Source organism: Homo sapiens, chromosome 6, assembly GCF_000001405.40.
Source record: "Homo sapiens chromosome 6, GRCh38.p14 Primary Assembly".
Classification (NCBI taxonomy): Eukaryota; Metazoa; Chordata; class Mammalia; order Primates; family Hominidae; genus Homo; species Homo sapiens.
Genome location: NC_000006.12, coordinates 108,088,629 through 108,541,247, shown reverse-complemented (window position 1 = coordinate 108,541,247; position 452,619 = coordinate 108,088,629). Strand labels below are relative to the sequence as shown.

General features: G+C 41.4%; 3 protein-coding genes, 5 long non-coding RNA genes, 1 other non-coding gene and 5 pseudogenes across 26 annotated transcripts, besides 26 other annotated features; 5 read left to right on the top strand and 9 right to left on the bottom strand.

Annotated features, from left to right (window-relative positions):
- Window positions 1-15,246: 15,246 nt before the first annotated feature.
- On the bottom strand, window positions 15,247-246,194 carry AFG1L (AFG1 like ATPase). Of its 13 annotated transcripts, XM_005266885.4 has the most exons (14): window positions 222,875-224,826; window positions 221,457-221,631; window positions 217,200-217,423; window positions 194,209-194,260; window positions 185,493-185,594; window positions 184,428-184,558; window positions 174,916-175,015; window positions 139,194-139,252; window positions 93,952-94,034; window positions 64,313-64,383; window positions 63,956-64,056; window positions 30,896-31,036; window positions 21,438-21,551; window positions 15,247-18,951 (listed from the first exon to the last, which is right to left on the bottom strand). In XM_005266885.4, the coding sequence occupies exons 2-14, from the start codon at window positions 221,494-221,496 to the stop codon at window positions 18,823-18,825; spliced, it is 1,347 nt and encodes a 448-aa protein (XP_005266942.1). In that variant the 5' UTR covers window positions 221,497-221,631; window positions 222,875-224,826; the 3' UTR covers window positions 15,247-18,822. The 13 variants fall into 13 exon arrangements, 11 of the variants coding, with proteins under 11 accessions (XP_005266942.1, NP_660358.2, XP_047274513.1 ...); NM_145315.5 differs by lacking the exons at window positions 221,457-221,631; window positions 222,875-224,826 and adding an exon at window positions 246,030-246,194; XM_047418557.1 differs by lacking the exons at window positions 221,457-221,631; window positions 222,875-224,826 and adding an exon at window positions 228,262-228,317.
- On the top strand, window positions 42,807-72,361 carry LOC124901370 (uncharacterized). The gene is made up of 3 exons (XR_007059698.1): window positions 42,807-49,893; window positions 61,024-61,265; window positions 71,947-72,361. It is a non-coding gene; the product is annotated as an uncharacterized LOC124901370 (long non-coding RNA).
- Window positions 121,056-121,256: a silencer, noted in NCBI's record as "peak6014 fragment used in MPRA reporter construct". NCBI's record gives its function as "represses an SCP1 promoter by STARR-seq MPRAs in K562 erythroleukemia cells {active_cell/tissue: K562}" and the evidence as "EXISTENCE:reporter gene assay evidence [ECO:0000049][PMID:32103011]".
- Window positions 147,411-161,353, bottom strand: LOC124901371 (uncharacterized). The gene is made up of 2 exons (XR_007059699.1): window positions 161,274-161,353; window positions 147,411-158,727 (listed from the first exon to the last, which is right to left on the bottom strand). It is a non-coding gene; the product is annotated as an uncharacterized LOC124901371 (long non-coding RNA).
- On the bottom strand, window positions 149,071-149,175 carry RNU6-770P (RNA, U6 small nuclear 770, pseudogene; annotated as a pseudogene).
- On the top strand, window positions 168,321-168,473 carry LOC100506224 (translocase of outer mitochondrial membrane 5 homolog (yeast) pseudogene; annotated as a pseudogene).
- Window positions 175,331-175,873: an enhancer, noted in NCBI's record as "NANOG hESC enhancer chr6:108686579-108687121 (GRCh37/hg19 assembly coordinates)". NCBI's record gives its function as "activates a minimal SCP1, AML or CMV promoter by ChIP-STARR-seq in primed H9 embryonic stem cells {active_cell/tissue: H9 hESC(primed)}" and the evidence as "EXISTENCE:reporter gene assay evidence [ECO:0000049][PMID:30033119]".
- Window positions 192,356-192,525: an enhancer, noted in NCBI's record as "active region_24913". NCBI's record gives its function as "activates an Ori minimal core promoter by ATAC-STARR-seq in GM12878 lymphoblastoid cells {active_cell/tissue: GM12878}" and the evidence as "EXISTENCE:reporter gene assay evidence [ECO:0000049][PMID:35858748]".
- Window positions 222,785-223,196, bottom strand: RPL36AP24 (ribosomal protein L36a pseudogene 24; annotated as a pseudogene).
- Window positions 245,853-246,342: an enhancer, noted in NCBI's record as "active region_24912". NCBI's record gives its function as "activates an Ori minimal core promoter by ATAC-STARR-seq in GM12878 lymphoblastoid cells {active_cell/tissue: GM12878}" and the evidence as "EXISTENCE:reporter gene assay evidence [ECO:0000049][PMID:35858748]".
- Window positions 248,379-248,482, bottom strand: RNU6-1144P (RNA, U6 small nuclear 1144, pseudogene; annotated as a pseudogene).
- Window positions 254,576-254,675: an enhancer, noted in NCBI's record as "active region_24911". NCBI's record gives its function as "activates an Ori minimal core promoter by ATAC-STARR-seq in GM12878 lymphoblastoid cells {active_cell/tissue: GM12878}" and the evidence as "EXISTENCE:reporter gene assay evidence [ECO:0000049][PMID:35858748]".
- Window positions 256,245-256,314: a silencer, noted in NCBI's record as "silent region_17450". NCBI's record gives its function as "represses an Ori minimal core promoter by ATAC-STARR-seq in GM12878 lymphoblastoid cells {active_cell/tissue: GM12878}" and the evidence as "EXISTENCE:reporter gene assay evidence [ECO:0000049][PMID:35858748]".
- Window positions 258,780-258,954: a silencer, noted in NCBI's record as "fragment chr6:108603498-108603672 (GRCh37/hg19 assembly coordinates)". NCBI's record gives its function as "represses an EF-1alpha promoter that drives an FKBP-Casp9 reporter gene in an ReSE screen in K562 erythroleukemia cells {active_cell/tissue: K562}" and the evidence as "EXISTENCE:reporter gene assay evidence [ECO:0000049][PMID:32094911]".
- Window positions 279,188-280,023: an enhancer, noted in NCBI's record as "H3K27ac hESC enhancer chr6:108582429-108583264 (GRCh37/hg19 assembly coordinates)". NCBI's record gives its function as "activates a minimal SCP1, AML or CMV promoter by ChIP-STARR-seq in naive H9 embryonic stem cells {active_cell/tissue: H9 hESC(naive)}" and the evidence as "EXISTENCE:reporter gene assay evidence [ECO:0000049][PMID:30033119]".
- Window positions 280,151-280,410: a silencer, noted in NCBI's record as "silent region_17449". NCBI's record gives its function as "represses an Ori minimal core promoter by ATAC-STARR-seq in GM12878 lymphoblastoid cells {active_cell/tissue: GM12878}" and the evidence as "EXISTENCE:reporter gene assay evidence [ECO:0000049][PMID:35858748]".
- On the top strand, window positions 280,208-330,026 carry SNX3 (sorting nexin 3). Of its 4 annotated transcripts, none has more exons than NM_001300929.2 (4): window positions 280,208-280,422; window positions 318,203-318,298; window positions 326,626-326,750; window positions 328,994-330,026. In NM_001300929.2, the coding sequence occupies exons 1-4, from the start codon at window positions 280,327-280,329 to the stop codon at window positions 329,097-329,099; spliced, it is 423 nt and encodes a 140-aa protein (NP_001287858.1). In that variant the 5' UTR covers window positions 280,208-280,326; the 3' UTR covers window positions 329,100-330,026. The 4 variants fall into 4 exon arrangements, with proteins under 4 accessions (NP_001287858.1, NP_003786.1, NP_690040.1 ...); NM_003795.6 differs by having other exon boundaries at window positions 280,208-280,488; NM_152827.4 differs by lacking the exon at window positions 318,203-318,298 and having other exon boundaries at window positions 280,208-280,488.
- Window positions 280,521-280,630: a silencer, noted in NCBI's record as "silent region_17448". NCBI's record gives its function as "represses an Ori minimal core promoter by ATAC-STARR-seq in GM12878 lymphoblastoid cells {active_cell/tissue: GM12878}" and the evidence as "EXISTENCE:reporter gene assay evidence [ECO:0000049][PMID:35858748]".
- RNA5SP212 (RNA, 5S ribosomal pseudogene 212) lies at window positions 288,741-288,847 on the bottom strand (annotated as a pseudogene).
- On the bottom strand, window positions 297,690-297,793 carry LOC124901529 (small nucleolar RNA U13). The gene has a single exon (XR_007059960.1). It is a non-coding gene; the product is annotated as a small nucleolar RNA U13 (small nucleolar RNA).
- Window positions 311,086-311,286: a silencer, noted in NCBI's record as "peak6011 fragment used in MPRA reporter construct". NCBI's record gives its function as "represses an SCP1 promoter by STARR-seq MPRAs in K562 erythroleukemia cells {active_cell/tissue: K562}" and the evidence as "EXISTENCE:reporter gene assay evidence [ECO:0000049][PMID:32103011]".
- On the top strand, window positions 333,879-342,865 carry LOC124901369 (uncharacterized). The gene is made up of 2 exons (XR_007059697.1): window positions 333,879-338,029; window positions 342,577-342,865. It is a non-coding gene; the product is annotated as an uncharacterized LOC124901369 (long non-coding RNA).
- Window positions 334,016-334,216: a silencer, noted in NCBI's record as "peak6010 fragment used in MPRA reporter construct". NCBI's record gives its function as "represses an SCP1 promoter by STARR-seq MPRAs in K562 erythroleukemia cells {active_cell/tissue: K562}" and the evidence as "EXISTENCE:reporter gene assay evidence [ECO:0000049][PMID:32103011]".
- Window positions 337,758-337,837: an enhancer, noted in NCBI's record as "active region_24910". NCBI's record gives its function as "activates an Ori minimal core promoter by ATAC-STARR-seq in GM12878 lymphoblastoid cells {active_cell/tissue: GM12878}" and the evidence as "EXISTENCE:reporter gene assay evidence [ECO:0000049][PMID:35858748]".
- Window positions 346,429-346,723: a silencer, noted in NCBI's record as "tiled region #5034; HepG2 Repressive non-DNase unmatched - State 22:ReprW". NCBI's record gives its function as "represses a minimal TATA promoter and a strong SV40 promoter by Sharpr-MPRA in HepG2 cells {active_cell/tissue: HepG2}" and the evidence as "EXISTENCE:reporter gene assay evidence [ECO:0000049][PMID:27701403]".
- Window positions 352,439-375,226, bottom strand: NR2E1 (nuclear receptor subfamily 2 group E member 1). Of its 2 annotated transcripts, none has more exons than NM_001286102.1 (9): window positions 373,086-373,225; window positions 369,645-369,790; window positions 366,325-366,412; window positions 364,510-364,745; window positions 363,007-363,153; window positions 360,829-360,925; window positions 360,292-360,441; window positions 359,597-359,702; window positions 352,439-353,947 (listed from the first exon to the last, which is right to left on the bottom strand). In NM_001286102.1, exons 1-9 carry the CDS (start codon window positions 373,219-373,221, stop codon window positions 353,785-353,787), a joined length of 1,269 nt encoding a protein of 422 aa, NP_001273031.1. In that variant the 5' UTR covers window positions 373,222-373,225; the 3' UTR covers window positions 352,439-353,784. The 2 variants fall into 2 exon arrangements, with proteins under 2 accessions (NP_001273031.1, NP_003260.1); NM_003269.5 differs by lacking the exon at window positions 373,086-373,225 and adding an exon at window positions 374,458-375,226 and having other exon boundaries at window positions 352,443-353,947.
- Window positions 364,126-364,861: an enhancer, noted in NCBI's record as "H3K27ac-H3K4me1 hESC enhancer chr6:108497591-108498326 (GRCh37/hg19 assembly coordinates)". NCBI's record gives its function as "activates a minimal SCP1, AML or CMV promoter by ChIP-STARR-seq in naive H9 embryonic stem cells {active_cell/tissue: H9 hESC(naive)}" and the evidence as "EXISTENCE:reporter gene assay evidence [ECO:0000049][PMID:30033119]".
- Window positions 370,778-371,677: an enhancer, noted in NCBI's record as "H3K4me1 hESC enhancer chr6:108490775-108491674 (GRCh37/hg19 assembly coordinates)". NCBI's record gives its function as "activates a minimal SCP1, AML or CMV promoter by ChIP-STARR-seq in naive H9 embryonic stem cells {active_cell/tissue: H9 hESC(naive)}" and the evidence as "EXISTENCE:reporter gene assay evidence [ECO:0000049][PMID:30033119]".
- Window positions 371,678-372,579: an enhancer, noted in NCBI's record as "H3K27ac-H3K4me1 hESC enhancer chr6:108489873-108490774 (GRCh37/hg19 assembly coordinates)". NCBI's record gives its function as "activates a minimal SCP1, AML or CMV promoter by ChIP-STARR-seq in naive H9 embryonic stem cells {active_cell/tissue: H9 hESC(naive)}" and the evidence as "EXISTENCE:reporter gene assay evidence [ECO:0000049][PMID:30033119]".
- Window positions 373,480-374,381: an enhancer, noted in NCBI's record as "NANOG-H3K4me1 hESC enhancer chr6:108488071-108488972 (GRCh37/hg19 assembly coordinates)". NCBI's record gives its function as "activates a minimal SCP1, AML or CMV promoter by ChIP-STARR-seq in naive H9 embryonic stem cells {active_cell/tissue: H9 hESC(naive)}" and the evidence as "EXISTENCE:reporter gene assay evidence [ECO:0000049][PMID:30033119]".
- Window positions 375,282-376,183: an enhancer, noted in NCBI's record as "H3K27ac-H3K4me1 hESC enhancer chr6:108486269-108487170 (GRCh37/hg19 assembly coordinates)". NCBI's record gives its function as "activates a minimal SCP1, AML or CMV promoter by ChIP-STARR-seq in primed H9 embryonic stem cells {active_cell/tissue: H9 hESC(primed)}" and the evidence as "EXISTENCE:reporter gene assay evidence [ECO:0000049][PMID:30033119]".
- Window positions 377,085-377,986: an enhancer, noted in NCBI's record as "H3K4me1 hESC enhancer chr6:108484466-108485367 (GRCh37/hg19 assembly coordinates)". NCBI's record gives its function as "activates a minimal SCP1, AML or CMV promoter by ChIP-STARR-seq in primed H9 embryonic stem cells {active_cell/tissue: H9 hESC(primed)}" and the evidence as "EXISTENCE:reporter gene assay evidence [ECO:0000049][PMID:30033119]".
- Window positions 380,912-381,413: an enhancer, noted in NCBI's record as "NANOG hESC enhancer chr6:108481039-108481540 (GRCh37/hg19 assembly coordinates)". NCBI's record gives its function as "activates a minimal SCP1, AML or CMV promoter by ChIP-STARR-seq in primed H9 embryonic stem cells {active_cell/tissue: H9 hESC(primed)}" and the evidence as "EXISTENCE:reporter gene assay evidence [ECO:0000049][PMID:30033119]".
- OSTM1-AS1 (OSTM1 antisense RNA 1) lies at window positions 381,853-417,615 on the bottom strand. Its single transcript, NR_145458.1, has 2 exons — window positions 417,473-417,615; window positions 381,853-385,046 (listed from the first exon to the last, which is right to left on the bottom strand). It is a non-coding gene; the product is annotated as an OSTM1 antisense RNA 1 (long non-coding RNA).
- Window positions 382,513-383,411: an enhancer, noted in NCBI's record as "OCT4-NANOG-H3K27ac-H3K4me1 hESC enhancer chr6:108479041-108479939 (GRCh37/hg19 assembly coordinates)". NCBI's record gives its function as "activates a minimal SCP1, AML or CMV promoter by ChIP-STARR-seq in primed H9 embryonic stem cells {active_cell/tissue: H9 hESC(primed)}" and the evidence as "EXISTENCE:reporter gene assay evidence [ECO:0000049][PMID:30033119]".
- On the top strand, window positions 403,130-421,128 carry LOC124901368 (uncharacterized). Of its 2 annotated transcripts, none has more exons than XR_007059696.1 (2): window positions 403,130-403,161; window positions 419,917-421,128. It is a non-coding gene; the product is annotated as an uncharacterized LOC124901368 (long non-coding RNA). The 2 variants fall into 2 exon arrangements; XR_007059695.1 differs by lacking the exon at window positions 403,130-403,161 and adding an exon at window positions 418,534-418,914.
- Window positions 407,569-407,648: an enhancer, noted in NCBI's record as "active region_24909". NCBI's record gives its function as "activates an Ori minimal core promoter by ATAC-STARR-seq in GM12878 lymphoblastoid cells {active_cell/tissue: GM12878}" and the evidence as "EXISTENCE:reporter gene assay evidence [ECO:0000049][PMID:35858748]".
- Window positions 422,924-423,511: an enhancer, noted in NCBI's record as "H3K4me1 hESC enhancer chr6:108438941-108439528 (GRCh37/hg19 assembly coordinates)". NCBI's record gives its function as "activates a minimal SCP1, AML or CMV promoter by ChIP-STARR-seq in primed H9 embryonic stem cells {active_cell/tissue: H9 hESC(primed)}" and the evidence as "EXISTENCE:reporter gene assay evidence [ECO:0000049][PMID:30033119]".
- Window positions 422,924-423,605: a biological region, named in NCBI's record as "H3K4me1 hESC enhancer GRCh37_chr6:108438941-108439528".
- Window positions 423,316-423,605: a silencer, noted in NCBI's record as "silent region_17447". NCBI's record gives its function as "represses an Ori minimal core promoter by ATAC-STARR-seq in GM12878 lymphoblastoid cells {active_cell/tissue: GM12878}" and the evidence as "EXISTENCE:reporter gene assay evidence [ECO:0000049][PMID:35858748]".

Below are 452,619 nucleotides of genomic sequence, written 5' to 3'. Positions count from 1 at the left end.
GGTAGAGTGATTACTCTCACTTTATTTTTATTTTTCAATAGTTTTACCTTTTTTAGCTTTTTGTTTGCTTTTCTATATAATTTTTATTTTTCTTTTAAGATGGCATCTTGCTCTGTTACTCAGGCTGAAGTACAGCTTCATGATTATAGCTCAGCGCAGCCTCAAACACCCAGGCTCAAGTGATCCTCCTCCCTCAGCCTCCCGAGGAGCTGGGACTGCAGGCATGTGCCAATATGGTAGACTAATTTTAAAAAAAAATTTTGTAGAGATGGGGGTCTTACTAAGTTGTCCAAGCTAGTCTCAAACTCCTGGCTTCAAATGATCCTCCCACCTTGGCCTCCCAACTATGTAAATTTTATAATAATCTTGTCCAGATATATAAACAATCTTGCTGGGATTTTGATAGGAATTGCATTAATTTTATATATCAATTTTGGAATTGTCATCTCTGCTATATTGAGTCTTCTATTCTATTTTTTAAATTATTTTATTTTATTTTTTGAGGCAAGGACTTGTTCTGTTGCCCAGGCTGGAGTGCAGTGGCACAATAACAGCTCACTGCAGCCTTGACCTCCCAGGCTCGAGGAATCCTCCTACCTCAGCCTCCAGAGCAGCTGGGAATACAGGCACATGCCACCATGCCCAGCTAATTTAAAAAATATATTTTTTTTTGTAGAAATGGAGGTCTCTGTATGTTGTGCAGGCTGGTCTTGAACTCCTGGGCTCAAGTGATCCTCCTGCCTCAGCTCCCCATAGTACTGAGATTACAGGATTACAGATGCCCAGCCAAGTCTTCTAATCTATAAATATAAGTATGTCTTTCCATTCATTTAGATCTTTTATGATTAGTATTTTATAGTTTTCAGCATACGAATCATGTACATGTTTTGTTAGATTTGGACCAAAGTACTTTTTCTTTTTCTATTTTTGGCAATTGTAAATGGTATCATATTTTTAAGTTGAGTATCCATGTATTCATTGTCAATATATAGAAAGACACTTAACTTTTGTATGTCTATCTTGTATCCTATGACTTTGCTGAATTTATTAGTTTTAGAAACTTTTTGTAGACTTTTTTCAATTTCCTACATAGACAATAATAGCACTTGCAAATAGGGATAGGTTTTTTATTTTTGTTCTTTCTTTCTGATCTGTTTGTGTTTTCTTGCCTTATTGCACAAGCTAGGACCTCAACTCTACTATACTGAATAACAGTTAAGAGAATAGACATCCTTGCCTTCATCTGGGTCTTAGATTGGACCAGCCCTGCATCCTGAAATACACTGTTCTTGATGATGGTGTATAATTATTTTTATATATTGCTAAATTATATTTGCTAATATTTTGCTGAGGATTTTTGTATCTACACTAATGAGGGATATTGATCTTTGGCTTTATTTTTTCATACTGTCTTTGGTTTGTGTATCATAGTAATTCTAGCTTCATAAAATGAATTGAGAAGTGTTACCTCTGGAAGAGACTGAGATTTTCTGAAAGACATTGAGTAGAACTTGGTGTTACTTCTTTTTTGAACATTTGATAGGATTCTCTAGTGAGATCACCTGGGATTGGAGACTTCTTTTTTTGGAAGGTTTTTAGTTAGTGATTTAATTTCCCTAATAGTTATAGGGCTATTCAAATTATCTGTTTCATATTTGGTGAGTTTCAGTGGTTTGTGCTTTTCAAGGAATAAATCCATTTCATTTAAGTTGTGAAATTTATGTGTGTACAGATGTTCAGTCTTTTTTTTATTATCCTTTTGTGTGCAGATGTGGGAGTTTTAAAATAAATAATACCTAATATAATTTTTGGCTACAAATCACATCATGATGCAACATTTCCAGAGATGCTCAGATGTTCTCTTTCTAGCAGCAGTCACTGATGTTATAAGGGCTCTTCTTTCTCACTCTTGTTAAAAAACATCACCCGGCCAGGTGTGGTGGCTCATGCCTGTAATCCCAGCACTTTGGGAGGCCGAGGCAGGCAGATCACTTGAAGTCAGGAGTTCAAGACCAGCCTGACCAACATGAAGAAACTCCACCTCTACTAAAAATACAAAATTAGCTGGGCGTTGTGGTGCATGCCTGTAATCCCAGCTACTCAGGAGGCTGAGGCAGGAGAATCACTTGAACCTGGAAGGCGGAGGTTGCTGTGAGCCAAGATCATGCCATTGCACTCCAGCCTGAGCAAAAAGAGCACAACTCTGTCTCAAAAATAAATAAATAAATAAATAACATCACCCATACCTTGAAAGTACTAATTTTTAAAATACTTGTAGTAGCATACTAGTGAACCACTTCCTATAGGAAAGGTCGGCAAATTTAGGACAATCAAGGATTTTAAAAATTGTTTTTCAAAGAAAGTGCATAATTCATCTTTAAGTCCAACAATTCATTTATACACTGCCATGAGCAATCCAAAACCCTTTATGTGGTACAAAAGATTGTCATGGCCACCCCTACCCCCACCATTTCATTTACAAAATACTGTAAAGATTCTGCTATAAAGATCTTGTGCCTTCTGTAAAAGTTAATGGGAAAGAAAAAAGTTTAAAAAAATTTCTTAAAGTCTTGTCTTTATAAAATTACTTATGTCCATAACATCCTGTAGCACGTAAACTGTAGTGTGAGGTGACTCACTGTGGGTGAGTGCACAAGTGACAATGCCATCCTCAAGGCCTCAGCATTACGAATGCCACGTCTCCTTGGGGATGAAAGGTGTTAGACCATGGCTGGCTCACAATGGACACAGAGAGGTGCTAAGGACCATCCAGATGGCAAAAATGAGTAAAACAATTTTTATTTCTAATTTTTCAGATCACTAATACAACAAAATAGAATTTCTTGTGCTTTCTTCCCGCTGGGTACCCGTGGTCGTCAAGTGCTCTGTGGTGTGCCCCTCCTGCCTCAGTTTGGCGACCACTGCCCCACACTGGTACTGTCAGTGTGCTGGCCTTGCCTGCCTGCCTGCCCCCACCACCAGAGATTTCTAAGCTTCTTAAGAGCAACAGCTGTGCCTTATCCTTCTTATCCCTCCCAAGCGCCTAACCCAGGGTGAGCAAAGCTCAGCTGCTCCATGACACTGGCTTCACGAACTGCCTGTGAACAGCCAATAAGCTCTATAATTTGCAGATACCCATTCGGACCCAGCATAGGTGGGACACAGTGAAGAATAAAGCCCAGATCCCATTCCTGAGGCTGCCTGAGGTACTGGGATGAGGGAAGTGTTTGCAAGACATGCCATACAGTCCAGGGTAGAGAGAAGCAAGAGCTGCTGGAGAAATACTCACAGAGTGCTGTGGGAGACTGGAGTCAAAGACGCTTACTGCTGGTTCATGCTGACTAGGACTGAGAAAGGCTTCCTGGAGGAGGTGGCATTCTGCTCAGTGGTACAGGCTTTTGTATTATGGCAGCAAGAGGAAAAGGACCAAGAAAAGGTGATAAGGTGAAGTTTTGGAGATGCCATCAAAGAGGGACACCCATCAGGGGAAAGTACAGAGGGAGGAGGAAGGGTGAAGGCCTCACCAGATCGCTCTCAAGGACAAACAAAAATCCACAGGTGGTGGCCTGGGATGTGGCAGTAGCACCCGCTACAATATTCCAGATACATTGGGTTTTTAATAACACTTTTTACCCAGCTGGGGAAAAAAGCCATTAGTTGCCAACTCACAGATGTTCTTCCTGTTCCTCCCATACCCCAAACACAGCCCTGCCTTTGGGCCCTTGTGCCAGCTTCCCTCTGACTAGAATGCTCTGCCCCGAGGGTCACCCAGCTGGGCCCCATGCCCTGCAGGGCTCCACACAAAAGCTGTCTCCTCAGAGGCCTTCTCTGACCTTCTGATCCCAGGGCACCCTGGACACTTCCCAGCACAGCACCCGTCTTCATTTTTGTCTCAGTCCTAAACACACCCTGTTGTTGTCTCATTTATTTTTATGGTGATTTGTTTACTATCTGTCTCCCCCACTCCACCCACCACCTCCACACTAGACTGTAAGGGTCAGGGATGCTGTGATCACTGACCATAAAAATGGAGTGAGTGGCTTCACCCTGGTCCTCTTAAAGTACTTTGTTATAAAGTCTAGTTTGATGAAATGGCCTCACTTGAGATGACCTCAAAACCACTTAATGGAAAAAGAGAGAGGGAGAGTGAGACAGAAATATAAAAGAGTTGGATTGCTCCAGTGAAATTTGATGTGTGAGGTTACCACGCAGTTTTAGTTTAATGCCTGTTTCAATCTACTTTGCCTCATTTCTCTAGCTTCAGTTAAAAAAAACAAAACAAACAAACAAAAACTTACTGTGCTTCATGTATCTCTCAAAGCTGCCTTAAATTGTCAGAGAACAGTGATCAAACTAATAAATATATTTAAAATACTTTGGGTATATAACATCAATTATTTGATTTCTCAAACAATTTTATTAGGCCAGACTCGGTGGCTCATGCCTGTCATCCCAGCACTTTGGGAGGCCAAGGCTGGAGGATCACTTGAGCCCAGGAGTTTGAGACCAGCCTGGGCAACATAGGGAGACCCTGTCTCTACAAAATCAAAAAAAAAAAAAAAAAAAAAGTAGCCAGCCCTGCCTCCCTGTAATCCCAGCACTTTGGGAGGCTAAGGCGGGTGGATCACCTGAAGTCAGGAGTTCACGACCAGCCTGACTAACATGGTGAAACCCTGTCTCTACTAAATACAAAAAAATTAGCTGGGTGTGGTGGCACATGCATGTAATCCGAGCTAATTGGGAGGCTGAGACAAGAGAATGGCTTGGACCTGGGAGGTAGAGGTTGCAGTGAGCCGAGATGGCACCATTGCACTCCAGCTTGGGCAACAAGAGCAAAACTCCATCTCAAAAAAAAAAAAAAAAAAAATTAGCCAGGCATGGTGATGTGTATCTGTAGTCCCAGCTGCTTGAGAGGCTGAGGTGGGAGGATCACTTGAGCCCAGGAGGTTGGGCTTGAGCTTGCAACGAGTCATGATCATGCCACTGTACTCCAGCTTGGGTGACACAGTGAGACCCTGTCTCCAAAAAAAAAAAAAAAAAAAAAAAAGCCTTCTTTAGGAAGGTTAAATGTTACTCAATATTAAGTCCTTGTTTCCTAATCTTAGTTAATCATTAGGTTCACTGATGACACTTATTTTAAAAGTACAGTTTTTTGGGCCTCTCCAAAGAAGATCCAAGTTCAATAAGTTTGGCATGGGGCTGAATAGTCTGTATTAGCTTCCCAGGTGGTTCTGATGGTTCACTAGGTTTGGGGAACAATGTAGGAAGTCATCCTTAATTATCATCCAGCAAACAGTATCAATGGCGAACTCTACTTGCATGAGAGCTCAATAGTGTGAAGAAAATAGTGTTAAAGAAGTGAACATTTTTGCTGAGAATGTGCTGATTATAATGTTCTCATATGTAATATAATGACATATTTGGTCAGATTCTCCCAATGAATGATGATGTCCAGAACATGCCGGCACCTCAGGGTGCCCTCTTCAGGAGCCTCTTGGGTGGCCGAGGACCCCCAGTCCTCCCTACCTGAGAGGAGGGTCGTACAGGTCACCCTCAGTACTTCCAACCGCAGCAACTCAGCCCTTGGAAAAACCAACACCCTGACTTTGTTAATCTTCCAGAGAGCAGGCGAGCACCAAGACCCTGGGAGAGGCTGCCGCACACACACGAGGAGGGACCAGAGCTCAGGTGTCTGAACTTGTGGTCATGAGCCCCTGGAGAATCTATGCAAAACCTCAGCAGATTTTTGTGCAGAACTTGGTTACAGTGGAGATTTCTGAGCATTCATCCTCAGCTTCTTGGTGGAGCCCATGACAACAAAAGGTTAGGGCCTCAGCTTAGAGAATGAGTTCACGTCACCAAGCACAGATTATCCTCGGCCCTTTGCAGTCTGTCTCACAGGAGAAGGTTTGCACTGGGAGGAAGACCTAAAGTCCACCCTCCATTCTGCTTCATGTAGGCAGAGGGAGCAGAGGGCACACGTGCAAACATGAAGGGCCGTGAGTGCTGCGCAGAGAAGCCGGAAGGTGAAGGCCAAGCTACCCCAGGCCAGGGTCCAAGAATAGGAGTGGAGGAGTGACATCTGGCCATCATCTGTGCCTCTGAGCCCCTAGCAGGTTCCTCAGGGCTGCCTCTACTCATCTTCCAGATGGAACTGAAATGCCAGCCTGAAGAATGGGAGCCTGTGACCCAGCATCTCTCTCAGAATAGGAAGGGGGTTTGAGGACAATCGTAGATAACAATTGCTGGCTAATGAATGTCTGCGCAGTGCTGGGCACTGTGAGTAATGATCTCTGATGCCCACAGCACCCTGCAAGGTTGGTATTCTTTCCCCCATTTTACGAATGGGGAGATGAAGGTTGAGCAACTTTGGCTAACACACCAGGTCACACAGCAGGTATTTAACCCGGGTCTGAATCCAAATGAAGCTGGGTGAGTGAGGAAGCCGAGCTCCATACTAACTGGGGTTTGCCTATCATGGAGCTGAGAACCTAGCCGGCCTCTCTTGATCCCAGTCCAGACCCTTCTGCCACATGTGGAGCTTGGAAAGAATGAATGAACACAGAAAGCAGGTTCAGCACTGCAGAGGATGTAAATAGGGGCAGATGCAGGCTGTCAAGTAAAGAACAGGCTGAGGACACCCTCCCTGGCCCCTGCCCCCTGGGGCATAAATTCTAGCCTTCAGGCACAGTTGAAGGGGACTGAAACTCAGTGGCACAAACTGGGGACAAACCAGAGCCTTGGAGGAGAAAGCCTTCCCCAAACCAAGTGTCAAGGTGGGTCTAGAGAGCACACACAGGCTGCAGATTCAGTTCAGTCTGAATAAGGACGGTGCCCTGGGTCACAGCAAGAAGAGGGACCTGCCTTTAGCTGTCATCAGGTTGCCGTGGGGCCCTCTAACTTATGCTATGACAAGAGCTCTGAGTGCCAATATTCTGCCTGCTCCTTCTCCATCTCCATGAAGGAGTCCCCTCCCAACCACCACAGCAAATCCTCTCTTCCTTCCTCTTTCTTTCTCTCTCTCTCTTTTTTCTTTCTTCATCTTTTTTCTTTTCTTTCCTTTTCTTTTCTTTCTTCTTTCTTTCCTTCCATCCTTTCTTTTCCTTCCTTCCTCCCTCTTTCTTTTCCTTCCTTCCTTTCCTTTTTCTTTCTTTTTCTCTTTCTCCCTTCCCCTTCCCCTTCCTTCCTCTCTCTCTCTCTCTCTCTCCCTTTTTCTTTCTCCCTTCCCCTTCCCCTTCCTTCCTCTCTCTCTCTCTCTCTCTCTCTCTCTCTCTCTCTCTCTCCCTTTCTTTCATTGATAAAGAGTCTCGCTCTGTCACCCAGGCTGGAGTGCAGTGGTGCCATCTCAGCTCACTGCAACTTCCACCTCCCAGGCTCAAGCAATTCTCCTGCCTCAGCCTCCAGAGTAGCTGGGATTACAGGCGTGCACCAGCACACCCGGCTAATTTTTGTATTTTTTGTAGAGACAGGGTTTGACCGTGAAGCCCAGGCTGGACTCTTGAGCTCAGGTGATCCACCCGCCTTGGCCTCCCCAAGTGCTGGGATTACAGGCATGAGCCACTGCACCTGGCCCCTTCTCTTCCTTATTCCCCACATGTAACTATGGGCTACAAAGTGGTGATGGTAAGGTGGGAGTTTAGCTCATCCATACATCAGCTGTCTATTTTGCCCCAGACTTAAAGTTGCTTTGTCATGGCTTGAGCATTATTTTTGTGCTGTTAAATCTAATTATGTCAGTACCACAAAAGCATAAGCAATTATTTTTAATTCTACAAACTATGTTGCTCTAATCAATAGAAATCAACTGATACTTCTTTAGCAATTGAATTTAATATTCTGCCTTTTCAAAGTTTGGTTAAAATGTGATAGGTTATTAGTGCAAAATGAGGGACACATTTTGATGATAGCAGCAGTTTTTACACTGTGCACCCTGAATTTGGGGTTCTAAAGGGGAATTGTTATGTCTTGAAGGACCAAATTATGTCTAATTTCTCTCTGAACATTCAGAAGAATAACATTCATTATAGCTCCCTCTTCTGAATTGCCAGAGCACTTTGTAATTTCTCGTTGTATGGATGACACTCGGCCCTGCACTGGTGCTCTCTCAACTCTTTTCATCTCCTGGAGACTAGGGATGGGTTTTGTTATTCTGCATCTCTCCTCCCCAGCACAGTGTTTGTCCCTCAGTCCTTTCTATGCCTTTTACTACATTTCCTGGCTGACTTGAGTGCCCTGGTCTTCCCAGGATACCTGGGCAAGGCTCTTCCTTGACACCACATTATGTCTGTCTGTTGTCCCTAAAAGATTACAAGTCTGTCATGGTGAGGGAGTTTGTCTCATTATTCTCAGTGTGCCCGGCTCCTGGCACAGAGTAGACAGCAAGTAAATGATGAATGAATGAATGAATGAATGGTGAATATCTGTACACCTTTTTTTTTTTTTTTTTTTTTGGCCAGAGTCTCACTCTATCACCCAGACTGCAGTGCAGTGACATGATCTCGGCTCACTGCAGCCTCCACCTCCTGGGTTCAAGCAATTCTAGTGCCTCAGCCTCCCAAGTAGCTGAGATCACAGACGTGCGCCACCATGCCCAGCTAATTTTTGTATTTTGAGTAGAGACAGGGTTTTGCCATGTCAGCGAGGCTGGTCTTGAACTCCTGGCCTCAAGTGATCCGCCCGCCTCGGCCTCCCAAAGTGCTGGGATTACAGGCGTGAGTCATCGTGCCCAGCCCTGTACACTATTTTTAATAGCTTGATAATTCACATACCATAAAATCCAACCATGGAAGGCACACAGTTCAGCAATTTTTAGTCTAGTCACAGAGTTGTGCGATCACCACTACAATCTAATTTCAGATGTTTTCATTACCCCTAAAAGAAATCTTGTACCCATTAGCAATTATTCCTCATTCCTGCCCTCACCCCCAGGCCCTACTCTTTATCGCTATAGATTTGCCTACTTGACATATCATACACATGGAGCCATACATATGTGTGCCCTTCATGATTGGCTTCTTTCACTGAGAATAATGTTTTCAAGGTCCATCCTTGTAGCAGCACGTATCAGGACTTCATTTTCGTTGCTGGATACTACTACTTTGTATGTAATGCCACATCATGTTTATCCATTCATCAGGTAGTGGACATTTGGGTTTTCACTTTGGGGCTAATATAATAATCTTTTGCAAACATTCATGTACAAGTTCTTGTGCGGATATATATTTTTATTTCTCTTAGGTATCTAGGAGTAGAATTGCTAGATGCTTAATATTTTGAGGAGCTGCCAAACTGTTTTCCAAAGCTATACCATTTTACATTTTCATCAGCAGCATATGAGTTCCAATTTCTTCACATCCTTGCCAGCCTTTTTTATTCTCCATCTCTTTGATTCTAACCATCCTAGTAGTGTGAAGTGGTGTCTCACAGTGATTTTGATTTGCATTTCCCTAATGAGTCATGATACTGAGCATCTTTTCGTGTGTGTATGGGCCATCTGTATACACCGTTTGATCAAACTATAAATCATCAGAGCTTCACAGAAATAAAGGTCTTAGATGAGGCCCAAAGAGTAACATTAAGTGACTTACCCAAAGTTATGTGCATGAGATTATATATGGTTAGTAGCAGTACAGGATCTCAGATACACTCCTGACTCCTAATGGTGCTCTGTTCTTCCCACCTGCCCCTTCTCTCAGGATGCCTCTGGATCCCCACCTGCTGGAGGAATGAAAGGCTGGATTCCTTATGGGTCAGGTTAAGCATGTGCCTTGGCACTGCTTGATTTTATGCCCTGCCTATTCTTCTTTGGTTAGATTGATTTCAACTCTGAAAATGGTTTTCTATGGATGCAGACTTCATATGTGAACAAATGGTTTTTATAACTTGCATCTGCTTAGAGTTTTAAACAACTGACGGCTCAAGTCCAAGCCCTAAAGAATTGGAAGCAGCTTTCTTGGCCACTTGAGTATCAAAGTCGGGTTTAAAGTCATCGGATACATTTAAACCTGTCTACCTAATATTTTCACTGTGACCCAAAAACACAAAACCCAAGTAAGACAGTATTTAAAGTTAAGGGATGCAGGGGGGTTCTTCTTGGGGCAGTTATAGCATATGTGTGAATGTTGAGGTTTGGGGCAATAGAGAGATGTGTTGCTATTGCTAAGCCCTCCAGAGACAAGCCACATGGGTCTGGAGATGAAGCCAAGGAGAGCAGCCATTCTTAGTGTCAATTCCCAAGGAAGGGTCAGGTCCTCAGACAAGAAACAGACCCTGAAGGGGCTGGCCTGCGGGCCGTCTGGTGTATAGCCAAGACAAGCTGGATTATGCTGCCATAACAAATAACGCCAAAGGTCTCCATGGTTTATTAGAATGTAATTTATTTTTATTTTTTCCCTTATTTCTCCAAGAAAAAAACAGAATGTAATTTTATTTCTTGCTCACACAGCATTTGCCATGGGTAGTTTGGCATTTTCATGTGGTGGCTCAGCCTTCCAGGCAATTTTATCTTGGGTGTCTCTGTCTCAACATGGTATTTCCAGGTTTTCCATGCAAAAGAAAAGAGATCTAAAAGTTCTCAAGCCAGCTAGTAAGAGCTTCACCTTGGAAATGACACATGTCACATCACTTCCACTCACTGCCAACTAACTGCTCAGAAATAATCACATGGCCTTGCCTAACTGCCAAGGGGGCAGAAAGTGTGACCCCACCTGTGTGCTTGGAAAGAGAGAACTGGTTATGGGCAAGTTCTAGCAATGACTGTCATGGAGAAGAGGCTTCTTTTTGGACTCTGCCCTTTCCAGGAAGCACTCAGAGGTATATGTATGTCTGTGAGTATCGTCTTGTGGAGGGGATAGAAGAGGTATCTGGAATCTGGAAGGAGAGCTAGAACAAAGTGGAGATTCATGCTGAAGATGATCACATTAAATTTTATTAGCCATATCATCTAGATTCCAAGTATTTTCTGAATTTATTATCTGTTTCCCCAAAATATATATATATTTTTGAGAGTTTCATTCTGTTGCCCAGGCTGGAGTGCAAAGGCACAGTCTCGGCTCACTACAACCTCCGCCTCCTGGATTTAAGTGATTCTCCTGCCTCAGCCTCCCAAGAAGATGGAATTACAGGCACAAACCACCATGTCTGGCTAATTTTCATATTTTTTGTGGATATGGGGTTTCACCGTGTTTGCCAGGCAGGTCTTGAACCCCTGGCCTCAAGCAATCCACCTGCCTCAGCCTCCCAAAGTGCTGGGATTACAAGTATGAGACACTGTGCCCGGCCTGTATCCTCCAAATATTAATGAAGTCTTTCTCTTAGCTGATAGTTGGAAAACTGAACAGGTGTGGCTCACGCTAGCCTGGTAGACAATGGAGAAGGTGATCTTAGGTGCAAGCGGGAGCCACATGTTCCAGATGAGGTTAGCCAGTTTTAGAGATTCAAGCTTTAATTTTGATTTAAATTGCTGACTTTTCCTTAAGGAGCAATGTAACCAATCTATAGATTCTCCTATTAAAATAATAACTCTTTTTCTTTTTCTTTTTTCTTTCTTTTCACTCCTGGCTTCAAGTGATCCCCCAACCTTGGCCTCCCAAAGTGTTGGGATTATAGGCGTGAGCCATCGTGCCTGGCCAAAATAATGACTTTTTTTTTTTAAAGCTGTAAACTTCATTATGTCCCACATAGCATCTAGCAGAGTGCCTTGTCATAAGAAGCACTTGACAGTGTTTATTCAATAAATTAAAGAGTGAATCAGAGAAATGAGAACTATCTACTGCATTCCCAAAGGCCAGCTTGTCCTAGGACTCTCTGGAGTCTTATCCCCAGCCCCCAGGTGGATAATGAGAACTGGGAGACTCCAGAACTGATCCAGTCACTGTAGACGAAACCGTAGAAACATGCAGGACAGGCTGAAAGTCCTGGGATCACCTTTGCTCAAACTGCTCCTGTCTTCAGATTGTTGGATTTGCCATTCATTCCAATAACTAACCATTCTCCAAGTCCTGTCCTGCACTGATACTTATCTTGAACCCTTTCTCCATCATGTAACATGATTCTAATGTCTATCCCTTCTTTTCTGTTCCCAACATCACTGGCTCTTGTCGACTGCCAAGGGGCCAGTGGCAGAGTATTAGAGTACTGCAGCTGTGTGAGTGCCTGAGACAGTATCACTGCAAAAGGTGTAGCACTGCCAGAAAATATTTCAGTGTGGAGGATTGGGTTGGGTAACTATTTGAGACACACTGAGTTTACGCAACATTCAAAAGGAGAGATCCAGTAGGCAATTGGAAGTACAGAACAGGAGACTGGTGGAGTCAGGGATGGGAAGACACACTTGAGAATAACTGGCATCGGCTGGTATTTGTTGCTATGGACATCAAGAAAAGAGTGTGAAAAAGACGTTATGTGTGAAAGTACTTTGTATAATATTGGGTGTTGTTTTTTATAATCGCCATTTTTATGTGGATCCAAGAAAGAACTTAGATGGTGAGAAAAGGAAAAGGAACCAGAAGCTTTCAGAGAAGGAGGAGCTGAGACACAGGAGGAGAAGCTAAAGAAGAGAGTTGCAAGGTTGGGGCTGGGCTGGCAAAGTGCTTAGGGCTCAGAGCAGTAGGCAGCAACAAGGATGACATGAGGCAGTGGCTAGGGGGTCTCAATGGGTAGACTGGCTACCATCTTCTCCTGTATTCAAATTCCCATCCAGCTTGGCCCCACCCTTCCCATGCTTAGCACCCCCTCTCCACTCCAGTTGCCAATACCAGCTCTTACCAGTGGGCTCCAGTGGGCACATGGGAATCCTTCATCCCATTAGCAATAAACTCAGCCTTGTCCAAGGGTGGTCCAGGGACCCTTGAGGGACCTGTGACTCTTAGTGAGTCCATGAGGTCAAAGTCATTTTCCATAAAACCACTAAGACATTATTTACCTTTCTCACTCATTCTCCCACATGCACACAGTTGATTTTTTCAGGAGCTACATGATGTGTGATATTCCAACAGAATCTGTCTGTATTTTACTAAACCAGACATTGGCAAAAATTTAAAACAATGCCACTTTTCTCACTAACTTGTTTTTTGTTTTGGAAATGCTGTTACTTTTCATAATGCTATTTAGGTAATATTTCATGTGCTTATTGTTATTTTTAAATGAATTAAATATCTAACAATTTCTGTTTGATTTCTAATACTGGTGATTATATATCCCACCCACATAAAAGCTCTTTGGGGTCTGCAAGCATTTTGAAAGTGGAAAGTGGGGCCAAACGTGGTGCTCATGCTTATAATTCCAGCACTTTGGGAGGCCAAGGTGGGAGGATCACTTGAGCCCAGGAGTTCGAGACCAGCCCTGCCAACATAGCCAGAGCCCATCTGTGTTTTAAAAAAAATTTTAAAAATTAGCTCAGCATGGTGGTGCATATCTGTAGTCCCAGCTACTTAGGAGGCTGAGGTGGAAGGATCACTTGAGCCTGGGAGGTCAAGGCTGCAGCGAGCCATGATTGTGCCTGGGTGACAAAGTAGGACACTCTCTCAATTATTGTGAAGATTAAATATTTCAAAGTTTGCCAACCACTGATTCCAGTTCTTTGCCATCACATATGGGGTTGTGCAAAACAACACCCTTGTGCATACCCCTACACCCACATCTTTCCTGTTCTAGCCTCAAGACCCACGATGACTTTAAAATGGGGGCTACTATTATTACTACTACCAGAAGGGCTGCAGAGCACAGGGTCGGGATCCAGAAGACATATGCTTACTCGATATGCTTGTGAAACCACTTACCCTCCGAGTGCCCCAGTTTCCTCATGGGTAGTAGGATAATTGCATCTCCCTTGCAGAATTTGCTGTGGACGACGGATATGGTAGGAGCAAACGATCCTTCCGCCTTGGCCTCCTAAAGTGCTTTCTAAACTAGGAAGTGCTGCGTGGTTAACTATTTTGACGTTGTTAGTGTGGGTGGAGAAGAAAGGCAGAGGAGCCTTGGTCCCCAGGGAGGAGAGGGGTGGGCTCTGGGAGGTGACTTTGTGTGTGCCAGTGTGCTGATGACCTGGGCTCCAGGAATCATAGCAACAGCCTCTGCTCCCTGGAAAGTGCCGTGGTCTCTGCATCAGGCGCCCAGAGTCAGGACCCAGCTGCAGGCAGGGCTCTCTGTGCGTACCGGCTGTGTAGTCACAGGCAAGAGCTCCACGGCCTGCCTGATTGGCGGTGATCAACCCTGCTGCACCTTAGAATCTTACAAGGAACATTAACAAGTGCTGATGCTGGGGCCCCACATCTGACCCACCATACCTGACCCTGGATGTGGACCTAGGCCTAGGAATGTGTAGCCTTGAGAACCACTGGCCTTTTTTTTTTCTCCTGTCAGTTCATCCTACTGACCACAAGATGGTGCCCTCTTTCTGGGAAATCTTTGATGTTCACCAAACAAGCAACAATTCATTTTCTGTATTAATCCTGAAAACATGGATTTGAATTTAACAATCTTCTCCAGCATCTCATTAAGCCAGACCCGTGTGCTCTTGGTGTCTAGCCATTTAATGCGTATCTTTTCCCTTCTGTTAGAAACCAGTGGGTTGGAATGTGTCTTCTGTTTTGCATTCCTCAAAAGGCTATAACACAAAGCAGAAAGTAGGATTTATGATCATAATCATTAGTATCAATAACAACTGATGTTCGTTTAATCCTTTGCCATTTGCAAAGCGCTTTTCACCAACAATCCTCATAGTAACTCTATGAAATGGGCATTATGATTCCCATTTATAAGATGACACAACTGAGGCTCAGAGCACTATCTTGGTCGAGGTCACAAAACAATAATTAGCAGAACTGAATTTTCCAATGCCAGATCTCAAGCCCTTTCCACTGCATCATTAGAGACCAGCAATCAACCACCGGGAACCCAGAAAGTACAGCCCTGAGACAGGAAAATTCTCGGGACGACATCCAGAAAGCCCCCTAGGCAAGCAGGTAAGACAGACTGATGGCTCCATGCAGCACAGACGAAAGGTCAGTGGACAGGCATGTTTGACTGGACCGAATGACCAGCTAGGGCAACAGATGTGAGGGTCCTAGTGAGCTGCTGGACTGAGTCAGTAGACACTCGACAAGAGGGCAGATTTTAACATTTGTAATTTTCTGTTCCAGAAAAATGAACTGCTATATGCCAATAGGGAACATTCATCTTAATTCTGACTGTAAAAGAAGTTATAAACTCATTTCCAAAGAAAATCCTTTCCTACCAGCAAGTGACTTCTTTTGAGATTAGTAAATCTAATAAAGGTAACTTACAGACTTGCTGCAAGACAGATTCCCGTAACTGATCAAGAACCCAAATGTCAGGGACCCAGGCGCCCAATCCTTCTGCATGTTTTTAATCTCAGATAAAGCAGCCGTCAAGTGTAGGTTCAAGTTACTTGGACCAGCAATACTGTTTTCAGGACAGAGGCAATGAAATGGAAAATTTAATACGTTAGCACTTTGCTAATTTTATTGACTTCGGTTATATCTTAGCAATTCATTAATCTGTTTTAGCTGTTTTCTGTGTCTCAGCTTCCCTGTCTATAAAATGATTATAATGGCACCTATCTCATAAGACTGTTATATGGATCAAAAGAGTTTATTTATAAAGCACATAGAACCATGCCCAGGACACAGAAAACATCATGTGTTTCTTAAATAAATAAATGGATATAAGCACATCCACTTATTTTACAAGTGAAATTTTAATTTTTTTCAATATTCCAACTAATTTTAAAATTATGTCATTTGCACACTTATAAGTACAGGAAATATACTTTAAGAAGATAAAAGTATTGCCTTATTATTAAAATTTGAAGTCCCACTGAAAATGCATAAATTTGATTAAAATAATACTACAGTCTTTTTGGCCTCAGAAATAGGTTAAAAATTACTTAAGTCCATCCTGTTTTTCATCTCAGGATTAGTGATATCAGCAAATAAGCTCATACACTGCCTAAAGAAATATGAGAAGTGATAAGATTTTTCTTTTTCTTCTCTAAAGAAAGTTTTCCTTTTTCTCCGCTTGACCTCTGTTAAGTCTGGGAACTAGTCATCAGTTTGGAGAGCACCCTTGGCACATGATGTTTTCTCCTGACTCTAAAGACATCCCCCCGGTCTGTGTTTTGAATTGAGCAGGAGCTTTCCACAGCAGTACTCAGCTCAAACCTCCGTCTCAAAGTATACATTTAAAGCATTTCAAAAAAAGAGCATTTGCTGAGAGACTTCTATGGAGAAAGACTGGAATGCTGAGAATGTAATAGGGGCAGGGCTCAGAAGAAAGACATATAAAGTGAAATGTTGCTCTCCAATCTAGGGGTTGTTTTTCATGTTGGCATTACTTTTCTTTTAGTAGAGCTACCATACTGTTTCCTAGTGATGGCTATTCTTGAAGACTTGGGTTTTTTTCTTGCATGCTATTTTATGAAACCAGCTTTGGAGATTTCCAGCCACCATGGAACTCCCTCCCCTCCAGAGATCCAGCCAAAGCCTTCTAGCCCCACTTTCTGCATAAACCCTTCTCCCAGCTCAAAGAGCCTCTTCCACTGCAGCCAATCCCAGCAGGCCCCTGGAACTGGGGAAGGAGATTGCGGATTGGGGGCACAGAAGTGGGCACATGCTCCAGTTACTTAGGTGGAGACTGAGCTACAGTTTTTTTCTCAGGGTTTAAGTTCTTTCGTACCAAAATGACATTATAGGGAAGCTACACTGAGAATTACATAGGCTTCTATGCGTTTGACCAGCACCCCAACTAACATTACGTGATTGTTTCGATGGAAAAATGAAACTTTATTCCCAATATCTGACCTCAGATGAACTTTTATAACATAACTTGACAGGGGGACTCTTCTACATACACTCACACTCAGGGACAGGTCTGTCTATCGGTCATACTGTCCATCTATCTGTCTGTCCATTCACATGATTTTTTTAAAAATTAAGATACAGAATAATTACCAAAGGAATGTGAAAAGTAAAAAGCTAAGATCTAAAGAATAAAGTTAAACATTTTATATTCACTGAGTTCAAATCAATGGTTCTGTTGTGAATTTATCTTCAACTTCATTCACTGAGTTAAATGAATCAATTTTTAAAACAATCTCTTTTTTTTAAATAGTAAGAGTAAGAGACAGTGTGTTATAAAATATAGTATATGAGTTTTGTAGTTGTAAACTGTGAATCTCAGGTCAAGCTACTTAACTTTCCCAAGACTCAGTTTTCTTATTTTTAAACAGGGGTTATAATATTCACTTTCTAAGACTATTTTTTTTAACTGAGCTAATGTAAATATATAGCATTCAATCCAGCACAAAGTGGTTATTTCCCATCCTTTCTCCCTATTACGTAACCTCTTTGAAATTACTGTGTTTCACTTCAATAAAAATATCTTTAAACCACATTTTATTTACAGAAGGCTTGATTTAAACTCTTCTCTCGGCTTGGGTACTCATCCATCTACCTGCTTGCCTTAATTAGGTTAATATCTAAAAGAGACTATGTGATGGATTATTGACTAAGAAATTAAATAGGGCCATGCTGTGCCACACTACCCCTGCCAGGAGATGGCTAGAGTGGCCAAGATATAAAAAATAAAAATAATAATAAATAGAAAATAAATAGGTTCAAAGAGCTTACTTATGTTGACCATTGTATTCATTGGACTGACTCACCTATGCCTTACCTTCCCCCAAATGCTTAATTTTCACAAGATTTTGTGGATTTTATATTTTTTCTGTTTTTCACACTCATCCACAGCCGAAGATCCACTTTGTGACAATAGTTAGTAAAGCCAGGTTTTACTCAAAGAAGCAAAAGATGAGCTCAGTGAAGGACAAATCAGATTTCCTGTGAAGCAGGCTTGTCAGGCTTTCTTTCCTATTTCCTATTAGGTCCATCTCACGGCAGAGTTGGCGGCAAGGGCGGGGGCAGCATGCTGCAAGGAGAGCAAGTGTCTACAACAGTGAGAAGGAGCCTGCTGTCCACTGGGGTACGGCTGGCCTCATGTGAGCGGGAGTCTCCTCTGCTGTTGGAGTGCCTACGACTCTGACACCCACCCCCCCGCCCACACTCTCTCACTGGTCCCCATTCCTGGCTGCAGAGTTTGTAGCTCTGCCTGCAGATCTGCCTGTTGGCTGGAATTTGACACTTGCTCCTTATTTGATCCCATCATAATTTTCTATTTTTTTTTAGAAAACTTTGTGACCACTTGAGATCAAGTCCTGCCTACTAAACTTGATCTCAGGGTTAAAAACATATTCTTCCATTATGTAGAAATCTGAAGGCCTGGGAGATTTACTGTAATTCATAACCAAAAAAAAAAACCACATATAAGCCCATATTCTAAAATATTATCCCTTTTAGTTTATATCAGATTGGAAAACTGTCTTTGTTTTGAATTGAAACATAGGGCATTCTTCCCCCATTATAAAAGATGTATTTCTAACATGCCACCACCATGCAGCCAAAGCTTGAAGGTATCCAGACGTCTTGCATTTACTTGTGCATTCAAGGTTCATTCAGGTGGTTTAATGTGAAGCTAAAATGTCTGGTCCTACATTCATCTTCAGGAATGAGATGATTTTAATTTCATGGTGCAGAAATAAGGCCAAATAAGAAAAAGCAGACCTAAAAAATGTTAAGTGTTTAACTTACTAATCCACTAGATCCTTGAGAGCAATTTTAGATTAAAATGGTCCAGAGGACAAAGTGCATAATTAATGATGAGAAAATGATTCCTTCAAGTCCCACAATAAGGAGTTCTGCCTGCGTTAACCATTTGTCTAGAGTTTTATTTATGCAAAAGTGGCAGTTACTTCTTGGTTCTGTCTCCTTCATTCCAGTACTGTTCAGTCTGCATTTCCGTGAGTCGGGAAATTGTGCGCTGAAATGCAAAGATTTCCTCTTCTCCGGTAAACATGGAGAGTCCTTCTGCTGAATCCTGGTTATAAAACAAAGAAATTAAAATAAAGCTATCACAAATGAAAATTTACAGAACCTAAGTATAGGTTTAAAAAAACTTTTTAGGCTTACCGGTTTAGATTATGCCTTTTTTTATAACTTTTTTTTTCCATATACAATCTCTTAAATGAGACTAGAGAGTCAACCAATTTAAACTGATAGGCAGTAAACACATCAAATTATCAGAGAGAAAACTTAAAAGGGAAAACTTTCTCCAAAAGTGTACACCAGAAATAAGTAATGGCAAAAAAAAAACCAGTAGTTCTGAGAAGCTAGAAAGAGGCTGGTGTAGGCCTCCAGACAGGGTCCCAGTGCCTAAGGGGGAGGCCCTAAGGACAAACCTCTGGAGAGCGTTTTCCAATCCAACCAATGACTAAAGGAGAGCAAATGCAAATGAGCAGTGGGTCTGGGTTCTGGAGAATGTGCCTGGGATCTAAAAGCCAGGGCTGAAAGGCAGGGCTGTTTTTAGTCTTCAGCTGCTGGGACAACTGATCCCACCATCTAGGACCAAATTGGGAAACTCTGTCTCTGTGAGGCTGGTAACCCCAGACTGGTGATACCAACACAGACTCATGGCCACTAAGTGGGCTTGGAATTTTTCTCTTTCCTTAGGGGTTTGCTAGTATGCTTTTTCAGAGAAAAATTCTAGATTCCTAAGTCCATCTTCTCCACTGATCCATTGTGAACCTTCATGACCCTGAGATCACATTCCCTGATTTCTTCATGCATGATTGGCTCTGTCTGCTGAGCTTATTTTTTCTTGATCCTAGGGGAATTTGAGATAGGGTCTCACTCTGTCACCCAGGCTGGAGTGCAGTGGTGCCATCTTGCCTCACTGCAACCTCTGCCTTTTGGGTTCAAGTGATCTTCCTGCCTCAGCCTCCCCAGTAGCTAGGATTACAGGTGTGTGCCACCACACCCAGCTAATTTTTTTTATTTTATTTTTTATTTTTTGTAGAAATGGGTGTTTCACCATGTTGCCCAGGCTGGTCTTGAACTCCTGAGCTCAAAGCAGTCTGCCCACCTCGGCCTCCCAAAGTGCTAGGATTGTAGGAATGACCCATTGCACCAGCCTAGGGGAAAAAAGTTTTAAGAGCCAATGATGTAAACTTTACCAACCTTTTGGCACCAGGGGCCAGTTTCGTGGAAGACAATTTTTCCATGGACCAGGGGCAGGGGGATGGTTTCAGGATGAAACTGTTCTAGGTTAGAGCTGAATGTTTATGTACATCCAAAATTCATATGCTGAAATCCTAACCCATAAGGTGATGGTATTGGAGGCGGAGCTTTTGGGAGATGATTAGGTCTTGTGGGTGGAGCCCTCATGAATGGGATTAATGCCTTTATAAAACATGCCCCAGAGAGATCCCTCACCCCTTCCACCATGTGAGGTTTATACAGAAAAGACAGAGGCTTAGGAACTAGGAAGTGGGCCTTCATCAGATGCCAAATCTGGCACCCTGATCTTGGACTTCCCAGCCTCCAGAACTGTTAGAAATAAATTTCTGTTGTCTGTAAGCTACCCAGTTCATGGTGTTTTGTTATAGCAGACTAAGACATACACATAGGTTTAAGTCATCATATTGGAAAGTTCACTTTTTAAATTGGCCTCGTTCTCCCAAACTCCTGAAAATGCCTCATTTCTATTCAGGTTGATAAGGAATTGTTTCCTTGTTCCAGAGGTCTTTCACCTGTGGGGCTGGAAGAATTGGGCTCCCCTCATGGGGTGAGTGTTGATAGTTGTAAACTTTTGACTAATATTTCAGTTGTCGATAGTTGAGAAACACATCTCATAACGTTCTTATAGAAGAAGAAAACGCAAAGTCACTTCTAGTTGGCCTGGGGTGAATCACCAGACTCCAAGCTCCAGGAGAACTGGACTAGCATCTGTTTGTTCCCTACAGAGTGTCCTCAGAGCCTGGCACCCACAGGTACTCCATAAATGTTTGCAGAATGGAGGTTGAGAGATTAGTTAGGGATTTCTTTTCAAGCCTGGGGCCTTGCTAGGCACTCCATGGTCCTGGACTAGCCAGCCTACATGCTTGGATACTGTATCATGCACTCTACAAATCCAGCAATCATTTAGAAAGATACCCAGAAAGGGCAGCATGGTATAGCAGAGCAAGCCCAGAACCGGGCACAGGTGGTTTGGCATCCAGCTCTGGCCTGCCATTATTCAGCAGTGTGACTGTGGGCACCTTAGTCCACCTCCGTGGGCTTCATTTTTATCACATGCAAAATGGAGCACTGAACTACATGACCACTAAGGTTCCTTCCACTGTAAGTTTATAATTTTCTATATTCAGTGATATTGAGAATGATAAATTTGCTACATGGGCTTATAGAAGAAGCGCCAATCAATGGTTAACTATACACTGCATTTCTTCTTCAAAATGTAGCCATGCATCAAACCAAAAACAATTAAGCTGTTTTATAATAAAAAGAGATTATGTTAATATCGCCTACCTGGCTCAGCCCCAAATCATCCATCAGTATTCTGCTTTGCTCCAACTCACTGTCATGATGTTGATGCAAAAATAAGCTTGATATAGGAGTCGACGCAGAGCAAATTATACGCACCTGAAATAGAAGAAAATGGGTAAATGTGTTACTCTTTACATTTCACAAGTTGAAGGTAAGAAAAATCTCACAAAATAAAAGTCTGTTTTTCACATACAGGAGCTTGGATCTTTGCTTTTAAGACGTCCATTTTTTTTCCCTAATTGTTTATCTCTTTAAAGCAGTGTTTTAAAACTGCATAGTACTTTTCAGAATATTTCCACACAACTCATACCACCCTGTGAAGTAGGGCACAAAGGTTTATTGGGAGACTTCAGGGCTGGAGAGGACTCAGCTCAAGATGTCAGCCCAGATCTTCAGTTCTTAGTCCAATGCTTTTGCCATTACTGCTCTGGTTTGAATGTTTTTGTCCCATCCAAAATTCATGCTGAAACTTACTCCACAATGCAACAGGATTAAGAGGTGTGGCCTCTAGGATATGATTGAGTCATGAGGCTCTGCCTTCATGCATGGGATTCGGTGCCTTTATACAGGATTTGATGGAGGGAGTTCACCACTTTTTGCCTTCCATTCCTTCCACCATGCGAGAACAACATTTGTGCCCTCTGGTGGCAACAAAGCAGATAGTAGCCCTCACCAAACACCCAAACCTGCTGGCTCCTTGATCTCAGACCTCACAGAACTGGAAGAAATAAATTCCTATTATTTATAAATTACCCAGACCATGGTATTTTGTTATAGCACCACATACTGACTAAGATGATTACACTGTGATGTTGACATTTATACCTGGCTGTTTGGAGCTGGTCTGTGCACCTAAGACGCTCCCCAGGGACACTGTAAAGAGGTTAGTTACGCTTTTGCTGCACAGCAGACTGCTAAGTTCAGTGCATTGCTATTCTAATTAGGCCAGTGAGTGTCCAGAACCTACATTTATTATCTTAGCATCCTGCTAGGACATTCTTCAAAAAGACTAAGATTTACATTAATATCTCTTGATTACATAAGTATTTGAATGAGTGTTCATATGTGATCATATATTGGAAACAGCTTTTATATTTTTTATATCCACTAGTTTAAATACAAAACATATTCTTTTTTTTATTATTATACTTTAAGTTTTAGGGTACATGTGCACAACGTGCAGGTTTGTTACATATGTATACATGTGCCATGTTAGTGTGCTGCACCCATTAACTCATCATTTAACATTAGGTATATCTCCTAATGCTATCCCTCCCCCCTCCCCCCACCCCACAACAAGCCCCGGTGTGTGAAGTTCCCCTTCATGTGTCCATGTGTTCTCATTGTTCAATTTCCACCTATGAGTGAGAACATGCGGTGTTTGGTTTTTTGTCCTTGCCATAGTTTGCTGAGAATGATGGTTTCCAGCTTCATCCATGTCCCTACAAAGGACATGAACTCATTTTTTATGGCTGCATAGTATTCCATGGTGTACATGTGCCACATTTTCTTAATCCAGTCTATCATTGTTGGACATTTGGGTTGGTTCCAAGTCTTTGCTATTGTGAATAGTGCCACAATAAACATACGTGTGCATGTGTCTTTATAGCAGCATGATTTATCATCCTTTGGGTGTATACCCAGTAATGGGATGCCTGGGTCAAATGGTATTTCTAGTTCTAGATCCCTGAGGAATTGCCACACTGACTTCCACAATGGTTGAACTAGTTTACAGTCCCACCAACAGTGTAAAGTGTTCCTATTTCTCCACATCCTCTCTAGCACCTGTTGTTTCCTGACTTTTTAATGACTGCCATTCTAACTGGTGTGAGATGGTATCTCATTGTGGTTTTGATTTGCATTTCTCTGATGGCCAGTGATGATGAGCATTTTTCCATGTGTCTTTTGGCTGAATAAATGTCTTCTTTTGAGAAGTGTCTGTTCATATCCTTCACCCACTTTTTGATGGGTTTGTTGTTTTTTTTCTTGTAAATTTGTTTGAGTTCATTGTAGATTCTGGATATTAGCCCTTTGTCAGATGAGTAGATTGCAAAATTTTTCTCCCATTCTGTAGGCTGCCTGTTCACTCTGATGGTAGTTTCTTTTGCTGGGCAGAAGCTCTTCAGTTTAATTAGATCCCATTTGTCAATTTTGGCTTTTGTTGCCATTGCTTTTGGTGTTTTAGACATGAAGTCCTTGCCCATGCCTATGTCCTGAATGGTATTGCCTAGGTTTTCTTCTAAGGTTTTTATGGTTTTAGGTCTGACATTTAAGTCTTTAATCCATCTTGAATTAATTTTTGCATAAGGTGTAAGGAAAGGATACAGTTTCAGCTTTCTACATATGGCTAGCCAGTTTTCCCAGCACCATTTATTAAATAGGGAATCCTTTCCCCATTTCTTGTTTTTGTCAGGTTTGTCAAAGATCACATAGTTGTAGATATGTGGCATTACTTCTGAGGGCTCTGTTCTGTTCCATTGGTCTATATCTCTGTTTTGGTACCAGTAACATGCTGTTTTGGTTACTGCAGCCTTGTAGTATAGTTTGAAGTCAGGTAGTGTGATGCCTCCAGCTTTGTTCTTTTGGCTTAGGATTGTCTTGGCAATGCGGGCTCTTTTTTGGTTCCATATGAACTTTAAAGTAGTTTTTGCCAATTCTGTGAAGAAAATCATTGGTAGCTTGATGGGGATGGCATTGAATTTATAAATTACCTTGGGCAGTATGGCCATTTTCACGATATTGATTCTTCCTACCCATGAGCATGGAATGTTCTTCCATTTGTTTGTATCCTCTTTTATTTCATTGAGCAGTGGTTTGTAGCTCTCCTTGAAGAGGTCCTTCACATCCCTTGTAAGTTGGATTCCTAGGTATTTTTTTCTCTTTGAAGCAATTGTGAATGGGAGTTCACTCATGATTTGGCTCTCTGTTTCTCTGTTATTGGTGTATAAGAATGCTTGTCATTTTTGCACATTGATTTTGTATCCTGAGACTTTGCTGAAGTTGCTTATCGGCTTAAGGAGATTTTGGGCTGAGACGATGGGGTTTTCTAGATATACAATCATGTCATCTGCAAACAGGGACAATTTGACTTCCTCTTTTCCGAATTGAATACCCTTTATTTCTGTCTCCTGCCCGATTGCCCTGGCCAGAACTTCCAACACTATGTTGAATAGGAGTGGTGAGAGAGGGCATCCCTGTCTTTTGCCAGTTTTCGAAGGGAATGCTTCCAGTTTTTGCCCATTCAGTATGATATTGGCTGTGGGTTTGTCATAGATAGCTCTTATTATTTTGAGATACATCCCATCAATACCTAATTTATTGAGAGTTTTTAGCATGAAGGGCTGTTGAATTTTGTCAAAGGCCTTTTCTGCATCTATTGAGATAATCATGTGGTTTTTGTCTTTGGTTCTGTAGATATGCTGGATTACGTTTATTGATTTGTGTATGTTGAACCAGCCTTGCATCCCAGGGATGAAGCCCACTTGATCATGGTGGATAAGCTTTTTGATGTGCTGCTGGATTCGGTTTGCCAGTATTTTATTGAGGATTTTTGCATTGATGTTCATCAGGGATATTGGTCTAAAATTCTGTTTTTTTGTTGTGTCTCTGCCAGTCTTTGGTATCAGGATGATGCTGGCCTCATAAAATGAGTTAGGGAGGATTCCCTCTTTTTCTATTGATTGGAATAGTTTCAGAAGGAATGGTACCAGCTCCTCCTTGTACCTCTGGTAGAATTCGGCTGTGAATCCATCTGGTCCTGGACTCGTTTTGGTTGGCAAGCTATTAATTATTGCCTCAATTTCAGAGCCTGTTATTGGTCTATTCAGAGATTCAACTTCTTCCTGGTTTAGTCTTGGGAGGGTGTATGTGTCCAGGAACTTATCCATTTCTTCTAGATTTTCTAGTTTATTTGCATAGAGGTGTTTATAGTATTCTCTGATGGTAGTTTGTATTTCTGTGGGATCAGTGGTGATATCCCCTTTATCATTTTTTATTGTGTCTATTTGATTCTTCTCTCTTTTCTTCTTTATTAGTCTTGCTAGTGGTCTATCAATTTTGGTGATCTTTTCAAAAAACCAGCTCCTGGATTCATTGATTTTTTGAAGGGTTTTTTGTGTCTCTATTTTCTTCCGTTCTATTCTGATCTTAGTTACTTCTTGCCTTCTGCTAGCTTTTGAATGTGTTTGCTCTTGCTTCTCTAGTTCTTTTAATTGTGATGTTAGGGTGTCAATTTTAGATCTTTCCTGCTTTCTCTTGTGGGCATTTAGTGCTATACATTTCCCTCTACACACTGCTTTGAATGTGTCCCAGAGATTCTGGTATGCTGTGTCTTTGTTCTCGTTGGTTTCAAAGAACATCTTTATTTCTGCCTTCATTTTGTTATGTACCCAGTAGTTCATTCAGGAGCAGGCTGTTCAGTTTCCATGTAGTTGAGTGGTTTTGAGTGAGTTTCTTAATCCTGAGTTCTAGTTTGATTGCACTGTGGTCTGAGAGACAGTTTGTTATATAATTTCTGTTCTTTTACATTTGCTGAGGAGTGCTTTACTTCCAACTATGTGGTCAATTTTGGATTGGTGTGGTGTGGTGCTGAAAAGAATGTATATTCTGTTGATCTGGGGTGGAGAGTTCTGTAGATGTCTATTAGGTCCGCTTGGTGCAGAGCTGAGTTCAATTCCTGGATATCCTTGTTGACTTTCTGTCTTGTTGATCTGTCTAATGTTAACAGTGGGGTGTTAGAGTCTCCCATTATTATTGTGTGGGAGTCTAAGTCTCTTTGTAGGTCTCTAAGGACTTGCTTTATTAATCTGGGTGCTCCTGTATTGGGTGCATATATATTTAGAAGAGTTAGCTCTTCTTGTTGAATTGATCCCTTTACCATTATGTAATGGCCTTCTTTGTCTCTTTTGATCTTTGTTGGTTTAAAGTCTGTTTTATGAGAGACTAGGATTGCAACCCCTGCCTTTTTTTGTTTTCCATTTGCTTGGTAGATCTTCCTCCATCCTTTTATTTTGAGTCCATGTGTGTCTCTGCATGTGAGATGGGTTTCCTGAATACAGCACACTGATGGGTCTTGAATCTTTATCCAATTTGCCAGTCTGTGTCTTTTAATTGGAGCATTTAGCCCATTTACATTTAAGGTTAATATTGTTATGTGTGAATTTGATCCTGTCATTATGATGTTAGCTGGTTATTTTGCTCGTTAGTGGATGCAGTTTCTTCCTAGGCTCGATGGTCTTTACAATTTGACATGTTTTTGCAGTGGCTGGTACCGGTTGTTCCTTTCCATGTTTAGTGCTTCCTTCAGGAGCTCTTTTAGGGCAGGCCTGGTGGTGACAAAATCTCTCAGCATTTGCTTGTCTGTAAAGGATTTTATTTCTCCTTCACTTATGAAGCTTAGTTTGGCTGGATATGAAATTCTGGGTTGAAAATTCTTTTCTTTAAGAATGTTGAATATTGGCCCCCACTCTCTTCTGGCTTGTAGTTTCTGCCAAGAGATCCACTGTTAGTCTGATGGGCTTCCCTTTGTGGATAACCCGATCTTTGTTCCGTTGCTAGCGAGGAGCTGCCTTCCTTTGGAGGAGGAGAGGCGCTCTGATTTTTAGAATTTTGAGTTTTTCTGCTCTGTTTTTTCCCCGTCTTTGTGGTTTTATCTGCCTTTGGTCTTTGATGATGGTGACGTACAGATGGGGTTTTGGTGTGGATGTCCTTTCTGTTTGTCAGTTTTCTTTCTAACAGTCAGGACTCTCAGCTGCAGGTCTGTTGGAGTTTGCTGGAGGTCCACTCCAGACCCTGTTTGCCTGGGTATCAGCAGTGGAGGCTGCAGAACAGCAGATACTGGTGAACAGCAAATTTTGCTGCCTGATCGTTCCTCTGGAAGTTTTGTCTCAGAGGAGTACCCGGCCATGTGAGGTGTCAGTCTGCCCCTACTGGGGCGTGCCTCCCAGTTAGGCTACTTGGGGGTCAGGGACCCACTTGAGGAGACAGTCTGTCCGTTCTCAGATCTCAAGCTGTGTGCTGGAAGAACCTCTACTCTCTTCAAAGCTGTTAGACAGGAACATTTAGGTCTGCAGAGGTTTCTGCTGCCTTTTTTTTGGCTATGCCCTGCCCCCAGAGGTGGAGTCTACTGAGACAGGCAAGCCTCCTTGAGCTGCAGTGGGCTCCACCCAGTTGGAGCTTCCCAGCCGCTTTGTTTACCTACTCAAGCCTTGGCAGTGGTAGGCGCCCCTCCACCATCCTCGCTGCCGCCTTGCAGTTTGATCTCAGACTGCTATGCTAGCAATGAGCGAGGCTCTGTGGGTGTAGAACCCTCCAAGCCATGCGCGGGATATAATCTCCTGGTGTGCCGTTTGCTAAGACTGTTGGAAAAGCGCAGTATTAGGGTGGGAGTGATCCGATTTTCCAGGTGCCATCTGTCACCCCTTTCCTTCGCTAGGAAAGGGAATTCCCTGATGCCTTGTGCTTCCCGGGTGAGGCGATGCCTCGCCCTGCTTCAGCTCATGCTCGGTGCGCTGCACCCACTGTCCTGCACCCACTGTCTGACAATCCCCAGTGAGATGAACCCAGTACCTCAGTTAGAAATGCAGAAATCATTCATCTTCTGCGTCGCTCATGCTGGGAGCTGTAGACTGGAGCTGTCCCTATTTGGCCATCTTGGCTCCACCATACAAAACATATTCTTCTTGATGTTTTAAAAGTCCTGAATTTGTCTTCAGGATTCATAGCTATCTTTAAAAATCATTATTTAAATAATAATACACCAGTACTTAAAAATCATGTGTTGACATTCGACACTAGATTTTCCATATCCAAATGGCCTTCTACCTCCTCTTATAAGTTATTTTAATCAAAGACAATTTTTCATTATTTACATGGGTATATCCTTCTGTCACAAATCTCCATGAATACATTCTAGAATAATGTCTGTTTAATGCTACCAATTTTTGAAATAAAATGGTTTTGACTACACTTTAATAAAAAGTATAATCTCTAAATGTGTGATTTAGTTAAAGGGAATGTTAGGAGGGTAGTTTGAATATTCTATCATATTGCCAGAAAAATTCTTTTTTCCTTCGATTAAGAAGTGAAAAGGTGGGGGTGAGGTAGGGTTAGGGGGTGGGACTGAGGGATGGGGACCATAAGCTTTCTGTAAGGCATTCCTAGCTGAAATATCAAAATAACGAGTCTCTCCATCCTCCACTATGAGCCATCCTATTCATGCCCCTCTGTTGTCTTCTTCTTGAAGCCTAGTCCTGTAAAAACAGCAGCCTCCAGGCCCCTGCCCTTCATTCCACCCCTGCCCTCCCCACCATTACTGTAGAGTCGAGTCTGTGGAAGGCCACCACTCACAGCTGATGGGCCTCCATCCCCCAGCTCTGTGTCCTCAGCCTTCTGCCTCTCCAGATTACCCATCACATGTGTGTGGGCTCCGCGGGGATGCACAGCAGCTTTTGATAGCACTCCCTTAGGTGGGCTTCCCTCAGCTTCTGCATCAGAGCCACACTTGCTGCCTTTCACATTCGGCCCATCCCAGAGAGGTTGCTGCAAACTCCCCATGCTGGTTACCCATTTTCATTCTGTGCATAGAGTTTAGCCCTCACTCTTCTCAGCATTTATAAGAAGCACCTGAGAAACATGAGAACATGCAGTTCCTGGCCCCATGCCTGGTACTCATTTGCTGGGGTGGGAATGGGTGAGCTCTGGAATCTGGATTTTTAAGTAGGCCACATGGTTCTGCCATAGGTGGCCCTCAGAGGATTTCCCACCCCATAGATCAGTGCACTCTCCCCTGCTAGACTCTCACAGCACCATATGCCTCCTTCTCTGTCTAACAGGTCATCCCACAGTGGTGATTTTACATCGAGTTCTGTGGACATCTGATTCACGTTTCTCTGATATCAGGCTATCTAAGCTCTTTGAAGGCAAGCACCATCTAGTTTCACTTGCCACTGAATTTCTAGCGCTTGGCATGATGAAGTTTACAGAATGAATGAGCAAATGAAACATTAAATTGTCACCTCTCCCTCCCAGCAGATTCTGTTGCTTATCTTCTTCCCACAAAGCCCCTTCAATTTAGAATCACTGGTCTATCTAATTCTGTGCAAAGAATAGGGAGAAAAAAGTATATCTAATGGTAAAATAATATTTAAATTAACTCTAATTTCAAATTGTACTTTTGCTATGAATCTATATTTACAGATATATTCTACTAATAGCTCACTTTTACTGAGAGCGTACCATAGGCCAGACAACATTCTTTGTGCTTTACATGCTTGTTTAATACAACAACTTTATAAGTACCATTATTATCTGTTTTTTCTAGAAAAGGCAGTTGAAGCTCAGAGAGATTAAGATGGCCTTTAGGATAGACAGCCTGACCCCAGGGCCCACTCTTGAACCAGTAGGCCATGCTGCCTTTGATGAATGGGCAGTGACTTGGCAATTCACACTAAAACATGCGGATTAAAAACAAACAAACAACAAGATGGTATAATGCTAGCTACTGGGGTTTCTGGGTCATAGGGAGAGAGAGAGCTTCAATATTCAGAAGGGTCCTCTAGTCATTCACTCATTTGTTTTCTTCTCCTTCTCCTTCTCCTCCTTCTCCTTCTCTTCCTTCTTCCTTCTTCCTTCCTCCTACCTCCCTCCTCCTCCTCCTCCTCCTCCTCCTTCTACTTCTTCTTCTTCTTCTTTTTTTTTTTTTTTGAGAGATAGGGCCTCACTCTGTCACCCAGGCTGGAAGGCTGCAGTGCAGTGGGGTGATCATGACTCACTACTGTAACCTTGAACTCCTGGGCTTAAGCAATCCTCCCACCTTAGCCTCCCAAGTAGGCAGGATGACAGGCCCTCATCACCACACCCAGCTAATTTTCTTATTTTTTGTAGAGCTAGGATTTTGCTATGTTGTCCAGGCTGGTCTTGAACGCCTGGCCTCAAGCGATCCTCCCTTGGCCTCCCAAAGTGCTGGGATGATAGGCATGAGCCATCACACCTGGCTTGCTCATGCATTATTCTATCAGTGCAATCATTTATTCATGCAACAAATACTTACTGAGCATTCAGTTTATGCAAGACATTGTGTTTTAGAACGTGATAGATGAAGCGCATAAGCTGTCTGGTAGAATGATGCAATCATTCATATAGCAGAGTGTCTTGTGATGGGAGCTTTACTATAGTACTACTGCTGCTTCTACTGATAGTGCTTATACAGCATTCAGCTTGTGCCAAATGTTTTAAATGCTTTACATGGATTTGCCTTTTTAGTCCTCGCAACAACCCTCAGAAGTAAATAATATTATCATCCCCAATTCACACATGAGGGAATGGAGGCACAAAGAGGTGCAGTAAGTGATAGAAGTATGTTAAGTCAGGATTTCCAGCCCAGGCAATCTGGCTTCACAATACAAAGTGTTTAGTTTTAAGAAAATGTACTACATCCTTACCTTGAGATCATAAAAGTTATCGATGAGAGTTATGAATCTTCGACCTTGAGTCCTGTTTGCCAGAGTAAATTGCGGAATGTTTCGTAAAAATATTGTATCAAAATTCTTTGATAGTTCCAAATAGTCACTGGCTCCAAGTGGCTATGATAAAATGAAATAAAAGAAAACTTAAAAATAAACCAATTCTGGTTGCCTTTGGAGTGGTTTAGTGTAAAAACACCTCTTTCTTGTCATGGTGTGATCTAGGTGGTAGCTGTGGGTAACTTGACCAAGTTACCCATAGGCAGTTGCCCTAGGCACTTCAGTGCACTTCTGATAATGATTTTCCTTGAGCATGTAGTTATTCTGATAGAAATCACATCCATGCATAACGAGTGAGCTTAATTATACATAACTACATACCTAATATGAGGTTTTACATTTTTTTACATATACTTTCCGGTTTACAAAAGATGAGACACTAAATCCTAACTGAGCTCCAAAAAAGTAGTGTACCCTCAGAGCATGAGAGTCCTAATGTATGAGTTTTCCTTTTTACAAAAAGACACTGTATTTTGCCCTCCCCTCTCTCCCTTTTGGGGATTGTTTTCACTATTTGGTGAAACCAAGGGCAGTGTTTTCAGAGTAGGCTAAGGACACAGATAACATACACTGTGTTGCCTTAATAGTGATGTGAAAAAGGGGCAAGAGAGAAGACAAGAGTGCGGTGGGGAGTTAAAGAATATCTCTAGCCACAGCCTTAGTTTGTAATCTTTAGGTCCCTGTCCATATTTTTATTTCTATGACATCACTTTAAACATGTCCTAATAAACCCTTCCCGTGACTCAACTGCAAACTGCCACTATTGGTCAATGGAGCTATTTGATAATGGCATGCTGAAGATTATGCCACCATTTTGAAATAAAGACTGTGCTTCAGTATGAAAATCATCAGAAATTATTTTTAGTTTAATTTAAGGTACAATTATTCAAGTCCAACACTGCTAACCTCTGTAGGAAATACTGAAGGGCTTAAATAAGCAGGAGCAGATGAGAGCTCCAGAATAATTGGAGGCAGTACACTGCCTCCTGATACGAGGAGAGTATGGGACTCAAGGTCCACAATATTATTCACAAAAGTGCCACCTACAGATGTAAAGTGCTTGTTTCTGAAACATGAATTTAACTCCTGAACATTAGGAACACAATCTGCAAACACATTCTTTGGGGTTAGGAACACTCCCAGGAAATGTTACCTCTGCTCATTTTAAGCTGCCTGTGGATGACTGTACTCTGTGAGCAGCAAACCATGAGCAAATGTTGGGAGAGTGTTTCTGGCCCTGCTGGAGTCGGGAGAAGGCAGAGACTGAGTGGCCCAGGAGCTGCTCTGAAGTCCCTCTGGAAGCTCCTGGGTCACCCTGATCGACCTCTAGGACACAGGTGGCTGAGCCTCCTCAGTTTCTGGCAGAATCCATCAATATTCCTCCCTGTCCAGAAATGTCTATCTCATTTGGGAAGTCCTTTGCATGAAACTTCTTTCAGAAATGTTGATATGGCGATATTCCTGGGAGAATTAGGAAACCGTGAGGAGGAGGAGAGTCATTCTCACCTTTGTCCATTCACTTAAGCCTACCACTCTCCTACCAACCAGCTGAAATCAGTTATGCTCAGGAAAGAAGAATTTGCATGGAGGTGTGGGGAGGTACAAGTAAATCCAGAGAGTTAGGTTCTGGAGAAGTGGTTCCCTAAATAGAGAGCAGTTCTAAGAAGGATGCAGCAATTATGGGACCTAGGCAATGGGCACAAAACCAGAGACAAAGAGCACCAAGAATGACCCGAGTCCTTTGGAAATGTGCTGACAGTGCCCCTTCCTCCCATCTCTTCTCACCAACCAGATAACAAATGGCAGCCAGGAGGAGGCAAGCTCCGCCCTTCCCATTTTCCTTCCCTGGCTGGAAAGCCTCTACCTCCAGACCTCGTGCCTGGCCTTAGCTGAGACAAGCCACTCACCTCAGCCATGGAGGGTTCCAGCATGCTGTGGGTTTTTCTGGGAGTGGGGTGGGGTTGGTTTAAACCTACTTCTGTTCCAAGAGAATCCTGCTGTTGAGCCCAATACAGACCAGGAGCACGTGTTAATAGAGAAGGTGGGAGTGAGGGCTCTGGAAGGCCTGGATCTGACTCCTCAGTTGCTACTTATCAACTGGGTGCCACTGGCAAATTACATCATCTTCCTGTTCCTTAGTTTTCCCATTTGTAAAATGGGGATTTGATTCCTATCTGACAGAATCGTGAGAATTAAACAAAGTAATATATGCAAAGTGTTTAGCACAGTGCCTGGGGCATACATTAGTATTCAAACCATCTTGGCTACTTTTATTTTTATTATTTTGAGCTCAAATGATTGGGATCAGTACAAATGAATTGAGTATGTCATTCTCAAGAGGAATCCAAGACCCTAAATCAGCCTTTGTGCACTTGTCTGTCTTGGGAGTCACAGCAGGCACCAGATGAGACTGTGGAATCACCAAATAGTGAAAACAATCCCCGAAAGCGAGAGAGGGGAGGGCAAAATACATGTCTTGTTGTAAAAAGGAAAACTCATACATTAAGACTCTCATGCTCTGAGGGTACACTACTTTTTTTGAGATCAGTTAGGATTTAGTGTCTCATCTTTTGTAAACCAGAAAGTATACATAAAAAAATGTAAAACCTCATATTATGTATGTAGTTATGTATAATTAAGCTCACTCGTTATGCATGGATGTGATTTCTATCAGAATAACTACATGCCCAAGGAAAATCATTATCAGAAGTGCACTGAAGTGCCTAGGGCAACTGAAAAATCAGAATTTTGCCCATTCAGCTATTTTACAAATTACATACCTTTGTCAGTAGGTTCTGCATTTGCCATTACATTAGCAACTATTCCTTCCCCTCATATCCCTAAAACAATTACATGCTCATTCACATAAAGAAAACAAAGCTCAGTAGAGTTATCTTTCTCCTTTCAAGACAACAGTCATTGGGGGAATGCGGAATTGTTGTTTAATACATTCAGTCTAGGATGAGGAAAAAGTTCTAGAGGTAGACAGTGTTGATCACTGCACAACAATATGAATGTACTTAATGTCACTGAACTGTACACTTAAAATTAGTTAAAATGGTCAATTTTATGTTATATGGTATTTTACTACAATTAAAAAAAAGTCATTCAAACAAGGAGAGGTTATTCATTGCCAAAGACATCTCTCTCAATTTAGGCCACGAGAGATAGCAATACTACTTTTTTCTTTAAAAACATGAGAAAGAAGAATGAAATGTATTTATCAAAGAAGGAAGTTTTTTCCCCCCAAAAAATCAGATCCAATAAGAATAGGACTAATTTAAAATAATGACATTTTGGTTTTCAATAAATTCATGGGTAAGCATATTTCTAAAAAGAAAAGTTCAAAAAAGTCAAAAATTAAAAAGAGAATAATAAATAGGAAAGATAAACAAGAAAAACAATTCAGTTGGCTCCCCATATCTGTGGGTTCCACATCTGCAGATCCAACCAACTGCCAATCAAAATATTTGGAAAAAAATATAACATAAAAACCAGTACAAATTAAAAAGCAATACATTATAACAACCATTTACATAGCATTTACATTGTACTAGGTATTATAAATAATCTGGAGATAATTAAAGAATATGGAAGGAAGCCAGGCCCAGTGGCTCACGCCTGTAATCTCAGCACTTTGGGAACCTGAGGTGGGTGGATCACTCGAGCTCAGGAGTTGGAGATTATAACAACTATTTACATAGCATTTACATTGCACTAGGTATTATAAATAATCTGGAGATAATTAAAGAATACGGGAGGAAGCCAGGCCCAGTGGCTCACACCTGTAATCCCAGCACTTTGAGAAGCTGAGGTGGGTGGATCACTTGAGCTCAGGAGTTGGAGACCAGCTTGGGCAACATAGTGAAACCCCATCTCTACAAAAGATACACAAAGTTAGCCAGGTGTGGTGGTATGCGCCTGTAGTTGCAGCTACTCAGGAGGCTGAGGTAGGAGGATCGTTTGAGCCTGGGAGTCTGAGTTTGCAGTGAGCTGAGATCACCACCATTGCACTCGAGCCTGGTCGACAGAGACCTTGTCTCAAAAACAAACAAACAAAAAATATGGGAGGATGTGCATGGGTTATATGCAAATACTACTCCACTTTATATCAGGGACTTCAGGATCTGCAGATTTGGTGTCTGTGGAAGGTCCTGGAACCAATTACCCATGGATACAGAGGGGTGACTGTACTTTAAAGTAAACCAGTCAAAACCCGTGACCACAGTCCAGGTCAATATGCTCCCATTTATAGCATGTCTTAATTTTCGCAATTTTTCCCCATGTAAGCATGATGACTAGTGTGTTGTCAGTATTTTTCTCCATAAATGTCAGACAATATCAAGTACATCTACATATGTATATTGCCTCTGCTCCATTCCCTTTCTCTTCTCCTTCTGATACTTTAAATGCACCTAGGTTAAACGTCATACTCTCCTTTTATCCTTTATTTTGTATATTTCTTTATTACTTCTCCATGATTCATTTTGGATAGTTTTTCTGATCCACTGTGCTTCTCCTTAGCTGTGTTTAATCTGCTCTTAAGCTCATCCCTTGAGCCCTTAATTTTTGTTACTGCACTTTGTAGCTCTAGAATTTCCACTGATTCTTTTTCAAGGTTGAGATGTCTCTTTTTATTATCTCTAGATCCCTTCTGAAGCGTAGTTCCAAGCCCACTTTTTTTTAAAAAAAGTTCTTTGAATATGTAAGTCTAGCTGTTTAAAATATAGATTCATACTTCTAATATCTGGAGTTCCTAATTTTATTGTCTGTTGTTTTTGTTTGTTCTCATTCACAATGTCTTGTCTCCTCATATGCCTGGTTATCTTTGTACATCCTGGATTTTACCTTTGAAAAAAAATACATATAGAAAAAAATCTGGCTGGGCGCAGTGGTTCATGCCTGTAATCCCAGAACTTTGGGAGGCCGAGGCGAGTGGAACACGAGGTCAGGAGTTCAAGACCAGCCTGGCCAAGATGGTGAAACCCCATCTCTACTAAAAATACAAAAATTAGCCGGGTGCGGCGGCAGGCGCCTGCAATCCCAGCTACTCGGGAGGCTGAGGCAGGAGAATCGCTTGAACCTGGGCGCGGAGGTTGCAGGGAGCTGAGATCGTGCCATTGTACTCCAGCCTGGGTGACAGTGTGAGACTCCATCTCAAAAAAAAAAAAAGAAAAAAGAAAAAAAAAAAATCCAAGCTCAGGGCTTGAGGTTTTCTAAGTATTCAGCTGAAAATCTGGCTAAAGTCCATGAGAGGGCTGGCTTATTTCTGCTTTACACTAATTCCTAAGTGCAGTCCTTCAGGACTTCAGGATGAAATCCACTCAGGACCTTATCCAAAGTGGGGGATACAGGCAGTTAAATAGGTTCCCATCCTTGGATGGCCCTAGTCTCTGACTTTTGTCCCACTAACCCAATAAGGCTGCCAAAAGTAAGCTCAGCTCACCTCATTTTGAAAACAAGATTGCTTAGTGCATACCAATATCCATGTTTTTCTCTTCTTTCTGGGCACACAGATAGACTACAGGCACACTTCATTTTATTGTGCTTCATTTTACTGCATTCTGAAGATACTTTTGTTTTGTTTACAAATTGAAGATTTGTGGCAACTCTGCATCAAGCAAGTCTGTTGGTGACATTTTTCCAACAGCATGTGCTCACTTCATGTCTCTGTGTCACATTTTGTTAACTGCCACAATATGTCACACTTTTTCATTACTATTACATCTGGTATGGTGATCTGGGATCAGTGATCTTCCATGTTACTGTTGTAATTGCTTTGGGGTGCCACGAACCACATCCTTATAAGATGGTGGACTTGATACATTTTGTGTGTTCTGACTGCTCCACCACTGGCTGTTCCCCCATCTTTCTCCCTCTCTTCAGGCCTCCCTATTCCCTGAGATACAACAACATTAAAATTAGGTCAATTAATAACATTACAGTGGCCTCTGTGTTCAAGTGAAAGGAAGAGTTGTACATCTCTCATATAAAAGCTAAAGCTAGAAATGATTATGCTTAGTGGGGAAGGCATGTCAAAAGTCAAGACAGGCCAAAAGCTAGGCCTCTTGAGCCAAACAGTTAGCCAAGTTGTGAATGAAAAGGAAAATGTCTTGAAGGAAATAAAAAGTGCTACTCCAGTGAACACACAAACTATAAGAAAGTAAAAAAGCATTATTGTTGATTTGGAGAAAGTCTGAGTGGTCTAGATAGAAGATCAGACCAGCCACAATGCTTCCCTAAGGCAAAGCCTAACACAGAGCAAGGCCCTGACTCTCTTCAATTACATGAAGATTGAAAGAGGTGAGGAAGCTGCAGAAGAAAAATCGGAAACCAGCAGAGGTTGGTTCATGAGGTTTAAGAAAAGAAGCCATCTCCATAACGAAAGTTCAAGGTGAAACAGCAAGTGCTGATGTAGAAGCTGCAGCAAGATCTAGTTAAGATCATTTATGAAGGTGGCTACACTAAACAACAGATTTTCAATGCAGATGAATCGAAAGAAGATGCCCTCTGTGACTTTCATAGCTAGAGGGAAGTCAATGCCTGGCTTCAAAGCTTCAAAAGGATAGACTGACTCTCTTGCTAGGGGCTAATGCAGCTGGTGACTTTAAGTTGAAGCCAATGCTCATTTACCATTCTGAAAATCCTAGAGCCCTTAAGAATGATGCTAAATCTACTCTGCCTGTGCCCTAAAAATGGAACAACAAAGCCTGGATGACAGCACATCTTTTTATAGCATGGTTTACTACGTATTTTAAGCCCCCTTTAAGAGCTACTGCTCAGAAAAAAAGACTTCTTTCAAAAGATTACTGCTCATTGACAATGCACTCGGTCACCCAAGAGCTCTGGTGGAACTGTACAAAGAGATGAATGTTGTTTTCATGACTGTTAACACAACATCCATTCTGCAGCCCATGGATCAAGAAGTAATTTTGACTTTCAAGTCTAATTATTTAAGAAATACATTTTGGAAGGCCATAGCTGCCACATATAGCGATTCCTGTGATGGATCTGGGCTAAGTTAATTGAAAACTTTCCGGAAATGATTTATCATTCTAGATACCATGAAGAACATTAGTGCTTCATGGGGAGAAGGTCGAAATATCAACATTAACAGGAGTTTAGAAGAAGAGGATTCCAACCCTCATGGATGACTTGGAGAGGTTCAAGAGGAAGTAACTGCAGATGTGGTAGAGAGATATGGCAAGAGAACTAGAATTAGAAGTGGAGCCTGAAGATATGGCTGAATTGCTGCAATCTCATGATCAAACTTGAACTGATAAGGAGTTGCTTCTTATGGATGAGAAAGAAAGTGGTTTCTTGAGATGGAATCTACTCCTGGTGAAGATGGTGTGAACACTGTTGAAATGACAACAAAGGATTTAGACTATTACATAAACTTAGTTGTTAAAGCAGTGGCAGGGGTTGAGAGGACTGACTCCAATTTCAAAAGAAGTTCTGCTGTGAGTAAATGCTATCAAATAGCATCACTTGCTAGAAAGAAATCTTTTGTGAAAGCAAGAGTCCATTGTACAGCAAAGTTCATTGTCTTATTTTAAGAAATTGTCAGTCATCCTAACCTTCAGCAATCACCACCGTGATCAGTCAACAGTCATCAACATTGAGGCAAGAGGTTGGGTATGGTGGTTCATGCCTATAATCCCAGCACTTTGGGAGGCCGAGGTGGGCGGATCACTTGAGGTCAGGAGTTCAAGACCAGCCTGGCCAACATGGGGAAACCCTGTCTCTACTAAAAATACAAAACCAGGCCAGGCACGGTGGCTCATGCCTGTAATCTCAGCACTTTGGGAGGCCGAAGCGAGTGGATCACCTGAGGCAGGGAGTTCGAGACCAGCCTGACCAACATGGAGAAACACCATCTCTACTAAAAATACAAAATTAGCCAGGCATGCTGGCACATGTCTGTAATCCCAGCTACTCAGGAGGCTGAGGCAGCAGAATCACTTAAACCCAGGAGGCAGAGGTTACAGTGAGCCGAGATCACGCCATTGCACTCCAGCCTCGGCAACAAGAGCAAAACTCCAACTCAAAAAACAAACAAACAAACAAACAAAAAGCAAAACCAGGCATGGTGGCTGCACCTGTAATCTCAGCTACTCAGGAGGCTGAGCCAAGAGAATCGCTTGAACCTGGGAGGCAGAGGTTGCAGTGAGCCGAGATCACGCCACTGCACTCCAACCTGGGCAACAGAGTGAGACTCTGTCTGGGTAAAAAGAAACAAAACATTGAGGCAAGAAAAGCCTATAACAGTAAAAACACTACAACTCACTGAAGGCTCAAATAGTTGTTAGCATTTTTTAGTAATAAAGCATTTTTAAATTAAAGTATGTATTTTTTTGACATAATGCTATTGCACACTTAATAGACTACAGTATAAACATAACTTTTATATGTACCGGGAAACAAAAAAATTCCTGCGACTCATCGGTTCCAGTGGCCTGGAACCAAGCCAGCAATATCTCCAAGGTATGCCTGTATTATTGCCCAGCCTCCCTTAGATTTAAGTGTGGCTGTGTGATCAAGTTCAGACCAGGGAGTGAGAGAGACAGTAATATGATCACTTCAAGGTCTAGCCCATAAAAACACTCTACACAGAATCTTCCTTCTTTTCCTCATCTGCAGGTGAATAGAGAGGACTCTAAGGACTTAAAGGAGAGATGAAGTCTGAGTCCATGAAGGACTGCATGGAGCTACATTTCCTTGTCAGCCTGCATTGGACAGTAATATGATCAAGAAATACATGTTTGTTTATTAATCCTCTAATTTGGGGGTTATTTGTTGCAGCAGTTAGCCTATCCTACTACTAATTTCATCTAGCTTCCTTCATTGCCCTAACAAAAAATGTGGTGCAAATTACAGAGAGTCAACCATTACTGAAAATACAAAACTTCTTAATGTCTCCTTGTATGAATGAGGATTCTTGTTCACATAGATGGTAACTATCAAAAATTTCTCTTCGGCCAGGTGCGGTGGCTCACGCCTGTAATCCCAGCACTTTGGGAGGCCAAGGCAGGCGGATCATGGGGTCAGGAGTTCAAGACCAGCCTGGCCAACATGGTGAAACCCCATCTCTGCTAAAAATACAAAGTATTAGCCAGGCATGGTGGTGCGTGCCTGTAATTTCAGCTACTTGGGAGGCTGAGGTAGGAGAATTGCTTGAACCCAGGAGGCAGAGGTTGCGGTGAGCGGAGATCACACCGTTGCACTCCAGCCTGGGCGACAGAGCAAGACTCCGTCTCAAAAAAAAAAAATTATCTTCAAAGTGGGCAAAAAACATGCACAGACACCTCTTAAAACAAGAAATACAAGTGGTCAACAAAGATAGGAAAAAATGCCCAACATCATTAATCATCAGAGAAATGCAAATTAAAACCACAATGAGCTATCATCTCACACAAGTCAGAATGACTATTACTAAAAAGCCAAAAAATAGCAGATGTGGGTGAGGAATGTGGAGAAAAGGGAATGCTTATACACTGTTGGTGGGAATGCAAATTAGTTCAACCCCCATGGAAACAGTATGGAGATTTCTCAAAGAACTAAAAATAGAACTACTATTCAACCCAGCAATCCCACTACTGGGTATCTACCCAAAGGGTAGTGCAAAAGACACCTGCACTCACGTTTATCAAAAAGACACCTGCATTCACGTTTATAATAGCACTATTCACAACAAAGGCATGGAAGCAATCTAAGTGTCCATCAATGGTGGACTGGATAAAGAAAATGTATGTGTGTGTGTGTGTAAATATATATGTATATATATCAGTATTGGTCACATTGATCAAGATGTCACACATCAAAAATGATATCCTTTGTGTGATACACAGGGTTATATAAGATGATTTGGCAGCATCGATATGTAGTTTGGTGAAAACATTCATTATATTTCTGTATATTATATAATCATGAGAAGAAAAATAAACTTACAAATATATTTTGAAATATATCGGCTGGGCACGGTGGTTCATGCCTGTAGTCCCAGCACTTTGGGAGGCCGAGGCAGGCAGATCACCTGAGATCAGGTATACGTATATGTACACACACACACACACACACACACACACACACACACACACGCACGCACCATGGAATACTACACAGCCATAAAAAAGAATGAAATCATGTTCTTTGCAGCAACATGGATGCAGCTGGAGGCCATTATCCTAAGCAAATTAACAAAAAAACAGAAAACCAAATACTGCATGTTCTCACTTGTAAATGAGAGCTAAACAATGGGTACACATGGACATAAAGATGAAAAAATAGACACTAGGGACCCCAAAAGCAGGGAGCAAGAAAAGGGGGCAAGGGTTAGAAAAATTACCTATTGGTCACTATGTTCACTATTCAGATGACAAGCACCCTAGCAGCCCAAATCCCAGCATTATACAATACACCCATGTAACAAACCTGTGCATGTACCCCCTGAATCTATTATTTTTTTAAAAAAATTCCTCTTCAAATTTTCTTCAGGTTTTTTTGGGGGTGATGGGGACAGGATCTAGCTCTAGCTCTTTTGCCCAGACTGGAGTGCAGTGGCGTGATCTCAGCTCACTGCAGCCTTGACCTCCTGGGCTCAAGTGATCCTCCCACCTTAGCTCCTGAGTAGCTAGAACTACAGGTGTGCTGCACCTACCAATGGAGCCCAGCTTTTTTTTTTTTTTTTTTTTTGGTAGAGATGAGGTCTTGCTATGCTGCCAAGGCTGGTCTCAAAATGCTGGGCTCAAGCAATCCCAAACACCTTGGCCTCCCAAAGAACTGGGATTACAGGCATAAGCAACCATGCCTGGCCTGGATTAAAATTTTAAAAGTCTTAATCAGGAATTTCATTTATCCCATTTCAAGTATCAAAACTGACTTTTAGAAAGTTATGTTTATGGGCTGGGCATGGTGGCTTATACCTGTAATCCCAGCACTTTGGGAGGCTGAGGTTGGTGGATTGCTTGAGCTCAGGAGTTTGAGACCAGCCTGGGTAACATGGCAAAACCTCATCTCTACAAATAATACAAAACTTAGCCACATGTAGTGGCACGTGCCTGTAGTCCCAGCTACTTGGGAGGCTGAGGTGAGAGGATGGCTTGAACGCAGGAGGCAGAGGTTGCAGTGAACCAAGATGGCGCCACTGTACTCCAGCCTGGGCGACAGAGCAAGGACCTGTCTCAAAAAAAAAAAAAAAAGTTACATTTATGGAGGGAAGTTTCTCATTACAAATTTGAAAACATTTTATTTGATAGTTTTATTCAAATTCAATATTTCATGTATATATATATTTTTGAAATAGAGTCTCACTCTGTCACCCAAGCTAGAGTGCAGTGGCGCAATCTTGGCTCACTGCAGTCTCTGCCTCCCGGGTTCAAGTGATTCTCCTGCCCCAGCTTTCCAAGTAGCTGGGATTACAGGTGCATGCCACACGCCTGTCTAATTTTTGTATTTTTAGTAGAGACAGGGTTTCACCATGTTGGTCAGGCTGGTCTTGAACTCCTGATCTCAGGTGATCTGCCTGCCTCAGCCTCCCAAAGTGCTGGGACTACAGGCATGAACCACCGTGCCTGGCCGATATATTTCAAAATATATTTGTAAGTTTATTTTTCTTCTCATGATTATATAATATACAGAAATATAATGAATGTTTTCACCAAACTACATATCGATGCTGCCAAATCATCTTACATAACCCTGTGTATCACATAAAGGATATCATTTTTGATGTGTGAGATCTTGATCACTGTGACCAATACTGATTTAAATACAATGTTGCCACTCACCCTTTTGTTCCCAAGCATTCATTATTTAAAAATGTTTGGGTTATTTAAAGATGTTTACTTGGATTAACTAAAAAATTCTCTAGAACTAAATTATGATAATTTAAAACCCACTGGAGAATTGAAGAAGGCCTATGTGGGGTGAGGGGTCATCTGATTATAGTAATGGCTGCAATTGTTCTTGCCTCCTTGTCCATATCCTTTGGATTGCAACTTTCCAGCTCTTGCATTGTGACGTGGAGTCTATTCTTTACCATGGCTCAACTTTACCACGGCCAACAGAATGAAGCAAAAGTCACAGTTTTCAAGTTCTGAACTTAGGTCTCAAGAGGCTTTGCATGCTTCTGTTCACTCTTTTGCAATACCTCGGCTAGCCTGCTGGAGGAGGAGAGAACACAAAAAGGACAAAAGCCAAGAGAGCATCCTAGGCTGCATACAGCCAGCTGGCCCCACACAGATGAGAAGAGCCTAGCCCAGTGCAGCAAATTGACTGCAGATGCACATATGAACCCAACAGAGATCCAAAGAACTCCCCCATAGCCTGTAGACTAGAGGGTAATAACAAATGCTTATTGTTACTCAGTTTATGTCATTGAATTTTGGGGTGATTTATTATGCAGCAAGAGCTAACGAAAACACTATACTTGCTACAGAGATTTACTAGTGAAAGCTTTTAAGTCATTAGCAAGTCCAGCCCCTGCAGAAAAATATGATCCAGCTTTTATAGTTAAGAATTAGTTTTGCATAATTGATAAGTATATTTAAACACATATATCATCATTTATTTTATGTTCATTTATTTTTATAATCAATTTTGGAATTTTTATGGTGTAATATAAAACTTATTTCCAGAAATAAAACTTATGATTTACTGTATACAAGAACTAGAAGGAAAAAGTTGGTAAATTTTGTGGTATCGTTTTAGAATACAAGACATGGACCCAATCAAATACAAGCAGAGAAATGCAGGGAGAGAGCAAACTGATATGAAAAAGGAATTAAGTGAGACAAGGATTGACTACAATAAAACTAAAATTGTAACAGCATTGCAACAGAAAAAAAATGAATATAGAATTTGAATAGACAATTCATGGAGCAAAGAATATAGTAAGTAAAAGAGGCTAATAAACAAATGAAAAAATAGTCAAGCTCAGTAGTAATAAAGAAATTCTTATTTCAAAGAAATAAGAATGTTATATCATTTTTCAAATAGCAATTTGGCAAAGAAAAATAAATTATGCAATTTGATGCCGGCAAACATGTAATGCAGCATCCATCGCTGCTGGAAGAGCAAATCAGTTTAGTTGTTCCTGAAAACAGTTTGATGGGTTGTAGTAAGAGCCCTAAAAAAAAGTTATAAACTTACACCCATCATTTCACTTCTAGAAATCAATCAGGAGAAAGTGATCAGAAATTCAACCGAAGGTTATACATAAGATTATAACTATGTCACCAAAAAGCAACTTTAATATCTGATAACAGAAGAATGGTTCAATAAATTAAGGCACATTGATGTAATAAAATAATATGTTGCCAACAAATAATGGTGTCCATGAAAAATATTTTATGATATGGAAACATGCCATGATAAAAAAAACTAAGTGAAAAAGCATAATGCAAAATTATATGTTTGTTTTGCTCAAAATATATATGCAGAAAAAAGCATAAGTAAATATATTTAAAATGTTACTTGTTATTTCTAAATGGTTGGAGTGAAAGACTTAGAGGTATGTTTAATAATCTTCATTTTTTTTAGATTTGTCAGTATTTTCCAAAGGAGAAAGAAGCAAAATAATGACAGAAAAGAGTCAAACCAAAATAATGATGTAGAAAAACAACATTAAAGATTTTTATTAATTCCAAAGTATATTTACTGTGCGTTATTTTTCAGCTATTTCATCCCCTGCATCTTCCCTAATATTACAATACATCATGAATATGTAAAATATTCAACACAAAGCATATACTAAAGACCTTGAGGAGCTACAATGCCATTTACATTTGCTGTTGCCACACTCATTTACGTCATTGTACAAGACAGGGAGTTCTATTCACCTCAGTGTCCCCAGCACCTAGCACAGACTAGGGAACAGAGTTTTGCATAACACACAATTAATGAATAAATAAAGACACTATCACCAAGTCTTCAAAATCAATTATAACTATTGAATGCTTAATAAATATGAGGCACTGTATTAAATCCTACAAGAACTTTGCAAAACACAGGGAAAAGACATTTCTCTACTCCTTTGACCACACTAACAAACAACTAAATTACATGCACAGTATATCTATGGCAGTTGCAAATATTTATACTTTTGTTTTGCATTAGTTGATCCTCCTATGTAACTAAACCATAGCATAATACACTTTTTGAAACCATAATTAGTATTGTGAATTCATGCATTGTGCCCTATGAATAATTAAAGCATATGATTACTTTTGAGTACTAAATGGCACTTCAGTTAGTAGCATCCTTGAGTATGTTATTCTAACTCAAAATTCAAGTAGGATTATCTAAGGCTGATTCTTCTTATGATAGATAATGATGACATTCTCCATCTTTCCACCTGAGCAATTAAAAAGTTTAATAGTCTTTGATGTGGCTGGTTATCTGAATAATTTTCTTAACAGGAACAATTAAAATCCACTTACTCGATGGTTTGTGCATTCTCCACTATTGTTTCAAACTCTTTGTTTCTGTGGAAACCTGATGAAAACTTAAAGAACTTTAAATCTATAATGACTTTGCAAAGAGTATTTGTTTTCCTTAATTACCAAGAGTATACAGCTTGATTATATGTAGCCCAGTTTCTCTAACAAACTTAAAAATAAAGAGCTTGCTTGCTGTCTTTTTTCTCCTATATGTGAAATGGTCCAGTTGTCTGCTTTGGTATCGACCCTGGTGCCAGAAGTGGGAATTTTCTCAATGCCACACCAATGTGAAATGCACGAGCATTACCATCAGACCACCTTCTGCCCTACAATGATCCACTTCAGTATACCCAAATGAGCTGTCAGCTGGAGTTTCTTTTTCCTCTGCCTCACTAATGCTCTGCTCTGCTACCATTATTTCAGCTGAAGTAGGACGATTATGATTTCAAGCTCTATCTAGATTATACGGTCCTAAGGGTTACTCTTTATCTGTATAGACTCCTCCTTATAAACCCTTTGTAGGAATACGCTGATAGCTGTTCATTAAACAAACATGCGTGGTATCTTACTTTATTTACATGGCAATGACAATACTTCATATCTTAAAGAGAAGTACCTTTTAATAGAAAATGCTTGAATGGAATTAGGATGAATGTATCCTTTTCAAAACAAACTGAAAATATCACACGAATTGATGTTAAGACTATTTTTATGTGCCAGATTCCAAAATAATAAATATAATAATTAGAAAAACAAGGCTGGGTGTGGTGGCTCATGCTTGTAATCCCAGCACTTTGGGAGGCCGAGATGGGTGGATCACTTGAGGTCAGGAGTTGAAGACCAGCCTGGCCAACATGGTGAAACCCCATCTCTACTAAAAATACAAAAAAAATTTAGCTGGGCAGGGTGGTGCACGCCTGTAATCCTAGCTACTCAGGAGGCTGAGGCAGGAGAATCACTGGAACCTGGGAGGCGTAGGTTGCAGTGAGCTGAGATGGGACCACTGCACTCCAGCCTGGGTGACAGAGCAAGACTCTGTCTGAAAAAAAAAAAAAGAAAAGAAAAGAAAAAAAGAAAGAAAAGCAGAGCACTGAAATGTGTGTATTTGCAGAGTAAATAATTTCCCAAGATTCATATGGCACCTCAATATGAGAAATCTCACGAATATGAAGTCCAAACACCCAGCTGGGAAATATCTCACCATTCTAGAAAATATCACCAATTCTTAACACATTCTGCTTCTCAGGGTGTTCTTTGGAGTGCTGAGGGAAAGTTTTGCCATTTGATTTACACAGTCTCAATGGCAGGAGGTTGGTTCTACCTAAATCTGCCAGATTTTTGCTAAATTCTCATCCCCTTTTAATGGTTAATACAGTATTTTTTTGCGGGGTGGGGGGGGCATATTTTGCTTGTAGAAACAATGACTTAACAAAAAAATCAATGTGACAAACTAGAGGAGGGTACACTCCTCTACTCTACTCGACCAGCTTTGTGTATGTAATAAAGAGATCTCCAAATTCTGGAGATGTCTAATTCTGGGGATCCTGAAACTGACAATTTTCTCAAGACACAAGCCACATCAAGTCAGGTCTATCGAATCAGATCTACCAGGTGAAAAGCACCGTGCTGGACTCACTGGGGCAGGGGAGCAGGGGGAGCGGGGATGGAAACAATTGGCATAAAAACAGAAAACCAAAATGAAAATGTGACGCCAGGTGTGGTGACTCACACCTGTAATCCCAGCAGTTTGGGAGGCCGAGACGGGCGGATTGCTTGAGCTCGAGACTGGCCTGGCCAATATGACAAAACCCCATCTCTACTAAAATACAAAAATTAGCAAGGCATGGTGGCACAGGCCTGTAGCTACACAGGAGGCTGACGTACAAGAATCGCTTGAACCTGAAGGGCGGAGGTTGCAGTGAGCTGAGATCATGCCACTGCACTCCAGCCTGAGTGACAGTGAGACTGTGTCTCAAAAACAGAAGAAAAAGAAGATGAAGAAGTAGGAAATCGTCCTAATTAGCATCATCATCATTAATGAGCATCGCTAAATGTAAGCATCAATACAACTCCAAGACAATACATAACAACTGCAAAAGCATATCCACGACATGGTAAAAATTAGTGGAATGGGTTGTACTAACCACCTGGGACTGAATGAACCAGACTATACCTTGCTAATTACCTGGTATCTGTTGTTTGGTAGACATCTAAAATCTAGGAGAAGTCAAGTTGCTCCTTTTGGAAATGGGATAAACTGGGTTCGACCGTACAACAGAATTAACAACAGCAAATGAGCTAGTGTAGCTCAGAGCCCCCACTCAGAAAGACCCTCCATATTTCTAGAGTTAGAAAGTCTTGCCTAGCTTCTTTATTCAGCTTAAGTTTTCAGCTTAACTGTAGTGTGAGGGGCAGTCAGAAGGCAGAGGGAGTCTGTGAAGAACAAGGCTGCTGCTTTGGTTTGTGAGGCTGGAGGAAATGGGTCTTCACACACCTTGGCTCACCATGTTCTGGAAGCTATCTTCACCACCAGACGATTTAGCCTGGCTCGACTCTCCTCCTAGTTCTCACAGTATCTAAGGTTTCTGAATTAAAGAAACCAGAGGTTTAAGCTTTGGAGTTTATCAGATGCTGTGGGAACACTTCGGATCACTAGGTTTTGATTCTCACGGCTCCCTTGCTAAGATTTGTTTAGCTTCAGGCCAATCCTAAGCAAACCCTGTTCTAGAAAAACAGGAACAGCACAAGTGAGCTGGATAGTACATTACAGTAAGCATTTAGCCTAATAAAAGAACCCATACTTTCCAGATCCAGGAACACAGATAATATAACATTTTTTAAAAACATGCCGTTACAAATGTATGTCTCTCTCTGTGTGTGTGTGTGTGTGTATAATTATTTGATTGGTTAGTTTAATATTTTTGAGAAGCTTTTTGTTAAAAGGCATTTACTTTAACATGATCCTGTACTGTTAAACATGTACAATTCACCCTTTAAAGTCATAAAGAACAAAGAAAAAATTTATTGTAACTGCATTAATAGCTAGTCCTGTGAAATTACTCTGAATATTAGCAATCCAGTAGATACAAAAAAAAAATACTGGCAAGGGGAAGAAAAATAGCCCAACTGTTGCTAGAATTATTTCACAAGCTCCTTTGTTAAAATAATGTTGTAATAACTCCTTCTAATTTCCCACTGGAAAAGGTATTTTCTTAGCTAGTTCAAAACAGAAGGAAGTTTAAACATTATCATGAATGCCTCAGACATAGTGCTGTGATATCTGATTGTCCAGACTACAGAACATAATAAGTGAATGTGGCCAAGGCTGAAATATGTTTCCACCACTTTTGTATTCTCTTTCTGAATATAATGATTTTAATAAGAAAGTATATAATAATGATGAAGTAATTAGTACCAGCATTATTCTACCATAATCATTGAAATCAGTACTTAATCATTAACATAATCAAGCCATCCTGATTGTACCCTCAGTAGAGGGCAGTATTTGCTACATCTCCTTGGGAGGAAAGACTTGTACATTTGTCTGGCTTTGAGATCTACCCAGAAGAAATGGGAAAGATGAGCTGCATAGTGCAAGGTCAGGTTCTAGACTCTCTGACACCAGTCTTGCATGTGCATGTGACATGAAAGGTGAACCAGTGTTAACTTTTTCCTTTGGAAATCAGAGCTAAGTGGCACAAAAAGAGATATTTAGGATCCCAAAATGAAAAAGGAGAAAAGGCTTTAGAATAGCTAAGAAGTTATTTTAAATTTGAGAACTGTAACTTCTGAACACGTTAAAGTCTTGTAAATGCAGAGGTTTTGTTACTTTTGTTTTGCTTTTTGCTGTTGTTTTTGTTTGTTTTGCTTTCTTTGTGAGAGTCCATTGGAAAGAAATGGAACTCTCTCAGGCTTGGATATTTGAAAAGCTTAATCAGAGCTGGAAAAGAAGTGGATATTGAAGAGTTGCTTTCTTCCTCCCACTCTTCTGCTTTCCAAATCATGGAAATACTCAGTTAAAAATTCTAATTCATATTCAAAAGATATTAAAAAGTGAATCAGGGCAAGACTGAATATCTCCCCGTGCTGCTGGAATAAAGGGCCAAGCCCTTCAAACTATGAGTAAGACTAACAGAATTATTCACTTCATCTTCTTGCCAAAAGACAACCTTGAATTATCTGCTGCCCAAATTTTATTAAAAGATAAAAACATCCATGAAAGGCCGGAATAACATGCATCTATTCAATCTCTAAACATTTAGAACTATTTTTTCTGGATCAAGCCAGATAAATAAAGAGAAAAGCTCAGCTGTAAAGTACTATTTTTGCCCTTATAGCATAGTTTCATTAAACTTTACTTTGTCATTATGTTTTCAGCTTGGATATAAGAATCTATCAGATACAAGCATATGTCGGCAGCAGGAATGGTGCTGAGGAAATGTCTCCTGGCATCTTTCAGAAGTCCATTTATGAAAGGTACAAGTGCCAGTAAAAATCATCACTTCTGAGTAACTGGTTTGTTTTTATCTTCTAACTTACTGAATATCTTTTCCCCTCTTTGGCTGATAGAAGGCTGAGTGTTGACTTAATTGTTTGATTTTAAGAACTATGTAGAAGTTTATGATGTAGATTTATGTATATTAACTTTTCTGTCTTTCAGCTTAAGTATTCATTATTTTCCCTTTGTCCTGATTTTTAAAAAATTTAATTCTGTGTGTATATGGTTGTGTGTGTGTATCTGTACACACATATAAAATACTTTTTGGAATCAGATAAGACATAAATAAATCCATGCTAAAATTATTCTATTTCTGCTTAAAGCTTATTTCATCTGCTTTCAGTTAAACAGGAGGCAAAAGAGAATCAGGGAAATAAAATGTCAGTAAGAACTTCAGATAATAAACAGCAGTGCCTCTTTTGATTTTGTTAGTTACCAAGTATGTACTGAGCATCCGTCAGTAGAGAGAGATATTCTTAGAGAAGGTGGGTTTTCAACAGAGGGAAATAGCCCAGTGTAGGGAAGTAGAAATCTATTTCATGAACACGAAATTGAATGGAATTTGGCATAAAGAAGTAGCCTGAGAAAGACAAAGCATCGTTGGCTTTAATAAAGCAGTGAAGGGGGAGATTAAGAAGTGCATTGCAAAGGCTGCAGTTCGGATGATGTGACTATGTAACTATTTGGATTTATATAGGACATGATAGGGAGACAATGCAGAAAGTTCAGGAAAGAAATTGACAGTACAAACATGTATGCAAGATAATTTTTATATTCCCATGTAAATGTGTATAGTAATTTACAACTTACAGTTTTTCACATATGCTAAGGCTAAAAAGCAGTAAGATTAGGTAATTAATAAACTTATGACAGTGGCTTACTATATTAAGATTTTCTACAAAGTAACATCCAAACCCTAAGATATTACTGATCTAGTAAATTACTTCTGTTTTTTTGTTTGTTTGTTTGCTTTTGAGACGAAGTCTCTCTCTGTCGCCAGGCTGGAGTGTACTGGCGTGATTTCGGCTCACTACAACCTCCGCCTCCTGGGTTCAAGTGATTCTCCTGCTTCAGCCTCCCGAGTAGCTGTGACTAAAAGGCATGCGCCACCACACCCAGCTAATTTTTGTATTTTTAGTAGAGATGGGGTTTTACCATGTTGACCAGGATGGTCTCCATCTCTTGACCTTGTGATCCACCCACTTCAGCCTCCCAAAGTGCTGGGATTACAGGCGTAAGCCACCGCGCCTAGCCTAGTAAATTAATTCTATGTTTTAAAAGTCTTCAGTAAAATGGTGAGGAACGTGTATAGTTTCTCCTGTGCCTTTGATTAAACTATACTAGTCCTCTGGCTCTGTTTCCTTCCATTGACTCTAGTGAAAACATACTTTTCAACCCCACCCACACCCTCATCTCTTCCTTTTTCTATGTCAGTTCAGATGATGTCATTGACTCCTTTAGGCTCCAAACTAACACACCTTTATAAATGACCTCTACATCTTTATCTTCAGTCCTAAATTTCCAACTGTTTGTAAGCCCCGTTCTCCTACCTGTAGCATTTTGGTTTGTCTGTTAAGGGTCCTGCCATTTCTCTGGTTATTCAGACTGAAACCGTTGGAGCCCTAGGTGGCTTGTCCTCGTCCCTGACCTCCTCCATGCCCTATCCTCTGATTTCTCTTCTATTTATCTTGTTTCGTGCAATCTCTCAAGTATACCTGGTTCATGCCCCTCCTCGAGGCAGCAATTAGGAGCTGAAATCCAGTCCATACTCTGTCCAGCCATGTACCCTGATGAGGGGCATGGTAACTTGGGACTGTATTCTGGACACTGTATATGGTATGTCGTGGAGACTTGGGATTCTTAAGTATATTGATTTTTTGTTGTTGTTGCTATGTTAGCAGGTAATTAACTTGGTTAGCCTCAAGCTCCAAACTCTGTCTCCTCCATGATGCGTAGCAGCGAAAATCTCCGTTCAGTTATTTTAGCATTTGCTGTGTATGTATATTTCACAGGTCAGCCCAAGATTTGGGCAGAGTTTACAGGAAAAATTTCAGGCTATTCCTCTGTGGTTCTCTCCTTTCCCAGATTTCTCCTTATACTTTCCAGCTGTTATGGTCACTGATTTGCTCTTCTCTGGTTCTTCGAGCTAAAAACAGCAGGTTTCTACTGAGTTTTAGACATCCGTATAAGACTAACTGTGATCTGCCCTCAGGAGAAAAACTATAAAAATGAGAAACTCACCAGTATCAATCCTTTCTTCCAAGTGTTGGCTGTGCTCTACTTTCTCCCTGCTTTTGATAAGCAGTGCCTTCTGGATAGTTATTTTTCAGATTTTGTCCAGAGTTTGCAGAGGTGATCAATAGGTAATTTGATCAAATAGGAGCTACTCTGACATAAATGGAAGTAGAACCTTTCTGAGTCTGTAGTTCTCTGAATATACTCTGTAATTGCCAACTCCGGTTTTTTGTTTGTTTGTTTCTGGAGACAGAGTCTCGCTCTGTCACCCAGGCTGGAGTGCAATGGCGCAATCTTGGCCTCCTGGGTACAAGTGATTCTCATGCCTCAGCCTCCCGAGTAGCTGAGATTATAGATGTGCGCCATCACACTCAGCTAATTTTTTTTTTTTTTTGGTATTTCAGTAGAGATGGGGTTTCACCATGTTGGCCAGGCTGGTCTCGAACTCCTGAGCTCAGGCAATCTGCCCTGCCCACCTCGGCCTCCCAAAGTGCTAGGATTACAGGCGTGAGCCACTGCGCCCAGCCCCAACTCTTGTGTTTTCCCCAGAAACATAAAACTTCAGAGAAGGAAGAGATGATAAAGATGCCCCTCATGATTTCCTTTGCTTAGGAAAAACCAAACAGCTACTGCCTCATACTCCCCCCAACCTTTGCACCAACAGAATCTCCAACCCTCCAGCCTTCAAGGCCCAGTTCCACTCCGATCATCCATAGCATTCTGGTCATACTGATCCTGTAGTACTAATTATAATCTGCCTCACATTCTAGTGATCTATGTACTGACCTCATTTTCTCTTCTAAATTAAGACTCCATAAAAGTGGAGACTCTTACTCACATCTTGGTACCCACTACAGTTCCTAGAAATATGACAGCCTTCTATTAAGTACTCTATAAATATTTGGTGGATGATTAGGGAGAAGTGTGAGTAAAATATTAAAAGGGTAGGACTGTGTCTGTTACCCTGCATAAGGGAACAAACAAATATCTAGCATGTTAGTTTATTTAACCAAGTTTCCTTCTGGAAAGAAGGATCTTCCCAAGAGGAGACACTACTTGCTGGTCCACTGGACATGTTGGTGAAAGTTACAACCTCTCCCAGAGTATACTGACCTGTTAATCTTCCTAAAACATTACTCTAGGTACCACATTCCTGCTCAAAACCTAAAATGACTCTTTCTGGATTACAGTAAGAAGACTATTTCTCTGCCTGATTTTGATGGTAGAATCTGTCCGAGATCTGTTTCATCTTTATTTCCTTTTCCTCCCCAACATGCACTCTGCTCTCATTAGGCATCAGTCTGTCCTCCTGAAACACGTGATGCTTGGCTTCTGATTATGGTTGAAATACTTTTACTCCACTCATCTAAATTCTGCTCACCTTTCCAGGTCAAGGTCAATTTCCTCTTTAAATCTCATATCTTGTTGGAGCCTTTCCAACCCTTAGCATCCTTACTTTGAACTCCTGATACACTCATATTATGTAGTTAACTAGTGAGCACTGCTCTTTAAAGGAGACTGTTACAGCTAAAAGGAATGACAGATCAGTATTCATCAAAACTGATGGTATAAAAATAAAATGAAATAAAATAAAAGGAATGACAGAAATGTGCTGATCACATCATGCATTTCACAAGTGAGGAACTTAGACCCAGAATGGTGAAGTGGTTAAGTGATCTGCCTAAGGCAACTCAGCAAAATAGTATCTTTTTTTGGTGGGGGTAGTCAGAGTCTTGCTATGTTGCCCCGGCTGGAGTGCCTTGACTATCCTCAGACATGATCATAGCACAGGACAGCCAAGAACTCCTGTACTCAAGAGATCCTCCTGCCCCAGCCTCCCAAGTAGCTGAGACTACAAGTGTGTGCCACAGCGCCCAGTGTCAGCTAAACAGTATTTGAGTTAATGACTGGAATTGTTATCTCCTGACTCAGTTGGGCCTCTTTCTACTCTGCTTCGCTGTATAATATTTGGCTTATGTTATTTCCTTTATTAAACTGTAAACTCTTTGAGAGAAACTTCTTACTGACTTCTTTTATATTCCTCATAACATAGGCATACAGATAGAGAAGTACTTAAGAAATAGTTGCTGACTGGCTGGGCATGGTGGCTCATGCCCACAATCCCAACACTTTGGGAGGCTGAGGCAGGTGGATCACTTGAGGTCAGGAGTTCAAGACCAGCCTGGCCAACATGGTGAAACCCCATCTCTACTAAAAATACTAAAATTAGCTGGGCGTGGTGAGGTGTGCCTGTAATCCCTGCTATTTGGGAGGCTGAGGCACAGGAATTGCTTGAATCTGGGAGGCGGAGGTTGCAGTGAGCTAAGATCATGCCTGGGTGACAGAGCAAGACTCCGTCTCAAAAAAAAAGAAAAAGAAAAAGAAATAGTTGCTGACCAAAGTCAATGTAGTAATCTTGGAGGGCTGGATCTTACATAGCATATATTTCTTGATTAACAATAAAAGAGAAAAGAATGAAGTAATATTTAACCCTAAAATATGTGAAAATCTTATAATTCTTAAGATATTATGGCTCCTTTGCTCCTTTCTAGTTTTTTCTCAAAATCTTTTGCCTGACTCAATAATATCTTCACCAAGCCATTTTAAAAAACAAAAATAGCATATTCTAACAATTTCTAAACTTTTTTCCATAAAATATATTTCAAAGTGATAAAATGGAATGTACCTTATTAAATATTCTAATTGGCAATGTAATAAATAATTACTAATTTTGGGTCAACTGATCTAATCTGGGAGAAGGTACTATGGAAAATGGCAAATCATACTCTATGATAGGAAACAAACACTTAAGGACTACTTGATTAAAAAAAAATTTCTGTTTAAGAAAAACCAGGCCAGTTGACAGGTAAGCAATAGAAAAACCATCAGTGTTAAAGCTTTTTAAAAAAATCAAACAAGTACTTTTAAAGTGTTTTATATTCATATTAATTGGTTGAATTAGACTTGTTTTCTCTCAGCACTTTACCAATCTCTTCATACAGGTCTTCTGTTTAGAGAGCTATTCTTAATTATTATTTAGAGCTCTGATACATTTACTACTAAAAGTCAAATGAGATAATTTATCTTTAAATTAAAAACAAATTCTATTTTTAAAAAATTAATGACCATGGGCATGGTGGCTCATGCCTGTAATCCCAGCACTTTGGAAGGTTAAGGCAGGGTGGATTGCTTGAGGCCAGGAGTTCGAGACCAGCCTGGGCAACACGGCAAAACCCTGTCTCTACAAAAAATACTAAAATCAGTTGGGCATGGTGGTGCACGCCTGTAGTCCCAGCTACTTGGGAGGCTGAGGTGGGAAGGATTGCTTGAGCCTGGGGGGCTGAGGTTGCAGTGAGCAGTGATCACACCACTGAACTCCAGTCTGGGCAAAAGAACAAGACCCTCTCTCTCAAAAAAAAAAAAAAAAAAAAAAAAAAAAAATATATATATATATATATATATATATATATATTTAAATTCGTATTTCTTAATCTTTGCACTTCTTAATTATTGTCTCAGCAAATGAATGACATATTCCTCTCAAAGACTGAGGCAAATATTAAATATTAGTTTCTCATACTTTCCTAGAGTAGAAGTGACCTGAAAACAAACATGAGGACTTGTGTCTACTACTAGATCCAATCCTCAAAATAATATTATGGAGAACATATTGAAAGTATACAGTTTTTGGCACACTTACTCTTCCATTGAGACCCTCTGGGAATCCTTGGGCATTTTCTCCCCATTACAGGAGAGACAATATTTTTGAACCATTTCAGCTAACAACATGACATAAATATATTCACAGAAAATGAAAGCACGTTTTCTCCTGCAGAGGAGCTTCAGTCTGCTGAGTCTGAGAAGTCCATGGCTTGCAGAGCTTAAAATGTGCAGCCCTGAGTGGCATCATCTAAGAAGCTGCTCTTGCCTCAGTTTGGGAACAGAAGCTGGGCAGGATTGTCCAGCCCCACTATGTGTCCTATTACAGAAAATTTGCCAGTGAAGAAAGGAGGAAGGTGTTCTCTTCATTCCTTTAATCCTTCTTCACTCCCTTTTCATCATGGAAACGTTCACAATTATTCTAAGAGGCTACAGTTTTCAAATTTCTAATCCAGACCTTCTTTTTCAGATATTTCTTTTTCCTTTAAATAGTAAGATATAAAAAAAAATCAACAACTTTTAACCTGATATACAGTGATTTCTTTGGAAGATATAATCAATCAACAATTAGCAAAAATGGATCCCTCAGTCCAATCTCCAGTCTTACAGAGAGTTCACTTTTTCTTTTATGTATAAAATATCAGAACAAAATAAATTCATATAAGAAGTTACTTATGTACATCTTACTTTTTAAAATCAAATTATAAGTCAATTATGGGATTTTATTCCAAAAACCTTCTTTATCATTCTGAGGACTCGTGAAATAGGCTAGGTCTAGGTGTGTATGGTAAAATTTTGCACCTATCTGAACATGTCCTATATTTCTTCTCACATATTTAACTGCATTCCCCAATTTGGCATTGCAAGGCAAGTGGAGGCCTGGGGTCTTGTAGGATTCAGGGTTGGTTGAACGGTTAGATAAGGTGACCCTTGAGGTGCCTGGCAACACCAAGACTATGACTCTTTAGTTTAAGGATTGACTAGGAATGTGGATGGGGAAAGGTAGACAAAAGACTTATGGCTCATTTGTGACAATGGATTCATATTCCTCCCTACAAGAATCTGACCCATTCTCTATTAAGCTCTTTGCAATCTCATTTCTGTCCTCCCTGTCACTATGCTGTGGCCAGGCTGGCTGGCTACCTTATTTGGACACGGCAAGGCCAGAAATCAGGAAATGTGGGAAATGAGCATACACAGATCAGCAATGCTATAAAAATGGTTTTGCTTCTGGGAAGGTAAAAGGCCAAGGAGATTCCTGGGCTGCCTCAGCTCTGGTGATTAATGCCCTTATTCCTTGATGCTAATTACCACTGTTGGCATCCCAACACCATCAGCCTTGACTCTTGGCCAAGTAGTAGAGATAAAAGCTATTCATCCTTTAGTATGATATTTACTGAGAGTGAATGAAGCACAGGACACAAACCAGAAGTAGCTCCCAATCAGTGGTTTCACTTGGAATAAAGCTAAATAAAGCATAAAAAGAGCAAGAGAAGGGAAATGTCACTTAACAGCTCCCGAAGGGATACTATATGGTATACTTATAAGTCTAAGGATATATACACTAATATGATATAATCAAGATTAATAGAAAAATGGAGGCCAATACACTTATGTGATGGGCTTTCATTTCCTGAGTACTAAAAACCAAAGAAGAAAGGTAATAAACAAGAAGTTGATAGTGAGCAATGCGTACACCCATGCATATGCATCAACTGATATATTTTTCTGCCTAGACTTTTTGCAAACACACCTGGCCACCTGTCATTATTTTTAAGACACAAATAACAAACTGCTCTTGCAAACAGTTACTTTTGAGCGCAGTTATCAGTTAAGGAAAATTTTCTGCAGGTGTAAAAATTATATTTCTCAACAAGGAAAATTCAGGTCTAGTCAGTTTACTCATTAAGCCTTTAGAATTTAGCTTTGGCTTATTTTCTTTCGGTAGGATTCTTTCATTTTTGGTCCATGAAAGTTTAAGCCTAAAGCAAGGAGTTCTCAAACTTTTTGGCTCCAGGACTCCTTTATACTTTTAAAAATTATTGAGGAACCCAAGGAATGTTTGCTTATATGGGTTATTTCTCCCAGTGTTTACTGTAATAGAAATTAAAACTGAGAAAAATTTAAAATATTAATTCATTTAAAGCAACAATGATAAAGCCATTACATTAAGCCCATCAAATTAACACAAATCACATTTTTATGAAAAAATACTTCTGTTTTTTTGAAATGAAAATAACTAACAAGAATGGCATTGTCTTACATTTTTGTAAATCTCTTTAATATCTGGATTAATAGAAAATAACTGGATTCTCATATCCATTTTTACATCCAATCTATTGCAACTCAGTTATTTGGGTTGAAGTATATAAGAAAATCTAGCCTTATGTGGATATGTAGTTGAAAGAGGGAAATGTATTTTAATAGCCTTATCAGATAATTGTGGATATTCTTTGATGCTACATGAAAACTCAACAAGAAGCTACTGCCAACGAGTACACTGTGGAAAGGGGGAGAAAGAATAACTTTAGGGCAAAAAAAAACCTGACAAACATTATCTCAGACAAGTATGATGAAGGTTAGCATCAACATTTATAAGCCATGTTGACAGTATGAATCCTTGACATGATGTGATGAAAGTAGTACTTGATTTCTGTGGTCTATTCCCCAAAGACCATCATTCCAGTCTAATCATAAGGAAAACATCAGACAAATCCCAGTTGGGAGACATTTTACAAATACCTAACTAGTACTCCTCAAAACTGTCAAGATCATCAAAAACGAAAAGTCTGTGAGAAACTGCCATAGCCAAGAGAAGCCTAAGGAGACATAGCTAAGGTAATGTGGTATTGTGGAACAGAAAAAGGACATTAGGTAAAAACTAGGGAAATCTGAATAAAATATGGACTTTAGTTAATAATAATATATTAATATTGGTTCATTAATTGTAACAGATATACCATATGAATGTAAGATGTTAATAGGGGAAACTAGATTAGGAAGTATATGGAAACTCTCTGTACTAGAGTCTTGATTTTCCATAAGCCCAAAACTGTTCTAAAAAATAGAATCTATTAAAAAATTTTAACTTGAAAGGAGGTCATTTTTAAACTGTTAGTTGCAATGTAGAAACTGAAGTAGTATCAGTATACTTTTTGAATTCTGTTATATTAAAATCCATTAGTCTTTCCTGCACTTTAAGTAGATCTTTTGTCATGTATGATTTTGTAAGAGCAAGCATTGGTTATTGGAAAGTATTGGTTCATTGAGTTATGCAGATCTTCCAAATGTTGACACATTTAATTAAACAATTATCAAAACATTGCATGTGTTAATATCACCATCAATCTCATCTGAAAGATGTTTAAGAATTGGGAAGCTGTCAAGCTCATGATGGCAGAAACAAGTTTTCCAAAATTCTAATTTTCACTTGTTTGCTCAAATTTTATCACTGGCAACAAATATTGTCAGTTGTTTTCCTTGAAATGACAGTCTTATTTCATTCATTTTCAAGAAAATGTCTGTCAAACATTGTGAGAAAATGTCTGCCAAATCTGAATAACCATAGTTTGTCTGTCAAGCAGTCTTCCAAGTAAAAATGGTATTCTGTGAAAATAGTGGCTAGTTCAGCTTGCAACTCTAACAACCGTACAAGTGCTTTTCCCCAGGACAGCCTTCATATTTGATATAGTGCAGAAGTGTTTTATTACGTGTACTTTCACTTCATCACAAAGAATATTCAAAAGACATGTTCTCAAAGTTGAGATTTAACAAAATAATTGTTACTGCTTCTTTAAGGATATTCTTAAATGAAACTGGGTTATTTATTTATTTATTTATTTTTACTGTGAGTATATGATCAGTGAAAAATATAGTATTTTTTGGTGCTATTGCCTTGATTCCTGCTAAGGTGCCAGCAGTTTCACCTATCAGTGCTTTTGCATCATTACTGTAAATACTACCAGAGTGAAAAAGCCAAGAAGTGTTACAGAGAGTTTAGATTCCCAGGACCCCTAAAAGGGTCTCGGGGACCCCTAGAGGTCTATAAACCACATTTTGAGAACCACTGTCTTCAATAACCATATTTCTGACTTCTCCACTACCCTTGGATTAAACCAAGTAGCTGTATCAAGGTAAGGAAAGGAAACTTGAAAGCTCATGTCATGTCCACAGAGATGGATCTGCTTCATGTTCCTTTGCCACAGCTCTGATATGGAGGGAACGGCAGGGAACAAAGACCACCCAAACATATTCTCCTCCACCCTCCCACACTTCTCTAAGGCAGCACTTCCCAACCTTTGTCATGGCAGGAAGAGAAAGTATTTTTATTAATGGGCAAAGGGATGAGGCTGCCTAAGGCTTGGGGCCTCTTGCCTGGAGCCACAAACCCTGGAGGTACAGCCTTCAGAAGAGCAGAGGGGCTCGTAGCTGGACTTCCCAGTGGGTATGCCAACACACATGAGTTGGGCAGGTCCGTACTAAGGTTTTCAACACAGAGGGAGGCTCTCAGGACTGGAGGATGTCTGTTCCCCATTCAGCTTCATGCTCCATAAAATTCTTAAAGCTTAGCTCAGATGTGAGAATTCACAAATTATCTGATTACACTTTATTTATTTTTGTTGTTGTTATTTATTTATTTATTTATTGAGACAGAGTCTCTCACCCAGGCTGGAATGCAGTGGTGTGATCTTGGCTCACTGCAACCTCCACCTCCTGGGTTCAAATGATTCTCATGTCTCAGCCTCCTGAGTAGCTGGGATTACAGATGCTTGCCACCACGCCCGGCTAATTTCTATATTTTTAGTAGAGACGGGGTTTTGCCATGTTGTCCAGGCTGGTCTTGAACTCCTGACCTCATGTGATCCGCCTGCCTCGGCCTCCCAAATGATTACACTTTAAGATAGAGTCCAAAGTATATTAAAGATTGAGGAAAAACTTGTCCAGAACATCTTCAGATACAATGTAGTGATTAAAAGCACAGAATCTGACTCCCAAACTACCAAGAAGTTTGAGCTCTGGCTACACCACTTATTAGCTTTGTGACCTTGGGAAGGTAACTTAACATCTTGGTGTTTCAAATTCTCTACCTATAAAATGGGGACAATATTAGTGCCTACCTATTGTAAGTATCAAATGAGTTAATATATAAAAGCGCTTAGAATGATACCTGATGTGTGGCTATATTCATTATTATTATTATGTATGTGTTGCAGGGTCTCCTAACTCAGACTGCTGAACATGACGGTACTGAATTACAAATTTACGAAGAAAGAGAATCCAGGAGATACCAAGAAGCTAGATGTTAACCTGCAGGATTCTAAATCTGAGGAACTGTGCTTGGAACAGTGAGGGAAGAGGTGTGCAAACAGCAGAATGTGTCAGGCTTTTTCATTTTACTTATGGCATATGTCAAGGGCTTCCAATCTAAACCTTCTTTTACCTTATCAAGACACAGGTAAGTTTCTGTATTATTTTTTCCTTGGAAGGGGCCATGGCTCAAAAATAGTCATTATGGACTGTTAACCAATCTACTCCTTGCCAAAGACTTTTTCATGATGGTATCAGGTGACTGGGCAAGTCTTGGGCTTCAAGAGCCTTCTAGAAAATTAGGATAGATGATCCAAAGCTGGGACTGTCCCAGGCACACCAGATAGATGCCTGCTTCTTTACCTTAGGTTGGATGTGTTTTTATCTTTACTTAATGGTTTTTGGCAATTATTTAGCCTGGCTCATAAGATCATTATAACTCATTAAGAGTTTTAGGCTACATCTGAAGTTGAGGGATTTCAATTGTCCTCTTCATGCAAGAAATCAATATCTGAATTGCAGTTACAAGGTTGCAAAGCAATGCAAAATCATCATAACAAGAAAATAGTCATAAACAAACTAGCTACTTAAAAACTTAGCCCTTCCTGAAAGATCCCTCATAGCTTAACACTGCGACCTAACCCCACTTATCACGTCAATGCCTTTTGCAGGTCATTCAGTGCTTGTGTAATGTAGTAAACACCCCACAATTACAGTCTAGATAAGGGGCAAACCTGTCCATGCAAACTCACTGACAAATGAAGATCTGGCCAACTTGGAGAAAAAAAAAATCAACAAATAATAACATCACAAAAACTTCAAAAGAAAATAATTGACAAGGCTGGTCATGGTAGCTCACATCTGTAATCCCAGCACTTTGGAAGGCTGAGGTGGGTGGATCTCTTGAGGCCAGGAATTTGAGAACAGCCTGGACAACATGGTAAGACCCCCATCTCTACAAAACTTTTTAAACTAGCCAAGCATGGCGTTGTGTGCCTGCAGTCCCACCTACCAGGGAGGCTGAGGTGGGAGGATTGCCTGAGCCCAGGAGGTCAAGGCTGTAGTGAGCCATAATCATGCCACTGCACTTGTTCATTGTTTAATCTAAGAGTTTAGTTTGTAGTTGCTATTATAATCCATATTTTTTGTCAAATAAGACAAAACAATTTATTTTTATAAGTGTTATTTCATTTTTCAAGATAAAGTCTCAATCAATCTTCTTCCCCATCACCCCCGGACAGTAAATAAACTGAAGATTTTGGTTCCTGATAAGTGGCCTTTTCCTGTTACTAAAACTCCTAAAACAATGAGCATATTTTTAAAATGTGGATAAAACTCAGTGTCTGCTCCAAAAGAGACCATCTTTTCCTTCCTCCCCCAAGATTCAACAGGCCTGTCTTTTCCCGTTCCCCTCTTCTGCAGAAAGTGGAGGAGCTTCATCTTTTGGATATACAAGATTCTTCTCAAGTTTATTTTCCTTGCAAAATAAGTCAGACCTAAGTGGGAGCCTTAATAGAATTTTGTCAGGAGATGTTAGGTTATCAGGACCTTAAAGATTGATCCAGAAGAGGTCTGAAAGGTCCGTATCACCCAGAATGACTTTCACTAACAGAGATCAACATTACCACCCTGTCGGAGGATCCTCACTGATCCTAAACTATGCTGGTTCTGAAGTGCTAAATAATTGCTTTTTCGAGACGGAGTCTCGCACTGTCACCCAGACTGGAATGCAGTGGAGCGACCTCGGCTCAATGCAGGCTCCGCCTCCCGGGTTCACGCCATTCTCCTGCCTCAGCCTCCCCAGCAGCTGGGACTACAGGCGCCCGCCACAACGCCCGGCTAATTTTTTCTATTTTTAGTAGAGACGAGGTTTCACCGTGTTAGCTAGGATGGTCTCAATCTCCTGACCTCATGATCCACCCGCCTCGGCCTCCCAAAGTGCTGGGATTACAGGCGCGAGCCACCGCACCCGGCCGTCACTAGCTTTTAAGAAAAGCACTCATAAAATGGCCGCAGGTATAAGTATTTTGTCTTTTCCCTTACTGAAAAGCAACTGTTCTTTAGTTACCTAAAAGTCAAGATAAATCAGAGACCAGCTAGAATGATAAATTAAGCATGTCAATCGAAAAATTATGCTTAAAATTATATCTAATTTGGATTTGTTTTCCTCAAGATTTGCAATCAATAAATACATTGAATATCCACTGAAGTACTTAGAATTCCAGATTTTTTAAAAGACAGAATTCATATCTATAATGAATCTGCAGTCAAGATCTTTCTCAGTTATATGAATGTGTGCATATACAGCTAAACATTTTTTCTCTGTTGAACATATTATTTAATATATAATATAGATGCCACAGTTATAGAAATTCACCTTCTTTGACCCTGGCCCTAGTAGGTCCAATGTTATGGCAATATCAGATGGGCAATCAGTACAAGGAGTGGAAATTCTTTTATGTGATGCTTCCTTGGATCATGATAGCATTATTTCATCTTCCTTTTTCCTAACTCTCACCTCAAATATTTTTCCAAAATCTCTTATGTTTGACTTTTACAAAACAGCCCCAAAACTGATTTTATTTTTGCTTCTAGCAACAGTTGACAGTTCTCTCTGCATTTCTAATTTTGCATTAGAGCCCCTCTAAGTGCAAATTTTGTGCCAATATCTATAAAAAGCACATGGCAAAAATAGATGAGTATTTCCCTTAATGAGACTTTTAAATCGATTCTGACTCTGTGAATGGTATTTTAAAATCTGAAATGGGCAGAGAGGAAAACACGAAGTATTTTAACATGTGAAAAGGCCAGTGAGTCTGGACGTGCCTGGATACTTACTCTCTCACACAGCTCTTCAAATGTGCAGTCGGCAACGGTTCCACAGGCTTTATTCAGGCGCAGCTCTCTGCCTTGCACTTTTAGAATCCTTGGTCTAGTTACTATGGGAACATGAACAAAGACTCAATCTTGTCTGGATAATTACTATAAAATTCATCTCTTACAGATAGGAAATGCATAGCTTGATGAATAATAGCACATGATTCAACACATAAATTAGACAAAATGCTGATACAATGACTGCCACTTGAGCGTGGCATCAACCCATATACAGCAATGGAACTTATTAATTGGTCAGTGGAGATTGGGCATTGTGTTCTAAATGTATTCTCTTTCAAGAGAAATTAACTTACGTACAATCATTTTGTTTCTGAGCCAGCTCATCAAACAACTTATCCATGACAGCCTCCACATCAGCTTCACTTGTGCTACAGTGAAAAGAATAATAGAATATGAAATTAATAACACTTGAAGCCAACATCAAACAGCTGCCTGAGACTGCTTAGCTTTTTGCCCATAAAAAAAAAGAACAGGATGTTATGCTCTAAATACAAACATTAGATTTAGAATACACTTAAAAGCAGAGAATATTAACTCTCAGGTAGATGATTCTGCCTTATTTGCATACACTGAAAGACTTCTGTGCTTCTAGCTGTTTCCAGTAATGAGACGATACAGGCAGAGTAAATCCATTAATACCATGTGTACACAATGAGAAGAAAGCTTCTGGCTCTCTCTTGCATGCAAAACAAGAGCAAATAGACAAGGCAGTCAAGCATCCAGCAAAGTATCCTTTGAAATCTCTACTGAGAGGGTACATGTGAAATTAAATATTGAAGCTGCATTTTAAAAAAATCAAGTCAAGCCACTGACTGAGAGGATCAAACCTCCAGAATTAAATTACTACCTTCGAAATGCCAACTTGATCTGCACATCAATAACTTTGTCAGACTTCTAGTATAAGGACAATTATAGACCACACAGTTTCTCTCAAAAGTCTCCTTGTTGGAAATTGAAGAAAACTCTCTCCTTCTGTGATGCCCACTGTTACAGCTACTATGAAGTTAGTCTCATCACAGAATCTTTTGTATTCTAATTAGAAATCACCATATGGTTTAGGGAACTCATATATAAATGAGATGATGCTATGGCCTTTTTCCTCTCGCCTTTTTTTTTTAAGAGGGGTGGTAAATTAACAGTCAATAAAATAACTGGCAGAAGAAATAAACTGTTAAAAAGAGCTTCAAGTAAAAATGTAAGTTTACTTCAACTCCACATACAAACTTTTACAGGTTGACCTGCCAATATGCTTAATTTTGACACACAGATCACTCTTACGTAGTAGTGGAAGCAATTAAACTAAATTCTGGACATCCATCTTACTAAAGTCTTATTGAAAATTAGTGTGACAGGTTATCTTTTATTTAGATTAAGCTTAAACTAAACAAATTCTCCCTTGAGATAATTATCAGGTGGTAGGCATTTAATACACAAGCACCCAATTCTTCAACTGTTCTAGAGCAAATGTCTTTAAAATGCAACAAAGCATATAGTTATTATGAAAAGTTTGAAATTGTCACATTCCAAGTAATAACCACTCCACCTCAAAGGACATTAAAAACATCATTTGCAATGGTCAACTTTGCAGGAGAAATGCTATTTGACTTCCATGAGGTCTAGTGTCATATTCAAATAGAGTGGTATTAAAATAATGAAATGACACTATAGAAAGTAATTTTAGAGACAGAAACAATCTTAAAGGAAAAAGAAATCACACAAACCAATGTAAATGTCAATGGTCATGCCAAGCACATGTCTGTTTAGACATTATTCTTGAGAATTCATTTGGAACCAACACCACCTTTGGTGTATACAAGCAAAAAAAGAAAAAAAAGAGCTTAAAAGTAAGCTACTTTTGAGCCCATATAGCCAAGACAATCTTAAGCAAAAAGAACAAAGCTGGAGGCATCACGCTAGCAAACTTCAAACTATACTGCAAGGCTACAGTAACCAAAACAGCCTGGTACTGGTACCAATACAGACACATAGACCAATGGAACAGAACAGAGATCTCAGAAATAAGACCACACATCTACAACCATCTGATCTTTAAGAAACCTGACAAAAACAAGCAATGGGGAAAGGATTTCCTGTTTAATAAATGGTGCTGGGAAAACTGGCTAGCCATATGCAGAAAACCAAAACTGGACCCCTTCCTTATGCCTTATATAAAAATTAACTCAAGATGGATTAAAGGCTTAAATGTAAAACCCAAAACCATAAAAACCCTAGAAGAAAATCTAGGCAATATCATTCAGGACATAGGCATGGGCAAAGATTTTATGATGAAATCACCAAAAGCAATTGCAATGAAGGCAAAAATTGACAAATGGGATCTAATTAAACTAAAGAGCTTCTGCACAGCAAAAGAAACTATCATCAGAGCGAAGAAACAACCTACAGAATAGGAGAAAGTTTTGTAATCTACCCATCTGACAAAGGTTTAATATCCAGAATCTACAAGGAACTTAAACAAATTTACAAGAAAAAAGAAAACAAACAACCCCATCAAAAAGTGAGCAAAGGACATGAACAGACACTTCTTGAAAGAAGACATTCATGCGGCCAACAGACATATGAAAGAAGGCTCAACACCACTGGTCATTAGGGAAATGCAAATCAAAACCACAATGAGATAACATCTCATACCAGTTAGAATGGCGATTATTAAAAAGTCAAGAAACAACAGATGCTGGTAAGGCTGTGGAGAAATAAGAATGCTTTTACATTGTTGGTGGGAATGTAAATTAGCTCAACCATTGTGGAAGACAGTATGGTGATTCCTCAAGGATCTAGAACCAGAAATACCATTTGACCCAGCAATCCCATTAGTGGATATATACCCAAAGGAATATAAATCATTCTATTATAAAGATAAATGCACACATATATTTGTTGCAGCACTATTCACAACAGCAAAGACAGGGAATCAACCCCAATGCCTATCAATGATGGACTGGATAAAGAAAATGTGTACACATAGACTATATGGAATACTCTGCAGCCAGAAAAGGAAGCAGATCACGTCCTTTGCAGGCACATGGATGGAGCTGGAAGCCATTATCCTCAGCAAACTAACACAGGAACAGAAAACCAAACACTACATGTTCTCGCTTCTAAAGTGGAAGCTGAACAATGAGAACACATGGACACATGGAGGGGAACAACACACACCAGAGCCTGTCAGGAGCCGGGGGGAGAGGGAGGAAGAGCATCAGGATAAATAGCTAATGCATGTGGGGCTTAATATCTAGGTGATGGGTTGATCGGTGCAGCAAACAACATGGCACACATTTACCTATGTAACAAATCTGCACATCCTACACATGTATCCCCAAACTTAAAATAAAATATATATTTTTAAAAAGTGAGCTGGCCGGGCATAGTGGCTCACGCCTGTAATCCTGGCACTTTGGAAGGCTGAGGTGGGCGAATCATCTGAGGTCAGGAGTTCGAGACCAGCCTGGCTAACATGGTGAAACCCCGTCTCTACTAAAAATACAAAAAATTAGCTGGGTGTGGTGGCATGCGCCTGCAATCCCAGCTACTCGGAAGGCTGAGGCAGGAGAATCGCTTGAACCCGGGAGGCGCAGGTTGCAGTGAGCCAAGATTGTGCCATTGCACTCCAGCTTGGGCAACAAGAGCAAAACTCTGTCTCAAAAAATAAAAAAAATTTTAAAAAAGTGAGCTGCTTTTTAAGGAACATAGCGAAAAGAGAGCAACACCACCCACTCAGTATGGTCTGCTGTCATTTAGAAAGTTAATCTTTCCTTAGGACAGGCACATTACTCAACATAGGAGTAAAACTGAATTCTGAAAAACAACCAAGAAAGAAGACAGGCCTCCAAAAGCATATTTGGTGAATAAATAATTCCTTGCAATCTTCCTCAGTGGTGATTTCTTTATTACTCTATGGTCTCGTATATACTATATTATCAAAATGTGACTCACTAAACTTCAATCAGGTCACCTCTCCTAAGTCACCTGTGAAATTACAATACTTGATTTTCTATATAGTGAAATTACATGTGAAATATCACAAAATTATTTTTGTTATAACAGTGTCTTATAAGAATTCTATTATAATCACTCAGAAGTTACAAAATGCAAAATAAAAAATTTTATTGGTGTAATCCAGGCGTGGGACGCATGCCTAGAATCCTGGCACTTTGGGAAGCCGAGGTGGTCAGATTACTTGAGGCCAGGAGTTGGAGACCAGCCTGGCCAACACAGCAAAACTTTATCTCTACAAAAAATACAAAAATTAGCCGGCATGGTGGTGCGTGCCTGTGATCCCAGCTACTCAGGAGGCTGAGGCATGAGAATCCTTGAACCTGGGAGGTGGAGGATGCAGTGACCCAAGATCATGCCACTGGACTCCAGCCTGGGCTACAGAGGGAGACCATGACTCAAAAAAAAAAAGAAAAGAAAAGAAAAGAAAAAGAAAGGAGGGAGGGAGGAAGGAAGGAAGGGAGGGAGGGAGAGAGATTGTGCCACTGCCCTCCAGCCTGGGCGACGGAGCGAGATTCCATCTCAAAAAAAAAAAAAAAAGATAGCTCGGTGAACAAGCAGCATATGTAAAATCATTCTGTTTTTAACAAGTAATAACAAATGCAAAGTAAAATAATAAGATGCCATTCTTCTATCCAAATTGGCAGAGAGAAGGAAAAAGATAAACTATCCTAAGCAAATGGACATTCGTTTAAAAAAATATTTTAAACTTTTTTGTTGTATATATTAAGGTGTACTACATGATGTTTTGATATATATAGTGAAATTATCACTACAGCCAATCAAATTGACATATCCATCATCTCAGTTACCTTTTGTGTGTGAGGGGTTGGGGGCGGTAAGAGCACCTAAAATCTATTCTTTTAGCAAATTTCCAGTATACAATACACTATTTTCAACTATAGTCCTCATGCTGTATATTTGATCTTTAGACTTAGTCATCCTTTGTAATTGCAACTTGCTATCTTTTGACCTACCTCTCCTCATCCCTTCCCCTTCTCCTCACTCAACCCCCATCCCTGGTAATGACTGCTCTATTCTATTTCTACTTATTTGATTTCTCTGTTTCTAAGTATTTGACTTTTTTAGAAGATCCCATATCCAAGTGAGATCTTGTAGTATCTTTCTGTCTGTATCTAGCTTATTTTACTTAATATAATGTCCTCCAGTTTTATCCATGTTGTTGCAAATTGCAGGATCTCCTTTTTTAAGGTTGAATAATATTCCATTGTGTATATAGACCACAATTTATCCATTTATCCATCAATGGACACTGCGTCCTTAGATACTTTTTAACATAATGCTTTCCCAGTATGCTCTGTTCTGTATAATGACTCCAGAGGAACTTGGGAATATGAAAAGAGAAGAGTAAGCAAGTTTCGGAATGAAGCAAGAAGGCAAGATGAAAACATGGTCCCATAATTATATTTCTTGTCGAAGTATCCTCTGGTGTAAATAGGAGGCAGCATGTTTTCAAATTTTTAATAAGAACACGATGGATTTGGGAGGCCGAGGCGGGCGGATCAAGAGGTCAGGAGTTCAAGACCAACCTGGCCAACATAGTGAAACCCCATCTCTACTAAAAATACCAAAACTTAACAGGGCATGGTGGCGGGACCTGTAATCCCAGCTACTCGGAAGGCTGAGGCAGGAGAATCACTTGAACCTGGGAGGGGGAGGTTGTAGTGAGTCAAGATCATGCCACTGCACTCCAGCCTGGGCAACAGTGTCAAAAAAAAAAAAAAAAAAAAAAGAAGAAGAACACGATAGAACATCAATTTAAATGAAACATTCTGAATTTCATTTCTATGGCCCAATACTATCTTAGGAGTGATGGGAGATCCAAGAGTATTGATAAAAACATATTTGCATCAGAGGTTTAGTCCAAGAAAAATGATCAGGTCCAGTCCTGGGGCCAGTGGTATTTAGTTCAGTCTTATACGGTGTCTCTGCCTTCGTCATAGTTATGAAGGTTGAGAATTTTATGTTCTCATTAATTATTTCCAGAGGTTTCAAATCTCACCCTCAAGAAAGATTCACTCACATTCACTACATTCCACTTAGTCACCTTTTAGGAAGATGATCAATTGAGAAGAGTTGAAACGATTCTGTCAGCATGCCCTCACATTTCTCCCTCCTCATGGTCGACCAAGATGCTGGTCGACCAAGATTCTTGTTTAATAGTTTATTACAAAGGATATCTTAAAGAAAATAAATACACAGCCAAATGAAGAGATACATACAATGAGCTCTGCAAGGGTCCTTAGCACAGGAGTATCTGTCCCCTTGGAGCTGGGCTGTGCCACCCTCCTAACATGTGAATGAGTTCTTGTTCATGTTCCTGTCGATCTCCTCCTGTTCAGTTATCTCAAACAACACTCTTATGTACAGCTGGGAGGAGTACAAAAATAGTACCAGATTTCAGGCAAACAGATAATATTTAATGAAAGTACTAAAAATGTGTATGTTTTTATGAAATATGAAACTCATAGGAATTTTACCTATGGACATAATAATGGTTAACTACTACAAGGGTGATCACTGTAATACTGTTCCTAGCATCACAAAAGTGAAAAAGAAATGTCCCACAATGGGGAATTTGGTTAAGTACATTTGGATACACTTATACAATGGAAGAGTAAGCAGTTCTGTAAGTGTAATATTTCCCTCTTGTCCTAGAATTACAATTAAGGCACAAAGTTGATGGTTAGAGTGTTAAGTATCCCCCTACTTTCTAAACAGAACTGCCAATGAGCCACCTAGTGCCAACAGCCACTAGGTCTATATAAGCCCTCATGGTTATATAAGCAGTGCCACTTCTATTGCCACCCCTCCTCCACCATCTCCTGTTATACCCCACAACACAGTGTCTTTATAAGGAGGGGGAAATGGAACAACAGTCACTAGCTTTTGGGTATAGTATGTGTGATAAGAGCCTTTCCCTGCCTTCCCCTTGGGAAAGAAGAGGATGACGACTTATCCTCCCCAAAGGCAAGTGATGAGGGAAGTGTTCTCTAAGAGAATGACTTGGAAACATTAGGGAGCCTAGAAGAAGGAATGACTGGCATTGCTCTCCTTACTTGGATGAGCAGAACCTTAATTGATGGGAAATCAGAAGGTGAGAGGTGGAATACAGAGCCAAAATGAAGCAGACCAGTTCTCACCAAAGAACTCTCCAAAGGCTTGGCACTAGCAGATACAGCTGAATGTACAGGTGAGGAGTTAGGCTGCAAACGGGTATTTGTTTGAAAATAAGATAAAGACAGTTCCTTAGATTCTCTCCTTCCACTTGGATAGCCAGATTCCTGCCCTCCTCCACTCCAGCAGAAACTGGCAAGTCTGGAATTCTAATTAAGGGAAAAAAGTCAGGCTGGCAGGACCAGAGGAAAGCAAAAAGAGAAAGCAGATAAGTCTGCCTTTCTTGATGGTCCAGGACACATACTCCTCCTGTGCAAATAACTCAAAATCCTCCTATGCCCAGCTATCACCAGCCACTCAGTTGATAGAAAAATGCAAGTTAGTTCACTGCAACCTTGGCATTATCACTGCACAAAGCCCTCTTCAGCACACAGCACAAGTACCAGCCTATAAAATCCCCAGCAAGCCTCTGTCTCCTTGCAGCCACCTTCTTTCTTGCTGACCTGCCTGTTGCACCCTTACAACGTATTTTCATACTTTCTCTAATACATTTGTCTTTCTTTACCCACAACTGTCTTCTTATCACTCACACAACCAGCCAGACAGTCATTACCCACAACAGTAAGTTTAGCAGCTGGGGTAGATTTAACAATGAAGAAAAAGGGAGAGATACCATACTGAAAGCCTACATTAAAATTTTCTTTTCTTTTTTTTTAATGTCCCTTGAGTTGTATAAAATCCTACATATTAAATAGTGTAACTAACAATCTGTACCTTTTCAGCATCCAGAACCCTACCAGCAAAACTTCTATCCCAGGAATTAGACAGAAAGATTTACCTTTGGAGGAAACTGAATAGCCAAAAGAAAGACTTACAGATATTCACATTTGGAGATCTCCAGTGAAAAACATGACCAGCCACCTTATCACCCTCCAGTGAAGCCCACCAATCAATAAAACTCTGCTTATGCACTCAGAACTTCTGATTAGCTTTTTAATGCCTTATTCTTACATGTGAATGGACAACCAAGTATTTCCAAAGGTAAAAGACAAAGACCCAAAATAAAGACATTTTTAAAAGGACCCTGGAGGAAGCAAAGAAAAAAATAAGAGAGCAGAAAGGGAAGAACACACTATAATATGCTTGGAGAGAATAAGATATTGCACCCACAAGACAAAGAAGAATGCTGCAAACCAAAAGAACAACAAAGGCATAAGGAAGAGCTCTAAATAGGACTGCTAGATCCAAAATGCAGGAAAAGGATTGAAGGAAAAAGTTGAGGTCATATCAGAAAATAGAACAAAAAGACCAAAAAAAAAAAAAAGGAAAATAGAAGAGAAAACAAAAGAACATTAGAAGATCAATTCACAAGATTCAGTTCAATTCACAAAGTTCAGGAGGAGTTCCGGAGAATATGAGGTGGGGTGGAGGGGTGGGGAGAAGAAAAGAATGAGAATAAAATTGACTTTCCTAGAACTGCAGGACATGACTTTCTAAAGCTGACAGGGTTCAATGAATACCCAGCACAAAGAATGGAAAAAAGCTCCATTCCAAGGCATATCCTTATGCAATTTCAGGAAACCAGGAACAAAGAGACTACTCTAAAAACTTCAAGAGGAAAAAACAGGTCAAATATAAAAAGTCAAGAAACAGATTCACATCCAACTTTGTAACAGCAATAATGGAAGCTTGAAGATAATGGTATAGTGTCTAAAATATTCTAAGAGAATATTATTGTGTGATAACCGTGATCATTCAAACTATTAATCAAGTAAAACAAATACATTTTTAGGACATGTGAGTTTTCAAAATATATATTTCCCATGTACCCTTCTCAGGATGATACTCAAGGGTGTGTTCTATTTAGAACAAGGAGAAGAGTTCTGCTTCTAATAGGACCAAGTTGGCTCTGCTTCAACCAACCCTCCCTGTTGATAACAACTATATGTAAACTCTGGAAAAATATAAAAACAGGCATCTGAAGGCATGGGACAGTGGACAGAAGTGAACAGATTCTGGTGGGGTGCTGACACTTGGGAGAAGGGATAAATATGGGGTTAGTTATCCAGTCTTACAGCTTTCAGACTGAAGACAGTGCAGTCAGTACTGCTCAGGTCAACTAAAACTCCAGTAGAAAACCTGCAGTCTTCTGACATGAATAACCAGAGGAAAGCTGCAAGTTGGGGAATCCCAGAAAACATGTTCCCAAATTCCCAATAGATACTAATCTTAAAAAATATCCTGAAACCATAAGTTATTCTGTATTTATTACATTTTATGTGTTTTCAAACAATAATGCATGCCCATAATAATAGTGAATCATTTCTCTACCATAGGGTTATATTCAGTAGTTTTCTGTAAAATAACAGTATAATAATAAATGCATGGCTTATCACTATTATAAATCAATGTACTGTGACAAGATTATATGTTGCAATAATATGTAAAAGTGATCTCTACCTGATACAGACATGTAAAGTGGAAAACATAAGACCATTAACACAAAATAAATGCTAAGTAAAAATTACTTTAAAATGTAAGTACCCAGTGGCTCACACCTGTAATCCCAGCACTTTGGGAGGCTGAGGTGGGTGGATCACCTGAGGTCAGGAGTTTGAGACCAGCCTAGCTAATATGGCGAAACTCCATCTCTACTAAAAATATTAAAAAACTAGCCAGGTGTGGTGGCGGGGGCCTGTAATCCCAGCTACTTGGCAGGCTGAGGCAGAATCATTTGAACCCGGAAAGCAGGAAGTTGCAGTGAGCCAAGATCGTGCCATTGCACTGCAGCTTTGGCAATAAGAGCGAAACTCCACCTCAAAAAAAAAAAAAAAGTAAGTACCTCAAATATTTAATATGTAAAAGTTATTATTTTTAAAATTAAAAACTTCTGAAACACAATGCATTAATTACCCTGACAGTCCTGATCTTTGCTGGTTGACAAATATTCCAGACACAGGAAAATTCTTTGATTTTGCACTGACATTGGTCAAATCTCTAAGAGTGCATCCTAAATCAATTTCAAGCTGGGCATAAGTACATATTGCTTCATATAAGCTCATTTCCCTTATTCACATGTATGTGACTTCTCTCACTCAATATTATGTTTGTGAGATTCATCTATATTGATGTGTGTAGAAGTAGTTTGTTTATTTTTGTCACTGTATTGTATTGCATAAAAATATCACAATTTATTATCATTTTACCGGTGATGGGTGCATTTGTCTGCTAGGGCTCCCATAACAAAATACCACAGACTGGGTGGCTTAAACAACATATATATATATAGTTTAAAATATATATATTTTTTAAAATATATATATTTTAACAAATATATTTTAAAAAATATATATATATAATTTTTTTTTCTCACACAGTTCTGGAGGCTAGAGGCCAAGATCAAGGTGCTGCCAGGATCGATTTTTGGTGAGGGCTCTCTTTCTGGCTTGCAGACGGCCGCCTTCACTATGTCCTCATGTGGCCTTTCTTTCCTCTGTGTGCACGCACTCCTGGGGTCTCTGCCTTTTCTTATGAGAACACCAGTCCTATTGGATTAAGGCCCTATCCTTATGACTTCAGTTAATCTTAGGTACCTCCTTAAAGGCCCTATCTCCAAATATAGTTCCACTGGGGTAAGGGCTTCAACCTGTGAATTTTGGGGGACACAATTCAGTCCACAACAATGAGCATTTGTGTAGTTCACATTTTGGGGATACTGTGAATAGTGCTACCATGAACATTCTAGTACATTCCTTTTGGTAAACTCATATATACATATCTGTTGGGCATATGGCTAGAATTGCTGCATATGGGGTATACCTATGTTCAGTGTAGGAGATGTTGCCAGTTTTCCAATTGGTTGTAGCAATTTATACTCCCACCAGTGATACAAAAAAGAGTTCCATTTTCTCCACATCCTTGCCAATACTTGGCATTTTCCATCTCTTCCATTTTAGTGATTATGGTGGATAAATTATAAATGACTTCAATATAAGTTGCCTCAAGTTTATTTTTTAACAAGGATTGGGCATAAAAACACAAATGTAATTTAATTTAACAAAAGACTTAATCCATAGTGTAGTGACTCATGCCTATAGTCTCAGCTACTAGGGAGGCTGAGTCAAGAGGATCACTTGAGCCCAGGAGTTTGAGGCCAGCCTGGGCAACATAGTGACACTTTAAAAAAGTGTCACTATGTTTTAAAGTGTTAAACATAACTCTTTAAAAAAGTTAAATTAAATTAAAAGAACTAATTAAAAATTAAAAATAAACAAAATAGTTAATCTAGAAACATTTTCTCAATTGTCATGATACACATAAAATTTTAAAACCCGTGCTTCAAGATATCTTCACTTTTTAAAGTAGGAAAATTTAAGAACACAACTTTATTGTAAAAACTTTAGCAGCAGCAGCAGCAGCAGCAGCAGTGACTCTATGACTCTAGGGCCCTCTTGTTAGTTCTGTAGTGAAACCATTTAAAAAGATAGTAACATTGCCTTACACTAAAAATCTCTATTCAGAAATATATCCATGCTTGTGAGGCTCTAAAGAAGGACCAGGATTATCTCATTTTTAAAAATCTGGTATTTGGGACATAAGACCTAAGGTCAGCAACAAGCCTATATGAAAAACAAATGTACAAAAAATATGCAAGGATATAGATTATATAAAAATACAAACAGTGATTAAAATTAAACTCAAACTGTAAACATAATTGAAAGATATTCCAGCCTAACCAGTAAAATTTGAGGAAGTAGAGACATCTGGTAGTCAACAGTAGTTGTATGGAAAGACCACAGCATGAAGACGGCACTAAATTTAACATGATTTTCTTTTTCAGTGTAAATAAGGAGCTAAATTTAGAGTTTTCTTTTGGGGCCACAAGAATATAATGTCACATAGCATAGAAGAAAATATCCCGTTCAGCTTTGTATAATTCCATTTTAACCACAAAGAAGAGTATCTTGACTAATAGTGACCTGGGTAGCATAAAAATGATCAGGTGGAAATAAATAAATTAAGTTCAGTTGCTATAAATCATCTCCTCTTCCTTCTCCTAAGGAGAGACAGACACTGAGTAAGGATAAAGAATTTAAGTGACTTCCTTTCATTCCTGTGAAACAGCTCCATTCTGAGTAATTGCCCCATCAGTGGGATGCTACTATAAAGTAGGCCTTTGTGCAGACAATGCAAACAAGAAAGTCTACCCACTGATAATCAAACGTTGATCACAGTAAAGAAACTGAAGTCATATCTGATGAAGAAGCAGAGTCACTCTTTTCAAGTGTTTTTTTTGTTTGTTTTTTGTTTTTTGAGGGGAGGGGGTTGGGAGGTAGGGTTGAGGAGCAAAGCTCAACAGAAGATGGGCTCTTTTTTCTTTTGTTGTGCAATGCCCTGATAAAACCCATCCATTTCATTGCTTCTGTCACCTTTTGTTAAACTCAGAAACTGCAGCGGAGGGGCAGGTTTCTATTTTCTATTGAGTAGTACCACTGTGTCTTTAAGTCAGAAAAACCCTGGAATCGACCACTGTTCAGTTGCCAGGAAATTTGGCATCGACTCCTACAGGAATCCTGTGAGTACAGTACCCTGGATGAAAAGCCTGAGTGCTTTGCGAGTATGAGAATCATGATTTATTTTTCCATATTAAATTAGTGAACAGAGAGGAAAGTAATCAAGTCATTTCCATTTTGAGAAAATTTCTACAGCTAAAATCAGGCATTCAACATAAAACTTAGACTCTCAAAGAAACAGAACATGTCAAAAAAGACCTTATTATTGCTGGATCATTTGAAATTCTCAACAAAAATTCCAAAACACTTGGGGGTTTCTGGAAGAGGGTCACGCATGAATTTAAATGGAAATTAATTTCTTCAAGAACCTCCTACTTCATTAGGATTGACTCAAGGGAACAGAATGCTACCCACACTTTGCTTCTTTATCCCTTTTCAAAAATCAACAGCTTGTTAAGGTATCAACAAGTAGAATAGGGTTGGCTTTCCTTAGTCCCTCTCTCTCCATGTTCTCTATTCCAGAGAGCCAAAGTTGATTCGACGCAGAAATTTCCCCTTCCTCTTAGAGTTCTTTGCCAAACTTCCCTGGCAGTGAGCCTTCTCACTCTACTGATTGCCTGCGCATTCATGCTGTACAGCTCTTTGTCCTTATACCAAACATAATCTGGGGCTGGAGGCAGGTCTAAAATTAAGTTGGTTTATACTTGCCTTAATATAAAACAGACTTGGTTGCATTTCAAATCCTGTAGGTTTGTTTTACATAACGAAATCAGTTGTTAGAATGGATTTTGTCTGAGTATTTATCTTCTCAATCACTCAAAGGCTTAACTGACTGTTCAGAGATCCATTTCAGTCTCTAAATTTCCCACCCTTCTCAATCACCTGGAGAGTAACTTACCTGGTTCCATTAATCTTGACCTGTACATTATGCAGAAAGTGGTATCTAGCACCCTTAGCTCTCAAATTCCAGACCTTCACCTCCTCTTCTCAGCCACAAACTCCCATATAAAATTTCTATCAAATCTATATATTGTATTTTTCCCCAAATAAATCAGTACCATGACATCTAGAATTGCAACTTGGTAGATATAAAAATACTTCTTTTTAAAATGGAATTTCAGAAAGGATATAATGATTGAAGATTTCAAAAAAAAAAAAAAAGGAGGGAGAAGAAGTTGGAGAGTAAAAAGCTCTAACCTCTCTTCAGGAGAAAAAGATGGTCACATCCACTTGGGAAAGAGAGGCCAGAGGCCAGGGATTTTTTTTTTTTTTTTTTTTTTTTTTGACAGAGTCTCACTCTGTCACCCAGGCTGGAGTGCAGTGGCGTGATCTCAGTTCACTGTAACCTCTGCCTTGCAGGTTCAGGCAATTCTCCTGCCTCAGCCTCCTGAGTAGCTGAGATTACAGGCATGCACCACCATACCTGGCTAATTTTCGTATTTTTAGTAGAGATGGGGTTTCACCATGTTGGCCAAGCTATCTTGAACTCCTGACCTCAATTGATCCACCCAGTCTCAGCCTCCCACAGTGCTGGATTACAGGCGTGAGTCACTGCACCCGGCTGAGGCCAGGGAGTTTTAATAGCTAAAAATGAACACAGCAAATAACTAAAGACCTAGGGTTTTTGCCAGATCAGCTTTTCTTATGCAGCAGATTGATCTTCAGTTATAACTGTGATCTATTTGGAGATGAAATAATGCAATGAAAATTCTAAGGAAATCTAAATACCCTCTTCCGTATTTTTATACGTGTAAGAATACATATTATCTACTAATATACACATTATATATATACACAATTATTATTTACACTCTACTAGATGACTGTGGCCATACAATTGGATATTTTGTCCATGTGTTTAGCTGGATTTAGTGGGCCAGCTCTATTCTGGTTCTCCTGCTGGAAAACAAACACTATTCAATAAAGGAATAGGAGATAAAAGGCATACTAAACTGACTGGTGGAACCTGGTACTGAAGTCTATATTAGATGGACTTCTTTTGTTGCTGTACCACTTTATAGGTGCTGTTTCAAATAGTGAAATTAATTTCTAGTTCAGTAGTTTTTGAGTTAATGCAAGATTAATTAATAAAGATTTAGAAGGACATCTAAATTATACCAAATGTACAATTTTGTGATTCGGGAGTGTTTTTTTTTGTTTGTTTTTTGAGACAAGGTCTCACTCTGTCACCCAGGCTGGAGTGCAGTGGCACAATCATGGCTCACAACATCCTCGACCTCCTGGGTTCAAGCGATTCTCCCATCTCAGCCTCTCAAGCAGCTGGGACCACAGGCACACAACACCAAGCCCAGTTAGCTTTTTTTTAACCTTTGTAGACATGAGGTCTCTACATGTTGCCCAGGTTGGTCTCAAATTCCTGGGCTCAAGCAATCCACCCATCTCAGCCTCTCAAAGTGCTGGAATTATAGGCATGAGCCACTGCACCCAGCCTTTTGTGATTTTTTTTTCTTTTTTTGAGACGGAGTCTTGCTCTGTCGCCCAGGCTAGAGTGCAGTGGTACAATCTCGGCTCACTGCAAGCTCCACCTCCCAGGTTCACGCCATTCTCCTGCCTCACCCTCCCGAGTAGCTGGGACTACAGGCTCCTGCCACCACATCTGGCTAATTTTTCTGTACTTTTAGTAGAGACAGGGTTTCAACGTGTTAGCCAGGATGGTCTTGATCTCCTGCCCTCGTGATCCGCCCACCTCGGCCTCCCAAAGTGCTGGGATTACATGTGTGAGCCACCGTGCACTGCCAGCCTTTTGTGATTTTCAATAGACATAAAACAATTTTTTAAAACAGTCTACTTGGGCTGGGCACAGTGGCTCATGCCTGTAATCCCAGCAATTTGGGAGGCTAAGGCAGGTGGATTGCTTGAGGCCAAGAATTTGAGACCAGCCTGGGCAACACAGTAAAAACCAATCTCTACCAAAATAAATACAAAAATTAGCCAGGCATAGTGGCACGTGCCTGTAGTCCCAGCTACTCAATAGGCTGAGGCGGGAAAATGGCTTGAGTCTAGGACGAGGCTGCAGTGAGCTGAGATGGCACCACTGCACTCCAGCCTGGGCTACTACTGAGCCAGACCTGGTCTCAAAAACAAACAAACAAGAAGAAACAGCCTACTGGATCATGTCCTATAAAATACAAAACAAAAAGTTGTTGTTTTGTAGTTGTTTATAATATACAGTTATAAGTGTACAACAGGGCTTTACTCATTCATAAAATATCAACAGGAGTTCTTATGACAAAGATACTACCGTGCATCTACTTTTGAGAACCAACTATATTTCCCCACCACAGAGCCCTTCCCCCTCCCAGGTGTTCTTTGAGCACAGATTCATTACCATTACTGATCAGCTACTTATCAAAAACATATGGCAACACACAATGCTTTGATTTGAATCTGAGACATCTCAGTTTGAATACTTTGTATTTCTCATAGAAATAAATAGTTCTTCACTAAGAAAGTAACAAAAATACAATGAAAAAAATTATTCAAAAAATTAAAATGTTACTAAGAAGTCAGATTTAGCCCCAGCTACATGAGAGGCTGAGACAGGAGGACTTCTTTTTGTTGTTGTCATTGTTGTTGTTGTTGTTGTCATTGTTGAGACGGAGTCTCGCTCTGTCGCCCAGGCTGGAGTGCAGTGGCGCCATCTCAGCTCACTGCAAGCTCCGCCTTCCAGGTTCACGCAATTCTCCTGCCTCATCCTCTTGAGTAGCTGGGACTACAAGCACCCGCCACCATGCCCAGCTAATTTTTTGTATTTTTAGTAGAGACAGGGTTTCACCGTGTTAGCCAGGATGGTCTCAATCTCCTGACCTCATGATCCTCCCGCCTCGGCCTCCCAAAGTGCTGGGATTACAGGCGTGAGCCACCACGCCTGGCCAGGACTTCTTGAGCCCAGGAGTTTGAGACTAGCCTTGGCAACATAGTGAGACCTTGTCTCAAAAAATCAAAAAACAGAAAACACTTAATGTAAGAGAAAGCAGTAAAGGAAGAACAGATGAGGGGAAATGAACAAGAAACATAAAGAAAACAAAAAGTAAAAAGCAAATGTAAATTTAATTCCATCTATAATAACATAATTTGCAAATGAATTAAACAATTTAATCAAAAAGCAGAGATTGTCACACTGGATAAAAAAAGACCCAACTACATGCTGTCTATAGGAGACAGGTTTTAGATTCAGAGATACAAATAGGTTCCTGATGTTTTTCTATTCTCTATTTCATTAATTTCTACTAATCTTTATTATCTACGTCTCCTTTAAACTAAAGGTTCCCTATCCATCTCTCTCTCTTTTTCTTATTTATTTATTGAAGAAGCAATTGATTTATGTCATTTAAAATTGCATCTTGATAAAGCCATAAAAATAAATTTTAAAAATAAGTATAATACCCTATCACACCTAACAAAGTTAACAATAATTCCTCAATGTCATGAAACATCCTGTAGTATTTGCATTTTTTATTGCGCTGTAGCTTTTTTTTTGTTTTGTCTTTGTTTTCATTCTTATAGTTTGTGTGATTCAGGATCCACATAAGGCCCATGCACTGTAATTTGTTGATATGTTTCTACGTCTCCTTTAAACTAAAGGTTCCCTATCCATCTCTCTCTTTCTTATTTATTTGTTGAAGAAGCAATTGATTTATGTCATTTAAAAAATCTACAGTCTACATTTTGATGGATGTATTCCTGTGATGTTATTGAACATATTCCATTGCCCCTATATTTCCTGTAAATGGATAAAATTCAGGTTTCATTTTGTAGCAATTATTATAGAATTTGTGATCATTAACTAGATCCATTAAATTATGAGTGTTTTACAAAATGGTGATATTCTAATTCTATTATAATTCTCTCAACATTTTTTCAATTGCTACCTAGAAAACTTTTATAAAGAGAAGCTTCCCCTCATCAACTATTATGTTATACTATGGATCAGTTATTTTAAAACAGGCAGGAAAAAATACTTGATTCTTTCCTTTTATTTACCAATTTTTCAGAATAATGGTCTAGACACTTCCACTTCTGGCCATGATGGGAATAAGAGGGCCCAGAGTTACCTATCTGCCTTAAACAACCGAAACAATCTAAAATATATGAAACAATGGTTTGCAGACACTGGATAACAAAAAGCACAGTACAGCGATCCCCAGGGAAAGGGAAACAAATCAGTTCAGCCTCAATTTACTGCCTAGTGAGTTTCCAGACTTCAGGAATAGGGACACAAATACACTCAGCATTTAGGAGGCTGAGAAAATAGAATTCAGCATTTGGGGAGGCTAGCACAGCTAGAATTTGCAAGGTATAATACTGGAAAAAAAGATATAGAGACAGAAGTCCAGTGATCTGCAGAGGGCTTCCCTGAGTCTTTAGTTGAGTACTAAACTGTGTATGCATAAGCAACTACTTGAAACGGGCAGGTGGGAGAGGACCCACTGGAATCACAAAGCATTACCCCTGGAGCTCATACATGGCCAGGAATAGTTCATGTTCCCTCTAGTCAGAGGAAAGTCCTACTAAAGCATAGGGTATCAGGTGGAATTCTCAGAAGGGTATTGCTTCAGGAATAATTAGCCCTAGAATAAAGGCACTCTGGTTCTGCTTTACAAAGCCTAGCCTCAAGAGGATAAAATTGTTTCCAAGTAACTTAACTGTGTCCCAGAACAAAGTCTCAAAGTACTTAAAGGAATACAAAAAACTCCAGTACCCGACAATATAAAATTCACAGTATCTGAAACACAATAAAAAAAAAGCATGAAAGGCAGGAAAATCAGCTCATAAAAAGGACAAAAACTTATCAATAGAAACAGACCCAGAAATGACATAGATGATAGTATTAGTAGACAAAGACATTAAAACTGCAATTATAAATATGCTGCATATACTCAATAAGGTAGAGGAAGGCATGAGTATAAGAACAAAGAAGATATAAAAAAGAAACCCCCGCAGCATGGTGGTGTGTGTCTATAGTCCCAACTACTGAGAGGCTAAGGGGGGAGAATCTCTTGAGTCCAGGAGTTCAAGACCAGCCTGGGCAACATAGCAAGACTTTGCCTTTTAAAAAAGAAAAGAAAAGGGAAAGAAACCCAAGTTTAGCTTTTAAAAAGGAAAAATGCCACCTCTAACATGGACAAATACACTGGATTATAATTAATAACAGATTAGACACTGCAAAAGAAACTACCCAAAATGAAACACAAACACAGGAAGAAAAAAAGAATGAAAAAAGTGAACAGAGCATCAGTGAGCTGTGGGATAATATAAAGAGGTCTAATATAAGTGTAACTGGAGTCCCAGAAATTGAAGAGGAGGGGAAGGGATGGGGAGAAATTGTAAAGAAATAAGAGAAAATTCTCCAAACTAATTGAAAACTATAAACCCACACATCCAAGAAGCACAACCAAATCCAGGCAAAAGAAACATGCTGAAAACCACACCAATGCACATCATAATAAAACTGTTTAAAACCAAGATAAAAATAAAATTGTAGAAGCAGCCAGTGATAAGACTTATATCCTTATGCAGAGAAGGACAAAGAATGCCAGTAGACTTTTCATGAGAAACAATGCAAGCCAGAAGAGAAGAAAGCAACATCGCCAAAGTACTATAGAGAAAAAGTGAAGGAAGGAAGAAAGAGAGAGGAAGGAAGGAAGAAAAGGGGGAAGGAAGAAAGGAAAGCCAGCCAGCCTATCAGCCTAGAATTCTCTAGCCAGCAAAAATCTTTCAAAAATAAAAGCAAAACAAAAACTTTAATATGAGAAAATTCATCACCAGCAGACCACTACTATAAGAAATGTTAAACCGTGTCCTTTAGGAAAAAGAGAAATTATATCGGGGGAAATTTCAATCTATATAACAGAATGAAGAATACAAGAAATAGTAAATATGTAGGTAAATTAAAAGACTTTTTCTTATTTTAAAAATCTCTTTAAAGGATTATTGACTGTTTAAGCAAAAGTAATGACAATGTATTATGGAGTTTATAACCTAAAAAGATAATAAAGTACTGCATATAATAATATTATATAATAAAATACACAATTACATAATAAAATAACAAAAAAGACAATAAAAGCACAAAGCCCGGGATAGTAAAAATGGAAGTATACTATAGGTTTTTATGTTATACATCAAGTGTTGTACTCTTACTTGAAGGCAAGCTATGATAAGTTAAAGGTGCTTACGCTATGCCCTAAAGTGACTATTAAAAGAAAAAAATCAAGGAGGTATAGCTAATAAGAAGTAAAAGGGAATCTTAAAAAAATAACTAATATGAAGTCAGAAAAAGGGGGAAATTGGAAAAAAGAACAGATGGGACAATAGAAAACAAAAAGCAAACAACATGGATTAACTTTGAAAACATTATGCTAAGTGAAAGAAGCCAGGAACAAAGACCACATCTTATAGTATTAAACTGGTAACAACAGATAACACACTTGATCTTAAACAAAAGACTGAGAAGTAATATGCATCGTATATACAGTGGCACATTACTTAACAATGGTGATATGTTTTAAGAGTGTTGTTAGGTGATTTTGTCATCATACAGACATGATAAGAGTATACTGACACAAACCTAGATGGCATAGCCTGCTACGCACTTGTGGTGTACGGTATAGCCTAATGCTCCTGGGCTATAAACCTATACAGCATTTTACTGTACTGAATATTGTAAGCAACTGTAATATAATGGCAAGTATTTGTGTATCTAAACATAGAAAAGATACAATAAAAATACAGTATTATAATCTTATGTGACCACCATCATATCTATGCTATGGTCCATCATTGGCTAAAATATTACTATGCGGTGCATGATTATATTACATCTTATGTGATTCCATTTATATGAGATGTATAAAATAGGCAAATTCCATAGAGAAGGTAGATTGGCAGAGGGTAGAGGGGTGAGAGGTATGACTGCTAACGGTTATGGGTTTCTTTCTGGGGTGATAAAAGTGTTCTGAAATTAGATAGTGGTGATGGTAGTACAACTCTAAATATACTAACAAACCACTGAGTTATAGACTTTAAAAGAGTGAATTGTATCTCAATAATTTTTTTCTAAAAAATACAAAAAAAACAAGTAGCAAGATAGTATATTTAAACCCAGCCATATCAACAATCACATCAAGTGTAAATGGTTTAAATATCCCCAATTAAAAGAAAAAGATTGTCAGATTGCATAAAAAATAAATACCCAAATATATGTTGCCAACAAGAAACCCATTTTAATATAAAGACACAGATAGGCTGAAAGTAAAAAAGATGAGAAAAGACATATCATGCAAACACTAATTTTAAAAAAGCTGAAGTGGCTACATTAATATTAAGCATAGTAGAAGGAATATTACCAGGAATAATGAGGTTCATTTCATACTTATGAAGAGGTCAATTCATCAAGAGAACATATCAATCCTAAACATTTATATACCTAATAACAGAGCTTCAAAATACATGAAGCAAAACCAGACAGAACTGTAAGAGGAAATAGAAAAATCCATAATTATACTTGGAAATTTCAGCACCTCTTTCTCAATACTTAATAGAAAAAGAAGACAAAAAATCAGTAAGAATATAGGAGACTTGAACAACCCTGTCAACCAACTTGACCCAATGGCCTTTAAAGTACACACTACTAACAATAGCAGAATACATAATCAAGTGCATGAGAAACTTGTTCCAAGATGCATCATATTCTGGGCCATAAAGCAAGCCTCAATAAATTCAAAAGGATTCAAATCATACAACATAGATTCTGTAACCATAATTAGTTAAATCTGGGAATCATTAACAGAAAGATGTATAAAAAAATCACCAAACGTTCAGAAAGTAAATAACACACTTTTAATAACCCATGGGCCAAAAAATAAATCAGGAGAGAAAACATGACATAATAAAACATGTGAGATGCAGCTAAAGTTTAGTTTGAAAGTGCTTATATGAGAGCAGAAAGGTTTAAAATCAAGGACTTAATCTTCTACCTTAAAAAACTAGAAAAGGAAGAGCAAATTAAATCCAAACTAAGCAGAAGAAAGGAAATAATGAAAGTTCAGAAATTAAGGATATAGAAAACAGAAAGTAATAATAGAGAAAATCAACACAACAAAAGCAGTTTCGTTGGGAAGATCAATAGACTTAAAACTGCAGTAAGCATGATCAGAAAAAAACAGAGAAGGCTATCTTTTTAAAAATCTTTTGATTATGAAAAATTTTACACATAAACACATGTGAAGAGAATAGTTCTATTAAAACCCCAATGTAAAATCACCCACTCAATACATGGCATGGTCAATCTTGTTTCCTCTATACCTCCCCTCAATTCTCCTACACTGGATTATTTTGAAGCAAATCCTAGACATTGTATTATTTCATCTGTAAATATTTTCATTTCTGATTATTTCTTATGTAGAAAAACCTAAATGTTCTTCTGTGCCATGATGCTAAGAAGAAGTAAAACATAATCTGTAAACATCAGAAATATCCCAAATATCTTCATCCCTTCCCCAGACTGAGGAATTAGCCAGACAACAGTCAGAACCTCAAGAAAGTAGACAGTTTCTTTGATTGCCAGAGACAGAAATTCTATCTCTTGTTCTCTGAGGAACAGACTTCAGGGTCAGGCACGGTGGCTCACTCCTGTAATCCCAGCACTTTGGGAGGCCGAGGCAGGCGGACTGCTTGAAACCAGCCTGGCCAACATGGTGAAACCCCAGCTCTACTAAAAATACAAAAATTAGCTGGGCGTGGTGGCATGCGCCTGTAATCCCAGCTACTCGGTAGGCTGAGGCACGAGAATTGCTCGAACCTGGGAGGCGGAGGTTGCAGTGAGCTGAGATCTCACCACTGCATTCCAGTCTGGGCAACAGAGTGAGATTCTGTCTCAATAATAATAATAAAAAAGAACAGACTTCAGGAAGGCCCAGTGACTGGTGCTGCTGAAGGATGGGAAACTGACCTTTGATTTACACTGACAATAAACATTCAGTCATGGCTTAGGGTTTGCACCTGGTAATTGTACCTGGCAAGCAGGCAGGCATATAGCCAGAGTCTCCACAGCAATCAAGACTTACCAGGAGGGTATAAACCCACTCACCTAAGAATGACAAAGGTGATCTAATGGGATCCTTATCTTGATCAGGTGCTATCTTTGTCACCTAATGGGCCCTCAAAGGCCAAAAAAACTTACAGCTTCATCTGGGAATATGCTCTATTATCTTCTGTTTTGTGCAAGTGTCTCCATGTGGATACATTTCTGCAACCTTGACTGCTAAATAAATTTTATAGTCTTAAACTGTGTGGTATTTTTCCACTGATACCATCACTATTCCATTGTGACACCATGCAAACTAGTGTGAGAAGTAGAAATGATAGGAATATAATGGAGTCTAAAAGACACATGAGAGAATTTAAGGAACTGGAGGAGGAGTAGAGCCAGCTCATATTTGGCATAAGACCATAAAAATTTTGTTGTAGAGGATGAAATAAATATTTCAATGGGGTGTGCATACTGCCTGCTACAGGACTCTGGGCAGTCTAGCACAACGTATTGAAACAAATGACGGCCTAAAAGGAAGGGGGCCGGACTTAAGCATTTTCAAGTTGCTTGCACTGGTGAATGTTTCAGAGGTTCTTCAGTGGGAATTGAAACAGGAAATGACTGGGCTAGCTGTCTAACTGGTAAGAAAAACTGAGACTGAAACTGCAGATTCCAGTGTCTGGGACAGAATTGTAATGGTAATGATGGGTGATGGAGAGAAGGTACCAAGCTGTCCTAGACACTCCATTAAACCAGAAGGTGGCAACCTTAGAGGCAGAAGCTGGGTCTCAGCCAAAGTTTAGGTATGGGAAGATGTGATGATCACTCTAAGAAATGTTTTTAAGTTTCATTAATCTGATTCTCACAGTTGAGAGCAGAGGAGTGTTTGTAAGTAATATCACAGGCAAGAAACATGAAGTTTTTAATTATGGGGAAGTATGTTTTAACACATAGAAGCTTCAGTCTTAGTTTTCACAGACCTTTCTTCTGAAACAGAGCTATAACCTTGAAGCTGTGTGTCTTTTTGTCAGCTAATTGTTATTCTTTTAAAAAATGGTGTTCAAAGTTATATTCTCCAAAATGATTTTCTATTTGGAATAGATATTTCCCAAGTGGAAAACCAAGAGTGCTTGAGACATAAAACTTCCACTAGTAAAAGTATTTAAGAAAAAACTTTTTTTTTGAAATCTGTTCAAAAGATGGGTAAATACATTATATTAGCCAAGCACAAATATGTGAATATTTGGGCTGTATCTAAAAATCCATAAATTAGATTTTTCACCATTTTCAGGATGATCCAAAATCCCCATATTGAAATGGTCTTGAGACAATTTAAGTTTTAAGCAACTGAACAATGTGCTTCAGATGTAGTTTTGTTGAAGTGGTGGATGACTTCAGTGGACAGAAGCCAACTGAAACAAAGGGAGGAAGCCCGGTTCTTTAAGGTCTAATGTCCGGTAAATGCCCCCTGTTGGGAGAGACAAGCCCCTCCATGGGTCTCTCCATCACATCTTGCTGAGTATGCCAAGAATGCGAGGCCCTAACCATTTCTCAAGGTTGTGTGTGTAGTGAGCAACCTTGAAAGATGAGACAATGTCTCCCTCGAGACAAAAAGCAGACTTGCTTATGTCTGGCTATAAAATGGCAGATTTCACAAGCTCAGAGCTATTTTCCTGTAACACAATTCACTGCCTGTTGCAGGAATTATCTAGGCCCTCAGCAAAACACCCTCCCCTCCACTCCATGGGACTAAGGAGCAAGGAGGGAACTGACACAACATGCTAATGCTCATACTGCTATCTGTGCCAAGGCTAATAAGATCCTGTGTCTCTGACCCAGGTCTCTGTTGTCTTCTGTCAGCACTTATGAAATAATAAAAGGCAAACCTATTTTAGGTTTAGGCTCGTAAGTGGGGTAAAATAAAATCCCAGGACCAATGCCTGCCCCCATCCCTTTTGGTTCAGTTTAAAACTTCTCTTGAGGTTACGGCATCTGTGTGGAGGGCACAGTGTTTGTATGTGAGTATGGAAAGATATGGTGTTTGAATAGAACCCTCCCTTCAACAGACTTAGTAGAGAAAAGAACCTATAGGACTCAGCCTTGGAATAAAAAAGAGACAGCAAGTGTGAGTCCAGGGTGATGTGAACTCCTCTCCCCAGGAAACCAGTAACGCTTCACAATAGGGATAGCAAAATGGCCTGGGGAAGCATATCATGGATCCTTCAGCAATGGTGCTTCCTGTTTAAAAAGATATGCATATATAAAATAATAACCTCTAGTATTACCAGCCCCCAAACAGAGAGCTAATCTGAAGCAGTTAAATTCTCTGTAAGCATGAGATGGGGTCACCCTTGATCAGTACCAGACAATTCAAAATAGATTACTGTCCAAGTCTCCATCCAGATGCAAATGGAAGCCCAGTGCTTGATTGATCTGTTTGGACTTCAGCATGGGGACCTTGTTGAGTGCTATTCACCAAGCAACTAGAAAAGAAACAAACTGGCCGGGCGTGGTGGCTCAACGCCTGTAATTCCAGCACTTGCAGAGGCTGAGGCGGATGGATCACCTAAGGTCAGGAGTTCAAGACCAGCCGGGCAAATCTGGCAAAACCCCGTCTCCACTAAAAATACAAAAATTAGCCGGGTGTGGTGGCGTGTGCCTGTAATCCCAGCTACTCAGCTGAGGCAGGAGAATTGCTTGAACCCGGGAAGCAGAGGTTGCAGTGAGCCGAGATCACGCCACTGCACTCCAGCCCTCCAGTGACAGAGCAAGACTCCGTGTCCCCCACAAAAAAAAATGAAAATAAAAAAAAAGAAACAAACTGTGCTCATCTCTGGAGTGATCATGCATTTAGTACAGAATAAAAAACTGGACAAGCATGGGGTGTTTTAATCTATGCAAAAGTTTGGATATTTGCAATCAAGGTCTCTGTTTTGTAGCTTGCTAAATTTAAATTCTCTGAATTTGCTGTATATGAGGTTGTTACAGGGCCAAAAACGTCTGAAACTTACTTACGAAGGTACTCTAGGATTCCTAAATTTAATGTGATATATATTACATACAAACATGCAATGTCTTATGTGAATTAGTTCTTGTGGGACTCAGGCAATATTATGAACTACAGAAATTGCTCCATGTCAACTTTTTGGGTAGTTTTAGAAATCTGTGGTAATTCTTGATATTATTTGGATTGTATTTTGGATATTCTTAATTGGTGTTGGGAAATCAGACTAATAAAATACTGAGTTGATGAAGATTAATATTTCTGTTTCATTAAAGATCGTATGTGGGATTTTACTTGTATGAAATTCTGAGATAGCGCTTGGTGTTCCCCTAGAAGGAAGCTAAAATTTTGTTTTTTATGTTTTTGTTTGTTTGCTTGTTTGTTTTCTGGCAGTTGGGGCTCCAGTGAAACTGACAAGGGGGTAGTCTGGACTTGCATATTCAGGAATCGATTACAGATGTCTGGCCAGATGGTAATAAACAGAAACACACGCTTTAATAGGGCAATATTTAGCATAGCACATTAAAGTCTGTTACAGGGTAAAGTTAATAAGTTTTTCTTTTTTTTTTTTTTTAATACCAGTGGAACAGAACAGAGCCCTCAGAAATAATGCCGCATATCTACGACTATCTGATCTTAAGAAATGGGGAAAGGATTCCCTATTTAATAAAAGGTTCTGGGAAAACTGGCTAGCCATATGTAGAAAGCTGAAACTGGATCCCTTCCTTACACCTTATACAACAATTAATTCAAGATGGATTTAAGACTTAAATGTTAGACCTAAAACCATAAAAACGCTAGAAGAAAACCTAGGCAATACCATTCAGGACATAGGCATGGGCAAGGACTTCATGTCTAAAATACCAAAAGCAATGGCAACAAAAGCCAAAATTGACAAATGGGATCTAATTAAACTAAAGCGCTTCTGCACAGCAAAAGAAACTACCATCAGAGTGAATAGACAACCTATAGAATGGGAGAAAATTTTTGCAATCTACTCATCTGACAAAGGGCTAATACCCAGAATCTACAATGAACTCAAACAAATTTACAAGAAAAAAAACAACCCCATCAACAAGTGGGCGAAGGATATGAACAGACACTTCTCAAAAGAAGACATTTATGCAGCCAACAGACACATGAAAAAATGCTCATCATCACTGGCCATCAGAGAAATGCAAATCAAAACCACAATGAGATACCATCTCACACCAGTTAGAATGGCGATCATTAAAAAGTCAGGAAACAACAGGTGCTGGAGAGGATGTGGAGAAATAGGAATGCTTTTACACTGTTGGTGGGAATGTAAACTAGTTCAACCATTGTGGAAGTCAGTGTGGCGACTCCTCAGGGATCTAGAACTAGAAATACCATTTGATCAAGCCATCCCATTACTGGGTATATACCCAAAGGATTATAAATCATGCTGCTATAAAGACACATGCACACGTATGTTTATTGTGGCACTATTCACAATAGTAAAGACTTGGAACCAACCCAAATGTCCAACAATGATAGACTGGATTAAGAAAATGTGGCACATGTACACCATGGAATACTATGCAGCCATAAAAAAGGATGAGTTCATGTCCTTTGTAGGGACATGGATGAAGCTGGAAACCATCATTCTCAGCAAACTATGGCAAGGACAAAAAACCAAACACTGCATATTCTCACTCATAGGTGGGAATTGAACAATGAGAACACATGGACACAGGAAGGGGAACATCACACACCAGGGCCTGTTGTTGGGTGGGGAGAGGGGGAAGGGATAGCATTAGGAGATATACCTAATGTTAAATGAGGAGTTAATGGGTGCAGCACACCAACATGGCACATGTATATATATGTAACAAACCTGCAGGTTGTGCACATGTACCCTAAAAGTTAAAGTATAATAATAAAAAAAAAGTTTTTCTACAAGAACAAGATAAAAAGAAACCTAATTAAATCAAATGTTAACATAACCTCAGAAAATCTTCATGAAAGAAGTTCTACCCAAGTCCTCATGTGAAACAATATAATACACATCTCTAGCATCCTGTCTTAGTAACTCATATTATTTTCCCACTTCTGAGATGATTTTAATTGCTAATTCTCTTCAGGGATACTTACATATCTGCCTTCTCCTCTGACTGAGGGGTGCCCCCAGGCTTTCTATTCTTGACTATGGTCAAGCCCTTTGGATGTTAAATTCAGGAACAAATTTATCTTCCTTGAGGATTAAATGAATAGATAGATAGATAGATAATAGATAGACATCTATCTATCTATATATATCTATATGTCTGTGTATATATATGTGTGTATATATGTAAGTGTATATGTATACACTTATATATATATATATATACTTTTTTTTTTTGAAACAGGGTCTTGCTCTGTCGCCCAGGCTGAAGTACAGTGGTATGATCACAGCTTACTGCAGCCTCCACCTCCTAGGCTCAAGCGATCCTCCCATCTCAGCCTCCCAAGTAGCTGGGACTACAGGCAGGTGCCACCACACCCACTATTTTTTAAATTTTTTGTAGAGACAGGGTCTCCCTATGTTGCCCAGCTGGTTTCAAACTCCTGGGCTCAAGTGATCCTCCAACCTCAGCCTCCCAAAGTGCCTGGATTATAGGCATGAGCCATTGTGCCTGGCCTTTGAATTTATATACTTCTCAGGAAAGCTGGTCCAGAGTTTCCTGGTGTCCTTTGTAGGTCTGGTTTCCTGGACTCTGGACATTGTTAGTGTTGGTTTTCCTCTAGCATATTTTTAAAGATCAAAACTGAACTTCACTGGGTTAGAATGCTATTACTTTTATCAGGAAAAGGAAGGGGTAACACAGGGTAAGTCAGAGACAAAAAATGGCTACGCTCCAAGCAAAAGTAGCCTTTTCACCTCCAGTAACTTCCAAGACCTCTTTGGCACTATGAAACAAATTTTATAATTTAGACTCAGACTACCATCTTTATTTAAGGAACTCCCCATCAGGAAAATATTTTTATTTTTCCACATGAGGATACACTTTTTGAAAAAAAACAGAGAACAAGAATTACCTCCTTTAAAAAAAGAATAAAGAGAATAATAATTAATTAATGCATTGGTACCATACATCTGGAATATCAAGACACAGGTAGCAAAAAATCAGGGAAAGGCTGTGAATATTAGAAAAATAAAATATCCAGTAAACACAAACATAAAAGAAACTGGGAAGAAAAAGTCCAAGTTAAAGCAGAAAAATGTGCTCTATGAATTTTTTAAAATTATAAAGTACTTTAAAGACAAAGTACTTGAGGACAAATGAAGAATCTCCTATAATAATCATCAGGATCTGAATAATAAACTAAAATAGTCCCCTTGGTACACTGTAAAGTATGCAATTTTAATTATGTGATTTTTCTAGCTAATTTCTGCTTCAAAAACAGTAAAGTACTTCTGCTTACAAGGTGGCAGAGACAAGAACTTTTCTCAACCTCTCAAATGCACGTTGTCATCAAAATTTAAATTACCAGAAACATGCCTTTTAGTTAAATTACAATTAGTCCTTAGACAGATCTATTTACTGAGAATTTGCTATGTGCCCAACACTGTTGGCATATACTAAACAAGTTTGCTTTTTTAAAGCACTTTTTCCTTTTCACGTTCTCACAAAGGACATTTTAAAACAAACTATATTTGTTTTTCAGTATTAACTGCACGTGCTGAATACACCTATTATTATAAATCGCTCCTACTCAGGAGCATCTTAGCTTTTAAAAGACAAAAATATATCCAGTTGTATTTGTGTATATATATTGTAGATCAGTTATATATGGAAGTCAATCAACAATGATAAATACAAACAGATTGACAAATAAAACAACAATTTTGGGGGGAACGGAAATGGCACACTTGTCAGATGATATCCACAAATAATTAATTACTTCACACATTAAAGATATTCTCGTAATAATAGAGTCTCTTATAAAAGGATACTCATTACATTCTAACCATCTGTCATCATTCCACCCCAAAAAACTAATTAGGGTTTTGTCCAATCACACATTATAAATGATGCAAATATGGATGGTAAAGACACGGGTTGAAGAAGTTAACATGAGAACATTTGCAATTTAAAAATCATGGGCTTCAGAACCAGCCTTTCACGTTCCAATAATTAAACTGCTTATTTTTATGTTCTTTTTCTGATTAACGATTAGACATTAAACTTTAAAAATTAGAAACACTTACAGGTAGTAGAGTTTTCCTGCAGCAGGAAGTTCCCTTTTCCGGTAATCTATCCCAGAATCTAGCTGGACTGTATTACAATATTCCTACAATCCAAACAAATGAAGTGCCTTTTTAAACAAGTAGTGGCTCAGAATTACAATCCTTCCCTTATACTATACATTTTTAAAATTTTTCAAATGTTTGCTCAAAAACTAATATAATGAGATGACAAGAAAACAACAGAACTCATGCAAGATTCATAAAACTAAAGTTGCAATATTAAATATATCAAGCCACTGAAATATCAGTTTAAAAAAATTAAAATTTGCATCATGTTTTCTGAAACATTGCCTAAAAAGTGCTGTCAGCAAATTCCCCAAATAACTTCATCTGGGTTTTTTTTAAAATAGCCCAATTTCTAATACCCTGGAGTGAGAAACTAGAGGCTACCAGAAAGAATAACTCATGGGTCTTAAGCACCACAGGAGGGCAGAGGCAGCATAAGAGAGCTGGGAGTGGACAATGGTGGTTCACGCCTGTAATTCCAGCACTTTGGGAGGCTGAGACAGGCAGATTGTGTTTGTCCAGGAGTTTGAGACCAGCCTGAGCAACATAGCAAAACCCATCTCTACAAAAAATACAAAAATTAGCTGGGCGTGGTGGCACACGCCTGTAGTCTCAGCTATTTGGCCGGCTAAGCTGCGAGCATTGCTTGAGCCTGGGAGGTGGAGGTTGCAATGAGCTATGATCGTGCCACTGCACTTCAGCCTGGGCAACAGAGCAAGACCTTGTCTCACACACACACAAAAAAAAAAAAAAAAAAAAAGAGAGAGAGAGAGTTGGGCCAGAACATTAGTGTCCACATTTTAAACCAAATGACCAAACTAGAATGATGTCGTAGGTATGCCCATCCTTCGCTTCTAAATGGCTGCCACTGCCCATGTCTCCCTTTTAGTTTCCTCTCTGGCCACCAACATTTCAGTGCGCTTTCCTGCTGTGGATGCCTCCTTTCAACCCGAGTCACCCTGTGCCACTAATGCCCTTCTCTTCTCCCAAGTGCTCCTTTCTTTCCATTCCCCCAGGGTGCATATGTGCACACAAGCACATACACCACACACATCCCAAATTCTTACTTTGAGAGCAAATGTACTTTTGCAACACCTATCTTCTTGGTCAGTTGGATTTTGGGGGCAATGAGAGGAATATATGTAGGGGTGTGTGTGTGTGTGTGTGTGTGTGTGTGTGTGTGTGTGTGTGTGTGTGTGTATCTCTACATAGATGAGAGGCATACTTCATTTTATTGTGTTTCCCTTTATTGTGCTTCTCAAATATTGCAATTTTTACAAAGTGAAAGTTTGTGGCAACCCTGCATGAAGCAAGTCTATTGGCCTCAATTTTCCAACAGCATGTGCTCACTTTGTGTCTCTGTATCACATTTTGGTAATTCTTGTAGTATTTCAAACTTTTAAAAATTATGTCATTAATTATATGATCGGTGATCACATATTATGTGATCAGTGATCTTTGATGCTATTACTGTAATTGTTTTAGGGTACCACAAACTGCACCCATAGAAGAGGGTGAACTTAATTTATACATGCTGTTTGCATTCTGACTGCTATACCAACTGGCTGTTTCTCTCTCTCTCTCTCTCTCTCTCTCTCTCTCTCTCTCTCTCTCTCTCACCTTAGGTGTCCCTATGCTCTGAGAAACAAGAATATTGAAATTATGTCGATTAATAGCCCTACAATGACCTCTAAGTGTTCAGGTGAAAGGAAGAGTCACACATCTCTCACTCTCAACCAAAAGCTAGAAATGATTAAGCTTAGTGAGGAAGGTATGACAAAAGCCACAACAGACAAAAACCTAGGCCTCTTGCAACAAAAAGTTAGCTAAGTTATGATTGAAAAGGAAAAGTTCTTGAAGGAAATGAAAAGTGCTACTCCAGTGAACACATGAACCACAAGAAAGCAAAACAGCCTTATTATTGATATGGAGAAAAGTTTGAGTGATCTGGATAGAAGATCAAAACAGCCACAACATTCTCTTAAGCCAAAGCCTAATCCAGAGAAAGGCCCTAACTCCCTTCAATTCTATGAAGGTTGAGAGAGGTGAGGAAGCTGCAGAAGAAAAGATGGAAGCTAGCAGAGGTTGGTTCATGAGGTTTCAATAAATAAGCCATCTCTATAACATAAAAATGCAAGGTAAAGCAGCAAGTGCTGATGCAGAAGGTGCAACAAGTTATCCAGAAGACTTAGTTAAGATCATTGATGAAGGTGACTACACTAAACAACAGATTTTCACTGGAGATGAAACAGCCTTCTGCTGGAAGAAGATGCCAACTAGGACTTTCATAGCTAGAAAGGAGAAGTCAATGCATGGCTTCAAAGCTTCAAAGGACAGGCTGACTCTCTTGTTAGAGGCTAATGCAACTGATGACTTGATGTTGAAGCAAATGTTCATTTACCAATCTGAAAATCCCAAGGCCCTTAAGAATTTTGCTACATCTACTCTGCCTGTGCTTTATAAATGAAATAACAAAGCCCTTGGATGGCAGCACATCTGTTTACAGTATGGTTTACTAAATATTTTAAGCCTACTGTTCAGAGCTACTGCTTAGAAGAAAGATTGTTTTCAAAAGATTACTGCTCATGACAATCCACTTGGTCATCAAAGAGCTCTGATGGAAGTGCACAAGGAGATAAATGTTGTTTCCCTGCCTGTTAACATAACATCCATTCTGCAGCCCATGCATGAATCAAGAAGTAATTTCAACTTGTAAGTATTATTATTTAAGAAATACATTTTGTAAGGCTATATCTGCCATAAATACCTTTTGTGAAAGGAAGAGTCAATCTATATAGCAACCTTCAACATTATCTTAAGAAACTGCCACAGCCACTCCAACCTTTAGCAGTCACCATCCTGATTAGTCAGCAGCCATCAACATCGAGGCAAGACCAGCAAAAAGATGACCACTCACTGAAAGTTCAGATGATTATTGGCATTTTTAGCAATAAAGTATTTTTTTAATTAAGGTTTTCTTTAGACATAATACCATTGCACACTTAATAGACTATAGTATAGTATAAATATAACCTTTATATGCACTGAGAAACCAAAAGCTTCCTGCAACTCATTTTATTGCAATACTGTTGTATTGCAGTAGCCTAGAACCAAACCCTCGATATCTCTAAGGTATGCCTGTGCAGATATAGATAGATAGATAGATAGATAGATAGATAGATAGATAGATAGATGGGAGATATTCACTTCAGTAGAAGAATGGTGACTAAGGGATTTCAGGACAAGTCAAGAAACAACTATAGGCTGACATTTTGTTTGCATTCAAAATGAAAATTGTCTTAATGGCAATTCATGGGAAAAATATATTTTAACAACATCACTATTTTTATTAATGAAAAAATGCAATTTTTTTTTTTTCGACAGAGTCTTACTCTGTTGCCCAGGGTGGAGTGCAGTGGCATGATCTTGGCTCACTGCAACCTTCTCCTCTTAGGTTCAAACAATTTTCATGCCTCAGCCTCCCAAGTAGGTGGGACTACAGGCATGTGTCACCATGCCCCGGTAATTTTTGTATTTTTAGTGGAGACAGGGTTTCTCCCTGTTGGCCAAGCTGGTCTCGAACTCCTGGCCTCAAGTGATCTGCTCCCCTCAGCCTCCCAAAGTGCTGGGATTGCAGGCATGAGCTACCACGCCCAGTCAAAAACTGCATTTTTCAAACCTTCGGAACCAACGTAATTGTGGTGGGTTTTAAGACTTGTACATTGTAAAATAATCTCTCCATCCCAACATGTTCTTCTTACAATGTGATGTTGATATTCCAGTTATCAAGAAGTGAAGTCTATGTCCCACTCCTTGAATGTTGTGACTATGATGGAAATGGTCTATGCAATAATATCCTAGGTGACACTTGAGGCAGCTTCTTATTGGTTGGAATGCTTGCTCCGGAACTCTGAAGTGCCAGTTGAGCATTTAATTGCCTGGAGGCTACTATGCTGTGAGAAAGCTTAAACTATCCCATACAGAGAGAGGAGGCCCTGGAGAGGCACTGAGATGACATGAAGACAGAGGTGTTGACAGTCCCCAGCTGTTCTAGCTGTAGCCACTCTTACTGAGGGAGCCAGAATTGCCAGCTGAGCCTTTACCAAATCCTTGACCTACAGAAACCAGGAGAGAATAAAGTAATGTTTTTTAAACCTCTTTTACAGTCATTTTACAGTAATTTGTTATGCAGCAAGAGATAATCAGAACAGCAATATCTGGGCACACTTGAGAAGTAGCAATGTTCTTCCTCCCTGAAAGTGCATCCTGGGTTGTACTGTTACGCAAGGGCTGAGGGCTGTTTATCATCTGCATCCAGGGCATAGATTGCATTTCCCCTCCTCCCATGCTGCAGGTGCTAAGGGGCTCAGGAGAGTAAAATAGGTGACCAACAATCCCCTGGAAATGAGGGGTTTCCCCAAGACTAAGGGGGGTTTCTGGATATAGAACTTTCAGTGCTAACACTAGGACAATCCTAGACAATCTGGGATGCTTGGTTACCCTGAGTGAAGACCCAAAGACTGGGTTGTGGCTAGTATAGGTATAGCATTTTGATTATATATCAGCAATTCTGAATTTGATTAGCATAAAATAACACCCAAGAAGCTGGTCCTCTAGGGAGGCCTACAAACCTAGGCTTTTGAACTAACATTTGAAGAACAGCCCTGAAAAACTAGCAAAAGTCATGGCTCCCTGCAATGCTGGCATGAGCAACCTGTTGGAGTCTCTATACAGATATCCCTAGCTCATCACTCCAAGTTGTCCAAACCCAACTCCCCAGGCCTCTCCTTTAGGACCTGGGCCCTATAACCAATCCCACCAGAGGAAAATACAGCATTGCCCAAAAACATGCATTCTACTCTCTCCTTGCCTCAAGATGTCCTGTGTTTTATATATATACTACATTACTTCTTGAGAAGAAAAGAGATATATGAATATATATTTCTCCCCTTGCCTCAAGATGTTCTGTGTTTTTCTTGATGTCATAAATGTGAAAAAATACTTTCTTTCCCTTGTTCCTGCTATAATTGCGAGAGCTCAGTCACCCAGTAAAAAAAAAAAAGAAGAAGGAAAAATGTCCTTATGCAGGGAACATGTCTTACTCAATCTCCCTGAGAAAAACCTGCCCTACTATGGTAAGCAATGGTCAATTTTTCATAAGCTATCTTTACTACAGACATCAAATACAGTGTCACAATACAGTCATATAAATATATTTGCCAGGTTCTCTATTTCTTTTAAACTACAATTTATCTTATATGACTCAGTATTCCTAATTTAGTCAAAAAGTTTTCTTATTTTTTGCTATTAAAAAATAAGGCTAATGAAAGTTATACAGCTTCAATTTCTCTTTCTGGGTAACTAACTTCTCGATCATATGAGTGATTAAGACCTACGAAATGATTGCATTTGTACATTCACTAATCACCACTGAGGAATACCTAATCAGCAGCAAAAGAACTATTACCAAAGCACTTAGATGTTAGCACTTAATTGTCTGAAAAATACTAACACTCAGTTTATATATATATATATATATTTTTTTTTTTTAAATAAACCTCAGATTTTCAGATTTCATTCACTTACGCTAGATTCTTCAAAGCTCTTTGCAGAAGGGTGGAGGCGGGGGGAAGCTAAGCTGCAAGTCGACAGTGAATCTAGTCAAAAGAGCATGATCTCTAAGAAATTTCCTAATTTCCAGTGATATTTACAAGGCCTGTGACCTCTTATCACCATCCAATTCTAATATACAACACTAATCAGCCAGCAAACAAAATTTATTTTAAAATAGTTTGCATATTTATATATACAAAGGACAAATACAATTACACAATCTAAAAAAAATGCAATTAGAAAATTTGGAGAGGAAAAGGAGGGAGGTTAGCACACCCTTCTGAGCATACTCATGTGTCAAAGGCCTTTGAGTTTGGAAAGAAAAATGTATGACTAAAGGAACTGTATTAAAGCAGTTTATATTGTCCCCAAAATCTATTGTGTGTATTTTTAGCAATCCTGAATAATACCATTAGAAAAACAGCCATCTCACAAAATAACTTTATATAGCTTCTACTCCATCCCAGTTGGAACAAAGAATAAAGACATTGTGGAGAAAATCTTTTAAAACTATAACATACTAACCTCTTAAGCAAAGATTGAAATAATAAACACAGATTTGCCCATCTTAGCATTTTTTATTATAAAAGCAATTTCACTTATCATAGAAATTTGGAACATGAGGAAAAAATCCCAACTACATAAATCGAACTTCTATCCCTTATCTAAGTGACTATATTAAATAGGCATTTAAAGAATCAAAATTATTAGTGTTTTTCTTGATTAACAGTCAACTAATTTATTTTATAAATTTTTAATGAGTAAACAACAAAAAAGAAAAAATGGTTGAGACTTTTCTTTTCCTTTTTTCTTTTTTTGAGATGGAGTCTCACTCTGTTGTGCAGGCTGGAGTGCAGTGGCATGATCTCAGCTCACTGCAACCTCTGCTTCCTGCGTTCAAGCAATTCTCCCTGCCTCAGCCTCCCAAGTAGCTGGGATTGCAGGTGCCCGCCACCATGCCCGGCTAATTTTTGTATTTTTTAGTAGAGACGGGGTTTCACCATGTTGGCCAGGCTGGTCTTGAACACCTGCCTCAGCCTCCCAAATTGCTGGCATTACAGGTGTGAGCCACCACGCCCAGTCGAGACTTTTTCTTATTCCAGGAAATAAAATTTTAAATAACTAAGATATATCATTTTACTTGATTCTTTAAGAAACGTATCCTTTTTAGGCCAGGTGCTGTGGCTCACGCCTGTAATCCCAGCACTTTGGGAGGCTGAGACAGGCAGATCACCTGAGGTCAGGAGTTTGAGACCAGCCTGCCCAACATGTTGAAACCCCATCTCTACTAAAAATACAAAAAGTAGCTGGGTGTGGTGGCATACACCTGTAATCCCAGCTACTCAGGAGGCTGAGGCAGGAGAATTGCTTGAACCTGGGAGGTGGAGGTTGCAATGAACTGAGACTGCTCCAGCCTGGGCAACAGAATGAGACTCCATCTCAAAAAATAAAATAAAAATGTATCTTTTTTGAACTGAAAAAGTGATCCATGCTTATTATAAAACATTCAAACAATATTAAAAGCATAACAGTAGAAATGAATACCCCTTTCTCAGAAAAAAGTTTGTTTATAGCTTATATAAGTTTTTCCTATACATATGGAGATTACAGAGGTAGACATCTATCATATTATATATAGTTCTATGCTTAATTTTTTTGATATCTTAAAAGTTCTATGAAAGAAAATAAACACTTAAATACAGAAAAGCTTAATTGCATACTGTACTAACTTTTTTTGCTAAGAATACAATTTAAGGGTGGGAGACTGAGTGGAGACTGTCTTACTTTATTTTGAGGCAGCTATACATTCTAAGACAGCTGTTTGAGTCATATTTAAAGTAATCATGTACTACTACTTCTAAGCTTAAACAATGATATATAAGAAAATTCAATACATAAGCTGCTCCATATTTTAAGCTTTTTATAATTTAAGTATAACTTAATACAGGAAAGTATACAAATTATAAGTGTCCGGCTCAGTCATGAAATAGAATATCACCAGAATCTCTGAAGCCCCCCTAATATCACCTTCTACTCCCCAGAGGTAACTACTATTCTAAGTCTAGCACCATAGAATTTTGCCTGTTTCTGGAGCTTTTTATAAGTGAAATCATACAGTATGTATTCTTTTGTGATAGGGTTCTTTTACGTCTGTGAGATTCTTCCATCTACATGGAAGATCAGGATGATACTAAAGATGTTTCATATATTTAATAAAATATGCCACACTGTTTTATATCACAAAAATGTGCACTTATGGTTTAACAAGTCCCCTCCAAATTTAATATTTATTTTGGATCAACCTAACAAACATAATTGAATACTACAGGTTGGGCACTTCCCTGGCTACTAGAGATATAATGATGAATAAGATATAGCGTTTGCTCTGACAGTCTGGTAGTAATCAGATATTTGTTCAAGTTATCATTTTCTTCTCTCGATCATAGACGTAATTTTTCAAGTTGATAAATTGAGAAGTCCTCTGCCAATTGTCACGCTGTGTGGTTTTAGCCTGTTACGTAACCTCTCCAGATGTCAGTTTTCTCCTCTACAAAATAAAGGAATTGATTACGATCCCTTTAAGCTCTAAATTTTTAACATTATCGTGAAGTTCTCTCACTTCAGGGCTCTTCAGGGCTGAGTTCTTCCTTGGGCTTACCTCACTTTAGAGCAGACCACACGGCCTGAGTCTACCTCAAGCTATATCAGCCTCCTTTGCTTTCTTGATCATCTCATATACCAAAGTAAATCAAAAACATTTTTTTCCATATCTCCCCACTCCTCTTTCCCTAGCTACCCTACTTGTCTCACACTTCAAATACCCATACCTGATTAACTTATTAGGTAAGGCCTGTATCCCTTCTTTTTATCAAGCAGTTTCAGAATTTCTTTCTCCTTCCAAAAAGCGGGAAGGGGGATATTTAAGCATCATGAAGTGCTTATCATGTGCTTTAGATGGGCTAGGCAACTGACTTGGCTTTATCTCTTATCTTCCTCATAATATCCATCTACAGGGCAAGGCAATATTTTTTTTAAATCCCCATTTTACAGTTGAGGAAACATAGGATCAGAGAGGTAACTTAAAAAAAAAAGTAATATTATGGGCTTAATTGCATCTCCCCAAAATTCATGTTGAAACTCTCTCAGTACCTCAGAATGTGACTGTATTTGGAGACAGAGCCTTTAATTCAGTTAAAATGAAGTCTGACTGGTATCCTTATGAGAAGAGGAAATGTGGACATGTGGATACAGTTATGTGTGTACCCCACAGAAAGGCCATGTGAAAACACAGTGAGAAGGTGGCCACCTGCAAGTCACGGAGAGAGGCCTCAGGAGAGACCAAACCTGCCAACGTCTTTGTCCTTCTAGCCACCAGAACCGTGAGAAAATGAATTTCCATGGTTTAAGTCATCCAGTCTGTTGAATTTTGTTTTAGAAGTCCTAATAAACCAATACAATCACCAATATGCTACCTTGCTCCAGTAATAAGCATACAGAAAGGCATTTTCTAAAAGAGCAAAAAAAGAAAGAATAATTGCAAGATTCAAAAAAGCAAGCAAGCAAGTCAGGACAGAAGCTAAAAGCACACCTCCATACACTTGCTTGTGAGGTGAGTCACAATCTGACTCTTTCTGCAGCCACAGCCAAAAGAAAACATCTCAGTAAATTCACAATTCACAGTGCATCCAAAAAGAGGCCACATAGTTTGTAGGTGGCTGAGCTGTGATTTGACCAGGACAATCTTGCCTCCACCAAATCCATGGTCCTCCCACTATGTCACACTGAGTTATTCAACGGTAGCCACAGGATCATTTTTCTTTAGTCTTACACAACTTACATAATTCATTTTTGCTCCTCCACCTCTCCCTCCCATCTCAAATTAATTACCTCTGCACAGTGTAAATATACTAATTACTCTTCTGGGGGCCATACAATATGATTTTATATTATTTCCTTTACGTATTTAGTCCAAGACCATGTATGAGATAAATGTACCCCATACTAAATTCTATACTATAATGGGTTATATTATAGTAAATTTCCATTACGTAGGACATTTTCTATGTTTATCTAAAATGTCTGCTCATCTCATAGTCCACTGTTCCTATGGCTTTCACTTGATCATCTAAACCAAGGATGTCAGTCTTGGAAACTCCAAGACAGTGGGACTGCCTCTTAATCCTACACAACACCATATACTCACAGACCCTTCAAAGCAGAAGAGAGTCTAACAAGGATGATGATTTCCCCGCTCTCTCTCAGAGGTGCCAAAATGAAAAGTACAAAGTAATCTGGGACAATTACTCTCTTCCACAAAATACACATGATAATTCCTCTCACATTTTAATAGGTCCCATAATAAGACCTGGCATAAACTTGGTAAGGGAATTTGAGGTGTAAATAAATGAGTCCATCATTATCATCTGCTATGGTCTAAATATTTGTGTCCCCCCAGAATTCATATGTTGAAACCTAATCTCCAGTGTGATATTAGGAGGTAGGGCCTTTGGGAGGTGATTAAGTCCTGAGGGCAGATCCCTCATGAATGAGATTACTGCCTTTATAAAAAAAGGCTGAGGGAGCTTGTTTGTCCCTTCCTTCCATGATGTGAGGACACAGCTAAAAGGTAACATCTTGGAATCAGAAAGGGAGCCCTCACCCGATACCAAATCTGCTGGTGCCCTCATCTTAGATTTCTCAGCCTGGACTAAGACGCCATGGTAATAGCAAACACTGGTATAAGGGCTTACCATGTGCCAGGGACTATTCTAAGATCCTTAAATGTATTCATTTAATTCTTTCAACCACTCTATGAGGTAGAAATTATTATTATTCTATTTTACAAATGGATGAAGAAACTAAAGCACAGAGAGGCTAAGTAACTTGTCCATTGTCAAACAGCCCAAAAGTGACAGAACCAGGATTCAAACGCAGGCATTTTGGCTCTGGTGTTTCATCACAGCCCATGATATGCTCAGGCAACTATGGCTCTTGCTTGGATACACAAAAGGCAATGGAAGATTCACATGGGCTTGTTGGGAGGTTTTCACAGTACTGACAGCTTGCCTCACAAAATCCTACATCTGTTGCCCTCTGCTCCTGTGCTCACTGAGTAAGGCCCAAACTTGCTTGCTTTCCTGAGAAATAGCTACGTTGCAATAAACAGATTGGTTTATTTGTTTAAAACCTAATCTCAGCCGGGTGCGGTGGCTCACACCTGTAATCCCAGCACTTTGGGAGGCCAAGGCAGGCAGATCACAAGGTCAAGAGATCAAGATCATCCTGGCCAATATAGTGAAACCCCGTCTCTACTAAAAATACAAAAATTAGCTGACCATGGTGGTGTGCACCTGTAGTCCCAGCTACTCAGGAGGCTGAGACAGGAAAATCACTTGAACCCGGGAGGTAGATGTTGCAGTGAGCCAAGATTGTGACACTGCACTCCAGCCTGGCAACACAGCGAGACTCTGTCTAAAAAAAAACCTAATCTCATACAAAAATGATATGGGGCAGCTTTCAAGAAACTTTGTGTAGCTGTTATATATTACATTGTAACATAACAAAATGGGTCATTTTTCTATACTGAATGAGATTGTAGAGACAGATTTGGGTTTCAAGCCTGTAAGTTCTATGTGACCAGGATCATGTCTGTTTTGTCATCATTGTCTCTTCAGCAGTTACTATCTAGCACACAGTACATAGTAAATGCTCAGTAAATATTTATTAACTGAACAAACCATTAGCAGACACATATGTGTAAAGCTCTAGTGCAAGTTAGTATGTTAGGAACTACAGGAAGAAGCCAACCAGTGCAGTCCCTTTCTCAAGGAGCTTTTATGACAAAATGAAGCATTCTTCCAGCTATGTTCTGCCAGTTATAAGGTCAGCAACTGAGAAAACGGCAGGATTTTGAAAAGGCTGCACCCTGGAGTTCACAGCCCATCTCTACCTACTCATCATCAGGTCTCATTACCCACACCCTGAGTGCCACACACTCGAGTCTATATGAGGAAACATCTTCTCTCCTGGCCTCAAGCGATTCTTCCACCTCAGCCTCCTGAGTAGCTGGGACTACAGGCATGTGTCATCATGCCCAGCTAATTTTTGTAATTTTTGTTGAGACAGAGTGTGGCTTTGCTGCCCAGGTTGGTCTCAAGCTCCTGGCCTCAAGCGATCCTTCCATTTCAGCCTCCCAAAGTGCTGGATTACAGGCGTGAGCCACTGTGCCCAGCCCTGTTGTAAGACCTAAACACTCAGGTGCTACCTTGACATTTTTGAGCCTCACAGAGCCATTCCCTGCTCTTGTCAGATACACCCAGTGGTTCCCATGCCCAGAGGTAAAGTCCTCCTACCTGGCCAGTATCCCTATCAGCCAGACCAGCTGTATCCCACCTTCATCTTACTACAAAGCCTGCCTCCCATAGCCCCTTCTGGTTTATAATCGTTATGTGTGTAGTGTCCCTATCCCTCAGGCTGTGAGTTCATGTGACTAATACACTGCTGCCAATCTCGTTTGTCCAATGTCGGGCATCTTAATCACTATTTGGTTGGGGATCCCTCCTTTACTGACAGGGTAAATAGGAGGTGATCAGAACATCCGTCTAGCAAGGAAGACAGATGGTTAAGAATCAGAACAGGATGCTCTGGAACACTGAACAGTAACAACTAACCCCAAAAATGTGGCAAGTAGCCTCATTTAGCAGGTGAGGGAGAAGATGTAGGAAAGAATGTTTCAAACTCAAGAAATATCACCTATACATCTAGAGATGCAAAAGACAGCTTAGCGAATTGGGGATCTAAAATTAGTTCAGCATAGCAAGAATGCAGAGTTCAAGCATTAGGATGCTTTCAGTTGCATGTATTCTAAGAGTGGCCCAAAATGGGGCTATAGAAGCTGGCAAGAGCTCATGTCGTAAAGAGCTTTGCAAGTTAAATATCCTAAGTCCATAAAATGGAAGTAATGTAAAGATTTAGGAAGGGAGGTGACAGGATCGGATCACTGCTCCAGAGTTGGGAAAACAATGGAGGGGGGAAGAAAACTGCATAAACATTGCTGAGTTAGCAGGTGTCAGAAAAATCTAGGAAAGATGTGAAAGTAGCCTAGAAAAGCAATAGAGTAAGGAGAGAGAGAAGTGGATAGATCAACAGAGCTTGATTGCTTTAAAGGTAAAGAATGAGGAAGAAAGAGTCAAGAAGACTGTTGGGTTTCTGGCTTAGGCAACCACATGGCTATGCCATTCAACAAAGAACTGGAGTAAGAGCAAGTGGGGGAGAGGATCATTCAGTTCGGTGGCATGGTGAATTTGAGGATCTTGGGACTTCTCTAGGTGCAGATGTCCAGCCTAGATATTAGGCTTGGCACTCTAGGAGTTGGAGCCAAGACAAAAATTCTGAGTTAGGAGCCATCAGCATAGAGCTGTAATACATTTAAATGTTAAGTCTCCATCCCAAGGTGAACATGGGTACTATGTTACATGCATGTTTGTTCAATATACATGTGTCAGAACCACATTCATAAATATTCATAGCTCCTCCTATAACCTGTTCAATATGTATATTTAGACAACCCATTCAGCATAAAGCTCCTATTCCAATTCCTGTTCCCTTTAAGTGCCTGTCTTGGTCTTTGTCAAAGGCTATGCTTCCCAGCCTGCGGGATGGCCATGTTGCAGGCTGTAACCCTTTAAAAGAAATAGTCTCTTCTTCTAAAGTTACATTTCTGTGATTTTTAAAGTTAATGTATGTGGCCGGGCACAGTGGCTCACGCCTGTAATCTCAGCAATTTGGGAGGCAGAGGCGGGCAGATCACCTGAGATCAGGAGTTCCAGACCAGCCTGGCCAACATGGTGAAACCCCATCTCTACTAAAAATACAAAAATTAGCCAGACATGGTGCCTTGTGCCTGTAATCCCAGCTACTCAGAAAGCCGAGGCAGGAGAATCGCTTGAACTGGGAAGGCAGAGGTTGCAGTGAGCTGAGATCGCGCCACTGCACTCCAGCCTGGGCAACAGAGTGAGATCCATCTCAAAAAATAAAATAATAAAATAATAAGGCTGGGCGTGGTGGTTTACACATGTAATCCCAGCACTTTGGGAGGCCGAGGTGGGTGGATTACCTAAGGTCAGGAGTTCGAGACCAGCCTGGCCAACACATAGTGAAATCCCGTCTCTACCAAAAAAAAAATACAAAAATTAGCTGGGTGTGGTGGTGCATGCCTGCAGTACCAGCTACTTGGGAAGCTGAGGCAGGAGAATTGGCTGAACCCGGGAGGCGGAGGTTGCAATGAGCTGAAGTCGCGCCACTGCACTCCAGCCTGGGCGACTGAGCAAGACTCTGTCTCTCAAAAAATAATAATAATAATAATAACAATAATAAAGTTAATGTTTGTGGTTAACTTAGTCACATGTATCAGAAGACCAATTAAATAATAAAGCAGATTTATTTGTTCACATAACTGAAAAGTCTGGGGGTATAAAACAGTTTAATCAGGGCCCTGGTTCTATTCTCTTCAAATCTGTCATTTCTGCCCTCTTCAAAGTAACAATTTCATCCCACGGCAGGATTTCCTCATAACAAAGAGAGGAGACTGAGTACTTTTCTATGTCTATAAAACGAAAGTCCTGAGCTACCCTGATTATGTTGATTGTAACCACGACAACCAGTTCCTGTAGCTTGGGGAATGGCAAAAGCTAACTGGCATAGGTGTGAATTTCCTGAACCAATGCCAGTGGCAGGGAAGATGGTAGACCAGTGGTTCTCAACACTGGCTGCCCATTAGACTCACCTGGGAAGTATCTAGAAAGTGCCAACATCCAGGCCCCACTCCCAGGCATTTCAGGGAGGAGGATTTGGTTGGCTGATTTTTTTCTGTTTTGTTTTAAGCTCCTTAGGTAATCCCAATGGGCCAGGATTGAGAACCACTGGCTTAGCCTAATCAGGCCCCATCTCTGGTCAGTTCCATCCAAACCACATGGCTACTACACAGTAGCAGAGAGTGAAATGAATTTTGGGTAGACAACTACAATGTCCACCATGGGTGGCAACTAAAGCCATAGGATCATCGAGGGCTGGTGTTTGTGATCTTAGAACCATAGAGGTAGAGATTGGTGGCAATAACTTCCTTCTGGTTTATATTTGGATAAAATAAAATGAAAAGAAAATCACCATTACTCCGCAATGGGGGTAAAGGACATAAAAGTATATGAGTAGTCCAGAACTATTTGAATAAACTGAGAAGAGTAGGGTACTGTGGAAACAAAGGACTGGTAAAGCTAAGGAAGTGTTCCAAAGCTGAAGTAGTTTAAAGAGGGCTTGAGAAAACACATAAGAATGTACAGAAGGGGTAGAAGAAGTCCTGGGTGGTGAGATACTACAGATTATTCAGTTAGACATTTCAACATCTCAAACCAGATGACCGTAAGTTATACAGTTGGGTTTCCAACCCATATTGTAAATAAGGTGACATTTTTATCTTTTTGAGGACCACTATGATTTGGAACATACCAATCTCCCTCTGAAACAAAGACTTTCTGGATATGTCACTAAAAATATTTTCAAAGTACTTAGAACCAAAAATAATAATAACCAGGCAAAGCGCCGGCACCTGATGGCATACCAGATCGAACTACAAGTGTATCACTGAAGACCAGCACAGAGAGTTGTAGGGTCTCCCTGTCAGTGTCTGGAACTCTGTGGAGGACCATGGTGCTTCAAAGACACCATCACTCTAATTATAAAAAGAAAGGTGAGGGCCGGGCTGAGCGCAATGGCTCATGCCTATAATCCCAGCACTTTGGGAGGCCGAGGCAGGTGGATCACTTGAGGTCAGGAGTTCGAGACCAGCCTGGCCAACATGGTGAAACCCCGTCTCTACTAAAAATACAAAAAATTAGCCAGGTGTGGTGGCAGGCGCCTATAATCCCAGCTACACGGGCACTTGAATCTGGGAAGAGGATGTTGCAGTGAGCTGAGATCGTGCTATTGCACTCCAGCCTGGGTTACAACAGCAAAACTCAGTCTCAAAAAAAAAAAAAAAAAAAAGCAACAAAGAAAGGTGAAACATCTGACTGTGGCAACTGCTACTGTGTAACACCAGAGGTCTTGTTCAGAATGCCAATGACTTACTTTTTCTTCCATACTCTATCTTAGACATAATAATTTCTACAAATTATTCAGACTCTTGTAAAATATAGTATTTGTAATCTTTAGAATATCAGTAAGAAATTATAAAGAATAGCCAGGCGCGGTGGCTCATGCCTGTAATCCCAGCACTTTGGGAGGCTGAGGCAGGCGGATCGCCTGAGGTCAGCAGTTCGAGACCAGCATGGCCAACATGGTGAAACCCTGTCTCTACTAAAAATACAAAAATTAGCCGGGCGTGGTGGCAGGTGCCTCTAATCCCAGCTACTCAGGAGGCTGAGGCAGAAGAAGCGCTTGAACCTGGGAGGCGGAGGTTGCAGTGAGCCAAGATCACGCCACTGCACTCCAGCCTGGGTGACATGAGCAAGACTTCGCCTCCAAAAAAAAAAGAAATTATAAAGAATAAAAATCTGTACCAACATTGTCAACTTGGTCAAGACCTTGGGTCTATTAGCATATCAGGAAACTGATGTGAATGATCTAAGGTACTAGTTTGCATTCTAATAGCTATGTGCCAGGATGCCGAGCAAGTAAGAATTGATGAAGTCTTGTCCTTATACTATTCAAATTATTTGGCATGGGAGTGGAAAATGAAACAAAAAATCCTAATGTTAATATGAAGAGTTACTTCTGTTCATCCAAACAATTTACAAAATGGTAAAATTTGAGAGAAGGGGAACTATATAGTGCTTATGTGTTTTTATCTGTTAGACAGAAAATGCCCCACTGCCTTTTAAACCAGAGAATAAATGTTTAGTCACAGTTATCTTTATAACACTGTTACAGAAGAATAAAAATAACAAGGGCAATCATTTATTGTGCAGTTAATTTTATAGCTTTAAAGATAAGATTCTTTAAAGACAGGCTCATTGGCTCCAATTTGTCAATGCATTACCTGATGTTCAAAAGGATCAAGTATTTTGATCTCTATCTGTCTAGAGTTATTAAGCCTGTTCATGGGTGTGGGAAGCAGTAGCTGAAATCAGGTTTGCAGACTATGTGCTCTTAACCACTACACATACCTCCCATGTCCAGAACAAGGCACAGAATAAAAGTTCAAAACTTCCACCACCCTTAAATATTTTGGTAATGATAATTTTGCAATAGCTTGTTGTTAATTCAATAAGTATAAGCAACACCCAATAAAATGTCCAGAGTATGATACCTCAACTTAGATGATTTCTTGTCATTTATTTATATGCCCTACTGTATTCTAGAAAGGTTAATGTGGCTTCTTAAAAAATACCATCTTATGACTGGGCACAGTGGCTCACACCTGTATTTAGCACTTTAGAGGCCAAGGCGGGTGGAACATTTGAGGTCAGGAGTTTGAGATCAGCCTGGCCAACATGGTGAAATCCTATCTCTACTAAAACCACAAAAATTAGCCGGGCGTTGTGGCGGGTACCTGTAATCCCAGCCACTCAGGAGGCTGAGGCAGGAGAACTGCTTGAACCCAGGAGGTGGAGGTTGCAGTGAGCTGAGATCGTGCCACTGCATTCCAGCCTGAGCAACACAGCGAGACTCCATCTCAAAATAAATAAATAAATACATAATAACATGACACAAACAAATGAAACTACCTCCCATGCTCATTGATTGGAAGAATCTATATTGTGAAAATGACCATACTGCTCAAAAAAAACTACAGTATTTTGAAAGGAATTGCTTTGGGCAGCAAAGCAATTTTCCACAGAATTAGAAAAAAAAATCCTAAATTCATATGGAATCAAGAAAGAGCCCTAATAGCCAAAGCAATCCTAGACAAAAAGAACAAATCTGGGGGTATCACATTACTCAGATTCAAATTATACTGCAAGGCTATAGTAACCAAAACAGCATGGTACTGGTATAAAAGTAGATACACAGACCAATGGAACAGAACAGAGAACCCAAAAATAAAGCCAAATGCTTACATCTAGCTGATCTTTGACAAAGTATACTGATATGGTTTGGCTGTGTCCCCACCCAAATCTCATCTTGAATTGTAGCTCCCATAATTCCCACGTGTGGAAAGGACCTGGTGGGAGGAAATTGAGTCATGGGGATGGGTCTTTCCCGTGTTCTTCCTGTGGTAGTGAATAAGTCTCCACAAGATCTGATGGTTTTATAAAGGAGAGTTCCCCTACACAAGTTCTTCTTGCCTGGCACCATGTAAAATATGACTTTGCTCGTCATTCGCCTTCAGCCATGATTGTGAGGCCTCCCCAGTCATGTGGAAGTGTGAGTCAAACCTCTTTCCTTTATAAATTACCTAGTCTCGGGTATGTCTTTATTAGCAGCATGAGAACAGACTAATACACATATAAAAATATAAGTTGGGGAAAGGACACACTATTCAATAAATGGTGCTGGGAAAACTGGATAGCTACAGGTGGAAGAATAAAACTGGATCCCTATCCCTTACCTTATACAAAAGTCAACTCAAGATGGTTTGAAAACTTAAACCACAAACATTCTAGAAGAAAGCCTAGAAAAAACTCTTCTGGACATTGGCATAGGGAAAGAATTTATGACTAAGACCCCAAAAGCAAGTACAGCAAAAACAAAAATAAATAAATGGTACCTAAACTAAAAAGCTTCTAAACAGCAAAGGAAATAATCATTAGAGTAAACAGACAACCCATAAACTATGTGTCTAACAAGGACTAATATCCAGAATATACAAGGAAGACAAGCAAATCAGAAAGAAAAAAACAAATAATCTCATCAAAAGTTGAAAAATAACACGAATAGACACTTCTCAAAAGAAGATATACAAATGGACAACAAACATATGGAAAAATGCTCAGTATCACTAACTGCCAGGGATATGCAAATTAAAACCACAATGAGGTACCACCTTACCCCAGCCAGAATGGCCATTACTAAAAAGTCAAAAAACAATAGATGTCAGTGTAAATGTGGTAAAAAGGAAACTCTTATACACTGCTCGTGGGAATGTAAATTACTACAACATCTATGGAAAATAACATACAGATTTCAGAGAACTAAAAGTAGATCTACCGTTCTATCCAGCAATCCCACTATTGGGTATCTAGCCAAAGGAAAAGAAACCATTACATCAAAAAGACACCTCCATGCATATGTTTATCACAGCACAATTCACAATTGCAAACATGGAGAACTAATCTAAGTGCCCACTGACCAATGAGTGGATAAAGAAAATGTGGTATATATATACACCATGGAATGCTACTCAGCCATTAAAAAGAATTAAATAATGTCTTTTGCAGCAACTTGGATGGAGGTAAAGGCCATTATTCCAAGTGAAGTAACTCAGGAATAGAAAACCAAATACCACATGTTCCCACTTACAAGTGGGAGCTAAGCTATCAGCATGCAAAGCATAGACAGTGATATAATGGACATTAGAGACTCAGAAGATGGAGTGGTTATAGAGGGGTGAGTATAAAAAACTACATATTGGGTACAATGTATGCTACTCAGATGATGGGTACACTAAAATCTCAAACTTCACCACTATACAATTCATTCATGTAACCAAAAATCACTTGTACCCCAAAAGCTACTGAAATACAAATATATAATAACTTTTTAGAAATGTATTTTATAACTTAATTTTTAATGTTAGCTAATACACAAGTAAAGAGCAATATGACAAAATCCAGCAAAGTTTTAATTACAAGAGCCTTTGACCTAGAAATTCCATTTTGAGGCCGGGGTGGTGGCTCACGCCTGTAATCCCAGCACTTTGGGAGGCCAAGGTAGGTGGATCACTTGAGGTCAAGAGTTCAAGATCAGCCTTACCAACATGGTGAAACCCTGTCTCTACTAAAAATACAAAAATTAACCGGGTATGGTGGCGTTCACCTGTAGTCCCAGCTACTCAGGAGGCTGAGGCAAGGGAATTGCTTGAGTCCGGGAGGCAGAGTTTGCAGTGAGCCAAGATTATGCCACTGCACTCCAACCTGGGTGACAGAGCAAGACTCCAACTCAAAAAAAAAAAAAAAAAAAAAATTCCATTTTGAGAAATCTAACCTACAGAAATATTGGCTCGTATGCACTAAAAACACATTTGCAAACATATTTTTAAGGCATTACTTTAAAAGTAAACTAAACTAGAATAAACCTAAGTATACAAAAATAGCAGATTAGTTTTAAAATAATAATGCAGCCATTTAAAACTGAGAGTGGCAGGTAAGAGAATTATATAACGCCACGGGTTTGAGACCAGCCTGGGCAACATAGCAAGACACCATCTCTACAGAAAATAAAAAAGTTAGCCAAGTGTGTAGTCCTGGCTACTCAGAAGGCTGAGGCAGAAGGATCACTTGAGCCCAGGAGATGGAGTCTGTAGTGAGCTATGATCACACCACTGCACTCTAGCCTGGGCAATAGGGAAAGACACCGTCTCCAAAAAGATAAATAAATAAAAATTAAAAAATTAAAAATGAGATTGAATTATATCTAATATCAAAAGATCTTTAGGATATCTCTGGGGATAAAAGTATAACTCAGACTAAGGTATATATATTACCCTCATTAACTTACAACAAAACAAAACTATATGTTTGGACATATATATAGATATGTATGCACATAAATGTAAAGAAAAATGCTTGAAAAGATACAAACTAAATTTTTAATAGTGGCTACTCCTGGGGAGGGAAGTAGGAATGAGGTGGAGTAGAAGGTGGAGGAGGGATGGGAAGAGGGAAGAGTGGTGAAGGGGGAGTTTTAATATTTAGTTTATATATTTATGTGATGTTGGCATTTGTTAGCCTATCATGCATTCATTTAACTCTTATGAAAATTTACAAAAGGAAAGATCTTTGAGTATTGTCCCCAAAGACTGGTGCTGGTGCTGGGAAAAAGCTGATAGCTGTCTTATGGAAATCACATCCATTATACATTTCCAACTCTGTCATAACAAACAGAATTTTAATTAATATTCCATTCTTCTCCCACTGTTTACCTTATCCAAGAAAATCAGAGTCCTCATTCCTAGGGAGAAAAAGAAAAGAAAAGTAGAAGAGTGGCACACCACAGGCTGCAAAGAAGTTGAAATGTGCACTTTTTGAGGATCTTTTTTATAACTATACTACCAAACACACAACTGCAGCTCCTGTAAGCTTTAATTTTCTCCCACAGAAAGGAACTATGCAATACAGCTTCAAGCTAATAGGAAGTTCCCACTATACATGCAGCTTTGCAAAATTAGTTTTTCAACATCCAGTAAATTTACCCACAAGATTTTTTCTTCTTCTGTATAAATAATCATAGGTAAGCATAACTTTTCTAACTAAAAAAAAAAGTGCACTATAATTACACAAAGCCCATAAGGCATATGATTCATTTACACTGTAATTACCACTCTGGAATAACCAAGAAAAAGAATATCTCAATAAAATATTTAGCTTAAAAAATGACCCCTACCCATTTACAGAGGCTTCATTATTTAGAGTTTTAGTATCCAGGATAGCATTTATAAATATTCTAAACTTTGGTTCTGTTCTTTCTTCATTGTATTTGCTCAACTTTTTGTCATTTCACTGCTTATTAGTACCTTTATCTGAAGATGAAAAGAGACAAATTTAGTCACTCTTAACAATAGTCAATTGTTATCGCTGATAAAAGATCTGAAGAGTAAATTTTAAGCTATTATCTAAAACAGTATCTGGATATCACTATATTTAACTTACCATTGTGTATGACTAAAGCTAGATTAATAAGATAGATTATACTTTTATATAAAAGAAAGATAAAGAGTTCCTTATCAATAAGAGCAATTGGGAATATAATTAATTCCACCTAAAGACAATAAGGTATGCAATATGTAAATATAGTGAATATATGTATATATGTGTATGTATATATGTCTTCATACATACACATACACACACACATATTGTGCAACATGGTTTGGCGGAAAGAGCTCTCAATAAAAACTAGGAAATCTGGATTGTAGACCTGGCTCTGCTGCTATCCAGGCAATCTTAGGTAAGATGATCTCAGGCATGAGCCTCAGTCGCCTCCACTGTATAATAAGGTGGTGGGATAAGTGTTTCTAAAGAGCCTTCAAATTCTGTGAGTATACACATACACACACACACACACATACACTATTTATAGGTAAGGCTGGTACTCACTAGCATACACCAGTATGGGGCAACTGATCACAACCCAGCATCTGCTATGTTTGGTCTGTCAATGCTATACCAGTTTTTAAAAAGTGTGAACAACCATCCTTATTTACAAGCATTCTTAAATTATAAAATGTCTACCATGTGTAACCCTCTGTTTGTATTCTGCCTTCTACACACAGTGACATTCCAGGAGTTAAAAAGGCTCTCTTAACCTCTGGTTACAACCTAGAGTGCCATCCCTTTCCCACTGCCCACCCTCAAAAAGAGTTTCTACATATGCCTTGCTCTGTATTTCTCAGCTGTCACTATGCATAACTTATTCAGTTCTACGTCAGGTAACTTCTTCTGTATACACTGAAACATTTTTAGCTTTCTTCCTCTGCTCTTTCTGTCTCCCTTCTAAGCTTTGTCCAGTTTTCTTAGGAAATCTCCATTTCATTCCAGTATCATAAGCATGACTATTAAACCAAGAGTGATGGCAGTGATACATTTATATAAAGAAAACAAAAGGCAAAACAAAACTCCAGTTTCATCAACCTCTGAAACTTGTAAACACATACAGGAGTCCTTTCAAAATTCACAAACATTACTATCTCATCCTTTCCTCCTCCACAATTACCAGCATCACAGAGGGAGAAAACGTATTTAAAAGTTGTGCTTTTAATTTAATATATTGCAATTTACATAATTGCTAGTATTATAACCTCCCACCACACAGCTAACCACTTCTAACTCATTCTCTATTATATATATTACAATATATCTCTAACATTATAATATTTTTATATGCTATATAATAATCATTTTTTGTCTACTTCCCCTACTAGAACATCCTAATTTCCCTGATGGCAGGATTCAACTCAGTAACACATTTATCATTGTAACCCCAATGACTAAGCCCTTCGTAAATGCATGTTGAAATCTAACTATTGCTTTCTTCTACTTCATTTTACAAGAGTATAATAATATGAGCTATTTGGGGCAATTAGGCTTTTGTAGACTAGGTAGCCTAAGACTTTATTATCATATTTAGAACACTATTTGAGGGAGAAATCTATCATAGTTTAAAAGAAATAATTTATAAGTAAACTTCTGAAACTTAATCTTTTTGAAAATAAATAGCTTCATGAGAGCCTTAGCAACCTTGTAGTCCAATCCCATCATTTACAGAGGAAATGAGCTCACACAGGTTTAAGAGGCTTGCCAGTGACAGAGCAAAGTCAGTGACAGAGCCAGGTCCACAAAGATTGCCTTCTCATCCCATTGATTTTTCTGTTACATCATGGAAACCAGAAAAAAAGAAAAGTGTGATGTGATTGTGTAGTTTGTATATATACATATACTAACACACACACATACATGCATGCATATTACATATATATTCCACATTCTTCTACTTTCAGTTAATAATTATAAAGATTTAAGTTATTTTAAACAGTATGTCAGAGTTTATTCAGTTAATCAACTATGTATTTATAATACATGAATCCTATCAATCATAATTGGCTAAGGAATACATGATAAGGATTTCCACATACATTTAGAGACAAATTACAAAGTTCACATTTAATAAAAACCAAACTATCAGTAGTTAGTGTTCAAATTGTATATTCTGATGAGTATATTCTGATTACACATTAATAAGTCCTTTTATGTATTCTAACTTAAATGTTAGTACTCATTTTGTTCTTATTACTTGTATATGCTTGTGTATATATTTAGAGGTGACACTGTCCCAATAACCTATATATACTATTTAACGCAACTTAAAAATGGGAGGTGTAGATACAGTCAATAGTAAATAAATATACAATGTATTTTGTACCAAGCACCCCTAATATAATATAATTTTGATACAGAAAAACTAAATTCACTATGGCAGAAGAAGATTTCTTAGATATCTTGAAGCCCTAAAAACTTAAGCCAAACTATTGTTCAATGTGCACACAGTTTGTGTCTTCATGCTCAGATGTTGTTGAAACAGCAGACTTAAAAGAAATAATGTCAATGAATCCTACCAAGCACTATACATGACCTCTGGGGTAATTAGCAATCATTCAAAAGCAACAAGACTAAAATGTTCTATTCTTTATTACTGTCAGCTCTTATCTTGATCAGCATTTTAATAAAGATGGTTCGTTTCTAAGACAGTTTCATGAATCAGTCATAATTACATTCTGACATGCAGTGAATAGTAAAGCAAAACTAAATATCACTTCATCAACCTTTCTAACCTTTATGCAAGTATTAACTGTAAATAATTTTTACACAGTCCTACAACAGAAAATCTGCATATTTCTTAGCTTTGTGCATACTTTACCCCAAATGAATTTCCTGTGACCTATACCTGAAAAACACAATCAGCCATAATTATCCAGTTTTGTGAGATGTTCAGGTGTTGCCTTTCAGAGTTCAAATCAACTTCAAGTATAAAAGGCTACTTTATTCTACAAATGGCACAATATGCAAAATGGGTTAAGTAGCCAAAAGCATCTCAGAGCATTGTGGCTTGAAAGAAGTCTATCCAGAATCAAAACGTCATAGTAAAACTACTCTAAAGCAGGGCAATGCTTATAAAAATAGCTTCACAGATTACACATTAAGGAATGGATCATGGATGACTACTGCAGAAAGTCCTATAATTAAAATACGTTAAAAGAATAATATTAATTAGACGGAAACCTGAGCACTGAAGTATTTGAAGGGTAGATTTTTTTAAACGTAGTTTCAAAGTAGCTAATAAAGAGATTGAACATTTATCAGAATTATAAAACTTACTTAGAGATGCTATTCTGATATTGAGGATAATATACAAATTATTTCAGCACCTCCTTCCCCCAACAAAATACTTGATTTACTTTAGATTCTGAAATAGAGCATTTCTTCTTCTTTTTTTTTTTTTTTTTTTTTTGCTGAGGACTAATTTTAAAAAAATATTTTGGATAGACAAAGTGAACATAATTCAACTGCCAGAAAAAGTTGATAACTGCATTTTAGGTGACTTATTGTTTCAGTGCTTCAGAAAATTTCAAAATAAATGCAATGCTTTCTCAAACTCCTGAGCTCAAGTAATCCACCTGCCTCAGAATAAATGCAATGCTTTCTCAAGAATAATTTCTTGACTTCCCAGTAGTGGATATCGGACAAATTAACTATTCTGGACACAGGTTCTCAAACCTATGTTTTAACTATGCCTCTTGCATAAACAAAGTTTGCAGTAAAGCTACTAATATTTTTAACCAAACTGATTTCCACTTAAAAACTTAAATTCTGTGAAACAGTAACCTACTTACCATTTTACTTTGTATAATTTCAATTTGAAAACAAGTTCTTTCCAAAAACAATCTAAAATTATTCCCTATATGTTTTCTTATATTTTCTATTATAAAACAACTTTACTAGAATGTTACTGATTTAAAGGCAAAAGGGAATATAGCAAGCATCTTTTTCATGTGGGATTAAAAAATGCATACATCTTTTATGTGATAATTTTTGTTTAACTTTTCCATTTAGCTTTCTTAAGCATGATTCCCATCTCTTATTGGAGGTGCAAGCAAAGAAGAAAAAAGAAGTGTTGATTTAAGAAAACAGATTTCCCAGAAAGAAAAAAAACTGAGATTAAGGTTTAAACAAAAGCTAAAGATGGCTTCCTCTGAGCCCTGATGAGGTCCGCTACCTCATTACGAACAACTGAAAACTTGTGATGCATTTTGTTTCAAGAGAATCCAAAAGTCCTTGGTCTAAAGCAGACAGGGGGGGTGCAGGGTCCATTCACTCTGTCTGTATCACAACCATTATGTAAAAAGTATAAAACACTGCCTTTATGCTGCCAAGCCACAATGACTCTTCCTACATCAAAGGATTTTCACCACTAGGGTTTTTTTCTTCAAAATTTATTCAAGCTAAGGGCAGAGAGACAACGATTCATACACGCTAATTACGCCTAATTATCTATTCCCTTTTCTGACCAGCTTCGGCCAGTGTTATTTGGTATCTGGATTTCTCACAACCTCCCTTTGCCCTGTCCATCCAGCCCAACAGTGAAGGCTTTGAAGAAAACAGTTGTGGCTTTTTAGAGTTTCCTCAATATAGAGTTCAAGCAAATTAAATAATGATTCTGTTAGTTTTGACACATTTATGCGTTCAATATGAGGACCTCTTGGTTAATTTGGCAAATTCCTCACATCTCTTCATGGTTGGAATCATAGTAACACCCTCTCTTACAGGAGCTTCTCCTCATGCTTTCTTTTCATGATCTAAATGAAATGTTTATTGGATTAAAGTTCTTCTCTGCAGACCTCCATGGTGGCCTATGACAAAGAGCTTAAAAGTTCTATTAATTGGCTTGAGTTTTCAGGGAGGGGAAAGGGAGAATTTTATTTCACATTACATCACTAGCCAAGAAAATTGCCACGTGTAATTAAACTAATTTATCTCATCATTCAAAGAACTAGCTAATCCATATTTAAGACACACTTCCTTTAAGCCATTTTTGTCATCAAATAATTGATATCTTGTGATTTAACCAAAAATAACTATTTATTGTTCTAAGAGAAGAGAATTCAAGTCCTAAACAGTATATATTTTACATGTAAGCAATAGCTTGTTTTTTTCCAGATAACTACAAATATATAATTTACATATGTCGCGAAAAATCTTTATTTTTATTTTATATGAGATAATTAGAGAAAATATTTTAAAAGGCATACACCTAAAATTACTTTTCTATAGATAGGCCCTGACTAATACAAGGTCTACATTCTGTTATGAAGATGGAAAAGGACTGTATTTTAAATCCACATCACAACCATTTTCATCTTAGATATTTATTAATTGCAACGACACAGCACAAAAACACCATTACAAATAAAACTTTAGTGCCTGTTACTACAGCCAATTTTCTTAAATAAATTTTTCCAAACATATATGGAATATATGTTTTAATATATTTAATATTAAATATATTTTTATTTTTTAATAAAATAAAAATATATTTTTATTTAATTTAATAAATTAAATAAATTTAATAAAATATCTTGGGTAGATTTCCTAGACTTAGACTAAAACTTGATAATTTTAGAAATATTTTACCACATACAGTTTGTGGGGGAAAGCAACAACTCTTTCCAATTCAGGAGTTGTCTGCTACTTTTGTTCTGTCTTTTGTTTCTTTCAATCTTAAGTATTAAAAAGCCAACTCATAAGTAAAGACATTATCACACTAACAAAGGGTTAATCCCTGCAAGGCTGACTCAGGTGACAACGCAGTAGAGGTCATAGAGGCTGACTGACACTGACCTCAAAGGCTGATTCTGATTATTTAGCACTCTGAAAGCTCTGGTATTGAAAGTTACAATGAACAAACTGACAAATCAATTTCACCAATGAAATGAAAACTGTGGCAGGAAAAATGGCAAATATACATTTATTTAGCAAGTCTATAAATCCTAATGCAGATGGCTGGACAAAGGCTGAACACTGAAGCATTTTATCTAAGGGTTATAATCAAACAAGTTTTCTAAAGTTTGTAGCTGGAAATCACACCATGGGAATATTCTAGTTTACTATCAGGAAAAATTTTCTTATCATTGGAAAAATTTTCTCAGGAAATAAAAACATAAAAACTAATATATCACTTAATTTTTTTAAGTTTTATGTAAAGGATGCACAACAGTCAAGAAACATGAACAACCAAGTAAAAGATATGATGTCATTACCTGAACATTAAACAAATTACAAAAGTAGCAATAATAAGAACAAAATTGTTACTACCTCACATTATAAAGTATCACTTCTTTATGTTACATATTTAAACCGAACAAATAAATCAGATAGTGATGCCTTCCAAATGGGCAACTCTTTATTAGGAAAAGGAAAATTCATATTTATAAGAGTTAATGCTGGAATTATTTTTCTCTAATCGAACCATCTGAAATTCATCAAGAGAAAATTCTATTGTAGAATGCCTTGTTGGTTATTTTTCACCAGTTTAGTTATCATTCAGTAATCTAATCATCAAACATTTAATTTTAAGAAGAAATTTAAAAGTTAAGAAAGAAGATAGCATGCTAAGCTGTCATTGTGAATGAGAATCAAAGTGCTAAATTACTGATATTAAGATCTATCATTGTGTGCAAAAACACTACATACAATCTTGCACAGGAACATTTCCCCTGGGGAGATTATTTTAGATTATTTCACACTGTTAAACTGATTAAGAAAATCATAAAAAGAAAGCTAATGAAATTCACATTGAAAATTTTTTTAACCTTAAAACTTATGAATAGCATTTATCTCTTTTAGGGTTCATTATGGAATGAAACAAACTAAATGGTTTATGAAAGTGTAAGTGATGGAGTAAACAGACAGATTTTTACCCAAATGGAAAAATTTGTGTAAAATATCATGAATTGCTGGACCTTGATCAGATGAGAATAGCAATGCTTGCCAGGCAATCTAATCTTCAAGAAGGCTAGTAATAGTAAATTGAAAGTAACCTAATAAACTATTCTTCTGTTCAAAATATCAACTGGTTCCCTTTTCCTTTTAACCACACTAATTTTAAATAATGTTTACAAATGCAGTGAGATTATACTCCATAAATATTGTTCAGTGAATGTACATTTAAGATATATTATTCCTTTTAAATGTATGAAATTGAAGATATTTCTAAGAAAGTTGATCCTAACAAAGCTGATATTTCTCAAGTTACTAAATTATCTGAAATTGATACCGAATCACTATCTTTGCTTTTGGTTCACTCACCAAGCTTCCTCCCTTCGATCAACCATTTATCCAGCAAGCTCTTGGAATGCCCCTTTCTCCAAGACCTACTAATAAATCTATGCTGACACAGGATTTTCATCACATAAAACAAGTCATACTTCATAGAAAAAAAAGGTGCTATTGACATATGTCGTTTTAAGCAATTGTTTGCCCTTTGTATATTATATAGATCAGGGCCAGCAAACTTCCTGTAAAGGGTCAGATACTAAATATGTTAGGCTTTGAAAGCCGTAAGTCTCCACTGCAGCCACTCAACTCTGCAACTGTACTCCAAAAAGAGCCATAGGTAATACATAAATATATGAGCATAAAATTTTTCAATAAAACTTGATTTATAAAAACAGGCAGCAGGCCAGATTTGGCCACTGGCTATAGTTTGTCCACCCTGGTATAAACTATCACAGGCTACTTTAAAATACTTTCAGTGCAGAGGGTAAAATGAATGCCTTTAACTTTATAAAATGATGCTATATAGATACCAACAAATGCTTTAACAATTATATTTGTCTTTGGGAGGCCGAGGCAGGTGGATCTTGAAGTCAGGAAATTGAGACCATCCTGGCTAACATGATGAACCCCCGTCTCTACTAAAAATACAAAAAATTAGCTGGCGTGGTGGCAGGCACCTGTAGTCCCAGCTACCCGGGAGGCTGAGGCAGCAGAATGGCGTGAACCCGGGAGGTGGAGCTTGCAGTGAGCCGAGATTGCACCACTGCACTCCAGCCTGGGCGACAGAGTGAGACTCCATCTCAAAAAAATATAAATAAAATAAAATAAAACAATTATATTTGTTCTTATACTTTAGGAGAATTACCTAAGTTTTATTAATATTGGTAAAATAAAGATACTATGTCATATGATCAGAAGGAAATTTCAAGTTAAAGTACAGACTTATTGAAGGAGGCACAATTATTACAATTACAACCAAGAGAAAAAGAATTACCTAAATTTTTCTATTTAAATACAATACAAAACATATCTTGCTTTTATTTGGAGAAAAATCTGAGTTTTAAATAAATCTGCCAACCTCAAGTAAACAGACTAGTGACAGTTATTTTATGAAAATTATTTTTCTCAATGAACTGATTACTGAAAATAAAATTTTTAATTACAGTTCTCATACTTCTATGTCTTTTCCCTGCATGGTAAACGTCCTTTCCCACTTTTCTTGGTAACTTAATTGTCTTTTAAGTCTCAGTTTAAGCATCATCGGCTCTTTGGAAAAATACTCCTGACATGTGCTACCTCCTCCACTCAAACTGCCAGTGTGGGTCAGGGCCCCTTTTCTTTTTCTTTTTTTCCCCGTTTTTTTTTTGTGTGTGTGTGTGTGTGTGTGCGTGTCTGTGTGTGTGTGTGTGTGTGTGTGTTTAAGACAATGTCTTGCTCTGTCGCCCACGCTGGAATCCAGTGGTGCAATCGTGGCTTACTGCAGCCTGGAACTCCTGGGCTCAAGCAATCCTCCCACCTCAGCTTCCTAAGTAGCTGGGACCACAGGCATGCACCACCATGCCTGACTAAATTTTTTATTTTTTTGTAGAGATGAGGTCTTGCCATGTTGCCCAGGCTGATCTCAAACTCCTCAAGCAATCCTCCAACCTCAGTCTCCCAAAGCACTGGGATTACAGGTCTGAGCCACCACACCCAGCCCAGGCCCCTTTATTTATTTATTTATTATTATTATTATACTTTAAGTTCTAGGGTACATGTGCACAACATGCAGGTTTGTTACCTATCTATACATGTGCCAAGTTGGTGTGCTGCACCCATTAACTCGTCATTTACATTAGGTATATCTCCTAATGCTATCCCTCCCCTCTCCCCACACCGCATGACAGGCCCCAGTGTGTGATGTTCCTCACCCTGTGTCCAAGTGTTTGCATTGTTCAATTCCCACCTATGAGTGAGAACATGCAGTGTTTGGTTTTCTGTCCTTATGATAATTTGCTCAGAATGATGGTTTCCAGCTTCATCCATGTCCCTACAAAGGACATGAACTCATCCTTTTTTATGGCTGCATAGTATTCCATGGTGTATATGTGCCACATTTTCTTAATCCGGTCTATCATTGATGGACATTTGGGTTGGTTCCAAGTCTTTGCTCTTGTGAATAGTGCTGCAATAAACATATGTGTGCATGTGTCTTTATAGCAGCATGATTTATAATCCTTTGGGTATATGCCCAGTAATGGGATGGCTGTGTCAAATGGTATTTCTAGTTCTAGATCCTTGAGGAATCGCCACACTGTCTTCCACAATGGTTGAACTAGTTTACAGTCCCACCAACAGTGTAAAAGCATTCCTATTTCTCCACATCCTCTCCAGCACCTGTTGTTTCCTGACTTTTTAATGATTGCCATTCTAAAACTGGTATGAGATGGTATCTCTTTGTGGTTTGGATTTGCATTTCTCTCGTGGCCAATGATGATGAGCATTTTTTCATGTGTCTGTTGGTTGCATAAATGTCTTCTTTTGAGAAGTGTCTGTTCATATCCTTCACCCACTTTTTGATGGGGTTGTTTGACTTTTTCTTGTAAATTTGTTTGAGTTCTTTGTAGATTCTGGATATTAGCCCTTTGTCAGATGAGTAGATTGCAAAAATTTCCTCCCATTCTGTAGGTTGCCTGTTCACTCTGATGGTAGTTTCTTTTGCTGTGCAGAAGCTCTTTAAGTTTAATTAGATCCCATTTGTCAATTTTGGCTTCTGTTGCCATTGCTTTTGGTGTTTTAGACGTGAAGTCCTTGCCCATGCCTATGTCCTAAATGGTATTGCCTAGGTTTTCTTCTAGGTTTTTATGGTTTTAGGTCTAACATTTAAGTCTTTAATCCATCTTGAATTAATTGTTGTATAAGGTGTAAGGAAGGGATCCAGTTTCAGCTTTCTACATATGGCTAGCCAGTTTTCCCAGCACCATTTATTAAATAGGGAAACCTTTCCCCATTTCTTGTTTTTGTCAGGTTTCTCAAAGATCAGATGGTTGCAGATGTGTGGAATTATTCCCGGGGGCTCTATTCTGTTCCATTGGTCTGTATATCTGTTTTGGTACCAGCACCATGCTGTTTTGGTTACTGTAGCCTTGTAGTATAGTTTGAAGTCAGGTAGCGTGATGCCTCCAGCTTTGTTCTTTTGGCTTAGGGTGTCTTGGCAATGTGGGCTCTTTTTTGATTCCATATGAACTTTAAAGTAGTCTTTTCCAATTCTGTGAAGAAAGTCATTGGTAGCTTGATGGGGTGGCATTGAATCTATAAATTACCTTGGGCAGTATGGCCATTTTCACGATATTGATTCTTCCTATCCATGAGCATGGAATGTTCTTCCAATTTGTTTGTGTCCTCTTTTATTTAGTTGAGCAGTGGTTTGCAGTTCTCCTTGAAGAGGTCCTTCACATCCCTTGTCAGTTGGATTCCGAGGTATTTTATTATCTTTGAAGCAACTGTGAATGGGAGTTCACTCATAATTTGGCTCTCTGTTTGTCTGTTATTGGTGTAGAGGAATGCCTGTGATTTTTGCACATTGATTTTGTATCCTGAGACTTTGCTGAAGTTGCTTATCAGCTTAAGGAGATTTTGGGCTGAGACGATGGGGTTTTCTAAATATACAATCATGTCATCTGCAAACAGGGACAATTTGACTTCCTCTTTTCCTAATTGAATACCCTTTATTTCTTTCCCTTGCCTGATTGCCCTGGCCAGAACTTCTAACACTATGTTGAATAGAAGTGGTGAGAGAGGGCATCCCTGTCTTGTGCCAGTTTTCAAAGGGAATGCTTCCAGTTTTGCCCATTCAGTATGATATTGGCTGTGGGTTTGTCATAAATAGCTCTTATTATTTTGAGATACATCCCATCAATACCTAGTTTATTGAGAGTTTTTAGCAAGAAGAGCTATTGAATTTTGTCAAAGGCCTTTTCTGCAACTATTGAGATAATCATGTGGTTTTTGTCTTTGGTTCTATTTATGTGATGGATTACTTTTATTGATTTGTGTATGTTGAACCAGCCTTGCATCCCAGGGAAGAAGCCAACTTGATCATGGTGGATAAGCTTTTTGATGTGCTGCTGGATTCGGTTTGCCAGTATTTTATTGAGGAGTTTTGCATCGATCTTCATCAGGGATATTGGTCTAAAATTCTCTTTTTTGTTGTGTCTCTGCCGGGCTTTGGTATCAGGATGATTTTGGCCTCATAAAATGAATTAGGGAGGATTCCCTCTTTTTCTATTAATTGGAATAGTTTCAGAAGGAATGGTACCAGATCCTCTTTGTACCTCTGGTAGAATTCGGCTGTGAATCCATCTGGTCCTGGACTTTTTTGGGTTGGTAGGCTATTAATTTTTGCCTCAATTTCAGAACCTGTTATTGGTCTATACAAGGATTCAACTTCTTCCTGGTTTAGTCTTGGTAGGGTGTATGTGTCCAGGAATTTATCCATTTCTTCTAGATTTTCTAGTTTATTTGCATAGAGGTGTCTATAGTATTCTCTGATGGTAGTTTGTATTTCTGTGGGATCGGTGGTGATGTCCCATTTATCATTTTTTATTGTGTCTATTTGATTCTTCTCTCTTTTCTTCCTTATTAGTCTTGCTAGTGGTCTATCAATTTTGTTGATCCTTTCAAAAAATAAGCTCCTGGATTCATTGATTTTTTTGAAGGGTTTTTTTTGTGTCTCTATCTCCTTCAGTTCTGCGCTGTTCTTAGTTATTTCTTGCCTTCTGCTAGCTTTTGAATGTGTTTGCTCTTGCTTCTCTAGTTCTTTTAATTGTGATGGTAGGGTGTCAATTTTAGATCTTTCCTGCTTTCTCTTGTGGGCATTTAGTGTTATAAATTTGCCTCTACACACTGCTTTGAATGTGTCCCAGAGATTCTGGTATGTTGTGTCTTTGTTCTCGTTGGTTTCAAAGAACATCTTTATTTCTGCCTTCATTTTGTTATGTACCCAGTAGTTCATTCAGGAGCAGGTTGTTCAGTTTCCATGTACTTGAGTGGTTTTGAGTGAGTTTCTTAGTCCTGAGTTCTAGTTTGATTGCACTGTGGTCTGAGAGACAGTTTGTTGTAATTTCTGTTCTTTTACATTTGCTGAGGAGTGCTTTACTTCCAACTATGTGGTCAATTTTGGAATAAGTGTGATGTGGTGCTGAGAACAATGTATATTCTGTTGATTTGGGGTGGAGAGTTCTGTAGATGTCTATTAGGTCTGCTTGGTGCAGAGCTGAGTTCAGTTCCTGGATATCCTTGCTAACTTTCTGTCTTGTTGATCTGTCTAATGTTGACAGTGGGGTGTTAGAGTCTCCCATTATTATTATGTGGGAGTCTAAGTCTCTTTGTAGGTCTCTAAGGACTTGCTTTATTAATCTGGGTGCTCCCGTATTGAGTGCATACATATTTAAGATAGTTAGCTCTTCTTTTTGAATTGATCCCTTTACCATTATGTAATGGCCTTCTTGCTCTCTTTTGATCTTTGTTGGTTTAAAGTCTGTTTTATGAGAGACTAGGATTGCAACCCCTGCTTTTTTTTTGTTTTCCATTTGCTTGGTAGATCTTCCTCCATCCTTTTATTTTGAGCCCATGTGTGTCTCTGCACCTGAGATGGGTTTCCTGAATACAACACACTGATGGGTCTTGAATCTTTATCCAATTTGCCAGTCTGTGTCTTTTAATTGGAGCATTTAGCCCATTTACATTTAAGTTTAATATTGTTGTGTGTGAAATTGATCCTGTCATTATGATGTTAGCTGGTTATTTTGCTCATTAGTTGATGCAGTTTCTTCCTAGCCTTGATGGTCTTTACAATTTGGCATGATTTTGCAGTGGCTGGTACCAGTTGTTCCTTTCCATGTTTAGTGCTTCCTTCAGGAGCTCTTTTAGGGCAGGCCTGGTGGTGACAAAACCTGTCAGCAGTTGTTTGTCTGTAAAGGATTTTATTTCTCCTTCACTTATGAAGCTTAGTTTGGCTGGATATAAAATTCTGGGTTGAAAATTCTTTTCTTTAAGAATGTTGAATATTGGCCCCCACTCTCTTCTGGCTTGAAGGATTTCTGCTGAGAGATCCGCTGTTAGTCTGATGGGCTTCCCTTTGTGGGTAACCCAACCTTTCTCTCTGGCTGCCCTTAACATTTTTTCCTTCATTTCAACTTTGGTGAATCTGACAATTACGTGTCTTGGAGTTGCTCTTCTCGAGGAGTATCTTTGTGGCGTTCTCTGTATTTCCTGAATTTGAATGTTGGCCTGCCTCACTAGGTTTGGGAAGTTCTCCTGGATAATACCCTGAAGAGTATTTTCCAACTTGGTTCCATTCTCCCCGTCACTTTCAGATACACCAATCAGATGTAGATTTGGTCTTTTCACATAGTCCCATATTTCTTGGAGGCTTTGTTTGTTGCTTTTTACTCTTTTTTCTCTAAACTTCTCTTCTGGCTTCATTTCATTCATTTGATCTTCAATCACTGATACCCTTTCTTCCACTTGATCAAATCGGCCATTGAAGCTTGTGCATGCATCACATAGTTCTCGTGCCATGGTTTTCAGCTCCATCAGGTCATTTAAGGACTTCTCTGAACTGTTTTTTCTAGTTAGACATTCATCTAATCTTTTTTCAAGGTTTTTAGCTTCTTTGAGATGGGTTCAAACATCCTCCTTTAGCTTGGAGAAGTTTTGTTATTACCGATTGTCTGAAGGCTTCTTCTCTCAAGTCATCAAAGTCATTCTCTGTCCAGCTTTGTTCCGTTGCTGGCGAGGAGCTGCGTTCCTTTGGAGGAGAAGAGGCGCTCTGATTTTTAGCATTTTCAGCTTCTCTGCTCTGGTTTCTCCCCATCTTTGTGGTTTTATCTACCTTTGGTCTTTGATGATGGCAACATACAGATGGGGTTTTGGTGTGGATGTCCTTTCTGTTTGTTAGTTTTCCTTCTAACAGTCAGGACTCTCAGCTGCAGGTCTGTTGGAGTTTGCTGGAGGTCCACTCCAGACCCTGTTTGCCTGGGTATCAGCAGCAGAGGCTGCAGAACAGCAAATATTGCAGAACGGAAAATGTTGCTGCCTGATCCTTCCTCTGGAAGCTTCGTCTCAGAGGGGCACCCAGCTGTATGAGGTGTCAGTCGGGCCCTACTGAGAGGTGTCTCCCAGTTAGGCTGGGAGTCAGAGACCCACTTGAGAGGCAGTCTGTCCATTCTCAGATCTCAAACTCCGTGCTGGGAGAACCCCTACTCTCTTGAAAGCTGTCAGACAGGGACTTTTAAATATACAGAAGTTTCTGCTGCCTTTTATTCAGCTATGCCCTGCCCCCAGAGGTGGAGTCTACAGAGGCAGGTAGGCCTCCTTGAGCTGCGATGGGCTCCACCCAGTTCGAGCTTCCAGGACGCTTTGTTTACCTACTCAAGCCTCTGCAATGGCAGATGCCCCTCCCCCAGCCTCGCTGCCACCTTGCAGTTCAATCTCAGACTGCTGTGCTAGCAGTGAGCAAGGCTCCATGGGCATGGGACCCTCCAAGCCAGGCACAGGATATAATCTGGTGTGCCGTTTGCTAAGGCCGTTGGAAAAGCGCAGTATTTGGGTGGGAGTGTCCCGATTTTCCAGGTACCGCCTGTCATGGCTTCCCTTTGCTAGGAAAGGGAATTCCCTGACCCCTTGCACTTCCTGGGTGAGGCAATGCCCCACCCTGGTCCAAGGACTGCACCCACTGTCTGACAAGCCCCAGTGAGATGAACCCGATACCTCAGTTGGAAAGGCAGAAATCACCCGTCTTCTGCATTGCTTACACTGGGAGCTGTAGACTGGATCTGTTCCTATTTGGCCATCTTCAACCTCCTAGGGCCCCTTTATTTTTTAGCATCCTTTAGTTAACTCAATTACAGAAGTTCTCACATAATATGATAAAAATTTTTATTGTCTGACTTACAGATCGGAAGAAGACAATGTTTAGTCAGATTCAATGACCACCAATATTTTCTTACCACAATATCTCCATTTATATTATTAATTTTGACTGGTGGTATAAAATCTTAAAGTTGTTTATTCAGGAAACTTCACTAAGGACTATAAATCCTAAATTATCATATATCCAAAACATATATCTGTGGGCGTAGAGGTACATGACAGCCTAGCTGACCAGATGTCACATTTTTAAAAAACTGAATTTAGTAAAAACTCTTCTCTTCTCTTCTAGTATCTACTTGCAGTTTACAAGCCTCAGACCAGCTTGACTTCTTTTCCCAATGATTTTTCTTCCATATGATTGTAAGATTCTTTTTATAATCCTTCAGGTTCAGGTTCAGTTGTGCATCAAAAAATTTATGATCTTTTTTTTTTTGGAAGACAGAGTCTCGCTCTTGCCCAGGCTGGAGTGCAGTGGCACAATCTTGGCTCACTGCAACCTCTGCCCCCCAGGTTCAAGCTATTCTCCTGCCTTAGCCTTCCAAGTAGCTGGGATTACAGGCACCCACCTCATGGCTGGCTAATTTTTTTGTATTTTTAGTAGAGATGGGGTTTCACCATGTTAGCCAGGCTGGTTTCGAAATCCTGACCTCAAGTAATCCACCTGCCTCGGCCTCCCAAAGTGCTAGGATTACAGGTGTGAGCCACTGCGCCCAGCCAAAAATGTATGATTCTTGATGGGGGGATCATACAATAGGAAATAAACAATGAACACTTTGAATCTAGACTTTCAACCTAACTTTCTTTCATGAAAGTTTTCTTCTGATTTATCTTTGTGTTTTCTTTTTTAGAAATATGAGTTATGTGAATGTATGATCTCTGCTGTCTGCTTTCCATATCTAGCATTTTTTTCTGCAGTAGTTTTCATGTCTGATTATTCCAGCATCATTTTATATGATCTTTCATAAGTTTGGGCTCTGTATCACTGATTTTATTTTCAGCAGTGTTGATTCTATCATCTGCTTTTTCTAAGATGCTTTTTCTTTTCTTAATGGTCTGCTCTCAGTTTATTTGAGAGCTGCTCTGCCAGCTCACTTATCATCTAATCTTATAATTATTTCATGTCTAATCTCTTATGTCATCAGTACCATGACTACTTTAATTTCTCTTAGAATATAGAAAATTTTACCTGAAAAATTCTCCCATTTCCTGAGGTAGTTCTTCCTCCAAAATATATCTATCACGTGCTTTTACTTGTTAGTTCATCTCTGCCTCTCCCCCCGCTCCTGCTCCTTCCTCCCTGTGCCTGCCATCCCATTTATTTTTGTAATAATGGTCTCTACAGATAGGACCCATGTTCAATCCATTTTGCTTTTTGCTGATTTCTCAACTTTGATTGTGAGTTCTCCTAGTCAGGTCTGCTGATTTCCAAAGAGGAGTGAGCAAAATTCACCTGTTCAAAAATGGTTTTCATTATAAAAATAATACAAGATCATTCCAGAAATCTTAGAAAAGTCTAAAAGAGAAAATTTAAATCACTCATAATCTTAATATCCAGAAATATATTCTATTAACATTTTGGGATATTTCTTTCCAGTATTTTTTGATGCATGTGTATTATTTCCACAGTTGAGATAGGAATAGATGTACCCTTGCATCATACTTTTCCACTCACGTTATCTGTAAGCATTATTCTACATTATCGAAAGCTTTTGAAAAATATTCCGTATAACTGTTATATCCCCTCATGTGACTGCATCATCATTTACCTAACTGTTCCTCTAAATGTGTGAGAGAAAGCTGAAACAAAATTCCTGTGCCCACAACTGTCTTTTTATTGTTATCCTATTTATTTTTTTGTTTCTATGATAAAATATGGCTCTAAGTTCCTAAATTACTAAAAAAAAAGAAAAAAGAAAAAAAACCTGATCTTCTTTTCCTTTATAACTAAAAACTAAGAAAGAGATTTATGCTTTTGGCCAAGGCAGAGTAATTGGAACTGGATTTTGCCCTTCTGTAATAAATAACTAAAACACTGGACAAAACATGTGAACCAGCTGATACCAGACATTACGTAATAGGTAGCAAAAGACAGCAATCCCTGAGATATGAGGGAAAAAAATCAGGCAAGCAAGCTGGCCATATTCCCTGGCTTTCTATCTAGAGGCAATTTCTAGACTGCAATAGAACAATCTAAATGAGTTGAAGAGACAGTCCTCAGAGTTTTGGGATGCTGAAACAGTTGGAATTTGCACAGTAGAGTTCAGCACAGGAAAATGCTATGCAAAAGAAAAGCTCCAGATATCTGCATAGGGAATGTAATCTTTGGCTGAATAACAAATTGCATATGCAGAGTTGGGCAAAGAACAATACACATAATCTGGGAGATATAAGCATTCTGATATAGTCAAAGCTGAAATACCTCAATGAATACCACAGGGATTCAGTAAAGAGCTTAGAAAGGTCCTAAAACCTAACACCTAGAAGGGCTAAAACAGACCTGGAATAATGGCTAATCTACATTCACCCTATCAAAGTTTAAAAATAAGCCTCACGCCACTGCACTCCAGCCTGGGCAACAGAGTGAGACGCCTGCACAGGGAAAAAAAAAAAAAAAGCCTCAAAAAGATCAACCTGATCTGCAAGAAACTTAACCACTTGCCAAAATAAAATTTGACACCCTTAAAGGAAGTAACAGACTCAATGTAATAATCACTAAATGCAGCATCCAATCATAACTTACTTGACTTGCAAAGAAGCAGGAAAATAGGACTCACAACCAGGGGGAAAAAATCAAACCATAGAAACATAACCAGAAATGATGGAATTAGCAGACAAGGACCTTAAATAAGCTGACTTCTGCTTCTGGGAAGATGGAGATGTACTTTTCCCTATCCCTCCTCATATGTACAATCTGGAAATTATATATAAAAGAAACATCAGGAGACCCTGAAAAGTAGAAAGAAGGAAAAACAGCTAGACCTGTTCAAGACCTGAAGAACAACAGATGGTGAGGTTCCCTCCTGTGGGATTGATTTTTTTTTTTTTTTAATTTCCAGAGACAGGGTATTGCTTTGTTGCCCAGGCTGGAGTACAGTGACACAATGATGGCTCACTGCAGCCTCTACCTCCTGGCCTTGTGTGAGCCTCCTGCCTCAGCTTCCCAAGTAGCTTGGAGGACAGGTACACACCGCAATGCCTAGCTAATTTAAAAAAAATTCTTTTTTGTAAAGATGGGCACTCACTATGTTGCTCAGGCTGGTCTCAAACTCTTGGCCTCAAGCGATTCTCCCATGTTGGCCTGCCAAAGCACTGGGATTACAAGTGTGAGCCACAGGGTTTATCTTTGACTCATATATCCCAGACTTAGAGCTAAAGAAGCCAGCAACCCAGAAATGCCGATGGAAATATACAAATGAGGCCCCCATAAAAGTCTGTTCTCTTTAGCCAAAGGAGCAGGAAAAGGGCAACTTAACAAAACGTAAAACTTTTAGACAATAACTGTTCTAACTAAAGCAAATACCACAGAGAAAAACTGTAGCTCCACCTCCCCAACCATGCCGGCAAAGGCTAAGGGAAGCCTAGAATTCCACCCTCATAAGGCTGTCATGAGGAATCCCAACACCACTGCCAGGGTGATGTCACAGAAGGCCAAGTAGGAACTGGAACTTTCATCCCAGCCAACCAGTAATGAGCATCCTCCTCCCACAATGATATCAGTGGAGATCACATGGGAGTCAGAACCCTCTTTCCAGCAGTAACAGGTAACAAGGAGCACACCCCAAACCACAGCTCAGGTGTCAATGGAGGCTGAATAGGGAACCTGGATTTCTAGCTATATCTGGTAGTAAAGGAAGCAAGCAGTGCCTCCCCTTCTCTTGACAGAATAATGTCTAAAAAAAGCTAACTAAAACAGAAAGTTCAAATAAGATCCACAAAGACAAACAGAATAACAATCTATTTTGTAGAATGAGATGTTGCCCAATTTGAAAAAAGAGAAGATAAGGCCAGGCACAGTGGCTCACACCTGTAATCTCAGCATTTTGGGAGGCTGAGGTGGGCGGATCACCTGAGGTCAGGAGTTTGAGACCAGCCTGGCCAACATGGTGAAACCCCATCTCTACCAAAAATACAAAAATTAGCTGGGTGTGGTGGCATGTGCCTGTAATCCCAGCTACTCGGGAGGCTGAGGAATGAGAATCACTTGAACCCAGGAGGCAGATGTTGCAGTGAGCCAAGATCATGCCACCGCACTCCAGCCTGTGTGACAGAGCAAGACTCCATCTCAGTCAATCAATCAGTCAATCAATAAAATAAGCACATGAAAAGTTACTCAATATCATTAATCATTTGGGAAATGCAAATCAAAGCCATAATGAGATATCACTTCACACCCACTGGGATGGTTATTATCAAAAAAAAAAAAAAAGGAAAAAGAAAATAAGTGATAAGTGTTGGGGAAAATGCAGAGAAACTGGAATGCTTGTGTATTGCTGATGGGAACGTAATATGGTACAGCCGCTATGGAAAACAGTATGGCAGTTCCTCAAGAAATTAAACATATAATTACCATAAGATGTAGCAATTTAAGTTCTGGGTATGTACACAAAAGAATTGAAAGCAGGGACTCAAACAGATATTTGTACACAAATGTTCGAAGCAGCAATATTCATAATAGCTGAAAGGTAGAAACAACCCAAATGCCCATTGGCAGGTGAACGGATAAACAAAATGTGGCATATCCTTACAATAGAATATTATTATGCCATAAAAAGGATTAGAATTCTGACACATGTTACAACATGCATAAACTTTGGAGACAATGTGCTAAGTGAAATAAGCCAGAAAGAAAAAGACAAATAGTAGGTAATTCCACTTACATGAAGTATCTAGAAAAGACAAATTCACAGAGGCAGACAGCAGAATGGTGGTAATCAGGGTTGGGAAAGGGGGACAATGGGTGGTTATCATTTAGTGAGTACAGAGTTTCATTTTGATAAGATGAAAAATGCTGGAGATGAATCATGGTGGTGCTTGTACAACAATGTGAATGCACTTAATGCCACTGAACTGTACCCTTAAAAATCATTAAAATAGGCCAGGTGTGGTGACTCTTGCCTGTAATCCCAACACTTTGGGAGGTGGAGGCAGGCAAATCACTTGAGTTCAGGAGTTTGAGACCAGCCTGGGAAACATAGTGAAACCCTGTCTCTACAAAAAATACAAAAATTAGCTGGGCATGGTGGAATACGCCTATAGTCCCAGCTACTCAGGAGGCTGGGGCAGGAGGATCACCTGAGCCTGGGGAGGTTGAGGCTGCAGTAAGCTATGATTGTGCCACTGCACTCCAGCCTAGGCAACAGCGTGAGACCCTGTCTCAAAATGTATTAAAATAGTAATTTTTGTTATGTATATTTTGCCACAATAAAAAATTTGGTTAAAACATTAAGATTCAAAGTCTCATGACAAATTATGAAAATGCCAGCTTCCATTGTAAATCACTTATACCAAAAATCAGGAAGACCTCAAACTGAATGTAAAGAAATGGCAACATCAAGATGGCAGAGACGTTAGAATTATCTGATAAAGATTTTAAAGCAGTCATGATAACAATGTTTCAAGAGACGGTTACAAATACACTTGAAAAGGAGCAATGCTACTCAATAATATTTAAAAGCTCCATTCACAAGCAGTATTTAACTACTGTAAATCTGGCCAGGTGTGGTGGCTAACACCTGTACTCCCAGCACTTTGGGAGGCCAAGGCAGGCAGATCACTTGAGGTCAGGAGTTTGAGACCAGCCTGGCCAACATGGTGAAACCCCATCTCTACTAAAAATACAAAAATTAGCCTGGTGTGGTGGTGTGTGCACTTGTAGTCCCAGCTACTCAGGAGGCTAAGGCAGGAAAATTGCTTGAACCTGGGAGGCAGAGGTTGCAGTGAGCCAATATTGTACGACTGCACTCTAGCCTGGGTGACAGAGCAAGACTCTGTCTCAAAATAAATAAATAAATAAATAAAATAATTATTATAAATCTGTATGCAACTTATAACATAGCCTCCAAATATGTAAGGCAAATGACAGAATTACAAGAAAAATAGACAAATTCACAATTATAGTGAGAGATGTATCCCCTAAGTCTCTCAGTAATTGATAGGAAAAAAAATATGAGAATAAAGATTTGAACAGCATAATTAACAAACCTACACAATAATACAAAACAACCGAAGAGTACTCACTATTTTGAAGAAATATTTTAAAGAAAATATTTACAAAAATTGTCCACATGTTGGGCCATAAAGCAGGCTTTACTAAGAGCTTATATACATTTTTGTTATTTTTCAATATCCCAAGCAACAAACCACAAGCTTCTGTGGTGAATTACAAACTTATAACTATTTGGTTTATAGAGAAGAACATTTTTTAAAATGAATTTTACAATATACTTTTTCCTCAACAAATTTCTATCTTGTTTATAATAATTTCTTTTTATTAAACTAAGATTCTCAATTTGTTTTAAGATTGACTTTTGCTATACCTTTCTCTCAGCTAGGCCAGAATGAAGAAGTAACACTAGCATCTGTGAAGAGGCAAAAAGTCACTTAAGTTAATATTAAACTACCTTTCCTTACAAAAGAAACTTTATATGCCCAAACAGAAAAGCTTCAGAGAAACCAGCTCTAGTTTTCATTTCATTGATGTTTTGTCATATACGAAAAGTCTCTTGAATAAATTAGATATTTTAGACCTTTTCTCATCTAATCTGGTATTTAGTTTCCTGGGAAGTTCAGTCCATGTTCAACTTTAAATTGTATATTATATCTCTCAGTTCATGTTCACTTTCAAATTGTTACTATTCATTTTGCCTATTAATACTGCTATTATATATTGAAGTATGACTAATTACTGGCCAAAGAAAACAACAACAAAATATTTGGAGGAAAAAAAAAAAAGTACAGCTACAAAGTTGTTCCCTCAGAACCCCTTAACTTGTTTCTTTCTGAGACTTCTCTTTTTATATTTTGTGTATTTTATGCTATATGAAGACACTATTTTTAGCACCTATTTTTCCTAGCTTCCTCTTTATATTTTGGTATCTGTGTATACCATATTACTTTGGATTCCTAGCATGGAGAAAACGTTGCAAGTCTATGTCCTCCCTAAATGCAAAGCATGAATATAAAGGGAAAAAAATTACTAACAGCATAAATCTTCCAAAAGTACTTTTCCTACATCTATAAATATCTCTGAGAAATTAAAATCCTTGGGAACCTAAAATTGGTCAAGGAAACAGATGTTTGAATTCTCCTAAGTATAGCATAGGGAATAAAGTTTGGCACGAACAGTAATTCCAACCAAAGTACACGTCAAAAAGATTGTCTGATTATGTCTTTAGCATGTCTGAAGGTAAAACATTTTAACCCTTCTTGGGTAAGAATTTTTAAGGTTTCAAGTTTTAAAAAATTCTTTATCCTTTCTTCAGATTTGTTGATGTGCATGGGGAGAAAGTATTTATCTAAAATTATGGGAATTATATTTTGGCAAATTTTGCTTTCTCTTATAGGGATTTTTTTATATATTTTACATCCTCAACTAGATTATAAATAATGTGCCAGAAAAACAGCTTAGTTCATAATTCTATTATCCATTATGCCTAATGCAACACATTGTACATAGTAGGTTCTTAATAAATATTGGCAGAATGTGAAATCATTAAATAATCATGTAAAATATTACTTAAAATTAATAGTAAAAAAGGAGGCTATTTTATTCTTAATCATATTGTAATGAAGACTATTTTAAACTCTATGCAGTGATGATACACACAAATATTTAAACAATTTATGTGCCTCAACTTGACATAATTTCATAACTTGATGGCAATCACATTTAAATATATTAGAATATTTTTGTAATAATGCTATTCTAGAATAGCAACTTTAATAGCTGGGAAAACATGTTAATAATGGCCATTAACCTGAAGGAAACAGGGAACATTAAACATTTTTTTCAGAAATAAATGTATAAGTTTAAATATTCCACTATAATATTTATGAGCATACCTCAATTTAAAATTTATAAAATGCAAACTATTCAATGTTTCAGTTAGAGAATAATTTAGACTATATTTTGTAATTTTTTCAGTGTACACATGGATGAATATTATATCAAAAGATTCTTTTCTCCTTTAGTGTCTTTGACTGTTACTATCTAGAGAAGAGGTTTTGCCGTGTTGCCCTGGCAAGTCTCCTTTTTTTTTTTTTTTTTTTTTTTATTCGAGACGGCGTCTCGCCCTGTCACCCAGGCTAGAGTGTAGTGGCGTGATCTCGGCTCACTGCAACCTCCGCCTCCAGGGTTCAAATGATTCTCCTGCCTCAGCCTCCCCAAGTAGCTGGGATTACAGGTGCATGCCACCACACCCAGCTAATTTTTGTATCTTTAATAGAGACGGGGTTTCACCATGTTGGTCAGGTTGGTCTTGAACTCCTGACCTTGTGATCCGCCCACCTTGGCCTCCCAAAGTGCTGGGATTAAAGGCATGAGCCACCGTGCCCGGCCCCTGACTATTACTATCTAAATGCCAAAATAAATTCTGCTTGAATGCCAAGACTAAGACAATCCTACTAAAGCCCTTGATTATCAATAAGTATGATCTTAGTAAACACAAATAAATGATTTGTTTTTACCTTCAAGACTGCTATGAATGGTACAAAGTTAGCTCTTTGGAGTCCATTTTTATAGAGATCTGAAAGAAAAAAATGATATTAGTTTTTTGCTTAGCCTAAATCATGATGTTAATTTATCGTTTAGCCTGGCAAATAAAGCTTTCTACTGATTAAAAAAAAAGATAAAGGAGCAAAAAGAAAAAAAGACCAAAATTGATTTCTCTTTGGGTCCTACACACATTTTATTATAATTTTAATAAAAGAAAAAAATTAACAGCCACAGAAAGAAGATCAAAAGGTATTCAATCAAATTAGTTTTAAACTGTAATGAGACAATAAAAGAATTTGGAAAGTATCACTTCCAAAATTCAAAATCAATAACCCAATATGAGAAGATTAGATATCAAGCATTTAATACTTGAATATATAGAATTCTACTATAAAAAAAATTCTCTCCTTTTCTCAATCTATAATGAAAATTCTTAGTAAAGAACTTGGACGGGCTCAGTAGCTCATGCCTGTAATCCTAGCACTTTGGGGAGGCCACTTGAGGTCAGGAGTTCGAGATCAGCCTGGCCAACACGGTGAAACCCCAACTCTACTAGAAATACAAAAATACAAAAATTAGCCAGGCGGCCGGGCGCGGTGGCTCACGCCTGTAATCCCAGCACTTTGGGAGGCCGAGGCGGGTGGATCATGAGGTCAGGAGATCGAGACCATCCTGGCTAACAAGGTGAAACCCCGTCTCTACTAAAAATACAAAAAATTAGCCGGGCGCGGTGGCGGGCGCCTCTAGTCCCAGCTACTCGGGAGGCTGAGGCAGGAGAATGGCGTGAACCCGGGAAGCGGAGCTTGCAGTGAGCCGAGATTGCGCCACTGCAGTCCGCAGTCCGGCCTGGGCGACAGAGCGAGACTCCGTCTCAAAAAAAAAAAAAAAAAAAATTAGCCAGGCATGGTGTTGGGAACTGTAAGCCCAACTACTCAGAGGGTGAGGGAGGAGAATCACTTGAACCAGGGAGGTGGAAGTTACAGTTAGCCAAGATCACACCACTGCACTTCAGCCTGGGTGACAGAGCAAGACTGTCTCAAAAAAAAAGAAAAAAAGAATTAAACATTGAGTAATAAGGTTAGCCTTTTTAGAAAATACATCAACAGAATTGCTCATGTATTTGCATTATATATATTTGCATTATATATAAATATATATTTTATATATTATATATATTTGCATTATATATAAATATATATTTTATATATTATATATATTTATTATATATTATATAATTTTATATATAACATATATTATAAATATATAACATATATAATATCATATATAATATATATTATATATAATATATATTAAATATATATAATAATATATATATAATTATATAATATATAATATATAAATTATATATATTATACATAAATTATAATTTATATAAATTATTTTATATAAATTATTATATATAAATATATAAATTATATATTATAATAATAAATATATATTTATATAAATATATAATGCAAATTATATTATATATTTGATATCAAGGTTTTAAAAAGTCACTTTAAGTGAAATTGCCTAAAAATTAAAACTCCATTCTTTGAAGGACAAAAACCATATAATAATTTCAATTGATGCCGAAAAATTATCTGATAAAGCTCAATATCCCTTCATACTAAAAACCCTCAGAAAACTAGGTATAGAAATAACGGACCTCAACATAATAAAAACTATATATGACAGACCCACAGCTAGTATCATACGAAATGGGGGAAAACTGAAAGCCTTTTCTCTTAGATCTGGAACATGACAAACTATGCCCACTTTCACCATTGTTATTCAACATAGTACTAGATGTCTGAGCTAAAGCAATCACATGAGAAAGAAATAAAGGGCTTCCAAATTGGAAAGGAAAAGGAAACAGTCAAATTATCCTTGTTTGCAGGTGACACGAGCTTATATTTGGAAAAACCTAAAGATTTCCCAAGAGGGCTGGGCATAGTGGCTCACACCTGTAATCCTAGCACTTTGGGAGGCCGAGCCAGGTGGATCCCTTGAGTCCAGGAGTTCAGGACCAGCCTGAGCAACATGGCAAAATCCCATCTCCACAAAAAATACAAAAATTAGCCAGGCGTGGTGGCATGTGCCTGTAGCCCCAGCTACTCAGGAAGTTGAGGTGGAAGGATCACTTGAGCCTGGGAGGCAGAGGCTGCAGTGGGCCAAGATCTTGCCACTGCACTCCAGCCTGGGCAACAGAATGAGACCTTATCTCAAAAAAAAAAAAAAAAAAAAAAAAAAAGAGAGATACTTCCACACCCCACCCCAGCCTCCCCAGTAGCTGGGACTATAGGCACATGACACCATGCCCAGTATTTTAAAAAAAAAAAAAAAAAAAGGAAAACTATTAGAACTGATAAACAAATTCAGTAAAGTTGCAGGACACAAAATCAACATAACAAAAATCAGTAGCATTTATATATGCCAGCAGTAAACAATATGAAAAACAAATTTAAAAAATAATCCCATTTACAACAGTCACAAATAAAATCAAATACCTAGGAATTAACCAAAGAAGTGAAAGATGGCCAGGCGCTGTGGTGCATGCCTGTAATCCCAGCACTTTGGGAGGTCGAGGCAGGCAGATCATGAGGTCAAGAGATCGAGACCATCCTGGCCAACACGGTGAAACCCTGTCTCTCCAAAAACTACAAAAATTAGTGGGGTGTGGTGGCACGCACCTGTTGTCCCAGCTACTCAGGAGGCTGAGGCAGGGAAATCGCTTGAACCCAGGAGGCGGAGGTTGCAGTGAGTTGAGATTCTGCCACTGCACTCCAGCCTGGCGACAGAGTGAGACTCCGTCTCAAAAAAAAAAAAAAAAAAAAAAAAAAAACAAACAAAAGAAGTGACAGATCTTTGCAATAGAAACTATAAAACACTGATGAAAGAAATTAAAGAGGGCACAAACACAAAAATGGAAAGCTATTCCGTATTCATAGATTGGAAGAATCAATATTGTTAAAATGCTCATACTATCCAAAGCAATCTACAGATTCAATGCAATCCCCACCAAAGTCACAATGCCATTCTTCACAGAAATAGAAAAAGCAATCCTAAAATTTATATGGAATCAGAAAAGATCCAAAATAGCCAAAGCTCTCCTGAGTAAAAATAACAAAACTGCAGAAATCACAATACCTGACTTCACACTATACTACAAAGCTATAGACAAAAACAGCATGGTACTGGCACAAAAACAGACACATAGACCAACAGAACAAAATAGAGAACCCAGAAACAAATCCACATACCTACAGTGAACACATTTTTGACAAAGGTGCCAAGAATACACACTGGGGAAAAGACCATCTCTTCATTAAACAGTGCTGGAAAAACTGGATATCCATATGCAGAAGAATGAGACTAGACCCCTATCTCACCTTATAGAAAAATAAAATAAAAATAAAGACTTAAATTTAAGACTTCAAATTATGAAACTACTGTAAGAAAACATTGGGGAAACTCTCCAGGACATTGGTCTGAGCAAAAATTTCTTGAGTCATACTTCACAAGCACAGACAACCAAAGCAAAAATGAACAAATGGGATCACATCAGGTTAAAAAGCTTCTGCACAGCAAAGGAAACAGCTGGCAAAGTGAAGAGACAACCCACAGAATGGGAGAAAATATTTGCAAACTACTCATCTGGCAAGGGATTAATAACCAGAATATATAAGAAGCTCAAATAACTCTATAGGGAAAAAATCTAATAAATCTGATTAAAAGATGGGCAAAAGATTTGAATAAACATTTCTTAAAAGAAGACATACAAATAGCAAACAGGCAAACAAAAAAGTGCTCAACATCATTGATCATAAGAGAAATGCAAATCAAAACTACAATGAAGTATCATCTCACCCCAGTTAAAATGGCTTTTAAACAGACAGGGAATAACAAACACTGCTGAGGACGCAGAGAAAAGGGAACCCTCAATACTCTATTGGTGGGAATGTAAATTAGTACAACCACTATGGAGATGAGTTTGCAGGTTCCTCAAAACACTAAAAAAAGAGCTACTACATGATCCAGCAATCTCACTGCTGGGTATATATCCAAAAGAAAGGAAATCAGTACATCAAAGATATATCAGCACACTCATGTTTGTTACAGCACTGTTCACAATAACCAAGATTTTGAAGCAACCTAAGTGTCCATCAACAGATGAATGGATAAAGAAAATGTGTTATTTATACAAAGTGGAGTACTATTCTGCCATAAAAAAGAATGGAACTTGCAACAACATGGATGAAACTGGAGGTCATTGGGTTAAGTGAAATGAGCCAGGCACAGAAAGACAAACATCGCATATTCTCACTTATTTGTAGTATCTGAAAGTCAAAACAATTAAACTCACAGAGAATAGAAGGATGGTCACCAGAGGCTGGGAAGGGTAGTGGGGGATGGGGGAAGGTGGGGATGGATAATGGGTACAAAAAAAATAGAAAGAATAAAAAAGGCGGAGCGTCATGGCTCATGCCTATAATCCCAGCACTTTGGGAGGCCGAGGTGGGCGGATCACTTGAGGTCAAGAGTTTGAGACCAGCCTGGCCAACATGGTGAAATCCCGTCTCTACTAAAAATACAAAAATCAGCCAGGGCTCACGCCTATAATCCCAGCACTTTGGGAGGCCAAGGGGGCGTGGATCACCTGAGGTCAGGAGTTCGAGACCAGCCTGGCCAACATAGTGAAATCCTGTCTTTACTAAAAATACAAAAATCAGCCAGGTGTGGTGGCACACGCCTGTTATCCCAGCTACTTGGGAGACTGAGGCAGGAGAATCGCTTGAACCCAGAAGGTGGAGATTGCAAAAAAAAATTAGCCAGGCATGGTGGTGTGCACCTGTAATCCCAGCTACTCAGGAGGCTGAGGCAGGAGAATTGCTTGAACCTGGGAGGCAGAGGTTGCAGTGAGCTGAGACCACGCCACTGCCCTCCAGCCTGGGCAACAGAGCAAGACTTTGTCTCAAAAAACAAACAAAAACAAAAAAGAATGAATGAAAAAGGCCTAGTATTTGACAGCACAACAGAATTATTATAGTTCAATAATAATTTAATTGTACATTTAAAATAACTAATAGAGTATAATGGATTGTTTGTAATACAAAGGATACGTGCTTGAGAGGATGGTATATCCAGTTTTCCATGATGTGAATATTACCAAATAATCTCATACCTGTACCAAAATATCTCACATACCTCATAAAGATATACACCTACTATGGCCTGGGTGCAGTGGCTCAAGCCTGTAATCCCAGCACTTTGGGAGGCTGAGGCAGGTGGATCATTTGAGGTCAGGAGTTCAAGACCAGCCTGGCCAACATGGTGAAACTCCATCTCAACTAAAAATACAAAAATTAGCTGGGGGTGGTGGCGAGTACCTGTAATCCCAGTTACCTGGGAGGCTGAGGTAGGAGAATAGCTTGAACCCGGGAGGTGGAGGTTGCAGTGAGCCAAGATTGCACCACTGCACTCCAGCCTGAGCGAAAGAGTGAGACTCTGCCTCAAAAAAAACAAAACAAAACAAAAAAAAGATATATACCCACTATGTATCCACAGAAAATTTTAAAACTATTTCTTAAAAACTCTTAATAAGCTGTAAATATAATGCAATTATATCATAAACAGGTAGTATTTATTGCCTTAGGAAGATGTTTTTTAATATACGTAACTGTCACAGTGTAGGTATATTTATACACACATACATGTAAACATATGTATTGTCAAGAACAAATAAATGAAAAGGGACAAGTTTTAAGCTCTTCATATTTTTCTTAAAAAAATGGAGGTTGAAATTTTATTTCATATAAACATTCCTTTTAAAAGTCATTCTATAGGTTGTGCATGGTGGCTCATGCCTGTAATCTCAGCACTTTGAGAGGCCAAGTCGGGAGGATCACTTGAGCCCAGGAGTTCAAGATCAGCCTGGGCAACATAGGGAAACCCCATCTCTACAAAAAAAAAAACAAAAAAACAAAAAACAAACAAACAAACAAAAAAAGACACCTAGCCAAGTGTGGTGGCACACACCTGTGGGCCCAACTACTTGGAAGGTGAGGTAGGAGGATTGCTTGAACCCTGTATGTCGAGGTTGCAGTGAGCTGGATAGTGCCACTGCTCTCCAGCCTGGGTGACCAGCCTGGGTGACAGAGCAAGACTCCATTCTCTCTCTCTCTATCTCTCTCCCTCTCTCTCTCCCTCTCTCTCTCCTTCCCTCCCTCCCTCCCTCTCTACCTATCTCCCTCCCTCCCTCAAGGTCATTCTATAAAGTTATGAGATTTTTAAAATTTTATGAAAATAGATACAGTAGTAGACCTAGCACGCTGGCTCACATTTGTAAATTCCAGCACTTTAGGAGGCCAAGGCGGGTGGATTGTTTGAGCCCAGGAGTTTGAGACCAGCCTGGGCAACATGGTGAAACTCTGTCTGTACAAAAAATAGAAAAATTAGCCTGGAGTGGTGGTACATGCCTGTAGCTTCAGCTACTCAGGAAGATGAGGTGGGAGGCTCACCTGAACCTGAGAGGTTGAGACTGCAGTGAGTCATGATAGTGCCACTGCACTCCAGCCTGGGTGCAGAGTGAGACACTGTCTCAAAAAAAAAAAAAAAAAGAAAAGAAAAGAAAAAAGGAATAGTAAAAAATTTTCAATAATAAAAAACACAGATTATGTGTCTCAATTTTTTTTAAAAAGTATGGCATTATGGGATTTTTTCCATATTTCCTTGTTTAGAGAAAATTCGATAACTATGATAGACTTCAAATGCCACATATACTTATGGAAATAAAATATGGTCATTAGGAAACATTTATTCTCTTTAGAAAAGATTCATCACAACATCATTATAGTAAGCAAAGTATTTGCATAAGCTCTTTGGGTAATTAAAGACTACAGGTTTCAATTTGGTTATATTTAAAAATTTTATTTAGGAATGTCATAAAAGGTAAAATAATGCTGGCCAGGCTATTTAGATTTCAAGATTCAAAATGAGATTTTTTTCTTCCCTATAATAAACACCTCTAATGAGTAAAAGGATTCAAATGCAGGAAATGGGTTTAATGTTAAATATTTTCAGTCTTTCCTAATTGCCAAGTTGCTGAGGAAGGTGGATAAAAACATTGGTGTATGTTAAGAGTTGATAGCCATGATTGTGGGAAGTGGTAAAAATGGAAAATCAGACAATTTTTAAATCATACTCGATGTTTACATCAGCTTTGTTCATAAATAAGCTAAAAACTGCAGCTTTATTTGGGATAACCAAACACATGAAGAAATCTAAATATCCATCATCAGGGGAATGGATAAACAAATTGTGCCATATCTGTACAATGAAATACCACTCAGCAATAAAAAGGATAGACTATCATACACATAGCAAAATAGATTAATCTCAAAATAAGTATGCAGAGTAAAAGAAGCCAGACCAAAAAAATGAGTACATACTATGTGACTCCATTTATATAAAACTCTAGAAAATGCAAACAAATCTATAGCAACAGAAAGCTAATCAGTAGCTGCCTGGGGAAGGGACGACAGGTTTGGTAGTGACAGATAAAAAAAACGGCAAGGCCGGGCATGGTGGCTCATGCCTGTAATTCCATCCCTTTGGGAGGCCAAGGCAGGTGGATCACCTGAGGTCAGGAGTTCAAGACCAGCCTGACCAACATGGTGAAACCCCATCTCTACTAAAAAAAAACAAGATTAGCCGGGTGTAGTAGCACATGCCTGTAATCCCAGCTACTTGGGAGGCTGAGGCAGGGGAATCACTTGAACTCAGGAGGCAAAGGTTGCAGTGAGCCAAGACTGCGCCATTGCCCTCCAGTCTGGGCAACAGAGTGAGACTCTGGAAAGAAAGGAGAGGAGAGGGGAGGGGAGGGGAGGGGAAGGGAAGGGAGGGGAGGGGGAAAGGAAAGAAAAGAGAGAAAGAGAAAAGAGAGAAAAGGAAGGAAAGGAAAGGAGGAGGGAGGGAGGGAAGGGAAGGGGAAGGCGAAAGACAGAGAGAGAAAGAAAGAAGAAGAAAAAGAGAAAAGGGCAAGAGGAAACTTTTTGGGGTGATGGAAATGTTCACTCTATTAGTTGTGGCAATGGTCTCATGAAGGTATACATATGTCAGTATTTTAAAAATTGTATCCTTTAACTATGTGCAGCCTATTATATGTCAACTATATTTCAATAAGCCCTTTAAAAATTTTATTGGGAAAAAAGCCATACATATAATTAGTGATTATTAAAGAGCACAATGTTATAGAATTAAAACTAAGATACTACACTAATGAAAGTTCATCTATGTTAAGGTAACACTTTGGTCCTACTTGTAGAATAACATCTTTTTTATGGATGTATAAGGCTCTGAGATGTAGTTTAACAAGTATGCACCTTTTAGTTCATTAATGACAATGAGAGATGTAAAGACCCACTTGTAATATTCTTGATTAAAAGATTTCCACTCATCAACAAAGTTAAAGTAGAATACCAATGCCTTTAAGTCTTACAGACTTAATTTTTTAAAGGATGAACTTTTTAAAAAATCAGCCTTTACAAGGATATATATATCATCCAAAACTATATGCTCTGAGAAATGTATTCTAAACAGAATTCTAAACAGAAATCATTTGGCTTAAGAACCTTTAGGTTTTTATAGAACACAAGTGAAAATGGACCATACGCATTAAATTGAAGAGTTTTTTGTAATTCAAATATCGTGCTAATTATCAATGCAATACATCCATCTCTTGAAATGTTATTTAGCCAACAAAATTTTTAATATTAGCTGTTTAATATTATTTTTCTTAGACATAAAGATTTCATAATACATTTATATCAACATTTGTCATTACTAAATACTATTTTAAAATTCAGGAGTTCTTGACTATGATTCCTTCATGATCTCTAAACAGAGTGAAATGAGCACTTGGTCATATAAAACAGAATGCTAGAATTATGGGACATTCATTTTGTAAAAAATGGTATAAGTACCTCTAAATTCTCAACAGTGAATAGCTATAATACCTACAGATGAAACACAAACAAAGAGGATTTTTAAAGTAATTACAAGTACCTAAATAAATATTTTGGAGATGCACATGGATACGCAGATCTTTTCCTTAAAAATCCAAGTGTCAAACCAAGAAGCTGAATAATGCTTATTTATATATATACATATCGATTTAGAGTAACAAAAACTTTTAAAACATGTTGTTAAAGGAGGTTTCCTATAAATTATCACACAATAATTTTATGGTTTCATGGAACCAATTTGATTTATCCTTCTAGGAGATTCTTATTGTATTACAGACTAAAAGAAAAGACTACCTATAGACTATTTAAGCAGCTGTTGCTGAAATAGCTTCTTTTAAAAGAACTAAAGTTCAAACAACAATTTACTAAATCTGTAGGTAGTACAGCTCATTAAATGTTCCCATTTGATAGTATATTATAGCTTGATATTCAATTCAACACACATTGATGAATTCTACTATGTCTTCACTGAAACGAGTGCTGAAGACAACAGATAAATAAAAAGAGGAACCAAGATTTACAGAATACCTACTAGAAGCTACACAATTTGCCAGGCACTGTACACAAATCATAATAAGTAAGACCCAAGTCTAAACAAGAAATTCATTTATGTTCCATATATAACTTATATACATCACCTAAAAGTAATTTTATACAATATTTTTAATAATTTTGTGCATGAAACAAAGACTGTGTACATTTAATGATCAGAAAGCGAAGGTATCACTATCTCTGCCACCCATGAGGACAATCTGTGGTTGTTAAGCATCACCATCATTCCTGTCTTTATATGCTACCAATAAGCAAACATTTTCTTTTTTAAAAAATTTTACATCTTTTAAATAAAACTTATCCTTGTGCAGAAGCCATGCTAATCTTCTCTGTATCATTCCAATTTTAATATATGTGCTTCCAAAGCAAGCACAGCAATCATTTTCTTATACTTATTCACATATAAATACTCAACAGGAAAAAATATGACATATCATTAATACAATAAAAAATAATGTGTTCATGGTAAGTAAGCAGCATGGTAGCATCATCAGAACACCTACGCTGGTTGCAAACAACATTAACAATGGCAGGCTTTCAGTCTCTACCTACAATGTTGAGCCTTGTACTGTACGCTGTATTTTTATTATTATTACTTTTTAGGTGAGAAAAGACATGAAGCAGTTGAGGGACCAAGAAATGCATCCTCTAGAAACGCATTCTGTTGCATGGCTTTTTAAAATGTTTCATCCAAAAAATTCCAGAAGATAACATCAAAAAAACCCTTCTAGACATTGGCTTAGACAAAGACTTCATGACCAAGAAACCAAAAGCATATGCAATAAAACCAAAGATAAATAGGTGGGACTTAACTACACTAAAGAGCTTCTGCCCAGCAAAAGGAACAGTCAGCAGAGTAAACAGACAACGCACAGAGTGGGAGAAAATCTTCACAATTTATACAACTGACAAAGGACTGATATCCAGAATCTACAAGGAACTCAAACAAGTTGGCAAGAAAAAAATAAATAATCCCATCAAAAAGTGGGCTAAGGACATGAATAGACAATTCTCAAAAGAAGGTACATAAATGGCCAACAAACATGAAAAAATGCTCAACATCACTAATGATCAGGGAAATGCAAATCAAAACCACAATGCAATACCACCTTACTCCTGCAAGAATGGCCATAATCAAAAAATCAAAAAATAATAGATGTTGGTGTGGATGCGGTAAAAAAGGAACACTTCTACACTGCTGGTGGGAATGTAAACTAGTACAACCACTAATGTGAAGATTCCTTAAAGAATTAACAGTAGAAATTCCATTTGATCCAGCAATCCCACTCTTGGGTATCTACCTCCCACTCTTGGATATCTACCCAGAGGAAAAGAGGTCATTATACAAAAAAGATACCTGCACATGCATGTTTATAGCAGCACAATTCGCAATTGCAAAAATACGGAACCAGCCCAAATGCCCATCAATCAACAAATACATAAAGAAATTGTGGGGTGATGGGGGTTCCAAGATGGCCGAATAGGAACACCTCCAGTCTACAGCTCCCAGCGTGAGCGACGCAGAAGACGGGTGATTTCTGCATTTCCAACTGAGCTTTGAAGAGAGTAGTGGTTCTCCCAGTATGGAGTTTGAGATTTGAGAAAGGACAGACTGCCTCCTCAAGTAGGTCCCTGACCCAGGAGCAGCCTAACTGGGAGGCACCCCCCAGCAGGGTCAGACTGACACCTCACACAGTGGGTACCCCTCTGAGACGAAGCTTCCAGAGGAATGATCATGCAGCAACATTTGCTGTTCAGCAATATTCGCTGTTTGCAGCCTCCAATGCTGATGCCCAGGCAAACAGCGTCTGGAGTGGACCTCCAGCAAACTCCAACAGACCTGCAGCTGAGGGTCCTGACAGTTAGAAGGAAAACTAACAAACAGAAAGGACATCCACACCAAAACGCCATCTGTAAGTCACCATCATCAAAGACCAAAGGTAGATAAAACCACAAAGATGGGGAAATAACAAGCAGAAAAGCTGAAAATTCTAAAAATCAGAGCACCTCTCCCCCTCCAAAGGAACGCAGCTCCTCGCTAGCAACGGTACAAAGCTGGACAGAGAATGACTTTGACAAGTTGAGAGAAGAAGGATTCAGACGATCAAACTTCTCCAAGCTAAAGGAGGAAGTTCGAACCCAACTCAAAGAAGCTAAAAACCTTGAAAAAAGATTAGACGAATGGCTAACTAGAATAACCAGTGTAGAGAAGTCCTAAAATGGCCTGATGGAGCCGAAAATCATGGCATGAGAACTACATGATGAATGCACAAGCTTCAGTAGCCGATTCAATCAACTGGAAGAAAGGATATCAGTGATGAAGCTGAAATGAAGCGAGAAGAGAAGTTTAGAGAAAAAAGAGTAAAAAGAAATGAACAAAGCCTCCAAGAAATATGGGACTATGTGAAAAGACCAAATCTACGTCTGATTGGTGTACCTGAAAGTGAAAGGGAGAATGGAACCAAGTTGGAAAACACTCTTCAGGATATTATCCAGGAGAACTTCCCCAACCTAGCGAGGCAGGTCAACATTCAAATTCAGGAAAAACAGAGAACGCCACAAAGATACTCCTCGAGAAAAACAACTCCAAGACACGTAATTGTCAGATTCATCAAAGTTGAAATGAAGGAAAAAATGTTAAAGGCACCCAGAGAGAAAGGTCGGGTTACCCACAAAGGGAAGCCCATCACACTAACAGCGGATCTCTCGGCAGAAATTCTACAAGCCAGAGGAGAGTGGGGGCCAATATTCAACATTCTTAAAGGAAAGAATTTTCAACCCAGAATTTCATATCCAGCCAAACTAAGCTTCATAAGTGAAGGAGAAATAAAATACTTTACAGACAAGCAAATGCTGAGAGATTTTGTCACCACCAGGCCTGCCCTAAAAGAGCTCCTGAAGGAAGCACTAAACATGGAAAGGAACAACTGGTACTAGCCACTGCAAAATCATGCCAAATTGTAAAGACCATCGAGGCTAGGAAGAAACTGCATCCACTAACGAGCAAAATAACCAGTTAACATCATAATGACGGGATCAAATTCACACATAACAATATTAACTTTAAATGTAAATGGACTAAATGCTCCAATTAAAAGACACAGACTGGCAAATTGGATAAAGAGTCAAGACCCATCAGTGTGCTGTATTCAGGAAACCCATCCCACGTGCAGAGACACACACAGGCTCAAAATAAAAGGATGGAGGAAGATCTACCAAGCAAATGGAAAACAAAAAAAGGCAGGGGTTGCAATCCTAGTCTCTCAAAAAACAGACTTTAAACCAACAAAGATCAAAAGAGACAAAGAAGGCCATTACATAATGGTAAAGGGATCAATTCAACAGGAAGAGCTAACTCTCCTAAATATATATGCACCCAATACAGGAGCACCCAGATTCATAAAGCAAGTCCTGAGTGACCTACAAAGAGACTTAGACTCCCACACAATAATAATGGGAGACTTTAACACCCCACTGTCAACATTAGACAGATCAACAAGACAGAAAGTTAACAAGGATACCCAGGAATTGAACTCAGCTCTGCACCAAGCAGACCTAATAGACATCTACAGAACTTTCCACCCCAAATCAACAGAATATACATTTTTTTCAGCACCACACCACACCTATTCCAAAATTGACCACATAGTTGGAAGTAAAGCTCTCCTCAGCAAATGTAAAAGAACAGAAATTATAACAAACTGTCTCTCAGACCACAGTGCAATCAAACTAGAACTCAGGATTAAGAAACTCACTCAAAACCGCTCAACTACATGGAAACTGAACAACCTGCTCCTGAATGACTACTGGGTACATAACGAAATGAAGGCAGAAATAAAGATGTTCTTTGAAACCAACAAGAACAAAGACACAGCATACCAGAATCTCTGGGACACATTCAAAGCAGTGTGCAGAGGGAAATTTATAGCACTAAATGCCCACAGGAGAAAGCAGGAAAGATCTAAAATTGACACCCTAACATCACAATTAAAAGAACTAGAAAAGCAAGAGCAAACACATTCAAAAGCTAGCAGAAGGCAAGAAATAACTAAAATCAGAGCAGAACTGAAGGAAATAGAGACACAAAAAACCCTTCAAAAAATTAATGAATCCAGGAGCTGGTTTTTTGAAAGGATCAACAAAATTGATAGAGCGCTAGCAAGACTAATAAAGAAGAAAAGAGAGAAGAATCAAATAGACGCAATAAAAAATGATAAAGAGAACAAAACTTAGACATTTCTGGGAATCCTTTGTGTGTGAAAAAGACCCAAAACCCATGTACAAACTAATGGCAGTGACCAGAATCATCCTGTTAACTTTTAAAACTATCTATTTCATTATGAAGTATGAGTGACTGAGGCTCAGCCAACAATAGCTTCCACTTTGCCTCTAGATTGTCTTTGGAGTCTAAAGGCCTTACTACCAGATGGGGTGTTAGTGTAAGTGGATGGAATTATTCAACTCATTTGTTTAAAGAGTTCATTTAAGTTCACTGTGGTCTTTTGCTTTTCTTAAACTAAAAAAAAAAATAAATAAATAAAAAAATTCTAGCTGCTAGACAATGTGAGACATTGTGGTTTTTGAACTACAGAAAAATTGTATGAATGAATTGGCGCAGTCTGTAGCATCTTTCTCTGACTTCTCCTTTGTGATAATAGCACACATTTGTCAACTATAAAATTAGATAGGGCTTGCTGTCAAAAATTTTTTAATCTATGACTTGTCCCTTGATACAAGAAAGAAAAAAAACTTAAAAATCATGTAATCAATTCCTTAATGTTGAAAATATTTCTTCTTTTTGATATCATAAATGATTATAGCTGAAGCTAACGGTTGTTGAACTGATCTTAGAGTCAAAACTGTCTTCCACAAGCCACCATACAATACTTGATTTATCTACAACCTAATCCCTAGAAGACAAACTTCAGCACTATGGCCCAGGAACAAGGGACACAGGCCTAGTTCTGCCAGAAACCAACGAGGGAAAGGCTGAGCCCTGCACAAACATCCGCTGGTGGGGCCCATAGCCCAGGTGTATGTGCAGGGCATGCAGAGGGGACAACTGCCTGTTTTCTCCACTCACCATGGCCTACCCACTGGCAGTCACATAGGCCTGCCTCAGCATCTGAGACCATGGTGTGGCCACAGCCTTCGCCACCTTGGGAAGCCACCCTGGGAAGCTGAACTCCCCATCCACCTCAGAATCCATCTTTGCTGTGAAAGAGAAGCCCAGCTTTTCCTGAAGTTTATTTAATCTGGCACTAATACATCCATGTTAGCCATCGTATCATTACTGTTTGGATGCTATATCTTTTTGCATACAATTGCTTTTGATCTATCTGTGTCTTTATTTTTAAAGTATATCTCTTGGTATTTTTTAAATTTGTTCTGATAATCTCTACCTTTTAATTGGAATGTTCATTAACATTTAATATTTAGGTCCATGATTTTATTATTTGTTTTCCTTCTGTCCCTTCTTTTACTTTTTGCCTACATTTTTTGGATTATTTGAATACATTTTAAAATTCCTTTTTAATTTAATCTATCAGCCTTTATTTTAGTTGTTGTTCTATGATTACAATATACATCCTTAGCTTTTCATGCTCTACTTAGAATATCATATCACTTCAAAAAAATGTAGAAACACTGCATTCGTATAGAACCAACTAAACATCCCCCTTTCTGCTACTGGTGTCACATGTATCACATCTACATACACTATAAACTCTATAAGACAACACTATAGTTTTATGTAAAACAATCAATTACATTTTAAAGAAACTAAGAGAAAAAACTAGTGCTTATATTTACCCCACTATTCACCATTTTCATTTCTGATGCATTTCACTTCTTCATCACTGAAGTACCCACCCATTATTTTCCTTCTACCTGAAGAACATGTTTTGGAATCTCTTGTAGTACAAGTTTGTTGGTGATAAATTCTCTTAGGTATTTTTCTTTTCTTTTCTTTTCTTTTTTTTTTTGAGATGGAGTTTTGCTCTTGTTGTCTAAGCTGGAGTGCAATGGCACTATCTTGGCTCACTGCAACCTCTGCCTCTCAAGTTCAAGCGATTCTCCTGCCCCAGCCCCCCAAATAGCTGGGATTACAGGTATGCGCCACCATGCCCAGCTAATTTTGTATTTTTGGTAGAGACAGGGTTTCACCATGTTGGCCAGGCTGGTCTCAAACTTCTGACCTCAGGTGATCCACCCGCCTTGGCCTCCCAAAGTGCTGAGATTACAGGCATAAGCCACCATGCCCAGGAGAGGCATTTTTCTTTTTAATCTTAGAATGTCTTTATTTTGCCTTCATTCTTTTATTTATTTATTTGAGAGACAGAGTCTCATTCTGTTGCCCAGGCTAGAGTGCAGTGGCACAATTATAGCTCACTGCAGCCTCAAATTTGTGGGCTCAAGTGATTCCCCAACCTCAGCCTCCTGAGAAGCTCCCACTGCAGGCATGTGCCACCACACCAGCTAATTTTTTCTAAATTTCTTGTAGAGATGGGGTCTCACTATGTTGCTCAGGTAGGTCTTAAACTCCTAGCCCCAAGCAATCCTCCTGCCTCAGCCTCCCAAAGCACTGGGATTACAGGTGTGAGCTACTGTCTTCATTCTCGCAGGAAGTTCTAGAATAAGATTCTAAGTTGATGGTTCTTCCTCTCAACATTTTAAAGATGTTCCACTGTCTCTGAGCTCCAAAGTTTCTAACAGAAGTCATCAGTTCCCAATCATCACTCCTCCATGCAGAGACCAGCTCGCTTGTGGAGACCCTAACCCAGCGGCGCTAGAGAAATTAAAGACACACGTACAGAAATATAGCGTGTGGAGTGGGAAATCAGTGGTCTCACAGCCTTCAGAGCTGAGAGCCTCGAACAGAGATTTACCCACATATTTATTGACAGCAAGCCAGTGATAAGCATTTTTTCTATGGATTATAGATTAACTACAAGTATTCCTTATGGGAAACAAAGGGATGGGCTGAAATAAAGGGATGGGCTCTGGCTAGTTATCTGCAGCAAGAACATGTCCTTAAGGCATCGATCACTCATGCTATCATTTGTGGTTTAAGAACGCCTTAAGCGGTTTTCCGCCCTGGGTGGGCCAGGTGTTCCTTGCCCTCATTCCAGTACACCCACAACCTTCAGCGTGGGCATCATGGCCATCACAAATGTGTCACAGTGCTGCAGAGATTTTGTTTATGGCCAGTTTTGGGCCAGTTTATGGCCAGATTTTGGGGGCCTGTTCCCAAAACCTCTATATTTAATGTGTCACGTTTTCTCTGGTTGCTTTCTAGATTTGCTCTTTACCTTAGGTTTTTAGCAGTTTTACTAAAGTGTGCTTAATTTATTCTGCTTTAAGTTCACTAAGTTTCTGGAATCTATAAATTTATGTGTTTCAGATTTGGAAATTTTTCAGTCACTGTTTTTTCAAAAGTTTTTCTGCCTCATTCTCTCCTCTTTGTCTTCTGGGATTCTAATTGGAAATATGTTAGAAGCTTGCACAGTTCCTCACATTCCTAATGCTCTGTTTCTTTTCTTCTAATTATTCTCTTTCTATTCTTTACATGGGATAATTTTAAGTTATTTGAACCTTTCCTCTGTTATCTCCATTCTGCTATTAAGCCCATCAAGTGAATTTTTATATAAGATATTATATTTTATAGTTCTAGAATTTAAATTTTTTATGATTTCAGTTCTCTGCTGAGATTTCTTGTCTTTTCACTCATTCTGAACATATTTTCTTTACCTCACCCTCTCCCAGCAATTGCTTCCCCAGCTGCTTTATAATAGTTGTCTGCTAATCCAGTTCATATTGGGGGATAGTCTCTGTTAACTGCTTTTTGTCTTCAGAATGGGACACATTTTCCTCATTTTCAATTTTGGATTGTATCCTGGACCTCGTGAATGTTATACTGTGAATTTCATTTTCTTCACTGAAGAATGTTGATATTTTTGCTTTAGTAGGCAATTATCTTGCTTGGATTCAAACTACAAACTCTTCTCTTGGGCAGCAACTCAAATCTCAGTTCTGGACCTACCCCTAGTTGGGTAGCTGTTAGTCTGCCCTGCATATGCATGGTTCAGAAGTCAGTCTGAGATTTGGGCAGGGGTTACACACAGAACCTCAGGCTATACCAATCTAGTTCTCTCTGGGATCCATTTCTCATTTTCCAGCAGTAGTTCTTACCGCAAACTCTGTCATCTGGTTTTTCAGGCCAGAAAGACTGGATTTTCTATGAGAATAGCAGGTATCAATGCAGCACTGACTTTACCCTGCCCTGAGGCTGGTATCATGAAAAACAGGAAACTCTCCATGCTGGACATTCTTCCAAGTGTTGTCTTTCCTCAAGAATCTGCCAGCCTTTTTTTTTTTTTTTTTTTACTCTCCAGGACCTTCACATAGTTGTGTAGAGTATTTTGCTCAGAATTTATCATTATTACCTGCAGAAAGATCATTTGGCTATGGCCTTACATATACTGAAGAGGTTTTCGTTTTTAATAGGGAACTCAACCCATTTATATTCCCTGTCAGTGAAATATCTGATCTTGTTTCACATTTTTTGTTCATACTTTTTTGCTGTTTTCTAGCTTTTGCTCTAAGAAATATTTTTTCTTTGATCTTTCATCTTTTCTACTTTTGTAGAAAAGATTTTCAAGTAATTTGAAAAGCAGAAGGCATATTTCAAATTCTAAAATGCTCGACTGTATCTGTCTCCAATTACCAGTGTTACAACTGATGACACTGCCCCTCAAGATCTGTAAACTCTCCCTGCAAAGGGAACAAAATTATCATTTATAACCAAAGGACTTTTTCCTTTCTTCATCATTCTATTATTCTATTTCTGTATTCTGGCAGAGCTTCTTATGTTAGTTTTCCTACATGACCGATTTCACTTTCTTCAGTTTTAAGTCTACAGTTCAGTGCTTCTACTGAAAATTTTAATTTATTTAATTTTAATTAATTCAATCTCTTTCTATTTCATTTTGCTTTCTTTTATCACAGCTGATCTCAGTAAATCAGTTTTCAGCTCAATCTGTTGTCTTTTCTCAGCTTGGATCATCTGTATTGCAGAGTCTATGTTTTCCTGATTTTTGAATAATATAAAACAAAAAATTCCTAAAACATACTTCTCTTTGCTCTAGTAGATCATCTGTAAAAGGATGTTATTCTTTCACCTTTTTAATTTAATTTAATTTATTTATTTATGTACTCAGACAGACTCGCTCTGTTGCCCAGGCTGGAGTGTAGTGGCCTGATCTCAGTTCACTGCAACCTCCGCCTCCTGGGTTCAAACAATTCTCATGCTTCAGCTTCCTGAGTAGCTAGAATTACAGGTGCGCACCACCACAAATTTTTTTGTATTTTTAGTGGAGACAGAGTTTTACCATGTGGGCCAAGCTGGTCTCCAACTCCTGGCCTCAAGTGATCCACCCACCTGGCCTTCCAAAGTGATGGGATTATAAGGCATAAGCCACGGCACTCAGCTTCTTTCACCTTTTAAGAATTAGATTTATTGCTGCAGTATCTTTTGTTGTTCTCATATTAGGGTATTTTCTTAAGCACGTGTATATAATCTTGAACAAGGTCTAATTCTGATGCAACTCTACAATCAAGATATGTGGCTTTTTCCTAGTTTCCCTCACTTCCCACCTAGTTGTTGTCATAATCTGTCTGTACTTTAGTTCAATATTAAAAAGTAATCATTGTCATCCTGGATGTGTTCATAACTGTGACAGAAATGCCTCCATAGTTTCCCTGCTAAGCATAATTCAGACTTTTTAACTAAGATACATACATTTGGTATTCATATTAAGGAACTATTCATTTACTTATATTTTATGAAGTGATTCTATGAAGAAATGTTGAATTTTGCCAAATGCTTTGTCGGCCTTTAAGGTGATGAACATTGTATTTTTTCCCCCTAGAAGCATTAAAATAATAAATTAAAATTAGTATGTGTGTGTACGTGCATACCCATAACTGTTAGCCAACTTTCTAGTGATATTCAGTCTTTTATTTAGTATGAATATGCTGGTCTGAGTAGGAATCACATAATGCCATTGCCTGATAATCTAAGAAAAATAGTATTATTTTGACATTCTAATGCTATCTAATGCATTTTCATTATAATAAACAGTGAATAGCCAGGCGCGGTGGCTCACACCTGTAATCCCAGCACTTTGGGAAGCCAAGGCGGGTGGATCACCTGAGGTCGGGAGTTCGAGACCAGCTTGACCAACATGGAGAAACCCCGTCTCTACTAAAAATACAAAATTAGCCAGGTGTGGTGGCGCGTGCCTGTAATCCCAGCTACTCGGGAGGCTGAGGCAGGAAAATCGCTTAAACCTGGCAGGCAGAGGTTGCAGTGAGCCGAGACTGTGCCATTGCACTCCAGCCTGGACAACAAGAGCAAAGCTCCATCTCAAAAAAAAAAAAAAAAAAAACAGTGAATAAAAACCAGAAACTCCAAAGTTCACTGCTCTTACAGTTCTAGGGTCAGTCAGCATGGGACATTTTTAGCACCTTCTGTTAATCTGCCAAAGAAGCATAGTCATTTCAATTCATGTAGTCTATTTCCCCATAAAAATGTATTTCTATTTTTGATTGAATAAATTTCTCAAGTTGAACTATTAATTTAATTTCAAATGTTTAACTAATTTAACCTACTAGTCTATTATTAATTTGTTGTCAGAGTCTTCATCCACTTAAATCAGTCGTATTATATTTCCCTATTGGAATGTCATGAAATTAACAAAATTTTATTGCAGTACCTAAAACGTGAGAATCACGTATGTGAAATTTCAAATCATGGATTTTTGTTTCTAGCTATTCTGATGACTTGACACTATAATTTTTTTTTTTCCAGAGACAAGGTCTTCCTATGTTGTCCAGGCTAGAGTCAGTGGCTATTCATAGGCATGACTGTAGCTCACTGTAGCCTTGAACTCCTGGACTCAAGCGATTCTCCTGCCTCAGCCTCCCAAGTAGCTAGGATGACAGACATGTGCAAATGCACCCAGGTCCTGACACTAGAATCTTTGAAAAGTAAAAACCATAATCCAGGTCTCTTCTGATTAAAAAAAAAAAAGAAAAGTAAAAATGTATCTACTTGTATGTAGACATTAAGATATTTACCTAAATGACAAAATTGCTGAATGAATAATTTACTTGAAGCTTTATAAAAATAAGAAATTAAATACGAACTCTCTCTGTGTATATTTTATCTGAAACTTTTCAAATAATTTCCTATTCCTATGGATCTGATCCAAGATCCTCTTTATTTCAGGTTCAAGAGCCTTAACCAGATTGTCCCATGAAATATAAAATGAGTGTTTTTGGTTGGCTTTTTTCCAAGATGGTGGATTAGCGGCTTTCAGCCTGCCTCAGACACTTGGAAATAGCAAGATAGTATATAAAGATAAACTCTGTGAGTTTTAATTCAAGGAGGAAAATGGAAATCTACCAGAATCATAAAGGACATCCCAGAACCCACGGAGGAGAATGCCAGAAAACAGCCCCCATGATAGCATCCAGCTGATAGAGATGAGTGAAGCCCCAGTATGTGAGAAAGGAAGAAGTCTCCTCTGTGACTCACCTTTCCACTGGGGATCCAAGCAACCCAGGCCAAGGGAAAGCATTTTGCTTCTCCCAAGCCCGAGAGTTAACTTGAGGAGAGGATTGGAGACACTGTGAAGGAAAGACACTGGGAAATGCTGCAGGCATTTTCCCAGATCTGAGACTGAGAGCAGGACACCATTTTTAATCTCGGCCATTCTTTGGTGACCTGCAGCATGGCTGTATGGGCATTTTAGTCTCAGGCCAGAGATTGGAACACCTGCTCCAGAGTTGGATAGGGGGCCTCCACATCCAGAACTGTGGAAAGTGCTTCAGCAGTAGGTGCTGGAATTGTGCTCTCCCCTGTCACAAGCCTGGCACGGAAGAGAGCTGCTACAGCTGCAGTTTCTCCTGGGTGGCGAGACTTGCAGCCAGGGCCAGCTTGGAAACCTGCAACTGATCTGTGTGTGCCATTATTGGGTGCCCCACTCTGCTTCCCTGAGATCATGGTGCAGCAGGGCCCTCTCTCTTCCAACCCCAGGCAGAAATCCAGGCATTTGGAATACGTACTTGCCTGAACCAGTAGCCCAAGCCACCCCACCCTTCCTGGACACAGATTGCGGTGCTGCGAGGCTCTCTCTGCTTCACACCTAGGCAGATCTCCAGGCACTTAGAACACCTGTTTGCCGGGTTCAGCAGCCTAAGCTGCCCCACCCTTCCTGAACAGAGATCCTGGTGCAGGGGGACCCTCTCTGTTACATGCCCAGGAAGATCTCCAGGCATTCAGACCACCTGCGTGCACGTTCCAGCAGCCTAAGTTGCCCCACCCCTCCTGTGTAAAGATCTTGGTGCACGGGGGCCCTCTCTGCTCCATGCCCAGGCAAATCTCCAGGCATCTGGAGCATCACTCACCTGGATCGGCAGCTTGACCTGCCCCACTCTTCCTGTGCAGAGAGTCTGGTATGGAGAGGCCCTCTCTGCCTCACAACCAGGCAGATCTCCAGGCATTCAGAGCACCCTCTCATCTGGTTCAGCAGCCTAAGCTGCCCCACGCTTCCTGGGTATAGATCATAGTGCAGCAAGACCCTCTCTGCTCCATGTCCAGGCAGTGCGCCAGGCATCTGGAGCACCCACTCTCCTGGATGAGGAGCTTAGGGCATCTCCTCATCCTCATGCAGAGAATTTGGAGCTGAGCAGGTTTCCCAGCTCCACACCTAGGAAAACCTTTGGGTACCTCATGGTCACCCACTGGATTCTCTCTTGGCACTAGTGCTTGTGCCTACCATCAGGGGACCTGCAGGCAGATTTGCCAGGTCTGCCTCTGCCCTTCACGGCTCCCATTGCCACCCTCCCAACCCCTGTCACCACCAGAGCTGAACAAGGAGTGCAGACCACTGTGCATTCTACAAATCAGCTAATCGCCTGGAGCAACAGAGAGCTTCTGCCAGTAAATAAGGATCAAGTATATACCCAAACACACTGGCTGTAGCTGGCTCTCACCTGTGCATGCCATCTACAGGCTTGTAAGACAAACTCCACAGCCCAATATAAAACATGCTGAAAGAAGTACATAGGGCAGCCGGGCGCGGTGGCTCATGCCTGTAATCCCAGCACCTTGGGAGGCTAAGGTGGACGGATCACTTGGGTCAGGAGATCAAGACCAGTATGGCAAACAAGGTGAAACCCTGTCTCTACTAAAAATACAAAACTTAGCCAGGCATGGTAGTGGGTGCCTGCAATCCCAGCTACTCAGGAGGCTGAGGCAGGAGAATTGCTCAGACCTGGGAGGAGGAGGTTGTAGTAAGCCAAGATCAGGCCACTGCACTCTGCACTCCAGTCTGGGTGACTAAGTGAGACTCTATCTCCAAAAAAAAAAAAAAAAAAAAGAAGAAGGAGAAGGAGAAGAGCAGCAGCAGCAGCATAGGGCTGTTCAAGCAAAGCCAAAAGATCTTACCAAGCATTCTCTACAGTCACATCCCCTAGGCAAGCAGGGAAAAGGGAAAGGAAAGAAGAATTAATAATAATAATAATAATAACAACAACATTACAGGGAAAAAAAAGAAAAAGAAAAAAATCCTACGTGCATGAAAATAATTACAAAAATCAGAAGTGCCAGGGTCTCCAGATGAGAAGGAACCAGCACAAGAATTCTGGCACCATGAAAAAGCTGAAGGTAGTGACACCACCAAAAAATTTCACTAGATCTCCAGCAATGGTACCTAACCAAAATAGAAACTCAGAAATAACAGATAAGGAACTCAAAGCATAGGCCGGGTGTGGTGGCTTATGCCTGTAATCCCAGCACTTTGGGAGGCCAAGGTGGCCAGATCACCTGAGGTCGGGAGTTCGAGACCAGCCTGGCCAATATGGTGAAACCCCATCTCTACTAAAAATACAAAAATTAGCTGGGCGTGGTGGCATGTGCCTGTAATCCCAGCTACTCAGGAAGCTGAGGCAGAGAATCACTTGAACCTGGGAGGTGGAGGTTGCAGTAAGCTCAGATTACATGACTGCACTCCAGCCTGGGCAGCAGAGTGAGACTCTGTATCAAAAAAACAAACAAACAAACAAACAAAAAAACAACTTCAAAGCATGGCTTGCAAGGAAGCTCATGGAGATCCAAGACAAAGTTAAAAATTGAGACAAAGAAACTTCTAAAGCAATCCAGGAAATGAAGAGATAAACATCTCAAAAAGAAATCAATCAGAGCCTCTAGAATTAAAAAGCTCACTTAAGGAATTTCAAAATAAAATTGAAAGCTTTATAAATGGACTGGACCAAGCAGAAGAAAGAATTTCAGGACTTCAAGACTGGTCTTTTGAACGAACCCAATCTGACCAAAAAAAAAAAAAAGAAGAATTTTTAAAAATAAGTAAAATAAGTAAATTATTTGAGAAATGTGGGATTATGTAATGCAACCAAACCTTCAAATTATTGGCATTCCTGAGAGAGAAGGAGAAAAAGCAAACAACTTGGAAAATATATTTGAGGCAATAATTCAAGAAAACTTCCCTAGTCCTTAGAACATGGATAAATAAATTTGTGAAAAATGTCAAAAAAAAAAAAAAGGAAACTTTCCTTATCTTGCCAGGGAGGTAGACATCCAGACACAAGAAATCCAGAGAACACCTGCAAGATACTATATACAAAATGAACATCACCAAGACATATATAGTCACCATACTGTCCAAGGTCAGTGTTAAAGAAAAAATCTTAAAGGCAGCTAGAGAAAAGGGGCAGATTATGTACAAAAGGAACCCCATCAGGCTAACAGTGGACCTGTCAGCAGAAACCTTGCAAACCAGGAGAGATTGGGAGCCAATTATCAGCATTCTTAAAGAAAAGAAACTCCAACCAAGAATTTCATATTCTGCCAAATTAAGTTTCATAGCAAAGAAGAAATAAAATCTTTTCCAGACAAGCAAGTGCCAAAGGAATGTGTTACCACTAGAGCAGCCTTACAATAGATCCCTAAGGGAGTCCTAAATATGGAAATAAAAGAATGATACCTGCTACCACAAAAACACACTTAAGTACATAGCCCACAGACCCTATAAAGAAAAAAACAATAGAAACTACAAAGCAAACAGCTAACAACTTCACAATAGGATCAAAACTTCACATATCAATATTAACCTTGAATGTAAATGGTCTAAATGCCCCACTTACAAGGCAAAGAGTGGCAAGTTGGATAAAGAAACAAGACCCATCCATCTGTTGTCTTCAAGAGACGCATCTCACATGTAATGACACCCATACGCTCCAAGTAAAGGGGTGGAGAAAGATCTACCATGCAAAAAGAAAACCAAAAAAAAAGGCAGAAAAAAAAGACCAAAAAAATCTTATTATCAGATTAAATAGACTTTAAACCAACAACGGCAAAAACATACAAAGAAGGGCATTACATAATGATAAAGGGTTATATTCAATAAAAGTTAACTATCCTAAATATATATGTATCCAACATCGGAGCATCCAGATTCATAAAACAAGTACCTATAAACTTACAAAAAGACTTAGAGAGCCACACAATAATAGTAGGGGACTTCAACGCCCCACTGACAGGAAATTAACAAAGACATTCTGGACTTAACAGTTGACCAATTGGACTAATAGATATGTACAGAATACTCTATATATCGACCACAAATATACATTCTTCTCATCTGCACACAGAACATACCCCAAGATTAACCACATGCTCAATCATAAAGCAAGTCTTGATAAATTTTTTAAAAATCAAAATCATATCAACCATACTCTTGGACCACAGTAGAATAAAAATAGAAATCAATACCAAGAAGATCTCTCAAAACCACACAATTACATGGAAATTAAACAACTTGCTCCTGAATGACTTTGGGGTAAACAATAAAATCAAGGCTGAAATCAAAAGATTCTTTGAAATAAATAAAAACAAAGACACAATATCCCAAAATCTCTGCGATATAGCAAAAGCCATATCCCAGAGATACTAATCAACAATCCAACATCACACCTAGAAGAACTAGAAAAAAACAAAAACAAACTAACCCCAAAGCTAGCAGAAGAAAACTAAAATCAGAGCACAACTGAACAAAATTGAGACTCAAAAATCCACACAAAGAATCAGCGAAACCAAAAGTTGGTTCTTTGAAAGGATAAACAAGATCTATAGACTGCTAGCTAGATTAAAAAAGAAAAAGAGAGAGAAAATCCAAATAAGCACAATCAGAAATGACAAAGGTGACATTCCAACCAATCCCACAGAAATACAAAAGATCCTCAGAGACTAATATGAACACCTCTATGCACACAAACTAGAAAATCTAGAGGAAATGGATTAATTCCTGGAAACATACAATCTCCCAAGATTGAATCAGAAAGAAATCGAAACACCAAACAGACCAATATCAAGTTCCAAAATTGAATCAATAATTAAAAACCTACTAATCCAAAAAAGCCCTAGACCAGAAATGGATTCACACAAATTCTACCAGACATACAAAGAAGAGCCGGTACCAATTCTACTGAAACTATTTCAAAAAACTGAGGAGAGACTCCTCCCTAACTCATTCTACAAAGCCAGTATCACCCTAGTACCAAAACCTGGCAAAGAGACAATAAAAAGGCTGATATCCCTGATGGGCACAGATACCAAAATCCTCAAAAAATACTAGAAAACTGAATTCAACAACACACCAAAAAAAGTTAATTCATGATAATCAAGTAGGCCTCAGTCCTGGGATGCAAGGTTGGTTCAACATACACAAATCAATAAATGTGATTCACCACATAGACAGAATTAAAAACAAAAACCATAGAATCATCTCAATAGATGCAGAAAAAGTTTTAAGTAAAATCCAACATCCTTTCATGATAAAAACCCTCAAGAAACTAGACACCGCAGGAACACACCTAAAAAATAATAAGAGCCATCTATGACATAAACACAGCCAACATCATACTAAATGGGCAAAAACTGGAAGCATTCCCTTTGAGAACTGGAATAAGAAAGGATGTCCACTCTCACCACTCCTATTCATGTACTGTAAGTGCTAGCCAGAGCAATCAGGCAAGAGGAAGAAATAAAAGGAATCCAAATTGGAAAAGGAGAAATCAAACTATTTTTCTTCACAGACAGTATGATTCTATACCTTGAAAACTCTAAAGACTCCATCAAAAGTCTCCTGGAACTAATAAATAACTTCAGGAAAGTTTCAGGATACCAAAATCAATATATAAAAATCAGTAGCATTTCTATACACCAATAACATTCAAACTGAGAGCCAAATCAAGAATGCAATCCCATTTGTAATAGCCATACACACAAAAAATGCCTACGAATACATCTAACCAAGGAGGAGAAAGATCTCTACAAGGAGAACTACAAAACACTGCTAAAAGACATAGACGACACAAAGAAATGGAGAAATATTCCAGGCTCATGGATTGGAAGAATCTATGTCATTAAAATGGCCATACTGCCCAAAGCAATCTATGAATTCAATGCTATTCCTATCAAACTACCAATGTCATTTTTCACAGATTTGGAAAAAACTATTCTAAAATTCATATGGAACCAAAAAGGAGCCAAAATAACCAAAGCAACCCTAAACAAAAGGAACAAAGCCAAAGGCATCACATTAACCAACTTCAAACTATACCATAAGGCTATGGTAACCAAAATAGCATGGTACTGGTACCAAAACAGACATATAGACCAATGGAATGAAATAAGGAACACAGAAATAAAGCTATACACCTAAAGCCATTTGATATTCAACAAAGTTGACAAAAATAAGCAATGGGGAAAGGACTCCCTATTCAATAAATGATGCTGGGATAGCTGGCTAGCCATATGCCGAAGAATGAAACTGGACCTTTCACCATATGCAAAAATTAACTCAAGATGAATCAAAGATTTAAACGTAAGACTTCAAACTATAAGAATCCTAGATGAAAATCTAGGGAACACCATTCTGAATATCAGTCTTGGGAAACAATTTATTACTAAGTCCTCAAAAACAATTGCAACAAAAACAAAAATTTGTAAGTAAGGCCTAATTAAACTAAAGAACTTCTGCACAGTAAAAGCAACTATCCACAGAGTAAAGAGACAACCTACAGAAAGGGATAAAATATTTGCAAGCTATGCATCTGACAAAGGTCTAATATCCAGAATCTATAAGCAAATTAAACAACTGAACAAGCAAAAAACAAATAACTCCATTAAAACATGGGCAAAAGAAATGAACAGACACTTCTCAAAAGAAGACACACAGTGGCCAACAAACATATAAAAAAAAATCCACATCACCAATCACGAGAGAAACACAAATGAAAACCACAATGAGATACCATCTCACACCAGTCAGAATGGCTTGTATTAAAAAGTAAAAAATAACAGATGCTGGTGAGGCTGTGGAGAAAAGGGAATGCTTATACACCATTGGTGGGAATGTAAATTAGTTCAGCCACTGTGGAAAGCAGTTTGGAGACATCTCAAAAAACTTAAAACAGAACTACCGGCCAGGCGCAGTGGCTCACGCCTGTAATCCCACCACTTTGGGAGGCCGAGGCAAGTGGATCACTTGATGTCAGGAGTTCGAGACCAGTCTGGCCAATATGGTGAAACCCCATCTTCTACTAAAACTACAAAAATTAGCCGGGCATGGTGGCGCATGCCTGTAGTCCCAGCTACTCGAGAGGCTGACGCAGGAGAATCACTTGAACCTGGGAGGCAGAGCCGAGATCATGTCACTGCATTCCAGCCTGAGTAACAAAGCTAGACTCCATCTCAAAAAAAAAAAAAAAAAATCTCAGAACTACCATTTGACCCAGCAATCCCATTACTGGGTGTCTATCCAACAGAAAACAAATCATTCTACCAAAAGACATGCATTTGCACATTCATCACAGCACTATTCACAATAGCAAAGTCATAGCATCAACCCAGGTACCCATTAATGACGACTGGATGAGGAAAATGTGGTACATATACACCAAGGAGTACTACACAGCCATAAAAAGAATGAAATCATGTCTTTTGCAGCAACATGGATGCAGCTCGAGGCCATTAGCCTAAATGAATTAATGCAGGAACAAAAAAACCATATACCACATGTTCTCACTTATGAGTGGGAGCTAGACATCGGGTACTCATGGACATAAAGATGGGAATGATAGACACGGGGGACTACTAGAGGGGAAGGGTAGAAGCGGGTAAGGGTGGAAAAACTAACTGTTAGATACTATGCTCAGTACCTAGGTGATGGGATCATTTGTACCCCAAACTTCAGCATCATGCAATATATATAGGTAACAAACCTGCACGTGTACCCCCTGAATCTAAGACAGAAGTTGAAAAATAAAAAAGTAAAAAACAAAAATAAATAAAAATAAAAATCTAGGCTGAGTTCTGGGCACAAGGCAACCACTGAGAAGAGCAGAGCATGGCATATGCTGAGTCAGACCATGATGTTCTGGATGGAGGGCCTCATGCCAAAGCTGGACCTGGAGGAGGTGAAAGAGAAGATGCATGAGGATGTGTTCTCCTCCATATAGAACTTCCTCCTGTACATGGCCCTGCTGAGAATCACTCTTTTTATCTTAAAGAAACTGGACAGCATATGAAGATTGGGCATCACATGTGAATGCATGACATGAAGAACCTGGTTACAGTTTCTACTCCTCTCTGCAAGTAAATAGGCCCAGAAAGGTTTAAGAGACTCTTTGACTTAATGGACATAACAATTTTACTTGTTAAGAACAAGTTTGGGCCAGGTACAGTGGGTCACACCTGTAATCCCAGCACTTTGGGAGGCCGAGGTGGGCGGATCACAAGGTCAGGAGTTTGAGACCAGCCTGGCCAACATAGTGAAACCCCATCTCTACTAAAAATACAAAAATTCACCAGGCATGGTAGTGCGTGCCTGTAATCCCAGCTACTCAGGAGGCTGAGGCAGGAGAGGCGCTTGAACCCAGGAGGCGGAGGTTGCAGTGAGCCAAGACTACACCACTGCACTCCAGCCTGGATGGCAGAGCAAGACTCTGTCTCAAAAAAAAAAAAAAAGAACAAGTTTGGCTCTGGTAATTGACCTTCATAGCTAAAATATAAAACTATTTGGTAAGTAAAAAAATAAAATAAAAATCTTTTCCTAGCAAAAAATAAAAATAAATTTAAAAAATAAAGAAAATAACCAAATGTTAATTTTATAGTTATGTCATCACATATTTGAAATAAATGAAAAAAAGTGAATTTACATAATTTATATAAAGTGAAATATATATATATATACATACATAATAGTACTACTACTAGAAATGTTATTTAAAATAAACTAAACAGGCTGGGCGTGATGGCTCATGCTTATAATCCCAGCCTTTTGGGAGGACTAGGAGGGAGAACTACTTGAGCCCAGGAGTCTGAGACTAGCCTGGGCAACATAATGAGACCCTAACTCTACAAAAAAAATTAAAAATTAGTTGGGCACAGTGGTACATGCCTGTAGTCCTAGCAACTCAGGAGGCTGAGGCAGGAGGATGGTTTGAGCCCACGCATTCAAAGTTACAGCAAGCCATAATCATACCCCTGCACTCCAGCCTGGGCCAGAGTAAGACTCTGTCTCTAAAAATAAATAATTAGTTAATTAAATTTAATAAACATTTTGAGACTGCCAGAAAGGAAAATCCCTAGAGACCAAAAAACAAAGAGAAAGCTAAAAACTAAAATAGTAATCATGCCAGGCACAGGGACTCAAGCCTATAATCCCAACATTTTGGGAGGCTAAGGTGGGAGAATAGTTTCAGCACAGGAGTTTGAGACCAGCCTGGGCAACATAGGGAGATCTACAAAAAATTTAAAAATTTGCTTGGCCTGGTAGTCCAAGCTACTCACAAGGCTAAGGCAGAAGGATCACTTGGGCTCAGGAGGTCGAGGATGCAGTGAGCAGTACCACTTGCCACCAGGCCCAACTCATTTTAAATTTTTTATAGAGATAGGGTCTCATTATGTTGCCCAGGCTAGTCTCAAACTCCTGCGCTCAAGCAATTTTCCTGCCTAGGCCTCCCAAAAAGCTGGGATTGTAAGCATGAGCCATTACACCCAGCCTGTTTAGTTTATTTTAAACAACATTTCTAGTGTCTTGTAGTGGTATCACACCACTACACTCCAGTCTGGGTGACAGAGTGAGACTGTCACAAAACAAAACAAAAATAAAACAAAACAAAAAATAAAGTAGTAATCACAAGCTTATACTGATTTGGGGTTTTAACAGCTGCATGGTGTACAGAGGGTGAGGCCTTGGACCCAAACAAGGCATGAACTGGAAGTTAGGGCTAGAAAAAACAGTGAAGTGCAGGAAAGCAGTCTTTGGTACCTTATTCCCTCCACCCGCCTCAAGTATGACTTCCCCTTGTCTTCCACAAGACCTTCCAAGACACTCCACTCCACAGCTATTTACTCTCTTAGGTTCCTAAACTTGGTGTTGCTTTACATGACCACCAATTACCAAAGCATTATAACTAGAAATGGAGGGAATGAGATGAATGAAGCAGAAGGAATTAATCAGAGGGGCTAAACGATTAATAGAGAGAGGAAAAAAAGAAAATGCGTGTTCTAGACTCCTAACCTCTAGTTTTCTGTCTCTGTTGAATGGCAGACACACCATTCACCCAGCTGTACAAGCCAGAAAATTAGAAAGTGTCCTTTCCTTTTTCCTCAGTATCCAACCTATATCCAAGTGCTGTCTACTTCACCCCCTAAATCTCTCTCAAATCTATCCTTCTCTCCATATCCATTGCCATCACCTTGTACCTGGGTTTCTTAACCCAGGCTACATAATTCCTTGTTGCAGGGGTTAAATTATAGGATACTTTGGCTATATTCCTGGCCTTTACCTACTAGATGCCAGTAGCAGCCCTCTTCCACCAGGTGAGACAACCAAAAATGTCTCAGATGTTACCAAATATTCCCTAGTGAGCAAAAGAGGCCCCTCACTGAAAATCACTGCCTTATACCCTTATACCAAGGTATCATCATTTCTTGTCTAGTGTGCTACAACAGCTTCCTAATATGTCTCCCTGCATGCATCATATTACTATACCCCATCTAGTAACCTATTCTCCAAACTACAGCCAGAAGGATATTTCCAACTCAGATCACATCAGTCCCTGCTTAAGATAAGCTTCAGTGGCTTAGCGTTTCTCTTAGAATAAAATCCAAAATCCTTATTACGCTAAAAGGTTTAGCTCTTTCCTCTACAGATCAACTTGTACCTTACTGCATCCTTCTCCCCCTCACTCTCCACTCTAGCCCCACTGGCTACCTCAAATGGGTCATTTCTCCAGCCACTCAGCTTTGCCTCAACCCTCTGCCAGCTCTTGTAGCAGTCTAAGAAGTTGGTTCTATTTTAAAAGATAGATAGATAGATAGATAGATAGATAGATAGATAGATAGCCAGCCAGCCAGCCAGCCAGCCAGCCAGATCAATCTGGGGCTGGGTGCAGTAGCTCACGCCTGTAATCCTAGCACTTTGGGAGGCCGAGGCAGGTGTATCACCTGAGGTCAGGAGTTCAAGACCAGCCTGGCCAACATGGTGAAACCCTGTCTCTACTAAAAATACCAAAAATTAGCTGGGCATGGTGGTGGGTGCCTGTAATCCCAGCTACTTGGGAGACTGGGGCAGGAGAACTGCTTGAACCCAGGAGGCAGAGGTTGCAGTTAACCAAGATCGCGCACTGCACCCCAGTCTGGGCGACAGAGCAAGGATCCGTCTCCAAAAAAAAAAAATTGTGACCTAAAAAAAGTTGAACGCATTTTGATGGCTGGAAAAGAGGACACTCTTCTTTATTTTCTTCTCCCCCTCCCACCTTTTTTTAATACAGTACTTTGAGCTGCTGTTTTAAGAAAAGGACGTTCTTTCTCTAGGACAGGATAGACAGAGATCAGTGATGACCATAAGGCAAAAAGATAGAAAACAATGTGTAAAAAGAGTCACAAAACCTAAGTTCTAGTCTTTGTTCTGTCATTCACTATCCATGTCATTTGTTTTTAATTTACTTATAATATGTAACTTTTTTGGCCTACGGTTCTATGAGTTTTTAGCACATGTAACCACCACTACAATCTGGATGCAGCAGTTGCATCCTGAGCCTGCCCCTTTGTAGTCAAACACCTCCTCACCCTGGACCTTGGCAATCACTGCTTCATTCTTCGTCTTACAGTTTTACCTCTTCCTGATATGCTTAGTCTCTCTGAGTCTTTTTCTCCACAAATAAAATTATACACACACACACGCACACATATACATGTCATCTTCATTACTTTAAAATATTAAGTTATTTATGATGATTGTCTGCTGTGGCTAAAAAACCTGGTCTGTGACAAGCATCCCATTCCTTCCACTGTTTATATTTAGAAAAGGCTTTCTCTAAGTTTGTCCAATTTTTGCAATTCCGCATCTTGAACTTACAGTCTTCTCCAGAAGGGTGGCTCCAGCTCAGATTTCTGCAGGCTACCCTGACACACCGGTAGCTTTGTTCACTCCTACAAAGCTAGGAGCTGCAAAACATTCCTTAATCCCTCCTGGTGGCTGTCCTTCCTCAGTTAGTTAACCACACTGCCATAGTCTGAGCAGCCTAATTATCCTTTCAGCAGTCTTTGCTAAAGGGCTTCCAAAATTGTTCTAGCTCTTTGCTATTTACGAGCATAGCTTGTCACTGAATGTCTAAAGGTAATACTGATGCCACTGTCAAATCAACACATCAGCTGTAGTAGAGACAAGTTTCACTTCCACCTAGATAGAAGATCTAATATTAAAAAGCTCACTCCCTTGGCTCATAGGGTGGCTAACACTAGTTAATCACAAGAATGCTGTATATAACATTATATGGATTTTAATAAGTACATCTGCAAAATCACTCATAATTCTTTTGTAGTACAATGGATGAGGTATGACTATAATTGTTTGAATAACTGGATCCAAAAGGTGTTGATTAGTTAATTGATGTCTTCCTAAGATAAGGCCTCCAGTGGTATGCAACAAGTAACTTAATTTAGTCCTATCTGATTTACACATTTTAATTAAGGAATGGCTAAAGACATAGAAATATGATTATCAAATGTATAAATGTCATAGTAGGGATAGCCAAAAAAAAATTATATTAGAATCATACTTCAAAAATACTTCAAACATACTCCATTTGCAAAACAAAAATAAATAAATAAAAACAAAAAACAAAAATAAAAATAAAAAATACTTCAATAAAAATCAATAAAATGGAACAACATAAGACTAATAAGCTGAAATGTAATAGAAGAAAAAGAAATCCACTACACAAACATAGAATGAGAGAGACCTAGTTTCACAGCAGGCTACATAGTAAGATCTGGGTCTGTTAGCAATTTAAAATTCAATATACACCATCAATGTGGCATAGCTTACTTTAAAAAAAAAGTTCCCACTATGGCATTACTCTTTTCAGACTCACTAATGAATTCCATGTTACTAATTGCAATGGTTAATTCTCAACCTCATTTTCAGCTTGTAGCAGCACTTAACAGAAGTAATCATCAATTCTTTTTGTACTACTTTTCTTTTCCTCACTTGACACTCTCCTGGTTCTCCTCCTACCTCACCAGCTGCTCTTTCCTGCCTCCTTGAGGACTGATAACTTCCAAATGTATATCTCCAGCCCAGACTTTTCCAATGAAGTCCAAACTCTTATATGTATCCCCCTTGTCACCACAGAAACCCCTACCTCCACCTCCCTAACCAAATCTGCTTTTTCTGTAGTCTTCCCCATCTCAGTAAACAGCAACTTTATCCTTCCAATTGCTCAGGCCAAAACCTTTGAGTTACTCTTGATCCCTCTCTCTTTTTTCATACTCTAGCTCCATTCCATCAGTAAATCCTGCTGACTCTGCCTATATAGTACATCCAGAACCTGCCCTCTTCTCACCACTTTACTGCTCCATCACCTCCCCTCCCCTTGGGATTGCTGCAGTAGTCTCCTAAAAGGTCTCCTTACTTCTAACCCTGAAACCCCATACCCACACTCTATTCTCAACACTGCAGCCAGAGAGATCTTTTTAAAACATGCAATCATCCAATGTTCATTCTAAGACTATTTACTGAGAACCATCTATGTGTAAGACACTGTTATAGGTGCTGAGAACACATCTGAGAACAGGAGAGATAAAAATCACTGCCCTCATGAAGCTTTTGTATCCTGGAAGGGAACAGACAATAAACTATAAATATAATAAATAAGTAAATTATATGGTAGGTCCATAGTGCTATGGGTAAAAGAGAGAGCAGGGTAAAGGGAAGCAGCACCAAGAAGAAAGGGATGTGTTGCAGGTTCAAACAGGGAGACAAGTCTAGGCTTCACTGGCAATGTAACTTCTGAGCAAAGACAAAGGAGGTGAGGGCTTAGCCATGCAGATATCTGGAGAAACAGCACTCCAGGCAGAAAGATGTTCCCATTAAGTCTCTCATGAAATATTTGTGGTTTCTTAGACCTTTAACTGAGCACGTGATGGGCTGAAAGATGCAAGATTTTAAAGTTGTTGTTTTTAATCTAAATATTACTTGTATTTTAATTTTTAAGTACTTTCCTAATAAGCCACAAGTGCTTTTTTAGAAATGATAATTTAAGTGAAGTATTAGAAACTATTCATGCAAGCAAGTTTTCGGTCTTTTTCTAAAATTTAATTATGAGTTTCGTCTTTCATTTGGTTGAGTTTCTTTTATGGGCCATAAAAAGCAGTCCAAAAGGCCTGCATTTTTTGCTAAGCACATATGACATATCTAATATTTAGGGAAAAAAAAAAACAAAAAAACAGCAAGTGCACCAAACATGGGAATCAACTGGATTTAGCTTGCTAAGGATACAAAACTTTTCAAATGCAAATACCAACTGATTTTTCAGATTAAGCCAGTTATAAAACTAATAATAAGCAAAGTCATCAGATTTATTAACACAATACATTTAGTTCAAAATTATGGATTTTTAAAAGCTTGTTAGTTTCCACCTAATTGGATGAGACTAGCACAATGTTTGTTTTTACCTTCCGGTGGCCTGTTGGATGTTGCCACAACGACGACCCCGTTTTTGAACAGATTTTCAAAAAGCTGTTTCAGAATCATGGCATCAGCAATGTCAGTGACCTATTGACAACAACACATTTGTTTTATTTTAATTTCACTTCTGCTGTAACAAATTTGCTAGTGGATCATCTTTTTTTTTAAGATGGAAGTAAATTCCAAGAGAAAAATTCTAATTATCATCATGAAGAAAAGAGTAGATAATTAAAAGCATGAAACACTGTATAGCAGTCTTTTAAACTTGACTCTTCTTTTTTGCAAGCCTATCATTTCTACACAAATTACCAAATGGTTCTATGATAACTTCTTTTATAGAACTACAGGTGGAAAGCATAGATAATTGTCCTAAACATTTAGGAAGTCTAATTAATTAGAACTAACATGACCAACACCCTCCTCCTCTTCCCACCCGCTTCCCACACCCCCTCAAAAAAGAGAGATGAAAAAATAATAATAATAAAATACACAGGCTGTTTGAGATTTCTAATACCTTTCTGGCAAAGGTCCCTGGAAAGGTGACTTTAAATGGTCATGGGCCTTTAGAAATAAGGACAAGTAGCCAGTGAGACATAATCAGCTGCTGTTGAAAATAGAATGATATGACATAGATACTATTGTGCAATTGTTGCACAAAACAATTCAACAGATGGCCCATCACAAAAATAAGCAATTTCATTGTTCTTTTTAAGTGCCTTCTATTACTGTCCATGAATAATCAAAAGGCACTGCAGTCACTTCCAGCACAGCCAGCCTCTGCTAACCTTCACAAACACAAATATTCCTTCTACCAAAAAAAAAAAAAACAAAAAAAACCACCTTTCAAGAATGGCTAATATAGTCCCTTAAAAAAATAACTTGTGACAATACAAGAAATGCATAATACAGATGAAACTATTCCATCCAAGTTAGGTTTATTGATCTTTTCTAAAATTATTTTTTAAATTCACAATTACGAAGTAAGCTTAATGATGTAACTTTTTCTAAAGGCTTTTAAAATTCACAAAGACAACAATTAAGAAGGGAAAGAAGTTGACTCCAAAAATAAATGTGTAATGAAGATTGACATCAATCATTGCAACTTCCCCTAAGTATATAATAACATGGACTTTAGATACTCCCAATGTAAAAATGTTTTGATCTTTCTTTGATAGCACATTTCAAATAATCTCAGTACAACTTGCTTTACATATATCCACAAGATATAGTACATTGTTATTTTTAAACCCCATTAGAGGACATAAAAATTGGTGAATTCTTTCAATTAAATCAAAATACTAAAAGTTACAAACCGAATGGTTATAATGCAATTAACAATAACCTGGGTTGCACAGGTCTAAATCACTTTTCTTTTTACAGCTAATATCTTCTTTCCCACCTGAAAACAACAAAACCATGAAATAGAGATGTACTTTTTTTTTTTTTTTTTTTTTGGCTGTCTCAGGTTATAACTAAAAAACTGCTAAAGATTCCTTACATTAAAAAGACTTCAGGAACTTCAAAATGGTGATTAAATGAAAAGGAAAGTGGTGCTGATATTATTTAATTTGGAGTTTAGGATCACTGTCAAATTTGGCTTCCGCAAAAACACTGACAGAGAAAGTCCTTTTCAAATGCTTGAACACCAGTGGCATTTCTGATGAGAGGACAGAACGAGCTTGCACATTTTAATAGCAACTGCACTTTTAAATTACATTGCCAATACACTGACTTTTTAAAAGAACAGTATCAATGAAAGTTTACCCGATTTTAGAGAATAAAAATGGTCATTTGACTGTATGATTAATGTCTTTGAAAAAAATGTAAAATAGCTTTTGTGCCCTAAGGTTTAGAAAACTGAAGGGACATTTAGCTTGTAACATAATGCAAAGGTTTAAACTGAAAGTTGAAGAAAGCAAACAGTAAAGGCTTGTAGTTGAGTTATAATTTGCTGTTTTTATATTTCAGAATGTTTTTGCCCTATCAGAGTAAATTAGCTTGGAGAAGCTATGACTAATTAATAAAGCAGGAGTCACTTGCTGTAGCCGGGTGCCAATGTATACTCTTTTGATCTTGTCCCCGCACTTGTTCGGCCTTGCCGGGGAACGGTAATTTTACAGTATAAGTGAACAGAAGACAATTGGCCACACATTCTTGGAGAGCTGGCTTTTTCAGTACCCAGCATTTCATTACCACCACGAACAAAAGAGAAGGCTACAGATTACCAATAAGGGTAGTCTGCTAATACAGAGAGTGGAGACATTTCATTAGCATTAAAGAGAAAAGATTTTTTTATAACCTAGAGTTGCTTTCCATTATGACTCACTTAAGTAAAAAAGAAAAAAAATCTAATGGTTAATTTACATGTGTGAGTGCTTGAGTCTCAGTCATCCACTGATTGGTACAGTGCCATATAATGAGTGACAAACATAAGCATGCATTATCAGTAATTAGGATTAGCACAAAAATAAGCACCTATTTTTTATTAGCAGTTTTTAATAGCTTTCTTCCTGCTTCATAAAAATGGTTAAACCTATTTTTTAAATGATATTGATAGCTGATAGAGGAGAATTTTGCATGATCTTCTGCTCATCAGAATTCTTTTTTTTTTTTCTGGACCCATATTAGTAAAACATCTATTTAGTGTCCCTCTCAGAAGAGATATGAAGAAATAACATTTTTAAAAATCAGTTTTCCTCACTAATCTGATGTCTTCAGAATCATAAACAGTTTAACATGTAACATAAATATTCCAAGAGGACATAATGAAGATCCTAAGGAAAACTCTGAAGATAAGCTATTATTTATTTCACCAACCAAAACACATGTTAAAAACAAAAAACAAACAAAAAAAAACTATCCAAACACATTTCTCAACCAAGGTAAGAATCGTGTATCTAACACCTCAGGTAAAACTGAAATGCGCCTACTTGAGTGTAGAGGGTGGGAGGAGGGGGAAGAGCAGAAAAAAGAACTATTGGCTACTAGACTTAGTACCTGGGTGACGAAATAATCAGTACAGCAAACTCTTGTGACACATGTTTACCTATATAACAAACCTGCACACACACCCCTGAAACTAAAAGTTAAAAAAAGCTGAAATTCTACACTTAGTAAGGAAGACCAAACTAATGAAGAGCATTCTGCAAGTGTAATCTGAATGCTTACCAAAACATAATCTTTAAAATTCCTTAAATTCAAGAGCACAAAAAAGGAGTATATCCATGTTTTTAAGCAGCAATAATTACCATTCGTCTCCCTAGTAAAATAAATATTATATTAATTAACACTACCTAAAGGCCAATAATAACTAGCTAAAAATCAAGGCTACTAATACGATTCCATTTTAAAAGTGAAGTGGTGATTGTAGATATACTGTCACTAAGAATAAAGTGCCTTAAAAACTCTTTTTTAATAAATCAGCAAGTATTGTACTAGGCTTAATAGGCTTAAGGATAATTTTTAGGTTCCATCACTAAAACATCTACCAAAACCCCACCCAGCTCTAGAATTGTATATTTAAACACATAATACAAGACTTTATATACTAAGGAAAATGTATAGCATAGCTGTTACTGGTAAACAAGAGCATTAGTGCTGGACTTAAACTGTTAGTTACCAGTTGTGTGACCTTGGTCAAGTTACTGAACCTCTCTGACCCTCAATTTCCTCATCAATGCAACGAAAGCAGTAATAATACTTACCTTGCAATATTGTTATGAGACATAAAGTAAACTCTCAAGAAATGAGAGACCATTAACTTTGACTATTACCTATGTATGGTATATATGCTAGTATTAATATAATTCTGTATTATTAATGTATAGCTACATAGAATTTTAGCTGTAGCTAGAATTATATTTAGCATTATACAGTTATTAAGAACACAGGCACATAGAAAAACACTCAATAAACAGTAACTAATATTATAGAACATATATAATAGATGGAATATAAGCATTCTAATAAATAAATGGGCAATACCTCAAATAGTTCATAAAAGATGGATTTAACAAGCATGTAAACAAACATGAAAAAAAATCAACCATATTATTTCCTAAAGGAATACAAATTAAAACAAGACACCATTTTTTATGTATTCAATTAGACAAAAATGTTCAGATAATTCAGAATGATGACAGGAAAAAATGTGGGTTGAAGTTATAATATACCTTGGGTTCTGTAAATGCTGATTTTGCTTGAGAAATGCTATTATATGTAAGGGGAGTGGGACTTAATATGGGAACCACTTCCACAGTTTTCATTTGGTATTAGATTCATTCATTCATTCATTTATTTATTCACTACTTATTCATTCATTCTCAGACACTGTCCTAGAAACCTGAGACATCAATTAATAAAGATTCATGCCTTCAAGTTTACATTCTGGGAATACAGATAAACAATAAACACAATAAATAAGTAAATTACATATAATATGTTAAAAGGTGATATATGATATGGGAAAAAAGGTGGGTAAGGGGCACCAGAAGTGTGGGGGTCAACGGTAAGCTGCAATTTCAAATAGGGTGTTAAGATGGGCCTTGTTAAGGAGGTAATTGAGCAAAGATATGATGAAATGAGGGAGTTCCTCTTAGGAATATGTTAGGGTGTGAGGGAAACCACACAGCAACGGTTGCTGCCTAGGCATTAAAAGTAGAACCCAATGGCTCAAGCCTGTGGCCAGAGATAAGAGCTTAGAGGCATAGCTCTTGCTTACAAGATGGGGCTCCTCACTTTTCCTGCTGCTTCCTTTACTTTAAATGAACCATTCAGGCTTTTGCTCACAAACATAGTTACCCCGTCCTATTCCTACATATATATAAAGTACACACATACACGCATGCTGCTAGTTGCCATACTCTCTCTCTCTGCCTGACTCTTCATTACTGCTTCCTGTGACCAGAGACGAAAGACTGGCCTTCTGACTCATTGCTCCCTCCCTGCCCAGCATCTGTAAATAATCAATCTTTGAACTTATTTTCTATTGTAGTGGTGTATTGATTTGCACCTTCCATCTGAAGAACCAGGGTCTGCGCCAGGCCAGGATTTTTCTGGGATGCCAGGAAGAACACAAGATCAGGCTCCCAGTGCCAGAGCAATGGTCAGACAGGCATAAACTGGACATAGGTCAGAGAAGAGCCACAAAGGCATATGCCAGTATAAACAAGTTTCCTGTGTGAGGGACCCCCTGGTCATGGGTCAGACAACCAGGCATTAGGCCATCCTCCAGGTGAAAGAAGTACCCTGTGAAAGGCATGCTGTAAACACCTATGTCCAGCTCCCTGCATTTCCTGTTAGGGCAGGGTTGCCAGCCGCTCTGGTGCTGGAACCCCAATTTAGCTGGGGGCTCTCAGAACAGAGGGACCACTCTGTGCAGAAAGAATCCCCAGTGCAAAGGCTCTGCTTGTTCATTATACATTGTGTGGATGGTGGGGATCAGAGTGCTGGTGCAGCAACATTTTGGAGTATATTTCAACCTCTTGAGTTTTAGGGAAGGGGGATAAGTAGAGATTTGGACTTGTGATCATCTAATTTTGGTGTATTGGAGAAACTTCTTTAAGACCTGTAGAAGACAGTTCAGGATACTGAAACTAGCAGAGATCACTTCTTCCCTTAGGGGGCACACTCTTGCCCTTATATTTTCACTTTCTCTGGCTCTGCTAACACTGGGTATATGCAGATATCAGCCTTTTCTTGCGTGCAGCAGTAATCTCCAAGATTCAAGTTGGAATTGTAAAGGAAATAAAAGAGCAAGACTATTAACATTTTTGCATTCTAGGACATTCAGGCCAAACTTGCTCAGGGGAATAGGGTCTCCCATGTTGTCAACTCTAACATACAAGAATGCTATATTATGCAATAATTGGGAACAGAAAAAAAATGCTACACTAAAATTTGGGATCAAATGAAAGCAATCAATTTGGTATTGTCTTGTTTTGTCATCTCTGTGCATGTTTTCTTCAGAGCCCTGCAAGAAATAAGTAGTTGGTATAATACCCAACTACTAACTGCGGTTCCTTAATCTATGAAGAAAATAGTATTGGGAACAGTAGGAAGCAATGAGTGAGGCTGAACCTGTAGGAGACAAGGTCAGAGAGGAAGCAGAAGGGTTTGAGCAAGGAAAATGACACTACCTTATATAACAGAATATTTCCCCGTTAGAGTACAAGCCCTTTTAAGTTGGGTTTTCTGTTTCCTGTGGCCAAAAGCATTCCTAGCAGATACCTCATCTTTCTCTTCCTGGGCTTTAGCTCACCGATTAATTCTTCCACTGGAGGTAAGAGATTTCATATTAAGGAAAGTGACATTTCCTCACAGTACTTCTTACCAATGTTTATGCTATCTTTTACAGATCATAGGGAAATACGTCTTCACATAGCAGATGGGAGCAAAATATGACTTGAATAGTTCTATTCTCATCAAGACTGTTTGTAAGAAATAGGCACTGGAGATCCAGCTGAAGAAAAGAGATTTACTTGAAACTCCAGGATGGGGACAATACTGATGGCACCTTATGGGAACTGGAGCTCCATTACTTTCTATATTTCTTTGTTTCTGTTTCATTACTAAGAAGAGCTTCCCTCTGTGCCATTTAGTTGAAATTCAATAGAGAGGGTCTACGACTGGCCCATTCGCCAAGCCACACCATACAAGTCCAAGGCTGCTGAGGAGATTGTGGATTAGCTACTTATAGATCAGCTGTCCAGGCATGGTCCATTTAGCTATGGGACAGATAGGGCCCTGTCCTGTGATACGGAATAAGGGCCTTCAAGGCATCCTTGAGATGAATAAGTCAATGAATGAATAAATATCAAAGCAATCTGGACAGGGCAGGCAATAACAGGGATCTCTATCACATCTGCTTTCTCTCCATCAGCAAGCAGCATTTTATAAGAGCCTGTCTCCCCTGGATCTCCCTTACACTCAACATGTAATCTGAAAAATCCTTTCTGTGGCCTGCATTTCTTTGCAAGACTCAGTTCATTTGGAACATTAGTGTTCTGACAGTTGTTTTTGTTTCCTTCTTTCTAGTTATATATCAACCTTTCGAAATCTAAACCCAATGGCGTATGTCAGTACAACCAGGCAGGTTTTTGGTAGGACTTCACTATCAAGGTGGCATTATGACTCTTGTAAGCCCTAGGAACTTTTACTTTCATAAGCCCCATCCTCAATTAAAAAAACATTACGACTATGTTGGTATAAGGACAAATATAATACAAAATAGACAGATACAGGCTGGAGTCATTATTGATATATTCATTTATGTCCACAAATTTTAAAAGAAATTATAATATTTTCTTGATCCCTAAAAGTATCATGAGCCCTAGACACTATGTCTGCTGCACCGACTGGGCAAGTTGCCCTGCTTGCTCTGTATCTTCTTCAGGATCATGTGCTTTGCACAGCCAGATTTTCATAGCATCCTAACCTTCTTAGTCTTGCCTTCCAATACGCTTATGCCATAAAAACATGCCAATCAGGCCGGGCTTGGTGGCTCACACCTGTAATCCCAGCACTTTGGGAGGCTGAGGCGGGTGGATCACCTGAGGTGAGGAGTTCGCGACCAGCCTGGCCAACGTGGTGAAACCCCGTCTCTACTAAAAATACAAAAAAATTAGCTGGGCATGGTGGCGCCCACCTGTAATCCCAGCTACTCAGGAGGCTGAGGCAGAAGAATCGCTTGACCCAGGAGGCAGAGGTTGCAGTGAGCCAAGATCACGCCATTGCATTCCAGTCTAGGCAACAAGAGTGAAACTCCATCTCAAAAAAAATAAAAATAAAAACAAAAAAGCCAATCATTTCTCTGAAAGTTTTGAAATCTACATTTTTAAAATTAAGGGTAATGATTTTTACATGATACCTAGGAAATTCTAATGCCTTTAGATTTCTCATCTCCATGTGGAGATATCAACTATTTTGCAGAATTAAATGAGATAAGGATGTAAAAACACATTGTAAACTACGGATCATTTTACAAAGGCTAGGTATTAATAAACCTCTTTAAAAATTTAACTTCAATACCTTAATCAAAATTGTAACTATGCCAGTTCAGTTTTATTTAGAGATATTTGGTTAAAAGGCTAGTAATGGAAAATCAAGAGAAATGGCCTCTATTGATTCACCACTGACTTTTGTTCTTGAAAGCAGCATAACTGTTAAGTCAGTGCTTTTTCAAACGACTCAATGAGGCCCTTCTCCTGCAAAACATTGATGTGGTTAGTATGCCTCTTCAGAGCGGCAGGAGAGCATCTGTTCTTTTCCATAAAGCCTTTACTTGGAAGACCTTTGCAGTTCCAAATACAAAGGTGAGTCCAGTCTGTCTTATTATGACTGAAGGCAGAAAGAAGCAAAGATCCCTCTTCCCCAGATGGTTTAGTGTAACAGCATTGCTGGTGAAAATTCTTTCCCCTCCATCATAAATCTAGACTATTGTTAGCTATGTGTACCAGTTGCTAAAGGAGACCAATCATGCATGCTTTGGGATAAAAGCATCTTGGCCATATCATCTTCCCACTAATCCAGATTATAAAACACAGAAGAACAGGAAATAACTCACTACCAATTTAAACGCATAATTTCAGAGAATCCTAAAACTAAGAGAAACTTTAAAAGTTCAACTAAGGCAATTCCCTCCCTTTATCACAGATACATATGTTGTGAGGCTTAAATGAGATGAATCACTTGTTCTTTATATAACACTTTTTAAAAATACTTAAACATCTTTAAAGACATTGTTTTATAATAATTACATTATCTTTGTGGTGTAGGGGAGATGTACAGTCATCGACCAAAATTTAGAGGTGGGCAGACTTTTTGTATAAAAGACTGAATAGTAAATATTTTAGGCTTTGCAAGCCATATAGGGTCTCTTTTGTACTTTCTTCTTTTTCTTCTTCTTCTTCTTTCAGCTACCTTTAAAATTACAAAAACTTGGCTGGGTGTCATGGCTCATGCCTGTAATTTCAGCACTTTGGGAGGCTGAAGCTGGAGGATCACTTGAGGCCAGGAGTTTGAAACCAGCCTGGGAAACATAATGAGACCTAATCTCTACAAAATTGTTTTTAAAAATTTGCTAGGTATGGTGCATGAGCCTATAGTTCCAGCTACTCAGCTGAGGCGGGAAGTTGAACCCAGGAGTTTGAGGTTATAATGAGCTTTGATTATGCCACTGCACTCCAGCCTGGGCCTCGGTGACAGAGCAGGACCCTGTGTCTTAAAATATGTGTGTGTGTGTGCACGTGCATGTGTGTGTGTATGTGTGTATACACTCTTCTTTTCTCACTAACCATAAAAAAACAGGAAGGTCAGATTTGCCCTGTGCAGCTGTGCAGGTTGTGATTTGCCAGCTCCTGAACTAGATAGTAAAATTGAAGCAGTAAGAGATAATGTGTCAAATCACCTTATAAACCAATGATAAAATCAGGAGCAAAATTTAAATCTTCATACCTCATTCAATATACCATTCTATATCTATGAAAAATCTCTACTTTACCTGAAATTCATCAAAACATAGGAGACATGCTTCTTCGCTGATTTCTTCGGCTATGGGAGCTATTGGGTCATATGATTTAGCCATGAATCCTGGTTTCCTTTTTGGCAAACTCTGTTTAAGGCGATGTATTCCTTAAATGCATGAAATTAAACACAGATGAAATATATTAGTACTTTTTAGACAATTATAACATATTTTTAAAATCTCTAAATGAAACTTTAGTATGGACATAAAATTAAGTTTAAACTCCATGTAAAATCAAATTTGATCATTGAAATTGTTTGCATTTTCTCTACAAAATAAGTTGGTTCAAATATTATTATGTTCTTATAGTTGTAAGGAAACTTCAAGGTCATTTCATTTCTACTCTTTAATCATTTCAGAAATGACAAGGTAATAGACAAGTGATTAGATGCATCAACACATCCACCTTAGTCCTTTATTTCAGGGATGAGAGCAGAGGATGTGATCCTGCCCAAGTAGTGCATGTTATGTCTAGCATATGCAATCGAAATGCACCCTTATCTCTAGCCTAATACACTAAGGCCAGTCCACTTCATTCATTATGTGTGTACTAAATGCTACAAGTATTAGAGGAAAAAAACACATGATTCCTGCTCTGGGGAGGTTACAGTGCAGCTGGTAAACAAATCATGCAAAAGTGAAATAACGTAAGATCACTAGCAAAGCAATAAAGCTTACATGCGTACTCAAACTGAATGCCTACATGCTAAGGTAACACAGAGTAAAGGGCCTAATCAAGAATCACTTATTTAAACAGGTGCATTTTTAACATTTTTTTATTGGCCCTTAGTAGAAACAGAAAATGCCTGAGCTTCATACAGCAATCTCTGTTCTCTGATTTGAAAGTATTAAATTGGTCTTAAGGACCAACTCTGGACACATTACTGACTGTTTCAACATAGCACAAAACAAATGGAACCAAATAAAATCTTACTGCAAGCAAAAATCTAATTTTTAAAGAGTATATGTTCATTCAATGAAGAAAACCATTTTGTAGCGTTTCCCCACTGAAAAAATCACTTCTTTCAGATCATTGCTTACTTTTGTGCACATCTAGCATGAAACCATGAAAATGAACCCGTTTTTTCCTCTTCATTTCCACATAAGCATAAAACATGTCCATCACCATTGTTTTTCCTGTACCTTAAAAATAAAAAAAATTTTAAGAATACTATTAAATAGTATGTACTGATTGCTGTAATGATTGTTCATTAGCTTTGAGATAATGAAACCATACTCTTCCGCTAGGAAGCTGAAGACTATGTCACTTCTTTAGAAGGGGGAGCTTACTTTGTATGTTAAACTAGCTAAAAATAAAATGTTAATATTACTCTTTTCTGTTAAAATCCTGTTTATAGGAAATACAACATTTAGTTAACATTACACGGGCTATTTCCCCCTGAAAACTATGTGCATAAACTGGCAAGATTTACAGTCTTCTCTTCCAAAAGACACTAGCATAAATAAAATAACTTAATTAAATATTTACTGGGTCATTACTATGCATAAGGAACTGTTTTAGGCACTATGGGAAAATTCAAAAATGAAAAATAAGAGGCTGGGCACAGTGGCTCATGCCTAAAATCCCAGCACTTTGGGAGGCCAAGATGGGAGAATTGCCTGAGCCCAAGAGTTCAAGACCAGCCTGGGAAACATAGCGAGACCCCCATCTCAAAACAAAAAAAAAAAAAAGAGAAGAAAGATGAAATATAAAGATTAGTATCTAACATAAATATTGAACATGAATCATATATGTAGATTAGAGCTAGAGAATTGTCAATTGTAACACTTCTATTTTTAAAAAGCTGAGAAAATAGATCTCTCAAAATAAAGCCTACTTGAGGAAATTCTGATACAGTCAATCCTTGTAATTAAATTATCTAATTTTCAACACTCTAAAACTTTTAATGACTACAATCGCATTAGTAGTAGAACCCTCTTATCTGAGAATTCAGTTACTCAAGGCCCACAATCAACCATAGTCTAAAAATATTAAATGGAAAACTCCAAAAATAAACAATTCATAAATATTAAATTGTGTGGCTATCCTGAGTAGCATGAAGAGGCCTCATGTCACCCCGTTCCATCCCACCCAGGACATAAATCATCCCTTTGTCTAGCATATCCACACTGTATTCACTGCCCTCTCGTTGGTCACTTAGTGGCCTTCTCTGTTAAAAACATAGTATATAGGCCAGACGTGGTGGCTCACACCTGTAATCCCAGCACTTTGGGAGGCCAAGGTGGGTGGATCACCTAAGGTCAGGAGTTTGAGACAGGCCTGGTCAACATGGCAAAACCCTGTCTCTACTAAAAGTACAAAAATTAGCTGGGCATGGTGGTGGGTGCCTGTAATCCCAACTACTCAGGAGGCTGAGGCAGAAGAATAGCTTGAACCTGGGAGGCGGAGGTTGCAGTGAGATCGTGCCACTGCACTCCAGCCTGGGCGACAAGAGAGAGACTCCATCTTAAAAAACAAAAAAACAAAAAAAAAACATAGGGTTCAGTACTATGTGAGGTTTCAGGCATCCACTGGAACTATCCTCTGTGAATAAGGGGAAACTACTGTAATTGAATATCCAACAGCCTGAGCATTTAATGCAGGTAGCATAAAATGCCTTATTCCCTCTCAGAAAGCCTAGGGCATTCGGGTCAGTGGCCCAAGCTCAGTTTGTACCTGGCATTCCTCAGTAAGCCAGGCTAGCATGTGCTAGTCCAGTCTCACATCCTCCCTGCTTCCCCATCTCCCACCACCACAAGATCACTTCCTGTCTAGTAATTCCTTTGCAATTACTAGAATCCAAAGGCACTTCAGAAAGTAGGAAGATCTAAGTCTTATCTTTTGGGTTTCCTTCAAGCCACAAGATGACACTGGGCCCATGCCATTTGAATGTCAGAGTGCTTTTGTATATGAAAAAACAATCCACCAAACATTTTTTTAATAAAGAAGTCACTTTGATGGAAAGTCATTCATTGCAAAAATATTCAGTACAGTATCTCTTGATATAGTGATTAGCAGTAGATTTTAAATAATTATATTTACCCAGAAAAGTTAATAAAGTTTCAAATTCTGCTGCATGCAGTGTAGTATACTTATAGATTCAGAATAAAGTCATGAATTATCTAACCAAAAATGCATTCACTAATCATTAGGGTAAAGCAAATCAAAACTACAAGATACCACTTCACATACATTAGAACGACTATTAAAAAAAAAAAAGAAAATAACAAGTGTTAGCAAGGATGTATAAAAATTGGAATCTGTGCATTGCTGGTGAGAATAACAATGGTACTGTCACTGTGGAAAACAGTATGGCAGTTCTTCAAAAAAATTAAACACAGGCCAAGTGCAGTGGTTCATGCCTATAATTTCAGCACTTTGGGAGGCCGAGGAGGGAGAATTGCTTGAGCCTAGGAGTTCAAGACCAGCCTGGGCAACATAGTGAGATCTCATCTCTACTAAAAATTTAAAATATTAGCCAGGTTTGGTGGTGCATGCCTGTAGTCCCAGCTACTCAGGATGCTGAAATGGGAGGATTGCTTGAGCCCAGGAGTTCAAGGTTGCAGTGAGCTATGATCGTGCTACTGCACTCCAGCCTAAGCAACAGAGAGAGACTTTGTGTCCAAAAAAAAAAAAAAAAAATTAAACATTGTGTGACCATAGGATCCAGCAATTCCACTTCTGAGTATATGCACAAAACAACCGAAAGCAGGGATTCAAACAAATATTTACACTTCAATATTCACAGCAGAATTATTCACAATAGTCAAAAGATGGAACAACCCAAACATCCATTAATGGATGAATGGATAAACAAAAAGTGGTATATACATAAAATGTTACAGTTGGCCCTCTGTATCTAGTTTCTACATCCCCAGATTCAACCAACAGTGGATCAAAAATATTTTTTAAAATAAAAAATAATATAAGGAACAGGTGGAGTGGCTCACACCTATAATCCCAGCAATTTGGGAGTCCAAGGCAGGCAGATTACTTGAGTCCAGGTGTTCGAGACCAGCCCGGGTGATATGGCAAAATCCCATCTCCACAAAAAAATATAAAAATTAGTTGGGCATTGTGGTGCATGCCTGTAGTCCCAGCTACTCGAAAAGCTGAGGCAGGAGGATCGCTTAAGCCCAGAAGGTGGAGGTTGCAGTGTGCTGAGATCACGCCACTACACTTCAGGACCTGGGCGACAGAGCGAGACCCTGCTTCAAAATAATAATAATCATCATCATAAACAAAAAACAATATAGTATAACAACTATTATAGCATTTATGTACCATTTACATTGTTATAAGTAATCTAGAGGATTTAAAGTGTACAGGACAACACACAAAGTTTATATGCAAATGCTACACCATTTTACATAAGGGACTTGAGCATCCTCAAATTTTAGTATCCAAGGGCATCCTGAAACCAATCCCCCATGAATACCAAGTATATTATTCAGCCTTAAAAAGGAATCCAACTCATATGCAATACACAATAATATGGATGAATCTTGAAGATATTTTGCTAAGTAAAATAATCCAGACCCAAAAGGACAAATATTATATGATTCCATTTATATAAGGTACTGAAGAATAATCAAATTCATAAAGACAGAAAGTAGAATGGTGGTTGCCAGGCCAGGGGAGTCTGGGGTGGGATGTGGAAAATGTGGGAGAGAGGTAGAATAGGATGTTGTTGTTTAATGGACACAGAGTTTCAGTTTGGGAAGATAAAAATGTTCTGAAGATAGATGGTGGTAATAGTTGTACAACAATGTGAACAGACAATACTACTGAATTATACACTGAAAATGTTTAAAAGGGTAAATTTTATGTAATGTGTTTTACCATAATAAAAACAATTAAATACATTTTTAAAAAGCTTTAGTTAATATGCTTATTGGTAAAAGACTGAACACTTCTCCCCTACAATTTGACAAAGGCAAGGATGTCTACACTCATGTTCTGAAAATGGATGGTGGTAATAGTTGTACAACAATGTGAATAGACTTAATGATACTGAATCATACACTGGAAATGTTTAAAAGGGAAAATTTTATGTTACGTGTTTTACCATAATAAAAACAATTGAATACATTTTTTAAAACATATAGTTAATATGCTTATTTGTAAAAGACTGCACACTTCTCCCCTACAATTTGACACAGGCAAGGATGTCTACACGCACCACTTCTATTCAACATTGTACTCGGGTCCTAGCTGGTGCAAGGAGGCAGCAAAAAGAAATAAAAGGCATAAAAATTTAAAGAAGTAAAATTATCTTTATTGGCAGATGACCTAATTGTATACACACAAAAAAATCCTAAAGAATCTACCAAATCACCACTAGAGTTAATAATTAAATTTAGCAAGATCACAGGATACAAGGTCATCAAAAAATCCACCGCATTTCTATAAACAGTAACGCATATAATGACATTTTGGTCAACAATGGACCACATACACAATGGTGGTCCCAAAAGATTATAAAGAAGCTGAAAAACTTCTATCACTTAGTGATGTCATAGCTATCCTAACATGGAAGTACAATTAATTTTTTTTATAAATTTAGTGTAGCCCAAGTACACAGCACTGATAACATCTTGTATAAAGTAGTATACAGAAATGTCCTCAGCCTTCACATCCACTCACCACTCACTCACTGATTCATTCAGAGCAACTTCCAGTCCATTCATGGTCAAACAGGCATCCCATATTTTATCTATTATACTGTATTATTACTGCACCTTCTCTGTTTAGATATGTTTAGATAAACAAATACCACAGCGTTACAACTGCCTACAGTATTCAATACAGTAACATGCTGCACAGGTTTGTAGCACAGGAGGAATAGGTTCTATAATACAGCCTAGGTGTGTAGTAGGCACATGTATCCCTACATCCAAGCCAGGGAGAACTATGCTTCCTAACTCCTAACCTTAAAACCAGCCTACCTTTCACCTGGTGAAACTAGAATCTGAATCAATGTGAAACAGGTGAGGTGAAACCAGGAGGCAGCAGGAAAGGGGCTGATAAGCAAAATGTACTTTTATTCTCTTCTAGTGTACCAGAGAAATCATTAACTCTGCCATCACCACCGCAGTCAGCTGGTCAAGAGCTGAGGCTCTGTTGTGAGAAAGCCAGCTGTAGGGTATGAATGAAGTCACAAAATACTACTACCACAGCTTTTGGCTTCTATATGAGATGTGATAAACATTTTATAACAAAAATAATTCATTTCAAGATTGAACCATGATAATAATCCCTCCAACTCATACATCAACCCTACTGCAGTTCCCAGGATTTAGAATCCATCTGAGTCAATCATCTCAACACATCTGCGAAGAAAGAGGTGAAGTGAGCAGGACAAAGCCCAAATAGAGTGCAAGAATGAAAAGTGGGAAGGGAGTGCTACCAGGTAGGTATTCTCTATCCCATGAAGTCTCCTTAAAAATTATTTATTTATTTAAATTTTTCTTAAAAAAAAAAAATACATAAGAGATGAGGTCTCCCTATGTTGCCCAGGCTGGTCTCGAACTCCTGAGCTCAAGCATGTTTATTTATTTATTTTTATTTTATTTACTTATGTATTTATTTATTTATTTTGAGACAGAGTCTTGTTCTGTTGCCCAGGCTGGAGTGCAGTGGTGCGATCTCGGCTCACTGCAACCTCTGCCTCAGCCTCCTGAGTAGCTGTGACTACAGGCACCCACCACCACACCCGGCTAATTTTTGTACTTTTAGTAGAGGCGGGGTTTCACCATTTTGGCCAGGCTGGTCTGAAATCCTGACCTCAATGACCCGCCCCCCTCAGCCCCCCAAAGTTGCTGGCATTATAGGCGTGGGCCACCGCACCTAGCCCAATTTACTTATTTATTTATTTTTAAGATAGGGCCTCACTCTGTAGCCCAGGCTGGAGTGCAGTGGTGCAATCTCAACTCACTGCAACCTTGATCTCCCAGGCTCAAGTGATCCTCCCACCTCATCCTACTGAGTAGCTGGAACCACAGGCACACACCACCATGCTCAGCTAATTTTTTAATTTTTTTGTAGAGATGGGGTCTCACCTAGTTGTCCAGGCTAGTCTCAAACTCCTGGTCTTAAGCAATCATCCTGCCTCAGCCTCCCAAAGTGCTGAGATTACAGGCATGAGCCACCATGCCCAGCCTTGTTAAAATTTAATACCTGTTTCCCAAGTCCAACAAAGGAAAAGAATAAAGAATAAGAGCTTATGGTGGCATTTTGAGGCTACTCTCCCATACAGAGAGCCCCTCAAATGAAAACTTGATCTTTTATTACCTATTTTATTTCATTTTTGAGATGGGGGTCTCACTCTGTTGCCCAGACTGGAGTGCAGTGGCATAATCATGGCTCACTGCAGCCTTGACCTCCTAGGCTCAAGTGATCCTCCCACCTTAGCCTCTCGAGTAATTGGGACTATAGGCACATGCCACCACACCAGGCTAATTTTTGTATTTTTTGTGGAGACAGGGTTTTGCCATGTTGCCCAGGCTGGTCTTGAACTCCTGGGCTTAGGCAATCCACTCGCCTCGGCCTACCAAAGTGCTGGGATTACAGGTATGAGCCACCATGCCTGGCCGATTACATATTTTATAAGTGGTCTGAACTAAACTTATTATAGCCACCAAAATGTTCGTCTCACTTCCCATTTCAGAATTCCTTTCTCTTCCCCTCTCTATATTATAAGGATGTTTCCAAACAAAGGTTGCCACCTACCCAAACTATATGAACATCCCATACTATCACATCTTTTCTATTGCTTTCAAACACTCAGATGAATAACTTGTAATATGCTTCCCTTCAATTAGTTACCATATGGCTGTATTTTCTAAACTAAAATCCAACAACATTCATAGGGTTTTTAAAAAAAAAGTGCTTTTACAGAAGTGGAAGCAGTTATGCTTCTTTAACCATCTCCATTTATGGTCAGGTGGTTAAGGTAACAGGAGGAACAAAGTTGTTGATTTTAGCGATGACTTAATATGAAAGTGAAGGTACTGGAAGTAGATGTTCTCAGGAGGCAAAGAATGAGACCTGACAACAAGATGAGAATCATTAATGGTGCCCAAAGGTGCAGGAACATAAAATTGATCAAGTGTCTGTTATAACTGCTTTCAAAATAAGAAGTAAGTATACATTGGTCTCAAAAGTACCAATTAGCCAATGAACTAAGAAAAAGAATAGTTTGACCTTCTTTTCTGTAATTTCAAGAACCTGAAGAATTTTAAGGGGCAATCTCTAATGTTCACTTTTGTGAACTAAATTATTCTCTCTTATTAGATTAGCTAAATCTGGAAATACAAAACGGACATTCAATGCAAGGTAGCAGTAAACAAATTAGAAAAAGAAGGAACAGTTTAGAAAGGAACAGTTTAATCTTTAAGGCATTAAAACTACTTATTTGGCTGGGCGCCATGGCTCATGCCTGTAATCCCAGCACTTTGGAAGGCCGAGGAGAGCGGATCACGAGGTCAGGAGATCGAGGCCATCCTGGCTAACACGGTGAAACCCCGTCTCTACTAAAAATACAAAAAATTAGCCGGGCATGGTGGCAGACACCTGTCGTCCCAGCTACTTGGGAGGCTGAGGCAGGAGAATGGCGTGAACCCGGGAGGCGGAGCTTGCAGTGAGCCGAGATCGCGCCACCGCACCAGCCTGGGTGACAGAGAGAGACTCCATCTCAAAACAAAAACAAAAACAAAAACAAAAACAAAACAAAACCTACTTATTCAATGCCCTTTTTTTTTCTTTTCCTAAAAATGTTACTAAGATAATATCCCCTGCCATCACTCCCTCATAACGCAAATGTGTTGTGGCTATAGGGGAGCCTAGAGTGTGAATATTAGTCTAGGTCCAAAACTGACCTCGTTACATGTGAATGTGAGTTTTGAGTATGCCAGTAGAAGAAATAATTGATTGACAGTAAACTGAGGGATTAGAAAAAATTAAAATTAAAAAATTAAAAAAGACATCAAAGAAATAATTGAAAGCAAGGAGGCAAAAAAGCCAAGTAGAAACTCCTTCATGATATCAGTGGCTGAGGGTGGCCAAGGAGAGGTTTAAGACTAAGAGAAAAGGATTTGTTTGAAGAAAATAGAAACCACAAAACAGAATATTTCAGTAAGAATGAGGTCAGGGAAGACTTCATAAGCAAGACACTACATGATTAGGAAAACCTAGAAAGAAGTGACCACTCAGAAAGTTTCCAGCAATATGTGAGTCTTTCTGCCCAATGTCTAGAACTGGGAGACCAAGGAAATGTTACCACTTATGCATTAAGAGTATCTACTGTCAACTACATTAAAGATAATAACGACTAAATTATTCATCCAAGGGCTTAGGTTATGACTAGAAATATTAATGGAAATTAAAAGTAAAAAAGAACAGCTTATTTTTTTAAAAAGTATTAAGCTGAGTTAATGAGTCATGGAATCCTGATTTGTCTAATAACCTATCTGTAGTTGATTTCCTTCCCTGATATTAATTACTTTATACATTAAATAATGTTTGCACCCTAACATGGTGACTAATTCTGCCCTAGACTACAGCTGTATCCTGTGAGAAGTAAAGTAAAAGCTGAGATAACTGCCCTCTCTCCCTTTTCTTCTCTCCCTACCTTACCCTGCCTCATCCTATTCCCTTGCTGGTAACAGATTGAGGGATAGAAATAGAAATCATCCCTGAGAGAAAGCTGAGAAACTTTCTGTTTTGCCCACCCAAAACTTATTTTAACACACTTACCAACATCTCCATAAACATACAGGCCCCTTGGAGGTTTGCTCCTTGAAAAAAGCTGCAAATTAAGAACAAATTATAAATCTCTACCATGCAAATAATTAAATATAATCATATACATAGTCTTCCTAACTGTCCTATATACAGAACCAAGAGGGGCTATTATATACAATAAGTAAGAAAAAAACTTGATATAAAAGTGTTTAAAGCTGAAATATTATGCAGCCTTAAAAAGGGAAAAAACTCTAACGTATACATGAATGAACATTGGGGACATTATGCTAGGTGACATAAACCAGTCACAAAAAGACAAATATTCTCCATTCCACTTACATGAGGTACTTAGAACAGCGAACAATTAAAGAGACAGAAAGTAGAAGTCAGGTGCTGTGGCTCACACCTATAATCTGAGCACTTTGGGAGGCTGAGGTGGGAGGATCACTTGAGCCCAAGAGTTCAAGACCAGCCTGGGCAATATAGGGAGACCTCATCTCTGCAAATAGTTAAAAAGAATTAGCCAGGCATGGTGGCATGCGCCTGTGGTCCCAGTTACTCAGGGGGCTGAAGTTGAAGGATTGTTTGAACTCAGGAGGTCAAGGCTACAGTGAGCCATGTTCACACCACTGTACTGCAGCCTAGACAACAGAGCAAGACCCCATCTCAATTTAAAAAAAAAAAAGTAGAAAAAGGGGTTGCCAGGGGCTGGAGGGAGGAAGGAATGGGGAATTATTGTTTAATGGGTTCAGAGTTTCAGTTTTACAAGATGAAAGTAGTTCTGGAGATAAATGGTAGTGATGGCTGCATGACATTAAGAATGTATTTAATACCACTGAACTGTACTCTTAAAAAATGATTAAGATGGTAAATCTTATGTGTGTATTTACCACAAAAGGAAATTGGAAAAAATGCTGTGAAGCCCCTCTTAGGATTCAACACAGGAGGCAATAACCATAGTAGCCCACAGCGAGGGGTTCACAGTCACACAACTTGAATGTACATCCCCTCTACCATTTACCAGCCATGTAGTCTTTCCCTTCTTCTTTCCCAGATGGGCTCCCCAAACAATGACAGCTAGGTTCATTCTCAGCAATTAATAGAGTAGAAGAATTTTTCTGGAGAAACTGAATGATCTCCAGATAAAAAGGCCAGAAGGCACTTACACTGGTTAAGCTTCTCCCAAAGAAAGACCTAGATCCCTACCAGATTACCTTCTGGTAAAGCACACCAGTCACCAAACCTCTCAAGCTGGAGTTTCAATCAGCTTGTTAGTACCAATGGTCAATGGATATTTGGAAAAAACTTCCAACATAAAAGTCAGAGACCAGAACAAATATGCAGAGGGGAATAAACTCAGAGGAAACAGAGGACTATTCAGACATCAAAAAAAAAAAATCTCAAAAATAAAAGTGGGCCAGGCATGGTGGCTCACATCTATAATTCCAGCACTTTGGGAGGCCAAGGTGGTCAGATTGTTTGAGCTCTAGCCTGGGCAACATAGCAAAACCCCATCTCTACAAAAATCAGCCGGCATGGTGATGTACTCCCGCAGTCCCAGCTACTTCGGAGGCTGAGGTGGAAGGATTGCTTGAGCCCGGGAGGTGGAGACTACAGTGAATCGAGATCACATCACTGCACTCCAGCCTGGACAACAGAGCAAGACCCTGTCTCACTCAATCAATCAATCAATAAAAATAAAAGTGAAGTCAATATAATAATATACTGAAGAAAAATAAGAGAAGCTACTAAAACTATATAAAGCATAGTGGGAGAAAGAAATTGTCTCTTCAATAAATGATGTTTGGGAGGCTGAGGCATTAGGATTGCTTGAGCCCCGGAGTTTGAGACTAGCCTGGGCAACAATGCAAGACACCATTTTTACAAAAAAGAAATTGTTTCAATTGAGGAAAAATGATTTCCTACCAATCCATCCAATCTATTCATCAAGTGTGAAAATGGAAAATTGTCCTTTCATAAATTCAGGGTATGAACAAAACTTCCTACTCAGCAAGAAGAAAACATAGGCTCTGGGAAATGTAGAGGGCCCCTGAGAGGGAAAAAAGCTTGTCAGAGGGAGGCCTGCTTCCAGGACCACAGTGGCACTGCAGGTCAGGAAAGCAGTCAGGTCCAGAGCAAAACTGGAAACTGAAGGGCTCTGGAGATGAAGCAAAATAGAACTTATCTTACCTAATGCTATTATCAACCCAAATAACCATCTTGAATTTTGTTACACTTAGACGAGTAACCTTCATACTCTGCAGCAGTTCCTAACACCTGTGCAAAAAACAAGGTATGACAGGGTGGAGTGAGTTCAGAAAGGGAGGGTAAAACAGAAAAAAGTGAAGATTATGCCACTTAGCATCAACCGGAGTGGTCAATAATTTGGCAGAGAACATTCTCAAAACCTAGCTTTCAGGGTCTCATCCATAAGGCTTTTGGCTTTGTCTTATTTTATTTATTTTAGAGACAGGGTCTCACTCTGTCATCCAGGCTGGAGTGCAGTGGCATGATCATAGCATACTACAGCCTTGAACTCCTGGACTCAAGCAATCCTCTTGCCTCAGCCTCCTGAGTAGCTGGGGCAGGTGGACACCACTACATCCAGCTAATTTTTTATGAAAAAAAACTATCCTGTAGGCTGGGCGCGATGGCTCATGCCTGTAATCCTAGCACTTTGGGAGGCCAAGGCAGGCAGATCACTTGAGGTCAGGAGTTCAAGACCAGCCTGGCCAACATGGTCAAACCCTGTCTCTTCTGAAAATACAAAAATTAGCTGGGCGCTGTGGTGCATGCCTATAATCTCAGCTACTTGGGAGGCTGAGGTGGGAGAATCACCTTGAACCAGGAGGCGGAGGTTGCAGTGAGCCGAGATCACACCACTGCACCCAGCCTGGGCAACAGAACGAGACTCCATCTCAAAAAACAAACAAACAAACAAACAAACTATCCTGTAGAGATGGGGTCTCACTATGTTGCCCAGTCTGGTCTTAAACTGCTGCCTAGGCCTCCCAAAGCGCTGGGATTGTAGGCATGAGCCACCATACCTGGCCTGTTTTTGTTTTATAATTTATGGGTTCATTCCAACCTGCCTCAGAAACCTCTCTTGCTTTCCTGTTCCTTTTTGCTTTCTTTCTCTACTAAATGTAGCTTGTGCCTTCTAGACCTCACTCATGGTCTAGGCCAGACAAAAGGATCTTCTTTGCTTTGACTCTGCCATCTGGATGGCTTCCTGGTATCTCTCTGCATGTTAACTCTCCATCTATTCTTAAATCTCCACTCAAAACAGTTTTCTACTCCTGCCAAAACTTCTTAATTTTTCTTGTTTTTTTGTTTCTTATATGAACCATTATCATGCAATGGTTATTCTATTTTCAACTTGCCAGAAAAAGCATTATGCTCTTAATTTTAGAACAGCTTCAAATTGGAAAACTTGCATAAAACCTAATAATCTCTAAGTATATTCTATGTATGTGAAATATTTTGAAAGCAGCATTTTGTATTAGGTAACTGAGAGTGTCATAGCAATTCATAATTCTTCACAATACATTTTGTGGGAATAGTTTAAGGCCTATTCTAATACTGCTACATTATATACTCAAGATAGGCTGAATAAATGAAGTTCAGGGAAAAGGAATGAAGAAAGATGGGGGGAAAGATTGCATGGAGAGAGCTGAATGCTGCTAAAAAAAAACAAAAAGGTTGGCCGGGCGTGGTGGCTCACACCTGAAATCCTAACACTTTGGGAGGCCCCAGTGGGCAGATCACTTGAGGTCAGGAGTTCAAGACCAGTGGCCAACATGGTGAAACCCCGTCTCTACCAAAAATACAAAAATTTGCCAGGCATGGTGGCAGGCTACTCAGGAGGCTGAGGCAGGAGAATCACTTGAACCAGGGAGGCAGAGGTTGCAGTAAGCCAAGATCGCACCATTGCACTCCAGCCTGGGCAACAGAGGAAGACTCCAACTCAAAAAAAAAAAAGAAAAAGAAAAAGTTGCACTCACAGTCCTCTCTTCTATTTTTCCCTCTCAACTCAATATATTTTATAAAGAGCACTTTAGCAAATACTACATTATATATTACATATATAATCTGTTATGTTGTATTATATTTTATAGTAATATTCAGAAGATGACAAAGAGATACTGCTGTGCCAAAGAAAAGATCCTCAAACGTCTAAGATCACAAATACCTCATATCACATGAATACTGTATAAGACGGGGATTTTAATATAAGTAAATTGATCAACAAAATGAATACCCTCCTAACGAGAATCATTAGACACAGACATAGTCTATCTAAACAATATTATATACTCCACGTATTTTTACTTGGGGAAACAAGCTAATTTTCTCCTAATAAAAATTTCAGTTTTCTAATAATTATTGAAATTATTTTAAGGGGTTTAAAAATCTATGTCTTAAGGGAAAAATCAGAGGATCAAATGGAGAACAGTAAGACTAATCAGAAGGATATAAAATGGGTCCTAAAGAAGTTTTTGAATTCTTTATTAATAGTAGTGATTTCAAGGAGAGGAAGGGTTACACGGTTTTCTTCAAAATGGCTGTCCCTTAGGAACCCACATCATTTGCATGCTCCTAATTTACATTTTCTCACAACTTAATGCTATTTTTCTATTAAATTTCCTTCCTTAAATTTAATTCCCTATAACTTGTCCTTATGTCTCAGAAATCACAGTGAACTCCACCCTTACACTGTTTCTTGGTGCTGGTCATTCTCCATGTGCTCCCCTCCCCTGATGCCTTCTCCGTCCTGTCTGTACCCCAAGCGACTGCCCTTTCTGGCTGGCTCCTGGCTGGTTCAGCCTGTGGGAGGCATTCCTTGCAGGAAACAGGACAGAGGGCATAGAAAGGGATGGGTCGTTCTCTCCCATCCCTCCCTGCTTCAGAGCTGTGTCCCAGTAGAGCTGCATCCCTCCAGACCAACAAGCGACCCATCCCTCAGGCCACAGCTCCAGCTCTCACCAGTCTCCTCCTTTGCCCTTCCATCCCTTGTTTGCTGCCTTAAGCCTGCCCATGCCTCTCTAAGTAGTCTCTAAATTTGGTCTTTATTGAAACATCTGCTGTGAATTGTTTTCTGCCAGGACTCTGATACATCCCGGACTCCCAAAATGCACACACGTAACATTAGACTCAGACTTCAAAATCTGAAATGACTAAGTTTCTCTAGTGACCAGTTATAAGATTTGTCACAAGTTACCTGTATCTTAGGGAGTTTGTAAAGTAGGATGATGACACCTTCTCTAATGGGCTTTTGATGAGGATCCAGTGACATCACCTTTTAGATTGTGCAGATAGATCATAAGCTCATAAGCTTAAGGATGATGTTGGAAGACAGTGATAACCTACCACCTACCTCCACCAAGCATAAGAGATATGGCAGAAGAGTATTAGAGTTGAACCCAAAAGATCTAGGTACAAATCCTGGCTGGCTATTTATTAGCTAGGTGACCCTGGGTAAGCCCTCTCAACTCTCCAACCTGCTGTCTCCTTATCTGTTGGGTGCAGGGCCCAGCACAGGGAAGTTCCCCATCACTGCTCACCTTTGCATGTGTAATCACGCCAAAGACTGCAAACATAATGTGCTTACCAATACCTGTTTATACTCAGACCTGTAATTCGTGAAAAAAGAAACATCACACCCTTTGACACATCCCTCTCAAAGATCTGAACAATACAATTAGTAAGTTCAAGCAATTTACATCCATATAAACTCTAAACCCAACAAACCAAGAATACATTCAAGAACTAGCAGCATAATTTCAAATATAGTCCATATGCTAAGCCAGAAAGAAAACTTCAATAAATTCCAAAGAATCAAATGTACTCTAACCATAATTTAATAAAATCATATATAAATGATAAAAAGATAGCTAAAAATAGAAAAATCTCATACTAAAATATATACCCTTCCATGAACTTCACCCAGATTGCTGAGGATTGCTGAAAAAAGTCTGACAGTCGTGCAGAGAGGACCCTCTCTCTGGGCCCTCCATATTGTCAACAATTCTGTTTTCCTGGTGAGTTCACTGTGTCTCTGCAAAGAATCTCTGGAACCTTCTTACTTCCCATTAAGCAAAACTACATTTCACTCATCACTTTCAGAAGATGTCTCCTACTTCTTCATAAAGAGAACAGAAGGCATTGGGTTGAAAGTCCTTCAACTTCCTATGTGAAACTGCAATCCCACCCACGTCTGCACCCATCCATTCCTCCCTCCTGTGACATTCCTCCTGTTACAAAGGAAAACGATTCCTCTTCCTGTCCTTCTTCCAACCTTCTATCAGTGTTTGATTTTATACCCCATCTACCTTCTCAGGAACCAGGGCCCATCACATTAAATTCCTCTTCTCTTGTAATCCTTATCAACAGCTTATAAAGCTCACACCTGTAATCCCAGCACTTTGGGAGGCTGAGGCGGGCAGATCACTTGAGGTCAGGAGTTCGAGACCAGCCTGACCAACATGGTGAGACCCTGTCTCTACTAAAAATACAAATATTAGCTGGCTGTGGTGGCACACGCCTGTAATCCCAGCTACTTGGGAGAGGCTGAGGAGGAGAATCGCTTGAAATTGGGAGATGGAGGTTGCAGTGAGCTTAGATCACACCACTGCACTCCAGCCTGGACAACAGAGCGAGACTCCATCTCAAAAAAAAAAAAAACACTGAAATTATAACTTTCTGTTAGAAAAAATCCTAAGGAAGGAAAAACAGCAAATAAACTGCAAAAAAAAAAACTGCATCAGTTATTATGGGCAAGAATACACAAGAGTCCTATTCAGCCATAAAAAAAGAATGAGATATTGTTATTTGCAACAACATGAATGAAACTGGAGGTCATTACATTAAGTGAAATAAGCCAGGCACAGAAAGACAAACACCACATATTCTCACTTATTTGTAGGATCCAAAAATCAAAGCAATTGAACTCATGAACATAGCAAGTAGAAGGATGGTTACCAGAGACTGGGAAGGGTAGTGGGAGGCTGGGGTGGAGGGGGAGGTGGGGATGGTTAACGGGTACAAAAAAAACAGAAAGAATAAGTCCTACTATTTGATAGCACAACAGAATGACTATAGTCAATAATTGTAGATTTTAAAGTAACTAAAAGAGTATATAATTTGATTGTAACACAAAGGATAAATGTTTGAGAGGCCGGATATCCCATTCTCCATGATGTGATTATTTCACATTGCAAGCCTGTATCAAAACATCTCATGTACCCCATAAATATATACACCTACTATATACCCACAAAAATTAAAAATTAAAAAATAATTTAAAAGAATTTCAGTAGTTCACACCTGTAATCCAGCACTTTGGGAGGCCAAGGCGGGAGGTCAGGAGTTCGAAACCAGCCTAGCCAACATGGTGAAACCCCGTTTCTACTAAAAATACAAAAATTAGCCAGACATGGTGGCACACACCTGTAATCCCAGCTACATGGGAGACTGAGGTGGGAGAATCACTTGAACCTGGTAGATGGAGGTTGCAGTGAGCAGAGATCATGCCACTGCACTCCAGGCTGGGCAACAGAGCAAGACTGTCTCAAAAAAAAAAAAAAAAAAAAATTTAAAGAATTTATTTTCTGCCTGGGTGCAGTGGCTCACACCTGTAATCCCAGCACCCTGGAAGGCCAACATGAGCAGATCACTCGAGGCCAAGAGTTTGAGACCACCCTGGCCAACATGGTGAAACTCCATCTATACTAAAAATACAAAAATTAGTCGATGTGGTGGCACGTGCCTGTAGTCCCAGCTACTCGAGAGGCTGAGGCACAAGAATCATTTGGCAGAGATTGCAGTGAGCTGAGATTACACCACTGCACTCCAGCCTGGGCGAAAGAGCAAGAATCTGTCTCAAAAAAAAAAAAAAGAGTTTATTTTCTTAATAAACAAAGAGCTTTTATAAATCAATCAGTAAGAAAAACAAATGCAAATTGCTTTAACGTTGAAAGAATACTCTCATTCACAATACAAGAGGTAAGATTTAAAATATTAATGAAATACCATCATGGCAAAAATCTGAAAGTTTGAGAGGACACTGTATTAACAAAGATGTAGGGGGACAGGCGAGCTGAGATCATGCCGCTGCACTCCAACCTGGGTGACACAGCAAGACTACTCTGTCTAGATAAATAAATAAATAAGCATTGAATGTCTTAAAGCCAGAATCCAGGATGTGTGTCTTGGTAACGGGGTCTCGCATCTTTTGTTGAGTTCTCACTACATGTCAGACACATCAAACAATTCCTATGAAGCAAGTAGGGTTTTCTAAAGTTTATTGCATAAAGCATTATTTCTGCATTATGTTTATGGGTGTTCATTTTAAAAGAAGCCACGTGTTCAAGTTGGAGAAACACTGAATTACAGGACCAAAGTTTAAAAGTTTCTTTGACTAGGCATGGTAGCTCACTCCTGTAATCCCAACACTTTAGGAAGCTGAGGCAGAAAGAATGCCTGAGCCCAGGAGTTCAAGACCAACCTGGACAACATAGAGAGATCTCATCTCTACAAAAAAATAAAAAATAAAAAACAACAAAAAAAAGTTTGTTTACTGCAGAATTTCTCAGAGTCTTTGATATACTAATGGCATTGTGATTCTCTGAGAGTTATTCACATAGCATTTCCTAAACTTATTTGATCACAGAGCTCTTTCTTAAATATTTCACATTTTGTAATCATGGAGGAAAAAGTTTTCTCAGAGATAAATATTCCCACTCTTAGCAAATGACTTATGAATTAGATGGCAAAACTAAGACAAAGATGAAGATAGTGTCAGAGCCAAAATGGAAATGCACTTCAAATCTGACTCCAAAGTCCAAAATGATTCTTTTGTTTTTTTGAGACAAGGTGTCGCTCTGTTACCCAGGCTGGAGTCCAGTGGCACCATCACAGCTCACTTCAGGTTTGACCTCCCGGGCTCAAGAGATCCTCCCACCCTAGCCTCCCAAGTAACTGGGACCACAGGTGCCCACCACCATGCCCAGCTAATTTTTACATTTTTTGTAGAGATGAGATCTCCCTATGTTGCACAAGCTGGTTTCAAACTCCTGGGCTCAAGGGATTCTCCCGCCTCAGCCTCCCAAATTGCTGGGATTACAGGCATGAGCCACTGCAGTGAAATGTTTTCATTACACCATCTCCCTGAGGATTTAGTAACAAAAACAGAAAAGCTTTAGTAAAAGCCCTGTCTTTCATGTAACCACCAAGCACCAATCCCAAGATGAACATTATAATATTTAGCTTCGGAATTTTTTGATTATTTATTTCAATATACCTCATTGTTACTACCCATAATATATGATATATGTCCAATTTAGGTTTCTACTTAACTGAAAAGCAGAGGCTCAAGTCAGGGTCGTATTTGAGAACTAAGATCTCTTTATCACTAACAAACATTTCTGAACACGAGATATTTCTGCTAACCTTAGGCCTTTGTGTCTCATTAATAAAATTAGGAGATTAACCTAGATTCAATTTCATACAATTCAACCAGCATTTATGGGCATGTACTGTGCTATGTGCTGAGGATACAATAATGTGTAGAAAACAATCCTTGTTTCCAAGGAACTCACGGAATAGAAGGGGGGACAAAGCACAAATAATAAAACACACAGAGCATATAACATAATATATACTGCATGTGTAGTGAACACACAATGCTCACATGTACTAAAAAGTCAATACAACATATTGCAAAGAATTGAAGTTCTCAAATTGAGGCACCCAGGGCACTGCAGCAAACTCAAAGGAGCCCTAAGGGCTATTTTAAATGTTTCAGGAAGATACAGCAACATCTCTCGTATATCAGGTAAACTATTAGCTTGAGGTAGTTCATATCTTCAAGGTTAGATCGTGCTACATTCCTTTCAAAAATGTCATATCTTGCACTTGTAATCTAGCTACCCAGGAGGCCGAGGCAGGAGGATCACATGAGCCCAGGAGTTAGAGACTAGCCTGGGCTATAGCAAGACCCCATCTCTTACATACATACATACAATTCACATTTATCTGGGCAGCCTGTATTTTTATTTGCTAAATCTGCCAACCCTACTTTAGATAACATTACTAAATGAGTGTTAAATTTCTGGAATGTGATGATGATAATATAGTTATGCAGGAAAAGGTCCTTGTTAGGCGTTATATGTGATATATTTAGGGGTCAAGTGTTATGATGCAACTTACTTGTAGATGGTTCTAGAAAATAAGATATTTAGAGAGAAAATTAAACAAATGTGGCAAAATATTAACCATTAGTGGATCTAAGTATATCATTGAAATTTTTCAAAATGAAAAGTTGGAAAAAAACAGAACAAAATTTGGTAAGGTGACTACTGTATTACTTTTACTTTTGAAATAAGCCTAAAATTATTCAAAAATATCTGCATATTTGTATTGTAGACATTTGCTTTCAAAACTGTTATCAAAACTATTCCTTTACTGCAAACTAAAAGAATGTATGTCATCCATCATTCCAAATATTTTGATTTAATGATTTTAATATTATCCTTTGTTCCCTATGATATTAAAATTCTAGCATTAAAAAATGATCCAAGGTGATTCTCATCAAAGTTATACATTGAAATAGCACGTCCTCTGCCTTTCTGGGTCACTATCCACCTGCTACTCTGGCATCATTTCCACTAGGACAATTAGATAATAAGGGTGGTGCTGTTAAAATAAAAAGTGTTGTTTTCAATTTGTTTAAAATGCAGGAATACTACTTTTCCTGTTTCTCTCCATTCCCCCCACCATTGCATTATTATCTCCCAAAATGATAGAATCAGAAACAATGATTCCAGCTGGAATGCTGAGCATAATTACATCTTTTAAAAACTGGCATTATAGCATTCTCAACATGGACCACTTTTTGATAAAAGTAGATCATTTCAGGTTTCTAAGAAGATCTTTAAAAACTAAAAAACTGAACTATATATTAGCACCCATAAATTCTCTTTAAATGAAAATGGTTTTTGAAATGTCTTTAGCTGATTTGCAAAAGAATCTCGGCAGCCTAAAGTATAATACACCAACTTGCTCAGTTTACTAGCATAATTAAGCCTATTTAAGTATCTAAATAAGTTGGGGGTGTGCTTAAAACTCTAAAACTACTAGTGTAAGAAATGGCTCAATTTCTGATTATAACACAATTTAAAGATGCAAATGACTTTTTGACATCTCATGCATTCAAGTCACAAACATTTATAAGTTCCTGTGTGCACCACTGGGAGACAAATGACAGCGGGCTAGTTTTCTGGCAAATCCTTCCATGTTCACTTTGCTCCTACCTGATACTCTGCTTTTGGCCAGCTTAGGTGAAGCTCTGCTAGGTCTGGTCTATTCCAGTCCACTACTAGTTCAGTCCACTATTGAGATACGAGCATTACTCTCAAGCCAATCTGCGCTTCATCAAAAGAAAGAGGTGGAAAATATCCCTTGTTCTGAACGCTGTTGTTGTTCTGAATCTGAGAAATTAAACTGGCCTTCCAGGCATCTTCAGGGTTAGCTAAAAACTGATGTTAAGGAGGGAATGAGAAGAGGACATATTCACAGAGACATACGTGGATATAGGCACACAATGGAGACACCTACACTCTCACACAGATACATGGATAGGCTCTATGACTCTTTAGTGATGGCTTTGTTACTCATTCACATTTCATTTGTTCCACAAACATGAATTGAGTATTGAGCACCTACTTTGTGCTAGGCAGTGGGCTGGGATCTTCAGGCCCAGAAGACCAAGAAAAGAAAAACCAGCCGGGGCAGTGGCTCACACCTGTAATCCCAACGTTTTCAGAGGCCAAGGTAGGAAGATCACTTCAGGTCAGGAATTCAAGACCAGCCTGGCTCATCTCTACTAAAAATTAGCCAAGCACAGTGGCAAACGCCTATAATCCCAGCTGCTTCGGAGGCTGAGGCATGAAAATCGCTTTAACTTGGGAGGCGGAGGTTGCCACGAGCTGAGATCGTGCCACTACACTCCAGCCTGGGTGACAGAGTGAGACTCCATCTCAAAAAAAAAAAAGAAAGAAAGAAATACAATATCTACCAGAGGAGCATGTGGTCACCAAGCAGGCAATGTGAGGTGAGCCATAACGAAAGGATGGAGGGTGGGCAGCTTTAGCAAAGACCCAGAGACAAAATAAAGTCTCAGCCTCGTCCAAGGATCTTTAAGCAGGTCATCATAGCTGGGACTTTTATTGCCAGCAGAGAACAATGGCAGAGGAGGCTGGCAAGATGCAGGGACTAGGCTCTCAAGAACTTTGAAGGACATGCTGAGTTTGTAGTTTATCCTGAGGGGGCTGAAAGCTTTAAGCAGGAGAAGAGTGTGATCAGATTTATAAGTATTCAGTTTATGAAATTTCAGAAAGAGGAAAAGATTGCATTGCTAAAACCCTCTTATAAACATATTTCATATGCCTTTCTGGAGGACTGTGCTAATAATTCTCCTTCCACAGTCTATTTGTTTTTTTTTTAATTTTTTAATTTTTATTTTTTAGAGATGAAGTCTTGCCATGATGCCCAGGCTCATCTCAAACTCCTGGGCTCAAGTGATCCACCCGCCTCAATTTCCCAAAGTGCTGGGATTACAGGCATGACGCACCACACCCGGCCCCTCAGTCTATTTGTAAGAAGGAAAGGCTGAACTAGTAGACTCTAAAATTATATTTTCAAGAAAAGTTGTAATTTTTTCAAAATGAAAAAAAAATCAATTAACCCTGCCAGGCACAGTGGCTCACACCTGTAATCCCAGCACTTTGGGAGGCTGATGTGGCAATCATTTGAGGCCAGGAGTTTGAGACCAGCCTGGCCAACACGGTGAAACACAGCATCTACTAAAAATACAAAAATTAGCCAGGCGTGGTGGCGCATGCCTTAGCCCTACCTACTCAGGAGGCTGAGGCACGAGAATTGCTTGAACCCAGGAGGCAGAGGTTACAGTGAGCCGAGATCGCACCACTGAACTCCAGCCTATGTGACAGATCAAGACTCTGTCTCAAAAACAAAACAAAACAAAACAAAAACAAAACTAACCTGTTGAAATATCTCACAATCACATGTAAAATATTTTCACAATGGAATATTACAAACAGGCAAAATTGAAGACTATATGGAACACCTCGTTACCCACCCTCCAGCTTTATCAAATCTTTCTATGTTGACATTTATTTCAAATTTAAGTAATAAAGCATTAAGTATAGTTGAAGCCTCCTTTGTCCCCTTCCTCCTCAGTATTAGCCACCTGAATGTATAGTTTATCATCCCCATGCTAAGCAACATTCCATTTTATAAATACATTCTGATTTGTTTATCCAGTCTTGTGGCATCTGCTAGTTATTTCTGAAAAAAAATACTCTCCTTTGTCTATTTTTCTACTGGGTTGTCTGTTTTTCTATTATATGGTAGATGTTATTTATATATTCTTTATTATTATTATTATTTGCAGAGATTAGGTCTTGCTATGTTGCTCAGGCTGGTCTCAAACTCCTGGCCTCAAGCGATCCTCCCAACCCTCAGCCTCTCATAGTGTTGAGATTACAGGCGTGAGCCATTGCACCTGGTCAGGGTTCTTTATGTATTCTAGAGAGCGATCCATAATCAATTTTTTTTTTTTTGAGATGGAGTCTCGCTCTGTCACCCAGGCTGGAGTGCAGTGGCGGATATCACCTCACTGCAATCTCCACCTCCCAAGTTCAAGCGATTCTCATGCCTCAGCCTTCTGAGTACCTGGAATTACAGGCGCCCGCCACCACACCTGGCTAATTTTTGTATTTTTAGTACAGACGGGGTTTCACCATGTTGGCCAGGTTGGTCTCGAACTCCTGACCTCAGGTGATCTGCCCGCCTCGGCCTCCCAAAGTGCTGGGATTACAGGCGTGAGCCACCGCACCCAGCCAGTAGTCAATTATTTTTGATGAAAAATCTTTTCTCCCAGTCTGTCGTCTACCTTTTCACTTTTTCTATGGTACCTTTTGTTAACTAGAAGTTTTAAATTTTAACATAGTCAAATGTATCAGTGTTTACCTTTATAAGTTGAACTTTTTTATTTTCTTTTTAATTTACAGGACAACATGAACATATATATTGGACTTTCATATCTTGTATAAGAAATTCTTCTGGCTGGGCGTGATGGCTCAGCCGGTAACCCCAGCACTTTGGAAGACTGAGGCAGGTGAATTGCTTGAGGCCAGGAGTTTAAGACCAGCCGAGGCAACATGGTGAGACCACATCTCTACAAAATACAAAAAATTAGCCAGGCATGGTGGTATGCACATGTAGTCCCTGCTACTGGGGAGGCTAAGCTGAGAGGATTGCTTGAGCCTGGGAGGTCAAGGCTGCAGTGAGCCATGACTGCACTCCAGCCTGGGCAACACGGCAAAACTCTACCTCGAAAAAAAGAAAAGAAATTATTCCTTTTCCCAAGTTCACAAAGTTACTCCTCTATATTTTCTTCAAGAAGTTCTAAAGTTTTCACTTTAAATTTAGGGCATTTATTTCTAGAGGTAAGTACCTAATTTTACTTTAATCTTCACATAGATAACCAATGATCCCATGCTAATTTAGTGAATAGACAATCCTTTTCCTACTAATTCACAATGTCAACTCAATCATATATCAAGTTCCCATGTATATTCTGAACTTTCTATTTTGTTCTATTTGTCTGTCTATTTAATGGAATAGTGAATAGTTCCTGTTGAATAGGGCAGGAATACAATATAGTAATGGAATATTAAACTTGAAAGCTAGACTAGGTAAAGTTCAAGCAGGACTTTGAATACAATTAATGATCTACCAGCCCTCATATCTAGTCAGGTAGCAGTCATCTAGAGCAAAGGCCAGCAAATTATGGCCATGGGCTAAATCCAGCATGACACTTGTTTTTGTAAATAAAGATTTATTGGAATACAGTTATTTATGTATTGCCTGTGGCTGCTCTGAGTGCAATGGTAGAATTGAGTAGTTCTTTTCCATCTGCCTCATGCATTGCTCTTGGAAGGGTGAGGAGGAGGTATCCAAATAAAAGATGGTAGGATATAAGAGGGAGTTGGAAATAAGTTCTCATTAGGGAAAAACTGAAAATTATCTGGTAGAGGGCAGGAGAAAAAGGAAAGGAGTTCTGTGGCTCCCAATTCTCAGGTCTCTTGGGCTACGATGTCTCCTCCCAAGAGATGAAAAAACCTGGCTGCCTATAGACCCCTGATTAATGGAAATAGAGATTTTCAGAGTAGCTCCATACTCTATTTAATTCTCTCCCTCCCTGACTCTGGAAATGCTTGATTTGGCTGTGTAAAAGTAATTCTAATTATAGTGATTTACATGAACTACTTACCATTTATGCCTAATTACCTCACAGCACAATAACAATTATGCATACATTAAAAGTGTCAGATTAACCTGGTTGTAAATTTTATTCAATAACAAAAGTAAAGTGTTTATAAATGTTCATTCTTCATAGTTTGTTGCTCATATGGCATGGTCATCTGTTCATAACATCTTCAAATGTTAATTTACTAGAGAAAACATTGTTACATAGGTAGGTGAAAGCAGCCTGGTAGTTTGTCACCAATTTTATCACCTTGGTTAATAAATTTGGTATCTTATGAAGAAGGTATACTTTATTTTAATATTATAGCATAGACTTACAGAAAGTTTCTTAGGAGTATAATGAGGGAAAAAAAATAAGTCCACCATAATGAAGTCTATTTGTGTTTTGTTTTGTTCTGTTTTGTTTTGTTTTTTGAGATAGTCTCTCTCTGTTGCCCAGGCTGGAGTGCAGTGGCACGATCTCGGCTTACTGCAGCCTCAACCTTCTGGGCTCAAGTGATCCTCCCACCTCAGCCTCCCAATTAGGTGGACCACAGGCATGTACCACCATGCCTAGCTAATTTTTTTTTTTTGGTGGAGATGGGGTCTCCCTATGTTGGCCAGGCTGGTCTCAAACTCCTGGCCTCAAGCAATCCTCCCATCTCAGCCTCTCAAAATGCCGGAATTACAGGCATGAGCCACCACACCCAGCCTATAATGAAGTTTAAACAACTGTATTGAAAACAAAATCCAAAGTTCATAAAATCATAAATCCTACTTAGCACATGTCTTAGTTCATTTTCTGTCGCTTATAACAGAATATCTGAAATTGAGTTTCAGATATTCTGAAATTTATTTATTTATTTATTTTTAAACAGGTAGTAATTAGCTGAATTTAATGATAAAATGAAGACCTTGAGAAATAGTATTTGTTATTTAAAGTTCACGAAAATGGGCAGTCAGTACTGCTTAGCTTTCCTCCAAAATGGCTGAATGTGTATCAAAGCAGCAAACATGCTGTAGCTAATAAACAACTTAAGTTCTTGAGTGATCTGTCTTCTCCTTAGCTGTTCGGATGGCCTATCAGAGAAAGAAGACTGTGCTGTGGTGAAACTTGTTGTCCCTTACAGTTTCCACTCTTCTTTCAACAATGTCAAGGTTTCATACCCAAGACAAAGGTTTACAGTCCAAAGTCAGAGTTTTATCTTCAGAAACTGAGTAATTTATAAAGAAAAGGAATTTATGAGCCAGGCGCAGTGGCTCACACCTGTAATCTCAACACTTTGGGAGGCCCAGGCAGGCAGAGCACGAGGTCAGGAGTTCAAGACCAGCCTGGCCAACATGGTGAAACCTGGTCTCTACTAAAAATACAAAACTTAGCTGGGCGTGGTGGCATGCACCTGTAGTCCCAGCTACTCAGGAAGCTGAGGCAAGAGAATCGCTTGAACCCGGGGGAGGCTGCCATGAGCTGAGATCACACCACTGTACTCCAGCCTGGCAACAGAGTGAGACTCAGTCGCAAAAAAAAAAAAAAAATAAAAAAGGAATTTATTTCTTACAGTGATGGAGGCTGAGAAGTCCATGTTTGAGGGACCCCACCTAGTGAGGGCCTTCTTGCTGGTGAAGACTCTCTGCAGAGCCCCAGATGACACAGGGGCATCACATGGCGAGGGGGCTGAGCATGCTAGCTCAAGACTCTCTTCCCCTTATAAAGCCACCGGTCCCACTTCCATGATAATCCATTAATCCATTAACCCATTACTCCACGAATGGACTAATCCATTCATGACAGCAGAGATCTCATGACCCAGTCACCTCTGAAAGAATTCACCTTTCAATACTGCCACACTGGGGATTAAATGTCAACATGAGTTCTGAAAGAGACAAATATTCGAACCATAGCACCAGAATAAAGAACTCCATCACTGGAGTTTTTCCATCACTGGAAAACCTAATAGCCCAAAGTTTCCTTTTCTGATAATTGGCATATCAGTGTTTGTTTTTAGAAAAAAAATAGGTCTGTGTCGTCTTTACACTCTTTAAAAACTAAAGTTTTATATACTTTTTTTCAAATTATGTTAGATGTTTGGATCTCTTTCAGTATTTTAAAGATTTAGTGGGGCCAGGCGCAGTGGCTCACATCTGTAATCCCAGCACTTTGGGAGGCCAAGGCGGGCAGATCACTTGAGGTCAGGAGTTCGAGAACAGCCTGACCAACATGGTGAAACCCCGTCTCTACTAAAAATGCAAAAATTAGCCAGGCGTGGTGGTGGGCGCCTGTAATCCCAGCTACTCGGGAGGCCGAGACAGGAGAATCACTTGAATCCAGGAGGCAGAGGTTGCAGTGAGCCAAGATCGCACCATTGCACTCCAGCCTGGGTGACAGAGTGAGACTCTGTCTCAAAAAAAATAAAAAATAACATTTTTAAGTAAAATCTTTATTTAAAATAAAGATTTAGTGGGTTTAGGAAACTATAAGGGCCAAGAGCGGTGGCTCATGCCTGTAATCCCAGCACTTTGTGAGGCCAAGATGGGAGGATTGCTTGAGCCCAGAGATCAAGACCAGCCTGGGCAACATGGCAAGACCCTGTCTTGAAAGGAAGGAGGGAAGATAGGAAGGAAGGAAGGAAGGAAGGGAAGGAGGGAGGGAGGGAGGGAATAAGACAAATACTATTAGAAAAAGATGTTGCTCTACCTACTAAACATTTATTCACATGCACTAGGATTTAACAAATAGGACCTTTCATTAGACACATTTGAAACTCTACCTGACATATCAAATCTTCCATTTACATTAGATTTCAACTACCCAGTAAAACCAGGGTTATTCACTAGCTGGCCCATCATAGCCAACTCAGATATCAAAGGTGGACATACGGGAAAATACCCCTAAGAAGAGCCAAAGATTTTTTTAAAAACCACCATTGTTGAATTGGCAACCAAATAAGTTAATAGTTACAGGATACTTGTGATTGGATGGGATGTCACCAACTACTGTAAGATGGGTCCTGGGGATGCTATAGAGTAGGGAGGAGGGATAAAAGGAATATATTTCCAGGAGGCTGGGGCAGACAGATTGCTTGAGCTCAGGAGTTCAAGACCAGCCTGGACAACATGGCAAAACCCCATCTCTATTAAAAAAAAAAAATACAAAAAATTAGCTGGGTGTGGTGGCATGCACCTGTAGTCCCAGTTACTGGGGAGGCTGAGGTGTGAGGCTTGCTGGAGCCCGGGAGGTCGAGGCCGCAGTGAGCCATGATTGTGCCACTGCATTCCAGCTAGGCAATAGAGTGAGACCCTGTCTCAAAACAAAACAAAACAAAAGGAATATATTTCCAAAAGGAAGAGGACTAGAAAGGGAACAAGATGTAAAATTCAGGAAAGCAATTCAAGTCTCAGATAACCAAAATATCCAGTTGAGTACAACATGTTGTTTCCTGGCTAGGCCACATAACCAAATTGTTATTTTACTTGGATGCCCACCTGTATCACAAACTATATAATTACATAGTTTTATATGTTATAGTTTATATACTATATGCAAATATATCCCTATATATATATCACATATAACTAGATATGCAGTACATAAGCAGTCTATATTTTTCAAATTTTTTGGTTCTTTACTCAACTATAAACTGAGAAATATGGGGAAAAGAGGTTGGTCATCAAAAGAAATAATTCATCATTACCTATAACCATTGTGCTGGACTGGTCACTCATGGTGCCCACCACACTCACAGTCCACTTCTGAGAGCAACTGCCATGCTCACAGGAGCAGCCCTGCATGGGACCATAGGTAAGCCAATCTTTACGCTGGTTAACGGCCTCTAAGAAACCCAATGTGAAAGCTCTGCCCAAACAGGGATGAAGTCATTGGTTGGCCTATGAGATCCTTACTCAGGAATTTAAACTACAGACACACAGAGAGAATTAAGAAGTTGGTAGAGTGAACAGAAGTGGAAGCAGACATGAGAGAAAAGGAACAACAAAATAAGTGGGTGCTATGGTCTCAATGCTTGCATCACCCCAAAATTCATATGTTGAAGTTCTAACCCCCAAAGTGAGGCTCTTAGGAGGTAGGACCTTTGGAAGGTGATGAGGTCATGAGAGTGGGGCCCTCCTCAGTTGGATTAGTGCCCTTACAAAAGAGGCCTGAGGGAGCTCATTTGTCCCTTCAGCCATGTGAGGACACAGTGAAAAGACAGCTGTCCAAGAATAGTTAAGCAGGCCCTCATCAGACACTGAATTTGCCAGCACTTTGATCTTGGCCTTCCCAGCACCCAGAACTACAAGAAATCTTTTTCTGTTGTTTATAAGCTACCCAGTTTATGGTATTTTGTTATAGAAGCCCAAGTGGACGAAGACAATGAATGACATGAATGGCAGAGCACTGTAAGGCCTAGCTGTGTCATGGAGATGCCTTTCATTGCTATGTTCTTATATAATCTTATTCTAAATCTCCATTTCTTTCTGCAATCTAAATGAATCTCTATTTCTTTCAACTAATAGTGTTAACACAATGGGAAGACATTTTCTTTACATAAAAATAAAATTAATTATACTCTCAGGAGCTTTATTAAAAAGTAAAATTACTTTCATTCATTTTTTGTTTGTTTGTTTTTTATTTGTATTGTAGAGACAGGGTCTCCCTATATCGTCCAGGCTGATCTCAAACTTCTGGCTTCAAGCTATCCTTCCACCCTGGCCTCCCAAAGTGCTAGGATTATAGGTTCAGCCACCACACCTGGCCCTTATTCTTTTTTTTTTTGAGACGGAGTCTCACTGTCACCCAGGCTGGAGTGATCTTGGCTCACTGCAACCTCCGCCTCCTGGATTCAAGCGATTCTCCTGCCTCAGCCTCCTGAGCAGCTGAGATTACAGGCACCTGCCACCACGCCTGGCTAATTTTTGTATTTTTAGTAGAGACAGGGTTTCATCATGTTGGCCAGGCTGGTCTCAAACTCCTGACCTCAGGTGATCTGCCCACCTCGGCTTCCCAAAGTGCTGGGATTACAGGCGTGAGCCACTGCGTCTGGCCCCTCATTCATTTTTAAATAAAGTACTACTAATGGTTGTTCTATGGTGCCTTTCTTCTAAAGACGTTACAGTAAAAGCGTATTTGGCAGGGGGTGGGGAAAGTCAATTAAAGGAAAACTAGTTTCTTAGGTTGGACCATATTTTAACTCTTACTACTATTAATGTTTTCTCCAGAACTTAAAGATGAGACTATTGGCTTCTATATTAGATAAGGAACAGGAGTTTTCCTGTTGTCATAGAATTTCAACAAAAGCTCAAAGCTGATGACCAGGGAAAATAAGCTCCCACTCACGCTAAAGAAAGACATAGGCTGAGTGTGGTGACTCACACCAATTATCCCAGTGCTTTAGAGGCTGAGGCAGGAGGATTGCTTAAGACCAGAAGTTCAAGACCAGCCTGGCAACAGAGTAAGGTCCTGTCTCTACAAAAAAATTAAAAAATTAGTGGAGCATGGTGATGCATGCCTGTAGCCCTAGCCTACTCAGGGGGCTGCGGGAGGAGAATCACTTGGGCCCAGGACTTCAAGGCTACTAGTGAGCTATGATTGTGCTACTGCACCCCACCTGGGTGACAGAATGAGACAGTATCTCCAAAAAAAAATAGGCCAGGCACAGTGGCTCATGTCTGTAATCCCAGCACTTTGGGAGGCCGAAGCAGGGGGATCATTTGAGATCAGGAGTTCAAGACAAGCCCGGCCAGTATGGCAAAACCCCATCTCTACTAAAAATACAAAAATTAGCCAGGCATGGTGGCAGGTGCCTGTAATCCCAGCTATTTGGGAGGCAGGAGAATCGTTTGAACCTGGGAGGCGGAGGCTACAGTGAGCCAAGATATCACACTACTGCACTTCAGCCCGGGAGACAGAGTAACACTCTGTCTCAAATAAATAAATAGGTCAGGTGCAGTGGCTTATGCCTGTAATCCCAGCACTTTGGGAGGCCGAGGTGGGCGGATCACCTGAGGTCAGGAGTTCGAGACCAGCCTGACAAACATGGTGAAACCCCATCTCTACTAAAAGCACAAAAATTAGCTAGGTGTGGTGGTGTGTGCCTGTAATCCCAGCTACTCAGGAGGCTGAAGCAGGAGGACTGCTTGAACCTGGGAGGTGGAGGTTGCAGTGAGCCAAGATCACACCACTGCCCTCTAGCCTGGGCAATAGAGCAAAAATCCATCTATAAATAAATAAATAAATACACACTAGTCACATCCATGCAGGAATTAGGTTTAAAAAAAAAAAAAAGGCAAAACAGCCCTAAAACCAAAGTGAAACTGAAGAAAGTGATCAAGGTAGAAAGTTAGCTGGGTAGAGTGCCATGGTGTGCCCTTCAGATATCTCGTAACAAATACGAGGGGTTCCCAAGAGAAGCATCCAAAGAGATGAGGATTGAATATAAATTGAGATGGACATCGCTCTCCCCAGCTGGATGCTTGCCTAGGTAAGGAAATGCACAAGCAGCTGCCAGAGCAGAGTGTGGAAGAGTTCATGGGAGAACTTGATATAAGTCCCCAGGAGAAAGGGGTATGCATGACAAAGACAGAAACCAGTGCCTGCTTCTTGCTTGCAGAAGTCTGAGGACAGGAGGCTGACTGAGGCTGCCCATGCAGCAAGGGGTGGCGAAAGGAGATGTTATGTTTCCTGTGGCCTGCACGGACACCATAAAAGATGACCCAATAAGAAATGTCCCAGGCCAGGCACAGTGGCTCACACCTGTAATCCCAGCACTTTGGGTGGCCGAGACAGGTGGATCACTTGAGGTCAGGAGTTCAAGACCAGCCTGGCCAACATGGTGAAACCCCGTCTCTACTAAAAATACAAAAATTAGCTGAGTGTGGTGGTCCACGCTTGTTACCCAGTTACTTGGGAGGCTGAGGCAGGACGATCGCTTGAATCCAGGAGGCAAAGGTTGCCAGGAGCCAAGATATCGTGCCACTGCACTCCAGCCCAAGTGACAGAGCGAGACTCTGTCTCAAAAAAAAAAAAAAAAAGTCCTGAAAGGACCCCACCCAAGAAGGCTAAGGGCAAGAGCAAGGCGGTGTCGGCAGAATGCAGGGTTGTGAGTTGCTTCCCCAGAGTCATAAGAGGTTAGTCAAAGACTGGAGAAGTGTGGAGGTCCCCATGGGAGTCTTGAAGAACCCACCAATAAGACCCTCAACAAAGAGCTAGCACGTCAGCATCTACCATACAAAGGCCCCAGTAACTAACTGGTCACTTAAGGCTGCTGTTTCACTCTAATCTTTCATTCTTCTCATTCTGACCCTAGAGATGTCAGGCAAACAGAGAAAGAAGGAGGAAGAAAAGGGAAAGAACACATCACTCCTCCTTTTCCACTGCTGATCCCTGGATGAGGCCTGAGCTAGAGGAAAGGGAAAGCTTTAATTTCCATAGAAGTTTTTATTTAGACTGGACTGCATTTTTTAAATACCTAAATATGAAGCTATTCAAACCCCTGAAGGCAAAAGAAAGCTATGGAACATCAAAAGGCCAGGAATGGGGATCCAACAGAATTTGTGTAAAGGAACTGGTGAAAATTTTTCAAGATGTTTCATGATTGTGTCCTACTGCATTGCATCCATTTTAGAAAATGCTTACACTTTTAACTGTTTAATCTTTCATATCACACAAGCCTCACCTTTGAAAAAAGGCCTTCTGCCTCTATATTGTATCCTTTAAGGTCCTCGTGTAATTTCTGCAAACACTGTATGACTCTTCTTTGATGTTCATCATCCTTTAGCTCATGAGCTTTGATCAGAAAATCATAGTGGTCCAGAGGTCCATGGCAAACGGCCAAAGCTTTCAAATAAGTCTCTGAAGTGGCAGTTGGGGTCATGCTCTCGGATGTCTGAACCGTATAGGCTATAAACAAAAACATAAAATTTTAGACTTTCTTAAATACATTTTCACAGTGCTCTACACATTTCTTAAGGGTCAAATTCAAACTTTTAACTAGTTACAAGTATATCTATTGGAGCAGTTTTTGTAAATGTCATTTTGATAAAAATAATATAAAATACATTTTCAGCCAGGCATGGTGGCTCACGCCTGTAATTCCAGCACTTTGGGAGACCAAGGCAGGCAGATCACTTGAGGTCAGGAGTTCAAGATCATCCTGGCCAAATGGTGAAACCACATCTCTACTAAAAACACAAAAATTAGCTGGGCATGGTGGTGCATGCTTGTAATCCCAGCTACCTGGGGGGCTGAGGCACGAATTGCTTGAACCTGGGAGGCAGGGGATGAAGTGAGCAGAGATTGTGCCACTGTACTCCAGCCTGGGTGACAGAGTGACACTCGGTCTCAAAAAAAAAATAATTAAACAATGAATATATTTCTAATTGTTTTATTTTAACAAAAGGAAACAAACCCCAAACCCATAAACTATAATTGTAACCTCTCTTCCAGAAGGCCTATTCCTACTACAGCTTCTGCTTTGCTTCCAGTCCACTGAAGGAGACACTGGGGTTCCTCATCTCCTTCCCAAAGCAAGAGAGTTGCCTTTCTTTGAGTAAACCCTAATTCTGGTTCTTAAGCACCAAGACAAAGACGTGAAGACTAGTCCCAAGGGTTTTCCACTGTTCCTTAATTCTCTACTCAAAGACAACATAACATTCAGATATTACCACATCGATTTCAGCCCTCTGCTTCTGAGATCTTTTTCTGTTTTCCATAACCTTTACGGAGTTGGACATGGAATTGAGACACAGCAAGAGTGTCTGCTTCAAAGCAGGGTGGTGTTCTGATCCTATTTTTGGCCTCTCCTGGGAGAGAAATGATTGTGGCGAGGTCCAACCATAATTCCATTCCTTATGTGGGGCAGGTTTAATAAGCAGCTAACTCCTTCTCTACTGTTTAGAAGCAACAATAAACAGCAGCAACCTGGCACATTTTTCAGAACAAGATTTCCCAAAGGTACTCTGCCAGCATTTTATTCATTTCATTGAACATCATGTTTCCTTTGTCACAATAACATAAAAATTACTTTAGCAAAAAGAATTAACAATCACAATGTTAGGTCCATGTTTTCCCCAAAAGAGGGGGAAAAGTCCTTAAATATATCATGAATGTTGGAGATAGGGACGGCTGTCTTCCATTATTTGTTCCACCTTTCTAAATAGAAGTTTTAGCTGGATGCATGGCTGCCCAGACACATATTACATCTCCTGGCCTCTCTTGCAGTCAGGTATGGCCATGTGAGCAGGTTCTAACAATGGGATATGAGCAGAAACGTGTGTAGTTCTGACATACCCCATTAAAGGAAAAGGGCATATCCTCCTGGCTCCCTTTTCCTCCCTTCTCTCTAACTGGAGTGAAAGTGTAATGACTGCAGCTGGAAGAGGCAATGAGATGCACACAGAATGTTGAATGAAGCAGAGCAACAAGATACACAAAGCCTGGTTCTCCAACAATGCTGAGCTGCCAAACCAGCTTTGGATTGCCTACCTGGATTTTTATGTAAAAGAATAATAAACTTCCGGCCAGGCACAGTGGCTCACACCTGTAATCCTAGCACTTTGGGAGGCTGAGACAGGCAGATCACTTGAGCTCAGGAGTTCGAGACCAGCCTGGGCAACATAGTAGGACCTCATCTCTACTAAAAATAACAAATTTAAAAAAAATTTGTTTTTAATTAGCCAGGCTTAAAATTAGCATGTGCCTGTAGTCCCAGCTACTTGGGGAGGCTGAGGTAGGAGGACGGCTTAAGCCCAGGAGTTTGAGGCTGCAGTGAGCTATGACCTACACCACTGCACTCCAGCCCGGGCAACAGAGTGAGACTCTCTCTCCAAAAGAAATTAAAAGGGAGTAATAAACTTCTATCTTGCTTTTAAAGTAGTGTATAATTGGGGTCTCTGTTACAGAAGCCTAAGTTGTACCCTAACTGATATAGTTGCTTAAGGCCTGTAAAACAGAATCTAAGGGTATCCTGGAACACTAGGCCTCACAGTACCAGGATAAGGTTTGGGTTCAATGTTGAAGCTGGAGATGCAGGTTGAGAGTTCCTAAATGTTCCCGGCAATTTGAGATATTTGCCAGTGTGGCATAATAAGAAATATATTTGATCTTTGTCCCTGGTTCTTGGCACAGAGTTCCTAAAACCCTTGGAATTTCCTGAGTAATAGGAGTGTTTTCTGTTATTCATTGCATCACACCTGAGTTTATGTTAAGGAGGTGACTCTAGGGTGAGGCTGGTAGCCAGAAGGACCAAGTGGGTAGAAGGTTGGAACTTTCAGCCCCACGCACTGACCCCAGGAAGGTGGGGTTAGAGATTGAGCTCTGTAAACACTCAAGGAGACTTGGAGAACTTCTGGGTTGGTGAACACATCTAGGTGCGTTCAACCTCTAGGTATCCCCCTAGGCCATCTCTTCTACTGGGCTCCCTGAATTGTATGCTTTATCATAAATCAGTAAACATAAGCAAAATTTTCCCCTGAGTTCTGTGAGCTATTCTAGCAAATTATCAAATCTAAAGGGGAGGAAGGCTATGGGAATTCCCAAATTTGTAGTTGCCAGGTAGATATGTGGGTAGCCTGTATACCCCATTTGCAGCTGGCATGTGAAGTGGGGACATTCTATGGGACTGAGCCCTTTTACTTGTGGGATCTGATGCTCACTTCAAATAAAGAGTGCCAGAATCAAATTGAACTGTTGAATACCCAGTTAGTGTTACAGGATTTGAGAATCTCACAAGAGAAAAACGCTCTTCTCCACCCCCTCTTTTAGACTTCTGGAGTCAACCAAGTGAGAAACTTCAGGGTGATTACTGATATATTCCTCTTCCTCCCACAATCCTGTTCTCCTCAACCAGGTTCTCAGCCAATCAATCATCGATGCTACTCAATTTTGTATGCGAAATACTCTCTAATTCATTCCCTCCTCTCCTTCCTCATCCTACCACCCCAGCTTGAGCCCTTTAAAGGAAGCAGGGGTCTCTCTTAGGGCCTGCCATGCCCCCTGCAACGTGGAAATAAAGAAAAACCTGGAATTTCTTCAAGGGAAATTCCAGACACCTAGCTAGCCCTGAGAAGTAAATGAGCCACTTGATAAGCAAGAAGATAATAGAAGCTCAAAATCATGGCCAAAGAGGTTAGAGATGTTCCCTATAGAAACTAAAGATAACATCTTAATACATGTCACTGAGTTGTTTTTCAGAAACTCCAACCCCTACCAAATGGATCCACTGGCACACAGACCTCAGATAAGGGGGAACAGAGGACTGAATTCTGACCACTATTCTTTGTTCTAAATTTCTTCCTGAGGGGCCTGGAGGAGGTTATGCTCACCAGCCAGAGCTAACATTCTTTTCTGTTGACCCGAAATTTTTAGACAAAGCTTTGTTTCCTTAACCAATTGCAAATCAGAAAATCTTTTAATCCAGCTTTGACCGGCGGGCCACTCCCTTCAAGATGTCCCACTATTTTAGGTCAAATCAATGTATAGCCTCCATGTACTGATGTATGACTCTGATCACCACCACTGTGCCAAATTTACCACTACCATGATCTGTCAAATATCTTCTGCCAACTCCAGGGCTGATCTTACTAAAATCCAAATGTGATTTTATCAATCTTTGGCTTGAAATTCGTCTCATTGTTTAAAGGAGTGGTTTTCCAACTTTATTTTTTAATAGCTGTACCTTTTTTACATACAAAATCTTCCATAGAATCCTCAATTTATTAAAGAGAAAAGTGGAAAGGGGGGCACAAAGTCCCACCCTTTTCATATCCCCCTCATTCACATACCCACACCACCCCTATTTCCCAACAGCCTCACTTCAGAGGATTATATTTAGTACAAATAATGTGCAGAAAAGGGTTAACACAACAGGCCTGAGACTACCATCCACAGAGCATATTTACTTATGTCTCAAAATAAATAAATAAATAAATAATACCTAATTTTTTAAAGTTGAGGCTGGGTGGAGTGGCACACATCTGTAGTCCCAGCTACTTGGGAGGCTGAGGCAGGAGGATCCCTTGAAACCAAAAGTTGGAGGCTGCAGAGCACCATGATCATACCTGTGAATGGCCACTGCACTCCAGCCTTGGCAACATAGCAAGACCTCATCTCTAAAAAAAATAAAAATAAGATAAATAAAAATTGTTTTGGCCAAGCACAGTGGCTCACGCCTGTAATCCCAGCACTTTGGGAAGCTGAGGTGAAAAGATCTCTTGAGCCCAGGAGCTCGAGACCAGCCTGGGAAACATAGTGAAACCTCTGTCTTTACAGATGGAAAAAAAAAAATTTTTAATTAGCCAGGCATAATGGTATATGCCTCTAGTCCTATAGGGATTACTACTACTAGGAACTATTGCTACTCGGAGGGCTAAGGTGGGAGGATAACTTGAGCCTGGGAGGTTGAGGCTGCAGTGAGTGGAGATCATGCTACTGCACTCCTGTCTGGGTGACAGAACGAGACCCTGTCTAAACAAATTAATTAATTAATTAATTTTAAAGTGTTTAAAAGTTATTCATAGGAAATATCAGTATTGTGGGTAAAACGTACTGTTTATCTTGGCATCTGCCTTTGGAGAGGCTTAAAGTCCTTCTACTTTTATTTTCACTAGCCTAACATCTTGATTTAATAGTGTAGACTTCATTCCCAGTTTTTGGAAAAGAAAACCAAGGTACAGTGAAGATGAGGCATAAATTCAGCTAGTCAGCAGAGATAAAAAGAGAATCAGTCAGGCAAGATACTCAAGGCTGACAGATTGGCCAGCTTAGCCCTGGATAGCAGCTGTATAAATTGAAATACAAAAGACTTCTCAAAAGCTGCATTAAATTAAATCTGTTACTACATCAGTGTACACAAATTATGTGATGCTGCTGCCATATTATTTTGATTTGTATTAATTTGTCTTATTGTACTCCAAATGGACAGTGGGAAAATGCCATTCGGAAGTTCCACACACTAATTTACAAACATAAATGAAAGATTTTAGGAACCCAAAAAGTCTGCGCTATTCTTTCGAATACTTCAATTTTGTACCTTATTTCACTATATTCTCCTAAACTAAGTTTCAGGAAGATCCTACTATACTCCACAGCCCACTTTCTAAAAGATTTAATCAATATCTTGTGTCCTACATCTGAATAACCTATTAAAACTTCCTTGTTATGGTAAAAATTACTCCTATTTAGTTTTACTTTCCCCAGGGAAAAAATGAGTTTCCTCAGGCTTTGTGTATAGTCGTAATTACTTTTATTTTCTCCAACTTTTTTAAGTAAATGTAACCTCAAGATTTTATTATCTGCATAATAAAACAAAAGATGATACTTAGAAACTAGATCAACACTTGGCCTTTCTCTTACCTCTTCCCAGTTCAAAATGCTTGCATCTCTTATGGCCAGCATTCTCTTAGATCTGCAGTTGGGCTCAACGCATTCAAGCTCAGCACAGTCTTCTTTGTGTTTTAGCCTTTTTCTGGAAAATCAGCTTAGTCTGCCTATGATGATGATAGCCACTCTGCTTCCTATCATAACGCCACTTTCCTTGGGCACACAGAGAATCCTTGCCCTTCTTATCCTGATCTTGGCATGAAGTTGGTACTTGGCACATGCCACACATGTTACAGAAAGTCTAGAGGGTTTTAGAGACATTCACCATGTTTATGGGAATGCTATCTACAAGAAAACACATGATTTCCTTCAATTTTTCCATTTTCACTTTAAAATATAAGTTTGGAACAAATAAAATTCTCCTGAAGCTGTGGAGTCCCAAGTTTATGCTGATATGCTCCCCTTAACTAATCTTACTACATTAAACAAATAATATATAATAAACTGAAACTGTCTTTACAAAACTATGACAGTAAGAGAAATCTGACATAGTTGACTCCACCTTGCTTCTGACCTCCAAGCTCTGCCTGATCATTCCTGGGCACAGGCCAAGCTAACTTTAGGATGAATTTAGTTTACAGTTTAACTTTAAAATAATGACGACAATATTATTGCTCCCTCCCTTAGGCTAACCCCACCATTTCTCAAAAACCAAAAGCCACCTTTGTAAGACTAATGAAAGCCTACAAGAATAAAATTATGAGAGGAGCCTGAACTCTGCTAAAGTGTAGGCCAAGTTTCTACAATCCCTTACTGCTCAGGGGTCATGTGGCCAGAGGTCACAAGATTTGTGACTTCTCCAACTGCTTCTACAAATAATATCACTGTTATAGAACCTAAGATTGGTTTTGCTGAAATGTCTTTCAGACTGACCCCACCTGGACTCATGACTCATGACTCAACTGGTCCTGTTGTCCCACCCACAGTTGGACTCAGTGCATGAGGATCGATTTCCACACCCCTATTATTTCATCCCCAACCAATCAACAGTGCCATTCCCTAGCCCCCTGCCCGTGAAATTGTCCATAAAAACCCTCAGCTCGAAGCCTGCAGAGAGACTGATTTGAGGGATAACTCCAGTTCTCCTGTGTGGGACTGCCTTGCATCAGTTAAACTCTTTTCTCTACTGCAATGCCACAGTCTCAGGGGATTGATTTTGCCTGTGCAGTAAACAGGTAATTACAAATTCATAATCATGTTCTTCTTAATAGCACCATCCAAAAAGAAGAGGCAATCCAAATTGTCACTGATATCCTTACAAGAATTGTTATATAATAAATATAGGGCTTTTTTTTCTTAACAAGGTCTGAGTTGGCATCCAAGACAGACTTAAGGGGAGGTACGTGTCTTGGAGCCTCTTGAAATTAAAAGAAAATTGTATATTGTATATTTCAAAATTAATAATGGATTTTAAATGGTCTCATCACAAACATATGATAAGGAGTTGAGGTGATGGATGTTATTAACTTGATTTAATCTTTCTAGAACATATATATCTGTTAAAACATCAGAGCGGGCCGAGCGCGGTGGCTCATGCTTGTAATCCCAGGACTTTGGGAGGCCAAGGCGGGCAGATCACGAGGTCAGGAGATTGAGACCATCCCGGCTAACACGGTGAAACCCCGTCTCTACTAAAAATACAAAAAATTAGCCAGGCGTGGTGGCAGGTGCCTGTAGTCCCAGCTACTCGGAGGCTGAGGCAGGAGAAGGGCGTGAACCTGGGAGGCGGAGCTTGCAGTGAGCCGAGATCGCACCACTGCACTCCAGCCTGGGCAACAGAGTGAGACTCTATCTCAAAAAAAAAAAAAAAAAATCAGAGTGTACCCCATAAATATATACAATTATTTGTCAATTAATTTATGAGTTCTATAAAAGAAAGAAAATTATGTGTGAGTATGTTTAATCTGAGGCAAGTCCTTTAAATATACAACTTTCCGATTTTTTTTTTTTTTTTTTTTTTTTTTTTGAGACGGAGTCTCGCTCTGTCGCCCAGGCTGGAGTGCAGTGGCGGGATCTCGGCTCACTGCAAGCTCCGCCTCCCGGGTTCACGCCATTCTCCTGCCTCAGCCTCCCAAGTAGCTGGGACTACAGGCGCCCGCCACTACGCCCGGCTAATTTTTTGTATTTTTAGTAGAGACGGGGTTTCACCGTTTTAGCCAGGATGGTCTCGATCTCCTGACCTCGTGATCCGCCCGCCTCGGCCTCGCAAAGTGCTGGGATTACAGGCGTCAGCCACCGCGCCCGGCCAACTTTCCGATTTTTAAACAAGATAAGAACCAATGTTTTATAATTTTTTTTTAAGCAGGGTCTCTCATTCTGTGGCCTATGCTGGAGTGCAGTGGCATGATCATGGCTCACTGCAGCCTCAACCTTCCAGGCTCAAGCTATCCTTCCCCTCCATTCTCCTGAGTAGCTGGGACTACAGGTGCACACCACCATTCCTGGCTCACGTTTCATTTTTTGTAGAGAGGGGTTCTACCTGTGTTGCCCAGGCTGGTCTTAAACTCCTGGGCTCAAACGATCCTTCAGCCTTGGCCTCCCAAAGATCTGGAATTACAGGCATGAGCTACCACATCCAGCCCAAGAACCACTGTTTAAAAAAGAACTGTTGGGCTGGGCACAGTGGCTCATGCCTGTAATCTCAGCACTGTGGGAGGCTGATCACTTGAGACCAGGAGTTTGAGGTTACAGTGAGCTATGATTATAACACTGCACTCCAGCCTGGGCAACAAAGGAAGCCCCTATCTCTAAAAAAGCAACAAAAAAGGAAGGAAAGAAAAGAGAACAAGGAAGGAAGGAAGGCATACAGAATCTGAGGCCCTACCCCAGCCCTCTGAATCAAAATTTGCATTTTCAACAAAATACTTAGGTGTTTTACATGCACATTAAAGGTTGAGAAGCACTGTGCCAGGGAATGACCAGAGACTCCTACAGATTATCAGGAAAAAGCCTTTCTGTGAAAAACACATTAAGTTGACACCCGAATGCCAAAAGGAGTCACCCATGAGAAATATCAATAACATCCCAGCCTAAGGTTATAGATGAGGCAAAGTAGAAATGGAAATAAGCTTCACATTTTCAAGGGAAGAGAAAGGAAGTTTATATAGTTGATGCAAATGAGCAAGGTAGAGTATGTGCTACAAGAAGAGGTTGGAAAGGACAATAAGAGGCCCAGCACAGTGGCTCACACCTGTAATCCCAATACTTTGGGAGGCTAAGGCCAGCAGATCACTTGAGGCCAGGAGTTCGAGGCAGGCAGATCACTTGAGGCGGGCGGTGATCACTTAAAGCCAGCCTGGCCAACATGGTGAAACCTCGTCTCTACTAAAAATACAAAAAAATTAGCTGGGCATGCTAGTGCATGCCTGTAACCCCATCTACTCATGTGGCTGCAGCACAAGAATCACTTGAACCCAGGAGGCAAAGTTTGCATGAGCCAAGATCACCCCACTGCACTCTAGCCTGGGTGAGAGCAAGACACTGTCTCAAAAAAAAAAAGTACAAGCACTAAATGACGTAGGGCCTTAAAAGCCATGGTAAGTAAGGCAGATTTTGTAAGTAGGATTGAGAACAAGGAGGTTTTTCTGTTTTGTTTTGATTTCCTTTTTTTATTATTATTAAACTTAACCCCTCTAAGAAGCAGAAGGGGTTTGGAGTGGTGGCTCACGCCTGTAATCCTAGCAATTTTGGGAGGCCGAGGCGGGCGGATGGCCTGAGCTCAGGAGTCTGAGACCAGCCTAGGCAACACGGTGAAACCCCGTTTCTACTAAAACACAAAAGAAATTAGCCGGGCATGGCAGCATGTGCCTGTAGTCGCAGCTACCAGGGAGGCTGAGGTAGGAGAACTGCTTGAACCTGGGAGGTGGAGGTTGCAGTGAGCCTAGATCGCACCACAGCACTCCAGCCTGGGCGACAGAGCGAGACTCTATCTCTTAAAAAAAAAAAAAAAAGAAGAAGCAGAAGGTTTTGATCAGGGTACAAGATATTATTGAAGATAATAAGGCTTGATAATAAAAGATTGCTTTAGAAAATAAGACTAGGAATGCAAAGTGGAAGCAGAATGTGTGAATTATATAGTATGTGAATTATTTTCTTATCTTTTTTTTTCTTTTTTTGAGATAGAGTTCCGCCCTTGTTGCCCAGACTGCAGTACAATGGAGCGATCTCAGCTGACTGCAACCTCCACCTTCCGGGTTCAAGCAATTTTCCCACCTCAACCTCCTAAGTAGCTGGGATTACAGGCACCCGCCACCACGTCTGGCTAATTTTTTGTATTTTTAGTAGAGATGGGGTCATGTTGGCCATGGTCTGGCCATGTTGGCCAGGCTGGTCTCAAACTCCTGACCTCAGGTGATCCACTCGCCTTGGCCTCCCAAAGTGCTCAGATTACAGGCATGAGCCACTGCACCCAGCTGTGAATTATTTTCAATAAAACTACTATGTATTTTTTTATGTGGAAGTAGAAATTAGGAGACTATTCAAATAGTTGAGTTAAGAGATATCTATGGGCTGGACTCAGTGGATCATGCCTGTAATCATAGCAATTTGGGAGGCCGAAGCAGGCAGATCACTGGAGTCCAGGAGTTCAGGACCAGCCTAGGCAACATGGTGAAACCCCGTCTCTACAAAAAATACAAAACTTAGCCAGGTGTGGTGGTGCACACCTTTGTACCAGCTACACAGGAGACTGAGATGGGAGAATCACTTGAGCCCAGGAAGGTTAAGGCTGCAGTGAGCCGTGATTATGTCACTGCACTCCACAGCCTGGGCAACAGAGTGAGACCCTGTCTTAAAGAAAATAAATAAAAGAAAGAGAGAAAGCAATGTCTATGATTTGGGCCAGGGAGTTAGCATTGTAGGTTAATAGACCAAGATCATGTAGTTACTAACAGTAGCAATTGTTAACCTTTACTGAGTATTTACTAAGTACCAGGTTACTTTTCTAAGGAATGTCTGTACATTAACTGATTCGATCTTCACAACTACCCTTTGAGGTAGGTACTAATATTATCCCTACTTTAAAGATGAAGAAACTGAGGCACAGAGAGGCAAAGTAACTTGTCCATGTTCCCAAAGCCAGGAAGTGGCATCTGTGGCCCCCAGTATAGTAGGAAGGCAGGATGTTATAATAGTGGAAGGAATGTGGGCTCTGGAATAATAACCTCCAGATTCCTCACCTGACTCCACCGTTTCAGCTCTAAATCATGATAACGTTGTTCTCCATGGTGGACTGAGCATGTGATCACCACCCTGGCCAGTGATGCCTAATGGGGAAGTTAGCTTCTGGCAAAGTCTTCCCCGATACTCTTCAAAAGGAGACCAAGACAGGGACGTGCTCCTTCCTGCCTTTGTACTTCTACCTGTGAAATCAGGATACCTGGACTGCTGCATCTTAAGAACATGAGAGGAAGGCTGGGTGCAGTGGCTCATACCTGTAATCCCAGCACTTTAGGAAGCCAAGGTGGGAGGATCACTAGAGCACAGGAGTTCAAGGCCACAGTGAACTATGATCTATGATAGCACCACTGCACTGTAGCCTGGGCAACAGAGTGAGACTCTACCTCACAACCAAAAAAAAAACATAAGGGGAAACATTGTTGACACAGGCAAGATAATCTTAATCTTGACATATGTCATAAAGCTTAATTGTATTGACACTGTTTCCACATAGCTAGGGTGATAATAGCAAAGGGAATATGGGGCCTATGTGTTCTTTGGTGCTTTAAGTTGGACTGGATTCAATATCTTTATTGTATTGATATTCTTTTTTATTATTATTACTTTATTTTAGAGACAAGGTCTCTCTCTTCGTCCAGGCTAGAGTGCAGTGGCTCAAGCATAGCACTGCAGCCTCAAATTCCTGGGCTCAACTCCTGGGTTCAAGTGATTCTCTCAACTCAGTCTCCCCAGTAGCTGGGACTACAGGTACACACTACATGCCTGGGTAATTTTTTATTTTTTTTACTTTTTTGTAGAGACAGGGTCTCACTATGTTGCCCAAGCTGGTCTTGAACTTCTAGCCTCAAGTGATCCTCCTGCCTCCGGCTCCCAAAGTGCTGGGATCACAGGTATGAGCCACTTGCCTGGCCTCTATATTTGATATGCTTTAGAAACTTAGGAAAAATGAGGGACCAGAATCTTTCAACAGAAAGTAAACATTTTCTTTTTAAAATTATATTTTAGGCCGGGCACGATGGCTCACGCCTGTAATCCCAACACTTTGGGAGGCCAAGGCAGGCGGATCCTCTGAGGTTAGGAGTTCAAGATCAGCCTGGCCAACATGGTGAAACCCCATCTCTACTAAAAATACAAAAATTAGTCGGGCATGATGGCACATGCCTGTAATCCCAGCTACTCGGGAGGCTGAGGCATGAGAATCACTTGAACCCAGGAGGCATAGGTTGCAGTGAGCAGAGATCGTACCACTTTACTCAAGCCTGGGCAACAGAGCAAGACGCTGTCTCAAAAAAAATAAAATAAAATAAAATACATAAATAAATAAATAACTTAATTATCCTGGAAAGAATCAGTTTTAAAAAGTATAAAATGGAGAGTTTAGTGAAGTAATAAATGGTTCAAAAATAATGATAAAGCGTCTATAGTGTACAAAGCTCTGTGCTAGAAACTGCAAATACAATCAGTGGCGAGCTGGATGGATGCTGTTAACTGCACTCAAAGCAGTGACAGCTGGGCTTGGTGGAGTGCATCTGTAATCCCAGCTACTCAGGAGGCTGAGGCGGGAGGATCGCTTGAGCCCCGGAGTTTAAGACCAGCCTGGGCAACACACCAACACATCTATCTCAAAAAAAAGAAAAACAAAAACAAAACAAACAAGCAAAAAAAGAAAACAAAACAAAACAAAAGGTAGACACAAATAAGTGGATAAACAACTCTAATAAAGTGTATGGTATGTCATAAGGGGAACGGGCAGATGCTGTAAGATCACAGGGCCAAAGCTAGTAATCTAGGTTAGGGAGTTTAGGAAGGGTACTCAGAGGAAATGATGTTTCCATTGAGATCAGAAGGGCAGACAGAAGTGTGCCATGGAAAGGGAGGGAAGGAAGGAGGGAGATGTACTAGCCTGAAAGAAGGCCCAGAAACACGACAGTGTGGAACACTAGAAAAAACAGAACAAGTTCAGTTTGGCTGAGACGTAAAGTGAAAGGCGGAGAGAGGTAAGAGATGAACTACTGGAGGAGTACAAGGGAGCCCGGTGAGGCAGAGCATTGCAATGATAAGCAGTTTGAATTTAACCCTTAAAGGCCACAGGAGCCACTTAAAAGTTTTAAAGAATGCAGTGGCTTATGCCTTCTCTTAAGCCAAAAAGAAGGATACTGGAAACAGAGAAACACATTTTACTATCTTAATCTTTCAGCATACCATAGATAACCAGTTGGAAAATACAATAGAAAAAAAAGGATCCCATTCACCGTTACAATAAGAATTCTAGAATAAAAATAATATTAACTTCCAGGCACAATGACACACTTGCCTGTACCTTCAGCTACTCAAGGGGTTTAAGTGGGAGGATTGCTTCAGAGCCGAGGAGTTTGAGACTAGCCTGGCCAACATGGCGAAACCCCATCACCAATAAAAATACAAAAATTAGCCGGGTGTGGTGGCACACGCCTGTACTCCCAGCTACCCCGGAGGCTGAGGCACGAGAATCACTTGAGCCCGGGAGGTGGAGGTTGCAGTGAGCTGAGATCACCCCACTGTACTCCAGCCTAGGTGACAGAGCAAGACTCTGTCTCAAAAAAAAAAAAAAAAAGAAGGTGAAAATACAACCCACAGAATGGAAGAAAATATTTGCAAATCACATCTCTGATAAGGAATCTGCATCCAGAATATATAAAGAACTTTTACAATTCAACAATAAAAAGACAAATGCAATTTTTAAATGGACAAAGGATTTAAGTAGACATTTCTCCAAAGATATATAAATGGTCAATAAACACATGAAATGATACTCAATATCATTAGTCACCTGGGAAATATAAATCAAAACTAAAATGAGATACCATTTCACATCTACTAGGATCGCAATGATAAGAAAGACAGACAATAACTAGTGTTAGAGAAGATGCAGAGAAATTAGAACCTCAGACACTGCTGATGGAAATGTAAATGTTGCAGGCTTGTTTGCTGTCTAGTATAATAACGTCTCCCCCAGGTCAAAAGCCGGGAAGGCTTGTTTGCAACCCTTATAAAAGATGAGGTTTCCTAAGCTTGGGGTTCCTGAACCGTGACACAAACCTGCTGAGTATACATCACCCACCTGGACCGATCTCTGAATAGCCCCATGGGACTTGAGGAAAAAGGGGAACTGAGGCACACATAAAGCTCACGTTGCCTGCTAGTCCATGATAAAGTTCTTTATCTCTGATCCAGGAGTTCCATGTCTTTTTCCAACATCCATGAAACAGTAACAGGCTAAAGTGTTGTCTTGCAAGCTGGGTAAAAATCTCAGACCCCTGAGAGATGTTGACATCAAGAATTGTAATTGGCATGTAATCAACATATAATAAAAATTTTTTAATTATTAATAAGATATTTTGTGTTCTTTTTTCTATTAGGTCTTAAAGTATTTGACACCTGCAACACATCTCAATTTGGAAGCTAAATTTTCATTGGAAATATTTAATCTGTATTTAGACTTCATAAAACCTACAGTTGAGAAAAAGTAGATTCACTTTCCCAAGATGTTCCAAGAATATTTAAAAGTTTTCCAATAGGTGAACAGTTTTCCAATAGCAGAATCAAGTATCCTTTTTAAATTTTATATTTAACTAAAATTAAATGAAATTAAAAATTTAGTTCCCCAGTCATATTACACATTTCAAGTGCTCAGTGTCCACATGTGGCTAATGGCGATGGTATCAAAGCTCAGGTCTGGTCAATCTTGAAAAAGAACAAAGTTGGAGGACTTACACAACCAGATATTAAAACTTATTATAAAGCTACAGAGTTAGGACAGTATGATACTGGTACAAGAATAGACCAATGGAACAAAATAGAAGCCCACACATACACGGTCACTTGATTTATGTCAAAAGCAGCACTGCAGTAGCCCAGAAAAAAAAGATGCTCTATATAAAAAATGTTGCTGGATCAACTGGATATCCATACAAAGAAACATAAATCTTGATCCTAACCTAATGTCATACACAAAACTTAATTCCAGAGGTATCATAGATCTAAACATGAAAGGTAAAACAATAAAGCTTCTAAAAGAACATATGAAAATACCTTCGTGACCTTGAGGTAAGCAAAGATTTCATAAATAGGACACACACAAAAAGATTGCTAAATTGGACTACATTAAAATTTAGAACTTCTTGGCCAGGCGCAGTGGCTCACACCTGTAATCACAGCACTTTGGGAGGCTGAGGTGGGCAGATCACCTGAGGTTAGGAGTTCAAGACTAGCGGGGCCAACATGGTGAAACCCCATCTCTACTAAAAATACAAAAAAGCAGCTGGGCGTGGTGGCACACGCCTGTAGTCCCAGCTACTCAGGAAGCTGAGTCAGAAGAATCACTTGAACCTGGGAGGTGGAGAGGCTGCAGTGAGCCAAGATTGTGCCACTGTACTCCAGCCTGGATGACAGAGTGAGACTCTGTCTCAAAATAAATAAATAAATAAATAATAAAATAAATAAAATTTAGAACTTCTTCATCTGGGCACAACCCTAGAGTCCTAGCTACTTGGAAAGCTAAAATAGGAGGATCGCTTGGACCCAGGAGTTTGAGGCTGCAGTGAGCTATGTTTGCATCACTGCACTCTGGCCTGGGCAACAGAGCAAAACCCCATCTCTAAAAAAATTAAAATTAAATAAGTAAAATAAAATTTGGAGCTTCTGTTCATGAAAAGACTCCATTAGCAATGAAAAAGCTAAATTGGACACAGTGGCTCATGCTGGTAATCCCAACACTTTGAGGGGCCAAGGTGGGAGGATAGCTTGAGGCCAGGAGTCTGAGAACAACCTGGGCAACATAGAGAGATGCTGTCTCTATAAAAAATTTTAACAATTAGCTGGGTGTGGTGGCGCATGCCTGTCGTCCCAGCTACTCGGGAGACTGAGGTGAGAGGACTGCTTGAGCCCAGGAGGTCCAGGCTGCAGTGAACCATGATTGTACCACTGCACTCCAGCCTTGATGACACAGAGAGATCTAGTCTCAAAAAAAATGTTTTTAATGAAAAAGCTAGCCTTATACCACTTATAAGATAAGAGATAAATGAAAAAATAAAATTAAAAAGCAAGCTACAGACTGGGAGAAAATACTTGCAATCTATGTATCTGACAAAGGACTTACATCAAGATTATATAAAGAACTACAACTCATTAAGAAACAGACAATGTGCATGTCACAAAAGAGCCTATCCAAATGTCCAGTAAATATATAAAAAAGTATTCAACCTTAAAATGTATCAGGGAAAAGCAAAATAAAATCATAATGAGATATCAGTACACACTTATTAGAGTGACTAAAATTAAAAAGAATACCAGCTGTTAGTGAGGATGCATAGTAACTGAAATCTCACACACTGCTAATGGAAAGATACACTGATATAACCATTTTAGAAAACTGGCCTTGTCTACTAAAGCTGAACATATGTATAAAATATGAGCCAGCAATTCTATTATTTGGTATCTGCCCAACAGAAAGCATACATATATGCACCAAATATATGTACAAACATATTCATAGCAGTACTATATAGGCCTGGGCAATATGGCGAGACCCCATCTCTACAAAAATACAAAAATTAGCCAGGCGTGGTGGTGCTCGCCTGTAGTCTCAGTTACTCAGGAGACTGAGCTGGGAGGATTACTTGGACCTGGGAGGTTTAGGCGGCAGTGAGCTGTGATCACACCACTGTACTCCAGCCTGGGCGACTGGGCAAAACCCTGTTTCCAAAAAAAAAAAAAAATAAGATGAAAGAAAAATTAAAGTTAACAGCAGTTGTCTTTTCTATATTTTCTACTGTAAACATGATGTAGTATTTTTATAATTAAAAGTAACTTATTTTTAGGCCGTATGCGGTGGCTCACGCCCGTAATCCTAGCACTTTGGGGGGCCAAGTTGGGCAAATCACGACGTCAGGAGTTCTAGACCAGCCTGGCCAACATTGTGAAACCCTGTCTCTACTAAAAATGCAAAAATTAGCCAGGCATGGTAGCATGCGCCTGTAATCCCAGCTACTCAGGAGACTGAGGCAGGAGAATCTCTTGAACCCAGGAAACGGAGATGGCAGTGAGCTGAGATCATGCCATTGCACTCCAGCCTGGGTGACAGAGCAAGACTCCATCTCAAAAACTCAAAAAAAAAGAAAGAAAAAAAAAGTAATTTATGTTTAAACAGAAAAAATAATAAATCAAATACAAACAGGAGAGACCTGTTTTAATAACTCTAAGAGTCGCAAGTGAGATATGAATGTGACCTGACCACCAAAAGTTAATGCCACAGGACACAGAAAAGGTAACCTAAACAAGGCTCTAGGCTGACCATACTTGAAGGAATATATTGTGATATGGGGGCCACATTTTCAGAGTGTCATTCAGAAAGTAGACAGTAATCTCAAGAAGGGAAGGAGTTCAAGGATCTAGAAACTATGTTGTGAGACTTGACCGACAGCACAAAAGACTGCTGACATTAACAAGACATTTAGCATACATCCCAGCATCCTGCATGTAGCATATGGGTGGCAACAAGAAGTGCTTGGAAAATGAATGAATGAATGGGAGAAATATAATAAGCCTTTAATGTTTAAAGGTGATTAAATGGAATTGGGACAAGGTGGCACCCAATACTTTGAAAAATGAATGAGTAAATGAATAAATAAATGAATGAAATATTATCAGTCTTGATATGTTAAAAGAGCGGTCACACATGGAATCAGTATTAGTGTTTTATACCGCACCTGAGGAAAGATTCAAGATGAATGGGGAGAAGTTACATAAATGCTCAAATTTCATCCCACTTTAGAGTTTTTTCAAAATTAAGGCTATCCAAAAATCAATAGGAAGCCTCAAAAAGAAGCAGTTAAGGCAGAAGCTACATGTCTAACATTGTTTGACTATATGGCCCAGAGGCCCTCTGCAGCACTAATACTCTATGCTTCTGTGAAATGCCATCTTGAGGCTGGGCACAGTGGCTCACATCTGTAATCCTAGCACTTTGGGAGGATGAGATGGGTGCATAACCTGAAGTCAGGAGTTCAAGGCTAGCCTGGCCAATATGGCAAAACCCCATCTCTACTAAAAATACAAAAATTAGCCAGGCGTGGTGACAGGCACCTGTAGTCCCAGCTACTCAAGAGGCTGAGGCAGGAGAATCACTTGAACCCGGGAGGTAGAGGATGCAGTAAGCCAAGATCGCACCACTGCATTCCAACCTGGGCAACAGAGCACAACTCTCAAAACAGAACAAAACAAACAAACAAACAAAAAGCTATCTTTAGATCTCACTGTACAGCAAATAATTCACAATCACTCCAGTTCCTTTTGAAACCAGCATCCATTTCCTACTAAATGAAGATAGTTTACCTGCACAGTATAAATCAAATTTCAACAGCTTTCTTTGAAACATAATGGCAAAAGAAGTAATTCATAGCCTGGTGTGGTAGCTCACGACTGTAATCCCAGCAATTTGGGAGGCTGAGGCGGGCGCACTGCTTGAGCCCAGAAGTTCAAGACCAGCCTGGGCAATATGCTGAAACCCTGTCTCTACCTCCCACTAAAAAAATTATAAAGTAGACTTAGAGGTTCACGAAAAAAAAATACAAACATTAGCCGGGCGTACTGGTGGGGCTTGTGCCTGTGGTCCCAGCTACTCGAGAGGCTGTCAGGAGGCTCACATGAGCCCAGAAGGTTGAGGCTGCAGTGAGCCGTGATCATACCACTGCACTCCAGCCTGAGTAATAGAGCAAGACTCTGTCTCAAAAAAGAGGTAATTCATAATTTCTAAGAACCTCTAGGTGTTCAGAGTATCCAGAGGAAAGGTAGTGAAGTCCAGGAGAACAAAAACCACACCTGGTTATCTACAGAGGCCCTTTGCACAATCTCAGAAAAATCAAAACTGCATTTTCTGGAATTCAAAGCACTGAATTCAGACTAGGCCCTTGGCCATTGTTAATATAATGAGCCTCTCCAGAATTAAAATGGCTCTAGAAATTCTGTATAAAGTTGAGTACATTCCATTTCTACTCACTGACTAGAATCCACCACCTCTGGCATGTCATTGTTAATATTTCAATTACATACATTTATGTAACATTTCTTACAGTTTTCAAAAGACTTTCTCACATAATAACCTATTTGAGTCTCATAAATTACCTGCAAGGAAGGTAGAGTTAGGAAAATGCATCGCATTCTATAGATGACAAATGGAAATACCAAATCAAATGATTGATCCAGCACTGCAGAATGAAACCAAAATCACAATCTAGTCTTTTCCAGATCAGTTTTTATTAGTCGTCTGGTATCCCATATGTTCACCATTCCTAAAACAGAACTGATCAAAATGCTTCAAAGTAACAGTTATGGAATAAAGGAGCTTCACTTCTTCACAAAGAGAAAGAAGAGGGTTGCCAAAAAGAACACATGCTTAGTTAAATGAAATCAAAACTATATAAGGAATTCAGATTTCCAGTTTAAAATGTTTACCCAACTGCTGTGAGAAAAATGCACAATCAGTAAAAGCACTTTAATATTTCTAAAGGGCTGGATTAAAATTTCAGCTGTAAACTTCATTACTGTAATGAGATTTTTAATGCATATTTATTAAACATCCATTTAAATACTGTGTTCACAATTATTCATGAGTTATTTGTACATTTGTGCTGATTTTAACAAACCATAAACAGTGGCCACTGACCAGAAATGTTCTCCTGCAATGACAGAAGCCCATGCTAAGGTCATAGGCAGCCCATTTTATGCTCTATTATGTTCTAATCATACCCAAAAGATAAATATTCAGCTGCTTTTTTGAAAACTGCAATGGTCATCAATGACCCAAAAAGTCAGACTTACCATTGACATTAAAGACCTATGTTTCATTCTGTGATGAATAAACAAAGTACAGAATAGAAGAAAATCAAATCTTAATTAAACTTTCTTTAGAAAAACAACATAAGCCATCATCAAGGAATGCACTGCAAGATGATTTACTTTATTTATAAAAGGCTTAGTTAGGGGCTTTAAAAGGGTGCTTTTGATTTAAATAGAAAAATTATGAAAATTAAAACTAAATGCTTGGTGGTTACCATTCTTTTCCTTCAGAAGCTAGTTAATCTTAAATGTGCCAATGTGTATAACTTTACAAAAGGAAAAAAAATTGTACTTTAAATTTCATGATAACAAATCAGTGAAATAATGCCTAAAGATCTGAATAAAGCTATTCTGAAGTAATTACAGGCATGGCCCAGCATACTGAGTAACTCCTTAATATTCACCCTGTTCACATACTATTTAATAAAGACATCTAAGGGATCTAATTTTTTTCAAAAGATTTTTAAACCCATTCATTTGTTATGTTAGTTTAAATTTTATACACACACATATATAAATGAGAATTTCAAAATGGAATCTACAGGAGTTGCATTTAAATGATATTATGAAGAAATGGAGGAACGACTATAAAGAATTACATGCTCAGGCTTAAAAACTTGTTGAAAACTGCCACCTGGTCAAGAGTATGGATAGATAACATGTTCATAGAGTAGCTTCTGGGATGGGAGCAATGAAGAGAAGAAATAAGAAAGATAAGCAGGATGGTAAAAAGAGGTTATGAAAGAGATTCTGGAAATTGAAGTATCAGGTATCTCCAGGCAAGGAGTAGAAATGGTCCTCAACAGAGAACTTGGGCAAGAGAGGCAAAAGACACCAGGAAGAGCTAGCATCCATAACGCTTTTAGGAGAGAAGATAGAGCTAACACACCTGAAGTCTACTACTGGAGACTGGGGTTGGAGGATCACTTGAGCTCAAATTAGAGACCAGGCTGGGCATGTTGGCTCACGCCTGTAATCCTAACACTTCGGGAGGCCAAGGCAGGAGGATAGCTTGAGCCCAGGAGTTCCAGACCAGGGAAAGCAATATAGTGAGACTGTGTCTCTAATTTAAAAAAATAAAAAGGCCAGGCATGGTGGCTCATGCCTGTAATCCCAACATTTTGGAAGGCTGAGACAGACAGATCACTTGAGATTAGGAGTTCAAGACCAGCCTGGCCAACGTGGCAAAACCCATCTCTACTAAAAATACAAAAATTAGCCAGGTGTGGCAGCTCACACCTGTAATCCCAGCTACTCCGGAGGCTGAAACACAAGAATCGCATGAACCTGGGAGGCGGAGGTTGCAGTGGGTGACAGAGCGAAACTCCGATTTCCAGAGTCAAGGAAACTTTTTTTTTTTTGAGCTATTGACAGCTTTTAACAATTAAGCAAAGTATACTCCTATAAACAAAATTTGGAGCATAATTGTTTCTCTCTACCTGATTTCTCCAGAACTTGAAAATTATTAGTGAGTATCTTAACTTACGGCAATAGTTATTTGCATAAGTGCAATAAAAATCTGTTTTCATTTGTAACAGGGCACAATTGGAGAAACTGGTTATTTTACCAAGGTTTTGACTGGAGTGGTGTGCTTTCCTTTAAGGAATCAAACTTGACTTATAGCGCCAATAAAAGCTCCTTTGGAAACTGGCCTCGTATCTTGTCTACACAGTCCGTGCCCAGGGTTCCTGACCTGTAGTAAGTAAATAAGTAAAGTACAGGCCCAGGAGCCCCAAGTTATCTCGGAACCTCAAGAGAAGAGGTATTTACTCAACTCATAGGTATTTGAGGGTACAAACCCATGGCTGGGCTCGGCTTTAAAAAAAAAAAGTCTTATCTGAGATTCCTTCTATGGAACAGAGTTCCATCAAAGTCAATTTTAAAAGCCTATGTGAAAAATAATTATTTTTCCTGCACTTTATACAAATGTCAGGCCAAGTATAACAAAGCAAATCAGTCTTACCATGATTTGTCTTTAGTAAAAATGGGAGACCGGAGAGAAAAATTATGTTTCAAGAACTGTGGTATACCTGTTATTAAATTCTAGTCTCGGGCTGGGAGCGATGGCTCACGCCTGTAATCCCAGTACTTTGGGAGGCCAAGGCGGGCAGATCACCTGCAAGAGTTCAAGACCAGCCTGGCCAACATGGTGAAACCCCGCCTCTACTAAAAATACAAAAATTAGCAGGGCATGGTGGTGGACACCTGAAATCCCAGCTACTCAGGAGGCTGAGGCAGGAGAGTCACTTGAACCCAGGAGACGGAGGTTGCAGTTAGCTGAAATCATGCCAATTGCACTCCAGCCTGGGCAACAGAACGAGATTCTGTCTCAAAAAAAAAAAAAAAAATCTAGTCTCATCTGTTGTTTTTAAGGTTTTTCTGCAATTTAGACTGGCTCTGCTTATTCTTGTAAATCAATCAGTGATCTCTGGTTGCTACTCAGAAGAAACAAGAGGGATGGGTAATGTAAAAATCTGGATCAATATTCTAATCCTGGGCACATATTGGAATCACCTAGCAACCCCACATCAGCGTGGTTCCAACAGTTGCCCCGTTCATGGAAAGCCTTCTAAGTTCATTTACTTGGGATAATTTTATTTATTTTACCTTACTGTTGTGGAATATATTGCTATTGTACTCTTCATGAAGGAATGCAGGATAAGCTTACTCAATGTTCTTTTAAACTGAACAGTTATTAATCTTCTAGATATCACCTTTTGTCAGAACTCAAGAGTTATGAATGGCCCTTGCCATACCAACGCTTTCTGACTGAGCTCCTCTCTACCCTGAATACAAGAGACCCTAATAGTTAGGCAGGAATAGCATTGCCCCTATTCAGCCTGAAGAAGTTGCAGAAGATAGATCTTTGTTTCTCTTCAACACTTATTAAGGGTTCCCTTGTAAAAGGGAGTGGGGGGAAATGTCAGAGGCATTTGAACTCGAGCAACTCCATTTTAAATAAGGGCTGGGTAAAATAAGTCTGAGACTTGGTGGGCTGCATTCCCAGGAGGCTATGGCATTATTAGTCACAGGATGAGATAGGAGGTTGGCACAAGATACAAGTCATAAAGACCTTGCTGATAAAACAACTTGCAGTAAAGAAGCCAGGCAAAACCAAGATGGCGATGAGAGTGACCCCTGGTTGGCCTTACTGCTATACTCCCACCAGCACCACAAAATCCTCCATTATCATAAAGATAATCAGTCTCAGGGATAGGCATGACATTCTTTTCTAATATAATAAATATTAACAAAAATCCAAGAAACATGAAATAAGTTCACATAAAGATATTCATCTAATTGGATAATTAAAAGTAAGTTCAGGCCGGGCGTGGTGGCTCACGCCTATAATTCCAGCATTTTGGGAGGTCAAGTCGGGCGGATCACAAGGTCAGGAGATCGAGACCATCCTGGCTAATATGGTGAAACCCCATCTCTACTAAAAATACAAAAAATTAGCCAGGCGTGATGGCGTGCGCCTGTAGTCCCAGCTGCTCAGGAGGCTGAGGCAGGAGAATCGCTTGAACCTGTGAGACGGAGGTTGCAGTGAGCCGACATCGCTCCACTGCACTCCAGCCTGGATGACAGAGTGATATTCAGTCTCAAAAAAAAAAAAAAAGTAAGTTCAAACGCTATAACCAGTGAGTATTAAGGGAAACAGACAGTAAGTCCAAAGACAAATATTTTCTTAACTAGTAATATGTACTACTAATAAATTGTACCTTGGCAAGTAACATGTAAAAGAGAAACAAAATATGTATAAATAAACAAATAAATAAAAAATAAACTATACCAATTCATATATAGGAGGGTTAGTTCTACTCACATTAATACCTAATCAGGGGATGGGTCTGGTGGCTCACACCTGTAATCCCTGCACTTTGGGGGTCCAAGTTGGGCAGATCACCTGAGGTCAGGAGTTCCAGACTAGCCTGGCCAACATGGCGAAACCCTGTCTCTACTAAAAATACAAAAAAATTAGCTGGGCAGTGGTGGCACATGCCTGTAGTCTCAGCTACTTAGGAAGCTGAGACAGGAGAATCGCTTGAACCCAGGAGGCAGAGGTTGCAGTGAGCCAAGATTGCACCATTGCATTCCAGCCTGGGCGACAAGAGCAAAACTCCACCTCAAAAAAAAAAAACCCTAATAGGGAATAAACTCCTATGTATGTATACTAAAGAGATTGTGGAGTTAAATATGAATCATCATTTAATAGAGGCACCTAAAAATATAATATTGTTATATTGTCAGCATAATAAAAAGAAATCATAAGATGTGATCCTCATATTACCTTGCTTCTATGAAATACATTTAATTTCTAAGGCTAGCTTAAAGAAAATGGAATTTCAGATATGCTAATTTTTAGGTTTTAGAAAACCTATAAACATTTCCCTCCCTGGCTTCTCTCCTAGTCTCCTAAGACCACTCTATGAGGCCCCCTTCTTCTGCTCACAAAATGTCAAGTTTCCTCAAGCACTAGCCCTCAGCTTTTGCTTTTTCTTTTCTTTTCTCTTCTATTTTTAGAGACAGGGTCTCATTATGCTGCCCAGGCTTGTCTCAAACTCCTGGCCGCAAGCAATCCTCCTGCTTTGGCCTCATGAGTAGCTGGGATTTCAGGCACAAGCCACAGGCTCTTTTCACCCTACACATATATTCCCAGGCTCATTCTTCTATTCTCATGGCTCCCAATACCTCATATTTTCTTTCTTAGTCTCAGATCCCCAAGTGTCCTACAACTAACTAGACTTATTTACCTGGAACTATAATAAATGCCTCAAATTTAACAAGCCCCATATTGAATATCCCTCTAAAATCCTTTGGCCCTATCATTTAGTTTCATTTTTGTTTTGTTTCTTTTGATTACATTGCCCAAACTCAGAAACCTCAATTGCTTTTTTATTGTTTTACTTTTTACTTATTATGTCATTATTTCACCTGCAATAGGAAACCTAAATTTACCTTCACTCCTCCCTTTCCTTGTCTCTTCCAAGTATGTCCAAGTATGTTAATTTATTTTTTTTTTTTTTCTTTTTTGAGATGGAGTCTTGCTCTGTCCCCCAGGCTGGAGCGCAGTGGTGTGATCTTGGCTCACTGCAACCTCCGCCGCCTGGGTTCAAGCGATTCTCCTGCCTCAGCCTCCCAAGTAGCTGGGATTACAGGCATGCACCACCACGCCCAGCTAATTTTTGTATTTTTAGTAGAGACGAGGTTTCACCATGTTGGCCAGGCTGGTCTCAAACTCCTGACCTCAGGTGATCCGCCAGCCTCAGCCTCCCAAAGTGCTGGGATTACAGGCATGAGCCACTGTGCCTGGCCAAGTATGTTAATTCTATCAAAGAAGTGTCTCTGAATTCCCTCCCTCAGCTGCCCTGCTCTCCTTCACCACAGCAGTAATTCAGCCCCTAAACCACTCCCTAACACTCTATCTACTTCAGCTTCCTCCTAAATAATCACCCAGCTTCCAGTATTCTCCCATCCAGGCATTTCTGGTTTGTTTTTCAGGTGGCCACAAGAGAAATCATGCTAAAATAGATCTGATCACTTCTATTCCTGAGAAACTTCCACTAGTGTCCCACTGAGCTTAGACATCTTAACATACTGTAAGAGACTCTTCTCAACCACATCAGCCCACCTTTACAGCTTCATCTCTAACTGCTCTCTCAGAGACCATAAACCAATAAGGGCCATGTACAGCTCACATCCACACTTTTGCTAAAAATAAAAAATCTGGCCAGCCACAGTGGCTCACACCTGTAATACCAACACTTTGGGAGGCCAAGATGGGTGGATCACCTGAGGTCAGGAGTTCAAGACCAGCCTGACCAACATGTTGAAACCCCCTCTCTACTAAAAATACGAAAATTAGTTGGGTGTGGTGGCGGGCGCCTGTAATTCCAGCTACTCAGGAGGCTGAGGCAGGAAAATCGCTTGAACCCAGGAGGCAGAGGTTGCAATGAGCAGAGATCACACCATTGCACTACAGCCTGGGTGACAGAGCGAGACTCTGTCTCAAAAAAAAAAAAAAAAAAAAAAATTCTTCCCCTCTCCAAGCAGAGCTGCTTCCTCCTCTGCAGTCTTATAACACTTCAAACAGGCTTAGATCATGGTACAATATGTTATTAATGTTCACTGTTACATTAAAAAGCTAGTACAAATAGCAGTTAAGTTTGTGACTCTGAAGCAAAAACACCTGGGTTTAAAATCCAAGTTGGGTGACCATCCTTGTTTATTCATCTATAAAATAAAGACAATAATTTTTATAGAGTTTTATGAAGATTAAATTATGAAACAGAAACTGCAAGCAAAGTGCCTAGAACACAGAAGGGGCTCATCAAATGCTGGCTACCATAATTCCATATGCCTCTCAAGACTATGGGCTATTCAAGGGCTAGAACTCAGGTTCATTCACTTTTCCTTTTTTTTTTTTTTTTTTTTTGAGACAGGTTCTCACTCTGTCACCCAGCCTGCAGTGCAGTGACGCCATCTCTCTCAGCTCACTGCAGCCTCGACTTCCTGGGCTCAAGTGATCCTCCCACCTCAGCCTCCCAAGTAGCTGGGACTACAGGCGTGCACCACCACACCCGGCTAAGTTTTGTATTTTTTATAGAGAGGGGGTTTTGCCATGTTGCCCAGGCTGGTCTCAAACTCCTGAGCTCAAGTGATCCTACTCCCTCAGGCTTCCAAAGTGCCAGGATTACAGGTGTGAGCCACCACACCCAGCCACATTACACTGTACTAAATAGTAGACTTCAAAAGATGAAAAATGAAGGTAAAATAGAAATGTACCCCCCCAAAAAAACAGGAAAGGGATAGAAAATCGATTTGTAAATCAGACTCTGAATACTGAACAAAATTTCAACTAAAATTTTCCTTTTATTTAAAGATGGGGGCAGGGCACCATGGCTCACGCCTGTAATCCCAGCATTTTGGGGGGCCGAGGCTCCGGATCACCTGAGGTCAGGAGTTTGAGACCAGCCTGCCCAACATGGTGAAACCCCATCTCTACTAAAAATACAAAAACTAGCCAGGCGTGGTGGTGGGTGCCTGTGATCTCAGCTACTAGGGAGGCTGAGGCAGGGAGAATTGCTTGAATCCAGGAGGTGGAGGTTGCAGTGAGCCGAGATTGTACCATTGCACTCCAGTCTGGGAGACAGAGCAAGGCTCTATCTCAAAAAAATAAATAAATAAACAAAATAAAAATAAAGAGGGGAAGGGAGCGTCCTTAGATACAATTAAATGGACCTCTAACCTAACTGCATTTTCATCAAATCTTCACACCCAGAATTGGCTAAATTTTGTGTATTGGAGAAAGTGTGAGTATAGATTAATAGCACAGCCTTCACTTGAATCCAGTTCTGACACTTACTAGCCATATAACTTCAGCAACCTTGGATTCATGATCTCCAAAATGAGGATAATGAGGAATAATAAGATAATGTATGTAGAAAGTACTTAGTATATTGTATGACACAGAATAAGCATTCAGTGAATTTTATATGTTATAATGATGCTCCTTAAATCTTTAATGTTCATAAATCATGGTATATACATAGAATGGAATACTATTTTTAAAACTTAAAACACGAGGCAGTTCTATTCATATGAAATTGATATGGTATTGATATGGAATGATCTCCAAGCTACTAAATTTAAAAAGAAATTAACAATTAACAGAATTAACTGCTGTATACACAAAACAATGTGTACAGCATGTTACTACTTCTATTTTTTTAATACCATTATCTATATATGTATATGCTTATACATACACAGAATATATCTGGAAGAATACATAAGAAACTAGTATCACAGATTGCCTCTGAGGAGAAAAACTAAGCAGCTAAGGGATAGGGATAGAAAAAAGCCTTACATTTTGCCATATTCTTTCTTGCACCTGTTGAAATTTATAGCATTTGCTTTTATTGACTACCAAAAATGAAAAATAAAATTTATATTATAATCCACAGCTTACACTACCAGAATATTCCATTATATCTTTATTTATTTATTTACTTTTAACGACTACTCCAGCAGATCAGGGCTACCCCCAGGCAGTGTGTGGAGCCTATTCCATTATACTAAATGCATTATGCTAATCTTTGCAGAAAGACGTAAGGTGACCTAATCAAAGTTCTAGTATTAATTTCAACTGCATTGATGATAAGGGTCAAAGATTGTCATATTTTTAGCTAAATTAATAAATAATCTATTAAGGTATATACCTTATTAAGGTCTATCAATCTATTAAGGTATATTACAGGGGTTGCTTGGATTTGAGAAAAAGGAAAACGAGTATGTGGATGAGGGAGACAAGGAGAATAATTTCATTCATTCATTCACTCAAAAATCATATTTGCACGTCAAGTACCAATCATTGCGCTAAGTGCTTAGGAAACAATGACACAATGTCCTTGCCTTTGAAAATCGTGCAGTTTAGTGCGAATACATGAATAGAGCAGTAAAACTGGCACTCTTGGTTACTCAGAATATACATTCATTCATTCATTCATGAACATATAACTGAATGAAGGAAGCCAGGGAGAAAGAAAGCCCGGTGACAAAATAATTCCACTGAAGCCCCTAGTGACTTGAAAAGAACACCAAGAATCGATCCCTCAATCTGAGAATGTGTGTGGACCTTCCTTCCTAGAATCACGAGAGACATCAGGGCCTGCAGAGGTCCCAGGCGCGGCTCTTCCTCCAGTGCCCGTCAGTCACCAGCCCCGAGAGCTTGGAAAACGCAGAGGGTAGGGGTCCCCAGGCCCCAACCCCACACCTGCATCTCTTCAAGCCAGGCACTCCCACTAGGTTCAGCTCTCTAAACGTCCCGGAAGGAACAAACTCTGAGTCAACCTCTGACCCTCAAAATGAAAGTCACTCAGGGTCATTTCCCTCAGTGCTCAGGGCTCATTCACAGACAGTATAAAAGGTCAAGAGAAATGGAAACTCCTCTCGAGGAGCCCTCAGCTTCGTGAAAGCAGGAGACACCTGGGGTAGATCGGACAGGGAGGGTAATCCCAGAGGCTTCTCCAGTCATATGCAGTCGGCTCGGACTACTCATGGCACAGTCACTGACCTTTCCAAAAGGGCTTCCCAGGGGCGGTGGCCAGAGGAGCGAGAGCGGCGGCCCAGGCCCCGCACCCAACACATCTCCCTCTCAGCGGGCTCTGTGCTAAGGGGCGCAGGGTAACCAAGAGCGACCAGGAGGCCGCCATCTTGAACTCCGTACGAGGAGAGGAAGAGGAAAACTTTATTGGAACCCAGAAGAGAGACGGTGGCAAAGTCAAACCCCGCCGTGCACGCTGAAGGCTCCACCCGAGAGAACCAAGGGATCAGTTAGGGAACGTGACCTCCAGTAGCCACATGGGCGGGCTGCACTCCCGTGCCCTCCCGTCCTTCCGGACGCTGCCAGCCGGGACTACGACTCCCAGCATGCAGTGGGGTGGGGCGGGGTGGAACGGAACAGGCAGCTCCAGTCTGGGCAGTGGGAGGGAGGGCGATTCTCCGCCCGGCGCTGGCGGCCGGCCGAGGAACCCGAAGTTTTCAAGGAATTGGGAAGTGATTATGACGGGTAGGCAGGTAACCACTCTTGAGCCTTTTAAGTTAGCTCACATGACCGAGATTCCGAAACCTGAATAAAATGGAGGTGACCCAATGGGCCCTCGGGTTTTAACGGAAGAGTGGTGTCACTTCGTCACACCTCCCTAAATGGTAGGCCCATTTTTTATTTTATCTCCAGCGTCCAACTCATCTTTGACGAGTACCTGAAATGTGCGCCTACCGCTTTCCCTTTTCGTATTTGAATAATATAAATGGTACGCACTCAAATGTTTTGAAAGATTGTATAAGTGGCATGGGAAAGCCAAGGGCCTAAGAAGGACTGTCGGTGGACGGAGAAGTCATGGGACAGTGTATCCGAAGGGTAACTTCTCATTGATCTGCCCTAATTTGATTAAACAATAAATGCTTTGACATACTATAATAAGCGAATTAGGAGTACAAATTGCTGTCCAGAAGAGGCTGGCAATCCAGTAAGCGAGATGAATTCCAGAAAAGATAATACAGGCCGGGCTAGGTGGCTCATGCCTGGGAGGCCCAGGCAGGAGAATCGCTTGAGCCCGGGAGTTTGAGACCAGTCTGGGCAACATAGCGAGATCCTGTCTCTGCAAAAAATACAAAACTGGGCATGGTGGCCTGTGCCCTGTAGTCCTAGTTACTAGGGAGGCCGAGGTGGGGGTTGCGTCCAGGAGGTGGAGGCTGTAGTGAGCTGGGATTGTGCCACTGCACTCCTGCCTGGGAGACAGAGTGAGTCCCTGTCTCAAAAAAACAAAAAAAAAACAAAAAAAAAAAAAAAAAGAGAAGGCCCGGCGCGGTGGCTCACGCCTGTAATCCTAGCACTTTAGGAGGCTGAGGCAGGCGTATCACCTGAGGTCAGGAGTTCAAGACCAGCCTAGCCAACATGGTGAAACCCTGTCTCTACTAAAATACAAAAATTAGCCGGCATGATGGCAGGTGCCTATAATCCCAGCTACTTGGGAGGCGGAGGCAGGGAGAATCGCTTGAATCCGGGAGAGGGTGGCTGCAGTGAGTCGAGATCGTGCCACTGCACTCCAGCCTGGGCAGCTGAGCGAGACTCTGTCTCAAAAAAAGAAAAGAGAAGAGGAGGGGAGGGGAAGGGGGAGTGAAGGGGAGGGGAAGGGGGAGTGAAGGGGAGGGGAAGGGGGAAGGGGGAGGGAACAAAATACAAAGACTTTTAGAATAAATTTTTTTAAAAATAAAGATAATTCAGTGTTGTGGAATCAATGAGAGAGCAGTTTGGCTGGTAAATCAAAAAGGCCTTCTAAAAACTCAACTTTTGTTTTTTTGTTTTTTGTTTTTTTTTTTTTAAGAGAAGTGGCCTCACTATGTTGCCCAGGCCCAAGTGCTGTGGCTATTCACAGACTCCATCATTGTGCATAGTAGCCTTGAACACCTGAACTTACATGATCCTCCTGCTTCAGCCTCCCCAGTAGCTGGGACTACAGGTGCCAACCACCATCCCAAGCTTTAAAGCTTTTTTTTTTTTAATTTTTAAAAACATGGACTACTTCACGAATTTGTGTGTCATCCTTGCGCAGAGATCATGCTAAAAGATAATTCAGTGTTGTGGAATCAATGAGAGAGCAGTTTGGCTGGTAAATCAAAAAGGCCTTCTAAAAACTCAACTTTTGTTTTTTTGTTTTTTGTTTTTTTTTTTTTTAAGAGAAGTGGCCTCACTATGTTGCCCAGGCCCAAGTGCTGTGGCTATTCACAGACTCCATCATTGTGCATAGTAGCCTTGAACACCTGAACTTACATGATCCTCCTGCTTCAGCCTCCCCAGTAGCTGGGACTACAGGTGCCAACCACCATCCCAAGCTTTAAAGCTTTTTTTTTTTTAATTTTTAAAAACATGGACTACTTCACGAATTTGTGTGTCATCCTTGCGCAGAGATCATGCTAATCTCTGTATCGTTCCAATTTTAATATATGTGCTGCCAAAGCAAGCACTACAAGCTTAACTTTTAAGAGATAAAGACCTTCCAAGAACAGGGAATACAGTGAAGTCAGGCAGGCAAGAAAGTCTGGAGTATAGGAAGGAGAAACTTCAGTTGTGTGAAAACAAATGAAAAGACTACACTAAGAAGAACTCTAGGAAGTCAGACAGTTGGTCCACACTAGAAGAGGGATTCCAAAGAAACAAGAAAGAGAAAGTGTAGCACGGTATAATAATTTAGAGACGTCTCTACCAACTTGGTCAAATCATTCATGGAAAAAATTATTTTGATTGTATCTGTCAAAATAAGCCAATTTACACGTACTATTTATCTTCTCTCTGTAATTCCACTGCCTGACATGACAAACTGTTCTTCCATACTATGGTGATTTTTTTTTTATTTTGTTGCTAATTTTTGGTGTGACACTTTGTGAAAGACCTTTTGAAAAATCTGATTGTTTCTCCCTTGACTTGCATATGTATTTATCACACTCAAAAGACTCTCAGAGAGTATTTAGATTTCATTATGTTTGCTCCGAAAAATCACTTGCCTTGGCCAATGAAATTATCCTTTATTAGAAATTCCAACAGCTTAATAATTATGGAGGTGATATAAGCACTCATGGATAATTTGATGCCAAAGAAGACCTACAGGAAATTTTCACATGGTTGTGCAAGTAGAAACTTAGGAAATTAACTTTATTTTGTACAAATGTAAGCTAATTTAGAGGGAAATAACTTAGATTAACTTAATAACTTAGATTGTAATTGATGTATTCAATTATATTATAATTGATGTAGTCAAGAGAATGACCAGAAGACTAAGTAGCCATTGTAAACCATTTTATTAAAACATTAATCCTGCTGTTCCTGCAATTCCTAAAACAAATTAAACAAAATAATTAGCCTGAAAAAATTTTTTAACATTGTCAGGAAAACTATTTGAAATAAGTCATAAAATTACAAGGTATTTTCTTGTCCTTATTTAAAAAATCTTCCTAGAGAAAATGGCAAGTAGCTCTGGCATCTAATATTAAGCATAAAACCAAACTAAAATAGTCTAGAGAAGGACAAATACAATGAAAGAAATGAGGAAATAAGAAAGAAAGTGGTCAATAGAAAACATACTGAGTCAGGAGTTATATTTCAGCTCTGATTTTGTCACTAATTCAAGCTCTCTCTGTTTTTCTTCTTTTTCTTTTTTTTTTTTTTTTGAGACAGGGTCTTTCTCTGCCACCCAGGCTGGAGTGCAGTGGTGGGATCTCGGCTCACTGCAACCTTGACCTCTCTGGCTTAAGAGGGCAATCCTCCCACCTCAGTGTCCCGAGTAGCTAGGACCACAGGCATGTGCCACCATGCCCGGCTAAAATTTTTACATTTTTTGTAGAGACAGGTTCTCCCCATATTCCCCAGGCCCCTCAAGTGTTCCTCCCGCCTCAGCCTCCCAGTATACTGAGGATATAGGCTTGAGTCACCACGCCCAGCCTGTTTTTCTTATCTATAAAATTAGGGTGGTTTCTATGTTGGCTACCTCACAGGTTTTGTGAGAATTAAATGAGATAATATATACAGTATACACAAACTGTTAATCAGAAATTATTGTAAATAGAAATTGAGAAGAATAATATCCAAGCCTAAAATAAGGAACAGGACCAGCACCATGGCTCATGCCTATAATTCCAGCACTTTGGGAGGCCAAGGTGGGAGCATCACTTGAGGCCAGCCAGCCTGAGAAACATAGCGAGACCCCATCTCTATCGATTGATTGATTGATTGATTGATTGAGACAGGGTTTCACTCTGTCACCCAGGCTGGAGTACAGTGGCATGATCTCGGCTCACTGCAGCCTCTGCCTTCCAGGCTCAGGTGATCCTCCTACCCCAGCCTCCCTAGTAGCTGGGACTATAGGTGCACGCCATCATGCCCAGCTATTTGTTTTGGTATTATTAGAGAGGATTTTGCCATGTTGCCCAGGGTGGTCTCAAAACTCCTGGGCTCAAGCAATCCACCTGCCTTGGCTTCCCAAGGTGCTGGGATTACAGGTATGAGCCACCTTGCCTGGCCAACATTTTTTTAAATAAAATAAAATAAGGGTATGCCTAGGACAACACAGATTCATGATATCCAAGAATCGTAGAAATAAGGAATGCACTCTAAGGTTGAAAACAGTGGAAAAAAATTTTTTTGAGTCAGGGTCTCACTCTTGCCCAGGCTGGAGTGCGGTGGCATGATCTCAGCTCACTGCAACCTCTGCCTCCTGGGCTCAAAAAATCCTCCCACCTCAGCCTCCTGAGTAGCTGAAACTGCAGGCATGCCCCATGCACTCACCTAATTTTTTGTAGGGATGGGCTTTCACCATGTTGCCCAGGCTAGTCTCAAACTCCTGGACTCAAGCAATCAGCCTGCTTCAACCTCCCAAAGTCCTGGGATTACAGGTGTGAGCCACTGTGCCCAGCAGAAATTTTTAAGTAGAAGAAAGTGCTACAGAACATCAAGTAGCAAATTCACGAAACTCATTAAAGGCAAAAGAAAAATATTTTTCAAGTAGGATCTAAATAAATGAGATGGTAATTCATAATAAATATGGGTGATTGGGATTTTCCATTTCCAGGTTCATGAGGTTGCCATTTTAGAGGATGCCATTGAGCCATTGACAGAGACAGACTGCAGATGGAATAGGCCATTGGCATGAAGCAGCCAAGATACCATTTCACCATTTCCTCATACTCTTTCTTTTTTCTTTTTTTTTTTTTTGAGACAAGAGTCCCACTCTGTCGCCCAGGCTGGAGTGCAGTGGTGCGATCTCAGCTCACTGCAAGCTCTGCCTCCTGGGTTCATGCCATTCTCCTGCCTCAGCCTCCAGAGTAGCTGGGACTACAGGCACCTGCCACCAAGCCTGGCTAATTTTTTGTGTTTTTAGTAGAGACAGGGTTTCACCGTGTTAGCCAGGATGGTCTCGATCTCCTGACCTTGTGATCCTCCTGCCTCAGCCTCCCAAAGTGCTGGGATTACAGGCGTGAGCCAGCGCACCCGGCCTTCCTCAATACTCTTGTTCCTCTTCTTGTAGCCACCTCCCTAGGGAGGAAAGGACCTAGTAATTGATTCCCACTTCCACCACTTCGTCTGTAGCCTTCTTCATCTCAGTAGATGGCAACACTGGCCTTCCAGTAGGTCAAACCATTTATCACAGGAATCATCCTCTGCTTTCACCATTCACTCTCACCTTACACCCAGTCCTTCAGTGAATTTTGTTGGCTTCATCTTCAAAATTATCCAGAATTCCATCATGTTTCACTGCCAGTACTGCTACCACCAACTCTGATCCAAGTCACTATCATCTCCTTCCTGGATTATTGCAGTTGCCTTGTCACTGGTCTCCTTGCTTTCACTCTCTACCCCTACAGTTTGTTCTCCACACAGGGGAATTGTCTGTGCAAAAATTATAACTGTGAGAAAATTATGACAGTGAAAGATCTGACCGACTTGATCTTGCTTCTAACCTCCAAGCTGTCCTTGTTCATTTCTGGGTATAGGCTGAACTAACTTTGGGAGGAATTTAGTTTATAGTTTAACTTTGAAGGATGATAGCCCTTTTCCAAAACAAACCCTTTTCTTGCCTGGGGACCAGACTGCCTTTGTAGGACTAACAGATTAGCTACAAGATTAGAAATTATGGTTTAGGAGTCATGCAGCTAGAGGCCACAAGATCTAAACCTCCCCAATTGCTCCTAGGGATAACATCACCTGTAAAACCTAAGATTGATGCTGGAGATATTTTTCAGACCCTGATGGATTAGCTGGTGCCACCCAGATCAATCAACTGGCTCATCTAGTCTTGTGGTCCCCACCCAGGAACTGACTCAGCACAAGAGGACAGCTTTGACTCCCTTTGATTTCATTTCCAGCCTGATCAATCAGCACTCCTGACTCCCTGGCCCCCTGTCCACCAAATTATCCTTAACCCCAGTCTCTGAATTTTCAGGGAGACTGATTTGAGTGATAGTAAATCAATCAGCACTCCTGACTCCCTGGCCCCCTATCTACCAAATTATCCTTAACCCTAGTCTCTGAATTTTCAGGGGACTGATTTGAGTAGTAATAAAACTCTGGTCTCCTGTTCAACTGGCTCTGCATGAATTAAACTCTTTCTCTAATGGCAATTCCCCTGTCTTGATAAATCGACTCTATCTGGGCAGCGGACAAAATGAAACCATTGGGCGGTTACAAGAGCCATATATAATTTCTAAAATTCTAAGTTGCATCATTACTTTCCTGTGTTTAATACCTACTAGTGGCTTACCCTGCCACTCGGTTATCAAAACAGCCTATGAGGTCTCATGATGAGGGTACCAACTACCTCTTTGATCTCATCTCAGACCATTCTCCCGTCCCATCTCTGTCCATGCACGTTGGCTTTCTTGCTATTCCTGGAACTCACCAAGCCAGCTTCTCACTCCTGAAGCTTCTGCATGTCCTGTTCCTTCTGCCTGGGATGCTCTGCTCCAAAATATCTACTTGGCTCACTTCCTCTTGTCTTTACTTCCTTATGACACCTTCTTAGTTAAGGCCTTTCCTAACTACTATCTATATGAAATTACAATCTTGCCCAGCACTCCTTTTCTTTCTTCCCAGCTTTATTTTCTCCACAACAGTTACTACCATCTAGCATAATATGTACTTTACTAATTTATTAGCTTATTACCTGCTCTTACTACTCTTCCTAGAATCTAAGCTCCCTATGGCAGGGATTTATGTCTGTTTTGTTCACTGCCATGTCGCCAGGGCCTATAGTAGTACCTAGGTTATAAGGAACTCAAATGTTTGTTAAATGACTAAATGAGTAGTCTTAATACAAAATTTATTTTCTATCTGCAAAAAGAAAAGATTACTTTACCTTCTTCATGAAATAAGTGATGCTTCTAAGATTTTGAGCCCATTTTAATTTTTTAAGTAAATTTTATTGTATATGTTTGAGGTTTGCAAAATGATGTTATAGGATACATATAATTGTAAAATGGTTACTATGGTGAAGCAAATTAACATCTGTCATCTCACAGTTATTTTTCTGTGACAAGAGCTGCTAAAATCTACTTATTTAGCAAAAAATCTCAAATACTGTGTAATTTTATTAACTATAGACTGCTTACAGATCTGCTACTTTGTATCCTTTGAATTACATCACCTCATTTCCTCCCCTGAACCTCCAACCTCACCCCAGTAACCACCGTTTTATTCTCTATCTCTGTATGTTTGAACTTTTTAAAATTTTAAGCTGAGTGCAGTGGCTCCTGCCTATAATCCCAGGACTTTGGAAGGGTGAGGCAGGAGGATACCTTGAGCCCAAGAGTTCGAGGCTGCAGTGAGCTATGATCATACCACTGCACCCTAGCCTGGATGACGGAGCAAGATCCCATCTCAAAAATAAAATAAAACAATTAAGGCCAGGCCGGTGGCTCATACCTGTAATCCCAACACTTTGGGAGGTCGAGACAGCTGGATCGCTTGAGCCCAGGAGTTTGAGACCAACCAAGGCAACATAAGGAGACCCCCACCTCCACAAAAAATACAAAAATACAAAAACTAGCCAAAAAAGAAAAAAGAAAACTAAAATAGATTCCACACATAAGTGAGACCATTCAATATTTTTATTTCTATGTCTGGCTGATTTCACTTAGCATAACGTCCTCCAGGTCCATCCTACAAATAGCAGGATTTCCTCCTTTTTTAATGCTAAATAATACTCCAGGCTGGGTGCGGTGGCTCACGCTTGTAATCCCAGCACTCTGGGAGGCCGAAGTCGGCAGATCACCTGAGGTCAGAAGTTCGAGACCACCTGGCTAACATGGTGAAACCCCATCTCTACTAAAAATACAAACTTAGCCGGGCACAGTGGCACATGCCTGTAATCCCAGCTACTCGGGAGGCTGCGGCTCGAGAATCGCTTGAACCCGGGAGGCGGAGGCTACAGTGAGCTGAGATCGCACCATTGCACTCCAGCCTGGGCAATCAGAGTGAAATTCCTTCTCAAAAAAATAAAATAATACTCCAGTGTGTGTGTGTGTGTGTGTGTGTGTGTGTGTGCACGCACGTGCTACATTTTCTTTATTCATTCAACTGTCTATGGACACAGGTTGTCTCCACATCTTGGCTATTGTGACTAATGCTGCAAAGAACATGGGAGTGCAGATATCTTTACGAGGAGGTGGTTTCATCTCCTTTGAGTATACACCCAGAAGGGAGATTCCCAGTTTATATGATAGTTCTGTGGTTTTGAGGGGGTTTTTTTCTTTTTCTTTTTCTTTCTTTTTTTTTGAGACAGGGTCTCACTTTGTCGCCCAGGCTGGAGTGCAGTAGCACAATCTTGGCTCACTGCAGCCTTGACCTCTGGGGCTCAAGCAATTCTCCCTCCCACATAAGCCTCCCAAGTGGCTAGAACTACAGGTGCGCACCACATGCCTGGCTAATTTTTGTATTTTTTGTAGAGACGGAGTTTGCCATGTTGTCTAGACTGGTCTCAAACTCCTGGGCTCAAGCAGTCTTCCCACCTCGGCCTCCAAAAGTGCTGGGATTACAGGCATGAGCCACCGTAGTCTGGGTAGTTCTGTTTCTAATTTCTTTAGGAACATCCATACTGTGGATCCATTTTAAAGATTAATTTTTTAAAACACCATTAAATTCAATATTACAGAAGTAATTGAAACACAACCCAAGAGCCCTTTTTTCCATTTGCTTATTTATTTATTTGCCATTACACGTGGTTCTTCATAAGTATAATTTCTTCTAATTTAACAAAGAAACACTTTAGAGCTATGAAAAACAATGTGGTCCATTTGAAGATACATAAGAAATTATTTCAGGGGTACAGTGGCTCACGCTGGTAATCTCAGCACTTTGAGAGACAGAGGTGGGAGGCTTGCTTGAGGCCAGGAGTTCAAGACCAGCCTGGGCAACATAACAAGACCCCATCTCTACACTAAATAAATAAATAAATAAATTCACATGGAAACCATTACATAATAACTTCTAGTTTCTACATTCAAGTAGAGTCAAATATCTAGCTTCTAAATTCAAAACATTTGTATTTTAAATATCCTTAACCAAAGATATAACTTAGGTTACTTAATTTATTTTCTTTTCCTTTTTTTTAGAGACAAGATCTCACTCTGTCAACCTAGGCTAAAGTGCAGTGATGCAATCATAGCTCAGTGCAGCCTCAAACTCCTGGGCTCAAGCAATCCTCCTGCCTCAGCCTCCCAAGTAGCTGGCACTATAGGCACTAGGTTACTTAATTTAAACAAACTAAATAAACAAATATACCTAAGTACCTTATTAACTATGAGAAATGTAACTTCTAACCAAGATGTACACACTTCAGTAATACAGATTTATAAATGTGTACAAAGTATAGATTTTGCTACAAGCAGTCCATTTCTTATTCTTTTGCTAACCTTACAACAAAAATCACCTTTTTTCCCCTTTACTGAAACGTTGTTTAACTCATAACTAGAGACTGGCCAAAGACAGAATATTTGAAGCCAAGTCCAGTGCTCAAACCTTTATTTAGTTTCTTTTTTATTATTATTATTTTTTTTGAGATGGGAGTCTCACTCTGTCACCCAGGCTGGAGTGCAATGGCACAGTCTCAGCTCACTGCAACCTCCGCCTCCCAGGTTCAAGCAATTCTCTTGCCTCAGCCTCCTGAGTAGCTGGGACTACAGGTGCGTGCCACCATGCGTGGCTAATTTTTGTATTTTTAGTAGCAACGGGGTTTCACTATGTTGGCCAGGCTGGTCTCAAACTCCTAACCTCGTTCGTGATCTGCCTGCCTCGGCCTCCCAAAGTGCTGGGATTATAGGCGTGAGCTGCCGTGCCCAGCCAGTTTCTTTTTTCTTTTTTTTTTCTTTTTTTTTCTTTCTTTCTTTCTTTTTTCTTTTTTTTTTTTTTTTTTTTTTTTGAGATGGAGTCTTGTTCTGTTGCCCAGGCTAGAGTGCAGTGGTGCAATCTCGGCTCACTGCATTCTCCACCTCCTGGGTTCAAGAGATTCTCCTGCCTCAGCCTCTCGGGTAGCTGGGATTACAGGTGCATGCCAACATGCCTGGCTAATTTTTGTATTTTTAGAAAAGACAGGGTTTCACCATGTTGGCTAGGCTGGTCTTGAACTCCTGACCTCAAGTGATCCTCCTGCCTCGGCCTCCCAATGTGCTGGGATTACAGGTGTGAGCCACCATGCCCAGCCTTTATTTAGTTTCTTACTACTTATTTTCAACAACAAATTAAAATAACTGTTTTTTTTTCAGTTTTGAATATCCTTTTTTAAAAAATTGAATCACATGATAATATATGTGTATTTACCTATGTATTTCTTCCTTATCCAAATTTTGAGAGGGAAAAAAAAGCTTTCCATATATATATTGTAGAGAGTCTTGCTCTGTCACCCAGGCTGGAGTGCAGTGGTGCAATCTCGGCTCACTGCAACCTCCACCTCCTGGGTTCAAGCGATTCTCGTGCCTCAGCCTCCCAAGTAGCTGGGACTACAGGCGTGCACCACCACTCCCGGCTAATTTTTGTATTTTTAGTAGAGACGGGGTTTCACCATGTTGGCCAGGCTGGTCTCAAACTCCTGACCTCAAGTGATCCACCCGCCTCAGCCTCCCAAAGTGCTGGGATTACCAGCATGAGCCACTGCACCCGGCCACCATCCTCCCTTTAAAAATAGCAACAAACCCCAACTAATACTAACGTTCCCCAATTGGACACACAAACTTGGAATCTGGGAATCATCACCTAGTTTCTCTTCCTCATCCCTCCTATCCAGTCCTTCACCAAATATGATTAAATCCATCCGTTACCACTGGGTCTCCCTCTTGTCTTTCAGAGGCTGATGCAGTCATCTCCCAACTCTAGCTCTGGCTGTTTCCCCTCCACACCATACTGCTGTCAGATGCATCTTTCCAAAGATGTCACCTATCTGACTACGATCCTTCACAGTTTCTAAATTTGCAGTGCCTCCCTACTGTCTGCAGAATGAAGTACAATTTCTTTATTATGGACCTTTTAGAAAATCAATATCTGGCTCTGCCTACCTTACCATCCTCTCAGATCACTCAAATAATTTATACTCAGAAAGCAACATATCATGGGTGATTTACCAAGCATCTTATTTGTTTACATGCACCTTTGTATATATTATTCTAGAAAAACTGGTAAACTAATCCCATCCACCCACTGGACACCCCCCCCCTTTATTTCCTATGAATGTTCTGTTGGTTTTTACTAATATTTGAAAAATCAGTGCAGTAGCTCACGCCTATAATTCCAGTGCTTTGGGAGGCTGAGGTGGGAGGATCAATTGAGGCCAGGTTCAAGATATTTTTTAAATTAGAAAAAAAAAATTTGGCTAGGCACAATGGCTCACGCCTGTAATCCTAGCACTTTGGAAGCCGAGATGGATGGATCACCTGAGGTCAGGAGCTCAAGACCAGCCTGGCCAACATGGTGAAACCCCGTCTCTACAAAAATACAAAATAAATTAGCCGGGCATGATGGCCGGTGCCTCTAATCCCTGCCACTAGGGAGGCTGAGGCATGAGAATTGCTTCAACCCAGGAAGCGGAGGTTGCAGTGAGCCAAGATCACACCATTGCACTCCAGCCTGGGTGACAGAGCGAGACTCCACCTCAAAAAAAAAAAAAAGAAAGGAAAGAAAATTTTAATAAAAATAATTACCCAAGCTATCAATTGACTTTTAATATTTTCAAGGCAACTTTAAGAATGTTCCAGCTTTAGGCCAGGTGCAGTGGCTCATGCCTGCAATCCCAGCACTTCGGGAGGCCGAGGCAGGTGGATCATTTGAGGTCAAGAGTTCAAGACCAGTCTGACCAACATAGTGAAACTCCATCTCTACTAAAAATACAAAACTTAGCTGGGCGTGGTGGCATGTGCCTGTAATCCCAGCTACTCATGAGGCTGAGGCAGGAGAATTGCTTGAGCCGAGATCGTGCCATTGCACTCCAGCCTGGGTGACAGAGCGAGACTCTGTCTCAAAAAAATTAAAAAAAGAATGTTCCAGGTTTAATACTGCAATATGTATTTAGTATCCATCATTACATGTACATTATATACTGCATACTACTATTGATATTCAGCCTTAATGAATACATTTATTTTAAGATCCTCAAGGGGGCTGGGCACATTGTGGCTCATGCCTGTAACCCTACCACTTTGGGAGGCTGAGCTGGAGGATTGCTGAGGCCAGGAATTTGAGATCAGCCTAGGCAACATAGCAAGACCCCATCTCCACAAAAAATGCTTTTAAAAAGTAGCCAAGTATGATGACGTCCACCTGTAGTCCCAGCTACTCAGGAGGCTGAGGTGGGAGGATTTCTTGAGCCCGGGAGGTCAAGGCTGTAGTGAGCTGTTTTCAAGCCACTCCATTCCAGGTTGAGCAACAGGGTAAGACCCTGTCTCAATTAAAACAAACGAACAAACAAACAAAAAAACTCCATGATTCTGAGAGATACAGTAAGTGACTTGTCCAATATAATACAGCTACTATACCTTCTTGAAGTTAACTGAATGGTAATGGAAATAACCCTTAAACAAGATCAACAGATAGACAAAAAGTAGACCATGCCACATAATACTTTGATTGCTGTTCATTGATAGTCATGACCAATCTAGTTTTGTTGATTGGTTAGTTGGATTTAATGAGATGCAACCAGGCAAACAAATTGAGTGTTTTTCAGTTCTATAGACCACTTATTTAGAGAAACTGAAGTTGGCCTAAAATGTAGCCAATCTTCAAAACTCAAAGATGCCATGATAAAAGTATATGAATTCATTTGTTTATAAGTATAGTACTTGCTCCAGGTGACTACACTCAAACTTAGCCGTGATTTGGCCTAGACTTCAACGAAATCAGCTGGTTTTTGTTTTGTTTTTCAAATGGACATCTTGAGATTACTTGGATAAGATTTAAATCAAGTTAAACTTTATTTACCCAACTTTACTGATAATGAAGAAATTCTCAAGTAAGACTCTCTAGGTGATAAAACCTGAATAATTTTTAGTCTGGACATATCTAATTCAAGGAGTATTCCTTCCAAAGCTGAGTGTCTCCTGCCAAAACCAGAACTGGAGAAAACTGAGGGACCAGATGAGGAAAGTGTCATGAAACCTCTAATGTCTATACACACCAATTGTAAGGGCCCAATTTTCCCAGCATGCCTCTCACTTAGCCCAAGCAATTCTCATCAATTTCAAAGGGAGAATTGTGCATCCACAGATACGAGTTTGCAGTATCCAGGGCTTACTCGGCCGGAATAGATACTATAAATTATGTTACCAGACTTCATTTTTTTAAGCCAAATCAACCCAGCTGGATTTTCAACCTTTAGTTCTTAAAAATAATCAGCTGTCCCTTAAAATATCAAATCTGCTTGGCTTTATTTCACACATCAATCTTGTTGATTACCTAGGATAAGTCATAGTTTAGGTTGATATGCAAAACATGTAATGTAGCTGTATACTTTAGTACCATGTAGCTTTATAGTACCAAATCACCAAAATTTTTTCTGGAGGTAATTTTATGCATAGCAAAGAGAGAAGCAGGAGACATAATTTCACATGTTTGCTGTTTAACAATATTTTAAAACATATAATTCTGTTTACAAGTGTAGTTTTTCAGCTTTAATTTGATACTTTACTACCAGGTAAATTATCTTTTAATGTAATTACTTCTATATAATAATTATGATCTTCAAAGTCTGCAAAGTGATTAAAGGGTATTTTCTAGGAAATAGATTTCTGTATTTAAATTATGCAGTTTTTCTGCTTATGGTTTTGGTATTATACCTAATTTATTGTTTTCATTATTATTATTATTACTATTATTAAATACTTATTAAATAGCATGTATAGCGATAGACCTTTACAAATATCTAAGACTTTAGGTCTAAAATGTTTTTAATCACAGATTTTTAAAGTTGACACAAGTATATCCCCATTATCGTTTTTTTTAGCACTTATTAGTTTTGACTCACTAGCATGTTATACACATCAGCACCTGTGCCCATTTAGCAAAGAATTTCAGTACAAATCACTCTGAATTGAATAGACATCTCTAAGAAGCATTACAATTGTTGCAATATTTTTAGAAACTGAAACAAGGAAATAAACAACTTCAGTAAAAGTGATTTAAATAACAAATAACGTGTCTTTATAAACAGCTTATCTCCTTGAGAACAAAGAATAAACAAGGAGACAAGGGCTTTTTTTTCTTCCACTATTAAAGCAGATCACAATATGAATGGGTGAAATGTCATGAATAATTGGAGAAAATCACAGAGTAATCTTCGACAAAAACATCTGATTTATTTAAATTGTCACTGTTTGTCTTATTAGAACCTTTATTTAACCTTGTTATCCACAATGCAGTATTCAAGCTGGTTTATCAAAAATATACTTTGGAACTAACCATATTTTGAAAATTTTGACTTTCTCAAATGCAAGCTATGGTAATATAAACCTCTCATGGTAACTGTTCTACTTCAGACCTAATTAATTGACATTGCATTGAACTGAAATGCCTACGAAAACCAATGTTTTGAATCTAAAACAATAGTAAGTCAAACAGTTCAAACATTCTATCAATAGATTTAAGCTCAGGTTTCTGGTCAAGAGAATCATCAATTCCATTATTAGATTCACCTAGATATAACATTCATTCACTATCCTCAGCTAACAAACCCAGCCAAACACCACCAAAGCCACTCCTTATTGTGGGACTCAAGGTCTCATTTTCAACCATGTTCTTTCTTTCTTGATAAACTCATTTCCTCATTGACTTCTACACAGATTCCAGGTATTTCAGAGCTTACCAAGTTTCCGGCGCTGTTCCAACTGTCTTACAAATACTAACTCTTTCAATCCTCATAACACCCTGTGAATTAGGTACTATTATTGTCCCCATTTTATACATGAAGAAATGGAGACACAGACATGTAAAATAACTTGCCTAAGGTTACACAGCTACTAAGCCCATCTCTACCAACCCTTGATTAAATAGAATTGATTTGCTTATAGTACTGTCTTCAAACCAGACAGATTTATATAAAATATAAAATTCTAGGCTGGGTGCCGTGGCTCACATCTGTAATCCCAGCACTTTGGGAGGATGAGGCAGGGGATCACCTGAGGTCGGGAGTTCAAGACCAGCCTGGCCAACATGATGAAACCCCATCTCTACTAAAAATACAAAAAAAAAAAAAAAAAATTAGCCAGGCATGGTCGTGGGTTCCTGTAATCTCAGCTACTCAGGGGGCTGAGGCAGGAGAATTGCTTGAACCCAGGAGGAAGAGGTTGCAGTGAGTTGAGATTGCACCACTGCACTCCAGCCTGGGCAACAAGAGCAAAACTCCATCTCAAAATAAAAAAATTATAGCCAAGAAATAATTTATAATATAAAAGCAAAGTATACCAGGATAGTGATATGCACATCATGCTATTATTCACAATGGACTGAAGAGATTAGAGAAAGCAAAGCAGTATATGAAGAGCTCTGTAGTCTAACATTAAATAAATTAAGTTATGGCAGGGAGGTGGGGTGAGGGGTAGATGAGAAAGAAGAGAAAAACATGTCTCAGAGGTATGAGCCCAAGTAATTAGATAAGTAATGATAATATTTGCAGCAGAAAGGATGTAAATATTGGCAAATGCTTGGGGGTAGATGGGATTAGACTGACTTCAGACAAGTTGAGCTTTATTTAGTGAGTAGGATAACAAACAGAAATAGCATGTGGGTGCCTGTGTGAGCATGTGATGTGATAGGTGGCAAAAATTATAATGATATTCTCATACTTAGGTTGAGGTAATTAAAGTTTTGGGAATATTGGACAGCTTAGTACACCAAGCCTTGTCTGGCCGGCCTGGTCAGACGCTCTACCAAACCCAACCCATGGGTTCCTGACAAATATACCTCCTGTGAGGATGTGTAAATGAAAAGCTAGAAGAACTAACTTCCTTTGCAAATACAATTGGGAATCAAACCTGTTGTTCTGGGAGTGTATATCCCTGTGGCTAAGGCCTTTCATTAGAACACTGAAAACAATTGACAGAGATTTGCCAGGCCCTCCACTCCCAATAGAAGTCATGGTGCTTTTTATATCCTGACATCTTCCTCAGACATGGCATCTCACAGACTTCTGGTCTGAGCAATCCTCAGTTGTACCTTCTTTGGGGTCAAATCAGAGAAACAGGACAAGTATTTCTCAAGTCCATTAATTTCTCCACATTCCTACTGCTACTGTCTTTGTTCTGTCACATTGATCTTTTTGAGCTAAAAATAAGTTACACTCATTCAATGGTTTACTTTAGAACGTCTTTAGATAATGTCTAGAACCATAAACATGGACTATAATGCCCTTCATGACCTTGTCTCTCTGGCCTGAGTCCTGATCTTCTTTCCCTTTCATTCCAATAGTCCTTAACTATACTAGTTCCCTAAGTGTGCCATGCTCTTTATTTCCTCTGGACCCCTTCAGCTGTTTATCTCTACCTCTGGAATATACTTCAAACACTTAGGCACACCGAAAACATATGCAATTTGCCTGTCAAACACCAACTTCATGTCTCAGTTTCCTTGTTGCTTCCTTCTGGAATCCTTCCTCCATTACTCTTCCCCCAAGACTGGGCTATGTGGCTGTTATGACACTCTCCTGACATGGCTTTGTTCATTTTCATGCCCCTATGACCAGACTGAAAGATCGTGGCCAGGCATGGTGACTCATGCCTGTAATCACAAAACTTTGGGAGGGTGAGGCAGGAGGATCGCTTCAGGCCAGAAGTTGGAGACCAGTCTGGGAAACATAGCGAGATCCTGTCTCTACAAAAAATAAAATTAAAAAATTATCCAGGCATGGTGGTACTCACCTGCAGTCCTAGCTACTCAGGATGCTGAGATGGGAGGTTAGCTTGTGCCCAGGAGGTCGAGGCTTCAGTGAGCCATGATCGTGCCACTGCACTCCAGCCTGGGCAACAGAGCGAGACCCTGTCTCTAAAAAAGCTTAAAAGAAAAAAGATCGTGGAAGGAAAAACTGTATCTTGTTTACCACTTTGTCTCCTCTCCATATGCCCCACACCCACCCTAGCACCTAGCACAGTCCCTGGTTTCTTGTAGGTGCTCAGTCACACAAATAGCCAGAGTCTGAGAATCCTAAGAAAGCCATATCTGTTCAGCCAAAGAGATCACATGATGCTAATAGTTCTGGAATGGCACCCTCCTCAAGATCCCATCAATTAATCAAATACATCTGGCATTCTTGAGATTCTCTACATCCCTGCTGCTCAGTGTGGGCTGGGGTCCAGCAGCATTGGCATTACCTGGAACTTGCTAGAAATGCGAAATCTCAGGCCTCATCCTAGAACTCCTGAATCAGAATCTGCATTTTTACAAGGTCCAGGTGATCTGTATGCATATTAATGTTTGAAAAAACATTGCTCTGGTATGGCTAGGTGGCTTACTCCTGTAATCCCAGGACTCTGGGAGGCCAAGTTGGGAGGATCACTTGAGCCCAGGAGTTTGAGACCAACCTGGGCAAAAAAGTGAGATTTGGTCTCTACAAAAAAATTTTTTTTTTTTTTTGAGATGGAGTCTCGCTCTGTCACTAGGCTGGAGTACAATGGCGTGATCTCAGCTCACTGCAACCTCCACCTCCTGGGTTTAAGCGATTCTCCTGCCTCAGCCTCCCAAGTAGCTGGGACTACAGGCACGCACCACCATGCACAGCTAATTTTTGTATTTTTAGTAGAGACAGGGTTTCACCATGTTGGCCAGATTGGTCTTGATCTCTTGACCTCGTGATCCACCCGCCTTGGCCTCCTAAAGTGCTGGGATTACAGGCATGAGCCACGGCACCCAGCCCAAAAAAATTTTTTTAATTAGCCAAGTGTGGTGGTAGCACGTACCTCTAGTCCTAGCTACTGGGGAAGCTGAGGCTGTAGGATCATTTGAGTCCGAGTTCAAGGCTGCAGTGAGCTCTGATGGTACCACTGCACTTCAGCACGGGTGACACAGCAAGACTCTGTCTCAAAAAAAAACAAAAAAACAAAACAAAACAAAAAAACAACAACAACAGTTGAAGAAACTGCTCCAGTTAGATACATTGGTGGTTCTTTACTCAGAAAGTGGGTAATTCATCTCCTTGAGAGAAGCAGTGAAAATGCCTGGTTTCCAGGATTCCTGTGGCTGAGAACCTTTTTATTTCTGCCCTGATCCAGGTTTACACTAATATGTAACATGGCCTTACATGGCTGAAATCACACACTGTGCATGATATCAGGTGCTCCCCTATCTCAACAAAAATTCTGTGCCTATGTTTTTTCAGAAGCTAACCACCTGACTTGAGACTAGAATTGCACATGTTGCATACCATTCTTGCCTTTGACTCTTTCAGACATTGTATCCAATATCATCTATCAAAGGAATGAGCCTGCCTTAGTATCCCTGATGTGCTTGGCTGTTGGCTGGGAGCAGCCCATGGAAAGTGTAGTCTCTGAGCAAATGCAGTAGTCATGAATTTCAGAGTACAGCAGCTGAGGCCAAAGGTTAATTATGCTTTCTGCAGTTGGAGGTCTGAGAGACGCAGTCTCATGGCTGCCACAACACGTAAGGAGAAGATAAGAATATGATAATTGATGGAGAAGAATTTAACAAAGGTGGTTCTGAGGTTCATACAACCAACCCAGCACTGCCTGATTTACCAACATACAAGAGGCAAGGCACAAAAAATGTAACAGAACAGAAACTTGTGCCTCGGAAGAGATAATTTGTAAAGCCTAGTGGGGAGTGAGACCCCTTAATGAGCATGCCTAAAACAAAACAGATGGTCACTCCTCCCTAACCTACCAAGAGTGAAAGTCAAGTTACCATGAGGGGCCTGGCACAGTGGCCCGTGACTGTCATCTCAGCAGTCTGGGAGGCCAAGGGGGAAGGACTGCTTGAGGCCAGGAGTTCAAGACCAACCTGGGCAATATAGCGAGACCCCATCTCTATTTAAAAAAAATGAAAATTAAAAGTTACCACCAGGCTTATTTTGCTGAGATGGCATGCAAGCAGGGGCCTGGCTCTTTCCTGTTCTTGCCCCAGCAGTACTTAGCCTCTTCTCTAAATAAAACTGAACAAATATACAAAGAAATCAGTGTTCAACTAAAGTATTAGCCTCCCAGAGACATCAAACTCAGACTGTCCAGAGAGCAATCCATGTGCTGATCTCTCCATGACTGTGGAAGTAGTTAGCCTTTGAGAGCAGGGAGACTGATTGATATGCTACTAGAACACACTAAGATGAGAAGGGCTCTTCATGGGGGTTGGTAAGGGGTTTGCAGGAGGACCATCACAAAGGAGCAGGTCACATAGGTCCCGTCACAAAGGACTTCAAATAACATTAACATCATCTCCAAGGTTATGTGTGTAGTTTCTGATTCTCCTGGTACCAACTGGGTATCCAACAATTCAATTCAATTCTGACACTAACTATCCAGAGTTAGTGCACATCCCACAGGTTAATGCTCAGTCCCACAAGACTGCCCCCACTTCAGATGCCAGTTGCAAACAGGATGTCCAGACTACCCACACTTCTGCCCAGCCCCCTACTAATTTGGTACTTCTCATAACCGCTCCCCCCACCCCCTGCCACACACACACCCTTTTCATACATTCCAACAAGCACTTCCATACATTGCTGAACAGGGTATAAACTGGCAAAACCTATGTCAACCTTCAATAAGGAGATTTAGGAAATATGTTAAATGTAGAGTTTAACTGAGCCCAAAGCTTGAGGATGGCCACCCAGCAATATGGATTCAAGTTGCCCTGAATATGCACTCCTATTAGCAGCAGTTGCAAGTGGGGTGGGTCCTTTCTTTCTTTCTTTCTTTCTTTTTTTTGAGACAGGTCTTGCTCTGTTGCCCAGGCTGGAGTGCAATGGTGCCTTCACACCTCACTGCAGCCTCGACATCTTAGTTCAAGTGATCCTCCTTTTTCACTTCACCCTCTGGAGTAGCTGGGACTACAGGGGCACACCATCATGCCTGGTTAATTTTTAAAGAAAATTTTTGTAGAGGCAGGTCTCACTATGTTGCCCAGTCTAGTCTCAAACTCTGCACTCAAGCAATCCTCCTGCCCCTTCCTAGGATTATAGGTGTGAGCCACCGTGCCCAGCCACAAGTGGATTTTTTTTTTTTTTTCTAAGATAGAGATGAGGTCTCCCTTTGTTGCCCAGCTAGGCTGGTCTCAAACTCCTTAGCTCAAGTGATTCTCCCGCCTTGACCTCCCAAAGTGCTAGGATTACAGGCATGAGCCACTGCGCCTGGCCAAAGTGGGTTTTTAAAGGAAAAAAGAAGACACAGTTCCTAAGTTGTTTTGCAAGAATTTACATTAAAATAACATAAGCAGCTGGGCCTGATGGTCTGTGCCTGTGGTCCCAGATACGTGGGAGGCTGAGGCAGGGGAATTGCTTGAGCCCAGGAGTTCGAGCTTCAAGGAGCTATGATGGCACCATTGCACCCCAGCTTGGGCAATAGAGCTAGACCCTATCTCTAAAAAATAAAAAGTAAACAAAAGCTATTGATTGCTTATACTTTATTCTTTGTATCACAGACTCCAGAAACATGAAGATAATGAGTGAGGCAGCGAGTCAGGAACAAAATGCCTTTAAGTAATTGCCCTGGACATGGGGGTGAGGGGTCATGATTCAAGTCCCATACTTATCAGGTTTTTTATTGTTATTGTTTGTTTTTTTTTAGACAGAATCTCACTCTGTGGCCCAGGCTGGAATGCAGTGGCACAATCTCAACTCACTGCAACCTCCACCTCCTGGGTTCAAGGGATTCTCCTGCCTCAGCCTCGCCAGTAGCTGGGATTACAGGTCTGCACCACCACGCCCCACTAATTTTTTTTTTTTTTTTTGAGATGGAGACTTGCTCTGTCACCCAGGCTGGAGTGCAGTGGCGCGATCTCAGCTCACTGCAAGCTCTGCCTCCCGGGTTCACGCCATTCTCCTGCCTCAGCCTCCCGAGTAGCTGGGACTACAGGCGCCCAGCACTATGCCCGGCTATTTTTTTTTTTTTTTGTATTTTTAGTAGAGACGGGGTTTCACCGTGTTAGCCAGGATGGTCTTGATCTCCTCATGGTCCGCCCGCCTCAGCCTCCCAAAGTGCTGGGATTACAGGCGTGAGCCACCACGCCCAGCTAATTTTTTTGTATTTTTATTAGAGACGAGATTTTGCCATGTTGGCCAGGCTGGTCTTGAACTCCTGACCTCAAGTGATCCCAAAGTTCTGGGATGACAGGCATGAGCCACCATGCTCAACCAGGTTTTGAAGAAGTGACGCACTGCTCAAGTTTACAAGGAACTGGCTGTTAAAACAGAATTCCAATTTACTAATTTAAAATAAGAAATGTAAACTATCTGCTCCCACAAGGCAGTACCTCCTTTTGCCTATTAAAAAAAAAAGTCTTGTCAGGCGCGGTGGCTCATGTCTGTAATCTCAGCACTTTGGGAGGCTGAGGCGGGTGGATAGCTTGAGCTCAGGAGTTTGAGACCAACCGGGGCAATGAGGCGAAATCCTAACTCTACCAAAAATACACAAATTATCTGGGGGTGGTGGCGTGCACCTGTGGTCCAGCTACTCGGGAGGCTGAGGTGGGAGAATTGCAGGAGCCCAGCAAGTCCAAGCTGAAGTTGAGGTTACAGTGAGCCATGACTGCACCACTGCACTCCAGCCTGGGTGACAGAGTGATACCCTGTCTCAAAAAATAAAAATAAAAAAAGGTCTTTATTGCTTAAAGTTTCTCTGGGCCTGATAAATTTTGCATAGCTCTCCTAGCTCAGGCTGCTTTAAACTATTTTTTTCTCATCTATACGAAAGGAAATTTTTACAATATCTCTCAAAATTACAAATGCATATATCCTTTGCCTCAGTAATTCTATTCACAGCAATTTATGCTACAGATATACTCCCATGTGTATAATGACTGGCATATTCAAGGTTATTCATTATAGCACTATAATAGTAAAAGATTGGGATCAACATGTATTTGCCACTAGAGGAGAAGTTAAATAATTATAGCATATCATAGAATACTTTGCTCTTGTACAGATACAGATGTGTAACTACCTGGGCATATAACATTAAGTGAGGTAAGCTGCAAAAGTGTTTGTATCCTATTGTACTATTTCTCATATATATATGAGATACATACATATATGAGATACATATATATATGAGATACATATATATATGAGATACATATATATATGAGATACATATATATATGAGATACATATATATGAGATACATATATATGAGATACATATATATATGAGATACATATATATATATATGAGATACATAAGAAACTGCCAACAGTGGCTGTCAATAGAAAAGGGAGGATGGCTGGAGATAGGTATTGGCGACAGATTTTTCAGTGAATACCCTTAAATACATTTTGATTTTTTTTTTATTTTTTATTTTTTATTTTTAAAACTTTTATTTTCGGTTCAGGGTTTGTTATATAGGTAAACTCATATCATGGGGGTTTATTGTACAGATTATTTTGTTACCCAGGAACTAAGCCTAGTACCCAATCGTTATTTTTTCTTATCCTCTCCCTCCTCCCAGCCTCCACCTTCTGAGAGGCCCCAGTGGGTGTTGTCCCCCCACCTTTTTTTTTTTTTTTTGAGACAGAGTCTCGCTCTGTCGCCCAGGCTGGAGTGCAGTGGCGATCTCAGCTCACTGCAAGCTCCGCCTCCCAGGTTCACGCCATTCTCCTGCCTCAGCCTCCCGAGTAGCTGGGACTACAGGCGCCCGCCACCACGCCCAGCTAATTTTTTATATTTTTTTAGTAGGGACGGGGCTTTACCATGTTAGCCAGGCTGGTCTCGATCTCCTGACTTCGTGATCTGCCCGCCTCGGCCTCCCAAAGTGCTGGGATTACAGGCGTGAGCCACCGTGCCTGGCCGGTGGTGTCCCTCTTTTTGTGTCCATTTGTTCTCATCATTTAGCTCCCACTTTTTTTTTTTTTTTTTTGGACATGGAGTTTCACTCTTGTCGCCCAGGCTGGAGTGCAACGGCAAGATCTCGGCTCACTGCAACCTCTGCCTCCTGGGTTCAAGCAATTCTGCCTCAGCCTCCCGAGTAGCTGGGACTACAGGCGCCCACCACCAGGCCGGGCTAATTTTTGTATTTTCAGTAGAGATGAAGTTTCACTATGTTGGCCAGGCTAGTCTCCAACTCCTGACTTCAGGTGATCTGCCTACCTTGGCCTCCCAAAGTGCCGGGATTACAGGCGTGAACCACCGTGCCTGGCCAGCTCCCACGTATAAGTGAGAACATGTGATATTTGGTTTTCTGTTCCTGTGTTTGTTTGCTAAGGATAATGGCCTCTAGCTCCATCTATGTTCCCACAACAGACATGCTCTCGTTCTTTCTTATGGCTGCATAGTCTATTTCATGGTGTATACGTACCACATTTTCTTTATCCAATCTGTCATTGATGGGCATTTAGGTTGTTTCCATGTCTTTTCTATTGTGAATAGTGCTGCAATGAACATACACATGCATGGGTCTTTATGGTAGAATGATTTATATTCCTTTGGGTGTATACCCAATAATGAGATTGCTGGGTTGAATGGTATTTCTATTTTTAGCTCTTTCAGGAATCACCATACTGTTTTCCACAACGGTTAAACACTCCCACCAAAAGGGTATAAGCATCCCCTTTTTTCCACAGCCTTGCCAGCATGTTATTTTTTGACTTTTTTGTTGTTGTTGTTGTTTATTTATTTTTTTATTGATCATTATTGGGTGTTTCTAGCAGAGGGGGATTTGGCAGGGTCACAGGACAATAGTGGAGGGAAGGTCAGCAGACAAACAAGTGAACAAAGGTCTCTGGTTTTCCTAGGCAGAGGACCCTGCGGCCTTCTGCAGTGTTTGTGTCCCTGGGTACTTGAGATTAGGGAGTGGTGATGACTCTTAACGAGCATGCTGCCTTCAAGCATCTGTTTAACAAAGCACATCTTGCACCGCCCTTAATCCATTTAACCCTGAGTGGACACAGCACATGTTTCAGAGAGCACAGGGTTGGGGGTAAGTTCACAGATCAACAGGATCCCAAGGCAGAAGAATTTTTCTTAGTACAGAACAAAATGAAAAGTCTCCCATGTCTACCTCTTTCTACACAGACATGGCAACCATCCGATTTCTCAATCTTTTCCCCACCTTTCCCCCCTTTCTATTCCACAAAACCGCCATTGTCATCATGGCCCGTTCTCAATGAGCTGTTGGGTACACCTCCCAGACGGGGTGGTGGCCGGGCAGAGGGGCTCCTCACTTCCCAGTAGGGGCGGCCGGGCAGAGGCGCCCCTCACCTCCCGGATGGTGCGGCTGGCCGGGCGGGGGGCTGACCCCCCCACCTCCCTCCCGGACGGGGAGGCTGACCGGGCAGAGGGGCTCCTCACTTCCCAGTAGGGGCGGCCGGGCAGAGGCGCCCCTCACCTCCCGGACGGGGTGGCTGGCCGGGCGGGGGGCTAACGCCCCCACCTCCCTCCAGGTCGGGGGGGCCGGCCAGGCAGAGGGGCTCCTCACTTCCCAGTAGGGGCGGCCGGGCAGAGGCGCCCCTCACCTCCCAGAGGGGGCGGCTGGCCGGGCGTGGGGCTGATCCCCCCACCTCCCTCCCGGACGGGGCGGCTGGCCGGGAGGGGGGCTGACCCCCCCACCTCCCTCCTGGACGGGGTGGCTGCCGGGCGGAGACGCTCCTCACTTCCCAGACGGGGTGGCTGCCGGGCGGAGGGGCTCCTCACTTCTCAGACGGGGCGGCTGCTGGGCGGAGGGGCTCCTCACTTCTCAGACAGGGCGGTTGCCAGGCAGAGGGTCTCCTCACTTCTCAGACGGGGCGGCCGGGCAGAGACGCTCCTCACTTCCTAGATGGGATGGCGGCCGGGAAGAGGCGCTCCTCACTTCCTAGATGGGATGGCGGCCGGGCAGAGACGCTCCTCACTTTCCAGACTGGGCAGCCAGGCAGAGGGGCTCCTCACATCCCAGATGATGGGCGGCCAGGCAGAGACGCTCCTCACTTCCCAGACGGGGTGGCGGCCGGGCAGAGGCTGCAATCTCGGCACTTTGGGAGGCCAAGGCAGGCTGCTGGGAGGTGGATGTTGTAGCGAGCCGAGATCACGCCACTGCACTCCAGCCTGGGCACCATTGAGCACTGAGTGAAGGAGACTCCGTCTGCAATCCCGGCACCTCGGGAGGCCGAGGCTGGCGGATCACTCGCGGTTAGGAGCTGGAGACCAGCCCGGCCAACACAGCGAAACCCCGTCTCCACCCAAAAAATACGAAAACCAGTCAGGCGTGGTGGCGCGCGCCTGCAATCGCAGGGACTCGGCAGGCTGAGGCAGGAGAATCAGGCAGGGAGGTTGCAGTGAGCCGAGATGGCAGCAGTACAGTCCAGCTCCGGCTCGGCATCAGAGGGAGACCGTGGAAAGAGCGGAGAGGGGAGAGGGAGAGGGAGAGGGAGAGCGATTTTTAAATAATGTAAATGCTTTACTTACTTAAAATTAACAAACAACTCACAATGCCCTTAAATAATTTCCTCAGTACCAAAGTTGAAAATGTCCAGATCCTCAAAAGCTGGAAGTGGTGTGGGTCTGCCTCATGCTCTCAGAAGTTCTGAAATTGACTCATACTGTAAATAGTCTTGTGGTGGTGAGGAGGGAGATACTGAGCTTCATGGCTTTTACTTTTCTTTGTGCTGGAAGAAGTAAGGTTATCTGCTGAGAGTAAGGAAGAGGAGTGCAAAATGTGAGAAGAGAATTAAACAGGGGAGGCCAGGCATGGTGGCTCACATCTGTCATCCCAGCACTTTGGGAGGCCGAGGCAGGTGGATCACCTGAGGTCAGGAGTTTGAGACCAGCCTGGCCAACATGGTGAAACCCCACCTCTACTAACAAAAATACAAAAATTAGCTGGCATGTTGGCAGGCACCTGTAATCCCAGCTACTCAGGAGGCTGAGGCAGGAGAATTGCTTGAACCCAGAGGTGGAGGTTGCAGTGGGCCAAGATTGCGCCATTGTGCTCCACCCTGGCAACAAAAGCAAAACTGCATCTAAAAAAAAAAAAAAAAAAAAAAAACAAGAATTAAATGGGATTTCTGAGATGTGTCTAAGGATCAACTGAAGTTGGAAACCATAAATTTGCAAGGGTGCCAGGAGGTCTGAGATTTCCTTCAGGAATGCTCAGCAGCCTGGGAGCAGGAGTTTGGGGAGTAAGTCAGGGTGTGAGAATTGAAATGCTCCACATAGGAAAAATGATGTAAAAGAAACCCAGCTGGCACTTGAGAAGTTGACAGGTCTCATTAGGTTTGCCATGTAAACCAAAAATAAAATTCTAAGTTCCCTCAAGCATCTGAATGGACCCCTCCTCTGAACCAAAGGTATTCCAAAGTTAACCTGAAAAACTAGTGCAGGCCATGACAGGGAGAGTCAGACATGCCTCATTATACCCTCCTCCCTTTTGGAATTACTGATAGAACAGATTCTTCAGATCTGATAAGAAACATTTACGGCCGGGCACGGTGGCTCACACCTGTAATCCCAGCACTTTGGGAGGCTGAGGCGGGCAGATCACGAGGTCAGGAGATTGAGACCATCATGGCTAACACGGTGAAACCCCATGTCTACTAAAGAATACAAAAAATTAGCCAGGCGTGGTGGCAGGCGCCCATAGTCCCAGCTACTCGGGAGGCTAAGATAGGAGAATGGCGTGAACCTGGGAGGTGGAGCTTGCAGTGAGCTGAGATCGCGCCACTGCACTCCAGCCTGAGCAACAGAGCGAGACTCCGTCTCAAAAAAAAAAAAGAAATATTTACAATCTATTCTCTCTAAAGCCCTCCACCTGGAGGCTTTATCTGCAAAATAAAACTTTTATTTCTTCATAACCCCTTATCACAACCCAGACATTCTTTTTTATTGATAACTCTTTCAACCAATTGCCAATCAGAAAACCTTTGAATCTGCCTAATGGTTTGGAAGCCCTGGCTTCCAGCTGTCCCGCCTTTCTGGCCCAAACTAATGTATATCTTACATGTATTAATTGATGTCTCATGTCTCCCTAAAATGTATAAAACCAAGCTGTACCCCAACCACACTGGGGTCATGTTCGCAGGACCTCCTGAGGCCTGTATCATGGGCTATTGGTCACTCATATTTGGCTCAGAATAAATCTCTTCAAATATTTCACACAGTTTGACTCTTTTCATTGATAGCCATAATTCCAGAGTCTGACACTTCAGAGGTTCAGTGACTTGGTTTTATCCTTTTCCTTTAGAAGTAATCAGGTTTTGAGGAAGTGACACATTAATCAAGTTCACAAGGGACTGGTTGATTAAACAGAATACCAATTAATTATTATTATTTTTTGAGGTGGAGTGTCACTGTGTCACCCAAGTTGGAGTACAGTGGCATGATCTCGGCTCACTGCAATGTCCACCTCCCAGGTTCAAGCAATTCTCCTGCCTCAGCCTCCCGAGTAGCTGGGATTACAGGTGAATGCCACTGTGCCCAGCTAATTTTTGTACTTTTAGTAGAGACAGAGTTTTCCCATGTTGACCAGGCTGGTCTCGAACTCCTGATCTCAAGTTATCTGCCCACCCTGGCCTCCCAAAGTGCTGGGATTACAGGCATGAGCCACCATGCTCAGCCAGGAGTGGATAATTTTTTTTTTTTTTTTTTTGAGACGGAGTTTTGCTCTTGTTGCTCAGGCTGGAGTGCAATGGCGCGATCTCAGCTTACTGCAACCTCCACCTCGTGGGTTCAAGTGATTCTCCTGCCTCAGCCTCCCAAGTAGCTGGGATTACAGGCATGTGCCACCATGCCCAGCTAAGGAATGGATAATCTTAATGGCCAGAGCCTTCAATCTGTGATAATTAATATTCTACTCAAGGGACACACCTCTCAGGTTGCCCACAGCAATACCAGTACACAGACAACTTATTTTTTTTAGAATTAGGCCATTAAGGAAAACATAAAATTGATGATAGTTTTCTGACATTTTACCTCATCCTTAGAATATGTTCATGTCTTCTCCTCCTACCTCCACTTTAATTGCCACCCTCTTAAGCTACCAGCACTAACACCCTGGCGTATATCCTTCTATACTTCCTTCTCCCCATGCACATATAAACATATACAAATATAAATGTACATATAGTCACTGATAGGGTGGGTTTTTTTGTTTGTTTTGAGACAGAGTCTCACTCTGTCACTCAGGCTGGAGTGCAGTGGCGTGATCTCGGCTCACTGCAACCTCTGTCTCCTGGGTTCAGCAATTCTCTTGCCTCAGCATCCCTAGCAGCTGGGATTACAGGCATGCGCCACGATGCCCAGCTAATTTTTTTGTATTTTTAGTGGAGACTGGGTTTCACCATGTTGGCCAGGCTGGTCCCGAACTCCTGACCTCAAATGATCCACCTGCCTCAGCCTCCTAAAGTGCTGGGATTACAGGCATGAGCCACTGTGGCTAGCCTACTGATACGGTTTTATTTGTTTACCCAAATGGACTATAGCAGACAGATTATTTTGTGATCCTCACTTACCAATATCATGGTCTCTGGTAGTCTAGTGGCTAGGATTCTGTGCTTTCACCAATACATCATGGATAGTCCTCCTCTAATTCTAATAACTAAATAATAGAGTATTCTAATAAATGAAAATATAACTAGTTCATTTACTCTAATCATTATACAATTTCCCACACTTTAAACATACTATAATTCAAGCATTTTCTTTTTTTTTTTTTTTCTTTTTTTCTTTCTTGAGACAAGGTCCTTGTCTGTTACCTAGGCTGGAGTAGAGTGGCATGATCATAGTTCACTGCAGCCTCAACCTCTTGGGCTCAAGCAATCCTCTCACCTCAGCTTCCCAAGTAGTTGGGACTATAGGCACACACCAGCATGCCCTGCAATTTTTAAATTTTTTGTAGAGATGGGGTCTCCCTATGTTGGTCTTGACAACTGATCTGCCTGACCTGGCCTCCGAAAGTGCTGGGATTACAGGTATGAGCCATTGCCCAGCCTAATTCAAGCTTTTTAAAAAATTGATAAGCCTTGGAGCTGTTTCCAGTTTTTGCCACTACAAACAAAGATGCAATAAACATCCTTGCCCTTACAACCTTATGTACCATGGTCTCTTGCAGCAAAAGTTAAGATTTGCAGGTGAAACTACTCTAATAGTCTTACTTTTGATAAATATTATCAAATTACTTTTCCAAAAAGATGTAAAAATTCATACTCATGTCATTGAAATATGAATGCCTGTTTTCCTACTTTCCTACTGTGTGTTTCTGTTCATTTGGATTTTTGCCATTTTGATAGACAGAAAAAAGTATTTCATGTTTAATGTGCATTTATATGATTAGTGAGTTTGAGTATAGTGGCAGTTGAAGTGGAGGTAGGAGGAGAAGACATGAACATATTCTAAGGATAAGCTAAAATGTTAGAAAACTATCATCAATTTTATGTTTTCCTAAAGTGGCCTAATTCTAGAAAAATACATTGTCTGTATACTGGTATTGCTGTGGGTGCCCTGAGAGGTGTGTCATTTGAGTAGAGTATTAATTATCACAATTTGAAGGCTCTGGCCATTAAGATTATCAATTCGTCTTTATTCTGAGCGCACTAAACAGTCAGCTGATAGTAATTTCATTTCTTTTTTATGCTTATTGTCCATCTGAATTTTCTGCCTAAGAGGCAGCGTAAAATATTGGTAAGTATATAAACTCTGGAGCTAGTTTTGCCTTTTTTTTTTTTTTTTTTGAGACAGAATCTCGCTCTTGTCACCCAGGCTGGAGTGCAGTGGCGCAATCTCGGCTCAGCTGCAACCTCTGCCTCCCAGGTTCAAGCCATTCTCCTGCCTCAGCCTCCCGAGTAGCTGGGATTACAGGCGCCCGGCACCACGCCCAGCTATTTTTTTGTATTTTTAGTAGAGACGGGGTTTCACCATGTTGGCCAGGATTGTCTCAAACTTCTGACCTCAGATGATCCGCCCATCTCGGCCTCCCAAAGTGTTGGGATTACAGGCGTGCACCCGCGCCCAGCCTAGTTTTGCCATTTCTGAATGATAAAACCTTTGGGCCAGGTGCGGTGGCTCACCCCTGTAATCCCAGCACTTTGGGGGGGCCTAGGTGGGCGGATCACAAGGTCAGGAATTCGAGACCAGCCCGGCCAACATGGTGAAACCCCGTCTCTACTAAAAACACAAAAATTAGCCGGGCGTGGTGGCAGGCGCCAGTAGTCCCAGCTACTTGGGAGGCTGAGGCAGGAGAATAGCTTGAACCCTGGAGGCAGAGGTTGCAGTGAGCCGAGATTGTGCCACTGCACTCCAGCCTGGGTGACAGAGTGAGACTCTGTCTCAAAAAAAAAAAAAAAAAAAAACTTGACTCAGTGCCACCCACTCATCCAAGGTGGGAGTGGGTGAGTAAAACTAACCACATTGAGATTCTAATTGTATTAAGTTATTAATTTTAGATAGTGACTTTTTCTGATATTAAGTCCTCCCATCCAGGAACATAGACTCTTTTCTCTTTAGGTTTTGTCTTACATCTTTGAATACAATTTCATAGTTTTAGTCCTATGTTCCCTTTGCTCCTTATAGTTCCTATCCCTTCCTTCCTAGATATTTTGTACTTCTGGTCACTTGCAAACAGGGTATTTTCTTCCATTTCCATTCTAACTAGATATTGCATAGACAAAGGAAAGCTATTACATTCTTTATTTCTGTCTTGCCACTACATTCTCTTGTTAATTCTAGTAGCTTATTATTTCTGGATTTGTATTCTAGAAATGCAATCACAATTCCTGAAAAATAAGGATAATTTTTTTTCCTGATATTTACACCAAGAAGGTCTTCTTTGGCTATACAACTGTGCTATGATGCTGTGCTGCTGTCCCTCCTAGCCGCTTCCCCACTGCAGGCATTTGTTCTGGCTGCCCACTGCTGCCCTGAGTGGTCGCCAAGGAATCAGACAGAAGCATTCTATGAGAATATTCCATGATTGCTTTGTTCAGGTGTCACCGATGACAACATAATACAGTAGTTCCTGGTCTCTTAGCTTGCATAGACTTCAATTCAGAGTCATTGATATGTATTTATTGAGCTTACATTTCTAATCATACCAGTCAAATTCCCATTTGGTCTGTTGCATTAGGAGACATGCCCAGCATTAATATCTAATGAGCTTGTCTGTCACTATCTGTCACATTATTCAGTTTTATTTGCCTCATAGCACCAATTATATTGGCAGGTGTATTATTTACTGAATTGTCTCCCTAAGACAGACTATATACTAGGCTATAAACCTGACTTATCTACCCTTTCATTTCTAGTACTTAGAATGAAAACATCTAGTAGGTCTTCAACAAATATTTGTTGAATTAATAAATGAATGTTGTTTTCTGGAAAATAATATACATTGTATTTAAGTAATGCCTTTTTTTTTTTTTTTTTTTTTGAGATGGAGTTTTGCTCTTGTTGCCCAGGCTGGAGTGCAATGGCACGATCTCGGCTCACCACAATCTCCGCCTCCCAGGTTCAAGCAATTCTCCTGCCTCAGCCTCCCGAGTAGCTGGGATTACAGGCATGCGCCATCACGCTCGGCTAATTTTGTATTTTTAGTACAGACGGGGTTTCTCCATGTTGGTCAGGCTGGTCTCAAACTCCCAACCTGAGGTGATCCGCCCGCCTCGGCCTCCCAGAGTACTGGGATTACAGGCGCAAGCCACCGCACCCGGCCAAGTAATTTCTTTTTATTCCAGTGTTTCTTAGTGTTATTAAGAATGGTTGCTGTTGGCCGGGCACGGTGGCTCACTTCTGTACTCCCAGCACTTTGGGAGGCTGAGGCGAGCGGATCAGCTGAGGTTAGGAGTTCGAGACCAGCCCGGCCAATAAGGCAAAACCCCGTTTCTACTGAAAATACACAAAAATTAGCTGGGTGTCATGGCGCACGCCTGTAATCCCAGCTACTCGGGAGGCTGAGGCAGGAGAATCGCTTGAATCCGAAAGGTGGAGATTGCAGTAAGACAAGATGCGCCACTGCACTCCAGCCTGAACGACACAGCGAGACTCCGTCTCAAAAAAAAAAAAAAAAAAAAAAAAAAAAAAAAAGCAAGAAAGAAAAGAAATTTGCAGTTCAAGGGACAGATCAGTCCAAGCACGGTGGTTCATACCTGTCATCTCAGCACATATGGGAGGCCACGGCGGGAGGATCACTTTGATGCTGGGAGTTGGAGACCAGCCTGGGAATCACAGTGAGATCCCGTCTCCACAAATAATTACTAATAATTTAAAATCTAAAGAAAAGGGGGGCGGGGAAGATCAGGTTATTTAAAGTAATTATAGTGTTAAACTTGACATATTAAAAAATGCAGAAATAGTTGTGAGGGATAACTCTCTGGGCAGAGATAGAAATGTATCGTATCTCAACATTTAAAATCTGCATTTCCCATTGGACCATAAGAGATGAACTAGGACCTAATTAATTGGGTTTTCTCCCCGTTTCTTTCTTTCTTTTTTTTGAGACAAAGTCTCACTCTATTACCCAGGCTGGAGTGCAATGGCAGATCTCAGCTCACTGCAACCTCTGCCTCCCGGGTTCAAGCGATTCTCCTGCCTCAGCCTCCAGAGTAGCTGGGATTACAGGCGCGCACCACCACGCCCAGCTAATTTTGCATTTTTAAGTAGAGATGGGGTTTCACCATGTGGGCAAGGCTAGTATCGAACTCCTGACCTCGTGATCCGCCCGCCTCGGCCTCCCAAAGTGCTGGGATTACAGGCATAAGCCACCGTGCCCGGCCTTCCTCCCCGTTTCTTAAAAAGGCTCATGTGAGTTGCATTTCCAGTCCTGTAGAGGTACGTTTAATACTTTTCAAAAAAAAAAAAAACTTATCAGGACTTCGTGAGAAACGAAAGTGGACACCCAAAGCAGCTTGCAGCCGGTCTACTGTTACTTTGTTTTAGCGGACCGACCTGTCTCCAAAATCGATTTGACCATAATGCTAGGATTTAACTAGGGCTTTAGTTTTTATTTCACTCCCCCACTTTACTGGTTTCAACCTATCAATCCAGACGCGTGTCTGGTGCAACGCTCGGGTTTATGGCAAAATCATCTCAGGCATTTGCTTAACCTTCTCCAGAAAGGCATTTTCAGGGGTTCACAGTGAGACGGTGCACAGGTTGGCACAGAGTTAGTAGGGGCAGTTTTGTTTCGATTTGCGGGCAAATCTCTAAGATCTCTCCGTTTAACTTTCGCCCGCAATTCCCAAAGCCGCTAAAGCCGTTTCCGGCGCTCTACCCCGCCGCAGGCCGAGGCTGGCGCAGAGAGACAGGAAGCGCCAGCTCTGGGCGTCTGGGTCCTCGCCTCCTCGGCCGCAGCCCCGCGGCGGCGCGCTCGCGGTGCATTGTGGGCGCTGTAGTCCGGCCGGAACCTGTTTGCGACCCCGAGTCCCATGACACCGCTTCTCCTCACACCCCAGTCCGCAGTGCCCCTCCCCAGCCTCGGCCGGGCCTCCCGGGAGCCGGGCGTGGCGTTCCAGCTAGTGAGCCGTTTCTCCCCTGGGCTCGGAGGCGGAAGCTTGAGGGGCGCGGGGAGGAGCTTCGCGTGCGGGGTGAACGCCCGCTCTACGTGCTCGTTCTCTTCGCGACCGCTGCGCGCGAGCCCCGTGTCCCCACGGCGGGCAGCAGCGGCGGCGGCGGCGGCTGAACGCGGAGGGGGCGGAGGGAGCCCGCGGCGGCGGCAGCAGCTACAGCGAAATGGCGGAGACCGTGGCTGACACCCGGCGGCTGATCACCAAGCCGCAGAACCTGAATGACGCCTACGGACCCCCCAGCAACTTCCTCGAGATCGATGTGAGCAACCCGCAAACGGTGGGGGTCGGCCGGGGCCGCTTCACCACTTACGAAATCAGGGTCAAGGTGAGGCCGTCTCTCCCCTCTCCCAAGAAACCCCTCCCGCTGGCTCTGGTCACCCCCACTCGACCCGGGAGTGGACCCCCGCGGGCAGCCACAGCCTCCCAGGCCGGGAGCCCCCTTGCAGAGGCGGGCCGGGGTCGTGAGCCAGGGCCCCTCTTCCTGTAGGGCTGGTGTGGGGGGCTGCAGAGCGAGCCCGGCGCGCTGGCACTTGGAGAAGGTGCTCGAAGAGGAGGGCGTGGGTTGAGCGCCGCTTGCCCCTCCAGCAGCTGATCAGGGAATGACATTTGAGTTGGAAAGGGGTAGATCTTTCGAGAACACATCCCTTCGCTGGGAAGGGAAAGAGATGTTGACAGAGAAAAGGGGCTTGCGCAAAGTTAAAGCCTTTTCCCAGTTTTCTCTTCCTGGAGACTTCCCAGAGGTAGCAAGCCAACCCGGCTGCTCCAGGCCCTTCCCGAGCTGCTAAAGTAACCTGGGTTGTGCAGTCTTCTGAACGGGACTTAATGAAAGTTCACAGAAGCCTGACAATTTTTGATAGGGCTGAGCCAGACCAGAAGGGTGATTGGACATGGTTGACTTCAGCATTTTGGGCCACCGCCCTGCCAAAGGCTGAGGTGTGGTGTCACCTACCTCATAATCCAGAACTACAGTTGCTTTAAGAAAAGACTAGGGATCTTGCTCTCTTAATTCGAGATTTGCACTTAATTGAATAAAGAAATCAACAGAAATAAAATATACCTAATTTCATAACTAGTATTTGTTGGCAATAATTTAGATGATTTGAAAGATGTTAATTGAAAATAGTGCTTCACTTTCACTCTATAATTCAGGATTAAAGAATTTGCCCATGTATGGAAGCATCTTTAAAAATTAATTACATTAATTTAAAGATGACAGCAAATTATTAAAAGTTAAGTGTAAAGCGATTTTTCCTTTAATCAAAATTTATATGACAAGCTACTATTAACATTTAAGTGAAAAAATTCTCATTAACTTACACACTTTGTGTCGTGAAAAACACAAAAATCAAATTTACCATCCTAACCATTTTTAAGTGTACATACAGCTCAGTAGTATATTCACATTGTTGTGAAACTTAAGTATTTTTAAAAAATGATTCTTACGTAGTTAGCATTGATTTTAAAAAGTTAATCAAACTTTAAGATATGAAACGAATAGTTTAATGTTTCAAGCCACTGTTGTCTTCTTATGGATGTGTAAAATGTGGATCATAGGCCGGGCGCGGTGGCTCATGCCTGTAATCCCAGCACTTTGGGAGGCCGAGCTGGGCGGATCACCGAGGTCAGGAGTTCGACACCAGCCTGACCAGCATGGAGAAACCCCATCTCTACTAGAAATACAAAATTAGCCGGGTGTGGTGGCGCATGCCTGTAATCCCAGCTACTCGGGAGGCTGAGGCCGGAGAATCTCTTGAACTGGGGAGGCAGAGGTTGCCGTGAGCCTAGATCGGGCCATTGCACTCCAGCCTGGGCAACAAGAGCAAAATCCCTTCTCTAAATAAATAAATAAAAATTGAATCATAGGATATGTTGTCATAGGGAAACTGCAAAATCCAGACTTCAGTACACCTGGGGAACTACATTCATACATAAACCTAGTGGAAAAGTGAATGTTTTTCTAATTGTCTGTAATACATGACAGATGGTTCACTAAAAAGAACTTCCTCTTTTGCCCTATTCACTAGTATTTTCTTTTTTTTTCTTTCTTGTGCTAAAACAGAACTTGGTATTCTTGTTTCTATACTTCCATAGCAGGTACTTCCTGTCACAAAACTGAATTGGAATCTCCTGCCTACACTTCCTCCACTTACTTTGAGTTTATCTTGCTGAATGCATTATATTAAATGGGTTCTAGTATAATAATTTAATCCTCTTTTTTTTTTAATACACCTAATACCTTAGCAAATAGCTGATGTGACACTTAAAAATGGTTTCTGGGCCTGGCGCAGTGGCTCATGCCTCTAGTCCCAGCACTTTGGGAGGCTGAGGCAGGTGGATCCCTTGAGCTCAGAAGTTTGAGACCAGCCTGGGCAACACGTTGAAACCCCTTCCCCACAAAAAAAGAAATTAGTTGGGCGTGGTGGCGCGCATCCCTGAGGTCCCAGCTACTCCAGAGGCTGAGGTGGGAGGATCACTTGAGCCCAGGAGGTCGAGGCTGCAGAGAGCTATGATGAGGCCACTCTACTCAAGCCGGCATAACAGAATGAGACCCTATCTCAGGAGAGAGAGAAAAAAGGGTTTTGGTATAGTCATTTACATGTTAAAGAAAATTTTTTTTTTTTTTTTTTGAGACGGAGTCTCGCTCTGTTGCCCAGGCTGCAGTGCAGCGGCGCTATTTTGGCTCACAGCAACCTCCGCCTCCCAGGTTCAAGTGATTCTCCTGCCTCAGCCTCCTGAGTAGCTGGGATTACAGGCATGCGCCACCACGCCTGGCTAATTTTTGTATTTTTAGTAGAGATGGGATTTCACTGTGTTGGTCAGGCTGGTCTTGAACTCCTGACCTCGTGATCCACCTGCCTTGGCCTCCCAAAGTGCTGGGATTACAGGCATGAGCCACCGCGCCTGGCCTGAAAATAATCTTTTTTAAGAACGATTAATGAGTCAGGGAACTAACAAATTATACACTTACTTTGGTTTGTATTTTTGTATAAACCAACTCACTGGGTGTTAATAGCTGTTAACAGTCATAAATGCCAGTGCCTATGTGAAAACCTAATTGAGTTTTTAATGCATGAAATGACTTTGGATTTCTTTCTTTTTTTATTTTTATTTTTATTCTTTTTGAGACAGAGCCTTGCTCTGTCGCCAGGCTGGAGTGCAGTGGCGCGATCTTGGCTCACTGCAACCTCTGCCTTCCGAGTTCAAGCGATTCTCCTGCCTCAGCCGCCCAAGTAGCTGGGACTACAGGCACGCGCCACCACGCCCAGCTAATTTTTGTATTTTTAGTGGAGACGGGGTTTCACCATGTTGACCAGGATGGTCTCAGTCCCTTGACCTCATGATCTGCCTACCTTGGCCTCCCAAAGTGCTGAGATTACAGGCGTGAGCCACCATGCCCAGCCTGGATTTCTTTTAGTATGTAATGTGTTAACTTAAAACTAAGGACACCATATAGTAAGGAAATTAGGCCTTATTTGAGCAGCATATGATTTTTTAGAGTAATTATAGTCTTGCATTAAGGCAGAGTGGCTATGACATGAATAGTTTAATATTTTGTAATTTTTTTCTTCTTGAGATAAGAGTCTCGTTCTGTAGCCCAGGCTGGAACACAGTGGCATGATTGTGGCTCACTGCATTCTCAAACTCGAGGACTCAAGTATTCCCCCCGCCTCAGCCTCCCAAGTAGCTGGACTACAGGGTACTACTATACCTGGCTAATTTTTTATTTTTTGTCAGATGAGACTTGCTATGTTGCCCATGATGGTCTTGAACTCCTGGCCTCAAGTGGCCCTCCCCCTCTCAGTCTCCCAAAGTGTTGGAATTACAGGCATGAGCCACCTCACCCAGCCCTGCAATTTTATTTATTATTTTCTAAATGTTGCTGCTCTCCCGAACCCCTACTGACTACCTTTTGCTGTTGAATTTGCTATGTGGAAAACCATTTTATGTTCCAGAATTTGGGCTTTTAAACTATCTTACAGTTACTGTCTCATTCTGGTCTTGAGAAAAATTTACAGTTTTACAGGATCTGATTGAAATTACTCTAATTCACAGGGCAATTTTATATGGATGGTGGCACTTAGAATGCAAGTTTCCCAATCTCCATTTATCTTTTGGTTTGAGGATAGTGTTTAAGACTATTAGGATCACTTGATTAGTATCTCTGGGCTTTTGAAAATAATTACACAGTGTTATGTTTTTAAAAATTGTTCTAATGGGTAGGTACAGCAGAGAGCACCATAAATGATTAAAGGTTTAGGAAAGTTCAAGGTCTGGAATTATTTAGGCATATTCAAGAGAAGGCTGAAAGCAAAATTCAGTCACTGTTTATGAAGTTTGTGCTGTAATATAACTTTAATATTCTGGAGATTTTTAAGTTAATCAAGATCTATTTTACCTGGAGACCACTGTTTTGAACAGGAATGGAATTAGAATCTTTCTTGAGCTCTGACATAGTCCTCAGTTCAAAGAATAGATTTAACATTTCCTAGCTGGGTAAGATACAAAATCAAAGCTCCACTTCCCCTCTGTGAAATAGGTGTGCTAATAATAGTACCTACCTCTTAGGACTAAATGGGATAAGGCACATGAATCTTTCTAGCACAGTGCCTGGCACATAATAAGCACGCAAAATTTAGCTCTTTCTAAAGATAGACATTTTCTAAATTAAACGTCAGTGATCAACTACATTTTCTGTGTGTTAATGTTTAGTTGAGTTACTAAAATTGTTAGATTTTCTTGTCAAGAAACCTACTTGTCATGGAAGTATACCTTCATTAAGCAAGCATGGTATAAAAATAAGCTATCTTATTTGGTACTTAACCAAGTAACCTTTGTGTATGTATTTATTTTTTCGAGACAGGGTCTCCCTCTGTCTCTCAGCCTAGAGTGCAGTGGTGCAGTCACAGCTCACTGAAGCCTTGACCTCCCAGGCTCAAGTGATCCTCCCAACCTCAGCCTCTCTACTAGCTGGGACCACAGGCGCATACCACCACACCCAGCTAATTTTTAAATTATTTGTAGAGACGAGATCTCACTATGTTGCCCAGGCTGCTCTTGAACTCCTGGGCTCAAGTGATACTCCCACCTCAGCCTCCAAAACTGCTAGGATTATAGGTGTGAGCCACCATGCCAGGCTCCAAATAATCTTTTAAAGTTGAGCTTTATTAAAGCATAAAGCTGAATAATAACGTTGGCTGATAAAAATTTTGACAAGGTGCTAAATAAATGTAGCATCTTATCTTGACAGTGCTTGCCGTTCTAAACTTGTATATGTTTTTTCCTCTGGGTCAGTCATCTAATCTTAAATTAGGAGTCATTAATATCCAGATTGGAAGCTGAGAAATAAATTTTAAAATCTTAGACTTATTTTTGGGAATTATAAACATGTATTATTGAAGGGCTAAAATATTAATAGTATTTTAAAGAATCGGGGGGTCGGGCACGGTGGCTCCTGTATGTAATCCCAGCACTTGGGAGGCCAAGGTGGGAGGACTACTTGAGCTCAGGCGTTGCCACACAGCCTGGGCAACGCAGTGAGACCCTGTCCCTACAAAAATTTAAAAATTAGCCAGGCATGGTGGCGTGTGCCTGTAGTCCCAGCTATGTGGGAGGCTGAAGTGGGAGGATTTCTTGAGCCCAGGAGGAGGTCAACACTGCAGTGAGCCACGATCATACCACCGCACTCTAACCTGGGTGACACAGTGAGACCCTGCCTCTAAAAAAAGCAAAGCAAAGAAAAAAAAATCAGGGCATTTTGATGCCAGAGGACATCTGCAGAATCTATGTAGCTCTATCAATTGGCCAATGAGATGTTGTCTGTTACACATGTTGCTGCCAGCTACGGCTGACTTTTCCAGGATCTCCATCAAGGAGAAGCATGCTATTAGCAGTGAAGATTCTGTCCTTATCTAATCCATCCCCAGAATGGAGAGTGGGGGAGGAAGACAGTGGCTATTTTAAAGTAGTCCTGTTATATTGAGTTTTTAGGGATTCTGTTCTGTTAAGGGATGTATCATTTGAGTATCTTTTATGTGCAAAGCACTGTGCTCTATCTATAAAATTTAATCTTGAGGTAACCAAGCAGAGTAGATAATATTCCTGTAGAAGCTGATCAACTGATCCTCATCTCTTGTCCTTTCCTCATTTTAACTCCAGTCCTGAACTGGTATCTCCCAATTAAGCTGAGTTCTTTTGTATCCAGGCCTTTTGCACACACTTCCTCCTCTGTTAAGAACAGGCTTCCTTTAAGAGCCTCATCTGGTTACTATCACTTATCCTGCAGGACTCAGCCTTAATGTCCCCTTTTTAAAGATTTTGCTGATCCCTTGACTCTGGACCAGATTTCCTTCCTGTGTGCCCTGGTAGCTTTGTTAGGAATAAATTTGTTTGCTTGTCTTTGGCTTCCTGTAAGTTCCTGTGTCACCCATTATAAGCTCTTAGAGGACAGGGACTGTCATAATCACCCTTACTCAATATCCAACACTGCTTGGCACATAGTGGACACTTACAAATAAATGAAGTTTAAGAAAGTTAACTTCCCCAGGGTCACAGCTATTAAATGGTAAAACTGGGATTTGAACCTAGATTTTCGGACCTTCAGAGCCCGTACTTTTGTTTGAGACAGGGTCTCACTCTGTTGCCCAAGCTAGAGTGCACGGTGGTGCAATCTGGGCTCATTGTAGCCTCGACCTCCTGGGCTCAGGCAACCCTCCCAACCTTCGCCTCCTGAGTAATTGGGGCTACAGGAGCACGCCACTATGCCTGGCTAATTTTTTTGTATTTGTAGAGACAGGGTTTCTCCATGTTGCCCAGGCTTGTCTCAGACAAGGTTTTACCATGGTTGCCCAGAGCCCTCACAGAAAATTCATATCACCTGAGGAGCCTTTGAAACCATTCAGGTTCTCTTTTACTGGGGTGGGGTGGGGTTTGGGCAGTGGCGGTTTTTTTTTTTTTCTTTGAGACGGAATCTCACTCTGTCACCCAGGCTGGAGTGAGGTGGTGCAATCTCAGCTCACTGCAAGTTCCACCTCCTGGGTTCATGCCATTCTCCTCCCTCAGCCTCCCGAGTAGCTGGGACTACAGGTGCCTGCCACCACGCCTGGCTAATTTTTTTTGTGTTTTCAGTAGAGATGGTGTTTCACCTTGTTAGCCAGGATGGTCTCCATCTCCTGACCTCGTGATCCACCCACCTCGGCCTCCCAAAGTGCTGGAATTACAGGCGTGAGCCACCAAGCCCGGCCGGCAGTGGTGGTTTAAAAAGCATCCCAGTAAGGGCACTTATATGCAGCAAGGATTTCTCCTGCTGCTTATCATGCTATCTGTCTCACTGAGATAGATAGACAGTAGAGAAGGAAGAGAAATATACATAGAACCACAATGGTTGGTAGCTTTGATGGGATTAAAAAAATAGATTCTAAAATAGTAAAACATAAAATGAATAGCAGATCTTGGCAACAGAGAGGAAAACCAGTGACATTTGTCAAAGATAGAAAACTTTTTGGAGGGGAGGCATTTAAATATTAACTGAAAGCATACCAATCTCTACAGCTTAAGTTTTTGGGAGGAAGGGGAGACACAGACTACATTCAATCAAGCCAGATCTTTTTGCCCTTGTCTTGCATCATCCATGTCTATATCCCTGTATAATAATCATGAAAGTAAGCCAGAAGTAAAAAAAAAAAAAAAAAAAAGACATATGTATTCATTTAAGAAAGGAATTTTTTGGAGACAGGTTCTCGCTGTGTTGTCCAGGCTGGTCTTGAACTCCTGGGCTCAAGTGAGCCTCCTACCTCAGCCAAGTAGTTGGGATTACTGTTGCATGCCATCAAGCATGCCTCAAAAAAGGAATCTTTATAAATATTGTCACTTTATACCTGTAAAGGGGAAAATCTAAAAAAGTGCTTTGAGCTATCCTGGTGATCACATGCAATAGACATTTTCCTCTCCTGCTCACCTTTATCATCATGCTTATCTCACCCCTTCCAGAAAGTAGTAGACTGTTATTATTAGATACTTTGATGTTTGTACCATGTTATGCTGCTTTCATGTAAATAGAGCCAGCAATTTCTTGAACATCAGATAAGAAAGATGGTGTCCAAAAAAATCTTGGAACTGCTATTTTCTTTTTTCCAGAAGTTTATTCTTAGGGCCGGGTGTGGTGGCTCATGCCTGTAATCCCAGCGCTTTGGGAGGCTGAGGCGGGTGGATCCCTCGAGATCAGGAGTTCGAGACCAGCCTGACCAACATGGCAAAACCCCATATCTACTAAAATACAAAAATTAGCCAGTGTGGTGGTGCATGCCTATAATCCCAGCTACTCAGGGGGCTGAGGCACAAAGATTGCGTGAACCTTGGAGGCAGAGGTTGCGGTGGGTGGCAGCGCGACTCTGTGCCAAAAAAAAAGAGAAAAAGAGAAAAAAAGTTTATTCTTAAATGTGCAACAGGCTCCAAGACATTTCATCCTTTGCTTCCTAGAGTGGAAGCAGAAGATTTTATAGTAGGAAATGCAGATATTTAAATAGGAATGGGATCAAGGGTCATCATTGCCTCGGACACAGTGGTTTGTTTTTTGGTTTTTGTTCTTGTTTTCCAGATTTCTCCCTTCTAAGTACTAACCAGGCCCAACCCCGCTTAGCTTCTGAGATCAGACGAGCAATTGCATTCAGGATAGAATGGCCATAGACTTTTGCCGGATTTCTTAATTCCACCTATCCAGGGAACCCTTCCCTGTGGCCTTTGCTTTTAGCTCCTCAAGTTTTTTCTGCTCCTCTTCTTGTTTCTGCTTGAAATCCTTGTCTTCCTCATACATCTCCTTGGCCTGTTTCTCGTCAGGGGCTTCTTGCCGTAGGTGCCTGTCAGGAAGCTGGACGTGGTGCCTGCCATCCCTTCCTTAGACCCAGCACAGGAAACTGGAACTGCAGTTTACTGTTTTGATTCCTTAGTTAAAAGACAAAGCTTTCAACCAAAGTTCTACTTCATTTTTTTGTTTGTTTGTTTGTTTTATTTATTTATTTATTTTTGAGACAGTCTCTCACCCTGTTGCCCAGGCTGGAGTGCAATAGTGCAGTCTCAGCTTACTGCAGCCTCTGCCTCCCTGGTTCAAGCAATTCTCATGCTTCAGCCTCCCAAGTAGCTGGGAATATATAGGTCGTGCACCACCATGCCTGGCTAATTTTTGTATTTTTAGTAAAGATGGGGTTTCATCGTGTTGCCCAGGCTGGTCTCGAACTCCTGGCCTCAAGTGATATGCCCACTTCAGCCTCCCAAAATACAGGCATGAGCCACCGCGCCTGGCCACTACTTCTTTAAAGAAATATTTAACTGACAACCTAGGAATTTGGAATGTGTTAGTAAAATGTGACGTTTGCTATAGCTTGCCAGAAAGGTTGTATCAGGTAGTATAGAGTTTGGGCTGTTCTCAGATAAAGAGGATAATTTTTTGTTTTTTTGGTTTTTTTCTCCACATGGAGAGGTTTCAGGTACAGTCCAGGGTTAGTATTGTGGCTTGACTATCAGCTTCTAACATCATATTCACATTCTAGCCAAGGGGAATGTTTATTTCTGCCCTTGAAGGACACAACCAGGAAGTCGTATTATTTCTGTTTCTGCGCATTGCTGTACTTAGCTACAAAAGAAGCTGGGAAATTTAACCAGGTGGCCATGTGAAGAAGGGAAGAGTAGACACTGTTCTTTGCTTTGCCACATTAACAAATGGTTGTGGTTGGCCCTTCTAGGATATGGCTTTAAGCTACACTGTGATCATCTGTTATTTCCTTTTTTTGCTAATGCCTGGAATTTCAGTTTAGAGTAAGTTCATTTGATTTGCAAGAAATAAAATTGTACTTTCATTAGTTTGGAAGTCTTAAGTGAGTAAGTTTTGATTCTTTCATGATAATTAATTTTGTTAAGTTGAGAAAAAAGGCAAGCATGAAGACATGGCATATCTGATAGGGGTATACCTTGAGATTGGGCTAGAGATTCTAAAGGTAGTTGATTAACCTTTTTTTTTTTCCTTCCAAGGCTGCTTAAAACTATTTTGGTTTTACTTAGGACCACCATTGTAGTTGCTGACATTGAATGATGGAGTATATAATTTGAGCCACCAAAATAAATGAAGCCAGTGTCTCTTGGCAGAGAATCACTTAATCTCTTAGCAGAGAAGTAGAGAATTACTTAAAATAATTTTGTAAAGTTACTTTGTGTCCAGCAGTATTGGAATGGTCATTTGATAATTATTTGTTCTGTAAACTTTGATTTTATCACTGATGGAGCATTTCTTTTGGCTTTCCTAAAGTTATTTTAGCACCTGCCACCTATAGCTTGTTTGCTTTCCGTTTTTTCTAGTCCTGCCCTTGTGGGATGAAGTTCTCTGTTGTATAAGTCTCGTCCATATTGAGAAACAGAGGAGTCTCAAAGCCCCTCCTTGTGTCTGGTCTTGGTATCTCACCCCTCTCTTGTCTTGACTTTACTGGTTATCTTCAAGTGGAAACAAGTAGAGAAAAATCTTGTCAGCTAGGCATGTATGTGTATATCACCAGGTCTTGTCTTAAATTTACACCCAAAGATTCCCCCATGGTATATAACTGAGGACATTCTTAGGACACTGAGGAGTTTAAATAGAGCAAGGGTTGGCAAATTATGGGCTTACCTTTTTTTATAAATAAAGTTTTATTGGAACACAGCATACCCATTTCTTCCCATATTATCTAAGACCACTTTTACTCTATAAGGGCAGAACTGAGTAGTTGAAACAGTATGTTTACTATCTTGCCCTTTAAGAAAAGGTTTGCCAATTTTATGTCTAGAGTTTGCTCATGTAACATTGAAATAATGGAAATCAAAAGGCACTTGGAGAATCTATTATCAAAACATGAGGCCGGGCATGGTGGCTCACTCCTGTAATTCCAGCACTTTGGGAGTCTGAGGTGGGTGGATCACTTGAGGTCAGGAGTTCAAGACCAGCCTGACCAACATGGCAAAACCCTGTCTCTACTAGAAATACAAAAATTAGCCAGCTGTGGTGGCGTGCCCCTCTAGTCCCAGCTACTCAGGAACCTGAGGTGGGAGCATCACTTGAACCCTGGGGGCGGAGGTTACAGTGAGCCAAGATCACACCACTGCACTCCAGCCTGTGTGACAGAATGGAACCCTGTCTCAAACCCTAAAAAATATCATGAGGCTATGGAAAAAGCATTCATTTAGGAAGCCAGTAGTAAACGACTGAGGAAATAGTCATTAAATATAACACTGCACATTCATCAAATAATAAGATCTTAATGCATAACCCTATTGTTGGGTGGTGAATGAAATATTAGATACCATTCTTTCCTCCTAGAGGCCCAGTTTTACATAGAAATTGTAACTTTGTGTTGTCATCCCACTGATAATATTAAGGCCAGGCACAAGGTTTTTCAACTTTTGAAGTTTATTTTCTCACTCGAAACCTTTTATGTAAACTCCTTTGAATACCCACATAAAGGAAAGAAAGTTGGTGCTGATAAACTAGTGGGCAGCAGGTTCATGGTGGTTCAGGGTCGGTCAGCAAACCAGTGCCAACACTGAAGATGATGCCAAACAAAATTGACTGCAATCTGTTCTAGCCAGGATCATGGTTTAGATATTTTCTAGCCAGAATTAATTAATTTATTATTTTTTTCTTTTTTTGAGACAGAGTCTCGCTCTGTTGCCAGGCTGGAGTGCAGTGGTGCGATCTCGGCTCACTGCAACCTCCACTTCCCAGGTTCAAGCAATTCTCCTGCTTCAGCCTACCAAGTAGCTGGGATTACAGGCACGTGCCACCATGCCCAGCTAATTTTTGTATAATTAATTAATTTCTCATACAGTATCATCATTTAATGATTTGTGGGGTTTTGTGTGTGTATGTGTTTTAAGAGACAGAATCTCACTACATTGCCCAGGTTGGTCTTGAGCTCGTGAGCTCAAGTGATCCTCTTATCTGCCTCAGTCTTCTGAGTAGCTGGTACTACAGATGTGAGCCATTACACCTGTCTTAATGTTTTGTATTCTTACATGTTAACCCCCTATGTAATATGGCAATGTGCAGTTGTATAAATAATTTTTAATAATATTTAAGTTGGTATTGGTTGAACTATTAACATAGGTAAGTCCTTTCTACAAACTCTGTCTCTCTTGTCTAAAAGCTGGGTGTGGTGATGCATACCTGTAGTCCCAGCTACTCAGGAGGTTGAGGTGGGAGAATCATTTGAGCCAAGGAGGTTAAGGCTGCAGTGAGCTATAATGGTACCACTGCACTCCAGCCTGGGTGACAGAGTGAGACCCCGTCTCAAAAAAAAAAGAAAGGAAGGAATTAAGTTGAAAATTGAGAAACTGTGATACCAGCTCTAAATGGGACAACATAGTGAATTGATAGAATTTTTGTCTTAGTTTAGAAGGCCAGATTATGTTGATATGCTTAAGTTGGGATAAATTGCAGTTTTAGAGCGTTTTTGTTTAGACCTCAGCATGATTCTTATCTATAATTGATATTTGTTCAGTTTTCTTCCCTCAAAACATCCGATCAATTGTTTTTTTCTAACTAAATTTCTTTTTTAGAGTTGTTAACTTTAACTTGAGTAGCTCCTGTGGGTCAGTTGATTTATTGAGTACTTGCAATGCTAAGTTTAATAACACATGTTACTGCATTCAGTAAGTTCACAGCAGCCTGAAACAGGGCTAGATTTCTCTGATAAGTTTTCCCCAGAACTGTCCAATAAATGAACATTTATGAACTGTCTGTTATATTCCAGACATTGCTAGATGCTTGTTTAAAAGATGAATAAGATATGCCTAGCCTTTGGAAGCTTCCAAACTGGTGGTAAGGAGAGTGGGGAGAGGTAAATTCATAAAATATGCATAATCTGTAGTGGGAACCCAGGTCTGCCCTGAGGGGCCAGGAGTGTGTGTGGGCAGAAAGTGAGCCAGTAGTCTAGCTAGGGGGAGCACCTGTCTCTTTTGTGCTTCACTGCCAGCATCTGACATCAATGACATGCCAGAATCACACAGTAATAATACTGGAGTGATTCCTTGTTACTCTCTGACACAAACATTTTTCTCGATTTTTATTTATAATTTTATATATAATGTATAATTTGGTTTTAAAATTGTTATTTTAATTTTTATTTTTTAATAAATAGTGACAGGGTCTTGCTGTGTTGCCCAGGCTGGTTTTGAACTCCTGAGCTCAAGCAATCCTCCTGCCTCTGCCTCCCAAAGTGCTGGGATTACAGGCATGAGCCACCACACCCGGCTATAATTTGTTTTAAGCATCGATGTTCAGGCGGTATGGTAGGCACTTTCACTCTGTGTTTTCTCTGATATAGTTTATTCTACTGCATTTTCTTACAAACTGTAATTACTCTTATTTCCAGTTAAAACAAATGATAGGCTGGGCGTGGTGGCTCATGCCTATAATTTTAGCCCTTTGGGAGGCAGAGGTGGGAAGATCACTTGAGCCCAGGTGTTCAAGACCAGCCTGGGAAACATAGGGAGACTTAAACGTTGTTTTTTTTTGTTTGTTTTTTGTTTTTTAATTATCTGGGCATGGTGGCATGGACTAGTAGTCCCAGCTACTTAGGAGGCTGAGGTAGAAGGATCACTTGAGCCCAAGTGGTTGAGGCTACATTAAGCCGTGGTCGTGCCACTGCACTCCAGCCTAGGTAACAGAGTGAGACCCGGTCACACTCAAAAAATACATCCTAGATATTGACCACTTCATCATTCTTACTTAGCAATAATCGTTTCCTGTTTCCTCCTGTCTTACTCCATTTTCACACTGCTATAAATTTACTACCCGAGACTGGGTAATTTGTAAAGGAAAGAAGTTTAATTGACTCACAGTATTGCATAGCTGGGGAGGCCTCAGGAAACTTACAAGCATGGAAGGCAAAGAAGCAAGTACCTGCTTCACAAGGTGCCAGGAAAGAGAAAGTGAGCAGAAAGAGCCCCTTATAAACTGTCAGCTTTCGTGAGAACTCACTCATTATCACGAGAAGAGCATAGGGGAACTGCCCCCATGATACGGTCACCTGGGGGTTTACACGTGGGGATTACAATTCAAGATGAGATTTGGATAGGGACATACAGCCAAACCATATCACATCCTGACCATGCTTTATGATATAGCTAAGAAAGTCTACCTGCTCTTTTCCCATGCTAAACTCTGATGATCTTTCCTGATTCCTCTTGCCAGAAGCTAATCCAGTGTGGACTTGAGCCTGTAGTCTTAGCTACTTGGGAGGCAGAAGTGGGAGGATCGTTTGAGGCCAGGAATTAGAATCTGCACTGAGTTATGATCTTGCCCCTGCACTCCAGCCTGGACAACACAGCAAACTCTATCTCTGATGAGAATGCTGAGAACACATTCTATTCTATACTGAATTTATGTTCCCAGGCAAAAGAATAAAAAAAATACAATTTTAAGAAAAAAAAAGGGAGGCAGGAGATACAGTGTCTCACGCCTATAATCCCAGCACTTTGGGAGGTGGAGGCGGGTGGATCACCAGAGATCAGGAGTTTGAGACCAGCCTGTCCAACATGGTGAAACCCCATGTCTACTAAAAATACAAAAAAAAAAAAAATTAGGCATGGTGGTGTGTGCCTGTAATCCCAGCTAGTCGGGAGGCTGAGGCAGGAGAATCACTTGAACCTGGGAGGCAGAGGTTGCAGTGAGCTGAGATTGCACCACTGTAGTCTAGCCAGGGCAACAGAGCATGACCCTATCTCAAAAAAAAAAAAAAAAAAAAAAAAAAAAAGAATGCTCAAAGCTCTTTTAAGAATTTCTTACTTAGAGGCCTCAGAAATAACACCACACGTCTACAACCATCTGATCCTCGACAAACCTAGCAAAAAACAAGCAGTAGGGAAAGGATTCCCTATTTAATAAATGGTGCTGGGAAAACTGGCTAGCCATATGTAGAAAGCTGAAACTGGACCCCTTCCTTAACACCTTATGCAAAAATTAACTCAGATGGATTAAAGACTTAAACGTAAAACCTAAAACCATAAAAACCCTAGAAGAAAACCTAGGTAATACCATTCAGGACATAGGCATGGGCAAGGACTTCATGTCTAAAACATCAAAAGCAATTGCAACAAAAGCCAAAATTGACAAATGGGATCTAATTAAAGAGCTTCAGCACAGCAAAAGAAACCATCATCAGAGTGAACAGGCAACCTACAGAATGGGAGAAAATTTTTGGAATCTATCCATCTGACAAAGGTCTAATATCCAGAATCTACAAGGAACTTAAATTTATAAGAAAAAAACAATCCCTTCAAAAAGTGGGCAAAGGATATGAACAGACACTTCTCAAAAGAAGACATTTATGCGGCCAACAAACAATTTTAAAAAAGCTCATCATCATTGGTCATTAGATGCAAATCAAAACTACAATGAGATACCATCTCACGCCAGTTAGAATGGCAGTCGTTAAAAAGTCAGGAAACAACAGATGCTGGCGAGAATGTGGAGAAATAGGAACGCTTTTACACTGTTGGTGGGAGTGTAAATTAGTTCAACCATTGGGGAAGACAGTGTGGCATTTCCTCAAGGATCTAAAACCAGAAATACCATTTGACCCAGCAATCCCATTACTGGATATATACCCAAAGGATTATAAATCATTCTACTATAAAGACATGCACACGTATGTTTATTGCAGCACTATTTACGATAGCGAAGACTTGGAACCAACCCAAATGCCTATCAATGATAGACTGGATAAAGAAAATGCACGTATATACCGTGGAATACTATGCAGCCATAAAAAAGAACGAGTTCATGTCCTTTGCGGGGACATGGATGAAACTGGAAACTATCATCCTCAGCAAACTAACACAGGAACAGAAAACCAAACACTGCATGTTTTCACTTATTAGTGGGAGTTGAACAATGAGATCACATGGACACAGGGAGGGGAACATCACACACCAGGGCCTGCTGGGGATTGGGGGGCAAGGGGAGGGAGAGCATTAGGACAAATACCTAATGCATGTGGGGCTTAAAACTTAGATGACGGGTTGATAGGTGCAGCAAACCACCATGGCACATGTATACCTATGTAACAAACCTGCACGTTTTTTTGCACGTGTATCCCAGAACTAAAAAGAAAATTTCTTATTTTCTTGGCCGGGCACAGTGGCTCATGCCTGTAACCCCAGCAGTTTAGGAGGCCGAGGCAGGTGGATTACTTGAGGTCAGGAGTTCGAGACCAGACTGGCAACATGGCGAAACCCCGTCTCTACTGAAAACACAAAAAATTAGCTGGGCATGGTGGTGCATGCCTGTAGTCCCAGCTACTGGGAAAGCTGAGACAGAATTTCTTGAACCCACGAGGTGGAAGTTGCAGTGAGCTGAGATCATGCCACTGCACTCCCGCCTGGCAACAACAGAGCAAAAAAAAAAAAAAAAAAAAAAAACTCCTTACTTATATTCTTATAGACTATATTATTTTAAATGTGGTTATTCCAGAGATTGATGGTGGTGATGTTTGCATAACAATATGGATTTACTTAATGCCACAGAACTCTGTACACTTAAACATGCTTAAAATAATTTTATATTATGTATATTTTACCACAGTAATAAATATGGAAACAAACAGTATGGAGGGGCCAGGTACAGTGGCTATCTCCTGTAATGCCAGCACTTTGGAAGGCCAAAGCAGGAGGATCACTTGAGGTCAAGAGTTAAAAACCAGTCTGGGTAACATAGTGAGACCCTCCTCTCTACAAAAAATAAAAATTAGCTAGGTATGGTGGCATGCACCTATAGTCCCAGCTACTCGGGAGACTGAGGTGGGAGGATTGTTTGAGCCCAGGAGGTCGAGGTTGCAGTAGGCCAGGATTGCACTGCTGCACTCCAGCCTGGGTGACAGAGTGAGACCCACCATCTCATAAAGAAGAAAAAAAAAGCGGGGGAGAACTGGAGAGGGCAGTTTCTTTCCCTTCAAACTATCAAAGCAAGGAAAAAAGTAGTTCTTTATGTCTTTTTGCCAAGAACTCTCAGTTCTTAGTCATCTATTGTGTTTTACAGTCTACTTTATCTGATACTAATATAGCCAGTCCAGTTTTCTTATGAGTATTTGCAGGGTATGTAATTTTCTGTCCTTTCACTTTTAACCTGTTTTGATTTTTGAGGCAGTCTCACTTTCTTACCCAGGCTGGGATGCAGTGGCATGATCTTGGCTCACTGCAACCTTCACCTCCCAGGTTCATGCGATTCTTGTGCCTCAGCCTTCCAAGTAGCTGGGATTACAGGCTCGTACCACCATGCCTGGCTGGTTTTTGTATTTGCAGTAGAGACGGAGATTCACCATGTTGACCAGGCTGGTCTCAAACTCTCGACCTCAGGTGATCCACCCCGCCCTCGGCTTCCTAAAATGCTGGGATTACAGGTGTCAGCCACCAAGCCTGGCTCTTCATGTGGATTTCATTTACTATCTGGTATCATTTTTTTCAGCCGGAAGGGCTTTCTTTAGTATTTCTTTTTTCTTTTTCTAAGGTTCCCATCAGATGGGTAATGTGCTGAAGTCATAACAAGGTTTGAAGGAGGCATGTCACACACATGAGCATGAAAACCCAATCATCATGCTTACAAACTACAGAAGGATTTCTTTAGCATTTCTTCTAAGTCAGGTCTGCTAACCATGAAGGCTTGTAGTTTTTTTGTTTTGTTTTGTTTTTTTGTCTGGGACTGTCTTATATTTTTATTTTTGAAGGATAGTCTTGTTAGATGTATTAGTTTTTTATTGCTGAATTAAAAATTACCACAATTGTAGCCCTCAGAACACCCCCAGCCAGGTGCAGTGGTTTGTGCCTATAGTCTCATCTACACAGGAGGCTAAGACAGGAGAATCACTTTAGCCCAGGAGTTTGAGGCAGCTGCAGTGTGCTGTGATCATGCCTGTAAATAGCCTGCACTCCAGCCTGGGAAATAAGCAAGACGCTGTCTCTTAAAAAAAGTAAAAATTTAAATAAGTAAATGGAGTTTTAAATTATTTTAAAAACACCACCAAATATCATCTCACAAGTTTCTGTAAGTGAGAAGTCTGAATATGGCTTGTCTGGACTTTTTGCTCAGGGTCTCACAATTGCCTACAATCAAGGAGGTTGGTCGGGGTTGTGGTTTCATCTGAGGCCCGGGAGTTCTCTTCCAGGCTTACATAGTTGTGGGCAGTATTAATTTTCTTGGAGCTGTAAGTTTAGAGTAGCCTTCCTCTTAAAGGCCAGTGGAAAAAATCTCTTTGATCTCAGGGAAGACTAAAGCCCCCTTTTAAGGGGCTCACCTAATTAAGTCAAGACTACTCACAAAACTTGGTGAAGTCAAAGTCAAACTGATTAGGGAGTTTAACATCTGTAAAATCCCTTCACCTTTGCCATGTAATGTAACCTAATTATGGAAGTGACATCCATTGCATTCATAGGCCTCACTCACATTCTAGGGGAGGTGTGTATGCCAAGGGGTGGCAATTTTAGGCACCATCTTGGAATTCAGCCTACCACGCTGGATAGGGAATTCTTTGTTGATTTTCTTTTTTTCTTTGAGCGCTCTGAATATGCTGTTGCTTCCTTGTCTCCATTGTTTCTGGTGAGAAGTCAGCTGTTAATCTTATTATGGGTCCCCTGTAGTGATGAGTAGATTTCTCTTGCCACTGTATTCAAGATTTTGCTTTTCTTTGGCTTTTTACTGTGATGTTTATTGGGTGGGAATCTCTTTGTGTTTATCCTACTTAGAGTTCATTGAGCTTCTTGGATGTATAGATTAAGGGTTTAGTCAAATTTTTTTAAGTTTTCAGCCATTATTTATTGTTTCTTTCTCTCATCGTGGGACTCCCATTACATGTGTGTTGATATGCTTGTTAGTATCCTACAGGTCCCTGATGCTCTGTTCATTCTTATTTTTTTCTTTCTTTCTGCTTTTCAGAATGGACAGTTTCTTGATGTGTCTTCAAGTTTGCTGATGCTTTTGTCTGCCAGTTTGAATCCACTGTTGATCCCCTTCAGTTAATTTTTCATTTCAGCTATTATACTTTTCAGCTGTAGAGGTCCAATTCAGTGTTTTTTAAATAATCTTTTTGTTGAGATTCTCTATTCCTTGAATCATTGTCATCATGCTGTCTTTCAGTTCTTTAAGCATGGTTTCCTTTAATTTGAACATATTGATAGCTGCTTGGAAATCCTGGACAGCTGAACAGCTGAACCACCCCAGAGACATTTTCTGACTTTTTATCCTCCTGTCTATGGCTCACACTTTCCAGTTTCTTTGCATGTCTCATAATTTTTTGTTAAACTGAACATTTTAGATAATACGTTGTAGAGACTCTGAGTTAGATTGCCTCCTGCCCCTCCCCAAAGGGGAGGTGGTGGTTGCTATTTATTTTTTTTAGGGACTTGCCCACATTAAGTCTGTAGTATGAGGTGGTGATAGCACGGATCAATTTTTTTTTTTTAAGCCAGGTTTTCTAAGGGTCACCCTGAGTCAGTTTGTCAGCTTATCTCAGTGGTCAGAAATGACTGGTCAAAGGTTATGCGTAGCTACTTGAGCCAGTGAGGCTTCAGCCTTTTTCTTTTTTTAAGAGACAGGATCTTGTTCTGTTGGCCAGGTTGGTCTTGAACTCCTGGCCTCAAGCAGTCCTCCCACCTTGGCCTCCCAAAGTACTAGGATTACAGACGTGAGCCACTGCACCTGACCAGCTTCTGCTTTTTGCCAGTGCAGGTTGGGGAACAAGTCAAAGTTCAGGCAGTTTACAAGTTCGCCCCAGCTTTTACTTCGTGCCGTCTTCTCATGTCCATGGCTCTCCCTTGTCTGTGAAAGGTCTCATTCAGCCATGGATGTTTAGATAACTAGGGTTCTCTCCAGCTGAGCATGCATACAGCTTTGTGTAAGCACACATACTTTTTTTTTTTTTTTTTTTTTTTTTTGAGACGGAGTCTTGCTCTATCGCTCAGGCTCGAGTGCAGTGGCGCGCAATCGTGGTTCACTGCAACCTCCACCTCCCAGGTTCAAGTGATTCTCTTGTCTCAGACTCCCAAGTAGCTGGGATTACAGGCATGTACCCCTATGCCCAGCTAATTTTTTGTATTTTTAGTAGAGACAGGGTTTCACCGTGTTGGCCAGGGTGGTCTCGAACTCCTGACCTCGTGATCCACCCGCCTCAGCCTCCCAAAGTGCTAGGATTATAGGCGTGAGCCACTGCGCCCGACATCACACAGATTTTCAGACCTCCACAGATACTTGGGAGTTAATCAAGGCCCCACCATGGCTATGTAATTCTTCTGGTAAGTCTGCTGGTTCATTGCTTGCCCCCAGTATTGCAACCTTGGGTTGCCGCAATATTAGCCTTCCCCACTGTTTGCTGCCAATGTTGCTGTTGGTTTCAACAATAGTCCTGCATTTGGGACTTCTATATTCTACTCCTGACCAGTGGCCCCCCTCCAGCAGTGATGGTGTTGGTTTTCACAGCTTGCCACATCCTGGTAGAACTACCATTGATAGAGCTGGTGGAGCATGGTAACAATAGCCCTAGGTTAAAACACACAGACTTCTGGCCGGGCATGGTGGCTCATGCCTGTAATCCCAACACTTTGGGAGGCCAGGGCGTGTGGATCACCTGAGGTCAGGATTTTGAGACCAGCCTTGCTAACATGGTGAAACTCCATATCTACTAAAAATACAAAAATTAGCCAGGCGTGGTGGTGGGTGCCGGTAATCCCAGCTACTTGGGAAGCTGAGGCAGGAGAATTGCTTGAACCAGTGAGGCAGAGGTTACAGTGAGCCGAGGTCGCACCACTGCACTCCAGCCTGGGCAACAAGAGCGAGACTCCTTCTCAAAAACAAAAACAAAAACAAACCCACACACAGACTTCTGCTCTTCATAACTGAGTTGAGTAGTTTTTCTTGAATGATTACTTTTCAATTTGTTATACACCTGTGCCCACTTTCCTGAGTTCTGATATAGTGGTTTGACATGTTTGTCTAGTTTTTTCATTGAATTTTGGAGAGACGCTCTGTTGAGCTCACTCTACTATTCCAGCAGTTCCCCCTTTACCTTTTTACTTTATACCTTTCTTTTAGGTTCTCATATTTTTAAGAGAAATGGTCTTATTCATATTATGTTTTTCTTCACATTATTATGCTTTTACTCTTAATTTATAGGTGCTCAGAAACACTTTTTATGCAGTGTTTAAATGTTTTTAGAAGCTTCTTAATCAAATATTTCCAGGCCCCTTGAACATAGTAGTTGTTGAGATATTCATTAAATGCTCATTTAGTAGAGTTTTAAAGGTTTATTTAATATCTGCTTTGGGTCAAGTACTATAACCATAGTGTGACTTTAGAGCATGGACTTTGAAGTTGAACGTGTGTAAGAATCCTCTCTCTGTTAATGGACATGTGACCTTGAACAAGTTACTTAATTCTTCTCTTTTGAATGTCTTCGGCCATAAAATAAAACTTCAGAGGAGTAAATGTGACTTAAGGCATAATATTTGCCCTACATTAAGTATTCAGTAAGTGATAACTTGTGAGAATGTGTGAGAAGAATGTATAATAATAGTTTCTACTTAATTATTAAGGTAAGTGACAGTATTTTCTTTCTTTTTCTTTTAAGAGACAGGGTCTTGCTATATTGCCCAGGCTTGTCTTGAACTCTTGGCCTCAAGCAGTGCTCCTGAGTAGCTGGGATTACAAACATGAGCCACTGCACCTGGCTCATTTTAAAGATGGTAAAACTCAGATTAGAGAAGGAAAGTAATTTGGCATGATCGTACTGTTAATGAGTTCCAGAAAGAGGAGTCGAACCCGGGTCTGCTTGACTAATTCATTTTTCCCTGCTACTTCCAGGAATCAGAAAAGGTGTCAAGGGCTAGGCACAGTGGCTCACGCCTGTAATCCCAGCACTTTGGGAGGCTGAGGCGGGTGGATCACCTGAGGTCAGGAGTTCGAGAACAGCCTGGCCAATGTGGCGAAACCCCGTCTCTACTAAAAATACAAAAAAATTAGCTGGGTGTGGGGGCACATGCATGTAATTCCAGCTACTCGGGAGGCTGACATAGGAAAATCGCTTGAACCTAGGAGGTGGAGGTTTGAGTGAACCGAGATTGCACATGGCACTCCAGCCTGGGTGACCATGTGAGACTCTGTCTCCAAAAAAAAAAAAAGAAAGAAAAGGTGTCACAAGTTTGTGGTTAGCTCCTATCATTGGTACAAAGCAAATATTGAATTATACTTACATATGTTTGTTTGCATTTTCCCCCCACCCCATGCAACATGTCAAGAACTTCCACTACAAAAGTGATATACCAATTATTTGAACTTTGTGTGTTTCTGTAAGATACAGCCTTAGTGAATAAAACCTGGAATTTCTTAGGTGAGCGGAAAAATAAGAGGCTTTAAACTCTTCATCCACAAATACAAGCATGAAAACTTGGACACTTTTTAAAAAAATTTTCTTTTTTATGGCGGTTGAGGTGGAGGTTTCACTGTGTTGCCTAGGCTGCCCTCAAATTCCTGGGCTCAAAGGATCCGCCTACCTCAGGCTCCCTAGTAGCTGGGACTACAGGCACATGCCACCGCACCTGGCTCTCATGAACACTTTTGATATGTAGTGGTGTAAGTGGCTGTAAAAAGTATACTTAGAAAATTTTTGTTAGCTTTAAAGCCTCTGAGCCTAAAACATTGTATATACATGTTTTTATCACAATGTACTCCAAAGATTATGTACTCTCTTACAGAAACCTCCCCAGTGGTATTCCATCTCTTTAATTCTCTTTCCTGACCTATGTTTGTCTGTTCTGTGACACCTACTCTGCTTGGGTATCCTCTTATAATTCTTAACTGTGTCATAAAATCAGCTAATGCAGGGACAATGTTCATGTACTTAGTTCATGGTAGATTCTTTTTGGAGGAGAGGGGTATCCATTATAGTTGATTCTTTTTTTGTTTGTTTTTTTTTTTTTTTTTTTGAGACAGGATCTCACTTTGTTGCCCAGGCTGGAGTGCAGTGGTGCCATCTCAGCTTACTTCATCTTCATCCTTGACCTCCTGGGCTCAGGTGATCTCCCACTTCAGCCTCCCGAGTAGCTGAGACTACAGGCGCGTGCCACCATGCCGGGCTAATTTTGTATTTTTAGTGAAGATAGGGTTTTGCTATGTTGCCAAGGCTGGTCTCAAACTCCTGAGTTCAAGTGATCAGCCCACCTCAGCCTTCCAAGGTGCTGGGATTACAGACACAAGCCACTACACCCAGCCCATCATGGTAGATTCTTTTTTTTTTTGAAATAGAGTCTCACTCTTGTCCCTCAGGCTGGAGTGCAGTGCCACGATCTCAGCTCACTGCAATCTCCGCCTCCCTGGTTCACGTGATTCTCCTGCCTCAGCCTCCTGAGTAGCTGGATTACAGGCGCTCACCACCATGCCTGGCTAATTTTTGTATTTTTAGTAGAGGTGGGGCTTCACCATGTTAGCCAGGCTGGTCTCGAGCTCTTGACTTTAGGTGATCGATCCGCCTGCCTCGGCCTCCCAAAGTGCTGAGATTACAGGCGTGAGCCACCGCACCTGGCCTCATGGTAGATTCTTAATGCCTTTTATGTTGTACACTTATTAGCATTCTAAGTAACATCATTTTAATGGCTAATGAGCTGCCATAATCAATATTTATAGATATCATGGTTTAAAATCTTACCATGCTTCCAAGTAAGATTTGAGGGCTAGAGATAAAGGATCTGGAATGATATCCTTTTCTTACAAACTCTGCAACTCAGAGTAGAGGGGAAGGTATTGGAAGGTGGAGAGAAAGGTGGCCAAAGTACTTAGAAATCAATTTTAAATTATGAGGAAAAGAACCAGAATATTCTGCTCTCCAGCTCTACCTCAACCACTTATTATACCTAACAGTTAAAGAAGATATAGTAGCCAGAAAATATTTTAAATTGTGCTAAGCTGATTATGTATTGAAACTTTTGATGGCAAGTTGCAGCTTCTCTTAGCCGTGGTTTATTTAGGGGATTCTTAGACAAAGAGTTACTTTCCATTTCTAATAAAAAGATTTTTATGTTAAGTGATTTGAGTACTGTCAGACTGTTAGAACAATAAACATTCTTTGTGGAGCTTTATGAAAGGAGTAAAGTATTGTAATGGCACTACTGTCAATCTGCAAATTTAAAGCATATGCGTGTGTATAGTGTTTAATGTCATGATGTCTAGTTGCTGTTATAGCTAATCACTCTGACTGGAAGAGTTTATTAATATATGTATCACTCATGTGTTAGAGAATTTAGACTTATTAAACATTCATTTTCATGTTTTTTATAGTTTTCCAAGTAATACTTCAAGCTTTGAAGAAACAGCTTAGTTTTGTTCTTTTATAATATAGGTGGAAGCCGGGCACGGTGGCTCACGCCTGTAATCCCAGCACTTTGGGAGGCCGAGGCGGGCGGATCACGAGGTCAGGAGATCGAGACCATCCCGGCTAAAAAAAAACGGTGAAACCCCGTCTCTACTAAAAATACAAAAAATTAGCCGGGCGTAGTGGCGGGCGCCTGTAGTCCCAGCTACTCGGGAGGCTGAGGCAGGAGAATGGCGTGAACCCAGGAGGCGGAGCTTGCAGTGAGCCGAGATCCCGCCACTGCACTCCAGCCTGGGCGACAGAGCGAGACTCCGTCTCAAAAAAAAAAAAAAAAAAAAAAATAATAATAATAATATAGGTGGAAACTGTTTTATATATATATATATAAAGAGAGGTAGAGAGAGAGACAGGGTCTTGCTTGTTGGCCAGGTTGGTATTGAACTCCTGGCTTCAAGCAATCATCCTGCTTCAGCCTCCCAAAGTCCTGGGATTACAGGCACGAACCATCGTGCCCGGCCAAAACTGTTTCATATGACTATTCTTAGAGGTTTATTAAGTTATTTATTGTAGAGAGCAACTCAGTCTTCAATTACAGTTTTTATTTAGAATCTTACCTTTCTTTAGCATAGAAAAACTTTAGCTGATTTTATCAGATTTCTAAATTATGAAGGAATACTTTCCTTGCTGAATAATTGAGAATTAATTGACTTTTCTGTATTATTGAGGAACTTCAACTACTCAGAATATAATCAGAAGCTAATTAAGGAAGTAGAAAAGAACTAAACAGCGAAGAGTTGAATAAATAACAAGTCTATATACTTTTTCTTTTTTTGAGGTAGAGTCTCACTCTGTCGCCGAGGCTGGAGTGCAGTGCGTGGTATCAGCTCACTGCAACCTCCGCTTTCATGTGATTCTTGTGCCTCAGCCTCCCAAGTAGCTGGGACTACAGGCATGCACCACCATGCCCGGCTAATTTTTGTATTTTTAGTAGAGACGAGGTTTTACCATATTGGGCAGGCTAGTCGTGATCTCCTGACCTCAAGTGATTCACCCACCTCGGCATCCCAACATGCTGGGATTACAGGTGTGAGCCACCGTGCCTGGCCCAAGTCTATGTACTTTTGAGTTACCAAGTTTTTAGAGATGAAATACTGTCTTCTCATGATCTGCATCTTGTTTAGCATAACTCTACCAAAGTCAGGTTATTGCTTCAGTTGATTATTGCTATGTAAAAACCCTAAAAGTTGGTGACCGAAAACAGTTACAATTAAACATTCACTTCATTACAGTTCTACAGTTTGGTCAGGTCTTGAAGTCATGGCTTGTCTCTGTTCCACTTGATATCTGTGGGGCCACTTGACTGGGACTGGAGGATTTATTTTTGAGATAACTCGGTCATATGGCTGGCTGCCAGCTGGGATATCAGATGGAGATGTAGATCAGGTCCTCAGTTCTCCTTCATGGGGAGAGTTAGACTTCTCACAGAATAACGGTGACAGGATCGCAAGAGAGAATGTCTTTATGAACAAATGTTCCAAGAGGACAGGCCCCAATTCACAAATGTTTGATCAAAGGCAGTCACATGGCCAAGCCAATGTGAGAGAGGATACAAAAAGATATTTAAATATTGAGTGTCATGGTTTGTTGTAGGCTACCAAAGTAGCTACTACTACTGCAGTGTTCCTTCTCATTCTATAGCAAAGTAGCCTTTCTGGAGGACAACTCGAAGACTTAACATTTATAGTCTTTGGCCTAGTAATTTCACCTTTAGGGTTTATTCTAAGGAAAATATTTAAACTCCCTGGATCTGTATCAAGGCTTCATTTAGTTTTCATCCATTGCATTTTGCCTAGAGTTAGATAGCTGGTTAATGCAGGAATCCAGATTAAAGCCAGATTTTCTAGTTCCAGAACTGTGTGCTTCATCATTGTACTATACAGCCTCTCACCCAGGGATGTCTGTATATAATCATGTTAATGATATGAGAAACTGATAATATATTTAATAAAAATAAGATTTGTATATATAAAAATCTAAAAGGCTATATACTGAAATGGAGTATCTACAAGTCAATATGTATGTTTTTTAATTGTAAGGATATCTTTTATAAGTCTACCATGCAAACTCAATATATTCACATGTATATGTTTTGTTTTGTTTTGTTTTTTTGAGACAGAGCCTCACTCTGTTGCCCAGGCTAGAGTGCAGTGGTGCAATTTTGGCTCACCGCAACCTCCGCCTCTTGGGTTCAAGCGATTCTCCTGCCTCAGCCTCCGAGTAGCTGGAACTACAGGCACATGCCTCCACGCCTGGCTAATTTTTATGCTTTTGGTAGAAACGGGTTTTGCCATATTGGCCAGGCTGGTCTTGAACTCCTGACCTCAGGTGATCCACCCGCCTCGGCCTCCCAAAGTGCTGGGATTACAGGCGTGAGCCACTGCACCCAGCTGTCACATGTATATGTTATATATATATATATATGTTTTTTATATATTTTAATTTTGCCTTGATTACTCAAATACTGGTCTCCACCCTTTCATTCAAACATCAAAGAGCTGTGTGATAAATTGCGGCTGTAAATGCTACATGTAATGAATCTTGGAAGAGTATTCCGCTCTCCCCTCCCCACCCCCTCTTTACACTGTAAATATAATGTAAATATAACCCTTGAGGAGGATGTCTTGAGATCCCTGTAGTCCATAGCTGCCTGATGCACCATATGTAGAAGCTTAGAAAATACGAGTACTTACTGAATAGAGCTTCTTAACCAATATTCTTTAACTGGCTTCCACATCACAGTTTTACTTATAATGACTTTACACTCCATTCTCACAGTATTATTCCAAATCACTACCCTTAAAGAGGTAAAATATTATCGCCCATATCTGTCCCAGCTAAGCTAAACCAGAATTACTTGGTGATTGTACAAATTCCCAAGTTCCTACCCTCTTTCACATTTATTAACTCTAGGGCAGCAGTTATTCGCTCTTTCAGCCAGGCTGGAGTGCACTGGAACAACCTTGGCTCACTGCAACCTCCGCCTCCCGGGCTCAAGCGATTCTCCCACCTCAGCCTCCCGAGTAGCTGGGATTACAGGCGTGTGCCACCATGCCCGGCTAATTTTTGTATTTTTAGTAGAGACAGGGTTTCACCGTGTTGGCCAGGCTGGTCTCGAACTCCTAGGGCAGCAGTTCTTGACCCTGGATGCACTTGAGAATCATTTGAAAATACTGATTTTCAGATTCCACCCTAGATCAGTTGCATGAGATTCTCTAGTTGGCGTCACTTGAGTGTGTTTCTTAGGATTGGACAAGTTGGGAAGACACCAGAAAATAGTTTTGCATTTTAAAGATTGTCCAAAAAAGGTGTTAGACTATTAATAGACAGTTTTATTTCAGCATAAGCCTGTAGGATTATGTAAATCTTCATGAATTGTTATGAATGAATTTTCCTTTAAAATAGAATTATTAATGCACAGTTTCATTAGAGATTACTCATTGAAAACCTTGTGTGAGCTCTCCAATGAGTCTTGTTGCTAATTCACAAATGAAGAATATGGACAATGTAGGAAAAGTATCTGGAATTCCTTGGTTTATGCATTTAAGCTAGTCTAGATAATTTATTCTCTACTGTTTTGGAAATTATACCATAAAGGATACTTCTTTTAAAATAAGGAGGAATTGTATCACTGGAAGGCATGTCCTTATTTTTTAAAGAAAGAAACTAAATACGTTGGCTTAGTGACAATCTACATTTCAAAGGTTCTCTGGACTAAAAGCTTATTCTTCATTTAAATGACTTCTTCTCAGCCTTATTAAGAGTTCATCTAGGTTATAAACCATATCTCCAGTTATTCATGCTGTTCCAGATTGGGTAAAACAGGTATCAAAAGTACTGAAGGGTGAAGCAATAGCTTAAGCACTTCTCAGTTTATCTTTTATCTCTAGATGTAGATATTTGGAGAAATGCAGCTGTTTAATGAGAACTGTAGTGGGGCATCCATTTACATCTCTTAGGATTGGTTGAATAGAGTATGGCCTATTGAATATACTTTTGATGTTGTTGCCAGTCTCTTTTCAAATGTACACGTGACACTATCTGAAGAAATACTAGAAACACCTAGTAAACATTTTTCTAATATCTATTGTTAAGCTATATTCAGGTGATCACATTTTGAGGCTTGGTTTTCTGCTTGGCTATCAGTGATAATCAGGTAACATATAGGGTATCTGTGAGCTGCTGACTTTAATAGGTCAGCCTGTGTAAGTGTATAAGACCTACCTTTTTGGAGACCAATAATGTGGTAGTTTCCTGTGCTTAGACTTGAAGGGAGCACTTGTTTTAGACCTCTATACCATGGTTTGAGAAATCTTTTCCTTAGTATGTAATATCCATTTGCATTCCTGATGATCTTACCCTGTGTGATTAGTAATACTTTTTGTGGAAAATGGCTGGTTTCTCTTTTATAAAAATAGTAGTTTAAGAGTATCCGGCATACACATATCTCTTTTAACATTTTATTGCTTTGCAGTTTTGTTCCTGGTATATTAGAACAAATAGACAACAACAAAATAACATTGAACAATTCAGGTTTTTAGTCTTGTTCTTTTCTAGTTCTTTGAATGTCCCAGGATCTTGTAATTATTTCATCACTTTTTCATAAGCCAAGCAAAATATATTCTCATCTTGCAAATGAAAAGCAAGATACCCAGCAGCTTGAGCATTACCCCGAATTTCTCCAGAAGAGTACAAATATCCAAGTAGACTATAAACCCTTGTTTAATTCTGTTTATTAAATCAACAAATTGAAAACATTCTGTACTTAATACATCGGTATATTCACACTGTATTTGGCAGGGAGTGGGGCTTTCCTTCAGTAAAGCAATCTCTCCTAATGGTTAAAGTTAGATAAATAACTTCACCTAAAAATGTGAATTCTCTAAGAAGCAGAGTTTATTTTGTGGTCTGATAGTTCTGTAAGTTCGAATTAGCTAGGCAAATTCTAAATGGCAATAAATTTTATTATGAAGGGCTGGTTCAGGAAAAAGGAATTAAAAGGTGGGGAAAAGATAACTATTGGAGGAATCTGACCTCTCCTTACCAAGTGACCCAGTAATGGGACAAACTGACATTATGTGCCTTCCGATGGAAAGCATCAACACTCCTGCCATTTAGGAACATTACTGCCAACAATGCAAAACAAAGCTGGTCATGAGGAAACAGACAAACCCAAATGTAGAATGTTGCTCTGAACTCTTTATTGTCAGTGTCTTGAATGACAACAAGACAGGGGGCGACTCTTCTAGATTAAAGGTGACTAAAGAAACAACCAGAGGGCTGAGTGCAGTGGCTCATGCCAGTAATCTCAGCACTTTGGGAGGTTGAGGCGGGTGGATCACGAGGTCAGGAGTTCAAGACCAGCCTGGCCAACATGGTGAAACCCCGTCTCTACTAAAGATACAAAAAATTAGCCGGGCGTGGTGGCGCGTGCCTGTAATCCCAGCTACTCGGAAGGCTGAGGCAGGAGGCGGAGGTTGCAGTGAGCCGACATCGCGCCATTGCACTCCAGCCTGAGTGACAAGGGAGACTGTGTCTCAAAAAAAAAAAAAACACCACCAGAGGTGGGAGGATCCCTCCAGCCCAAGTGCCTGTAGCGCGCTAGGATGTTGCCTCTGTGCTCCACCCTTGGCAACACAGGGAGACCCTCTTTTTTTGCCTGTCTTCTTTGATAATGTTGGTGATCTATTTTATAGTTTTCCAAAGAAATGTTACTAAGTAGTGGTAACAAATTAACTAGCATTTGGCAAATAACAATTAACAAAGGCATGTTTTGAGTGTGGAATAACATAGTTTTATGGACTCAGTGGATTCCAGGAAACCAACTTAACTTTTTTGAGATGCAGGTAATTACAGTTCTCTGCTCTTTTAATGTTAGTTTGGGCCCTGACATAAGCTTTAAGTGACTGTTAATATTGGGTTTCTAATATAGAACCCTTGAGAGCTATCCAGATTATTTGAGCCTCTGTCTTTGCTTCAGATTTATGATGAAACGTGATTTGCAGAACTTTTGAACTCCATGAACAAAATTGAAGTCTAAAGTAGTCCAGGGTTACTCAAACTCAGAATCTTCAGCATTTACTAGTATATACCTATACAAATAGATGAAGGCTGTGGCTTACTTTTTGGTTCTTGCCCTATGCTGTACTTTACTTTTGCTTGTCTCCCATCTTACCTGTCTGTGATCACTGTGCCCACATCGGCTGATCTATTGTTATTTCCCACAAATAACATATTTCTTGTATTTCCTACAAATATTATTTCATACAGATGGTTGTATTTAACACTTTTACCTGTTAAGAAATAAAATGAACAGTAGCTAGGAAGAAAATTGTGGCTTCCACTTTATACTCAGCCTGATACTAAGCAACTTCTCTTAAAATTAGGGGGAAAATATGAATATTAGAGTGAGAGAATACTAAATCTTGCTGTTTAAATTTCAAAAGTTTTAGTCATCTTAAAGTAAGTTAACAATATTTAAGCCTGATTTACATTTAATTTCAGAATTCAGCATTCTTTCTGGGTAAATCTAGAGCATTTAAAGTGGCATCCAAGATAAAACCTTTAAGGGATTTTTGCTGTAATTTGCCTCAGTAGTCTGACTCTTGTCCATACATTTCAAAGCAGATAAACCTAGGAATCAACTAGAGCCATCTGTTCTTAATTCTACACCTTAATGCTACATGCAGCTCATCTGTGGCTTCTACTTCTGTAGTAACTTCTCTGTTCTATTTTTTCTGTTCATAGCTATCATTTTTCTATTCAAACATATTTATTAACTCCTGATGCTCACAGGTAGTCACCTTAGCCCCATATTTAGAGTGCAATTTAAACTTTTCAGTTTTATTTCCCATCATTCCCTATGCTTTAGAATATTCAAGAATTATATACTAAATATACACTGTACTTGTTTCTTCTCTGCATTTAGCTCACACTATTTTCACCATTTTCAGCTGTCTTATAGTATGGCTAGCTCTGTGTTAAAAGAGTCCTGGCTGAGGCCATTGCACTCGCGCCATTTTACCCTAGCATGGGCGACAAGAGCGAAACTCTGTCTCAAAAACAAACAAAACGAAAAAGAGTCCTGACTGGCCGTACGCAGTGGCTCACACCTCATATTCCAGCACTTTGGGAGGCTGAGGTGGAAGGATCCCTTGAGCCCAGGAGTTCAAGACCAGCCTGAGCAACTTAGGGAGACCCTGTCTCTAAAGGAAGGAAGGGGAGGGAGGGAGGGGGAGAGGGAGGGGAAGCAGAGAGACTGAGGAAAGGAAAGAAAAGGAGGGGAAAGAATGAATGAATCCGGGCCAAATCAATTGTCAATTCTTCCGTGCTTTTCATATTATACAAATGGTATTATGCTATATAATATACTGTTCTGAAACTTTTTTTTTTTTTTTTTTTTTGAGGTGGAGTCTCGCTCTGTCGCCCAGGCTGGAGTGCAGTGGCATGATCTCACCTCACTGCAACCTCCGCCTCCCGGGTTCAAGCGATTATCCTGCCATAGCCTCCGGAGTAGCAGGAATTACAGGCTCGTGCCACCTCACCCGGCTAATGTTTGTATTTTTAGTAGAGATGGGGTTTCACTGTATTGGCCAGGCTGGTCTTGAACTCCTGACCTCAAGTGATCCACCCGCCTCAGCCTCCCAAAGTGCTGGGATTATAGGCATAAGCCACCGCACCCAGCCTGAAACTTTTTACATGTCATACATTCTAGACAGCTTTTCTGATTAACCTATGGCTGAGTTATATTTTGTAAAAAGCTGTGTAATATAAGCTTGTAATGTAAGATTTATTGTTTCTGGTCTTTTTTGGGGTTTTTTTTTGTGTCTATTACAATGCTAAAATATTTTTGTATGTGTGGAAATATTTGTAGGATTAATTCCCATTGAAATTGTTCATTCAAAAGTTATGTGTATTTAATAGAGTAATGGATAATGTATTCACCAAAATGCCCCCCTTTTTTTTGAGACCGTCTCCCTCTGTCACCCAGGCTGAAATACAGTGAGTGATGTGATCACAGCTCATGCAGCCTCAGCCTCGAAGGCTGAAGCCATCCTGACACCTTATCTTCCCACTACAGGCATGTGCCACCATACCCAGCTAATTTTTTTTTTTTTAAACAGAGTTTCGCTCTTGTTGCCCAGGCTGGAGTGCAGTGGCGCAATCTTGGTTCACTGCAGTCTCCGCTTCCCGGGTTCAAGCAGTTCTGCCTCAGCATCCCGAGTAGCTGGGATTACAGGTACCCGCCACCATGCCTGGCTAATTTTTGTGTTTTTAGTAGAGACAGGGTTTCACCATGTTGTCCAGGCTGGTCGCGAACTCCTGACCTCAGATGATCCACCCGCCTTGGCCTCCCAAAGTGCTGGGATTACAGGCATGAGCCACCACGCCCAGCCTGCCCAGCTAATTTTTTATTTTTTGTAGAGATGGGGGTCTCACCATGTTGCCCAGCCTGGTCTCAAACTCCTGTGATCCTCCCACCTCAGCCTTCCAAAGTACAGGGATTACAGGCTTGAGCCATCATGCCCAGCCAGTTTGTAGTATTTTTAACCATGGAAATTCAACTTTTTATATGCTTATTTTCTAACCTTGATTGGTGTATGTTTCATAAGGGCCAGGTCTGCATCTTATTCATCATTATAAATAATGATTCTCCCTTATCTAGCATGGTGCCCTTTTATAGATGATCAGTAAATAATAGTTTAGTCCTCCTGAAGCTGTAGGTAAAAAACCTCTCCGCCCTTCAATCATTTTATGAAAGTTAAATAAATTGAAAGTGACCAATCACAGGAGTTTCAGCAGTGATAGTTCAGTACCTTAAACAACAACAACAACAAAAAAAAAAAACCCACATTTTGCACTTAGTTATTTTAATCAGTTACATTGAATTACAAATCCTTGTAATGATGAGGAAGACGTTTAACAGGCTAAGTTAACCACTGCATATGTAATGGGCAAGTGATGTTTGAATTTCTTGATGTGACTTTAAACTCTAAAGCAGTCCTCATGCAAAAAGAGAAATCATAACCAGTTAAGAAAACTAAAGGAACTTTCTTAAGCTAATCATGGTCCTCTAAATTTAAGTATATAAACTATCAAACTATTAGCTAATCATAGAAGGGAAAGTACTTTTCCCCCTCACCCCTCCCCTTTCTGTTAGAGTGAATCAGATATAATCATGATTGTGTCAAAAGTTCAAAAGGGAAAATGGAAGGTAAAATGAGCTGAATTGGCACTCTTCTCTCAACATTGTACCTGTAAGCTTGATATGTTGTTTCAGAGATTAACTTTATAGACTTCCGTACCCAGAAGTATGAAAATTCTTAGGGGACTCTTTTCGCAAGCTTGATCTTAACGTATTTGAATAAAGAGAGCAGTTAATCCCCTTTGTAAAGTAATTTGAGAGGAGGGAATTCAGAATGTAAAATCTCACCTGCAGAAAACACTCAACTCTGTAAAGGCCTTTTTATCTTTAAGGCATTTACAAAGACTTAATATTTTAATGCGGAAGGGTGAACTTGGTTAAAAAGCCAATAGGTGAAATTAGAGAGAAATAATCCAGTGCTTTCTTTCTGGGAATTATTCTACTCTCCAGGGGACCTAATTTTATTCCCTGTGGGGAATGAGAATACCCTCTGTACAACAAGCCAGCATCTTTAAATATAAGCTTGACTTTTAGTATAATAAGAGTCTTGTTAGGTGCAATTTTTTCCTTAGTCATTTATACAATGAACAAATGTTGTGGTTACCTGGGAAAGAAAATTCAAGTGCTTTTAAATCTCTTGTGAGATTTGGTTTCATGCTTGAAACCTATACACTGTTATGCCCAATAGCATCTGTTGAAAATTCTGAGCTGTAAGGTATACAACATAGAGAAGTTAATACACTTAGGAAAAAATTGAGACCACTACAAAATGGATTTAAGGGCCTGAATTAAAAGCTTTTCTTGTGCTGAGTGACAGCTACTTACCAGTAGCATTAAGCTTAACAAATAAGTAGAACTTTCTTAGGAGTGAATATTACAAGATGATGTCCCTGTATACACAGTAGGAAGCCAGTCTTTCCTTCAGGTGGCACTTAACTTTTTTCTTCCAATTGTAAAACACTTTTTAGTTCTATGCAAATTCTGTGCTAATTAGTTCAAAGTCTGAATTAACGGACAGAATATAATCTAAGAGAATATATAGTGTTGAGTAGTATTTTTGGTAGGGTATGGCATTAGTTATTATGTTAAGTCATTTCTGTCTCCTACAAACTTTGTGATAATTTGCACATTTTAAAATCTTTTTGGCTGGGCACGGTGGCTCATGCCTGTAATCCCAGCACTTTGGGAGTCCAATACAGATGGATTGCGTGTACTCAGGAGTTCAAGACCAGCCTGAGCAACATGGTGAAACCCTGTCTCACCAAAAGTACAAAAATTAGCCAGATGTGATGGCATGCGCCTATAGTCTGAGCTACACAGGGGGTTGAGGTAGGAGAAATCACTTGACTTGACCCTGCCATGATCATGCCTCTGCTCTCCAGCCTGGGTTACAGAGTGAAACCCTGTCTCAAATAAAATTCTCAAATAAAATAAAATCTTTCTTCTCCTTTTTTTTTTTTTTTTTTTTTTTGAGAGAGAGGGTCTCATTTGTTGCCCATGCTGGAGTGCAGTGGTGCAATCATAATCATAGTTCACTACAGTCTGGAACTCCTGACTCCTGGGCTCAAGAGATCCTCCCACCTCAGCCTCCCAAGTAGTTAGGACTACAGGCACATGCCACCATACCCAGTAAATTTATTTTATTTTTTGTAGAGATGGAATCTTCTTATGTTTCCCAGGCTGGTAACTCTTGGCCTCAAGCAGTCCTCCCATCTCAGCCTCCCAAAGCACTAGGATTACAGGCATGAGCCACCATGCCTGGCCTAAAATCTATTCTTAATGATAAAATACTGGTCTCATACCACTCCTAATAGTCTTTAGTGTTTTTAGTCATAAACCATTTTTTATTGGATTTGGTAGCATCTTTTTTTTGTTTTGTTTTGTTTGAGTCAGAGTCTCACTCTGTCGCTCAGGCTAGAGTGCAGTGGAGCGATCTTCGGCTCACTGCCACCTCCACCTCCCGGGTTCAAGCAGTTCTCCTGCCTCAGCCTCCCAAGTAGCTGGGATTGCAGGCGCCCGCCACCATGCCCAGCTAAGTTTTGTATTTTTAGTGGAGACAGGGTTTCACCGTATTAGCCAGGCTGATCTCCTGCCCAGGCTGGTCTCTTGCCCAGGCTGGTCTTGAACTCCTGACCTTGTGATCGGCCCACCTCGGCCTCCCAAAGAGCTGGGATTACAGGCGTGAGCCACCACGCCAGGCCTAGCATATTTTTTCTTGTTGTTGTTTTTGTTTTTGGAGACGGAGTCTCGCTCAGTCGCCCAGGCTGGAGTGCAGTGGCGCGATCTCGGCTCACTGCAAACTCCGCCTCCTGAGTTCACGCCATTCTCCTGCCTCAGCCTCCTGAGTAGCTGGAACTGCAGGCGCCTGCCACTACGTCTGGCTGGTTTTTTTGTATTTTTAGTAGAAACGAGGTTTCACCTGTTAGCCAGGATGGTCTCGATCTCCTGACCTCGTGATCCGCCCGCCTCAGCCTTTCAAAGTGCTGGGATTACAGTCATGAGCCACCGCGCCCTGCCGCATATTTTTTCTTTAAAGGGGATCCAGTAAAAGATAATAGAAATCTTTCATGTTACTTTTTTTAAATTTAGAAGTTGACTGAAGTGGCAACAAGTAGCCTTTGCAATCTTAAAAAGAACAGTCTCCAGAAATTTTCTTACATTCCAGTGTAACTTCAAAGTACTGGGTGTTATGTTTTCAGTTCTTAAACTTGCCCTCCGCCTTTAAAGCTCTGGGTTTATGAGCTTGGTCTACTGAGTACGATTTAATTTCCTACTAGGGGTAAGACCCATAGACACTGTATGCAGCACTTTCCCTGCTTTTCTTGGCATTTTTTAGAAGGCCATTAAGAATAATGTTTTATTTAGGTCTTTTATTATGCAAGATCTAATCCAGTCCTCATAACAAAATATTTTGGTTTCATTTAGAAGCAGCTAAGTGGGCCAGGTGTGGTGGCTCACGCCTGTAATCCCAGCACTTTGGGAGGCTAAGGTGGGCAGATCACGCGGTCAGGAGATGGAGACCATCCTGGCTAACACGGTGAAACCCCCTCTCCACTAAAAATACAAAAAATTAGCGAGCCATGGTGGTGGGCATCTGTAGTCCCAGCTACTTGGGAGGCTGAGGCAGGAGAATGGCGTGAACCCAGGCGGCGGAGATCTCAGTGAGCCGAGATCACGCCACTGCACTACAGCCTGGGCGACAGAGCGAGATTCTGCCTCAAAAAAATAAATCAAAAAAAGTAGTTAAGTGAGCCAGCACAGTGGTATGACCCTGCAGTCCCAGCTACCCGGGAGGCCAAGGCGAGAGGATTGCTGGAGCCTAGGAGTTTAAATCCAGCCTGGGCAATGGAGTGAGACCCTGTCTCTGGGAGAAGAAAAAGAACTTCTACATCAACGGGCAGTGTGATAGGCATTGAGACATAGGTTAGGGTTTTGCTATGATGAATGAGCACCAAGAAAATAAAATTTTAAAAATTAAAAGGTAAGGTATATTTCCCCTATGAGGACTGTTTGCTGAGGTACTAGCTAAGCTGGAGAATAGTCAAGAGCTAGCCTTTTTTCACCCCTGCTTAGTTGACATTTTTAAAGCTCACTGAAATAATAAGAAAATGACCTACATTTATGTAAATATCCTCAGGCAGAATGACATCCAAAAGCATGCATGCAAAGGTACATTTAAAAGTTGTGTTCTTGTGTAAATACTTTTAAAGAACTAGTGGGCCAGGCAGTGGCTCAGGCCTGTAAGCGTAGCATTTTGGGAGGCCGAGGCAGCAGATCACTTGAGGTCAGGAGTTTGAGACCACCAGCCTGGCCAACATGGTGAAACCCCGCCTCTACTAAAAATACAAGAAAATTAGCCAGGCCTGGTGGCGAGTGCCTGTAATCCCAGCTACTTGGGAGGCTGAGGCAGGAGAATCACTTGACCCTAGGAGGTGGAGGTTGCAGTGAGCCAAGATCACATCACTGCCTGGGCGACAGTGAGATTCTGTCTCAAAAAAAAAAAAAAAAAAAAAAAAAAAAGAACTAGCAAAGTTTTATTTTGTTATGGGTAAAAGGTCATATTAAAAACATCATGATTTCGGCCGGGTGCCGTGGCTCATGCCTGTAATCCCAGCACTTTGGGAGGCCGAGGCGGGCGGATCACCTGAGGTCAGGAGTTCAAGACCAGCCTGGGCAACATGGTAAAACCCCATCTCTACAAAAATACAAAAATTAGCTGGGCATGATGGTGGGTGCCTGTAATCCCAGCTACTTGGGAGGCTGAGGCGGAAAAATCATTTGAACCTGGGAGGTGGAGTTTGCAGTGAGCCGAGATCGTGCCATTGCACTCCAGCCTAGGCAACAAAGGGAGATTCTGTCTCAAAAAAAGAAAAAGAAAGTCATGATTTCTTTTGTTTTGCCATACCCGTCCCCCCATTTTTTTGAAGTTTCCTTAATGTGCTTCAATTTAGGACTAACTTTTTTTGTTTCAGACAAATCTTCCTATTTTCAAGCTGAAAGAATCTACTGTTAGAAGAAGATACAGTGACTTTGAATGGCTGCGAAGTGAATTAGAAAGAGAGAGCAAGGTAAGAATGATTTATGATGCAACTTTAAAGCAAAACATTCCAAGTTTTAATGTTTAATATTTCTCAGGAAAATGATATTGAATAAAATGGGTAAAAGCAAATATGATTTCTTTTTTTCAAATAGTTCAGTGTCATTTTATAGAGGTAGAGTCTGTGTAAATTTTCCTTAGAACTCTTTCTCTTGTCTGCTTTGGCCCAGTTGAGGTCTTTGCTGACTCACACTTCAATAACACTTCTTAGAACCTTGTTGCTATTACTTCCTTCCTTTCCCTCATCGTCCTATTCCATCTTCCCCTCTCCACACACTTAAGCCAAGTTTCTCTTCCTCAATACATTTTATAAATGTCAGTGTATTTCCAATTTTGTTTTAGTGACATATAAGTTTTTTTCATCACATATATGTTCATGTAACAGAAGTTTCATAAAGCAGTAATGACCTCACTCTGTGTGATATGTGCTGATATTCTTCAGATTAGCGTTTTTAAATGATGGCCATGATCCACTAATGGGTTGCTGCCGGCAATTTAAAAACACTGTTACATGCCTGATCTTCTCTTAGAATAGAATTTGGTAGCTTTGGCATCAAAATAAATTAAAGCAAGGTCTCACTCTGGTGTCTCTCATTTCAGCCCTGCCTCAGAATGACATCAGAGGCAAGGAGTCATGGAAGGACGTGGTGTGCTCAGAATGATGAAAAGTTATTTTGTGACTAGAAAGTAGGTAAAAAGGTGTGGGTATGGTAGGAGTCCTGAACTAGATGAAGGCTAGTCTGTACTCATTTCTCAAGTTTAATAAGGGTTTTCTTTTTTTTTCTGTTTCTAGCCTAAGATAAAAGTGGCTGCATATGAGCACAAAATATGCAGATCATAGCATTCCAACAAAAATGTAAAGAAGGCCGGGCATGGTGGCTCATGCCTATAATCTCGGTACTTTGGTAGGCCGAGTCAGGAGGATCTCTTGAGCCCAGCAGTTCAAGACCAGCCTGGGGAACATAGTGAGGCCCCATCTCTTCCAAAATTTTTAAATATGAATAAAACTAGAAATACAAAATCTGTGTTAAGAAAGCTCTCAAACTTTACCAAAAGACCAGACCTAAATAAAGAGGGGCCAGGTGCAGTGGCTTACGCCTGTAATCCCAGCACTTCAGGAGGCCAACGTGGGTGGATCACTTAAGCCAAGGAGTTCGAGACCAGCGTGGGCAACATGCGAAACCCCATCGCTACAAAAAATACAAAAATTAGCCAGGCATGGTGACATGCACCTGTAGTCCCAGCACTCAGGAGGCTGAGGCAAGAGGATCACTTTGAGTCCAGGAGGCAGAGGTTGCAGTGAGCTGTAGTCTTGCCCCTGCACTCCAGCATGGGCACCAGAGCCAGGCCCTGTCTCAAAAAAAAAAAAAAAAAAAAAAAAAAAAAAAGTGTAATACTGTATTCCTTGTAATACTGTATTCCTCGTTTGGAATGTTTACTGTTGAAGATTTTTTTATTTTATAAACATTTTAGCTCGTCCTTTGTGTTCTAGGAGTTACAGGTAGAGCTATGAACAAATTAAGGTCCCCTCTTTTATGGTGCTTATATCCTATTAGGTAAATTGCGGGGGAGGGGGTTGTTGAAGAGAAGGCAGGAAAAATATAGTAAAATATATAGATGTCAGATGATGAGAAGCTCTAAAAAAAAAAACAAAGCTAAACTAAGGGAAGTAGGAAGTGCCAGGGGAGCCACTCTCATATAGAGCACAAGGGAAGGCCTCACTCTAGGTGACATTAGCAGAGACCTGCATGAAGTAGAGCAGTATCTTCTAACTTATTTATAAATTCATAAGATTGTAGTAGAAATTTCAGTAGGGCTGTTTATAAAGTTGCAGATTTATTTATGAGCTTTAGAATCAGAAAAAGCTCAAGAATAACCAAAAAATATTTTCAGTATATAGTGGGCAGCAGGTTATTTGTTCTACCAGACATCAAAACATCTTTTTTTTTTTTGAGACTGAGCCTCACTCTGGAGTGCAGTGGCATCATGTCGGCTCACTGCAACCTCCATCTCCGGGGTTCAAGCAATTCTCCTGCCTCAGCCTCCCGAGTAGCTGGGATTACAGGCACCCACCACCACACTCGGCTAATTTTTTTTATATTTTTAGTAGAGATGGGGTTTCATCATGTTGGCCAGGCTGGTCTCGAACTCCTGACCTCAGGTGATCCGCCCTCCTCGGCCTCCCAAAGTGCTGGGATTACAGGTGTGAGCCACTGTGCCTGACCCAAAACATATCTTAAGGCTATAGTAATTCAAACAATGTGGTGTAGTCATATGGCACTTAATGATGAGAATACATTCTAAGAAATGCATCCTTAGGTGATTTCATTGTTTGTGCAAACATCATATGAGTATACTCACACAAACCCAGGTGGTGTAGCCTACTACACACCTAGGCTATATGGTACAGCCTATTACTCCTAGACTACAAGCCTATCCAACATGTTACTGTACTTAATACTACAGGCAGTTGTAACATAGTGGGAAGCATTTGTGCATCTAAACATATAAAAGATATGGTAAAAAATACAGCGTGGAAGACTTTTTTTTTTTTAAAGCATGGAAGATTTTTTAAATAGTACACCTGTATAGGGCACTTACCATAAATGGAGCTTGCAGGATTGAAAGTTGTTCTGGGTGAGTCAGTTAGTATGTGGCGAGTGAATGAGAAGACCTAGGACATTACTGTTTATTACTGCAGGCTTTATAAACACTGTACATTGAAATTTATAATTTATAAAATATTTTTCTTCAATAATAAATTAACCTTAGCTTACTTTTTAAACTTTTTACTTTAACTTTTTGACTCTTGTAATAACACTTAGCTTAAAACACAGACACATTGAACAAATGTACAAAAATATGTTCTTTATATTCTTATTCTATAAGCTTTTCTCTATTTAAATTTTTTTAACTTTTTCTTAAAAATTAAGTCACAAATATACATAGTAGCCTAGGCCTGCACAGAGTCAGGATCACCAAGACATCTCTAGGCAATAGGAATTTTTCACCTCCATTATAATCTTAAGGCACCACAGTTATTATCTTAAGTGGTCCATCTCTGATGGGAAACACTGTTATGCAGTGTATATTGCTTTAGGTTGGGCAAATAGATTAGTGGAATATAATAGAGTTTAGAGTTTGACCCATGTATTTATAGGGAATTTAGTTCATAACAAAAATAGCATTGTCATTCAGTGGGAAAGGAATTCAGCAAATGGAGTTGAAATATTTGTCTATTAGGAAATAAAGATTTATATCTCACTATATTACAAATTACAGATGGTTGGGAGATTGATTGATTGATTGATTGACAGAGCCTTGCTCTGTTGCCCAGGCTGAAATGCGGTGGCGTGATCATAGCATACTATAATATCCTCCAACTCCTGGTCTCAAGTGATTTTCCTGCCTCAGCCTCCCAAGTAGCTGGGACTACAGGCATGAGCCACCATGTCCAGCTAATTTTAAAAAATTTTTTGTAAGGATGAGGCTTCACTATGTTGCCCAGGCTGGTCTTGAATTCCTGGCCTCAAGTAATCCTCCTGCCTTGGCCTCCCAAAGTGCTGGGATTACAGGCATGAGCCACCACACCTAGCTGAGAAGTGTCTTGATACATAGGCTTTGGGCTTTGCTTGACATACCATGTGGCACACTGGAAATGTTTAATAAACGTTTGCTGAGTGTATATTTTGCTTTTTTTTGTAAATTTATTTATTCATTTTTTAAAAATTTTTAGTAGAGACGGGGTTTCACCGTGTTAGCAAGACGGTCTCGATCTCCTGGCCTTGTGATCCGCCCGCCTTGGCCTCCCGAAGTGCTGGGATTACAGGCGTGAGCCACCCCGCCCGACCGCTTTTGTTTTTAGTAACAGCTTTATTGAGATATAATTCACATACCATGCAATTCACCCATTTAAAGTGTATAATTCACTGGTTTTTAATATGTTCACAGAGTTGTGCAACCATCACTATTTTAGAGCACTAGTCAATTTTAGAGCATTTTTATCACCCAATAAAAGAAACCCTGTCCCCATTAGTAGACACCACTGATTTCTCCCCAACCCTTCCTCACTCAGCCTATGGCAACCACCTGCTAGTCTCCTTTCTCTGTGGATTTGCCCATTCTGGGCATATGTAAATGGAAGCCCACAATATGTGATCTTTTGTGTCTGGCTTCTTTCACTTAACATGTTTTCACAGTTCATGCTTTTCTAACATGCATCAATTACTTCATTTCTTTTTATTCCTAAATAATATCCTATTGTATGCTTATACCACATCTTATTTATACACTTATTTGGTGGACATTTTGTTCTACTTTTTGGCTGTTATTGGTAGTGCTGCTGTGAACATTTGTGCATAGGTTTCTGTCTGCATGTGTTTTCATTTCTTTTCAGTATATACCTACCAGTACATTGCTGGGTCATAACTCTTTTTAACCTTTTGAGGAATTGGCAGACCGTTTTTCCAAAGCAGCTGTGTAATTTTACATTCTTACCAGCAATGTGAGGTTCTACTTTTCTCCACATCCTTACCAATTGCCTGTCTTCTTTATTATAGCTATCCTACTGTTTGTGAAGGGGTATTGCATTGTGGTTTTGATTTTTATTTCTCTAATGGCCACTAATGTTGATTTTCTTTTCATATACTTACTGGTCATTTATGTATCTTCTTTGGAGACATCTTTATTGAGAGCTTTTGCCTTTTTCAATGGGTTCATCTTTTTATTATAGAGTTATGTCGAGAATATATAAGACTCTTAGAGTTCCCTATCAGATACATAATTTGCACATATCTCCCAGTCTCTGGGTTGTTTTTCACTTTCTTGATGTTGTCCTTTGAAGCACAATACTTCACATTTAACATTAGACCAGTTAAATATATTGAGAGTTAAATCCATGTGAAAGTTTTACTCGTATTACAGTATTGCAAAGAACAATGTAATCAAGTTATTTTGTGGTATATTAGTACTTTTAACTAAGATCTGTTAAACTAAGCTAGAAATTAGCTGACATGTATTATGGTCAGATCTTTTAGCTTTTATTCTAGTTTGCTTTAGCTTTCAATATATTGTGCTCACCAGATATTCTCCTATTTCTCACCCCACATGCACGCACATATCTTTGCATTCATGACTTTTTAATTAGTATTAGAATTTTTTTTTTTTTTTTTTGAGACGGTGTCTAGCTCTCGCCCAGGCTGGAGTACCGTGGTGCAGTCCCGGCTTACTGCAATCTCTGCCTCCCAGGCTCAAGCAATTCTCCTCAGCCTCCTGAGTAAAGGGGTTACAAGCATGCACCACCATGCCCGGCTAATTTTTTGTATTTTTAGTAGACACAGGGTTTCACCATGTTGGCCAGGCTGGTCTTGAACTTCTGACCTCAGGTGATCCACCCACCTTGGCCTCCTGAAGTGCTGGGATTACATATGTGAGCTACCGCACCCAACCTGGTGTTAGAATTCCAGTTAGGTGTTTTCAGACTGCTTCAGCAAAAATAATTTGATGTAGAAGAGAATCTTAGCTGGATGAGCCATTTATGATTTTTATAGATCATTAATCCTGTTGCCTACCACCTCCCCATCCATTTGAATGACTAGTTTGAATATGTTAGGAAGAGTGTATCTCTACAGAGGATAATGCATAGCTATCCTTTTCTTAAATTCCCATTATATATGAAATTTATATATATTTAATTATATATATATTGTTACATTTTTTATCATTTTCCTTCTTTCTTTAACTGACATCCTTGAGCTATCCTTTTCTTAAGTTTCATGCTAAATTCTACCCTGAATTAATGGTGGTCATTTATTTAACACAGTGGTTCCAGAATTCTTTTTTTAAATAATAATTGTGTAGATACAGATATTTTTCCCTGCCCACCAGATAGCCATTCTACTGGAACGTAATGGTTAGCATTCCTTTGTTTCTCAGTTATAGAAGGTCCCTGCAGATTTTAACTCTCAACTAAACAGATGTTAACATGGGGGTGAGATCTGAGAATGCTAGCATAAATTTACGGAGACAAATCCATAGATATCTTCATCATTGGTCATCTGAGGAGAGTAAATCTAGGAAGGGATTATAAAGTTTATTTGGACATTTGGTTTTTTTGTTTTTATTTTGTTTTTTGTTAATCTATATGAAGTCGAGTTGCTCTTTCCCTTTTTTACCCTATTGAATTTTGTTTGAGGATAAACAACTCGTTGTAGAAACTATATCAAGGGTTTAAAGTTTTAATTTTTTTGAATATGTGTAATTTGTATTATTGGTGAAAAGAAAAATATGTATCAGTTTACTATATATATTTCTCCTTGTTCTGATTGTTTGCTTACACATTTCTCTGTTTGCGTTTAAAGTAAGGATCCAGCTAAGTGGTTGGTCATTTAACAGATATTTGAGCTTCTGTTGTATGCCCAGTTTTTCTTAAAATAACCACAAGAAGCCTAAGACAGGGGTCTTGATTTGAAGACATTAGTATGATAGATTGATGGTTTTCCACCAAAGGCAGTTTTATCCCCCAGGAGACGTTTGACACTGTCTAGAGACATTTTTTATTGTCTCAGCTGGGGGTGCTATGTTGTCTAGTGGGCAGAGGCTAGGGATGCTGCTAAAGAAAAGAATGCCAGCCTGGCCAACACAGTGAAACACCATCTCCACAAAAAATAGAAAAATTAGCCAGGCGTGGTAGCACGCTATGTACCTGTAGTGTCCCGGCTATTTGGGAGGCTGATGCAGGAGGATCATCTGAGTCTGGGGGAGGCTGCAGCGAGCCATGATCGCACCACGGAACTCCAGCCTGGGTGACAGAGCAAGACCCCATCTCAAGAAAGAAAAGAATGCACAAGAAAGCCCCCCAGTACAAAACTTATCTGATTCTCAGTAGTGCTAGGGTAGAGAAACCAAACTAACCTGTGAAATAGCTAGGTGCTATTTAATCAAAACAAGTATTTTGAGCTCCAGAATAACATTTTTAAAAATTTATTTTTTTTTTAAGACGGGGTCTCGCTGTCACCTAGGCTGGAGTGCAGCGACATTTTAGTTCACTCCAGTCCTGAACTCCTGGACTCAAGTGATCATCCCACTTCCGCCTCCTAAGTAGCTGGGACTACAGGCTCACACCACCACACCCAGCTAAGTTTTTTTTATTTTTGTAGACATGTGCCCAGGCTTGTGTCAAATTCCTGGCCTCAAGCAATCCTCCCGCCTGCCTTGGCCTCCCAAAGTGCAGGGATTGCAGATGTGAGCCACTGCACCTGGCCCAGAATAATATTTGAGCTCCAGATAATTCCCAGAAGGGAGAGATCAGCAGGAGTTGACCCTTGGTTAGGCTTTGAAGGGGAAAATTTGGGATCTTCCTATAGTGCGAGAAGGGAGAAATGACAGGTCTTTGGGAAAAGACAGCAGGATAGGGCATTTGGGAGAAAGTTGACTTGTTTCTTAATTTAGGAAACAGAATAGTGACAACTAGAGTTATTGGTATTTTGTCATCACCTCAAACACAAGTAGGAAAGACTGTATGCAGATGGTAAGAGGTTGAAGAAACCAGAAATCTTTTTTTTTTTTTTTTTCTAGACGGAGTCTCACTCTGTAGCCCAGCTGGAGTGCAGTGGCGTGATCTCCACTCACTGCAAGCTCTGCCTCCCGGGTTCATGCCATTCTCCTGCCTCAGCCTCCAGAGTAGTTGGGCCTACAGGCGCCCGCCACCACGCCCGGCTCATTTTTTGTATTTTTTAGTAGAGACAGGGTTTCACCGTGTTAGCCAGGATGGTCTCGATCTCCTGACCCTGTGATCTGCCCGCCTCGGCCTCCCAAAGTGCTGGGATTACAGGCATGAGCCACCACGCCCGGCTGAAACCAGAATTCTTACCTAACCATGTTGCAGAGAGAACATTAACGTTTCTTCATTTAATTGAGAGTTGATTTTGATCTCTGCAGTTTCCATTGCAATAAGGCATTGCCTTCTCCAAGTGGCATCACAAGTGTCTGAGGGGCATGGTAACCTTTATTTCAGTGTTGTGAGTGTTCTCTTTGTATACCTGGGCTTTGATAAGGCCAAGAAAAATGATATAAGCTATGGGCCCTGCCTTTGAATTAGGAGCTTTTGTCTGATGGGCTATTCTGCATTTGTCTAAACATTTGGTCTTTTTTCAGTGTATTTTTTGCTCTTTTATATTTCAACTAGTTTGACCGGACGATGGCTGTCATAGTGAGGACATGCTTTGTCTTCATGTTGTGCTCTATAAATTTTCACAACCCAGTCATCATGATCAAGGAGTTTCTGTCTTCACATTTTAGGTCGTAGTTCCCCCGCTCCCTGGGAAAGCGTTTTTGCGTCAGCTTCCTTTTAGAGGAGATGATGGAATATTTGATGACAATTTTATTGAGGAAAGAAAACAAGGGCTGGAGCAGTTTATAAACAAGTAAGTGCTTCCTATTCCTCAAAGTGTAGGACTACTTTAAGTGACTACTTGTAGTTTAGATGTTAAGCTAAACTGCACTGTTGCCTTTTCTTTCAGCCATTTCCTAACTTTTCATATCATTTAAACAAAGTAAAAGTATCTGACAAGTTGAATATCATGTGATAAATATTAACACATTTGAGTGATTGAAATGAGCATCTTTGTGTTGACCTACGTTTTGTATTTGTTTTTCTTGGTTAATTTATGCAAATTACATTTAAAATTACGGCATTTAAAAAATACAGTTTTACTTATGATTCTTTCTGATTTAAGGTATGTTCTAGCATGAACAATAAAACTTACAATGTACTTGCAATCATCTTGTTTGATTGCAGATGGAGGTATTAGCATGTCTTGTATAAAGGTGCATGTTTTTAATTTTCATGGTAAAATGTATTCTTTTGAAAATGTAAGAAGACTTAGGATTGTTTCTTTTTTACTTTAGAAACTCTTGATAAGCTCAAACCAATATTTTTAGCTTTTAATTTTATTCCCATTTGAAATATAGCTATTTTGTAAAATAATAGAAAGCCAGAGTGTTAGAAAGATTTATGCCAAGAAAGACCTCACTGTAATTGTGCATTGGCCTTAAACTAGCAAAAGTAAATCAAATCGTACAGAATATGGTAATGTGAGCTTACACTGTAAATTTTATCTAGTGATTTGAAGATCCATGAGTGGTAAACAGGAGAGAAAGGGTTACATAAAGCCCTTGGTTATCTACTGTAGCACTCAATATTCATTGTCTGTGAATCTGTTTTCCTTTTGGAGAAGGCAGTACTATATTAGATTTTTTTTTTTTTTTTTTTGAGACAGTCTTGCTCTGTCGCCCAGGCTGGAGTGCAGTGGTGCAGTCTCGGCTCAGTGAAACCTCCACCTCCCAGGTTCAAGTGATTCTCATGCCTCAGCCACCTGAGTAGTTGGGATTATAGTTGCGCACCATCGTGTCTGGCTTATTTTTGTATTTTTAGTAGAGACAGGGTTTCGCCATGTTGGCCAGGCTGGTCTCAAACTCCTGACCTCAAGTGATCTGCCTGCCTTGGTCTCCCAAAGTGCTGGGATTACAAGCATGAGCCACCACGCCTGGCCTATATTAGATATTTTTAAATTCTGAAATAATAGTCCGGTTGCCCAGTGTGGTTTTAAGCAGGCAAAAACAAACAAAATACCTGGATATTTGTGCCTGTTTTTTTAGTATTTTGGGCTTTTATTGAACTTCATTGTATTTCTAACTTCAATCCTGTATCTTCTCCTCTTTAAAATAGACTCTGGCCTGGTACAGTGGATCATGTCTGTAATCCCAATATTTTGGGAGGCCGAGGTGGGCAGATCACTTGAGGTCAGGAGTTCCAAGGCCAGCCTGGCCAACATGGCGAAACCCTGTCTCTACTAAAAATACAAAAATTAGTGGGGCGTGGTGGTGTTTACCTGTAGTCCCAGCTACTCAGGAGGCTGTGGCAGGAGAATCGCTTGAACCTGGGAGACAGAGGTTGCAGTGAGCCAAGATCACACCACTGCACTCTAGCCTGGGTGATAGAGCAACACTTTTGTCTCAAAAAAAAAAAAAAAAAAAAAAGATTCTTAGGATCAATTGACATGCTTCACTTTTAACATTAAAATTAATTTAAGTTTCTTATGAATACACCAGCTATGATGTAAAGCTAATTGGGTACATGTGCCACAAGCAGTGAAAAATTTGTGATTAATGTTTTCTTAATTAGAGTTGTGAACCAAACAAAAGAACATATACCATTAGTTGATAGTGCATAGCTTTATGGACAGTCCAGAATAATACTTATTGGTAAACTGTACATGATTCTGAGCCGGGCGCAGTGGCTCACGCCTGTAATCCCAGCACTTTGGGAGGCTGAGGTGAGCAGATCACTTGAGGTCAGGGATTTGAGACTAGCCTGGCCAACATGGTGAAACCCCGTCTCTAGTAAAAATATAAAAATTAGCTGGGCATGATGGCACACGCCTGTAGTCCCAGCTACTCAGGGGGCTGAGGCACGAAATCACTTGAACCCAGGAGACGGAGGTTGCCATGAGCCAAGATCAGCCACTGCACTCCAGCCTGTGCAACAGAGCAAGACTCCATCTCAAAAAAAAAAAAATTATACATGCTTCTCAACTTTAAAATATGTGTTTTGAACTCCCCCACCTTGTATAAAATATTGGACTAAATTTATATTTTTTATTCTCAGGGTCGCTGGTCATCCTCTGGCACAGAACGAACGTTGTCTTCACATGTTTTTACAAGATGAAATAATAGATAAAAGCTATACTCCATCTAAAATAAGACATGCCTGAAATTTGGCAAGAAGGGGCAAAAACGTGACTATTAATGATTGATAAGCACCAGTGAAGAAGTTCTAACTTTTAGCATGCTGCACAGAAACTGGTATAACATGCCTTCAGTATACTAACACTCATATGCTCAGTTTTGTTTTGTTTTGGCAGTTGACAAGAAGTTAATTTGCTTTAGTAAAAATCCCTCATTCCAGCCTTTCTATATAAATAGCTCTTTCTTGCTGTTTTAATGTGGTGCACACTATAGCCTCACAAACCTGTTATTCCAGTGTAATCTGCAGTGTCGTAACTAAAGTTACTGGCTTGGTCTTATTTGCACAGTTTTTGCGTCTTGTTTGCTTCTTGCATCTGATTAACTAGAATATTTCTCTTTCCCCCTTTTAATTTGTGATGTCACTTGACCCCATTTATGTGTAGGAGCACTACACCATTGGTTTCCAATACTGCACACATAAGATACATACTTGTGTGCAGAAAGTATCTTCCTCCAGGCTTGTAATACCCTTCACATGGAAGATTAATGAGGGAAATCTTTATATTCTGTATAAAAACAAAAGCAAATTTATATACTAAAATCATTTGTCTAAAAATTTAAGTTGTTTTCAAATAAAAATTAAAATGCATTTCTGATATGCACTGATTGTGTTGCCTCCAGCTTTTTTTGCTCTCTATGAGTGACTACTTAAGTCACTTGTTGAGAGGGATTATTTACTAATTATATACTTCTCATTCCTGTAACTCCATTCCCTTTAAACAGTGGTGATATCAAATATACTTCCATCCATTGAATGGGGTATTTTTAACAACAACAAAAGTGATATACTAAAAAATGTATTGCTTAAGGCTTATTGAATCATTTTGAAGCACTTTGTGTATTTGAAAACTGCTTTATAATCTCATTTATTAAAAGGACTTTCAAAGATAAAATACCATTTCTCCTATTTTTCAGAAGTTTTTTCCTAGTCAACTGAGTGACTTGTTTAAACAAACTTAGCAAGGGTGTAATAACTCTTCTTAGTCAGCAGGTTTGTGCTTTCTCTTTAATTTGGTTTGGGATAGTAGCACACTTTATCCTCTTTAAGAGAAGGGCACAGTCTTCTAGCCTGACCTGCAAAAATGATAAGATACCAGAAAACACATGACTTCTTGCTGCCTAACTTGTGTTGTGTTCAGACCTTTCAGCCAGAATGTGGTCTCTAGTTTGTACAACTTGCGGTGGTTTGGGGACCCATTGTGACTTGGAGTTAAATCCCAAAGTAAAGAAATTTTGTCCTCCTACAGCAGATGCGTCTCCTCTGAAGATGGATCAGTCCATTTAAAAGGAAACAAGCTTGGGTCTTGGCCAAACTAGGATGTCCACCAAGCACATAGAAGTCATAGGAAGAAGTCAGAGTTGCCCCATAAGGCCTTTTGTTGCTCAAACAGTATTTCACAGTTCCCTAATACTGGATGTTTCAATTACTGTAAGAAGGTACAAAGCTAAACAACATGTAAATTTTATTTCAGTGAACTAGAGAAGTAAAGTCAGAGGCTGTCAGTTTTGGGTATGCAGAACAGAATAATGGTAGCTCTGCAAAACCAAATAATTCTTTAAAGCAGTGGTTCTCGGCAAGGCACAGTGGCTCTCACCTGTAGTGCCAGCACTTTGGGAGGCCAAGGCAGGGGGATTGCTTGAGGCCCGGAGTTCTGAGACCAACCTGGGTAACATAGTGAGACTATGTCTCTACAAAAAGTTTAAAAATTAGCTGGGCATGGTGGTGTGTGCCTGTAGTCCCAGCTACTTGGGTGGCTAGGTGGAAGTGTATCTTGAGCCCAGGAAGTTGAGGTTGCAGTGAGCCAAGATCATGCCACTTAATTCTAGCCTAGGCAAGAGTGAGAGACCCAGTCTCAAAAGAAAATTTTTTTTTCTGTTAAACATTAAAATAAAGCAGTGGTTCTCAACCAGGGATGATTTTGTCCCCCAGGGGACGTTTGGCAATGTCTGAAGATATTTTTGGTTGTCTCAACTAGGGAATGTTACTGGACTCTAACAGGTGGATGTCAGAGATGCTGCTAAACCTCTTAAAATGAACAAGCCAGCCTCCCACAGCAGAAAAATGTTAGTAGTGTCAAGGTTTCCACTCACCGTGGAGTCTTGATTTTGATCATTTACAGACAAGGAATAGCGTGGTTTAGGATGGCTTGTACTAGCCTGCCCGCTTTTAACCTCTACCACAATTTCCTAAGGGCAGGCATGCTCTTGAAAAGTCAAGGGTTTTAAAGTAGGTGAAAAGTTTATTCCAGGTAACGTGTTTTTGCCTAATGGAGGAAGGTGCTTTTCAGTGTTATCTTGTAGGAAATTGAGACCATGGTTTATAGTGAAACTATGCCTTTAACCCGCTGAAGTAAAAATGCAGGTGCTCTTAATTCTAACTACATAGGAGGGGGTTCCAGAATCCCTTAAGAATCTTCCTAAAAAAAAATTAATTTGGCAGTGAGTTACAAAGCAATAGATGGATAATTCTAAGGAATCTCAGGCTCTGTGTCCACTATTCAAGTATTTAATTGCCTTGTCTCAACTCCTGCCAGTTATAAAGGGTCAATATCAGTGGTAACTTTATAACTTACATCGAGGATTACATGTAAAATTCATAGGACAGTGTCGGAACATATAAAAGCATAATAATAGTTATCAGTTGGCAGTGGTAGTCATAATAGTAGTAGTAGCAAATGGTACCACTCTTACTCATTTGCCATGGCAGTTCCAGAATAGGTTTATCTGGTATTTGGTTTCCTACCCAGAGGTTCTAACATCATGACCCCTGGTAGTGATTATGACTTTGGGGAAGGGGTGTTAGGGGAGGAGGAGCATCTCCTTTTTATACATCCCATGGTTTTTCCACTCAGCCCTCTTTGCTAGGAGGCCATCCTAGATTAAAATTCCGTCCTGTTGCCTCTGCTTGCTTTGCCTTTTTTGGTTACATGAGTGGGGCGAATATGGCCAATGAAAGAATAAGGCTGTGGCCTCTAAGGCCTTTACAGATAAAATGTGTTTGAGGTATGGATGGACAGAGTTTAGCCCACTCCCTCGCATATAGATTAATACTCAGTGGGTGCCAGCTGCTATTACTAACAATATGCCAGTGTTTAGGCTAGGAAAGGAGTTAAAACTGTTTTGGGATAGAGAGAATAAGTTTGTAATAATTCCACTGTGATCTCTGTCACAGAACTTCCCTATGAAGTAGATAATGTTATTTTTACAAATGAGAAGACTGAGGTTTTGAAAGCTTGAGCAGAATTTTCAAGGTTAACCAGGAGAGGATGGTACTGCATTTAAACTGTGAAGACGTTTGATTCTAAAGGCCATGGCTTGGTGTACTTCCTTCTTGTGGACAGGGCCTATGACTTTTTTTTTTTTTTTTTTTTTTTTTTTGAGATGGAGTGTCACTCTGTTCCCCAGGCTGGAGTGCAGTGGCGTGATCTTGGCTCACTGCAACCTCCGCCTCCTGAGTTCAAGCAATTCTTCTGCCTCAGCCTCCTGAGGTAGCTGGGATTACAGGCATGCGCCACCATGCCCAGCTAATTTTGTATTTTTTTAGTAGAGACGGGGTTTTACCATGTTGGTCAGGCTCGTCTCGAACTCCTGACCTCAAGTGATCCACCCGCCTCAGTCTCCCAAAGTGCTAGGATTACAGGCGTGAGCCACCGCGCCCAGCCGTGCCTATGACTTTCAATACAGTTACTGAATGAGTGAAAGGGTGAATGTTAAACAATTCCTATGTCCTTTGTTACGAATGGATAGGTTTGGTTTGGTTTTTCTAATAGTATTTTCACTTTGTCTCCCTAGTATGTTTTTTAGTTTTGATTTTAAGTTTAGGTGTAAGTAGCTCTTTTGGACATGCACAGCTTACTAGAAGTATCGTATTTTCCTAAACATAGCTGCCCACCACAATTACTCTCTTAGGACTGCATTTAGGATTTTCTTTTTTAAAGTTTCCCAAGTAATTCCAAAACTGTCAGGTTTAGTCATTTAGATAGGAGGCCCTATGATTTCCTTGAACTTGGCCAAATCCGATCTTACCTGGCTACTTAAGTCATTACAAAAAGAAATCAAGAAATTGAGAAAAAAGGACTTACCAGATCTTGAGAAATTACTTTTGTAAATCCTGATTTACAGAAAGTGAAGTTTGCTTTATTCCAACCTTGCTAAGAAAATAAGACTGATTTGGAGGCCAGGGAAATTAATTTAAAAGCACAAAGGAAGCTTAGAGGATGCTGGGCAACAACACCTCATCCCAGATGCTCTTTACTGTAGAGTGAGTGCCAGAAATGAAAGCGACCCAGTGGACTCAACTAGCAACACCAAGCACTTGATTGTGCAAAGTGCTAACAGACAGGAGAGATCGAACACCAGTCATGAAAAGACTCACTAAGAGGGACAGTAGTCATCGCAAATGTGAGGACAAGAAGGGACACAGCAGTTCAGGTGGATGGAAGGGAATGGCCAGAATGAAATAATTCTGGTTTAAGCTTCTACAGGTAAAAAGCTTGAAAGTTGGCACCAAGCCTGGCACAGTGGTGTGCACCTGTAATCACAGCACTTTGGGAGGCCGAGGCAGGCAGATTACTTGAGCCCAGGAGTTCAAGACCAGCCTGGACAACATGGCAAAACCCAGTCTCTATAAAAATAAAAAAATTAGCCAGGGATGGTGGTACACACCTGCAGTCCCAACTACTTGGGAGACTGAGGTGGGGGATCCCCTGAGCCTGGGAGGGTGGGGCTGCAGTGAGCCATGATTGCGCTGCTGCACTCCAGCCTGGGTGACAGAGTGAGACCCTGTCTCAAGAGAAAAAGTTATCACTTTGTCCTTTCAACAAGAAAAATCTGTACAAATGCAAAATCAATGACTTTTCTTGGACCCATCAGAGAATTGAGGTTGAAGGGCAAACCACCACCCTAAAATCTGGAGAAACAGGGCTATCTAAAGAGAGACAGCCAAAATCTGCTTATCTGGAGCAAAAGCTACTGGAGCCATAAGCTAGTTAGAAACACTTAGATGGCAATGAATTGCTAGCGGCTGAGTGTGGGTGAGCGTGAGAGTGAGAAGTCCCTGGGGATCACAGTGTTAAGAGGGGTCTCCACAAGTTCGTGGGCTTCACCTCCAAGAATCCCACCACATTTTCAGTGAAGATCTAGTAAGATGTGTGGCTCTGACGTGGAAAAGGGATTAATAATCATTATGAAATAATGTCCAAAACCTTTATTACGAAGGCTTACTCTCCAGGGTGAAAGACTCCCAGAGCCTATCCCAGTTGGGGGAAGGGCGTTCTTCCCACTCTAGCCCCCCTCTAGGCTTCCTGTCTTACTTACATGGGGCAGGGATGGGAACTTAGTCAAGAGGGGTCAGGATTTCAAGGAAATAGACTGGAAATGCTGCAGCCAGGGAAGGGAGTAGGGGGCCAGAAAGGAAACGCTCTACCACTGGAAAAACACTTGTGAAGCTCACAGGCCCACTAAGACACAGATTTAATCTGAAGATTATAGAATATCCCACTTCCCACACTTTACCACCGCACCAGTGGGATTCGAGTGTAATCGTAGTGGATTACAGCTGGAAGTCCCCCTTTGTGGAGGAGTAATTAGGGAAACCCAAAGTTAAGAGACAGGCAAAAGCAAAGACACTAGAGGAAGGTGAAGCCTCTGGCACCTGTAACTACAGCAAACATTAAACATAGTCCGTCCTCCAGCAAGATTACCATGAACCTTCACACTTAAGGCCTGTCTACCTCAGTTTCTATTACCCAGTGCAACATACCTGGCTTTCAACAAAAAATTTGAAGGCATGCCATGCCAAAAAGCAAGTAAAAACAGTTTGAAAAGAGAAAGCAATCAGAACCAGAGTTGGATATGACACAGATTCCCTGTTTGATAATTATAACCTAACATATTAAAAGTTGTAATGGAAAAAGTAGACGTGCAAGAATAGATGGGTAATCAGAGAGATGGAAACTCAAAAGGAAATGCTAAAAATCAAAATCACTATAATAAAAATGAAAAATGTTTTTGATGGACTCATAAATAGACTTGACAAATTTAGGAAACAATTAGTGAATTTGAAGGTAGGTCAATAAGAACTTCCCAAACTGAAATGGGAAGAGAAAGAGTAGGATAAAAACCCAGACCATCCAAAAACTGGGATCATTTCAAAAGGTATAGCAAATGTGTAATTGGAATACCTGAAAGAGAGTAGAGCAAAAAAATATATACAGTTGAACAATGCAGGGGTTAGGTGTGCCAACCCTGCATATAGTTGAAAATTTGCATATAACTTTTGACTCCCCCAAAATTTAATAGCCTAGTTTTCCAGAAGCCTTACTGATAATATACTTAACACATATTTTGTATGTTACATGTATTGTGTACTGTATTCTTAAAGTAAGCTAAAGAAAATGTTACTAAGAAAATCATAAGGAAGAGAAAACATATTCACTATTCATTAAGTGGAAGTGGATCACCGTAAAGGTCTTCATCCTCATCTTCATGTTGAGTAGGCTGAGGAGGAGGAAGAGGAGGAAGAGGAGGGGTTGGTCTTGCTGTCTCAGGGGTGGGGAGGCAGAGAGGTGGAGGAGGTGGAAGGGGAGGCAGGAGGGACAGGCACATTCTGTTACTTTTATTGAAAAAGGCTACGTATGAGTGGGCCTGCGCAGTTCAAACCTGTATTGTTCAAACTGTCTACATGTTTGAAGTAATAATGGCTGAGACCTTTCCAAAATTGGTGAACCAAACCACAGATCCAGGATGCTGAGAGAACACCAAGCGGAATAAATTTAAAAAGAATAACCTTGTTGGTAAAAAAAAAAAAAATAACAAAAACACCTAGGGATGTCATGTATGTCACGTTCAAACTGCAAAAAACCAAAGACCAAGATAAAATCTTGAAAGAAGTCAGAGAAAAAAGTAAAATAAGGGACTGCTGGCTTGACAGTTTGTAAGTATCTTTTATCACTAGTCTTGAGAACAGAGGTGGTAATATTTTATAATACCTGGAGTCTAATTTGAATGGGAAAACGGTGTATCTTTAATATTTTTTTCTTCTGCTCTAAGGAAGAGAGTTAGGGGGTCATATTTAATATTCTGTAACTGAAATTAATTATTTCTTCCATTATGAATGTGGAAGTAAACCAGAGTATTAGTAGAAGCAGGACTTTTGACTGTCACCAATTAGAAAATGCAAGTATATTAATTATATCACATTTGTTGTTGCAAATCTTGGAATACACTGATCACTGCTTGAAAATTATTGTAGTTATCAGACTCACTCCCTGATCTTGTTTAATTTTTTTTTTTTTTTTTTTTTTTCAGACAGGGTCTCACTCTGTCACCCAGGCTAGAGTGCAGTGGTGCAATCTCGGCTCACTGCAGCCTCCGCCTCCCGGGTTCAAGCGATTCTCCAGCCTCAGCCTCCCAAGTAGCTGGAACTACAGGCACACACATGCCTAATTTTTTGTTTTGTTTTGTTTTTCAGTAGAGTCAGGGTTTCACCATGTTGGCCAGGCGGGTCCCAAACTCCTGGCCTCAAGTGATCCGCCCTCCTCGGCCACCCAAAGTGCTGGGATTACAGGCGTGAGCCACCGCACCCAGCTTGTTTAACATTTTCCAAAGAAGCACATATTTTATCACAAGTTTTAAAAATATTTTAATAAACATACTTCAATAAGTTGGTTTCTTTTATAATCCCATGTATTTTATTTTATACTTTTACAAACAGATATTTGAGTAGGGATCTTTACAAACACGTTTAAGAAGCCCTAATGTAAAAACTCTGAATGCTCCTGTCACAGAGTAAGATCTGAAGTGCCTGGAGTTAGTCTGACGTGGAACAGGTTCACTTGGTGGTCAGGTGTGTGTGCAAGGGGGAGCAGGAGCAGGAGAGACAGAAAGAGATTGGTGATCCGACCACCTATTGAGTGTTTAGGTTTCGGTGTAGGCTTTTACATGTATTACCTCATTTAATTCTCAAAACAACCCTATTGGATGGGTATTATCTTCATTTTACCAAGAGAGGAAATGGGACAGAGTTTAATTTGTCCAAGGTCACACAGCCAGTAAAAAGTACAATTGGGATTTAAACCCAAGTCTTTGTGATTCTAAAACCTGCACCTGTGCGATGGATGCTGCCTCCAAGCTGGACCGTGTGCAGCTTGGCCAAGGCCCATGCCGAACACTCGCCCTGACAGCTGCTGCCTGCAGACTCCTGGACTCTACACCCGTCGTGCTCACACAGTTGCCTTGGTGCCAGTGTTATCAAAGAGGCCAACACGAGCAGAGGCTCACGTTGAGCTAAAGAAAAATTAAACATTTAAGAGAATTCAGTTATAAAGCTGGAATGGCCGTTCCTGCTTGACAGATGTAAACACTGCAGCTTTGTCATTACTTAGCTAGTTGTCTCAGCACATGTCCTTTCCTTTCTAGCTAGATTATACTTTAATCCAGTTGTTTTCATGTTCACTAAATCCAAACCATGTTTAACCGGTTTATTCATTGGAGAGTCTCTGAGGTGAAGAAAGTTTTGTCCTTTCAACTTCACTGGGGATTTGCTGTCTTCTTTCTGCAAAGGGATTTTCCTGAATCTGTAATCTGAACACTTTGACCTGTGAGGGTTTTTCCCCCAACTAGGAGCAAATCTGTGAGGCTTGACCCTTTGTGTGCTGTGGAGCAGAGACAATGCCCTTCTGTGAATGTCTTCTCCTCTTGAGGACAGTAGTAATTGGCGACAGGAATGTTAATCATTTGGCAAGCGCTTCTTCATGGCCTTGCTGCCCTTTGCCACTGCAGCCAGCTCCCTGCTTGCCTCTACTCCCTCGAGAATGGAGCCGCCATTTTGTAGCAGCTTTCTAGAGAAGTTTTTTTCAAGAGCACTTTGAGAGTTGACAGTCTGACTTAAACTGAGGTAAGTGAATACCAGTTCACTCTCAGACCACAGTCTGTGTTGATGATACAACAGGTCCTCACACACATTGTCTGGTGGGAGGATAAATTGGTACAACTTCTATGGAAGGCAATTTGGCAATAACTATGAAAACTATATGCCCAGGAATCCCACTTCTAGGAATTTATCTCAGAGACACACTTTCTATTTGGAGATATATTTGTAGAATATACATTTTCTTTGAATATTAATTGAATATATCTGAAAGATTATATAAGAAACAGATAACATTGAACGTTGGTTGTCTGGCTTGGGGACTGGGTGGCTCAATGACTCGGGCAAAAGGAAAACATTACTTTAAAAACAAAAAACACAAAAACCCTTTTTATTTTGGAATAATTTTTTTTTCTTTGAGACAGAGTCTTGCTCTTGTCGCCCAGGCTGGAGTGCAGTAGCACAATCTCAGCTCACTGCAACCTCCACATCCCAGGTTCGAGTGATTCTCATGCCTCAGCCTCCCAAGTAGCTGGGATTACAGGCACCTGCCACCACGCCTGGTTAATTTTTGTATTTTTAGTAGAGACGGGGTTTCACCATCTTAACCAGGCTGGTCTCAAACTCATGACCTCAGGTGATCCACCCACCTTGGCCTCCCAAAGTACTGGGATTATAGGCATAAGCCACTGTGCCTGGCCTATTTTGGAATAATTTTAGATTTACAGAAAAGTTGTAAGAGTACAAAGAGTTATATACCCCTTCATGCTGACATCTTACAGGACCATGGCATATTTGTCAAAACTAAGAACCTAGCACTGGGCCAGGTGTGGTGGCTCACACCTGTAATCCCAACACTTTGGGAGGCCAAGGTGGGCGATCACTTGAGACCATGAGTTCGAGACCAGCTTGGTCAACATAGTAAAACCCCATCTCTACCAAAAACACAAAAATTAGCCGAGCATGGTGGTACACACCTGTAATCCCAGCTACTCAGGAGGCTGAGGCCAGAGAATCGCTTGAACCCAGGAGGCAGAGGTTGTAGTGAGCCGAGATTGTGCCACTGGACTCCAGCCTGGGCAACAGAGTGAGACTCCGTCTCAAAAAAAAAAAGAAAGAAAGAAAGAAACTAGCATTGGTACATTGTTACTAACCAAATTCCAAACTTTGACTTTCACTAATTTTTTTTAAAATTATTTTTCAAATTTTTTTAGAGATGGGGGTGCGGGTCTCACTGTGTTGCCCATGCTGGTCTCCAACTCCTGGGCTCAAGTGATCCACTCATCTTGGCCTCCCAAAGTGCTGGGATTACAGGTGTGAGCCACAGTGCTGGGCCACTTTCACTAGTTTTTAAAGAATATCCTTTTTCTGTTCCAGGATCCATTCCAGGAAACCATATTTCACTTAGTCCTCCTGTCTCTTTAGTTTCCTGGTCTCTGACATATATATCCTTTTGAGCTTTGTATCATGTGACTATTAACTATTCAAAAAGTAAATTAATTTTTTTTTTTTTTTGAGGTGGAGTCTCACTCTGTCGCCTAGGCTGGAGTGCAGTGGCGCCATCTCGGCTCACTACAACCTCTGCCTCCCGGGTTCAAGCGATTCTCCTGCCTCAGCCTGAGTAGCTGGGATTACAGGCAAGTGCCACCACACCCAGCTAATTTTTGTATTTTTAGTAGAGACAGGGTTTCACCATGTTGGTCAGGCTGGTCTCAAACTCCTGACCTTGTGATCCGCCCGCCTCAGCTTCCAAAGTGCTGGGATGACAGGTGTGAGCCATTGCACCCGGCCAAAAACAAGTCAATTTTTTAAAAGAAATAGACTTGGAAGGTGCTAGGATGTTAGAACTATAACAAATCTTAGAAGCAATCTCATCTAAGCCTCTCATTATGGGAAGGGACTTGTCCAAGGGCCTCCCCTAACAGCCGACCTGGGGCTCAGACTAGAAACCAAGGGGAGAGGCCTGGGATTCAGGGAGCTGGGGGGCCGTTGGGGAGTGGTTGAAAGAACACAGGCTTTGAAGTCACCCAGACTTGGGCCAGTCACTACACTTCTATTCGGACTGGCTTCTTTCGCTCCACATAATGTTTTAAGAGTCATCCATGTTGCACACATATCAATGATTTGCTTAAAAGACCAAAAAAATTAAAAATAGTTCCTTGAAGTATTCCTGATTTCTAAGAATTTACTGAGAAATGGAAATATGTTTCTCTATCCTGGATCTGTACTCGTGCAGAAATGCGACACCACTGACCACTCTCTAACCTTCCCATAGTCATTCCCACACATTTCAGCACCAAACAGAAGCTTGCCTGGTGCACTTTGTCCTCAGCCCTGGCACTGCTGCTGGGGAGGGCCTGCGGGGAAGCAGTTGGCAAGAGCACTGTGAGACAAAGCCCTCGGGCAGGGGGAATCAGAAGAAAGCCTCAAATGTAAACACTGAGTCAGTACCTCCATATTAAGAAAGAAGCAGGGGAAATTAGCCGGGCGTGGTGGCGTGTGCCTATGGTCCCAGCTACTCAAGAGGCCAAGGTGGGAGGGTGGCTTGAGCCCAGGGGGTCAAGGCAGCAGTGAGCTGTGCACCACTGCACTCCATCCAGCCTGGGTGACAGAGCGAAACCACGTCTCTAAATAAATAAATTAAATAATGCAAATTAAAAACTACGTGATAGATTTTTTTGAAAATGTAGATGAAAAGACAACTTAAAGGCCCAGGTGGGAGGATCCCTTGAGGCAAAGAGTTTGAGACCAGTCTGGGATTCTACCCTGTCTCCAGGCAGGAGAATCACTTGAACCTGGGAGGCAGAGGTTGCGGTGAGCCAAGATCACACCACTGCACTCCAGCCTGGGCGACAAGAGCGAAACTCCGTCCCCCCACCACCACCGCCAAAAAAATTCAAACTGTCCAGATCTTGTCTTGCAGGCCTGCTGACCTCCATGACTGTACCTCTCTGGAGGAAGAAGGCACTGACAGTGTGAGGTCCAGCCTCCCGGGCCCCGGGGGTCAGGTCCTAAAGCTTCCTCTTCTCTCTTTGATTCTCTCCCAGAGACAGGCAGCACCTCCTAGAGTGAATGTGTGCACCACATAAAAATTCAAAGCAAATGGAAATTTTAGTAAATTTGCCAATTCCACTAACATATGCATTTGAGAATCCTTTTTGAAATAAAGGACTACAGTCCTAGAGAATAATTTGTTGATTTTTCAGAGCTGATGTATCTAGTTACACAGCTTCAATTTCTTTGGTAGGTTTTACCATTGCGCCCTTCCTTTCATGCCGTGAATCTGTATTAATAAGGCAATTAAGGCCAGCCTCAGTGGCCCATGCCTGCAATCCCAGCACTTTGGGAGGCTGAGGTGAGTGAATTGCTTGGGCCCAGGAGTTCAAGACCAGCCTGGGCAACATAGGAAGACCTTGTCTCTACAAAAAATACAAAAATTAGCTGGGCGTGGTGGTGCCCACCTGTAGTCCTAGCTACTCAGGAGGCCGAGGTGGGAGGATCGCTTGAGCCCAACAGATGCAGCCTGCAGTGAGATGAGATCATGCCACTGCACTCCATCCTGGGTAACAAACCAAGACCAGCTCTCAAAAAAAAGTAAAATAAAATAAAATAAGGTAATTAAGAAACAAAACTAAAATTAAGACAATATGAGGGATATGAAGCTGATGAGAAAATGTAAGTTGGTTTTTATCCCCTCAGAAACCAGGCAACATATATATTTAAATTATCACCCCAGTTATTTTATTGGTCATTTATAACGATTCTTATGGCTTGTACTTAAATGCTGCCATCACGCCGACTGCAGCAGGGAGGCACGGCTGGGGCTGCACACTCCGTGGAGCCAGTCAGAGCCCCATCGGGAGCTCTGCCCTTTCTGAGTTGGGATGGGAACTCCCAGAGCTGCCGCAGCCTCCCAAACCACAGCTGCAGACCCAGGCCTCCTGCTCTGTGGAGCAGGCAGGAGTCCCACGACTCCTGGGCGGGGCTACAGCCACCCAAACTGCAGCTGTGAATTCGAGGCTCCTTATGCTCTTGGAGGAGGGCTGGGTGCAGGCAGGATCTGCTGAGACTACAGCCACCCTCCTAGGCACAGGACCCGGCGTCTCTGCAGCCTGTACCCTCGGGGGGCCCCAGGAAGGAAACTCCCCGCCCCAATCCCTGCAGATTGGGGGGTGTCTGCTCCCACTGCCTGGCCCTCCTAGGTGCTGGACCTCTGCATCGCTGCAGCCTGCACATTCAGAGGCCCCAGGAAGGACACTCCCCACCTCCTCCGCATCCCTACAGGTTCGAGGGTGTCTGTTCCCACTGACTGGCCTCTCTCCACTCCTGGCGCCTGCTCCTATCTTGGAGTGGTGTTGGGGCTGAGCCCCCCGGGCCTTGAATGGCAGTGGCAGACAGAGTCCTGGCCTGAAGGGGGCAGGTCCCCAGCAAGGCCCCACTTGCAGGCCAGAGAGGGCTTGAAGGCTGAAGGCCAGGCTGCCAGTCCCACAGACTGGAGTGGGGACTGGTGGTGCCTCTTCACGGCACCCATGGCCGCCCATGGACCAATTGGCACCCACTTCCTCCCCTCTGAGGTCCATGAAAGCTGGGTTCAGCCAGAGCAGGGCAGAGGATGGCCAGAGGAGAAGAGGGCAGAGAGACGATGGGAAGACAAGACGACCCTCTCTGCTGAGAGCTTCAGAGACCTGCAGAGACATCCAAATGACCTGCCTGCAGAGAGGAGCCAACCCCTCCAGGGCCTCCTCTCTGCTGAGAGCTGAACACTCCATGGGATGATCTGCCTGCAAAGAGGAGCTACCCACTGTGGGTCTCCTCTGAGCTGTTTTAACACTAAATAAAACTCTTCATCTTCTTCACCCTTCACTTGTCTGTGTACCTCATTCTTCCTGGATGCAGGACAGAAACTCAGGCCACAGAGGTTTCTAGCCAGAAAAATCAACACCCCAGAGATCCCATAACAAAGCGAAGAATAAGTTCATGACCGTGGCCCTGAAACAAAACTCAGGCTAGGACATGGCAGGTGGCTGGGCTGGTCACTGACTTGATTTTTCAGACGTGGCAGCTCCCTCTCTCTTTCTGAAAGAAGTTGAGCTGCAGCCAGATTTTGGGTGGAATCATATGGCAGTTACTCCAAGTGCTCACCATAGTCTACTCGTGGTCATCTGGTGGTTTCTGGAGCCATTTTCTGGGCCCAGCCTCACTCCGGGGCCTGCTTGCTCAGCCTCTGCTTATAGCTGGGCTAGACCCAGATTTGGGAGGTTTAAGGCAAATAAAGGAAGGTAAGGCAGGCATTTTCCTTTCTGCAGATAATTCTGGACCACCAAGACACCAAAGAGGAGGAAAGTGAACAGGTCAAAGAGACTGCCAGACGGTTTCGGCTTGGGAGAGAAGAGATGCTGGCAAGTGCAGCCTGTGTGTGCAGAGAGAGAGGCCCGGGCTGCCAGGAGCAAGGCCCAGCATGAGCCAAGCCATCCCTCACTGCCCCCTTCCCTGTGCTGACTGCCCAGATCTCCACCAGCTGCAAAATGTGGGCCCTTCGTACTACCCCATCATCTGAGTATTGAGTTACTGGAACAAAGGCACCTGGAGCAGATGTGACCTAGAGCCACAAGGTGCTGACATGTCCTGCGGCACGGCCTTCCAGGAGAGCCAGTGCCCAGGTGGGGGAGAACAGCCCCGTGGAGAAGCAGCTCCAGTGTGACCCACAGTTGTTGTTGTTTTTTCTTTTCTTTTTCTTTTCTTTCTTCTTTTTTTTTTTCCAGGGTCAGGATCTCTGTTGCCTGGGCTGGAGTGCAATGGCACAAACAAAACTTATTGCAGCCTTGAACTCCTGGGCTCTAGCCATCCTTCTGCCTCAGCCTCCCAAGCAGCTAGGATTACAGGAATAAGCCACCGCACCTGGTCCACCCACATGTGAGATACACACACACACACACACACACACACACACACACATATGCATATATATGTGTGCGTGTATATGTATTTCACATATATATATATATATATATATATATTTTTTTTTTTTTTTGAGACAGTCTCATTCTGTCACACAGGCTGGAGTGCAGTGGCGGGATCTCCGCTCACTGCAATTTCCGCCTCCCGGGTTCAACTGATTCTCCTGCCTCAGCCTCCCTAGTAGCTGGGATTACAGGTTTGCACCAACACGCCCAGCTATTTATATTTTTTGTATTTTTAGTAGAGATGGGGTTTCACCATGTTGCCCAGGCTGGTCTTGAACTCCTGGCTTCAGGTGATCCGCCTACCTCGGCCTCCTAAAATGCTGGGTTACAGGCATGAGCCACTGCGCCCAGCCCCTACACACGATTTTTGAAGAGATATTAACTCTAATCTTCTGCCCAACCTTGGTGTTAATTGGAAAGGAAGATGAAAGCAACTGCTCTTGGTGTTTCTGTGGTGGCTGTAACCAAGCCCCTATCATTGATGGTCCCTGAAGAAACTCAGCAAGCCTCAGGGCAGTGTTTCAGGAAGTACAGAGTGAGGACCAATGGCATCAGGGTTGTGAAATGCAGGTGCCAGGGCCCTACCTCACACTTGCTGAGTCCCACTCTTAGGAGGTAAGAACTGGGAATCTAATCTCCACGGGTAAGTCATAGTCATGCTGTTTCGTATATTGCGAACTGATTTCCTTAAACATTTTTGTTGGGCCTAATTAGCCAAAACAGTGAGTGGCAGGTAAAATGATGGCACACACCAAGTAACAGAATTATTATGCAAACACCAAAAGGAATTCTAGACTTCATAACCACTACTAACAATGTCAGTGATCGAATGTTAAGAGGGCTATCAGAATGCAAAACATGTTTACTCTGATTACAATTATGTTAAAATACATAGGTACATGTGCAGGAAATAGAAAAAAATAGGCAAAAATAAAATAGTTGTATTAGAGAAGTAGAATTATAGGTGATTTATCCCTCTCCAGATTTTCCTATAGTGTTATCAAAAAAAAAAAAAAGGCTGGATGCAGTGGCTCATGCCACTTTGGCAGTAATCCCAGCACTCTGGGAGGCTGAGGTGGGCAGATCACTTGAGGTCAGGAGTTCGAGACCAGCCTGGCCAACATGGTGAAACTAAAATACAAAACTAAAAATACAAAAATTAGCCGGACGTGGTGGTGGGCGCCTGTAATCCCAACTACTCAGGAGGCTGAGGCAGGAGAATTGCTTGAACCAAGGAGACGGAGGTCGCAGTGAGCTGTGATTGCGCCACTGCACTCCAGCCTGGGCGACGGAGTGATACTCCATCTTAAATAAATAAATAATGAAAATAAAAATAAATCACTTTCATGTTGTTACAATGTTGTATTTGAAATAAAATAGGGCTGGGCGTGGTGGCTCATGACTGTAATCCCAGCCCTTTGGGAGACTAAGGTGGGCAGATCACTTGAGGCCAGGAGTTCGAGACCAGCCTGGTTAACATGGTGAAACCCCATCTCTACTAAAAAATACAAAAATTAGCCAGGCATGGTGGCATGCACCTGTAATCCCAGCTATCTGGGAGACTGAGGCAGGAGAATAGCTTGAACCTGGGAGGCAGAAGTTGCAGTGAGTGGAGATCTCACCACTGCACTGCAGCCTAGGTGACAGAGTGAGACGCTGTCTCAAAAACAGAAAAAAAAGAGAGAGAGAGAGAATAACTACCCTATCACCTCTGGCATACATACCACTTACCATGTATCTATAAAATATTCCACAAGGCACTGCATGGGTCAGAAATGTCTTCAGACAGCCCAGCCCTCCCAGAAGGGAAGGTCAGCCCTTGTCCTGGGGCACTGTGATTCTGCAGCTCGCTGCATGTGGAAGGAGCATGGAGTTACCTGGGCTGCGGGGAGCCGCAGAGGGTGCATTGCATCAGGTTCAGCTGCCATTTTTGTTGCCCTAAACAAAGTTCCAAGGAGACTAGGGAAGGATGGATCACCTCCTTGGGTCTGACAGTCTCAACCCCACTTCTGAACTACAGATAATCTGGGCCCACTGCCCCTCCTCAGCCAGACATGGGTTGCCTAGTGTATACAGAATTCTCTGATCTTCCTTATCCCAGGGATGCTGTGAGAGACCTTCCTTCCTATTGCAGAGCTTGGGGTGAGCCTGGAGTCCCATTGGCAAGAACTGGCTTCCTTATTTTGATATTCAGGGAAGAGGAAGACTGAAGCTTTCTAGCCCCTGGGGGAAGTTTTGGGAGTCAGCTCAAGGGGGACAGAGCCCTCCCTGCACCCCAGGCCCTCCCTACCTCCAGCCTCCCACAGACCCTGGATGCTCTGCTCCAAATCACAGGCTGCTGCCAATTACAAAAGGACTCTTAACTCCTTTTTGCAGCCCCTTGATTGATAGCACTGGTGAGTAAAATTATAAGCCTTAATGATCATGTTAATTTCTGGGGAAAGGGAAGCGGTCAGAAGAGGTTCTCAATCATAAGCGCCACAATCAGCTGGGTGAGTTCAATGACAAGCCAGAGCAAAAAAGAGGGGAAAGAATTAACTTTTTAAAAGGTCACCAGAGAGTAGGGGGGAGAGCAACCAGGCATGACGGATGAGAGCACAGATGACTCTGGAGCCTGAAGATAAGCCCCTTTTCCAGGATTCTTGACCAAAGGCCAGCATCGGTGCTTCTCATCCTTAGCTGCACACTGGAATTGCTTTAAAAACACTGATGCCAGCCAGGCGCGGTGGCTCAAGCCTGTAATCCCAGCACTTTGGGAGGCCGAGGCGCATGGATCATGAGGTCAGGAGATCGAGACCATCCTGGCTAACATGGTGAAACCCCGTCTCTACTAAAAATACAAAAAAAAAAAAAAATTAGCCGGGTGCGGTGGTGGGTGCCTGTAGTCTCAGCTACTGAGGAGACTGAGGCAGGAAAATGGCATGAACCTGGGAGGAGGAAGTTGCAGCGAGCTGAGATAGCGCCACTGCACTCCAGCCTGGGCAACAGAGTGAGACTCCATCTCAAAAAACAAACAAGCAAAAAACCACTGATGCCTGGGCCCTGCCCCAGAAATGCTAGTGTAATCTATCTGGGGTACAGCTTGGGCACCGAGCATTTTTAACACTCCCCAGGTGATTCCATGTGCAACAAAGATTGAGAAGGACCAGTTTAAAAGAAGCAAGTGGCCAAGGTTGAACACATTTGCAAATGTGCTTAATCTGATTTGTTCTTTTATTCTTTTCTTTCCTTTCCTTCCTTTCCTTTCCTTCCTCTCTCTTTTCTTCCTTTCTTTCTTTTCCTGTCTTTTCTTTCCCTTTCCCTTCCCATCTTTCTTTTCTTTCTTTTTCTCACTATGTTGCCCAAGCTGGTCTCAAACTCCTGGCCTCAAGCAATCCTCCCACTTTGGCCTCCCAAAGTGCTGGGATTACAGGTATGAGTCACTGCACCTGGGCACTCTGATTAACTCTTCCCACAAAGGAGAATTTCTTCTAGGGTCTCCTGGCACCACACCAGTTAAAGATGATGATGAGATTTTAGAACAGAAGGAGGAAAATTAGACATCACTGAGCCTAATACTCCTTTCACAGATGAAAACCCAGAGGTGCAAACAGGTTAGCTGACCTGCCAGAGATCACACTGGTCACAGCTGGAAACTCAGTCTCTTCCCCCTGACCAATGCTCCTTCTACTAGGCCCATTGCTGTGTCAAACAAGATGCTCTGCTCTGACCATCAGGGGTCAGGAGCTGTGAGCTATTTTCTAGGCTGCATGGTAGAAGAGTCCAGGTCTCTCCTGACTCTTGCTCAGTTTCCTGGGACATAGTGTTTGACAGATATTAGAGATACCAGTTCCATGGACAGAATAAGGCCACCTGGTTCACCTGAAAATCCAACCTATGACCTTAGTCTCCTCAATACATTGACTCCACCCATGGTTTCCCAGCAGAGCATTGCAACATCTTGGCACATCATGAAGATGCCCAGGATATGTGACAACATCCTTGTTTCTTCATCTGAGAGTCTGCCCTCTGCTACATTGCTGCCGAGCCTGCCTAACAGTGTGTGGTGAAAGCTCTGATGAGACTCCCTGATGGTCTATATTGAGGTCAGCAATATTCAATATTCAGCAATGTTACAAAATGAGTTTCAAAAATCTGAAAACATTATTAAAAATGAAGACTACATTGAAAAGAAGCCATTTGTAATTTGTGGTAAAGGTACTGGAGTTATTCAGTTAAAGAGAGTTGTTGTTCTTCAATTTCCATAAATGATTGTTTTTTAAAAGGTATTGTAAAATGCATAGTACAAGATCCTTAGAGCAGCATCTTAGTAGTAGAAAGCATGAGCCAGCCAAGTGCAGTGACTCACACCTGTAATTCCAGTGCTTTGGGGGGCTGAGGTAGGAGAATCACTCGAGGCCAGGATCTGAAACAAGCCTTGCCAACATAGCTTAGACCCTGTCTCTACAAAAAAAAAAAAAAAAAAAAATTTAGTAAAAAATTTAGCTGAGCATGGTGGCATGCACATTTACTCCTAGCCTACTCAGTAGGCTGAGATGGGAGAAGTCCTTGAGCCCAGGAGTTGGAGGCTGCAGTGAGCTGTGATTATACCACCGCACTCCAGCCTGGGCGACAAAGCAAGACTCTGTCTCAAAAAAAAAAAAAAAAAAAAATTATCATGCCTATAATCACAGAACTTTGGGAGGCTGAGATGGGCAGATCACTTGAGTCCAGGAGTTCAAGACCATCATGGGCAACATGGCGAGACCCCCATCTCTACAAAAAAATAGAAAAAAATTAGCCAAGCATGGTGGCGCATGCCTGTAGTACCAGTTACTTGGGAGCTGAGGTGGGAAGATCACTTAAGTCCAGGAGGCGGAGGTTGCAGTGAGCCTAGATGGAGCCACCGCACTCCAGCCTGGGTGACAGTGAGATACTATCTCAAAAAAAATTTTTTTAATTAAAATTTTAAAATAAAATAAAAAGCCTCAGCCAACCTGGTTCTACATTTTCACATTTTCATTTACCCTTTCTCTAAACCTTCACTGTAGCATGGGCACTCCCAAAAGTTCTTAGAAGTGGCCTGTGCTAAAAATTTGGTGGAACCAAGCTCTATCAGTACAGGGTGGGACCTACTTAATGAGTCCAGGAAGCATTGTAGCAGAGGCATATTCACAATAGAAACATATGCATTCTCTGTATTTTTCTAACAGCTTCTGAAGTGTTCATCAAGCCTGTGTCTGATTAAGCACTTTTAAATTCTGAGCAATGAAATGGGCCCTCTCATACCCTCTTGGCAGGAGTGCAAATTGATACAACCCTTTGGAGAGCCATTTGGCTGTATCTATCAAAATTAAAAATGCATATAATCTTTGACCCAGAAATGCCACTTCTAAGAGTTTATCCTACGGAAACACCCCCACAAACCCACAAAAGTGTATATGGAAGGTGAGTTCTTTGCAGTTTAATTTATTATAGTGAAACACTGCAAGCAACCCAAGTTCCTGAACAAGGAATTAGTTGGGTAAACAGTGGTCCATCCTTAAAATGGAATACTAGATAGATGTTAAATTGAATGAGGTAGAGCCATATGTATTCATCAGGAGAGATAGCCTTAGGCAAAAAAGAAACTTGCAGAAAAGTAGTGTTTCCATTTTTATAAAATGTTTAAGAAAGGCAGCCATGAGTAATCTCTGGCCAATGGATTCAGTGCTTGGGCTCCTACATTGGATTGAAAACCTTGAGCTATATGTAAAATAATTTAGGAGTCTCAATTCAGAGACTGAGCTCACCGCCTGTTCTCTCTCTTCTCTTGTATCAAAGGATAACTAAAAGTAAGTTAAACACAAATGTAAGACATCATATCTAATAGCCATGGTATGTAAATAACACTTTTGAAAAGTGACCCTCCAAGATTTAGAAAAAACATTTATCAAAGGAGAAGCATTAGGCTGGGCATGGTGGCTCACACCGGTAATCTCAGCACTTTGGGAGGCTGAGGAGGGTGGATCACCTAAGATCAGGAGTTTGAGACCAGCCTGGCCAACATGGGGAAACCCCATCTCTACTAAAAACACAAAATTAGCCAGGCGTGGTGGCGCACCCCTGCAATCCCAGCTACTCCAGAGGCTGAGACACGAGAATCACTTAGAATCCAGGAACTCGGGAGGTGGAGGTTGCAGTGAGCCGAGATCGGGCCATTGCACTCTACCCTGGGAGACAGAGTGAGACTCTGTCAAAAAAAAAAAAAAAAAAAAAGGAGAAGCATTGAAGACAATTTTTTCTTTCTTACTGGAATAATCATTTGGCTGAATGCATCTCTTATTTGTCCATTTGGATTGTATATCTTGAACTTGTGTATTCACGGACCACTGTTGAGCCTCCCCCACAACACCAGCCATAGAGAATATCTGCTACTGAGCTTTAAATTCTGGGCCTTCTCAAATGTTGAAAGCCAGGCTTGCTTTTTTTTTTTTTTTTAAATAATGACAGAGATGCCCAAAAGAAAAGCAATCCCAGTAGGAATCAGTATTCTGTGGCTTGTCACAAGAATCTTACTCCCTTTTAATTTTCCTGAGAATATTTATAATAGACTAAAGTAGATTGTGATTGTACTAGATTTTGTTATAGTTCAGTGAATCTTCTCTCCTCACTCCACCTCTACGGGAGGAGTGCACTTCTCTGCCCATTTAAGGTTGGGAAGGTTGACCATCGATCTTGCTGTGGCCGGGGGAAAGTAAGCAATGTGAAGTGAGTAGCAGCTGTAAATGTGTTTGCATCAGCCTCTTGCACTTCTGCACGTTGCCATGAAAAGAAGCTATCCTAGGAAAGCTGCTAGTCCAGGATGAGGAAACCCTGAAGCTTATTTATTTATTTATTATTGAGACAGGGTCTCACTCTGTCACCAGGCTGGAGTGCAGTAGCATGATCACAGCTCACTGCAGCCTCGACTTCCTGGGCTCAAGTGATCCTCCCACCTTGGCCTCCCAAATAACTAGGACCACAGGTGCACATGACGACACCTGGCTAATTTTTTGTATTTTTAGTAGAGACTGGGTTCCACCTTGTTGCACAGGCTAGTCTCGAACTCCTGGGCTTGTGATCTGCCTGTCTCAGCCTCCCAAAGTGCTGGGATTATAGGTGTGAGTCACCTCCCCCAGACTCCCTGGAGCATATTAAACCCAAACTATAGCCTGGAGTCAGCTCCAGCTGAGCCCAGCCAAGCCCTGCACAGCCACATGAGGCTGGCAGTCCTGTGAGCAAGTTATAAGAGTTTGTTGCTGTAAGCTTTGAGGGATGTTTGTTATTCAGTATTATTGAAGGAAAACTTGACTGATACACAGATGAACAGCCTTGGACCCATCACTCAGCTTTACTAAATCTTGTCATTCATCTCATATTTGTTTGAGATTTTTTTCTTATGAAATTAACCATTACAGAAACATTTGAGGGTCCTGTTATACCCTTCACCCATCCCATCTCTTCTTGGAAGTAGCCACTATCCAGCAGTTAGTGTTTATAATACTCATGCCTGTTTTAAATGTTTCCTATACATTTATATGCCCATAAACATTGTCTAGTATTGTTCTGTAGGTTGTAAAACTTTATATAAATGATACCAAGCTGTATGTGCCCTCTGCAATTTACTTTCCCCATAACACACACAAACACACTGTATTTCAGATTTACCCATGTTGATACATTAGCTCTAGCCATTCACTTTGCCTACGGTAACATTGTCTGTATTCACCACAATGTACCTATTATCTGTCAATGGATACTAAAGTTGTTAAATACGAACAGTGTTGCAAGGGACATTCTTACACAGTCTTTGAGTACTGTGCTTTTCTTTAAGACCAATTCTCATTCTCCGTAGAATAAGTAGACAAGAAGTGCACAGCTGATTGAAATTTCACATATACGGTCCGCAAGACCATTTTAGCAAGAGCAGAGGCACAAGCATCTCTTGCTGGAGCTGCCACCCAAAAGGAGTCTACAGTGCCTGTGGCCTTGGGCACCTCTGATGGCCTTTGCTTGTGGGACCGGTGCCTTAAGACTTGCTGGGAACATCTGGATGACATTTCTACTGCTCCCTCCACATCTTACTCACCATATGAACTTTATCATACTTTATCTTTTTGATCATTAAATGATTTCAAGTGACTGGTCAGGATTGAAATGTTGGCAAGAGAGTTAGAAACAGAGGAAGGAATGAAGACTCTGTTAATCGGCCTCCTTCCTCCTCACACAGCAATTTTTCTAACAGATGCAATTACATTTGAGAGCTGTAGAGAACAGAATCTTACGTTTTATTTCTTTATTCATCATTTTCCAAATGGTATTCACTGTAAGAAGGAAATTGCCTTTGTAGTTCAGTTCTGCAGGCTCTGTGCTGGAGTGCTCCGAGCTTCAGTTTTAACACCAGCTGCTGCCCCTACCTTGTTTCTGGTGGGTGAGAACCAGCCAGGGAGGGAGGGTAAGAAATCAGAAAGAGTTCATTTAAATTCAATATATTTTTATTCTTTGTAAATACAATGAGTACAACCTTTTAACTTCACAAATCAGTTAATTCACTTTGTACAAGAAAAGTTTTACTCATCCTATGATAGTCCAAGTGCTGAATTTTTTTTCCTCAGTGCTAGTACCTAATAAATCAAAATGTGAAAAGTACAGCAGCTATTTAAAAATGTTTGTTTCTACATTTCCATAAGTATAGAGTCATACCAAAGGAGCAGCTTAAAGTGTAGGACGGTGTGTGTGTGTGTGTGTGTGTGTGTGTGTGTGTGTGTGTGTGTGTGTGTTCATTCAAGGCTTTACTAGAAACCAGTTTTCGGAAAGGCATTGAAGAGTCTCAGGCTGTTAGCAATGGATCAGTCAAGAACCCTTTTAGCATTCATTCATCTCCTTGAAGTTCCTTCTGCAATTACGTCCATATTCGTTTCCTGTCTGGTGTGACTTGCTGCACCACGAGTTTGGACCCCCACTGCCTTTGGTTTCAGCACTATGTTAACGGGACAGCAATCTACCTCACTCAATCACTCATCTCCACTTTATTTGGTTTTGCTGTTTTTATTCATCCTCCCTTGACTTATGTTCTTTTAGTAAAGCTCTTCTCTTTTTGACATGTTATCCAACCTGAAGTCCTGGTGAGAATCTCATTTTGTCCATCAATTCCTTTGACAAGGTTGCCTGGCCTATGGTATTAAAAAAGAAGAAGAAAGAACAAAAGAAAGAGAAAGAAAAGAAAAAAGAAGATAGAGAAAAAGCAAATCACATGGCATAAGCTACTTTTCACTTATTAACTCAGTTCTGAAGGCCACTTAATAATGTATTACAATAGAGGGGAAACTTTTGATAACACTTTTAATTTAAAACCTACCATTATTTTTAAAATAAATGCTCCAACATAACGTAGTTTTGAAGGCCGCAGTACGATGTTATACACAGAGCTATATTTGGTTACCAAACTTTGTATGCTAAAAAGGAAGAGAAAGCACTACTTATGTTTCAGCTTTTGATCGTTCAGCCTGATCTTCCAGGTAAGAGGCAGAATGGCACGGCCTGTGGCAACCCCCAGTTTGCCCCCTCCCAGGGCATGGCAGCAGTGAGTTTTCAGTGCAGGCGGTCCTGTTGCACCCCTCTCCTTCCCACCCGCCCTATCCTGGTCAGGGCGGCAGGTCATAGCTACTGGAATGCTTTGTGTCAATTGGCATTTTTTTCCTGAAGGCTACACATTCCCCGGTATATGCTTCCTGAAGGGTTTGTTAGTTGAGGCTTGTTCTCCATGGGTTGAAGTTCATCTGATACTGTCCCATCCTGAAAAGTGGGTATCTTGTGAGCTTAGATATCACTGGATTTGTACATATCTGAAAGCAGTCTTGTAATTGGCACATTGCCGATGGTTTTTTTGAAAAACACTTCTTCTATAGTTGATGGGCTAATAGAACGTAAAGCTGGCAAAAGCAACAGGAGTTTTCCAAAGCGACAGGGTTGAGTGGGATATCTGGAATGTGAGAAGCCATGAAAACAAGGTCAGAGGCCATTACTTATGGAAACTAACGTCTTACACTTGAACACACATCATCTCCAGCATTGCTGATCTAGGTCTCTTGAATAACACAGTATCCCTGCAGCAAAGTTCTGGACAGGCACTGTTGTCCCCGTTTTGCAGGTAGACTACTTGAGGCAGGGAGACCATAAATGATGCTGCCAAAATCACACGGACACCCTCTCTACATTAACAAATGGATTGCATTTTGTTTGGGAAAAAAAAAGAAATTTAAGAAGCATAATACTAATTTTAAGCCAAATAATAAATTTAAGGTTTCCATTATAGAAAACGACCAGGGCATTGAGGATAAGGCTAGCAACAGAACCCATGTTTTCTAATTCTAAGGACTCCTCAAGGCTATTTCCCTCAAATAAAATGGCTTCTTTTTCTAAGCAATTCTCCAAATTATTATTCAGGCATTATACTTAGTCTCTCTCAGGAATAATTCCATCCTTATTACACTGCAAATTAAAGACTAAGTTCTGTTGGGTGGCAGTGCCACCCAACTCTCATGTCAATGAAATTGGCATGTAATTAAAGATGTGAGAAATTGCTTAACAATTTCCTCTTTTGATGTCCAACATATATCTGTGCTCAGATGTGCAAGTTCAATCTTCTGCTGCCTTTAGATGCCTGCAAGCCACCTCCTCACTGCAGCCCTGATACTTCTTCAGCCAATAGTTAGAATTAGATATCAATATACATAAGGAGAGCTCCCTCCACTGAAATGAAACACCTAAAACCTGAACTTCCGGGATACACATCTGTGACTAAGCTGGGTTCAACCCAGGCCACAAGGTGCTAGAAGCTAAGGGATATCAAAATTCCTTCGAAGGAGTCAGGTGGCTGTGTTTAACTGCCTGATAACTCCACCCTGCAAATAAAGTTCAGGGGAGCAACTTTCATGCTTGTCTAAATATTTAGCTCTGGGCACATAAGAGTCCTTCACTTCCACAGAATACAAGGCTTATAGTTCATCTGGGCCTCTCAGGACCTCAGCTGGCTCTTTCACTGCCCAGCTTCATGACCACCTGCAGATAGGGGCCACCAGACCACATCTAGTAGTGTGGTGTGGAAATGGTGAAGCTTACCTGCATTAAAAAAAAATACTTAAATCCTACCACTTGTTCTCCTTGTTTAATGTATTTCTAATGTTTCTTGGAAAGTAATCCCCAAATCCGTGTCTCCCTTTCACCTTGGCCACTTCTTTTCAACAGCTCTATTTCCCTTCCCAGGACCAGGCATAGTAGAGATAATTCTTCAGCAAGTCGGAGGCAGTGGCTGCCTGGACGACCTCTGCCATCTGCAGCATCCACCCAACATGCTGAACATTTCCCGTGGTGAGAAACCACTGTGAGAAATAATCACCTTCAGAAAGGATGAATTTGGGGGAATCTATAGACAACCAACTCCTGATTTTCTGCGATTAGATTACCCACTCATCTACTCTCCCACTTATTTTATTCTTTAGTTGGGAAAGGGTTGGTTAGTCAGTCAACAAAAATTAATTGTCTATTACATATAGCATACTGTACTACTACCAGAAACAATAGCAATGTATGAGGTCAGGTGTGGTGGCTCATACCTGTAATCCCAGCACTTTGGGAGGCTGAGGCAAGAGCATCGCTTGAGCCCAGGAGTTCAAGATGAGCCTGGGCAACATAGCAAGGGCTCATCTCTACAAAAATTCGCTGGGCACCTGTAGTCCCAGATACTCAGAAGGCAGAGGTGGGAGAATTGCTTGAGCCTCAGAGGCAGAGGTTGCAGTGAGCCATGATTGCACCACTGCAATGCAGCCTGGGCATCCAAAACAAAAACAATGTGTGTGTGTGTGTGTGTGTGTATGTGTGTGTGCGTGTGTGTGTGTGTGTGTTAGAGAGAGAAGGTCTGACTAATCAAAATTATTTTTTAGAATATCTATGCCCTTGTCTTCATCCATTAGCATCAATAATTGGATTTTCTTTTAGGTTTAAGTGTTTTAGGTCTATTACAGATTTGCATATTTGATCTTCAGTTATAGAATATAGTTTGTGTGGAATGTCAATTCCTAGCCTTCTCCTTACGTCCTCGATAATTAGAGAAATAGCTTAGAGAGCTGTAATATACAATTAGGCTCAGTTTCAGTTTGCATGTTAAGTTTTCATTTCAAGTTCAGGTTTTATTTTTCTAGACAGGAAAGTGCTGGAGGAAAAAGTGTTCACTGATTTGAAGGGCTAAGAAATAAGGCATAGTCATTTTTGTCACATGTATGACCCTAGATATAAATATTAAATTACAGCTGTAGCTGATATCAGAATGAAATAAGAATTCCATGAAATAAGAAATTCCATAATTCCATTATTTAATAAGAAATAAGATACTTATTTGATATTTACTATTCTAATATTTAATAGAAATAATAAGAATTCCATGGCAAAGCAGATGTGTTTTTTCCACACATAATTTTCTTCTTTTGCGGTGTTGGGGAGATGTACTTTACTTGCCATTTCTCTAAAATAGGCTGTTGTTAACCCATGGTTGAATTCTCTCGGGCCACCCTATCAGCAGCTCCTGGCACACCAGGCTCCCCTCCTCACTCACCTCTCTGGCACTTCCCACAGGACCCCTACCAGCTCCTCCACCACTCTCAGGACACATCTTCTCCCCTGCTGAAATCCTCCTCCCATTGAAGGACCAATTCACATGTTCTTTCCTCCACCCATCAGACTTTGAGCTTTTCTGATTGTCCCTCACTCCCTCTGACTAGGATTCATCTGTCACACTCCCCACATTGCTTTCCTCTCTTCTCTAGTTTGGATTGGAGTGACACTGCTGCCCACTTCTTGCAATGATAAGGGGCAGTGTCTTGCTCCTTCTGGTATCCCATATCGCCCACCTGCAGCCCTGCATGTGGCCAGTACTCGGCAAAGGCTTGACTGGATCAATAACTGGATACCACGTCCTTCTCATTTTTAAGTTCTTAATACCATAATGGCTCTAAATGTCAAAGGTCAGTTAGGACATACAAGTTAGTTTGTTTTTGTTTTTTTGTCTTTTTAATTTTTTTGTTTGTTTTTTAGACGGAGTCTCACTCACTCTGTTACCTGGGGCTGGAGTGCAGTGGCACAATCTCGGCTCACTGCAACCTCCACTTCCCAGCTTCAAGCAGTTCTCCTGCCTCAGCCTCCTGAGTAGCTGGGACTACAGGTGCACGTCATGACGCCCAGCTAACTTTTCTATTTTTGGTAGAGACGGGTTTCACCATGTTGGCCAGGCTGGTGTTGAACTCCTGACCTCAGGTAATCCGCCCTCCTTGAACTCCCAAAGTGCTTGGGATTACAGGTGTGAGCCACTGTGCCCGGCCTACAAGTCAGTAGAAGTACCCAGATTATGTACTGCTCCATTTAATAAATTTGAACAAATATTAACTGCCTACTATATATATTCTGTAATTCAATATGCATTTAAAATTCAAATCCTGGCATTTTAATTTGAAAAAACATATACAGGTGCACTATCTGTCAACATAGTTTCAGTGATATTCCATAGACAGGGAACAGTTTTATTCATTTAGTATTCAAAAGAGGTTTACGATAGAAATAGAGAGACTCTAGCAGAAGTGGTATCACCCCAAATGGACAGAGTTGACTTGGGATTTCTCTGACCCATTAGTTGAGGGAGGCATTAACAGCCTCTACCCATTTGATGTATTTATTCCCCCCACAGTGTCTATAGCTGATGTTGAGATTATGGAGCTGAGCTTTCACAGATTCCTTTCAAATCAGCCTAGAGAAGAGTAACTCTATTCTAACTTCAAATCTACCAGTCCTAACTCAGGAAACTAGAAAGTTTCCATTTCTCTTTAAAAGCCTGGCTTTTTTTTTAAATGGCATAATAAAATTTACACTTCTTCTTTTTTTTTTTTTTAAATTTTTGGTGGAGATGGGGTCTTGCCATGTTGTGCCCAGGCTGGTCTCGAACTCTTGAGCTCAAGTGAACTGCCTGCCTTGGCCTCCCAAAATGCTGGGATTACAGGTGTGGAGCCACCTCAGCCCCCAGTCTATACTTCTTAATGGGCTTGCCCAGTGCTGGGCCAGGAGGAGCTTTGTTGGAGCCCCAGTCTCTGAGAGTTCCTACAAACAGCCAAAAACAGCCTCTGCCTGTGGGCCCTGCATGGCCAGAAGTAACCTGGTAGATGTTATGACACAAAATAACAGATACCAGTCACCAAGGCCAAACAACAGTTATGATAGGTGAAAAGATGGCTTCTTTAGGCTGGGCACAGTGGCCCAGGCCTGTAATCCCAGCACTTTGGGAGACTTAGGTGGGAGGATCACTTGAGGCCAGGAGTTCGAGACCAGCCTGGGCAACATAGCAAGACCTTGTCTCTATAAAAAGTTTAAAAATTAGCTGGGTGTGCCGGGCATGGTGGCTCACACCTGTAATCCCAGCACTTTGGGAGGTCAAGGCAGGCAGATCACAAGTTCAGGAGTTCGAGACCTGCCTGGCCAACACGGTGAAACCCCGTCTCTACTGAAAATACAAAAATTAGCTGGGCGTGGTGGCAGGCACCTGTAATCCCAGCTACTTGGGAGGCTGAGGCAGGAGAATCACTTGAACCCGGAAGGCGAAGGTTGCAGTGAGCCGAGATTGCACCGCTACACTCCAGCCTGGGTGAAAGAGTGAAACTCTGTCTCAAAAAAAAAAAAAAAAAAAAATTAGCTGGGTGTGGTGGCATGCACCTATAGTCTCAGCTACTCAATAGGCTGAGGTGGGAGGATCACATGAGCCCATGAGTTCAAGGCTGCAGTGAGCCATGCTCACATGCCACTGCACTTCAGCCTTCCAGCCTGGGCAACAGAGCAAGACCCTGTCTCAAAAAAAAAGATAGCCTCTCTGGAAAGTTCTCTCATCCTTTTATTTGAGATTGGCATCTGAAGAAAGTCACCTGTGTTTTCTCAAGGATGATGTGGCCACTCTCTCACATACCAACCATTACACTTTGAGCTTCTTTTTTTTTTTTTTTTTTTTTGAGACGGAGTCTCGCTCTGTCGCCCAGGCTGGAGTGCAGTGGCACAATATCGGCTCACTGCAAGTTCCACCTCCCAGGTTCACGACATTCTCCTGCCTCAGCCTTCCGAGTAGCTGCTGGGACTACAGGTGCCCACCACCACACCCAGCTAATTTTTTTGTATTATTTAGTAGAGACGGGGTTTCACTGTGTTAGCCAGGATGGTCTCGATCTTCTGACCTCGTGATCCACCCACCTCGGCCTCCCAAAGTGCTGGGATTACAGGCGTGAGCCACTGTGCCCAGCCTAGGCTTCATTTTTGACCCCTCCATACCCATTCACACAAATGTTGTTCCATTATTTTGATGGATCAATTTGTTCCGCCAGGACAACTGTAATATGTCTGGCAGTGCTTTCACTTTGATCATCTAATTAGATTTGCTCCTCTCACCCACCCTGAGAGATAGGTAAGGACATGGATTCTCCCTAAATTAACTGGCTGGCAACAAGATAATTAGTCACAATGTTTGAACTGGCTTATTACCGCCTGCTCAGGCATTCACAATGGAGGCAATTTTCTTAAGTACATGTTCAAGGCAAACAAGGGTCACCTGGTATGGATGTAGCTGTTGAGCGTTAGCTGAGCCTCATCTTGAAGGGCTGCAATGGCGGCAGCATTCCGGAAACTTCTCAGTTCAGAACCACTATGTGTAGGAACTAGAAATGAAGACCAGGAAACTGTGATAGACAGCATAGAAATTGCATCTGGGAGCCGAGCGCAGTGCTCACGCCTGTAATCCCAGCACTTTGGGAGGCCGAGGCAGGCGGATCACTTGAGGTCAGCAGTTCGAGACCAACCTGGCCAACATGGTGAAACCCTGTTTCTACTAAAAATACAAAAATTAGCCAGGCATGGTGGCATGTGTCTGTAATCCCAGCTACTTGGGAGGCTGAGGCAGGAGAATTGCTTAAACCCAGGAGGCAGAGGTTGCAGTGAGCTGAGATGGTGCCATTGGACTCCAGCCTGGGTGACAAGAGCAAGACACCATCTCCACAAAAATTTAAAAAATAAAAAAAAAGAAAGAAAAAAAGAAATTGGGTCTGGGAATGCACCTCTCTGGAAGTTGATGCCCAGCAGAACATGCAGGTTCCCATAGCAATAAAAAATGGGGCCAGATTAAGAGTATCAGCTCCCTTGAAAACCATCACCTCTTTTTGCAAAGGTCAGTTCAGACTTCGAGGTGGCTGAATTAGTGAGGTGGCAAAACTGGGGAAGGAGAAGAAACAGGGGTCTGTGTCTGCTTACCGGCTTTGAAAGTGACGATGCATTTTAGACAGGCAAATTCAGTAGCATCTAACCGGAGTTGTCTAAATCGAGCCACCACCTCTTGTAAAGCCTGTATTTCAGATATGATCTTGTTCAGCTTCTGGGAATCTGTGTTGTCACCGTTCATGCCTAGAATAAAAATATGGGATAAATACTCTAATATGAAGGCATTTTCATGATTTAATATTGATTTTTGACAAAATCCTGCATATCAATATCTATTCAATTGTCACTCTAAGATATCTGATTCCATGTAAACCGGCTATATTGTATGAAAGTTAATATAAAATCTTCTCTTGGATGATAACAAACACAGTAATTTGCATTTAAATAACAATGCAAGCAGTCATGAATACAACAAAACAACATTATTTGCATTTAAATATAGATTTATAAATGACAGGTATACTCTATTGTTCAGCAGGAATTTGTTATTCTTTACATGTTGTTCTTTTTTCAGTAATGTATTTTTATGGTAATTTCTACAACAAAGTCATTAAATTGTGCAATTCTTACCAGATACAGCCAGTAGAGTGTTAGCATCAACCGGAATGGCCCATTGTGCTATTCCTAGAACAAACAGTTCTCTCCAAGCATCTTCCAAAAGCATCAGCTGTCATACAATAGATGTATAATATAATATAGTGTGTAATTTATAAATTTATAAACAATTTCACTATGTAAATTTCCATTATTTTAAAAAGTGTTTTAAATGCCTGTCTTGGTAATTTTTTCTGAATATTCTAGCTTTCCCTTATTTTCCCATATTTTCCTTTTGAAAAGGTGCCTATAGATATGCATATGGATTTGAGAGTCAGCCATTCCAATTCTCCAAAGTTTCCTTCTCTCAGAAAAGGATTTGCCCCTCTTGTCCTTGTATCCACCCATTCCTGACCACCTAGAAGCTCCTCTAGAGAGCGAGGCTTTATGAAATGCCAGCAGCTCAGCAGGTGGATTCCCCTCACAGAGAATGCTGCTATTAGCAGGGTTGAGGATTCCTCAGACGCTTGCAGAGCTGGGTCCCCATCTTCCTGGAGGGTTGAGGGGGCTGGGCTGGGAGAGAGACAGAGATCACTAATTCCCAAGAGGCACTGGGGGAAATCAGGGTGTAATTATGTTAATCGGGTTTTGCTGAGTTTTCCTCGTCTCACTGCTTGATTTTTCTGAGACCCATAAATGGACAGCATCAAGGTGCTTGTCATTTTTATTCTAATAAAATGTGCTACTGAATATTTAAAATGAAAATCTGTCTCTTTTTCCAAATTAATATACCAGATTCCACTTCACTGCAGGTTGCTTGTTGTCGAAGGATTTCTACCAAAGGGCTAAGTGGCAGACAGTAAGTAAATTTTGTTTGGGTGAGAGTATACAAATACTTATTTTGAAAAAAAATAGCCAGTCTACACACACACACACACACACACACACACACACACACACACAGGAAGTGGTTAGAGCTAACCAGTAAACCTGGTCAAAGATAGGACCTAACTACCTTTAAAAATCTCAAAACTCAAAAGCCAGTCAACTCTAAATGATTTATGTAAAAGGATTTCTTTTGGGAGCTAAGAGCTGAATCATGAAGGCTTGTAACCAAAATCACAATTAGACCAAAGGGTTTAATTTTTTTAATGTTTTATTTTTAGTTTTATTCCATCAAGTACAGGAAATAATTATAAAATGCAAGGTAAACAATATTTAATTCTGGCCATATTTGAAAGGGCAGGCCATGAAAACAAGAACATCTCATGCTAGAAAATGAAATGCTTTTAGCACATTGCCCGATCTTTCCGTAGGAAACATACTTCATATAAAGGGGCACTATTATGCTTTAATTAGGTATGAAATGAATTGAAGAAATAAATCCTTTGCTTTTAGAACTACTTATTAGCCTTTGGAAAATTTGTCATTAATTCCTGTGAATGCACTGGTAACAGCCAATGGTTGGGAACACTTTATTTTCTTTCTTTCCTTTAAGGTTAGAAAAATGTTAGCATTTCTAATATTCCTATCAACAAAATTTCTGGGTCTCAGTACAATACAATGTTTCACTGCACACACTTTTTCTTCCCCTGAATGTCATTTACAACCACGGAATTAAGCAAAATGCCTATTTGTTTACAAAATGTCTAAAAGTACATGAAGAATCAAGGAAGAACCTAGCCTACAGGAGGTGTGCACTGTGCCCTTTGGTTTTACATGCTTATCAATTAATGACCAAAACTGGGAGCATCGCAATGGAGAATATAAAGCTGGGAATATAAAATAATAACATCAGTTCTGAAAAATCTCATGAGGGCATACTCTTACCACCTTCTACTTCTCTCAGTTCCAATGTTCTTAGTAAAACATTGTTTCATCAACAGTTTTAGAAAATCATTACAATTTTAAAATTTGAGATTATATTTGCTGTTCCAATCAAACAAAAAGAGGTAATGTTCTTGTATGTGTGTTTTCACAGACTGGACCCATCCTTTCTGAAATAATGTAATTACGTTTCTTACTAAGGATCATATAGGTAGATATTTTGAACCCACAGGAAGAAGCAAGTAAAAACAAGTAGTTTCCTCACTGCTATTAAGAATGGATGCCTGCCTTGGGTGGTTTACCCAGGGATAGAGGAAGTTTTATAAGGCTGAGTGCTACTGCTTCTTTCCCAGCTCTCTTTCTCCCAAGGCCTCAGTGTGGTCATACCTGGTCTTGCAAAGACAGCGTGGAGAAGGCTGGCACACTCTTAGCCCACTTGATGCTCATGAAGAGAAGTCTGGCAGCTGATTCACACACCGACTCCGTGGCCACTTCATAGAGATACATTGGGGTCCCATTCACTTCATGGGGGTACTGGGTAGGGAAGAAAGAAAGACACCTGGAAGTGAGGAAACCACAGCTTTGCAAGAAGAACCAAACTTTTAATTTCTAATTAAAGCAAGGAAGGGGATAAAAAAGAATTTGGATGTTTTGTTTAAACATGCAGTTGACATTGGTGGGTAAAAAAATCAAACATCGCTGTCTATAGAGTTTGAAAAGTAATACTGGTTGGGGGAGGTCCATTTCCACTCTTTGGGAGCCTCTCCCTTCCAGAAGGCCCTCTGGCTTTTCTATCCCCTGCAGCAAATTTTCCTTGGGCTGAGCCAAGTGCCAAGCCTGGCTCCCAATTTAGACAAGAGCTGCTTGCATTTGTGTAAATAAAAATAGATGTGAAAAAGTATAAATTAATAGGCATCCCAAACACAAATATGCATATGAGTATTTTTAGAAAGGATTAGTATATTATGGAAATATTTCAATTAGACATCTTAATCATTCACAGAGCATTCCCATTCATAACTGACAACATATTCATAACACTACTTTCCAGAGCTTATTATACACATCAAGGGTAAGAAAGCCATATTAAATATTGTGCGTGTGCATGTGCCCAGGTGTCTGGCTTCCCTGCAGTGTGGGGCTGCAGCTGGCCCTCCTCTGAGGGAGATCCTAGGCCCTCATCAGCCTGGAGTGGGGGTGTTAGTAGGTATCAGCTGTAGGCCTGGAGGGTAGGCCTTAGGTGGCAGCCTTTCCAGGTGGTTCAGGCTGTGGCCCTGCTCCTATGGAATCAACCCTGCTGTAAATCCACCTGCCTCAGAAGTAGGTGAGGGGAGCATGGGAAATGAACTCAGATTCCTCAAACTGTTCTAACAGTGTGATCTCCACATTTCGCACTTGCGTTAGAAACTCATGGCTTTGCCCAAGATCATACATGCCAAGATTTGGAATTCTGGAGCCCTTCCTCCAGCTGTAGCCAATTCCTCTCCTCTAAAAATGAACGTTGGTTCTTCTGGTCTTTAGGAACACCTGAGGCTGCCCTCTGGGTTTAGACGAGGTCTCCACCCACCACCCATTACCAGTGGGTGTTTCCTAAAGGTGCAGGTTCCTGGCCTCCACCCCAAACTTGCTGAAATGAAATTTCTGGGGGGATAAGATCCGGAGTGCACACTTGTAGCCACTCGGAGGTTGACTCTACTGTACACTCAAGTTTGAGCACCCCTGGCTGAACAAGGGAGAGCAGAAGGGCTGGAGCTCCATGCAGAGACCCGCCAAGCACCCTGGAGTTCTCTCCCCAGTTTGCCTGACCCCAATCACACAGCTCAGAAGAACTGGGTGCGTCCCTCTCCATTCGCTGGCACGAGTCTCTTTGGGCCCAGCAAGGCCGCTGACCTTGGGCGTGGGCTGAGCCAGGCTCACGAGGGTCTGCCGCTCTGGAGTGGTGGACACCGCGGCCAGCTCCAGGCCGTGCGGCTCCAGCTGCGTGACCGCGGTGAAGAAGGCCGGCGCAGGGAGCGCCGCCGAGGGAAAGTGCGCGGCGGCCCCGTTCTCCTCCTTGTGTCCACGGAAGTAGAGGGCCACTTGCTTGCGGATGGTGGACGTCCGAGGCCCCCGCTCGTGCTGCACGGCTGCAGAGGCAAACAGAGAAACGCATGCCGGCGATTAGAGACGTCGAGACACAGCCGCTGCGGCTCTCCCCCCAGCCCCGCCCCAATGTCAAGTCTGGGCGGGCAAAATCGCCCAAGAGGTGAAAAGAAGAAGGGAGAGGGAATCTGAGGGAGGAAGGGATTCTGAGATCGTCTAACCACTACACTGAATAGATTCGGAAGCTGAGGCTTAGAAGAGGGGCCCGTGCTCAAAGTGCCACGATAATGGCAGAGCCTCAAGTAAGACCAGGTGTGTTCTCCTTCGGTCCAGGGCTCCTCCCCACCAGGGAAGGGGGTTCGCAGGGAAACCAGAGACCCTCTGGGCTGGAGTAGCCAGGTATCCTCGCCCCCATCCAAAAGAGAGGGAGCGTCGCGCACGCCAGACACCTCGTTTCTGCGCAGACTTTTCCAGCTCCGTCCAAGAACAAGCCTCCCTACCCGCAGGCCCCGCCCCCACAGAAATAGCTTTTGGCCTCCGAGGGCCGCAGGAGGAAAGGACCCGAGCCCCGGGATTGCTAGGGAATGGAACGAGGGAGAACCCGTCTCCGAGTATGCTGGAGAAAGGCAGGGGAGATGTGACAATTACCACCAACAGTTTAAACAAACAAATTAATTCAGGGCAATCTTCGGCCTGCCGAGCTTGACAACTTGTCAATACACAAGTTCAACAGGTTGGACGCTCCCTCCGGCTTCCTGCGCCGCAGAGGAAGGGGCTCTCTCTCCTCCTGGAGCTGCCACCCGGCCCGGGCCGCCTCACAGCAAAACCCACTCGCACCCTGTTCCCAGGCCCCACGGTGTCCTCCAGCCCATTACCCTCGCCCCCTGCCTGGGCCTGGGGCGCCCTCGACAGGCTGCAGCGGGGGACGCAGCTCGGACCGTGCTCCAGGCCCAGGAAGCACTCTGACGTCCTGGTTCTTGCTGTTGCGCGCTTAAGAGCCTTGGGAGAGCTGGGTGTCCGAGGCACCCACGGGCGTTACCCTGCCTCTCCAGCCCCCTTTCCCTCTTTTCTGTAGAACAGAGAGAAGGCCCTGGACTCACATCGGCCCAATGGCCGTACTGATTTTGGCATCTTGGAGAATTTGCACACGGGCTGGAAATTCCGCGTTTTCGCGTCTCTGCCCTCCCTTTTTCAACACACCGCGAACTTCCAGCCTGTATGATCTCCTCCCCGTGAGACTATCCAGATTTTAAGATCCTGGGGCAGGCTAGCAGGCTTAAGGGTGGCCACGAAGGGCTGCAAAGAGGGATTAGGACCGGAGGCAGAAAATGCGCGCCGGTCCCCTGGAGAGTGGGGTCCCCCCAAGCGCTGCCTGTGTGGAGATGACTGTGGGGCGCAAGTTCCTGATGTGGGCATGGGTCTTGCCCTGGGGAATTCTAGGGGTCGCCAGCGGCTCCTGCTGAAAGACGGGAAGGATACGACTGAAAGCCCGAGGCCAATTCCCAGCATCTGGAAAGAAGCGCTCCGGGGTTGATTTACATGCATAGGAGTGCCATGTATTTTCTGTACATATAATTTACTTACTACTCAATCAACATTGGAATAAAGGGATGCACTGATTACCGTCTTTGTTCATGTTGACTTCCAAACACTTCTTCAGCCGACACGCCCTGCACTGGTTTCTGTGCGTCTTGTCCACCGGACAGCCTCCCTGGAACAGAGAGCAGGAGGTCAGCGGTCCCCAGGGCCTTTAGGCTGGAGACCCGGAGCCGGCACCCGGGCGGGGAAACGGTGTGGAGGCGCGACCTTGCCCGGCCGCAGGCCCTGGAGCCCCGAGCCTGGGCCTGCAAAACGCGAGGGCCTTGGGCATGAGCAGGGCCAGATCGAGAAGGGGCTGGGACGTCCCAGGCTACTTCAAGAGGGCCAGTCCCGGACCCCAAGAAAGCGGACAAGGGGGAAACGTCCTTCTCCAAGCAGGTGAAGCTTAGAGAGCCGGGTTTGGCAGACCCCGCAGGCCTGCGGGGCTCTCGCTAGGGGAACTTCCGCCAGTCGCGGAGTGGTGGAACAGGGACGAGACTTCAGGACCGAAGACAGCGACTTGGCCCCAGAGAAAGAGGCCACTAAGTTCCTTCCGTTAAGAGCTGGCTTTTGGGTCAGGATTCACACCATACCGCCCTCCCACCAACGATTCTTTCTGCTTTCAGTACTTGAGTCTACCTCTTTCTGCCACTTTCTGGGAGAGCCCGTTTATCTATCAGATAAATCTCTCCCATTTATTCTTCACTCTCCTATTACCTCACTTTTGCTTTTGTATGAAGCCAACCTTATTATCAGCAAGTTGAGAGTTGCCTTAAAGACTAGCCTCGGCCCAGGTGCATAGAAACACAGCCCTTCCTGGAAGGTGAGAGTTTAGGAGGGCAAGGCCTAGAGAAGATGAGGGTGAAAAAGGAAGAGCTCAAGTCTTGAGCAAAATATAGAAATGCTCACCATGTAAACAGGACCAGGAAGGTAATGTGATGGACTGTCAGACTAAATGATAATATGGGCTCAGACTGTTAGCATAGTAACTGAAAAAATAAAGGTAGTCACTTCTTTAGAAATATTTATCTGAGATGCATGAGAAATTAGATGTTTACCTAATGCAATTTTCTGTAAAAACATTAGCCATTGAAAGAGGAAATCTACAGATAAAGTTTCCTTTGGAATTTATTCAGTGTTAGATGTCATTACCGAGGGGACATATGCATAGATACATAAAGAGTCATGTGCATGAGTTTTATACACAGAAAATATTTAAGACATTGTGTGCTCTCCTATATTTATAGAAGTTGCTACTGTTAGATTTGTAGTGAGAAGAAAGATAATAAATGTATTTTTATTTTGCTTCATAATCTCAAAAATTCATATACTCTGGAGTTGGAGTAAGTATGTTTTTCTTCCCCCTGAAGCCCTTTAGGGGAAAATTACACATTCGAATGCAGTTTTATGAGTTCACACTTCTCCAATTTAAATTATGATGATTTATTTAAAATAAAGGTGGGACAGATGTTCATATCCATTTCTAAATGTCCTCATTACTGTTAATAATAAATTGGAATATAATTTAATCCTAGAATAAGAGAGAAAGGAGATAATTTTTGGGTCCAAAGTGAATTATTTAGGGCATCTTTGCTGGCCAATGTAATAGTTCATTGTAAACAGGTTTTTTAAAACTTGTTATTAAATGTAATTATATATCTATCCTCAGATGGTATCTTTCCAGTATTCTTATAAGTATGCAAATGCAAAATGGAAACCTTCATAAGTTCTTAAGTGTGTCTTCAAATCAGATCAAATGTATATAAATATCTAGCGCCAGAGAGAAGGATAAACGCCTCAGCTCTGATCATTTACTCTCCTTGCAAGAAGAACACCAGGCCTGATGAGTCTATTATCAGTCCTTTACAAGCACTTGGACTGATATCAATATGCTTGAATTGATAGCCATCCCCTTCTAAAAGATCAAGCACAACATCAGAGATCTTGATTTTCCAATTCTGTTCACTGCATAAAAGCAAAAGACAATCTAAGTAGAAGTTGGTTCAAATCTGACAACCCGCAGTAATCGCACAATCCTGTGGAGTTATTGGGATACAGTCCTATGCGTGTAAAATGTGATGTGTCCATATGGTGAAGCTAGAAACTGATACAGTAGCCAATTAAACAGGTAACAGGGCTAGAGAGCTCAAAATTTATCTCAATGCAAATATCTTCTGTTTTTGTGGTTAATCCAAAACTATTAGAAAACAATATGAGCAGACATGACTTCAGAAAAAGATGTCAGAACAATTCACTAGCAGCAGACAATATATGCATGTGTATACATGTACCCTATATATATCAATTAGTGAAAAGTGTTTTACTATTTTGTTACCAAAGGATGACTGCTGACTAATGCACCCTCAGGGATCTTTCCACAAGTGAAATGGAGGACTCTGTACTGAGGGTCTGAGTCGCTGATAAGGAGAGGGCAAAGTGTAGGACCAGAAGGTTGATCTCCTTAGTTAAAATCAGCCTATTATTGAGCTGGAAACTGAGTCAAGAGGTTCTGCTCACTCTTTCTAGAAGCTTTGGCTCATATTCAGCCCATGCCAGATTCCTCTGTCTCTTTGAGACAGTTCTGCCTACTCAAGACCAAAACAACCGACTGGGCCCAAATTCTAAGCAGAGAAGGAGGACAGGGATATGGAAGCTTGAGGAGGGTCCCAGTTGCACCTTCCTTTTGAATCTTCTCTTCTTCCTCACCCTGCCCTTTTCTGACAAGGCATAGCTAAGGTCACATGGGTGCTGGATTCCCACTGCCCACTTCCAGAGCAGCCCTGCTTCTCCAGAGTTGAAAATGCACAACCCTTCAGAAAGCACGGCCTCTCTTCCAAGTGGCTAGCACTCACTTGGTGGTCTCAGCTAAAGGTGGTGGTGACCTTGACTCAGATGTCTGTGTGCCGCTTACTTCTGCATCCCAGGCAAGTGATCAGGGGACTGAGCTTGATGCTGCTAGGAGTGAGTGTGGGGTGGGCAGGCACAATAACAAAGCTCTTTCTCCTGCTTGCTACTTGTGGTTTAGATGCTAAATTCTTTAGGTCCCTTGGGCCGGCTTTAGAGCCACAGGGTGTGGGCCTTACCCAGTGTCAAAATCTTTCAGAATAATAATAATTTAAAAAAGTGTAGGGAGGCTCTAGGACTTCAGACTCCCTCCTGTAAACTCATATCTTCCCTTACCTCTTCCCGCCTTTCCCCAGCCAAAGGGCCTCCAAGAGTTGAGGCAAGAAGGAGGGGAGAGGAAGGGAGAGGTCAGGGCCGGGTCTCTCCTCAACTGCGTGGAAACTCAGAGGAGGCCTTGGCACAAACAAAAGAGTGAGGAGGCAGCAGAGCGGAGCCCAGCAGTGCAGCCCTGGCTAAGGTACCTGGTTTCCAGATTTGCAGACATAGGTCCTATTCCTTCGGATGCTCCGTTTGAAAAAACCTGAGCAGCCGTCGCAGGCGTAGACCCCGTAGTGCTTCCCCGAGCTGCGGTCGCCACACACTTTGCAGGGGATATCTAAAATGCGGCCTGAAATCGCAGGAAAGACGGGGAAGGGGGGAAGGGGCGAGAGGGAAAGGAGGGCGGAGAAGAGGGAGAAAAGGGGAGAGGGAGAGAGAGATGCTAAGCAATCTGACCTCTGAAGGGATTAGCACCGAAGCTGCGGTAAAAGCAAATAATGAAGTGATTTTATACCCAAACTTTTTTTCCTTGAGCAAGTGTCAGTTTCCTACAATGAGCATTATTCATGCACCGCTACATGTATTTGGTTCTCTTCTAATCGCCGAGACCCATTTTGGAATAAAAGATGACAGCAGGCCCGGGCGGCAGTGCGGCCCTCCACTGCCTTTCTGCTCCGCGGAAAGTTTGGCCGCCTCCCTCCTTCGCTTTTGCATTTAACAGAGAAAGTTGTTAGTGAGCGCGCGAGGAGACAAACTTGAAATGTAAAAGGGAAAAGAAGAAAAACAAACACGGCTGGAACCAGGGATGGCAGCTGGAAGGCAATCGAGTTTTCTCTGAGCTCCGCCGGGCGGTGTTATTATTAGGATTATTATTGTAATGCTAATACTTGGATTATTAATGATAATAAGGGTAGTGGTAATTGGCCAACTTTCGCTTTACCTATTTAAAAAATGCTTGGTGAGTCGCTTTAGAGAAATTATTTCTTTTAGGAAAAAATTATTTTCTCCGCAAAGTGGTTCGGGACTAGGCAAGGGAGAGGGGAGCGACGCAAGTTGTCGGTTCCCTGTCGGGTTAGCTTGGGACAGGCTCCCTCCATTTCCTAAGCCCTTTCTCCCTAGAAGACTGGCCTCCACACACTTGGTCCTGTGTGGATCTCTTCCTCCCGGTTTTTTCCAGTGCTCTTTGAGCCTGATTTTTTTTTAAATTAAGAATCTGACTGATTTCTCTAGGCTGTATCCCCCCACCCCCCATGGACCCCACCTCAAGAGAACTTTCCCTGGAATCCCCTCAAGCCTGGGGTGGCCACCGACCCTGGAGGAGTGTCAGGGAGAGGGTAATATTTGGCCGTTTAGAAAGGGAGGGATTCTTTTCCTCTAAGGTTCAAGAGTCCAACAAGTGCCTGAAGCGGTTTATAGGGACTTAGAAATGCTTCCTCCCGCAAAACAAAGGGAGTATTAAACTGTTAACTTAATTAACACTTTAATTTTAAAAATAACAATAGTTGATAACAATTGACTTATTAACACTTGCTTTTCTCTTCTTCTACCTATCCGAAGGCCTCCAGTTTGGGCCCCAGCGGCCTCAGGCCTCCCTGAAATTCGACAGCTGCTGCCGAAAGCGCTTGGGTTGGGGACTACGATGGGATTGAGGTGGGAAGGGGCGGCAGTGGAACGTCTGGGCGAGGGGAGTAGGGGAGGTGAGGGCGTGGCGCGGGGAGGGCCTCGAGGCACCGCAGGTGTAAACTTGCTCCTGGAACCCGAGGCGTCCGGGCGAGCTTGCACCGTGGGTCCCAGACTCGTCTCAGGTGGAGGGGGTGGGGGAAGGAGAGCGCGGGGGACCGTGCTTGGGGGTGAGGGGGTGTTCGGTAACGACCAGGCTCGGCCGGGTAATTACAACCCCGCGGCAGCACCTGCCTATAGAGCCACCAGTGACCCGTCAAAAAGAGTAGCATGGGAATTCGGACGGCGACAAAGGCGGGCAGGGGAGGCGCGCGGCGCGGCGGCCACCGGCTCGGCGCCCCCCTCCCACAGGGCGGGAGGGGAGATTGTGCTGTGGGAGGGAGGGGCTGGAGAGGGCCAGGCAAGGGCACAGCGGGTCTTGTCCTCCACTCCTTCGGGCCTGTCACTGCGCCCAAGGGAGTTCCTGGTCGCTCAGGAACCGGGTCTGGAGCTCCGCTGCACTGCACTCACTCTGGAAGCGGTAAACTTGGTTTCCATATCTTACAACCATCCTCTGCTTAACACGCGCCCTCTGACCGCTCCAGGGTCCACGTTTGGGGCCCAGCAGTACTGTCACCCCAGCTGTCCTCTTCCCTGTGGCACTGTTGAAGATGCCAAGATGAGTGAGTGGGAGGAGCAGTGGTGGGGTCTCTTTTTCCCCACTTCCCATCCGGACAGGAGGCCCATGACAACATCTCTGGAGAACCCGATGAGGGTGGAGGGAAGACCAGTGCAGGGTGGGGGCCCCTCCTCGGATTCCCCCGCCCGAGCTTCCGGACTGTTGCCCTCTAGGCCACCACCAGTGCGAGTCCTGCCTCTGAGCAGACCTCTGAGCCGCGGCTCCCGGGGCAGATTAGAAACAGGCAACCGGGCTGGGGCGGGGCCCAGGAGGGAGGGACGCGAAAATTCCGGGGCATAGCGGGCCTGTGCCTCAGACTCCGCCACCCAGCCACGTTAAGGTGACTTGGGGTCACGAGACAAGCTGGTTGACCCCGTTGCAAAGCTCCTCTCATTTAGCAAGCCGAGCGAGCTCCGACGTGAGGCGAGCCGGAGTTTCCTGAAGCTGGAAAACCGTTCTTAACTTCCCTCGCCAGGGGGTCCCCTCGGGGCTTTTTGTGTGTCATAATTGCCTAAAGATATATGGCAGCTTCGATTACTGTAATTACCATCAGAGGCTGTTGAAAGAAGTTAGTCTGGGCTGCAGGGGTGACTGGCCAGGGTCTCGTTACCACCCAGGCGGGGCTCCGGGTGACATCGCTCTGCTCTCCAGCCGCGAGAAGCCGGGCAAGGCGGGGGCTGCAGCTCTGTCTGCTCGACCCAGTCCTGACCCGGCCCGCTGCGCGCCGACCTCCTAGCTGCCCCGGGCCCGAGGGACGCAAGTCTCGGGTTGGCTGCCGCCACCGGTCTGGAAAGGGCCTAAATGCAGCGGCGCCACCGGCGGGGGCCGCTGTCCTGCGGGCCTGAGAAAGCTCAGCAGCCGCGTCCCGACCTGAGCCGGGGCTGGAGGCTTCCAAGGCCTCACTCAGGCTCTTGGCAAGTTAGAACGGCCAAAGTTTCCGCAAGGAGCCCGCTGTGGTTTTTCCCCCAAAGTCCGGAGGGTTGGCCTGCCTCCTAGTCCACAGCGGGGGCGCAGCCGCAGGCGGGCAGAGCTCCCCGCTCACCCCTCCCTCGCCTCTGAGGCCTCACCTTTCAAGGGCCCCAGGGGCTCCACACCCCGAAAAGGACGAAAGAGCCCGGGGCTCCTTACTTCCAGGGGTGTAGGCGAGGGCCTGTCCCGGGGCGAGCGAGCTAGGAGGCCTGCCGAGACCCACGGGCTTCAGTTTTTGCAACGGAGGCTCAGAATGCAACAGAAACGGCCTCCTGAGCCTCCTGGGAAGGACACTCACGCCCGGGAATGCGGGCAACAAAAATCGAGGTCGCTTTACCTCCTGGAGATTCCAACAGCGAGGGCCAGGGTAGGCCCGAGCCTAAAGGGAAACCCAGTCCTGGGCCAGGGTCCGCTCTGCATTCCGGCCGCGGTGAGGGCTCCTTCTCTGCTCCCTCTGCCCCAGCTCGAAACATTTCTCCTTTTCTTTTTGTTCACGTTCATTTTGCTCTAATTTTTTAAAGGTCAGCACCCAAAGCAAAACAAAATGAAAACACAACCTCCTTCTTGGAGGGGGGTAGGAGGGCGGGAATTGCATCCCACTTAAGTGAGACTTCATTACCAGTCCTCAGAAGTATCTCCGATTCTCCCAACTTTCAAAGACTCAGGACAATGAGGGCGAGTGAAAGGGGGAGGGGGAGGGAAGGAACGCACAGAGCGCCAAAAATGCTATCTGCGAAAACAACACAAGCAGCAAGGCAACTTCGGGATATGGGGACTGCGGCGGCAACGGTAGTCCCCAGCCTCAGACCCTGGAGCCCGCAGCCGTGGGCCACTGGATGGCGGGAACTGAAATGCCCCCGGGAGATCTGAGCACCGTGACCGCGCCTGCTCAACGCTGGCTCGGGCCTGCACATTCTTGGGTTCCGCAGGCAGGGTGCAAGCAAATGCCCTCGCACACACACTTAGCCCTGCGCTCGTGAGTCTCGGGGTGGTGAGAGGTCAGCTGCGGCCTGGCGTTCGGAGAGCCGGCAGCTAAGGAAGTTCGAGGAAGGAGAGAAGCGCACGGAGGGAGCAGGCCGCGCACTCCTGCCTCTGCTGGGCTCCGGCTCGAAAAGTCCTTGGGATTAGGGATTTGGTCCTCTCTTTGCTAGAGTGGTTCGCCATACTTTAAATTCCCCAGTTATGACCTACGCGGATTTAGGATTAAGGAAAATGTGACTTTTAAATTGTTTCTGCTTCCCAGTTTGCAGGATTATTTGAAATAGCTAGAAACGGGGTGCAAAGCATTCCATTCAAAATCCGCTTTGCACAGAGTTGCTTTTGCGCGCTGGAGCTCGGAGTTTTGAGCGAGTGTGTTATTGTGCTACCGCCTGGAGCTGCGGCCCAGTTCCCGCCCCCATGGCCCCCCCATCCAGCACCTGGCGGCTAAATGGAGACAACTCATCCGACTGGTGGGCTGCGCGGGTCGTAACCTTCTCACCGCACCAGACAGGGGGGATCAAGCAATCCAGAGGCAACGAAACGGCTCTCCCCTCTCCACGAAATGCTCCAACTCACGGTCTACAGGTCTGGGCCGAACGCACACGCCCGCTGGAATCCCTCTCAGGGGCTCAGATTCGCAGCGCTCCAGGCAGGACCTCCCCCAGCCTCCCCGCTCGCTCGCCCCAGGCTGCGCGCCTAGGCCCCACGGCGGCCCGAGAGGTACCCACTTGTTGATCCGGCTGGCTTGCTCATGCTGGCTGTCCCGGGGCGGAGCGGTTGGTGGGCGCTGCCCGAGTCCCGGCCGGCAGCGCCCGCCTCGCCGCCGGGCGCCGCCGCTCTCCAGCTGCCCTCCAGCCTGCAAGGCTCCTGGGCGGGACAGGTGGGTGTCAGTCGCGCGCTGCGCTGCTCCCTGGGCGCTCAGAATTCGTCCAACAGTGGAAATTTAAGCATCCTTAAGTTTCTTCCCGGCTCTTGCAAAACCGCAGCTGCTGGGAATGCTGCTTGATATGGACACACACATGGACAGACAGATGGAGAGATGGACAGGAAGACTGAGGAAGAAGGAAGAACAGCAAGAGAGGGATGTTGAAAGACAGAGATGGAGACACGAAAATGGCCTTCCTACGGAGCGAAATCCCTCTTTTTCCCCATTCCTGTCACTCAGTCTTCGATCTCTCCCTCTACATAGGCATGCAGAGTGTGGGCAATCTCTGCCGACCGCTGGTCTCCCAAGGAAAGAAGGAAAACACTACCGCAGTCTCAGAGGCAGACGGGCTCCGCGCTGCCGGAACCCAAGCGCAGAGTGGGAAAACTAGATTGCTGGGAAATCTTCCGAGGGAAGAGGCGGCCAGGTCCGGGTTTCCGGGGAGAGCCGCGCACGCAGCGGCGAAGGGTCCCCGAAGTTCATTACCCCGTGACTTTGTGCCTGTCGCTGCGGGCTGGGTCCCCTGTAATATCTCCAGAAGCGCTCTGACAGGCAGCCGCGGGGAGGGGAATAGGGCGTCCCTGGCCCACTTAGCTTTTCCCCCAACTCCTGGCGGGGTCTGACGTCAGCCATGTGCGGGGAGGGGATGGGAAGAGGGAGGGGGTTAAATGCTAATGATATTAATGAACCTCCAAGCGGCTCCCAAAGAAAATGCAGGCGCTGTCGGAGCTTACGAGTTAGAAAGTGTGAATATGGGAGTGTGGCTCTGTGCGTGCGTGATGGTGAGGACGGTGCGGCTCGTAATAAAAATGAATTCGTATATTTCACGGCAAGAAGGAAGGGGAGGGGTGACGGGGCTTTCTCAAAACGCTTTTCCCCCTCTCTCCAGAGTGCCAGATAGATTCGCGGAAGAAATTGGGTGGCTGTGTGCTGGCGTGTGATTGTGCGCGCCGGACATGGCCATGTGAGTTGGTTCATTCTTGGTCCGGTGCCCCTTCTGTTGGGTAAAACTTGGATCTGGCCCGAGGTGAGTAATTTACTCATTTTGCACATATCTACGGAAAGTCAGGGCTGAGGATGGGGTCTTCTGGAGGTTCCGCGTTCCTTCGGCCTTCGCGCAGTGGGTTTGGGCACCAGCCGAGGGGAGGATGCCGCCAGCTTCCCCAAGCAGAGCTGGCCCATCCGACGCTGAGCGAATCTCTTGTCGCCTCCATTATCTGCACCGGGGCGGCTGGAGGGCAGAGCGTTCCCTCCCGCCGCTCGTCCTCGGCGGGCGTTGCGGGCTCCCGCTCTCCGGGCGGAGGAATAGTGAAGAGAGGCCCTCATCCCCTACCCCCTCCCCATTCCGCTTGCCTTCCCGCGATTCCTGAGCTCTCTCGCGCCTTGCTCTGTGCGCGGCGCTGGGAGAGCGCATGCCGAGGGAGCGATGATCCCCGATCTCTAAGAGATTAATTCTATTTAAGCTCTCTCGGCAGCTTGAACTTGTCGAACAAGAGCTTGCCAGTCCCTCCTCAGGGCGTGGACCCGGCCAGAGGTCAGAGGTTACACCTCCCGCCCTCCGCTCGACGTTCGCGGGGAGGGGAGCTGTGGCCGGCGCTCTGCAATTCCGCCAGCCCACCCCCCGGTCCCTCTTTCTCCAGACTCGGTGTCATCCCGGGCTTTCAATCAGAGTTCGCCTGTGCGTGCAAGTGAATGCTGGAGTCCCCCGAGCCCTGGGAGGGCGCAGCAGGTCCTCCGCCTGGGCGTCCCAGGGGGAGCGGGCTGTGCGCTCCAGTGGGCTCCGACAGCACGTGATTGCAACTTTCTGCCCAGCCTTGGCTCGGCCTCGAGCTCGGGGTCTCGCACACCACACACACCAGAGCCTGTGTCCTCCTTAGTGGGGCGCCGCGACCAAGGCTGGGGTCCCGGGGAAAGAGCAAGATGGGGGGATCTTTATCTCTCAGTTTATTCCCTCCTCCTCGGTTTTTCGAATTGGGACGAGATTGGGGGATTGTGGGACGAGGCCATAAGCGCGTAGGGGTTTATTAGGTGACAGGAGGAGAAATCAGCGTTTTTTGACAGCCAACTTGTACAGCCGCTTGTGGAGCTAGCCCGACCGGCGGCGTAGCGCTTTCTCGAACTCGGCGCCCAGAGAGGGGAGGAATTTCGGGCAGGATTTGAGAAACACAATAAGATGCCAGGCTCCGTTTGGAATCCTCAGGTTCTGGTTCACGCCAGAAATCCACTTGCTTCAGCCACCTACCACCACCACCCCCATAACGCGGACGCGATTATGGGGTTCTTTGGTTCAGGACAAAGAACTTCAAGGGTGGAACTAATTTATCTGGGGCGAAGATGAGGGCAGTGTGGGGGGTGATGACTAGACCCAGGCCTGTCTGCAGGGGAAGCATTTAGGGGTCTGTTTCGAGAAGGAGAACTACTAATTGCTTTGCCTGTGCGGGGGCTGGACGATGGCTTTCCTGGGCTCCAAACCACCTCTTCCCCTACTCTCGAACGCTCCTGCCAGGCTGGCTCATTTGTAGGCACCAAAACTTCTGGAAAATACTCCCAAGGCTCATCAAATTGTCTCAAAATCAAAATGGGTATCTTCCCTCTTTTTCCTGTCACCAGTCCCCGATCAAGCATGGTGTCAAGAAGATGCCTACGGAATACACACACACCCCATTCAGCCCTGGCGAAAGGCACAACACTGCGCGCACACACCCGCAGCATATGCATCCTGTGTTCTGTGCGCCCGGCTGTAATTATCGGCGCGCTTTGCATAAATCACAATACAGTTCTGAAATCATCGTGATGACTTTCTGGCATGACTGGTTCAGTGGTAACGGCGGCAACAAGCTCCAGGGTAGGCGGGAGGGGCTGAGGCCCCGTCGCCCACCAGGTCCCAAATAAGCCTGGAGCCTTAGTGCGGGCTGCCTTCTACTCAGGCAAAGCTGCTGCAGGCCACGGGGGACCTCGGATTTAAGGCGTAGAAACTTGGGGCTACCATGGGTACAGCTCAGAGAAGAAAGCCTTTGCAGGACAAAGACTATGGCTCTTCATCTTTCTATCCACAGGCCCCAGCATGCTGCCTGATTCATAGTAGGTGCTGCATAAATGTTGGGCAAATGAAGGGAAGTCACCTGCAGATGCCCTGAGGGGCCACTGGAGGCACAGCCAGGCTAAACGCTGGAAACCACGAGATAGGGATTCAGGGCTGTGCCAACAAGCTGTGTGACCTTAGGCGAGTGGCTAGACCTCTCTGGGTTCCAGATTGTTATTTGTAAAAGGATTCTCACCCTGTTCGGTCTTAACTTTCAAAGATTTTTTCCTGTGAGTCCATTAAAGGAAATGATTGATAAGGGGCAAATGCCATCTGGCTCAGAATTATCTTTTAACAGAGACAAGACCTTAAGTTACAAGGATAAGTTTATTGCTTTGGAAGGTGGTGGGGATAGCCACACCCTCAGAGGTTCTGAAACCCTTCTAAACAGGTTCAGACATAGCCCCTAATTTCCTCTGTAGGCGCTTGTGAGTATGGAGCTCTCAACCAAAACCAAAGCCTAAAACGCAGGGAAGGTTCTTTTATCGAAGGATGTTTACATTTTGGTCCAAGAGATAGGAAATAAGATCATGAGAGGACCATGGATCAAGGGGTATTTCTGCCCATCCATCAATCTACCCACTCATCAAATACTGAGCACCCACTATATGCCAGACCCTGGGGATATAGCAGATTAATGACATGACTCCTTTCTCCATGTAGCAGGGAGCAGACACATAAAAGATGATAAATGTTTTAGATTGGGATGAAACACAGGACACTGGAGATATATACAAGGAGCCCTAAACCAGTGTGCGGTGACATAGGCTGTCCAGAATTGCCCTGGAAAGCTGGCCTTGTGTTAGGAGAATCTACTGATTCTACAGTCCTCTGAGGACTGTATTGTATTATAGCTCATTCCTCTGCTAGTGCCCTGTTAAAGAGAATCCTATTAACTAGGTTGTATGAGAGAGGCAGGGGTACAGAGCACCCCTCAAAGTTTCAGACTATCTGAGGTTGACTGCTAGCCCTGCCATTCACTAGCTTCTCTAAAAACGGTGACATTTTTTCCATTAACACCCCCTCCACACACACACATTCTTCTAAATTAAAATACCGAAGGTGAAAGGACAAGCTTTCCCATCAGCTAGCAGAGCTGATGGAATTGGTGTTAAAGAGACCCCTTCCCCAATCCCCTGTGATCGACCCCTCACAGAGGCCATTCAACCTCTAGAGAGTCACTCCTTTAAAATACCATTCCCCTTACCGATATGCAGAGTTAAGAGATGCTCAGACCAAGGAAATCGCTGGGAAAACCTACCAGCTGAGCTTGGCTGAGTTTTGATGTTTAGTATCCAAAAACATTCTGACACAAGTTTTTGTTTGTTTGTTTGTTTGTTTGTTTATATGAAGGAGGAAGTTGATTTGCATTTGCTTCCACATCATAATTCAACCTATGGCTGTTGTTTGCCCAGTGGATGGTGAGAGAGGAGGTGGGTCATGGAGCAGTGTCTGGCACATAGTAGGTGCTTGCTAAGTGCCAAATGAAAGAAACAGTGTTTGCAGGCTTGCTCTTGATTCTGCTGTGGATCTCTCTACAAGTTGTTTGATTCTTATCCAAATTTACCCCCCAAATAAACAAGAACAATCCAGAAAAGAGACGCTTGTTCTCTAGAATCCAGTGGGTCCTGAGTTGCAGGGTTTTTCTTGACACTTTTGAGCACTGTATTGCCAAAAGTAGTCTGTTACTCCCCACAAGTAGGAAGATGAACGCTGCTAACAACAAGGAGACAATGCTCTGTGTGACCACCCCCCTCACCCCACAACCTTAACAAATAACAAGTCATGTCTTTGCATTTATTCACACCCTTGGTTGGACAAAAATTCAGTTCTAAAGTCAGGCTGAGACTCCGAGGCTTCTAGAGTCCCGCTGCATCTTGACATTCTCTGGCTCCAAGAATAATCAAGTAGAAACATCTTTCTAGTCCCTTGCACCCTGGCACATAGTGGTGCTTTGTAAATGTGGAATGTATGAGTGAACCTGCCTGATGATACTCAATGAAAGCTACTGAAGCTTGAGGTGAAGGGCTCATTTTTGCTCAGCCCCAGCAATGGGGTAGGAAGGGAACAGGGACAGGTCCTCTGAATCTCCAAACCTTGGGAAGCAGTGCAGGTCATTTTTGGCTTTCTGAAAACAAAAGAATGACTAGAGAAACAAGAAAGCAGAACACAGACTACATCCAGGGAGATACTGGCTGCCAAGCTTTCTTCAGCCTCCTAATTTCCTGTGAATTACACAGTCTAACTTGGCTTCCATTTAGCGTGGAATCACAGAGCACATAAGTTACAAGGCACTCCTCTAATGTAGTCATTTTATAGATGAGGAAAGTGAGAACCTTAGAGACAACTTGTCCTTGCTTACTCACTGAGAGACAGAGATCATCCCCAGAACCCATATCTCCTGATGCTGAGTCCAGTGCTCTTTGAAATACTCATTCCACTGCATTCTACTGCATCCAGCTACCTCTCATTTCCCAGAAGGGCTTCTAGAAGCTCCAATTAAAGCAATTTCACTTACTTACTAGTGAAGTAATTAGAATTAAGAACAGTGTTTTGTGCATCTTGAAACTATAGTTCAGTATTTGTGCAACGTCAGCCTCCTTTACTTCACAGGGTTTTTTTCTAAATTCCCTTTCTGCCAGTACTTAAAATTTGCTGTGTTCCAAGGTATAGGAAACCTGTGAGGTGTCCTCTCTGTTTTATAGAAGGGATGATATGACCTACAGGAGCAATACTTAGAGACACAAATCATAGATGCTGAGAAAAAGGCAATGATTAGATTGACCAATTAATCGCTGAATTTGATCTGCCTGGATTGCCAATCTAGGCCTTTCAGATTTTAAAAACGTCCCTGTCTTCCCTTCACAGCAGCTTTAGGACCTACTTTATCCAGATTACTGTTTCAACACTTGTAGAAACAATTGTTATGTAAAACCAGGTACTCCAGTTTGAATGTGGCCAATATATTTCAGAATAAGCTACAATTCTTTATTATGTGGATGAGTATATCAGGACCACATATTTGATCTCTGCCAATGAAGTGAAAAGCATCATACATTCTACTATGCTTTGTTTCCAACAGATCTAGTTCACACAGTACTCTGTTGTCCTATTCTAGTAAGTAATTTCAGAATTCACATCACTTACAAAGATGCCGAGTGGCTATTTAGGGAACTCTGATTCAAAAAAAAAAAAAAAAAACCCTCCAAAACAAAACAAACCTCCCTCTCTCTTCTCCCTCCCCCAAACCCCACGTGCTTTGTGCAAGACGGAGTCAACCAGTGGGATTCACAGGAGGTCCCCAAGTCAAATGCTGCAGCTGCGTTTTAAAAAAGGGTTGGATAAACTACAGCCGTTAATAACATCTGTATCTATGCAAGCTAAGATGATGATAGGGGTAATCAGATCTCATGCTTCAGGGCATAAGATGATTGCCTGCTGGGAGGAGGAGGATTTGGCCTTTCAGGTACAGGAGTTCACAACTGAGGAGGTAGGTTGCAGACATTTCTCCTTAGCCTCTAAAATTTCAGGTGTAACTGTTGGGATAGGTGAAACAGTGATTTGAAATCTAACATTTCTATCAGATCAGGACATTAAATAATGAGATATTTGAAACACCAACATGCACTACATACAACATATGTGTATCTATCTAGGATATAAGTATTTTGATACCTTTTTGGAAGGCTGACATTGTTTGATATATTTTGACCATCTTTTAGTGCCAAGTGGATACTTGTTAAGTACTAAATAACAATGAAAACAGTGGAGGTAATTTGATTTTAGTCCATGCATTAATAGTTAGTTACAATGTGTAATTACCCAAGTATTCATAATTGTACATATCTGTATCCCTAAATATATGTATTTCCAGCTGCAGTAGCTAAATAATCATTGGAATTGCATATTTGGAGTGTACAGAAATGCATTCATTTTAATCTTTGGATCACCAAGTAATTTTTAAAATGTAATATTTATCTGGAAGAGTGAGAAAGCAATTTTGCAAAATAATCTTACCCTCTCTTGATTTCTTTAATATTTTCAAACCCCAAGAAAGGTACACTTTAGTACAGTTGCACAACTTAATCAATTTTGAAAACACTAGTGCAAGTGTGAGCAGGGTTAAATAATTCCATTTATTTAGACATGTAAACCATACTGAAGGTCATACAGTAGCAGACAGCTTCTACATTTCAGAGAGTAAAAATGTAGCCCATTTCTAGCAGAGTGGTTAGAGTTCTTTTGGCATGAAAGACATTCTTACTACTTACTGGCTTCATCGCTATTGCTAAACCATTCACTTCAGTTCCACACAGAGGGACTGCTCTGGAGAATATGGCTGTTAAATGCAATTTTTAAAATGATGCACAAACAGTTTTTAAAGGGGGAAAAATCCTGCAGCTGTTTGGCTGCAGACAGACATGGGAAATTAGTCAGAAGCCCAAAGCATCATAGTTAATAACCATTATTCTGTTGTCTGGGATGTTTGTTTAAATACTATTGACACTGTGTATGTATTGTCATCTTTTCTAAATTGTAGCTCTTAACCACTGAAATCTTGCTAAAGACCACCTAGGGTTTCCTCTGTATGATGCTGAAGTGTGTATTCACCTGATGGATAAACAAAAAACAGATTTTTTTTTTTTTGCTTCAATTTTTCTCTCATGTGCAACTAGTAGGAAATTTTCTGGACTAAAGGGAGAGATTGCTTAAGTACAGTAGAATTAGACGCTGTGGATTCCCAACCTTTGTATTTCTCATCTAGTGATAGAAGATGAACAAACCCATCAACTGATTAATACAATTCAGTTCTGCTTAAAATTCACAGATCTGTTTGGTATGAGACTGTATTTTAAAAGACTCCTACATGCCATTAAGTGTGAAGAAATCAGTAACTATTCTTTTCATCCACAGCATGTTGAGTCCCCCCCCACCCCATTTAAATTTTGCTTATTAAGTGAGGTCATTTGGGAGAAGAGTGGCTCTGGTGGGTGGGGAAAAGAAAATCTAACAGCTCAACTCCCAAGTTGAGCGCTCCAGATCATGGGCCATTCAGTACAAAGCGTTTTATATCTTGACTTATGAGGGGACAATAGCTGGTCTTACAAAGGCACCACCTGTGATTTAGCACGGTTGACATCTTTGTTAAGGAGGAGCCGGAGGGCAGTGGCGAAACAGCACGTGCACGATCCGGACCGCATTACGGCGACCGACCGACCTTCAAGACCGTTTCTCGCCGTCGCGGAGGCCTGGCCAGGTTTTCTGGCTTACAGTTTTTGGAAAGGGTGTGGGGAGAGAGAAAGGAAATGAGCGTCGTACACGCTGGTGGAGCCAAAGCTCTTGGACTTACGGCTTGCCAGCGCCCAGCTGCTCCATTTTACAGATGGGTAAAACGGAGGTCAGGTCCGCGGAGTGTCTGGCTCAGCAGGTGCAGTGGTCTGGACCCCCGCGGGGCTTCGGGACTGCAGGGCCGGGGGCGCGGGGGGGCGGCGCGGCCGCGGGTGGGACGCAGAGTCCCTGTTTTGGGCCCAACCTTCGGGCCGGTGGCTTTTTGCTTCCTTCCCGAAGGTCGCTTCTGACAAATCTATCTATTTGGGGCAAATTGTCAGTGAGAAACTTCCGCTCGAACTGCCCTGGACAAAACCGGCTGTTTGAAAAGGGTAAATCCCGCGGCCCGGCGAGGCCGAACAATGGGCCGCTGGTGCGGCTGCGGCGGGGGCGGCCGGGCGGGCCGCACAAAGGGCGGATTAATTGGGGCCGCGGCTGAGCGGTTCGCGCTAGCTCCACTCAGCCCGCGCCGCGGGGCGCCCCATTGACTGGGCCCCGAGCCCCACTTTTCACAAACTCCAAACAAAAGTCAATTTCTTTTTTATAAGGCGGGGGAGGGGGCCGCGGCCAAGATTCCCCACTTGTTCCTGCGACTCGCTCTTGCCGCATGGGGGGCTTCGGGGGCTCAAGGAACTGGAGGCAGAAGGGCCCTCGGGGATGCCCGAGAGGGGAAAGAGATGCGGGTGTGGCTGCCGCGTCCCTGTCCCCTCCTCCGCTGCCCCGCTCCGACGCGTGTCGCACCCTCTGGGCCGCACCTACAGGCAGGGGCTGAGATCCCAGCCCGAGGCCTGGAAGCCGCGAAGAAGCGGGATGAGGTGGTGGCCGGACCGAGGTGAAGGCTGGGGCACCCGGCTGGGGGAAGCGCAGGCAGGTGATTTGGGAGGAAAGAACACGTCCCTTTGATATTCTAAATCCTGGGAAGGGTGGCCATGCATTAGATAGTTATTGAGAAACTACTGTGTTCCCGATGGCGAATTTGCCTTCAATGGACAGACAAGTGGGTGGGGGGCAGATTTATAAGTCAATCAGTCAGCAGGTGAGGGACCGCGGTCAGTATGGGGCGCTAAAGGAAGTCACCATCCCTCTGTAAAATGATGAGATGGACTTGCCGGTGTAACATGTAGAAGATATCTAATTATAGACACAGACTTTGTACTTGGAGAAGTGGCGGTGATTAGAAAACAAACAAATAAATCCAAATTGTAGGACTAACATTGTCACTGGTCTATACACCCCGTAGGAAGGAACCAGGAGTTCGTCTCCTCTTGTTTCTCTTCTCTCAAAATAGGAGAATGACTGCAGAGGGCTCTTCAGCTGACACTGAGAGGAGCAGGAAATTCCTTTAACAATACAAATCGATACACTCCCTAGCCCACAAGCCTCTGCTGGAAACCGGATTGGCGGTGGTTGTACAAGACACTCCAGGCCTTGTCATTTCAAGGACTGTCTTCCAAAGTGAATGAACAGGAAAGAGAGACCATGTGCTGGTGTAAGGGAATTCATGTGTTGGCTGGAGCCATGTGCTAATGGATGATATTCCAAGACTTTATCCAAGGTGTTTCTTTGGGGAAGGAAGGAGGCTTGGATCTGTGGGCACTTGTGTGCTCTACAGCTGGCAAAGTGACTTTATGAGACTGTTGAAGTCTTTAATAGCCAGGCTTTATTGTGGAGTCCCTCCAGCGGCATCTGGCTAGTATACTGGCACCCCTCTGGGCAGGCTCAGTGAGAGGGGAGCTCTGATGCCAGGTAATGAATCTGTGGCAAGCTCAGTAAATGAGGTGAAGCAAATCCTCAAGGACAGGCTGAAACAGGGCTGGAGGCAGAGACCTAGGCGTTGACAGTGGGGAGGTAACAGCGGCCAGCGGACCTGCTGGCAGAATCCAACCTGGGCTCCTTTTCAACCACATTTTAAAGCTGTAGATTTAAAACGATCTTCTCCGGGCCAAGCTGTGAACACTTCCAGATTTCTGTTGAATCAGAGGCTGTGAAAATCAAGGGCAAATATTTATCTAAAGATGTCACAACTTTGAATTTCAATAATAACTTATCTGCTAATCTCTGATGGAAATCTAGAACAGCTGTTGCTCTATTGTGTATTTTGAATTCCCAAAAGACCAATTTGGGAATTGACATTTTTTTCCTCCACCAAATCTCAGTATGCTTTCTTTTAATTTACTGATGCCTTTGCAAGTTCAAATCAAATAAATGACAGGAATGGTAGCTCATTATGAAAGTTATTAAAGCCTGCCAAAAAATTGTATAGTTTTTACCTTTATTGGCAAGTGTGGCAATGCTGAGCATGTCCATGCCAGAAGTTGAGTGAGGGTGTAAAGGCTGGGATACTGAATTATTAGAAAGAAAAAAGAAAATATGAGTCAGACTGATGAAACTTCCAAATTAATGTGTAGATTTAGACAGAGTTAACAACAGGCTCTACTGTCTATTAATAGAGTTTATGACCACACCTTCTAAGAACATTCAGCACAGTTGCTTCTTATTTCTGTTTTACAGATGAAGGTCTTCAGAGAGGGGGACACTGGGTGATTTTGGAAAGGTCTACCCATGAAAGGTGTGAGTGACATACTGGTATCAAGCCTTTCTGTCACTCACTCTGGTTGATATTCAAGGCCTTGAATTACTCTTATTTATTTATTTATTTATTTATTTATTTATTTATTTATTTATTTATTTTTGAGACAGAGTCTTGCTCTGTCGCCCAGGCTGGAGTGTAGTGAAACGATCTTGGCTAACTGCAACCTCTGCCTCCAGGGTTTAAGCAATTCTCGTGCCTCAGCCTCCCAAGTAGCTGGGATTACAGGCACGCACCACCGCGTTTGGCTAATTTTTTGTAATTTTAGTAGAGACGGAGTTTCTCCATGTTGCCCAGGCTGGTCTTGAACTCCTGAGCTCAGGCAATCCACCCACCTCGGCCTCCCAAAGTGCGTGAGCCACCACACCCGGCCAGAATTACTCTCTTTTAGAATGAAGAATTATTTTGGAGTCACTTGATGTGGACATCATTAGAGGAAAGCAGTCCCTGGAGAAGTGATTATAATTAAACCTCTTTTTTTTCTTTTTTTTTTTCCCCTCTTACACTTGCAGGCTGAGCAAACACTGTTGGAAAGGCAGGAGGATGATCTTGGTACCCCTAAGCTTAGGTTGCCAGAAAAGTACAAAAATCTGACTGCTGATAATTGCGGAGCAGGGACAAGTACAGCACTAGATTTGGAATATGGTAGTAATAAACCAAAGGGAAGGGCTTATCCAGAGGTCGACTAGATTTAAATCAATAAGAGAATGGAATTTTCATTTTAAAAATGTATTATTTATTTATTATTTTTTGAGACGGAGTCTTGCTCTCTTGCCCAGGCTGAAATGCAATGGTGCGATCTCTGCTTACTGCAACCTCTGCCTTCCAGGTTCAAGTGATCCTCCTGTCTCAGCCTCCTAAGTAGCTGAGATTACAGGCATGCACCACCATGCCCGACTAATTTTTGTATTTTTAGTAGAGACTGGGTTTCACCATGATGGCCAGGCTGGTCTCGAACTCCTGACTTTAGGTGATCCACCCTCCTTGGCCTCCCAGAGTTCTGGGATTACAGGTGTGAGCCACCGCGCCTGGCCAGATGGAATCTTCTAACTCGTTCTTGGAGAGGGAAACAGAAGAGACATAGCCCAGCCTCAATGTGTTTAGTCAAGATCCCAGAAATAACACACAGTGGCCACTTGTTTGTTTTTTGAGACGCAGTCTTGCTCTGTCTCAGGCTGGAGTGCAGTGGCACAATCTTGGCTCACTGCAACCTCCACCTCCCAGGTTCAAGCAATTCTCCTGTCTCAGCCTTCTGAGTAGCTGGGATTACAGGCACATGCCACCACATCTGGCTAATTTTTGTATTTTTAGCAGAAACAGGGTTTCACCATGATGGCCAGGCTGGTCCCCAACTCCTGACCTCAAGCAATCCACCAGCCTCGGCCTCCCAAAGTGCTGGGATTACAGGTGTGAGCCACCGTGCCCGGCCACATTGACCATTTGATTGTAAAATGTACCATACATATAAAATACAGTATGAATGTATTTGTGCAATTAAAAGAATGAAATAAAACGTATGTTTATATCCTCGCAGCTACATTAAAAATTAGAATCTTAGTATTCACAGGAACCTCTTCATGCCCTCTTAGATGGTGTCTCCCCTCCCCACCAACACACACCAGAGATAATCACCACTCTGAGCTGTGTTTTATTCATTTGCTTGCCTTCTTTATAATTTTACAACTTCTACATATACATCCCTAAAATCATGTGAAGTTTTGCTTTTTTTTTTTTTTGAATGTTACATAAACAGAAGCATACATTATATAGCTTCAGTGATTTGGGTTTTTCCCCAACACTCTGTTTAATGTTGATATTAAATTAATTGTGTTACATTTGCACAGTGGGGTTTCTTCATTCTCATTGTTGTATAGTATTCCACTGTGTGAATATACCACGAGTGACTACTCCTTACTACTATGAATGCACATTTGTGTTCTGCCTTTCTCTGTCTCTCTCTTTTTAGTAATTCTGAACAATGCTGCTATGAGAATCTGTAATGCATGCCTCCTGGAGTACATATGCAAGAATTTTTCTAGCATATAAACCCAGGAGCAGAATTGACTTTCCTACTGAATTTTACTATCAATCTGTTTCTCTAAATGGTTGTATTAATTTACACTCCCACCAGAAGGTAGTAAGAGTTATTATTGCTCCCCATCCTTGTCAACACTTACTATTGACTTACTTTTAAATTTTTCTTATTCAGATGGGAACAATATCTCTGTGGTTTTAATTTGCATTTCTCTGATTACTAACAAGATCAAGCATTTTTCAGGTATCTGTGAGCCATTTGTGTTTTCTCTTTTGTAAAATACTTGTTTGTGACTTTTGCCCATTTTTCCATTGTATTGTTTATCTTTTTCTTTTTTCTTTTCATTTTCTTTTTTTTTTTTTTTTTCTGAGAGTCAGGGTTTTACTCTGTTACCTAGGCTGGAGTGCAGTGGTACAATCACAGCTCAATGCAGCCTCAAACGCCTGAGTTCATGTGAACCTCTGGCCTTAGCCTCACAAATATCTAGAATACGGGCACCTGGCACCACACTTAGTTTATTTATTTACTTAAGAGATGGGGTCTTGGCCAGGTGCAGTACTTCACGCCTGTAATCCCAACACTTTGGGAGGCCAAGGTGGGTGGATCACTTGAGGCCAGGAGTTCGAGACCAGCCTGGCCAACATAGCGAAACCCCGTCTCTACTAAAAATACAAAAATTAGCTGGGCATGATGGCGCATGCTTGTAATCTCAGCTACTCAGAAGGCTGAGGCATGAGAATCACTTGAATCCAGGAGGCAGAGGTTGCAGTGAGCCAAGATCATGCCACTGCACCCCAGCCCGAGTGACAGCGTGAGACTGTCTCAAAAAAAAAAAAAAAGGGGGGGGAGAGAGAGAGAGAGAGAGAGATGGGGTCCTGCTATGTTAGCAGGCTTGTTTTTTCTTCTCCCTTTGATTCATAGGAGTTTTAAAACATATATTTTGGATATTAATCCTTTGTCTCAATTATATATTTGGCAAATTCCATTCCAAACCATTCCCCAACCACCCCCACCCCCCATCCATTTAGTGGTTATCTTTTCCTCTCTTTTAAATGTCTTTTGGTGAAGCAAAGCTTTAATTTTACGCGGTAGAATTTATCAACATTTTCCTTCATGAGTGGATATTTTTGTCTCTTGTTTTAGAAAAACTTACCCTTTATTGGATTGTAATGGTATTCTCTTAAACTGTTTTCTAAAAGTTTTATAGCTTTATTTTCCACATCTAAGTGCTTAATACAACTAAAATTGATTTTTGTGTATGGTTTGAGTAGGGTTCCAATTTAATTTTTTGCAGTTGTTTAATAAATTTTCCTGCCTGGGTGCAGTAGCTCACGCCTGTAATCCCAGCACTTTGGGAGGCTGAGGCAGGTGGATCACATGAGGTCAGGAGTTTGAGACCAGCCTAGCCAACATGGTGAAACCTATGTCTACTAAAAATACAAAAATTAGCCGGGCATGGTGGCACGCCTGTAATCCCAGCTCCTCAGGAGGCTGAGGCAGGAAAATCTCTTGAACCCAGGAGGCACAGGTTGCAGTGAGCCAAGATGGTGCCACTGCACTCCAGGCTGGGTGACAGAGTGAGACCCTGTATCAAAAAATAAAAATAAATAAAAAAATCAAACTTCCTAGTACTATTGATTGACTTTTTTTTTTTCTTTTTTGAGATGGGAGTCTCGCTCTGTCTCCCAGGCTGGAGTGCAGGAGCGCAGTGGTGCGATCTCGGCTCACTGTAATCTCTGCCTCCCGGGTTCAAGCAATTCTCCTGCCTCAGCCTCCCGAGTAACTGGAACTACAGGTGCCTGCCACCACGCCCAGCTAATTTTTTGTATGTTTAGTAGAGACGGGGTTTCACCGTGTTAGCCAGGATGGTCTCGATCTCCTGCCCTTGGGATCCACCCACCTCGGCCTCCCAAAGTGCTGGGATTACAGGCGTGAGCCGCCGCACCTGGCCCATTGATTGACTCTTTACTCATCTCTGGAGCCCACTCTGTTATAAAATCAAGTCTCCATATATGCATTGGTTTGTTTCCAGGTTCCCTATCATCTTCCATTGTCCCCTTTGTGAGATACCTCTGCTAATATCACACTGTCTTATTTACTTAGCTTATATAGTAAGTATTGCTATCTGGGAGGGCAAGTCCCCTTACCTTATTCTTTTTCTTAGGGGCACTTAGCTAATTTTGACCTTTTGCTATTCCCTTTAAATTTTTGAATTAGCTTGTCAAGTGTGGTGAAAAGTATTGTTGATATTTTCACTGGAATTGGATTTAATCAGTTTGGGGAGAATTAACATCTTCACGCTATTGATAAAGCTTTCTACTAACAACTTGCTATTTTTCCATTTATTTAAGTAATTTAAAAATGTCTTTTCAGCCTGGTACAGTGGCTCATGCCTGTATTCCCAGCACTTTGGGAGGCCAAGGTGGGAGGATTGCTTGAACCCAGGAGTTGAAACCAGCCTGGGCTACATAGGGAAACCCCATCTCTACAAAAAATAAGACAGATTAGCTGGGTGTGGTGGTTTGTATCTGTAGTCTCCTACTTAGGAGGCTGAGGTGGGAGGATTACTTGAGCTCAGGAGGTCGAGGCTGCAGTGAGTTATGATTCTGCCACTGCACTCCATCCTAGGTGACAGAGCAAGACTGTCTCAAAAAAAAAAAAGAGTACATGATTTTTGGTGCATATAAGCGTAGAATTAATTGGTCTATGTTCTTCGTGAATTAGGTAGCAATCCTTTTCATTTCTAGTAATGCTTTGTCCATAGTCTCTTTTTTATATTAATATAGACAGCCCCATCAGATTTATTCTATTAATATTTGTTTTCTTGTCCTTTGACTTTCAACATTTCTATGACTTTATGTTTTAAAAATCTCATGTAAACAGTATATTGCTGATTTTCAAAAATGTAGTCTGACAATCTTCATCATTTAAGTGGAGTCTTTATTACATTTATCTTATTGTGAGTACTGATATATTCAATTTGTTACTACCATCTTTTTGGTGCTTTATATTTCCATGTTTTACCTCTTCCTTTTTGCCTTCTTTTGCATTGACTGAGAATTTTTTTCCCCTCTCAGTCCAGTTCTTCTCATTCTTGTTTGGAAGTTATATTCTTTGTGCATCTATTCTTTTAGTGGTTATCTGTTTTAATATTTTCAGTTAACAAAGTTAATATCTTTCTGCCTCTTGAACAATATGAAAACCTTAGAAATCTTTATATATTATCATCTGTTTCTAGTACTGGGATCCAGTTCTAGCTTAATTTTTCCCCCCACAAATTAGATATTATTATTGTTCATACAATCACATAGATTTATATAGGGTTGCCTACATATTTACCTATATCTTTGCTGATTATTTCTTCTTCTCAAACCTTCCATCTGGGAAGGTTTCTATTGCTTTTTTTTTTTTTTAATTTAAAAAAATTTGGCCGGGCATGGTGGCTCACATCTGTAATCCCAGCCCTTTGGGGTTTTTTTTTTTAGACAGAGTTTTGCTGTGTCGCCCAGACTGGAGTGCAGTGGCGTGATCTCAGCTCACTGCAACCTCTGCCTGTCGGGTTCAAGCAATTCTCCTACCTCAGCCTCCTGAGTAGCTGGGATTGCAGGTGTATGCCACCACATCCAGCTAATTTTTGTATTTTTAGTAGAGAAGAGGTTTTGCTATGTTGGCTAGTCTGGTCTCGAACTCCTGTCCTCAGGTGAGCTGTCCACCTTAGCCTCCCAAAGTGCGGGTATTACAGGTGTGAGCCACTGTGCCCAGCCCATTGCTTCTTTATGAAGCATAACCTTTATAATTTTCTTTGGTGAGGGTCTGCCAGTGGGAAAGTCTCTCAATTTTTGGTTAAGTGAAAATATCTATATTTTACCTTCATTCTGGAAAGATATTTCACTGGGAATATTATCTTATTATTTTTTATTTTTAGAGATAAGGTCTCACTCTGTCACCCAGGCTGGAGTGCAGTGGTTTGATCATAGCTCACTGCAGCCTTCAACTCCTGGGCTCAAGTGATCCCCCTGCCTCAGCCTCCTGAGTATCTGGGACTACAGGTGGGATATAATTTTAGATTCATGGTTATTTTCTTTCAGCACATTGATGATGTGATTTCACTATCTTTTGGTTTTATTGTTGTTATTGTTGCTGTTGGAAAGTCAGTATTCAGTCTAAGGCTCCATCTTCAAAAGTAACCTGTCAGACAGAGCATGGTACCTGTAATCCAGCACTTTGGGAGGTTGAGGCAGAAGGATCACTTGAGCCCAGGAGTTTGAGACCAGCCTGGGCAACACAGTAGGACCCCGTCTCTACAAAAAAATTAAAAAAAATCAGCTGGGCTTGGTGGCATGTGCCTGTAGTCCCGGCTACACAGGAGGCTGAGGCAGGAGGACCACTTGAGCCCAGGAGGTTGAGGCTGTAATAAGCCATGATCACACCACTGCACTACAGCCTGGGCCACAGAGCTCAAGACCCTGTCTCAAGAAAACAAAACAAAAAAGTGACTTTTCCCCCTCTGTCTACCTTTATGGTTTTATCTCCCCTTTGGAGTTCTGCCTTTTTAATTTTTAATTTTTGTAAGAGACACAGTCTTGCTCTGTTGCCCAGGCTGGAGTGTAGTGATATGATCACAGCTCACTGCAACCTGGAACTCTGCAGCTCAAGTGATCCTCCTGCCTCAGCTTCCCAAGTAGCTGTGACCACAAGCATGCGCCACCATGCCCAGCTTGGAGTGCTGCATTTTTACAATCATAGTTCTACATGTGGATTTCTTTTTATTTATTCTGCTGGAGATGCACTTGGCTCCTTGAATCTGAAGGTTGGTGTCATTTACAATTTTGGAAAATTCTCCGTTATTATCTCTTTGGAAATTTTATCTTCCCTACTCTATTATTTCCTTCACGAACCCTGATTGTGAATTATAACTCTCATCTCTTTCATATTTTCCATCTCTTTGATTCTGGATGTATTCTGGAAAATGTCTGTGCCAGTTTTCCAGTTCACTAATTCTCTCTTCTGCTGGGTCTAACCAGCTGTTTAAGGCCCTCCTCCCTAATTTAAAAAATGGATCATTGGCTGGGCCCGGTGGCTCACACCTGTAATCTCAGCACTTTGGGAGGCAGAGGCAGGCACATCACTTGAGGCCAGGAGTTTGATACCAGCTTGGCCAACATAGCGAAACCCTATTTCTACTAAAAATACAAAAATTAGCCGGGCGTGGTGGCATACGTCTGTGGTCCCAGCTACTTGGAAGGGTGAGGTAGGAGGATTGCTGGAGCCTGGGAAGTTGAGGCTGCAGTGAGCAGAGATTGTACCAATGCACTCCAGCCTGGGTGACAGAGTGAGACTCTCTCAAAAAAAGACAAAACAAAACTGAATCATTGTATTTTTCATTTTCTAAAGTATTGTTTGTTTCTGTTTCAGACCTGTTTGGATTTTCTTTATAGTCTCAGTTCCTTGCTAATATTTTAAGCTCCTCTGTTATTTAATTAACATGTAATATTTGTATTTGGTAACTAAAAATGCCAATATTTGATGTCCCGGAGGGACTACTTTTGTTGTCTGCTGCTTGCCTCTTCTAGTTCACTTCCTGGTGCCATGTTTTCTCCTAGGTTTTGCCTTGGCACTCTATCTGAGGATTCTTGGAGTTTAAGGTTAAAGATGAACTTGTGTGAAGATTTGCATTTGCTCTTTCTAGTTGGCACTCTATCTGAGGATTCTTGGAGTTTAAGGTTAAAGATGAACTTGTGTGAAGATTTGCATTTGCTCTTTCTAGTCAAGTCACCTGGTTGTACTACTAATGTGGAGTCCTTTTATATTGAAATACTGTATTATTAGGGTTTTTTTGGACTACATAAATGGTGGATCTAGATAGAAAATCTGTGTGAGATCTCCTTGTATTAATAGTTTCAAATTCTTAGAGGAGATCTTTTTTCGTGTCCTTCCTTTCCTGTCAACAAGATAGACAAATGTCCTGGCTAATAGCACTGCTCTTTGGGGCAGGGTTTATTTATTTATTTATTTAATTTTTTTTTTAAGATGGAGTTTTGCTCTTGTTGCCCAGGCTGGAGTGCAATGGCGTGATCTCGGCTCACTGCAACCTCTGCCTCCTGGGTTCAAGCAATTCTCCTGTATCAGCTTCCCGAGTAGCTGGGATTACAGGCGCATGCCACCAAACCCAGCTAATTTTTTTTTTTTTGTATTTTTAGTAGAGACGGGGTTTCATCATATTGATCAGGCTGGTCTCAAACTCCTGACCTCAGGTGATCCAGCTGCCTTGGCCTCCCAAAGTGCTGGGATTACAGGTGTGAGCCACTACGCCCGGCTTATTTATCTTTATACTGAGGATGTAACCCTTTGTGGTTTCAGCTTTATGCAAGGATTCTCCTGACAGGTTCCCCACCTTGGGCAATACCTAAACATCATCTCAGAGTTGAGATTCAGGGTCTCCAGAATCTGACAGAAACTTTCAGGGTGAAAGCTGGAAGTGCTTTTTGGAAAATGCATTTGGAAAATGCTTACCTACCACGGTTCCTGCTTTCATTTATTTTTGGGATATGAAAATCCCTCCCTTTTGTGCCAGCTCAGTGATGCATTTTAAAAGATATCTTAAAAATATTTTACCCAGCATTTTAGTTATGTCCGTTGAGATTGTCATTCAGTATGTCTGTATTAGTTAGAGTTCTCCAAAGAAACAGAACCTATAGAATATATAGATAAAGAGGATAGATACGTATGTAAGATATATGTATATCTTCTATTTATCACATATATGTATGTGTGTCTGTGTATGTGTGTGTATATATATATACACATATATATGTGTGTGTGTATATATATATGTATATACACACACACACACACACAGAGACAGAAAGACAGAGACATTTATTTTAAGGAATTGACCCATGAAATTGTGGGGGCTGGCAAGTCCAAAATTTATAGAGCAAGGCAGGAAGGATGGAAATTTCACATGAAGCTAATATTGCAGTTTGAGTCTGGAGGCAGAATTCCTTCCTCTTCTAGGGACCTCAGTCTTTTAAGGCCTTCAACTGTGTGGATGAGGCCCACCCACATTGTGGAGAGCAATCTGCTCTATTCAAAGTCTACTTTAAATGTTAACCATATGCAGCCAGGCACAGTGGCTCATGCATGTAATCCCAACAACTCGGGAGGCTGAGGTGAGAGGATCACTTGAACCCTGGTGTTTGAGATCAGTCTGGGCAATATATTGAGACCCTGTCTGTAAAATACATAAATAAATAAATAAATAAAATAAGCCAAGATGGTGGTGTGAGCTTGTGGTCTCAGCTCCTTGGGAGGCTGAGGTGGGAGGATCACTTGAGCCCAGGAGTTTAGGCTGCAGTAAGTCATGATCGCACCACTGCACTCCAGCCTGGGTGACAGACTGAGATCATGACTCTAAAAATAAAAATAAATGTTAACCACTTCTAAAAAATACCTTCACAACAGTATCTAGACTGGTGTTTGGCCAAACAACTGGGCACCATAAACTAGCCAAATTGACACATAAAATTAACCATCATAGTACCTAATCCACCAGAGCGCTGGAAACAGAAGGCAGAGCTATAATTATCTCATGATAAAGTGTTAGTATGATCAAGAAGCCCAGCACTGTCATGCTTAGAGACTTCAGTAAAAAGAGGCCCAAGGCGATATTGAGCATCCTCTTAGGAGGCTGACAGACTGTTCTGTTTGCGTAGCCTAGTGCGCACTATAGGTACTACAGGTCATGTGTTCTTCCTCTGCGGAATTACAGGAAAAGGAGGATACATGTAATTGTCTCACGTTCTAGGCCACAGTGATGCAAGCTACTCTGGAAACTGGGTTATTTACTCAAACTTGCAAAAATCCTAAAAATATGAAGAAGGCTTAATGCAGAGTGATAACTAGATGGCCAGGAGGTCAGAATAATGGTCATCTTCGTGTTAGAATGTAAAATATGTTTTCAGGGGACTGAAAAAAATCATTTGGGGAAAAAAGATATTCATGATTTCTTAGAAGCCTAAAAACACGTCGTGATAGAAATGCAAACATCCAGAAATTACCTAGCCATCATATACATTGATATTTTCCTCACAAGGAATAATAGTAGACTGGCTCGTGATGCTTTTTGGGTCTGGAACAGCTTTTTTGTTCTATTTGAAGGTTTGGGGAATGCCTCCAGGGGAAGAAGGTGTAGGGGGGCAGTATCAGCAGTCAAGGGGAAAGGAGGCGAGAGGATCTGGCTGCCTGCCTCTTCTTTCTTTCTTTTACCAATCCTTCAAGACATTTGAATCTTTCTGGTTCTTGATCTCTCTCTCTCTATCTCCTCCTTTATTATGAAAATTGAGCCATGCCTCAGCATGAAACATTATTGATTGCTTTAAAACAGGACAGTGAAAATCTTTAAAAGAAATTTCAAAATATATGCATAACCAAGGGACTGGGAGAAAATACGAGCAGTAGTTATCTGGATGGTAGAATTATCCATGATGTTCTTCTTCTTTTGTTTTTTGTTTATTTTGAGACGGAGTCTTGCCCTGCCACCCAGGCTGTAGTGTAGTGGCGCGATCTCGACTCACTGCAACCTCTGCCTCCCAGGTTCAAGCAATTCTCTGCCTCAGCCTTCCGAGTAGCTGGGATTACAGGCGCCTGCCACCACGTCTGCCACCATGCCTGGCTAATTTTTGCATTTTTAGTAGAGACAGGGTTTTACCATCTTGGCCAGGCTGGTCTTGAACTCCTGACCTTGTGATCCACCCGTCCAGGCCTCCCAAAGTGCTGGGATTACAGTTGTGAGCCACTGTGCCCAGCTCCATTTGTGTTTAAAATAAAAATTCCAGGCCAGGTGCGGTGGCTCATGCTGTAATCCCAACACTTTGGGAGGCCGAGGCAGAAGGATCACCTGAGGTCAGGAGTTTGAGACCAGCCTGGGTGGCATGGTAAAACCCCGTCTCTACTAAAAATACAAAAATTAGTTGGGCGTGCTGGCACATGCCTATAATCCCAGCTACTTGGGACGCTGAGGCAGGAGAATCGCTTGAACCTGGGAGATGGAGGTTGAAGTTAGCTGAGATCATGCCACTGCACTCCAGCTGGGGAAACAGAGGAAGACTCCATCTCAAAAACAAACAAACAAACAAACAAAGGGTTTTTCTCATGCACCGTATAATTTATTTTATTTTATTTTTTATTTTTAGAGACGCAGTGTCTTGCTCTGTCGCCCAGGCTGAGTGCAGTGGCACAAGGCCTGGCTAATTTAATTTAAAATTTTTTTTGTAAAGACAGGGGTCTCACTATGTTGCTCAGGCTGGTCTTGAACTCCTGGCCTCACTCAATCCTCCCATTTTGGCCTCCCAAAGTGTTGGGATTACAAGAGTGAGCCACCACACCTGGCCAGATGCACAGTATATAAAACTAAGCTTTTATATGCTACAAAATCGTATCCAAATAAGATATTTTAGTTTCAAAAAACTTATTTTCATGCCAGCAAAATTAAAACTTACCAAATAGTAACAAATTCACATAATTTTATAAACTTATGGAAAGTTTTAATATTTTAGCTCTTCTCCAGAATTTATTAATTTTACATTTACATTTTTGCTAAAACAAAAATATTTTTTTCCAGCTGGGCATGGTGGTTCATGCCTGTAATCCCAGCATTTTGGGACACTGGGGCAGGAGGACTGCTTGAGCCCAGGAGTTTGAGACCACCCTGGGTAACAGAGAAAGACCCAATCTCTACCAAAAAAAAAAAAAAAATTAGCTGGATATGGTGCACACCTGTGATCCCAGCTACTTGGGAGGCTGAGGTGGGAGGGTCGCTTGAGTCTGGGAGGTCAATGCTACAGTGAGCCAAGATCATACCACTGCACTCCAGCCTGGGCAACAGAGTGAGAGGCCTTTCTCTCTCTCTCTCTCTCTCTCTCACACACACACACACACACACACACACACACACACACACACCCAGCTTTCAATTCAAGCTGGTATTTTGCTTGTCAACAATGTAGCTTAAAAGGCTGCAGTCTTCTTTCAAACCCCTATCGTCTATAGACAGTTTAGCTCTAGTTAGAGCTCTTAGAAGTCCACATCAGGAGGCAAATTCATCTGTAAAAGCTGTGATTCTTTGGACTACATAATTATGGAAAGGCCAGAAAGATCAGTTTAGGGGCACAGAAGCTCAAGGTAGTTCCTTCTAGAGAGTAATTACATAGATAGGAAATGTGTAAATCTGTGAACAGATACACTTGTAAGTTTCTCTGGGGAGGGTAACTATTGACTGAGCTGGGGAGAAATTAGTATTAGTGATAAGACCTCCTAGGACTTGACTGGCTTTTCTTGAAAAGAAAAAAGAATACTAAATGGTTAGTAGAAAAAAAAAAAAGGTTCTGCACTGGCATGTCATTGTTTTCTGGAGGGTTATTGGGATGGTGCTCAGTGACCTCTCTAATGTCACAAAGAGCAGAGGCATCTGGATTAGCAGAGAAATTAACATGCAGAAGAGACTTCAAAGGTTTCTACCACATCCAGAAAATTCTTTAATATGTATGTACACGTAAATTACATGTATTCTGAATTAAGCTCCACAAAATATCTCTAGATAGACATAGGGCTTCCTTGTTTGGTGGCTGATATGAGAAGGAATGCTGGACCACTTGCAGTTCTTAATGTTAAACCCATCTTTTATCCAGCAGAGCAGTTAGGGTTTCAGAAGCAGGACTTTCTCACTTTGGTGAGAAACATTAAATATACGACTAAAGATTGATGTGATGAAAGAGAAGGGAAGAATAGATAAGAGAAATAAAAATAGAGGTGCAAAATAGGAGGAAGGAGGGGAGAAAAGAAGAGAGAAACCAGAAACGGTAAAGGAGGAAGAAAAAATGTGAATTGAATGAAAGGATTAAATTGGGGGTAATGGGGAATAACACTTCTCCACAGGGTCCTTCTTCCCATGAACTTTTAAAATAGAGACTCCAACCCATAAACAAGATGTAACCTTTCAGCAGAGAAAACATCCAACCTTCTCAGTTGTTAGGAAGTTTTTTCACACTGGGAGGAAATCTTGCCCCTTGTGAGTGGGTCTTACTGATATTGAGAACAAAGAAAAAGGAACTGATACCAGGGATGTTGTGCAATGGTGGGGTTGCCATCCATTATTTCTGGCCCAGTTTGGTGATATCTCACCCCATTCATGCCTGGAATTAGAAGACTCTTCTTTTTTTTTTTTTTTTTTTTTTTCCAGTAGAGACAGGATTTCGCCATATTAGCCAGACTGGTCTCTAACTCCTGACCTCAGGTGAGAAGACTCTTCTTTCCATCCTGCCCTCTGCTCTCTCTATTTTTGTCAGGTGGGTGGTTTGGTGTGAATACATGGAATTGATTCTAGCAGAGATTGTCTAATCTCTCCAGCAAAACACTTCCTCGCTCATCGTTCCCCTGCTTTTCCCTAGCCATTGTATCTTCCTCACAAAAGCAAACAAGAAGGCTAATTGAAGCATATTGATCTAATGAAAACTTGTGACCAGATAAATGATCAAAACCTGCATTGAAACTTTGAAGAACTTCCTTGAAAATCTTGCGCTTTTCCCCATTGTGCTTGTCTCTTCTAATACTTGCCATCATGGCTGCTGGGAGATGGTTTGCAGGGGGTGCTTGTTGTCCCTTGTTTGTCTGTGTGTTATATGATAGAGGAGCTTTATGTGTTGTAGTAATAGGAAAAAAAAGTGGCTTGTCCTGAGTTTTCCTTTCAAAGTCCCTTTACCAAGTTATATGATTTTGGGTAAATCACTTACCTACGCTTGCTTTTCTCTGTGTGAGATGGAAGGACCAAAGTCTGGCCTCTAACACACCCCTACCTACCCCAAACAGTTGTCAACTCAATTTGTGTCCTATCAGTATGTGTTAAACTTCATGCAAAGTGAAAAGCATTGAACTCAAATAAGGCACATCTTATAGCCTGATGATTGAGGGATACAAGGGTTGGGGAGAAGGAGGGACATCCCTCAAACACTTGTAAGCAGCACAGGCCGAAAGCTCACCATTTAACAAAAACGCCTTTGGTATTTAAACTTCATGGAGTAACTGAAAAAAAACAGTAGAAATTTAGAAAACTATTTCAGACTAAATCATTTATAGGAATTCAAATCTATATTTTAGATTTTTTTCACATACTCACAGACTTGTAAAATCTTACGATTGTTGAATTCCAATTTCCAATTTTTTTGTTTCAAAATCTGAAAATTGCTAATTCCTTTTTCTTCCATTTTGTAATAATAATGACTATATATTCTAAAAATAATCACTCAAGATTTGCTCACACCAGCTGATAGGAAATTTCTTATCTCTTGTGATGAGTTGACACAAAGTCCCAAAATACAATCATCATAATAGCTACATAATAAAATGGCAATAACTACCTCTTACTGACTCTTACTATATGCCAGGAACTACGTAAAGCTTTAGCTCCATTCTCTTATTTAATTCTCACATCTGTCCTGTAAGGTAGTTACTGCTTTAACCTCATTTTACAGATAAATAAACAGAGGCCTAAATTTTAGAGGCTAAGCCCACAAGTGCTCATTAAGAAGATACACCAAGATCCATTCATTTGTATGTGTAATCCATTTGGACATGCTGGCACAAAGACACATAGGTGGATCCTGTCTTCATGAAACTTATAGTCTGCTGGGAGATAGAATCTTCACTGATTTTGCTTAAATGACTACAAAAATCCAAATCTAATTAGAGAAAAAATAGTCTTTCTATTAAACTGGTTATATTTAATTTTGAAAGTTGGCTCTTAGTTGTATGGTAATTTTGGGATCTTTTAAATAATTATAAGAGGCATTTATTTTCTTAATTTTTTATAACAGTTTGTTGTTGTTGTTTTGTTGTTGTTGTTGTTGTTTGAGACAGAGTCTTGCTCTGTCACCAAGGCTAGAGTGCAGTGGCGTGATCTTGGCTCACTGCAGCCTCTGCCTCCCGGGTTCAAGCAATTCTCCTGCCTCAGCCTCCCGGGTAGTTGGGATTACAGGAACACGCCACTACACCTGGCTATTTTTTGTATTTTTAGTAGAGATGGGGTTTCGCCATGTTGGCCAGGCTAGTCTCAAACTCCTGACCTCGTGGTCTGCCTGCCTCGGCCTCCCAAAGTGCTGGGATTACAGGCATGAGCCACCGCGGCCAGCTTATAACAGCTTTATTGAGATATAATTCACATACTATAAAGTTCATCTTATAAAGTCTACAATTCTGTAGTTTTTCATACATTCAGGGTGGCATATCCATCACTACTCTCAAATTCCAGAATTTTCATCACTCAAAACGGAAACTCCATACTCATTAGCAGTCACTTCCCATTTCCCCATACCAGCCCCTGGCAACTACTACTAATTTACTTCCTATTTTATTTTATTTTATTTTATTTTATTTTATTTTATTTTATTTTATTTTATTTTGTGACAGGGTGTCACTCTGTCTCCCAGGCTGGAGTGCAGTGGCGCCATCTTGGTTCACTGCAACCTCCACCTCCCAGGTTTCAGCAATCCTCCCACCTCAGCCTCCTGAGTAGCTGGGACTACAGGTGCACACCACCATGCCTGGCCAATTTTTTAAAAAATGTTTTGTAGAGACAGGCTTTTACCATGTTGCCCAGGCTGTTCTCAAACTCCAGAGCTCAAGCAATCCACCCACCTTGGCCTCTCAAAGTGCTGGGATTACAGGTATGAGCCACTGCACCCAGCCTAATTTACTTCCTATGTCTATGGATTCACCTATTTTGGACATTTCATATAAATAAAACTATACACTATATAGCCTTTTGCCTCGGCTTGTTTCACTTAGGATAATGTTTCAAAGTTTATCTTGTAGCATGTGTCCGAACTTCATTTCTTTTTTTGTTTTGTCAAATAATATTCTGTTGTGTGAATATGCCACATTTTGCTGATCTCTTCATAAGTTGATAGATATTTGAGTTGTTTCTACTCTTTGGCTATTATGGGTAATGCTAATATGACATTCGTGTGTAAGTTTTCATATGGATGTATGTCTTCAGTTCTCTAGGGTATATATCTAGGAGCAGAACCACTGGATCATACAGTAACTCTATGTTTAACTTCTTGAGGAACTGCCAAACTATTTTCCAATGTGGCTGCACCATTTTACATTCCCACCAACAACGTATGAAGGTTCTGATTTCTCTACATTATTGACAACATTTGCTATCGTCCATCCTTTTTATTATGGTTATCCTAGTGGGTGTAAAGTGGTATCTCATTGTGGTTTTCATTTGATTTTCCTAATGACTAATGATGTTGAGGAGGCATTTATTTTTATGATTTAAAATAATTTTGGCTGGGGGTGTTGGCTCACACCTGTAATCCCAGCAATTTGGGAGGCTAAGGCAGGAGGATCACTTGAGCTCAGGAGTTTGAGACAACATAGAGCCTGGACAACATAGAGAAGCCCTGTCTCTACAAAAAAATAAAAAAAATTAGCTGGGTGTGGTGGTGCCCCCTGTGGTCCCAGCTCTTCAGGAGGCTGAGATGGGAGGATGGCTTGAGCCAGGGAGATTGAGCCTGCAGTGAGCCATGATGGCGCCACTACACTCTAGCCTGGGTGACAGAGCAAGACTCTGTTTCAAAATAAAATAAAATAATACAATAATCTCAACCAGAGGAGCACAATAGAATCACTTGAAGAGCTTTTACAAAATACTACCTGAGCCTCACACTACTTTATGTGGTGAAAATGTATAATAGAACACCAACTCAAAATGGCTTAAATCATAAGGAAAATTATTATTTCACACAGCAAAAGTGCAAGTTTGGGGGATTACATAGTTGTTTAATATAATAGCCCAGTACTATCATTGCGACCCAACTTCCTTTCTTCTGTGTCTCCTCAGCACGCTCATTTTGTCTGTACGCTTACTGCCTTTGTAGTGGTAAGGTGGCCGCTGGAATTCTAGACCTGAAAATATCCAGTGGAAGAAAAACCTTTCCCAGAAACCTCTGGCTGTCTTTTATGACACCTCAAGGGCCTAGAACTTTATCACATGCCCAAATCTAAACCCATCACAGGCAAAAGAAGTCGGAATTCCATTTCTATGATTTAGCTGAAGTGAGATTTACTACCTTCCTAAATGGGAATTAAATGGAAGTACTAACAGGGAAAAAGGGAAAAACGGATGTTGGACAGGCAACTAACAGTGTCTCTGCTACAGGCTACAACATCATGATGATGTGAAATATTAGGTTGAATCTTAAAATTGCTGCTGTTGGGGCTGGGCCTAGTGGCTCACACCTGTAATCCCAGCTGTTTGGGAGCTGAAAGGAGAGGATCGCTTGAGGCCAGGAATTCAAGACCAGCCTGGGCAACACAGCAATACTCCCTCTTTTAAAAAAAGTAGACCAGGCCCAGTGCCTCACGCCTGTAATCTCAGCACTTTGGGAGGCCAAGGCAGGCGGATCACGAGGTCAGTAGATCGAGACCATCCTGGCCAACATAGTGAAACCCTGTCCCTACTAAAAATACAAAAATTAGCTGGGTGTGGTGGTGTGCGCCTGTAATCCCAGCTACTCGGGAGGCTGAGGCATGAGAATCACTTGAACCCAGGAGGCGGAGGTTGCAGTGAGCCGAAATCGTGCCACTGCACTCCAGCCTGGCGACAGAGCGAGACTCCATCTCAAAAAAAAAAAAAGAAAAAAGAAAAGAAAAGTAAAACAATTAGCCAGGCATGGGGGCATGTGCCTGTAGTCCTAGCTGCTAGGGAGGCTAAGAGGGGAGGATCTTTTGAGCCTGGGAGTTTGAGGTTACAGGGACCTATAATCACACCACTGCATTCCAGCCTGACGAAGCAAGACCCTCTCTCTAAGAAAAAAAAGTGCTGGTATTGAACCACTGACACAACACTAATTTCATATCTTCAACCTAGTAATTTCCAATCCTATTTATACAGACAGCCTGGGTTGAGGGGTGGGGAGAGAATAATATTGGCCCTAGGTTTTAGTTCAATCACTTAATATAGCTCATGAAGTGTGAATCACTTACATTGATTGATACAAGTAAATCAGACTCCTGTGAGCAAGAAGAATTTGCATAATACAAGATCTTATTTGATTTCTTTATCTCTTTCTTGGCACATCTCAAATGTTAGGAAATATTTTCACAATTCCAAGGCCCAAAGCATTTGTCCCGATGCACGTGCTGATGAAGCCTGTGAATGTTTTATTTATACAGAATTAACAGTTTGTTGAATTTTAATTTTGAACAATTAAATCACAGAATGCATTATTCTGTTTTTGTTATAAAACATTTAAAAATTTCAAAGAGAGAGTGACTGTGTACCTTCCATTTTAGGGGTCTTTTAACCCAGGTAGACTTCGAGAAGTCTAAAATGAGCTATTTAGTATACGGAAATGAACAAAGACACTTTTAAGACTGGGCCACCCTTGAATTGTACAGAGCTATGCAGAGAGCACATTGGAAAATGGCAACCCATTCTCTTTTAAAAATGTAGATGTACGTTTTAACTCATTTTTTTGTTTGTTTTGTTTTCTAGAGGCGGGGTCCTGCTATGTTGCCCAGGCTGGTCTCAAACTCCTGGGCTCAAGAGTTAATTTATTTTTTGAATAGGTAATATACACATTAAATATTTCTGATCTGAAAATCCAAAATCTGAAATGCTCCAAAGTCCAAAACTTTCTGAGCACTGACATGATCCTCAAAAAAAAAAGTTCATTGGAACATTTCAGATTTAAGGTTTTTGGATTAGGAATGCTTAACCAGTATTGACACAGTATGAAATTCTAAAGATATGAAAGTTATAGTGAAGTGTCCCTCCCACAGCTATTCCTCAGCCACTCCATTGTCTTCTTGAAAACAACTACTACTAGGAAATTTCTATGTCAAATCCCACCTTTCCCCACCAATAGTGACGTACTTTACACAATGTTCTGCTCCTTGTTGCTGTTGTTTGTTTGCTTGCTTTGTTACCTAACAGGCTATTTTGGAGACTATTCCAAATTGGTACATAACGAGCACCCTCATCTATTTTTTATGGCAGCATAACAGTCCTGTCGAGGATGTAGTATATTTCTTTAACCAGTTCCCTACTGTTGAACAGTTAGATTGTTTTCAGTCTTTCACTATTATAACAATGCTGCAAAGAATAACCTTCTACATATAATATTTTCTACATGTGCAAGTATATACTTCTAGGGAAAATTCCCAGAGAGGAATTGCTACATCAAAGCAAGATTACAAAATTTACAAAAATTACCAAGATAGATAATGCCAAATTGCCCAGAGAGATTGTAGCAATTTAAATGCCTGCGGCAGTGCCCGAGAGCACTTATTTCCCCACAAGTGACAGAGAGCTTTCTAGAAATAGATATCAAGTTGCCCCCACCTTTAATCTGGGTATGTGGACCCAAAAGGTATCTTGTTCCCATTTTTACAAAAAAAGGGAACAGAAGATGCTAATGATGGACAAGCATGGTGGCCCACACCTGTAATCCCAGGGCTTTGGAAGGCTGAGGCAGGAGGATTGCAGCTGAAGGATTGCTTGAGGCCAGGAGTTCGAGACCAGACTGGTCAACATAACCAGGTAGAGCCTATCTCTAAATTGAAAAACAATTTTTTTAATGTTAAAAAAAGAAAAAGAAAAACAGGCTGGGTGCGGTGGCTCATGGCTGTAATCCCAGCACTTTGGGAGGCTGAGGCGGGTGGATCATTTAATGACAGGAGTTTGAGATCAGCCTGGCCAACATGGTAAAACACCATCTCTACTAAAAATACAAAAAATTAGCTGAGCGTGGTGGCTTGCACCTATAACCCCAGCTACTCAGGAGGCTGAGGCAGGAGAATCGCTAGAACTTGAGAGGCGGAGGTTGCAGTGAGCCAAGATCGTGCCACTACACTCCAGCCTGGGTGACAGAGTAAGCCTCCTTCTCAAAAAAAAAAAAAAAAAAAAAAGAAAAATGCTAATGATATGGTATTAAGGTATTAAAGTAACAAAAAGTAGAATATAATCTGAACTATGTAAAAATTTGAGGGGACATAGAAAAATGAATAGACACAATTAAAATATTGCATTAAAATATTAAATAGTAGCAATTAAATTTATAAAATTATAATTTAATTTATAAAATTACAATATTGACAGTATTTAAAGGTTTGTGCTTTTTGATAATTAGCTCTGATTTTGTTTACAACCAGAAAACAATGATCAAATAGCTGCTGTTGTCCTTGGGCTAGGAATCCCATTCCCTTGCAAGTTATCTCAGAGGAGTGCTCCTTTAGCAAAATTATTTAAAGGATTCTCCATTTGGTTCCACTTTAGGCCGGGCACCTGCTGTTTGTTCCCTCAGTATCTCCTTTACATTGCCCTCAAAGATGCCAAGGAACTAGAGCAGTGTCCACAACTCATCTGCCTAGTTTGGCAAATCTACCAAAAATAAAACTCAATTTTTTTTAACTTTTTAAAATAAATTGCTCTGCTCTGTCAATATTATGATCACAGTGGAGCTTTATCTCGTTTTCTGGCTTTTCCACTGCAGTTTGTTTTTCACTGACACCATTAAAATATTTCTGAACCCCAAAAGATCACTCTATCCAGAAAAAGTCCTGCTCATTTGTGAAGAGTCTTTAGGTCCCTCAGGCAGTTTACAGCTCAGCTTCTGCAAGGGCAGTGTATTTTGGAGCATTTCCTCAGGGAGATAACTCCGAGGTATACGAGTTCCCGGCCCTGACTCGGAGGGATCCGAGTTCCTTGCTCTCTCAGCATAAAGGCTGATAGCTGTTGCAGTTGCAATTTTCTCTCTAAACCCAACTCCTTTTGTTGACTTGCAGAGGCTTACATTCCAAAAAAGGTAATTTGAAAGTGCTGCTGAATTTAGATGCATTTTGCTAATTTGTTTTTATTATGCATAGAAATATTGGTATAAAAGGTGTTTCAATTATTTTCTAAGGGAGGGACCTATGTATTCTCTGCAGCCACAAAGCTTTTAAATGGAGTTATTTTTCTCGGCCTATAGCCGCTCTCCCTTTTAAGTACCCCAGCAGAAAAAGTAAGTTTACTGCTCCTCGCACAATGGGCCTCTTCACTTTTCAGGTTTGGGAGACCTGGGTGACCTACGAAAGTTAATTAGAAGGTTAACAAAGACGAAGACAGAGTCGAATCCATCGTTTCTCCTTCAGCCAAAGATGTCATCCATTAATTAGGGAAATCGTTAAGGTGGCCTTTATAGAATCCATAGAAAATCTGTCGTTGGCGGTCGACAGTTTTGATCAGATTTTCCTCTCCCCAATAATGCTATCCTTAATGGTACGAAAAGCAGAGGGCCGGGGCAGGGAGAGGGGCGCGGGGAGGGGGTGGGAAGGATGTGTTTCAGCAACAGTACAGTTAACCAGCCGCCGGTGCTGACGGCTTTGATTCTCAGGCTGCCCCGCATACTTGCTCCATGATGTAATCCTTATTGAACCTGGAGGCCGAGGGAGCGGGAGGAGCCGTGCCACCGCCTCGCCGCCGCAGGAGGCCCCGGGAGTTAATAGCGCCGGCCTCTGGGGGAAGCTGCGCCTGGGTCCGCAGCCGAGGCTGCCACTCAGCTGCCGGGAGGCGACTCGGCCCCGCAGGCCCTGGGCTGGGGCAGCTCCGTGTGGGGGCGGCCCTCCAGCCGTGCGGTGGGGCCCGGCTCTGTCTCCGTTGCTTTGAGGCTTTCTCCCTGTCTCTCTAGGGCTTCGCTGGTTTCTCTCTCCTTTTCCTTTGATTGTCTGGCACCGAAACACCAGCTGAACGAAGGAAGAGTTCCAGTCTGACAAGCTGTTTGCGAATGGAAAGTCTGGTGTTGGTGGTGGCACAGACACGCCCTGCCTGCCATGCCCTCGCTCGCCTTCTCTCCTGCACGTACAAGACTGTATCTTTCAGTGTGAATATCATGTATTTAAAGGGTTTCGGTTTGAATATCATGTATTTAAAGATGGTGTTAACTCTGAGTATGGGATGCCTTTAGTTTTCAATGTGGATTTTTTTTCCTTCTTATTATGTTAACCATTTGAAAGTGTACAGTTCAGTGGCACGAGGTACGTTCGTATTGTTGTGAGACCATCACCACAGTCCTCTCCAGAATTTTTTCATCTTCCCAAATGGCAACTCTGTATGCACGGTGGAACTTATTTTTGAAACTACATGGCAGGGTTGGTTCCATCTTTTTCAAGTGATCATCAATGGATTCTCTTTAAGGAATTAGCATCTTTTAATGGATTGGAGTTTTTGCGTAGTTCTCTATGGCAAAAGCTGGAACAATGTCACATGGCCCTTGTTTACCATGCAAAAAATGTCAGTGTACTTTTGGCCTCTCACCAGATTGATATTGAATGAATATTGCACAAAACCTTGCCTCGACGGTAAATTGCCATTTTGGTTTGCTTTACTTCCCTCATGGCAGAGTGGATAAGAGGTGCTGCCCCTCAGCAAAGAGGGAAGTGTCACTGTCCGCTCCTAGCAGCACAGAGGAAAGAACCACAGACAAAATCATATCTGGTGACACCACCTACACCCAGGCCCAGTGGCTTCCTCAGCTAGGATGGAGAGGAACTTCTCTCCCTGTCGTCTTCCCAGCCCCATCTCCTCCCCACCCTGCAGGAGGCCAAACTTAGACCCAGTAGCCCTTTAGTGGGACCATTCCTCTTTTCCTGGCTGTGAGCTGGGAAAAGCGGGGAAAATGAGGGAGGGTGGTACGCTCCCAACTTCCCAGAAGAAAAAGTAGTAATTGTCAAAAATCAGCCTAATGGGCTGGGCCTGGGTGCAGTGGCTCACGCCTGTAATCCTAGCACTTTGGGAGGCCGAGGGGAGTGGATCACCTGAGGTCAGGAGTTCAAGACCAGCCTGGCCAACATGGTGAAACCCCGTCTCTACTAGAAACACAAAAATTAGCCTGTAATCCCAGTTATTTGGGAGGCTGAGCAGGAGAATCACTTGAACCTGGGAGGCGGAGGTTTCAGTAAGCCAAGATAGAGCCATTGCACTCCAGCCTGGGCAACGAGAGCGAAACTCCATCTCAAAAACAAAAAACAAACAAACAAAAAAAATCAGCTAAATGATGATAAGTGCATGGAAACAACTACATACATTATGAAACATAAGCCAGAGCTCTATTTGTCACCAACACCATAGTTTAAACAAAACCCCACCATTCCCATATCCAAAGAATCTCTATTTCCCCCGAAAGCTCTGTGCCTTTGATTTCAGTTTTATTGCATGTGTACTTAGCACACCTATGTTGCTAAATTGCTCTATATTCCTTTGCAGGTACAGCTAGAAGAGTATAAAGGCCCTCAACCAATTGAACTAAGAGACTGTTAGTAGTCAATTGGTGTAGCTCTGGGGCTGAGCTACATAAAGTGGCCCCATCCAGCTCCTCTGTCCCCCTAACTTTGCTTGATGATGTACCATGTCTGCCCCTAAACAGCATATTAGAATTACCTGATGGGCTTTAAAAAACTCCCAAGACCTGAGCTGCACCTCAGACTGATTACATAAGAATTTCTGGTGGGGGAAACTAGAGTATGGTATGTTTATTAAAGCTTCCTCAGGGGACTCCAATGTGCACTTATATATCTAAATCTAAGGTGATTTATGTAGTTGAGATTTATGAGATGAGAACTATGCTAGTTAATTTCTTTTTATTTTTTAGAGAGGGTCTCTCTCCATCACCCAGGCTAGAGGATCTCGGCTCACTGCAACCTCTGCCTCCCAGGTTCAAGCCGTCCTCCCATCTCAGCCTCCTGAGTAGCTGGGACTACAGGCACACACCATCGTGCCTGGCTAATTTTTGTATTTTTAGTAGAGACGGGGTTTCACCATGTTGGCTAGGCTGTTCTCCAACTCCTGCCCTCAACTGATCCACCACCTCAGCCTCCCAAAGTGCTGGGATTACTGGTATGAGCCACTGTGCCCCACCAAGGCTAAAGAAGTTTTGAGGTGCATGCTGGAAAATGTCTAGATTGCTGAGGAGGGGTTGTTGATAGAAATATGGACTTTATTTATTTATTTTTTTTTGAGACAGAGTCTTGCTCTGTTGCCCAGGCTGGAGTGCAATGGCACGATCTCGGCTCACTGCACCCTCCGCCTCCCAGGTTCAAGCAATTCTCTTGCCTCAGCCTCCCAAGTAGCTGGGACTATAGGTGCGCACCACCCGCCCAGCTATATTTTGTATTTTTGGTAGAGATGGGGTTTCGCCATGTTGCCCAGGCTGGTTTCGAACTCCTGGTCTCAAGTGATCAGCCTGCCTTGGCCTTCCAAAGTGCTGGGATTACAGGCGTGAGCCACCACGGCTGGCCGAAATATGGACTTTAAAGACAGTTCTGGTGAAGACTCGGAAAGAGAAGAGAGTTGGAGAGAAAGCCTTCATTTTCTTAGAGAATACACATAAATAGCAATGAGCAGAATGTTGGTAGAAACGTAGACCTCGCCAATCTGGTAAGGTCTCAGACAGAAATGATGAACAATTATTGGAAACTAGAGAAAAGGTGCTCTTTGTTGTAAAGGGAAAACGAACTTTGCTGGGCTGCGTTCTAGTGTTTTGTGGAAGGTAGAACTTGTGAGCAATAAAATTGGATATTTAGCAGAGAAGATTTCCAAGCAAGGTATTGAAAGTGAGGCGTGGGTCTGCCTTACTGCTTATAGTAAAATGCAAGAGGGCAGCGATAAATTGAAGAAGGAATTGTTAAACGAAAAGACATCAGAACTTGAAGATGTGGAAAATTCTTAGCCTATTCATATTGCAAAAAAATGAGGAATCATGTTCTGAAGAGAACACTAAGGGTGTGGCTGAGTGACTATTTAATAATGAGGTTAATGTGGATGTGAACTACGATCTAATCAGCCATCTCAGCAGAAGCCAGGAATGGAGGTAGGATTATACCAGCAAAACTTCACTAGCTGGGAGAAAACTGGCCAGAATGAAGGAAGGCTGTGAACATGAGCTATCCTTTAAGAAAGAGAAAAGTGACCTGAAGCCAGTTCAGAGATCACCAAGGCTGTCACTCCCACCACAAGCCCAGAGGCAAGACTATTTTCTCCTCAGTTTCAGAAGGCAGAGCCCTTGAAGACAGCCATATGTGCAGGGCCTTTCTCAAGAGCTGGAGAGGTGGGGCACCCTCTGAGCTGAAGAATTATTCTCAAGCCTTACCATCTAATGGAAGTTGCCTTTCCAGGTTTTGGACTTTCTTGAGACCTATCACCCTTTCCTTTTTTGCTCTTTCTCCCTTTTAGAATGGGAATGTCAACCCTATGCCTGTCCCACCATTGTAGTTTGGAAGCATATGATTTTTCTGGTTTTATGGGTTGCTAGCTGAAGAGGAATTTTGCTTCAGGATGAATCATACATTGAGTCTCACCCATATCTGATTTAGGTGATATTTAGATGAGATTTTGGACCTGAAACTTTGAGTTGATGCTGGAATTAGTTAAAACTTTGGGGGCTATTGGGGTAGAATGCATGTATTTGCATGTGAGAAGGATATGAATTTGGGGGGACCAGGAGGCAGAATGTTATGGACTGGATATGTGTGTTCCCTCAAAACTCACTTGTTAAAGCCCTAAACCCCCATGTGCCTGTATTTGGAGACAGGGTCTGTAAGAAGGTGATAAAGGTTAAATTAGCTCATAAGGGTGGGGCTGTAATTCAATAGGACTTGTGCCCTTAAAAGAAGAGGAAGAGACACTTGAGCTCTTTCTGTCTCTGCCATGTGAAGACACAGAGAAGGCAGCCACTTGCAAGCCAGGAAGAGGGCCCTCACCAGAAACCAAATCAAGCAGCACTTTGATTTTGTAATTCTCAGACTCCAGAACTGTGAGAAAATGAATTTCTGTTGTTTAACTCACCTAGTCTATGGTATCTTATTATGGCAGCCTGAGCAGACTAATATAAGAATCATACAAAGGTGATACCAATCACTGCCCCAACCCATATTCCCTTTTAAAATAACCCACCCTGGCCCACTGGTCCAGCTGCCCTGTGGGCCACATGCTCCTGGTGCCCTCAGTTTATTGACCAGAGGTAAGCACCTGACCCAGGTAACTCACCCCCACCCTGGCCATGGGCCCCTGTAACATTTCCCCCATGAAATCCACAAATTAGAGCTTCCTTTAGGTTACGAAGACCTTCTTTTGAATTGCGTCTTCTCTAGTGATCATTCATGTTAGAATGAGTTAACTTGGTCAGATAATCTTAATACTCAACTAAAAAGCTGGTTGTGACAGTAATTTTGAAGCCTGAGGCACTTCCAAAAGGGACAGGCCCAGGAAGTGTGTAGTGGTTACAAACTTTCAGGAGCGAAGGACAGCATGGGTAAGGGAGACCACGGGAGAAGTGGCTAGGAAGCAGGTTAGGGAGGGCGATGGGAGATTGAAGGATGCAAGTCAAACCTGGCCTGCATTGCCATTTCCCCCAGGCTTTCTGATCAAACGAACCCTCCATCTTTCCCATCCAAGTCATCCTGAGGGTGACCTTTATCCTAACTATCCTAATCAGAGCAAATTGTATTGTAAGGGAGTATTAGTCCATTTTCCTGCTGCTGATAAAGACATACCTAAGACTGGGCTATTTACAAAAGAAAGAGGGTTAATGGATTTACAGTTCCATGTGGCTGGGGAAGCCTTACTCTCATGGCAGAAGGTGAAAGGCATGTCTCACGTGGCAACATACAAGAGAAAAAAGAGCTTTTGCAGAGAAACTCCCATTTTTAAACCATCAGATCTCTTGAGACCCACTCACTATCATGAGAACAGCACGGGAAAGACCCGCCCCTGTGATTCAATCACCTCCCACCAGGTTCCTCCCATAGCACATGGGAATTGTGGGAGTTACAATTCAAGATGAGATTTGGGTGGGGACACTGCCAAACCATATCAAAGGGTAAGAGACCTCTTCTAACTTCCTTATGTATTGGGATAAGGGATGGTGGTTACTGAGTGGAAACGGGAAATATAGCAGAGCGTTTTGGGAAATTGTAGGTATTTCTCTCTCTCTCCCTCTCTCTCTTTCCTCTCTGTGGCCCTGTAGCTTCTTGTGTTAGCTTACCACCTGGGCAGATGTGCCCACTCCCTCTGCACAATAGCTCTCTCAGCCACAACAGTCAGGGATGGACCTGGCAAGGGGTTTAAGTTACCAAGCATCTACTGAGGAAATTCATGCTGAAAATTCCTATTCAGATTGTTAGAAACAGCCAAATATACCTTTTTTTTTTTCTATTTTAAATCCTAAATAACTAGATTCAAATTTGGATTAATGGGTACACTGGGGAATGAAGTAATCTGATTCATTTTATTTTCTGATGAAACCTTCAAGTTAACCAGAAAATGCTTTTTTCTTAAAAAAAGAAAAGAAAAACAACAGTACCCAAAAGTGTTTCTAAAATATTTACTTTTCTCTCTTTGTAAACATAGTGACAATATTTGTGTTCTCCTGGTGATGTGTGAGTCATGAGTTTAAACAGCAGTTCCCATGGAAGGGATCACAGGAAGAAATTAAAACAGAACTGGGTTTATGGGTCAGAGCATGCCTCAGCCCAGCGGTGACATCAGAGGAGCCTCAGGCATGTCACTGAACCTTTTTGAGTCCTGCTTTCCTACTATGGGGAGGGAAAATGAAGGTGGTCATGCTTGTCCTTTTCGTCAGGGATAATTACTTTAAATTTATATGTGAAAGTAATTAGTAAATTGAAAGTTATGTTGTTATTTTAGTCTTTGGCATATACCAGGGGTCCCCAACCCCCAGGCCATGGACAAGTACTGGTCCATGGCCTGTTAGGAACTGGGCCACACAGCAGGAGGTGAGCAGAAGGTGAGTGAGCATTACCACCTGAGCTCCGCCTCCTGTCATATCAGCGGCAGCATTCGATTCTCATAAAAGTGCAAAGCCTATTGTGAACTGCATAGGCGAGGGATCTAGGTTGCCCGCTCCTTATGAGAATCTAATGTCTGGTGATCTGAGGTGGAACAGTTTCATCCCAAAACCATCCCTCCACACCTGTCTGTGGAAAAATTGTCTTCTATGAAATTGGTCCATGCCAAAAAGGTTGCCAAAAAGGTTGGGGACCACTGGTACATAGGACTTGCTCTATAAATGTTTGTTGAATGATTTCTGCAGTGCTAATGAGCTCCATGCACAAGGTTTAGGAAATTGGGCTGAATCTGTACAAATCCCAGATCATACTTTGAAAAACTGTGATTAGTTTTCTTGATACTAAATTCCTCATATGAGCTTGTCCTGTTAGCACTTTCTTTCACAAAGTGAGATGTAGAAAAAAAAAAAGTAAATTGAGCGTTCAGTTCATTGAGTTCAGGTTTAACTGAGCTGCTACTATACAATACAGTCAAGCTGCTACTATACAATACAGTCATTAATAATGTATTCTACTTTTTTAACTTATTCAACAAATATTTACCAAGGAGTATGTTGTTGAACAGGAACAAACATGGTCCCTGCCCTCATGGAGCTGACAATCTGGTAATTGAAGCACCCTCATACATTAAAAAGGCACTGGGGAGATGCTTCACCTCTCCCTCATGGGTTTTCTCAGTCCCTTCCAACATCACTTCTGACCAGGACTAGAAAGAAGTGGGGAAAGCAGGACAAACACGAGGGTCTGGCAGTCCAAAAAAGGGCTGGGGACTGAACACAAACCCCACATCAAGATTTTCAGATCACTGTTCCTGGCTGGGAGTTGGAAAGCTTGTTTTTTCTTCTTTTGTCACTGAGGCTAGAATATTCTCAGTGATCCTGCTTTTTTTTTTTTTTTTTTTCTAACAGTATCCAAATGCCATGTCTTGGTTTAACTTCAATCTGACAGTAACAAATATTTTTGAGAGCCTATGAAGGGTCAGGCACTGTGTTGGGCACTTTCCATATTTTGTCGTTAATTCTCATAACAACTTTGCAAGGTAGATACTATTACTATTCTCAATCTGCATTTGAAGAAATTGCAGCTTGTAGAGGATGTGGCCAAGATCACAATAGGTGGTTACAACAGAAATAAACCCAGTTCTGTCCTACTTGAGTGCCTTTCCTCTTCCTGCCTAGCCATGCAGGGCCTATAGTCAAACAGAACAGTGGGAACTTTGTTTTCCTATTTCTTCCCACAATAGGAGGGAAATGCTTTTCCAACACATCAAAGAATAATGATAACAATAGCTAATATTAACTGAGCAATTACTATGTGCCAGACACTATTCTAAGATCTTTACATATATCAACTCATTTAATCCTCATAAACCTATGAGTGGTTACTCTTATTATTTAATGTTATCTATCTGTCATTTTATAGATAAGAAATGGAGAGGTTAAGCAATATGGCAGAGGCAGTTTGAACTCAAGTTACCTGAGTCTAGAACTTTAAAATTGTTATTTCAGGCAGGGTGCGGTAGCTCATGTCTGTAATCCCAGCACTTTGGGAGGCCAAGGCAGGTGGGTCACTTGAGGTTAGGAGTTTGAGACCAGCCTGGCCAACATAGTGAAACCCTGCCCCTAACAAAAATACAAAAAATTAGCCAGGCGTGATGGCAGGTGCCTGCAATCCCAGCTACTTGGGAGGCTGAGTTGAACCCAGGAGGAAGAGGTTGTAGTGAGCCAATATGGTACCATTGCAGTCCAACCTGGGCAACAAGAATGAAACTCCATCTCAAAAAAAAAAAAAAGTTGTTATTTCATCCCAAATAAGTACACTACTTTCAACATCTATCACAGTTTTCTTAAGTTGCTGAAATAAAGGATGGGAGTGACCCCTCCGTCCTCACCTCCTACCCCCATGAGCAGAAGACACAATTCTGTCCACCCATAGTCTGTGTGAATGTTTCCCTCCAGCACAGTGCAGTGTGGAACCTATATAACTGTAAGCTGCAGCCATGAATTCCATCCACCATGAAATGGCACATGACCAAAAAATGCATGTACTGTATTCTAAATCTGAGCTATCTGCCTAATTTAGTTTTTGTTCCCAAGTGTAAAACATTCCAAATGTATAACATATCCCATAGATATGTGAGTTCCCTCAAAGGGTTAACAGCTCTCCTTGAGAAGAGGAATTGAAGAAACCTGAGAAACATTTTCTTTACCAGTTCAGGCAGGTGACAGAAAGGTAAAAAATTAATTTTAAAAATATGAGATGTTTGGGTCTTTATTCCCACTGGCTGGCTATTTGGGCAAATTGGGCAGTGGCATCACTGATTGGGCTCCAACTGCGGGCACAGCAGAGGCAGAAGGCAGCAGGAAATTATCAGGGCATCAGGCTGATGAATTCTAACCTCAGTCCACTAATGTCTCACCTAAGAACACGCTCCTTCTTTCTGCATCTCGGAGACACACATGAAGGTTCTCTGAAGCAGGCTGATATCCTCTAACGTAAAGGATGATATCCTATAGTTTATGGCTGGAACCATTAAGGGTGCTTGATAACTGCTCATTAAATAAATTAAGTGCCTAAAATATAATTACTGATGTTCTACTTTTCCCCTGTCTTTGCTGCACCACAGGAAAAAGTTTCCACGGCCATTGATTTATATGAGCAAAAACCAAAATTAAATTAAGAGGTCACACACCAGTAGCAAAAACAAAATGAGGAAAACATTTTCTAATGTTTTACTGCAAAGGAATCGGGGCTTTTACGTAATAGCAAAATTAGGGTTTAGATGGTAGTATTCTTTCAACCAACTTTTCACAAATATTTCCTGGAACTGGCCCAAGGAATGAATCCTAATTTAGCCTAATCTTTTTCAGATGTAATTGAATTCACTTGTTTAGGTTTCTGCCTCCTCCACCTTTCATCCGGTGGCAACACACGAGTGTGGCTTAGCTCTCACAGGGCCCACGGTTTAGTCTGCAGGCCATGTTGGGATCCACTTCTCCAGGGATTGGCCAGAGATCTCTGAGGCTCTCAGTCCTTTCTTCTACAGCTACTGTTTTCCCCCCACCCCTGAGAAATTCCTCCAGACCTTGTTTGTACTCCCCCATCTACTTATCAACTCCCCCCTCCACCTCTCTGCACCCCAATCACCAAAGTTTACTATGAAAATGAGTGACCCCATTTGCTGAGAAAGAGATAGTCTCTGGGAGCAATTGAGTGAGAGAAAACATGAACAAAAAGTCTAGAACCCTTGACTGAAATCACTTAGGATTGCACTAGCTGCCACTGAGCTGAAGCAACATGCATTCCTAGTGGCTAAGGGATCCGTGAAGCATGAGCTCGAATCCCTAGCTTTTGTTGTGTGGGGCTCAGGAAAGGATTTAGCACTACCTACATCAGGTTGGAGTGAAAGGTTTCTAAGGACGCACTCATTCCCATGATAGCCTCTGAGACCTCAGGCCTCTGGCTGGGCATCTGCTCAGCCCGGGGACAGGAAACCAGCTCCACAGGGAGGACAGGCTTGCCAGACAATCCCCACCCCAGGCAGGCACCCCCCTTGTGCTCCCGGAGCTCTCCCTGGCAGGGTGGTGGCTCGCTGACAGTTCATCAGGTTTTACAAACATTAGCTTCTACATCTGCTCTTTGAGCTTAAAAATCTCTTCAGATGAAGGCGCTACAAGGGTAAGAAGCCTGTGTCTCTCTCCTTTCTGTCCTTGAGTGGAAATGTAGAGATAGTTTTTAAAGAAGAATTTGATTCGGATGTAGAAACTTAAACAAAAAGACTTGTTTATTTCCTCTTTGGGGATTCTTTTCTCCCACTATGTGTATCAGAGGCTAATTGCTGTGGACACGCACGTGCACACACACACACACACACATACCTGCAAACACCAGCACCGGCAGTCTCTGCTCTTGTACTCACATTTCATCCTGAGGATGCGGGTGCCTCTAGAACAAGAGCCCACAGTCAATGCGGAGTAGAGTTTGGTGAGGAGCCAGCAGGCCGGTGGGCCCCCGTCTTGCCATGAGTGGTTCTTTAGGCTGGTTCTCGGCGGGAATCAGAGTCTGCGTGATTTCTGCCATGGCTTCCCAGAACCTAGTTGTCCCGTCTCCAACTGCAGCCTTCTACGTGCAACAAGGGAATGTGGGCTTCTTTGAAACAGGCTTCTTAGAGCAGGAGTGTAGGCAGCCAAGTGTGAAGGGTGTCAGCCGGGGTGGCACGCCCTGGGGGAAGATGTGGGACCAGCTGGGTCCTGGGCCAACTGCAAAAGAGGGGAAGCCTGCTATGAGAGACAGAGCAGTTCTCCAAGGATCCCACTTGCTCCAGAACTGTCTTTTGTCATTTTAAAGTGGCGCTGTCATCACTGGTCTTACCTTGGCTCCAGGACATGCACTGATTTTCATTCATTAATGTATTCCTTCAAAATCAAGTCATTCACATACGAATGCTATTTAGTTCTCACAATCCATGAATTAAGGGGCATTGTCCCCATTTTATTAATGAAGAAGCCAAGGCTTCAGAGTAGTTAGGCAGTGTGTTCCCAAGGTGAGGCCATCAGTTACTGGCAAGGACAAGAAGTGTCATCAGAATCTGGCCTCCTGACTTTGAATTCTTCCCCTTGCACACCTTTAATCAATGGACAGGAGAGGACAGTCAGTCCTCCGTATTTGTGGGTTCTGCCTCTGTATATTCTACCAATTGCAGATCCAGAATATTTGGAAACTTTTTCCACAAGGTTTTAAAAAAGCAAACACGCTTGAATCTATGGCACTAAGTACTACATTGAATTCCTTGGAACTGATGTGCAGGCATTGCATTAGGTATTAAATCTAGAGATGATTTAAAGTATACAGGAAGATGTACATAGGTTATATGCAAATACTATGCCATTTTATATCAGGGACTTGAGCATCTTCAACTTATTATTATTATTTTTTTCAGATGAAGTCTCGCCCTGTCTCCCAGACTGGAGTGCAGTGGTGCAATCACAGTTCACTGCAACCTCTGTCTCCTGGATTCAAGCGATTCTCCTGCCTCAGCCTCCCGAGCAGCTGGAACTATAGGCGCACACCACCATGCCTGGCTAATTTTTGTATTTTTAGCAGAGATGGGGTTTCACCATGTCAGCCAGGCTGGTCTCGAACTCCTGACCTCAAGTGATCTGCCTGCCTTGGCCTCCCAAAGTGCTGGGATTATAGTCATGAGCCACTGCACCCGGCCCATCCTCAAATTTTGGTATGAGGTGGTGTCCTGGAATCAATCCCCCATGGATACCAAAGGATGACTGTACTGTATTCCTAGCATGAATTCAGTATCAATCAGGTACTGTTGAGAATTCAGAGACACCATAACTTGGTTTCTGCCATCTTGGTTACTTACAACCTGGTTAGCCACCATGAAGAGCTAAGGAAGGGCTGGGTAGTATGTGCTTAATGAGTTATGGGTTCATTGGTTCAGCAAATGTTTCTTGGGCATCGCGTGCCAGACATTGGTAGGAGTAGAGGAACACAAAGATGAAAAGCATGTAGTTTCTATTCTCCAAAAGTTCAGTCAAGACAAGGGGGACCTCACTGCTCAAACCTGTTCAATAGCTTCCCATTGCTTCCAGGGTGAAATTCAAAATCCCTGTGTGGCCCACAAGGCTGTTTGAGACCTGACCTTTGCGCCTCTCCCGAGCCTCATTCTGCTCCAGCCACACGGGACTTCGTTCAGTTCCTCCATCAGGCTCACTTTCCTCCCTCGGGGTCTTTCCACCCTGGCATGGCTTTACAGAAGTGTTATGTGAGCAGGGGCTTGAATAATGCATAGGTTTCCAAACAGAAAGTGATGGACAAGCGAGGTAGAGGAGTCTGAGTGGGGAGGAGCATACTGAGGAAGAGTAGCTGGGGAAGTTTCATAGAAAAGGCAAAACACCCGCTGTACGTAACTGACAGTCAATAACTATTTGTTGAACGGAGCTGGGCTGAGAAGGCTAGAGATGGGCAGAAGCTGGAAGGAAAGGAGCTGGGGGAGTTGGGGGAGGAACACCTGCGTGAAGCCTCAGAAGCTAGAATCGCCTGAGGACAAAGATGATGGGGGCTGAAAGGTCAGCCATCCTTGAGTTGGGGCGGGGGCGGGGTTGAGGTCCTTTGGGCAAGTTCAGGGGTCAGACAGTGAGGTGTGGGAAGGTGGTGATATGTGGGATGGGATGGCCTGGCAGGTGAGAGAGCTGAATTCCAGTTGCAGCTCAGTGCCTGGCTTGGTGATCTTGGTCCAGTCACTTCTCTGGGCCCCAGGATTTGTGAGGATGATGGAGCAGATTATCTCTAACCCTTTCCTTTCCAGGTGAATCGTGCTCCTTAACAGTCAGGTGATGACAGAGTTGCAGGAACCAGGATGGATGCCAGGTGCTGGAAAAGAGGAGGAAATCTCAGGAGGCTAGAGACAGCCCAGGCCTCTGCAGCACCCGGGGCTGCGGAAAGAACTGGGGGCTGGAGGGAGAGACAGAAGGTGAAGTTCCTTCCAGGGGAGGAATGGGTGGGGGTATCCACAGCCTGTGACTCATCAGTGTCCCACCAGGACCAGGTCAAACCCCAGCAGAATTCTCCAAGACAACCCGACTTTCTCTCATTCCTGCCCTGATCTCAAGTCCTCTTGCGGGGGGGTCAGGCCTGCCATCAGAGGAGAAGGCTGCTGTGGCCAGTAAAACTGAGGGCCAGGCTGGACGTTTTCAAAGAGTAAGCGGGGAGGGCAAAGAGCTGAAGGGGCTCTCAGGACTGTCCAAGTAACAGACCAAGCCCCTCACATAGGTTTTTTTCTCTAGTGACCCCATTCTGCCCCATGGATGTCACTTGTTTTTTTCTTTTTCTTTTTTTTTTTTTTTTTTTTAGCTTTTGGGAAGGAGGAGCAAGGCGAGGGAGGTGGGAAGAGACTTTTTTTTTTTTTTTCACATGAGCCCTCAGAATTACAGTTCACAAACTATTCAGTAAACTGACCGGCCTCAACCTCCCCTTCAACGGCCTAATCTAAGGGGTGGATCTATGTGTTTTGTTGCTTGTCAGAAACAATCGCTGCGCGGCCCATTACATTTACAGCACGTCGCCCTTTAATTGGTGTAACACGCTGAGGCCTGAAAGGAGGAGAGGCCCACAAAGGCGCCCGTGAATGAGCCTTGACTCACACAAAAACACTCTGCAGAAGTTCAGAGCTGGCCACTAACAAGGAGGTAGGGAGTTAGTTTGAAAAGAGGGTGAAGTTCAGAAATGTGTCACCTTGAGGAGCCTCCCATCAAAGCAATGGTCGCATTGACAAGCTGCAAAGAAAAAAAGTTAAACCTTCAGGGCTGCGGACTTGCCTGCTGGATTTATTCTTAAACTTGAGGAGGGGGGAAGGAGAGGGAGAGTCTTTCTTTTTCTTCTCCTCTTCTCCACCCTTGTCTCTCTGCGCCCCCCCCCACCCCTATTTACTTCAGAGAGCCTTAAAGAAGTCCCAGCAAAGAAACATACCTCCCACCCCCCTGCTAAGATACACTTTTAAAAATAAACGTATAAAAAGTCAGGCTGAATGCCGCTGCCTGAGGCTGCTGCTGCTGATTTCGGCCTCTGTGGGAACAGCGATTTTTCCCTGCCCTCTAGTGTGTCCCCTGCCCATCTTCTGAGGCAACTCCTCTGGGCGGGGGGCGTTGCGGCCTAGGCCGGGGCGCCGTGCGGGCCTGGAGAACGTGTCCCCAGAGGCCGCCAGGGCCAGGGCGTGCGCGCAGGGTCCGTGTGGCAGAGGGGACCAGGTCGCGCGCCATTCAGAAGCATTTGGGAGAAGGGATCCGCCCCCGCGCCAGTCCAGCTCAGTGGGGTCTTGCGTGTGAGGGTCCTGCCCCATCCCAGGAAGGACTCAGTTTTCCCTCCTCCTGCCTGTAACACCAGGAAGACCCGACACCGGCCCACGCTTCGATTCCAATTGCGAAGTGAGACGTCTTTAAAAGAAGACACCACCGTGCCCGGGGTAGAGGTGGGGGACCGAGTCGCACCTCCCATTCCCCGGACTTCCACGGTGATGGACTCAACCCCTATAGCACACCTTCCTCGCTCCAGATGCCCGGAATCTCCCCAGTGCTGGTGGTGCTGCGGTAGACCTCCCTCGGTCCCCTTCCTGCACCCTGCCCCACGCCTTCCTCGGTGGGGGGCGCCCTGCCACGCCTGCGCTGGGGTGGGCACCTCCGCGTCTCCTGCCCGATGCGCGCCCGGGCGCCCCGAGCCGCCCTCCTCCGCTCGCCCCCTCCCCGCCTTTGTCCCGCTATCGGACCCCCGCCCCTCGCGCTGCTCCTGTGAACCGGCTGCCCGGTGCGAAGGCGGGGGCACTTTTCAATGCAGCGCCGCAGCTCCCTCCAGATTTGTAATCCGCCAAAAAGCCGCTGATTGCCGCAATCGTTACTTTTCATTAAAAAAACTTAGAAGCAATTTGGGAGAACCCTTCTCAATGAATACATTTACCCCCGAACGGTCTTTATTCTCCGCCTCCACTTGATGAGTTTCTCTGGCACGAATCGGTTCTTACAGGCACAGAATGGGCAATCCCTTGATCCCCGTCAATTGTCATCCCGAGTCGGGGCCACTTTGACCGCCAATAGTGGGGAAGTCAGAGCTAATCCTCAGAAGGAATCACGGGAAAAGAAAAGCAACAATAACCAAGTCAAGCGTAAAAAATGAAAGAGAAATCTCTATTATCACTCACTACATTTCCCAGCTATGTACTGAAAAAATCAGCTCGCTTGTCATTCGAGTCAGACACCCGCACAAGAATATGAGGTCGTGGTGGGTTGGTAGACTCACACGACGTAAGGGACGATATTTGAGAGCGAAAGGCCTCTCTTCTGCCTCTGCCAAATCCCCCTCACATCCGCCATAACCATTAAATACAGACTGACTTTATTCTGTATGGGGAGGCCAGGGGTGGGTGGTGAGGGAGCCCCCAGCTGTGCCTGGATACAAAAAAAAAAAAAAAAAAAATCCCTGGAGAGAGGGGTGGGGGCGGGGTGTGGATGCGAAAGAAACGCGCCCCTAGCCGGTACCTCCCGCTCCGGGCCCCGCAGGCGGCTGGGCCTCGTCAGCCCGGGTTCAGCCGCCGCGCCGGCCGCCCCCTGCGCCCCCTGCGCCCCCTGCCCACGGCCCCCGCAGCCCGGCGGGCGCACGGCCTCGGCGGCTGGGTCCTCGCGCGGGCGCAGGTGTGCAGGGCAAGCGCGGACGGGCTCCGTGGGCCGCCGGCGAGGCAGGCGCAGCGGCTTGCCGGGCCGCGGAAGCCCGCGCGGTGAGACCCATGAGTGTGCACGCGTGGCTCCTTTCCACGCCGACACCTGCGATTATGGACGGGGGCCTCGATTCCTTTCTGCTACAGCCAAGTGAGGGCCAAAGTTATTTCTAAGAAGGCCGGGCAGAGCAGGTCGCTGGGCGGATTCCCGGCGCGGCCGCAGCATCTCCGGGAGGGGTCGCCTCAGAAGCCGCGCGCCCCTCTCTCCCTCCCTCCCTGTCTCATTCTCTCCCTCGCTCTCTCCCTCTCTCCCGGAGAGGAACTTCGAGGGCGGGAACTGCTCCGGCGCTCATGGACTCGGGGGCGGCAGCCCGAGCCTCTCCTTGCACCGTGTCTGGGAGGGCCTGAAGCCCAAACTCCTCGGGCTGAGAAGGGTCCGGGGCCGCAAGGTGCACGCGCGGTCCTTGCTGTCAGCGGCCTTTCCGCGCTCTCGCGCTCTGCAGGCCAACTTGTGCTTCTGGGGTACTTTCATTTTCCAGGGGATGGGTGGAGAGAGCCTCCACCGGCCGGCCTCGGGGCGGTGGGGCAGGGCCGCGGGAGGCGCGGAGGCGGTTCCTTCTTCCCCTTGTCCGACCTCACCCGGCCCAGGAGACGCCGCTGCCCCGCGCGGCCGGGCTCCCGCCTCGCGCCTCAGCCTCTCGAGGCACCGGGCTGGGTGGGGCAGTGCCCAGCTCCCGCCTCACCCCCAGGCACCCTCACTCCGGAAGCCCTCCGTGCCTCTCCCTTTGGGGAAACCTCTCTGGCCTGTCACCTCCCCTCTTCGCACCACACGCACATCACACACCGCTCACACATCACATGTGTACTATTACACACACTACATACCATTTAGACCAACGTTCACACGTTTGTGCCTATACCAAGAAAAAACACATTTACACAGCAACAAGCTTATGTAGAGTCACATTTACACGACAGCTGGACTCACCTGCACACGCATACACAAACACACACACACACACACATACTCCTGCGCACCCAGGCACACCCCTGCGCGTGCTTTTTGTACCAGCTTGCGCCCTTGGGTGCCCGCGGACTGGCTCCGTCCCGAATGGCAGGTCAGGAGTGGGGAGGACTAGAGGGAGACAGCCTGGTGGGGGTCGAGGACTTTGGCCGTGGGACCTGGGCCTCCTTGGGGATTCTTGTCTGTGCAGATGTCCCCGAGTTTCCCTTGGGGCCTGAATGCACTCGCGCCCTTCACCCCGCGGACGCTGCACCGGAGTTGGGACCTCCCCAGGGATCCTCACCCACTAGACCAGAGCCCGCTGCAAGGACTGGGCGGCGGGTTCCACTCACCCGGCCACCAGACACTCGCCCACGTGCCCCTAAGGGGGTGGGTGAGACGCCTTCGCGTGGCCGCGGGAGTGGAGGTAGGATAGATAGGGAAGAAAAGGGGATCCGACCCGAGTAACCCCCGTCCCCGCCCCAGTTGGGCTGCCCGGGCCAGGGAGGACGTCGTAGAGGGCGGGAGTGATTGTCGCCTTCTACAAAGCCAGTGAGAGCTTTTAGTGCTCCCCAGATTTACATTAATGCGAATCTCCGCTTGGTCCGCAGTCTGGAAACGGTGCTTGCCGAGAGGCCGACACTCTGCAATCCTAATTAGTGATTTTTGTCCCCTTGTTACTGGGCTCAGCATCTCATGCAAATGAACTCTTCATTTCAGCCACATTACCCCAGCTCCAGAATTAACTGACTCTTATCTTTAATGATATGCTGCTGAAGTTCTCCGAGCCCGGCTAGCTTTTTATCTTGATTACTCTAATCAATAAGAAATGATAGAGTAGAATTATAAACTCTATTGGCTTTTAAATGTTGCCGACAAGCCCTCTAGATGCCATTCCTGTTCATTGTTATTTATTAAAATGATCCTCAGCCTAACAGCGGATGCAAATAGGCGAACAAGAAGAATTAGCCTTGGGACTCCTCCCAGCCAGCCCCTGACTCCATTGCCCCCCAATCCCAAGGGAAGACTCCTTACTGTTGGGGCTTGAAAAGGTGGAAAATAAAGATATTTAAAAGTGTTTAAAAGAAATTTGCTCTTGTAAAGGGGCCAGAGAAATAGAAAGACAATTTTTAAAACACCAGGCCCCCACCCCATCCAGGTAGTCTTAAAGGTGGAAGCCTCGAAAAAGGCACTTTGAGACACAGAGCCTCATGTTCTGGGAATAACTCTCTCTCTCTTTCTCTGTCTCTTTCTCTCTCTCTCTCTCTCTCTCTCTCACACACACACACACACACACACACACACACACACACACCCCTTCCACCCCACCCCTTTCTGCATACCAGTATCTATAGGCTTTCGTGTGTGTATGTGTAATTTCAGACCGACCTTGGGAAATGCAATTTCCCTCACATAGTTCTCTTGGGTGAAAAATGGTGCTTGAGTCCCTTCGAGTGTGCAGAAGCAGCCCTCGTTGACCAAAGCGTCAGGGCGCCTCCAGTGGACAGTTTTGGGTTCCTCGACGTCCAGCACCAGGTGGACTGAGACCTAGAACCTATCTTCTGGCCTCAGGCAGTCCCGTCACCGACACCCGGCCAAGGTCCCGGGACCCCACAACCCTCCCGGGTCACACCTTTCTCGCAGGCCCAATTTGAGAGGCATTGTGTTTCCCAAGAAGTCAAAATAGAGGGTGTGGGACATTTCTTCTTTCCTTTGCTCATAGAGAGTGAAAGGTGTTTTGTCGTGAGGTATGTCGGAAAAGGCTATGAAACATCCCTCCTCACCCTCGATCAGTGCATTACCCGGCCTTCGCCCCCACCTCGGCTCTGAGTTTCGTCTCGGGTAGAGTGGGAACTTTCAGGTCGCCCCGTGAGGGCCAGGGGCTGCTGAGAACACCTGGCCGTCATCTCTCATTAGAATCATGTACGAATTTCACTAGCTTTCGTTTAGATCCAATGCAAACCTATTAAGAGCCTACTCTGCATTAGGCACTTTGTCTGGGGCGCAGCCCAGGCTCTGAGGCTTAGGGGACCTTTTCCCTGGCTTGCTTGAGCCTCCGCCCCCTCGGAGCTTTGAATGGGTCCTCAAAATCCCCGGCATCCAAAGCCCTGAAAGCGCGCAACCCGGAGGCGAGCACACACAAACACACACGCGCCACAACTCGGCCTGCCCCTGTCCTGCAACCCTGCGGGCGCACGACTGTCTGTCTAGATCCTTTTACGCACAGCCCTACTCGCCCACCGCTAGGCGACCCGTCCTCAAGCAGCCGCGCCGTCCCTCTAGCCCTCGTAGCTGCGATTTCCGTTCTTTTCTCCCCTTATCCCTCAGCACAGCCCAGTGAGCAACTTGGCCCTCTGGCCTCGCCAGACGGGGAAGCTAAGAGCTAGGGTTCCCCAAGGCTCCTAGCTGCTGAGCGGGTACCGGCAACCAGCAACCCGCCGACGCAAAGGCGAGAGGCTGCGTGCGCGCTGGGAGCGGAAGGGGCTGGAACGCAGACTCAAGTCCTTGCCAAGGCCGCGGTCGATCCGTGGAAAGAGAAGTTGGAAATCGCAGGCAGGCTAAGCCTTTTTTTTTTTTTTAATGACACGTGGGGGGAAGGGCTGAATGTATGAAAATCATGTAAAATTTCTGTTCTTAGCAACATCCTTGTTATTAGGAATGATGACTAAACCGCCAGGATTATTCTGGACTGTAAGTTATCAAGAGCCCACTAATTTCACATTAAAGCCCATTGACTGCAACGGCGTGATTGAAGGGTTTTTAACAATTAACATAATCAGAAAATGAGCTGAGATAATTTTTATTCAACTCATTACTTTTTAATCATGTATTTCTTTTAATTAATATCTTCTCCGTGAACATAACACAAAGCGGAGCCCCAGTGCTGGCCCAAGCCAGCCTGCGGGACTGAATTTGACACAGCCAAACATTTCACCAGCAGCATTCATTGCATCTCTATTGTGGTGTGGGCGAAATAGAAAAATCTTGTCCAAAAGTCACCATGTTGTTTTGAAACACAATTTTAAAAACAGGGGAGGGCGTTGGGAGCGCACAAGCCATACGCTTTCAATTCGACTTGACTTTCATATTTGGGCGCCTCTCTTGGTTTGCAGCCAGAGGGACATAAATGGGAAGAAACAGAAGAAGAGGAAGAAAAGGCTTTTGGAGATGAATGTCCCATCCTGGCTTCGCAGGCGAGTGGGCTTTGGTTGTTTGCGCCTAGTACACTGGCTGGCTGGTGGGACAGCTGGAGGCACAGACCTCGGCCTTTGAGTCTTGGCCCCGCGGACAAACCTGGCCTAGACCGTCAGGGCTGAGACGCTCAGGCCCGTCCACCACCACCACCACGCCACCTCCTGGGCTCTGACCCAAGCAGGCGAAGTCCCTCGGCTCCCCAAGCCCGCCTGGAAGTGGGCGGTGATTGCGGGACCCTCTTTGGGCAGGATTCTGGATTACCGCTGCCGTGCGCACTACCTAGGCATTTGCATTGCAGCCTGGATGCCGTGACCTTGCCTGTCCCCCAGCACTTCCTAGTATTCCCAACCCGGGAGACTTGCTCCTATTCAAATGCCTCACATGTGGTGGAGAACGAGCATTTATCTGTGGCACAGGGGGTTCCAGCCTCCCCCATGGAGTGTCCAGTCTCCACTCGGGCGACTCCGACCCCGAGGCGCATCTCGCCCTTGGGCTGACCACGGCATCTCCCACACCTCCCAAAAAAGGCTGTTTCTGGACTAAGATCTCTGGCAGTAGGGGAGCCGCATCAGTCTCGGAAAAAAGAAACAAAGCCGACCCCTGGTGGAAGAAAACGAAAGTTTAAGAATATAAGGTTTGAGGGAATCGCATGCTTAAACTTCTGTACAAGAAAGAGTGGGGAAGAAAGAGGGAGTAGAGGGGAAGGAAAGGATAAATAACGAAAAGGAAAATTGGAAGACAGAGAACAGGAGAGGCTATATAGCAGATGGAATTCAGGTGGAGAAAGCTGGGAGGAATGAGGCTCAGAGAGACTGACCTTTTATGCCTTGATCAAGCTTGTTTCCTTAATCCTTGTGGCCTGGCCAGTGTCAGGGGTCAGGCAAGGACACCTAATTTTCAATTTCTCTCCAGTGTAAGTCTGGAAGTTCTGTGATTACAGAGGGCAGATCGAGGTTTCTGTTGGACATTGCAACTACTGTCTGCCTGCCCTAGAGAGCATCCAGAATCTTTCTTCTCTTTTTTCCAAACAAACCTCTACCTCCCATCTTGACCTCTCAGTCTTCTACAGGTGATGGCAACTAAGACAAAACTCCAATCTATAATGGCTAGAATACAAGCCCCAATCCTCTCTGGTATTTATCTGTTATTCAATTTTAGCAGGGAACATCTGGGGCACAGGTTGGAGCCCAAGGGATAGAGGAATTTCAGACACTAGAGCAAAACAGTGAAGGAAGGGCTGGGTGCAGTGGCTTATACCTGTAATCCCAACACTCTGGGAAGCCAAGGCGGGTGGGTCACCTGAGGTCAAGAGTTTGAGACCAACCTGGCCAACATGGTGAAACCCTGTCTCTGCTAAAAATACAAAAAAGAAAAAAAAAGTTAGCTAAATTAGCTGGGCGTGGTGGCAAGCACCTGTAGTCCCAGCTACTTGGGAGGCTGAGGCGGGAGAATCTCTTGAACCCAGGAAGTGGAGGCTGCAGTGAGCTGAGATGCACCACGGCATTCCAACCTGGGTGACAGAGTGACACTCCATCTCAAAAAAACAAAACAAAACAAAAACAAGGAAGAACCACTGTCCTGAAGCCTCTGCTGATGTCCAGAGCCAAGCAGTTAAAAAGAAAAAAGGAAAGAAAAAGTGACATCAGAGATAAGATCTCACTGGTGAGCGTATCACTGTCTACCTGGAGTGAGCACTTTGGGTTAATCAAGGAAGAGCAAAGGTGGCATTAGTGTGGCTGAGCTCCTTCTAAAGCCTCTCTTGAATCCACAATCACTATGTGCCTCCGTGTTTGCTCCCTCATCTTTCTACCTTCTCTCCCATACTCTCCTATGTGTACTGATATTCCACAGGGACTTCTTTCAAACCTCCTATTTCTTCTGCATCCATGTCAAGCCACAAGCATTTTCTTTTCTTGGAAACCACCCTAATCCATTCATTTATTGGAGGCTTACCCATCTTTAAGGTAAAGCTCAAATGCCACTCTTCCAAAAACGACTTCCTTGTCATTTCTTCCACCTTTAAACTCTCCTCATATCATAACTAACTTTTCCTTCAATTTTCTTCTTATATCATAACTACCTCATAAGGCAGTTAATTGTATACATCTTTTATTTTTTCTACTAGTTTGTAAGTACCTGCAGCTAGTATAGGCCATGGCACTGAATCTAGGACTTTGCCCTTGCCCTGCATCAGTTCTCAGCAAATGTTTGTTGAATTGTTGACCATTTTCTTTTTATTTATTTATTTTTGAGACAGAGTGTCACTCTGTTGCCCAGGCTGGGGGGCAGTGGCACGATCTCGGCTCACTGCAACCTCTGCCTCCCGGGTTCAAACGATTCTCCTGCCTCAGCCTCCAGAGTAGCTGGAACTACAGGCATGCACCACCACACCCTGCTAATTTTAGTATTTTTAAGTAGAGATGGGGTTTCACCATGTTAACCAGGCTGGTCTCAAACTCCTGGCCTCAAGTGTTCCACCTGCGTCAGCCTCCCAAAGTGCTGGGATTACAGGTGTGGGCCACCGTGCCCGGCCTTGTTGACTATTTTCTAAGATTCAGAGTTTGAGTTTATAACCTAGGCTAGAAGCAGGGAGGTTTTGGGCTGGTTTTTCTGTAATCTCTGGTGTGAACCACAGCCACTCCTTGGCAACTGAGAACAGCCCTTGCTGATGGGTGTGATTCAAGGATGCTGTTGGAGGTTGTGTCTGAGTATTATAGGAAGGACAACTGTATGCTGTGCTTGTGTCTCTCTCATGTAAGTGCAAAACATGAGTGGGGCTGGAAAGAGGGCAAGACATGCAGAGTACATGACTTAGGCTTGAGATGAGAAATACCAGGTCAACAAAGAGAACACTGGCAAATGAATCAGAGCCAGAGGCAGAGCTATGGCGACCCGACTTTGGCCCAGGGCACTCTCCCCAGCCCACTCTGTCTTATCTTTAAGGCTTTCCTGAACCCTCATTAGCTGGCATCCTTTTCAGTCTTTCCTGTTCATCAGAGCATCGTGACACATCAGCTCATCCTAGTATTTTAACCACTGTCCTGAAAACACCCATGGTGGTTCCGGCTAATTTAAAAGGTGATTTCCTGATTTCTTTTTTCCATTTTGGACTGAGTCTAAACAGTACAAAGCAGAGAGAAGAGTGTACAATTATCAAAGCATTTTTCTTTTTCTTTTTCTTTTTCTTTTTTTGGATACAGTCCCAGTCTGTCACCCAGGCTGGAGTGCAGTGGCTCAATCTCTGCTCAGCTCACTGCAACCCCTGCCTCTCAGGCTCAAGAGATCCTCCCACTTCAGCCTCCCAAGTAGCTGGGACTTCAGGTGTGTGTCACCAAGCCCAACTAATTTTTGCAGAGACAGGGTTTCATTATGTTGCCCAGGCTGGTCTTGAACTCCTGGGCTCAAGCAATCCTCTTGCCTCAGCCTCCCAAAATGCTGGGATTACAGGCATGAGCCACCACACCCAGCCCCAAAGCACTTTTTGTTTTGAGACAGCCAAAGTGCATGATTCAGCTCTGAATATACACTTAATCAACTGAATTGTGTACCCCACTCTCTCTGTCACCCGATGACGGTCTCATTTTTCTTTGCTTTATTCACTACAGATACAAGCTTGCTCTTTAGGAGAAATTTTTTGGGTATTCTCAGAGTGTATGAGGAAAAGCTTAGTACTTTGAATGGTTTGTTGGGACTCCATCATCCCTTTGGTAACAAACTCTGAAAATCCACTCATGTTATATTGAGATAAAAAGAAAAATGAACACAAATTAGTATTCAATGCAAAGTATCAAAACTTAATATGCTGCATTATATAGCACATGAAATCTTTCTTTTTCATAACTTTTATAAAGAAAAATTTCCACTATACACAAAAATAGAGTATAATAACTCCCTGTAAATCCATCTCCAAGCTTTAATAACCGTCATATTTTGCCTTTTTTTTTTTTTTGAGATGGAGTTTTGCTCTTCTTGCCCAGGCTGCAGGACAATGGTGTGATCTCGACTCACTGCAACCTCCACCTCCCTGGTTCAAGCAAGTCTCCTATCTCAGCCTCCTGAGTAGCTGGGGTTACAGGCATGCGCTGCCATGCCCAGCTAATTTTGTATTTTTAGTAGAAACGAGGTTTTACCATGTTGGTCAGGCTGGTCTCGAACTCCTGAACTCAACTGATCCACCCGCCTCGGCCTCCCAAAGTGCTGGGATTACAGGCGTGAGCCACCACACCCTGCCATATTTTGCTTTCTTGTTTCATACCTCCCTTCTGGTTTGGCTAGGGTATTTTAAGGTGAATTCCACACATCAATGTCATTTAAAGGTGAATTTTATTTTTCTCACACAAGAAGGCCAGAAATTAGTAGTTGCTGGCTTTGCTTTAGCAACTTGGTGATGACAGGGCACATGTTATTTCTTAGCTTTGTCCACTTGGTCTCAAGATGGCCACTGCCTCTCCAACCACCATGTCTGCTTTCAAGGCAGAAAAGGGCTGTGCCAGCCACCTCTGTCCCTTTTAATAAGAAAACATGTGCTTTATCAGAAGTCCCCCTAGCAGAATTCTCTTGGGTTAGAACTGGCTCATGTGGCATCCTGAGCTGCTAGAGAGGCTGGGAAAACAGTATTTGGCTTTTAAACCTCTATATTGGAGCCAAAAAGGGGGTTGGACTTAAGTGAAATGCGTATCCCCCTACACCAATGTCATCTGTCTTTGCCTTCTGACATATCCTGTCTCCTACACTTTCATAAATTTCTAGCCATACATTCTGTAGGACAAATGGAAAGGAATAAGGGTGTCCATAAACCACTTTGAATGACCAAACAGATGGCAATCAGACAGAGATTGCCTCCAACCTCTAGGAGCGAATGAGTACCTTGGATGCTAAGTACTGTGTTCTGACTGTGTTCCTCAAAATTCATATGTTGAAACTTAATTGCCAATGTGATGGCATTAAGAGGTGGGGGCCTTTAGGAGGTTACTATGTCATGAGGACAGAGCCCTCACGGATGGGATGAGGGCCCTTATAAAGGGGCTTGAGGAAATGGGTTTGCTCTCTACTGCTCTTCCACCATGTGAGTACACAGCATTTGTCCCCTCTTTGCCCTTCTGTTCCTTCTGCCATGTAAGGATACCTCGATGGCATCATCTCTGAGGAATATGCCTTCACCAGCCTCCAAACCTGCCAGTGCCTTGATCTTGGACTTCCCAGCCTCTAGAACTATGTGAAAATAAATTTCTATTGTTTATAAATTACCCCATCTCAGGCATTTTCTTATAGAAGCACAAACAAACTGAGACACTAAGGTAGATAAAGTTTTGTGTGAGTGTGTGTGTGTGTGTGTGTGTGTGTGTATTTTGAGACAGGGTCTCCCTCTGTCACCCATGCTGGAGTGCAGTGGCACAATCTCAGCTCACTGCAGCCTTGACCTACCAGTTCAAGCAATCCTCCCACCTCAGTCTCTCAAGTAGCTGGGACTACAGGCTTGTGCCACCACACCTGGCTAACTTTTAAAATTTTTATTTTTTAGTAGAGATGGGGTTCTCCCTATGTTGCTCAAGCTAGTTTTGAATTCCTGGGCTCAAGTGATCCTCCCACCTTGGCCTCCCAAAGTGTTGGGATTATAGGCATGAGTCACTGCACCTGGCCTAAAGTTGGGTTTTGAGTTATCTGACAATTCTATGTTGGTTTAAGGATATTAGAGGACATTAATGATACAAGAGTGGAGTTGGGGTGAGAGTGAGAGGCCAGGGCAGATTTGCAGAAACAAAATAGAAGCCAGGGTATCATGAGTCAGAAAGTAGCCCTGACATCAAGAGATTTTCACTTTAGCAGGATTTCTAGCTACCTCTGTTCAATATCTCCCACATATGATTTTTGAATGTTTGAAACTCCCCCTTACAGTGGACAAATTGTATCATAGTTAGCAATAATGTTAAAATTTAAATAGTTCTGGAAAATTAACCTTAACTTACTTTTTTTTTTCCAAAATATAAAGGGCTGATAGGAAAAATAATGTCATTCTTATTTAAATAAAGTTCAGGCCAGATGCGGTGGCTCATGCCTGTAGTCCCAGCACTTTGGGAGGCCGAAGTGTGAGGATCGCTTGAGCCTAGGAGTTCGAGATCTGCCTGGGCAACACAGGGAGACCTTGTCCCTACAAAAAACCATTTTTTTAATATTAATAAATAAAGTTCAGATTCTTCACTTCCAGGGGCCAAAAGTAAGAAATCAGTCCTTTTGTGTCCTGTAGCACAGCAGAGTTCTAGTTAGAATATTAAACAAATGGGGCTGAGCACCGTGGCTCACGCCTGTAATCCTAGCACTTTGGGAGGCTGAGGTGGGTGGGTCACTTGAGGCCAGGAGTTCAAGACTAGCCTGGACAACATGGTGAAATCCCATCTCTACTAAAAATACAAAAATTAGCCAGGTGTCGTGGTGGGTGCCTGTAATCCCAGCTACTTGGGAGGCTGAGTCAGGAGAATCTCTTGAACCCAGGAGGCAGAGGTTGCAGTGAGCTGCGATCATGCCACTGCACTCCATCCTGGGCGACAGAGTGAGACTCCATCTCCAAAAACAAACAAACAACAAAAAACCAAAGACTTTGCTGGAGGCTAAATAGCAAAAGGCATAATAAAAGTGAAACAAACAGTCATAGATAATCCAGTTTCTGGTTTTTTTCTTTAAAAAAAATTTTTTTCTTGATTTAATAATCCAGTTTTTCAGACACAGCTTATACTCCATGATTAAAGACCCATGCCATTATTCAGGGAACCCAGGGAAAGATCTTTTGAAGGTATGCCCCTTTAGATTCTGGCTAGAGTTCTGGTTCCCTGTCTGATCTCTCACAACTTACTCACATGACTGACTCCCCAAATGACCTCCCTCTTCAGCTGAGAGGTGTATTCACAAGACTGGGGCCTGACTATGACCTTTGCAGGATATTCATATCAGAATAAAAGACACCATCCCCACAGCCTCAACATTCATACACAACAGGGAAAGGGAATCGCAGCTGGGGGCTGGCAAGAGGTCCAGTGCAATAGGAAAGTAATGTCCATTCAAGAACCAATATTAGCTCCTCTGAGTGGGAAAGGATTCTTCTGAAGAAAAGAAGTAAGGCAGAACTACAAAATGTGGAAATGAGCAGAAGGCTAAGTCTAGGGTCAGAAAAACATAACTCATCTTTTCCAAACAGGTAGTAAGAAGTTCATCACAATAACAGTCAAAGTTAGCATTACTTTATGAGAGCTCCAGGCCCTATGCTTCTGAAAGCCCTAGGGAGAGTTGCATGTTGTTCCTAGAACTAGTCCTGTGGCAATCCTGGGGTGTTGACCCTTTTCCTCTGATGCACTCTGGTGACATATCCCACGGCTGCCTGCCAAAGTCCCCATGCTGAGCACTTCTAGTCTGTGTGCACAGCCTAGCTGTGCAAGGCCCCTGATGCCACCATTAGAGCACATTGCTGGCCTTTCTCCCATCAATGACAAGTCCCTAATGCTGCCTGTAGAGTTGTTGATATTGCCTCTGGGGATATTGATGCCTCTTAACTTACTATAATTTTTAAAACAAAACAACATCTTTTAGTTCCTGCTGGTTCCACTGCAGCCCCTTTGCTCGAAACAGGAGAAATGGAAGGCGGTTGGCCTTGGGAAGGGAGTCCATGTCAGACTTCCTGGCGTGCTCAAAATCATCTCTCTCCTCTACCCAGCCCTTTGTCTTTGAACCAAATGTCAAGTCCCTGCCCCTGGGAAGCCATTATTACCCCAGCAAGCCCCTGGGCTTCTCAAGTTCCAGTCCTCTAGAGGGCCGCCTCCCCTCCAGGACCTTTCCTTGCTCCTATGTAAATCCCTGTGCCTACATCTGCTATGTGTCCGCTGGGGCCTTTGTTATGTATGCCATCTGCTTCACTGCTTTTCTATTTTTCTGCTACCTTATATGTCCTCAGAAAAAGTTAATACTAAGCCTGAAAAATATAGTCCCACACATGTAAAAACCAAGGAAAAAAGCAATACGTGAAATAGTATCGAGAACTTCATCAAAACTGTGTGTAAGCAACAACATTCATTTAAAATGTTTTAAATTATCACCGAATTTAAAAATTATAATACCAATAGAACATTGTATCTTGAGATTGCCTTAACATCATTTGCCTCTCTTATTTGATAAGTAAACTGAGGCTCAGAGAGATTAAATGACTAGTCTAGAGTCACAGAGTTGATCAGTCAAAGGACTAAATTAAGTGAAACTTTCACAAAGTGGAATATCTGAATGGGAACTTATATATCTATATAGCATTAGCGTACATATTCTAATTTGAGGAGGTAAAAAATTCTTTAGTAATCTTGAGCTTTAGCTGTGAACTAAACTGAATTTCAGTTTGAACATTGTCTTCCCACTCCCAACCCTTACCACATCAGCACAATCTTTAAATTCTTTAAAGGTCAAGCAAGTGATAATCACAAAGGAATGGAGTGCTTCCAATTTTACTCTAGCAGGCAATGCAATTTTTATTCATTAGCTTATACAGTTTATATGCAGTTTACCATACTGTTAGTGGATGTCTCTGGAATGTGAGTGCTGCCTGTGGGACTTTGGAACACAGAGATGGCTATAACCAAATAACAGTCAATGAAGCAGAGATTTGTAATTATTTGGTTCATTTGAACCCTTAGGTAGCTTATTTGAGTAACTTAGAGTCCAAAGCCTAGATTTTCTCATGTTAATCAATCTAGCTTTATTTATTTATTTATTTATTTATTTATTTATTTTTGAGACAGAATTTTGTTGCCCAGGCTGGAGTGCAATGGTGTGATCTCAGCTCACTGCAACCTCCACCTCCCGGGTTCAAGTGATTCTCCTGCCTCAGCCTCCCAAGTAGCTGGGATTACAGGCATACACCACCACGCCCGGCTAATTTTGCATATTTAGTAGAGATGGGGTTTCACTATGTTGGTCAGACTGGTCTCAAACTTCTGACCTCAAGTGATCCACCCACCTTGGCCTCCCAAATCCAGTTCTTAACATAGATACACAGTGGGTACTTAATTAATGCTTAATGATGAGGGTGATAACTAACATTTTATAGCATGGTCCTCTCCATCAAATCTTTTTACACACAAAGTACTACTAATAATAAAAGCTTCATTGTATGTTGTATAGTTTCAGGCTGAATAAAAATGCTGGGAGATTAGCCTGGCATGCTGGCTCACGCCTGTAATCCCAGCACTTTGGGAGGCCGAGGGGAGAGAATCACTTGAGCCCAAGAGTTTGACACCAGCCTGGGCAACATAAGGAGACCTCATCTCTACAAAAAATATAAAAATTAGCTGGGTGTGGTTGTGAGTGACTGTGGTCTCAGCTACTCCTCAGGCTGAGGTGGGAGGATCACTTGAGGCAAAACTGACTTTGCAGATTGGGAAATTGGATGGTAGGCAGACAAATCAATGGTTTTCACAATTGGTCTGAGTAGTACAGAGGCATGAGAGAGGAGGTGGCTGGGTTGAGCAGGATCCTAGTTTAGGCTGTAAGAGGTTCTTACCTCCTATTTCCTCTTTCCAGAGCTCCTACTTTGTCTTCATGCTGAGCAGCAAAGCTGGGAGCAACAGAGTGAGACCCTATCTCAAAAAAAATAATAATAATAAGGCCGGGCGCAGTGGCTCATGTCTGTAATCCCAGCACTTTGGGAGGCCGAGGCAGGCGGATCACGAGGTCAGGCGATCGAGACCATCCTGGCTAACACAGTGAAACCCTGTCTCTACTAAAAATACAAAAAAAATTAGCTGGGCGTGGTGGCGGGCGCCTGTAGTCCCAGCTGCTGGGGAGGCTGAGGCAGGAGAATGGCGTGAACCCAGGAGGCGGAGCTTGCAGTGAGCCGAGATGGTGCCACTGCACTCCAGCCTGGGCGACAGAGCGAGACTCCGTCTCAAAAAAAAAAAAAAAAAAAAACAAAGCTGAGAGACCACTGTAAGCATTCTTTCTCTAGCTCAATCTTCAATTTCTTTTTTTAAAATTTGATGACCTATGAAGGACAGGATACAAAAATTTTGTGCCTTTTTAAGAGATATAAACAGGTTGTGATAATTTTTCTTTTTGAAAATATTAGGACAAGTATCAAGAGGAAATGGGCATGCCAAGGTAGGGTCAATTTGGGATCCCCTGCCATGAAATTAGATTTCCTAGTCTAGCCAGGTGCGGTGGCTCATGCCTGCAATCCCAGCACTTTAGGAGGCCAAAGCAGATGGATCACCTGAGGTCAGGAGTTCGAGACCAGCCTGGCCAACATGGTGAAACCCTGTCTCTACTAAAAATACAAAAATTAGCTGGTCGTGGTGGCGGGTGCCTGTAATCTCAGCTCCTCAGGAGGCTGAGGCAGGAGAATTGCTTGAACCCAAGAGGCGGAGGTTGCAGTGAGCCGAGATCGCGCCATTGCACTCCAGCCTGGGTGACAAGAGAGAAACTCTGTCTCAAAAAAAAAAAAAAAAAATTTCCTAGTCTAGAAAAGTGAGTGTGCACAGGCCTGTGGTATAAGTTTATTGACTCAGTGACCATGCAAGGAAAGTGCATGTTGGATGTATGAAAATGGATATATTTGGATATATGTAGGCATTAGCTGCCTACAAGCCTACGAACAGAGAGAAAGTGAACTTGTTTCTTTTTTTCTTTTTATTATGAAAAATTTAAAACATTACAAAGAGTAAGGACATAATATGATAAACACCCATATATCAATCACTTATGTGTAACAATTGTTAGTATTTTGCCTCATTTGCTTAATTTTTTTTTTGCTAAAGTATTTTGAAGAAAATACATGCTGTATACATCCCTAAAAGTTAAGAACAATTTGTCTACACAGCCTCAATGCCTTATCACACCTGACAAAATTAGCAAATGTTCTCTAATATTCTCTAATATCTACTTTACAAAATAAGCTTCACATGGTCATTTCATGGGTAAATGGAATTATGAACATTAAGTAGAGAAACCCATTCTCTAGCGACTGATATTCATCTTTATTGTCCACAGAGGTAGCTTGGTGTTATGAACAGCATTCTAGGGCTGAGGACAGCTGGGTTCTATTTTTGGGTCTGCCACTTACATATTGCTTAATTGCTCTTTGTCTCTTGCTCGTAAACAAAGAGGATGGACCAGTATTTGAAGAGCTGATAACCTGTAGGCCTAAAGATTATTTGGCTGTATTTTCACACATTATTGGGATTGTTCAGGGATGATGCAGGAAGAAATTGTTCTATCATAGTCGCAAACATTATTTCTATCTAAGGTAGCATTTTTTCCCTACAAGAATACACTTGTTTCACTATCTCCTTATTCTTTTCTTCTATGATGCTACTTAGTTGGGTTAAAATGATGGTGTCACTGTGGCTACCCCTTACAAGAAACTGAACCAGAAGATTTTTGGACTTTCCCAGAGTGACACAAGGAAGGAGATGAATGCCTCTAGGTTTTTAGTTCTTGACCAGCGTGATGGCCAGCTTTAAGTATTAACTTGGCTAAGATATAGCAGTACCCAGGTATTTAATCAAACAGTAATCTAGATATTGCCATGAAGGTATTTTGTAGATGTGGTTCACATGTACAATCAGTTGACTTTACATCAGAGAGATGACTCTCAATAGGTAGGGGGTCCTCATCTAATCAGTGAAGGACTTAAGAGCAAAAACAGGTTTCTTGAGAAGAAATTCTGCCTCAAGACTGCAACATCAACTCCTGCCTGAGTTTCCGGCCTGCTGGCCTGCCCCACAAATTTCAGACTAGCCAGCTGCCACAATTGTGTGAGGCAATGCCTTTATTTATTCCATAAAGAGATCATCTAATATATACAGTATATATCCGATTGGTTCTGTTTCTCCAGAGAACCCTAACTGATACAATCTGCTTTATAGACCAGAATAATTTTGAGCATATGTATGGTATATATTGCAAATTAGTTTGGCTTCCTCTCAGAATTTTATTAGTGTGGAATTTTAACTCTTTAGATACATGCTGTTTTGAAATCTAACTGTTTAATATCTAAGAAGAAAAACATTGAGCAAAAACAATACATCACAGATGGCAATGGTTTATTCAAAAGGAGAATAATGAATGCATAGCACTGGAGAAGCACCTGAAACTCCCTGGAATCACCTCCTAAATAAACTGCCTGAGCACAAGTCTTTAGTTCAAGCTCTGTTTTTTGGAAGCATCTAGGTTGAGACAATGACAGAAATTTACTATCAAGGAATGGCTTCAGGCTGTGTGCAATGTCTCACGCCACTAATCTCAGCACTTTGGGAGGCCAAGGTGGGAGGATCACTTAGGCTATGAGTTTGAGATCAGTCTGGGCAACATAGCAAACCCTATCTCTACAAAGAAACAAAATTAGAAAAAAAAAAAATTAGCCTGGCATGGTGACACGTGCCTGTAGTCCTAGTTTCTCAGCTACTCAGGAAGCTGAGGTAGGAGGGTCACTTGAAGCCAGGAGTTCAAGGCTGCAATGAGCTAGATAGTGCTACTGCACTCCAGCCTGGGCAACAAAGACCCTGTCTCTTTAAAAAAAAAAAAAAAAAAAAAGGGTGTGGGGGCGGGTGGGGAATGCCCTGGCCTCAAGAAGCAATTGGACCTGTTCATTAGAAATAATTCAAAATTAATTACTTCAAAATCATTTTTGAACAACAATGTTTTTCAAACATTAGTTTGGAGCTCTTTATATAAAGAAATCTTATTCAGAAATCCAGTGTACAAACAAAGAGAACTGGGCTTCCACTTGTATCCTTCTTCCAGAAAGTGCCTAAAATGTATTTGTGTTAGCGTGCTAGGGTGCCATAACAAAGTAGCACAGACTGCAGGGGGTTTACACAGCAAATGTGTTGTCTTACAGTTCTGGGGGTAGAAGCCTGAGATCAAGGTGTCAGCAGGGCTGGTTTCTTCTGCAGGCTGTGAGGGAAGTATCTGTTCCAGGCTTGTCTCCTTGGCTTGTGCATGGCCACCTTCTCTCCTGTGTCTCCTTACCTTGTCTTTCCTCTATCTATCCCTGAATCCAACTATCACCATTTTATAAAGACACCAGTCACATTGGATTAGAGCCCACTCTAATTGACTTCATTTTAACTTGATTACATCTTTAAAGGCTATCTCCAAATAAGGTTACATTCTGAGGTACTGGGGGTTAGGACTTCAATATATGAATTTGGGAGGGGACACAGTTCAACTCATAATAGTATTTGAACACTTTCAGATCACAGTTTGAAAACCACAATTCTCAGTTGGATAATTTTAAACAACTCCACCCATCGGATTAACATTTCGATTAAAGAGGGGAACTTTATTAAGATCCTTAGGGTAACTGTACTTCTCAAACTTAAGCATTCTACATGAACAATATGAACTTTTTTGAATAGTGGAAGCAGTTTATATAGAAACTCCTGACCTCAAAATTCAATGGTTGTCTTGTGGTGTAGATCTGTTTGGGAAAAGTTTTGGCTAAGCCTACAAAGCCTTACTCTTTCATATCGTTTCTGCTATGCCTGGTTGCTGGAACAGCTGGGTCTCCTATTAATCAGTAATACAGAATGCCTGATTGCGCCCCTCCCTAAAGTTATGGTATAGGTTTATTCTGTGCCCCAAATAACTCCCAATTTTATCAGATTGGGACCTGACAAAACAAAATTTTAACAGAAGAAAAACTCAGAGAAAATATTAAAGGTTATTTTCAAATAAAAGAGTGAAAGAGGGAAATATTCTGAGCAGTTATTTTTTTAAAAGATTTTACAAAACCAAGAAGATAGTGCAGAGTTCCCATATACCACACACCATTTCCCCTGTTATTAACATCTTACATTAGTATAATACATGTATTACTATTAATATACCAGTTTATATGTTCTTATTAATTAAAGCCCACTATTTACTCAGGTTTCCTTTGTTCTATGAAATATTTTTTTTCTGTTACAGGATCCCGTCCAAGATGCCACATTACATCTGATTTTCTTGCCTCCTTAGGTTCCTCTTAACTGTGAGTTTCTCAGATTTTTCCTATTTTTGATGACCTTGACAGTTTTGATGAATATGACTCAAATATTTTGTGGGCTGTTCCTCTCTTGGGATTTATTTGATGTTTTGTGCATTATTAGACTGGAGTTACGGGTTTTTATGAGGGATATCACAAAGGTAAAGTGCCATTTTCATCACATTATATCAAGGGTACCTACTATTAACATGCTCTACCATTGTTGACATTGACCTTGATCACCTGGCTGAGGTGGTGTTTGTCAGATTTCTCCACCATAAAGCTACTCTTCTTTTCCCCCTCCTTTCCATACTGTACTCTTTGGAAGGAGGCCACTATAAATATTCCATGCTTAAAGAATGGGGAGCTGTATTCCACCTTCTTGAGGACAGAGCATCTACATAAATTATTTGGAATTCTTCTGCAAGGGAGATTTTTCTCCTCCCCCATTTATATATTCAATCATTTATATCAGTATGAACTCCTGAATGTTTATAATTTATGGTATAATTCAGTGTGGGTTGAGTATTCTGCTTGGGACCAGAAGTATTTTAGATTTTGGATTTTGGAATATTTGCATATACATAATGAGATATCTTGGAGATGGGGCCCAAGTCTAACACAAAATTCATTTGTGTTTCATATACACCTTATACACATAGCCGGAAGGCAATTTTACACAATATTTAAAAATAATTTTGTGCATGAGACAACGTTGTGTCAAGTACTTAGGTGTGGAAGTTTCTACTTGTGGCATCATGTCAGCACTCATAAAGTTTCGGACTTGGAGCATTTCAGATTAGGGATATTCAACTTGAACTATTTTATTTTATTGCTCAAATTGTTCCACCTCTCACCATTGGGAGCTCTTTCAGTTGGCTCCTGTGTCCTTTTGACATATTCCCACCAATGTAGGGTATGTTTACTTACTTGTTCAATTGCAGCATACATGTACAATAGTATCAGAATTGTTAACTTGTACCCCTGTGAGAAACGACATCAACCAGAGTATACTGCTCATGTAGAGTCCCTTTTGTCTTTAGTCTTTTTTTCTTTGCAATTTATTTATTTTTATTTATTTTTAATTTTTATATATTCAAGGGGTACATGTGCAAGTTTGTTACATGGGTATATTATGTAATGATGAGGTCTGGGCTTCTAGTGTACCCATCACCTAAACAGTGAGCATTGTACCCAATAGGTAATTGTTCGACCCTCCCCCTCTCCTATCCTCCCCTGTTTTGCTGTCCCCAGTGTCTATTATTTGTCTCTGCACCTCCGTGTATACCCATTGTTTAGCTCCCACTTAAAAGTGAAAACATGTGGTAGCTGATTTTCTGTTTCTGAGTTATTTCACTTAGGGTAATGGCCTCTGGCTTCATCCACATTGCCACAAAAGACATAATTTCATTCTTTTTTATGGGTGCATAGTATTCCATGGTGTGTATATACCACTTTTTTCTTTGTTTGTTTGTTTGTTTGTTTGTTTTTAGACAGAGTCTCACACTGTCGCCCCAGCTGGAGTCTGCAGTGCAGGGGCACGATCTCCGCTCACTGCAACCTCCACCTCCGCCTCCTGGGTTCAAGCCATTCTCCTGCCTCAGCCTCCTGAGTAGCTGGGATTACAGGCACCCGCCACCATGCCCAGCTAATTTTTGTATTTTTAGTAGAGACGGGGTTGCACCATGTTGGCCAGGCTGGTCTCAAACTCCCGACCTTGTGATTCGCCTGCCTCGGCCTCCCAAAGTGCTAGGATTACAGGCATGAGTCACCGTGCCCGGCCTATACCACATATTTTTAATCCAATCATCTGTTGATGGATATTTAGGTTGATTCCATGACTTTGCTATTGTGAATAGTGCTGCGATAAACATATGAATGCAGGTGTCTTTTTTTTTTTTTTGGTATAAAATCCAGATCCTGTACAATTTTTCTTTTTGGCAGGTATCTTTTTGATATAACTTTTTTTTTCTTTGGATAAGTACTCAGTAGTGGGTTTGCTGGGTTGAATGTTAGTTTTATTCTTAGTTCTTTGAGAAATTGTCATACAGTTTTCCATGGAGGATGTACTAATTTATATTCCTACCAACAGTGTATAAGCTTTCCCTATTCTCCACATGCTCACCAACATCTGTTATTTTTTGACATCTTAACAATAGCCATTCTGATTGGTGTTGAGATCATATCTCATTGTGGTTTTAGTTTGCATTTCTCTGATGATTAGTAATGTTGAGCATTTTTTTGTGTTTATTGGCTGCTTGTATATCTTCTTTAGAAAAATGTCTGTGTCTTTTGCCCACTTTTTAATTTTTTTTCTTGTTGAGCTGTTTGACTTTCTTATAGATTCTGGATATCCGTCCTTTGTTGGACACATAGTTTGCAAATATTTTCTCTCATTCTGTAGGTTGTTTGTTTACTCTGTTGACTATTTCTTTTGCAGTGCAGAAGGTTTTTAATTTAATTAAGTCCCATTTGTCTCTTTTTGATTTTGTTGCATTTGCTTTTGAGGTCATAGTCATAAATTATTTGCCTAGGCCATTGTCTAGAAGAGTTTTCCCTAGGTTTTCTTCTATGATTTTTACCATTTCAGGTCATACATTTAAGTCTTTAATCCATCTTGAGTTAAAAATTTTGTTTATGGTGAGAGATAGGGGTCCAGCTATATTCTTCTGCATATGGCACTCCAATTTTCCCAGCACCATTTATTGAATAGGGTGTCCATTCCCTATTGTATATTTTTGTTGATTTTGTCAAAGATCAGTTGGTTGTAGTATGTGGCTTTATTTCTGGATTCTCTTTCTGTTCCATTGATCTGTGTGTCTATTTTTGTACCAGTACCATGCTGTTTTGGTTACTATATCCCTGTAGAATAATTTGAAGTCAAGTAATGTGATGCCTCCAGCTTTGTTACTTGTTAATTTTTCTTTCTTTCTTTCTCTTTTTCTTCCTTCCTTCCTTCCTTCCTTCCTTTCTTTCCTTCTTTTTCTTTTTTTTTTTTTTTTTAGATAGGGTCTTGCTATGCCATCCAGGCTGGAGTGCAGTGGCGTGATCTTGGCTCACTGCAGCCTCAACCTCGCAGGCTCAAGTGATCCTCCCATCTCAGACTCCCAAGTAGCTTGTACTACCGGTGAGTGCCACCAAGCCCAGCTGTTTTTTTATGATTTTTGTAGATATGGGTTCCCACCATGTTGTCCAGGCTGGTCTCAAACTCCTGAGCTCTAGCGATCATCCTGCCTCAGCCTCCTAAAATGCTGAGATTACAGGTGTGGGCCACCACACCTGGCCTAGCTTTGTTTTTTTTTGTTTTTTTGCTTAGGATTGCTTTGGCTATTCAGGCTTTTGTGTGGTTCCATATGAATTTTAGGATTGGTTTTTCTAATTCTGTGAAAAGTTATATTGGTATTTTGATAGGAAATGCATTAAATCTGTAGATTGCTTCGGGCAGTATGGTCATTTTAGTGATATTAATTCTTCCAATCCATGACCATGTTTATCCATTTGTTTGTGTCATATGATTTCTTCCATTAGTGTTTTATGGTTCTTGAAGAGATATTTCATCTTGGTTAAGTGTATTCCTAGGTATTTCATTTTTTTTTTTTTTTTTTTTTGAGACGGAGTCTCGCTGTGTCACCCAGGCTGGAGTGCAGTGGCGGGATCTCCGCTCACTGCAAGCTCCGCCTCCCGGGTTCACGCCATTCTCCTGCCTCAGCCTCCCGAGTAGCTGGGACTACAGGCGCCCGCCACCACGCCCAGCTAATTTTTTGTATTTTTAGTAGAGACGGGGTTTCACCGTGGTCTCAATCTCCTGACCTCGTGATCCGCCCGCCTCAGCCTCCCAAAATGCTGGGATTACAAGCGTGAGCCACTTTGCCCGGCCCCTAGGTATTTTATTTTTATGTGTGGCTATTGTAAGTTGGAGTGACTTCTTTATTTTGTTCTCAAGTTGATCATTATTGGTGTATAGAAATGCTACTCACTTTTGCACGTTAATTGTGTATCCTGAAACTTTACTGAAATCATTTATCAAGTCTAGGAGTATTTTGGAGAAGTCTTGAGGTTTTCATGTCATCAATAAACAGAGATCATTTGACTTTCTCTTTTGCAATTTGGATGCCTTTTATTTCTTTCTTTTCCCCAATTGCTCTGGCTAGGACTTCCAGTAGTATGTTGACTAGGATGTATTTAGTCTTATAGATTCTACTCATTTCCAAAGTTACTTAGATCAGAACCCCCTCTACTGCCCACCCTCCTCAGTGAGGTTGTTTTGTATATTTATAATACAGTTTCATTTTCTTGTCACTGTATGCATTCTGTCCTGTTATCCTCCAACATCCTAAATGACTATTTTTTTACATTTGCCTAATATTAAAGTTCACCTTTTCTGCTAGAAACTTCTACAGTTTTCACAAATGCATAGTAATCATGTAGCCACCATTAGCGTATCAGACAGAATAGTTTCATCACTCCTCGAAATCCCCTGTACTTCACTTGTTCAGCCCTCCTTGCTCCTCACAAACCCCTGACAACCACAAATTTTTTTGTCTCTGCAGTTTTACCTTTTCAGAAATGCCATATAGTTAGAATCACATAGCATGTAGTATTTTTTTTTTCTTTTTCTTTTTCTTTCTTTTGAGACGGAATCTCGCTCTGTCTCCCAGGCTGGAGTGCAGTGGTGCAATCGTGGCTCACTGCAAGCTCTGCCTCCTGGGTTAATGCCATTCTCCTGCCTCAGCCTCCCAAGTGGCTGGGACTATAGGTGCCCGCCACCAAGCCCAGCTAATTTTTTTTTTAATTTATTTTTTTACTAGAGACAGGGTTTCACTGTGTTAGCCAGAATGGTCTCAATCTCCTGACCTCGTGATCTGCCCGCCTCGGCCTCCCAAAGTGCCCAAAGTGCTGGGATTTACAGGCGTGAGCCCCCGTGCCCGGCCAGCATGTAGTATTTTTAAACTGGCTTCTTTCATTTAGCAATATGCATTTGAGGTTTATCCCTATCTTTTATGGCTTGATATTTTTTTAATTTTCAAAAAATAGGCCATCATGTGGATATACCATAGTTTATGCACCTATTGAAGGACATCTTGGTTGCTTCAGTTTGAGAGTTATGAATAACACTAATGACATTGATTAAAACAGTGATAGAGTGGCACAGGAGCCTACACAAAATTGGAATAGGTCAGATATAGAAAATTATATAAAATAAAGGTCACATGTGCTGGTTCATACCACTTTGGGAGGCTGAGATAGGAGGATTGCTTGAGCTCAGGGGTTGGAGACTAGCCTGGGCAACATAGAGAGACCTCATCTCTACTAAAAATCACAAATATTAGCGAGGAATGTTGGTACATGCCTGTAGTCCCAGCTACTCACGAGGCTGAAGCAGGAAGATCATGAACCCAGGAGATCGAGGTTGCAGTGAGCTGTGATCATATACTGAACTCCAGCCTGGGCAACAGAGTGAGACCCTGTCTCAAAAAAAAAAATTATTGGCCAGGTGCCGTGGCTCACACTGTAATCCCAGCACTTTGGGAGGTCAAGGCGGGTGGATCACCTGAGGTCGGGAGTTCGAGACCAGCCTGACCAACATAGAGAAACCCCGTCTCTACTAAAAATACAAAATTAGCCGGGCGTTGTGGCGCATGCCTGTAATCCCAGCTACTTGGGAGGCTGAGGCAGGAGAATCGCTTGAACCTGGGAGGTGGAGGTTGCAGTGAGCCGAGATCGTGCCACTGCACTCCAGCCTGGGCAACAAGAGTGAAACTCTGTCTCAAGAAGAAAAAAAAATTTCACAAGGATATATTTTAAAATTAGTATATGGTAAAGTAGCAACTTAAATTATTGCATATATCATTTTCATTACATGTTGCCTGCCACTTACTCAGTGTTCTTCATGCATTCAAATGATTTATAATAACTAATCACCTATATTTAAATCACTTGGGTCTATCAAAAAAGGTATTACTTGTGATAATTTTTTAATTATGCAAATCCAAATGTTAGGCTTTAATTTTATGGCTCATTTCCACATAGTTTTATTCCTTTTCCATGGATGACATAGTTTTTTATGAGGGCCATCTCGATTTCCCCTTAGGAAAAACCCAGTATAACAGCATTTCTTTCATTTCACAATGAATGGTACAATTAAGATTTAATTAGAAGCACACTAGTAAGGGAATTGAAAGCTACTCCGAACCCGTAGATGAAATGTTACACTTTAAAATTGTTCACATGTTGCAACCCACAGCCTTAAAAGGCTAGCATGCGTAAACTTAATTTGAGATGGAGCTTTTTAAAACAACATGATTACTTGTTATATTGAATCTCTTCCTTGTCATGTGTCCACCAAAAAGCCTCATTTTATCTAAAAAAGAAAGGCTCACAGATGCTTCAAGGAAGAAAAGGGGAATTTTCAGCACATGTGCTTTACAAAGAACATCCTGAACAAGCATTCAAGGGTGAGGAGAAGACTTTACTCTCCTTAATACATGTCCTACCTACTTCTCCCACTTTTTTTTTTGTTTGTTTTTTTTTTTTTGAGATGGAGTCTCTCTCTGCCTCCCAGGCTGGAATGCAGTGGCGCTATCTCGGCTCACTGCAACCTCCGCCTCCCAGATTCAAGCAATTCTTCTGTCTCAGCCTCCTGAGTAGCGGAATTACAGGCACGCGCCACCATGCCTGGCTAATTTTTGTATTTTTAGTAGAGACGGGGTTTCACCATGTTGGTCAGGCTGGTCTTGAACTCCTGACCTCGTGATCCACCCGCCTCAGCCTCCCAAAGTGCTGGGATTACAGGCATGAGTCACCACGCCTGGTCCTCTCCCACTTTTTTATAGCCTCACAAAGATGCACGTTTAGGAAGTGATTTGTCCACCACATATGAATTGATTTTTAATAAATATGTAACTTTAAACAATGCTTTAAAAAACTAATACTTACTAGAATTTGAGTCTTCTAACATTTTTTCAAATTTAAAAATACCATTAACTTTTTTTCAAATTTAGAAATACCATTTCAAAGACTGAAACAGAGGGTATATTTAAAGGTGATTTGCATCTACAGCCATACCACCCTAAACATGCTTCTCATTTGAATTGAGATTAATTGCTTTTCTGAATGGTGCGTTGGAACAGCAATTTAGTGTAGACCTGTGAGCCTTGGTGAGGCTGCCAAAAATGACCTATTGATATCAGTTAACTATAAGAAAGAGGAGTGACTTTGCTCCGAAGTGGATTTCTGGAAATTATATGTATAAGTGCCTAAGGCCTGAAAGGTTTCTGATAACCTGGACTATAAGTAGATTAGTATCATAGAAACCTTTTCTATCCATCCTGTTCTTTACATCCAAATCCAGAGGGCCCAGTCATGGGATGAAGCAGAGAAATAACCAAGTGCTTGCAAACATGGAGACCAGAAATTACAGGAAATCCAGAACACTCAAAGTCTTGACATTCAGAGGGTGGCCCAGAATTTATGCTGTAAATGCAGAGCATCTCTGGAGACAATTTATTATCCACAGGTCTCCGTCATTGAGACAATATACTATCCTAATCAGTACAACTTCTAATAATGGGGTAGATGATATTTTAATATATTTTGAGAGGAAGTAGAAGGATCTTCTAGAGGTAATTATTTTAGAGAGGTGGCTAATTATCTCATGTTTAAAGATCTCCAGGAAAGATGACTTTATTAACCTTGAGCCTTAAATTTCTTTTTCTACAATTTTTAGAATATAACCTGAATAGTAGTGGCCACATATAATGCTTCCCAGGATGACATTAAATCCCATTTCTCCCAGGATGGCATTCATTTGCTCAGAATGTATAACCGAGGATACACATACACACACACACACACACGCATGCACTAAAACAGAACTTAAGACCAGCATGGAATAACAGACTTGCTGTCCTGAGTTGATATCATTTTATTCTAAAGCAGAGAAATTTGATGGTTTTGATGTTTTGATGTTTTAGGTAGTCCATCATAGCTTTGTGCCAGGTAAGTGCATCATTTGCTTTAGACTTTATGAAATACTAGAAATACCTTATGGGTCTTCAGTTTTTTCCTTGTAGATCCTTAGATGTCCCGGGATTTGAGGCTGAAACCCATTGGTTTACAGAATGGAAACAACGGAGTCACTGCTTGTACATTATGGTCATTTCAGGCACTATGGTAACTGAGTTGAATCTCTGCAAAGATGATCCAGATAATCAACATATATTTGCATTTGAAGATGGATCATAATCCAAGAATAAGTTTGCCACAATCAATTAAATCTTTTTGTATAAAAATGTCCCAAATATGCGGCTGGACGTGGTGGCTCATCCCTGTAATCTTAGCACTTTGGGAGGCCAAGGCAGGTAGATCGCTTGAGCCCAGGAATTTGAGCCAGGCTGGGCAACATGGTGAAACCCTGTCTCTACCAAAAATACAAAAATTAGCCAGTCTCATAACCTGGTCTCAAAATAGGTAAATAGATAAAAATTTAAAAATATAACATAAAATATAAGTTTAAAAAAGAATGGCCCAAATAATGAGCTTTATATTTTTTTAAAGAACCATACATATGGTATGAATTGAAGGGGCCCAGAAAGGTCCAGTTGCCTCAAAATTCCTCCCTTTACCAAACCTACTTAATACCATCTACCTCCTTTTCCCCAGTGTGGTCTCCAGAAGGGCACTGTTTAAGATCCATTTTCCATTAAGAGGGAAGAGAGGGCCTTGCACTGGACACCTATTAGGTTTGGCACCCAGTTCCCCTTTTCTACAAACTTCTCTCTTCTATGCTCATCCACATGGTCACAGGCTGGCTTCCAAGCAGCCATGGTTATATATTATGGAGTCCTAATTAGGGAAAAGGAGCCAGACTGGCAGGATGAAGGGAAAGCAAAGAGATAAAGCAAATAAGCTATAGGTCTGCCTTTCTTCATGGTCCAGGACATATAAATGAAAAGAGGAAGCAGATAAGCTACAAGTCTGTCTTTCTTTATGGCCCAGGACATATAGTCCTCCTGAGCAAATAACATACACAACTCACAAACTTTCTGCTTATCACCAAACGCTTCAATTCATCATCAAACACGTTGGCTGACAGAAGAATACAAGCTGGCTTTCTGCTACCTTTGCATTATCAATCAGCCCAAGAACCATCCAGTAAAATCTCCAGCAAGCCTTTGTTTCCTTGTAGTCAGCTCCTCTTCTGCTGGTTCTGCCCACTGCTCCCTGGCAACATATTCTCATACTTTCTTTAATAAATCTGCCTTTCTTTACCTACAACTGTCTTGGTAAATTCTTATCCCCCCCAAATCCCATGCCTCACCACCAGCCCAGATAGTTGCTGCTCACCTGTGACATATATTATGGCCCATAACCATCATGTTGGCTACAATCTGGGCTGAATAGAGATTCCTTGGAAAATTTGGGATTGGGAATAAGAGGTCTGGTCTTTGTCTGGGTTGAAATCTTTAGTGCAAGACATATAAAAACTGGAGTTTGGGCTGGGCAAGGTGGCTCGCACCTGTAATCCCAGCACTTTGGGAGGCTGAGGCAGGTGGATCACCTGAGGTCAGGAGTTCGAGACCAGCCTGGCCAACATGGTGAAACCCTGTCTCTACTAAAAACACAAAACTTTACTGTGTGTGGTGGTGTGTGCCTGTAATCCCAGCTACTCAGGAGGCTGAGGCAGGAGAATCACTTGAACCTGGGAGGCGGTGGTGCAGTGAGCTGAGATCACACTGTTGCACTCCAGCCTGGGTGACAAAAGCAAAACTCTGCCTCAAAAAATATATATATATATAATAATAATGGAGTTTGTGTAGCTATATTTTCCACCACAAAGCCTGGGAAGACATGTAGACTAGAACAAGGACAGACAGACTGTTTGGTGCTAGTTCCAGAGTGTTTGGTGCATAGTTCCAGAGTGTTTGGTCCATAGTTCCAGAGTGTTTGGTGTATAGTTCCAGAGTGTTTGGTGCATAGTTCCAGTCCCATCCTGAGACATGGTCTTGGTTTCATCCTTGAATTTCTCACTTTTTGCTGAAGTTAACTTGCATTGGTTTCTGTTTCTTAAAGCCAATAAAGATCCAACAGATAGGCTGTCTTGATGGAAGTCTATTAGTCAGTCCCAGAGTCACATTATTGCCTCTACCAGATCAGCCAGTAGTTATCCTCAGATGCACAGAGAATCTAGTCTCTGAAGACCTAGGAATACAAACAAGGTACCCCAGGAGAATCAAAATGAGATCTTGGCTTACATCTGACTAATCCAAGATTTATATGTATACATAAATGTATACATATTTCTTTGTTGTAAAACCAAATAATTAGTTTAAATAGTTGTCATAGTCTTCAAAATGTTAATAGACCAATAAAAGGGAACCGATATGCAACATCTTCTCTGTGGTATTCTGAGCAGCAGAATGGTTTTTTTTTTTTTTGGTGGGTAATTTCTTTTTTTTTTGGAAGAAAAAAATGACGCTGTCAATAGTTTTATCATTCAAATATAGAAAGCATAGTTCTCCATTCTTCATAAGGAGCTGGGGTGGACACAGCTGGAAAGGACTGAATAATTAAAATATTAATCAGAAGAGCAGAGATTAAATGACTTTATTTGAATAGAGCAATTGGGCAAAATTAGAATTGAAAGGAAAATAAAATAGCTTATAAAAGAAGCAAACATTTTAACACTGGCCCTGTCTTCAACTAAGCATAGCATAAGGATGGTAACAAGTGGTACTTGTTCCAAATGTTGCCATAGGTAAATTCAGGAACATCCACTTCTCTGAGACATGAACATTCGTACACTTCATCTTGACTGTAACATTTGCTTCCTATACTTCTGTTGTTATGTACACAGTGAATATGAAATATAACTTATTTACAAAGAATATTTAAATGTTGATATATTTTTAAAGACATGCTGCATAGAAATAACATCTTATTGATTTCTCTAGTAATCTATATGTCGTAGGAAATTAAATGGATAATAAGCAATAAATAATAAAACATACTTTAAAACTGTCAAGAGACACATAAAATCCATATGTGGTTATTAATAAGCATTGAACAACAAATTTTTTTTTTGAGACAGACTCTTGCTTTGTTGCCCAGGCTGGAGTGCAGTGGCGTGATCCTGGCTCACTGCAACTTCTGCCTGCTGGGGTTCAAGTGATTCTCCTGCCTCAGCCTCCCAAGCAGCTGGGACTACAGGCATGGACCACCACGCCCAGCCAATTTTTGTATTTTTTGGTATTTTTAGTAGAGGTGGGGTTTCACCATGTTGGCCAGGCTGGTCTTGAACTCCTGAGCTCAGGTGATACACCTGCCTTGGCCTCCCAAAGTGCTGAGATTACAGGCGTGAGCCACCATGCCCAGCCTGAACAACAAGATTTTTTAATAGTGCAATCACTTTTCTACATATAATTAATGTATCTTTATGAGTCACAGCAGAACCAATAGGAAACATATATATCTAGATATGGGTAGACAATGAGATTAATTACAACAAATGGCCCGCATGACTATGGACGCTGAGAAGTCCCAACATCTGCATTCTGCAAGCTGGAGACCCAGGAGAGTTAATGTGTGGTTCCAGTCTGAAAGCCAGCAGGCTGGA

What these genes read in the sequence shown, in the direction of transcription:
- AFG1L (NM_145315.5), bottom strand. Translation starts at nt 246,168, where the DNA reads ATGGCGGCCTCCTGGTCGCTCTTGGTTACCCTGCGCCCCTTAGCACAG. An exon ending in TATGTTTTGATGAATTTCAG is followed by an intron (nt 175,016 to 184,427) that starts GTAAAGTAGAGA and finishes TGTTGTCAATAG; the next exon opens with GTCACTGACATTGCTGATGC. An exon ending in ATGATTTGGGGCTGAGCCAG is followed by an intron (nt 18,952 to 21,437) that starts GTAGGCGATATT and finishes TTTTATAACCAG; the next exon opens with GATTCAGCAGAAGGACTCTC.
- SNX3 (NM_003795.6), top strand. Translation starts at nt 280,327, where the DNA reads ATGGCGGAGACCGTGGCTGACACCCGGCGGCTGATCACCAAGCCGCAG. An exon ending in CTTACGAAATCAGGGTCAAG is followed by an intron (nt 280,489 to 318,202) that starts GTGAGGCCGTCT and finishes TTTTTGTTTCAG; the next exon opens with ACAAATCTTCCTATTTTCAA. An exon ending in AATTAGAAAGAGAGAGCAAG is followed by an intron (nt 318,299 to 326,625) that starts GTAAGAATGATT and finishes TTCACATTTTAG; the next exon opens with GTCGTAGTTCCCCCGCTCCC.
- NR2E1 (NM_001286102.1), bottom strand. Translation starts at nt 373,221, where the DNA reads ATGTTTCGAGCTGGGGCAGAGGGAGCAGAGAAGGAGCCCTCACCGCGG. An exon ending in TCTGCAAATCTGGAAACCAG is followed by an intron (nt 366,413 to 369,644) that starts GTACCTTAGCCA and finishes TCTCTGTTCCAG; the next exon opens with GGAGGCTGTCCGGTGGACAA. An exon ending in TGGCTCAGCCCACGCCCAAG is followed by an intron (nt 363,154 to 364,509) that starts GTCAGCGGCCTT and finishes TTCCCTACCCAG; the next exon opens with TACCCCCATGAAGTGAATGG.